Genomic DNA, 553,666 nt, shown 5'->3' with positions numbered 1-553,666 from the left:
CAAGAAAATCTGGTCAAAAGTGTTGGTCACCCGATCTACAAGGATGGACGAGGATCTTCACATTAAGATGCTCCTGCAATCCAGCCATATGCGGTGGTACAGTTTGTTGAAATTTGTGCAATATATGTTAATGAACTGGAGTGAATACAATGACTTATGAAAAGAAAGGATGACACAATTCTATTGTTTTTAGTGAAGAGACAGTTATTGTTATTGAGTGAGTGGGTGAGTATGTTAAACGCCGCTCCTAGCAATATTCCAGCCATATTACGGCGGGGAATACTAAATATGGGGTCGGGTCCTCAGCGTAACGGGCAAACGCGTTAACCACAAGGGTACCCACCGCCCCTATTGTTATTGATTTGCAGTTGTATTACAAATATACGTCCTGCTGTTCCAGACTCATCTGCCTGTACGATAACGGCATGCTGGGCAAGAAAACGGCCCAGCAAAGAAACGGAGGAATATGTACACGCGATGACGAAGCTTCAAATAAGCCACTTGCGGCGTGCCTGGACAATGTGTGTATCAGGAATTAAAGTAGCCTTTACTGTATTAGGAATCGAACGTTTCCTAAACTGACGTGTCAAGAAACATTGATTGTTTCTTCATTGTATACGTACGTTCTTGTTAGTCACAGTTACAATTGATGACCTGTTCAATGCATCATGGCAAATTGAATGATACTGCTCAAACGAAGTTAAAGTGCACCCGATTATTTCATTTTAGCATCTGTGATAGAACGCCCTAGTATACATCACTGTTCTCTTTTGTAGGAACTCAGTAGTAATGGCATGACAGATTAACAAAAGTAATATGAGAGAAATGGGTTTTCTTTAAGTTCGTTTGAGGAATACATCTACCATAATATGAGTAATTGAGAGTATCCTGAACTATCGTATAAACAATGATTGAACTTGTTTCACAAAAGGGTGTTAGTCGTGTTATGATAAAGGTTTATATGTAACTTTATATTTATATTTAATGCAATATAGGATCCACACATCTATCTCGTGAAGATATCTCGTTGCTACGAGAAAAATACGAAAAGACTGGTGTAATGGTCTAAACCTGTGTTAGACAAAGTACTGTGGCCTGAGGGAGACAGTCTGAGTGAAATACAGATATATTCTATAACTTAACATGTGACTATGCGAAAGAATGTTGGCATCAAATCTTTCAAAATATAGATTTAACAACAACAAACAATGAACGGGAGAATAGTGTTTGTTTGTTGTTTGACGCCGTACTCTGCAATATTCCAGCTTTATGATGTGTTCTGTAAATAATCGAATCTGGACCAGAAAATCGAGATACTGACATCATACGAGGGGCGTTCAGTTAGATTTGCAACTTTATAATGGTAATCGAAATAATCACTGGGGGCTTAGTCTGGGCAATACAGTTAAATCACCCACCCTACAGCCCAGACTTAGCCCCCAGTGACTATTTCCTGTTCCGGCAAATGAAATCTGCCCTACGTGGAATACGCTTCCAGGAGGACGAGGACATAAAGGCTGCCACAGAGGTGTGGTTAGAGGGCCAATATGCAGATTTCTATGAAAGTGGTATTAACAGCTTGAAGGACAAATGGAATAAGTGTATTGAGGTGAATGGAGATTTTATTGAAAAATTAAAGTGCAAAAGATATTCTGCGACTTGGTCATATATTGATTAGTAAAACTTATTGAACGCCCCTCGTAAGCATCGATCGACGCAACTGGGACACGATGACATACATCAACCGAAGCCTGACCACCAAATACCGTTAGTCGCCTCTGCACACAACTGTAGCAGATGCATAGATGATAGTATATGCAACAGCAGCACCAAGTAAACAGTCAGTGACTGTACTTTACGCAATGATTAAATGACGCAAGCGTACAGAGATAATTTGTTTCACTTTCATAAATCGATTGAACTTTATGTCGGAAATGAGGCAAAATATTGGTATCGCAATTGAAACCTACAATATTGAATAAAACGAGTTAATGCACTGACAAAACCTCAAGTCAATGGTAATGTACACACGTGCTTATTATGAAGTCGACTCGGCTTTTAGATGAGAATTGACTATGGAAAAAGTTTTGAAGGTTTTATTAGCAATGTTTGCATGTTTTAGTGAACGTGGCATGACATTTGGAGATGTTGAAATTTGTATGACAACCTGTTTTGTATGTAATTCAGTGCCAAGATTCTATTTTTTGTCAAGGGAGTAGTAATTGCAGATGCATTTACAGATGTATTAGATGTTCTAGATAGGAATCAATGGAAAATCGCAAACACCTTACTTTTGTAAATTGTGATTTGTTGTGGGAAATATGATATATTCATTCAAACGCTGAAACAATATTCGTGTTTTGTGATTATAAAGACTTAGAAAGACGCATTGAAGACACCAGATGGTTGAAAACGGCACATGTCAACCAAAGATGGTTCTGGTCCTGATGTAGGCGTCGACCTATCTCATCCCACACACGTTGTATGGTGGACATGTCTGAAGAATGTGGGCGGGCATTATTCTGATGCAACGTGCTGGTACGTCCCGGCATTTGCACAAGGGGAAGAATATGATCTCGAACGATGTCGTCCCGGTAGCGTACGCCATTAATAATGATGATCATGAGTTGTGCTCTCCCACGAGTTATGATGCCGCCCCAAACTTTGAATCTTCATGAATATGAATATGCAACGATGCATTATTTAATTTCAGAATAAAGTTATGTTTAATGGAGTCGTTACAGTTACTGGTTTCCGTTATCAATTACACAATGACGTTTTAAGAGAAAAAATGTATGAAAAGTCAACTCTACAAAGAAACTTAACTGAAGTTATCTTATTGTTCGGATGATGTAATGTAATCAGTTTGTGACGTCATGACTCATGTCATGGATGTCATATCGTATGTTTCCTGGGGCGGTGGGGTAGCCTAGTGGTTAAAGCATTCGGCCGTCAGGTCGAAGAACCTGGTTCCATTCCCTACATGGGTACAATGTGTGAACCTCATTTCTAGTGTCCCCCGCCGTGATATTGCTTGAATATTGCTAAAAGCGGTGTAAAACCATACTTACTCACTCGTGTGTTTCCTGACAGTGAAGTACTGTGCCGTCATATTTACCATTTAACATTGTAAAACTATAAAATGCACATGCTACAAAGCTGTTACCCACGACCACTCTCCTCTTATGGGTAATATGAATTATGTAAAGTGATTCACGGGTTGGACACAGAGCAGTTCGCCGCCGTTACAATACCATGAACCAGTGTAGTTCAGATCTATAACATTGGTGTTTTCCATCAATGGTCTTGATAGCGCATTTCGTTGTGATGATATGATGATGATATCTTTCTACAGAGACTTCTGTTATTTTTTCTACCCACGTCAGTCATGAATGTTGTCCTTATTTGAATGTTTAATCTTATTATGATGGACTTATGACATAGTGGTAGATTTGGTTCATTTGTAATTTAAGGACATGTTTCGCGAACACCTGGTGTCAATACTATTTGATAGTGATTCATAAACATATGCTCGTGATATAGTCGGAATGGTACAATCGACTAGACATTTCTATTGGACATGGAAAGGGTTTATCCTTTATCTATTTAATATATTCAGCAAACATTCGGCGTATCCCTGCTAATCATAATGCCCCTTCGGGCAATACCTTGAATCCCCAGTGCTACCTTTAAATATCAACCCCCTACATTTCGCCACATGTTACATATGTATGTGGACGCGGGTCACTGAATTTATAACACATTTTATAAAAATATTCCCATTCAAAAACCGATATAGTCAGACAGAGACATCGTCCAGATTATCAACAGTAGCAGAGGCATTGTATGGCCAGTCACGGCGTCGGCTACGACCGCCACATCACCAACAACTACGTCGACAATGAAGAAACACTTTCGGTTGGTGTGTAAGCGAGGGCCAATTGATATCTCATGGCCATTTACAGCAATCTTACAGATATTATATAACCCTTCATCGTTTGCCAAACCCCGTGTCGTCGTTGTTTCCTGTTCTCCATACTTCTAAGCTATATATAAGCATAATATGCAATCAATACTCCGATTTGTTTGTTCCCACTAATGTTATTGATATAATTCACTTCGTGCATCTGTTTTCCATATTTCCAAAATGGTAAGATATTTGTCTTTCAATGTAATCATAGAAATGTGAGGTCTTGCAAACACACTGCTATTGACTACATATATAGGCAGAGAAGGCTATGTCGATCTCATGCCTGATAACGTGCATTTATCCCCCATCTCCAGGGAACTGGGATGAATGAGAAGGTGAGGTGAAATAATATCACGTTCAAGATGTACATGTATGTGTGTGGCTGCTTGTACTAATCCGGAGTCAGGATATACATGAGCCCGAGAGGAGAAGGTCGGTGGTTCGATCCCCGGCCCCATCATACCAAAATGCGTTAAAATATGGTACCTGTTGTTATCCTGCCTTGCGCTCGGCATTATGGGGCTAAAACAAGGACTAATCGGCGAGAAGTCAATATACTGTGTCTGAGTGGAGTATCCATGTTAAACTGCAGCATGGTATCTCAGTGCCCTTACGCCATCATTAGTTCGAACCAGAACAAGCACAGACACAAATACACTTATACAGACATAGAGATAGACACAGACACACAGTCTTGGAAGAAACATTTTGTCTTCATACAAACCATCTGTGCCACGGGTTTACATGTTTAGTCAGTATATCAGGTGCCTCGAGGTAAGCCGAGGCAACCGCACCACTGTGCTTCTCCCAATGAACAATAATAAGCTACACAGAAATACGGGCTGTTCTACAGTGTTTTCCTTACAGATTCCCGATTCAGAACATTCATTCATCAATGTATAGGACATTGCCTGCAGAGAACCAATTAGAATTGTATATGTTCGATATCAGAACCACAGCACCTTACCTGTGCTCGTGGGTTTCACCGAAGTGGTAAACGTCTAAGACCTGCATTATTTCTGGCTTTCCTCCCAAATTGAGCTCACACGCCGTGATATAACTGTAATACTGTGAAAAGCGGCGTTAAACACAACTCAGTCACTCACCCCTTCAAATATGTGTACTTTTATTTTCGATCACGCGACTTTCTGTGTATCAAGAAAGAACGGAGTTTTAGCGAGCATCTCTGAGTACTATGGCGGATAAATAATATTTACGAGCCTGGTTTACAACCCGATAATTGAATACACTGTTGCCTGATCTAAAATATAAGTACTCGTGTTTGGAGGCAAGCGTCTCAGGAAGTGAATCAAGACGCATGCAGTTTGCTGAAGCATATACATGTAAAGTGCAACGCAGATTTGGATCAGAGTCTATCGGGAAAACAGTAGGGACAGCCGGTAGCTCTGTGTAGCGACAAATCAATATTAAATCGTTTTCAGGGTGCCGCACAGACATACAGTTACCGGAAACTCCGGGTTGAAGTTTAAGGCGACAGCAGACATGTTTATTGTTGGTGTGTGAATGACAGTCGAAAAGGTACAAATGTTAAGTGCGTGGCAGAACGCACTCCAAGACGAGAGAACATATGTTCTCTTTCACTGCAGAAAGTAGGGCGGCGTTTCTTCATCGTTGACGTAGTTGTTGGTGATGTGGCGGCTGTAGATGACGGCACGACTAGCCTAGCCCTGGAATCCGTCTGCTCTTGTTATAATCTGGGCCGATCTCTGTCTGACAACGTGTGTCAAGTTTTGAATGTGCATCTTTTACATGTCCTGTTGGAAGGTCCGTGTAAGGGTACTGCCTGGAGGGGCATGGGATTAGAGGGGTTACGAGGAATGTTTGCTGAATATATTGAACAAAGGAAAAAGAGTTTCGGTGCATTTTTGAAACAAAGTTAGATAAATAGTTATTTTGGATAATAAAGTTTTCAAAGATATGTTCAGTAGTATCCATTATCACATACACATATATTTGGGTTAGTGCCCATTATGTCTGATGTGTATACCATACAGAGGATATACCACATACAAAATGAAATGTAACTGAGTTAAAGAAAACAATTTGAAAAGGTTATCTAAACCGATCCTTATTTTACAAATTAACCAAATCCACCACTAAATCATCAATACACCGTATTAAAAGATTAAAAATACAATGATGAAAAGATGAATATTCAACACTCGTGTGGACAGTATATATCAGCAAACGTCGCTGTATAAATCATATCATCGTGACAACTTGCGCAATACAAAAATCATTCATGAATAACTTCAATATAATATATGTTTTTTTATGATCTTGCTTCCACAGTGTACTGCCGTGTTTTAGGCATGTGCAATACTTTACAACATTATCACATCCAACCAGTCAGTGAATATCCGGTTTAGAACTGGTCTTCTACAGCCCATGCTCGTAGTAAGAGGCGACTGACGGGATCGGGTGGACAGGCTCGTTGACTCGGTTTAAGCATGCCATCACATCCCATTTGCTTAGATTGATATTCATGATACCCATCACTGGATTATCTGGGTCAGACTTGATTATTTACATCCAGCCGTCAATAAGATGGAATATTGCTGAGTGTGGCGTTAAACAACAAACAAGTCACATCTGACGCTCTATCTTCGGACACTCGTTGTTTTTCTGTTTTATTTTTCTTATAAAACCGAACTTACACACTGACGATATCCGTGTTTAATGGTGTTGGAACGAGGTGCCTTCATTTATATCTACTGACTCTATGTTGGACATAGTTTTATGATCCACTGCTCTGAAACACCGTGAAGATCCGGGTTAGAAATGGCCTTCAGCAACCCATGCTTATCATCGACTAGCGGGATCGGTCAGGCTCGTTGACTTGGTTGATGCATGTCATCGCATTCAGTTTGCTTAAATTGGTAATTCATGATGCTCATCACTGGATTGTCTGTTCCAGACTGGATTATTTACACCCCGCCGTCATTTAGATGGCATATTGCTAAGTGCTGCATTAAACAACAAACCAAACAGACGAACACTTTTCTGAATAGTGCATTAAAGAACTTTTACTTTGTCTTGTTCCTTGCAGAACGAGCCTTCATGAATTAAGGACCAAACTGCGAGGTTCAAGGTTTTTTTGTCCAGCGCGAGAGTCACATATTGTGTAAACTAATGTGCTGTACAACAAAATTGTTTAACGTTTTCAAATCTTTATTATCACAGCAAATCAATATTGTTTCAGGTTATGAATCAATATATTATATTTCCCGCATTATATCCCGTTTTACGAAAGATAAAACATGTTTTGTTTATTGTTTAACGCCGCACTCGGCAATATTCAATCTACATGACGGCGGTCTGTAAAAAATCGAGTCTGGGCCAGACAATCCAGTGACTGAAAACTTCAGCATCGATCCACGCAATTTTTGATCGATGACATGCATCAACCAAATCAGCGACCCTGACCACCCGATCCCATTAATCGCCTCTTACCACAAGCATTGATTGCTGAAGACCTGATCTACCCGTATCTCCACGGGTCGAATAAAACGTGTAATACATCTGCAATTACTGCTCTCTTGACAAATATATAACCTGGCGACTGAATAGCAAACAAAACAGGATGTCATCCAAATGTCAACATCTCCGAAATATCAGTTCACCAAAACAGGCAGAAATTGCAAAGAACGTGTGTACAATACCATTGACTAAAGGGTTTTGTCAGTTTGTTACCTCCTTCGTTTTTGTCCAATATTGTTGATTTCAGTTCATATTTTGCCTCACATGAGTTTCCGACATAATGTAATGTTTATTCGATTTATCCTTGTACTCTGGAGTCATTTAATGATTCACGTTTGGAGCTTGAGTAAATTCCTTACTGTGAATACAAGCAACAAAACTCTTTCCATGTTCAAAATAGTTACAAAACGTCAACGCCAGGGGATACGTCGAGAATCAACGGAAACAGATTCCTTTGGGCGTAAAAGGCAAAATAGCGGTGAAAATTATATGATTGGATCACTGAAAATCAGTGATGACACCAGGTTTCGCGAAAAGTGTCAGTATGTCCTGCCCTACAGGCAGCACCCGCCACTCAGTTCTTTACATGTCCACCATAAACCTTTATGAACACTTTACTGAGATCTTGAATGGTTTGTTAAAAGTTATTTATGTTCAGATAAATGGTTTTGTACATTGAATTCATAGAGAACGCTTTGAGTTTTTGCTGTGGAAACACTTTACTGAGATCTTGAATGTCTTGTTAAAACTTATTTATGTTCAGATAAATGGTTTTGTACATTGAAATCATAGAGAAAGCTTTGGGTTTTTGCTGTGGAAACACGTATGGAGTTCGGTATTGAACCATAAACTACTGACAATAATTAAGTTATGTTTATACCTTTAAGTGTCTGTGATGCTGTCGAATGAGTGAATAATCAGTTTTAGCAAGATATGAACAATAACTCCCATGTAAATAAAAGCAACACAACTATATCCATAAGTCATGACAAAGATTAAATTGACCTAGTTTTACATAAAAGGTCACGGCCATCGCGATAGCATACAGACAGTACGACAGATGAATCTTTCAATTCAAATGGACCAAATAACAAGGTTTAACTGGAAATACAGTTGTACTTATATCGACTCGACTGTTTGGTAGATCAGATAGCATGCAGACAGCGAGAGAGGAGAATCTTTCAATCTAAAGGGACAGGTTGTCGGGCGTTCTGAAGCTCGATTGACAAATAGCCGTAACCCCCCCGAGCCAACTCGGCTCCGCTCGTCTTATTCCGTTTCTGCTCCAGTGACACCACCACCAGTGTAGGCTTATCACGTGACCGGACTTTTTAGTTTGTAAAAATACGCACTTACTCTGAAATAAAATTAGACGGTCCTAATGCAAGCCTGTCGGTGCGTTTTACCTGTTGTTTTGCATAATTATACAGCTATACTACTACAGCTGCGACAGTGAGGTGCATGGCACTATGACTTTACGCACCAAAGAGACCGTATTAATAGTTCTCGAGAGGGCTTTCATGACAGGACGTGGAGTATAAAAAGACAATCAGAAATATGTTTTCACGTTTTCACTTCAATTTGCCTTTATTCAAAAAACAGTTTTCTGCGTTCAGCTCTTGCATTTTCTGCTTCACTGTGCGGAGCGCTATTTGTTTTGGTTGGCGAATTGAAATTGGCATGTGAAAAACAGACAGACCCGTCGACGCACACTCCCTTTAAATGGATACAATAACAAGATATAACTGGATACAGAATAGTACTTATATCAACACGATGGTTTGGTAAGTCACAGTTAACCAAATACGTCCCATCTGGTGTTCATGGCTTGTTGTCGTTTAACATGTATTCTGAGGGCTTTGATACAACCAGATTTTTAAATTGTAACAAATTAATTAATAGTGTGCATCTTTATTTGAACCAAACGGTTTTCCTCCCGTCATATTGCAGTGTCTAACACAGGTTCATAATCTGATAAACTGAGTTCATTGGTACTTTTCTCGTACCAACGAGATATCTTTTTTTACGCGATAGCTAAGTGAATCGTTAAGATTTTTGTATAATATATTTCCATATGTTTATTTTACATCTCACATTTTTCGCGGACAAATCTCGAAACAGCGTGTGGTACATTTTCAGTGTCTACTGTACTCTGAACAGATACTGGTTTGATTTACGCCATTGCGCATATAGAAAACGTACAATTTCTACGTTTATGTCTATGGAATATTGCTAAAAATGGTGTACTCACTCACTCACTCACTCACTCACTCACTATATTGCAAACGATATGATCAAACATTTATTATACTTTCCGTCACAGAGTATGACAAGTATTTCGAATGATATGTCTTGAGGAGTAGAATGTCCGGTACGGTGCAACACATGTCTTACCACTTAACTGAAATGGCACAACGAACTAAAGGAAACTTGATCACAACACTTGACGATTATGAGAACAGTGATCCATACTATTATCATGGTTAACATTTATACTAAGTTATCTTATAATAATTAGATCTACATCAAGTGCTTTTATGAGTTATCATGGTGTAATATTTATACACCATTTCATATAATTATAGTTTAGCAAGTAATAATTATCATCAGGTAAAATGCATATATAAAATATCAGTAGTTTCAGTTATAGCTTTTTAGATGGTTGCTAGCCTAAGGTATCAAGATCCCATCTCCCAGACAAAGGATATTTATTTAAGTATATCTGTCGTCACCTACCGGGGTATATTAGAATAACATTACTTCAATTAAGACTCATTAAGGATTAGCCCCATACAAGCTCGTCTATAGTGCATTAAGGATTAGCCCCCATACAAGCTCGTCTATAGGGCATTAAGGATTAGCCCCACACAAGCTCATCTATAGTGACACCCTAATCTCTTTCAAAGCATCCAGTAAATATGTCAACAAGATTAGTGCCAGTCCAACAGGATTAACAGGATTTAGTATTCCCCTCTGTCCAGCCATCCATTTAGCATAGGACACAACCAATCGTGTATCAACCAATCACATTCCTTTCTATTGTTCAAACTTTCATTAAATACATACTGTAGCCAAGTTCTAGCAGAGAAGGGGTTTGACTCTCTTACCAAGCAGACCTCTCTCCCACAGCCCAGAGTGTGTACCGACTCTCTGTGGCACCCTCTGTTATTATCTAAGTATAAATTGTAAATTGTTAATTGTTCTTGTAAATAAAATTGTGATTAGTCTCCTGTGGCTCTGGCTCTTTGCTGACTAATTCCCCAAGAAAACCAGCACGTCATTTGGAAGGTATTGTTCACCTAGAACAGTTCCATGATACTATGACATGATATGGCAGATAAACTACAGTAATATGAAAGAATCGGGTGTTCTTTAACTTCTTTTGAGTTGTATATTTTAATTGGTTTTACCGATGCAACACATATGTCATCAACTGTAACTGTAACTAACAGTTACAGTAATGTGCCGTTTCCACACGACAGCAAATCGGTCTTTGTTTATTCGGTAGTTAAGGAAACGTTCAATTCCTAATATAGTGATGGCTACTGTAATTCCTAGTAAACACACTGCCCAGGCACTCCGCAAGTTACTCATGTCAACCTTCGTCATTGCGTGTACATGTTCCTCCCGTTTTGTGGTGGACCATTTTCTTGCCCAGGCTTCCAGAATGCCGTTATCATACAGCCGAATGAGTCTGGAACAGTAAGGCGTCGAGTTGTACTACTACAGCTAAAGATTTTACTTCAATATTTTTTGCCGTTTATGGAGATATCAACGTAAATGCCGGTGTGCATGCTATGTTATTGTGACCACCGGTTTCACGTTTATATGTCCATTACTTATTCTTATATGAATATATACGTGAGCAATAATAACTTCAAGAGCTGCTTATTTAATCATAAACAAACAAACGAACAAATGTAGACAACAATGACGAAATAAGTGACATCGTGCAGCACAATAATGCAACGAAACCTGTCCATTATCAGGAAACAGCTGTCCGTTAGTTGGTTACTTTTTTTCGGTTTATTGAAACATAAAAACCAAACGTTTGCTTGGTTATCCAAGCACTTGCATGTTATTTATTAATTAATACCAATAACCGTCTCTTCACGAATAATGAATTATAGAATCCTTTCAGGGGAGATTGTATTCACTCTTCAACATTAACATACATTGTACAAAGTACAACAAACTGCACCAACGCATATACTACTGGATAGGATACAATCCTCTGAGAGTGGCATTTAAGGATGACATGTACATTTGTTTTCACTTACTTGTTTGAAAATATCTCCACAAGAGGTGAATTAATGGGAAATGGTGGGCTGAGATAGTTTGGACCGTTACTACATCTCACCCTTCGGAGGTTATTAACTGTCCTTTCTATACCATCAGCCGTGAAGGAACCGGTTATGTATGCATAGTAACTAGACTGCAGGAGCATCTTAATGTGAAGATCCTCGTCCAGAGAGTTTCGAATATTTGTAGATCGGGTGTCCAACACTTTTGTCCAGATTCTTTGACTCACGCTGTCATTAGAATACTGCAAAACATTCATAAAACACATTAGTTTGGAAATCAGCTAATAGAAGAAGTACGTTGGGAATATGGGGCGTGAAAACTTTTAGTATTTCCTTTTTTACTTCAAATTTAAATTACAGATTTTGATGAATAATAAATAAATCTAGTCGTAAATATTTGAATTGTTAATCACCTTCAGTGGACAAATGTTCTCATCAATACGTACAATACGAGAACGGGGATCCGGAGAAGGCACAAAAACATATATCAATTATGCTACATACTCGGTATATATCGTCATAATATCACAATTTAGAAACGATAATCTTGGTTTGGAAATCAGCTAATAGAAGAAGTACGTTTGGAATATGGGGCGTAAAAACTTTTAGTATTTCCTTCTTGACTTCAAATTTAAATTATTATTTTAATTATATTTGATAAATAATAAATAAATATAGTCGTAAATATTTGAATTAAAACTGTATGAAAAGATGTAGATTTTAAATTTAAGTTTTAGTGATCTTCGTCATCATTTAAAATAATGTTGTCATAAGGTAATTTTGTTTTTCTAGCCACGAATACCTGAAATATTGCTAATGCGGCTTAAAGCAACACCCACTCACTCACTCACTCACTCCTAACTCTTCACTCACTCACTCACTATAATTGCAGACTCTTTTTAAACATTTGAACTGTTTAAATCATACAACAAACATCATGGCGAGCGACACACATGATGTGGTTTAACTAATTTACATTATGATGGTCATAGATTTAAAGGGGCTGGAATATTACTAAAAGCGGCGTAAAACCATACTCACTCACTCGTAGATTTAAGTCTTATGTAGTGAACAAAAGAAACAACAACTCCTTGTTTATCAAGCCATTTTAATGACGAAACAAAATGTGCCTACTTATAAAAACAGGTAGGATCACGCTGAATGCAGATAGATGCTCCTGTGTTATCGTTTGTCAAGCTTATGTATATAAGCATTAGCATTTTAAGAGGATCATTTCTTACTCCAGAACCTGGGGGCACAGGGATCCCAGTCATATAAAGACTTTCTTTTCAGGAGATAATAGGTTTTTTGGGCAACCAACCATGCGAGACGGAAGCTGCTTTGTTTGGGCAGTTGTGCCAGATTTGCTGGCAGTGTCCAGGAAGCCAAGGGGAACAACTCGTGAACGGTAGACAAACGGAGTTATCTCCACTTCTTTAAAGCCTTATCTATGCCATTATGTTCTTTAAAGCCTTATCTATACAATTATTATTGGACTGTTCCATTCTACACTAAGGCAAATATCATCTGACCTTCTGGTGGTATGTGTTTGTTGGAAAAGGAGAACAGGCTTTCTGGAATATTTGCGAACAGATTACAGATCTGGTGGATCTAAATAATAACCGGAATTTATAGAACGTATATATAAGATAAGCGGCTCATGATCATGTCCAGAGAAAAATATGATTCAGACATAATATTCTTTCCAAAGGAGACGATATTTCGGCCGAACTGGAGGGACTGCATAACGGCGGGCGGAAGTAAAACTGCTGACTTTTGAAAATGATGTATGATCCTGATTGATGAACGTCAGACCAAAAGGCAACACTTGATGATGCCCACATTGTTGATCCTTGTTTTATATTTTTTTAAAGAAATTAAAATCAAAAGATGTCTTGTGCAATAACGAATGTATGTTGCTACAAGCCCAAACTAAGATGAATATGACATTCATATGAATTAAGTTAATTGTTGATAAACAATTGAAGAACAACATGGTTTTCTGTGAAGGTGAGGGGGCATGGGTGGCCCAGTCGTCTAAGGCGCCGCGGTTCACTGTGCAGAGTTGCGTCCCTTGGGCACGCCAGGAACCTATGAGTGTGGGTTCGAATCCCGGTTCGCCCCGATTATGTTCTAGGTTTGTCAGCACCATACCCGTGCTCGTGGTTTTCACCGAAGTGGTAAACGTCTGAGACCTGCATCACTTCGGGCTTTCCTCCCACATTAAGCTGACACGCCGCGATATAACTGAAATACTGTTAAAAGCGGCGTTAAACCCAACTCACTCACTCACTCACTGTGAAGGTGATTACTGATATAATGATACCCCGATAGGGACGCATTTGCACGTGCAACTTGCAGTAAACGTAATATTCAAAGTTCGAGGTTTTATTCCGATGCATGTCAAAAACAGGAGCCATCGCACATTACACAACATATATAATCCCTCAAACACACATCGTAGACTCTGTGAACACCATGGCTCTCTTCATTTACATTGAAACATCGCAGTTTTCCCAATTCTCCACCATATGTGTTTATCACATAAACCGTCAACAAAACGTGTTTTTTGTACTAAGGGAGATAATTCTATAAACACATGTTCTGTACATACCACAAAGGATATCTCGTTACATACATGTATCTTTCTCTTACCGCTGCAATTGGGGACAGCTTATTCCAACCGACAATTACGGAGACAATTCTACTGTGCTTGGAATTGTCAGAAATGTTGATGACATCGAGATTCGTGTATTTCAAATCTCATGGGGCGTTGGGGTAGCCTTGTGGTTTAGGCGTTGGCTAGTCATTGTGCCTAAGGACGGATTGGTTCCCCTAATGGGTACATTGCGTTTTGTAATAACTTACATTAACTCAAATTCAAGTTGATACTGTAAATGACGAACGTTTTGAATAGGAATATAAATCTGTAGCAAACGTTTTAACACAAAGTATCAAGAAATTAACATTCTCAAACAAACGTTTGCTTTTCCCTTGAACACATACAGTTGTATGTCAGTGTCAAGCATCAATGTCTCGTGATTGGATTCGACCCTTCAGAGATCGGACGCCTTGCTCACGTGACCATAGACGCTAATCCATACATGAAGCTGACAAGGAAAGGATGTCAGCCGTCGGATGAGCCCACGGCATGCCACGTACCCCACTGTCAACAGAAGGCACGTGCCGGGTCAAACAGTAGGGTACTGAGACTTTTAACATTCGAACCACAGACGGATGCATGATTGATCACACGTACAAACACCCAACTGTATAATTACCGTAAAGCACAAGGGAAGATAAACTGCCAAGTAATTGTATAATATGGGGACAATTTCAATACAGAACTGTTATGAACGTATAGATTTCTGAGTGAGTGCATTTGAAGTAACACCGAGTTGATTTGAACAGTGTTTTAAGCATTTCAGTGTCAACCTGTTGGAGAAAACCTTCCCAAGACGTTCTTGAGATTGGGGAAAGGAACTTTATTTAATTAAACTTAGGTCCTGATTCCATAACGCATTATAGTTCAAACGTATGAGCACGCACCTGTACTGTTACCGTAAAGTAGTGAGTGAGTGAGTGAGTGAGTAATGCTTTAAGTCCCATCGGCAATATTGCAGCCATACCGTGACTATCAAGATTAAAGATTATAATTACTATGAAACGTATAAAAACCTGCCAACGACGGGCAGTAAAATAACTAGACATATCACAGAGAAATATTTAAAACTAGTATTGAATCATAAAAATGGAAACTACGATACATAACAATACATTATAAAATCAGGCTAACCGTAAAGTAGACGGAAAGAGAGACTGCCAAGTAATTATGCAATTAAACAATGACAGCCTCTTCACCAGGAACAAACACTATCGATATTCCTGCGAAAGAGTGTTGCTTATGCTTAAACCCTTATCACAGCAGTCTGTATATAATCGACAAGTGTTTAATAGACACACAAACAGCCAGATCACACTTTTGAGCCAAGATAAGTCCAGTCATCTCGAGAAGTATAAGGAGAGACGCCAGCCTCGGGATCCCCACAGGGGCTTACACAGTTCAAATCCAATTTTAATGAAACACAAAAATGACGTTTGTTAGTGCACACAAGACATCACATGTGAAATATTTCAAATAAAATGCACTATGTTATTTGGAAGTATTGTCAAGTGAGTATTGAGTATTGGCCCAGCCCTTACTGAGTTGCGTCCCTTGGCCTTGCCAGAAACCTGTGATCGTGCGTTCGAATACCAGTCTGCCTCCATTATGTGTCTAAGTTTGTCATCATTCCCTGTGTTTCACTGCAGTGGTAAACGTCTAAGACTAGCATCACTTTGGGTTTTCCCCCCACATTAAGAAGAAAATAATTTTCTTATTATGTCACATGTTGTATTACAATATACACAGAGACACACAGTAAAATAGCACAGTGTAATATAATACTTGATAAAATGGTATACAAATATACATATTACTAAAAACACATGCAGGACATAAGCTTTATAGTTTATGTCTAGTATGACATGTGACTATTTCATTCTACACCACAGAAGCAATTTATTTGCATTTATCATGCTTCTACCTGTTTTTGTTATAAGAAATTTTTTTTGTTTCGTCTTTCAAATATTTATTCCTGCGATTTGTGAACGAATGATACAGATTCGAACACTGGTACCATAGAATGTCTACGTAGTTCGTTTGATTCTGAAACGTAGGACATGCATTTGAACGTTTCCATAATGTATGATACAATATGATATTAGAATGTCTATAGTATTTGATGCAGATGAAATAAAAATGAACTGAGATATCAACTTGATTGTTAAGCGATCCTTAACGATTAGGTCAATTATCCTTGTGGGTTGATCAACAAACATTGGTTGCTTTGAACTACATAAAACATAATTCTTTGTCAAGCATGTGGTAAAATATCTAAACCTCATTATTAATTGCAATGATATCAATTGTTTGACTTAATACATTTTGAATAGTTAATATATGAAAAAAGGGCGTAAAAGGCGAAATAGCCGTGGAAATTACATGAATGGATCACTGAAAATTAGTGATGACACAAGGTATTCGAGAAAAGGGTAAGCATGTCCTACCCTTCAGGGAGTACCCGCTTCTCACACAATTTGCACAAAAGTAAGTGTTTGTTGCCTTACGCTGCACAGCAGTACTCCTGCCATGTGACGGCGGCCTCTAAACAATCAAGTGAAAGATGGACATGACAACCTAGTGACAAGATACGATTGTGTATTCATTGATTTTGACACTCGATGACTTCAGTCCACTAGCAGAAGAAACATCACATGTGAAATATTTCAAATAAAATGCACTATGTTATTTGGAAGTATTGTCAAGTGAGTATTGAGTATTGGCCCAGCCCTTACTGAGTTGCGTCCCTTGGCCTTGCCAGAAACCTGTGATCGTGCGTTCGAATACCAGTCTGCCTCCATTATGTGTCTAAGTTTGTCATCATTCCCTGTGTTTCACTGCAGTGGTAAACGTCTAAGACTAGCATCACTTTGGGTTTTCCCCCCACATTAAGAAGAAAATAATTTTCTTATTATGTCACATGTTGTATTACAATATACACAGAGACACACAGTAAAATAGCACAGTGTAATATAATACTTGATAAAATGGTATACAAATATACATATTACTAAAAACACATGCAGGACATAAGCTTTATAGTTTATGTCTAGTATGACATGTGACTATTTCATTCTACACCACAGAAGCAATTTATTTGCATTTATCATGCTTCTACCTGTTTTTGTTATAAGAAATTTTTTTTGTTTCGTCTTTCAAATATTTATTCCTGCGATTTGTGAACGAATGATACAGATTCGAACACTGGTACCATAGAATGTCTACGTAGTTCGTTTGATTCTGAAACGTAGGACATGCATTTGAACGTTTCCATAATGTATGATACAATATGATATTAGAATGTCTATAGTATTTGATGCAGATGAAATAAAAATGAACTGAGATATCAACTTGATTGTTAAGCGATCCTTAACGATTAGGTCAATTATCCTTGTGGGTTGATCAACAAACATTGGTTGCTTTGAACTACATAAAACATAATTCTTTGTCAAGCATGTGGTAAAATATCTAAACCTCATTATTAATTGCAATGATATCAATTGTTTGACTTAATACATTTTGAATAGTTAATATATGAAAAAAGGGCGTAAAAGGCGAAATAGCCGTGGAAATTACATGAATGGATCACTGAAAATTAGTGATGACACAAGGTATTCGAGAAAAGGGTAAGCATGTCCTACCCTTCAGGGAGTACCCGCTTCTCACACAATTTGCACAAAAGTAAGTGTTTGTTGCCTTACGCTGCACAGCAGTACTCCTGCCATGTGACGGCGGCCTCTAAACAATCAAGTGAAAGATGGACATGACAACCTAGTGACAAGATACGATTGTGTATTCATTGATTTTGACACTCGATGACTTCAGTCCACTAGCAGAAGAAACATCACATGTGAAATATTTCAAATAAAATGCACTATGTTATTTGGAAGTATTGTCAAGTGAGTATTGAGTATTGGCCCAGCCCTTACTGAGTTGCGTCCCTTGGCCTTGCCAGAAACCTGTGATCGTGCGTTCGAATACCAGTCTGCCTCCATTATGTGTCTAAGTTTGTCATCATTCCCTGTGTTTCACTGCAGTGGTAAACGTCTAAGACTAGCATCACTTTGGGTTTTCCCCCCACATTAAGAAGAAAATAATTTTCTTATTATGTCACATGTTGTATTACAATATACACAGAGACACACAGTAAAATAGCACAGTGTAATATAATACTTGATAAAATGGTATACAAATATACATATTACTAAAAACACATGCAGGACATAAGCTTTATAGTTTATGTCTAGTATGACATGTGACTATTTCATTCTACACCACAGAAGCAATTTATTTGCATTTATCATGCTTCTACCTGTTTTTGTTATAAGAAATTTTTTTTGTTTCGTCTTTCAAATATTTATTCCTGCGATTTGTGAACGAATGATACAGATTCGAACACTGGTACCATAGAATGTCTACGTAGTTCGTTTGATTCTGAAACGTAGGACATGCATTTGAACGTTTCCATAATGTATGATACAATATGATATTAGAATGTCTATAGTATTTGATGCAGATGAAATAAAAATGAACTGAGATATCAACTTGATTGTTAAGCGATCCTTAACGATTAGGTCAATTATCCTTGTGGGTTGATCAACAAACATTGGTTGCTTTGAACTACATAAAACATCATTCTTTGTCAAGCATGTGGTAAAATATCTAAACCTCATTATTAATTGCAATGATATCAATTGTTTGACTTAATACATTTTGAATAGTTAATATATGAAAAAAGGGCGTAAAAGGCGAAATAGCCGTGGAAATTACATGAATGGATCACTGAAAATTAGTGATGACACAAGGTATTCGAGAAAAGGGTAAGCATGTCCTACCCTTCAGGGAGTACCCGCTTCTCACACAATTTGCACAAAAGTAAGTGTTTGTTGCCTTACGCTGCACAGCAGTACTCTTGCCATGTGACGGCGGCCTCTAAACAATCAAGTGAAAGATGGACATGACACTGCAAACACGAAAACGTCGTTTTTTTCCGTATATGGTCATTGGACGGAAAAACGACGTTATTTGGACGTTTTCAAACCATCGTTTTTCCGTCCAAATAACGTCGTTATTTGACATCGGAATTTATTGGGAGAGAACGATAGCGTTAAGCTCCTCCCTTTCTTGATTGACATTGTCAATCAAGCAACAGCGTCTACCGGTATTTCTACTTCTCAGATTTCATTGGTCAGTCCCCGCGTGTTAGATTACAGGCCCGCGTTTGACGCTGCACTCGAAGCGCTTAGCGGAAGTACTGAAATCAATCGTTCTGCGCATGCGGATTACTTAATGTCTTGACCAAATTTTCCGTTCTGTGCATGCGCGATTTCGCGTATTGTTTCCTAGATTTAATGTCACCACTATTTGACAATGGTTCATAAACACAGTCACGTGAAGGTTCGGAATCGTAACGAGTAACTCCATTTAAATTGAAGAGAATTCCCAGTGATATGGGAGATTCCAAGATGAAACTATTCTTTGGCTGTCTAGGCTGCCACCCAAACCGATCTAAACGGGACCCGATAGCTTATTGTATGCTATATAGTCATATGGAAGTGGACAAGAACTATACATTGTATTCCGGCCGATTGTTCTTGCATTTACTTATAAGTCAGGAAAAGGGACTTAAAAGGGGAGTTGTTGAATGTAATTATTTTAATTATTAAATGCTGCCTATACACTAATCTGGACGAACTTCTCATTGCTCTGTTTATGTCATCCTATATACTATTAGTATGTTACCGTTCTAAAGTCAACCTCTCACATAACATTATATTGTTCATAGTATCAAAGTTTAATCAACAATATCAAGAGTAGCGATTTAAACCACTGAAACGCCCAAACACAAGGCTGTTATCAAGCGCTAGTGCAGACGTGATGCATCGCAAAAACTGTATCGTGATGTCTTCAGAAATTCAATTATACTACGAGATAGTACGGCTAACGCTGACTCACCGGTGGAACAAAGACAATATCGCTAATACAGATATAACGTATTTGAATGTTAATACTAAAGACAAACAATCATTATTTTTGCAGTGACGATATAACACGTATACACGTTTATTGTTAACTTTCATCAGTTTTGCTCTTCATTTTAATAACTTTGTTTTCACATATATATGTAGCAATACCCGACAAGCATGTCATACATAATTATGGAGCAATTTTCAATCTTGTACTGACTTACCCTGGTGTTAATGAGCGAAGTTTATTGGCTTGTGTGTAAAACCCCGTTTTTCTGGTAATCCTATTATTACTTAGTTTATTTCTATCTAATGACACCCTGTTCTCTGGATCATGGCTCCGTGACTATCCATAGCAATTAAGATGAACATTCAGTTCAAGTAAATGAATGAGTTTGTTTTGACGCTACAGTCAGTCAAAAAACCAATGCTGTGAGTTTGATAACACACTTCTACCAGGTCGAACATCGTGGATCCTCATTTTCTGCCTAAAGAGAATCATAGTTCATATGCTAATCCATCTGCGAATACCCTCCCACTCAAGATGTCCTTACTTGTTGCTAAATCTGTCATCTATCCCCCTAATCTCACCCGCACCCACCCCCCACACGCACGCACGCACACACGCACACACGCACGCACACACGCGCACACACACGCACACAGACACACACACAGACACACAGACACACACACACACACACACACACACACACACACACACACACACACACACACACACACACACACACACAAACAACGGACCTAAATAACCTGGACAGGAAATACTGCTGATAAACTCAGCCGCGCCACCGCAGAATGTTCGTCCAACTCTGCAGGGGGCATTCTCAGTGGCTTCAAACGCGCTGAAATGTTTTCGCCTTGCATCCAAGATGGTGGACAAGTGAAATCGTATGAAATTTGGCTATTTTAGGTCCTATCTCTTTTTTGATTACCCAATAAAGTCAATTCATAGTTACACGGTTGTGAAGAAGCTTACAACTTTATAAGACTTATTCATCTCATTCCAAAAAAGCTACTCGCGCTCACATAAAGTTGTAGTTATTATGTCACTCTTTTATTTCTTTAAAAATATATTACATGTTCAACAATAACAATTAAGATGAACATTCAATTTCCGATATAAGTAAATGAATAAGTGTGTTTTACGCCACAATCAGTCAAAGACCAACGTTGTCCGGTCTGATGACACACAATCTACCAGGTAGCACATTGTGTACACCCTACCCCCATTGAAGTCTCCACTGTGGGTATTCCTGGGGACGAAAAGGCCCCATGTACCTAGGAATTTCATCAATACATTCATGCGCGGCATTCTCTGCCTAAAGAAGATCATATAGTTAACATGCTAATCCAACTCGAACTACCATCCCGCTCAAGATGAATGTTTTATGTAACATCCAACAGGCCCACATTTACGCACGCACGCACGCGCGCACGCACGCGCACACACATATTTGGATTTACCAATCCCTGAATTGAGAAGACGTGCGTTACGAAGCTCCTCCAAGTCATCATCAATATCCGTATATGTCTGTGATATCATTACCCATCCAAAGCCGAATATACATTTATTGTGTTTTCTTGACAACAAATGTTATAATTGGGATAACACTTTCTGAGTAAAGTACAGATTCTCGTACTTTCTTGGGTTGAGCCCTGTCTGGGATTTGAACCCACACTGTGAGTGAGGCACCCAATCGCCAGAACACAAAGCTGGCGATCTAACCCAGCCACCGAACCAAAGATGTTAGTCCAGATGACGTATACTTTCTGTACTCCTCTGACAAGAGAAAAATGGCACGGCTTCTATGACCGAAAGCTTTGAACCAACAATACCTTTAAGAAAGTGGTCAACAGTAACACACATTATATTTGGATACCACCTTCCCAGTAAACTACATATTTTTAGGGTGGAGATAATAGACGTTGATGGTTGATTATCAATGGACAAATTAAAGCCAAAACTTAACTTATGAATGATTGGTAATGGGAAATGGACAATGGGCAAACGGGAGGCGGGGTAATCAGCGCCATGCCAGTTATCTGTTGGCTTCCCTTGTTGCGTTCCCTTCTTTGCTATCTTTTTACTTTTGTTGTTCTTACAGGTACAAATATATGTTCTCTGCCTCATAGCATTTAATAATATGCACCTGATGAAGGAGAAAGTATATATTCCGAAACGCAGTGTTCCTCCGTTGACATCCATAAATATTTTTCCTTGTGTGTATCAGTTCTTAATGCCCTTCAAAGACTCAATCTAGCTTTGTTTTTAAATGTCGTGATATTTGCGTAGAATATAATATGGTCATGCCTATATACATTTGGGTCTTTGTCTACATAAGCATTTAGACATACAATTTAGAGCTAAGGACAATGCTAATTCTGCAGGCATGAAGTACGTCATAGCAAGCTGTGATCTTTATTCATACTTTAGATATTCGTAATGGAGATCTGTAACTGAAGTTTACCGTAATCTTCGGCAACTCTCACCTCCTGACCAGTTGAACGTCTTAGTGCATTCAGATGCCATTGTAAAATTCCAGGCTGCCCCTCTTTCTGTGATGTTTTGACGGATGAAATCTATTGCGTTATAATAATCTCTGTTTGCTGATATATAATATGTACATGTAAAATATTTACGATATTTTAAACGTGTAATTCGATGCATATGCAATGCAATGTGAACATAAGTGCGGATGCACGAAGGCGGTTACAGTCATAGTTATACTGCGATGGATGTAGGGGAATGGTAGGGGGGTGTATGTATGTATGAAAGCACGAATACCGATACATGAGGGCGGATATAGTTATAGTTCGATGGATGTTGGGGAATGGTGGGAGGATGGATTATGTATGAAAGCATGCGCATGGATCCATGATGGCTGACGTAGACATAATGGTGGGGAAAGAAGAATGTGATGTGTGAGTGTGTGTGTGTGTGTGTGTGTGTGTGTGTGTGTGCGTGCGTGCATGCGTGCATGCGTTGTGATACGAGGGTTGGCGAACATGTTGTCAGATGATTGTGTGAGTAAGTTAAGTGGTTGAGGATGTGGCAGGTATGAGTATTGATACATGCAGACTTGGGGTTGGGGGGCTGGGTGTGCCTGTACTGAGGTCTTTTGTTTCACTCACTTATAGTGTTTTCTTTCACTCAAATACTGTTTTACGCATTTTAATGACTGCAACTGTAGTGACTCAAAGGTCATACTGGCCGGGCATTCAACATATCTACCCCAACTACATACGTAGCCATTTTTATGGTGTACAATTCTTCTTCTGCCTCACACATACACACACACACACACACACACACACACACACACACACACACACACACACACACACACACACACATTAATTGTTTTATTAAATGTATCTTCGAGAGTCAGTAAGAAACTAGAAATAACTGCCTTTGTTCTGTAAACCTCACCAAGTTTCAGCTTTCGCCTCTTCCTTTGTGGACTGAGGTTTCACATTTGTAAAATGATCTCTCTTATCTGTCTGTACCATCAACTTAACTGCCCTCACCCCCTGCAGTTTTCCTGTCCCATATTGCCAAGCAGGTGACCCACAAGGAGGAATACCGCCCTCCCTCAGTCCAGTGATACTGTGCCTAGCACAATATGTTGGGGATACGTGGCCTTGCTGTGGGAAAACATTTTGTAACAATTTGGCAAACTTTGATATGTAAACAGCAAATATTATTCAGTTTTATTTCAACAAAAACGGAAAAAATCGGATCCTACTTATTTTGTGGATACCATAACAATAAATCAAGCCAATAGATCGTTTGAGCTGGCATGAATATAAAAAAATAATTAGCAAGTCGATAGTCATAATTCCCTCTGTTGGTCCCACGTGAAATGTTCTTCATGAATAGAATAGATGGCTGATAGACGTTCGACCGAATAATATCATTTGCTAACTTCAACTGTTCATCTAATTTCCATGAATGTATGTTACATAGTTCATATGTTCATGGGCTTCTTCACTAAATGTATAGTGTGGAGGACTACTTCACTTGAGGATAAGTAACATAAATAATGATGATAATTATGATAGTATTGCCATTATTATTCCTTCAGATTATTAAAAAAAAGTTATTATGTTTTCATAGAGAGAAAGAGGTATGGAGATTGTGAGATTATTTTTAGCATCGTAATTGTTAACATAATTCTTAAAGATATTATGTTTTGTTTGTTTATTGTTAAATGCTGCACTCAGCAACGTAAGGATATTAAAACATTACATTTAGGTTCAGTTGTATTTTTATATTTGTATCATTTGGCAAATGTTACAGAGACCTGATAAAGGATATATAATAATGTATAGTCGCTATTCTTAAAGTAAGAATATGTTAGATTTATCAACCAGAAATATTGCACACAAGAGGATAATCATATTTCATGACACAATTTTTTAACGTCGAAGTCAACGATATTTGTGTGTGTTATTGCTACATGACACGGATACGTCATGATAAAGCAATTAGAAATTGGCATTTGATGATATAAGATAGCTACGCGATAAATCACAAAGAACAAAGAAGGAAGCGATATTTATTTCACGATAAAACATTGTTCTATCATGACGTCATTTATTGAGATTCGAACATGCACTCGCAACTTGAAAAGTAAAATTTGTAAATTTGAGCTTATTTTTGAGAGGTATGTGTCTAGTGAGTTGTTCCCAATAAATTTTACTGGAGAATCCGAAAATGAGAGTGATATGACAATCGGTATTGGGAGAAAAGGTACAGATGATTGACGAGAAAATTGTGAGAATATGCGGGACCAAACTCAAATCCTAAAATGGATTTATCTAGCATGGCCGCTGTCGGATTCTATTCAAGGAATCATCATTATTCAAGTACGGGTAAATATTGTAAAGCGTGTATTTTTTCCCAATTTAACACCCTAAAAGAGGCTGTACGTAATGTTGATATCTCATATAGAAATAAACGAGTCTCGGTCGTTGTTTTCATCGTACAATAAACAACTCCCACTCGTCGTTTGTTTCTTAATAACATGACCATATACACTAACATTATATCTTTTCATGTTTATCGGTCAACAAAAGCGACATAAGCATTTCCATTATCATGAGAAACCCTTGCCAAAATTAAAGTAGCGCCAACTGCACCATTGCGACAACATCAGGAGCATGTTTCATGATTCATCATAATAAATGATGACATTGGATGCTCGCAAAAACGCGAGCTCATTCCGATCCACTAGTTGCACCCGCCACAAACACATCCAAAGGCAAGCCAATCGTTCACCCGAAAAGGCAGAGAATTGCATCTTATATCATTTTTGTCATTGATACGTCAAACCTGGAAATGCCGTCTACACGTCCAACACAAAGCCCAAGCCAGGACCCAAATCCTTCAAACCCGGCCAAAGTTCTGTTAATTACATACATTTCCCCCTAACCTTAAATAATCTATACTAGTTCTGAAGTAAATCGTATTTACCCGTATGAATCGTCTTATGTTATTTATTGCCGATAAACAGAATATGCACACTTTCTGAAAGTACTGTGTGATAAGTCACGCACCAAACCTATACTCTCGATATACATGCTGCTCTTACTTAAAAAAGAATATTGGGTTAACAAGATACGTATATTAAAGTACCATGCTTTCCTGATGTGTTCTCATTCTAATTTGAAATAATGGCATAAATAGTTACCACTCATCTTTCAATATTTTTCAAATTTGGGTTAATCACGAACATATTTGAATATGTACAACATCTTTACTTACTTATCTTTATACTTAAAGGCATCAGGTTTGTCTGTCATAAGACCCCGAAACAAATATGTCCAACACAGCCCAATATTTGGCTCTTGGCTCCTTGTTCTTATATTTTATAAGTATTGTTTAAACAACTGTTTTTTTCTGTAAAATATGTTCATTTCAGAAATTAGATGTTATTCTAGCATTAGGTCTGTGGTACGTTTACTGCATCAGCATTACATTAAAACGATATTACATTATATAAATCCATACAGAGGAAATGCTTAACATTTATCTTTTAAGGAAGAGTGCAGGACGACTTGCTTTATACATATAGATGTGGACATATATGTATGGACATTTGGATGATACAGATATACCTCCTTAAAGATAGTGTTCGTAGATGACTGTAGAAAATGGAATAATTATTATGTGAGTAATCGGGTTAATACCACGTTCAGCAATATCTAGCCATATTGCGATATTGGTTTCCAACATACAAGACGGACCATGAAATTATGACTTGAATTTGGACCTGACTTTCTGGTGTGATGTAACACCCCAGAATCTCCGGTAGAAAAAGGGCTCAAAGCACGAATTAAGATCACGAGATGATACTGATGTATGCATCTGGACATATATTTACGTAGTATTACTACCTTAATTCATCAGTATATATGTATTTTGCAAAAAAGGATATTATAGGATCGACGCTGACATGCGCATATAACCTATTCACCAGTGCTGTAATATTTCATTTCTTCTGACACATATCGACACGAGAAATTATATTTAAATTTAAAAGGAGCCCAAGTGGGATAGAATTTTGAATCTGAACCTGTTGAACAAGGCTTGTTTCATTTTGGGCTATAGCATTGCCGCAAGGCCTGGGCGGAAGGGAACACCTGTTTGCACCCATCAGATACCAATCACAACTTCTCTCTCCAAACGAAAACAAAATACGATAAATGTCGGAAGTGCATCCTTCTAATTTTCTATTTAGATACATGTTTTAACTTTAAAGTAATTATATGTATCTCATGTATTATTGGTATCTGTGATGCTGGTACCGTTTTGTTGCCATTGTGTAGCTTTTGTGGAGTTATTATGAATATCAAATACATGCCTTGAAATATGGACTTGTGAAAGAACTCATCATTGAATCATTTGCATTTAAATTAATGCATATACCATTTACTTGGCGTGTATGGACATATTATCCATCTACTTATACACACTTATTATGGATAAAAAAAATAATTTCATTGTACTTTATTATTTAAAAAAATACCCGTGAAGATCCGGGTTAGAATAGGCATTCAACAACCCATGCTTCTACGAAGGCGACTTGGCTCGCTGACTTGGTTGATGCATGTCATCGTATCCCAAATGCGTAGATCGGTGCTCTTGATGATAATGACTAAATGTTTGGTCCAGACTGGATTATTTACGAACCACCGTCATAGAGCTGGTATATTGCTGAGTGCGGCGTTAAACAACAAACAATCAAACAAAATCTATATAATTATTAAACACCTTCCAACAATGAGAAATTAAACTTATATTTTCTAAATATTCTGTTATTTTTATAACATAATTTGATTCATAATTAAATTATTGCGTTGCTTTCTTCCCTGTCATTCAATGTGCATGTTCAAACCCCTAAACTTTTAATATTTCATTTTTCATAAATGGCTACGTTAGTGCGTTGCCTAGATCTCTCGTTACCTACTCACAGGAATAGATTAAAATAATTTGTTTTACTATCATATTTCTGTTTATCTAATTCATAATACGAAATTGATAATTCATTTATAATAGTATAGATCATATTCGTGTATATCACTATCTGATGCTAAGGTTTTATTTCAGAAAATATAATTAATTCAAAATGTAGAAAGATACACAATTTGCCATTATTTGACTTTTAAACTGTACAAAGTATGATATAATGATCAGAATACCTGTAACGGGTAGTATTTAAGAAAGAAATATTTGTCGAGAAGTCCCATTTTTCAGATATGCCCTTCAGTAGTATTATTGCATATCTCCAGAGAGAGGTTTACATTGTAGTTCTCATTATTTGTGTATAATTCAAAAAGCAACATAGAAAATATATATGCTACCATGACGAAAGAATACAGAGTATACATAACTCGCAATTCTATATATTCAGCAAACAGCCCAAAACCGAAACTCCACAACATATCCGATTACACTGATTAAGGCTGTCCCAGTTCTCCATGCGATACTGACGCCCGTTCGTCTCCCAGACCATACAGAATAAATTTAAAAGGAATCCAGCTCAAGTCTAGAACGATTTGGCAAGCCTAGATTTCCTTAATTCTATCCATGAAAGTAAGCATTAATAAAAAAAAAATATTGTTCTTGTCTGCTTCAGATTATATTTTGTAGATACTTATTTTAACTAGGAAAATTGTACTGACACCAGCGCTGTCCCTATTGAAGCTATCCATAAGAATTTCGAATTGCCGTCCATTGTTCGATGTCAATACATCGATGACAAGTGAGGATATCATAAAGTAATCGTTGATGCCGCGCTACACTTTGATAAAAATTATAATCAAGTTGACTGGTATGTACATTACTACAATGAACATGTACATGATCATGCCCTAATAATCAAAGGCCGTAATGTCAAATACTAATGTATTATTGTGTGATGAATTTAACTGGATCAGTTATTATTAATATTCCATCAATTTTTTCCTGGTTGGTCCATCCATGTCTACAAAATGAAAATAATACAATTAAAATGGAGCATAGAATAATTCTTAATTTCAGGCTAGAGCTGTGGAAATCTAGACTTTCCCAATCATTATAGACTTGAGTTGGTCTCATGTTTTACATTATTCTCTTGGGTCAACGTCACAGCTCATACCATACACTAACAAGACCAGCTTGTCCCCCGCCGGAGCGCCTGGATTTTGGTTATATCATCTAACATGGCAAACTCTGCTCTTAAGTAAACAAGAACCTAATCAGCGAGGGGTCCTTTGTCATCCCTATGTGGCTGCTTATAAAAATTTGATATCTTTTCCCAAAGACCTGGTTAATAATATATTTTCTGCTGAATATTCGAAACAAATAGAGTGAGTTGGTACTACATGTACATATGTATACGGTTCTATTTTAAATGACTGCAGCGCTCCATTATGAAAACAATTTGTTTTAACGCCGCTCTCAGCAGTATTCCAGTGATATATGACGGCGGTCTGTTGTATATGAAATATATGCAAATTGAATCTTGAATCTTGAAAGTTGTAACATGTCCGCAAATAAGTATCACATGCAGTATACAGTATATCAACTGCAAAATACTGTATACATCAGTATACAGTGTGTCGCGAGCTCTGCGCTGGGCTGGAGCACACATTTCCTACACCTCTCCCTTCGGCAAACACATCACGAGGGTTGCAACGAGGTCACAGGTCAGGCGTGCACTCGTCAGTTGTCTAATACGGTCAAGAGTAAGATCTTCCGGAAGACCACTGCACTGGAGGTATGTGGATTATTGAGGAGGTACTACGTGTTTGGAACTGGGAGTTGAACACTAAGCACTTTTAGAGAAGAGCTCACAATAAAACGTTATGGACTCGCAGACGGACTTGTGTTTTCATTTCAAGACGTACATTTATCAGGTTGAACTTCCTAACTATAACAATAACTGAACTTTACGCCTTTTATACACATTTGTGATGGGGCGACAATGCGACAACGAGACATATTTTGACCTTGAAAATGTCGCGTTACGGCATCGTCGCCCTTTTGTAAAATAAAGAAAAGGATTATCAAAGAGCGACAATGCGAACACGCGACAATGCGACAAATGGCCAATTGTCGCGCTTTTGTTAATTTTGACACGTTTTGCTTGTTTTTTGTAAAGGCGTCAATGCGACAATGCGACAACGAGACAATGTCCCTTCCATAGTAATCCGTGCAAATAAAACTGAGTAATGAAATAGAAGTCTGACATGCCAGTTAAAAGATAGAGTGTTGCAGCTTCTGATTTCATAGATCTTCAAGAAGGGTTATCAATAATGGGATGGGTGATGAGTTCAACTGCATACGCTGTGATTAACAATAATGCTCCGAGTCAATACATTTTGTCAAATGTATGACATGTATTACGTGAATGAACATATTGTTTATACTCGTCCATGTTTTTGACGGACAAAATAATTTACATGCTCGGTAAAACTGAGGACGGGCATCATTGTGTGTTTCCGTGCTTTGTTCAGGTGAACAATTGACTTGTCCTTGCATGTTTTGTGACGGGTGCCACTTGTGTGGCAGGATACGCTCACCTTTTCCCGAACACCCATTGGATGACCTGAACCACTTCGGATTTTTATCCCACATCAGTCTGATACACCATGATATAACTGAAATACTGTACAGTTGAAAATGATGTTTAATGCGATTACCGTAGTGTGTTACTGCAACTGTTCATATTTTGTGCAGTGATGTTATGTAATATGTAAAAGAAAGCATATTCAATTATCCAACTGATTTGAATAGAATATACTTGCGTCAGTGTATTTTATTAACGCCCCAAATCGTAATTTAAACACATAAAATAACAGATCACGCATGGTGCCTTGACTTACTACTAGATTTAATGGGCCACCCCGGAATAAAATAGTTCCCCCCAAAGCGAGGAACATATGTTTTAGTAGGTTTACAAGAAATATATTCCAAACAATATCCTCATTAGATGAGAAGATCTTTTGCAGAATTACCTCAGTAAGTCAATTACAATGACAGAGCGTCGTAATACATTTACATCAAGTACAATACGTCAAAATGGCCGACACGATAAACGGGACGGGAGATATTTTCGAAGTTGTTAACCTGTGGCTATTTCAAGCCTTTGGCATCACTGATCAATTGGCCGATCATTGAAAGGTGATTGTGAAGATGTGTCAAATAGATACTAAGGTATGTTCATAGATTTCTGTAAATTGTCACTGCGACAGTTTGGATTTATTTTCGTGTTTTTTCTCTCTGGGATGGGTTGCAGCGAGGGTATCCTTAAATGGGCTTGCAGGTTACACACAACCAAATGTTTTCCCATAGACTTCTATAGTAACGTTATGATTTTTTTTAAAATAACTAAGCATTCAACAGCTATTACCTGTACGTGTGTGCACAGTTTGGCCTTAGAGCAGCAATAAAAAAAATAGAAATGACTAGCTTAGCCAGCTCCTTTTCCGAGTACCGGAAGCTAAACACACCACCCCCAGTTTCGCACCAAATGTCACCTACTTGAAAATAGCTGTGGTCACATTCAGCATAAGTCATCATGTTGAAAAAGACAGTACTAAATATAGAAAAACATGGTCAGTTTTAATAACTGGATGGGTGTACATTTGAAAGACATAAAAATCTTACAGAATATCCTCCAATCACAGCCTGCAGATATCTCTCGATCTGCACTGAAGGCTCTCCAAACCGCACTCTCCAAACTGGTACTGATTTGGTGTAGTAGAACCTGTAACCACGCTTCTGTTTGAATTCGTACCAGGGAATTCCAAGGATTTTCCCCAGGAATGTGGAAGTAGTCAGTGTTTACGCCTTTTCAAGAATACAGTCACGTGAAGAACGTCCTTTTCAAGAATACAGTCACGTGAAGAACGTCATGGCGCGTGTCTGAATTCCATTAACATGTAACATATCCTAAAACTAGCTTATCAGCAAATCTCGCTGCACTGCGCGTGACAGATACTAGAGCAAGGCATGCCAGAAATACGAAACCTAAAGCTTCGGAAAGGAAGCCTTGGACATCACGTGCGTTGGGGGACCAGCGCCATCTGATTGGCCGTTAACAGTTGTACAAGGCGGAGCAAAAAGCATCGTTTTTCCGTCCATTTTACGCTTGAAAAACTCGACCCTTTTCTGGACACTTTCTAGACGCTGACCAATTAATCAATTTTAATGAATTTTTAGTCGTTTTTCCGTCCAATGACCATATACGGGAAAAAACGACGTTTTCGTGTTTGCAGTGTGACAACCTGGTGACAAGATACGATTGTGTATTCATTGATTTTGAAACTTCGATGACTTCAGTCCACTAGCAGAAGAAACATCGACCCAGTTCAAACAAGCATATAGTCGACGAAGTCATCTTTTTCCCCCACCGTTTTAAAACGTTATGGTCCCAAACCAGGTAACTGACCCAACATTTTTCTTAGGCCATGTCAAAATAGCTGCAATGAAAATTCTAAAATAAACATTTATAAAACTCCTAAACAGCAAAAGGCACCATTTCAGTATGGTAAACATGCAAAGTTTTGTAAGAAATAATTCAACGGTTTTGGAGTTACATGTACGCTCCAGAAACGAACAGCACCCTTATAGAACCTAACCTGAGTCTGATAGACATGCAAGGGTTTGAGGAGAAATATTTAACGGTTTCGGAGTTATGCTTCGGAAACTATTTCGGGACGCACACACGCACGCACACTCACACACACACACACACTCACGCACACACGCACACACGGACGGAGTCCATTTCTATATCCCCCGCCAACTTCGTTGGGGCGGGGGATAATAAATATAAAACTCCAGACCGTAACATTGGTCCTGTCGTAACTGCTTTCGGGTGTCCAGTGCGACCCTAATGCAGTTACTAAATGTATTGCCGTTCCTGGTCCTTGTGGTCAATTACGCCATGACATTGCCACTCGCCTTGTCCCCCCGCGGCTCGGCTCCGTCAAGGAGTGATTGGTCTAACGACACTTACTCCAAGTTGACTCTATCAGCATTCACACACGCATAATAAAGAAACGCAACACCAGTTTTATACTCACATAGTTTTACTTACTCTCAGTCCATTTATCAATACAGGACAGGATCAGACCGACCAGACTCGTCACTAACTGGGGGAAACTTAGAACGATCGGGATTCGACTCGATCGATTGCAAACCGCGCTCTCCTCTCCTAATGTTGAAGGTATCATTTTATAGTGTTCGAGCCTGGCCTGTCCTTGACACATGTCACAATACCTCATTTTGATTCGTTAAAAGTTAGTTCTGACCATGAACTCATGTGTGTCGTAATCGGAAAAATAGAGAAGCCTACGTGGCATATTGCTCAACTCTCTACTGATTTTGTGAAACGCATCCGGAAGCTCCAAATGAAATATACCTTCACACTCTCTATTTGTTTCATTAACTAATGGACGATAGCCAGGAACCAATCCAAGATGTTTATGAAAAGTCCAGAATACACTTGTGATAAATGTGAAATGTCTTTTAACTATTGATTCCTTTCAAACTAAAATTTCTGTCACAAACTATATCTAATGCAACAGTTATAATATATAACCATTTTTAATGTGTTTGAGATGCATTATTATCCTTATAACAGTCCTGAAAGAAAAAATCGCGGTCAAATTATATAAATAGATCAATGAAAAGTCAGTGATTACAGATAATGCCTATTCCTTTGTGTTTATGGCCGTGTCAATATTTGTGAACGGTTCTGCTGAAAACAGGTCCTCCATTAGCTCGTTTTCATCAAATATCTGCTATCTAAATCAAGCAACATAGTCAACGCATTATACAAGCCTTTAGCGGGTGATATTGATTTGTTAAAACACACACACCATGATAAAGTATTCACCCAACGCGTCAGGTCGCGACGAATGTACAATGTTTGCTGACTTCTATCTCAGTTCGATAAGTTGAAGATTGAAGCATATTTACATAGCCACACATGTACATGGAACGCACAACTAAAATGAAACCAGCAACGAATTAACCGAACTATTCGTTCATTTCCGCCAGTAAGTCGACAATGGGAAGATGGTATATGGTTTACAGTTAAATGGTATATAATCGTCCAGAGCCATGGACGTTGTACGCATGATTATAATTGTAGTTGGTCATTTGGTCCTTTTCGTCGGTACGTCCTGCTCCCGTTTCCTGAACTTGACAGGTTTGTATAAAAACAATTTTATAGTTTGTATATTGTCGCTAATGTTACACTGCATTTGTTCGGTGAACCTTACCTAGAGCAGATACATAATTTACCTCTCTGATACTGCCTGCTACATACGTCGAACTTCACTAAATGGTTCAAAATTTTCAAAATTAATAACAATTTATTTATATGACAATGTAGTCAATACTTTAGTCGTTCTTGAACTGTAGATCTTATATTCGAGGTACCTTACTTTCTGATATGTGACTGAGAAACTTATCTTCAATAATATCATGTATTACTATGATTCTTGAATGTACATTTGTTGGTTTTTAAATTTTGTTAATATGGATATGAAACACCCTAAAGACATTCAAATTAAATACATCCTATATGTTAATTATTGCTGGAATATTTGTTAAATGAGCGTAAAGTCCATGTTACTCACCCATACTAAATACATACACATGTATTGTGATTTCCTTTTGCAAGGTACAAATGTGAATAATGGTTTTCATCTGAACATTTATTAAACAGCACCTTCCAGCATAATACTTGGAAACTATGAACTACATCACCTTTTAAGCAAGATGTCTCTCCATCCGGGTTCATCTTTGATTTTTGTTGGTCATCCATCTATGGGTAAGTGAATCTTCCTTTAATTCTTCAAATTCACACAAACCACATTTGAATCTTTGGTCCGTGAATATATTATTTTGCGTTTATTGTCATCGGCAAACATGCCCATTGTACATGTTAATAGTACTGTTATTATCTGAAATTTCCATTTCTAAACAGGAAGAGACATACATAACGCTATTGAAGACTGGACTACACAGCATGGCGTGAGAGTAATGTTCTTCCATGTGCATGCCTTTGAAGAGAGTCTTACCGGATTAATTGAGGAATCCCTCCAGAAGAACCAACTCAACATTTATCGCAAATTGTTCAACTTTCTCGTCTTCTGTGACGGTATCAACAACTGCTTCTCACGCATCATAAATATCGTACGTTAACCAAATAAAATACACGTGTTTAAGATATTCGCTTGTTAGAAATGCTGGTTTCGCCTGTAAGTTCAATTGGCCGTTTCTAGAGACAGTGTATGCTTTCTTCACAACATACAAACGTTATGATTATGAAAATTTATCATTTATTCGGTCTTGAATATTACGTTTACTGCAAGTTGCACGTGCAAATGCGTCCCTAACGGTGTATCACTATATCAGTAATCACCTTCACAGTGAGTGAGTGAGTTTGGTTTAACGTCGCTTTTAACAGTATTCCAGTTATATCACGGCGTGTCAGCTTAATGTGGGAGGAAAGTCCGAAGTGATTCAGGTCTAAGACGTTTACCACCTCGGTGAAACCCACGAGCACGGGTATGGTGCTGACAAACCTAGAAACATAATCGGGGCGACCCGGGATTCGAATCCACAATCATAGGTTTCTGGCGTGCACAAGGGACGCAACTCTGCACAGCGAATCGCGGCGCCTTAGACGACTGGGCCTCCCGTGCCCCAGGTTTCACCTGTAAATTCAACTGACCGTTCCTAAAGAAAGTGTATCCTTTCTTCACAACATACAAACGTTATGATTATGTAAATTTTATCATTTATTCGGTCTCCAAAAGCCTTCCAGAAGAGACAAGGAAAGCGGAAAAGGAACACTGCTGCGTCATTTCTCGAAATGGTTATTCCTGAATGTGGACCAGCCATTGTTAACAGAAGTACATACTGATCTGGACAACATCGCAATAGTGGTAAAGGTAATTGGCAACAATATATATCCGTTGAGACTTTATGATAAAATGTCACTCAACATGCACAAACTTATTGAAGCCATAAAGAAATAGTCAGTATTGACAAAGTATTATTATTTCATATTGCATATTAGCTTATTCCCTGAAGCGGTTTGTTACTTTCGTTATTAGGAAAAGAACACATCTGGTCGCTCAAATGTGAAAATCAGCACTCTCTTGTGGAAGTCGAACAGCCGGAAATGGTCGCAAATTGGTGACTTCACAAATAACGGGAACAATTACCCCGCCTTCATTGCTCCTCTCTTCCCCAATACAGCCCACATGTTGAATGGAAGAAAACTGAAAATTGGTATCATGGAGGTGAACAACTAGAACCATCTGTTGACATTTTAAGTGCTTTTTGACAACTCATACCACATAAACTCATATTTCTTGTTTGAGAGGATATTATAAAAAGGTTTTAAAGCCATCTTTCTAAGAAACCAATTCAATCTAAATTACTGGTTCACTATATTGCTACATACATTTTTAAGGGAATAGGTTTACTTAAAAATTCTTTGAAAAAGTAGTGGTTGAAATGTAAATACCAAGTACAAGAAGAGAAGATAAATATTGACGACAAACTTAACATCAAAGCACATCATATTGTTTGCACGTGCCTCACGCAGTCGCACCACACACGTGCGTGCACCATATCTTTTGAAGGCCATGGCCAGCAATGAGCCCAGACCTTTCACCTTGAGCATGATATGGAAACGTGTGCATCAACGTCATGGGCCGCCGACCACCTTGGCAGAACAGCATCCATCAAATAACCATTGGGATACTTATACCCAAAATATCTCGTTGAGTGAATGAATGTTTGACAAATCTGGGCGGTTTCGTGAAAAGCGTGCTCCTATCTTCCGTTAAGATCGTTTGCGGTCATAACATCTACTGTCATACATCAAAACTGGTTGCAACGTGTTCCCAATTCGACCATTTAGCTAGTACGAGAAACCAATATCTCTTACAACTTACAAAGTACGGCCTTTTGGGTACATAAACTGACAACGCCGGAAAATAGGCAGTCTAGGAACCAGGTTTCACTTGGACTAAAAAGTAAAATATCAGTGAAAATAATACGAGTGAAAAACTGATTCACAAGAAAAAATATCTCTTCAAGTGAAGGGAAAAGTTAACTGGAGCCATAAACAACTTCTTTTATGCTTTTGGTTAAACGTAAAGTTTACGAATTTATATTACAAGATAACTATTCTTTTCATATGAACTTATTTTCTGCAGTGGATACACATTTGCAAGAAATCAACTTCTCCAACAAATGGCTCCATTGTGTACACTCATGTCTGCAAGGATATATTAGACAGCCTTGGCGAATATCTCAATTTTACGTACGTAAAACAATATATACCCATCCCTTCAATTTCGTCTTTTTGTTATAATTGTTACTGTTCATGGTCTTTTTACCATACAACCTTATAATTAACAACAACTGCTCTACTACGCTAATAAAATGTGGTAATGACAGGAAACGAGTATTACATATAATGATATCAATATAAAAGCCCGTCCCCTTCAACTGTCATGCAACTCACATTCATTATATGATGTTTCACTTTCACTTCAGATATGAACTGATCGAACCACCTGACAAGTCCTGGGGTGAATTGTCCGAAACGTGGAACGGTCTTCTTGGTATGGTAGCACGAAATGTAAGGAGAGAATATATTGAGACGAATTGTTTGCAAACGTAAGTCCATTTAAACATCACACATTAAGCCATTCCCCTTTGCTTTTTCAGGATGTCGACCTTGCTGGCATACCATTTGGGATCACTATGACAAAATCCAAGTCTTTTGCATTTCCTCATTTCATGTTCCAAACGGAATGCGAGGTATTATATAAGAAACTATCAAATAATGATAACCATTGGATGTTATTGGTGTCTATTTTTAAATGGGAAGTGTATGTATGCGGACTGCTAACGATAGCATGGTGCATAGGACTCTATGCATTGCTGGAACGATACAGTGTTGGAGATCATATCAAGGTCGGGGAGATTCCTGCATGTCCATCATCAACATCAGACAGTGTCATGACGGCGATTCTTGTGCCGCTGCATCAAGGTACACCGCTATCATTCAAATTCATCTCAATATTGGCTGTTAAAGCTGGTCCAACGAGTTTATATTATCTTTGGCCTAACGTTGGAAAATATATTGTTCCTCAATACTTGTCAACTAGTCTGGAATGTCGTCCACAATTAATCCATTAAGATTATATTAAGAAAAAAAAAATGGTGTCTTCCCTGTACTGATGCAATGGTCAGTTGTGAGTTGTTATTTACGCGAACCTGCATCTATCCTTCAAATCTGCTGTCTAGCCGTCTACCACTACTGACAGTTAAAACTCTAATTACAACATTGCCACAGGTTCATCGGATGCATCCTATATGGATAGTTCCATACACGGCCAATAGATTAAATCATAATATTCTCAAAAAGAAAAAGGTTTTGACCTCAATTTTAATAAGATTTATGACTTTTGTTTTATTTTTTCAACTTCTTGTTAACAATATTTGATTATCCGATATATTGAGGACAGATACAACCAGTAAAGGAGCCTAAGGATGCAACGTGTTTCAGTACCTCCAATTGTAAAATGAAGGGGAATATTAAAACATATAAATAGACAAGATTCTAGGCGAACCTTATTCTTCAAATGATACAGAGGAACTGATCTTGGGTTGAACATCAATTTTGTCCATCTCTGACTATCCGTCGCTGAAGTGAAACTAGCTTGTGTAAAATACAAGGTGAGGACACCCTGTAACACTCTGTGGTAATTATATTAAGCTACAAAAGGAATGATGTTTTCCAAAGATGCAACAAAGTGCTTCATCATAAATCTTGTGCCAAACCTTTCTGTTTGAACGTGTGAGAGATATAAAACAATAAACTAGAAATAATTCCATATTCGTGTACTTGGCAAAAAGGAGGATATTAAAGACAAAATAAGTGTGATATTCTTTTTAGTATCTTTATTCCGAAAGGTGTATATTTTAATTGTATCATGCATATATTTTTTCTACTTGTCAGGTACGTACTTGAGTTGCAGTTGTGTTCTTCACAAGAACTGTATAATGCCAGGTTACCTAACAGCATCTAAAACAATGCAAACGTTAAAAAAATAGTTTTAGTAAAATATGTCTGCCAAGTTCAACCAAAATATCCATATTTTATCAAACAGTAAAACAATATTTGGTTTTTGCTTACTTATGTAAAGTTGTCAGTTCTCTCGTACTTTCGTATTACTCAATCTGTCTGTAATTGGCGAATCTTGAACACAATCTCAATGTAACAGTAATTTAGCCACTTTAGAACACGATACACACATTCATCTTGATACATTCCATTGTCGTCGCTGCATATGTTAAATATGGGAGGAAAGCCCGAAGTAATGCATGTCTCAGACGTTTACCACTTCGGTGAAATCCACGAGCATGGGTATGTTGCTGATAAACCAAGAAACATAATCGGGGCGAACCAGGATTCGAACCCACAATCATAGGTTTCTGGCGTGCCCAAGGGACGCAACTCTGCACAGCGAATTGCTGCGCCTTAGACGACTGGGCCACACGTGCCCCCGTGATGTGAATGAATGTAGTGTTCTTCAACTTCATGAGAGCAGTACATTTAACATTTGTAAACATTGCATCCACAGGTTCGCCACATCTCCCACAGACCACACCTGGTCGCATACTCTTTGCAAGCTGGTGGTTGTTTTGCATCACCATTGTCGCAGTTTACATGGGTAATCTGTTTGCAATTATATCCGTGGTAAAAGAAAAAATACCCTTCAATACGATGGAAGAGCTTGCAGAAAATGATGACTTCAAGATTATCATTACAAAAGGGTCATTAACTGAAGATATCTACAAGGTAAGAATCATCGCTCCTTTACAAACTGTGTTCTTGTATTGTCTTCGTTTTACTCCGGATCCCCTTTGTCGTATTACAGGAAAGACACACATCGAAGGAGGTCATGGATGAGAACGTTTATGTGCTGAACGTAATTAACCATCCAAATATTTACACTTTTGTAAAAAAAAAAGAGACATATCCCCAACGTACTTCAATTAGCTGACTTCCAATAATTGTGTTTTCTGAACGCTTTTCAGTATTCTAAAGATAGTGTGAGTAAGAAAATCTGGACAAAAGTGCTGGAAACCCGATCTACAAATATCCAAAACTCTCTGGACGAAGACCTTTACTACAGGATGCTCCTGCAGTCTGGCTACTACGCATACATAACCAGTTCAGTCAACGCTGATGGTATGGAAAAGTCAGTTGATAACCCCAGAAGGATGAGTTGTGGAACTGGTCCGAAATATGCAAGCCTGCCATTTCCATTAAATTCACCACTTGTGGAGTTATTCTCAGAGAAGTAAGTACTAAAACAGCACGTTTCATATTTTAAAAATGACACGCAGAAAATATATCTTATGCAGTGACAGATGTGTTGGTGCAGTTTGTTTCAATTTGTGGAATATGTGTTTATGAACTAAAGTGAACACAATCACTTCTGAAACGGAAACAAAAATATAATTGTTTTTAATTGTTAAAGTTTTTGTTTTTAAGTGAGTAAGTGAGAACCGTTTTACGCCTCTCTTACCAATATTCCAGTATATCACGACAGGAAACACCAGAAATGGGCTTCACACATTATACCCATGTGAGGAATCCAACCAGGTCTTTGGCAAACGCTTTTACCACGACGCTTTCACATCGCCTCTGTTGTTATTAATTTGCAGTAGTAAAACAAATACTAGTATACGTCTCACTATTTCAGGCTCATTCGTCTGTATGATAACGGTATCCTGGAAGCCTGGGAAAGAAAATGGTCCAGCACCAAAACAGAGGGATATGGCCATTCAATGACGAAGTTTCAAATGACCCACTTGCAGAGTGCCTGGACAATGTGTGCATCGGGAATTACAGTAGCCATCATTGTTTTGGGAATTGAACATTTCCTAAACTACGTCGTATAAACAAAGATTGATTGACTATTCTATGAAAACGGTCACATTACTGTAACGATTAGTTACAGTTACAATCATTGTTGCATCGGTAAATCCAGTTACAATATACTACTCAAAAGAAGAAAAAAGAACACCCGATTCTATCATATTACTACAGTAAATGTGTCATGTCATGCCATCATATACATCACTGTTCTCTGGTGTAGGAACTCAGTAATACTGGCATGACAGGTTAAGGATATTAATATGAAAGAATTGGGTGTTCTTTAACTTCTTTTAAGTAGTACATCTGCCACAATACAAATAATTGAGTATATCGTGAACTATATAGACATTCTACCATACCAGACTGTCTGGTTTGAATAAAGATATATACTACAGATTAATTTGTGACATTTGAAATGAAATGTGATGGCATCAAAGCATTCAAAAAAAATAATTAATGACAACAAACTATGAACATCAGAAGTTTGTTTGTTGTTTTACGTTTGTTAAGAAATAGTTTTGATGCATGTTTTCATGACTTCCTAAAATTGTTTATTCGCTCATTCGATTGTAAACATACGGTAAACAATGTCAGTAGTATTTTTTCTCTCACACCTTTCAGGGCTTCAGTATATTTTTCATAAAGGTTAATGGTAGAGAGATGGAGGACATTTCAAAATGTGACGCATCAGTGAACAAAAAAAAAGAATCCCTATTTTGACTTGTATCAAGCTCCAACTGTGAATGATTTAATGATGCAAGAATAATGTACACAAAGTAGAAATCGTGGAATCGACTCTGCCTTAATCAGATATTCCTTATGAATATGGAGAGAGTTTTATGTGCCAAGTTTGCAGTTATAGTCACTTTGACATGGTATATGGAGATGTTTACATTTTACAAATGCACTATCCAGAACGGTGTATGTATGGTTTGTTGCTCAACGCCATGCTCAGTAATACTCAAGTTTCAAGGCGTCAGTGTGCCAAAACGCGAGTTTATATCATGAATATTGATCCACGCAATGTGGACATGATGACATGCATCAACAAAGTCGCTGATCCTCTTACGACAAGCGGGGCGGTCGGATAGCCTAGTGGTTAAAGCGTTCGCTCATCACGCCGAAGACCCGGGTTCGATTCCCGACATTGGTACAATGTGTGAAGACCATTTCTGGTGTCCCCCGCCGTGATATTGCTGGAATATTGCAAAAGCGGCGTAAACCCATACTCACTCACTCACTCACTTACGACAAGCATGGGCTACTGGGGACCAATTCGAATCCAGAACTTCACGGGAGTCCAAAATAGTGTACAAACAAGATGATCTCAAACATAGATATCAGTATATATAATTGAAGGCACCTCCTTTTTACACAAATAAACACGAATATTCCGTCAGATTTTATAAGACAAATAAATTAAAGAAAACCAACGAGTTTTCGAAGATAGAACCTCAGACAGACAGACAGACAGTTGGACAGATTCTATATCATAGTCTCACCCCGATGTACACCATTATTGCATAAAACTCATACCTTTGGATTAAAATACTTGGGCCATTCATGGAATAATGAATTATATGTAGAACAAGGTGTTATACAACCTATATACAAATACAGTAAACTACAGCTGTAACAAACTCCAAGACACCACTAATTGTAGGTCGTAATAACCGTAGTTCGTTATAAGCATAACAAATGGCCGGTAGGGTAGTTATAAAGTTATATTTATATCGTTATATCGGTCATTTTTTTCTAAAATATGTTTCTCCGTCACTTTATTTGTAAATTTTAATCTCAGAATCCAAATATTTTAGCTCAGTTGCCACTGGTGCTGTCAGAACAACAATGATTAACTGTCAGTCAAAGACTTCCTTGCAACTGTAATTTTTTCACTTTCTTCGCTTTTACAAATTTATTTGAAAAGTCTCTCGGTATCTTCTGGGAGACTTGATGTACCGGCAACACTGTCGATATTTATGTCCGGAAGTGACATTGTTGTGGTTGGTGCAACGAATTTATCATAGTATATTGTTGTACCTAAATCTTCAATTAGGCGGCGCAAGCATTCAAATACTTCTTCATAGTGGTCTTTATTCCCGGTAATAATAGCAAAGTCATCAACATAAACAATAGTCATATCGTATCCCTTACGTTTCATTATACGGGTAATACTAGTCGCTATGGGTTGGAAGATCACGGGCTACGAGCAGAGCCGAACGGAAGCTTAGTGCCAAACATATAACTCACGTGATTATCTACAGATCTCTCAGAATTGCCACTGAAGACCTAGCGCAGGATACCAATCAGGATGGACGGGTTCGCTTCCTTACGCATTCTTTAAATCCAGTTTCGCAATATACCCCGTGGTGGTAGCATGGCTGTCACATTACCTACAGTGTCGTACACAACAGCGTTCTTAGGGACAGAATCATGTGCACATGGCCCGCCCAGTCTACTACAGTTGTATATGGCGTTGTGGTGCCTGCCGAGTTACACCTAAATAAAACTTTGCTCCTTATTTACCACAGAGTTGTATAGTTTCAATATCACAACAACAGCTTATCAAACATGATGAAATCTTTTTCTAAAATCCTGTTATTTAATAAAGTGTGTTGGAGAAATAAATTTGAAAATAATTGACTTGAAAATATGAAACAGGATGCAATGAGATTAAGCATACTTCTATGAAGGGTTATTTCATTTATTCTTTTTGAAACACTGTGCCCTGGTGTAACCATTATTTTAACTAGTCCTGAATAAAAGTAATAACCTTGAACATGTGTAATATTTGTTAAATGTATTACTACCTGTGACCCCGTTTCGGAACATACAAAGATAGCTGACCTATGTACTTGTAATTACATGTAAGTACCGTCTTGGAACCGTTCTTGTCCTCATGGTGGAATGGAGATATGCCAACTGTGTTTTGAAATTTGATGTAGTCCCATGGTAGATTAGATACCTCTTACTTATACATAAAGCGCTAAAGCGCTAGGATCCAAATGAAAATGTGAGGTATCGAATCTACTGTGGGCAACATCAAATTTCAAAACACAGTAGGCTTATCTCCTAATTAACAGCCCGGCCACAAAGTACATGAATCGTAATCCCACGAAAACTGCAACGCGATTCGCTTCCTGTGTCTGTACTTCTGTTTTCGATCATGCAACTTCCTATGTTCCTATTGGATTTGAATCATCGAGAAGATATGGGGTTTTGGCCGGCATCGCTGAGGGCAATGTCAGCTAAAAATATTTTACCAGTCCTGTTTCGAACTGGATAATTATGTATCATGATCGCAGCTTCCTGGTGGTGCACTGAAAAAAACAACATATTGACAAATAGTAACAGTTAATGATTACAATAATTAAATTCTACCACTCAATAAATAAAAGCGACATTACCCTTCACACGATCAAAAGCATGTGCTAAAAGTCGCTATGACACGGTGATGGTACCAGCTGTTTGCGAACAGATGAGCGTATCCTGACCCAGGCACAAATCTCAAAAACATACAAAGGCAAGTCATTTGATCCTATGAAAATTGGGTACAAATCTAAACAGGGAATTGCATCGGACATCAAAAGACATCCACAGACAAAAACGCAGGGTTGAAGTTTATGACATCAGCAGACATGTTTATTGCTGATGTGTTAATAATGGTCGAAACGGTATATGATGGTAAGTGGGTGACGTACACATGCAGAAAGTAGGACGGCGATTCTCCATCGTCGACGAGGTTGTTGGTGATGTGGCGGCCGTAGCCGATGCCGCAACTTGCCGTACAATACGTCTGCTCCTGTTGATAATCTGTGCCGATCTCTCTGTCTAACTACCCTGGTTAAGCTTTGAATGGGAATCTTCTACATAGCATGGTGTAAGGTCAGTGACCCACGTACATATACATACATAAGATGGGGCGAGGTGTTGGGATGGTAACCCCTGGATACCGAGTTATTTTTCTGAGGCACATTTTTAAAATAACTGCCAAATGAACGCTGAATGAAAATGGCGATAAATATCGATATTGAATCTTAGTGCGTTTCAGTGTTGTCACAAATCATGAGAAATGAATAAATCGTTCTCCATCAAAAGGAAGTTGTAGCGAAATGGATGACCTTATCTTATGTCTTAATTAGGCCTTAGCTTCCCACATTCACCTGTTTATGTAAATGTAATCTGATTAATGTGGCACCATTATAAATTTTATAGCTAGCCATATCATCAAATGTAATGAATTACCGCAAAATTACACCCTTTTCTTTGACGGCATGGCTTGTTTTGTCTTTGGTGACCTTGGACAAAGACGACAGTGATATAGTGATGAACATGTGTCTCGCCTAATTAACCGTGAAGATTCCGGGGTAGAATAGGTCAACCCATGCTTGCCGTAAAGGGTGGCCCTGCCTTTCGTAAAAGGCGACTAACGGGATCGGGTGGTCAGGCTCGCTGACTTGGTTGATGCATGTCATCGATCCCAATTGCGTGGATCGATGCTAATGATATTAATCACTGAATTGTCTGGTCCAGACTCGATTATTTACAGACCGCCGTCATATAGCTGGAATATTGCTGAGTGCGGCGTTTAAACAACAAAGCAACCAACCAACCTATTTTTCTGTCATAGTAATTTGTTTTTATCATGTAAATATGTAGATAGTTTGACAGTTTTTCTTAATTGGACAAGACGCGAACCTGTCAGGCATCAAGGTTACACAAAAACAAATACTCGGAAGATTATTTAATACAGGTAATATTGGATACGTATACGAAACGAGAGGAGCAATTAGTAAATGGTTTGTGACTAACGCACAACTGGGGAATCGTTGGATATCAATATCCTGTCAATCAAACGACAAAACACAATTCCATTTCATTGATATCTTCTGGTTCTATGTTTGAGCTAATCGTATTATGTACTATTCTGAACTCCCGTGAACATCCGGGTAAGAAGGTCTTCAGCCACCCATGCTTGTCGGAGGAGACGACTAACAAGACCAGGTGGTCAGGCTCTGCGACTTGGTTGATACATGTCATCGTATCTCGATCACTGAATTGTTTGGTCCAGACTCGAGTGTTTATATCTCGCCGTCATATCGTTGTAATGTTGCTGAGTGCGGGGTTAAACAACACACTAGAGAAACACTACTGAGGACAGTGCATTCAAGAACTTTCACTCCGTGTTGTTCCTTGGCTAATGAACCTTCATGAACGGTTTTCCGTTCAACATGAAACCTACATATTATGTCAACTAATGTACTGTAAAACAATATTGTTCAACATTTTCATTTCTTTATAATCACAGCACATAAGGCTTCTTTTAAAATTTTCCCAAATGAAAGTCATATTTCCAAAATGAGGCGTTCGCACTTTCCCTTGTATTTACCTAAAATAATATTTGATATTTTGATATTTGGTCATATATAATTTTAATACGTGGCCACATTTACACTGACTTGAAACTATCTCTGATCGCAAACTCTATAGTTTCTGTCCAATATTGTAGATTTCAGTTCCTATATCATTATTTGGACTCACATGAATTTCTGACATAACGAAATGTTTAATCGATTTATGCAAAATGAATTACATAAATTACCCCTGTACTCTTGCATCATTAAGTCATTAACCGTTGGAACTTATTATTGAAACTTCAACGCCAGGGAATAACCAGTCTCGTGTATCCCTCGGAACTTATTCCCTTGGGCGTCAGAGCAGTGAAAATGAATAGGAATGAATCACTGAAAATCAGTGATGACACCAGGTGAATAGGGTAAGCATGTCTTCCTGTTCCGGTAGCACCTGCCAATAAGTTGATTGTACGATCCGACAATATCCTGAACATGTGTTAATGAATCACTATCCAATAGTGGTAATACCAAGCTAAAGTGTAAGGGTATCCTGCCGGACTGTTGCATTCGTCACACACACAAATGCAAGTCAACTGTTCATCTGAAAAACGGTAACATAGGGTACAATTTAAAATGTGGAATTGGATCGGACATAATCTTTGTCACTGATGCTTAACATTTGGAAATGTCCTCCAACCTGAATGAACATTTTACTGAGGCTTTGAATGGTATGAGAACATTTTATTCATATTCAGATATATGACTTTTGTACACTGAAATCATATAGAGGGCTACGGGATTTTGCTGTGGAAACATGTATGGTGTTTAGGGTTAAACCATAAACAACTGACACTGTTAAAGGTGTGGTTGTACTCTTCACTATCTGTGATGCAGTGGAATGAGCGAATAATCAGTTTCAGCACTCCCATGTCAATAAAAGTAAAACAACTATTTCCATAAGTCATGTCTTATGTCAAATTGACCTATCTTAACATTTAAAGGCACGGCTACCGCGAGAGCAGGTGATAATTCGACAAAGGAAGTGGAATCATTCAACTTAAATCTGATATTTGGCTGATATACAATCAAAAGAAGTAAAAAAACACCCGATAGTTTTATATTGCTATGGTTGACGGATTACATGTAATAATATGAAAGAATCGGGTGTTCTTTAACTGTTTTTAGTAGTATATTTACACTGTATCTACCGAAGCAATGAAGGGGCCATCCATTATATATGTAAACTCACTGTAACTTAATTGGCTGTGTCCATTTTCATAGCATAGCCAATCAATCTTTGTGTATTCGGTAGTTTAGGAAACGTTCAATTCCTAATATAGTAAATGCTACTATAACGCCTGATACACACATTTTCCAGGCACTCCGCAAGTTACTCATGTCAACCTTCGTCATTGCGTTTACATGTTCCTCCCGTTTTGTGCTGGACCATTTTCTTGCCAAGGCTTCCAGCATGCCGTTATCATACAGACGAATGAGTCTGAAACAGTCAGGTGCAGTATTTATAGAACTACTGCTTCAGGGGTATAAACCTAAATACTGGCGTGTACAATGAAATTCCTTGTAGCGGATTAACGCACACTGTGCACACCAGTTTTTATGTTCATATGTCCATAAACGTAATAAAATATTAAAGTAAATTCTTATAAATATATAAGTCAGCAAAAATAACTTCAAAGCCTTCTTATTTTATCATAAACACACAAACAATTACGAAATCAGTGACGTCGTTCAACGGAATAATACAACAAGTCCTGCTCATTCAGTTACCAGCCAAATTCTAGGAAACAGTAGGCGGTGGGCTTGGCCTAATTTCTTTTCCGTTGATGGAAACATAACGCATAAACTTTGCTTGGTTATCCGATCAAATGCCAAACTTGCAATGTATTTATTAACAAATAACAATAACCATCCCTTCTCTATTATATTTATAACATTATGGTATCATTTCTTTAAGAAGAGATTATGTTCACATTATTTTGTTTGTTTGATTGTTGTTTAACGCCGCATTCAGCAATATTCCAGCTATACGACGTCGGTCTGTAGTGAGTGAGTGAATCTGGTTTTACGTCACTTTTTTACGCAAATTTCCAGCAATATCATCGCGAGGGACAACAGAAATGGTCTTTACACATTGTACCCATTTCGGGAATCGAACCCGGGTCTTCGGCGTGACGAGCGAACGCTTTAACCACTAGGCTACCTGACCGCACTGACGGCGGACTGTAAATATATCGAGTTTGGACCAGACAATACACTGATTGACATCATGAGCAATGATCCATGCAGTTGGGATACGATGGCATGCTTCAACGAAGTCAGTGAGCCTGACCACCCGATCACGTTAGTCGCCTCTTATGACAAGCATAGTCGCCTCTTATGGCAAGCATATGTTCACATTAATACATATTATACATATTGAAACAAACTGGAACAACGCATACATCATTTGAAAAGATAAATGTATTCTTCGAAGAGTGTCATTTAAATATGAAACATGTGCGTGTTTAGTACTTACATGTCTGAAAATAACTCCACAAGAGGTGAATTGACAGGAAAGGGTAGGCTCATATATTCCGGAACAGTACCACATCTCACCCTTCGGAGGTTATTAAGTGTGTTTTCTATACTATCAACGGTGGTTGAACCGGTTATGTATGCATAGTAGCCAGATTGCAGGAGCATCATAATGTGAAGATCCTCATCCAGAGAGTTACGGATGTTTATAGATCGGGTGTCCAACACTTTTGACCAGATTTTCTTGCTCACACTATCATTAGAATACTGAAAAGCGTTCAGAAAGCACAACTGTTGGGAATTAGCTGACAGAAGTATGTTTGGGATATGAGGCATAAGTACATGTATGTTAGTATATCATTCCTGACATCAAATTTCATTTAAAAAATGTGATTAAAGTAGTAAATATTTGGATGGTTTATCACCTTCAGCAGCAAAACGTTACCATCCATGACATACTGCGATATGTGCCTTTCTCTGCAATGCGACTAGAGGGACCTGGAGGAAGCATAAAGACAATATAATTACACTGTTCACAAAGCAAGTGTGCTTCTCACCTTGTAGGTATCTTCAGCAGATGACCCTCTATTCATGATAATCTTTAAGTCATCATTTCCTGCAAGCTCTTCCATCGAATTGAAGGGTATTTTTTTCTTTTACCGCTGATATAGTTGCAACCAGATTACCCGTGTAAACTGCGACGATGATGATGCAAAACAACCACCAGCTTGTGTAGAATATGCGGCCAGATGTTGGCTGTGGGAGATGCAGCGAACCTGTGGATGCAGTGTTTCCAAATGTTAAATACACTGCTCAAAAGAGGTTAAAGAACCCCCGATTTTTTCGTTTTAGTATAGATGAATTATAGTCATGGAAAATAATAAGGGTGTTATTTAAAATTGTTTTAGCAATATATTTTCCCTGTTTTTAGAAATTTAGCCGATGTAGGCAAATTTTCTATGTCACAAAGACTCACTGATAGATTGAAGAAGTAAATATACTGCTTTAGAAAATTTACATTTGATTTCCTTTGGCTGATTATAGCGAATGCTATTACAAATAGTATCATAGACATTGTACAAAATTGAGACGAAAAAATACTTTCCATAATTATATATCTCTACTTAATAGTGATGATACTGGGTGTTCGCGAGACGTTGAGCATATCCAGCCCGACCTATTGCTTCCGTCACAAACACATACAAAGGCAAGTGAATTGTTCATATTAAAAAATATGGTACAATTCGGTATATTAATGCTCAAGCCAAATGCATGAGGGATGTTATTGATGGCTACAATGAACGTTTCCCTTTTCCTTGAAGAGGTGTTTTTCATGGGAATCAGTTTTACTGAAACCTTAGCCCTTAATTTGAAATGAAAAATATACAAATTTAGTTCATCAGTTATTTATGCTATATACTGAACCAAATTAAAAACTTCACAATCCTAAAATTTTAACACTTTGACCAGTTATCATTGTGGGGCCTTATTGTGTATTTAAACAGTAATGGCCACGTATTGTCTTCAGATAACACCCGTTTTTGTGCAGGTGAATCAATCAAAATCATGTGCACAGCACTATAGTGGCAAAAGTGTTCACGCGCAACTGGTCACGTGGCCACAATACCGCACGTGTTTTCAGCCATACTTAAAAAAAAACAAGACAAGACAACAAAAGTCTTTACGGCCATTTGTCATGCCACGCCATTCAAATGTGCAACGTGAACGTGCCATCGGCATGTTGCAGACGGGAACGTCCGTAGCTGAAGTCACAAGGACGATGGGTTGTAGTCGACGGACTGTTTATGATTTACAGACGCGTCTACAGCAAACGGGTACCACCGCTGATCGCTCTCGGGCAGGTCGACCACGTGTGACGTCACATGCAGAGGATCGTCAGATTGTCTTACGTCACCTCCGTAACCGATTTTTGACGGCTACATCAAACAGAAATGAACTGTTTAGGAGTAGACTGAGAACTGCCCATCTTCAAGCACGACGGCCATACTGCGGGCCGATTCTGACTTACACAGACGTCAACGTCAATTGTGGGTACAGCGACACTTACGATGGACTCAGAGGAATTGGAATCCGATTTAATCTTCGATTTGCTGATGGTAGGGCGAGGGTGTGGAGGCGCCGTCATGAACGTTACGCCCATTGTTGTGTACAGGAAGTTACATATTTCGAGGCGGAAGTGTCATGGTGTGGGGTGCTTTCTGTGGCAATGCACGTTCCAGGCTTCTTGTCATCCTTGGCAACCTCAACGCTGCTGCTTACCGCGACCAGGTACTGGTACCAGAACTTCTGCCTTTTATGGCAGCACATGGACCCGGTTTGATCTTCCAACACGACAATGCCAGACCCCACACAGCAATTTTGACAAGGAATTTCCTTCAGAATGCGGGAGTCAACGTCATGGACTGGCCGTCAAGGTCTCCCGACCTCAGTCCCATCGAACACGTCTGGGATCCTCTTGGCAGAAGTCTGCGCACTCTCCAGAACCAACCACAGAATTTCCAAGTTCTTGGCACTATTTTGCAGCAACAATGGCGTCGTCTTCCCAATCATGTGTTCACACGCATCACAAGGTCCATGCGGAGGCGTTGTGTGGCAGATGTCAACGCACATGGTGGCCATACACGCTACTGAACTTGGGTGCCATCAGATTCTCGTGCTTGGGACTTATGATTTAAACTGTTGATGTTATTACCGAATGCTTGGAACAAATTATGGCTACCACCATTAATTAAAATCCTTCTTTGGACATTAATGATTAAAAATTACCTTCCCTGATACATTTGTCCGTTGTATGTCATATATGGGATTACTTTTAAAAATGTGAAGTTTTTCATTTGACTCAGTATATTTAGAGTGAATTGGTTGCCTTAGAAAGATGGCTTTAAGTCTTTTTTTTGGAATATCATTCCATCTTGCTAACAAATATAGCTTTGTCATAACTCTATTATGTGACATAAGTTATATATCTGCTTGTGGTTGTAGTTATTCACCTCCAAGACGCCAATTTTTAGTTTTCTTCCATTCAACATGTATGCTGTATTCGGGAAGAGGGGAGCAATGAAGGCGGGGTATATGTCCCCGTTATTTGTTAAGTCACCAATTTGCGACCATTTCCGGCTGTTCGACTTCCACAACAGAGTGCTGATTTTCACATTTGTCCGACCAGAAATGTTCTTTTCCTGAAAACGAATGTAACAAACCCCTTTAGGGAATAAGCTAATTTTCAACATCAATGAAATATAATACTGAATCATTACTGACGATTGCTTCATTTTGTATACGTTTAGTGTCAGTCCATGTAAAAGTGTTAACGAATATGTATTGTTGCTAATTACCTTGACTGCCATTGCTATGTTGTCCAGATCAGCATATACTTCTGTTAATACTGGCGGGTCCACATTCAGGAATAACCATTTCGAGAAATGACGCAGCAGTGTTCCTTGTCCGCATTCCTTGTCTTTTTTGGAAGACTTTAGCAGATAGAACAAATGATTAATAAACATCATGATTACGTTTGTACGTTGGGATGGAAAGACAAGCTTTAGTTAGAAACGGTCAATTGAATATAAAATGAATATCTCAAATACGTGTATTTTATTTGTCAAACGTACGATATTTGTGATGCGTGGCAAGCAGTTGTTGATACCGCCACAGAAGACGACAAAGTTGAACAATTTGCGATAAATGTTGACTTTGTTTTTCTGGAGAGATTTATCCATTAAGCTGTCCAGACTTTGTTCAAAGGCATTCACTTGGAAGAACATTGCAGTCACGCCATGCTGTGTAGTCCAGTCCTCAATAGTGTCATGTATGTCTCTTCCTGTTCAGAATTGGGAATACTTTACTATTACAATAGGTAAGTTTGCTCGTTGATAATGAACACCAAAACTATTTTCACAGACCAAAGATTCAACGATGGTTTGTATGATAATATCGGTCTTGAATTTTAAGACGTCACTTACCCATAGATGAATGACCAACAAAAACCAAAGATGAACCCGGATGAAGAGACATCTTGCATAACAGGTGATGTAGTTCATATTTTCAAAGGGTTAATCTGGAAGGAGCTGTTAAAAATATTAATATTTATAACCACTATGGACATTAGTAACTTGAACAAATGAAATCACTATTAATGTATTTAGTGTGAGCGTCTTCAGGGTATTCACATTCGAATTAGCAAAACTGGAAGCACCAAATTTACGAAGCAATAAATATAAACTCAAGAATCATATAAATGCATCGTATTTTTAATGATACTCATCACATAGTTTCTCTGTCACAAATCTGATTGGACATAGCCTCGAGTATAACATCTACGTATCACGAACGAGTAAAGTGTACACTACATTGTCATTTAAATCAAATGAATTAACCATGAGAATCATAAAAACAACTCATGAGGGATTAATTAATGAAGCATGTAAAGGTACTGAATATAGAGGTACATTATGTATCTGTTCCAGGAATGGTTCAATATAAGCAGACACAGTGCACAAAACTGATACAGAGCAATTTGAGTAAAAATATAAAAAGATATTATAAAATTGATTTTCTACATACCTGTCAAGTTCACGAAACGACTACAGGACAGTTCGACGAAAAGAACCAACTGACCAATTAGATGTATGTACATGCATACAACGTTCATGGCTCTGGACGTTTGAATATCATTCAAGAGGAATCCCGATACTATTTTGTTTTGTTTCATGTATGGCAAGGAAAATATGCATCCGTAACCTACAACTCATCAAACTGAGACAGCGAACATTGTACATTCGTGGCGTTCTGGCGCGTGCGTTCAATCCTTCATCATCCTTCATCAGAAACGTTTACAAATTTTCACACAACCATAAAGACGATAGGCAGAAGCATTTGTTCAATTAAACTAGTATGAAAATGACAATCACGGGGTATGTATACTGTGTAAACATATCTTATTAGACGAACTACAGGACTATTGGCGATATGCATCAAAGTGTTTGGAATCTCTTGGAAAGCATTCTTTGAGTGATCGATTTCCAGTTTTAATCGTATGTGTACACATCTCCAAAATCCACACATCATGCAGACTAATCGATAAATAACAGAAATTGCAGATATTCTTTAAATATTTGAAATGTATTATATCGCATCGGACGACACCAGTAATGGGATTTTAATATTTCATCATATGCTTGTCATAGGTGTATGTTTTATGGAGCTCTTGTTATTTCAACTCCCAAGGATATTTATTTTGTCATTAATGACAACCTAACGATCAAATAGATAATACAGTTCATCTTCATACGCTGAACGTTTTTATTTCATTTGCATTTTCAGTGCAAATTCCACATACATTCTAATGTCATATTGTTAGAATGGTAGCATACAGTATGAAACCGTTCAAAGGCATATCCTATGTTTTAGAATCAAAAGAACACCATACATAGTCTACTATAACAGCGTTCGAAGCTTTAGCATCCCTTAAATTTGCAGGATTAAATATTTCAAAAACGAAACAAAATGTGTTTTCCTATAAAAACAGGACGAATCGTGTTGAATGCAGGTACATGTTCTTGTGTGTTTGTTTGTGAAGCTTGTGTTATAAACATTAACCATTTGAGAGGATTTTTTCGTGAAATGACTGGAATGTAATCGTCGTGACCGGGCACTGATAAAAGAAACATTGGCATGATATGAAACGTAATAACACTGGTAAGGCGAAATTGTTAAAATTCATCTGGTTGTGGTTTGCCCTTGCCCTTGCAAACCCTCAACTGCATATGTGAACATCTGCTGAAAGTACACTAAAGTCTGTTGGTCAGGCCATTTTCTATTCTTAATACTCATTGGACAATATTTCCTAATAAAGATTTACCTGTTGGATTTAGAATGTTCACAAGTAAGGTCTTGTGTGTACTAACAAACGTCGATTTTTGTGTAAATTGGATTTGATATATCTCAGCCCCTGTGGTGATTCCCTGGTTGACTCCATACTTTTCGTACCACACAACTGGAATGAGGATAGGGAGATAACAAAAAGTGTGACCTGGACGATTGTGTGTCCTTATAGCCGAACGTAGATCGTTTCTTATTCTATCAAACACTTGTCGATTGTATACTGGCAACTGTGATAAGCTGGAATGTCACAAAATAGCTGGAATGTATCAATAATGTTAGTTGATCGTGTTGAGGCTGTCATTGTTTAGATACATAATTACTTTGCAATTGCTCTTTCCGTCAGTATTTCGGTGAATAGTACAATTGCGCGTATGTACGTTTCATCAATAATGCATCAATGGAATCAGAACTTTACTGACCGAAGAAAATTAAATTCACAAAAATATATTCATTTTTCTCTTATCTCAACAAATCTTTTGGAAGGTTTTCTCCAACATCATGTTGACACTGATATACTCGAAACACCGTTATCGGAATTCCAAACGTTTACAACAGTTCTATACGGAATTTGTCCCTGTTATATACAATTTTATGTATGTGCAATCTAATTTGCTACTTCCAGCAATAACCACTTTCAGAAGTATCTTTTCTAAAATGGAGCTTTGGTCCGTTAATATTGAAAAGTACATGCCGTTAATAACATATATCTAACTTCATATCGCGTTCATACACTTCATATCTTTTACAATGTGGGAATATTGTCGCAATGTTGCGGATATGTGATTTGTGTCGTTGTCCGTGCATCAATAATCATACCTTGTTCCTGGTTTAGTATTACAAGTATCTATGTCGTGTTTACTAAACCTCTATCCGCGCAAGTGAAACGCAAACAGGAGACAAAATAAAAATATTATCCTAAAAACAAGAAACCAATTAAGATATAGTCCTAAAAAGAGAACCGCAAAAAGATGTTTGAGGTGGGAAGTTCACTGCAGATTGGTTTGTACCGCTTCCCCGTATATGCATTGTAATGCATGTAACATGGGTCTGTGGCCTTTCAGTATTGAGAAGAAAAGGCGAGACCTATGCCTACGTCACAAGTGAGTCAGTGAGTTGCGTTTAGCGTTTAGTATTCAATTCTCACGGCGTGTTAGCTTAATGTGGGTGGAAAACCCAAAGTGTTGCAGGTCTCAGACGTTTACCACTTTGGTGAAACGAACATTTGTATGGTGCTGATAAACCTGGAAATGTAATCGAGGCAGATTCGGATTCGAACCCACAATCATAGTTTTCTGGCGTGACCGAGGGACACAACTTCACACAACGAATTGCGGCACTGTAGACGACTGGGCCACCCGTTCCCCCTATCACAACCGAACATTTGAGGAATGATTACATATTACATATTTCCACTCCTCGCAATAATTTTCCAGTTCCTTAATTTGTTTCTGTAGTCCACCAATAGTACTTGAAATTAACACAATATCATCTGCAAATAATAGAAGAAATAAATGAACTGTATCCGGGTGTAATTGTACACCATGTGTGCAGTTATTTTCATTTTGAGTTTATTTATACAGAAAGAAAATGAAAAGGGACTCAGTATACAACCTTGTCTTACTCTTAGCTCGATGTCTGTATCAACTGGTTTCTGACAAATTATGCTCATTCCTTACAAAGGCTTTAAGAATGTCATAGATGTTACTTAATTGATTAATTATTTTTAACTTATCCCATTAGTATTCAAGAGAGTCCATAATTACAGAGTCGTTCGCCTTTCCAAGTCTACATATAATGTATATAATTTTCCATCTTTTACATTAAGTTATACGTGTACGATACTATCATGTTATATCATATCATATATATCAAGTGGACATGTTATCAATTGTTGTGCAGCCTTGCCTAAACCCTGCCTGTGATTCATTAGTTTTATTCATTGGATCACCCAAGAAGTCAAGTCTTTTGTTAATAATGGCGGTAAGGGTTTTACTGCTGAATATGCTTAGCAGAGTGATACAGAGTACCTCTACCGTCATTAGTATTGTTTAAATGCCCTTGTTCGTGTATTGAAACAATTATTCCTTTTGCCCAGGAATGTGAAAAAGTTCAATATCAGGTGAGATGAAATGCTGTTTAACGCCGTTTAGATAGCGACCTCCATGCACGCGTGTGTGTGTGTGTGTGTGTGTGTGTGTGTGTGTGTGTCTGTCTGTCTGTGTGTGTGTGTCTGTGTGTGTGTGTGTGTGTGTGTGTGTGTGTGTGTGTGTGTGTGTGTGTGTGTGTGTGTGTGTGTCTGTGTGTGTGTGTGTCTGTGTGTGTGTGTGTCTCTGTGTGTGTATGTCTGTGTGTGTGTGCTTGTACTGGTCTGGACTAATGCCGAGCGCCATACATCTTTTAACGTCTTTTGGTATGACGCGGCCGGGGATCGAACCCCGGACTCTCCACTCTCCGGGCGGATTCTACCTCTAGACCACGGAGGCGGTCGGTTCAATATCAGATTGAATACTTATTGTAAATATGGCAAGATCAGATCAGCAAAATAAATCATGTGCCAAATAAATCATATTTCGTATCATATATTCCAGGCGATATATTACACTTATGGTTCGAATGCTGTCTAGGACTCCTTCCCTGGTAATTGGTGAATCCCGAAACTCGTCCGAGAGTTCCTAATTTAGGTTATATAGAATTTTACCATGTCTATTTTTGGTAGAATTATGATCAGTAATAGCATCAACAAATGAGAAAAGGATCTTTAAATGGTTGGACAATACGTTAATTTGAATGTTATTCCGTGCCAAGTGTTTTGTGTTTAAGCGTTTAAGCTAAAAAACATAAATGATTGGAGTCATTAATGCTGTTGTTCATAGTGATTTGTTTTTATTCATGATAGTCAATACATTTTGTTTTACAAGCAGCATTATATTTATTTCTAATGATTTTGTATTGTTCCTATGAATCTCCATCTTTAACGTTTCTAAATTTATTTAAAAATCTGCATCGTTCCAATTTTAACCTTTCACCTTCATAGTTTACTACGTTCTTACATCTTTTCTAATTTGCTATTTTTTATTCTATATCGGATGCAGCCAGACAAAGAGCGTCTTCAATATATTCAATTCTTGTGTCAGTACGTGTAAATGCACAGTCTACTGGTTTATCAAGGAGTTCTTAAATACTGTCAGATAAGATATTTTGTCAAACTGTTGTAGCTTATCCTAAGATATCAACATCTGTATTTCTAAAAGACTGTCTTGAAAAAAATTAACTCCATTTTCACAGCATGAGTATGGTTTGTTGTACCAGGTAGATGTTCCTGGGTGTATATAGGCACAGATCTATAGTAGATCATAATCTAGACCAAACAATGTTTTATCGAATAACACCAAAATAGAGTTTTCTGTAATTTGAAGTTATCAGTGAACTGTGTTTTTTATCAACAGTATTATCCCCCAAGACAGTCTCCCGCAGTTTAATTTTTTTCTGCTTCTTTGGTAATAGATTCATAATCTGGGAACACATGAAGTAGATGTACATGTATATCATCAACCCATGTTTCAGTTATCCCAACAATATCAAAAGACACCATGTAATTAATAAAATCGTTATCTGTTATCTCATGTGCAATGCCAGATATATTTCAAAACATAAAGTTTACAGAAGTATCATGAGAAATTCATGTTTACATTCAGTTTATTAACGTCAGTGTCTCTTTGATGCGTCGTAAAATGATGATTGCTTGTGTCAATCTTTCACCTCAAGTCATTTTTGTGAAACCAAAATAGATGTGTTTTAAACACCTATTAAAATATTGTAACATTAAGTTATAGGATATTCTTTCAAATTGTTAACATCCATAGTCATTTCTGTTACAATGCAGTGTTTTTACTGCGACAACAAATAATTTCAAGCAAAACATGAATTCAATGTAATTCAAACAGTAATTCAATGAAATCTATAGCAGTTTCTGTGAAATAGTTTTCAATCAGAGATGCAACTTTGAAAGAATGGTTTGTCAGGGAAACTTCACTGAAGGCACCCTATTGTTCAGATGACGTGATGGAATGAATTTGTGACGTCATGAATTTATGGATGTTATATCGTATTTTTCTCAACAATGAACTACTTTAACGTCACAGGGCTTCCATTTACCAATCAGCATTGAGAATCGATAAAACTTAATGACACATGTACAATATTATTGCACCCGATCTTGCTACCCTTATGGGTAATATATGTAAAGTATTAAACAGGCCAATACTCAGTTCACTGTCGTAGCAATACCAAGAACCAGTGCAGATCTATAAAATTCATGTTGTTTATTATTTTTTCGATTGCGCAATTCGTCATGATTATGTGCTCTTTATGTGTGTTTATAGAAACTTTTTTAAATTTTTGCTGCATACATGAGTCATGAATATTCATATTATTTGAATTATATTATGATGATTGAGGATATGTGGTGGATTTTGTTTATTTGTAAGTGAAGGATATCTTTACATTATTCTAAAAGTGATGTGCATAAATATATTTCATTTTGTTTGTGTCCTCTGTATGGTATACACATGCAAGTCAGAGACAAAGAGTACTGAACCCAAATAATGCTCACGTCATAATGGGAAACCAGTTAAATTGTTTTCTTGAAAAATTCATTATCTAAAACAACTAATTGTTTCACTATGTTTCCAAAGTGCACCGAAATTCTAGGTCCTTTGTCTGTTTAATATATTAAGCAAACATTCGGCGTATCCCCTCTAATCATTAGCCCCCTCCAGGCAGTACGTTCATCGCCCAATCCACACACGTCGCCACATCTAACGCAAGCACATGCACGTGATCCACCACGTTATGTAAAAGATCCCCATTCAAAACTTGACCTGCGTTGTCAGACGACCCAGATTATCAAAAGGAGCAGACAGCTAGTCGCCACATCACCAACAACTACGTTGACGATGAAACATGGCCGTCCGACTTTCTGCATGTCTGTAAGTGACAGTGCTGGTCTGCGCACCATCACAATCTGTTTCGACCATTATTCACATGCCAACAATAAACATTTCTGCTGTCGTCTTAAACTTCACCGGCGAGTTTTGTCTTCTTTTAATGTCCGATGTTATTCCAAATCAGGTGAACAATTGACTTTCCTTTGCATGTATTTGTGACAGATTCAACCGGTGGTGCAGGATACGCTCACCTTTTCGCAAACAGCTGGTATCATCACTTTTGATTGTTATTCATATACACATGCTTATCATAAAGACGGAATCTTGCAATCTACTCTGTTTTACAAGATAGTTCTTATGACTAGGGAAAGGGTTTTGTCGGTTTTATTCCATCGGACGGGTGAGATTCCAACTGGTGGCCAACCGATGCCTCAACAAACTTAGAGATTGTATATCTCCCATGTCATTGATATAAAAATGGTTCCGGTTACTTCATACTTCTTAGTTAAATTAGTTAGTTAGTTAGTTAGTTAACTATAACACGCACATTTCATACATGTGTTTTTCCATATGCCTGAACAGAAAGGGTTGTTTGTATCACTCGCGCAGACCAATTGAGAACCGCAAGATTCCTTTCACGTACGTCATACCATCGATGACCCTTTCTATGCTCCGGTTTGTTTATTGCCACTGCTAGTATTGACATAATGCTCATCGTGCATCTGATGCTTCCTTGATGTAAAGAGATGTTTTACAATGTAGCCATAGAAATGCGAGGTTTTGCAAACACGCTGTTATTGATTATAGTTATGGGCCATAGGGTGCCCTATAGTATAACGTGTATTTGTTGTCCGTGCCTATTCCAGAAGCCAAGAGGAAGTGAGATGAGTGAGTGAGTAGGTGAGGTGCCATGGAGATTAACAGCAAGACCCCACACTTATATAAAGATGCGCGCGCATGCGTGTGTAGCTGCTTGTACTGGTGGGGACCAGTGACGGTTTTATAGTGCTAGCACACAGACACACACACACACACACACACGCACGCACGCACGCACGTACGCACGAACGCACACACATGAAAGATTACAAGCTAGAGCTGAGTACTTTGGGGGATACAAAATCTTTACCAGTTCGGTTTCAATTCGAATAAGTAAATATATTGTTGCATGAACTAAAATATAAATACTCGTATTTCGAGGCCAGTGTCTGAGGAGTATGTGAATCATGGTGGATTTGTTGTCAGGATGCATGCTTTTTGTTGAAGCATATAAAGTGCGATGTAGATTTGGATCAGAGTCTATTACGAAAACACTATGGGAAAAAATATCAAAATCATCTACAGGGAGTAGCTCAGACATACGGTTACCGCAGCAGCTTCCTTGAAATGCACATAACTGAACGCTCAAATGAAAAATATTGACAAATAGTGTCAGTTATGATTACAGTATCTATTGTCCATGTTTAGATTTCATTGTTGTTTGTTTGTTGTTTAACGCCGCACTCAGCAATATTCCAGCTACATGACGGCGGTCTGTTAATAATCAACTCTGGATCAGACAATCCAGTGATTAATATCATGAACATCGATCCACCAAATTGGGATCGATGACATGCATCAACCAAGTCAGCGAGCCTGACCACCCGATCCCGTTAGTTGCCTCTTATGACAAGCATAGTCGCCTTTTAGGGCAAGCATTGGTTGCTGAAGTCCTAGTCTACCTCGGATCTTCACGGGTCTGATTTCATTGTACTAGTTTGAATGAAGGACACACATCTGTATTTATTACTTGCTAAAAGTCTTCAGCGGAAAGAAAACCTTTCAAAAAAAGAATAGTCATTTCGACCACTTAATAAATAAAGAAACAATACCCTTTCAATTACCAAAAGCAGATTCTGTTGTACAATTCAGACTATTAAATATGCGCGTGTTCATGAACCACTATCAAATAGGTATGGTACCAGGTGTTCGCGAAAAGATGAGCGTATCCTGCACCACCGGTGGCACCCGGCACAAACACAAGCAAAGGACTGTCAATTGTTCATTTGAGAAAAAACGGGAACATATGTTACTGGTCAAAATAGGGATTTGTATCGAAAATCAAATGACATCGAAACGCACTACAGGATGAAGGGCCTATGTCCACTGTGCGGAGACCATCTTTGTCTCTTTCACACATGCAGATAGTCGGTTGGTGATTCTTCAACCGTCGATGTAGTTGTTGGTGATGTGGCGGCCGAAACAGACGTCGCGACTAACCGTGTAATCCGTCTGCCCATGTTGAAAATCTGGGCGGATCTTTGTCTGACAACGTGGGTCAAGTTTTTAATGTAGATCTTTTACACAGCATGGTGTGAGGTCAGTGTAAGGGTACTGTCCGGAGGGGGCTTAGGATTAGAAGGAAACACCGATTGTTTGCTGGACATATTGAACAAAGGAGAAAGAGTTTCAGTGCAATTTGGAAACAAATTTCAACAATTAGTTATTTTGGATAATGAAGTTTTAAAGAAAACTATTGAGTGGTTTCCATTATCACATAAACACAAATCTGGGTGAAACCATAGAGATGATACACACATAACAATATATAACTGTGTGCATAGATTATCGAATTGTATGAACAGATCCTTAAATTTCAAATTAACCACATCCACAACTATATCATCATTCCATCACATAAGGTTAAAGATTCAAATAAGGATAAATATGCGTTACTGGGCAGCAAATACTAACAAAAGTCGCTGTACAAGTGGGGGAGTTAAAATTAAACGTCGCATCGGCATTTTTTCAGCCCCATAGCGAGTAAAGACAAATATAGCATATCTTCATGACGCAATCAAAAATTCATTTATGAGCAACATGAATATTATGGATCCGAACCACACTGGTTCATGGTCTTGCTGCAGCAGTGAACTGCCATGTTTTAGGCCTGTGTAAAAATACATTATTACATCAAGCCGACACATTAACATCCGTGCTCCTCGTAAGAGGCAGTTAACCTGTGATGGTCAGGCCAGCTGACTCTGCTGATACATGGCATTGTATCCCGTTTGGGTAGATTGATTGGTTCAGACACGATTATTCACATCCCGCCGTCATATAGCTGGAATAATGCAAAGTGGGGCGTTAAACAACAAACAAACAACATCAGACTCTCTGTCTTGGCACAGTAGTTGTTTTTCTGTTCTTTTTGTCTTATAAAACCTAACTTTCAGACTGATATAATATCCGTGTTTATTTATATTGAAACGAGGTGCATTCGTAAAATCTACTTAATCCATATTTCAGATAATATTATTATACACTATTCTTGAACCCCGTGAAGATCCAGGTTAGGAATGGTCTCAGCAACCCATGCTTGTCATAAGGCTCGACTAACGGGATCAGGCGACTTGGTTGATCGTATCCCAATTGCGTAGATCGATGTTCATGATGTCAATCTCTAGGTTGTCTTTTCCAGACTCGATTATGTACAGTCCGATTGAATACAGCTGAGTGTGGTGATAAACCACAAAGAAAGACTATTCTGGATAGTGAATTGAAGAACTTTCACTTTGTCTTGTTCCTTGCAGCACGAACCTTCATGAATTGAGGACCACACTGTAGTTTAACGGTTATGTGGCCGTTTTTTGTCCAACGTGAAAGCCACATATTGTGTAAACTAACAAACTTGTTTGTTTTTTTCCAATCTTTATTATCACAACACATCAATTCAATTCATATTTCAGGGCATGAATGATATTGTTATATTTCCCACATTACATCCCATGTTGCAATAGTAAGGTGTTCGGAATTTTTCCTGATAGAACATGTAACACACGTATAAATACATCTGCAATTACCACCCACTTGACAAAGATAGAACCAGGAGTCTGAATTGCAAATAAAACAGGATGTCATACAAATGTCAACATTTCTAAATATCAAGTTCTCCAATACATTGCAAACATTGCACGTGTGTACATTACCATTGACTTGAGGTTTTGTCAGCTCCTTATATTCAATGTTTTTGATTCCAGTCCTGTGCCATTATTTGGACTCACGTGAATTTCAGACATACCGAAATGTTTGATCGATTTATCCATGTCCTAATGTATAATTTAATAATTTACGTTTGGAGCTTCAGAAATTCCTTGCAGTGAATAAAAGCAACAAAATTCGTTCCATATTCATAAAAATGATGAAACGCCCACGCCAAAGAATATCTACATTATCCCCCGAAAGAGATTTTATGGGGAGTAAAAGGCAACGAAGCGGGAATATTATAGGAACGGATCACTGAAAATCAATAATGACACTAGGTGATCCCGGGAACCAATGTCCTGTCCTACCCGTCGCACCCGTCACTCACACTATCTCACAAACACATAAAAGGAAAGTCACCTCTACATCTGGAAAATACGGGAACATATGACACAAGCCAAAAAAGGGAATTGCATCGGACATAATTTTGGTCACTGAAGCCACATATTGAGAAATGTTTTCCACATGTCTAAAATAAACCTTTATGAACACTTTGCCGAAGCCTTAAATTGTATCAGTGTGTAATTTATTCATGTCCAGAACATGATTTTTGTACACTGAAGTCATACAGGAAGCTATGGGACTTTGCTGTTGAAATATGTATGGTTTTCAGTGTTCGGTGTTGAACCATTAACTACTGACACTGTTTAAGGTATATAAAACTTTTAACTGTCTGTGATTCAGCCGAATGAGAGAATAATCAACAAACAATAACTCCCATGTAAATAAGAGCAACACAACTATTTCCAGAAGTCATTACTACGGTTAAACTGATCTAACATTGATCTATAAATAAAGTCACAGCCATCCCAGACAGGTAGTGCGACACATGAATCTTTCAATTTAAATGGGAAGAATAACATGGTCGAATTCCCCACATGAGAACAGCGTGTGAAACCCATTTTTTATGTGACCCGCCGTGATATTGCTGGAATATTACTAAAAGTGGTGTCAAATCATACTCACTAACTCCCTCCCTATATTACAAAAGATATAGGGCATTGAGTAGAAAGTATAGAGGTATAGAGTGTAGAGTAGAGGAGTACAATGACTGGTATGGTGCAAAACATGTTATTTATACCTCTTAACTGAAATGGCACAACAAACTGAGGAAACCTTTACCATAACTGGACGATTAAGACCCTTTTGTGAAAAAGTTCAATCATTGTTTGATTGGTGGTTCAGGATACGCTTCGTTAATAATATTGTGGCTTATATACTACTCCAAAGAAGTTAAAGAACACTCGTCCTTTCATATTACTTTTGTTAACCGCCTCCGTGGTCTAGTGGTAGAGCGTCCGCCCGGAGAGCGGAAGGTCCGGGGTTCGATCCCCGGCCGCGTCATATCAAAAGACGTTAAAAGATGGTACTTGTTCTTACCCTCGGCATTAAGGGGCTAAAACAAGGACTGGTCGGCTCGGAGTCAGTATACTGTGTCTGAGTGGGGTATTCATGTTAAACTGCGGCATGGTATCTCAGTGACCTAGCACTATAAATCGGTATCAGTCCGGACTAGTACAAGCAGCCACACACATACATACACGTGCATGCACGTCGCTATATAAGTGCAATAATCTTGGACGTGACGTTAAATCCATTTCACCTCACCTACTTTTGTTAATATGTCATGGAACAATTACTGAGTACCTATACCAGAGAACAGAAGTGTATACTATGGTATGACATGACAGATTAACTACAGTGATATGAAAGAATCGGGTGTTATTTTACTTCTTTTGAATAGTATATTTTAACTGGATTTACCGAAGCAATGAAGAGGACATCAATTGTAACTGTAACGGACTTTAACATTCATGTGTCCATTTTCATAGAATAGTCAATCAATCTTGGTTTATTCGGTAGTTAAGGAAACGTTCGATTACTAATACAGTAAAGGCTACTGTAATTCCTGATACACACATTGTCCAGGCACTCCGCAAGTTACTCGTGTCCACCTTCGTCATTGCGTGTACATGTTCCTCCCGTTTTGTGGTGGACCATTTTCTTGCCCAGGCTTCCAGCATGCCGTTATCATACAGACGAATGAGTCTGGAACAGTAAGGTGTAGTATTTGTAGTACTACTGCTTAAGACTTGGCTTTCATATTGCTGCGTTCATTGAGGTATAAACGTAAATATCGGTGTGCATGCTGTGGTATTCCGCGTAGCTAATTTATGCAAAGAGTGTCAGCAATATCAACGTCATAATCTACTTATTTAATCATAAACACAAACAAATGAAAACAATAATTACGAAATCAGTGACATCGCTCAATGCAATCAACCAATCAGGAAACACTTGTGCGTTAGGTGACGTGTCCTAATTTCTTTTGCGTTTTTTGGAAACAAAAGCGTAAAATTAATTGGTTGGTTAGCCTATCAGATGCCACGGAATCACTTACACTTTATTTATAAATTAATATCAATAACCTTCTCTTCAATAAAATATTAAATTATGTTAATCTTTCTTTCAGAAGGGATCATGTTCACTCTAGTGAACATATATTGTACAAATTGAAACGAACTGCATAAACGACCATATCCCTAAATAGGATACATTTCTTTCGTCTGAGTGTCATTAAATTAAGAACATTGCGTTTTTAATACTTACTTGTCTGAAAATAACTCCACAAGAGGTGAATTGACGGGAAAGGGCAGGCTTAGATAGTTTGGACCAATGCTGCATTTCATCCTTCGGAGGTTATTTACTGTCTTTTCTATACCATCAGCCGTGAAGGAATCTGTTATGTATGTGTAGTAGCTAGACTGTAGGAGCATCTTAATATAAAGATCCTCGTCCAGAGAGTTTTGGATATTTGTAGATCGTGTGTCCAACACTTTTGTCCAGATTTTCTTACTCACACTATCATTAGAATACTGAAAAGCAATCAGAAAACACATTTATTGGAAATTAGCTGATAGAGGTACGTTGGGGTACGTAGCTCATTCCTGACATCAAATTTGAAGTACAAAAGTCATTTAGGTGGTAAATGTTTGGGGGATTATTAATCACATACATCAGACAAAGGCTGCCATCTATGACCAACTTCAATGTGTGATTTTCTCTACAATACGACAAGGGGGGGAGTAAGCTTAAAGACAATACAATTACACAGCTTACGTTACAACCATGCAACCTACCTTGTAGATATCTTCATAAAGTGATCCTTTAAGAATGATAATTTTGAAGTCATTATTTCCTGCAAGCTCTTCTATCGTATTGAAGGGTATTTTTTCTTTTACCACCGATACAATTGCAACCAGATTACCCGTGTAAACTGCGACAATGGTGATGCAAAACAACCACCAGCTTGCGTAGAATATGCGGCCAGGTGTGGTCTGTGAAAGATGCAGCGAACCTGTGGAAGCAATTAATTTTTCAAAAGTTAAATATACTACTCAAACTGTTCATTCACATTACAGTAACTTACTATGGATAATTTGTCAAAACAAGGTTACATCCCCTTGAACAATGTCGCTACAAATGACATGTAGTTTACGTTACAAGGCGTTAATATCATAAGGTGGTAGTTTATTTGTACCCATATGGAAAGAACTCAGCCTGTTTTATAAAGCTCAAAACTCCATAGAGATAAATGGTAATAAGTGTCATTGAACAAACCAGAAATTGTGTCCCAGCGCTGACAGTAATAAAGAGTCTTGGTAACATATATCATCATCCTTCATGTTTAAGAGATAATTGTATCACGGTTATTGTACTTCAGAAACACTGTGTGTTTTGAATAAAACAGTAACATCAAGCACAAGGCAAAGACAAAATATTTTGAATTCCATCGGAAGCATATGCAGTTTGATCACCTGTTTAACATTAAGCATACCAGTCACGTAGATTATGGGTCTTGTTTTAAGGTTTCATGTTTAGATACATGTAACTTTACAATTGTTGATGTCCTTGTTCTGAAATGTCGCACATATACAAACCTGTCACTGCTCTTTGAGATGAACAAATTTGAATACTTCATTCATTGGAATTGGACAATTTTAGTGAGAAAGGGTGCATAGAAATATGAAATAATCGGGTTGTCTAACTTCTTTTGTGAAGTATAATTTCAGCAGTTTTATTTACCCAATACCATCTTAATCGATTGATTGTGGACCATATACGAGACTACTGGAGAGGCGATAAGGAATGATAAATTTCACAACGTTAGACCATCGATAATATAAACTCGTTGGACCAACGTTGAAAGCCAATGTTCTCCTGAATGTGAATGACAGCTGCGTACCTTGATGCAGCGGCACTACAACCGCCGCCATGACACTGTCTGATGTTGATGATGGACATGCAGGAATCTCCCTGGCCTTGGTATGCTCTCCAACACTGTATCGCTCCAGCAATGTATAGAGTCCTATGCACCATGCTATCGTTAGCAGTCCGCAAACATACACTTCCCATTTAAAAATAGACACCAACAACATCCAGTGGTTATCATTATTTGACAGTTTCTTATGGACTACCTCGCATTCTGATTGGTACATGATATATGGAAATGCAAGGGCCTTGGTTCTAAACAGGGTGATTCCATAAGGTATGCCAGCAAGGTCGACATCCTGAAAAAAGACAAGATGGAAATGGCTTAATGTGTAAAGTTCCAATGGACCTAGGTTTGCAAACACCTCGACTCAATATGTTCTCTCCTTACATTTCGTGCTACCATGCCAAGAAGACCGCTCCACGATTCTGACAATTCACCCCAGGACTTGTCAGGTGGTTCGATCAGTTCATATCTGAAGTGAAAGTGAAACATCTTGGTCATGGATACTATCAGGTACATCATTTCTTTAAAACATTCATCAAGAATGTCAGTTGACACGACAGGGGACAGGCATCTATATTAATATCATAACATGTGATACTAGTATATTTTAAACAACACATTTGTTTTGCGTAGCTGGGCAATTGCTCTTATGATTGTAATATAAAATGGCCATTGGTAGAAACAATAGTAAAACTAATACTCATAATAATAGTGGGAATGGGTTTATTGTAATACGTACGTAAAATTGAGATATTCTGCAAGGCTGTCGAATAAATCCTTGCAGATATGACTGTACACAATGGAGCCATTTGTTGGACATTCTGATTTCTTGCAAAAAATATCCCACTGCAGAAACAAATTTTATCACGAGAAAAAATATCCTCTGATATTAGTTCGTTATGTTCATGTTGAGCGAAATGCATGAGAGATGTCATTTTTTATGTGAATCAGTTTTACTGAAACCTAAGTTTTTCATTGAAATTTGTACAACATTAAAATATAGTGAATCGGTTGTTTATGTTATTTAGATCGTGTTGGTTCCTTTAGAAATTTTGTTTCAAATTCTTTTTTTGAATATCATCTCGACTGTCAAATATAGGTTTGTCCTTACTCTATTATGTGATATAAATTATCAAAAAGCGTTTCAAATATCTGAATGTGGCTGTAGTTATTCACCTCCAAAATGCCAATTTTCAGTTTTCTTCCGTTCAACATATATGCCGTATTGGGAAAGAGAGGAGAAATGAAGGCGGGGTATGTGCCCTCATTATTTGTTAAATCACCGATTTGCCACCACTTCCGGCTGTTGGACTGCCACAAGAGAGTGCTGATTTTCACATCTGAGCGTCCAGATATGTTTTTTTCCTTAAAATAATTGAAACAAACCACTTTAGGAGATACAATAATATTCAATATCAGTGTAATAATCATACTCGGTCAATACTGACAATGGTTTCAATCATTTTGTACACGCTGATTTTAATGTCTCAACGGATATAGGCTGTTGCTGATTACCTTGACTGCTATTGCTATGTTGTCCAGATCAGCATATACTTCTGTTAATAATGGCGGGTCCACATTCAGGAATAACCATTTCGAAAAATGACGTAGCAGTGTTCCTCGTCCGCTTTCTTTGTCTTTTGTCGAAGACTTTAGCAGAAATACAAATCATTAATATGCATCATGATAGCGTTTGTATGTTGTGATAAAAAGACTTTCGTTAGAAATAGCCAATTGAACTAACAGGAGAAACCAGTATTTCTACCAAACGAATATCTGACATAGGTTTATGTTATTTGTAAAACGTACTATATTTGTGATGCGTGGCAAGCAGTTGTTGATACCGTCACAAAAGACGACAAAGTTGAACAATTTGCGATAAATGTTGAGTTGGTTCTTCTGGAGAGATTTCTCAATAACGTCGGTCAGACTCTGTTCAAAGGCATGCACATGGAAGAACATTGCAGTCACGCCATGATGTGTAGTCCAGTCCTCAATAGTATCATATATGTTTCTTCCTGTTCAGAAATGAAAACGTGAAATGATAACAGGAACACTATAACATGTCGAGTAGGCAAATGTGCCCTTGATTGTGGACGCCAAAAAGCATAATCACAGACCATAGATTCAGCGATGGTTAGTATGTCTTGCAAATACATTTCTTGAATTTGAAGAAGTAAAGGAAGATTCACTTACCCATATATGAATGACTAACAAAAATCAAAGATGAACCCGGATGGAGAGACATCTTGCATAATAGGGGATGTAGTTCATTTTCCCCAAGAATTATTCTGGAAGGTGCTGTTTAAAAGATTTTAAGATGGAAAACATTATGCACATTTGTACCTTGAAAAATTAAATAACAATATATACATCTAGTGTAAATGAATGAGTGAGTTGGATTTTACGCTGCTTTCAGTATTCTCCAAGCAATAGCATCGTGGATGTATTCAGCGTGAATGTCATAAGGGTAGTCATATCTGTATTAAAAGTTGCTACTGTGAGCTATGTTACCTGTCTTGTATGACTATTTTATTGTATCTACAGATAAAGATGAGTAAAATATTGACTACTTTGTCGTTTCGATAAACTTCATTAATCTTGGGTATCATAAAATCATTTTACAGTAATCCCTATACCACCGATTTGTGATTCATGTACAGACACAATGCACCAAACTACTGCACTGTAATATTAGTGACAATATACAAAATATTATGAAATTGATTTTCCACAAACCTGTCAAGTTTCCGAAACGAGTACAGGACGAACCGACGAAAAGCACCAAATGAACAACTACATATATGTACATGCGTGCAACGTCCATGACTCTGGACGCTTATATACCATTTAACTGTAATCCCTATACCATCATCCCACTGCGACTTACTGAAGGAAATGAAGGAAAAATTGCGTTAATGAGATGCTGTTGTCATGTCAGTTGTGTGTTTTATGTTCACAAATGGTTGGGTAAATATGAATCCCTGTAAGCTACATCTGATCGAACTGAGAGAGTCGTCAGCAAATTGTGCATTCGTGGCGAGCTGGCTCGTGCGTTCAATACTTCATCAGTGTGGTGTTTTTGAAAAAGTGAAATCAGCGAAAGAGAAATTTACATAAATCAGCGAAAGATCGATTTACACGCTTACAAGCTTACATTCATGTATATCAATTCATCCAGAAACACAAAGGCAATAGACATATGGATCAATTCAACAGTTGTAGAAATGGCATTGAAAGAGTATGCATACTGTATTCCCTGAAGTTCACCACAGTAACCGAAACTATTTCAAATATCTTAATGAAACGAACTACAGTACTCTTGGGGGTACGCATCAAAGTAGTTTCGATCAAATACCCATATATGGCGTTGTGTATGTGTGTTTCAGTTATCTTTAAATCGATGCAGAACTCTTTCCAGTGTTTTGAATCTCCTCCATAAAATAGAAAGCATTCCTTTTTGTATCGCAACTGAGTGTGTAATGCATAGATCAGAAAACGACACATATTTGCATTTTAAATTGTGAGTGTACATAGATGTGACAGCACAATCCACACAGAGAGAGAGAGACTAATGTTTGAGGAAAGCCCAAATTAATGCTCGTCATAACGATATTATTCTATTAATAATATTACATTTATTTGATTCGGATACACTTTTACTTACTTTTGTTGGATAGCATTAACAATAGGTGCATTATTTGTCTGTTTAACACATATGATGTGGAGATAACTTGAGCACTACATTCCTTCCATTATTGTCGCCATGTTGTATCCAAATTTGGTCGAATGTTTGGCAAATCAAAAAGTGTAATTTGTCGACTGTGGGACAAGTGAGGCCATACGGGCGGAGTTGCAATGAGACATGGGCGTGGCAGGCCTAAAATGACAACACCTAGACAATATCATCTCATTACATTAATTTCACTTAGCTACAGATTTAAAGCTGCTCCAGCAATCACTTGAGAATTCTGTACGATAACAGGAAAGCGAATTTCAACATCTACAACTAAAATCCGGCTCTGTGCAGCCCGACCGAAAGAAATGGGCCCTGTGAAGGGGGTCACCCTAACAGCTTACCAAAGGCAGCAAAGACTGAGGTGGGCTTGTCAACACGAGGGACGGGCTGTTCGCCAATGGCGTTACACAATGTTTACAGACGAACGAAGGATTTTGCCTACGGTTCACAGATGGCAGAAACCGTTGCTGGCGACGTAGCGGCGAGCAGTATGCCAGGGCAACACTTCTGTACCATGCACGGTATGGGTGCGGAAGTGTCATGGTGTGTGGCAGTATCACCCATGACAGACAAACTGATTTGGTTATTGTGAATTTGACTGGCCAGCGATATGCTGAAGAAGTTTTGCGTCCTATCGTTTTTCCATTGGCTAGAATTATCGGCAGAAAGGTCGAACAGCAAGATGACAATTCCTGACCACATCGTGCACAGTTCGTCACCGATTATCTCCTAGCCCGCGAAGTCCCCTGATATGTCTCTGATGGAGCATCAGGGTGTTCTCGGGCGGAGAGTGTACGCCATAGACCGAGCACCCAGCACAACACGGTCTAGGTATTAAAGCCCCTAACATAAAAAGGCATGTTGATCTAATATCACAATAACTCAAACTTTTACATTGAAAACTGTCTTCTTTATGATCACCACTACTCCAAGTAGGATCATCAGGGATAAATCTGTAAAACTTGTGTAAAGTTTTAATCGCTGCAACCCAGTCTTAATTTATAAAGAAAAGTTTGATTAAATCTATTATCAAATGATTAAAATAATCTATGCACATTACACTTAACGAGTTTTTGATATTTCGAAATTTTGTGAACGATTCCATACAACGACATTTATCATGCAACCTATTCCAGTCAAAAACAGCAGAAGGGAAACTATTATTTTATAATTCAGTGCGACAAAGAGGATTTTGGAGTATGTTGGATAATCTAGTATGATATGTGGGTCATCATCTTTATAATGGTTCGGTAATACATTCACTAGTCAGGAAGTTCTCTTTTTAATTGTATTCATATTATTAATAATATAATTTCTTATCAAAATAAATCCATTGAATTACCATTTTTAAAGTCTTAAATATTCCAGATTAGGTCCATAAGTTACGTTAATCATCCGACATGTTCAGATCAGATAGTTATAATTTACCCAATATGCCACTGATAAGACAATAACACCTGGGATCTATCGGGAGCATATGTTAACTTTGTTCAGAGGTCTGATATAACTTGACTATCGCCTGTCTGTTAAGTGCGACTCTCATGACGCCGTCATTTAATGGAAATATCAAGGTAATGTTTTAAAATGAGCACATAAACTAACATCAATATACATGTGATTTCTACTATTACATGTGTTCGTCATTGTGAATATTGTGATTGTGATTGTCCTACTTAAATCATTGGAGTGACTCCGGTCATTGCATTGCACCTTTTTAAGTACCACAAAGGGTGAGGCATTAATACATTCTTACACCCTTGACGTACTTTGCTGACTCGTCTCGATTAACAAATCAAAGCAAAGCTTGTGTATTTGGTAACGATGTAGTCTCCCTAACAGGCGGGAGAGAGGTTTTAGTGATAATACCCTAAGTACTTCATAATATACATGACGATGAATGAGCGGCTGCAGTCGGTTCAAATGTGTGCCTTTGTTGTCTTTGTGTACGCTTATAGCATCTGGTCGTGTTTAAAGAACGCTTAACATTTTCGATCTAACAGAGGGGTTTACAGAGAGAGAGAGAGAGAGAGAGAGAGAGAGAGAGAGAGAGAGAGAGAGAGAGAGAGAGAGAGAGAGAGAGAGAGAGAGAGAGAGAGAGAGAGAGAGTTTATTAGCGAGTCACGCATTACAATGTTACAGATTAATTATATACAAATTCAATACATACACTCTTCAAAAAAAGAAACGCACAGGTAGTATGTAATTCATTGCACCTGACTACACAAAAAATCAATCCGGTATATAAATTAGATATATGTTATTGGAAAATGTTGGTGGCCTGATATTCGACAAACAGTGCGTCAATGTCTTAAACGGCATTGTTTTCATAATTGTTCAAAAATGTCATGAAGGAAAACAGTAAAGCACAATGCACGTGCAAGTTGTGGCATTCGTAACTCGTGGTAGTGGCTTTAAAAAGGCAAGCATAAGCCAATAATTTGTCATTGAATTGTCAACATTTTTTCAAGTTCGAAAATGCCGAGAATCAGCGCTGCCGATCGGAACATCGCTATAGGACGTATCCAAAGAGGGGAATCACAGTCTTATGTGGCACGCCACTTCAACGTCTACCGCAGCACCATTTGTCGCCTTTGAGACCGATACACACAGTTCAATTCCACTGCAGACAGTCCGAGAATCGGCCGACGAAGAGTAACCACCCCTGCACAGGATCGCTACATTCGACTGTTCCACCTACGTCATCGCACACAGCTACGGAGACTGCAAGGCGGATCCCTGATTTGAGGAGGATATCGGACCAGACTGTCAGGAGCCATCTTCGCAAGATTCGACCCGGAAGACCAGTTATCGTCCCTGTTTTGCAACAGATCCATCGACAGCAACGCTTGCGTTAGTGCCATACCTTACAGCCTTGAAATTTGAGAAACTGGAGACGAGTGTGGTTTCACGATGAATCACGATTTCTTCTTCACCAGCGAGATGGAAGACAAGGTGTTTATCGTCGTCGAAATGAGCGTTTTGACCCACGTTGTGTACGGTTGGTTGTGGTTCAGGGAATTTTGACAGCAATCAAATTCTTCAACCTCACCTTCTTACAATCATTGACCGCCAAAGGGAGCTGTTTCAAAAGGAGAACGCACACAGCTCGTGTCACGGTAGACTACCTTCATAATGCCAACATCAACGTTTTGTCCTGGCCGTCGAGATCTCCAGATCTCAACCCAGTCGACCACCTCTGGGATGAACTCGATCGACGTGCACGTCAACGTCAGAACACACCGCAGACACTCCCAAAACTGGCCAACGCGTTACATGTAGAATGGCGCAGAATTCCGCAGGAGCATTCGTGCACTTATCCAGTCAGTGCCGAGGTGATGCAGAGCCGTGATTGCTGCCTGGGGCGGTCAAACGAGATGCTGAGTTCAGCGCAGTCTTGATGCCTTAAGTAACATCACAATGCCTTTGAACAATAATTCCAAAATGTCATATTTGTATCTATGATATTAAATTAAATATATCGCCTTTTTAGGTACAATACATTTACTAAATCTACCTTTGCGTTTTTTGAAGAGTGTAAGTAAGGTATAGCCTTATGAGACACGTTGAAAACATATAAAACATATAATTCATAACAATGTCAGCAGTATATAAGTATTGTTAAAGACAATTCATATAAAAGATAATAATCTTTTATACATTACTAGGGCCTGGGATACACAATACTGTAAGTCGTCCGTTTCAATACAAAACATAACTTATGCAAGTCATCAAGGGTATAATGCCACCAGCAGCCCCTTAAACTTACAAAAATATAGGGGACAGTGCTCTACTGGCAGATTTATACAGTTCTCTCTCAAATTTCTTCATTTCAAGATGTTCGTTCAAACAGATACCGAGGTATCTGTAACGCTCAACATACTCCATGGTATAGCCATTACATGTGAAAACAAAATTAGATTTCGTCTCTGAAGGACATTTAAAATGTACAATGTTTGTTTTACTTACATTTACAGTAAATTTCCAATGTTTGCACCACACATCTAAAACATTTAACATTGTCTGCAAAGACAGGCGCTATAACGCTATGCCCGAACGTAACGGTAACCATGCCACTGTTGTCACAAGCATGGGAATCGTGGCAAGGATACATAAGTGATGGTCCTGAAGCGATATTTCCAATGCGAATTCAACAAGGATTGTCTTTTCTTTTTCATTTATAGTTCACAGTTTCATATGTTCAAAATTCATCAATCATTATACACAATTGTCATAACAGCACCCAAGGAAATGACAAACAATATTATTTGTGACAGAGTACATAGAATATAACACTATAAATGTACATATGTTGTTGTTTTTAAGCACATTCACATTTACAAGCAAACATAATTTGACACATTTGCATGATATTGCTGAATGTTTGTCTGGCCAATCAGGAGCTGGCGTTGAGTGGTCGGCAGGGTGTTATGAGGCACCCTTTTGCATTTCTTCGTAGGTGTCACCTGACCTCCGGCATTCAGCTGCATGACCAGGATTTCTGTAGCATTTTGTTCCTTCTATAAATTTGAACATGTTTGTCTGACTTGGACCCCGCTTACTATTATTAGAATGCCAGCCTTCGATGTAGTTGGTTGTTCGGGGTCCTGTGTGTTGAAACCTTAGCTCACCAAAGTTAACTTCGCTCACTTGCCTGTGAGACGGCCTCTACAATCCTCTATTGTTTTACCAATCAACACGCTTCATTGATTATCTTTTTACAAAAAAAACTTTCCGCAATAGAGTGATTTGGTTTTCTTTCGACATTGTTTTTGATGTGGGTTTTAGTCATAAAAGAAAGCTGAGATTTTTCCAATCGCATTTCAAATTATACATATGGACGGAATGTTGAAATTTTATCACTATCTACTTAAATATAATGTAACAGTACAGACATATGTGCTTTTAAATCAATCCACGTATTTCTGCGTAAAAAAGAATTTGATTGATTTATGGCCCTATTTAGCTATTGGGTCCCCCGCCCCCAGGCCAAGTTGTCAAAACAAATAGCAAATAACACCGCTCAATAGCGGTACGTACTTCCTAAAAAGCAATAGTGTTTTCCTAAAAACAACGTTTATATGAATGTTTATTCTGTTTGCGGAGAGGTTGTCATCAAAGTGGAAGTCCTCACCCAAGCAATGGTAATACTACCGGATGTCCATTATGTAATTTCTAGTTTTTGGATGACATATTGTTCTCAGTAACCGTAATGTGGATATAGATAGTTGATTGGTTTTATATTCTACTTGGTATTTCCGCTATTTAAAGTGTTCAGTGAGGCCGTCTTATCAACAGTCATTTCTGAGACATAAATCCAAAGTATAATTACCGTATTCGACGTAATAAGCGCCCCGGTCTAATAAACGCCTACGGCCATACTTGCTAATTTTTTGGCTAGTGAACAATCCCAATTAGCACCCCTTCCGATTGATTAATGTACACAAGACTTATTTATTCGCGTATAATACGCACTCGTTATATGCACACTTAGTTATGGGCAATTAAATTCGGGAAAAATATATCTGTCGTTCATCAGCATAAACCACGAAATTTATCTTTCAACTCTACTCTTTTTTTTACCAAAATAATATTCTAATTTTGAGAGCGCTTGAAGCGCTTATCACGTCGAATACATTATTTTTTTATCATTTATAATTAACTCTAACGTTAATTTCAAGATTTACAGTACATACTTTTCAAAAGAAGTTAAAGAACACCCGATTCCTTCATATGACTATGGTTAGTCATTGGAGGAACCGATAGAGCGAGAAAGCGAGAAAGCGATAGAGCGAGAAAGCGATATTTCCCATAATGCTGTACATTAAAACGGTTTTTGCTTATATTTAGTGATCCATTCCTGTAATTCTCACCGCTATTTTGCCTCTTATGATTAGATTTTTTTAAACATCTTGTAGTAGATAAATATGTTACAAAATACACTCGTAATTTATTTTCGTTTAGCTTTTATATTTTCTTGTAGTGTAATAAATAAGCAAGATTCACAGAATACAGATAGTCACTGTTCATATTTAGATTTTACATTTTTTTTTCGGTCATTAGATTTGAAATTGAAGCCGAATATGTGCTCGTCCGATTTTGGGATCACAATTATGTTCATTAAGTTGCATGTACATTATGCAAACAAGAGTTGTACATGTACACAGTTATGTTTCCCTTACAAAATACAGATGAATTAGATATATGTCTCTACCTTAAGTCACATATACGACTTTCGAGGGCGCCATTAACCCGTAACCCCATTCCTTGGACAATAGAAATGAAATGTGTTGTAAATATTTTTTTTAAACAGGTCGTTTCTTATAATGAATTTCGATCAAACTGTCTTTGGGAATTAAATTTAATGCTAAAGTGCTAGATATCCAAGAGACTAGATATCCAATTATAGTATAGGCTCAGGCAGGAATATACATATTTATGTAGCAATTCTCTATCCATTTAAACTGTATGGTTAACAATTGTGCGTTCTGATGTGAGTTATGTAGTTATCTACTACCTTTTTACACAGACAATGAGTCGGACACACACACAAACACAAACACACACAAACACACACACACACACACACACACACACACACACATAATTTTGACAAAACTATACTTAAGATATACATAACATATTACAATGATCGCTGATTTAATATATGTTATAGATAATCATAGTAATGCATTTGATATTGTTATGAACCTTAACTATGTGGCCACACTAATTAGTAGGTATCTCCATATGTGTAGTTTACACAAGTAAACATATCAACTGTGGTAACGCCACAGCGATGGGGGCAGTGGGGTAGCCTGGTGGTTAAAGCGTTCGATCGTCAAGCCGAAGACCCAGATCGATTCCCCACATGGGTACAATGTGTGAAACCCATTTCTGGTGTTCCCCGTGATATTACTGGATTATTGTTAAAAGCGACGTGAAACCATTCTCAATCACTCACTCACAGCGGTGTTTATAAGTATGTCTTTGACTTGCAAACACCTGTCTTGCCTTTGCATGTGTTTGTGGCGGAAGTGCTATTATCACTATTTGATCATGATTCATAAACACAGGCTTATGATATAGTCGGAATGGAATGGTAAAGATGAGATTTCTTATAATTATGGAAACGGTTCTGTTGATTTAATTTGCTTCTCAAAAAGTGTATTTTTTCACAATGTTTATTATCGTTTGCACATCAAGAACCAGTCACTGTGTAATGCAAATACCTAACGACGTACTATTGATGAAGGACTTCGTTTATCATAGGAAATCTTTAATATTAACAAAATGATTTTGTGCAGACAATTTCACGTTATATTCAGAAGGAAACTTATCACGAAACATTATGGGATACTAGACATGCACTAAACTTTAGTTGGCTATGAACTTTCCTGCAGATCATATTGGCCTACACATGATTGTGTGTGATTCTGTGTTATCCTAGTTACAGCCGTGAAATTCGCCTCAGGTAGAGTGTGTACGAGTGTCTGTGATTGGGGTTCTGACCTCAAGATCACCTTACATTTGCAGTCTAAAAATATATACATGTTGTTATCAGTATTTGTATAACGAAAAGAAGATTGACACCATGACCTTACATAATGCAGGCTAGCATGCCATGGAAAATATAACTCAAGAATCCTAAATCAGTCAAAGGAAAAAAGTAATACAGTATGTTTTACGCAAATTTAGCACAACTGTCACTAAATAGTGTGACTATTGTGTCTCGAAAGTGGCGCGATAGTCTCTCGAAAGTGGCGCGATAGTCTCTCGAAAGATGCGCGATAGTGCCGTGAAAGTGTCGCGAAAGTGTCGTCATCTAATTAATCTAAAGTGGCGCTATAATTCCGCGATAGGTAAGGTGCGCGGAAATAGGGGAAGTTACTTATGTAGTTTATCTGGCATGCCCAAGGGACGCAACTCTACACAGAGAGTTGTGGCGCCCTAGATGACTGGGCCACCCGTGCCATCCCGTGTTATCTTAGACTTATGGTGCCATTACATAAACCTGACTCAAAGGATGACGTAACTAAGTACAAAGGCATTGTCATGTTGGATAAGTAAAACTCATATCAATTATTGATTTTGGCATAAAGTTTTGGGTTTCCACTCAGCAGATACCACTCAGGTTTTAGTGGCCCAGTCGTCTAAGGCGCCGCGATTCGCTGTGCAGAATTGCGTCCCTTGGGCGCGCCAGAAACCTATGATTGTGGGTTCGAATCCCGGTTCGCCCCGATTATGTTTCTAAGTTCGTCAGCACCATACCCGTGCTCTAGGGTTTCACCGAAGTGGTAAACGTCTGAGACCTGCATCACTTCGGGCTTTCCTCTCACTTAAAACTGACACGCCCGCGGTATTACTGCAATACTAGTAAAAGCGGCGTTCAACCAAACTCACTCACTCACTTATATTACTTGCTAAAGACGGCAGCGGAAAGAAAAAGAAATAGTCATTTCGACCACTCAATAAATGAAGAAACATTACCTTTTCCATTATCAAAAGCAGATTCTATTTACAATTCAAACTATTAAATATGCGTGTGTTTATGAACCACTATCAAAGAGTGATGGTACCAGGTGTTCGTGAAATGGTTAGCGTATCCTGCACCACCGCTGGAAGCCGTCACAAACACATGCAAAGGCATGTCCATTGTTCATTTGAAAAATACGGGAACATATTTTACAGGTGAAAATAGGGAAGTGCATCGGACATCAAATGACACCGGAAGACAAAACTCAGGGGTTCAAGTTCAAGATACTTTATAGTTGGTGTGTGAATAATAGTCCAAACGTTATATGATGGTAAGTGCGTGACAGAACGCACTCCAGGACGAGAGGCTAATGTCCAGGGTGCTCTGTCACTTACACACATGTCGAAAGTCGGACGACGATTCTTCATCCGTCGACGTAGCTGTTGCTGTTGTTGCGACCGTAGCCAACGCCGCGACAAGCCGATAAATCAGTCTGCTCCTATTGATAATCTGGGCCGATGTCTCAGTCTGACAACGTGAGTAAATTTTGAATGGGGATCTTTTACATCAGGTGATTGATTGTTTAACATACGTGCAGCAAAAATACACTAAAGTCATTGTGTAAAGACAAATGGTCGTATAAGCATTCCGACTTGTGTGATCGAAAAATGAATATGAAATGAACATGAATATTATGGATCCGAACCACACTGGTTCGTGGTCTTCCTACAGCAGTGAACTGCCATGTAAAATTTTAGGCTTTTGCAAAAAAAATAGTTTACGGGCATATTATTACATCAAGCCGACACGTTAACATCCGGTTTAGAATTGGTCCTCGGCAGCCCATGCTTGTCGTAAGAGGCGACTAACCCCGTGAAGGTCAGGCTCGCTGACTTTGTTGATGCATGTCATCGTATCCCATTTGCATAGGTCGATGCTCATGATGTCAATCACTGATTAGCCTGGTCCAGTCTCAATTGTTTACATCCCGCCGTCTTGTAATGGAATATTGCTTTGTGGGGCGCATAACAACAAACAAACAACATCTGACTCTCTATCTTCGGACAGTAGTTGGTTTTCTGTACTATTTGTCACACTGAATGAATATCCGTGTTTATTTGTGTTAAAACGATGTGCAGTCATTTATATCTACTGAATCGTACTGATTCTATATTGGAGATAATATTATACACTATGTTGGAACCCCATGAAGATCCAGGTTTGAAACGGTCTTAGCAACCCATGCTTGTCGGAAGGGTCAACTAACGGGATCGGGCCACTTGGTTGATGCATGTCATCGTATCCCAATTGCGTAGATCGATGTTCATGATGGCCATCTGTAGGCTGTCTGTTCCAGACTCGATTATGTACAGTCCGCCGTCACATAGCTGGAATACTGCTGAGTGTGGCGATAAACCACAAAGAAAGACCATTCTGGACAGAACATTCACTTCGTCTTATCCCTTGAAGTACGAACCTTCATGAATTGAGGACCAAACTGTAGTTTAACGGTTATGCGGCTGTTTTTTATCTAACGTACATATTATGTGAACTAACGTACTGTAAAATAAATTTGTTTGACGTTTTCAAATCTTTATGATCCGACACAAATATTATTTAAGGGTATGAATGATTATATTATATTTCCTGCGTTATATCCCGTTTTACAATAGCAAGGTGTTCGGAACTTAACCTGATAGAACATGTAATACACGTGTAAATACATCTGCAATTATTACCCAATTGACAAAGATAGAAATAGGCGACTGAACAAAACAGGATGTCATACAAATGTCAACAACATTTCCAAATATCATGTCAAGATCACTAAAACATGCAAACATTGCAAAGCACATGTGTACATTACCATAGACTTGATGTTTTGTCAGATAATTAACTCGTTAACGATTTTATTCAATGTTGTAGATTCCAGTCCAGGGCCATTATTTGGACTCACGTGGATTTCCGACATGTTTAATCGATTAAAGCCATTCAGTCTTGCATTATTTAAAATTCCTTGCAGTGAGTAACAATATGTTTTCCATATTTACAATAATTATGAAACCTCAACGTTAGAGATTATCTCGATTGTCCCCCGAAACAGATTCCTTTGGGTGCAAAGGCACAGTAGCACTGAAAATCAGTGATGACACAAGGTGATAATCGAGAAAAGGGCAGGCATGTCCAGCGCTGCCGGTAGTCCCCGTCACTCACACAACCTCACAATCACATACAAGGAGAGTCACTTCTACCAATACACTTTATTAGAATTGTCAGAAATTAGTCAATTGTACACATCTTTATTTCAATCAAACTGTATCCATCAAAGTCATGGTACCCTGTCATTGGTCAAAGGTCAGAGATATTTATTGCATTTAAGAGAGTTACAAATAGGTAGTTTTATATATTTGGATATATACTCATGTTTAACCATTTGTTTCTGAGGGAAAATGCATTTTTAACATATAGCCAGTTTTAATATGACAGCATCATATTTTAAGAAAGAGTGAAATATAAGCAGGTACAGGATAATTTGACAGATAGCGTGCTGGTATTAACTTTCTTCTTAGATCACAATAATAAGGGCATGCAAAAGTAAATTGAATTTTATTTTCTACATCTGAATGACATAATGGGCACAACCTCTTCGACTTTTCAGTGGACATTTGTCTTCCCTCATTTATCATGAGATCTAACAATCCGAGCCTAAATTGAATAAATGGACGTCGAAGGGTTCTTGATGTTAATGTAGATAAGTATTTTTCAGGTTGAATAAGACTCTTAAAGGTTTTGTGCAAGTCATACCTTGAACTGTTTTCTAGAATAGAATGCCATTCCTGATAAAACATATTAGAGATTTTTAACGAAATTGTTTCAAAAAGAGTTTAACATCACCAACTGTTTGGTTTAACCATACAAAGCCGTAGCCATGAGAAAACAAAAGGTTTCTGATATGTGATGCCCATGTTACTTTGGGCATCTCATCTAAATGTACAAGCATACTATAAACATGTTTGGGGATTCGGCGTTCATGCATTCCAAGAATATTGAACCAGTATTTCAAGCATCTAATTTGGGAGTTGATGTATAACGGGTATCAGCCACACTCGCCATAGACCATATAATCTGGTGTTGATGGACCAACGGATAAGATATTTTACAGGCTAAAAGATGTAGCTTTTCAAGACAATCGTATCGCTGAAATCCCCATACTTCTGATCCATTTAAAAATATTGGTTGGATTTGGGCATCAAATACTTGAAAAAAAATATATTCGGGTAAAATCTCCTACTTTTTGCGAGACAGTAATTACATTGATTAAGGCCTTCTTTTCATGTGATGTTAAGACCAAGACACTTTTCTTGAAGTTCATTGTATGGGTAAACATTACACCAAGATATGTATAATGGCTCAGAACATTAACACATTTACTTTCGAAAAAACATCTTTCATTCAGTGACATCTGACCTCCTCTTCTAAAAATGACACTATTTGTTTTATCATAGTTAACTGACAGTTTCCACTCTTCGGAGTAACATTCTAAAATGTTAAGTTGTTTTTGTAGTCCAACAACAGAATCTGATAATAAAATGACATCACCGGCAAAAAGATGCATCAAAATTTCTAATACATTTGGGAACATTTGAATACCATGTTTACCCTTAGCCATAATTACGTAATATAATTCACTAATAAAAAATTAGAACAATATCGGGCTCAAGTTACATCCTTGTCGTAAACCAACAAGACAGTAAAAGAAATCGGATACATCGTCAACACATCGTATATATATATATATATATATATATATATATATATATATATATATATATATATATATATATATATATATATATATATTAAAGTACGATATTCTCATGATGAAAAAGGTACAATTACTATGTCTATAGGGGGAAGCCTAGTTGTTAAAGCGTTTGCTCGTCACGCCGAATACAGGGGTTCGATACCCAATAAGTGTAGAGGTATGAATTGTAATTGTAACTAACAGTAACGTACATGTGTCCGTTTTCATAGAATAGTCAATCAATCTTTGTTTATTCGGTAGTTAAGGAAACGTTCAATTCCTAATGCGGTAAAGGCTACTGTAATTCCTAGTAAACACACTGCCCAGGCACTCCGCAAGTTACTCATGTCAACCTTCGTCATTGCGTGTACATGTTCCTCCCGTTTTGTGCCGGACCATTTTCTTGCCCAGGCTTCCAGCATGCCGTTATCATACAGACGAATGAGTCTGGAACAGTAAGGTGTAGTATTTGTAGTACTAATGCTTAAAACGTGGCTTTAAGATTGTTTGCGTTTATGGACGTGTCCAAGGGCGTACGTCTCGGCCCTCGGATGGTAGCTAAGCGTGGAGACTCAGTTTTAGACGACAGCAGCCATGTTTATTGATGATGGTGGAATATGTCGAAAGGGAACATGTTGATACCAACGTGACAGAATTCACTCCCGGACCGGGTGGCCAATATTCCCGAGTGCAGAGACCCGCTCTGTCACTTACACGAGTCGTTGATATGATCTGTCTGTCTCCCTGACTGACTGACCTATATATACATATATATATGACTGACCATATATGACTGACCATATATATATATGTCAGTCAGGTTTGTACTTACATACGTAAGATCCGGCGACGTAAGGAGGTGTTAACTGACATTTATAGATAGCGCTGGCGATTAAGGGTCCTGCCCGGAGCGGACTTATGTTGAGAGGGGATATGCTGAATGTTTGCTGAATATACTAAACAGACAAAGGGCACAGAATTTCGGTGCACTTGGAAACATATTGAACCAATTAGGTATTACGATAAATGAAACTTTAAATAAAAGTATTGAAATGTTTTGCACTATAACAGAGGCATAAACGTAAATGACCGTGAGCATGCTGTGTTTTTCCGCGTAGCAGTTTTACACAAAGAGTTCAGACCAGTTTCACGTTTATACCTCCATAGGACAAATCTGTAAATAAAAACGTCAGCAATATTAACTTCACAATCTGCTTACTTAATCGTAAACGCAAACAAATGTTGACAACAATTACGAAATAAGTGACATCGTTAAGCGGAATCTGACAATCAAGAAACACTTGTGCGTTACTTGACATGGGCTAATTTCTTTTCGGGTTATGAAAAAATGAACGTAAAATAAATTGGTTGGTTAGCTGATTAAATGCCACGGAATCATTTGAAATTAATTTATTAATCAGTACCAATAACCTTCTCTTCAGTAAAAAATATATTATGTTAAGCTTTCAGAAGGAATTATGTTCACTCCAGTACATTAACATATATTGTAGAAACATACATATTGAAACAAACAGCATCCTCGAGTATATTTCTTGACAGGATAAATTTCTTTCGTCTAATAGTGTTATTTGAATATGAAAGGTGCGTTTTTAGTACTTACTTGTCTGAAAATAACTCCGCAAGAGGTGAATTGATGGGAAAGGGCAGGCTCAGATGGTTCGGACCAGTATTACATTTCATCCTTCGGAGGTTATGAACTGTCTTTTCTATACCATCAATCGTGACTGAACCGGATAAGTATCCGTAGAAGCCAGATTGCAGGAGCATCTTAATGTATTGATCCTCGTCCAGAGAGTTTCGGATGTTTGTAGATCGGGTGTCCAACACTATTGACCAGATTTTCTTACTCACACTATCATTAGAATGCTGAAAAGCAATCAGAAAACACAATTATTGGGACTTTGCTGACAGAAGTATGTTGGGAATATGAGGCGAAGCTTATTTGCTCATTCCTGACATCAAATTTGATTTACAAAAGTCATTTAGGTAGTAAATGTTTGAGGGATTGTTAATCACTTACAGCAGACAAAAGCTCCAATCCAAGGCTTACTTCGATGTGTGCCTTTCTCTACAATACGACAATACCATTGGGTAAGCAATAAGAAAACACAATTACACAGTTTACATTGCAATCATGCAACTTACCTTGTAGAAATCTGCATAAGATGACCCTTCAGAAATGAGAATCTTGAAGTCATCATTTGTTACAAGCTCTTCCATTGTATTAAAGGGTATTTTATCTTTTACCACTGATATAATTGCAACGAGATTACCAAAGTAAACTGAGACAATGGTGATGCAAAACAACCACCAGCTTGTGTAAAATATGCGGCCAGATCCGGTTTGTGGGAGATGCAGTGAACCTGTGGATGCGATATTTCCAAATGTTAAATGCACTACACGAAAGAAGTTGAACAACACCATATTCATTCATATGACAGTAAATTACTACAGTTAATCTGTCAAACAGAAGTCACGTTCCTTTGAACAAACATGCCATGCAGTTTACGTTCCAAGGCGTAAATATTATATGACCAGTTGTTTGTAACCATATGGAAAGAACTCCTGTATTTAAAGCTCAATACTTCTGAGAAATAAATAGGAATAAGTTGCATGGTACAAACTAAAAATTGCGTAATTAGAGAAGCTGCAGCTGGTGATTACATAGGCTCTTTTGTTTGTCTAAATCTGGCCTTAATGCTTTTTAATTGAAATATATATTGTGTGAGGTCAAGTTTATTTGCTCTATTTCATTTTGGAGATAATCAAATATCTTCAAGGAGTAGTTGAAAATTGTAACATTTTTTTTTTTTTACATGTATTATTATAACAAAATAGTAGCATTCTTGAGGTCAAAACCTTTTTTCCATAAAGAATATTATGATCTGACCGGCTGGCCGAACATCGTAATGTGGTAATAAGAGTTTATGACTTTCAGTAGTAGTAGACGTCCATACAACAAATTTCATGGATAGATGCGGGTTAATGAAATTTATAGCTCTTACTGTTTTTCTAAAATCATCTTAATCTATTAATTGTGGACCACATTCCCGACTACTGGAGAGGCATTAAGGAATGATAAATACCACAACGTTAGACCAACGATAATATAAACTCGTTGGACCAACGTTGACAGACAATGTTCTCCTGAATCTGAAGGATAACTGGGTACCTTGATGCAGCGGCACAAGAACCGCCGTCATGACACTGTCTGATGTTGATGGTGGACATGCAGGAATCTCCCTGGCCTTGATATGCTCTCCAACACTGTATCGTTCCCGCAATGTATGGAGTCCTATGCACCATGCCATCGTCAGCAGTCCGCATACATACACTTCCCATTTAAAAATAGACACCAACAACATCCAGTGGTTATCACTATTTGACAGTTTCTTATGGACTACTTCACATTCTGATTGGTACAGGATAGAAGGAAATGCAAAGGCCTTGGTTCTTTTAAGGGTGATTCTATAAGGTATGCCAGCAAGGTCGACATCCTGAAAAAACAAAGTTGAAATTACTTAATGTGTAATGTTCTAATGGACCTAGGTTTGCAATTAGTTCGACTCAATATATTCTCTCCTTACATTTCGTGCTACCTTGCCAAGAAGACCGCTCCACGTTTCGGACAATTCATCCCAGGACTTGTCAGGTGGTTCGATCAGTTCATATCTGAAGTGAAAAGTGAAACATCTTGGTCATGGATACTATTAGGTACATCTTTTCTTTAAAACATTCATCAAGAATGCCAGTTGGTACGACAGGGGACAGACATCTTTATTAATAGCATTGCATGTGATACTAGTATCTTTCAAATAACACAGTTGATTGCGTAGCTAAGCAATTGCTGCTATGGATGTATTATTAAATGACCCTTGGTAGAAACAAAAATAATACTCCCATAAAAGTGGGAAAGGGTTTATTGTAATACGTACGTAAAATTGAGATAATCGGCAAGGCTGTCGAATAAATCCTTGCAGATATGACTGTACACAATGGAGCCATTTGTTGGACGTTCTGCTTTCTTGCAAAATGTACCCCACTGCAGAAACAAGTTTTATCACGAGAATAATTATCCTCTAATATTAATTCTTTATGTTTATGTTTAGGAAATGCATGAGAGATGTTATTTATGGCTTCAGTGAGCTTTTTCCTTTCACTTGAAATTTGCCCTTAATTGGAAATGTACAATGTTTAAATTTATATCGAGTTACTTGCCTTTGAAAGATGGCTTCAAATTCGTTTAAGAATATCGTACCCACTTGCTATCAAATATAGTCTTTATTGTGTTATGTAATATAAATTATCAAAAAGCCTTTCAAATATATGCATGTGGCTAAAGTTATTCACCTCCAAGATGCCAATTTTCCTTTTTTCTTCCGTTCAACATGTAAGCCGTATTGGGGAAGAGAGGAGAAATGAAGGCGGGGTATGTGCCCCCATTATTTGTTAAGTCACCGATTTGCCACCATTTCCGGCTGTTGGACTGCCACAAGAGAGTGCTGATTTTCACATCTGAGCGACCAGATATGTTCTTTTCCTAAAAACAAATGTAACAAACCACTTTAGGAGACACAATAATATTCAATATCAATGAAATAATTATACTCAGTCAATACTGACTATTTATTTATGGCTTCAATAATTTGTACACGTTGGGTGACAGTTTATCTTAAAGTCTAAACGGATATCTATTGTTGCTGATAACCTTGACTGCTATTGCTATGTTGTCCAGATCAGCATGTTCTTCTGACAATAATTGCGGGTCCACATTCAGGAAGAACCATTTCGAGAAATGACGAAGCACAGTTCCTTGTCCGCATTCCTTGTTTTTTTTTGAAGACTTTGGCAGATGGAACAAATTAGAAATAAACATTATGATAGTGTTTTTATGTTGTGATAAAAAGACAAGCTTTCTTTAGAAACAGCCAAATCAACTCACAGGAGAAATCAGTATCTTTTCAAAAGAATATCTGAAATACATGTATTATTTTTGTAAAACGTACGATATTTGTGATGCTTGGGAAGCAGTTGTTGATACCGTCACAAAAGACGACAAAGTTGAACAATTTGCGATAAATGTTGATGCGATTCTTCGGGAGAGTTTTCTCAATTAAGCCGGTGAGACTCTGTTCAAAGTCATGCACATGGAAGAAAATTGCAGTAACGCCATGCTGTGTAGTCCATTTCTCAATATTGCCATGTATGTCTCTTCCTGTTTAGAAATGGGAACGTAAAATAATAACAGAAACATTATTTCGTGTATAATAGGCAAGTTGCTGGTGATAATGGACACCAGAAAAATATACAAAGACCAAAGATTCAACGATGGTTAGTATGCCTGGCAAATACATTTCTTGGATTTGAAGAGGTAAAGGAAGATTCACTTACCCATATATGAATGACTAACAAAAATCAAAGATGAACCCGGATGGAGTGACATCTTGCTTAATAGGTGATGTAATTCATTTTTTCCAATTGTTATTCTGGAACGTGCTGTTTAATAAATTTTAAGATGAAAACCATTGTTCACATTAGCACAATGAAAAAGGAAATCACAATTACACAATATATCTGGAGTGAATGAGTGAGTGAGATGAATTTAATGCCGCTTTCAGCATTATGCAAGTAATAGTATAGTGGATGTATTTAGCGTAAATGTCATAAGGGTAGTCATATCAGTATAAACAAACCTGACAGTGTCATATTTAGGAACTAACAAATGTACACTCAAGAATCGTATCTATGTATTCTAATATTAGTGATACATATCACATAGTTTCTCTGTCTACGATGTTCCCAGACACATCCCTAGACAGCATGTTGTACATTTTCATTGCGTTTGTAGCTCCATGCAGACACTGGTTTGAATTAAGCGATTGCTCATATCGAAAACATACACGTCCTATAATAATGACTACATGTAGATTTTAACCTTTGAGTTGTGTTTATAGCGTTCGCTCGTCACGCCGAATTTCCGTTTTCCATTCCACAATTCTCACTCACTTATTCACTCACTCAAATTTTAGATGAGAACATCAAGAGCTGGCATTCAGAGAGATTACAGAAGGTTTAGATTACAAGAATGCAGTCTTTCAAGATCATTTTATGAAGTATCTACAGATCAAGAACGAGTAAAATATTGACTACATTGTCATTTAGATAAACTTAATTAATCTTGAGTATTATAAAAACAACCCATGAGGGACCATTTAACACGGCATAAAAAGTGTAGGTCTCCGTTTTTCCTGAAAACTACTGGATACCTTCAGCAACCTTCAGTTTTCTTGGTAATTTTCAGATACTTTTTGTGTGCTTCACACTTAATTGAATAAGTTGCACTCCCAAAATGTTGACAATTTGGGAGGAAGGTTTTCGGAAGGTGTCCTGAAGGTTTCCGAAAAACGGAATCTCGACGCATGTAAAGAGGTAGAATGTTTAGGTAGCTTGTCCAGGTAAGGTTCATCACAAGCTGCATAAAAGTGATAATTGTAATTTTAGTGATAATATACAAAACATTATGAAACTGATTTCCCACATACCTGTCAAGTTCCTGAAGGGAGTACAGGACGAACCGACGAAAAGCACCAAATGACCAACTACACATATGTACATGCGTACAACGTCCATGGTTCTACGTGTATATACAATTTAACAGTAATCCCTATACCAGCTTCCGATTGTCGACTTACTGAAGGAAATGAACGAATAGTACGGTTAATTAGATGCTGTTGTCATTTAAGTTTTGTGTTTCATGTACATGGATGGCAAGGTAAATATGCATCCCCGTAACCTGCAACTGATCGAACTGAGAGAGAAGTCAGCAAATTGTACATTCGTGACTAGCTGGCTTGTCGTTCAATTCTTCATTAGTGTGGTGTTTATCATATGACGGCCATAGGTATTGGCTTATCTAGCCCGTGGATAGGTCATTGTATCATAACTCATTACTTAACGATCAACTAGATAATCAAGTTCATCGTTATATGCAGAATGCTTTAATTTCATCTGTGATTTTACAAAGACCAGATTCAAATACCATATCGTTAAACTAGTATCGAAATGACAATGACGGGGTATGTATACTGTGTACACATATCTTAATAAAACGTACTACAGGACTATTGGTGATATGCATCAAAGTAGTTGGAATGTCCATAAAGCGTTGCCCAGTGTGCTTCAGTTATGTTTCAGAGCTGAGCACAATGGTTAAAAGTGATCGTCGCACGAAAACTTGTCTTGATGTAATGTCAGATGAAATGTGAGATGAGACCAGGACGCAGACGCTCCACTTATATAGGCTAACCAGCTTCCAACACTTTCTACACAATGCCAGACCAGTGTCTCTTTTATGACATGCTGAACGTTCTGAAGGTGCCAAACATGATTCAGCTTTCATCAACAACCATTTCAATATCGTGTCACAACGCTGCTGTGAGTATGATGAATATATGCACGGGCTTGTTGAGAGCATCGCACAGTTGTGACCAAATAATATTGTGTCGTTGTGACTGGGTCACTTTGTGCCACAACCGATTGGCGTCAAAGCGCTCAAGCAGTTGTTGATGTTTGTTTTCAACGGCCTCGCATATTGTGAACATGCTTTTTTGCCCTCGTCATCAGAATATGAACCACGTGATGGCGGTTACTGATATGTAATTTTGAAGCAGGAATGTAGTAAGGACGTGACACTGACACACTTCACTAGGTTCACCTCAGTGGCATTGGTCCTCTCGGTCGGCATTGGGTGGAATTCATACTGGAACTAGTTTCACTAGTTCACGTGACTATCAAACATCAAAATACAATTAGGCGGCAATCGTGACCCTTGCATGATCTTGCTCAATATTAAATTACATATTTTTCTGAATCCTGTGAAATATGATTCTTAAAATTGACAGCCAAGTTGTACGGATATTATGCGGCGGGATCTGGCGTCACGAGGATTATCGTCCCGGGGTATTATGAAGCTAACAGAATAAGCTGAGAATGCCACCCAGTGTCCATTATGTAAGAGCATTCAGTGGTCGTCATTTTCAGCTCACTGCTAAAGGTTCATGTAATTTTTTGCTCGTTTGTTGCTTAACGACGCACTCAGCAATATTTCAGCTATATTACGGCGATCTGTAAACAGTCGAGTCTAGACCAGGCAATCCGGTGATTGCCACCATGAGCATCCATCTACGCCATTCGGATATGGTGACATGCATCAACCAAACGAGCAAGCATGACCACTCGGTCCCGTTAGTCGCCTCTTACGACAAGCATAGTAACCTCTTACGACAAGCATAGTCGCCTGTTACGGCAAGCATGGGTTGCTGAAGACCTAATCTCTACCCGGATCTACACGGGGGAGGTTCATTTGAGATGAGTTCAAAGAAGCTCACAGAAATGTTTGCAGTATAACAGTTACCTTCGCTGTTTTTGTATTGAGTAGGTTTCCTGTTTTCACTGCGATGATCGTTATTCCTCACGTGCCCTCCTTAATTTAGAAATACCGTATTTTATGCACATTTTCGCCTGCTTTTGAACATTTTTTGCAATGTTTATTTAAATATGCAAGTATATTTTTTGTACTGGCTTTGAGGCAAGAATATATTTTGTAACTGTCTTTATACTAGATAGTGAAAGTTTTCTTTCCTCAGTGCTGCTGCCAAGGTGATTCTTTACCAAATATTCCGCGGTCCCCTGGCGCCGAGTCCATCCCGTTCGCTGTTAAACTGGAGAAGTTTCTCAGAATTACCACAAAAGAATACACGGTGAGTATTTATAATTATGTTAAACAGTTTTTTTTTAATATACTCAAAGACAAAACGTGATAATATACTCAAAGACAAAACGTGGAAATATAATTTAAGGAATTTATGGCTTTGCATATTCGTGCATATTATTACTGTACATGTAAATGGGGATGCTTCAAGTTTTTGCCTAAATTAAACCGCCGGCACATTTTGTTTTTGAAAACAAGCTGTGTTTGGACATCTTAGAGACATCATATCCCCATTAAAGCCTCCATTGAACTTGTTTTGGACTAAACAAATGTCATGTCAAGGGTCATCGTCAAGGCCAAGGTAGAAATAGGTAATTTACTGCCTAAATCGAGTCGTATTATAGGTTAATGAAACTTGGTTCGTCGAGATGGTCCGGAGTTACTTACGTGTAAGATCAAGGCCACGTTAAGGCCTTAGTACGTAGTGTATGTTTGTACGTCATGCATGCAATTGTTATATTATTTGAATATATATGTATGCTAGTGATAACAAGGTCACAGTGACCTTCGTTCAATGAGTAACATATGCTATTGATGTATTTTGGTTTTAACATTGACTACCACAGAGCATACGCTAAATTATGCTCACAATAACTCAAGAAGCCTTCATTGTAAGGGGGGGGGGGGGGGGGGGGGGGGAGGGTAAGATTTTGGGCGACATGCTATGGTCACTCAAGTGGTCAATCTTAAAGAATGCGCATGCGCATTCATTTCGAAAGAGTGAGTGACGGCGTGTCAACGGCGTGTCAGCTAAATGTGGGAGGAAAGCCTGAAGTGATGCAGGTCCCAGACGTTTACCACTTCGGTGAAATCCACGATCACGGGTATGGTGCTGACAAACCTAGAAACATAGTAGAGGCGAACCGGGATTCGAACCCACGATCGTAGGTTTCTGGCGTGCCCAAGGGACGCAACTTTGCACAGCGAATCGCGGCGCTTCAGACGTATGGGCCACCCGTGAATGTAATAACTACTTATTTGGTTTAAACTGTACCAGAAAATATATTGGGGAAAATACTTTTGCCTCAAGATTTACAAGAAAAACAAACTTTGTTTACTGGTTGTCCTAAAAAATGCATTGGTCCCAAAAACATGTATGAAGCAGTGACAACATAATATTGACACTGCACTGACAATAATATTCACACTCTCTGTGATCCCTTTGTCGTTGACATCGAGATCAAAACATCAGTTGTTTCAACTTCAAACCTTGGGTAGTCGTGTGGCTAAAGCATTGGCTCGTCACGCCGAAGGACCGGGTTTGATTCCCCACATGTGTGCAATGTGTGTCATTTCTGTGATATTGCTGGAATATAAGTAAAAATGGTGTCAAACGTTCTGAGACAGCGAGTCAGTTACTTAGAAATGAAATTATCAGTCATATAAAATCAGGTTGTATCCTAATTGACGAACGTTTTGAATATCATACAATCCCATTAAAATCAGATCTTAGTTCTCACTACCGCTAAACAAAGGTCTGAGGACATCCCATTAGAGGTCACGTCAGAACGACCTTTCATCCGACCAATCAGAGCGTCGCTTTCCAGATCATGAAAGTGACAGTCGGAATGTGATTTTCAATCTTGCATCCTTGAAACCTTTAACACGGGGTATTCCGAACGATAGTTACGGGTTTAACGATTGAATCAATACAATCTAGACCATCTAATAGCCATTCCAGAATGTTCTTTTGTTCTGGTTTCAAACTTTGAATCGAGAATTTATCAAAATATGTTTCGAAGAAAGCACGAGAAAGCTGCCTTCTGATTGGCTAATGTCGACTTCTCGTCAGTCCTTCAAAAGGTCGGTCAAAGTTCGCGCAAGGTCGGTCTGACGTGACCCGTAATGGGATGTCCTCAGATCTTTGTCTAGCGGCAGCTAGAACTAAGATCTTGTTTTAATGAGATCATTGAATATCATATCAATCCATAGCAACCGTTTCTTACATAACATTTTAAGAAATAAACATTTTCAAGCAAAACTTTGCATTTCCCAAGCATACAAACGTCTGTATGTCAGTGTCAAGCATCGATGAAATGACACTGAAGAATCCCGATTTATATATTGTTAAATGTTATCAATTACATGCTGAGATGTTTAATCATGTGCCTTTGCATGAAATAAATATATTTAAACACAGTAATCCGTACACATGTCGATTTCTCTCCAAACTATGACTGATGTATGACCAAGATCGTTCATGGTTGAAGACTTCAGCAGCATGCATATCACACACCAACAACCTCACTAGACTGCAGCAGCATGCATGTCACACCCGAACAACATGACTAGACTAAAGCAGCATGCACATCACACCCGAACAACATGACTAGACTAAAGCAGCATGCATATCACACACTAACAGCCTCACTAGACTTCAGCACCATGCATGTAACACCCGAACAACCTGACTAGACTTAAGCAGCATGCATATCACACCCCGACAATCTGACTAGACTAAAGCAGCATAAGTATCACACCCGACAACCTCACTAGACTTCAGCAGCATAAGTATCACACCCGAACAACCTCACTCGACTGCAGCATGCATATCACAGCCCAACAACCTCACTAGACTGCAGCAGCATGCATATCACACCCCAACAATCCCACTAGACTGCAGCATGCATATCACACCCCAACAACCTCACTAGACTGCAGCATGCATATCACACCCCAACAACCTCACTAGACTGCAGCATGCATATCACACCCCAACAATCCCACTAGACTGCAGCAGCATGCATATCACACCCCAACAATCCCACTAGGCTTCAGGAGCATGCATGTCACACCCCAACAACCTCACTAGACTGCAGCAGCATGCATATCACACCCCAACAGTCCCACTAGACTGCAGCAGCATGCATGTCACACCCCAACAACCTCATTAGACTGCAGCAGCATGCATATCACACCCCAACAATCCCACTAGGCTTCAGCAGCATGCATGTCACACACCAACAACCTCACTAGACTGCAGCAGCATACATATCGCACCCCAACAATCCCACTAGGCTGCAGCAGCATGCATATCACACCCCAACAATCCCACTAGACTGCAGCATGCATATCACACCCCAACAACCTCACTAGACTGCAGCAGCATGCATATCACACCCCAAAAACCTCACTAGACTGCAGCGGCATGCATATCACACCCCAACAATCCCACTAGACTGCAGCATCATGCATATCACACCCCAACAAGAGTTTGCCCGAAGTTAGCCAACCTTTATGTACACGCATTCCACAGTCGCCAGGTGACCACTGTTACAGCAGATAAGAAATATCACATAACGTTTATGGCTTTCATGATATGTGCTGACAACTCTGACTCACCGACAACAGCGAGTGTCATTGACATCACAGGGATACGTGTGTCCACGACTGACTTTTTCCCGTCACTATGAGGTAGGTCAATACTGCACACGAAGCTCCAATACAGCTCCTTCGTGTTTGCTAGTCCTTCACGAACGAATCCGTGGGTATACAAACGATTACACGTTCCAACAGCAATCGTAAGAGGCGACTAATCACTGGGTTGTCTGGTTCAGATTCGGTTATATACATGCTGTCATGTAGCTGGAATATTGGTTAGAGGTGAGGTGAGGTGAAATGGGGTGTAACGTCGCGTCCAAGATTATTGCACTTATATAGCGACGTGCATGTACGTGTGTGTGTTTGTGTGGCTGCTTGTACTAGCCCGGACTGATGCCGATTTATAGTTCTAGCTCACTGAGATACCATGCCGCAGTTTAACATGAATACCCCACACAGACACAGTGTACTGACTCCGAGCCGACCAGTCCTTGTTTTAGCCCCTTAATGCCGAGCGCCAGACAGGGTAACAACAAGTACCATCTTTTAACGTTTTTTGGTATGACGCGGCCGGGTATCGAACCCCGGACCTTCGGCTCTCCAGGCCAACGCTCCTCCACTAGACCACGGAGGCGGTCGGAATATTGGTTAGAAGTAACAAGCAAACCTCTCTAACAAGTGTTAAGGTAGCGAGAGCTTGAGGAATTTGATCAAAGACATGGAGTATATTATGTCTATGATGTTAGAGCCTCCAGGTTAACGTAACCCATATACGCTGGACTTTGTACCGTTTGCCGTTATCATCACAAGGTTTATGTCAGCATCGAGGCCATACTCTCGGGTACGTTGTTGTGGTGGGTCAACTGATAACAGTATGACAACGTGAGTAAAGTACGTCTACGATAAGGGGGTGAAATGGAAATATATAGAGAAGTACATATACGTGTTGTGCGTGTTGTGTGTGTGCGTATGTGTTGTTTTGTGTTATGTGCGTGTGCGTTTGTATCAGCTCGAACTGGTCTGGACTAATGCCGGCACTAGTCCCCTAAGATATCATGGCACAGTTTAACATGCGTCATGACAAAAGACCTTAAGGTACTGTACTTGTTGTTACCCTGCCTGACGGTCGGCATTAAAGGGATAAAACAATGACTGGTCAGCTCGGAGTCAGTATACTGTGTTTGAGTGAGGTGAAAAAATTATCCTCTTGATCTCATTATTTATTAAAAGACAATCAAAGCTATTATGAAAGTAGCCGCCATTTTATAAGTTGAATTTGATATTTTCTAAGGTTTTAGGGATGCATTTTCTTACCTTAAAACAGAATCCATGTTTAACTGCCGCTTTATATCTCAGTAAGCTAGCACTATAAAACCGGCACTAGTTCTGACCAGTACAGGAAGACTCACAGACATACACACGTGCATGCACGTCGCTATATAAGTGCAATATTCTTGAACGCGACGGTTTACCGCATTTCACCTCACCTCACCCGCCAGGAGATCGGAGAGTGATGGCTTTTATTTGGTAGTGAAAACGAAACTTCTCTGAGTTGCTCTTCTTTGTGAGTCAGTAAAATGTTTGTACGTAAGTCAGCGATCTCAGAATATGCAGCAAAGGGATCACAGATAGTGCTAGATATTATAAATATTACTTAAATTAATATAATATTACTTATGTTCTTGAAGTAAAAGAAGAAATTGTCAGATAACCCTTCAAACACAGATGTTTTAATTTCAACGCGACCTGTTGTATATACCACAGTATGGGCAATCTAGTGCACATATAGCCTAGTGGTTAAAGCGTTCACTCGTCACGCCGAAAACCCGGGTTCGATTCCCGACGGTGATGTGTGAAGCCAGTTTCTGGTGTCCCCGCCGTGATAATGCTGGAATATTGCTAAAACGGGCGTAAAACCATACTCACTCACTAACAGTGTCTCAAAAATTCAAATTGTATACTTCCCTACTTTATTGTTTAATGACGCACTATTTCAATATTTCATCTATATGATGAGTGCTCGTAAATAATCGCGACTTAGACAAGCATATGATTGGTATTGTAAGCAATGACCCATGCCATCGAGGTACTGGGATGCTATCATCCAAATCACCGGGCCTGACCACCCCATCTGTTCAGTTGACTCAGTTGCTATATGTACTTGGGAATTTCAGCGTGGTTTGAATATTAAAGAAGTCACACTATGTTGTTGGTACATGTATGTGTTTAAAATACTTCTTTACATCTCTAGTCATGGAGGACATGTCATTCCTTTATGATGTTATTAATATATTGATTTCATATAAAATGTGTGTACTATTTCTTAACGTTGTCCGGGAAAGGACAATTTCAGTCATGGATGCAGTCATGCAAAAGTACAAAATCAAAATTGATAATTTTATTGAATGTGTCTGCAAAATGCATTGTTGAATGATTTAAAACCCCAAACCGCCTTCGATTGTCAGTTTTCTTCATCTTATTTTAAGATTGATTGGGCTGAAAAGTTTACCATATATACTAGTATATATATATTTTAAAGAGAGGTTCAAAACTTTACAACAGGAGTATATGAGCGTTGCTGTAACGCCTATATTAATTTTACAATAAGACGCGGGTAGTGTTAGAGTTGTAGTTCTTTTTTGAATTTCTTCTCGTGAAGGTGACACGTGAAGATTCCGGGGTACAATAGTTCTTCAGCAACCAATGCTTGTCAGGATCGCGTGGTCAGGCTCGCTGACTCGGTTGATGCATGTCATCGATCCCAATTGCGTGGATCGATGCTCATGACATTAATCACTGTATTGTCTGGTCCAGGCTCCATTATTTACAGACCGCCGTCATATAGCTGGAATATTGCTGAGTGCGGCGTTAAACAACAAACCAACCAAAAAATCTCGTGAAGGTGGAAACCTTCGAGAGGGGCACGAGTCTCCATTCGGCTTGTCCCAGATTGACCCGAGTTCGTCGCGAATAGTGTCAATGTATTTCAACAGCCACAATGACTAGTAGTAACTGTGCAGTAGGTCAAGTTCACCCACGTCTAGGTTCGGGGTAAAGAGGTATCATTTCGAATTTGTATTTCCGTCACCGTCAATGGTGACATGTTTTCTACAGTCCGGTACTATGATGTGCCTTGGTGCACATGTAACATCACCAGGTGTTATTGATGCCAGATATATCATGGATGATATGGGCAGTTTGCGTGTTGGATGAAAATTTGTAGGTCTGGTTAGTTGTTAGGCACGCTGGAGTGTAATGCCTTTTCATATTGATTTAGAGCCTTCTTGACAAATGAGCACCATTTCTGTTTGTCCATAAACGTGCCACATTTTAGATAAGGAAAACAGATGCCTAATAGCAATTAGAAACTGTTATAGACCAAAGAATAACAGTTTACATTTTTTTCTCTCTCTCTCTCTCCCTCTCTCTCTCTCCCTCCCCTCTCTCTCCCCTCTCTCTCCCTCCCTCCCCTCTCTCCCTCCCCCTCTCTCTCTCTCTCTCTCCCTCCCCTCTCTCTCCCCTCTCTCTCTCCCCTCCCCCTCCCTCCCCCTCTCTCTCTCTCTCCCTCCCTCCCCTCTCTCTCTCCCTCCCCTCTCTCTCCCGTCCCCCCTCCCTCCCCCCCTCTCTCTCTCTCTCTCTCTCTCTCTCTCTCTCTCTCTCTCTGTGCATCCTGCTTATCTCGTTTACCGCACTCTATTAATTGTTCCTCCACCTATGGTGAGGCCATATGAAAATGGTGTGTGTGTGTGTGTCGCTCTGTGTGTGTGTCTGTCTGTCTGTCTGTCTGTCTGTCTGTCTGTCTGTTTGGCTGTCTCTGTTTATGTGGCTGCCTGACCTATCCCGGACTACTGCTGCTACATACATCATCAATGACACAGCTGTCAATTCTGATAACAAAGTGTTCTTTACACCCAGGAGATGTAACCCCTAACCCTAACGACAGGTTACCAGCAACACTGATAATGATAACCCAGTAAGTGTAAACCAATCAGTAGCAGAAAACATCGTTTCATATCAAGAGGTAAACGCACACATCGCTCTAACGGACAAGGACATCTTAGAGGATAGTGTACAGCCCTATAGATGATCGAGTTTAAAAGCCTTTTCTGGTTGCTGACATGTACCTCCCTGATCTGTTTTTGTAGTAGCCAGGACAGTATTGTGTCTCTCTCACAGAAACTGGAACAGTTTGAGGAGGAACTGCTTGATAACAAGGTCGATATGCTCCGTATGGAAAAAAGGGTACGTAACACCATAGATGTCGCCAGAACTTCACTGCGATCTGAATTGAAGGAAAACATACGGGATCAAGTGAGAGAAGCCATGGCCGAGATTCTACAAGGAGAGTCTCTTCAGGACATGGTGAAAAGTCAGGTTGTCTCTGAGTTGCGGCATCTGAAACAGGGCTACTATCAGATGAAGAGGCAGTTGCATCATGTCTCTAGATCCCTCAAAGACTTTCAGGACGAGACGGATGAATTTCATAAATCTGTGCTGAAGAAGGGAGATGTGTGGAATCGAGAAAACTCAAGTGATACCTGTGTCAAAGTCAAAGTCAAAGAAGTTTATTGTACAAAAGGCCACCGGCCCATATACAAGAAAGAGTTACGCATATAGATACAATTACATTTGTTACACATTGGGATATACACGTTGTTTGATTAATTCATTTCTTTTGGCTAATGCATGCTTAATATAAAGAGAAAGATTTAATATATTTGATTCGTTCTTTGTCGTCAGCATAACTACAAAGGCGTTTATCGGTGACATTGCTATTAAATAATCTTTTATATATTTCTTTCGGAGATCATTGTAAAATGGACAGACAAACACAAAATGAATTTCATTTTCTATCTCTAGCTTACACAATGGACAAATTCTTTTCACTTTTTCAATGGACAGTTTTCTTCCTTCATTTACAAATAGGTCTAGCAAACCAAGTCGATATTTAATTAACTGTTTTCTTAAGTTTTCCGTAGTGAGTACTGATAAATATATTTCTGGTTGAAGTAAAGTCTTGAAAGTTTTGTAATATTCATAACGCGAACTATCCTCTAAAGTGGAGTGCCATTCTTGGTAGAACATATTTATAGACCGATTCCGAAATTCATTAAGAAACATATTTACATTTCCAACTGACTGACATAGCCATATAAAACCAAAACCATGCGAAAATAAAAGATTTCTTATATGCGATGTCCAAGTATTCTTTCCCATGTTATCTAAATGTAGAAGCATGTTATAGGCTAATTTGGGGAGACGTTGTTCATGCATATGAAGAATTTGTCAGAGATAAACACAGACTGGAAATAGAACTACAGAAGTGTGATGTTACTGCTGCCGAGCTCCAGACTGACATCAAGCGATACATGACATTGAATGAAACGTGTCAGTCCCAAATATTACAGATGAAAACAGCTCTTGATGCATCTTCTTTACCCCCCGCCCCTGTAAATGTAACCACAACCTTCAGGCCACCTGTGTCGACAACGTCAGTGACGACACCCAGGCCAGAGGAGGAGAAAAGTAGGATCCTGATTGCTCCAGGCTGGTCAGTCACCCAGCACCAGTTCCGTCAACTCAACATTCACAGTAACTCACTTAGTGTCTATCAGTATCACACCATGAAGGATGTGACATATGTTGCATACATAGCTAAAACAAAGGAACTTCTGATAGGATTACGGAACCCTGATAAAATAGTGTCATCTCCACTGGATACAAGTCACGTGACGGTGCTAAGAAAAGGTGTAGAGACATATGGCATGGCAGTGGATGAAGATCGGGACATTGTATTCATAGCCACGTATCAACCACGAATGTCAATCAGCCGCATGTCTACACAGGGGAAAGACTTTACAGCCATCATTGAGTTATCCAAGTACGGAAACACCCCAAAGCAAATAACTCTTGACACAAGGAGAAAGAGGATATATTGGTGTAATGGCGGAAAACTGTTCACATTGACCTATGATGGTCAAGGTCTGGCAACATTAGCCACAGGAGGTAGCCTGTATGCTGTAACCCTAGATCAGACAGCTGGTGTGTTGTATTATAGCATTAATAAAAAACTGATGAAGATGTCAGTGTCCACTAATGTCAGTACAGAGGTGACCACACTGAGCGCCGACCCAAGGAACATGAGACTGTACAGAGGCACTATCTTCTTCAGTTGCCACAGTTCTCCTATTGTAGGTGCAGTGGATGTGACATACAACACTGTTGCATACACTCTCCAGTCATTACACATGAAGGGGGCTGGTGCTTTACTTATGTGTTTGATTCCCTGAATTTTATGATGGATATTCTACCATGAATTTTGAAAATAGTCGATTTTATTTGATCAGCCAGAGGTTTCAACCTACAGTAACAACCTCTGATTGAAACAGTTGATTTGAAAACTGCATCATCGCGAAAGCTAATACTGTAAATCTTCAAATTAACGCGAGCTTGAATTAAATGCGAAAAATGCCAGTGGTTTTTGTTCGAATTAATGAAACTTCGCATTTATGTCTCTTAAATGACTATCAACAATAAGACACTATCACTGCACACTTTGGATAGCAACGTGCATGCGCATTGAGTTTGTGGCTGCTTGTACTAGTCCGGACTGATGCTGATATATAGTGCTAGCCCACTGAGAAACCATGCCGCAGTTTAGCATGAATACCCCACTCAGACACAGAATACTGACTCCGAGCCGACAATGCCTTGTTTTATCACTTTAATGCCGAGCGTCAGACAGTGTAACAACAAGTACCATCTATTAACGTCTTTTGGAATGACACGGCCGGGGATCAAACCCCGGACCTTCCGCTCTCCGGGCGGACGGTCTACCACTAAACCACGGAGGCGGTCGGTTATATCAGTGACGTGATTTATAGAACTGAACCTTGCAGTGCTTGCTTCATTCTCTAGGAGTGCCATCTTTAAGTTCTTTAAGGTTACCAAGTGGCTATATTACACACTTTCAATGACTAAAGTATGTGCGACAAAAGTCAAAATATGTCAAGCAAGAATGTTTGACAATACACATAGCTTTCACATGACTGTTTTCCCTCGGGTTCCTGATATATATACAATAGGACATGTGTATAATGTATCAAACGTGATTGCTATGAATGATGGATCTTGTCACACCTGATATAGATGTTACAGACAATGTCACTAATTAGGCAACATGTATATAGGACATGTGTATAATGTATCAAACGTGATTGCTATGAATGATGGATCTTGTCACAACTGATATAGATGTTACAGACAATGTCACTAATTAGGCAACATGTATATAGGACATGTGTATAATGTATCAAACGTGATTGCTATGAATGATGGATCTTGTCACACCTGATATAGATGTTACAGACAATGTCACTAATTAGGCAACATGTATATAGGACATGTGTATAATGTATCAAACGTGATTGCTATGAATGATGGATCTTGTCACACCTGATATAGATGTTACAGACAATGTCACTAATTTGGCAATATTTATATTGAACTTGTGTATAATGTATCTAACGTGATTGCAATGAATGACGGATCTTGCCACACCTGATGTACATGTTACAGTCAATGTCTATAATTTGGCAATATTTATATTGAACTTGTGTATAATGTATCTAACGTGATTGCAATGAATGACGGATCTTGCCACACCTGATGTACATGTTACAGTCAATGTCTATAATTAGGCAATATTTACATAGGACTTGTGTATAATGTATCAAACATGACTGTTTTCCCTCGGGTTCCTGATATATATACAATAGGACATGTGTATAATGTATCAAACGTGATTGCTATGAATGATGGATCTTGTCACACCTGATATAGATGTTACAGACAATGTCACTTATTAGGCAACATGTATATAGGACATGTGTATAATGTATCTAACGTGATTGCAATGAATGACGGATCTTGTCACACCTGATAGAGATGTTACAGTCAATGTCTATAATTAGGCAATATTTACATAGGACTTGTGTATAATGTATCAAACATGATTGCAATGACGGATTTTGCCACTCCTAGAACACTCATTCTGTGATTATATTTTTACATAACATTGCAAAGAAGGTAATAAATACTTTTTTTATATTTCCATTTCTATTATCGGTGTTTCCAACTTACACAAAATAATGCTTCTGTATGCATTATTTCCGGTGGCACGAAGGAACCTGCCGTTATATATTCTGGGAGGGGTCGGGAATTATTTTGCGTGTTTTGAAGACAAAATTCCCAGCCCCAGGATGTTAAATGGTCGGTCTCCAAAGACTTCCCTAATCTGAGATAAACATACTGTGTTTTCAATGTAGAGTTATGTCTCCTGTAGATTTAACAATTCAATTTAGCTTGGCGATCACCGTCAAAACCCGATAGAACACGTTCCTAGGTCACAAACGGGTGCGTTTTGAAATTGAAAATTTGAATAAATAAAATATATATGTAGGAAATGATTACGCATACCAGTATGTTTTTTTCAAGTGTATAATATGCGTACGAAATACGATCTTATTTGCGGACGCATACCATGAGTCCTGAATATCCTCTAAAAATAGACCCACGAATCCTACGTACCAAAATGGGGTTGGCCGAGTCATACCAAAAGCCGTTAAGAGATGGCACTTGTTGCTACCCTGTCTGGTGTTCGGCATTAAAGGGATAAGATTGATGTTAATCATATTTAACAGACAAAGAGACAGATGGTGTATAGTCCAGAAGCTGGCATCAGAAAAACAACGACAACGTAGCACACTAATTTCGGGTAATGTCTTTGGTTCATCTCTTGACCTGCTGTACAAATAGCAAATTGTGGTATCAGTTTTTAAATATAGGTAAATGTTGGGTATTTCGTGTATTTGTAAGGTTTGAGGTCAGTTGAAGGTATGTGATCATTGTTCTTTAGATAACCATATACTCATAAACATTTGAATTTTTACAGATTAGTTTAATATGCAACCAGACATAGTCACTTTAACATATTATTAAATGATTCTTTCATGCATTCGGGATATACTCAGTCCTGATTGGTCAGTCAGAGGTTTCAAATCACAATAACTTCTGATGGAAACAGCCAATGTGACGACCACATCACCGGGGAATATATAAAGTATTCTTTCTCAGTCATTCTCGGTTATCATTTATATGTAATCAAATGTAGAATTACAAGAATAAGTTGTAAAAAATAGTAACTACGATAACATATGTGTCGCAATACATTTTGTGAAGAATAAAACGATTGATATCGCCTGAGAGAGTATTTCAAGTACATTGTATTGAGAACGTCAGTCAGCTGGTGTAATGCGCTGTTTTGACTTACCATATGGTCCCATTTTTATTTCAGGTGAGCAGTTGACTTGCCTTTACACGTGTTTGTGACAAATGCCATCGGCGGGGCAGAATCCCTTTTCGCAAACACCAATATCATCACCATTTGATAATAATTCATAAACAAATGCTTATATGTAGGTAGAATCGAACAATGAACTCTGCTTTTAATAGAGATTTCGTATGATTATGGACAGGCATTTTGTCGCTTTTACTTATTGAAAGTTGGTGCTTTTCTATAGCCGACAGTGACATCATATTTCCTGAGTGACAATGTGACGTGACGTCATAATAGTGACGAAAGGTGTAGAACTAACCCTTGCAAGGCCTATTTCCTTATTGTTAGGAGTGCCCACGTCATCTTTTTTTGTGTTTTCAATTTAGAGTGAGGTTACCTGTTGAATTAACCATGCTAGATTAAAATTTGGAACTGATCGTGCAGCTTTACATTGAAAACACAGCAGGTGCTTTCTTTTGATTTAGGGACAATTCTTTTTACACACGCATAATGTTTGATCCGAACAATAAATCTTAAATATAATTTCAGTATGTCAACCAAAACAAAGAAATATTAACAGCTAATTATATATCCAGGTAAATATATAAAAAGTGAGACTTTTCCTAGGAACTGAATAAAATAACTAATACAGATAATTAGAAATCACATTAATAGTATTTTGATGTGGTAATGCATACACTCAGCAAATAATATTTTAGCAGCATGGTCACACATGCAGCTCACTCCAGCCGAAAAACAAAACATTATGCGAGACCAGCCATAATATTCTTCAAATATAATGCGAAGATGAATAGTACGAATGTGACACCACTTAATAGACTATCTGAGAATTGACCGAGCATGGGCTCTATCGATCTCTCTGTGTCTAAGTAGTTAGTGAGTATGTTTTCACGCAGCTTTTAGCTATATTCCAGAAATATCACGACGGGGGACACAAGAAATGGCGAAACCGCATTATCAGTGGTTCATACTGGGAAAGGGAGGTCACTCTAATTTCAAACGGGAGTTATCTCCGTTGTTTTCGTATTTACGAGAAATGGCCTCAGTCACGTTGTACGTTGTTGTTGGTCCAGCTATTAAATGCAAGCTTATCACTAAGGTAAAACGTATTCTTCATTAAATTTTTGAATGCATTATATATTTATGTTTCCATCCGTACATCTTCTTAGATTGGTTTAGTGCTGATAACCATTTTCTAAAATGTGGGCCCACATTGTTCCCGTCATATATGGTGATCGAAACAAGTGGGCCCCCACATTTGTATATCGCCGAGTGGGTAGACGTTCTTCCGTCATAGTGATTGCAACAGGAGGGACCACATATATAAATCGCTAAGCTTCGTGAGCTTGACTTACGTATAACCATTTTCTAAAATGCGGGCCTTCTTCTTCCGTCATGTAGTGATCGAATAAGGTGGACCCACAATTGTAAATCGCTGGGCTTCATTGGGTTGACAGAGGCATTCAGTGGGCGCACATTTGTCATTTCTTTGCATGGGTATGTAGCATTACATATTATTCTCATTTTGTAATATTGATAGGAAACGTCTTTGTAAATTATTTAGTGTGATGAAAGGCACACAAAGTCTTGAAGTGTGAATAACGTCATCATAGCTGGCCACACTCGTTCCATAATAGTTTTGCAAAAATAGTTACAAAGCAAGAAACTAAGATCTATTTCAATTTAAATTTACAGAGGCAATACCACTCTTTCTACTTTTCCAGAATAACACATCAATCTAATCACAAGTGTTGGTGGTATATGAGCCTGAAAATATATCTACACTTGAATTAAACTCGGACATGATACAAGCTTATTACCTCAAACTGTTCCATAAAAGGAATGACTCATGAATATTAATGTCCCCACGACCTAGTTTTGCGATATCGATGTTCGTAGAAGTGAGTTCTGCTGTAGTGTCTTCGCATTTGTACATTCTAATTTCTAATCCAGTTATAAGTCATAATACTTATTTTAAATAGACAAAATACCAGTTCGAAATGCGGGTTTGTTTACGTAGAACATGTAATCAACAACAAGTGCGTTTAGTTTCGAATGTGGGCCCACCTCGAACATTCGATTAGGCAAACAAAGTTAGCTCCCTACTCGAACCACCGATAATGCGGTTTCGCCCAAGATATGGGCTTCACACATCGAACCCGGGTCTTCGGCGTGACGAGCGAACGCTTTAACGACTAGCTATAGGCTACCCGATCGCCCCTGTGTCTACGTAAGTCAGGATGATCTAAACCCAATGTTGAATCCAGTCGAGAGCGCCTGTGTCAGTGCAGAAGAAACAAGTTGCGAATTGTGTGAACATGCCGAGATGCATGACTAGTATGAACTTGATCAGTCAATATTGAAACTCTGCCTGAAGAAATGAAAAGTGAGTGAGTGAGTGAGTGAGTGAGTTGGGTTTTACGTCGCTTTTAGTAATATTCCAGCAATATCACGGCGGGGCACACCAGAAATGGGCTTCATACATTGTACCCATGTGAGGAATTGAACCCAGGTTTTCGGCATGAAGGGTAAAGTCCTTAATCACAAGGCTACCCTACCGCACAGAAATTAATAGTATGTCTAATTGGAAAAAGCATTTGTATTTTTCGAGTTGTATGAGGATTAGTTTCAAAGTTGTAGTATAGAACGTAAACATAATCTGGCGGCCTTCTTGGATAACATTTTAGCAGCCATCTTGGATTTTTATAATTGCTAAATGGTCATAGGTGGTTCAAGGGAATATAACTGTATCAATAACATGGAAAATAACACTTTGTGGACTTTGTGTAAGGTTACTACCTTGATTCCGACATGATAAACCAACATGAATCGTTTATATGAACGAAAATGAACACATACCCCTATAAACAAACATTGACCATTGAAAATAAACCTGCTTGAACAGAAACCCTCCGAATACTTGATGTGCTGCGTTGCAAAAGTTCTAGGCTCCTTTTGAAACTCAGCTCTTTAACTATTTAAATGAATTGAACCAAATTTGTTAGAACTGACATTTTGCCTAGCCTAGTCTTCATGCCTGTTTTTCAGTTCTTCCCCAAAGGTGATTCTGTGCCAGATACCGAGAGGGCCAAGGGCGCCTAGCTTCTCCCCATTTGCTCTCAAGCTGGAGACCTTTCTCCGAATGGCCAAAATAGAATACCAGGTCAGTGGAATTAGTCGTGGCTATCGTCGGGTATGTATTGACAATACAATTCTTTATCAATATATAATTGAAGGGAAAGGGTTTTATTAAAATATCAACCCGTGAAGATCCGGTTAGAATAGGCCTTCAGCAACCCATGTTTGCCGTAAAAGGCGACTATGCTTGTCGTAAGAGGCGACTAATGGGATCAGGAGGTCAGACTCACAGGCTTGCTTGATGCACGTCATCGTATCCCAATTGCGTGGATCGATGTTCATGATGTGAATCACTGGATTGCCTGACTGGATTATTTACAGATATATAGCTGGAATATTGCTGAATGCGGCGTTAAACAACAAACAAAACAAACAGATTGAAAAACAGCGTAATATTATGGCCTCCGGTTCCACAAAAATCGTTCACTGGACATGACCGGATCCAGTTTAGTCGCCTCCAACTACAAGCAATATAGTCCTGGGGATCTTTCTTATCCCGTTCTCCTTGGGACTCGCCCGTATAACAGAAACTATTGTGTGTACATACACAGTACCCATCCTCGGTTACCCAGGGTATAGTATCTACAGTCTGTTGTGACCAATATCAAGGATCTTTTCTCCACCACAGCGTCGTTTTGTCACAATCTATATCATTCGTATCTCTTATTTCGCACAGTCTATTAATTATAACAGAATGAACATAATACCTTTGACAATCGAGGATGCCACTGTACCATGGCAGGACAATTTAAGCTGAGAATAACAATCGGAGGAAGTAACAGGATTTCTGTAGCCTAATCATCACATATCACTATTTCAGAACAATTGCAGTTGGAAGCGATCGTCAAAAGGCAGGATTCCCTGGATGAAATACGACGGAGAGGCCGTGGCCGACTCGCAGTTCTGTGTGGAGTATCTGAACCGGAAGTTGAACATTGACCTCAACAGTCACCTGACCGATGAGCAAAGGGCTATTTCTCATGCCCTTCGGAAGATGGCGGAAGAAAACCTTTTCTGGTTTGTTCATGTAGTTATTCGGATTCCTTGTGTCGTATTGTCCTTGTGTCGTCTTGCGTCCTATTTTCCTTATACCGTATCCGTGTCGTATTGTCCCTGTGTATTGTCCTTGTCCCTGTCTAATTGTCCATGTGTCATATTGTCCTTGTGTCGTATTGTCCCCGTGTATTGTCCTTGTCCCTGTCTAATTGTCCATGTGTCATATTGTCCTTGTGTCGTATTGTCCCTGTGTATTGTCCTTGTCCCTGTCTAATTGTCCATGTGTCATATTGTCCTTGTGTCGTATTGTCCCTGTGTATTGTCCTTGTCCCTGTCTAATTGTCCATGTGTCATATTGTCCTTGTGTCGTATTGTCCCTGTGTATTGTCCTTGTCCCTGTCTAATTGTCCATGTGTCATATTGTCCTTGTGTCGTATTGTCCCTGTGTATTGTCCTTGTCGCTGTCTAATTGTCCATGTGTCATATTGTCCTTGTGTCGTATTGTCCCTGTGTATTGTCCTTGTCCCTGTCTAATTGTCCATGTGTCATATTGTCCTTGTGTCGTATTGTCCCTGTTTATTGTCCTTGTCCCTGTCTAATTGTCCATGTGTCATATTGTCCTTGTGTCGTATTGTCCCTGTGTATTGTCCTTGTCCCTGTCTAATTGTCCATGTCATATTGTCCTTGTGTCGTATTGTCCCTGTGTATTGTCCTTGTCCCTGTCTAATTGTCCATGTGTCATATTGTCCTTGTGTCGTATTGTCCCTGTGTATTGTCCTTGTCCCTGTCTAATTGTCCATGTGTCATATTGTCCTTGTGTCGTATTGTCTTTATTTCCTATTGACCTTGTGCCACAGAACTTGTGGTGTATTATGTCTGTCTTATTGTCCTTGTGCCGTACTGTTCCTCTTTGTGTCATTTTGTCCTTGTGTAGTCTCTCATGTCTAAAGTCCAGCAGACCGTCGCAAGTGAAAAGCAGTAAATAATGTCTTTGGACGGAGAGTTGCATACTTTGCTAGATCCCATCGACAATACTTTAATATTGTATGTTCCTCAATCAATGAGTACCAACAGGGTGTGGTCGCTTTTTTAACCAACGAATCGAGCTACATTCAGATTCCGACACCATTGATCGATCAGATTACATCGCACACAAGACACTATTTCTCGCTTGAAAGCCGTGCCTCGGTCTTGAGGCTATCTGCTCTTCACATTGCTCCAGTGTTAGGCAATGGTAGGGATCGCACAACGTTCATACATGCACGGAGTCGAGCTCATTTGACTTCCGTGAGTTATAAACGGCCTTATTTATTCAGCAGATGTACATCAGTGTATGCAAACTCATGACGGACTGGGGGCACGGCACGCCAGAAACCTATGATTGTAGATTCGAATCAGATTATGTTTCTAGTAGTGTCAGCACCATACCCATGCTCGTGTGCTTCACCGAAGTGGTAAACGTCTGAGACCGCAATCACTTGGGGCTTTCCTCCCACTTTAATCTGACACGCCGTGATATAACTAGAATACTGTTAAAAGCGGCGTTAAACCCAACTCTCTCACTCATGGCGTACTCACGATGGTTAGACCCCGGTGATGTTTTGACCTTTATTTATCTTTGCAGGTGTATGGGCCTGTGCAGAGCTGAGAACTTGGACTACGTGAAAAAACATTTCGACTTGAACAGAATAGTAATCTGGCTTGGAACACGAGTTTTCCGGAGTAATACGAAAGCCCACGGAATCGGCCGACACACTCATGAGGAAGTATTGCACATCATGGAGGAAGATTTGAGATCATTGTCAGTCTATCTAGGTAAGGAATGTCGATAAGTGGATGAGGTGAGGCGAGGTCAAATTGGGTTAAACGTCGCGTTCAAGATTATTTCCCTTATATAGTGACGTGCATGCACGAGTATACAGTGCACTACGGTTATAACGAACTCAGAGGGACTGCTGATATTAGTTCGTTATAACCGATGTTCGTTAGAAGCATATACACAGCATATATACAGCAAATGACCGGCAAATGACAAAAAAACAGTTCCTTTTATCCGTCAGTTCGTAAGAAGCGTGTTCGTAATAAACGTAGTTTACTGTACATGTATTATGCTGCTTGTACCCAGCTCAGACTGTTCTACCCCGAAACTGACCAGTGCTTGTTTTGTTCCCTTAATGCCGAGCGCCAAGTACCATCTTCTAACGTCTTTTGGCATGACGCATCCGAAGATCAACCAGCCTTCCGCTATCAGGACAGTCGCTCTGTCCACTGCACAGTAGGACTCAGAAACCATTGTTTTCAAAACATTATGCTATGTTCATCTTTAAAACTGTTTCCTATATTAACAGGGACAAAGAAGTTCTTTTTCGGCGATCAACCATGCGAGACGGACGCTGCTTTGTTTGGACAGTTGTGTCAGATTTGCTGGCAGTGTCCAGGAACCAAAGGGGAACAACTCGTGAACGGTAAATATGTACCACGCAAAAATCATCGACAGTGCCGTCAGGTGGCGCGCTTGTCTCGCCACTTTAACCCCCCTGATGCCGAGTGGGGGCAAAGAGGAGAGAGATACGTCCTGTTCGGACATCGAGGGAGTTAAAGTACACAATGCGGTTGTGGTGAGGTATGATCGACACCTGGCTGCGCTGTGGAGACGTTTTATTCCACGCATCGGCCTGCAAAACATCGTTGACACAGATTTCCTCGATTTTAAGATTTCTGAAATTCCGAGGAGATGTATTTACTAAAATGTATATGTATACATTTTCTAGCTTGTAGTTTTTCCAATTGAGACCGAATGCTAATTTTAAAGAATCTACGCTCAATGGTTATATGGTCATTTCCAGGCTATAGTTGGTGAAGACTGACAGTGTTGTGTTTAAAGGCATGTAAGGGACAGTAACTCATATCATGACAAGTATATCACGTGATACAGAAGAGGTCGTACGTTTGTGTAGGCAACAGGCACTTCTTGACATGCGCACGAAGTTGTTTTAAGCTTGGGTAAATGTACAGAGTTGTCTCCACTTTGTATTAGTCGTAGCCATTTATGGCAATTGGTCATGCGTCTTCCCGAGGCAAGGGAGTTAACTGAATGTAAATGGCCAGTTTCAACCCTAGCCGAACGAGGCTGAAATTTCTGAGTTATATTTTGGCTGGACTAACGAGTTTTTGTCTCGTTCAAACAAAATTCGCGTAACGAAACACCCGGTTCGTACACGACTTGGCGATTGCTGTGCAGATTACGGTCGAATGCAGGATTTGAATTGCAAAGCATGTGTACCGTGAACAAACTTTTCAACAAGGAAATAAAATTGACAAAAATATTTCCATATTAATCAAGCTGACACTCATCTTAACCTGATATTCGGTTCAGGTGTCCAACTGCAAGAGAAAATCCATCAACTACCATTGATATTTTCCCGTATTAACCTGATTTACAAGAACACACATATGTAATATTAGCGGCTCATTGCGAGAGAAAAGTAGGTGAGATGAGGTGAGGTGAGGTGAGGTGAAATTGGGTTTAACGTCGCGTCCAAGCCCATTGTACATATACTCGTATAGCGACGTGCATGCACGTGCGTGTGGGTGTGGGTGTGGCTGCTTGTACTACATTTGATGCCGATTTATAGTGCTAGCTCACTGAGATACCACTAGACCACGTAGGTGGTCGAGAGAAAAGTAACGTTCTGACATAATACCTTTCGGTGCGGATGTCTTTCAGAAACTTGGTGGAGTATTATTATATGATGACCTCAATTACAAGAACATATGTGTAAGTGGTTTATATCGAGAGTTGGGCGGTGGGGTAGTCTAGTGGTTAAATACTCCGTTCGTCACGCTAAAGACCCGAGTTCGAGTTCCCACATGGCTACAATGTGTGAAGCCTTTGCTGGTGTCACAAGCCTTGATATTCCTAAAAGCGGCGTAAAATCAAATTCACTCACTCACACACCCAGTATCGAGAGAAAAGTAAAGTTCTGACGTAATATCCTTCGGTTCGGGGTTTTTTTTACAGAAAAATTCCAAAATTTGGTGGAGTATTGTGAACGAATGAAGACGACATTTTGGCCCGACTGGGAGGACTGCATCACGGCGGACGGAACTAAAACTGCAACAAAATAAAATCCGACTTTTGTGTATGATCATTATGAACGACAAAGGTAAAGCCGACGTTTTATGATGGTCCATATTGACATGTACTTTATGCAATGTGTAGATAGTATTTCAATAAAGACATGTCAAGAAAGAAAGTCAAACCAACCGGTCATTTTTAATTAAGCCAGAGTTTATATATAACTGACCTGGAACTAGTGTCGATCACTCGAGAAAATATTGTTACCAAAGTCAATAATTTGATAGTAGATGATACTTTCTTGTGCGTAGATTTTTATATTATGTACGTAGATAAAAGTATCTTGTACGTAGATGTTACTAGCATCATCTACGTTGATGAAAGCATCATCTCTGTAGATTATAGTATCATCTACGTAAATATAAGCATCCTCTACGTTGATGATATTTTTTAAGACTGTGTCAGTAATACGCTTCCATACTCATCCGATGTCTCACTCGTTATCTCCCCACTAAAGAGTTATTTGGTATTACGGAGAGGTACCTACTGTGCTTTGAACTGTGAGACATGTTGTTGACGTCCAGATCTATAAATCATCTATTTTAATTTCAAACCTCACGGGGCGATAGGGTAGAATTGTGGTTAATGGGTTCGCTCGTCACAACGAAGACTTGGTTTCGTTCCCCACATGAGTACAATGTGTGAAGCCAATTTCTGGGCCCACTTGCACAAAGCGATCTTAGCGCTGAGATGATCGTAGGTCACATACTTTTACCTATGCTTACGATTGTCTTAGTGCTAGGATCGCTTTGTGCATGTGGGCCCAGAAATTGGCCCTGCGCTGAGTTTTGCTGGAATAATGCTAAAAGCGACGTAAATTTCAACTCACTCACTCTCCACCCCGAACTTCGCGGTTATTTGTCACCATTGTCAGAAGCTGTCGAAGTAGTTGTTGACCATCTCCGTGCTGTTGACAAATTGCATGAAGCCAGATGACAACCCCATCTACGATGATGTTCAACATTTACATGTAGATTTACTGGGAATGGGTCTGCTGGTACATTGTGGTTGACAATAGAACCATATTGGAGTGTGTCTGAATATCGGCGTGTTAAGCTGAAGACCGTCTGTTTGAAGATTTCACGGCATTCGACGCCAGGATGTGAAAGAAGTGTGACTGGTGTGGCATAATCGGGACGAACCGGGATTCAAACCCACAATCATAGGTTTCTGGCATGTTCAAGGGACGCTACTCTACACAGCGAATCACGGCGCCCCTCCCCCTCAGTGTATTTCTTTACCAGGTGTGCGTTACAAGTCCGTGATGTGACCAAGCGCCTGTGCAGTGGGTGTCGGGAGATGCGTTTGTGAGTTTTCGTGGTCTTTGGAAGTAACTTGTGTCTTCTGGGTGTAATTTGGAAGACACAATGCTTTTTTGTTACGAAGTGAATTGTTACCTTGACTTTGTATTTTATAAAATATGTTATGTAACTCCGTTGTATATGGGCCTGTGGCCTTTCATACAATAAAGAATTGAATTGAATTGAAGTACAAAGAAGCAACAGGAGAGGAGTCTAGATCTATGCTTGGTTGTGTCTGGTTTGAATCATGAAGATCACCGCACTGTGTGCTCAACTCGCGTCCCACTCGTCTACCGCCACACGAAAAGAAATGCGGGTGACGTGACGTTGATTTTCAATTCCCCTCCTGCCAAATGCTAAACTTAGATCAAACCAAATCTCTCATCTTAACTCACTCACTCAGTCTGTCTGTCTGTCTGTGGGTCTGTGGGTGTGTCTGTGTGGCTGCTTGAACTAGCCTGGGCTACACTGCGACATACATTACCACTGATAGAGAGGTTATCGTTAGAGCACCATGCTACGTCAGGTAAATAGTGATAACCGAGTGTTCTTTACACCCGGGAAGTGGTGACCATGGTGACCTGATTACCCAATGATACCCCAGTAAGTGTATACTTGTACCTCATGCCAGCCAATCACATCCGGGAAGTGGTGACCATGGTGACCTGATTACCCAATGATACCCCAGTAAGTGTATACGTGTACCTCATGCCAGCCAATCAGAAGCAGAAAACGTCGAACCATACCGAGGGCTATGGCTATTTTTTTACCGTAAAAGTATCAGATCACATGTAGCTATCTCCGTTAATGAATCATCGCGATACTTTGTGAGTCTGTTTCAAGTGGTTATGACTAAAGTCTTCCTTCATCTTTATAGCCAACCATCGGTCCTATATAAGCAATGGTGACGTCAGTGGGAGAGCGTTCGTCAAAACGTTTTACAATCCTGGCAAAGTAGCGCTGTGTGCTTTCAGCTAGTTCAAGATTTTTACCATGTAGAGAAGTAATTAATTCGCAGCAATAACAGCTTGTCATGATCATTTACTTCCATATATTAGTACCTGCATAACGGGATCGGATGGTCAGGCTTGATGACATGGTTGACGCATGTCTTCGTATCCCAATAGCCTAGATCGATGCTCATAGTGTTAATCACTAGATTGTCCTTCCAGACTCGATTATTTACAGACCACCGTCATATAGCTGGAAAATTGCTGAGTGAGTGAGCTGGGTTTAACGTCTAGTATTCCAGTTATATCGCGGCGTGTCAGCTTAATGTTGGAGGAAAGCCCCAAGTGATGCAGGTCTCAGACGGTCACCACTTCGGTGAAACCCACGAGCACGGGTATGGTGCTGACAAACCTAGAAACATAATCGGGGCGAACCGGGATTCGAAGCCACAATCATATGTTTCGGGCGTGCCCAAGGGACGCAATTCTGCACAGCCAATCGCGGCGCCTTAGACGACTGGGCCACCCGTGCCCCCGAATATTGCTGAGTGCAAACAAACAGCTGCATTCGCAAAATGGGGTTCTGGCTACGATTCATATTGATCTTAAGAATGAAGTGAAGAATATACTTCACCTTGTTTGACTTACAAGTGGCATGCATACTTATGGTAATGTTGAAGCTTGATTAAAAAAAGTATATATTAATTGGTTAACATACGACAATTAAGTTGTTCTAGTTTGGGGTTTTGGGTCATTGATAAGGTATTGTACAATGTATATGTGTGATCCCAGAACAGATGGTCTAAGAAAGAATGGAGTATGTTCGCAATGAATTGTTTTGCGAAATTATTTTATTAGTTTTAAATTATTTACGAAGTTGTTGATGCTTACTAGTAAAATGATAAATTAGTAAAACGACATCGAACAATGAATTCAGGAGGAACATAGGCTTTTATTCATTGACAACAGACTTTGTCAGTTAATGATTATTATATTGCGGCATTATGATGTCAACAGTATAAAAAAATAATTTAAAAAAATAATTATTATTATTTTTATTTTATTTTTATTTTTTTTATTTATTTATTTTTTTTTATTTTTTATTTTGGGGGGGTGGGGGGTGGGGGGGGGTGGGGGTGTGTGGAGCTACAGGTACTTGTTCCAGTAAGATTTTGCAGATTGCCTCCTAATCATGAATAATGATACATGTGGGTCTCAGCGCAAATCAAAGCAGATGCGAATTTCCTCCCTGATTGTCAAAGTTAGTATGCAGTGGTAACCAGGGACATATTTTGTCTCTTCATTGGATGCGTACACAAGCTTTGACCATCAAAGTAAACGTTTAAAGGTTTTACCACATTCCATCGTGTAAATATATTTGTTCCAATCGTATCTTAATGGTTGTTGAAAATAGAGGATTATGATATCACCACTGTCGCGGTAAAGATGTTTTCTTGGGAGATTTCATTTCGAGACATTCTATTCTTTTTTTTCTTTTTAGCTATTACCGCAGCTGTCAGAATATTCCAGTTATATAGGCAAGACAAACCTGTGTTTGATATTATGAACGGCGTTATACGCCGTCCGGCTTCGATGATGTGCTCTCATCCACGTCACCGTGACCGACAACGCATGCACGTACACACGCACGCACGCACGCACGCACGCACGCACGCACGCACGCACGCACGCACTCACGTATGCACACACATACTGTAAACTACGGTTATTACGAACTCAAAGGGACCACTAATTTTAGATCGATATAACCGTAGTTCGTTATAAGCATAAATACAACATAAATACAGCAAATGGTCGGTGGAAAAAAAGTTCGTTATATCCGTCAGTTCGTTATAACCGCGTTCGATATAAACGGTTGTGCACGATTAAGGAAGTCAACTCCTCGGTATCTGAGGAGAAAACATCTCTTCCTCTAATATTATTTGGGCGTAACATAAATTCTTGAATTCAAGTCTTTAAAATTATACTTGAGTTTTTTCAAAAATAAACTCAATACATACAACCCATGTCACGAGTTGAACACATTTAATACAAATTTAACATTGCGTGTAAGTCCCATGGTCTTTTGGGGACTAGTTTTTGCATTTTAATGTGAGTACAGTAAACTACGTTTATAACGAACACGCTTATAACGAACCTCCTGATATAACGAACTGTTTCTTGGTCCCGTCCATTTTGTGTGTACATGTTACACATATGCTTATAACGAACTACGGTAATAACGAATTAAAATAAGTGGTCCCTTTGAGTTCGTTATAAACGTAGTTGACTGTATTTCACTTTAAAAAAATTAATACAAGTTTTTTAAATGGTTATAGTCATTTTTTTTCTAGTTGTATGTATAAAGGCAACATTAATCAACATAGTCCACCCACATGATCCGGTAATCCAGATTTCTCTTGGAATGGTAACACCTGGATGAAGTTTCACGAAGACAAAGTGTCTTTGAGCAGTTCCAACCAAGGATGGCTGTCTCTTCTTTTTAGACAATGGTAAGGTTTGTTCTCGCGGAAAACTCTCGGCTTTTATTCAAAGTCTTGTATCATATGTGTGGTCAGTCACCTTGAGCTGAATGTTTTGTTCTGCCGACTGTAATGCTTTCACTTGTGCACAGAGTACCTGAGACGTAAAGACAAGTAAGTAGAACACATGACAAGTAAGTAGAACACAACACAAGTAAGTAGAACACAAAACAAGTAAGTAGAACACCCATGACAACAAGCAGAGCAGTGGTGTAAATAGATTAACTCAGAAATACTTTCGGATTTGTGCTCAGCTGGTTGTATATGGCACAGTCCTTGGTACATGACATTATGATATGTCTATTCTTAATTTTTCAGAAAGTTTGTCGGGATTATTTTTTTGTAAGCTGGTCTTAGAATAATTTGTTGAAGTTAACCGACACCAGTCTCAGTTTGAGGTTGCTCGGGTGACAAGCTTCAAACAGAATAATAATCGAACATGGCCTGTTCTTCATTAATCTCATTGACACAAGATCTTAGTTCTCACTACCCGACTTCCATTCCAGACTACGCTTTGACAAATAGTTTGACAAATAGTATGACAAAGTTCTCGATTCAAAATTTGAGAACAGAACAAAAGAACATTCTGGAATGTCTAATAGATGGCCGAAATTGTATGGCTATACGTTTCAAGGGATATATATGGAAAGTCTTTTTCAGTTTAAATGTTTATTCCATTGAACCGCGAGATAGACGATGATTTTGACGGAATCAGTCGCACAGCCCGTAAAGTTCGTTCGGAATGGCCTTTTCGAGGTTGCATGATTAGAAACCAATTTCCGACTGTAACTTTCCTGATCTGGTACGCGACTCTCTGGTCGGTCGGATGAAAGGTCGCTCTGACGTGACCCGTAATGGGACGTCCTCAGATTTTTGTTTAGCGGTAGCGAGAACTAAGATCCGATTATAATGATATTGATTCTTCGTGAAGAAATACTTATAAACCAACTTTTGTCAAAATCATCAATCATCAATCCCGAAACCAAATATGTGAAGATGACGCCAAGATGCGTGGATGCAAGACGTTGGCCAGACGATGCACCATTGTTTCCTTGGTCCGTTGACAGCAATGAAAGGATGGCATCGAGCGATACCCATTGGCTTGAAGACCCAAAGTATCACGTGACCCAAACACATAACACAATTCCCTTTCTGGACAGGACACTACCATTAAGAATAATTTAAGCCTTCCTTGTGGGACTAAGCAGTGCTCGGAATGCGTGTGCCACGATAACCTGAACCTGAAGTAAAAAAAGTTTAAAGCTTGCTAATCTAAACAAAGAATATTGATGCTTAGAGTCGCCTGCATTTGTCCACTGTCGATTACCCAGTATGTTATATCTCCATTCTATTATGATATAGGACATATATGATTAACGCACTGGGTAATCGAGAGTAGTCTGTCATACAGATCCTAAAACAAATATATCCAATACAGCCGATGCAGGTCTATAATAGTGGGCAAGTCCCGATTACTAGTCTCGGGGCTCATTTTTATTACATTTTATTAAGATAATTTAACAACTTTTTTTCTGTAAAATATGTTCATTTCTGCGACTAGATACCCTCACAATCTATTAAATTGTAAATAGAACCTACGTTGGACGTACTCTAAATATTTAAAGGTTAGGATTTCAACGACATGTCAACGACAACAAGTCTCTTCAGCAACCTCATCAATGACATACCTCAGGACTGTCAAACTCCTGATTACACCGGAGGACTCGGCTGATCGATGTAGGGAGACAGCAAATCAGACGGTCGAAGAAAGGCACCATGTACTTTGTGTCGACGTCACCGACTCGGTTCATTCCTGTGATGAAGACGAAAGTAGTTTGTGAAATATATGAGAGTTTGTACCTCAATCTCATTGATTGAACGGGGCGGTCGGGTAGCCTAGTGGTTAAAGCGTTCACTTGTCACGCCGAAGACCCGGGTTCGATTCCCGACATGGGTACAATGTGTGAAGCCCATTTCTGGTGTCCCCGGACGTGATATTGCTGGAATATTGCTAAAAACGGCGTAAAACCATACTCACTCACTCACTGATTGAACAACGCTGTTAAATGAAACTTGGAGCCTTGGATTCTTCATAAAAATACTAAGAATACAAAGTATCATATTATGTCTCACTCCCAAAGTCAAAAGCGTGCGGAACCCACCTGAAAGAATGCTGACCAACAACCCGACTATGATGACAGTTGCAGTACCAATAGGCGTGTACCACAGGTAGGAGATGGAGTACAGGCCGGTCAGACCGCTCCTGGAACAGACGGGAAGCATTGCGGTTAAAGTGTTCGCTCGTCTCGCCGAAGGACAGGGCTTAATTCCCTACATGGGTACAATGTGTGGAGACCATTTCTGGTGTCCCCCGCCGTCCTATTGCTGGAATATTGCTAAATGGGCCTAAAATTATACTTGCTCACCCAGGCCGCTGCAAGTTGGTCAATCTGTACTATTCATTAGCCGTGTACCACGGTAGAGTCAAACCGCTGCTGGATGATATGGGTATGTAAAAGAGATGTCCTAGAAAACGGGGCACAGAATACAGATATGGGTATTAAAAGAGATGTCCTAGAAAACGGGGCACAGAATACATTTAGAAATTTCTATCTCTTACCAATAAGTCAGGTGCAACTCACTCTCTCAGCCAATCAGCGACAACTGGCACTATCTAATATAGGCACTGTATATTAATCAAACTGTTGTTAAACTCCGTCCAGTTCTCTCAATTTGTTAGCTTCATCTAGGAACTGACTTTAATATTTTGGGGTGATAATGGAGGTATAGTTTTACAAACCGGTGTGCATACTGTGCAGTTGGTTCAGGTAAATGTGCACCAGTTTTTTACGTTTATACCTCAATAAACGAAAAATATATTCAAGTAAATTCTTATAAAAAATTAATCATAAACAACAAGTTCACAAGTTATAATTACCCCACTCAGACACGGAAAACTTAATTTATCATTAACACACACAAACTTGTTGACAACGATACGAAATCAGAGGCATCGTTCTGCGCAATAATACAACCTAAGCCCCGCCCGATGTTATCAGACAAACAGAAAAAATAGTCCGCTGATGGGCGTGGCATACTTTCTTTTAAGTTAATGTAAAAAAACCCAGCAGAAATAATGCTTGGTTAGCGAATCAAATGCCATGGAATAACTCGCTGTTAACTTCAAAAACGCAAAAATATATTGAAGTCAATTCATTTTAAGAAATTCAACAATACCAACTTAATAGAGTGCTTATTTAATCACTAACACTCAAAGCACTGTAGACAGCAAAACGGAAGCAATGACATCGTTCCGCACAATAATGCGGCACAAGTCCCACCCATTCTTTTTTCACCCAATCAAGAAACTACAGTCCGTCCGTGTGCGTGTCCTATTTATTTTTCGGTTTCTTGAAACATAAACGAAAATAGAATCGCATGGTTAGCCAATAAAATGCAACGTAAAACTTGCAATTTATTTATTGTCATATCAACAAAGACACCGAAGGTGTCAGACTCACGTATTAACGTCTGTCACTGACGTTGTAACGTTAGTTGAGTATGATGGGGTGATGGTGGTGGTCGTGAAGTTGCTGTCGCTGCAGTTGCTTTTTGGGAAGGCTAGGACGGTGGGACTACCGACCACACTGTATGCTCCAATTCCTAACCACAATGGAAACGCCAGGCCACAAATTCCCCCAACAACCGCTCCCTGAAACATCACATCAATAATATTCAGTTTGAACAAAAGAAAAGATTGTGACATACTACTGATATATGATTGCCTTCAAACGTGGATTACCTCACTCCTTTAGAAATAGCGTACGGGTTCAGAGCTACTTTTTGTTTGCCATCTTCCTATAGTCCTGTTTCACGCATAAATTGGCTTTTAAATATAAAATGTAAACGACAGAATTATATACCGAAACCGATTCAAGATTCAAGATTAGCGTAAATGGCAAAAAAGTAATGAACATTACATGAAAGGATCACTGAAAAAACAGTGAAAAGAATCGCGAAAAGGGTAAGCATGACCCTCTCTACCTCAGAAACCGCCAAAAAAATTTACGTAAAAAAGTAAGTATCTGTTGTCTAATATTGTCTTGAATTCTTTGGGAGACATTTACAAACCACAAGGAAGTTATCCCTAAACATTTCTTGTCTATACAGTCTTGGAAATAATGGATAAGCTATCATTTGTATTTTGGTTACCGCCGCACTCAGCAATATTCCAGTTATACGACGCCGGTCTGTAAATAATTGAGTCTGGACCAGACAATCCACTGATTGAGCATCGATCTATGCATTTGGGTTATGATGATATGCATCAACCAGACTGACCACCCGATCCCGTTAGGTGCCTCTTACGACAAGGCTAATTCTCATCCGGATCTTCACGGGTCGGATAGGCTATGAGTCCGACATATTTTCCAGCTTAAATCAAAGACCGTTGGAGTTCTTGGAGAAGTCGCTTGTATAATTGTATTGCTTTACAAACAGCTTTAGAGACTTACAATCCAGTTGGCCCATGGGAAGAAGGCACCAAGAGCGAACATCCCCATGAGAGGTCCAGTAGCAGCACCGGCAAAACTGAGTGCAGCCTATGTACAACATAGTGATGCAATGATGAAAAGTCGACCTATGTCAGGATAATATGAAAACACCCAAATAATGTAAAAAAATGTTATATATTGGATAACACTTTCTTAGTAAAGAACAGATTCTATTACTTTTTTGGGTTGAGTCCCATCCGGGATTGGAAACCACACTGCCAGAGTGAGGCACCTGATCGCCAGCACACAGTCAGAGGTATAACCCACTGAACCATCGAGGTTTCCACTGAGAAAAGTGTTATACACTGTACCAAATATAATATTTGTTACATTTTCTGAATGGCATTGTGTGTTCGTGCCCATATAATAACATAGAAAACAGACTCCAAGATGCAGAGTACCCATGAAGGGAAAAGAACCCGGGTCTTCGGTGAGTCGAGCCAACGCTTTAACCACCAGTCTACCTAACGCCCAACGTCTGTGTTTTCCATCACATTCCAGAATACTTTACGCAGTGATTAAATGTGAGCGAGTGAGTGAGTTGGATTTAGCGCCGCTTTTAACAGTATTCCAGTTATATCACGGCGTGTCAGCTTAATGTGGGAGGAAAGCCCGAAGTGATGCAAGTCTCGGACGTTTACCACTTCGGTGGAACCCACGAGCACGGGTATGGTGCTGACAAACCTAGAAACATAATCGGGGCGAACCGGAATTCGAATAACGCTCCACACCTGCTTGCAATGACCACTTCACCGCCACAAACTTAGTTGAGTGGGTGAGTGAGTGAGTATTGTTTTACGCCGTTATTTGCAATATTCCAGCAATATCACGGCGGGGGACACCAGAAATGGGCTTCACACATTGTACCCATGTCGGGAATCGAAACCGGGTCTTCGGCGTGACGAGCGAAAGCTTTAACCACTAGGCTACCCGAAACTAGACACACTATGGCAACTTCTTTATTGTATTGCTGTAGCAACCTTTCATTACAAACCTTTATCCTGCTTGACAAAGGTATAAGGATCTATTCCAAAACGCCGCTTTAACAGTGCAATAAAGAAGTTGTTTTCCGTGACTTGTGTCTACTCTGTCCGTCCCTCAACGCTAAAGAAGTGCCTATCAAACAAGTCTGTACAAACCTGTACTGTTCAGTGGTCACTGTTCATTGGGTAGGGGCGGTCGGGTAGCCTTGTGGTTAAAGCGTTCGCTCGTCACGCCGACGACCCGGGTTCGAATCCCGACATGTGTACAATGTGTGAAGCCCATTTCCGGTGTCCCCCGCCGTGATATTGCTGGAATATTGCTACAAGCGGCGTAAAACCACACTCACTCACTCACTATTCATTGGGTAACCACTCGACTTGTATTGAAACCCTTTTGAGAAAAATTGTTAACACTTTATAATGTATCCACTAGCGAATGCAAATCAAATGATCTCAAAGATTTATTCATTGAACGTTCTCCTAAACACCATACTTTGATCTGGTGTCAAGTGCTTTAGATGAGAACAAATTTGATTTGGAACTTTGGAAAATGTTTTTATTTACATGACTAAAGTCGACACTCCTTCCCAATATCATTGTGTTTTCAAGCAATTGTATTTCTTTTGCTAGAGAGTTGCTATTTCCAACACAAAGCCGAACCTTTTCTTACCTGTGCAACAGTGAATGTACCTTAATCACAATCTCAATAGTGTCCCCACTGTCCCTGTAGTTGCATTATTATTTACAGCATTTATCCTGTCAAATACGCTTGAACTAGAATTAACATGACCATACATCCAGGACGTGAACACCATTTGTTGGTCTGCACTGGTTATATCAACACTGTACTGATCTAAATCACGCGAGGGGGCACTGGTGGCCCAGTCGTCTAAGGCGCCGCGATTCGCTGTGCAGAGTTGCGTCCCTTGGGCACGCCAGAAACCTATAAATGTGGTTTCGAAAACCCGGTTCGCCCGGATTATGTTTCTAGGTTTGTCAGCACCATACTCGTGCTCGTGGGTTCCACCGAAGTGGTAAACGTCTGAGACCTGCATCACTTCGGGCTTTCCTCCCACATTAAGCTGACACGCCGTGATATAACTGAAATACTATTAAAGGCGGCGTTAAACCCAACTCACTCACTCACTCACTAAATCACGCGAGTTCCAATTATATGGCCCTGATGGGTTTCTGTAAAGAAAATCAAAATGAAAAATCCAAAAACTTCACTCTAAGACTGACATACCTACCGCACATTCATTGACGTTTATGCTGAATAGATAAACAGTATGGTAAAAGTGCACACAGTTGACAACACACGTGTACGTACAGCAAAACACGTAACCATGTGGATAACAACCTTGCCACATACCAAAGCATTATAAAGTAGACCTACCCATGAGGGAAGTATAAAGTGATTTCACCATATACTGAGTTCATGTTAATATCCAAGGGTGTATCGGTGCATTGGTGATTCCAAAATGCATTCGTCGTCACAGATGAATTGGGCATTGCAAATTATTTAAAAGTACAGGTAGATGTATATAATACATTAGTTCCTAGAAGTTAATATCCAGAAAGCCGGGTTTCCGAATTAACGGGGGTTCACTGTATGAAACAAAAAGCATTAGCCCCTGGTCACAAGGTCGCAATGTTTAACCAACCTGAAGCACGGTTCCTCCCAGGTTCTTGGCCATAAAAGCCATAGCTGTGCCGGCAGCGCCGAATACCAGTACTGGAATTGCAATGGCGACAGTGTCACAAGGTTATACTTCATGCCACTGATAAATAATTTAGTATTCTTTTCTGTAAAGATCGGGGTGCTTCCACGCATGGTGGTCAGGCACTCGGCTCACCTCGATCCCATAATTACATCGGCCAACATTGGCAAAACTCCATATTGGAGCGAGATTCACTATTTTCACTAGTTCACGTGACTATCACATAACAACAATCTAGCAGTAGTGGTGAAAATCATGTAACGTTGATCGATATCAAATTATGTCAGGATTTATTAAGTAAACCATGATTAAAGCTTTAAGAAATATCGGCTGTCATGAAAGATCATTTATGCAAAGGAACTGGTCTGTGCGTTGTTTACAGTTGCAGTTCAATAGCAATACCATTACTCCATTGAAGGCCAGAGCATAATGCAGTTAAGGACATAAACCGAGTGGGCCTCAATAAGTGAACAAAGAAGCAATAAGTTCTACAGTTACATACTCGTACAATCTAAGACTCACGTCAAATGTATTCACCGCCAGGGTCACAACTAAAAAGGATCTAGTGTGTGAGCCTAAACAATCTTAGTCAAAAGATGTTTATCCTCATTGCAGTGTATATGTTTGTGCAGGAATTCGAGAGTAACCCACAAGCTACGAGGAATGTCGGATTATCTCTCCCGAGTGAATGCATGGTATTATTCCCAAGCCCTTGGCAATTCATTCAAGAGTGAGAAAATGAAGAAAAAACGTATGAATCTCTCCTCTACAGATAAACTTCACCGAAGTCAGCCTATTGTTCAAATTACGTCATGTAATCATTTGTGACGTCATGAACAATGGATGACGTCATATCGTATGTTTGTCGACAATAAAATTTTGTGGCATCATATGGCTTCAATTGACTATTAAGTAGTGAGAATTACTAAAAAGCAAACATACGAAAGTTATTCCACGCGATCATTCAACCCTTATTGGTAATATTACGACAGGAATAGCTTTTTAGACCCAGTTTAACAGTAACCAGAGACCATATACTGGTATATGGTGTCTGTAGAGACCTAGTTTATCTATAAAGTTAACATTTATATACAATGGAAATCCTGAACACCAACCCAATATTTTAGTCACTATTGTCTTGTGCCCTTCAGAGAGCCTGTCTTCCAGGAATGGTTTCAGCATGTCCTCCCAGACTACCGCTGTGACGGCACTAAGACAAGAGGACACGGTGCTACAACAAGCAATCAAGAGGTGTACTGTTTACTAAGACACTTTGACACAGTGCTACAACGGGCAAATAATAGGTGTACTGGTTTACTAAGACACGTGTACACGGTCCTACGACAGGTTAGTAATAGGAGTACTATGTATTAAGACACGAGGACACGGTGCTACAAAAGGCAAACAATAGGTGTACTGGTTTACTAAGACACGGGGACACGGTGCTATGACAGGCAAACAGTAGGTGTACTGGTTTACTAAGACACGTGAACACGGTGCTACAACAGGCAAACAATAGGAGTACTATGTATTAAGACACGTGTACACGGTGCTACAACAGGCAAATAATAGGTGTACTGGTTTGCTAAGACACGGAGACACGGTGCTACAAAAGGCAAACAATAGGTGTACTGGTTTGCTAAGACATGGGGACACGGTGCTACAACAGGCAAACAATAGGTGTACTGGTTTACTAAGACACGAGGACACGGTTCTACAACAAGCAAACAATAGGTGTACTGGTTTGCTAAGACATGGGGACACGGTGCTACAACAGGCAAACAATAGGAGTACTATGTATTAAGACACGTGTACACGGTGCTACAACAGGCAAATAATAGGTGTACTGGTTTGCTAAGACACGGAAACACGGTGCTACAACAGACATACAATAGGTGTACTGGTTTACTAAGACACGTGGACACGGTGCTACGACAGGCAAACAATAGGTGTACTGGTTTACTAAGACACGTGTACACGGTGCTACAACAGGCAAATAATTGATGTACTGTGTACTAAGACACGTGTACACGGTGCTACAGCTGGCAAAAAATAGGTGTACTGGTTTACTAAGACACGTGTACACGGTGCTACAACAAGCAATCAAGAGAGGTACCGTGTACTAAGACACTTTGACACGGTGCTACGACAGGCAAATAATAGGTGTACTGGTTTACTAAGACACTTTGACACGGTGCTACAAAAGGCAAACAATAGGTGTACTGGTTTGCTAAGACACGGGGACACGGTGCTACAACAGGCAAACAATAGGTGTACTGGTTTACTAAGACACGAGGACACGGTGCTACGACAGGCAAACAATAGGTTTACTGGTTTACTAAGACACGTGTACACGGTGCTACGACAGGCAAACAATAGGTGTACTGGTTTACTAAGACACGTGTACACGGTCCTACGACAGGCAAACAATAGGTGTACTGGTTTACTAAGACACGTGTACACAGTGCTACAACAGGCAAACAATAGGTGTACTGGTCTACTAAGACACGTGGACACGGTGCTACAACAGGCAAACAATAGGTGTACTGGTTTACAAAGACACGTGTACACGGTGCTACAAAAGGGAAAGAATTGATGTACTGTGTACTAAGACACGGGGACACGGTGCTACGACAGGCAAACAATAGGTGTACTGGTTTACTAAGACACGTGTACACGGTGCTACAACAGGCAAATAATTGATGTACTGTGTACTAAGACACGTGTACACGATGCTACAGCAGGCAAAAAATAGGTGTACGGGTTTACTAAGACACGAGGACACGGTGCTACGACAGGCAAACAATAGGTGTACTGGTTTACTAAGACACGTGTACACGGTGCTACAACAGGCAAATAATTGATGTACTGTGTACTAAGACACGTGTACACGGTGCTACAGCTGGCAAAAAATAGGTGTACTGGTTTACTAAGACACGTGTACACGGTGCTACAACAAGCAATCAAGAGAGGTACCGTGTACTAAGACACTTTGACACGGTGCTACGACAGGCAAATAATAGGTGTACTGGTTTACTAAGACACTTTGACACGGTGCTACAAAAGGCAAACAATAGGTGTACTGGTTTGCTAAGACACGGGGACACGGTGCTACAACAGGCAAACAATAGGTGTACTGGTTTACTAAGACATGAGGACACGGTGCTACGACAGGCAAACAATAGGTTTACTGGTTTACTAAGACACGTGTACACGGTCCTACGACAGGCAAACAATAGGTGTACTGGTTTACTAAGACACGTGTACACAGTGCTACAACAGGCAAACAATAGGTGTACTGGTCTACTAAGACACGTGGACACGGTGCTACAACAGGCAAACAATAGGTGTACTGGTTTACAAAGACACGTGTACACGGTGCTACAAAAGGGAAAGAATTGATGTACTGTGTACTAAGACACGGGGACACGGTGCTACGACAGGCAAACAAATGGTGTACTGGTTTACTAAGACACGAGGACACGGTGCTACGACAGGCAAACAATAGGTGTACTGGTTTACTAAGACACGAGGACACGGTTCTACAACAAGCAAACAAAAGGAGTACTATGTATTAAGACACGTTGACACCGTGCTACGAAAGGCAAATAATAGGTGTACTGGTTTACTAAGACACGGGGACACGGTGCTACAAAAGGGAAAGAGTTGATGTACTGTGTACTAAGACACGGGGAAACGGTGCTACAACAGGCAAACAATAGGTGTACTGGTTTACTTAGACACTTGTACACGGTGCTACAACAAGCAAACAATAGGAGTACTATGTATTAAGACACGTGTACACGGTGCTACAACAGGCAAACAATAGGTGTACTGGTTTTCTGAGACATGTGTACACGGTGCTACGACAGGCAAACAATAGGTGTACTGGATTACTAAGACACGTGTACACGGTCCTACGACAGGCAAACAATAGGTGTACTGGTTTACTAAGACACGTGTACACAGTGCTACAACAGGCAAACAATAGGTGTACTGGTCTACTAAGACACGGAGACACGGTGCTACGACAGGCAAACAATAGGTGTACTGGTTTACTAAGACACGTGTACACGGTGCTACAACAGGCAAATAATTGATGTACTGTGTACTAAGACACGTGTACACGGTGCTACAGCAGGCAAAACATAGGTGTACTGGTTTACTAAGACACGTGTACACGGTGCTACAACAAGCAATCAAGAGAGGTACCGTGTACTAAGACACTTTGACACGGTGCTACGACAGGCAAATAATAGGTGTACTGGTTTACTAAGACACTTTGACACGGTGCTACAAAAGGCAAACAATAGGTGTACTGGTTTGCTAAGACACGTGTACACGGTGCTACAACAGGCAAACAATAGGTGTACTGGTTTACTAAGACACGAGGACACGGTGCTACGACAGGCAAACAATAGGTGTACTGGTTTACTAAGACACGTGTACACGGTGCTACAACAGGCAAACAATAGGTGTACTGGTTTTCTGAGACATGTGTACACGGTGCTACGACAGGCAAACAAGAGGTGTACTCGTTTACTAAGACACGTGTACACGGTCCTACGACAGGCAAACAATAGGTGTACTGGTTTACTAAGACACGTGTACACAGTGCTACAACAGGCAAACAATAGGTGTACTTGTTAACTAAGACACGTTGACACGGTGCTACAACAGGCAAACAATAGGAGTACTGGTTTACTAAGACACGAGGACACGGTCCTACGACAGGCAAACAATAGGTGTACTGGTTTACTAAGACACGTGTACACAGTGCTACAACAGGCAAACAATAGGTGTACTTGTTAACTAAGACACGTTGACACGGTGCTACAACAGGCAAACAATAGGAGTACTGGTTTACTAAGACACGAGGACACGGTTCTACAACAGGCAAACAATAGGTGTAATATGTATTAAGACACGTTGACACGGGGCTACGACAGGCAAATAATAGGTGTACTGGTTTACTAAGACACGTGTACACGGTGCTACGACAGGCAAACAATAGGTGTACTGGTTTACTAAGACACGTGTACACGGTGCTACAACAGGCAAACAATAGGTTTACTGGTTTACTAAGACACGTGTACACGGTGCTACAACAGGCAAACAATAGGTGTACTGGTTTACTAAGACAGGCAAACAATTATTCGCTTTATCGAGCTCACGCGTTGTTGTCTGGATCAGACTAGTAAAAGTGAATTTTAACGAAAGCAACAATCGGTCATTTTGCAGCGGGGACACAAAGAATGTCCTTCGTGTATTTGGTTAGACGGTATTCAACTTAAACAGTCTTCTATTAATCAACGTTTTGTAATATGTATAGACATGCCAATACGGGCCAAGATGACAGAAAGTCGACCTATGTCAGGATAATATGAAAACACCCAAATAATACAAAAAGATGCTAAATATGGGATAACACTTCCTTAGTAAAGTACAGATTCTATTACTTTTCTATTACCCATTCGGGATTCGAACCCACACTTCCAGAGGCAGAGGCAGAGGCACCTGGTCGCCAGCACACACAGTCAGAGGTATAATCCACTGAGCCATCGAGGTTTCCACTGAGAAAAGTGTTATACACTGTACCAAATATAACATTTGTTACATTTGACCACTTTCTAAATGGCATTGTGTGTTCGTGCCCATATAACAACATAGAAAACAGAATCCTAGATGCAAAGTACCCATTAATGGAAAAGAACCCGGTTCTTCGGTGAGACGAGCCAACGCTATAACCACCAGTCTACCTAACGCCCAACGTCTATGTTTTCCATCACAACCGAGAATACATTACGCAGTGATTAAATGTGAGCGAGTGAGTGAGTTGGGTTTAGCGCCGCTTTTTACAGTATTCCCGTTGTATCACGGCGTGTCAGCTTAATATGGGAGGAAAGCCCGAAGTGATGCAGGCCTGAGACGTTTACGACTTCGGTGAAACCCACGAGCACGGGTATGGTGCTGACAAACCTAGAAACATAATCGGGTCGAACCGGGATTCGAACCCACAGTCATAGGTAGAGTGATTAAGTGAAGAAGGGCACCATACTATACACCCTATTCCCCTAACAATCGACAAAACTAATCGATTAGCTCGGTAATCTTGATAGCTGAATTATTTACCTGCTGTCATGCCCGAGGTCACTCGTCACAGGGGCAGATTATGATTCTGAACAGAAAAGCCGTTTGGGCAATATCGTTGGATTTAGAAACTGTAGTCAAGTGTCTACTGAGAGTACACTGAACACAATGAGTGAGTGAGTGAGTTTAACGCCGCTTTTAACAGTATTCCAGTTATATCACGGCGTGTCAGCTTAATGAAGGAGGAAAGCCCGAAGTGATGCAGGTCTCAGACGTTTACCACTTCGGTGAAACCCACGAGCACGGGTATGGTGCTGACAAACCTAGAAACATAATCGGGGTGAACCGGGATTCGACCCCACAATCATAGGTTTCTGGCATGTCTAAGGGACGCAATTCTGCACAGCGAATCGCGGCGCCTTAGACGACTAGGCCCCCCGTGCCCCCTCTGAACACAATGAAACATACCTTAGCGTCCCACTGAACAAACAGGCGATGAACAATCCAGGCACTCCAGGGTAGTCCAGCACCTCCATCACGAAGTACGGCAAAAGCTGGGGTCAAACAGTACACAAAGAAATCTCCATCAGCACCTTGACTGTCTCGATCTGATGCATTATCCCCACAGCCTGTCTAATAGTAGATATTTCAGAGTTTAAGTGCGAGTTTATGCCTTAGTTGGTTTGTTGTTTAACGCCACACTCAGCAATATTCCAGCTATATGAAGGTTGTCTGTAAATAATCGAATCTGGACAAGACAATCCAGTGATTGACATCATGAGCATCGATCCACGCAATTGAGATCGATGACATGCGTCAACCAAGTCAGCGAGCCTGACCACCCGATCTCGTTAGTCGCCTCTTACGACAAGTTTGTGCCTTAAGTCTAAGGAATTGTGCCTTAAGTCAAAGCAATTATTTTGTGTAAGTTCTTGATAGTGCTCCCTATTGTACAGATCTCGACTGGAACACAGTCTCTCCTTTGGTGGGGGCAGCGTGACCCAGTCGTTTAAGGCGCAACGATTCACTGTGCAGAGTTGCGTCCCTTGGACACGCCAGAAACCTATGGTTGTGCGTTCGAATCCCGGTTCACCCGGATTATGTTTCTAGGTTTGTCAGCACCATACCCGTGCTCGTGGGTTTCACAGAAGTGGTAAACGTCCGAGACCTGCATTGCTTCAGGCTTTCCTCCCACATTTAGCTGACACGCCGTGATATAACTGGAATACTGTTAAAAGCGGAGTTAAACTTACTCACTCACTCTCCTTTGGTGATATGGTTGGAGCGAGTGAGTGAGTATGGATTTACGCCGCAGTTCGCAATATTTCAGCCACACCACGAGGTACAACAGAAACTGACTTCACACCGTGTACCTATTTTGAGAATCGAACACTTGAAACACAATGTACCTGGTTGGAATTTCCGATGTATTTAGCTGACAAAGGGTCACAGCCTCTAATGGCGTAGTAGGCAAAGATGGTGATCCCTGCCAGGCACAGAATGGTCAGCAGGATCAGCACTCCAGCAGCGTTGAGCATCAGTGATCTGAAGAGGGGGACAGTAGGTGGTGTGTTTGTGCGTTGCGTAACGTTGCAGTCACATTATTCCAGCTGTAGCACGTCGGTTTAAACATAGTTTATTTGTTTGTTGTTTAACGCCATACTCAGTAATTCCAGCTATATGATGGCGATCTGTAGATAATTGAATCTGAACCAGACAATCCAGTGAATGATGTCATGAGCACCGATCCACGCAATTTGGATACGTTGACATGCATCAACCAAGTCAGCGATCCGAACTAGGCGGAAATTATGGAGTGTGTATTTTGATTGGACTAACGAGTTTATGTAAAGTCCAATCAAAATCGCGGAACGAAATCGACATTGGGTTCATTAACAACGTTTGCGAAACCCGTGCAGATTTCGACGCCGCCATTTTGTTTGAAGAAAATGTAAGTGAAAAGAGAGGTGGAATTTGATTGGTTAATAAGATGGACATAGAAGTGACATAATTCGTAACTGGCGCTACGATCGAGTCACGAAATTCCAGCCTAGTTCGACGAGGGTAGAAATTGGACCTTTATTATCGGTTAACTCCCTTGTCTTGGGTAAGAAGCCAGACTGAGTTTTATCATTTTTTGCGATATATGATTCAAATTAATCTGAACATTTTCACAACCAGCTTTTCATTGGGGTGAGGGAGTATATTGCAAAATTTGAAAAAAATCGTTTTTAACTTTACACTGTTTCCTATCTGCCCTCAGTTCAAACTTACATCCGGGCTTTCTGCAGTGTAGGCACAGCACAGAAGCGTTGTATGCTTGCCTGATTGACTCCATAAGTTCCGGTCCAGGCTATGGTTCCCCCAACAACTAGAGACCAGAATGTATGCCGGGTTGTCGGAGAGGGGTCGAAACTACAGCGATAGAAACAAGTTTACACAAATACGAAACGACTTTCTGCCGAAACAGATTCCATTGTGCGTAAAAGGAAAAATAGCAGTGAAAATTATATGAATGGATCACTGAAAATCAGTGATGTCACCAAGTGAAAAGGGTAAGCAGGTCCTGCTCAACAAGAAGCACCCGCCACTCACACAATTTGCAAAAAGGAGTATGTGTTTGTTGTCCGACTAAACACAACAGTGTTCCTGCCAAGCGACGGCGACATGTAAACAAACCAAACAATCAAGTGATAGGGCATTTACTGATTTTCTAAAAACGTTAAAGTTAATTTTGAATTTCGTCTGCTTTGGACAAGGGTAGAGATTTTACTGCTAATAAGTATAGAATTTGTTAGTTTTGTTTCTTGGTACAACGCTCCGCTCAGCAATATTCTAGCTATATGACGGCCATAAATAATCGAATATGGACCACACAATCTAGTGACACCCCAAACCCGTTAGTCGCCTATTACAGCAAGCATGGGTTGCTGAAGACCTTGAAATATGTTCGTTTTACATCACTGTTATAATGCCTTAGTCCACACATTTCTTTTGGAACCGTGAAGATCCCGGGTAGAATACAATATGGCTGTCGTGGCGGCCATGTTTAGAATCACTGTGACCACTGTTGAGGGGACACCGATTTCCGCTTCTTGAGGTCACAAAACTGGAATGATTGAAGGCCAAGACAGTAGCAACTCATAAGGTAAAACTGGGATTGGTGAAGGCCAAGACAGTAGCAACTCATAAGGTAAAACTGGGATTGGTGAAGGCCAAGACAGTAGCAATCTCATTAGGTAAAACTGGTATAGTGAAGGCCAAGACAGTAGCAATCTCATTAGGTAAAACTGGGATTGGTGAAGGCCAAGACAGTAGCAATCTCATTAGGTAAAACTGGTGTAGTGAAGGCCAAGACAGCAGCAATCTCATTAGGTAAAACTGGTGAAAATGGAGGCCAATAGAGTAGCAATCTCATTAGGTAAAACTGGTGTAGTGAAGGCCAAGACAGCAGCAATTTCTTAAAGTAAAACTTGTGTAGTGAAGACCAATACAGTAGCAATCTCATTAGGTAAAACTTGTGTAGTGAAGGCCAAGACAGCAGCAATCTCATTAGGTAAAACTGGTATAGTGAAGGCCAAGACAGTAGCAATCTCATTAGGTAAAACTTGTGTAGTGAAGGCCAAGACAGCAGCAATCTCATTAGGTAAAACTGGTGTAGTGAAGGCCAAGACAGCAGCAATTTCTTAAAGTAAAACTTATGTAGTGAAGACCAATACAGTAGCAATCTCATAAGGTAAAACTTGTGTAGTGAAGGCCAAGACAGCAGCAATCTCATTAGGTAAAACTGGGATTGATGAAGGCCAAGACAGTAGCAATCTCATAAGGTAAAACTTGTGTAGTGAAGGCCAAGACAGCAGCAATCTCATTAGGCAAAACTGGGATTGGTGAAGGCCAAGACAGCAGCAATCTCATTAGGTAAAACTGGTGAAAATGGAGGCCAATAGAGTAGCAATCTCATAAGGTAAAACTGGTGTAGTGAAGGCCAAGACAGCAGAAATCTCATTAGGTAAAACTGGTGTAGTGAAGGCCAAGACAGTAGCAATCTCATTAGGTAAAACTGGTGAAAATGGAGGCCAATACAGTAGCAATCTCATTAGGTAAGACTTGCGTAGTGAAGGCCAAGACAGTAGCAATCTCATGAGGTAAAACTGGTATAGTGAAGGCCAAGACAGCAGCAATCTCATAAGGTAAAACTTGTGTAATGAAGGCCAAGACAGCAGCAATCTCATGAGGTAAAACTGGTGTAGTGAAGGCCAAGACAGCAGCAATCTCATTAGGAAAAACTGGGATTTGTGAAGGCCAAGACAGCAGCAATCTCATTAGGTAAAACTGGGATTGGTGAAGGCCAAGACAGCAGCAATCTCATTAGGTAAAACTTGTGTAGTGAAGGCCAAGACAGCAGCAATCTCATTAGGCAAAACTTGTATTGTGAAGGCCAAGACAGTAGCAATCTCATTACAATCAGACCATCAGCTCACTTATTTGAAGGACAATGTAGAGCTATTATTTTTAACTTACTCAAAGAAGTTAATTCTTCCCCAGGCGTTGTTGATCCGCCAAACTTCTCCGACGCCGCCAACAAGCATGGTGCCCTATTTGACACCAAATAAGACATATATCGGAGGATGAGAATTTACAGAACCTGGCGGAAAATATAGTGTATCATACCCCTGGGATATGATTATATACTTGTATTATATACCCATGGCCATCAACGCTTCGTTTCAGAATCGACGTCACCATGCATACCGTATTTCCTCGAACGCCGGACCTCGAATAAACCCCGGATAGTTTTTAAGAACGGAATTGTCCCTTTATTATCTTTTTGATTACATGCGGTAAATAATGGCTGAAAGAAATAAACTGCCGGGCGTTTAATAGAGGAGATATGGTATATCCGTCTCCCGTTTCGCCAACACATTTAGCGCAGATTTTCTCTCGTTCAACTCTCGTCAATACTTCCGGGTTTGTATTCACAGCGTTCCTCCATCATCCGTGAATACATACTGCCGCATTGTCGTGTAACAGCGACTTGTGTCTGTTGTCAGTCACGCTTGACGGAAGATAAATGAGCCCAACGCCATGCATGAACTTTGTGCGAACCCTACTGCTGCCTGGAGCAATGTGTAGAGTAGATAGCAGCAAGGCTGTTGCACGTTGGTTGTTTTGTTGTTTAACGCCACACTCAGCAATATTCCAGCTATATGAAGGCGGTCTCTGAATAATAGAGTCTGGACCAGACAATCCAGTGATTGACATCATGAGCATCAATCCACGCAATTGGGATCGATGACATGCATCAACCAAGTCAGCGAGCCTGACCACCCGATCCCGTTAGTCGCCTCTTACGACAAGCATGGTCACCTTTTACGGCAAGCATGGATTGCTGAAGACCTAGTCTATCCCGGATCTTCACGGGTTGCAGGCGACGTGTTGCCGTTGTATTCTCAGCGTCCATTGGTCTGCGCACTCGCTGATTTACCGCTCTCAGAAACCAGGCCATGGATGGATTGGTTGTTTAAACATAACAATTACACAACAGAGGCTTTATGTATTCAAGGGTGATGGAGAGAGGAACTTACACATGTACGTGTATAGTGACCCGAGATTGATGATCAACAAGCAATCAAAATTCCTCTTCTGAAAGTGAGTTCGGCACAGATCAGCTTTCGAAATAATAATTTAGAAGGCTGTTGAAACTGAACTTTTAGCTGGAAAGATGGGGACATGGGGAAGGGAGCCCTCAGACGGCAATACTTAGCGTCGTGTCACTCGAACCGGTCTCAACACGAAGCTATGGCGGCGAATGGGTCCAGGGTGTTATAATACATTGAAAATAAATACTACTCTGAATAATCGCATCTTCCCAAGGCAAGAGAGTTAACTGACTACAAAAGTCCAGGTTCAACCCTTGCCGAACTAGGCTGGTATTATGGAGTTAGATTTTGTCTGGATTAACGAGTCTATACATAGTCCAATCAAAACAGCGCAACGAAATCGAAATCCGGTTCATTAACTGTCGTGCAGATTTCGGTCGATAGCAGAATTTGCAAAGGTTGTGCACCGCCAACTCGTTGCAAACAGATATTTTCCAAATCTTTTCATGTTTTTAATCATGGTGCTCACGTGATTTGATGCACTTTGCGATGTAAGACCCATTTTGTCACAATATAGATCTTTTTTATCGATTAGATCGTCTTGAATGGGCGCCGCAATCTTGTTTGAAGCAAATGCAAATGATACGAGAGAGAATCTGATTGGTCCATAGGAGAGGCTTAGAAGGGACATTACTCGTAATAACCACTGGTGGCGCTACCACCGAGCCCATGAATTCCAGCCTAGTTCGACTTTTAAAGTCAGTTAACTCTCTTGCCTGTTTTGTGTGTGTTGCTTTTGTTCGTGTGTGTGTTTGCGTGCATGAGTGCTCGCGTGCGTGTGTGTGTAGGTGTGTGAATAACATATGGACTTGTAAAATACAAATTTCTTGTTGTGACTGAAATGTTTTATGTGATATTGCCCAGTAGGCCGCTTCATCCTGAACCAAATCCTTGCTTCTTACCTGAATCACAACAGCGAGTAGACCGCTCACGATAACCAGCGACTGGAACAGGTCCGTCCATACCACAGCCTTAAGCCCACCCTAGATTGTAATGATAATAATTATCATATTGTTAAAACAGTAGAAATAGAGACGATTATTTAGGTAATGAGAAGCATAAACTTTATTTTTTAAAAACCCAATTTCTTAGTTGGGATTACGGGGAAGAATAGCTACGAACTCCACACTTGTAAAAGCCGACAGAAATGAGGATCGGGTGGGTACAATGGCTGATTGTGACTACTTATGATTCTCGTAACTACCACATAGGCAAAAGGGCAACTGTCTGCACATTAGTTTTCTAGTATTGATTTGAAGCACAAAAACATCTTTGTCAATGGCCGCCTTTCGCGGTGATCGATCGGTACAGCCGCTCGAGTAATTGCCCTGCATCAAGGGGACACTACATTACATTGTCAAGAGGTTAATACGTCAGATGCCAATGTTCAACACTACAACATTAAACAAAGTAAAACTTCTGAAATTGGGGAAATACCCCCAAGACGCAGACTATGTGCTCAGATATACCCCAGTAGCGTTCTCGGGAGCCGCAACATCCTTGATACTCGACATCTTCAATTTTGGCTCACTTGAAAATGGCCTCGCTACACACCCCTGGGGAGTCATCGTCACGGTATCCATTGGTTTGCTCGTTCGATTATGTACAGGCCGCCATGAAATAGCTGGAATGTTTTGATTTACTGACAACGAGTGAAGCAAGGTTAGCTTTAGCTCACCTACAAGTGCTGATCAGACAGTTTGTGTTTTGAAATACGTACCAGTACCGTGTAGAAGCTGGAGACTGCACCCACAACAACGATAGCCGCCCAGACTGGGAATCCTGTTACTGCAATGTGAAAGTCTCATGTACATAAACGGAAAAAAAGTGTGCTTCATATAAAGTTCAATAAAAATGAATTTAACAAATGTTGTATTTGGGATAACACTCTCTGAGTAAAGTACAGATTCAAGTCCTTTTGGGGGTTCAGACCCATCCGGGATTCGAACCCACACTGCCAGTGTGACGCACCTGATCGCCAGCACACAAAGTCAGCGATCTAACCCACTCAGCAATCGAGTTGATTATTTACAGACCGCCGTGATATAGCTGGAATTTTGCTGGGTGCGGCGTAAAACAACAAAACAACCAACCGTATGCTAGACTAGTGGTGAGCTACAAATTGTAACAGCTACACAGAGAGACTGTTGCAGTATGTTACATCAGATCAATTACCTGCTTCCAAGGCAGTGGAAGGCGCATACGAAGCAATCCCCATGTAGATTATCTGAAATCGGATAATCGAATTAAACAATTTATTTTTTCTTTAATCCAATAGTTCTTCGGAGCTAGATCAAGTCCAAATGTAGCCCTTATTCACCCACATTTATGGCTCTGCAATCCCCTGAATTGGGGCCATAGCATTCAGGTATCCTTTTGCAATGATCCAGTTTATCAGAAGATTGTTTGTACGTATGTTTGTTTGTTTGTTGTTTAACGCCGCAATAATCCATCTATATTACGGCGGTCTGTAAATACTCAAATCTGGGGCCTGTTCCACAAAGCGATCTTAGTGTTACGAGTGTCGGGAGTCTATGTTAAAGATAGGAGTTGCGATCGTCTTAGCGCTAAGATTGTTTTGTGGAACGGGGCCCTGGACCTGACAACACAGAGATTGACATCATGAACATCGATCTACGCACGATGCAGTTAGTCGCCTCTTACTTGAATTTTATTGGTCAATAATGCTTTGATAAATTTCCATATACCCCGCTACAGCAGTGTACACCTGGAAGAGAAATTAACCTGCAGTCATGGTAACAGATATTTGCCGAACTCTATCCGATCCCAGGAATCCCAGCAATTTAAGCTCTTTACAGCGACATGTACGACGTAGCGTAATGTACATTGACGTTGACTCATGATGCACGTTATGCCCAGAGCCTAAACATTAACCATTCTCACCCGGTAATGTGGTGGTGAGATTATTTCTTTGTGGCATTATCGCTCGGGCAATACGGTTTGATGTACCCTTTGTGTGACCGTCAACCACTTTCCTTTCGGCCACAGGGGTTAAATCAAGCGTACCGTATTATCCCCTTTATAAGCCTACAACTTGACGCTTGAAGATTGTTTTTGACAGTGTACATACCTGTTGGAATATAGTTATAGCAGTGCCAGTTAGTTTGGCCGCTCTAGACTTGAACCTCTTCTCCAAATACTGCAAAGAAGGTCGAATCCTGTTTGAGAAGTGTGCGAATGAATGTTGTTTTATGTCCCAGTAGCTAGCATTACTGTCTTAACTGTTTTTGCTGACAGTCCAATATTTTGTGTAACAAGACTTTATTAATGCATGCTGTACGCCGCTTTATAACAGCGGCTGTTAATAAGCGAGTCTGGACCAGACAAACCAGTGATAGATATTATGAGCAATGTCCAACGCCGCTGCGCATGATGACACGCAATCTACCACGTCACGGACCTGGTCAACTGATCCTCTCCGTCGTCTCTTACAGGCATAGGTCACTCCTCAGCATTAAACAACATGCTTCCGCTGTAAAAACGATATACAAACGAGAATGAATACCATGTAACCGTCGACGAAATAGTGGAAAACGATTTAATCTCAAACCTCAAAAGAACTTGTAAAGCCATGAGGGTAGAACAAGGGGATGTACAACACGGTTGCCAGGACGATACCAAAGACCATTCCAAACACGTATAGGAAGTACTCCGTTCCATTGGTATACATCTCTGCCGCTGTGCCGAGGATGGTGATCGCCGAGAGGAAGGACACCAGAATTGACACTGATGCCGGCAGTATTTGCAGATCTCTGTTTCCCATCAAGAACTCTCCTGTCGTTTTCTGTCGTCCTCCTTTTAAGGCATAGAATATGCCAATACCAGCTGACATCACCAGAGATATAACAAAAACAGCATAATCCGCAGACCCGAACGATCTGTTCGTCGCCGCCATTGCTAATAGTGAACACGTCACCACCGAACATAGCTGACCTGAAAGGGGATGTCAGATTGCTCTTTGTATACATACATAGCTATTTATAGGTGGCCCTCAATTGTATGGCTGCCAAGAAAGCTAAAGCGGTGCTGGCACAATTTCATTGTGTTTTCCGCTAATTGCGTATTGAAACTAGAAGATCTGTTAATGTACCACAAAGTGATCGATTATGTAAATGTTTTAATTATAGTTATATAGAGGACGGATATCACTTCCTACTACTTTGATCTGCATATAAACAGTTAAGTAAAAACTATATACAAGAAACATATTGCCTTCATCCCAGTAAGAATAAAATTTATCTTTTGGGGCCACAAGAAGCGGAACGTGTACTTAAATCTAGCTCTCTGCCTTTGTCGCGCTTTGCTCTAACATAAAACAATTCTAGGGACATAATGTATTCTGCACGTCATGTAATAAATTATAAAAATGAGCCGCGTGTCCAACGTTTACCGAAGAAAATATATTTTGACTGAGGAATGTGTCTGGTCCAGACTGCCGTCATGTAGTTTGAATATTGCTGAGAGCGGCGTTAAACAAGAAAGAAGTTAAGAAAATTTACCATTATGGTCTATTTAAAGTACATTTCAAAATAAAATGGAATATGATGACTGTGTGTATACAACGTACATGTATTCAACATTGAAAGTTAACAAAATCATATCAGATTGCTGAAAATGTTTCTTTAGACAAACATGGCTGCAAATGATTTGGGACTATATGAAAAATGGGGCAGTTCACTCACACACTGTATTCATACGCGGTTTCTTAAGTTACATTATTGATTAAAAATACGTCAAAAACATCAATTAGTTTAAAAATGACATTATATGACAAAGTAGCTATTACCCTCGTGTGTATCGGTATCGTAAGTAACATATATCAGGAATAAGAAATTATATACTGTGCCCACCAAAGGCTGGCACAATACTGGGGGCACTGGTGGCCCAGTCGTCTAAGGCACCGCGATTCGCTGTGCAGAGTTGCGTCCCTTGGGCACACCGGAAACCTATGATTGTGGATTCGAATCCCGGCTCGCCCCGATTATGTTTCAAGGTTTGTCAGCACCATACCCGTGCTCGTGGGTTTCACAGAAGTGGTAAACGTCTGAGACCAGCATCACTTCGGGCTTTCCTCCCACATTAAGCTGACACGCCACGATATAACTGGAATACTGTTAAAAGCGGCGTGAAACCCAACTCACTCACTCCTCGCATAATACAAGCTTAATTCTGAGCACATGATACTTATCATGGTTTATAGACGGCGATCCCCATAATGCCGGTATTAGTTACAGTTCTCTTATCTAAACAAACTTAATCCGCTTCTCTACGTTTGGTAACGCTGTTTTCAAGAACACATTACTTTGTAAGGTATTTGGTTATTACGATGACACATAAATGAATTATTACCCATAGACAGTATTAGAAATAACAGAGTTCATAAAAATCCAATTTGCACTGGTGCAAACATCACTTAAGCGCACCACTGTATTGTTTTCGTCATTGTATCGTCATTCGAATCTTATTGTGACATAAAGTCGTAATGACGTCACATTAGAAATGACGTCATATCTGAAGATTTGTCGATGTCATTCAATCTCACGTTCGGCTATTGGACACGTATGGCAAATACGATGGTTATGCCATCAGGCGTCTGACTTGAAGTCTTGAGATGTGATCGTGTACGAGGTGGCTACACCAGATATTGACCTACACTGTTGATCATTTAACTGTGACATGGGCACAACGTTACTAAGACACGAATGTGTTGGTCTGTCTACCTCATTCCTGACAGTTTCAGTACTTATACTACCTCTATTTATCCCCAGTTATAGTCCTTGTAGACGCGGGCGAATAAAGTTACTTTTTTTCTTTGCTAATGTTCATCTTATAACACTTTTGATTGCTTTTGGTTTGCTTTCAAGCTTTTTCTTACCCGTATATTTTCTGATTATCAAAATATCTTGGTGGTACGATACTTGTGGCGAGGTGTATACTCTCCGTGACTTCCCCTTTTTTGGGACAGTACACAGGATCTCATACCATCACTGGACTATTGCAGACTGCGCCGTTCAACACTTCCTTGCTTCGATTTGCATAAGGTATTGATTGTTTATCATTCGAAAGGCGGTGCATATTTGTACGATAGAGGTATCAAATCTATGATAACAGCTCTGACCTTAACTCACACTAGGTCATAAAACAACAGTTTGTCTAAAAATATATTCCATCAAGGAAATGTCATTTTAGATTCTATCAAAATCCCAGAAATACAAAATTCTCTAGCTGGAAGGGGTGGTTGAAAAGTTGACAGTATCTATGACTGAGTTGGCTGGTAATAATTTTTCAACATAATCCACTCCCAGCTCCACACACTTCTGCCAACCATACTGGATGCTTGAGTTGGTTTCCTCCTGGTGTTGTCCAATAATCGTTAGTTCGAATGCCAGATTCATCCTGATTATGTTTCTAGGTTTGTCAGCGCCACAAGAGCTCGTGTTTTTTACCAAATTGGTAATCTCAATTAATCAGTGATGTGACTGAAATAATGTTCCTGTAAACCAAACTCACTGCTCATTGACCAGCATACACTGTCGGGGACCCATTCTAACCTGGAACCCCCACGACCAGGTTATGTTGCCGGGGACCAATTCTAACCTGGAACCCCCTCGACCAGCATATGTTATTGCGGACCTACTCTAACCAGGAATCCCGACGAGCAACATATGTTATTGGGGACCTACTCTAACCTGGAACCCCCTTGACCAGCATATGTTATTGGGGACCTACTCTAACCAGGAATCCCGACGACTAGCATATGCTATTGGGGACCTACTCTAACAAGGAATCTCGACGACCAGCAATGCGCTGCCAGGGACCTATTCTAACTCGGAATACCCTATGACCAGGTTATGTTGCCTGGGACCTATTCTAACCCAGAATCCCCATGACCGAGCTATGTTGCCAGGGACCTATTCTAACCCAGAATCCCATGACCAAGTTATGTTGCTGGGGATCTATTCTAACCCGAAATCCCCCACGACCAGGTAATGTTGCTGGAGACCTATTCTAACCCAGAATCCCCATGACCGAGCTATGTTGCTGGGGATCTATTCTAACCCAGAATCCCACAACCAAGTTATGTTGCTGGGGATCTATTCTAACCCGAAATCCCCCACGACCAGGTAATGTTGCTGGAGACCTATTCTAACCCAGAATCCCCATGACCGAGCTATGTTGCTGGGGATCTATTCTAACCCAGAATCCCACAACCAAGTTATGTTGCTGGGGATCTATTCTAACCCGAAATCCCCCACGACCAGGTAATGTTGCTGGAGACCTATTCTAACCCAGAATCCCCATGACCGAGCTATGTTGCTGGGGATCTATTCTAACCCAGAATCCCACAACCAAGTTATGTTGCTGGGGATCTATTCTAACCTGAAATCCCCCACGACCAGGTTATGTTGCTGGGGATCTATTCTAACCCCGAATCAACATGACCGAGCTATGTTGCTGGAGACCTATTCTAACCCAGAATCCCACAACCAAGTTATGTTGCTGGGGATCTATTCTAACCTGAAATCCCCCACGACCAGGTTATGTTGCTGGGGATCTATTCTAACCCAGAATCAACATGTGGTTGTTGGGAAATACAACATGACAACTGAAGTGACAATGAACAGTGTATTTTGTTCTAAAATTATTTACAAAATAAAACATCACTAAAACATATTCACATGGTTTTTTTCAAAACAATCAAACACATGAAAGTAATAATTTACGTGGTGCTTATACAGCCATGGGGTAGAACATATCCACCCAATAAGAAAAGTTTCTTAATACAAACACACTAAGAAATATGTTTGGAAGTCTCTGGATGGTGTATAGCTAAGCATATTTACTTGTTTGTTATTTTACACTGCAGACAGCAATTTTCAGCAATATCCGATCAGCCCAGTACAAAAAAGAGTCTGTGCCAGACAAACCAGTGATTGATATCATGAGCCACATCCACTGCAGTCAGATCGCCTCCATGGCCTAGTGGATAGAGCGTCTCAGCCCAGAGAGCAGCCGGTCAGTGGTTCTATACCTGCCTGTGTCATACCAAAACACACTAAAAGATGGTACATGTAGTTGTTGTTACCCTTCCTGGTGCTCAGCTCAGCATTTAGGGGATGAAACAAAGTCGGCTCAGCTTGGAGCCAGTATCTCAGTGGGCTAGCACTATAGATTTAGCATTAGTGTGGACTAGTGCAAGCAGCCACACACACACACACACACACACACACACACACACACACACACACACACACACACACACACACACACACACACACACACAGAGGTACCATGAGATTCAATCAGTTGTTTCTCATCCAACTTTGTTGCCTCTCATGACAGAGTATTGGGGACCCGGGCCCACTTGCACAAAGCGATCTTAGCGTTACGACTATTGTAAGCCTATGTTAAAGTATGGGAGTTAGGATCATCTTAGCGCTTAGATCGATTTGTGCAAGTAGGCCCTGCTCAGAGTCAGAATTCAAGTACAAGGTTAATCATGTAGGGCATAGATGAAGATTTGAGACACGGATATCCATAGATACCAAATAGGAACCAGTCCTGAACATGCAACCATAGTTTGACATCGGGAATCTGCTTTTATTGTCAAACAAAGAATTGTTGACTTCCTGGCACCAAAGTGATGTTTATGAAAGATCTTCTGTTGTAGGTTGAGAAGCCATCTTGCTGTCCTTGACCTTGATTCGGGTTCTTCTTTTAACATGTCGCAGAAGAATCAAGATGGCTGCTGGTGTCATTCCTGGTATTCTGCTAGCCGAGGCAATCTGGAACATTTCGGATGAAAGCCTGATGGCCAATCTAAAGGCAATCACTCATAAATTTCATATAGTGATTGATGATAAATTATGAGGGGCGGTCGGGTAGCCTAGTGGTTAAAGCGTTCGCTCGTCACGCCGAAGACCCGAGTTCGATTCCCGACATGGGTACAATGTGTGAAGTCCATTTCTGGTGTCCCCCGCTGTGATATTCCTGGAATATTGCTAAAAGCGGCGTAAAACCATATTCACTCACTTGATAAAGTATGAATCTACACATTTATTCATGTCTACTGTCATTCACCAAAGGTTAGGTGAAATAATCAATTATTCAGACCGCCTCAATGAACGCAATGTTAAACCCATTTCACTTCACTGCATTATAAGTGAAATGTCTTTTAAACCCCATTTCACCAAACGCCATATGAGTGAAATAATATTGAGCGTGAAGACAAATCACCATTTCACCACAGTACTATTGAACAAGTCATTTAAAACCCATTTCACCTCATCAGTTATTTGGATATAAACTTACAGTAGCTGGCCGGGCTTCTGCAAGTTTGCTCTTGGCGTCGGTTGAAATGCTCAAACTGAAACAGAGGGTCAAATATATGTGGTCACAATCGATGCAAATTCCTGTCAGGGTTTTACATCATTTGAACAGCCACACACCATCACAGTTAGTTAGATTTCAATCTCATTAAAATCAAATCTTCGTTCTCGCTATCGCTAAAGAAATATCTGAGGACATCCCAGTAGGGATCACGTCAGAACAACCTTTAATCAGAGTGTCGCTTACCAGATCATGAAAGTGACAGTCAGAATGTGATTTCTTATCATGCATCCTCGAAAACTTTAATACGGGGTATTCCGAACGATAGTTACGGGTTTAACGACTGAATCCATACAATCTAAACCCTCTATTAGAGATTCCAGAATGTTCTTTTGTTCAGGTTTCAAATTTTTAATGGAGAATTTGTCAAAATATGTTTCCAAGCGTAGTCGCCAATTTGAAATTAAGGATGTAAAGCACGAGAAAGCTTCCTTCTGATTGGTCATTCCATTGGTCGGTCAAAGTTCGCGCAAGGTTGGTCTGACGTGACCTGTAATAGGGATGTCCTCAGATCTTTGTTTAGCGGCAGCAAGAACTTAGATCTGATTTTAAGGAGATTGGTTAGATTTGGGTGTATCCTGATTGTACCACAATAAATCATGTTAATGCTTCTCATTATTAATATGCAAACGTAATATGTCGCATGAATCAAAGGATGGAGAGACAGCAGCATCTCAGAAGGATAGATCTCATACAATAACAACATTGTTCCCATCTTCCTAAGGCAAGGGCGTTAACTGACTACAAGAGTCCAATTACCACCCTTGCTGAACTATGCTGGAATTTCATGGCTCGATCGTGGCACAACCAGTGGCTATTACGAGTTATGTCCCTCCTATGTGCTCCTATTGACCAATCGAAACCCACCTCTCATATCACTAGCATTTGCTTCAAACAAAATGGCAGCACCCAGTCAAGATGATTTGATCAATAATCAAGTTCCATCTACTGTAACAAAATGGTCTAACCTTGCAAAGTGCATAAAATCATTTGAGCACCTTGATTAAAAACATGAAAAGATTGGGAAAATATTTGTCGACGCCCAGTTGGCATTATACAGGCTTTGCAAATTCTGCAGTTGTTGGAAATCTGCATGTTGAAATCCATGTTGTTTACGAACCGAATGTCTAGTTTGTTGCATGATTTTGATTGGATCATGCATAGACTCATTAGTCCAGCCAAAATATAACTCTGGAATTCCAGGCTAGTTCGGCATGGGTGGAAACTGGACTTCAGTCAGTAACCGCCCTTGCCTAGGGAAGATGCAATGTGCCATGCAATCACATCATGGCGGTGCCCCTATCAAAGCAAAGGGAGAGACTCGACCTCTCTGTTTCTATAAACTCAATCTGGATCTGGCTAATTTAGCCATGGTCACATCACCATTAAATCACTGTTAAACTTCCTTGAAACTAAAGTGATATAGTTGCCAAGCTTGTTGAGGATGGCTGACAGTAGAGGTACAGGACATTGCACTTCATGGATATTGGATTAAGAGAGCAAGCTCATTACAGGGTGAGTTGGATTTAATGCCGCTTTTAACAGTATTCCAGTTATGTCACGGCGTGTTAGATTAATGTGGGAGGAAAGCCCGAAGTGATGCAGGTCTCGGATGTTTACTACTTTGGTAAAACACATGAGCACCGGTATGGTGCTGATAAACGTAGAAACATAAATCTGACGAAACTGAGATTCGATCCCACAATCATACATTTCCCGCATGCCCAAGGGATGGTAACTCTGCAAAAGGGGCACCTTAGACTACTTGGCCACCCATAACCCCCTTTGGGATTAGCATCTGGCTGTTTGATTAACAGCAATTAAGTGATTGAATTGGACAGTAACTTAGGTTCTAGACATTAAGATGACATGATATCTGAATAAGAATTTATACACAGTTGGCCTACTGGCACTGATATACGAATAAGGGAGATAACTGACCTATCATAGTCGAGATCATCAGGCAGGAGGAGTTCCTCATCCTGCCTGACTTCCTCCATCTCCTCCAGCTGGTCCTTCAGCTCATTCACATATATAGCTGGAAAATAATGCATTGGGGTCAGAGTGACAAATAATGCATCAGGGATCAGAGAGAAACCAGCTCAGAATTCTGTCTTTGACCATGGGCGCCATGTTAAAGTCAGATCAGATTGGGGATCAGAGGGGCAAATAATGCATTGGGGATCAGAGGGGCAAATAACGCACTGGGGATCAGAGGGACAAATAATGCATTGGGGATCAGAGGGGCAAATAATGCATTGGGGATCAGAGGGACATATAATGCATTGGGGATCAGAGGGTCAAATAATGCATTGGGAATCAGAGGGACAAAAAATGCATCAGAGTTCAGGGGGGCAAATAATGCATTGGGGATCTGGGGACAAGTAATGTATTGGGGTCGAGTGACATATAAGGCATTGGGTGTCAGAGTGACATATAAGGCATTTGGGATCAAAGTGACATATAAGGCATTGGGGTCAGAGGGACAAATAATGCATTTGGGGACAGAGGGACAAATAATGCATCAGAGTTCAGAGGGACAAATAATGCATTGGGGATCAGAGGGGCAAATAATGCATTGGGAATCAGAGGGACAAAAAATGCATCAGAGTTCAGGGGGGCAAATAATGCATTGGGGATCTGGGGACAAGTAATGTATTGGGGTCGAGTGACATATAAGGCATTGGGTGTCAGAGTGACATATAAGGCATTTGGGATCAAAGTGACATATAAGGCATTGGGGTCAGAGGGACAAATAATGCATCGGGGATCAGAGGGACAAATAATGCATCGGGGATCAGAGGGACAAATAATGCATCGGGGATCAGAGGGACAAATAATGCATTTGGGGACAGAGGGACAAATAATGCATCAGAGTTCAGAGAGACAAATAATGCATCGGGGATCAGGGGACAAATAATGCATTGAGGATCAGAGTGACTTGTAAAGCATTTGGGCATAAGAGGGGAAAATAATGCATTGGGGATCAGAGGGACAAATAATACATTGGGGATCAGAGGGACAAAGGATGCATCAGGGATCAGAGGAGACTACTAGGTGCAAAATATCTACAGTAGGATCAGGCTGTGCTCCTAATTGTACACTACCTTCTGTCTTTAGCCTCTCTTTCAGCTTGGTGTCATCATGCAAGAAGCCAAGGACCTCCGGGAACACCTGGATCAGCTGCTCCACTGTGATGTAGGGCAGACTCAGGAGCTCAACACCACTGCACACAATAGCAACATTGGTTACAAGGTAAGGTGAATGGGGCTTAATGACGCACTCAAGATGATTGCACTTATACGTGACATGCATGCGTGTGGCTATAATGCCAGTTTTCTAGTGTTAGACCACTGAGATGCTATGCCATAGTATGACATGAATACCCCACTCTTACACAGTCTACTGACTCTGAGCCAACCAGTCCTTGTTAGACCCATGAAGATCATGGAATAGACTAGGTCTTCTGCAACCCATGCTTGACATAAAAGGCTACTAACAGGATCGGGTGGTCAGACTCGCTGACTTGGTTGATGCATGTCATCGTATCCAAATTGCGAAGATTGATGCTCATGATGTCAAAAACTGTTTTTTCTGATCCCGACTCGATTATTTACAGGCCGCCGTCATATAGCTAGAATATTGCTGAGTGCGGCGTTAAACAGCAAACAAATAAAAAAAACATGACACACATATATTGCCAGCTGGGTCTTTGAGGCTGTGAGTGAGGGGCATAAGTCATATCACCCAAAACAGAAACTGTATGCGGGAAAAAGTTCTACATACAAAGACTGCAGTGAGAGTCTTGATAATTGTATCACCCTGACCTCAACCCTGACCCTGAATATGGATATATAGTATTTAACACGTCCCATTTTAATTCTGGAAACCCATTTGTCCAGAAACTCTCCATGCTGTGGCCAGTCTCGGTCAAAGGTATTTCCCAAATCAACATGCTGTTTTCATGGGTACATACTAAGGAAGAAAAAATGAGAAACAAATGTTTCGAAAACTCAAAATTTAAATTATGTCACCCATGCTTGGAATATTTTATACAACATGATAATACCAAAAAAATGATCATGGAGTACTGTGTTCTTGCTCGCCTTTTGGTTGATTCATGTTATCGCATCCCAATAACGGGGATCGATGCTCATGATGTTAATCATGAGTTTGTCTGGTCCAGACTCATATTTACAGACCGCCATCATATAACGTCGTTAAATAACAAATATACAAACAGTCCTTGTTAACTTCAAGTACCTCCTCTTAACGTCTTTTGGAATTACGCAGACAGGGATTGAACCATTGACCTTTCCGGTCTCCGAGCAGATGCTCTATCTACTAGGCCACAGTGTCAGACTTGGTTGGTTATAGACACATGACACATACGGTTATTATGGATGAGTGAGTGAGTGAGTGAGTGAGTGAGTGAGGTTTAATGACACTTCAAACAGCATTTCAGATATATAACATTGTGCAGCTTGATGGTGGATGAAGGCTAGAAGCGATGCATGTCTTAGCAAGTTCATTATAGGGTGAGTGAGTTGGGTTTAATGTTGCTTTAACGGTATTCCAGTTATAGCACATCTTTCTGAGGCAAGGGAGTTAACTGACTGTAAAAGTCCAAATTCCACCCTTGCCGAGCTAGGCTGTAATTCCAGAGTTATATTTTGGCTGGAGTCTATGCATAGTCCAATCAAATTGTGCAACACAACTAGACATCTGGTTCGTAAACAACATGGATTTCAACATTCAGATTTCGATTGACTGCAAGATTTGCAAAGCATGTGTACCGTAAACTGGGCGTCGACAGATATTTTTTTATGTTTTTAATCAAGGTGCTCAAATAATGTGATACACTTCGCGAGGTAAGGCCCATTTTATTGCAATAGATAGATCTTGATTATCGATCATCTTGACTGAGTGCTGCTATTTTGTTTGAAGGAAATGCAAGTGACATTAGCGATGCAATCGGATTGGTCAATAGAAGGGACATAGAAGGAACATAACTCGTAATGGCCACTGGTGCTGCAACGACTGAGGCACAAAATCCAGCATAGTTCGGTAAGGATGGAAACTGGACTTCAACACCCTAGCCTCAGGAAGACGGTTATATCATTGTATGTCAGCCTAATGTGGGAGAAAAATTCGAAGTGATGCAGGTCTCAGACGTTTACCACTTGGTGGAACCCATGAGCACAGGTATGGTGCTGACAAACCTAGAAACATCGGGAGCGAACCGGGATACAAACCTATGATAATGGCACGTTCAAAATATTAAACATTCCTGTTATAGTTGAGAACAAGCTAAAACACTGATCGCCTTCCAGTTTAAGAATTCCCCAGACAACATTGTTACTTTTTGGTGTTCCTGTTGTTGGTGGAAGGCAGTTTGAGGAGCTGGAACCAACGTGCCAAGGTCATCGTCAGGGACGACAGCACTGCTACAGCTTCCTCCAACTCATGACGTGATGCTTCCGACCTCCGGAACCTGACCTCTCTGACACAGCCAACCTCGTAACCTGCAGGAACAACTACAGTGGTGACTTCAGTGTATACAAGCAATGAGTGTATACATGTTTGTTGATTTGTTTGTTTATTGAAGAAATAAACGACACGTGGGTAGTGGTTTATTCTCCCTGCAGTGTTTTATTTAAGTATTGACTGTGTATTTTTGGCGGTTCATTGAACTGTATGAATCCGCAAAGCAAATTCTTACAAAAGTTTGCACATCGATTTTCCGATTCATACCTCAATGAACTGAAAAAAATACACAGTCAATGCCTATAATTAAATTCGACAACGAAAACATGTTTTATCTACAATTGTTTATCCAAAAGCAGTTGAATATGTGAAAGCAGACAAAAATGACGAGATTGATAAACATTCCAGATGTAGGAATACATACTGTGATATGAATCAGGTGATTGTTTAATTTATGCACATAACTTGACGCGCTTACAAAGTCAGTAGCCAATCAACGGAGAGTACGATCAAAACAATGTTCACACAGCAAAAGTCAGACTGTAACATGCCGGAACAAATATGTCCTGGAGAAGGCAGCTGTTTCAAATGACATTGTCAGTTACCGCCAGATTCAAACATTAGGTCCCTGAGAACAGGAAGACACACGTTTTCTGTTCCATTCCTTCTCGGCCTTCGGTCTCAAAGGTTTTTTTGGACAATGAATATGCATGTATTTCGCTAAATGTCCTGTGCATGACGATACATGTGAGCAGACAGGGAATTCCCTTGACTGTAATACTGGGATTCCCCAACATTCTGTAGAAATAAAAGTAGTCCGCTTCAGTGGGTGTGGCTTAATTATTTACAGTCATTGGGAAATGAAAGTTCAGCTAATCAGAATGGAGGAATTTCGAAAACGGAAATTTAATTATTGTTCGATAAACAGTGTCCACGAGTCATTTATTTGGTATATGAGATATCAACATTATGTACAGCCTCTAAAGCCTTTAATAATTTTTCACCAAATTTTAATATTGATGACTGTCTGAATAGAATCTGACCTTCGAAATGTCGGACAAGTCCATTTTACGAACAGGTGGGCTAAGTTTGGTATTTCCTGCATATTCTCACAATTCTCACATCGATTCTCTGTACCTTTTATCCCCAATCTCCGAATGTCATATCTCTTCCACTTTTGGATGGGATCCTTCAGCCATTGCGTATACATTTTGTATCTACATTGCCATTCTACATGTATGGGGAACAACTCAATAGACCCCTCCCTCTAAAAAATGACATTGTCCAATTTACGATGTCATAGAGTTGCGAGCGCATGTTCGAATCTCCAGAAATGACGTCTTGATAGAACAATGTTTTATCGTGAAATATACCACGCTTCGTTCTTCATTGCAATATATCGCATATCTATCTTATGTTTGTTGTTTAACACCACACTCAGCAATATTACAGCTAGGTCATGGCGGCCTGTGAATAATCTTGTCTGGACTAGACATCCAGTGATTGATATTGTGAGCAGCGATCCTTGCTTTCAGTGTATGATGACACGCTGTTGCCACGGGAGATTATACCAGTCACATGTAGATACAAATTATACATATCCTACTTTAATCTCTGAGCTCTTTGATTTTTGAGAAGATGATAATTTAACATTTGTAGATACATTTTTGAAAATTCTACAATATGTCTTATTTTTACAATTCTGCACCCTGAATACATCAGAGTATTAATATGGTTGTACTCATCTTTAAAAAGTTTCAGATCTCAGGGACTTTTAAATTCTGAGGGGAGAATTTTGTAAGATTTTCCTATTAATTTTTTTTTTTAAATATTTACTTGCATGAGCAATGTTTCAGATTAATTGGCCTTGCTGTTTCTTGGAAGAAGACTTGAAAAGATTCTTTCAAGCTGACATGGTTAATTCTCAGACAAATGAAATGATGCTGATGTGAAGAAGTCCACTCAATCACAGAACCACTCACTCATCCCAGACTCACTCACTCACCCAAGACCCTCTCAATCACCAATACAACCACTCCCCAAAACAACAACTGTCTCACTCACCAACCCAACTACTCACTCACTCACCAACCTCATGACACACTCACTCACCACCCCAACTACTCACTCACTCACCAACCCAACTACTCACTCACTCACCAACCTCATGACACACTCACTCACCAACCCAACTACTCATTTGCTCACCAACCTAACGACTCACTCACTCACCAACCTCATGACACACTCACTCACCACCCCAACTACTCACTCACCAACTCAACGACTCACTCACTCATCAACCTCATGACACACTCACTCACCAACCCAACTACTCACTCACTCACCAACCTCATGACACACTCACTCACCAACCCAACTACTCACTCACTCACCAACCTCATGACACACTCACTCACCACCCCAACTACTCACTCACTCACCAACCCAACTACTCACTCACTCACCAACCTCATGACACACTCACTCACCAACCCAACTACTCATTCGCTCACCAACCTAACGACTCACTCACTCACCAACCTCATGACACACTCACTCACCACCCCAACTACTCACTCACCAACTCAACGACTCACTCACTCATCAACCTCATGACACACTCACTCACCAACCCAACTACTCACTCACTCACCAACCTCATGACACACTCACTCACCAACCCAACTACTCACTCACTCACCAACCCAATGACTCACTCACACACCAACCTCATGACACACTCACCAACCCAACTACTCATTCGCTCACCATCCTAACGACTCACTCACTCACCAACCTCATGACACACTCACTCACCAACCCAACGACTCACTCACATTCACTCACGTATTCAGTCCAACAATATTCCAGAGATCACCTTTGCTTGTGAGCCTGGTGTCAGCATTATCTGGCCGGAGTGCAAGGCGGAACTCGGCTCGGCTTGTGAACATTCGGTATGGTTCATTGGTTCCAAGAGTTGTCAGGTCATCAATGAGAACGCCAATGTATGCTTCAGTCCGGTCCAGTGTGAAGGCAGACTTGTCTTCAGCCTTCAGGGCAGCGTTGATTCCTGCCATGATGCCCTTTGAAGAGACAGGTAGAAGAGTATTGGACAATTAACAGAATACTGTTGTGGAAACGGCTGTTGTCTAGGACACTACAGGGTACCCTGGGCCATGTATTCAGGAGAACACTCACCTTTCCATCATCTGACCTGTCATCTATCCACTGCACATCAGGGCAGAACACCTGTGAAGTGTTGACCTACAATCTAGCCACTTCACATAAGAACACTAACCTGTGCTGTGATCGACCTTTGCATCTAGCCACTTCACATCATAACACTCACCTCTCCATCGACTGACCTGTCATCTATCCACTGCAAATCAGGGCAGAACACTCACCTGTGCTGTGATCAACCTATGATGTATCCACTTCACATCAGAACACTCACCTATGATGTATCCACTTCACATCAGAACACTCACCTATGATGTATCCATTTCACATCAGAACACTCACCTATGATGTATCCACTTCATATCAGAACACTCACCTATGATGTATCCACTTCACATCAGAACACTCACCTATGATGTATCCCCTTCACATCAGGGCAGAACACTCACCTATGATGTAGCCACTTCATATCAGAACACTCACCTATGATGTATCCACTTCACATCAGAACACTCACCTGTGATGTATCCACTTCACATCAGAACACTCACCTATGATGTATCCACTTCACATCAGAACACTCACCTATGATGTATCCACTTAATATCAGAACACTCACCTATGATGTATCCACTTCACATCAGAACACTCACCTATGATGTATCCACTTCACATCAGAACACTCACCTATGATGTATCCACTTCACATCAGAACACTCACCTGTGATGTATCCACTTCATATCAAAACACTCACCTATGATGTATCCACTTCATATCAGGGCAGAACACTCACCTATGATGTATCCCCTTCATATCAGGGCAGAACACTCACCTATGATGTATCCACTTCACATCAGAACACTCACCTATGATGTAGCCACTTCATATCAGGGCAGAACACTCACCTATGATGTATCCACTTCACATCAGAACACTCACCTATGATGTATCCACTTCACATCAGAACACTCACCTATGATGTATCCACTTCACATCAGAACACTCACCTATGATGTATCCACTTCACATCAGAACACTCACCTATGATGTATCCACTTCACATCAGAACACTCACCTGTGATGTATCCACTTCATATCAAAACACTCACCTATGATGTATCCACTTCATATCAGGGCAGAACACTCACCTATGATGTATCCCCTTCATATCAGGGCAGAACACTCACCTATGATGTATCCACTTCACATCAGAACACTCACCTATGATGTAGCCACTTCATATCAGGGCAGAACACTCACCTATGATGTATCCACTTCACATCAGAACACTCACCTATGATGTATCCACTTCACATCAGAACACTCACCTATGATGTATCCACTTCACATCAGAACACTCACCTATGATGTATCCACTTCATATCAGAACACTCACCTATGATGTATCCACTTCACATCAGAACACTCACCTATGATGTATCCATTTCATATCAGAACACTCACCTGTGATGTATCCACTTCACATCAGAACACTCACCTATGATGTATCCACTTCACATCAGAACACTCACCTATGATGTATCCATTTCATATCAGAACACTCACCTATGATGTATCCACTTCACATCAGGGCAGAACACTCACCTGTGATGTATCCACTTCATATCAGGGCAGAACACTCACCTATGATGTAGCCACTTCATATCAGGGCAGAACACTCACCTATGATGTATCCACTTCACATCAGGGCAGAACACTCACCTATGATGTAGCCACTTCATATCAGGGCAGAACACTCACCTATGATGTAACCACTTCATATCAGGGCAGAACACTCACCTATGATGTATCCACTTCATATCAGGGCAGAACACTCACCTGTGATGTATCCACTTCACATCAGGGCAGAACACTCACCTATGATGTATCCACTTCACATCAGGGCAGAACACTCACCTATGATGTATCCACTTCACATCAGGGCAGAACACTCACCTGTGCTGCAGCCTCTTCGTATCCTGTTGTTCCGTTGATCTGGCCAGCCAGGAATAGGTTCTCGATGAGAAGAGTCTCAAGGGACGGATTCAGCTGACGGGGGTCAATGTAATCATACTCTACACCATAACCTGGAACATGGTAACATACAGTACTGTACCATAAAACATACAGGACTGTACCATAAAACATACAGGACTGAAACGTGGTAACATACAGAACTGACACATGGTAACATACAGGACTGTACCATGGTAACATACAGGACTGTACCATGGTAACATACAGGACTGACACATGGTAACATACCGGACTGAAACATGGTAACATACTGGACTGAAACATGGTAACATACAGAACTGAAACATGGTAACATACAGGACTAAAACATGGTAACATACAGGACTGAAACACGGTAATATACTGGACTGAAACTTGGTAACATACAGGACTGACACATGGTAACATACAGGACTGACACATGGTAACACACATGACTGAAACATGGTAACATACAGGACTGAAACATGGTAACATACAGGACTGAAACATGGTAACATACAGGACTGACACATGGTAATATAAAGGACTGAAACATGGTAACATACAGGACTGAAACATGGTAACATACAGGACTGAAACATGGTAACATACAGGACTGAAACATGGTAACATACTGGACTGAAACATGGTTACATACAGGACTGAAACACAGTAACATACAGGACTGAAACATGGTAACATACAGGACTGAAACATGGTAACATACAGGACTGAAACATGGTAACATACTGGACTGAAACATGGTTACATACAGGACTGAAACACAGTAACATACAGGACTGAAACATGGTAACATACAGGACTGAAACATGGTAACGTACAGAACTGAAACACAGTAACATACAGGACTGTACCATGGTAACATACAGGACTGAAACATGGTAACATACAGGACTGAAACATGGTAACATACAGGACTGACACATGGTAACATACAGGACTGACACATGGTAACGTACAGGACTGACACATGGTAACATACATGACTGAAACATGGTAACATACAGGACTGAAACATGGTAAAACACTGCACTGAAACATGGTAAACCATCGACCTGAGAGAGTGAAACTCAGGAATGAAATGAGGGACTGAAACATGGTTACTACATACCTGGTTGCACTATGTCACATTTCTCCAGTCCTGGGATTGCTTGGACAAGCTGTACTTGGTGCTCCTCTGGCATCGTGCAGGATATGCCATTGGGGTACACCACCCTGCTGGAGAACCCTGAAACAACAGTAACACAGTGCAGGATATGCCATTGGGGTACACCACACTGCTGGAGGACCCTGAAACAACAGTAACACAATGCAGGATATGCCATTTGGGTACACCACCCTGCTGGAGAACCCTGAAACAACAGTAACACAATGCAGGATATGCCATTGGGGTACACCACCCTGCTGGAGAACCCTGAAAAAACAGTAACACAATGCAGGATATGCCATTGGGGTACACCACCCTGCTGGAGAACCCTGAAACAACAGTAACACAGAGCAGGATATGCCATTGGGGTACACCACCCTGCTGGAGAACCCTGAAAAACATTAACACACTGCGGGATATACTATTGGGGTACACCACCCTGCTGGAGAACCCTGAAACAACAGTAACACAGTGCAGGATATGCCATTGGGGTACACCACACTGCTGGAGGACCCTGAAACAACAGTAACACAATGCAGGATATGCCATTTGGGTACACCACCCTGCTGGAGAACCCTGAAACAACAGTAACACAATGCAGGATATGCCATTGGGGTACACCACCCTGCTGGAGAACCCTGAAAAAACAGTAACACAGTGCAGGATATGCCATTGGGGTACACCACCCTGCTGGAGAACCCTGAAACAACAGTAACACAGTGCAGGATATGCCATTGGGGTACACCACCCTGCTGGAGAACCCTGAAACAACAGTAACACAGTGCAGGATATGCCATTGGGGTACACCACCCTGCTGGAGAACCCTGAAACAACAGTAACACAGTGCAGGATCTGGAGAACCAGTAAACAACAGTAACACAGTGCAGGATCTGGAGAACCAGTAAACAACAGTAACACAGTGCAGGATCTGGAGAACCAGTAAACAACAGCAACACAGTGCAGGATCTGGAGAACCAGGAAACAACAGCAACACAGTGCAGGATCTGGAGAACCAGGAAACAACAGTAACACAGTGCAGGATCTGGAGAACCAGTAAACAACAGCAACACAGTGCAGGATCTGGAGAACCAGGAAACAACAGTAACACAATGCAGGATCTGGAGAACCAGTAAACAACAGTAACACAGTGCAAGATCTGGAGAACCCTTAAACTACAGTAACACAGTGCAGGATCTGGAGAACCCTTAAACGACAGTAACATGATGCAGGATCTGGAGAACCAGGAAACAACAGCAACACAGTGCAGGATATGCCATTGGGGTAAAACACCCTGCTGGAGAACCCTGAAACAACAGTAACACAGTGCAGGATCTGGAAAACCAGGAAAAAACAATAACACAGTGCAGGATCTGGAGAACAAGTAAACAACAGTAACACAGTGCAGGATCTGGAGAACAAGTAAACAACAGTAACACAGTGCAGGATCTGGAGAACCCTTAAACTACAGTAACACAGTGCAGGATCTGGAGAACCAGGAAACAACAGCAACACAGTGCAGGATCTGGAGAACCAGGAAACAACAGAAACACAGTGCAGGATCTGGAGAACAAGTAAACAACAGTAACACAGTGCAGGATCTTGAGAACCAGGAAACAACAGCAACACAGTGCAGGATCTGGAGAACCAGGAAACAACAGCAACACTGTGCGGGATCTGGAGAACCAGTAAACAACAGCAACACAGTGCAGGATCTGGAGAACAAGTAAACAACAGTAACACAGTGTAGGATCTGGAGAACCAGGAAACAACAGCAACAGAGTGCAGGATCTGGAGAACCAGTAAACAACAGCAACACAGTGCAGGATCTGGAGAACAAGTAAACAACAGTAACACAGTGTAGGATCTGGAGAACCAGTAAACAACAGTAACACAGTGTAGGATCTGGAGAACCAGTAAACAACAGCAACACAGTGCAGGATCTGGAGAACCAGTAAACAACAGCAACACAGTGCAGGATCTGGAGAACCAGTAAACAACAGTAACACAGTGTAGGATCTGGAGAACCAGTAAACAACAGCAACACAGTGCAGGATCTGGAGAACCAGGAAACAACAGTAACACAGTGCAGGATCTGGAGAACAAGTAAACAACAGCAACACAGTGCAGGATCTGGAGAACCAGTAAACAACAGTAACACAGTGCAGGATCTGGAGAACCAGGAAACTACAGTAACACAGTGCAGGATCTGGAGAACCAGGAAACAACAGCAACAGAGTGCAGGATCTGGAGAACCAGGAAACAACAGCAACACAGTGCAGGATCTGGAGAACCAGGAAACAACAGTAACACAGTGCAGGATCTGGAGAACCAGTAAACAACAGTAACACAGTGCAGGATCTGGAGAACCAGTAAACAACAGCAACACAGTGCAGGGTCTGGAGAACCCTTAAACTACAGTAACACAGTGCAGGATCTGGAGAACCCTTAAACGACAGTAACACGGTGCAGGATCTGGAGAACCAGGAAACAGCAGTAACACAGTGCAGGATATGCCATTAGGATAAACACTAATAATTTGATAACATTTTGGATTATTTTTTCCAATTTCTTCAAAAGGTATTGCATGGTCTTGCATGATATTGGGCAGGTGGTAGAAGGGAGGTAACTCTTGTAACTCAACTCCGCTGAAACGACATAAAATTCCTCCTGGCTTCAGTTCTTTCAGCACAGTGATGATCTGCTGCAAAATCATTGTGAAGAGATCAGTGCTGCTTCTGCAGAGCAAGCAGCTTTTGTCCTTCAGATTTGTTAAGGTTATTTCTGAACAAGGATATGTCCATGATTTCCTAGGAGTTACAATGTCTCCAAATGTTTCTTTTTTTAATTTTTTGCAGGGTTCTTTGTGTGTTAGTGAGAGAGGTCAGTATGGTTTACATATTAACCAGCAATATTTCAACATCACATAGCACATGCACTGTTACTGGGCCTTATCAGTGTGCAGTAGAGGAAAGTGTGAGTATTCATTTTTGTTTGTTGTGTTCACCAAACTCATATTCAAGCTATATGACAGCTTGTGAATAATCAGGTTGGCCCAATCAAACCAGTGATTGATATTATGAGCAGCATCCCATGCCATGGGGGTACGATGACACTATCAGCCATTCCATTTAGTTGCCATTTAGTTGCCTCACAACAAGCACAGGATGCTTGGAAGCTTTCCAACACAGCATCCCCACATGTTCACTAGTAGTGATTGTGTAGCTTGTAGGATTTATCATGTATTAAAGCTAAAATGGATAGAATTATCATTAAACCGCCCGCATGTTATCAGAAATGAGCAGGCCACTGTAACTTGATAATGCCCTCATATTGCTTGACGATGGGCCATTATCACGCCCGTTGTTAGGTTAGGATACGGTAACATGACGTCACGTTCAATAGTGACGTTATCTGGTTTGTAATATGACGTTTCCATATTTGTAAAAATGGGTCACTGACATTCATGTTGATTGCAGTAAATGTTTCAAAACCGATATTGTTTTTTTTTTTATTTGATAACAAATTCCATCAATTTTAGCTATAATGATAATATCATTTGCAGAAGCCCTCGGTCTTTTCAAATGCCCTCCTTCGTCGGGCAGTTAATGGAAGACCTCAGGCTTCTGCAAATAATAATGCCCTGATAAATAACATTACCCTTATAATAAAAGATAGCTACACGATAGGGCTGGGACGAGTCCAAATTTACTACCCAGGTACCCAACCCCTATTACCCGACCCTACCCGAGCACCCACTGTAGGTCTCAAGAGTTGGGAATACAATGTCTAATTGGGAATAGTTTAACTGTAGCCTTTGGCAAAAACTGTTTAGATACATGTATGAAACCAGATATGGTCTCTTATGAAACGATCGAATCATGCGTACCAGCCCTACTACACAATAAATTGTAAAGACACAATGAAGAACAAAGCGTGGTTCATTGCACAAAAAAACATTGTTCAATCATGACGTCATTTCTGGAGATTCTAATATGCGCTCGCAACTTCCTGACGTCATACATTGGACGAAGTTATTTTTTAGAGGGAAGTGTCAAGTAAGTTGTTTCCCAAAGATCTAGCTGGGCCATGCAGATAAATGTAGTGGCAGAATGATCGCATCCAAAAGTAGGCGAGATATGACAATCAGTATAAGGAGCAAAGATACAGACAATCAACATGAGGATTGTGAGAATATACGGGAAATACCAAGCCTAACCCACCTATTCGTAAACTTGACTTTTTATTCAGGGAGTCATCATTATTAACATTTGGGTAAATATTTTTTAAAACTTGTACAATTTATCAACATTCTTAAAGAGGCAGTCCATAATGTTGATATCTCATATAAGAAATGCACCCCTTATGGTTGAGTCTCCCTGCAGTGTTTTATTGTACTTTATAGCTAAAATGGATAGAATTATCATAAAAACGCCCGCATGTTATCAGAAATGAGGGGGCCACTGTAACTTGATAATGCCCTCATATTGCTTGACGACGGGCCATTATCACGCCCGTTGTTAGGTGACGTCATAGGATAGGGATAGGTGACGTAACGTTCAATAGTGACGTCATCTGGTTTGTTCTATGACGTTTCCATATTTGTAAAAGTGGGTCAGTGACATTCGTGTTGATTGCAGTAAATGTTTCAAAATCGACATTGTTGTTTCTTTTTATTTGATAACAAATTCCATCCATTTTAGCTATATTAACGGTAACGCTATTTTTCAGGGCATTATCATTTGCAGAAGCCCTCGGTCTTTTCCACTGCCCTCCTTCGTCCTTTGTTAGGTGACGTCATAGGATAGGGATAGGTGACGTAACGTTCAATAGTGACGTCATCTGGTTTGTTCTATGACGTTTCCATATTTGTAAAAGTGGGTCAGTGACATTCGTGTTGATTGCAGTAAATGTTTCAAAATCGACATTGTTGTTTCTTTTTATTTGATAACAAATTCCATCCATTTTAGCTATATTAACGGTAACGCTATTTTTCAGGGCATTATCATTTGCAGAAGCCCTCGGTCTTTTCCACTGCCCTCCTTCGTCGGGCAGTTAATGGAAGACCTCAGGCTTCTGCAAATGATAATGCCCTGAAAAATAGCGTTACCCTTATAATAAACAACAACCATGAGTCGTTTATATCTTAAGTAAAAGGATCATGTTGAGAAGTTCAGAATTCAAATATATATTCAATCCAACAACATAAACTATAAAGAGATACCTGGAATGATGGTGTTGTCTTCAGTTGATGACATTGCCGAGATTTTTGTTGATGTTGAGCTTTAATTATCTCCCTGAAATCTGTTATTCTGGACGATTTCACTAGAAACGGTACCCTCCACATTAATTGTATATTGCAGTGTGTCATCTTATACGTGGGAGAAGCAAATGTAAATGGGCAGTTCCAAATGGAGAAAGAAATGACTGGGCTATTTTGTAATATTGGAAACTCTTTGAGTTGTTGTTTCTTTTCTCTTCCACCAAACAATGATCTGTCCAAGGTAACCAGTTTGACACTGAAGCCAAACTTTTTCAGAAAATATACATCTCATTGGCTCAAAAACACCAGCATCCTTCATTTTAATTGGGCAGTAAAATTTGGCTCAGGGTTAATCAGACTTACTCTGGAGGGAGCGTCAGACCTTGAAGGAGAAATGTCCAATTTCAATGAGATTAGTGAAATAATAAGATGGCATCTTATTATTATAAGACAGTTTCTTTGGATAAAAATAGAGAATCTGATAAGCAAGAGAAAGGATAAAGTATCTTATTTTATGTAAATGATGGTCTTTGGGATCAATGTTTCTGTGATGAGTGACAGTCTTACCTTCAGGTTCTAGCCATACTTGGTGCTGTTTCCTTTTAAATCTCAGCACTTTGGACTCAATGGAGGGACAATATCTGGAAAAGAATATAATTTTGTCACATTTGTAAATTAGATACCCATATCTATGAAAGCATGAGTGAGTGAGTGAGCTGGGTTTAATGCCGCTTTTAACAGTATTCCAGTTATATCACAGCATGTCAGCTTAATGTGGGAGGAAAGCCTTCAAGGTGATGCAGGTCTCAGACGTTTACCACTTCGGTGAAACCCACGAGCACGGGTATGGTGTTGACAAACCTAGAAACACAATCGGGGCGAACTGGGATTCGAACCCACAATCATAGGTTTCAGGCGCGCCCAAGGGACGCAACTCTGCACAGCGTGAAAGCATGAGCAACACCTTGGTTATAAACAAAAACAACAACATGCAGTGGAAACAGATCTGAAAGAGAAAACTTGTGATCAAAAGCATGATTTATTAGCTACGAGGGCAAACATATCAGGGTTCATAAAAATCATATTTGCCCTAGGGTCATATCACGTCACGAGACAACAGTGTATTGTTTCCGTCATCTGGACGGCATTGTTGACGTCATTCGAATCTTATTGTGACGTGAGGTCAGAATGACATCACACTAGAAATAACGTCATAGCTGACGATTGTTGATGTAATTCGACAAATTGGGGTTCCGCTGCTGTTGCGATGTGCCGTCATTATAGGTAAACACGACGTCACTGTATGTAGACATCTTTTTCGGTAATTAATAGAGCATTATATTCGTGTTCAAGTCATACTATGTTTACGATACTCGTGCCTAAATTCTGGTATTAAAACACTTGTGTCATAAACATAGTGTGACATGAACACTCATATAATATAAAACTATGTGTGGCACTATGGGAAACTATGTGTGGCATTATGGGAAACTATGTGTGGCATTATGGGAAACTATCTGTGGCACTATGGGAAACTATGTGTGGCACTATGGGAAACTATGTGTGGCATTATGGGAAACTATGTGTGGCATTATGGGAAACTATGTGTGGCACTATGGGAAACTATGTGTGGCACTATGGGAAACTATGTGTGTCATTATGGGAAACTATGTGTGGCACTATGGGAAACTATGTGTGGCATTATGGGAAACTATGTGTGGCACTATGGGAAACTATGTGTGGCATCATGGTAATTTGATACTTAAAACATATTTAGTTTATGACTGAAAATAAATAAAATATTGGTTAGATTATTTTACATAATTAAACCACACCTTGAGAACATTAACCTAAACAAATTAAATTCTGTTGCAGTATTTCAAGTAAATGGTTTTTTTTTCATTTTGCATGAAAACACTTTGATACAATGGTCTGTCTCATGTACACGCATGTGTCTGTTAATCTTCTCGAAGCAACTTCACCTGCTGCTAGTTACTTAGCTTCTTACTCAATACACTAACTGGCTAACTTCTCTCCGAAGGATGTTTCTGCGTCCTTTGCAAAACACACTGCCACAGGTGTTTTCAGCTAGCTGTGTTTTGTTACTTAATGGCATGAAAACTCCACACACGAACTGTTCATAAGCTCTGGTGGCACGCCACGGCAAATATCAAGCTTCAGCATTTACTAATGCGAAGCATTTACTGAAATAGGATATTCCTGCACACTTCTTACAGCTCATCATGTGTTATGCTGCTTTCCTTACACCCACTCTTCACTTCCGTGTAATCATTGTTATCTATGGCAAAATACAGTGAGAAGTCATGGGTTGGGAGCCGCCTGATGTCTGAGACACCATGTCCACTAGAGGTAGGTTTTAGGAAAATACTATCTGTGTTAACACATGTCGATCGTAAGACTGTCTGACTATTTAATGGCAGTCTGACCTGATCAGGTGTTCAGATCCTAGGTCGGAAGATTCAAAGACCAACAGTAATAGTTACAGAACATTGCATCATTCACTGAGGAGGCCAAAATAAATTAAATACATTTTCATATTATTGTTTTAAAATATATGAGGGAGGCATAATATTTTTTTATTATATTTATTTTTTGACAAAATGAAATTTATTTGTGTACACAAACTGTTGACGGATCTACAGATTAATGAGAAGCATAAATGTTTGGTAAAATGTACATGTTGTCTTTTATCAAGCATTCAAAGAAGGGAACTCCTGTCGAGTTTGTTCATCTGTACGTACGTAATAAAAAACCAATATGATAAAGTAATACAAAATGATATATAGTGGGTGTTTGGCATTGAGGTTGGCATGGATGAAATTAAATTATTATGCCCCAACAATAATGACAGATTTATTGCAGTTTAATACTGATTTGAATTGTTTCCTTGCATAGATACAGCCACACCCATAACATTATGAAGTGCAGTCCGATGTACACACAGCGACAAGGAAACAGTTCAGACATATTTCGGCTTAATCCAAATAAATTAATCAGGGGAAAAAGGACCCAACCCTCAAGGTCTACAAGAGGGTTGGAAACTGATCCCGCTAGGCCCGTGACCTTGCTAAATTGATTTGCAATTTATACCTCCAAAGTTGCCCAAACTTGTAAAATGCCTAGACACTGATCTTCAGGAGCTTAGACTATTGTTTTGCTAATAATACTGATTATCCCTGTCATTTTTCCACATGCACGATGGATAGACAAGGATGACGCCATGTTTGTTTGTAAACTCTGAAAGTAGTACCCACCTGACCTTTCAAATTTGCATCTTTGTCCGTATATAACCCCAACCTTTAACATTTTTAGCCGCTGGCTTCACCTGCCGATAAACCTACCCCTATATGATAAATTCTCCTATCCACAATTAAACTGTGAATGACCATTTGTACACTGTACTTTCCTTCGTAATTCCTTCTTCGGATTAAAAGATTAAAATATACTCATCTTTCTTTCCACAATGGAAATGTGACAAAGGCCATTTATATCATAAAATGATTTCACTCTTCGTCGGGAAAAGGATGCGCGAAACGTGCTATTTCTTCAAGTGTGTTTATTGTTCATGTTTCAGTACTTTATTTATTTTGTTGTGAGGCTTTTCTTTGCTTAAAATATTGCCTGATATCTGTATCAAATAATGAAGCTTCAATCACACTTACTTTGCTCCTTTTTACGGTATCGTGAGCTAAAATCGATCATCGCTTGCCGATATGTCCAACTCTGACGTTGATCGTAGTTTTTGAGTTGTCATGGAAATTGAATGTATCGCGGAAGATGAATTTGGTGATTTCTGTGGAAGGAGAACATGTGAACCCCTACATGTTGGAACCTGTGACTGACATTAATTAGTGACGAAATAACCAGGATGATCAACATATGATGGACTCTATGAGTGAGTGAAAGGAGAGTGAGTGAGTGAGAGGAGAGTGAGTGAGTGAGTGAGTGAGTGAGTGAGTGAGTGAGTGGTTGAGTGAGTGAGTGAGTGAGTGAGTGGTGGAGTAAGTGAGTGAGTTGGGTTTAACGCCGCTTTTAACATTATTCGAGTTATATCACAGTGTGTCAGCTTAATGTGTGAGGAAAGCCCGAAGTGATGCAGGTCTCAGACGTTTACCACTTCAGTGAAACCCAAAAGCACGGGTATTGTGCTGCAGACCTAGAAACATAATCGGGGCGAACCGGGATTGGAACCCACAATCATAGGTTTCTGGCGTGCCCAAGGGACGTAACTCTGCACAGCAAATCGCAGCACCTTAGACGACTGGGCCACCCGTGCCCCCTATACGATGCATGTCTAACCACAACTAATGTTATGATCATGTAATTATGCGGCCCCCGGCTGGTGATAATACCTAATCAGCTTGAAGACCTAGCTGGCGGTGCTAATTCAGCCACAGCTTCTCATTAGCGGTTTTAAGATTCATTTGAGTTGTTATAAATACAGACCTCAAAACATATGATCATAATTTTAAGCGCAACATCGCTAAGTTTAGATTTTCACACTGTTTATCTTGGCCATTGTATTGTACATCACACTGGCTATATAATGATGTAAGAAAAATCTATATTTATTTATTTTTTCATGATAATTGCAGTTTAAAATTTAAAATGATAATCAATAACTAGGTTAATAACTAATAATTAATAATTAATAATAATAGTGAATAACACTCCTGCTATAACATGGTGAATAACACTCCTACCATGACATGGTGAATAACACTCCAACTATAACGTGGTGAATAACACTCCTACTATAAGATGGTGAAGAACACTCCTACTATAAGATGGTGAATAACACTCCTACCATGACATGGTGAATAACACTCCCACCATGACATGGTGAACAACACTCCTACCATGACATGGTGAATAACACTCCTACCATGACATTGTGAATAACACTCCTACCATGACATGGTGAATAACACTCCTACTATGACATGGTGAACAACACTCCTACCATGATATGGTGAATAACACTCCTACCATGAGATGGTGAATAACACTCCTACCATGACATGGTGAATAACACTCCTACCATGACATGGTGAATAACACTCCTACTATGACATGGTGAATAACACTCCTACTATGACATGGTGAATAACACTCCTACTATGACATGGAGGTGAATATCTAGAACTGAACACAACTCTTGTTTGTCTGAAATAGTTGGATGGCAGGTTGAATTACACATAAGTGTAGGAAAATGTATTTTCGATGCAAGCTAAAGAGTGATAATCCCGAGCTTATAGTATTCTAACTTAGGAATGGGGTTAACAGCTTAATTGATCAAATCATGATATAAATAGATCTACCAAGGGATCCCTTTGTCTTGATGGTTACTCTATCAAACTACGGATGTTCAAAACTGAAAATAACTGCTCCTATACCACCGCCTTTCCTCCAGGGGTGTTCCAGCGAGATGTTCTTGTTGGGGTAACAACCTTTTTATATGGTAGTCTTGTGAGGAGGCAGCACTGGGTTTTTGTTAGAGATTGACTATATCTTTTAATACATGGATTAAAACATAATTTTGTTTCTATGAAATCATTTTTTCAGGATACACAGTGTATCAGTGGCTGATCCAGAGGAGGGTGGGGGTTGGGGTGGGGTAGTGAGTGGTGGTTGGGCTGGTGGTGGTGGGTAATCTGGCAGTGGCCATCCCCCCACCCCATTTTTTACATCTGATGATATTTTGTATGTGCGTTTCTTACTATGTTGATTTGGCTGTTATAATGAGTGAGTGAGTGAGTGAGTTTTTTTACGCTGATTTAAGCAATATCACAGTGAGAGACAAAAGAATGGGGCTTCACACATTGCACCCATGTCGTGAATTGAACCCGGGCCCTCAGCGTGACGAGCAAACGCTTTAACCACTCGGCTACGGGACCACTCCTGTTATAATGAGTATAATGATCAATAATTGTTTACATATAGTCTTTGCAATTTGGGGGTAACTGAGGAACCACTCCAAACACCACCACAACCCCACCCCCATCACCAAACTGAAGTTACAAATGGAGCATGTGGAATCCCCCTTTTACAAATATGCTACTCAACTTTTGATAGGAATAATCAGCTATGTACAGGAAAAATAGAAAATATCTCTATCAAAAGTGGAGTAATATGTATTTTGGGGTCAAATTTGAAATACAAGATACCGTATTCGACGTAATAAGCGCCCAGCTCTAATAAGCGCCCACGGCGATATTTGCTAATATATTGGCAAGTGAACAATCCCAATTAGCACCCCTTCCAATTGATCAATGTACACAAGACTAATTTATTCATGTATAATACGCATGCGTGTGTTATATACACCCTTACTTAAGGGCAATTAAATTCAGGAAAAATATATCTGTCGTATAACAGTTCAGGCCCTGAGCATAAACCATGAAATTTATCTTTCAACTCTGTTTTTTCCACCAAAAAAATATTCTAATAAGAGCCCCCTATTTCTAATTTTGAGAGCGCCCTGGGCGCTTATTACGTCAAATACGGTATATAAGATTTGTATATAAAATTCAACTCCTCGGCAGTAAATAAAAACTTGGAATAAATAAACCCTTTTACAGGCGAGCACTTTCAGCTTCAATCAGTCTCTTCAGGCCATACATAACAGATAATTACTTATGGATATATTTTTTACATTCTAAAAAAAATATCAGAATGAATTACTATATTAAATAAAATTCTGATATATTTTTGAAACATTTGCTGTAGGGAGAAGTGTATTTGGCAATATTTGATGTTATTAGCTTTCATAATCTAATTGACCAGGAGAACAAAGAGAATAATTCTGCAGTTTTAGCTGGCAACACCAACAGCCTATCAATTAGGTAGTGATCAGCGTGACTCTGCCACATGTCGCCTCATCCTCATCCTCCCACGCAGTAACCAGCTGAGTCAGCAACAAATACTCTTGATTACATAGCATAGATTCCTAACTACAAAATCACATGTTAGTCAACGAGGTTTTTCAATGTGATTATGGTTATTCCACTCAAAGGAGGTATCTGAGAGGGGAAGATCATTATCTAACTAAAAAAGTATGACTTTGAAAGGGGATAATAGTGACACTTTACTTAAAGATAATCTTTGAGAGGAGAAGAGGAATATTTTACTAAAGGCGGTCTGAATAAGAGGATAGGAGGTAAGTTTTTCAATGGAGGTGTCTCAGGATATACAGGTCTCTGAGTTGGAAAGATGGTAATTTACTGGGAGATTTCTTAGATGGCAAGATGGTAATTTACCTAATGGAGGTCTCTGAGTGGGAAAGATGGTAATTTACTCAGAGTAGGTCCCTGAGGGCAGATGGTAATTTACCTAATGAATTTCTCCGGAAGATGTTAATTTACTTGAAGATCCCTTAGATGGCAAGATGGTAATTTACTCGGAGATCTCTTAGATAGCAAGATGGTAATTTACCTAATGGAGGTCTCTGAGTGGAAAAGATGGTAATTTACTCGGAGGTCCCTTAGATGGCAAGATGGTAATTTACCTAATGGAGGTCTCTGAGGGGAAGATGTTAATTTACTCGGAGATCCCTTAGATGGCAAGATGGTAATTTACTCGGAGATCTCTTAGATGGCAAGATGGTAATTTACCTAATGAGGTCTCTGAGTGGGGAAGATGGTAATTTACCTAATGGAGGTCTCTGAGTGGGAAAGATGGTAATTTACTCAGAGTAGGTACCTGAGGGCAGATGGTAATTTACCTAATGAATTTCTCCGGAAGATGTTAATTTACTCGGAGATCTCTTAGATGACAAGATGGTAATTTACTCGTAGATCTCTTAGATGGCAAGATGGTAATTTACCTAATGGAGTTCTCTGAGTGGGGAAGATGGTAATTGACCTAATAGAGGTCTCTGAGTGGGAAAGATGGTTATTTACTCAGAGATCTCTTAGATGGGAAGATGGTAATTTACCTAATGGGGATCTCCAAGGGGAAGATGTTAATTTACTCGGAGATCTCTTAGATGACAAGAAGGTAATTTACTCGGAAGTCTCTTAGATGGGAAGATGGTAATTTACCTAATGGAGTTCTCTGAGTGGGGAAGATGGTAATTTACTCAGAGGTCTCTTAGATGGGAAGATGGTAATTTACCTAATGGAGGTCTCTGAGTGGGGAAGATGGTAATTTACTCAGAGGTCTCTTAGATGGGAAGATGGTAATTTACCTAATGGAGTTCTCTGAGTGGGAAAGATGGTAATTTACCTAATGAATTTCTCCGGAAGATGTTAATTTATACGGAGATCTCTTAGATGACAAGATGGTAATTTACTCGGAGATTTCTTAGATGGCAAGATGGTAATTTACCTAATGGAGGTCTCTGAGTGGGAAAGATGGTTATTTACTCAAAGTAGGTCCCTGAGGGCAGAGGGTAATTTACCTAATGGATGTCTCAAAGGGGAAGATGTTAATTAACTCGGAGATCTCTTAGATGACAAGATGGTAATTTACTTGGAGATCTCTTAGATGGCAAGATGGTAATTTACCTAATGGGGGTCTCCAAGGGGAAGATGTTAATTGACCTAATAGAGGTCTCTGAGTGGGAAAGATGGTTATTTACTCAGAGATCTCTTAGATGGGAAGATGGTAATTTACCTAATGGGGGTCTCCAAGGGGAAGATGTTAATTTACTCGGAGATCTCTTAGATGACAAGATGGTAATTTACTCGGAGATCTCTTACATGGCAAGATGGTAATTTACCTAATGGAGTTCTCTGAGTGGGGAAGATGGTAATTGACCTAATAGAGGTCTCTGAGTGGGAAAGATGGTTATTTACTCAGAGATCTCTTAGATGGGAAGATGGTAATTTACCTAATGGGGGTCTCCTAGGGGAAGATGTTAATTTACTCGGAGATCTCTTAGATGACAAGAAGGTAATTTACTCGGAAGTCTCTTAGATGGGAAGATGGTAATTTACCTAATGGAGTTCTCTGAGTTAGGAAGATGGTAATTTACTCAGAGGTCTCTTAGATGGGAAGATGGTAATTTACCTAATGGAGGTCTCTGAGTGGGGAAGATGGTAATTTACTCAGAGGTCTCTTAGATGGGAAGATGGTAATTTACCTAATGGAGGTCTCTGAGTGGGGAAGATTGAAATTTACAGAAAGGAAATATCTTAAATGAAAAGAAGGTAAATTTGTTTTATGGAAGTCATGTGGAGGACATCTCGAAATTTGATGCATCAGTGCCAAAAAGACATCTGATAAGATTCCCTCAATTACCATCTGTTCCAGTGTTTTTCTTCAGGTGAACAACTGACTTGCCTTTGCATGTGTTTATGACATGTGCCACTCATGGGGCAGGTAAAGCTCACCTTTTTGTGAACACTTGCTATCACTATTTGATATTCATTTATAAACGTGATATCGTGCAATGGACTCAGATGGGATTTGTCGCATTCTCTTAAAAGGAGGTCTCTGAGAAGAGAAGACAATAATTTACTTAAAGATCTCTCAGATGGAAATATGGTAATTTACTTAAAGGAGGTCCCCGAAAGATCATGAAGCTCATTATACTTAAAGCCAACAGATCTCAGCATTACATTTTCAGTGTTAATCAAAAGGCAATGGAGATTCAGCAGGAAGATTAAATGTATCTAGATGAATCAATGATCAACTTCTAAATTATTATTATTATTATTATCATTATTATTATTATTATTATTATTATTATTATTATTAATTCCTATTCTCTTTGGAGGTACTATCCATTTGGCAGAAAAAGGTAGAAATGAATGTATGAGTGAGTGAGTAAGAGTGAGTGAGTGAGTGAGTGAGTGAGTGAGTGAGTGAGTGAGCGAGCGAGCAAGAGGGAGTGGGAGAAAGGAACGAGCAGTGTTTATGCCGTTACAGCAATATGTCAGCAATACTCCAGCAATATCAGAAATGGGCTTCACAAATTATACCCATGTGACAAATAAAAACTTTTCGACAAGCTGAGCCTTATATAACTCCTCAACCACTAGCAACCCAGCATCCTTGAAAGGGTCGTTACTGTATCTCCCTCTAACCGGCATCCCCTTGAACATAGTGAAGGGTAAGTCTAGGGTCACAGGGACTGTAGACTTCCAAGCCATAGCTGACAGACATCTTCAACAACGCTGGGGTGCGCAGTGTCGTTACTCATGCACCTCTGTGCATTGACAGCTGTTTGCAAGCTGGTGAAGCACTTGCGCATTGCATGGTCGTTCACACATTCATTCACAAAACATTCCCCAAATTATTCACCTGGTATGTGGGCGTGATGGTGTGACCCTAATGCCTATACCAGGCTGTGCATGTGAGCTGTTAGTTTTGGAAATATTCATGCCTACAAAGTTAAATGTTGCGTATTATTAAAATTGGGATGTTTACTTTAGAAAACAAATATGTCCCATCTATTTTTATATCATGTATGGGGTTAATATCTGTACATGTGTGTGACACTGTACTATCTGTAAGTTAGTTGTTTAAGTTAACCTGAGTGAGTGAGTGAGTGAGTGAGTGAGTGAGTGAGTGAGTGAGTGAGTGAGTGAGTGAGTGTGTATAATTTTACGCCACTTTTAGCAATATTTGGGAACACCAGAAATGGGCCTCACACATTTTGCCAATTTGGAGATCGAACCTGGGTTTTCAACATGACAAGAGAATGCTTTAACCACAGGGCTACCCCATGGCCTTAGCACACCTGAACTGAACGTTCAAGTGAGCTAATATTATTAGTTGATCTGCCTGTTTATGAATTATAAATTTGCTTTTGTAAATATTTACATTTTTTACATCTGCTCTGGACCTGAAACTTGATGTGGAGGATCCCAGAAAAGATGTCTCCAACTCACAGCATTTTATCCGTTTAAAAACATGGTTGCCATGGCAGCCATTTTGGAACATTAAAATATGGACGCATCAACATATCATTTGATACTTAGTATAGGTTTGTTTATCAAAATAACATAATATGTCCACTGATATTAACATTCCCAGTATTTTTATCTGAGTTTCCACCCCCTGCCCTGCCCGCATTGTCATTCCGACATGAAACAATGAAAAGTGTTAGTATCTCAAATTTCCCCCTGTCTGTGTAAAATCATGCACCGATGTGATAAAAAAAATACTACTACCAGTGCACACTCATAAAAGACCAGGTCAGCTTGACCTTTTGTTTATAAAATGTTGATAAAAATTCATTTCCGAAGCAAAGCGACTTGATCTACATCATAAATAAATCTAAAAACTGGTACCAAGTGTTTAAATATTAAAATGTTATAAAATAATTTACACAATTAGTGAGAAATTTTTATTTTTTTATTTTTTGGTATATTTTATTTCCCCAGCCCGCTCTCTTGCTAGTTGATGTTGGAGATGAAAAACATATAAAAAGATATGGATAGTCTTATCTAGATATACTATATGTTCAACATTTCCTCTGAAACTGCTTGGATTATGAAGCAGAATTTGGTTTATATGGCCATAGGTAATTGTATCTCATAAAAGTTGTCTACAGAACTCTGTTGGCATTCACATTGAGTTTTCTGCATGTATGGTTATGAAGTATTCCTGTTTTGGTGGATGGGCACCTCTGTTACATGTTTTTGAATATTCAAGTTTACCCTTTTATTATGATCTTTATAATCTAATATTTTAAAGTTGTAGGTAAGTAGCGAATGATGGAAACATTGAAACATTTTCAGATTCAGCAAGGTTCAGGGCGTACAGTTTTGAACTATAGGGGTAAGATGTCAGTGTAACAGAAACCTAGGACGTAAGGAGTAAGATGTCAGTGTAACGGAAACCTATGATGCAAGGAGTAAGATGTCAATGTAACAGGAACCTATGATGTAAGGAGTAAGATGTCAGTGTAACGGAAACCTATGATGCAAGGAGTAAGATGTCAATGTAACAGGAACCTATGATGTAAGGAGTAAGATGTCAGTGTAACGGAAACCTATGATGCAAGGAGTAAGATGTTAGTGTAACGGAAACATATGATGCAAGGAGTAAGATGTCAATGTAACAGGAACCTATGAAGTAAGGAGTAAGATGTCAGTGTAACAGAAACCTATGATGCAAGGAGTAAGATGTCAGTGTAACAGAAACCTATGACGTAAGGAGTAAGATGTCAGTGTAACAGAAACCTAGGACGTAAGGAGTAAGATGTCAGTGTAACAGAAACCTAGGACGTAAGGAGTAAGATGTCAGTGTAACGGAAACCTAGGACATAAGGAGTAAGATGTCAGTGTAACGGAAACCTAGGACGTAAGGAGTAAGATGTCAGTGTAACGGAAACCTAGGACATAAGGAGTAAGATGTCAGTGTAACGGAAACCTATGACATAAGGAGTAAGATGTCAGTGTAACAGAAACCTATGACGTAAGGAGTAAGATGTCAGTGTAACAGAAACCTAGGACGTAAGGAGTAAGATGTCAGTGTAACGGAAACCTAGGACATAAGGAGTAAGATGTCAGTGTAACGGAAACCTAGGACGTAAGGAGTAAGATGTCAGTGTAACGGAAACCTAGGACATAAGGAGTAAGATGTCAGTGTAACGGAAACCTATGACATAAGGAGTAAGATGTCAGTGTAACAGAAACCTATGACGTAAGGAGTAAGATGTCAGTGTAACAGAAACCTAGGACGTAAGGAGTAAGATGTCAGTGTAACAGAAACCAATGATGTAAGGAGTAAGATGTCAGTGTAACAGAAACCAGTGATGTCAGGAGCAAGATGTCAATGTACAGAACATCCAATTCTTTCACATTATACCATAGTTGATCTGTCACGCCAACAGATGTTACAGAACACCCAATTCTTTCACATTTATACCATAGTTGATCTGTCATGCAAACAGACGTTACAGAACACCCCATTCTTTCACATTTATACCATAGTTGATCTGTCATGCCAACAGATGTTACAAGAACACCGATTTCTTTCACACTTATACCATAGTTGACCAACAGATGTTACAGAACACCCAATTCTTTCACATTTATACCATAGTTGATCTGTCAGCCAACAGATGTTACAGAACACCCAATTCTTTCACATTATACCATAGTTGAACTGTCATACCAACAGATGTCACAGAACATCCCATTCTTTCACATTTATACCATAGTTGATCTGTCAAGCCAACAGATGTTACAGAACACCCAATTCTTTCACATTATACCATAGTTGATCTGTCAGCCAACAGATGTTACAGAACACCCAGTTCTTTCATATTTATACCATAGTTGATCTGTCATGCCAACAGATGTTACAGAACATCTGATTCTTTCATATTATGATCACTATAGTTAATCTACAATGTCATGACAGATTGACTATAGTAATATGAAAGAATAGGATGTTCTTTGAACTGTCCCTGACAGATTATCTATACTAATATTTGTACATATTGACCATGATATTAATAATATATTGACCACTGAGAAAGATAAAAGAAAGTTATTTTATTGATACTTTCAAACCAAAATTAAATGGCCTCAAATAATTGAATTATTTTATACAATTATTGTACAATTTACTGCCACTACAATACTTATTTCTGCATTTCTGTATGTGTTGTATGCCTTTCCCACACAATGTGATGCGTCCTCTTGTGACGTCATAATGTTACATTGTGCTATGACGCCATACTATGTTAGAGTGACTGTGACATCAAAACAGCGTAACGCTCAACTGTACTCTTGAAAATCACATTTGTGTAAGTTGAGTAAATTATACAGTTCATCGTTGGACTTTTGTATTTTTCATATATATATACACACACACACACACACACACACATTTACCATCACAATCAGTATAAATAAATTATTCAAAAAGTTATACTTTAAACTTTTTGAACATTTATGTTTATAAACATCCATAAACAATAAATTATCACTAATCACGACAGATCAGTGTCTATAATGGAAGGGACTTGTTTCCCTCTCTATTCCTCCTACCTCCACTTTTTTTCTTTCCTACTTAACAGTTTGAAGAAATTAAAAAAATGTATTTGAAATTTAAATCGAAATTGAAACATTATATTTTTTCAACCTTCCAACCAGATTTTGGGGATAAAAAATTCCCAAATACCCCTAAAATATTAATATATTTGTTGAAACTATAAACTATGCTAAATGAAAATTTTTTTACCCCGCTTTTTGGAATATTCCAGCAATAGGCTTCACACATTGTACCCATGTCGGGAATAGAACCAGGATCTTTGGCATGGCGAGCGAACGCTTTAACCACTAGGCTACCCGACCGCCCCTGTCCATATAGGACTAAAATGCAAATATATATTTAATCACATCAAAATTGCACAACACTATGTTAATGATATAGGTTCCTGTAATACAAAAACATGTCAGACGAAACAGGTGGGATTAAATATAAGTTTCCCAAACACAACAATCATCATGACAAAAACACCAGTGCTATCTTTGAAAAAAAGAGTGAAGCACTGATAGCGTCATGTTATCAGACTGAATCAAGCTCAGAAGAAAAATCATGACAAGATGTTTTTCACCGACACTCAGCAATACAGAGAAATATATGGCGTGAAAGATGATTTCTGTCTGCAAGAATTCCATAGACATTCCCTGCCAAGATTTACTGTGCATTTAGAGTGATCTCCCTTGCATATTGCTGTTCCTGCAGAAAGTACATGTAGTCTGAGACTCTACGGGAGAATGGCACCATGCCAAATCTCTGAGACTGGCATCATTGTCATTTAGCTAACTCTGTAGGGGGGATTCCTCGCACTGCTGTGCCAGGGGCATTTTGGAACTTATTCAACTTCCCATCCAGCATAGGTGCAGTGCTGGTAAATACAGATGACAAAGGACCGGGGGTTCAAATGGAAGGAAGCTCTTGGCTTCAGCAGCTGCTGGGTAGTCACTATCTCGGGAACCTCTAAACCATTCAGGATTTTTGCTCGTTAAGTCTTTTCACCTCACAGTAACCTTGAATTTGAATGCAATTACACTGTCTGTGATGAGTTTAATGGGTAATTTAACACTCTCAAAACAGTTACCATGTGCAATTTTTATCACTGAAATCTTAGGATGTTAGTGGTAGGAGCTAGAATTCTCATGATGCCAAATGAGCTGTTGACAAGTTGGAGCACGCAGTATTGTTCAAGGGGTGTCTCTGATAAAAGTGTCTGAAGGCAAGACGGGATGATATACGGGATGATATACGGCGAGTTCCAACTTGTTAACCTTTTTCAGTCTCAAATACTTTATTTAAAGATTCCTTAAAATAGAAATAGCACCATGACAGAGAGAGCTTGGCTGAGCTGAGTGAGTTAATGAATGAGTGGAAGAGTGAGTGAGTGAGTGCATGAGTGGAAGGGTGAGTGAGTGAGTGCATGAGTGGAAGGGTGAGTGAGTGAGTGCATGAGTGGAAAGGTGAGTGAGTATTAGTGAGTGCATGAGTGGAAGGGTGAGTGAGTGAGTGCATGAGTGGAAGGGTGAGTGAGTGAGTGCATGAGTGGAAGGGTGAGTGAGTGAGTGCATGAGTGGAAGGGTGAGTGAGTGAGTGCATGAGTGGAAGGGTGAGTGAGTGAGTGCATGAGTGGAAGGGTGAGTGAGTGAGTGCATGAGTGGAAGGGTGAGTGAGTACTAGTGAGTGCATGAGTGGAAGGGTGAGTGAGTACTAGTGAGTGCATGAGTGGAAGGGTGAGTGGAAGAGTGAGTGAGTAAATTGTATGTTCAAAACAGTCTCAATTACTTTATTTAAAGACTCCTTAAAATAGAAATAGCACCATGGGACTCCTACAGAGAGAACTAGGCTGAGCTGAGTGAGTTAATAAATGAGTGGAAGAGTGAGTGAGTGAATGGAAGGGTGAGTGAGTGAGTGGAAGGATGAGTGAGTGAGTGGAAGAGTGAGTGTTGGAAGAGTGAGTGGAAGAGTGAGTGAGTGAGTGAGTGAGTGAGTGAGTGAGTTAGTTTAATGTTTATAACTGTTCAGAATGAGTTAAGACCATGTTTTTAAGTCAGTCTCTAAAACAAATGTTTATTTTCGAAAAATAATGCCCCTGGCTGTAACCCTCCAACCAACTAAATTCCCATCCTCTGGTCTATAATTGATTCATAATTAAGTGTCGCATATTCAGATTGTTTATTTAGGAACTAACTAAATAACAATTTTTCATTAGAGACAGAAAAAGTTATTTCTCACTGCCCCAAGACGCAACTATTTCCTCAGAATGGGGGACCTGAATGTTTCTCAAGACATCCAGCAAACAACTACCTTATTTGTAAAACTATTTCTATCCAGTATTTTCTGAAACAGCCAATAAGAAAACAAAGGGGGCAGTATAATAGCACTCCCACATCTCATTGGATAACAGAGGGGAAATACCTGGTAGTAAAAAACCCAGCTCAACACCTGATTGGATAACAGAGGGGAAACACCTGGTATAAAAATGCAGCTCAACATTTCATTTGATAACAGAGGGGAAATACCAGATATAAAAGAAACATCTCCACACCCCATTGGATAACAGAGGGGAAATACCTTGTATAAAAATTCCCAGCTCAACATCCCAATGGATAACAGAGGGGAAATATCTGGTAAAAAAAAAGCAGCTCAGCACCCCATTGGATAACAGTGGGTAAATATCAGATGCCAAAAATTGGATAGTAAAAGGGAAATGCCTGATGCTTAAAAAACCCATCTCAACATCCCATTGGATAACATGGGATGGGCGTTATATCTGGGAGGAAACACCACCAAAAAAAACACATTTATAACAGAGGATATACCTTCTTGTGAAAAACACCTCCACAGACTATTGGGTGGCAGAGGGAACAGGAAAGATCACTAAACAATAGCATGATTATCTGCCCATTTTTCATTCCGCCTGCTGTAAAACTCAGTGTGAATTCTGAGCTGCCATGAGATCAACATGGTAATTCTATCAAATTAGCAGGATATTTGGGAATAAGGTTATATGGGGAGGAACGTTATATGGAGAGTGTCGTGGGAGGGAAATATATGAGAAATGGATTGGCTCCCTTCTGTAGCATGTTGACCAGATTCCTAAAATTCCACAGTAATATTTTTTGTGCATCATGTTTACCTGGAATGTATATTCTGTGGGGATGGACGGCCATGGTACTGGTGTACTGGGGAATTTGTCTTAACATGCTTACGGTATATAATGTTCTGAATATTCTATTGGTGGTGTTGGTGTCAATATCTGAATGTATCAGTTGTAGTGTCGAACATCCACGGACAAGCTAGGTAGTCATTATTACACACAAACTCTCAATATATGCAGGTGTTATAAAACATAAAGGTTACAGTTAGCCATATGTGTACATAGGTATTAAAGAGGATTCTGTTACCCACAAGTGTAAATGTACATAGGGGATTCTGTTAACCACAAGTGTACATAGGTATTAAAGAGGATTCTGTTACCCACAAGTGTACATAGGTATTAAAGAGGATTCTGTTACCCACAAGTGTACATAGGTATTAAAGAGGATTTTGTTACCCACATGTGTACATAGGTATTAAAAAGGATTCTGTTACCCACAAGTGTACATAGGTATTAAAGAGGATTCTGTTACCCACAAGTGTACATAGGTATTAAAGAGGATTCTGTTACCCACAAGTGTACATAGGTATTAAAGAGGATTCTGTTACCCACAAGTGTACATAGGTATTAAGGAGGATTCTGTTACCCACAAGTGTACATAGGTATTAAGGAGGATTCTGTTACCCACAAGTGTACATAGGTATTAAAGAGGATTCTGTTACCCACAAGTGTACATAGGTATTAAGGAGGATTCTGTTACCCACATGTGTACATAGGTATTAAAGAGGATTCTGTTACCCACAAGTGTACATAGGTATTAAAGAGGATTCTGTTACCCACATGTGTACAGAGGTATTAAAGAGGATTCTGTTACCCACAAGTGTACATAGGTATTAAAGAGGATTCTGTTACCCACATGTGTACATAGGTATTAAAGAGGATTCTGTTACCCACAAGTGTACATAGGTATTAAAGAGGATTCTGTTACCCACATGTGTACAGAGGTATTAAAGAGGATTTGTTACCCACATGTGCAGGCAGATATCATAAAGGGTTCCATTACCCACAAGTGTACAGAGCTAATAAAAAAAAGGATTCTGTTACCCACATGTCTACGTATGTATCAAAAAAGGATTGCTTTGAATGTTGTGTAATCTCTGGCTGACAATGGATAAATCCAAGGCTCATTCATGGTTACAAATTGCTCAACAAATCAGCTGACTCGGCTTCAAAACAACGTAAATTATCCCAAGAGATGAAGAACCTTCTGAGTTTCTGATCAGGAGTCTGCAGCCTTGGTACCTTTGTCATGCCCTTTTTCATTCCTTAGAATGTTTTCAACTCTCTCATGAGAGACGCCTACTGTATTGTCTATAATGTGAGGTGAGGTGAGTCGTCGATCATCCATGATCATGAATTGTTTGATAGGCATTCCTTAGAAGCTGACAGATGACAAAGTAGCACAATTTATGGATAACAACTTCTTGTATTACTGTAAAGGCGACATTTCGGTAGAGATCCTTATACCATTGTCAAGCGAGGCTGTCTTGTCAGTCAAGCTTGTTAACGGTATAAGGATCTGTACCGAAACATCTTTGATGCCTGTATAACTATGCTGCCTGGTTGTGTATTTGGTTCAAATGCAACCTGCAAGAATGGAGTGAGTGAGAGAGTTGGGTTTAACGCCGCTTTTAACAGTATTCCAGTTACAACATGGCGTGTCAGCTTAATGTGGGAGGAAAGCCCAAAGTGATGCAGGTCTCAGACGTTTACCACTTCGGTGAAATCCACGAGCATGGGTATGGTGCTGACAAACCTAAAACATAATCAGGGCGAACCGGGATTCGAACCCACAATCATAGGTTTCTGGCGTGCCCAAGGGACGCAACTCTGCACAGCGAATCGCGGCGCCTTAGACGACTGAGACACCCGTGCCCCCTGTAAGAATGGAAAGTATTGTACTTTATAATGCAAACTGTCATAGCTAGGCTGGTCATTGTATCCCAATTGTGTAGGTAAATGTCATGATCACTGGATTGTCTTGTCCGAACTCGTTTCTTAACAGACCACCATCATATAGCTGAGTCAGGCATTAAACAATACACAAACAAACAAACAAACAAACAAACATACAAACAAACAAACAAACAAACAAACAAACAAAGTGTAGTGATTGGTGCTTCCACACTCGTAGATTGGGTTACATCGGATTGGCCACCCGATGTTACTCGTATGTTTCCGGGTGTGATCGAGGCATGTGATCAACTTACCCGCCAAATCTGACAGGTGACAATCGACAGATTGAGACGAGACAGCAGACTGAACAGACGAAACCGACTGAAGCTTACGATCTCCATCTCCCCATCATTAAACTTACGCTGTAAGGTAAGCACCTTTTCCCTATCACTAGGCTTTCACAACAAAAGGACAGGCATCATGAAGACAGTATGTTATCCATATGAGTAGACAGATAGGCTTCAAGAAGAACACTCTGTTATCCGTTTGGCAGAAAGGCATCATGAAGACTCTGTTACCCATATGAGCTGACAGATAGGCTTCATGAAAACTCTGTTACCCATATGAAAGACAGGCATCATGAAGATTCTGTTATATGGCAGATAGGCTTCATGAAGACTCTGTTACCCACATGAGCTGACAGACTGGCTTCATGAAGACAATTTTACCCACATGGGCTGACAGATAGGCTTCATGAAGATAATGTTGCCCATATGACAGACAGGCATCATGAAGACTCTGTTACCCATATGACAGATAGGCTTCATGAAGACTCTGTTACCCATATGACAGACAGGCTTCATGAAGACTCTGTTACCAATATGACAGACAGGCATTATGGAGACTCTGTTATCCATATGACAGACAGGCATTATGAAGACTCTATTATCCACATGACAGACAGGCATCATGAAGGCTCTGTTATCCATATGACAGACAGGCATCATGAAGACTCTGTTATCAATATGACAGACAGGCATCATGAAGACTCTGTTATCCATATGACAGACAGGCATCATGAAGACTCTGTTATCCATATGACAGACAGGCATCATGAAGGCTCTGTTATCCATATGACAGACAGGCATCATGAAGACTCTGTTATCAATATGACAGACAGGCATCATGAAGGCTCTGTTATCCATATGACAGATAGGCATCATGAAGACTCTGTTATCAATATGACAGACAGGCATCATGAAGGCTCTGTTATCCATATGACAGATAGGCATCATGAAGACTCTGTTATCCATATGACAGACAGGATCATGAAGACTCTGTTACCCATATGGCAGATAGGCTTCATGAAGACAATTTTACCCACATGGGCTGACAGATAGGCTTCATGAAGATAATGTTGCCCATATGACAGACAGGCATCATGAAGACTCTGTTACCCATATGACAGATAGGCTTCATGAAGACTCTGTTACCCATATGACAGATAGGCTTCATGAAGACTCTGTTACCCATATGACAGACAGACATCATGAAGACTCTGTTATCAATATGACAGACAGGCATCATGAAGGCTATGTTACCCATATGACAGACAGGCATCATGAAGACTCTGTTATCCATATGACAGACAGGCATCATGAAGACTCTGTTACCCATATGACAGACAGGCATCATGAAGACTCTGTTATCCATATGACAGACAGGCATCATGAAGACTCTGTTACCCATATGACAGACAGGCATCATGAAGACTCTGTTATCCATATGACAGATAGGCATCAGGAATACTCTGTTACCCATATCCCAGATAGGCATCATGAAGGCTCTGTTACCCATATGAAGATAAGCATCATGAAGACAACGTTACCCATATGGCAGATAGGCTTCATGAAGACTCTCTTACCCATATGAGCTTACATATTCTATTATGTTGCCTATCTGAATACATGAACAATGCCAGGCAGTATTTCTGTATACATGAACAATGCCAGGCAGTATTTCTGTATACATGAACACCGCCAGGCAGTATTTCTGTATACATGAACACTGCCAGGCTGTATATCGGTATACATGAACAATGCCAGGCAGTATATCAGTATACATGAACACCGCCAAGCAGTATATCAGTATACATGAACATTGCCGGGCAGTATATCGGTATACATGAACACCACCAGGCAGTATATCAGTATACATGAACATCGCCAGGCAGTATATCAGTATACATGAACACCGCCATGCAGTATATCAGTATACATGAACATTGCCGGGCAGTATATCGGTATACATGAACACCACCAGGCAGTATATCAGTATACATGAACATCGCCAGGCAGTATATCAGTATACATGAACACCGCCATGCAGTATATCGGTATACATGAACATCGCCAGGCAGTATATCAGTATACATGAACACCACCAGGCAGTATTTCTGTATACATGAACACCGCCAGGCAGTATATCGGTATACATGAACACCACCAGGCAGTATATCGGTATACATGAACACCACCAGGCAGTATATCGGTATACATGAACATTGCCAGGCAGTATATCAGTATACATGAACACCGCCACGCAGTATATCCAGCATATCATGCAATAATCTTCACTTAAAGACAGTTGATTAACAACCACCTGGCTTCTCCTGAATCCTAACAAGCATCGTATCACTCATACATTATCCCACGGCAGGAGACAGCAATGAGTTCCAGATATCTTCTGAAATGAATCACGAGCTGTTGTGTGCAACATGCTAGAGAAGTCTTCCTCTGTCACAGAGCTAAATATGATAAATGATAAGTGAATGAGTGAGTGATGTTTTGTGCTGTATCAGCAATGTTGCAGCTATTCACAGCGAGATAAATGATAAGTGTTGTTGCTCTAGTTATTAAAATTGACAGTTCCAGGCAAGTTTGTGAGTGCATACCCTCAGAGCATTTTTTGTAGGCGGAATTAGGTAGGTCTTAAATATGGCAGATTGGCAGATTTTTGGCAGGATTTTGAAATGTCATATGACAGCATGACCAAGAGTGTGAGAGTGTATGAGTGAGAATGGTTTTAAGCTACTTTTAGCAATATAATATTCCAGCAATATCACGGCGAGGGACACCAAATATGGGCTTCACACATAGCGCCCATTTTGGGAATTGAGCCCAGGTCTTCATCATGACATGCGAACACTTTAACCACGAGGCTACCGGCCATCCGCATGCCTAAGATGACATCTTATAAACATATGAAACAATTCCCACTTTGGGATACTGCTGATTGGATGTCATGAAAGGGATGCTGCCTGTTTTGACACGGCAATGTTTTTGTGTGCCCCATTTTAAAATGTTAGGAGAAAGCGAGTGGGTTTGTGGGTGGGTGCATTTGGTTTGGTTTGGTTTGAGTGAGTGAGTGAGTGAGTGAGTGAGTGAGTGAGTGAGTGAGTGAGTGAGTGAGTGAGTGAGTGAGTGAGTGAGTGGGTGAGTGGGTGGGTGGGTGGGTGGGTGGGTGGGTGGGTGGGTGAGTGAGTGAGTGAGTGAGTGAGTGAGTGAGTGAGTGATGTTTTATACCGCTTGAAGCAATAGCACACTGTACACATGAGAAGAATCAAACCCAGGCCTTAGTTGTGATGAGCAAACATTATAACCACTGGACTACCCCGCCCCTGACAGTCTTAGCAATAAACTTCAGATTGTTTTATTTTTAAAAAAATTATCTGCCTCATTATTGTTTGTTTATGGAATGGCCATTAAGTAAAATCAAAGGATGGAAATATCCACGAATTGGAATATCCGCCTTGAGTCCTACCATAGGTGAGGTGAGGTGAAATAGGGTTTAACGTCGCGTCCAAGATTATTGTACTTATATAGCAACGTGCATGTACGTGTGTGTGTTTGTGTGGCTGCTTGTACTTGTCCGGACTGATGCCGATTTATAGTGCTAGCTCACTGAAATACCATGCCGCAGTTTAACATGAATACCCCACTCAGACACAGTATACTGACTCCGAGCCGACCAGTCCTTGTTTTAGCCCCTTAATGCCGAGCGCCAGACAGGGTAACAACAAGTACCATCTTTTAACGTCTTTTGGTATGACGCGGCCGGGGATCGAACCCCGGACCTTCCGCTCTCCGGGCGGACGCTCTACCATTAGACCACGGAGGCGGTCTCCTACCATAGCCTCACATGTATGATACATATGCTTTAACACAAAGCAGTCCTTGGACTACATTTGTTGACAAACATAACAATGTAAAGTGTACAGATGTTAAAATCAATAAGAGTATTGTTTCAATGCTGTATATTTTAGTTTATAGTATACCTTTTTGAGATCAATATGTTCAATTATCTCCAAGAAAAACAGATGCATAGAATACATTATGTGATATATCTATAACCCAAACATATATGTCAACAGATCAAATTAGGTCACTTTCTGAAATTTAAAACGTTCAGAGGCGGATCCAAAATATTGAAAAAAGTGCTGTGCACATTACATCTAAGCCACAAAGTGACTAGGCTGGGGTTAAAGTTATATAACATTATGGCTGGGAGGGGTAACTCGGGTACTAGGGTCGGGTGGGTCCTGAGTAGGACCCGGGTACCCACAGGACTACCCGGACCCGTGGTTAGACTCATGATATATTGTTTAATGACAAAAACTCACTATAGCTCAGTGGTTACACTACAAGTTGCTAATGTTCGCATTTCTTTCTGACGATGCACACATTCTTTTTGGCTTGTATATGCTTGAGTAAAGATAAAGCTTCAGTAAACTTCAGTGTACACATGATCTGATCGTTTGATACATGTATCTGAATAATTTTGGCCAGGGCTGCGGTAAAACAATTCCCAATCAGATATTTTGTTCCCAACTCTTGAGACCTGCAGTGGGTACTCCATCTTCCTGAGGCAAGAGAGTTAACTGGCTATAAAAGTCCAGTTTCCACCCTTGCCGAACTAGGCTGGTATGCTGGAGTTGGCTGGACTAACGAGTCTATGCATAGTCCAATCAAAAGCGTGCACCGAAATCGAAATCCGGTTCGTAAACTGTCATGCAGATTTCGGTTGATTGCAGGATTTGCAAAGCATGTGCACCGCCAACTCGTCAGCAGATATTTTCCAAATCTTTTCATATTTTTAATCAAGGTGCACACGTGATTTGATGCATTTCATGATGTAAGACACCTTTTATCACAATACAGATCTTGATTATCGATCAGATCATCCTGACTGGGCGCCACCATTTTGTGTGAAGCAAACACAAGTGATACGAGAGGTGGCATCTGATTGGTCCATAGGAGAGGCTTAGAAAGGACATAACTGGTAATAGCCACTGGTGGCGCTACCATCGAGCTCAGTAATTCCAGCCTAGTTCGGCAAGGGTGGAAACTGGACTTTTAAAGTCAGTTGACTCTCTTGCCTCGGGAAGATGCGGGTACCCAGGTAGGGTAATAGGGGGTCTGGTACCTGGGTAGTAAATTTGGACTCGTCCCTGCCCTACTTAACATGTAAGGTGTCTCAAAAAAGGGGGTGCATCCCCACTCTGGATCCACCAGTGATGCTGAAGCAATTTATAAACTAAAATATAAACATAACGAAACACCAAAAACTCTCTTCATAGCTTCTAGTCTCAATATGAAACTTAGAAACCAGACCAAAACATAAAGAGGTGAAGTGAAAAGGGGTTTAACATCGTCTCCAAGATTACTTCAATTATAAGTGACGTGCATGCACGTGTGTATGTGTGTGTGTGTGTGTGTGTGTGTGTGTGTGTGTGTGTGTGTGTGTGTGTGTGTGTGTGTGTGTGTGTGTGTATGTGTGTGTGGATGCTTGTACTAGTCCGGACTGATGCCGATATATAGTGCTAGCACACTGAGATAACATGCTGCAGTTTAAAAACATGAATACCCCACTCAGACAAAGTATACTGACTCCGAGCCGACCAGTCCTTGTTTTAGCCCCTTAATGCCCAGCGATTATATAAGACAGGGTAACAATAAGTACCATCTTTTAACTTCCTTTGGTATGACGCAACTGGGGATCAACCCGGGCCATCCACTCTCCAGGTGGACGCTCTACCACTAGACCATGGAGGCAGTCCAAAACATAAAGAAAAATGATAAAGATTTAAAAACAAAACACTTTTAAAAACATCAATCTGAACATAATACAACCACATGATGCCATGAAAAATTCAAACACCGGAGTAGGGCATATGCAATACCTCCCTACAGCATCAATGATAATACCCGTTATTAATTTCTTGTTACAAAATGACTTAAACATGACAAAAAGAAGCACATAAACAACCCCACAACAGAGATGTCAGTTACAACTGCTACATATCACATCCTTCATCTAACAGCTGTCTCCCGCTACAAGCGCTCGTCAATATCTCGGATTGACTTCCAGTAACAGCACGACTGCATGGCCAGTGGTTTTAGCATCAGCTGACACAGAGCTGCACTATGCATTGTTATAAGCACAATAGTCGCCAAACAGTCGAGCCAATCTATTGCAAGCTTGCTGCCAAACAGAGGGATAACATTCGTAACATATCAGTAGCACATATCCACAATGCCTATATCACATGTGGAATAATCAGTTAGCTGCTGCAGCTATAGCAGTCGCGTCATGTTTGTTGTTGATTTCGGATTCCTTTGAAATTGACGTTATAAAATTGACATAAAACTTTGTGAGGTTGTACATTTCACTTGGGATAATTTGTCATTGGATTTTACACACGGTTTCCCTAAGGTAAGTGATTAACTTCAAAATATGGTCGAGTATATTTTATGACTTTGTATTTACCTTACAATTGTTGCACATTCAAGGTGTTTTACAGCCTTAAAAAACTGTATTGCATATCACAATCTATGAGTCTGAGACAGTATTGGAGATGTAATCTCTTTGACAATTCTCAGGACGTAGATGTATACAGTGAATAATATTTTGTAATAAAGAGTTAAAGTCTTTCTTGACAGTTTTTAACACAAACGTGAGTTAGAATATGTCAGTGTGTGCATTGATGCACTGGCAGGGATGTCTGTTATATACTGGGGATGTATTGGAGGAGCGGAGACTGGCGATTTATGATGTTATTTTGACAGCTTCTGTTACCGTGTTTTTAAGTCTAACTTTAACCTGTTTGTACCATATCAAAGAGAGTTGAGAGCAGTGCTATTTGAACAATAGGCAAGCAGTTTATGCATTGTATATTAGGTCTTAATAAACTAATAACTACAGTTTCAAGCACCAGCTCACATGGTATTGTTCCAAACTATTTACAAGCTCCTTTGAAGATGCAGGTTAGAATTGATCTTCAGCAACCAATGCTTTTGTAGTAAGAGGCGACTATTAGTGAGGGGATCGGGTGGTCAGGCTTACTGACTTGGTTGATACATGTCATCCTATCCCAACTGTGTAGATCAATGCTCATAATGTCAACCACTGGATTGATCGTCCAGGCTTAATTTTTTGAGACCACTGTTATGAAGCTGGAATATTGCTGAGTGCAGTGATATACAACAAACAAATAAACAAACAAACAAACAAACTTTCTTAAAGAAATTCAAAGGTTCACCATATACACACAAGTCCATGTAACCAAAGATTCATGAATCACATCTGTTGTCAGCATGCGAACACAGCTGCCTGGAACAATTTGCTAACAAATTAAATATGAAAAAAAATCTGCACATTTTTAAGTGTGAATGAAAATCAAATAATCAATTTACCAGCTCTGTGGTATTATCAGGTATCTAGCGACCTCTGGTTTAAGCAGGGCCAACAACTTGGCCCTTGAAATCAACTCCACTGGTTTTATTTCATTTTGCAACAAATCCTATCCAAGTACACAGTACCAATAGGAGTTGAATTAGGAAACAAACATTATGTGTTTTCAGAGTTGCTGGTTTTTTAGCATTTAGCCTTGGAATGTTAATATTTGTTACCTCTGGGTAACACTGAAATTTCCAAACAATGAATGTTAAAAAAACCTTGCAAATCTGAAAAAAACATTTTGTTTATCAACCTTGTAAAATACAAAAGCGATTGGTCATTTTCTGAGGTACTTTCTGTCTACATGAACAGTTGTGAGACAGATATGACATCACTCTGGAATGTGATGACATCATGATGATGTCACATGCCTTTGTTATAAGTGAATTCGCCTGATTAGCAGAATGTGTAAAAAAAACCAACTAAAGCGAAGTTGTTCCGATAAATATTGATCAACCTTAATATTTAATTACTGTATCCATTTTGCCAAGCTGAATGTCACGTTTTTAAAATTTGGGATTGAGAATTAAAAATATCCTAATAAAAAATACATTCATGTGCAGTCAATAGTCCTGGAGGCTTTGAATACCCTTTAATCTCATTTTTCAACCAATCTGCACATTCCCATTCATTTTACAATTATTCCTAATCTATTCTGAGGAGAAAACTCAGGCTAGAAATTACCACAGGGGAAGGGAACATAGATCCACAAACAGGCAAATATCTAGAGCCAAGGCCCTGCAAAGATCTGGGTTCGATTTGGTCAGCAGCAGCCCATGATTGTGTTGAGAGGCAACTAAAGGGATTGGGTGGTCACGTCATGCATGTCATCATATCCCAGTTGCGTAGATCGATGCTCATATTGTCATTCACTGGTTTGTTTGGTTGAGACGTGATTATTTACAGATCATAGCTGGAATATTGCCGAGTACAGCATTAAAGAAATAAGAAACAAGCAAATCTAGAGCCAGGATGCAATATGTGACCAAAGGTGAAAGGTCAAATTCAAGAATGTTCTTATATGGGATAACCAGTAGATGTGATTCTAAGGTAAAAGTGAAGAACAAACTACATAGTTCTGAGTGAAACAAGACAGACAAGGCATGACAAGATGACGGCATGACATGGTGACGGTATGACACGGTGACGGCTTGACACAGTGATGGCTTGACACAGGAAGAGATTGACATGGTGATGGGACGACAGAGTGACGACACGACATGGTGACGGCATGACACAGTGATGGCATGACATAGTGACGGCATGACACAGTGACGGCTTGACACAGTGATGGCTTGACACGGGAAGAGATTGACATGGTGATGGGACGACAGAGTGATGGCATAACATGGTGACGGCATGACACAGTGATGGCATGACATAGTGACGGCATGACACAGTGACGGCTTGACACAGTGATGGCTTGACATGGGGACAGCATGACATGGTGATGGGACGACACAGTCATGGCACGACATGGTGACGGCATGACACAGTGATGGCATGACATAGTGACGGCATGACACAGTGATGGCATGACATGGTGATGGCATGACATAGTGACGGCATGACACAGTGATGGCATGACATGGTGATGGCATGACATAGTGATGGCATGACACTGTGACGGCACAACATGGTGATGGCATGACACAGTGATGGCATGACATAGTGACGGCATGACACAGTGATGACATGACATGGTGAGGGCATGATATGGTGACGGCATGACACAGTGAGGGCATGTCATGGTGGCGGCATGAAACGGTGACAACATGATACATTGAAGGCATGACATGGTGATGGCATGACACGGCGATGGCATGACTTGGTGGCGGCATGACACGGTGACGACATGATACATTGAAGGCATGACATGGTGACGGCATGACACAGTGACGACATGATACAGTGATGGAATGACACGATGATGGCATGACACGGTAACAACATGACACAGTGATGGCTTGACACGGGGACAGCATTACATGGTGATGGCACGACAGAGTGACGGGACGACATAGTGACAGCATGACACAGTGATGGCATGACATAGTGCCGGCATGACACAGTGATGGCATGACATGGTGAGGGCATGACACGGTAACGACATGACACGGTGACAAGTGTTCTGATGTAAGTGAAACAAAAGATAAAGAAACAGAATAGAGAGATAAAGCGATGTGATGAGAGCTTGTGAGGCAATCACATGCTATCTTTGTTGTTCCATTGCTGCCGCCGCCATTAGAACATAGCGACAGTGTTGCGTGTGTTTCGGCCAGTCAGTCAGTCAGTTTTTTCTATGAGCAATTTAGATATGTGCAAGTAAGAAATACCACACTCTTCATCATTAGATTTTTTAAAATACTTAATACTCCCACCAGAGCAGTTACCGGTTTGTGGTCATATTAATTCTAACTGATTAATTGCACAATTAGTTCTATATATAATTCTCATGTTTTAGAGATAAAAAACATCCATCCAGTCATACTCATCCCCTTCTCAGCTCTATCAGCCTATACTCATCCCCTTTTTAGCTCTATCAGCCTATACTCATCCCCTTCTCAGCTCTAACAGCCTATACTCATTCCCTTCTCAGCTCTATCAGCCTGTATTCATCCCCTTCTCAGCTCTAGCAGCCTATACTCATCCCCTTCTCAGCTCTAACAGCCTATACTCATCCCCTTCTCAGCTCTAACAGCCTATACTCATTCCCTTCTCAGCTCTATCAGCCTATACTCATTTCCTTCTCATCTCTAGCAGCCTATACTCATTTCCTTCTCATCTCTATAGGCCTGTACTCATTCCCTTCTCAGCTCTATCAGCCTATACTCATTCCCTTCTCAGCTCCGTCAGCCTATACTCATTTCCTTCTCAGCTCTGTCAGCCTATACTCATCCCCTTCTCAGCTCTATCAGCCTATACTCATCGCCTTCTCAGCTCCATCAGCCTATACTTATCCCCTTCTCACCTCTACCAGCCTATACTCATCCCCTTCTCAGCTCTATCAGCCTATACTCACCCCTTCACAGCTCTCTTAGCCTATTCTCATCCCATTCTCAGTTCTAATAGCCTATACTCACCCCATCTCAGCTCTAATAGCCTATACTCATCCCATTCTCAGCTCTAGCAACCTATACTTGTCCCATTCTCAGCTCTAATAGCCTGTAGTCATCCCATTCTCAGCTCTAATAGCCTATACTCATCCCATTCTCAGCTCTAGCAACCTATACTTGTCCCATTCTCAGCTCTAATAGCCTATAGTCATCCCATTCTCAGCTCTAATAGCCTATACTCATCCCATTCTCTGTGAGCTCTAGGAATTAAAAGAGCTGAGGATTCCTTTTAGAATTACATTCATACATACCATTACTTCAGGAGACAACATATCAGCCTAAAATAACATTAGAAAAGATTGAAATGGTGATCCTCAAACAAAGCTAGGTGTCGGCTGGGTCGAGGGCACATCATACCAGAATGGAAAGACACTACAGTGGATAATTGAGCATAAGTACAGAGGTATGTAAGAAGCAAGTCCTATCTCCCTGCTGAGGTGCAGACTCCCCATGATTCTGTGTCCGTAGCAGTATCAGATGACACAGAGAGAGGTTACCTGTCGCATCAGCTCAGTCAGCCATCTTGTTTCCACCAGACAGATTGGCAAGATAACATTAGACCTGTCAATCCTATTTGCCACTCAAGACTCGAAGCTTACAAAAAAGGACAAATAAATATTCTAATTAGCCCTTTCCATGTTGACTTCATCGATTCTTTACGTATTTTCAAATGTTTTTAAAGCATTTGTACAAATTCCTCATGTCTTAATTTTAATGGCTTTTTAAACATTTCTTGGCGCAAAATATTTTGTAAATAATGAATCAAGAAGATGAAGACATGAGATATACAACTTCAGACACAGAGCGAATCATACTGAAACAAGTTCAATATGAACTACAGCAATACCTTTGGAATTATTTGTTTTCTGATTTTTAACCCCCAAATACCTGAAGGCAGGGGGATGTTTTTCAGGTGTGAAGAGTAGGAATGGGGTTTAACAAAGCATTCAAGACTATTGCTCTCATATATCGACGTGCATGCATGAGTGTGTGTGTGTGTGTGTGGCTGTTTGTACTAGTCTGGGCAAACGCCAGTTTTATATCACTAGCCCACTGAGATACCTGGTAAATGCCTCATTTTAACATGGATACCCTGCTCAGACACAGTATTCTAACTCCAAGCCATCGGGTCTCTGTTTATCCCCTTCATGCTGAGCGCAAGGCAGGATAACAACAAGTACCATCTTTAAAAGTACTTAGGTATGACGCGGCCTTGGATCGAACCTCCGACCTTCTGCTCTCAAGGCTCTGTCCACTGGAGCATGGAGGCGATGGCTGTTTTTTAATCCTAGATTAAATGTATTACATGTCAGTTCATCTGATGGAATTTTCTGGTGCAATGCATTGTGTCGTCCATTTATGATACGCCAAATTACAGTCAGGTCAATGCTCATGGCGCTACATTATTATTAATGGATCAATGGATCATTCATTCTCAGCTCCCTTGGGAGAATACAACCCAAACAGCCTGTGAGGTGCTAGAAGGTAAAAAGTCACATTACCATCTCATCCTACAGGGTATCTATTTACTGCTGAGTGAACAAACTCCTATTTTAAACAAAGTCACATGCTCATGGGGACTCCCCATATAATGTCATCTTCCCGAGGCAAGCGTGTCCATTGGCCTTTATCAAAGCCTAGTTTCTACCCTTGCCACATCAAGGCCACTTTCCTTGGCTCGAACCTGGCGCCACCTCGCGTAGATCATGAGTTGTGCTCCTTGTAAAGAAAAAGTGATATCTCGTATAGCTTCACAAAGACGGTGACTACCATGGGCGACGACCTAGTCGATCAGATAACAAAATCATTCACGATTTCATCCCTGACACAAAAACATAGGCAATCGTTTTGCAATGAAAAAGACATGTCAACAAAGACAGACAGCGGTAAATTATATTCAGATGAAGGTGTACCAGTCGTGGATGCTGATTTTGTGAAACTTTCTGTGATTGGACTGTCGAATTGGGCGATAGTCCAATCATATTTAGCACAGAAAAACTTGCTTGATGTGGCAAGGGTGGAAACAAGACTTTGATAAAAAGCCAATGGACGCTCTTGCTTCTGGAAGATGATGTGATGTGTGCTTCAGTGTGGGGCAGGACCGAAGCCCTAGAAACTCTCAGGAGCCAAGCTTAACTGAGCCTCACCCATCCAACTACTCTCCGTAACCGCTAGTTTGCGTGATTTGTGATCATGTGCCACCACATTTTGAAATTTATAATTTGTGGAATGTAAACATATCACAATGCTACAACATTTGGTGAGAAGTTTCTTACAACATGACACAACACAACATAGATTACAAAACACCCAATGTTTTTCCAAGATCAGTATCCTTGATGTCACGGATTGGGTGCTGACAAACTCAGATACATAATCATAAACAGGGATTTGAACCCATGATCAAAGGTTTCTGGGGTGCATAAGGGACACAACTCTGCACAGCCAACTGAAACAACTGGGCCACCCGTGCCCCAATACTTGTAAGCTTTTTGTTTGTTTGTTTGTGTGTTGTTTAACGCCGCACTCAGCAATATTCCAGCTATATGAAGGCGGTCTGTAAATAATCGAGTCTGGACCAGACAATCTAGTGATTAATATCAGGAGCATCGATCCACGCAATTGGGATCAATGACATGCATCAACCAAGTCAAAGAGCCTGACCATCCGATCCTGTTAGGCGCCTTTTACGACAAGCATAGTCGCATTTTACGGCAAGCATGGGTTGCTGAAGACCTATTCTACCCCAGAATCTTCACGGGTCTATATATACTTGTAAGAAATAACATGAGAATTAACATAATGAGGAGAAAATGATGATTTGACAATTATACATTTCTCCTCATTCCTAAATATGCTCTTATTTATAGTCATGATCTCCATCGCTTTGGTTTGGTCCTTCCCTCCCTCCATCCCTCCTTCCTTCCCTCACTCACTCACTCACTCACACACTCACACACTCATTCACTAATAGTTTGAACTTTGCTAATTTACCTCAAATATCACCTGAAAAACAACATCTTTATTTCTCTTGAGGATCTCTTTGTTAGTCTTCATCAACAACACACTGACTGTGTGGATTGCGTCTTTCCAAACACACTTCTAATTATTGATTTTAGACCTTGATGAACTCTTTCCAGTCAGTGCAGCAAGTAAACATCCTGCTGACAACTCCAACTGTCAAACTGTTAATTTGATACTTCTAATTAACTACAGGGCTATAGTAAACAGGTCTACATAGTCCTGCACCATGACTGTGGAATTTATTTAATTTATGAAAAAAAAAAGCCATCTAGATACGTGTACAAAAGCAAGTCTAGCCAGCTCTAGGTAGCTCTATTCCACAGCATCGGGGAAAAGTATTTGTGTAATTTTAGAGTAGAGAAGGGTATTGTGTAATAAAATATTTCATAGACTAAATGTTAGTCTAAGGTCTACACAATTGCCAGTCTTCCTGAAAATTGAACATGATTGTAAATATACATTTGTCTTGTTCTCATTCACATCATGATGGCATGATTGTGATGCTGCAGTTTGGTGTAAACCTGCTCTTAACAGTATTTTAGTTATTTCATGAGTGTCAGCTTGATGAGTTAGGGAAGCCCAAAGTGATGCAGGTCTTCGACTTTTACCATTGGTACTACGGTTTTAGAACTTGCATGATACAATCATCAGTATAATATTTTATAAACCATTTCATGTCTCTTTTAAATTATGTGTACAAATTGTGAATGGTATGTGACATTAAGTTATCCCACCGACATTGTTACTCAAAGTATCACTATCAGTGAATTCATGTAGCTTCAAAAAGGTTACATGTCAAATGGTGATGAAAGATGATGATGATGATGATGAAGGAAAAGATGACAATGTTAATGTTGATTATCGATGATGATGATGATGATGATGTTGATGTGGTTGGTGGTGATGATGATGATTATCGGTGATGATGATGATGATGATGATGATTAAGGAAAACATGCTGCTGCTGCTGCTGCTGCTGATGATGTTGCTGTGGTTGGTCACGATGATGATGATGATGATGATGATGATGATGATGATGATGATGAAGGAAAACATGCTGATGTTAATGATGATGATGATGTTAATAATGATGATGATTTTTATTATTATTATTATCATCAATGATGATGTGGTTGGTGGTGATGACGATGATGATGATGAAGGAAAACATGCTGATGCTGCTGCTGCTGCTGCTGCTGCTGCTGCTGATGATGATGATGTCATCATTCCTTACATACTGTTCTCATTCATAAATAGATACTGCACCCCTAATTACATATTACCTAAGTGGTTAGATTCTATATTGAACGAGAGAATGCCACTTTCATATATACACCCAATAAAGTGGAGATTTCATTGCCCATGTTTAGAACCTGCAGTGCTGTGAAGTGTTCAATAAAGAAGAACATGATACAAGATGTAAGAGATACCTACTGCCCTCCAGCACTGGCTCCTGCATACCGGCACTGATATTATCTGCTCCTTCAGTCATAAAACGGTCTCTGCTTAGAGGTTTGCAAGTGCACAGTATCAAATGTCAGGGGGACCCAACCTGTTCCTAAACAGCACTTGATGCTGATGATGTGAGAAGTCATCGAACTCTGATTAACTCCATCAATACAGAGCCCCATGAAGATCTCGGGTTGGAATTGGTCATCAGCATCCCATGTTTGTGATATGAGAGGCGACTAACGGGATCGTGTGGTCGAGCTTGCTGACTTGGTTGATGATGCATGTCATCATATCTCAATTGTGTAGATCGATGCTCATGATATCAGTCACTGGATTGTCTGGTTCAGACTTGATTACTTACAGACTGCCGTCTTATAGCTAGAATATTGCTGAGTGAGGTGTTAACTAAACAAACAAACAAACAAACAAACAAACAAACAATCAGTACAGATCATTGATGCAAGGATGGTTCCTTGTTCATAATTTCTTTTTTCTCTTTACAACTGTAAAAAATTGTTTGATAGGCATTCATCACAAAATAATCATCATTCATGCAGTTTTACCAAGACGTTTCACATTTACTGGATCGTCTCCATGGTCTAGTGGTAGAGCGTCCCCCCCAGAGAGCAGAAGGTCCAGGGTTCGATTCCCGGCCATGTCATACCAAAAGACATTAAAAGATGGTACTTGTTGCTACTCTGTCTGGCGCTCGGCATTAAGGGGCTAAAACAAGGACTGGTCGGGGGTATTCATGTTAAACTGCGGCATGGTATCTCAGTGAGCTAGCACTATAAATCGGCATCAGTCCGATAGTACAAGCAGCCACACAAACACACACACGTACATGCACGTCGCTGTATAAGTGCAATGATCTTGGATGCGACTTTAAACCCCATTTCACCTCACCTCACATTTACTAAATTGGAAATAATTATTTTTCATTCAGTTTTATGACCGACCCTTAATGTACTTAAACAAATGTCAGTTAATCATTTGTCCAAGTTAGCAGAAGTTAAATAAAATAAAATAAAATATGGGATATTTCTTCACAAGCAGCCACACACAGCCACACACAGCCACACACAGACACACACACACACAGACACACACACACACACGGCATTAAGTCCTGGAACACATGTCAAACTATGAACCCAAATTCAGAAAGGAGAATAACGGGCTACAGTAGCCAACAGAAACGAAAGACATGACTAAAACAAATCTTAGATAACAAAACAGTTAGCTCTAAAAAATTGTCATGATTTATAGAAGCAATGGCATACTTTTCGTCACACACAAAATCTTACTGAGCAAAACCTTTTGTTTCGGTTTTGATTTAAAACAAATGTTGCTTGCTGTTATTTCACACCTGAGTTTAACAAACAAATGTGAGGAGACATTAAAAAATCTCTTGAATCATGTACTGTGTGATAGACACAGAAAACAAGCAGCAAAAAGGATGAGATTTATTGAGTAGATTCTGAGATGGAAGTAAACAAATACTTTTGTGGAAAACATAGCAAAGAAAACAAAACAAGTATTCCTACACTCCTAATTCCAGGGTCTACCAAGAAAATGGGGCAGTGTCCGAGTTGTGTTAGGCGCTACAATTCCTTTTGCAGAATTGCCTCCCTTAGGTGAGCCAGAATCCAATGATCGTAGTTTGAAGCCTAGATTTACATTGATTATATGTTTCTAGGTTTGTCGGCATTCCACTGCTCATGGGTTTTAACGAGTGTGTCCAAGTCGTCTAATGCACAACAATTCAGTTTGCAGAATTGCCTCCCTTAGGTGCACCAGAATCCAATGATCGTGTTCCAATGATTGTGAAATAATGTTCAAAGCACAATCACTCACTCACTCACTCACTCACTCACAAAACAAACAATCCACACATTGAAACTGTTGCCAGAACAATGGTGTGACAGTTGTATGTTTCTGCAGGTGTTCTGATTGCTTGAGTCGCTACTAATCTGTAATGTCAGTATAAGGACACACCTAAACCTCAGGGGATTATTTACTGGTGTGAAAGTCAATATTAACCTTGGTTCATCCAAGCGTCACTATCAGAAATCTATTTAAGAAATCTACTTTTGGCAACTGTCAAACTATGTTTTATGTTTTAAAGACTTGAATGACAAATTTGAATGCAGACCAGGAAGTTCATGTTTGATTGAGTTTCATGATTGAATGAACGAACAGACAGACGAACGAAGGAAGGAAGGAAGGAAGGAACGAACGAATGGGCTACTTCCATTTCCACAAGGCTCCCAAACTATTATCAAGTCATGTCCCAACACATTGTTTCAAGACCCTAACCTTAATCGAGACGACTTCTTAAGATCCGAGTCTCAGAAAAGTGCAAGTAACTGGCATTGAATAATCCAAACAAGTTTTCTTGCCACCTACATTTCATGTGGTGGGATTTGTGAAGACCAGATAGTGCCATGCCTGTAGAGTACCCATGCCCCAAAACTGACAATGACAAAATCATGTTTTACAAAGACCTGAATGCTGACCTTGACCTTGACCTTGACCTTTCCAAAGCAGGACCCCCATGCTTAGGTACTTTTTGACCTTTGATCTCCTGATCGGATTTGAAAAAATAATTGCCAAGTCCGTGTGAAATAAGTTCATTGTAGGATATCCTCTAATGTAAATAATCTTCGCACCATATTCAGAAGAGTTAAAGTATGAGACAATTACCTTTTGACATAAATGCAACATATGATCTGGCAGTATTTGTTAGGAAAGATGTGAAAATAAAGTTCCTTCCTGTAGAGGTATCCTTGCCTCAGGAACTGACAACGACATGACCATACATGTCTTACAAAAACCTTAACCTTTGACTAAAACCCAAACTTATTAAAAACAGCGTAACTTATGACCTTGACCTTTGACCTTTTAATGACATCTGCCAAATAAAATTCCCCAGTTCCATTTGGCTTCAAGAAATCCTTTGACGAATAACACGTAATGTCAATGATGTTTGTGTAGGAGATCTTAGAGTGAGTGAGTTAGTTTGGTTTTACGCCACTTTTAGCAATATTCCAGCAATATCACGGCGGGGGACACTAGATATGGGCTTCACACATTGTACCCATGTCGGGATTCAAACCCGGGTCTTCGGCGTGACGAGCGAAGGCTTTAACCACTGGGCTACCCGACCGCCCCAGGAGGTTTTAGAAAATTCACCAGCGCAACTATTACCCGATCAGCAAGACTCACAACTTTAACACTCTGGGTGTAGAATACCAGTAACAATTTCCCTAATTAAGCAGATCCTTCCACTTAAACTGTGAGTTCAACACAAAAGTAGCACACCTTATGCAAACAGAGTGATACTATCTACTGAGCTTATACCCACATGTTGATACTTACAAGCACATGGTTGATGAACATCTCCAGTTTTTTAGCGTATTGCTTGACACACTGCACAGACAATATCCTGTTTTTTGTCAATGATTTTCCCTCACATCACAACCTTTTTACAAGGTATCATCTGGGACATCATTCAGCTTTAAGCTGTGTGGTTTTTTCCTGCACATAACCTTGGTGGACTTATTTCTGTTTGCCTCACAAGGTCATCTTTTGCTTATTTGTTTTACTTGTGCAACCGTTGTCATGGTTACGCTATTGATACATTGTCAACATAAGTGCATCTCAGTGAAAAAAAAACATGAATGAAAGTCTCAAAGACAAACTCATGAAGCTTGCTGCTGTTTGATGGAGGGGAAAGGCATCCAAGATTATGAGTGAGTGAGTAATTTCACACAGTTTGAACATGAACATTGTATGTTCACGCAAAAGGATGGAAGTACAGGGTCAGAAATATCTCTTGGGCATATGGTACAAGAACAATTGTTATGTTCTTGCAGAAGGTAGTACCAGGTCATATACAATATATATCTCTTGGAATGTGTGTACAAGAATTCTTTTGTTCCTGCAGAAGGTTGCAAATACTGGGTCATATAGACTATATACCTCTTGGACAGTTGGTACAAGAACACTGTATGTTCCTGCAGAAGGTTGCAAATACTGGGTCATGTGCACTATATACCTCTCAGACAGTTGGTACAAGAACACTGTATGTTCCTTAAGAAGGTTGCAAATACTGGGTTGTACTCACCATGAAACATCCGATTTAGAAAAGGTCCTCAGCAACTCATGCTTGTCGTAAAAGGCGACTATGCTTGTCGTAAGAGGCAACTAACGAGATTGGGTGGTCAGGCTTGCTGACTTGGTTGATGCATGTCATCGTATCCCAATTGCGTGGATCGATGCTTATGATGTCAATCACTAGATTGTCTGGTCCAGACTCGATTATTTACAGACCCTCGTCATATAGCTGGGATATTGCTGATTGTGGTGTTAAACAACAAACAAACACAGAAGCAGAGGAAGCAATTGAAAGGATAATCATGTCATAACAGAATCTATTTGGGTTTCAGTTTTTCAATGTCAGTATTTACCTTTTAACAAAAAAAGCATTTTGTCACAAAACAAACAAAGAACATGATTTAAAATATTGTCTGTATTATATGGAAATATATAGAATACTTTTTTTCAGGTATATATCTACAGATACCACAGTCATAGTCACTTATACACTAAATCATTCTAACCGCCTCCGTGGTCTAGTGGTAGAGCGTTCGCCTAGAGAGCGGAAGTTCCGGGGTTCAATCCCCGGCAACATCATACCAAAAGACGTTAAAAGATGGCACTTATTGTTACCCTGTCTGGCACTCGGCATTAAGGGGCTAAAACAAGGGCTGGTCGACTCGGAGTCGGTATACTGTTTCTGAGTGGAGTATTCATGCAGCATACTGCAGCTTAGTATCTCAGTGCGCTAGCACTGTAAGTCGGCATCAGTTCAGACTAGTACAAGAAGCCACAAACACACACACATACATGCACTTCCCTATATAAGTGCAATAATTTTGGACGCGACATTAAACCCCATTTCACCTCACCCTAAATCATTCTATCAGGTCTACTTCATCCTCAACCTTTCTCAGAAAGTGTGGCAATGTGTAGCATGCACCAACAGTACATGAAATAGGGTACAAACAAACAGAAACCATGGTCTCGGTTGCAGAACACTGAGAGTTTTGTATACCAGTTGTCAGATACTGATGCTGTGCCAGCTACATCTACCAATACCCAGAGGCATTCCAAGACACTGATATATGCCTGCACAGAAAGCGCTGAGAATTCTTACTTGCTAGGCCACAATGAATTAATCGTTAGATTTTCATCCATATTCTTAAATAAAAGTGTCCAAACCATTTTCATATTAATTAGAAATCTCTGCTAAAGGAAGAGTCAGTATACAATTCCAACTATATCATGAGCATGTGTTTATGAATCGCTATCAAACAGTGATGATATCAGGTGCTTGAGAAAAGGTCGTGCACCACTGGTGGCACCCTCACAAACACATGCATAGGCAAGTCAATTGCTACAAGATGTGAGGCAGGATTCAGCTTATGTTTAATATATTTTTGTTAAAAAAAACTGGTCAAGGGCTTGTGTATGTTTACTGTCAAAGGGTGTGATCCGTATGATGCATGATTGTTGGTAAGACTATGTACATGGTGTATTTAATCAAGTAAAGATAAATTAGGGGGCACACATAGTAACTTATTGTGTTTGTGATTATTTGAGGACAATGAAATGATGTGAGGTGGGCGGGGATGAAATCTAATAATTCATGAAATTGACTTTTAGAGTATACTTTGATAGCATAAATCTACATAAAACTGTACTTTTCACAATAATATAAAATTTAGTGATAACTGTATATTAATGACATTTTTTATGAAATTGAACTTATTGATTAATCTTTACATGACCAAGTGTACATGACCCGTCCCACAGATGCCTCCGATTCTGACCCACAGGTCCCTCCCAGGCCTCTTCCAAGGGATGAATACCTGACCCACAGATCCCTCCAAGCCTGACCCACAGGTCCCTCCGTTCCTGACCCACAGGTCCTTCCCAGGCCTCTTCACAGGGTTGAATACCTGACCCACAGGTCCCTCCCAGGCCTCTTCCAAGGGATGAATACCTGACCCACAGATCCCTCCGAGCCTGACCCACAGGTCCCTCCATGCCTGACCCACAGGTCCTTCCCGGGCCTCTTCACAGGAATGAATACCTGACCCACAGGTCCCTCTGTGCCTGACCCACAGGTCCTTCCCAGGCCTCTTCATAGGGATGAATACCTGACCAACAGGTAGCTCCCAAGGATGAATACCTGAGCCACAGATCCCTCCGTGCCTGACCCACAGGTCCCTCCGTGCCTGACCCACAGGTCCCTCCCAGGCCTCTTCACAGGGATGAATACCTGATCCACAGGTTCCTCCCAAGGATGAATACCTGACCCACAGATCCCTCCGTGCCTGACCCACAGGTCCCTCCGAGCCTGACCCACAGGTCCCTCCATGCCTGACCCACAGGTCCTTCCCAGGCCTCTTCACAGGGATGAATACCTGACCAACAGGTAGCTCCCAAGGATGAATACCTGACCCACAGATCCCTCCGTGCCTGACCCACAGGTCCCTCCGTGCCTGACCCACAGGTCCCTCCCAGGCCTCTTCACAGGGATGAATACCTGATCCACAGGTTCCTCCCAAGGATGAATACCTGACCCACAGGTCCCTCCGTGCCTGACCCACAGGTCCTTCCCAGGCCTCTTCACAGGGATGAATACCTGATCCACAGGTTCCTCCCAAGGATGAATACCTGACCCACAGATCCCTCCGTGCCTGACCCACAGGTCCCTCAAAGGCCTCTGACCAGGGATGAATAACTCACCCACAGATCCCTCTGAGTCTCACCCATAGATCCTCTGAGGTCTCTGACCAGGGGTGAAAGGCTGACCCACAAATCTCCTCCAACAGCTGTAATGGCTGTCTGCAGTACTGAGATAATGTATGCCCCACTGTTCATGTACCTGGGCTGTGTCAGTGACTTATGCCGAGACCTTGGAACACTTTTTCCACTCCATGAGAAATTCCTTTCCCCAAGACACATGCTCAAGACATTAGCAGCCAATACCACTGATCATAGTAGATGGCTTCAGTCACACATGTGTACAATCATTGTCAGCTCATATAGCTGCCATATATACTAATCCTGGGGATGGCTGGTGTCTCCAAGTCTAAAGTCAAGCTACCATCTTCTCTTATATCAGTTGCAAATCCTGGGGAGGTAAGGATGCATGCGTGAGTGAGTGAGAGGGGTTGAGGTGGGGTTAGGTGGGGTTGGGTGGGGTGGGTGGAGGTTAAGTTACGGTGATGCCTCCACATTTGAAAAAAACATACTGTATTCGACGTAATAAGTGCCCAGGGTGCTCTCAAAATTAGAAATCGGGGACTCTTATTAGAATATAATTTTGGTGAAAAAAACATAGTTGAAAGATAAATTTCATGGTTTATGCTGACAGCCTGAAATGATTATATATGAGAGATACATTTTTCCAGAATTTAATTGCCCATAATTAAAGGTGCATATAACACACGAGTGCGTATTATACACGAGTAAATAAGTGCTGTGTACATTGATCAATTGGAAGGGGTACTAATTGGTATTGGTCACTATATTATAATAATATAATATATATTAGCAAATATCGCTGTGGGCGCTTATTAGAGCGGGGCACATATTTAGTCGAATACGGTATAGACTCCAATAATGTAAAAATCGTAATGTTAATGTAATACTCATGTATATTACTGCCTGATCATCATGTCGAACCCATCCCCAAAGTAGGTAAAATTACATTTTAAACTGTGACCCTCCTCCTTACAGCATGGCAGACACAGGTATACACACACATTTGTAATAAGTGCCCTGTGTCATGCAACATTATGGTGTATTTTAGGTACCAGGTACATATTTGTTTTCATATTTTTTCTGCTCCAAACATTTTCTTGAAGCTTAGATAATTATTATTATTATTAGTAGTAGTAGTATAATTGTAGTAGTGAGTGATTAAGTGAGTGAGTGAGTGAGTTTGGTTTTACGTTGCTTTTAGCAATATTCCGGCAATATCACGGCGGGGGACACCAGAAATGGGCTTCACACATTGTACCCATGTTGGGGTTCGAACCCGGTCCTTCGGCGTGACGAGCAAACGCTTTAACCACTAGGCTACCTGACCGCCCCAGTAGTAGTAGTAGTAGTAGTGGTACTAGTAGTAGTAGTAGTAGTAGTAGTAGTAGATCACACATTTTTATACTGCAGGTATCCAGGAACTAGTATCTGCTCAAATAAGGTTTTATTTGTTCCCCAATCAGTGGATCAGTTTGCATTCCAGTAATCATTTTCAACTCCCTGGGGAGTATACATCCCAAACTGCCTATGGGCGTTAGAGGGTCTTTACATCAACTTCACATATCAGGTACCCATTCTCTGGGTGAACAGAGGTACATTTGAACTAAGTCATTCGCCCAGAGTGACACCACACATATTGACACTTCTTTTTTGGGGGTGTGTTCGTATTTGTGTTTACAATCTGGTCATCCGCCATCAGACAAGCAGGTTCTTTTGAGCGCACAGGGTGAATGCTCTGTACACTAGGTGTAGTGACAACACTGTAAAGTCCTGTAAACATTGTTGGTCCCAAGGCTGAATAACAACCCGGTCACTACCGGAATACGATCTCAGCACCTGACGCTTTTGAGTGAGTGAGTATGGTTTTACGCCGCTTTTAGCAATATTCCAGCAATATCACGGCGGGGGACACCAGAAATGAGCTTCACACATTGTACCCATGTCGGGAATCGAACCCGGGTCTTCGGCGTGTCGAGCGAACGCTTTAACCACTAGGCTACCCGACCGCCCCCTGACGCTTTTGAACACTTGTGGGGTGGTCGGGTAGCCTAGTGGTTAAAGCGTTCGCTCTTCACACCGAAGACCCGGGTTCGATTCCCAACATGGGTACAATGTGTGGAGCCCATTTATGGTGTCCCCCGCTGTGATATTGCTGGAATATTGCTAAAAGCGGCGTAAAACCGTACTCACTCACTTTGACCACTTACCCACTCCGCCCCCGGAGTTTATGTTAACGATGAAAACAGGTGACTATTGTGTTATGCAGGTCCAGGTAAACTTGGGTTTCTTGGTGTCTTGGTATCTCAGTGTCATCTTGTTGGCCTGCATCTCATTCAGAACACCACCTCAATACCCTGTGAGGATTCCAGCTTAGAGTGAGTAAGTGAGTGAGGTTTTATACCGCCTTTAGCAATATTCCAGCCATATCACGACAGGGGACACCAGAAATGAGCTTCACCCATCGTACCCATGTCGGGAATCGAACCCAGGTCTTCGGCGTGACGAGCAAACGCTTTAACCATTAGGTTAACCGACAGCCCCAATTCCAGGTATCCTCAGCACACACTGCTCAGGCTCAGCAACTTGGTTGATTCCATGTCATCCTACCATGATGGCGTGAATGGATGCTTAATCTCATTAAAATCAGATCTTAGTTCTCGCTATGTCTAAACAAAGATCTGAGGACATCCCCTTTTGGGTCACGTCAGAACTACCTTTCATCCGACCAATCAAAGCATCGCTTACTAGATCAAGAAAGTGACGGTTGGAATGTGTTTTCTATAATCATGCAACATGGAAAACGTTAACACGGGGTAATCTGAATGACAGTTACGGCCCGTAAGACTGATTCCGTCAAAATTATCGACTGTCTCTCGCTTCCATGGGATAAACATTTTAACAGAGGAGGCCATATATACATACATAAGACATATATTAGACATTCCAGGATGTTCATTTGTTCAGTTTTCAAAATTTCAATCGAGAACTGTGTCAACATATTTTTCAAGCTTTAAAAATTAATAGTCTCAACTGGAAGTCGCCAGGTTGAAACGAGTGCTGTCAAGCTGCTTTCAATTGGCTGATGTCAACTTCTTGTTAGTCGTTTCAGTTGTCGGTCAAAGTTCGTGAAAGGTCGTTCTGACTTGACCCGTAATGTCCTCAGATCTTTGCTTATCAGCAGCGAGAACTTAGATCTGATTTTAATGAGATTGAATTGATGCTCACAATATCAATCACTGGATTGTCTGGCCCTGACTTGATTATGTACAGGCCACCATCATATAGCAGGAATATTGCTGAGACTGGCTTTACAACAACCAAACACTACCTTAATACACACAGAATAAAACTTGGCATGCATGAATGTGTACAAAGACTAACAATGTCATCATCCATTCAACAATGTACACTATGAAAATAAACACAAACACAGATTCGGAAACACAATGAATACACCAACAGGATGCTCTTCAAAGAAACCATTATCCTACAAGCACCACTGGTATCACAATCTATCCAAAGCAATGCTTCATTCAAATATTCTTTGAAGTCAAGTATTTCTTGATCCCCGTAATTTAGGAAAACCTTTTTCTTCTCAATTAGGACTCAACAACCTGGTTTCAAGTTCAGAAAACATTCTAAGACTAAATAGAGAAACTGGCACCGCCATACAGCATGGTGATATAGATGTGGGTATCACCATGGCTGGCTCAGTGGGCATGGCACCAACGGACTCCAAGACCCAAGACGTGAGGATCTCTGAAGAGATAATGTCAATACAACAGATACTACATACATTACCAGGGGCAAATGTCTCCTCTGTAGCGAACATACAGTCTAACGCGAGTTTTGTTGCGCTCACCTTTTCGCGAACACCTGGTGTCATCACTATTTGATAGTGATTCATAAACACATGCTCATGATATGGTCGGAATTGTATACAGACTCTGCTTTATGCAGAGATTTCTATTGGATATGGAAAGGGTTTTGTTGATTTATTAATTTAATTAATAATTTTGTAGAAATTGATTCAAGGATGCTTAATTAACAATTGTTAGTGGAATTTACTTTTGGCCTGGTTCCAAATCAAGACATTTTTTGTCACTTCCGTAAAGAACAGACTCTGGTGAAGTGGTTCAAAAACACATATTTCGCAAATGTCAAAAGGAATATCAGGGGTTAAAAAATACCATTGCCCAACGCCCGTGCCAAGTAAGGTTAGATGTCGGGCGAGTAGTATACGTTTTCTAGCATGCCAGTGGACAAGTAGAGCACACAAAATAAACTGGGTCAAGTTTCACGAGAAAGTAATCATGTTATCATGTTACTATATTTCATTGGCTAATATTTTGTTAGTGTCCCATACTGGCAATCTAATTTGCATACAGGCAGGTAGGTCGATGTTAGGCAGGTAAACAATGAGAACCAGGCTTTTTTCATTGATAAATTGTAGTAACACTTCTATATATGGCACATGCTTCTTGGAGTGAGTGAGTATGGTTTTATGCCGCTTTTAGCAATATTCCAGCAATATCACGGCAGGGGACACCAGAAATGGGCTTCACACATTGTACCCATGTCGGGAATCAAACCCGGGTCTTCGGCGTGATGAGCGAATGCTTTAACCACTAGGCTACCCGACCGCCCCTGCTTCTTGGAAATTAAATGACGGAAAGCTGACTCCCTTTCTTGGAATTTGTAATGCCAATAGCAGTAATCGGACTGTGGTTGCTGTAAATAACGGTGAGTTGTTCGATCAACCGATGACTTCACACATGATTTTCTCCCGAAATGAACGTAAACAAATAGTGAATGAAATTTTGAATAAAATAAATAAAATATATAGCAAAAGTCCAGATATACAATGAACACATTTTTATAATCATATAGTATAATAGTGGAATTAAATTGCATACGCCAGTCCGGATTTGTTGACTGGTATTTCCGTATGTGCTTGAAGTGATCAGCTGACACTGTTTTTGAAGATGTGGGGAAAAACATCGTCTCAGTGTAAAACTTGAAGTTACATGTATGAAATATGCAAGTAAATTTTGGGAGCCAAGTGTTACTGCACGCTATAACTGAGTTGGCGCTATATTGAGTTGGCGGTATATTGATGTGGCACTATATTGAGTTGGCGGTATATTGAGAGGCGCAATGGCAAAGGGACACTGTGTGTATCTCGCGTTCTCAGTTCTGTAGATTGAATTTATTAGCTTGATCTTGGGCACATTCATTTTATATAGGGCAAGTGAGAATGTTGGTCTTACTTGGCCTTGAGTCAAGTAACATTTTTCATAAATTTTCAACCCCTGGAATAAACTTTTGGCCAAGTTCTAAAAAAGACAAAGTTTGGACCCTGGTGAAGTGTGGGAATTAGTTCAAGTGAGTGACAATGGTTTTACGCCGCCTTTAGCAATATTCCAACAATATCACGGTGGGGATGCCAGAAATGGGCTTCACACATTGTACCCATGTTGGGAATCAAACACTGGTCTTCTGCGTGACGAGCCAACGCTTTAACCACAAGGCTACCCGACCGCCCCTTGGGATTAAGTTCAAGGATGCAAAATTTGCATTTGTTTATGCAATACACTTTTGGCCTGGTTCTAAAACAAGGCATCGTTTTAGGCACCATATTATCTTGTCAGCAAAGAGAAAGGGAGTTCGATTTTATGCCACTTTCAGCAACATTCCAGCCATTTTCTGACAGGGAATACCAAGATTGGTTCTTAGGGAACTGAACCTAAGTCTTTGGTGTGACAAGCTTTGATCAACAATTAGGATACCTTACTGCCCTATAGGTATGTGGCCACAGTACACACTTGTGGCAGCTGGTAGATCTTGTCGATAGCACTGATGGTAGGAGTTAGGGAGCAGTCATTTGATTTTTTCAGGAAGGGCAGGATTTTTTCTAAAACACAATCAAGCTCCTGTTTTACTGAAGAAAACATACATATGCCTCTTGTTGTAGGACAAAAAATAATGTGCCTTTTTCTTGCAGACAAGTGTCTAAGGAGTACAGTTAGTTATTTTTATTCACTTAAAAAAATAATCATTAAGGCCCTGTTTATGTTGGAAAAAATAATTGAGGTCTTAAACATTAAGGGGGCAGTCGGGTAGCCTAGTGGTTAAAGCGTCCACTCGTCACGTCGAAGACCCGGGTTTGATTCCCGACATGGGTACAATGTTTGAAGCCCATTTTTGGTATCCCCCGCTGTGATATTGCTGGAATATTGCTAACTAATATCAAATTCACTCACCCACTCTTAAACATTAAAAAAAATATAAAATAATACTCATTGCAAAACCAAATCCTAATCCCCCTCAATGAAAAACAAATGGTTTCTCCCTTTGGGTCAAAATGTGTTCATTTCTAGATAATGATAACTGTTATTGGCCATCTGTTGCTAATAATCTAATGCTAACAGTCATATGACTTAAAAACTAAAAACAACTACCAACTTGTCCCAAAAAGTCATGAAATCAGAAACATTGGAAATTTTGCTAATATGTTTGTTGTATATTGCGGCAATATTTTTTTCCAGGTGTATGACAGAGGGCTGTACATAATCCACTCTGGACCAAACAAACCAGTGATTGATATTATGAGCAATGTCACATGCTGTTGGGGTACGATGATGTGCAATGAATGAAGTCACACAGCCTGACCACCCAATCCATTTAATCCCCTCTGTAAGCTTTTCTAACATAGTATTCCCTCAGACCGCCATCATATAGCTGGAATATCGCTGAGTGCAGCGTTAAACAACAAACAAAACAACAACAAAAAACCATCCTGAATGGGAAAAGTAGCTTTGAAGTTAATACAAGTCATATCATGTCTTTCTGTCTATCTAGCTTCTCAAAAACCTTTAAAAAAATAAAAACTATTCAGTTACATCCTCATCAGATATGTACAATATCTTCTCATCTTTATGACTTACACATAATCCAACACCACTTGTTGCAGATCGTAAGTGTTTTACGACCACCCGTGAGTCTCCACTGAAGCCATAAAGCTTTTCAGCTTGCTCCTATTTTATCTCAGTTCACCATTAGCAGGCCATTAATGTCTGAAATTTCAATCAGCAAAGATTATCAGTCAGTCTGACCACACAGATAATCAACACCATAAAGTGTTCCTGTACAGGTGTTTCAGCTCCTTATCCGCCTACACACATTAAAGACTGAAAACACACCCACCGCCATGTTGCATTGGTATAATGAAGGCTCATCCTCTAGCTGTGTCAGTGCTTCCCCCAGATTAATCTCTCACAGTCCTTGGACCATATTTATTTCCCCTTTCATACAGCTGCTACTTTAATGCTTTAATCCTAAATGAAGCAAGTCTAGATTTTCCACAGGTTCTGAACCTCACTCAGGCTCCTTTTCAGTTTAAATGTAGCTGCATGTTTCTATGGAAATTATATATGTTCAGAGACTAAGTGTTAGTCTTTCTCCAGCAATACAAGTGTAATCCTACATGTTTCACCAGTAGTGAGTGAGTGAGTTGTGTTTAATGCCGCTTTTAACAGTATTCCAGTCATATCAAGGCGTGTCAGCTTAATGTGGGAGGAAAGCCCCAAGTGATGCAGGTCTTAGACGTTTACAACTTAGGTGAAACCCACAAACTCGGGTATGGTGCTGACAAACCTAGAAACATAATTGGGGCGAACCGGGATTCAAACCCACAATCATAGGTTTCTGATGTGCCCAAGGGACACAACTCTGCATGGCGAATTGTGGCGCCTTATGGCGCCTTAGACAACTTGGCCACCCGTGCCCCCTGTTTCACAAGTACAGCGAGTGAGTATGGTTTTACACGGCTTTAAGCAATATTCCAGCAATATCACGGTGCGGGACACCAGAAATGGGCTTCACACATCGTACCCATGTCGGGAATCAAACCCAGGTCTTTGGCGTGATGAGTGAATGCTTTAACCACTAGGCTACCTGACCGCCCCCCCAATACAGTACAGTAAAGCCCCGCTTGTCCGGTCACCCCACTTATCCAGAATCCTGCCTACCAAACGACTGTCATAATAAGAGTCATCAAGAGGTGACATAAACTCCTGTTCTTGTGCAACTCCGAGTAAGGCTATCTATACCCCACTTTTGGCTCATTGCTATTGGGTAAGTTCAGTTCAGTTCAGGGGAGAAAAAAATAATGCTGTTCAGTATTTTTTAACATCCCAAATCATCAATAGGCACCAGTTCACCGCTAGACTGATCTGTATAGCAAGTTTCAACAAGAAATATTCAACAGAGTTCTACTCCGGAAACAGAAATCGGACAGTGGACGGACGGACATGCTGATCGCTATACCCCTCATTTTTGAAAAAATGGGATAAAAAAGGGAACAATTACTATTCAAGATGCTTCATTTTGTCCGGAAATCCGGTTTCCGGAACAAGTCAGTGAATTTCCCAAACCAGTAATACACAATACAATTACCGGACAGCGTCAGTGCATGATGATGTTGGTTCTCTAAGTCATCCCACGGGACCCAACATCAAAGGGTCAGCTAGCATTTGATCCCAGTGGACTAAGATGCTATTTGGATGCCAGACTGGGCATTAATCTGATTTTAATTAGGCAATAACTGGCAATTAGGAATTTGACTCTGAGGTGTAGATGAGTATATGTCACCAATTAACATGCGCTAACAAACTTGGTTCTAATTACGCTCTTACCTCTAACCTAGTGACGTCACTACGTGCAGTAATCTTGAACATGAACCCCATTTCACCTCACCTCATCTAATTTATCCGACCACCTTGAATGATGAAGAACAGCTCCATCATCACTGCCCTGCCACCTAGCTTCCTCCTCTAGACACACTGTTACACATTGTTTCCTAAACAGTTGTATTCAATTTGACTTAAGGTCTAATCCATCAGAAGGGACATCCGTATCAACCCTTCTGCCACTCCTCATCGCCACTGCTTCCGCCAGAATGTTTCACCTTTGCATCGAGCTCGTTACCTTCACATAAATACACCACACACACCTGCAGATGGCGAGACCTCTGTGTAACCACACGCCTTCAAACCCAACTCCTGGGAGGGCTATCTGATGCCCACTGGATGAATCTGAACATTTAACACATGGTTCTTCATGTTTGAAAACAAATATAAATGACTGCATTCTTTGTACAGCTGGAAACTCCAAAGAAGGATGAGTTTTTTGTGTGGAATGGATGAAAGGAAAGCATAGTGCTGTTATCGTTTTTTTATGTTACTGAGGTTACAAGGTTTTGTGGGCAAAATACTTTGAAGAAAACAACTTCATTCAGGTTAATGTTAAAAGTGAATAAAAGTTCATCTTGTACTGAAATTTGATCTGGCAATGATGCAACTAACATCTATAAACTAAGCTTCATACAACTCAAGCACAATTTATTTGTTACCAGAGATAATGATTCAGCTACATTGGTACATTTTTTTATTGTGCTTGCAGATCTTAGAAGTCCAGCATCAAACTGTTTCTCTTCCAGCATGGTGCTGAAGGGCAGTTAGTTAGTGTCAATGTGTACTAACTGATTAATCAAATCCCAATGATGCACCAGGTCATTTGTGCTACATGTATATGATTGTACCAGGTCTTCTCTTCCTCTGGTCTTCTGTGATACATGATTCCCCCAGGTCTTCTGTCCCAGGTCTTCTGTGATACATGATTCCCCCAGGTCTTCTGTCCCAGGTCTTCTGTGATACATGATTGCCCCCAGGTCTTCTGTCCCAGGTCTTCTGTGATACATGATTGCCCCCAGGTCTTCTGTCCCAGGTCTTCTGTGATACATGATTCCTCCAGGTCTTCTGTGATACATGATTCCTCCAGGTCTTCTGTCACAGGTCTTCTGTGATACACGATTGCCCCAGGTCCTCTCTTCCTCTGGTCTTCTGTGCTACACGATTGCCCCAGGTCTTCTGTGCTACACGATTGCCCCAGGTCTTCTGTCCCAGGTCTTCTGTGATACATGATTCCCCCAGGTCTTCTGTCCAAGGTCTTCTGTTATACATGGTGGCCCAGGTCTTCTGTGATACATGATTCCTCCAGGTCTTCTGTCCCAGGTCTTCTGTGACACAAGATTCCCCAGGTCCTCTGTCCCAGGTGTTCTGTGACACAAGATTCCCCAGGTCCTCTGTCCCAGGTTTTCTGTGACACAAGATTCCCAAGGTCTTTTGTCCAAGGTCTCCTGTTAAAAATGATTCCCCAGGTCTTTTATCCCAAGTCTTCTGTGATGCATGATTGCCCAAGGTCTTCTGTCCCAGGTCTTCTGTGATACATGAAGCCCCAGGTCTTCTGTGACACATTATTGCCCCAGGTCTTCTGTCCCAGGTCTTCTGTGGCACAAGATTTCCCAGATCATTTATCCAAGGTCTTCTGTGATGCATGATTGCACCATGTCTTCTCTCCCACGCTTTCTGTGACACAAGATTCCCAAGGTCTTTTGTCCAAGGTATTCTGTGACACAAGATTCCCCAGGTCTTTTGTCCAAGGTCTTCTGTGATATATGAAGCCCCAGGTCTTCTGTGACACAATATTGCACTAGGTCTTCTGTCCAAGGTTTTCTGTGACACAAGACTCCCTAGGTCTTTTGTCCAAGGTCTTCTGTGATACATGTAGCCCCAGGTCTTCTGTGACACATTATTGCCCCAGGTCTTCTGTCCCAGGTTTTCTGTGACACAAGATTCCTGAGGTCTTTTGTCCAAGGTCTTCGGTGTTACATGATGCCCCAGGCCTTCAGTTATACATAAAGCCCCATGTCTTCTGTGACACATGATGCCCCAGGTCTTCTGTGATACATGATTGCCCCAGGTCTCCAGTTATACATAAAGCCCCAGGTCTCCAGTTATACATAATGCCCCAGGTCTTCTGTGATACATAATGCCCCGAGTCTTCTGTGATACATGATGCCCCAGGCCTTCAGTTATACATAAAGCCCCAGGTCTCCAGTTATACATAATGCCCCAGGTCTTCTGTGATACATAATGCCCCGAGTCTTCTGTGATACATGATTGCCCCAGGCCTTCAGATATACATAATGCCCCAGGTCTTCTGTCCCAGGTCTTCTGTGACACATTATTGCCCCGAGTCTTTTGTACCGAGTCTTCTGTTATACATCATTGCCCCAGGTCTTCTGTCCAAGGTTTTCTGTGACACAAGATTCCCCAGGCCTTCAGTTATACATAAAGCCCCAGGTCTTCTGTGATACATGGTTGGCCCAGGTCTTGTGTGATACATAATGCCTCAGGTCTTCTGTGATACACGATGTCCCAGGTCTTCTGTGACTTATGATGCCCCGGGTCTTCTGTGATACATGGTTGCCCCGGTCTTCTGTGATACATAATGCCCCAGGTCTTCTGTGATACATAATGCCCCGAGTCTTCTGTGATACATGATTGCCCCAGGTCTTCTGTCCCAGGTCTTCTGTGATACATGATTGCCCCAGGTCTTCAGTTATACATAATGCCCCGAGTCTTCTGTGATACATGACTGCCCCAGACCTTCAGTTATACATAATGCCCCAGGTCTTCTGTGACACCTGATGCCCCGGGTCTTCTGTGATACATAATGCCCGGAGGCTTCTGTGATACATGATTGCCCCAGGTCTTTGGTTATACACAATGCCCCGAGTCTTCTGTGACACATGATGCCCGGGGTCTTCTGTGATACATAATGCCCCGAGTCTTCTGTGATACATGATTGCCCCAGGTCTTCGGTTATACATAATGCCCCGAGTCTTCTGTGACACATGATGCCCGGGGTCTTCTGTGATACATAATGCCCCGAGTCTTCTGTGATACATGACTGCCCCAGACCTTCAGTTGTACATAATGCCCCAGGTCTTCTGTGACACATGATGCCCCGGGTCTTCTGTGATACATAATGCCCCGAGTCTTCTGTGATACATGATTGCCCCAGGTCTTCGGTTATACATAATGCCCCAGGTCTTCGGTGACACATGATTGCCTCAGGTCTTCGGTTATACATAATGCCCCAGGTCTTCTGTGATACATGATGCCTCAGGTCTTCTGTGATACATAATGCCCCAAGTCTTCTGTGATACATGATTGCCCCCGGTCTTCTGTGACACATGATTGCCCCAGGTCTTCGGTTATACATGATTGCCCCGGGTCTTCGGTTATACATGATTGCCCCAGGTCTTCGGTTATACATGACTGCCCCGGGTCTTCTATGACACATGATTGCCCTGGGTCTCCGGTTATACATGATTGCCCCGAGTCTTCTGTGACACATGATTGTCCCAGGTCTTTGGTTATACATGATTGCCCTGGGTCTTCGGTTATACATGATTGCCCCAAGTCTTCTGTGACACATGATTGCCCTGGGTCTTCGGTTATACATGGCTGCCCTGAGTCTTCTGTGACACATGATTGCCCCGGGTCTTCGGTTATACATGATTGCCCTGAGTCTTCTGTGACACATGATTGCCCCAGGTCTTCGGTTATACATGATTGCCCCGAGTCTTCGGTTATACATGAGTCTTCTGTGACACATGATTGCCCCGGGTCTTCGGTTATACATGATTGCCCCGAGTCTTCTGTGACACATGATTGCCCCGGGTCTTCGGTTATACATGATTGCCCCGAGTCTTCTGTGACACATGATTTCCCCGGGTCTTCGGTTATACATGATTGCCCCGGGTCTTCTGTGACACATGATTGCCCCAGGTCTTCGGTTATACAAACCAGTAATGGGTTATCTGTCCCCTTGTCGAAATTCTAATCTGTGTAATTTGGGTAAAAAAGTTTGGATTGTTTGAACAAGATGATAAAATTGTGTTAGCTGATGATGATTCCAATTTGTTAGTGGTGAAACTGGGAAAGTCTAGCCTTCAAGCCGACTTATAATCTAATTTAAACCAGGCGTTCATTGACTTTAATTTAATCAAATCAATTGTCAGTTAAACACCCCGAGGCAATGTCAGGATAAACATTTTTTCTACCACTTAAGTAAATGATAGAGCACCATAATGAAAAACTTGTGTCGCTAGATTGATTTGAACACGCAAAGACTGTTCCATTGTAATGCTATTGAATGTAGTCTCCTGACACTTCAAGGTATTGTGGGTAATTAACAATTAAATATCTGCAAGAATCAAGACTAATAGTCAATTTCTTAAATATGGGTCAGACCCGTGAAGATCCAGGGTAGAATAGGTCTTCAGCAACCCATGCTTGCAGTAAAAGGCGACTATGCTTGTCGTAAGAGGCGACTAACAGGATCAGGTGGTCAGGCTTGCTAACTTAGTTGATGCATGTCATTGTATCCCAATTGCGTGGATTGATGCTCATATGGTCAATCACTGGATTGTCTGGTCCAGACTCGATTGTTTACAGACCATTGTCATATAGCTGGAATATTGCTGAGTGCAGCGTTAAACAACACACAAACAAACAAACAAATAAGTATGGGACAACATGTTCTCATTCAGCGTGCAATATAGTCCACTAAGAGTATATGTAAGTGTGGTAGTTATTAAATAGCTTCTTTAAGAAACGAACAAAAAATATTTTCTTAATCAGAGCTCTGATTGCTCATAATATGCCCATTAATTTATTAAAATTCTTCAAAAACATGCACCAAAGAGCAAAATGGCTTGTGAGAAAGTTTTCGTGAGTTTTTTTCACATGCAACACAAGTACAGTGGCTCACACTGTGAATTGACTTTTTTTGCGTGAACGTAAAAAATGGTGTTAATACTGGGTATATATCCATGTAGAAGTCAATTCTTATAAATAAACATGTGAACAATAATACCTTCACAGGCTGCTCATAAACACTTAAAAAACAACAATCAGTGACATCAACAGCACAATAATGTAATACAAGCCCCGCCCATTCTTTTATCAGCCAATCAGGAAACAGTAAATCATTAGTAGTCGCGGCCTATTATTTTCACTGGTTTATGGAAACATATACAAACGCAAAATTGATTGGAACAACAAACGACATGGAAACACTTGCAATATATTTATTTACAGTTAAGCATGGAGTTTGTGAGTTGTGTGCTCTATTTGCCAAGATGCGAAAACAATATTTTTTACTCTATTCTTTAAACAATACCTCCATTGTATCAATGATATGAAAAGAAGGCCAATGAAACTGGGTTTTTTTCATATGGTAAATTCCAAAGATAAATTAAACTTTTGAGCAAGTTTTTCAAACATGAAAGATAACAATTCATCAGTATATTTTTCTTTTAACTTTCAAAATCTATGGATACATTTCATAAGGCACTTCTAATATTTCTATGAACACTATTTGTGGTAAAATTAATCTTTCAGAGAGTGTATTACCTACAGAAGACCTTGTAAGATCATAGAATACCTAAACTCTTCAAAAACCCTCATATTACAAATGCTAGCTTCGTCAAACACAAGGAAGTTATTTATGAAATTATGGGAGCACATGTGGTTTAAGTTGTCTGGTAAACACAATCACATAGCTTTCCCCACAATCACTTCCTTCATTCTGTCTCTATGAATCATCCTCATATTCCGTACTCATGTATTCCATCTGTCTGCAGCCTCTTCACACTCCCGATGTTTAATGTTGACCGATTCCAGTTGCCAATGGAAACATGCTCCTGGTTTCTTCCATTATTCCTGTTAATTTAGACCCAAACACCCCATCACTAACCCCAAATATAGCCCCCACCAATGCCATGTACTTAGTATCTTCCTGCCCGCCCAATATGACTTGATGATATTTTCCTATTGACTACATATAAATAAATAAAATACCTGTCCTAACCAACCTGTGCACATGCACATGGTGGCACATGGTCCTATTCAGTGAGTGAGTGAGTAAGTGAGTGAGTGAGTGAGTGAGTGAGTGAGTGAGTGAGTGAGTGAGTGAGTGAGTGAGTGAGTGAGTGAGTGGGTGGGTGGGTGGGGGATGGGTGGGTGGGTGAGTGGGTGGGTGAGTGAGTGAAGAGTGAGTGAGTGAGTGAGTGAGTTGGGTTTAACGCTGCTTTTAACAGTATTCCAGTTATATCACGGCGTGTCAGCTTAATGAGGGAGGAAAGCCCCAAGTGATGCAGGCCTCAGACAAATACAAAACTTTGCATAATAGATGTGAAGTAAAATTAAAATTTGAAAACAGACTTTCTCTCTTTTTGTCATGATATTTTTCAAGTTTTTTTCACTTTAATCATAGTTCTAATTCTTTCATGGGTCATTTAAAAACAATATTAGTAAAAAGATTATTGTTGTTTTTACTTTGAGTAGATCAAGTTGTCCTACAGATAATAATTATAAAGTGATTAAAAAACCCTTGATATGTCAAAAATAACTGAGATATATATATAGGACATCATGTAACAGATATGTCACTCCTTCCCAATGTAAAAATCACAGCAAATCACAGCAAATCCCCGTGGCAAGCACAAAATAAATTTGTTAAAAAGAGATATAATAGCAACAATATCTCTAACAAAATAACATTCATATAAGTCATTTTCTTTGAAACATCAGGCCATTATTAATGATCAGAAACTGCACACTTAAATAAGCAATTATCAACATGGCATTTGTGAATATATAAATATTTCTAAAACTTGATAACCCCGCCAATAGTATTAAAATATGACAACCTTTTCCTGCACAAAGTCAAAAAGAAGAAGACTGGGGTGATATGGTTCTCTTTTCATTAAATACAAGGATATTAAAAGTATAAAATATTTGAAAATTTTGACAAGGATTTTTTTATTTGAACTTTTGATAAATGTACCATGAAATCCTCTCACCAAAAGACATTCAGAAAGATGCCAGTTTCATACAACTACCTTTCATTTAATCAAAACTCTCCAGACAATCAACTGGTCTTGTGTAAGACTCAGGCCCAACGTGTAGTTCCAATATTGGAGATTTTTATGAACTGGTCTCGTCACTGTTCTGTCTACCAGTAAGCAGATCTTCTTCGTCTCCAGTTCTCATTTTGGGTAACCCCCCAGGAAGTTAAAGAAAAGCTGTGGCAAGATTTCCTCTCCCCCCCCATGTTCTACCAGTGCCTAAAGAATGTCAGCATCTGTAAGTTAAATGCTAGAATAATGGCTTTCCCACAAGAAGCACAAAAACTCTCTCAGAGCTAAAAATAAAGCCAGGAAAACTGCCTGCAGGGGGGATTCCTTCAAGTGGGTTCAAGCAGCAAGGTCCTGATGCCACTGGAGCCAGTGTTTACCGTTATCACACACCCAGAAACATCCAACAAAGCTGGTACCGTTGACCAAAATCCTTCTTCTAAATTGCTGCTTTCCAGGACAAACTACAGCTTGTGTAATAAGCTTCTTTTGGATGAAAGTGAGTTCCGTGTAAAAAACTGTGTCATAGGACCTGTAGATTGTCGGTCCGTTACCATGGATATTTCATTATAAGCCATCACTGACACTTTCAGAATGAAATCGGTATTAAAACTGCACTGAAGTGTATGGTGTAATCTACCAGGGCGGATCCGTGCGAACCTACACCCGGTGGATATTTACATGACACGTGCCATTTTGGAATAATCTTGGGTGAAGGGTCAACGAATTTCCTGGGGAAGTAAACAGTTTAGGCTGCACATTGACAGGTGTATTTGAAGCTCTCTGCCGTTTTTTGCCTGAATACCAGACATATTGGAAGCAGGCATTTCAATGACATGCCTGGTGTGTTTACAAAGAGTCTGATTATGTAACAATTAACCCACATGTGCTTCACAGGGTATTCCTGTTGTGTTGAAAGCTAATTGTTTCAACATGTCAGAGCTAACAATTGATTAAATACCTGCCTGTTACTTTGAAATACCTGGTCTGCTTCTAGCTTATTGATGGTTGAGATACCTGGATTGGTGCTGTCATATTGATTCGGGATCTGTAGTGGCAACAGTGAGATATATACTTTCACAGACAGGGATTATAAAGTGGCAGTGCTTGGAGATACCGGTGCCAAGTGTGGTGACTTGGTAGCAACTCATTGATTGAGGTCCTAAGGTGCTTCACTTGAATATATTCAGGGAATTAACCAGTTTGGTGGTGACGATGCTTTTTCTCAACAAGGGATTATTGGCATAAAGTAAAATATACACCGGTACACAAGAAAGTAATCCTTGGTGGCAACTCTGAAAGTCAGTGTACGAGAAACTTTTATTTTGATACATTGAACCCTTTTTGTGGCAATAGTGCAGTGTCCTATGGTGGCAACTTTGGGATGCAATTAACCCTTTTGGGACAAAAGTGTTGTGTCTGTTAACAAATATGGTGTCAACTTTTGGATGCAATTAACCCTCTTGGGACAAAAGTGCTGTGTCTGTTAACAAATATGGTGTCAACTTTGGGATGCAATTAAACCCCTTGGGGCAAAAGTGCTGTGTCTGCTAACAAATATGGTGGCAACTTTGGGATGCAAGTCTTTGATGGGAATGCTACGAGTCAAGTAATTCACAAGTGCCAATAGTGTTGTGTAAGTTAACAATTATGGTGGCAACTTTGGGATGCAATAAACCTTTTTGTGGCAACTCTGAGTAATTCCTTTGTGGCAACCTGGTGGCAAATCTTGAATGCATAAAATATGTAAGTGGCAAAAGCTGGCAACAAGTCAACATGTTTGGTGACATCTGTAGAAAATAAAACATTTTGCCTAAACCTAGTGACTCAACCCTTTTGGTGTCAACAATGGCATACAAATAAACAATTTTTTAGGTAGTGAGCATAAATTGAGTGGTATAACAGTGGGATACAAGTTTTTTTTCTCCTGGCACAGTAAGGAAACCCTTAGACTATTTTTACCGGAACTACACCAAGTTATATCTTTGACACACCACTCGAGATACTCGGATCATTAAGGCGTGTGGCAGAGTCAGTGGGCGAACAGGATAGATCATGGAAAATGCAAGGTGTGTTGCTAAAGACCACAAGCACATCCCAGGCTTAAATACACTGTTCGGGGACCAATAGGTGAACACCATCCGCTTCAACGCAAGGTATGGGTTTGAATCCCACACGACTAATATTCTACATACAGGACCTGACTACCTCCAGCCTATCCACTGTCATAGCACAGGGTAAGGACAAGAACTTCCAGATCTCGGACAAGGTTCTGTGGAAAGATTTATACTTTTAGAAAGAACTCAACACAGCTAGGTTATATTCCCCTCCACAACCATTCTGAAAAGGAATATTCTTAGAAGTGACGTTTAGATTCCTGCGAGTTCCAGCCATAGGAGTTGGATACAAGGCTTGATGCACATTTTCATGCATGTTAAGCAGTGAGATGAGAAGCTAGAGGAATGCTTATGAGGGCTATGGATGTAAACAATACCGGAGTGGAGAGGCTATGGAGATATGCGCCTCTAGAGGTAGGTACGTCTCTCTCAAGGTAAATGACTGCCTTGTGACTCAGTAGTAGGAGTATTCTTGTCTCAGTGTATCGAGCGCTTCTAAAGTGCCACTAAAACAAATGCTTAGCTCGCTCATATTAAGCTTATCCTGGTCTGATCAAGCTTATTGAGCATATTCACAGATTCAGTGATCATTCTTGTTTGAGTGGTCATGGGTCAAACAGACAGGCCCAGAGGTCAAAGGGACCGGTCATTTATTACAATGAGGGTGTCAGTGGTTTTGATGCATATAGCTGAAAATATTGACCCTCCCCTAATGCTTGTCATGTTTTTGGATGACCCGCCCAATGTCCTGGTGCATTGTTTTCATGACCCCCTTGAAAGGACAAAATGCAAAAGTACTTTAAATTTTATAATAAAATGTTCATTTTACCATGACTCTCCCCAAATATGTGTATTATTTTTTATGACTCGCCCATGATCATCCCAATCCATACTTTATACAAATAATTGCCCTTGGTGAGGTCACTATGCAAAAACAAGGACCCGAGGACTTAACCCATGAGGAGGTCTGGTCAGACCGCCGAAGGGGTCGGGTCAGAAATTGATTGCACAATAATTATGATTCTCATGAAAATGATGATTATGATTATGATACCTTTATCAAAAGACAGATGTGTAGAAGAGTTTCAGACTGTGTCCTGTCTTCATAGAGCATTGTGTGAAGGACAAACAAAGTCTGTTTTTTTCAGTTTCTCTTTTTCAAAAAGGCAAAAATAGCATGTATTTCATCAGCTGTGGGCTTTCCAGGCAGCGTCTAGACACCTCACCTTGAAATCATTCCATCACATGGATGAACTATTCAACTGATAGGCAGATAGAGTCACACACTGCACACTGAAGATGTATGTGAAACTAGAAGTACCGGACCACCTCCATGGTCTAGTGGTAGAGCGTCCGCCCAGAGAGCGGAAGGTTCACAGTTCGATCCCCGGCTGCGTCATACCAAAAGACGTTAAAAAGGGGTACTTGTTGTTACCCTGTCTGACGCTCGGCATTAAGGGGCTAAAACAAGGACTGGTTGGCTCAGAGTCAGTATACTGTGTCTGAGTGGGGTATTCATGTTAAACTGCGGCATGGTATCTCAGTGAGCTAGCACTATAAATCGGCAACAGTCCTGACTAGTACAAGCAGCCACACACACACACACACACACACAAACACACACACACACACACATACATTCACATTGCTATATAAGTGCAATAATCTTGGACGCTATGTTAAACCCAATTTCACCTCACCTCACCTCACCTCACCTCACCTCACCTCACCTCACCTCACCTCACCTCACCTCACCTAGAACTACCCGTGCTACAACTTACAACTTGATAATGTGTACCGTATTTGACGTAATAAGTGCCCCGCTCTAATAAGCGCCCACAGTGATATTTGCTAATATATTGGCCAGTGAACAATCCCAATTAGCACCCCTTCCAATTGATCAGTGTACTTATTTATTTACAAGACTTATTTATTTACGTATAATATGCAACGTGTGATATGTGCACACGTAATTATGGGCAATTAAATTCTGGAAAAATATATCCGTTGTACATAAACATTTCAGGCTGTCAGCACAAACCACGACATTTATCTTTCAACTCTGTTTTTTTCACTAAAATAATATTTCAATAAGAGCCCCCTATTTCTAATTTTGAGAGCGCCCTCGTCGAATACGGGAATGATTCAAGATTCACGCTCATTGTACACTGATGAAGGTAGTACTGCCACTCCAGGCAAAGGATGACTACAAGCTTAAATTGAATCTACACTCAATTACTGCTTGTCCAGTGAGCAACACTCTGAGTGATCACAGCTAGACTAACATGATCCACATTCTACCAGCAGATTGGCCTCTCATAAACTGAAAACTTTGTACTCATGACTAATTTAGGGCTCAGGTGTTCCAGTTGTCACAATTTACTGTGCAGTGTTGTGTCCCTTTGGCACACCAGAATCCTATGATTGTGGTTCCAATCTTCAGATTCACCATGATTATGACCCTTGGCAACCTGGACCAAAAAACCAGCAATTGATATTATGAGCAATGTCCCACTCGGGTACGAAGACAAGCACTCAACAGAGTCACAGAGCCTGACCACCTGATCGATTTAGTCTCCAAGCAAAGATTGCTGCGGACCTATTTTCTTTCCCAGACATTTTTCTTGACATCCAGTGAATCATTTATTTGAGTATTTTCTGAAAAGGATGATGATGATGATGATGATGATGATGATGATGATGATGATGATGATGATGATGATGATGATGATGATGATTTAAAACACTCCATAACTAAATCACCAAGTCTGATGACCTGATCCATTACCGGTAAGTCACTTCTTCATGTAAGGACTAGCAATTAGGCTGCCAGGGACCAATTCTGACCTGGAATTCCCATAGAGGTAAATCTTAGAGCAAGTAGAGTGCACAGGAAAATAATTACAACAATAAATTTGTAGGATACTTTTGGCACCTGTTGAAATTTTGAGCCCTTACAAGAGAGCCCTCCTCTCCTCATTAGGAGGGAGTTATAGGGTATTATCACATGTCTAGATTAGGGCTGATATTGCAGTGATCTCCCAGGTCATTGTGGCCTGGCTTCTGTGATCAAAGGTGTATCAAAGCCAGCATCCATCCTCCTTCGAAAGATTATGAGGAAGACAGGTGGTGCTTGCAACTACATGGCCGATCATTAATACAAAGTGAATGTGAAATGATTCTGTGATGTGGAAAAGTTTGCAGAATTAGTTATAAGGCACATTATGAAGTAGAGAAAGGCTCCATCTTATATTTTTGAAACTTCAATACATATTAGCAGCTTAATTTAAAAAATATATTGGTAAAAATTACTTCACAGAAATCAGTACCCGAGTTATTGCTACTGATGTTGTAATTTATTATATACTTCAGTGTGAAAGACTGAGTTTTCTGAAGTTGAGAAAAGTGATATTATCATTGCAGTGAACATTACACTTTACATTACACTGCAGTGAATATTACACTTTATATTACACTGCAGTGAACATTACACTATATATTACACTGCTGTGGACATAACACTTTATATTACACTGCAGTGAACATTACACTTTATATTACACTGCAGTGAACATTACACTTTATATTACACTGCAGTGAACATAACATTATATATTACACTGCAGTGGACATAACACTATATATTACACTGAAGTGGACATTACACTATATATTACACTGCAGTGGACATAACACTATATATTACACTGCAGTGGGCATTACACTATATATTACACTGCAGTGGACATAACACTATATATTACACTGCAGTAGACATTACACTATATATTACACTGCAGTGAACATTACACTATATATTACACTGCAGTGAACATCACACTTTATATTACACTGCAGTGAACATAACATTTTATATTACACTGCAGTGAACATTACACTTTATATTACACTGCAGTGAACATTACACTTTATATTACACTGCAGTGAACATTACACTTTATATTACACTGCAATGAACATAACCCTTTATATTACAATGCAGTGAACATTACTCGTTATATTACACTGCAGTGAAGATTACACTTTTTATTACACTGCAGTGAACACTAACTTTATATTACACTGCAGTGAACAATACAGATAATAATACACTGCAGTGAACATTACACATTATATTACACTGCAGTGAACATTACACATTATATTACACTGCAGTGAACATTAACTTTATATTACACTGCAGTGAACATTACAATTTATATTACACTGCAGTGAACATAACACTTTGACGGAACTTTTGTCTTACAAGATTTAGATATTATCTCCCATTTATTGTAAGAGTCTATTCTGGTGTCCCCCGCCGTGATATTGCATGAATATTGCTAAAAGCGGTGTTAAACAATGCTCACTCACTCACTCACTGTAAGTGTTCAGCCTGAATGCAAACTGTTGACTTCCTATTTACATGAGTTCTACATTGACGAGGCACAATGATGACAGGTGGTCATTTATGAAGTTAATATCACTTTTTGACATTTTTTTTTCTTCTGAAAATGTTTCATTATAAACAGTAAATTTCTCATTTAACTCGTCAATCGAAACTTATAATTCATGTGCCATTTTTGTTACTTGACCAGTGTGTATTCTTTCGCTTCCTGCAACGGTCTCAGAGATTTCAAGAATATTTTTGAGTTGAAATTGATTTTGTATATAATCATATCCAAATTTATGATGAATTTTTGTTGTTGACATCAATTATTTTTTGTTACTTTTGTTTATATTTTATAAGATTTTTCAAACATTGAACTACTTTTTATGTCACAATTACAAGGGGTGGTGAGATATCCCTGCATGGTTGATATTCCATTTTTTGGTGAAATATGGGATAGGCGAGAGAAGACATTTACATGAAAAATGAGAAAAACATGATATTTCATGAGACACATGGAATTTCCTCCATATATTTCCATGGCACACAAAACTGATTCTCATCAAGTGTATATTGAAGTAGAATGACATGATTATCCCTATCAAAAGTTGAGTATATATCCCCTCACAGTTCCTGCACTACCTGTTTTATTTTCACAATGTTTACTTGTATGTTCCTTGGACAGAATGTATTGCTCCCAAAGAAGAAATCAGATTGTTTATAACACTCCAATCTCATGTCACTCATAATAAAAAAAACCTCTCCCTGAAAAAACAATTTACTCCAAATATTGACCTACTCTGATATCATTACAACATGATATAACAAGCACCTGTCATTATGGTCGTCAATTATGGAAATAATTGGTCTTTATTTGATGTACAGATAGGGTATGATGACATGGTGGACAGGTGATTGACAGGCCTAGTATTGTTATATACAACAACCTCTCCACATGCTGTAATTAGCAATGGAGCACAGGTATTTGCATACACTTATCAGGTGAAAACATTGATTGTAGATAATATTTACAGGTAATGTTATCTTTTGAAGAGATAATTGCACTTTTCCTATCAAAACAATATCGCATTAATGACTGACTATGCATAACATTAAAAAATGTTATATTGTGATTTACTTTATATTAACATGACATATTGACAAGTGGCCTTACAGTGAGGCCATAGTGTATGACTGTATGGCCTTACAGTGAGGCCATGGTGTATGAATGACATATAGCCTTACAGTGAGGCCATGGTGTATGACTGTATAGCCTTACAGTGAGGTCATGGTGTATGACTGTATGGTCTTACAGTGAGGCCATGGTGTATGACTGTATAGCCTTACAGTGAGGCCATGGCATATGACTGTATAGCCTTACAATGAGACCATGGCGTATGACTATATGGCCTTACAGTGAGGCCATGGTGTATGAATGACATATGGCCTTACAGTGAGGCCATGGTGTATGAATGACATATGGCCTGACAGTGAGGCCATGGTGTATGAATGACATATGGCCTGACAGTGAGGCCATGGTGTATGAAAGACATATGGCCTTACAGTGAAGCCATGGTGTATGACTGTATGGCCTTACAGTGAGGCCATGGTGTATGACTATATGGCCTTACAGTGAGGCCATGGTGTATGACTGTATGGCCTTACAGGGAGGTCATGGTGTATGACTGTATGGCCTTACAGGGAGGCCATGGTGTATGGCTGAGATGTGGCCTCTGGAAAGCCACTTTACGGGAAGACACACAACTCTCTGTTGTGGCCTGGTTGATGTGTCGAGATACTACTTGGGTGAGAACTAAGGAACACCCTCAAGGGAAGACACAACTCTTTGCTGTGACCTGGCCAAAGTGTCGAGTTCTAGAATTGGGTGTGGGTGAAGATACATGCACCAAGCAAGACACACAACTAGAACAGAAAATCATTTTCACAGATCAGAAAAATATCATCGTCTGCCGAAGAAAACACAAAACTATCCCTGTCCATTTCCATTCTTCTATGAATAACATTTATAGTAATATCTCTACTCAAGATCCCCATTCATTCATGGCATATTTATTTCTTTCCTAATGTGTTTTGATTATGTGAGGTTCCCATTGAATGTGACATCGCCAATGATTTACAATACTCCAATGCATAATATGCAGGCAAGATAACAATCTCCCTGCTTGCTCTTCTAAAGAGAGGAATAATCTTCTTCACCCAGCCAAGCCAGGCTGTCGCCCACCAATCTCCACAACCCTAAATCCTCAAATAAGCGCCACAAATCTAATTTCTTAAAAAATCCTTACACCGATGATGCATTTAATCGAGTTCATTTTTGGGGAGAGGCATTTGTCGAATTATGTTTTCTTTCAATTGTCCCTTCTGAATGTTTCACATGTCTTAAGGAAACAGGTATTTATTTCATTCAGTTAATTAGCTACCCTTAAACATGCTTACCCAATTTTGCAAACACCTGGTGTCATCCCGATTATAAGTGGTCCATTCATAGTTTACACCCAGTTTTGACTTTTGAAGTCAATGGAATGCGTTTCATTGGATAATAGAGACTGGTTATTCTCTGGCATTGATGTTTTATATTAAATCCTTGTTTATTAAAGATTGGCTTTTAATCAAGGCAAGCGCTGATGCAAGGATTTACGGTATTTGTTGAGTTCATCAACCTTCCATGCTGCCATATTGTGATCATACAGGATAAAAGGCATTCAGGAGGATTGCAGGTTTCCCCATCAATAAACATACAGGCTTAATGGCTGGTATTATGATAGATCTTTGAGTGTATATACTAGCCGTTCCACACAAATTGAATACGGTCTTGCATCAAGTCTGTTATGATTATTTATGACACAGATGAACATGTTTCTGATGTGATAAATTTGACTAAATTGAATGCGTCCAGGTAAACATCCAGGAAAATAACTGTCATATTTCATGCAAAAAAATGAATGTTTTCATACATTTCATAATCATATATGATATACTGCAGAAATACAAAAAGGCAGCATACATCAAATACCATTTTTTAAGTAATTGGCTTGATAGGTAAGGTGTGAGCATAGATTAAGTGTGAATTTATTCATAAAGATTTCCAGAAAACACATTGGAATTTTTACGATTTTATTTTGTTTACATACAGACGATATCACATAAACATAACCATCTTTTTCAGCTGCAAATTTGAAATGAATCATTTTCATTGGCAATATATGGGTGCATGACGTGGGCTGATTTCGTTTTGGAAAAAATGTTGTTTTTGACGTGTGTCACTCATTGTTTACATACTTTATGTATGATAGCCTATATGTTGCAGACGAGATATGGGATGTATACAATGATGATATTGGTAAGAAATTATTTTGAACATTCTCACACTTGATATGAAACAAGATATCTTTAAATGATTGGTGATGGTTGTTTCTGGAATTAACAGAGTTAAGTTATTTGTTCCTTTCATTGTCAGTCCACATGAATTTGTAGTTGTACACAATATTTTTTATTTTTTTTATAACCCATGTGTCCTCTGAACTCGAAGGTAAATACATGTTTGTTAAAAGAATAGGTGATGTGAGGTGAAATTGGGTTTAAGGTTGCGTCTAAGATTATTGCACTTATTGCCCCTTAATGCCGAGCGCCAGACAGGGTAACAACAAGTACCATCTTTTAACGTCTTTTGGTATGACCTGGCCGGGGATCAAACCACAGACCTTCCGCTCTCCGGGCGGACCACGAGACCACGGAGGCGGTTCGTCATAAGAATAAAACTTGCATTCCAATACAATGTATTTTTTACCCTGCAAAACCATGACAGGAAGTCCTGAAGATGGCATGAATTGCCCTGCAGTTTCAAGCCCAAAAGTCCACTTGCCTGAAGTCCATCTTGCTGCAGCCTGTGGGGAATCTGGTGGGACTGCCTCCGTGGTCTAGTGGTCTAGCGTCCGCCCGGAGAGCGGATGGCCCTGGGATTGATCCCCAGACGCATCATACTAAAAGACGTTAAAAGAAGGTACTTGTTGTTACCCTGTCTGGCGCTAATAATCTTGGACGCGACGTTAGACCCAACTTCACCTCACCTCGAATCTCTTTCTCGATGTGTTTCCAGATGGACTTGAGCACAAAAACACATCATGACTGATGCTTGAAACATTATTTTGCGTTTTCCTTGTTTGCCAGTTAAAAAAAGTCCCAGTATACATAATCAAGTTAAACAAACCGATGGTTGATGTTATGAACACATTCACGTTGTCAGGGTATGAAGACAAGTGATTAACCAGGTCACCGAGGATGACCACCCAATCCAAATAGGTCACCAATTTGACTATCAAGTTCCTTAGACCTAGTCTAAAGCAGTCCCGATGGCGCCAAACCAATCATACATTTCTCCCTCATAATGACCAGGTCATAGTTCTTGTGATAACTTAGAAGTACACCACGTCCCTTCTGATCTGACTCAGACACAGAAGCAGACCTTAGTCAATAGGCATTAAAAATAGTACCCTTAAATGAAATAGTCAATTGCGCAAATATCTCCAATGCTCAAATTACAACATATGATCTTGTGTCCATCAGTGATTAATTGTGAAAATGTCACTAATGGTTATGAAGAGGGAGTCTGTCCATTTACATTTTTATTAACTGATTAATGGTGTCTGGCCATTGTAATAATCCAGTTATGCATGGAATCAGGTACCATCTAACAAGGAGCCCCCACATCCATTCATCTCTAATATCAGTTGTTCTATGTCAGGTTTGCTAGACAAGTATAACGATGTGTGCTGTAGGTTTTAATAATAATAATAATAATCACATTTATAATGCACCAGATTCCATTCACCTAGTGGATGCTCATAGTGCTACACTATTATTACTCCGGTCAATGGATCAGTGAGCACTCGATTTTCATTCTCATCTCACTGGGTAGTATACAACCAAAGTTGCCCGTGAGGCGCTAGAAGGTTAACAGCCACATTACCATCTCATCCTACTGGGTAACAGAACAGAGGCACATTTCGAACAAAGTCACTTGCCTAAGGAGACACCACATGGTACATGTGCTTCAGTGTGGGGCAGGACCGAAGCCCTAGAAACTCTCAGGAGTCAAGCTGCTTAACCGTGGTTATCCATCCAACTACTCTCCAAGTCCGACGTTGCTTATAACTACACCTTTGTGATCTGTGCGCTGTGCACAGGACCACGTGCCACCACAGTGCACTTTGACATCCCTGATTGGCTATAAAATCCTAAAATATTTTTTGAAATCATCTACATCAAAATATGTATATTTTGTTTCATTGTAAGTGATTTTGAAAAAGAATTTCAGATTCAAAACCCAGATTGTTACAGATATGAAAAAGATAACCCATCAACGTTTTTTCAACTTTACAGAAAAAAAATAAAACAATTATTCCTGCACATTCATTAAAAGAAGTTTAACTTCTCATCACCATATACTATTGTAACAAAGTAAAAAGAGTACCAGCAATTCCCTTGAAAAATCTTGATTAAAACTGGCAATTAAAGAATGTAATCTTAAATATCATATGTTCATATTTAGGCAAGTTATTTTTTTACTTAAGACATGAGATAACTCCATAATAAATTAATTATAAGATTTCATCCAAAGCAGAACCTTCATTTTCTTAACTTAACGTCATGAAAAAAATAAATAAATAAATATCCCAAATCATTAAAAGGCATTGGTTCACCACCAGATTGATCTGTATAGCAGGTTTCATCTAGAAATATTCAACAGTTTTAGAGTTCTGCTTCGGAAAGGAGCACTACCCTAAATTTTAGTGTATGTCCAAATTTTCGTCATGAAAAAAATAAAAAATAAAAATAAAAAATCATCAAAAGGCACCAGTTCACCACTAGACTGATCTAGTAAGTTTCAACAAGAAAAATTTAAGGGTTTGGGAGTTCTGAGTTGGGAAATAAAAACAACAACTTTTTTTCATCATGAAAAAGCAGGAAAACAAAACAATTTAAAGGGAATAAAATCCCAAATTACTAAAAGGCACCAGTTCCCAAATACGGTATAACGGTTTTGGAGTTCTTCTCCGGAAACAGAAAACAGACGGCTGATGGACGGACATGCTGATTGCTATATAATAAGACAAGACACAGCAATTTCCTTGTCTGTATGTTTTTAAATTTGGGAAAAAACACTGATATGAGGTGGGGTATCTGCTGTTGAGACAATCAGCATGGTAATCTAATCTTCAATTAATTTATTATTGTCTAATACATCTTATATGAGTATTAGCAACATACATATTTTGATGAGTCATCAACAAATATCCTTGCACAGTAACACTCTGAGGTCCACACATGCTTCTAACTTGTGTGAAACATGCACACACTGAAATAATTACAAAGGATTATCATCTCAGTGCCAATCTTCTGATTAAACTTCAAATAAGAATATCTACAAATCCACTTGAAAGTTGACCTGAGCATGCCGTTGGTGCTGTTTCCATGGCTCAGGGCAATACAGAGTCATCCATGTGTAAAAATAATTTTCTTGGCTTACTGCAAGCTTGACTGATTCTGATTGATAATAAATTTACATAGGCGATATCAAAGCACGATTTGAGGAGTGAGGTCGTGACCTCTCAGGGTCATGAGGTTCATGATGGTGGATGGTTGAAGGTATTATCTGTCATTTCCTTCATGCTGGATAATAGGCGTTATTGGACGATATTTTGATAGATGAATTATTTATTTGTCCAGGGTGATGTATAAGATATTCACATAAGAATTTTTGCATGTTTGGGAGATGAATTTCATACCTCCTTGTCAAGTTGTATTTCATAATCAACTTCCACTGATGTGAATGAAGAATTACTTCTTAATTGAACTGTGATTTATTATCCTAGTCATTTGTCCAGCTCTGATGGTAAGTTCTGACTTGATCACTGAGACAGGGGCGACACAACGTTTGTTTCCTAATACTGAAAGTAATACTGACCTGACAATTTGTATTTGCAAATTTATCTGTAAGTGACCCAACGTATACTGTTTTATCCATTGGCTTTATCCTGCTAAGCAAACTAAACATTATATCTGATATCGATCACTGAGACAGGGGCGACACAACGTTTGTTTTTTATTAACACTGAAAGTAATACTGACCTGACGATTTGTATTTGCAAATTTATCTGGGAGTGACCCCAACGGATACTGTTTTATCCATTGGCTTTATCCTGCTAAGCAAACTAAACATTATATCTGATATCGATTACTGAGACAGGGACAACACAACGTTTGTTTCCTAACACTGAAAGTAATACTGACCTGACCATTTGTATTTGCAAATTTATCTGTAAGTGACCCAACGGATACTGTTTTATCCATTGGCTTTATCCTGCTAAGCAAACTAAACATTATATCTGATATCGATCACTGAGACAGGGGCGACACAACGTTTGTTTCCTAATACTGAAAGTAATCCTGACCTGACAATTTATATTTGCAAATTTATCTGTAAGTGACCCCAACGGATACTGTTTTATCCATTGGCTTTATCCTGCTAAGCAAACTAAACATTATATCTGATCTGCAAGCCATTGCAGATTTAAGAAAGTGAGGACCCTCAAGATGGTTATCTAGGAGGTGTGGACCCAGGATTTTGAAGAAGGAGGGTGGAGGGTGGGGGGTGAGATTGGGGGACAGGATGCAATGGGAGGGAACACACTACCCACGTCACAGATTGACACATAAGACTCATGGAGGGACTGACGCAAGTCCTTGAACCATGATAAAGCCCTGAATGAAGCAAGTCTAGATTTTCCACATGTACAGGCTCTGAATCTACCATCTCACTGGTGCTCCTTTTCAATTTCAATGAAGTTGTTTCAATCAATATTAAATATTTTCAGAGACTAAGTGGGAGGAAAGCCTGAAGTGATGCAGGTCTAAGACGTTTACCACTTTGGTGAAACCCACGAGCATGGGTATGTTGCTGACAAACCTAGACACATAATCGGGGCGAACCAGGATTCGAACCCACAATCATAGGTTTCTGGCGTGCCCAAGGGACGCAACTCTGCACAGCGAATCGTGGTGCCTTAGACGACTGGGCCACCCGTGCCCCATAGAACAACAAGGATGATGATGCTGATAACCTCAACAGTTAGCATAAAATAATAATATCCAAATATTCCTCGCTAAATTTGATAAAATTTAATTCCTGAAAGTCATTACTAAATACATGAACATTTATATCACAGATCGGATCAGTCTTATCACAAAAGTTATCCGTGAATGGTCGAGATGGATACAAAGCTATATCTCAGACAGGCAAAGAGGGGAGTTAGCTTGCAGCAAATAGCAAACGGTGCCATCAGCAGAACGGCTTCTCAAGATAACCATATGAATACCCAGCTTCAATCACAGACTCCTGTATCTTGGTGTTTTGACTTTATCAGAATTATTGACAGAATCGGCAAAGAGCCAAGACCCCATGGTTTAGGTCAATTTGGGTTCAATCTCCACGGCAGACATAATGAAAACAAAAGGATAACATTTGGTTATCACAGTTTTCCCTCATCCTTAGAAATAATTGAATTATTTAGACGTCAGCATCTGGCCAGAGGCCAAGATGAAGATTAGCTCTGTTTGTCAGCCCAGACTGGTCATTAAACGGTTACTGAGTTAAAATATAATAACAGTCATGATGAAGTTCTGATGCAAAATGTACATCAATTCGGCAAGACAGCTTATAAACTTTATGTTAACCTTATGGTCAGCAAGTTTATATCTGGATAGAAGGACAAGATATAAACTTTCTTCTTTTGCAACGGCCTTGTGGTCAGGAAGTTTAAATCAGAATAGGAGAAGAGCATGTAAACTTTCTTCTTTTGCAACGGCCTTGTGGTCAGGAAGTTTATATCTGGATAGAAGGACAACATATAAACTTTCTTCTTTTGCAACAGCCTTGAGGTCAGCAAGTTTATATCAGAATAGGAGGACAACATGTTAACTTTCTTCTTTTGCAACGGCCTTGTGGTCAGCAAGTTTATATCAGAATAGGAGGACAACATGTTAACTTTCTTCTTTTGCAACGGCCTTATGGTCAGCAAGTTTATATCAGAATAGGAGGACAACATGTTAACTTTCTTCTTTTGCAACGGCCTTGTGGTCAGCAAGTTTATATCTGAATAGGAGGAGAGCATGTAAACTGTCTTCATATGCAGGGGGGCTTGGGTGGCCAAGGTGTCTATGGGTTTTTTATGCAATGATCTCTCATGGTCAGCAGATATGGATCAGTTTAGCAGACAAAATGGAAACTTTTTATGCCATGATCTTCTCATGGTCGGCAGATATAGATCAGTTCAGCAGACAAAATGGAAACTTTTCATGCAATGATCTTCTCATGGTCAGCCGATAAAGATCAGTTTAGCAGACAAAATGGAAACTTTTTATGCAATGATCTTCTCATGGTCAGCAGATATAGATCAGTTTAGCAGACAAAATGGAAACTTTTCATGCAATGATCTTCTCATGGTCAGTATATATAAATCTAAATGGCGAGTCACCATACAAACATACCCCCTACTAGACTACATATGTAAGCAAGGATCATATCCTACCTAAATATTATCCCAGGGGAAGTTTTACTCGAGAGTATAGTATCCTATGTTAGTGCCACACTGGAATGGGTTCAAATTCACTAGGGAGAATCATCCTGACACTAGAGAATTTCATCCCCAGGATGAAAAATAGGGTAGGATAATATTCACTCTTACACATACTGTCCTACACAAGCCTGCCCAGGTTGTGGTAGCAAAAAACTCATGTAGCTGCCAGAAAAGAACATTTTGTCTACATTGCAGAGACACATGGAGAAGATCCTGGCAGATATGGCAATAATTTGGCACAAGTGTCTGTGAAATATATCTGATAATAGGTGATATCAGCATGATACCTACGCTTCCTGTAGCTCATTGCTGGCAGTCTCTGGTTGGGAACACTACATCAATGTAGGGTAAACATTTACCAGAGAGCAGCAATTTCTGTTTAGAATATTGTCCTACATGTGGCACACACTTGTTAACATATATTAGGGCATTAGGGAGGCCAGGTGAGGTTTGGGAGGGATAGAAGTGTGTGAGCATTTGTGTTGTGGATATAGAGGAGGTTGTGGTGGGATAGACGTGTGTGAACTTGTGTGGTGTGGATATAGAGGAGGTTGTGGTGGGATAGACGTGTGTGAGCTTGTGTGGTGTGGATATAGAGGAGGTTGTGGTGGGATAGACATGTGTGAGCATTTGTGTTGTGGATATAGAGGAGGTTGTGGTGGGATAGAAGTGTGTGAGCTTGTGGTGTGGATATAGAGGAGGTTGTGGTGGGATAGAAGTGTGTGAGCATTTGTGGTGTGGATATAGAAGAGGTTGTTGTGGGATAGAAGTGTGTGAGCATTTGTGGTGTGGATATAGAGGAGGTTCTGGAGGGATAGAAGTGTGTGAGCTTGTGTGTTGTAGATATAGAGAAGGTTCGGTAGAGTGCGTGAGTGAGTGAATGAGTGAGAATGGTTTTACATCCGTTTTCCACTGATATCCCCAGAAATGGGCTTCAAACATTGATCACATGAAGGGAATCAAACCTGGGCCTTCCAAGCAATGAACAAACACTGTGACCACTAGTTTACCAAACTGCAATATAGGGTGAGACTTAGTGAAGAACTGATTACAATTATCTGGTGATAAACTTGGTTGTTAATACAATAGCACCTGTAAACTCCTTTAATCTTGAGAGCATTCACCAAGTAATTAGTTGGTGGGTTGAGGCTGGTAGTTGTGTCAATATAAACAGTCAAAGAGTCAAACATGTTGTCCTGGCCCTAACTGTGTATTGGTCGACAAATTGTGCTGCAGTATATTGCGATTTGGATACAGGTACCTGTATTGCGATACGTGTTGCGATATATTGAGAGATAAATGTTCGACAGTGATTGACACTGATTGCACGTGCAAATGCTATTTTCTACATACTTAAGTTAATATTACTCAGCATTGTCGGTCGCCACCATTTTGTAGTCATGGATGCAGGGGCGACAACAACAATTACTTCTGTGTTTCTGCCACTTCGTCAATAAATTTGGAAGGGAGACATCATTTGTGAATGAATTTCTGCGTAGATTATAAGTTAAAGATACAAACTATAACAAAATTTGTTTTAGTGTTTTTGTCAATATACTAGAACACAGAAAAAATAATGCAATAGGTAGAGTTGAAAAGCGTATTTCAGTGAGAAGTCGACATAAGCCAATCAGAAGGCAGCTTTCTCGTGCTTTACGGCACTAATTTCAAATTGGCAACTATGCTTCAAAACATATTTTGACAAATTCTCAATTAAAAATTTGAAACCTGAACAAAAGAACATTCTTGTATGGCTATTAGATGGTCTAGATTGTATGGATTCAGTCATTAAACCTGTAACTATCGTTCGGAATACCCCGTGTTGAAGTTTTCAAGGTTGTAAGATTGAAAATCACATTCCGACTGTCACTTTCATGATCTGATAAGCGACGCTCTGATTGGTCGGATGAACGGTCTTTCTGACGTGACCCCCAATGGGATGTCCTCAGATCTTTGTTTAACTGTAGCGAGAACTAAGATCTGATTTTAATGAGATTGCCTATATACCGATAACACTGTGCAGTCCTAAACGATGGAACAAGAAGACTGAAAGGACCTCCACAGATCAGGGAGGATGCTGTCAGTCTGCCAGGTACACAATGGCATCTGATGTAATTACTTCCAAGTGTATGATAATCATCATCTTCTGTTTCCACTAATGTATGGCAATTTGCAATGGTATTTTCTCCCAATATGAAACACATTCGCACATCTACCAATGTTTTGTCCAATCTTTGTCTGACCCACTTGCCTCCCAGTGCAAATAGATCATTTTGACCTGATAAAGATGAAGACAGTGACATGTGATTGCTTACTTGGAAGAATGTGTGTGTGCATGCGTGCGTGCATGCGTGCGTCAGTGCATGTGTACGTGCGTGCATGCGTCAGTGCATGTGTGTGTGCTGTGTGTGTGTGTGGGGGGGGGGGGGGGGAGTGGGGGGGGGTTGTGGAGGCAGGCACTCACACAATGAGTTATGAGACATTGTCTGGCTAGGGGTAGGAGTTGGCGCAGACAGAGATTGTCTGGCTGTGAGTGTGAGTCCGGGTAGACAGTGTCTGGCTGTGAGCGGGAGTCTGGGCAGACAGCGTCTGGCTGTGAGTGGGAGTCCGGGTAGACAGTGTCTGGCTGTGAGTGGGAGTCTGGGCAGACAGCGTCTGGCTGTGAGTGTGAGTCCGAGTAGACAACGTCTGGCTGTGAGTGAGAGTCCGAGTAGACAGTGTCTGACTGTGAGTGGGAGTCCGGCCAAACAGTGTCTGGTGGTGAGTGGGAGTTCGGGCAGACAGTGTCTGGTTGTGAGTGGGAGTCAGTAGGGGTCGGGCGGACAGTGTCTGGCTGTGAGTGGGAGTCCGGCCAAACAGTGTCTGGTGGTGAGTGGGAGTCCGGGCAGACAGTGTCTGGCTGTGAGTGGGAGTCAGTGGGGGTCCGGGCAGACAGTTTCTGGCTGTGAGTGGGAGTCCGGGCAAAAAGTGTCTGACTGTGAGTGGGAGTCAGGGCGGACAGTGTCTGGCTGTGAGTGGGAGTCAGGGCAGACAGTGTCTGGCTGTGAGTGGGAGTCCGGGAGACGGTGTCTGGCTGTGAGTGGGAGTCAGGGTAGACAGTGTCTGGCTGTGAGTGGGAGTCCGGCCAAACAGTGTCTGGTGGTGAGTGGGAGTTCGGGCAGACAGTGTCTGGTTGTGAGTGGGAGTCAGTAGGGGTCGGGCGGACAGTGTCTGGCTGTGAGTGGGAGTCCGGCCAAACAGTGTCTGGTGGTGAGTGGGAGTCCGGGCAGACAGTGTCTGGCTGTGAGTGGGAGTCAGTGGGGGTCCGGGCAGACAGTTTCTGGCTGTGAGTGGGAGTCCGGGCAAAAAGTGTCTGACTGTGAGTGGGAGTCAGGGCGGACAGTGTCTGGCTGTGAGTGGGAGTCAGGGCAGACAGTGTCTGGCTGTGAGTGGGAGTCCGGGAGACGGTGTCTGGCTGTGAGTGGGAGTCAGGGTAGACAGTGTCTGGCTGTGAGTGGGAGTCCGGGTAGACAGTGTCTGGCTGTGAGTGGGAGTACGGGCAGACAGTGTCTGGCTGTGAGTGGGAGTCAGGGCAGACAGTGCCTGGCTGTGAGTGGGAGTACGGGCAGACAGCGTCTGGCTGTGAGTGGGAGTTAGGGCAGTTGGATATCACATGCCCAGATCTGAGACATGCTCATTGTAAGTCAATATCACGCCTCATCAGACATCTCAATTACACATACAGCAGCTGGGGGAAGGTGTGCTTGCCTGTCTGCACTTTCTAGGTTAATGCCAAGATACAATCCCTTCACAAGGCATCATGGCGGAGATCAGGGGCAGACAGTGAATGACATGAATGGATACTATTTGGTTGTGTCAGACCTTTTGTCTCTCAATAAAATCACCATAAAAGTTCCTGGTCCACTCCCACTCCACTCCACTGTGACTCTTGCTGCCCCAAACACCAATGTACATCTATGATACTTCTGAATATCTCAATATTATCCTAAAGCTGCCTAAACAAATCCACATTTGCGTATTTTATTCCACCTTCTATGTAAAATCCTTGTGGTTTTCTGTGTGTGATTCTTGGCGGGCTGTTCCATACAGAGTTTTCAGAATAATTCAAAAGCCTGTCAATTTAATTATCCTCAGCATATACAATGGCGGCATGTAAATAATCAACCAGGCAATCAAGTGATTGATTTTAAGAGCATTGACCTACACCACCGGTTTGTAGACATCCTGAGAGTGAGTGAGTATTTATAGTCACATCGGCAATATTTCAGCCATATCGTGACTAAAGCAATTTATACGTTAAGAAAACATCAGTTTAGATTATAATAAAACCTGTCATCAAAGGACAGTAAAATTACTAGACTTATGACATCCTGAGAACCAAGGCGCCAAGTCTGACTACCTGACCGATTCAGTCGCCTCGTATGACCAACATAGTTTGCTGGGTACCAATTCTAACATGACGTGATATTGCGGGACATACTGCTAAAAGCGGTATAAAACCATTCTTACAAACTCAGAATACCCAGGAGATTTTGATTTAAGTCCTCAAAGACACAAGAATGTCACAAGCGATATCCCCACTTGGATCAGCTGTAATGGACAGGGAGAAGAGAGAGTGTTTGATCAGTGAGTTTTAAGGGGGAACTGTAGGTGGATGAACTCACTGACCATCTAAAAGACAGGGTCAGATTGACAGATACAGTTGCTGAAGATAACACCAGTGGTCATCTGCTGGCCATCCTTCACCTCAGTGCACCACACTTCACCTTGGTCAGATGTGTTCGACCAGTTGTGGCCATTACTCCTTCTCTGACCTCAGGTCAGTCTGGCTTGGTCAGGTATGTTGGGCTGGTACTAGATGGTTCTGCCAGTATGCTTGTCATCATGTTTTCCAGATGCTGTCCACTTATCTTGGTCAGATAGTGACTGGTGGTCTGGTGGTCAGATGAGGTACGGTTGCTTGGGGATTGAGTGAGTGGTTTTACGCAGCTTTCAGCAATATTCCAGGAACATCACGGTGGGGGACACAAGGCTTAACACATTATACCCATGTGGAGAATCGAACCCAGACCTTCAGCATGATGAGCGAAAGCTTTAACCACTAGACTACCCCACCCCCCCACAATTTCTTGGTCACGTCTGACCAACTGATTATTCTATTAAAACTTTCAGTTCTTGAGCTAAAAAGCTGAAAAGAGGATGAGCATCATGATTGGTTGGTTGGTTGGTTGGTTTGTTGTTTAACACCGCACTCAGCAATATTCCAGCTTTATGACGATGGTCTGCAAATGATCGAGTCTGAACCAGACAATCCAGTGATTAATAAGTTCCACGGAACCTATTTGAACCCAGAACCCTCATGTGGTACTTAAAGGCACAACTATTTTTTAAACGACCAGGTACAATACAGACCTTTTCGACATTTTAGCCTCATCTGAGCATTGGGTGTTGTTCTAAGTCCAAAACATGCAAGTGTTGAAATATAAAAAGTCTAGTTCTCTTCACGTACACATGCATCTGATAAGGTTCTAAAACAATTTCTAAAAGGTTTCATATATCTTAAATCATTCAGAACCTGTGGAGCAAAAAATTGCACTTTTCACATCCCTTTAGGCTAACATCTAGTCTCTGAAATGAACATATTTTACAGAAAAAACAGTTGTAAAATAATTGTTATAAAATATAATAAAAGGAGCCCAGAGACTTTCTTCGATACTGCAGTAATCTAGACTTGCCAAACATTATAGACTTGCATGGGCTGTATTGGATATATTTGTTTCAGGGTCTGTATGACAGACTAACATCCCTTGTTCTTCGGGTTCCAATTTCTCAGTATGACCCCCGTCAGGTCGTTTTGACTGTTTCCAGGTCACCTCTCAGTTCAAACACGTTGCTTAGCAACATGTTCGCCCATAGGATGTACATAACTCACTGGCCATGGCTTGTTTAGGTATTCTTGGCCATTTCAATTTCTGTTCCATCTTGGTCTGGTTTGGATTTACTGTGTAGTTCACCATCCAGGTGAGTCAGAGGCAATGATGTCTTTTTTGATACAAACATCTCACTGTGGTTCACAGAGGATTTGGAAACACTTATATCTATCATGATATAACATTTATACTAAGTTTTCACCTGATAATTAGATCCACATCAAGTGCTTTTATGAGTTATCATGGTGTAATATTTATACATCATTTCATATAATTATAGTTTAGCAAGTAATACTTATCATCAGGATCATCAGGTAAAATGCATTTATAAAATATCAGTAGTTTCAGGTGAGGTGAGGTGAAATGGGGTTTAACATCGCGTCCAAGATTATTGCACTTATATAGCGACATGCATGTACTTGTACCGATCTCCCAGACATAATATCCAATAAGACAAATGATTTGTCTACATAGTCATATAGATTGCCTTGAACTATTTTATTTAAGTAAATCTGTAAGACTATTTAGACATATCTTTTGTCTTATTGGAAATTATGTCTGGGAGATAGGATCTTGATACCTTAGGCTAGTATTTATCTAAAAGCCTTAAATCTATTCTTGTTACCCTAGACTAGCATCTATCTAAAAAGCTATAACTGAAACTACTGATATTTTATATATGCATTTTACCTGATAATAAGTATTACTTGCTAAACTATAATTATATGAAATGATGTATAAATATTACACCATGATAACTCATAAAAGCACTTGATGCGGATCTAATTATTATAGGAAAACTTAGTATAAATGATATATCATGATATATCCATGCAGTCTGGATGTCTGCTGGTAGGACATTGTCGTGTTCTGTGTGCAGCTCGATCATGTGTACCTAGAAGTGTCTAATGATGTATTGTAAAACAAATGGGAGTGTGTGCTGTAATTTCATCATATCTGGGGGCATGAGTTGCTCAGTTGCCTAAAGGCGTGACAATTTGATGTGCAGAGTTGCTTCCCTTGGACATGCCAGAAACCTATCATGGGTTCGAATCCTGGTTTGCCTGATTATGTTTCTAGGTCTGTCAGCACCATTCCCGTGCTCGTAGGTTCCATGTGAGACCTGCATCATTTCGGGCTTTCCTCACACGTTAAGTTGACACACAATAACATAACTGGAATACTGTTTAAACTGTTAGTGTAAATCCCACTCAATCACTCGGCCTTTGTTAGACTTGCACAAGTCTCTAAGTTTAGGTAAATCATAATTCCTACATTTTATATATATATATTAAGTTGTCCCTATAGAACACTAGCATTCTTGTACTGTCACCTAAGATAGACCTGTCGATTATAAGGAAGAATTATTATACATCCATGGTCTTTTCATTCAGTATAGCCTCAGAGCAAGGCTAGGCCTTAATCAATGACTGCACACACAGATCTTTACACTTCGTGTCAGAGTTGCAAGAGTTCAACCCACAGGGACACCAGCATTATTGACTATAAGATCTGATGACCATAGCTAAAGTCATACAATCACAACATGCCATGGATCCTATGGCCAAACTTTTATGATCTTATGGTTTAAGGATTAGTTGGGTCAAAATACAAGATTTGTCCTCAACATGATCCTTGCGTGAGTTATTATACCCACGTGGAGGACATTTCCAAATTTGACACATTAGTGAAAAAAATGATATCAGACATCCCTATTGTTCAATATGTTCCAGTGGTTTTTTTTCCTTGTATACAATTGACTTGGCTCTGCATGTATTTGTGATTGGTGCCACTGGTTGGGAAGGATACACTTTCCCCTTCGCAAAGACCTGGTATCATCATTATTTGATGGTGACTTGCCTCTGCATGTATTTGTGATGGGTGCCACTGGTGGGGAAGGATACACTTTCCCCCTTGCAAAGACCTGGTATCATGATTATTTGATGGTGACTTGCCTCTGCATGTATTTGTGATGGGTGACACTGGTTGGGAAGGATACACTCTCCCCCTCGCAAAGACCTGGTATCATCATTATTTGATGGTGACTTGCCTCTGCATGTATTTGTGATGGGTGCCACTGGTGGGGAAGGATACACTCTCCCCTTCGCAAAGACCTGGTATCATGATTATTTGATGGTGACTTACCTCTGCATGTATTTGTGATGGGTGCCACTGGTGGGGAAGGATACACTCTCCCCTTCGCAAAGATCTAGTATTATCATTATCTGATGGTGATTCATAAAAATATACACATGATATAGTCAGAATCATACATTAGACTCTGCTTTGGGCAGAGATTTCTTTATGAATCTGGAAAAGGTTATGTTGTTTTTATTGTCACAATCATATTTGTTCCCAATGAGTTATGGTACTAAGGTTAGACTTTTATTTCAACCTGGTTTCTGAATCCGCCAATTCAAAGAGTGAGTGAGTGAGTGAGTTGGGTTTAACGCCCCTTTTAACAGTATTCTAGTTATATCACAGCGTGTCAGCTTAATGTGGAAGGAAAGGCCGAAGTGATGCAGGTCTCCGACGTTAACACTTCGGTGAAACCCACGAGCACGGGTATAGTGCTGACAAACCTAGAAACATAATCAAGGCGAACCAGGATTCCAACCCACATTTATAGGTTTCTGGCGTGCCCAGGGGAAGAGACTCTGCACAGCGAATCGCGGCGCCTTAGATGACTGACCCCCCCCCCCCCCCCCCCCCCAATTCAAAGAAACTCACAAAAGTAAAAGAATAAAGAAACATGTGAAAGAAGTTTTTGTATTCTGCTAACCAGAAATATCGTATTCGACGTAATAAGTGCTCAAGACGCTCTCAAAATTAGAAATAGGGGGCTCTTATTAGAATATTATTTTGGTGGAAAAAACAGAGTTGAAAGATAAATTTCGTGGTTTATGCTGACAGACTGAAATGTTTATATGCGACAGATATATTTTTCCGGAATTTTATTGCCCATAATAATGAAATCATATAACACACGAACGCGTATTATACGCAAATAAATAAGTCTGGTGTAAATTGATCAATCGGAAGGGGTGCTAATTGGGATTGTTCACAAGTTCACAAGCCAATATATTAGCAAATATTGCCGTGGGCGCTTATTAGAGTGGGGCGCTTATTACGTCGAATACAGTAAGTAAGATCAAGACTTGGTAAACCAAAGAAGGATCCCTTCTGGTCTAAGTATGTGTGCTGAGAACTGACGGTGACCACCCACATGACCTGCAGGTAGAAACAACACCAGTGTTTACAAACAGCTATCTTACAATCCCTAAACAGGGGGTTAGGATTCCACAAGTAGCCAGCGATGATGAGAAACACAGAGGCTGGAGGCTGCCCGTGAGATGGCTATGATGGGATACACAACACATGCAAACCTTAGTAACATTTGCTCCAGAATAGCCTTGCTCTAAGGTGCTCTAGGGTACTCTAAGGTTGCTCTAACACAGCTGGGGGGACACGGGTGGCCCAGTCGTCTAAGGTGTCGCGATTTGCTGTGCAGAGTTGCGTCCCTTGGGCACGCCAGAAACCTATGATTGTGAGTTCGAATCCCGGTTTGCCCAGATTATGGTTCTAGGTTTGTCAGCACCATTCCCAGCACCATTCCCACTTCGGTGAAACCAACGAGCACGGGAATGGTGCCCCCGAAGTGGTAAACGTCTGAAACCTGCATCACTTTGGGCTTTCCTCCCACATTAAGCTGACACACCGCGATTTAACTGGAATACAGTTAAAAGCAGTGTTAAACCCAACTCACTCACTCACTCTAACACAGCTGGGGTGGTATAGTAGCCTAGTGGTTAAAGTGTTCGCTCGTTGTGCCAAACACCCGGGTTTGATTTCCGACATAGGTACAATGTATGAAGCCCATTTCTGGTGTCCCCCGCTGTGATATTGCTGGAATATTGCTAAAAGCGACGTAAAACCAAACTCACTCACTGCTCAAAGGCTGTATGGAAAGCCAACAATAATAATTCTGGTTTTTGCATCTTGGTATTTAGAAAGCCTAGATGAAGCCAGTTAAAAAAATAATCTTGTTCCTTGTGATTGTTTTTCAAAAGTGACATGATGAGAGGAAGATATATTTTTCTTTCTTGATTTTCCTGTACCATGTGGTCAGTTTTGGCCACAACCCCTAGAGTTCGAGTTGCAAAAGGTCATAATCTAGTGCAAAAATAAAAAATGAGCTGAAAGCGTAATTTGTTAATAGTGCATGAGAAACGAGAAATTATTTAAACAAGCCTTAGTCCACAGTTCAGTCAGGCAAAATGATTTCCTCATATAACATTCCAAAGACAGATTTGATTTTTTCACCATTAAAATATAACAACTTGATTGAGAACAATTTGAACCTTTGATGTCAGTACTAGGAATATATATGGTGAGTTTTAGCTTCATCAGAGCAGGGCTTCAAAGGGAAAGTGCAAAACACAATTTGAGAAAACCATCATGGTGCAAAGAGCAACCATTTATACAGTAGGGCATGAACTTATACTATGAACTCAACTATACATTTAATCTAGATTAAATTTTCATTTTGTTTAAGGTGAGGTGAGATGGGGTGAAATTGGGTTTAATGTCGCGCCCAAGATTATTGCACTTATATAGCGACGTGCATGCACGTGTGTGTGTGTGTGTGTGTGGCTGCTTGTACTAGTCCGGACTGATGCCGATTTATAGTGCTAGCACACTGAGATGCCATGCCGCAGTTTAACATCAATACCCCACTCAGACACAGTATACTGACTCTGAGCCGACCAGTCCTTGTTTTAGTCCCTTAATGCCGAGCGCCAGACAGGGTAACAACAAGTACCATCTTTTAACGTCTTTTTGTATGACGCTGCCGGGGATCGAACCCCGGACATTCCGCTCTCCGGGCAGACGCTCTACCACATGACCACGGAGGCGGTCTCCGGGCGGACGCTCTACCACAAGACCACGGAGGCGGTTCATTTTGTTTAAGACTGTCAAGCCGATGGGAATAGTTAGCATTTTCTACATGTTTGCCATGGTTGTCCAAGGTGATTTCTAGGGGGAAGTTGTTCACAGAGAATGGCCACAGACACATAGTCTGTCATATAGACACTGAGGGGCATTTGGGTAGCCTTGTGGTTAAAGCGTTCGCTCGTCACGCCGAAGACCCAGGTTCGATTCCCGACAAGGGTACAATGTGTGAAGCCCATTTCTGGTGTCCCTTGCCGTGATATTGCTGGAATATTGCTAAAAGTGGTGTAAAACCACACTCACTCACTCACTACAGACCCTGAAACAAATATATCCAATACAGCCCATGCAAGTCTATAATGTTTGGCAAGTCTAGATTACTGCAGTATCAGGAAAATGAAGAAAGTTTCTGGGCTCCTTTTTATTATATTTTATAACTATAATTTAACAACTGTTTTTTCTGTAAAATATGTTCATTTCAGAGACAAGATGTTAGTCTAACAGGCACAGTACCTCATGGTACAATCAAGCAATAACATAAAAATAATGTGTATATTTATAATGAACCAAATATATACTCCAAAGCCTGCTCAAACCGCAACTATATTACCCATGGTTAGCGGATCAGTGTGCACTCACATTTCATTCTCTGCTTCATAACAAGGGTGGCGACTAACGGAATCGGGTGGTCAGGCTCACTGACTTGGTTGATGCATGTCATCGATCCCAATTGCGTAGATCGATGCTCATGATATCAATCACTGGATTGTCTGGTCCAGACTCAATTATTTACAGACCGCCGTCATATGACTGGAAAATTGCTGAGTGCGGCGTTAAACAACAAACCAACCAACCAACCAACCAATCATAACAAGGGGATAGTTGATAGTTGATTTTACTTGATATTTCCATCCCAGATCTATCTGAAGTAACAATATTTCAATGTTAAAATTCACTTACAGTAGACACCTTAACGCTCTACATAAATTAGCTGTAAATCTTACTATAAGTTGAAAGAATGTGAACATTTCTGACATGTTTCAAGCCATCAGAGAATTTAGTTTTCTTCAGAGAATGTCAATGATGTTGGCTTAAATCCAACAAGAACAAGGCATTCTGGGTATTTTAAATCAAACATGTCTGTTGAACATGAGATGAGTTCCGATCGTCATGACCCAAACGGAGTTAATGTACGTCATACCTGTTTTAAAAGAAAATGGTGCATAGTGAGCCTGGGACAAGTCCAAATTTACTACCTGGGTAGTAACCTGACCCCCTCTGACCTTCTATTACCTGACCCCCTATTACCTGACCCCCTATTACCCACCCCTACCCGGGTACCCACTGCAAGTTTCACTGCGGGTAAGGGTAGTCCTGTGGGTACCCGGGTTCTACTCAGGACCCACCCGACCCGAGTACCCGAGTTACCCGTCTCAGCCCTAGTGCATAGCGATATTACTATGACAGATTGCTTGAAACAATGATCATTTACTGATTGAGGTAATACACTCCCATGCAATTGAAAAATAGAACATTGGTGACCAAACCGTGATATTATTGCAGAGTTTATCTTGCTCGGACTCCTGGGATCGCCGATAATCAATGAACGTTATTCACAGTCTGCTGTCATGTTTGATCGTATTGTGAGAGTTAGGATGACACCTGTCGAGATGAGGCAATAGAACTGCTTCTGAAGCTTCAACACCTCGACAGGAATGTCAGTCTGTTCTCTGTAGCAACACTCACAGGGTAGACTTACTTCTAGTCTCTGAAATCAACATATTGAGTGAGTTAGTGAGTGAGTGAGTATGGTTTTACGCCGCCTTTATCAATGTTCCAGCAACATCACGGCGGGGACACCAGAAATGGACTTCACACATTGTACCCATGTCGGGAATCTAACCCGGGTCTTCAGCGTGACTAGCGAACGCTTTAACCACTAGGCTACCCGACTGCCCCTATTTTTCAAAAGAAAAACAGTTGTTAAATTATCGCTATAAAAATATAATAAAAAGGAGCCTAAAGACTTTCTTCCTTTTCCGATATACTGATACTGCAGTAATCTAGACTTGCCAAACATTATAGGCTTGCATGGGCTGTATTGGATATATTTGTTTCAGGGTCTGTATGACAGACTACAACACTGGGATGTGGCCGACAACCTGCATAAACAATATACTACTAAAAATAGGACACCTGATTTCTTTCATGTGACTAAAGTTTATTTGACATGAAAAATAAACATACCCCATCCTTTTCTATCTGTGGTCTTGCTGAGTTGAAATAAATGTGAATTTGGGCTGCAATCTGGTTGAAACATATTGTTAAATGGAACAGAAAGTCCAGAAATCAATTGACAATTCACTGCATATGAATACTCTTCTCGATTTTCTGTCACAAATATGAAAAACCTGACATTCCGTGACATGAGTAAAACATATATCATACAACTTTTTTTCAAATACTTTTGCAGCAAAATGTTACACAAGCTTCATACAGATATGGATCACAAATAATTTATGGCCTTTTCAAGGCTTTCAGCTGTCATTTTCAAGGCTTTTTTAGTTGGCCTTAGTCTGTCATTGTTTCAAATCCAGCATACCATATATTAGTTGTAAGAATATGAACATCACAAATATTTTCAACACAATTTATTTTCACAACAAACAAATAAAATAAATTAAACATGTAATTGTTTGATAAGTAAACATGTATACGTCATTGTGTACAAATTCAAGGTTTTTCAAATTATTTTGGTGATTTTCAAGGCTTTTCAAGGTTGACACCAAAAATCAAGGCTTTCAATCCATCACATAGTTAACAATGAAGCATTCCATCGAGGTAAGATGAGGTTTCAAAATTATTGCACTCAAATAGCAATGTGCATGTGGCTGCTTGTTCAAGTTCTAGTGTGAATGCCAGTACAGTGAGATACCATGCTGCAGTTTAACGTGGACACCCGACTCAAGGCACATTATACTTACTCCGAGCCAACCAATCCTTGTTTCAGCCCCTTAATGCTGACAAACAGGCAGGGTAAGAACAACTATAATCTTTTATCGTCTTGTAGTATGACACAGCCAGGGATTAGAACACCAACCTTCTGCTCTCCGAGCAGACGCTGCATCCACTACACCACGGAGACGGCCCTATTGCACCTAGAGTCCCCCATCCACTACACCACGGAGACGGCCCTATTGCACCTAAAGTCCCCCATCACTACACCACGGAGACGGCCCTATTGCACCTAAAGTCCCCCATCCAATACACCCTGAGACAGCTCTATTGCATCTAGAGTCCCCCATCCACTACACCACGGAGACGGCCCTATTGCACCTAGAGTCCCCCATCACTACACCACGGAGACGGCCCTATTGCACCTAGTGTCCCCAATCCACTACACCACGGAGACAGCCCTATTGCATCTAGAGTCCCCCATCACTACACCATGGAGACGGCCCTATTGCATCTAGAGTCCCCCATCCACTACACCACGGAGACGGCCCTATTGCATCTAGAGTCCCCCATCCACTACACCACGGAGACGGCCCTATTGCACCTAGAGTCCCCCATCCACTACACCACGGAGACGGCCCTATTGCACCTAGTGTCCCCAATCCACTACACCACGGAGACGGCCCTATTGCACCTAGAGTCCCCCATCACTACACCACGGAGACGGCCCTATTGCACCTAGAGTCCCCCATCACTACACCACGGAGACGGCCCTATTCCACCTAGAGTCCCATCATGTATGCCACACAGCTGTTGTGTGGAAAGTGGAGCATGTTCAGAAAGAGTGATGCTGAAAATTACTTTAGGTTGTCGGATCATAGGTTTTCGGATATCACAGGTTTTTGGACGGCCATGCTTATCACGATTATTCACGCTATAACACGGTGTGTGGTGTCACACAGACATTATAAATACCCAGATGGTGGCCTGTTTTTAAGATAAAGTCGTCTTTTATAAGTGAGTGAGATGTTTTACAGTCACGTCTAAGAATGTTGCACTTATATAGCGACGTGCATGCACGTGTGTGTGTGTGTGTGTGTGTGTGTGGCTGCTTGTACTAGTCCTAGTGCATGCACGTGTGTGTGTGTGTGTGTGTGTGTGTGTGTGGCTGCTTGTACTAGTCCGGACTGATGCCGATTTATAGTGCTAGCACACTGAGATACCATGCAGCAGTTTAACATGAATACCCCACTCAGACACAGTATACTGACTCCGAGCCGACCAGTCCTTGTTTTAGCCCCTTAATGCCGAGTGCCAGACAGGGTAACAACAAGTACAATCTTTTAATGTCTTTTTGTATGACGTGGCTGGGGATTGACCTTTCACTCTCCGGGTGGACGCTCTACCACTAGACCACGGAGGGGGTCTCTTCTAATTAGTGAAAACCCATAAGAGGGATAATATCAATAAACGCCATGTGTTTTCAATGTTTTGAGTGTTATTGACATTTGATGCAAGGATTTGCAACACTGAAACCTCCAGTATACGAAACTGTTTATCTCCTAATTGATGAGCCTACAAACTGTAAGTCCAAACACAGTGTAAGTCAAACAGGAGTATATGAATTGATAGTCCAAACACATTGTAAGTCAAACAGGAGTATATGAATTGATAGTCCAAACACAGTGTAAGTCAAACAGGAGTATATGAATTGATAGTCCAAACACAGTGTAAGTCAAACAGGAGTATATGAACTGATAGTCCAAACACAGTGTAAGTCAAACAGAAGTATATGAACTGATAGTCCAAACACAGTGTAAGTCAAACAGGAGTATATGAATTGATAGTCCAAACATAGTGTAAGTCAAACAGGAGTATATGAACTGATAGTCCAAACACAGTGTAAGTCAAACAGGAGTATATGAACTGATAGTCCAAACACAGTGTAAGTCAAACAGGAGTATATGAATTGATAGTCCAAACACAGTGTAAGTCAAACAGGAGTATATGAACTGATAGTCCAAACACAGTGTAAGTCAAACAGGAGTATATGAACTGATAGTCCAAACACAGTGTAAGTCAAACAGGAGTATATGAAGTGATAGTCCAAACACAGTGTAAGTCAAACAGGAGTATATGAACTGATAGTCCAAACACAGTGTAAGTCAAACAGAAGTATATGAATTGATAGTCCAAACACAGTGTAAGTCAAACAGGAGTATATGAACTGATAGTCCAAACACAGTGTAAGTCAAACAGGAGTACAGTCGTGCCCCGCTTATCCGGACTTCAGATATCCGGAAACCTCGGTTCTCGGACGATTTTCATTCTAAACGAAATAATTACTATATAAATTTGCCCGTATATCCGGAAATTCAGTTTCCGGAACCGGACGGTCATTTTCACACACAAAACACTGAAATGCACTCAAAATTGTCTCACTTATCCGGACAGTACACTTCCGCTGGTGGTAATATATTTGATTCGTGAGAAGTCAATTAACCAGTGACACTGAGTTACGTTTGAGACGAGCTTGTTTATTGTACATGTAATCCCCTTCGATAAATATGGCGTCTGTGGAGGTCAGAGGTCTATATCAGTCAGTCAGTCAGGTCAGAGGTCAAAGTTGAACTTCATTACGTATTACGAGAACATTACGAGGCATTGTTTTATATCTAGGGATTAAGATTACCTTGTGTATTTTCTCGTAAACTAAGCCGGAAACAGCAATCAGCTGTACACACGTTTTCTTGGAATCGACCGGTGATTCGGTAAAGACACACCCAATGATATAACTTTATAGGATTTTTATGCAAGGATCGACAACAATTGTATCTGAAACTCACACACGATTTCGCCGAAATTAATAAAAACAATATGTATAAGGAATTTGTCATGAGTTGCATAATTGAAGGGAAGTAACCCTTCCAGTAAGAAGCTGGTTTCAGTTATACGGAAATTCGTTTATACGGACGAATTGTGAAATGACGCAAGTGTCCGTATAAACGAGGCACGACTGTATATGAATTGATAGTCCAAACACAGTGTAAGTCAAACAGGAGTATATGAATTGATAGTCCAAACACAGTGTAAGTCAAACAGGAGTATATGAATTGATAGTCCAAACACAGTGTAAGTCAAACAGGAGTATATGAATTGATAGTCCAAACACAGTGTAAGTCAAACAGGAGAATATGAACTGATAGTCCAAACATAGTGTAAGTCAAACAGAAGTATATGAACTGATAATCAAAACACAGTGTAAGTCAAACAGAAGTATATGAACTGATAATCAAAACACAGTGTAAATCAAACAGGAGTATATGAACTGATAATCAAAACACAGTGTAAATCAAACAGGAGTATATGAATGGGGTGCTCGAGCTGGGTTTACTTTAAGTAATATTCCAACAATATCATGGTGCGGGACACCAGAAACGGGCTTCACACATTGTACCAATATTAGGAATCAAACCCGGGCCTTCGGCATGATGAGCGAACACTTTACCTACTAGGCTTTGCCACTGCTCTTTTTCTGTCAAGATCAGATTTCAAAGATTTACCTATTCACTTTCATTTTCTTTCTCCAGAAATATTAGCATGTTTAATGCACATGAAAGATCCGGCCAACAGTCAGGGCTTAATAGATTTACCTGGCGCTACACATTGACATTCTGTTGGATCACAACTAGTTTTATGTGTAGAAAAAGGTATTACCATTCACTTAATGGTGAACATAAACGTGAATTAGAAAGGACCAAAACAGTAGAAGTAACTCAATGAGATGCTGTTTCTTAGTAGATTAAACAAGAGGACTGAACCTATATTTCATGGTCATGTTTGATGATTAGAATGATCTCTTGGGACCACTATGGCTGAATGCATATGCCCATGTTTTCTTAATGGGTTTCACATCTGTGCCAACATGGAAACAGGTCTCTGCATGAAGCTGGTGAGATGTGTTTGTTCTCTTTTACATGTGATGGAGTTGATGTTTCTACATATGCATATGTAGAAATATCAACTCCAATATCCCATCATGGAGTATTGGAGTTGATGTTTCTACATATGATGGAGTATTGGAGTTGATATTTCTACATGATGGAATATTGGAGTTGATATTTCTACATATGATGGGATATTGGAGTTGATATTTCCACATATGATGGAATATTGCAGTTGATATTTCTACATATGATGGAATATTGGAGTTGATATTTCTACATATGATGGAGTATTAGAGTTGATATTTCTACATATGATGGAATATTGGAGTTGATATTTCTACATATGATGGGATATTGGAGTTGATATTTCTACATATGATGGAATATTGGAGTTGATATTTCTACATATGATGGAGTATTGGAGTTGATATTTCTACATATGATGGGATATTGGAGTTGATATTTCTACATATGATGGAATATTGGAGTTGATATTTCTACATATGATGGGATATTGGAGTTGATATTTCAACATGTCGTGATGTCACTGAAATATCGTTCAAAGTGGCATCTCACCCAACTCGCTCACACGTTCACCAATGATCGTGGTGGCACGTGGTCCTCTATACATATCATAGGTTAGAAATCAGGCGAAGCTGAGCAACACTGGTCGCGGAGAGTTGTTGCACAGGTGACAGAGGTCAGCAGCCTGACTCCTGAGAGTTAGTAGGACCTCTATCGTGCCACACACTGAAGCACGTGTGGCGTATATGGTGTCTCCTCAGGCAAGCAGTTTGGCTGTATACTCCCCAGGGAGCTGAGAATGAAATTTGAGTGCACACTAATCCATTGAAAGGGGTAATAATGTAGTGCTTAGAGCATGCTTCAGGATGTGGATTTTGCGCATCATAAATATGCACATTATTATCATTATTATGAATTTTATCATCAAGCTTCAGCAGCTTTCCCTACATCAGATAGGCTTATCTTTATGATTATGATTATGATTATGATTAAGCTTGCTTTCCCTACATCAGATGGGCTTATCTTTATGATTATGATTATGATTATGATTATTAAGCTTGCTTTCCCTACATCAGATGGCTTATCTTTATGATTATGATTATTATTATTAAGCTTGCTTTCCCTACATCAGATGGGTTTAACTTTCACTGAATCTCCTCCAAGATGAGCAGCCATATCCTGCAGGGGGACCTTCCGAGGAATGGCTGCTCTGCAGGGGGGAAGTGATTACATCTCTGTTCCTCCAGCTGGAGTACAGACCCCAGGAAGACCCTCCCCCTCCTCTCCCCTCCTCTGTCTGCAGGCAGTGCAATCAACAACACCCAACATGAGAAAAGTAATAATTCAATTACAACTCCCCTCTTTACATTTTGGTCTTAGTGTGTGGCACCAGGGGGGTATAATGGGTAACATCAGCTGAAGACGAGGCTGAAGTAATCATGATACTTTCCAGTAATCTGTCAGTGATAGTCAAGAAGGATCACTGGATGGCTGAGTTCAGGTTAGTTCAATTTAGTTCAGTTTAGTTCAGCTTAGTTCAGCTTAGTTCAATTTCATTCCCTTCAGTTCAGGTTTATTCAGATTAGTTCTGTTTCATTAAGTTTAGTTCAGCTTAGTTCAGCTTAGTTCAATTTTTATTCACTTCAGTTCAGGTTTATTCAGATTAGTTCTGTTTCATTGAGTTTAGTTCAGTTTAGTTCAATTTAGTTGAATTTTATTCAATTCAGTTCAGGTTTATTGAGTTCAGTTCTGTTTCATTAAGTTTAGTTCAGTTTAGTTGAATTTAGGTGAATTTTATTCAATTCAGTTCAGGTTTATTCAGTTTAGTTCTGTTTCATTAAGTTCAGTTCAGTTCAGTTCAGTTCAGTTCAGTTCAGTTCAGTTCAGTTCAGTTCAGTTCAGTCCTGTATTGATGTACACAAAATCATAAAACCATTGGCTTGTGTGCAAAATAGGAATCAGCTGTAAAATTCAGTGGAAGGCTGATATTAGTTTAGTTCATGTCAGTTCAATTCGTTCAGTCCTGAGTTGATGTCACAAAACCATAGAGTGTGTGCTGTAAAGTGATTGGTTGAAGTTCCAAAATGTTCTGGACTTTTCACTGCAAATGAAATTTTCCCTTGATGATAATTAGCAAATCAGCTCAAGTTGAATTTTCCCAAGTGCTACAGCTATTATCATGAGTGTACTCTTGTGTAGTTCCCAGAAAATGTTGTTGTCTAGAAGGATCTTTTTGGGTTATAAAACTGCCAGTGATTCCAGAGTTCCTCACCCATTGCAGAATTTGTCACAAGGCAATATCATATAGAGGATGTCAATAGCTAACGGGCTAGACACTTAGAAAGGGGAGATAATTTGTGGGAGGTAACTCTTGTAAGACAACAGTTTCATCAAAGTGTTCTGTTCACTGCAGTGAAATATCAAGTGATATGTTCACTGCAATGTAAATATCTCTATTCTCATCTTCAGAAAACTCAGTCTTTCACACCAAAGTACATAATATATAACAATAAACAAATTTGGTGTCTAGCCAGTGTAAGAGCTAATAAGCTTGCATCTTTAACAAACTGTATTCCGTTCACACATAGATCTACAGTCCAGTCAAAATTGACCTGCTGTATAATGAACTGGGAAGGGCACCTGCTGTGAACAGAACAGAGTCAAACATTAATAGAAAGAAGTCAATGATCTCGAGCGCATCTGTGGAAAATCGTGTTACTGGACTTAAAACATCTTCCACGATCATGGCCACCACCACCACCACCACCCCACCCCTATTTAAGGCTGACTGATCCCCCACCCCACTCCTACATCAAGAAAGCCCCGGGGTCTGTCAAGAATGTACAATCAAGTTAAGTAATAGCATTGCCATGTCCAGTTCCTCAATCCCTAAGAATAGCGGGTTAAATCATAAGTACAGCATTTGATCCCCACCATCAATAGTGGCTTGAATAACACCTGATATATCATGAGTTGGGCAAGTAAGTTGAAATTTCATCTAATTAGAATTTAATCAATTGTTTAGGGGATCTGGAAGTATAGATAGATTGCACTGCAATTGAATTTTGGCTCTAAGGTCCTTTTTAGCAAGTCCAAATTAGTTAATTTTCTTTCTCAGTGGGGTTTATAACCTATACTACTCAACTTTAGAGAGGTTGATATATTTATTACTGCTACTGAACGCATCGAACAACCACTTACCGTCTTCGATGCAATAAGTGCCCAGGGCGCTTTCAAAATTAGAAATAGGTGGCTCTTATTAGAATATTATTTTGGTGAAAAAAACAGAGTTGAAAGATAGATTTCATGCTGACATTCTTAAATGTTTATGTATGACAGATATATTTTTACAGAATTTAATTGCACATAATTAAGGGTGCATATAACACACGAGTGGATATTATATATGAATAAATAAGTCTTGTGTACATTGATCAATCGGAAGGGGTGCTATTTGGGATTGTTCACAAGCCAATATATTAGCAAAATTCGGCATGGCCGTTATTAGAGCAGGGGACTTATTAAGTCGAATATGGTATGTACTTTTGATCATATCAACTTGGAATGAAGCCGTTCATTTGGCAATACTACATACTATTTGAGTGACAACATCTCCCAGCAGACAGTCACACCCTGTCCCCACAGGGACGTTCAGAATATCCCTACCAAATGTTGAGTAGTATGTATTGATGACGGTGATGCAAGAAAATCAATTGCTTAACCTATTTTTTCATAAAATAATTCAGTCAGGTTAAAGAGTCTTTCCAGTATACATCTTTTATCGTTAATGCTCTTTGTTGAAGCAGTAGGCATGAACAATGCTGATTTATAGTAACGTCTTCAATAGCTAACATACCGCTCAAAAGAAGTTAAGAACACCTGATTCTCTCATATTACTGAAGGTAGAATTTATCACATGTATCAATCTAGTTTATCTAACAGGCTGAGTAATTATTGTAATATGAAGGAATAGAGTGGTCCTTAACTTGTTTTGAGTATTATTTTCATATTTCCTGTTATTGTTAATGCTTTTTTTCAGCCTTCCAGCTTAACTGATGGTGTCCTGCATCTCATTATTCATCTTCAGGGGGCACGGGTGGCCCAGTCGTCAAAGCGCTCAATTCGCGGTGCAGAGTTGTGTCCCTTGGGCACGCCAGAAAGCTATGATTGTGGGTTCGAATTTGGTTCGCCCCGATTATGTTTCTAGGTTTGTCAGCACCATACCCGTGCTCGTGGGTTTCACCGAAGTGGTAAACGTCTGAGACCTGCATCACTTCGGGCTTTCCTCCCACATTAAACTGACATGCCGCGATATAACTGGAATACTGTTAAAAGCGGCGCTAAACCCAACTCATTCACTCACTTACTCACTCACTCACTATTCATCTTCAACAAAATATGCATCAGTTTATCTGAAGAAAATGTATTGGAGCATTTATCTGAATCTCAATCTCACCAACATGAAACCAAGACATACATCCTCTTACCTCAGGGGGCGGTCAGGTAGCCTAGTGGTTAAAGCGTTTGCTCGTCACGCCGAAGACCCAGGTTCGATTCCCGACATGGGTACAATATGTGAAGCCCATTTCTGGTGTCCCCCGCTATGATATTGCTGGAATATTGCTAAAAGTGGCGTAAAACCAAACTCACTCACTCACTATTACCTCAGGGATAATGAGGTTACTTAAACGTGCATCTACCCAAGCAATAACTATACTACCTTTTCGCTTTTTGATCCTGCATAAGATATAGTGTTTATACTGATAAGGTCGAGAAAAGAATAAGAGGCTTAAAATGATCTTTGGAGACAAGAATTCTTGAGGGTCATTACACTGTTTATAACTTAAAAAATCAGCTACATTTGTGGAGTGAGTGAGTGAGTGAATGAGTGAGTGAGTGTTTGGATGAGTGAGTGAGTGTTTGGATGAGTAAGTGAGAGTATTTGGATGAGTGAGTGAGTGAGTGAGTGAGTGAGTGAGTGAGTGAGTGGATGGGTGGGTGGGTGTGTGGTTGAGCGAGTGAGCGAGTGAGTGAGTGAGTGAGTGATGTTTTATACCGCTTTAAGCAATAGCACACTGTACACATGAGGAGAGTCAAACCTAGGCCTTAGTTGTGATGAGCAAACATTATAACCACTGGACTACCCCACCCTTGACAGTCTTAGCAATAAACTTCTGACTGTTTTATTTCTACAAAATTTATCTGCCTTATTATTGTTTGTTTGTGGAATGGCCGTTAAGTGGAAAGGAAATATCCACAAATATCAAATCCACATTTTAGTTGGCTCTTATGACTAGTATGAGGTACTGACGACTGTCTGACAAATCCATGACCAGAGCTTTTGTGAAACCCACCAGTACCTCTTTCATGGAAACCAAGAAAATGGCTAAATCTCATGACTAGCAGATCCTGGTATCGATAAGGCATAAAACTAAGTAAGTCTATACCTTCCACCAATGTTCCTGACAAATAACTATTTAGCCATAAATAATAGATTATATCTAATAAATATGTTCTTCAAAAACATACTTCAGTTCTCATTTATATTTATATAGTAAACTTAACCCAAGCACTTATTTCTGTAGGATATTCTCAGCATTGTGATAATAGGAAGGGACAGTGGATCTTGTGTAAGAAATGGCATCTCTGTTGGGGGGAAAACTGGGAGAGCTTTCAGCAACTATTGTAGTCCAGGGGCAGATACATATCTTATTTTCCCAAAAGCCTTTTTGAATATTTCTGATAGGAATAACAGTGATCGTTTGGATCTTGTTGCATTTATAAGGAAATCATCTGTTTACCGATGGTTCATGCATTTGTAGCGGGGTGTGGTGCCATCACCCACATGACCCTGTCTGCTCCCGTGATATGGATCTGTGAGTCTGAAGTTTGTCACAGATGACACTGACAAGCTGTAGTCCAGTGATTGTGTCATAGATGTCAGACAAGATGTCACAGATGTCAGACAAGATGTCACAGATGTCAGACAAGATGTCACATATGAAACAGCTTGTCCTTTTGGGGGAAAATGCAGTCATGTCTAGTGGAGAAGGTTTGACAGAATGCCATGTCAGACTGTAGATTGTCTGAATGTGTGGCCTAGTGAGTGAGGTTTTACGGTGGTTCTAGAAATATTCCAGTGATATGAGTTTCACATTTATACCTACGATGGAAATCAAACTGAGGCCTTTGGCATGACAAGCAATTGCTTTAACCACTAGGCTACCCCTCTGCCCTTGAGGATTTTATTGCAATGTATTACATATACAATGTTAGGTTGCTGATGTTTGAAAGTGAGGTCTTCGAAAGAGGACATCACATGTTACAATGTAAGATTGGCAATACTCAAACTTGAGATCTTCCCAAGAGGACATCACATGTTACAATGTAAGATTGCCGATACTCAAATGTGAGGTCTTTCAAAGAGGACATCACATGTTACAATGTAAGGTTGCTGATACTAAAAAATGAGGTCTTCGTAAGAGGACATCACATGTTACAATGTAAGGTTACTGATACTCGAAATTAAGGTCTTACGAAGAGGACATCACATGTTACAATGTAAGGTTGCTGATACTCAAACTTGAGGTCTTTCCATTGGGACATCACATGTTACAATGTAAGGTTGCCGATACTCAAACGTTAGGTCTTCCAAAGAGGACATCACATGTTACAATGTAAGGTTGCCGATACTCAAACGTGAGGTCTTCCAAAGAGGACATCACATGTTACAATGTAAGGTTGCCGATACTCAAACTTGAGGTCTTTCCAAGAGGACATCACATGTTACAATGTAAGGTTGCCGATACTCAAACGTGAGGTCTTCCAAAGAGGACATCACATGTTACAATGTAAGGTTGCCGATACTCAAACCTGAAGTCTTCCAAAGATTACATCACATGTTACAATGTAAGGTTGGCAATACTCAAACTTGAGATCTTCCCAAGAGGACATCACATGTTACAATGTAAGGTTGCTGATACTAAAAAATGAGGTCTTCGTAAGAGGACATCACATGTTACAATGTAAGGTTACTGATACTCGAAATTAAGGTCTTACGAAGAGGACATCACATGTTACAATGTAAGGTTGCCGAGACTCAAACTTGAGGTCTTTCCATTGGGACATCACATGTTACAATGTAAGGTTGCCGATACTCAAATGTTAGGTCTTCCAAAGAGGACATCACATGTTACAATGTAAGGTTGCCGATACTCAAACGTGAGGTCTTCCAAAGAGGACATCACATGTTACAATGTAAGGTTGCCGATACTCAAACTTGAGGTCTTTCAAAGAGGACATCACATGTTACAATGTAAGGTTGCCGATACTCAAACCTGAAGTCTTCCAAAGATTACATCACATGTTACAATGTAAGGTTGCCGATACTCAAACTTGAGGTCTTCCAAAGAGGACATCACATGTTACAATGTAAGGTTACTGACACTCAAACTTGAGGTCTTTCCAAGAGGACATCACATGTTACAATGTAAGGTTGCCGATACTCAAACGTGAGGTCTTCCAAAGAGGACATCACATGTTACAATGTAAGGTTGCCGATACTCAAACTTGAGGTCTTCCAAAGAGGACATCACATGTTACAATGTAAGGTTGCCAATACTCAAACGTGAAGTCTTCCAAAGATTACATCACATGTTACAATGTAAGGTTGCCGATACTCAAACTTGAGGTCTTCCAAAGAGGACATCACATGTTACAATGTAAGGTTGCTGATACTCAAACGTGAGGTCTTCCAAAGAGGACATCACATGTTACAATGTAAAACTGCCGATACTCAAACTTGAGGTCTTCTCAAGAGGACATCACATGTTACAATGTAAGATTGCCGATACTCAAACGTGAGGTCTTCCAAAGATTACATCACATGTTACAATGTAAGGTTGCCGATACTCAAACTTGAGGTCTTCCAAAGAGGACATGCACAACAGGCACCTTAATTTCATGTGCCACTCATACAAGAACACAGGGTTATATATGTGATACTGTATTACAGAATGGGGGGAATATGTGACAGATCCTGCTGTATGTCTGTTCAAGGATACTGCCATGAGTTTGGCCATATGTGAAGCTGTATGCTTACATCAATATTCAGCCAATCCTACTTAAATATACATTGGATGACGTGGGATGAAAACACAGACATATGTTGGATGTTATTTGCTTCAGAAATATTTTCAGAAATACAGAACTCACATTCACAGATGAGGTCACCCTAATCTGTTTGTAATGGGAACAAGTAGAATTTTGAATCAGATAATGATACTCTAAGAGTGAGGTGAAGTGAAATGGGGTTTAAGATTCCAAGATCCAAGATTGTTGCACTTATACAGCAAAGTGCATGTATATATGTGTGGCTGCTTGTACTAGTCTGGATTTATGCCGATTTTATAGTGCCAGCCCACTGAGATACCATGTCGCAGTTTAACATGAATACCCCACTCAGACACAGTATATTGACTCCGAGCTAACCAGTCCTTGTTTTAGCACCTTAACGCCGAGTGCCAGACAGGGTAACAAGTACCATCTTATAATGTCTTTTGGTATGACGCGGCCAGGGATCGAACCCCAGACCTTCTGCTCTTTGGGCGGACAGTCTACCACTAAACCACGTAGACGGTCGATACTCTAAGAAGGCTTTGAACGTATCACCTGTATGGATTTTATGAATGATATGGAGATCCACAAACAATTCTTTCAATCCAAAAGACATTGCAGTGGTATGGTTTTCAAATTGTTTCAAGCTGCAGGCAATTATACTACTCAACTTTTGATAGGGATCTTTGGATGCTGTGTTTGACATAATAAGCGCCCAGGGCACTCTCAAAATTGGAAATGCGGGGCTTTTATTAAAATCTTATTTTAGTGAAAACAAAAAACAGAGTTGAAAGATCGTAAAGTTCCTGGTTTATGCTAACAGCCTGAAATGATACAAAAGAAAAGTCTGTGTGTATTGTACACGACAGATATATTTTCCAGAATTTAACTGCCCATAATTAAAGGTGCATATAACACACGTGTGCGTATTATACACGAATAAATAAGTGTACACTGATCAATTGGAAGGGGTGCTAATTGGGATTGTTCACTAGCCAATATATTAGCAAATATTGCCGTGGGCGCTTATTAGAGCAGGGCGCTTATTACGTCAAATACGATTTTTCATTTCATTTACATATACATTGACATATTATGAGAATCAGTAAGATAAAAATACCCCTTTCAAACGTGGAGTAGTATAAATTACAGTGAACTGTATAATAATCTTTGAGTAGGGTGGCAGGCACATCAGTGACTAACAACATGAACAACGATGTCACACAATCAGGGTGACAACCAGCAATGGGTTGTATGGACCTGCTCAAGTACAGAATGAGGCGTTAAATAACAAACAAGCAAACAAACATAAGCTATACTCGCACAGATTTCTGCTGGACATTTCCTCAGAAAAACACAAATACACACACTAAATAAAACACATTTAGCTCCATGATCTACACTGTTGAAATTCTGGATTTCGAGTAGGTCATGATTAATTTTTGTTTCACAAAATTTATATTTTCGTATTCAAAAGCAGTGCTCACATAAATTATTGCACATTTTGAATATCTTCAATCAAATACTGAACAACCTATACTGAACTTGTCATAACTGACCAGAGAATTAAGCTTACATGACTATTTCTAACCTTCCGTCAGGTGAGCTAAAATCTCATTGTCCTTCAACTCCTTACAAATGTTTTTTGGAGAAATATTTATTGGTTATGTGATGTGTTTTTTCAGAAGTAGGCTCAAATTTCAATCAATCACTAGAGTCCCCATGTGTTCCCATGGCAATGGAAAAATCAAAATTTTAAAATTAACTTAAAAGCTATTGGCATCTCCTCACCACTAAGATCTTATCTGTGTTAAGTTCCCTGAAGTAAGATTGAATGCTTAACTCTGTCATGAGGACAAGCCCCGGCATCAGCTGAGCTCTGATTCCGAAGCAAATTGATTACAAATGGAAGAACAGATGAAAAAATACTATACCATAATATCAGAAAAAAAACATATTCCTTTTCCGAACAAAAATTTGAATTGAACATATATTTGCATACAGCACCCTCAAAGACATGCATCTCAATATTTAATACAGACATTGGTAATCAAATTAAACTAAATGATTTTTTCCCCTGAAATTCAAAATAAACATTGCATCTCTTCAATATGACCGGAGACCTAAATTGATAACAAAGCAATCAATAATTAAACTCTATTATCAAAGTTAAGACTCTGCTCTTTAATCCAAGCTACGAGAATGAACTGCTGCTTCAGCTTATCATGGAGAACAGAATACAATGGACAGGTTTTCTCAAGGGGGATTTGGGGGGGATAAGTCATGAGTTAAGAACTATACAAAGGAAGTGGGCCACAAGAAAGAGTAATTGTGCTCTATTGATAGGTACAGACTTGTCAGGGAGGGCCAGTATGAGGCTGAACTGTCGTGAGACCTTATACCACAATTGACGATACCTGCAACTGACGGCAAAAGATATTTATTACAGCTTGACAATACAGAGGTGATATATACGCAACGAAACTGACAACTTTGTACTGTTATGCCAGGTTGTGACTTGTCAGATGCATGTATGCTGTAATCACTGGGGCTATGTGCACTAGGGGATGTGTCTTTCTGAGTGACAATGTAAGGGAGAAACAGACGACTGTGCTACATTTCTACAGGGTTTACACATCAGATATAACGTGTGCCATTGCTGCTATATGCAGATCATTGGATAAGCATGACTTTGTGATGACACAGGTGTAATAATTGTGCTTGTGAAACTAAACGGGCAAATTTAATACTAAATGTAAATGTTTTGCGACATCAAGGCTGCTGTGGTTCCACCTGTTTGCTTTAGACATCAACGATTAAGCAATAAACAAGTAGTGCTGCCTACCGTGCAATTATTCCAGTGAGATTTAATGCTCATTTGTTTATAGGCCATATCTTTCAACATCTGGAGTTGTAATGTACGACTAATTGGCGGAAATGTGTTACAGTGTGTCAGCTATATACGCAAAATGTATGTCAGCGGAACATTTACTATTGACTGTTGAATACTGACATGTGCCTCAAGTGACATTTTGGTTACAATACATTGGATTCAGAAGGTGAGTGGATCTCAGCCTTCGGTGATTTCTGATGGCTTTTACAGTTAACACATCTTCGCATTTATGTAACTTTTGAGTCTGGTTTGTGAGTTTCCCTTTACAGTTAACGCATCTCTACATTTGTGAAACTTGTGAGTCTGGTTTGTGAGTTTCCCTTTACATTTAACGCATCTCTACATTTGTGAAACTTGTGAGTCTGGTTTGTGAGTTTCCCTTTACATTTAACGCATCTCTACATTTGTGAAACTTGTGAGTCTGGTTTGTAAGTTTCCCTTTACAGTTAACTCATCTCTACATTAATGTAACTTGTGAGTCTGGTTTGTAATTTTCCCTGTTACAGTTAAGGCATCTCTACATTTATGTAACTTGTGAGTCTGGTTTGTAAGTTTACCTGTTGCAGTTAACGCATCTCTGGTTTGTGAGTTTCCCTTTACAGTTAATGCATCTCTACATTTGTGAAACTTGTGAGTCTGGTTTGTAAGTTTCCCTGTTACCGATAATGCAAGTCTGGATCAGGAATGTGTCCTCAGTTGTAACTGATGAAGTTACCTACTTCTTGAGCTTTTTGTTACATGTAACTATGTTACTCCACATCTGCATTGTAACCCTATGGGTCTTGGGTGATAATGTTAAAGATCTGTAATTCTTTGAAATTGTAATCTAAACAAATAATAAAATTAAAGTTTTGCCAAGTAAATTTTGTGTTCTTGCGTAAGTTTTGGTGACTTGTTTGTTGTTTTGATTACCTATTAGAGGTGTACAGCAGCTTGAAATGATAATAGCGCAAGAGAATAACCAATTTCGATTATCCAGCAAAACAGATTGTACTGGCGTAAAGAGAAAATAGCAGTGAAAATTATATGAATGGATCCCTTAAAATCCCAGAAGAAAATTTGAGATGTGGCTTTTTTTTCAACCTAATGTACATTAAAACATCTACCTACTACAATGCACAATCTCATTCTTTTACATTTACTAATTATTTTTTGCTTCTAAATTCCTCATCCATTAGCCATTTTAAATTTCCCAGAAATGTAACTACTAAATATTAAATCCATTTTTCTTTTGTTTAATGAAACAAAAGATATGAAAAAATCAATTCAGAAAATGATTTCAAACCACACCAACAACTATTATGAGTACCATAGTCTTTAATGACACAAGTATTTTCTGCTGCAGAAAAAGGCAGCATGTGTTATGAACAGATGGAAATGTCTTGCACAGTGCAATTGACAACAGGCGTACAATACGAATGTTATGTACTAGCGTGCTATTGACGACTGCTGGTATGATATGGATTAGACATGTAGAGGAGGACAAATATCCTGTCTGTGGTATACAGACTATGGCAAGTCCTGATTGTGCATAGCCGTAGAGGCCGGGGATCACTGCCACTTGGAAATACAGGCGTGCAAGTGAGTGTTGTTCTTGGTTAAATGAGACAGGACCTTTATATCGATCTTGTATGTAATTGATGACTGCCTATATGGTATGAGTTGTGATCCAGCTTGATCAGTCTGATGATTATAGGGTTGTGAGTTCAGATTCTGTACACATACTGGTTATCAAGAGGGGGTGCAAAGGGTGCATATTGCGTTTTTCATGAATCTGGTACAGTTTGTACACCCCTTCTATTGTGTCCACCCACCATGTGGTTTATTTCACTTTGGGACTCTGATAAAGTTTGTGCCCCCCTTCTATTGTGTCCACCTGCCATGTGGTTTAATTCACTTTGGGACTCTGATAAAGTTTGTGCTCCCCTTCTATTGTGTCCACGCACCATGTGGTTTAAATCACTTTGGGACTCTGATAAAGTTTGTGCACCCCTTCTATTGTGTCCACCTACCATGTGGTTTAGTTCACTTTGGGACTCTGATATAGTTTGTGCCCCCCTTCTATTGTGTCCACCTGCCATGTGGTTTAGTTCACTTTGGGACTCTGATAAAGTTTGTGCTCCCCTTCTATTGTGTCCACCTGCCATGTGGTTTAATTCACTTTGGGACTCTGATAAAGTTTGTGCTCCCCTTCTATTGTGTCCACGCACCATGTGGTTTAAATCACTTTGGGACTCTGATAAAGTTTGTGCCCACCTTCTATTGTGTCCACCCACCATGTGGTTTAATTCACTTTGGGACTCTGATATAGTTTGTGTCCCCCTTCTATTGTGTCCACCTGCCATGTGGTTTATTTCACTTTGGGACTGTGATATAGTTTGTGTCCCCTTCTATTGTGTCCACCTACCATGTGGTTTATTTCACTTTGGGACTGTGATATAGTTTGTGTCCCCCTTCTATTGTGTCCACCTGCCATGTGGTTTATTTCACTTTGGGACTCTGATATAGTTTGTGTCCCCCTTCTATTGTGTCCACCCACCATGTGGTTTATTTCACTTTGGGACTGTGATATAGTTTGTGTCCCCTTCTATTGTGTCCACCTACCATGTGGTTTATTTCACTTTGGGACTGTGATATAGTTTGTGTCCCCCTTCTATTGTGTCCACCCACCATGTGGTTTATTTCACTTTGGGACTCTGATATAGTTTGTGCACCCTTTCTATTGTGTCCACCTGCCACGTGGTTTATTTCACTTTGGGACTGTGATAAAGTTTGTGCCCCCCTTCTATTGTGTCCACCCACCATGTTGTTTAATTCACTTTGGGACTCAGGTATAGTTTGTGCCCCCCTTCTATTGTGTTCACCTACCATGTGGTTTATTTCACTTTGGGACTGTGATATAGTTTGTGTCCCCCTTCTATTGTGTCCACCTGCCATGTGGTTTAATTCACTTTGGGACTCTGATAAAGTTTGTGCACCCCTTCTATTGTGTCCACCTGCCATGTGGTTTATTTCACTTTGGGACTGTGATATAGTTTGTGCCCCCCTTCTATTGTGTCCACCCACCATGTGGTTTAATTCACTTCGGGACTGTGATATAGTTTGTGTCCCCTTCTATTGTGTCCACCTACCATGTGGTTTAATTCACTTCGGGACTGTGATATAGTTTGTGTCCCCTTCTATTGTGTCCACCTACCATGTGGTTTAATTCACTTTGGGACTCAGGTATAGTTTATGCACCCCCTATATTGTGTCAACCTATCTAATTCACTTAGGAACTTGAGTATATTTTGTACACCCAACTATTTCATGTCAATCTCAGTCACCCTCCTTTTTAAAATCATGGCTCTGCTTCTTATGTCCATTACCGATGTCCAAGAGATAGGATGCAAGTGACATTTGGGGTCTACTGCCCAGAAGGAGGCCAGATCCAAAGTACATCAGATACATATTCTTGTTGTTAGCTTGGCACATATATATATCATTGGCCACTCAGGCGTATATAAAGATAGTCTAAGGTGAGGTAATATAGGGCTTTTACCAAGCTGTTGCTCACTCTGTAATGGAAAAAAGACAGGTATTGTGTCATGAGGCTTATTTCAGCTCCATCCTACTCTTCTGCTTCAGTGTACCATAGTTCTGCAGGTAATGGCCCATGGGGCCTGATTTATTAATGAAAAGTTTGTGAGTTGTGAGTTGGCTTGTTAGGGGTGGTGAGATTGTGAGAGAGAGAGAGAGAGAGAGAGAGAGAGAGAGAGAGAGAGGGAGAGAGAAAGAGAGAGAGAGAGACAGAGAGGAGGGGGGAGAGGGAAGGAGGGAGGGAGGGAGGGGAGAGAGAGAGGGAGGGAGGGAGGAGAGAGAATAAGAGAGAGAGAGAGGGAGAGGGGGAGGGAGAGAGGGAGGGAGGGAGAGAGAGAGAGAGAGGGAGGGAGGGAGGAGAGAGAATGAGAGAGGGAGAGAGGGTGAGGGAGGGAGGGAGAAGAGAGAAAGGGAGAGGGAGGGAGAAGAGATAGAGAATGAGAGAGAGAGAATGAGAGAGAGGGAGGGAGGGAGAGAGGGAGAGAGAGGGAGGGAGGGAGAGAGAATGAGAGAGAGAGAGAGAGGGAGAGAGGGAGAGAATGAGAGAGAGAGAGAATGAGAGAGAGAGAGGGAGGGAGGGAGAGAGGAAGAGAGAGAGAGAGGGAGGGAGGGAGGGAGAGAGGAAGAGAGAGAGAGGGAGTTCTTTAATAAGTGTCCCGGCACTTTTAACAGAGTTAATTAGAGGCCTAGGCTGCTAAGATAACACGTGTCTGGTTTGTTATTGTGCATCTACCATGTTGGTGTTGTGTCAAACATTGACTCTTTCACTGCTGAATCAATTTGAAGAGTACGTGTCCTGAAGTGAAGTTCAACTTTTCATTGAGATTAACTTCTGATTGAAGTTTTATTCAATTTTTGTTTTATAATACTTGAAACACAAAAAGCTTCTGTATGCAACTGTATTATTGTATTTAATGTACAGTTTTGTAGATGCTATTCACACCTGAAAGACTGCTTTCTGTACAACTGCTTATATCAATAGTAAAACATGTGACATTTCTGGAATTTACAAGTTTGAATTTTATATTCAAATTCACCTATTTACACAATATTGAGCAGTTGTAGGTTCATTGTACAATCATTTTTAAAATTATCATATATCTATAAATATGGGTCTATTCATCTTTTTAAATCATGAACAAAAAGTCCACAAATTGTTTACGAAGAAATTTCACAATCTAAATTTCTTTAATTACTCAAACAAAAATATATTCTAAACCACAAAAACTCAAACTTTCATAAGTATCAGAATTTTCAAACTTCGAACTTCGAAAAGGTCCGTCATATGTATATTATTTCATGTCACTGTGGACAGCATGACATTCTGTCAGTCAGAATACGTTATTTGCGCCAAATTCAATCAAGCAGTAATTGACACACCCCAGCTGAAACAAGGAACGCAGTTTCCCCCACCACGTGTCACAACATGCAGTCAAAGGATTACCGTATTCTACGTAATAAACGCCCCGCTCTAATAAGCGCCAACGGCGATATTTGCTGATATATTGGCTAGTGAACAAGCCCAATTTGCATCCCTTCCGATTGATCAATGTACACAAGACTTATTTGTTCAGTATAATACGCACACGTGTATTATATGCACCCTTATTTATGGGCAATTAAATTCTGGAAAAATATATCTGTCGTACATAAACATTTCAGGCTGTCAGCATAAACAACGAAATTTATCTTTCAAATATGTTTTTTTCACCAAAATAATATTCTATTAAGAGCCCCCTATTTCTAATTGTGAGTGCGCCCTGCCCGCTTATTACGTTGAATACGTTAACTTATGTTTCTAACTGCCAAATACATTATGCTTGATTAACCGCCCTGTATGTTGTGGACTCTCTTGGTTTGTATTCTGTTACGAGCTCATAAAAATCAGATCTCAGTTCTAGCTACCACTACACAAAGATCTGAGGACATCCCATTACGGATCATGTCAGAACAAAATTTCGCAAACTTTGACCGACCAATGAAATGACGAACACGAAGTTGTCGTTAGCCACTCAGAAAGCATCTTTCTCCAGATACATGGCACATGTTTCAAACTGGCAATTTTGCTTTGAAAAATATTTTGACAAATTCTTGATTCAAAATTTGAAAATTGAAGAAAAGAATATCCTTCATGTTCATAAGATCATCTAGACTGCATGGCAACACTCCACACAGGGGCGGTCGGGTAGCCTAGTGGTTTAAGCATTCGTTTGTCACATCAAAGACCCGAGCTCGATTCCCAATGTGGGTACAATGTGTGAAGCCAATTTCTGGTGTCCCCCGCCGTGATATTGCTGGAATATTGCTAAAAGCGGTGTAAAACCAAACTCACTCACTCACTCACTTCACTGACGTGAGAGATAGGCGATGAATTTAACAGAATTTAGTTGTAAAGCCTGTGACTGTTTCAAGAAGCTCTATAATGTGTTCGATTCCTGACGTGGTATGATGTGTGAAGCAAATTTCTGGTGTCCCCCGCCATGATATTGCTGGAATATTACTAAAAATGGCATACTCACTCACGCACTTCCCACAGGCAATGTCTCTTCCGTTCCAATGTATATCCCACTGACGTGAGAGATAGACATGAAATTAACATATTTAGTCGTAAAGCCTGTGACTGTTTCAAGAAGCTCTATAATGTGTTGTCTTGTTATGATTTGTCAACACACATTATTGTTCATTCCTGACAAGCATGGACTAAGGTAATATATCAAAACCTGCTAGCATCCCTAAATTGGTGGTAATCTGCTGGTTGACAAAGTTCGAACACTTAAAATTAATTCAACCAGGACAGACAATCTGTAATTTCTTGTTGTTTACCGGTATTTGATTTCCTCTTAATGAGAACAATCTTCCTCACTTGACATGATAAATGATTTTGATGATGAAGATGATGTTGACAAATGAAAATGATGTTGATGAAGATGATGATGTTGACAGTAATGATGATGATGATAATGATGATGATGATTATGATGATGATACAGACAAATGATGCTAATGTTGATGCAGATGACGCTGATGATGGTCATGTTGATGATGCTGCTGATGATGTTGACAAATGATGATGTGATAATGAAATGATTAATTCACTCAGGACAAATAATCTGTCATTAGGTAGTTGATGATGATGATGATGACGACGAAAATGATGATAATGATGATGATGATGATGATGATGATGATGATGATGGCGATGGCGAAAACGATGATGATGGCTACATCAGCTACAACTAATCAAGACATAAACAATCCTCCTCACTTGACATGATAAACATGGCTTGCAACAGGAGAGAGTGATTATGCTCTATGAGTTATATACAATATTTATTGTTTCTTATCTCTCACTGCAGACATGGAAATCATTTACATGACTCATTTACAAGCCTGAACAAGAACATTTATCTCACAAATAAGAGTGATAAACTAGGGGAAAATGGTGATGATACAAAATTAACTTGTTGATACTTGTCGAGTTATGAGCAGTTTGAGACGAGACTATTTACAAAGTGTTTTTCTGCCAGCTCGTCCAAATGTCTTTGGCGATGTTTATTCAGGACGCATAAAACTGTAGCAAAAGGCTTACAGCCAACAAGTGCAATGGTTTGGATATGAGTTTGTTCAAATTTGCTTGTCAATGAGCGATAATATTGACAAACAGCAAATGACAAACGACATAGATACATTACGAAGATCCGGGGTAGAATAGATCTTCAGCAACCTATGCTTGCCGTAAAAGGTGACTATGCCTGCGTAAAAGGCGTCTAACGGGATCGGGTGGTCAGACTCGCTTACTTGGTTGATGCATGTCATCGATCCCAATTGCGTGAATCGATGCTCATGATGTCTATCACTGGATTGTCTGGTCCAGACACGATTATTTACAGACCACCGCCAGGAATATTGCTGAGTGCGGCGTTAAATAACAAACAAAGAAATAAACAAACATACATTTACAGAGAAGCTAATTAGAACTGAAACAACTTATCTGTCGGAGTGGTAGTTCAAAACTTTCTCTTCAGAAGAAACTGTTGTTCATCATATGAGTAAATTTACACATGTATAGAATGTCATATGATGTTTTTGGACTTGAGTTAAAAGCAGACATGATACTGTTAGATCTTAAACACAGCATGGGACATTCTTCTTTGAATTTTCTTTGCATGGATACTGAGAAAAACATGTTGCTATTCAGATCAGTAAATAAACACCCCAGTGAGTGCCGATTGGCTTATCACCTGAGACACATCACTTCGCGCAGATGATGTAAGTGGTGCAGTTCGTGCAGGTGTCGGGCACTTGGTGAAATGCATCACTCTCTACAGTTCAACAGTGAAGTGAATCCATCACCTTACATACTACTCAAAAGAAGTTAAAGAACACCCATTTTTTTAAATATAATTTTAGATAATCTGTCATGGCTGGTGGGTATTGCAACACACAGACTTCAATTGTGGGTGTTCTTTAACTTGTTTTGAGTGGTATATATTACAGTTTGGTTTTTATTCTTGATAAAGCATTTATTACATGGGATCTTTCAGGAAATTCACCTAAATTCAACAATTTTTACTTTTTTTATTGTGTCCCCATAGTCTTTGTATTACCTTAGGCACACCAGAAACCTAGCTATGATCGTGGGTTCAAATCCTGGTTCGTCCCGATATTGTTTCTAGGTTTGTCAGCACCATACCTGTGCTCGTGGGTTTCACCAAAGTGGTAAACGTCCAAGACCTCCATCACTTCGGGGTTTCCTCCGACATTAAGCAGACCCGCTCAGTGATATAACTGGAATACTGTTCAAAGAGGCGTTAAATCCAACTCACTCACTCCTCTTGGTGTATTGATCAAGAAAACCCACAAAGCAAAAACATTATTCACTGCACTAAATTTGCAGTTTATGGAGTAGCGACATAAATAATAACTGTTTAGCTGTTTTTTCCAATAAAATTCAGTTTTGCTGGATAATGAAATTTCAAATTAGAGTTACAATTTATTACCAGTGATATTAGTAGTGGTACAGAAAGCAGTCTTTCAGGTGTAAATACCATCTGCCACAAAACTGTATATTAATCTGGACTATCAGAAGATGAAGGAGTCATAATGTACTGGAACATGAGAAAAAGTATTTATGTAACAGGTATGATATCCATATCTCTATTCCATTTGTTTCAAATTGCAATATTTTTTATTCCAGTGTTAAATAGAGGATATTTCATGTGTCGAGTGCAATATCATGTTTCTCTTATTGAGTGACGGGGACGTAGCCACGAGTGAAAATATCTCCTTTTACCAGTTTATCTCCAGTATATAACAAAACATTTTCGAGAGAATAACAGTTGGCAATAAGATGGTATTAACTAAAAATATGACAATCTGTCATTATTTGGCCTTGTCAGTGCACGTGGGGCTAACGTAAAAAGGACGTCAACAGTTTGTGTACGAGCTAGAGACTTACAACAAAGGGAGACAATTAAAGGGGAGATAACTCTTGTATGACAATAGTTCCATCAAAGTGTTATGTTCACTGCAGTGTAATGTAAAGAGTAATGTTCACTGCAATGAAAAGATCACTTTTCTCAACTTCAGAAAACTCAGTCTTTTACACTGAAGTATATGATAAATCAGTATCTTGAGAGTGATTACTTTAGAGAAATAGTTACAGTTTCATAGATTAGATACCCCTGGCCTTGATTGTAGTGCTACTACTATAGTAGTGAGTGAGTGAGTTGGGTTTAACGCCGCTTTTAACAGTATTCCAGTTATATCACAGCGTGTCAGCTTCATGTGGGAGGAAAGCCTGAAGTGATGCAGGTCTCAGACGTTTACCACTTCTGTGAAACCCACGAGCACGGGTATGGTGCTGAAAAACCCAGAAACATAATCGGGGTGAACCGGGATTCGAACCCACAATCATAGGTTTCTGGCGTGTCCAAGGAACGCAAGTCTGCACAGCGAATTGTGGCGCCTTAGACGACTGGGCAACCCGTGCTCCCACTACTATAGTTAAAAACCTATACTTTGATACTGACTTACAGGAGTTGAAGATCTGGAATCACTGTGGAACGGAGCACAGAACTTGAGACCAGCCTTCTCAATAGCCTATGGTCCATTCCATAAAGGGGGCGGTCGGGTAGCCTAGTGGTTAAAGCGTTCGCTCATCACGCCAAAGACCCGGGTTCGATTCCCCACATGGGTAAAATGTGTGAAGCCCATTTCTGGTGTCCCCTGCTGTGATTTTGCTGGAATATTGCTAAAAGCGGCGTAAAACCATACTCACTCACTCACTCACTCAATCACTCACTCATTCCATAAAGTGATCTTAACGCTAGAACTATTGTAAGTCCATGTCAAAGAATGGCAGTTATGATCATCTTAGTGCACCACTTTGAGCGGTGGGATGCACCTTACATGGGTTTCACAAACTGTACCCATTCCCATAGGGAATCAAACCAGGGCCTTCAGCGTGACAAGCGAACACATTTACCACAAGGCTACGCCACGTCCCCTCAGCAACACTGCATTTGTGTCTATTTCCTGAATGATAGGTATACATCTATTTGCCAAATGTATAAGAATATATACTACAATGTCAGAGAAAATATAATTACTGAGAAATATCCTCAAGGTATGTTTTGTTCTGGCATAATACTTTTCTTAATAAAGCTAAAAAAATAACATCCTTTCATAACTTCCGCATATGCAAACTTCAAACCCGATGTACAAAATAACATATTTTTGCAATTTTCAGAAAAGAATCCAACTACTATAATGAAACCCACAATAAATCTATATCTGGACTTCCAAGAAAAAGACCCTAAAAAATAAGAACACTGAAATAAATTTATAGCTGTAGACAACTTCTTTTAATCTATTTTGGAATGAAAATATAGCCGAAGAAATCATGTTAACATCACTCTTCCAGACATGCTCAGAAATGGCATATCCACCAAGCAGATATTCTGAAGAACCAGTAATTTCTATGCTGATCAGCTGAGTAACCTCTCGCAAAGAACAGCTATCCATTTCTCTCTCCTCTCTTGCTGCCTTTGATCATGGCAACCATCACTGATCAGCAAGACAACATTGCCATATGTAGAATGAATAACATGTAAATTTCCAGATATGTCTTCAATCTGTGTCATCTATATGAAATTGACGAGCTCATGGGGAAATATTAACTAAAATCAATCATACCAGGTTTCCATTGTGTGTCAGAGTATTCATTCCCGATGCAGTTCAGTCTTTGGGATACTTTATTTGAGTTGAGACAGGAGAAGATAATTCGAGGGTCAGTTCTAATGAAACAGGGGGTATGATTGGCCCTGTGGTTTTTACCATGGGTTCCGTTCCCGGTTCTAGGTTTGTCAGCACCATTCCCATCCTCATGTGCAGAGTTGTGTCCCTTGGGCACGCCAGAAACCTATGATTGCGGGTTCGAATACCGGGTCGCCCCGATTATGTTTCTAGGTTTGTCAGCACCATACCATGCTCATGGGTTTCACCGAAGTGGTAAACGTCTGAGACCTGCATTACTTCAGGCCACATTAAGCTGACACACTGTGATATAACTGGAATACTGTTTAAAGCGGTGTGAAACCCAACTCACTCATACAAACAGAATATGGACAGAGTAATTTGATGAATTTTTTTTAAAAATACATTCAGTCATGATTGATTTATAATGATTTTACATCAATCCATATTCATTTATTCATTCGAATTCCAAAATGGATCTCTTAAAGGTGGAAAAAAAACCTTTTAAATATTCAGCTGAAATTGATTTCTTTCTTAATTTATCATAAGTATTGCCAATTATTTAACATTATATTCATATGTGATTTTCATGATATTGAGTTTAAAGTAATATTGTGAAACAATGAGTGAATAAGATCATGATGTAATGGGTCATCATGATCAGCAGTATTCAAAGTGTCGGCAGCTAAAATGGGAAATATGCCTGGTGGCGTGGGATGCAAATAATTCACTATCCCATTTTTCAAAAGAATTTAAATAAATTTATTTCACAATGTTGATCCACGTCTGAAATGCTTTCAAAATAACACTTTCAGGGTTAAACGAAGATGGTAAAATAAAGGCCTGTCCTGCTTGACATTTGTTAATCAATACCCAGCAAACACTGACACAGCTTCGTCTTCGCAAGGCCTGCTAAACAGAGTGTTGTTGTTTTAACCTTTTAAGTACAGAGAATCAAATTTACATATCTGTTCTCTCAATTTTGAGAGTTTGAAAACTGGAAATCATGAGAATTTAATGCATTATTTTGCTGTTGCCAGAAAATGGTTATGCCACTTATCCAAATGAGGCAAGGCTGATTACCATGTTAGGATATAAAAATCCAGAGTTCAACTGGTGTAAATTCCTTGACAATATTTTTTGTCTTGTTTTTGTTAAAATCCAGGAAAGTTCATCATTAAAATGAGAAAGTTTATGTATGATGTGAAGATAATCAAAATTATATTGACAGGTTATAAGAACAATATGATTCTTCAAACGTTTTTCATTGTTTGTTTGTTTGTTGTTTAACACCGAACACAGCAATATTCCAGCTATATGACAGCAGTCTATAAATAATCAAGTCTGAACCACACAATCCAGTGATTGACAACACGAGCATCGATCAATGCAAGTGGGATCGATGACATGCATCAACCAAGTCAGCGAGCCTGACCACCCGATCCCGTTGGTCGCCTCTTACGACAAGCATAGTCGCCTTTTTACTGCAAACGCTTTTTCAAAAAATGATATGGATGTTCATTATATTAACAAAAGCTCTTATTAGTTGCCGGTCAAATAATTGCATTGGCATTTTTTTTAAAAATAACAAATCACAGGATTAAGCTTTAATTTAATCCATTATATTTTCAAGATCCTCAAAATTTCAAGAGCAATGAATAAATTACCTTTCACCAAATATTTATTAAGAATTTAACTCAACATTTTTTGTGTTTATGGGGGTATAAACGTAAAAATCAGTGAGCACACTCTTTATAAATATGACTTACACGCTTTTCAAAGTGGCATTAAACCAAACTCACACAATCACTTATTAACTAATAACTACGACAAAGCGTGGGGGTGAGGTCACAAACTAATGTTATGTGTATTGGGGGGAGGAAATGAAATGAAGATATATTTTACATAAAATGGGACAGGGGCAGCAAATTATGAAATAGTTTTAAGACAAATTTCACTCACTCAATCACTCAAACAAAACAGACCCTCCCTCTCTCCCTCCCTACCTCCCGCACCCACCCTCACTCACTCACTCACTCACTCACTCACTCACTCACTCACTCACTATAATCACAGACTTGTACAGTTGGTCATATAGGTCCATGCTGTTATAAATGACCAGTCCCTAAATAAATAATGACAAGCAGACATCCTGAAATCGTTTAATTGAACCATACAGGGTTAAGCTCACTGCACTACAGCACGTAGGTGACCAGCCACATCACAGTCCATGGACCATCATCTCTCTGTCATATTTGACGTGGCAAAGAGGAACTTGCCATTTTGTTTGCTTCTTTCAATCTAAAGTAAACTTTCGTGAAAAACATTGCCTGATTGTGAAGACCACTCGTGTTAAGGAGACTATTTCTCCAACAGGAAAACTGGCATTGATAAAGAGCTGTGAGCATTTCTTTCAGAATTTGGCTGTAATCCCCCCTCCATTCTGAAATACAGCAGTCCTGATAGGGTTAGAAATAGATTTCTTACAAATAAAAATCATTTTGTAAATGGAAAAAGATGTGGCGGATGAGGTTGCCATCTTTGATTGTATCGACAATGTCAGCCGTGATTAACGTAACTTGCTCGGGATCAATAAACCTGAATTATCAACAGGAAGGTCAAATAAGGTCACAAACATATGGAAGGTCCAACTGGTGATATTTAAGGTCGTATTTATAGTTTTGAAATATATCCATGTATCATAACATAATTGGCAAAGATACACTTTAGTCATTTCTACAGGTGAGATATGAAAGAACTATCAAACTGAATTGAAGAGATTTCTTATGAATGTGGAAAGTGTTTCGTCGCTTTTATTTATTGACTGGTGATGACAGTGTTATATCTTCCTGAATGTGTTGACTGTGGTGATGATGGGGCTATATCTTCCTGACTGTGTTGACTGTGGGGTTGATGGGGCTATATCTTCCTGACTGTGTTGACTGTGGTGATGATGGGGCTATATCTTCCTGACTGTGTTGACTGTGGGGTTGATAGTGCTATATCTTCCTGAATGTGTTGACTGTGGTGATGATAGTGCTATATCTTCCTGACTGTGTTGACTGTGGGGTTGATAGTGCTATATCTTCCTGAATGTGTTGACTGTGGTGATGATAGTGCTATATCTTCCTGACTGTGTTGACTGTGGGGTTGATAGTGCTATATCTTCCTGTATGTGTTGACTGTGGTGATGATAGTGCTATATCTTCCTGACTGTGTTGACTGTGAGGTTGATAGTGCTATATCTTCCTGACTGTGTTGACTGTGGTGATGATGGGGCTATATCTTCCTGACTGTGTTGACTGTGGGGTTGATAGTGCTATATCTTCCTGACTGTGTTGTTGATAGTGCTATATCTTAATGACTGTGTTGACTGCGCTGTTGATAGTGCTATATCTTCCTGACTGTTGACTGTGGGGTTGATAGTGCTATATCTTAATGACTGTGTTGACTGCGCTGTAGATAGTGCTATATCTTCCTGACTGTTGACTGTGGGGTTGATAGTGCTATATCTTCCTGACTGTGTTGACTGTGGGGTTGATAGTGCGCTATATCTTCCTGACTGTGTTGACTGTGGTGGGGGCTATATCTTCCTGACTGTGTTGACTGTGGGGTTGATAGTGCTATATCTTCCTGACTGTGTTGACTGCGCTGTTGATAGTGCTATATCTTCCTGATGTGGTTGACTGTGTTGAAAGCATGTTCTATATATATAAGAAGTTGTAACACAGGAATAACGTTGACATGGATGTTGCTAATTTTCACAATCAAAGAATTGACATAACAAAAGCTGAGTATGCCCAGTTGTGTGACCAGCCTGTCACATAGATGATTGTTATGATAGTGATGGTAATTGTGGTGTTGTTGCTGTTGTTGGTAGATATAATGCTAGAACACTGTTATACAACTAGTACAGAATGATTCAGCTGATACAAAAACATCACATCATCCATTGTATGACACCACAACATTTTAGAGTGACCCTGAATTCCGAACCAGAAACAAAACGATTTTGTCTGTATTTGTCCACATAGATTTATTAAACACATCTTGTCCAAAAAAATATGAGGTGAGGTGAAATTGGATTTAAAGTCGCGTCCAAGATTATTGCACTTACATAGCGACGTGCATGCATGTATGTGTGTGTGTGTGTGTGGCTGCTTGTACTAGGCCGGACTGATGCCCACTGAGATACCATGCCGCAGTTTAACATGAATACCCCACTCAGTCACAGTATACTGACTCTGAGCCAACCAGTCCTTGCTTTAACCCCTTAATGCCGAGCGCCAGACAGGGTAACAACAAGTACCATCTTTTAACATCTTTATGTATGAAGCGGCCGGGGATCGAACCCGGACCTTCCGCTCTCTGGGCGGACGCTCTATCACTAGACCACGGAAGCTGTCAAAACAATATGAAAAAAAAAAGAATTCACTGTAATGTGATGTCTGTCTCCCAGCTGGTCGAGTACACATATAAAATTAGTGCTACAAAAATTATTCAATAGGATAAACAGGATATCTTTACTTGGCTTGCCTTTGCATGTGTTTGGGATGGTGCCACCAGTGGGGCAGGATATGTTCATCTTTACAGGAATTTCTAGTATCAAAGAGAGATTCATAAACACATCCACATGATATAGTCGGATTAAAAAATCAACTCCACTTTTAGCTAAGATTTCATAGGAATATGGAAAGGGTTGCATCTCTTATATTTATCATTTTTCTGATTTGCTGGTGTTATTAAACATTTAATTTACAAATTTTGAATTGAAACTTTTGGCTACCCTACTTGTGCCAAATGAAAATTTTAAACATACAATAAACCCCACAAATCTGAATATTGTAAAACAAAATTATTGCTTATTGTTCCCCAAACCTAAAAACACATCATTTATACCCCCTAAATGCTTATCTTATGCTGAAAAATTATTTTCTGTTTCAGGTGTTTGAGTCAAGATGATCCTCCAGGTGTTGCCAGTCGTGATCTTCCATGATGATGATCGTCAACGTATCCGTTCACTCGCTGCCAGACACTATTGTTGCTCGTAACAGCGGGGAGTATGTGGTCCCCACCCTCCCAGCAGCCAGTCTCAAGTTGTCCACAGAAGCCATCATGCCCGGTGGTCCTAACAAACACCAGGAAGCCTACTATCTCTACTTCGTAGGCATCCTCGGGATGCTGCTGAACCTCACCGTCATCATCTGTATAGTGGTGAGGAGGACACTACGCAAGATGACAAGCGCGTTCCTGATTCATTGCTGCTTCCTGAACTTCGTGAAGGCCATGTTTTGCATTCCATTTGGAAGTAACTTACTTTCAGTCGATGAGCCAACATCGTGTGCACTGCAAGGGTCTGCTTACATTGTTATCAACACAGCATCAGCGTTCAATCTTGTCGCGATGATTTGTACCGAGGCGTACACCTTTGGTGAAACAAACATTGGAGGGACGTCCCAGGGTACGCTTTGTTGTGTGTTGTTCGGAATCCTTACTGTGTATATCACTAGCACTATTCTACACCTCGGGCCTACACTGATTGGCGGAAACATAGAATTCAACAGTAGAATCGGCATTTGTACTTTCAAGATTGGAAAGGCTTCGGGATATATTGCCTATGTGATGATGATTCTGATCATTTCATTAGCTCTCATTTGTGCCACCCATTTTCTGTGCAAATTCTATAAAGAAATTCAGTCGAATCAACCGAACCGAGTCTCAATGCTGGTCAGGACTTCAATTACAATCATGGATCAGCCGAAACAGACAGCTAGCAGTATTCGGGAACTAATAGAAGAGTCTTCTCACAGAGCTAAGATATTTGTCATGACAGCTATAATGTTTGTAGTGTGTTGGTACCCTTTCTTCTGCCTCATTCTTGTAGATTTTACGTACAAAGTTTCACCAAAAGTTTACCAGACATTTAGCTTCATCGCATGGTCTCAAGGGACGCTGGAACCAATCCTGTATATTCTTTTTGACCGCAAACTGAACCTTCTCTCTCGATTTGTTTATTGTGATCATTACCAGAATTATAACCGAGAGCACATCGCCTGTCTCATGGCACAACACCGACAGCCTTCACGCCCCAATTCCTCCAACGTGGAACATATGATGGATCACTTCGACGGAGATCCGAATCTGTCCATGGACCATCAACTAGCCATAGATCACAGCGTGCCCATTGATCGAAATTCATCAATGGATCGTTCCTCTACCATGGAAAGAAGGATCCAGTGCCGACATTGTCGATTTGAACAGGAAAGATATGATCACGATAAGTTTGGACAAAACCGATATGAAGACCGGTATGACCAAGAGCAAGATGAACTGGACCGTCAGAGCAGAAGTCAATCTTCATCAATGACGAGGAATGAGAAAGGTCTGCCAGACTCCGGCCACTCAATGGAGGTTCAATGTTAGACGGCTGTGAACCCTCACAGCTCTGATTACTCAGTTCAACCAGTCCTCCCAAATGGGGTACCATGCTTAACCATCCAGTGGGCCTTTTGTGCAGTCCAGGTGCCGAGGATAACCCACAAGTGGGCCTTTTGTGCAGTCCAGGTACCGAGGTTAACCCACAAGTGGGCCTTTTGTGCAGTCCAGGTACCGAGGTTAACCCACAAGTGGACCTTTTGTTCAGTTGGGGTATTATGGTTAACCCATAAGTGGACTTTGTATTCAATTGGGGTACCATGGTTTACCCATGAGTGGGATATGATCATTAATCTACAAGAGGGCTTTGTGTTCAATAGGGGTATCATGGTTAACCCACACGTGGCTACGTTTTCAAGCAAAGCATGCAAGAAAGATACCACTTCACCAAAGGTATCTCTGAGGATTGATGAGAAAATAATGGTCAAGTAACAGTGAGTGTTAGACTTTGGGAAACTATAGATAGTTTAGTGGAACCAAGATTGTAAGAATTAGCTTTGGTATCTTCTACTGTGGAATACTAAACATCTATAATTGCTGATGTGATGCTACTATGATGGAATACAAATGGTGTATTCTACCATGGAATATTAAACATCACTGCTGGTTTCTTGGAACTAAGATGGAATAACAATGGTGTATTCTACCATGGAATACTAAACATCTATCATTGCTGGTTTGGTGGTACTAAGATGGAATATCAATTATGTCTTCTACAATGGAATACAAAGTCATCTATCATTGCTGGTACTAAGATGGAATAACAATGATGTCTTCTACCATGGAAAACAAAAACATCTGTCATTGCTGGATTGGTGGTACTAAGATGGAATAACAATGATGACTTCTACCATGGTATACAAAAACATCTATCATTGCTGGTACTAAGATGGAATAACAATGATGTCTTCTACCATGGAATACAAAGACATCTATCATTGCTGGTTTGGTGGTACTAAGATTGAATAACAATGATGCATTCTACCATGGAATACAAAGACATCTATCATTGCTGGTACTAAGATGGAATAACAATGGTGTATTCTACCATGGAATACTAAACATCTATCATTGCTGGTTTGGTGGTACTAAGATGGAATATCAATGATGTCTTCTACCATGGAATACTAAACATCTATCATTGCTGGTTTGGTGGTACTAAGATGGAATATCAATGGTGTCTTCTACCATGGAATTCAAAAACATCTATCATTGCTGGTTTGGTGGTACTAAGATGGATTAACAATGATGTCTTCTACCATGGAATACAAAGATATCTATCATTGCTGGTACTAAGATGGAATAACAATGGTGTATTCTACCATGGAATTCAAAAACATCTATCATTGCTGGTTTGGTGGTACTAAGATGGAATAACAATGATGTCTTCTACCATGGAATTCAAAAACATCTATCATTGCTGGTTTGGTGGTACTAAGATGGAATAACAATGATGTCTTCTACCATGGAATACAAAAACATCTATCATTGCTGGTTTGGTGGTACTAAGATGGAATATCAATGGTGTCTTCTACCATGGAATACAAACACATCTATCATTGCTGGTACTAAGATTGAATAACAATGGTGTATTCTACCATGGAATACTAAACATCTATCATTGCTGGTTGCTGGAATATGAAACATCTATTAATGCTGATTGGATGGAACAACAATGGCATATTTAACCATGGAATAAGCATGACTGGATGAAGGACGTTTCTTGTGGATTACTGATTCATGATACATATTTGCTGTCACAAAGCCAACTTTGTTACAGTTCACTGATCTTGTATAGAAGGATGTTTGAATATCCACTGCAGTGCAGCATACCTGACCTGAAGACAGCAAATTTTAAAGGCCATTCTTGAAGAACATCCAGACGAGTGGTTCAGATATGAGGTTCAGACAGTGTCAGGTTGGTTTACAGAGTGCCAGTCATTGTAAATCATGTGCAGATCAGAGTTATTTCTGTAATTATTCCTGGCAGTTAGGGCTCGGATGAGTCCAAATTTACTACAAATGCGAACATTAGTGACTTGTAGTGTAACCATAGAATTCTAGATAATTTTTGTCATTAAACAATATATCACGTGACTAACCACAGGTCCGGGTAGTCCAGTGGGTACCCTGGTCAGGTGGGTACTGAGTAGGACCCGAGTTACCCATCCCAGCCCTACTGGTAGTTACAATAATAATTTTCAATTACAGTCCAAAGGATAATGGATAACAAGAGAACAGGATGAGCTCCAGGATATGCAATAGAATCCTTAAAGTAAGCTCATGTCAGTGGGTACAGACAGATGCTAGTCTGTAGGATCAGCCATCATAAACACAACATTGTTAAAGAAATACTGCAACACATAATTTGGAATATTTGAATGCTGAATATGATACATATTGTATATCATTCCATAGGAAATGTGTTCACTTTTCAAAAAATGGCCAAATGAAATTAAGTGGCTAAACATTCTAAAATATGAATGCAGCAAATTGTGGGTTCTTCTTTTGGACAATTTTGGATAATTTTGGATAATTGTGATAATTTTAGCCAAAAGTGAATGTGTAGGGTGCATCTTCATTTGGTTTGTAGGAGACGTGGACATATTCTATCTTTAACATGCCTTTCATCCATTAAAAACTGAATGTATTTAATAGATACGGATTCAAATTTGAGCTTTATAAATTATTCTCTTAAACATTCCCTCACCAAATAGTAAAATTGTTTGAGAAATCAATTTCCTAAAAAAGTGAAAACTTTCAGCCAAGAATATATCATGCGGACTACAGTATACACAGACTGCACAGCTTCTATAAAAGTACCCATTGACCTCTATCAGTATTGATATGATTCCCATGTGACCAATCTGATGACCTTCACCCTTTGGAAAACTGATGTTCACCTTCAACTGAACTGATGACCTTCACCTTCAGCTAAGCCAGTGACCTTCACCTACAGCTAAACCAATGACCTTCACCTTCAGCTAAGCCGACTACATTCACCTAAACTGAAGACCTTCACCTTCAGCTAAAGTGCTGAACTTTGCCGCCAGCAATGCTTATTTGGGCAAACACAACCAGGTACCATTGTAACTATGTAAGTGAACTATGCAAGTAACTCGATGTCCCCAGTGTATATATCACCTGTCACTGTCATCTTTCTGAGAAACTGGATCAACTCAGTCGCACATCAGCAGTCAGGACTATGACTTCCTATGGACAAATAAAATATGTCCAGGACAGCTGGAATGTGCACACACTCACACTTTGGTTTTTCACCATATTTGTACACCAATCGTCTTGGAGAATCTTGTTGAAAATGTGATGATGTTTGTGTTGATGAAACTGTTGATGAAGCTATTGATGAAGCTGTTGATGAAGCTGTTGATACAGCAATGATGAGGTACATATTTACCAGAACTTCTCTCTGATGTGATGCCTACTTTTGTGTAATAAGATGTATGTGTGACTGCTTTTTACCAATTTTGAGTGAAAAAAACGATTTTGTGTCCTTACTCGATTTGCATATTCACACCATCTAATATAAGGAGTGCAGTAAAGAAGTAAAATCAATCAAAGGTTTTGCTTATCAAGATAAAACAGAACTGATCTCAAAATGTGATTGACATGGGTTAGATACATCATCTTTACACATAGAAATTGATTGAACAGAGTTACTTCTGGATATCTGAGTAATCCCCCTTTGGTTGTTTCCTTGTTTGATAATGATGTTAGCAGGGGAATTGGATTGAACAAATCATTGTTAGATGACCTCAGGTGACATTTCCTGTGCTGGCTGGAAATTGAACGAAACATTTATGTCCACAGCAGGTTGCCATGCAAATATTTTTGTCCAGTGTTTAGATCATTCAAATGTTCATGGAGTAATGACTAGTTTCCGGGATTTAAGCTCAGATGGTAAGGGCATAAAAACAGTATCTTCTGTAAACATATTTAAAGATAGCTTATGTTTTACTCTGAGACAACACCAAAGAATTAATTTCCTGTTTTAAAGATTTTCGGAGGGTGCCAACCACCCCCTCCACTGAATCCTGAATACTATCTTAGTTTTCACTCTGAGTGTCATTACTCACCCTCAATACTGAATACTACCTGACACAAATCTCAAAAGCATTGAGAAAAGGGTGCAAATTTTAAGTTGAATAACTGAAAAAATATTGAAAAAAGAAAATATATAAAGGAAATTTGAATCTCTATACCAAATACAATTGTATTCGCTCAATGACCTCTGAGTCCTGAATACCCTTTTAATACTGTATTCAACGTAATAAGCGCCCCGCTCTTATAAGCGCCCACGGCAATATTTGCTAACATATTGGCTAGTGAACAATCCTAATTAGTACCCCTTCCGATAGATCAATGTACACAAGACTTTTTTATTCATGTATAATACGTACTCGTGTGTTATATGCACCCTTAATTATGGGCAATTAAGTTCTGGAAGAATATATCTGGCGTATGTAAACATTTCAGGCTGTCAGCATAAACCACAAAATTTAAGATCTTTCATGTCTGTTTTTTTTCACCAAAATAATATCCTAAGAAGAGCCCACAATTCCTAATTTTGAGAGCGCCCTGGGCAATTATTACGTCGAATATGGTAAACTCCAAATCCCACATACCAAAAGGGGGTTGGCAACCGCTTTTCTTGGCCAAGAGGCAGGAAGCTCCAAAATAAAATTTAAAAAATATGAGATGTTGTCAAGGTTGGTTTATAAGTTAATTTACGTGTCTAAAAGAATGATAATTTGTGATCATATTATAGTTTTATCAATTGTCTTTAGTATTTGAAGCCTTTCTGAACCACTTTTCTGATCGTTTTCCCTTAGACTGTTTACAACAAAAAAACTACATCCATGAAATCTTGAAAACATAATTGGGTATTCAAGCAACAAGTCACTGTGGCCTTTGCAAAATGTTACCAAAGCTGGCTTTTGCCAAATGTAAACTTGACACAGCTGTTTCCTCCCGACATGTGTACTTACACTTGATTGACTGACAAACTCACCCCCTCACACTCAAACTGATTCTCATGACAAACCGACCAGGGCCTCAATCCTCAAAGCAATCTTAGCGTCACATGTTGAATGATGGAAGCTATGATCGCCTTAGCGCTAAGATTTTTACTTGGAATGAGGCCTTGGTTTTTAGGATTATACTGAGAAAAAGAAAGAAGGATCGGACATAAGGCATCAATAAATCATTTAATCGATTTTAATAAATTTAACATATTAAAAAAATGTGAGGTTGGAGATATTTTACTTTTTAAAAACTAACTGTTCAATGCATCAATTAACTGTTGAGAGATATTTTTCACATGAAACATTATTGATTGGGAGGGCTATGTCAGTACATTGTATTTCATCAAGGTGACCCACTCAGTGACTTTCTTTGTCTGTTAAGGTTACACACAACCAAATGTTTTCCCATAGACTTCTATAGTAACGTTATATTTTTTTTCTAAATAATTAAGCATTTAACAGCTATCACCTGTACGTGTGTGCACAGTTTGGCCTTAGAGCAGCAATAAAAACAAAAAAAATCGACCAGCTTAGCCAGCTCCTTTTCTGAGTACAGGAAGCTAAACACACCAACCCCAGTTCCGCACCAAATGTCACCTACTTGAAAATATCTGTGGTCACATTCAGCATAAGTCATCGTGTTGAAAAAGACAGTACGAAATATAGAAAAACGTGGTCAGTTTTAATAACTGCATGGATGGGTGTACATTTAAAAGACAGAAAAATCTTGCACAATATCATCCAATCACAGCCTGCACACTTCTCACGATCTGCACTGAAGGCTACGAAAACCGCACTGTCCAAACTGGTTCTGATTTGGTGTAGTAGAACCCTAAGGTACTGAGTGAGTGAGTGAGTATGGTTTTACGCCGCTTTTAGCAATATTCCAGCAATATCACGGCGGGGGACACCAGAAATGGGCTTCACTCATTGTACCCATGTCGGGAATCGAACCCGGGTCTTGTGGCGAGCGAACGCTTTAACCACTAGGCTACCCGACCGCCCCCTTAAGGTACTGAGGGACAGTAAAATTATGTGAGGTGGTGTTTGGTAGTGAAATGGATGGAGATTAAAATGTGTTCATATATTTATTATAGCCTAATGAGAATCTCTGTTTGACTTGATCTTTTGTATAAAGTTCTTGGTGATGTCAAGAAACAAGCAGGGGCTTTATATGAAACATCTGTTCTACTTAACATTTGCTAAGGGCGAAAATAGTCAAAGGTGTGGTCCCTACTTCTGCTACATTTTATTGGATTGTGACTGATAAAAATCTTTAAGGCCAGATCAACTTAAAGGAGAAAGAAAACAATAATTGTTGCCTTTTCAAAACAAATGTGTGAGAAAATATACTCGGCTGTGGGTAAAATATGATCCTAGGAGTAAACAAATACTGTTTAATTGAAAATGTGTTCATCAAAATGATTTAAACGTTCTTATTTCATTTATTTTTTTGTTACAAAGTTTCTTTTCAACATTCATTTTAAGAAATAAATCCTGACAACATCTAATTTTTTATATTATTCTGACAGCTTCCTGGCATATGACAAACCTAAAATCAATAAATATATTATCTCGGCTATTAAGTGAATAACAGGTTAAAATTATTTCTTTGGACTAAACGGACTGACCATAAAAAAGGTTGAGGTTTCTTTTGGTCTGAGACTTCTAAATTTTACTCTGATTACAAGAACTAAAAAGGTGTGGTTTGGTTGTTCAGCACCTTTAGAAATATTCCAGCAATATCACTGTATGGGACACTAGGAATGTTTTGAAGCGATGAAGTCACCCAGTAATATAGACGAACATTTAAGGTGAATCACAAATTAATTCTATAAAGGAACCCTTAAGTAGATCTGGTTGGTTGGTTTGTTGTTTAACGCCGCACTCAGCAATATTCCAGCAATATGACGGTGGTCTGTAAATAATCAATTCTGGACCAGACAATCCAGTGATTAGTATCATGATCATCGATCCACGCAATTGGGATCGATGACATGCATCAACCAAGTCAGCGAGCCTGACCGCACGATCCTGTTAGTCGCCTCTTATGGCAAGCATGGGTTGCTGAAGACCTATTCTAACCCGGATCTTCACGGGTTCCTTAAGTATGAAGGAACCCTAAAGTCTTTTTATTTCTATAGCAAAGAATGGGTTGAGTACAGGCTGATGGAACTGTCATGGGGATTAGGGAAGGAATGTGGATGATTGTTTTGTTAAATATATGCCCTGGGGTCTGTAAGAGAGCCTGCCAGTGATGCCAAGTGAGCCTCCATTGGACTTGGGGATTCCAAGGATGGAAGCTGAGAGAGACTGTTCATCGCAAGAATACGCACAATTTGAATGAAGACAGGACATGAGACGTTGTAACAATAAAATAACAGTAATACATTTTTGTCCTCACTTTCAAGACATTTTCATATTTGTAACATGACATATTGTTTTAACAATCATTCATTTTGATAGAAACTTATTTTAAAAAAGATTGATATATTTGAAGGTTATGTTTTCAAATAAAAATCTTTTTTTTTTTTCATATCCTTTTTTACTCAAAGTGAAGTAGATTAATAACAAATTTTACATTAAAAAAGGTTAATATATTTGAAAGTTATGTAAAAATCATTTTTTATTTCATATCCGTTTTTTCTCAAAGTGAAGTAGAGTAAACATAAATTTTACATTTAAAAAATTCATTTGAGTTTTGATTTTTATCATTAAAATTTTATGTCAAGAAAACAATTAGTTAAAGTTTAAATCAAATTTTGAAGAATTTTGGTTGTTCAGAATTGCAAAGTATGTATGTTAAAAGTCCTTATTTAAGCAATTTGTCATTTTGACTATGTCTTGATTAACTTGTAAATTTGTCTTCATGAACTTTTGAATTTGTCTTCATGAACTTTTGAATTTGTCTTCATGAACTTTTGAATTTGTCTTCATGAACTTATGAATTTGTCTTCATAAACTTATGAATTTGTCTTCATTAAGCTGTCATGTGATCATGTATATATATATATATATAAATCTTGGACAAACTTCATCAAGTGCTCTCAACAGAGATTGATCTAATAGTATCACTAATAGCCAGAATTGTGTTGTCAATCATCTTTGGGTCTTGCTCAGTTCCTGGTGCCAAGCAAGGCGGGTCCTTGAAGATACCGGAGCCGGAGGAGACGATGGTGGTATCATGGTTTCTTAAGTTTGGCGTGCATGTGTGTGACTTATTCTGTTTTATTACAACCTTGCCTTCGTCATGTACAGAATCGTGGGTGTTTTATTTTCATGTTGTTCTGAATCTTGACCATTGGACTGAAACTGTCTGATTATTATCTTAGATTAAAGTGGAATAGCTGAACAGTATTCTGTATTTGATGGTTCAAAGAAACTTCATCCTACCTAAAGGCGGAGCCGTGTGTACATACAGAAATACACTGCCGGAAGAAATGTCAATTCACACTCCAAGACTTTGTTCAAATTAGAGGTGTAACGATACATTAGGGATAGGAGATGTATCCCGATACTATTGCAGTGATATGTTTCGTATCCCAAAACAGTACTTTTATTTTATTAGTCGATGTTCTTCCTTTTTGCATCACAACCCTGAATCATTTGTTTTTAAATTTCAGAGATCGAAGATGGGATGTGTGTAGGATAAAGCACGTCTGAGGGTTTTTATGATATTTAAAACACGCATCTGCGGGATAAATTAAGGTTTTATTAAATATCATAAAAACCTGAGGGGAAGTGTTTTATCTAACTTATAAACCATAAGAGAAACTTAAAACAACTTTTATCAACACTTTTATGTTTCAAACATACTTTCGGGCATAAAATATCTGTTGCTACCGTACGGTACTTGAAAAATACATTCTAAAAAGCATTTTTCAGCAGCTGTCATCTCGTGGTACTGGGCTATAGACACGAAGGTTGCGTGTTCGATCCTTGGGAAAATATAAAAACATTTGTCACTTGATTTCACATTTCATTACATGTTACAATCTGAACGGAAGTTGTAATAATAAAATATTTGGGACATTATAACACATTACATAGCAAATATGCCTGGAAAATCCTATATATCCTATAAAATCCAGGGGATATTATATAAAATCCCAGAGACATTAAAACATCCCCGTATATGAGCTTTAACCCGACTGGAGAACAACAGGATGACGTCATGGGGGTTTATAATGTAGGGCAGAAACATATAGACCAGAGGGTTCCTTTGAATGTTTATTTACAGCCAGATGGAAAATACTAGAGAACCTGCTTTAGCTGGTTGTTGAACAGTATCGTTTAGCATTTTATATATGTTTTCATTTACGTGGTTTTTTTCACCAATATAACTTGAAGTGTAATGTAGCGTATGTATCATGATACGGGGTTGTAAATCGATGTATTGTATCGTGGGCCTGGTATCGGGATACAATACTGTATCACTGTATGGTAACACCGCTAGTTCAAATATGCAAACTGTAGCAGTATAATCCTTAAATGTTGTGATGACATCTTCAATGGCATCTTCCCGAAGCAAGAGAGTTAACTGACTTTAAAAGTCCAGTTTCCACCCTTGCCGAACTTGGCTGGAATTACTGGGCTCGATCGTAGCGCCACCAGTGGCTATTACCAGTTATGTCCCCTCTAAGCCTCTCCTATGGACCAATGAAAACATGAAAAGATTTGGAAAATATCTGCTGACATCGAGTTGGCGGTGCACATGCTTTGCAAATCCTGCAATCGACCGAAATCTGCACAACAGTTTACGACCGGATTTCGATTTCTGTGCGTGATTTTGATTGGACTATGCATAGACTCGTTAGTCCAGCCAAAATGTAACTCCATAATACCAGCCTAGTTCGGCAAGGGTGGAAACTGGACTTTTATAGTCAGTTAACTCACTTGCCTCGGGAAGATGCTTCCCTGGTGTCCATATAGGTAGCATGTCCTTCCACAATCTCATTAAAATCAGATAGAAAGAGAGACGATGATTTTGATTGAATCAGTCGTATAGGCTGTAACTGTAGTTCGGAATACCCTGTTTTAACATTTTCGAGGTTGCATGATTAGGAAACACATTCCGACTGTCACTTTCATGATCTGGTAAGAGACGCTTTGATTGGTCGGATGAAAGGTCGTTCTGACGTGACCCATAATGGGAAGTCCTCAGATCTTTGTTTAGCGATAGCGAGAACTTAGATCTGCTTTGAGATTGGTCCTTCCGTGCAGAACAAATAATCTAGATTTGACTTTTACTTTGGTGTACAGGAAAACATATTCAGGCCAAAACAAGTAATTAACTTTTTACTTCAGAAATCTGATCAACCCATATTTCATTTTTTGCTTTTTCAACCTTCTTTAACATATTTTGAGTAGTGTATATAACTTGTATTGACACTTCGGAAATATACACATCTGTAGGGGGATGCAGTCTGATGATGGTTTGAAATTTGTTTTGCAGTCCCCAAAGAGTTTAATGCTGACCCTGGCTATCAACCATGTTTAATGATTTCTTTTCCTAGGGGGCACGGGTGGCCCAGTTGTCTAAGGCGCCGCGATTCGCTGTGCAGAGTTGCGTCCCTTGGGCACGCCAGAAACCTATAATTGTGGGCTCGAATCCTTGATCGCCGCGATTATGTTTCTAGGTTTGTCAGCACTATACCCATGTTCATGTGTTTCAACGAAGTGGTAAACGTCTGAGACCTGCATCACTTCGGGCTTTCCTCCCACATTAAGCTGACCCTCTGCGATATAACTGGAATACTGTTAAAAGAGGCGTTAAACCCAATCACTCACTCACTCTTTTTCCTAACTCAAACAGCAAGAAAACAAACCCTGGAGTAGTGAGGATGGGTCTTTGTAAACATTTTTAACAAGAAAATAAATTAATCTGGCATGTTCATTTTATTGATAATTATATATCCCGTAGAAACAAAAAATAATGCAATATGATTTTTCAAATTGGCTTCAAATTATATATATCTTAAAATAATCAAAATAGTTAATATTTACATAAAGTCATCTGAATCTTATAACAAAATTATTTTTGAAAATAGAACAAATAGTTCAAATTCAAAATTTCAACTGCAAATGTTCGCTTAACTAACTTTCTTTTGAAATGATTTGTAAACTTGTTTGTCCATTCAACAACTCAATGCCTACAAAAGAGACAGTCTTTGGAAATAACAAAGATGCCACAAAACTGCTTGTTAAATTAAAACATTTAATAATGAATAGATTATTAAAATAAAGTTTACAAAAGATACCATAAAATTGCTTGTTATTACCAGATTAATAAAATAAAGTTTACAAGATTTTGAAGCCTTCACTTGCACTAAACATTACTTTCTTTCAGAGTCGGACTTCATTTTAAATACAAGAATCTGTCTGCCATATTTCATATACCTCCTCTTTTGTTATCTGTGTTCTCTATGCCTGCCTACTTTAATTTGCCTACTTTATATTTGCCATTCAATTTCCCTCTGACCATAAATCTCTCCTATGCTAATTTTCGTCAACATGGGCCTAAAATCTTTCTTACATTTCTTAAATTCAAATTACTTATTTTTTTCAAAAATATTTAAGGCCACATCAATTTAATTACATTTTTATAAACATTTATCCCCACATGACTGAAGACAGGAGGGGAAAATTAAAATCAGAAAACAATTTTAATAAAAAGAACAAATGACTAAATGAGGGATAGAAATTGGTACAAGCTTGCTATCCTGAGATGTTAAAGTCATGATGTGGGGTAGTAGAAAATCAGGCTCCTTGGGAGGTATCCCAAAATGTTGTCACTTTCATGCTAGTAAATGTTCCAGGTTAATTTCTACATCTTCTAAAAGTATGACTTCCTTGTGCCTCATACTGTATTTTCTTGTGCCTAATACTGTATTTTCTTGTGCATAATACACACCATCCTTATGAGTGAGTGAGTACGGTTTTACGCCGCTTTTAGCAATATTCCAGCAATATCACGGTGGGGGACAGCAGAAATGGGCTTCACACATTGTACCCATGTCGGGATTCGAACCCGGGTCTTTGGCGTGACGAGCGAACGCTTTAACCACTAGGCTACCCGACCGCCCCCCATCTTTATGAGGTTCATTTGTATTTTTCAAAAATGCTGTCCTTTCGCTTCATGTAAAGTTGTTTTAGCAAACATGGTCTAAATGTCAGTAAATGCAATTGAAATAATGGTTTCCGGAGAGGTTTTACATTCAATTATATTGATAAATATGATTTATGAAAATGACTTTAAACTGACTTGCGGGTCAGTTAAACAAGTAAATAAGTTTGTCTGGCCTAAATATTTTTTTCAAACAAAAGCGATATAATACTAGTGACTCTGTAAGCTGCAACTTTCTGTGTGTCTGTATCCCTTTGCAACAGATGCTGATTCTGTTAATGGGAGTGTGAATTAACTTTGATAAATATTTCAATATTTTCCATTACCTTTGAGTCTGTTAGAAATTTGATATATTATATGAGTGATGACAGCCCTAAACAGCCAAATTTCAACTTTTGATCAAATTTGAAAAAATTGTTTTTAGAGGTCATACAATTGATGGCTTGCATTTCATCCTTTTGACGTTTTCAAGTTTTGGAAATATATAAAGATCAAATACAATGGTGACTCAAAAGTGTGAAATAAGTGGTTTGGAAGCTTATTGGGAGAGCATTTGGTTTTTTTAACTCTTTGTCCCTTGTTAATATTTTAGGTCGATAAAACAGTAATCAAGTGAAACATATGTCTTGTGTCACAGATTTTTAATGTTTAAAAGCAAGTTTGTCTCCAGAAATCTGTCATCTTCAAGCATTTTAGCAATAACTCTCGTATTTATGCTGTTGGAAGTCAAAATTTACTAAGCTTAATCAAATAAAATCAGCCTTCTTTATTCATGTTAGTCACAACTTGAAAGTAAATATGAAAGTAAAAAATGTTTATAATAGAAAAAAACCCAAGTAATTTGTTTGAATGCTTGAGATAAATTTCTTTTGAAATATTAAAGGATACATTTCTACAACTTTAAAATCGAACCAACTGTAGTTGGCTTGACTAACATTTAGTCCCAGAAAAATAATAATAATAACAGTGGGCTTGACTAACATTTAGTCCCAGAAAATATCTATCTGCAATATAAAAAAACATAACTTAAATGGATCCCAGAACAATGCTTAATTTCTGGAGCTGAGGATATCTAGACTTGCCAAATTATTCTAGACTTGAGTTGGATTCAGTTTTAACTTATTCTCAGTGATCTGGATGACAGACTAGTTGTGTCCTAAAGAGGGCACCATTGTTTTTTCTTAGCCTGCTCTGACAGGGATGTGTGTATACCCTGGAAATCAGGGAGACTAAAAGGGTCTGCTTTATTTGGCTATTGGTTCTGTTCTGTCAGTTTGTTAATTTTTGGCTACCTTTTTTGCTGTAACTTTAAGGGAGATTCTGTGTTGTGAATTTTTTTTTATTAATAAATATATATTTATTTATGTTGCGATAAGAATTTTGGATTGGACTGATGAGATTATTGATACTGTTAGAAACTGTTATTGCAATGGAATACTGAAATGTTCAACTGTATATATGTATTTGTGGACTTGTCTCAACTGTTTATTTTGTATCTGAACCACATGTTAACAAATATTTGTAAAAAAAGGGGAAACATGTCGTTTGTCCATTCACCATGGCAACTGAATGTGAAATCTTGTTCAGGTAACTGACATCAAAAATGACAAACAGCAAGTTTTTGACGAGAGATTTTTAAACCTAAATTGTCATATATAATTGATTTTGATTGAAAAATCAGAAAACATTATGATTCACTGAACAAATTGATATAAACTACTCAAAAAAATTTAAGGACAACCGGATTCTTTCATAGTACTATAGCTAATCTGTCATGCCATTAGAAAGAATCAGGTGGTCCTTCCCTTTGTTTGAGTAGTATATATATACAATGCCACTCCTTAATTATAAAATTAAAAACAATTTCAAAAAATAAATACGACATCAATAAACATTTTTGACATCAACAAAATCAAAAACTTGTATTTTTGTTTAATGATGGAAGACAGAACTTTTTTGTTGTTTTGGCATAAAAAAAATATTTGAGATATTTTTATGTACTATTTGGCTTGTTCCTTCAATTGTCATGTATAGGCTATAACTTGCTGGGAAAGATATATTTTTGCAGTTTTTCTAATCCAGAACTATGTATTTAACCTTATATCATTCTGGGGAATTTCCGTACATAGATGTTGTATATATAAATATCCCCCTATGCAACCAGTGCAAGCATCTGGATCGAGTGCACAATTTGAAAATATATTGTATTGTTTGTTCAAAATATATCATGCTTTCCTGCAACTTGTATAGTTTGAAAGTATCGATTTATTGTTTGTTTATGTGTATTTACCTGAAGTTTTAAATCACTGCTTTTGATTTCAAAGGATACATTGACATCGAAACACTGGAAAATGTAGCATTTCTCCAAATTGACATAAAACATTGATAAATACATGTGCAGTTCTGAGTTTTATTACAAAACCCATTATCTCACCTTACATTAAAATACTAGCTTTTTTGTTAAGGAGCAGGCAATTATTTTTCAAGTAACTCATGTACCTGCTGAGAAATCAGTTGTAATAAAACTAAGGTAACTTGCTTATCTCACATAATAATATCGTTTAGCTGAAATGAACCGATGTTTATCCAAATGCATTGCATAAAGGGAAGTAACTTGGTTCATTTGCATTATCTAATAGCTGTCAAAATGGTTTTACTTTACGGCTCTGGGTACATAGGCTCACACACAGGGTACATAACAACATATACCCCTTGAGACCGGTTGAAAACTCATAATCTAACAAAAATTAGATCTTTTATTGCATCTGGAAGATCTGACAGACAAAACCACAGGAGGTTACATCAGGTGGACCCTAAACAACTTTTGACGTACCAATCCAAATGAAAACATTGTGTGAGTTGTTGAACCATTGGACATCAACATTACATATTAACACGAAGGATGCCCTGTTCCTTCATCACCACAGATTCCCTGTCTGGTATAAAGGCCTGTTAGTTACTGAGCTTGGGTCAGGAAAACCAGTGGTTGATAGCATGATGAACGTCCCACACCATTCAAGTGTGATGACAGAATCATCCAAGTTACCAAGCGTAACCCCTTCCACAACCACATCATAGTATAATATTAAAGCAGCATGAGTGAGTAAGTGAGGGAGTATGGCTTTACGCCGCTTTTAGCAATATTCCAGCAATATCACGACGAGGGACACCAGAAATGGGCTTCACACATTGTACCCATGTCGGGAATCGAACCCGGGTCTTCCACGCGATGAACGAACGCTTTAACCACTAGGCTACCTGACCGCACCTAAAGTAGCATGAGGTTCTGGGGGACATATTCTCCCTCGAGAAACAAAATCCTATATCTGATCTACTATTAAAGTGATTGAACTAAAAAAAGTGAACATGATGTCGAAACCAAAAAATGGGCCTAATTCACAAACCTTCAATGGAAAGTTGATCTTAGTCTCAATTTTAAAATGCATGGTGGACTAACATCTGTTGCAAGCTCCATCTACAATGTGTTCTCACCATGAATATATGATCTGTATCACACACATGTTGGCTTGCTCACACCAGCCACATTCTTTCTTTTCTGGCAACATCAGTCTTGATGTATGAACAATACCGTATTCAACGTATTCAGCTCCCCGCCCATATAAGCGGCCACAACGATATTTGCTAATATATTGGCTAGTGAACAATCCCAATTAGCACCCTTTCCAATTGATCAATGTACACAAGACTTATTTATTCGTGTATCATATGCACTCGTGTGTTATATGCTCCCTAAATTATGGGCAATTAAATTCTGGAAAAATATATCTGTCGTTATAATACGCACAGACTTTTCATTTGTATCATTTCAGGCTGTCAGCATAAAACACAAAATTTACAATCTTTCAATAATGTTTTTTTTCAACAAAATTTTATTCTAACAAGATCCCTCTAATTCTAATTTTGAGAGCACACTGGGCGCTTATTACGTCAAATACAGTATATGTCAAGATAATGCACAAAATATCTCTAGTTTGATTTCCCATTACAAAAATACAAACTTCTGATTCCTGAATTCATACAGTTAATTATAGAAAACATCACCATGGGAACGAGGAGAAACGCTATCACTAATTGGGCATGTAAATTGTAAAAGTAATGTCAATCTCTGTTCTACCATGACATCAAAAAATGCTTCCTTCTTATTCATCCTATGATATCTCTTTTAAACTAACCCATTTCACACAGAAACTTCGAGCATGAAATCATCGATCTATCGACAGTCTATGTACATAACAATGGCTTCTGACAGCCCAAGAGAACATTTATAAGTTCGAAATCAGAACAACAGATAATGATGAAATCTATTTCAGAAAACACACGATTAACTAAAGCACTTGGTTCCAAATTAAAATAAGAGGTATATACTCTACATTTGGACTACATTAAATTTCAAAACACGGTAGGTTTTCTCCTAAATGTTCAAAGCCATACTGGAATTTGAAGGTTAAAACTATGGATCAAACCTTGAGACAATCACAGTAAACTTTACTTGATGTTGTCTGCCGTATTAAAACTTTTCTAAGATTTGGAAGAATAATTGTCTGTCTAATTGAAAAAAGAAGACGGTTATTGGTGCTTTATGTTAGGCGCATTTAATAACTAGCACGACAAATTGTCACTGCGCAATACACCACATGTGGTAAAACTGGAATTAATTCACTTTTTGTTGGTTATATTACACTGTATCGTTCACAAACTGACAGTTGGTCCATGATGTTTAGTTCAGCTGCTTCATACTGGCAACAGCTTGACTTATGTCATTAAAAGACCCCGGAAACATGACACTTAGAGGTGAGCATTGAACACAAAAACATCCTGGCAGACATCCATAAGTGGGGAGTCGAATCCCAAAGTTTCAGATTTGATGTCAGACTTCTTGTCCACATGACCACGAGGTTCTCCCCATCAGCTGTGGCAGTAACCATGGCAACTGTGAGATGACTCCACACCCAGCTACAATAGCTATATAACACAATCAAATTGCAATTGATGCAGATATTGAAAAACGAGTGAGTCTTGTTTTATGCCAGTTTTAGTAATACTGTAAACAGGGAATTTTTTGTGACCGTTTTATTATTGCGAGTTTTGCGAACGAGACTCCATCGCAAAAATTAAAAACGCGAAAATAAGAATAAATAATACATACCGTATTCGACATAATAAGCGCCCAGGGCGCTCTCAAAATTAGAAATAGGGGGCTCTTATTAGAATAAAATTTTGGTGAAAAACAACAGAGTTGAAAGATCGTAAATTTCGTGGTTTATGCTGACAGCCTGAAATGATACAAAAAAAGGTCTTATAAAAAAGTGAATTATACACGACAGATATATTTTTCAAGAATTTAATTGCCAATAATTAAGGGTGCATATAACACACGAATGTGTACTATACACGAATAAATAAGTCTTGTGGACATTGATCAATCGGAAGGAATTGGAATTGTACACTAGCTAATATATTAGCAAATATCGCCGTGGGCGCTTATTAGAGCGGGGCGCTTATTACGTCGAATACGGTACATACTTTATTCATTGCAACACGTCATCAAGTGTTGAAATAATCAACCAGAACCACAAGTTACTCTATAAGTTAAAAACACAAATGAATGCCGAATGGTCACACAATACATCACAAATGACAGTGTAAACAGACCAATTAGTGTCACTGTTGCCTCACAGTGATCCTGCCTTCTTCCAACCTCGCTTGATTGCGTCAGTGTCCTTAGCGGCTTCACACAATTTAGTCATATGGGAAATGGAACCCTGGTCTTCGGCATGACGAGGTAACACTTTAACCACTAGGCTACCCCACCGCCCTTTAAAAAAGGAATGAACTAGCAAAACAGGTATTCCTTTTCCTGAATGGTAGTTCTATCCTGAAGAACATTTTATAGGAATATTTACCATCGTTATGATGTGGATGATTTGCAAATATTCCTATAAAAAAATATCCTTGCAAAAATACTTTGTGTTGAGAAATGCAGTCACTTTACCATCGTTATGATGTGGATGATTTGCAAAGTGACTGCATTTCTCAACACAAAGTATTTTTGCAAGGATATTTTTTGTCTGACATGTGGCAGTATATGTAGAAACAAGGCTTGGGCAATGATCATTAATATGAAAAAAATATTTTTTTCAGGGATAAAAAGTTAATCATCAAGACTTGCCTGTACTTCATATGGAGAAGTGTAAAAATACAAACTACACGAATACGAAAATAATACAGCAACAAGGCTCGGGAGCTCACTTGAAATTTTCAGATTCAGTGAGTGAGTGAGTGATTATGGTTTTACGCCGCTTTTAGCAATATTCCAGCAATATCACAGCCGGGGACACCAGAAATGGGCTTCACACATTGTACCCATGTCGGGAATCGAACCCGGGTCTTCGCGTGAGGAGCGAACACTTTAACCACCAGGCTACCCGCCCCCCCCCTTTTCAGATTCAGAAAGGTCATATTAGAGTGAGTTAGGTGAGGTGAAATGGGGTTTAGCGTTGCGTTCAAGGTCATTGTCCATATACAGCGATGTCATGTATGTGTGTCTGTGAGGATGTGTGTGTGTTCACGCATGCATGTACGCACGCACGTGTTTGTTATTTAACGCTGCAGTCAATCAGCACTATTCCAACTGCACGTCTGCACGTTGGTTGGTTGGTTGGTTTGTTGTTTAACGCCGCACTCAGCAATATTCCAGCTATATGACGGCGGTCTGTAAATAATCGAGTCCGGACCAGACAATCCAGTGATTGATATCATGAGCATCGATCCACGCAATTGGGATCGATGACATGCATCAACCAAGTCAGCGAGCCTGACCACCTGATCCCGTTAGTCGCCTTTTACGACAAGCATAGTCACCTATTATGGCAAGCATGGGTTGCTGAAGACCTATTCTACCCTGGCATCTTCACGGGTTGAGTCTGCACGTAACTGAGGTGAAAAGACAATCCTGTGATTGACATCATGAGCATGACATCTGCACAATTGGTATACAATGACATGCATCAACTAAGTCACCAAGCCTAACCACCCGATTCCGTCAATGAACCCCAATTCTGACCCAGGGTTGTGTACCTGTATGTGTGTGTGTGTTGTGTAACACCACTCTCAATATTCTAGCAATATGACAGCAGCCTATAAATAATTGAGTCTGGACCAGACAATCCAGTGATCCACACTGTTTTGGTACATTCACATGCAAACCAACAGTCATCAAGTCTGACCCCCTGATCCATTATGTTGATAGTATTAAACTGAATTATTTGGTGATATGTTTTCAACAACAAAAATAAACAATGAATTAATTTTTTCAAAACAGACACGAAGTGTTTCCAGAATAATATCCTAGTATTTCTAAGGGAATCCCTTATTCAAAAGGGGGCATGGGTGGCCCAGTTGTCTAAGGCGCCGCAATTCGCTGTGCAGAGTTGCGTCCATTGGGCACGCCAGAAACCTATGATTGTGGGTTCGAATCCCGGTTCGCCCCGATTATGTGTCTAGGTTTGTCAGCAACATATCCGTGCTCGTGGGTTTTAACGAAGTGTTAAACGTCTGAGACCTGCATCACTTCGGGCTTTCCTCCCACATTAAGGTGACACGCAGCAATATAACTGGAATACTGTTAAAAGCGGCTTTAAACCCAACTCACTCACTCCCTCACCTTATCCAAAACATGTCTCCACACGTGGCCCACCCACCCTCCACCCTGCTAGATTCCCCTGAGGGATAGCAAGAAATTGCAAGGAAAAACACGTAAGTAAATATAAATTGTCAATGTAAGAGAATAACCAGTCTAGATAATCTGCCGAAACAGATTCCACTTGGTGTATACATAGGGCAAATAGCTGTGGAAATTATAGGAATGAAAATCAGTGATGACACCCGGTGTTGGTGAAAAGGGTAAGCATGGCCTGTCCAACCGGTGGCACCTGCCATTCATACAATTTGAACAAAAAAGTAAAAAAGTATTAAGTAAACTGGTATGAAAACTGCTATGAAAGACTATGTGGGTTTTTTTTTTTTGTGTGTGTGTGTGTGTGTGTGTGTGTGTGTGTGTGTGTGTGTGAGTGAGAGAGAGAGGGGGGGAGGGAGGGAAGGAGAGAGAGGGAGGGAGGGAGAGAGGGAGAGAGAGAAAAAGAGAGAGGGAGAGAGAGAAAGATGTATAACACTAACATGCGTGAGCTGTTCCCACTTCAACAGGGAAGCACACAGTGGATATTAGAGCCAAAGTATGACACTTCCACTCTACAAAACAAACCAACAGCTTCAGATATTCTTACATTTCTCATGCCAACACTAGGAGGTTGCTGTTCCCTAAATATAGTGAGGAATTTCTCCTGTCGCTTGGCAACACATCAAAATCTCAAAGAAAAAGAGTGTGTACCTCAGTTCAAGAAGGTTAGATGAAACTGTACAAAAAGTCACCACCAATTGCCAACTGCTGTGGGAGGGAGCAATAGCATTTTAGTTGTGTACAACACGTGCTAATGCATTTGTAAGACATAAAATAGGCAGATATGTGCCTGTTAGGAGCTTAGTTTTGCTTCTAATATGGTTTATCTGCCTGGGAGAAAACGTGACACTGCGTGGAGCTTACAAAATCACCTCTCCCACTAAGAAGTTATTTTAATCATTGCTGGAGGAAGTATGGCTGATATTAAAACTGTTTATGAAAATGTGTGGCCATTACTGAGTGGAAATGGCAAAATGCTGTTAATAAAGAGCTGGGTGTGTTGGAGAATGATATATTGTTTTCAAAACTATCATAACAGTTACCATACTTAGGCCTTAAAATATTACATCTTAGATTTTCATCTCGCCTCGCCTCATAACCAAATCATTTTCTCGAGACAAGGGAATTAACTCACTGTAAATGTCCAGTTTCCACCCTTGCCAAAACAGGATTGAATTTCTGGGCTTGATCATAGTGCCACCAGTGGCTATTAAGAGTTATGTCCCTTCCATGTTCCTCCTGTTGACCATTCAGATTCCACCTCTCATATCACTTGCATATGCTTCAAACAAAGTGGTGGCGCCCAGTCAAGACGATCTGATCGATAATCAAAATCTATGTTGTGATAAAACGGGTCTTACTTCGCAAGTGCATCAAATCACAAGAGCGCAACGGTTAAAAACATGAAACGGTTTGGAAAATAATCTGTTGACGTTGAGTTGGTGGTATACATGCCTTGCAATTCCTGCAATCGACCGAAATCTGATTGATTGGACTATGCATACACTTGTTAGTCCAGCCAAAATATAACTCCATGATTCCAGCCTAGTTCGGCAAGGGTGGAAACTGGACTTTTTTAGTCAGTTAACTCCCTTGCCTATATGACGGACCAGACAATCCAGTGATTAATATCATGAGCATCGATCCACGCAATTGGGATACAATGACATGCATCAACCAAGGCAGCGAGCCTGACCACCCGAAAGCCGATGAATTTACTTAAAATAAAGACAGAAGAGGTGGGCGCTTATTGGGACCAATTCAGAGTCAAATTGGCGCAAATTCATCGGTAAGCCTTAAGTCACAAATATCTAAAATAAACAGAATACAGTCATGCCCCGCTTATATCAGGAAACCTCGGTTCCCGGACGATTTTCATTTAAAATGAAATAATTGCTATATAAATTTCCGGAACCAGGGGGGGGCGCTTATTGGGACAAGGGCGCTTATTGGGTCGATTACAGTATATCATGGAGGCCTGTTCATAATTGGGGTTGACAACATAAGTGAGTGAGTTGGAGTTAATGCCGTATTTACCAGTATTCCAGTTATATCACGGCGTGTCAGCTTAATGTGGGAGGAAAGTGATACAGGTCTCAGACATTTACCACTTCGGTGAAACCCACAAGCGCGGTAGGATGCTGACAAACCTAGAAACGTAATCGGGGCAAACCGGGATTCGAACCCACAATCATAGGTTTCTGGCATGCCCAAGGGACACAACTCTGCACAGCGAATCGCGACGCCTCAGACAACTGGGCCAACCGTGCCCCCGTTGACAATATGAATACTGATCTGTTCTTTGGGTATGATGACACACAATATACACTATCACACATAACAACCCTGTCTCATTTGACACAAATGAGTTACTGAGCATCCATTTGGTCCAAGAATCCGACTAGGCCCGGGATCTAACCTAGCATCATTTCCCTAAAGGATCCATGGGTTATACAGTCCATGGACAAAATATGATATCCCTTAAAAATCTTTCCTATGACATGTTCCTTATATAAAAACAGAAACTGTGTTTCAATATAATTTATTGTGTTTTCATTCATCTTGTGTGGTCATTTACTGATTTCACAATTTCTGTACAGTAGAACATGGATATAATGAACACTGACAGAGCGAACAAACGAATACAACGAACTGTTAAAAAATCCCCGATTTATCTCCTATATAATATCATATAAAATTTACGTATATAACAAACAGCGAACTAACGGATACAGCGAACTGATATCTGATCACCAACCCATCTATTACTAATTAGTGACGTGTATAGCGAACTGAGAAATCTCACTCAGTGTCAAGCGTCACTGACAACTGGCTGTACGCAATCAGCAGTGAATCAACACAATCGTGGCGAATCAACACAATCAGCGGTGAATCAACACAATCAGCGGTGAATCAACACAATGGCGGCGAATCAACACAATCAGCGGTGAATCAACACAATGGCGGCGAATCAACACAATCAGCGGTGAATCAACACAATGGCGGCGAATCAACACAATCAGCGGTGATTCAACACAATGGCGGCGAATCAACACAATCAGCAGTGAATCAACACAATGGCGGCGAATCAACACAATCAGCAGTGAATCAACACAATCGTGGCGAATCAACACAATCAGCGGTGAATCAACACAATGGCGGCGAATCAACACAATCGTGGCGAATCAACACAATCGTGGCGAATCAACACAATCAGCGGTGACGGATCAACCTTGTTGTCCTTAAATGAATGTTATAAAATGTTATCAACTAAATGCTGTGAAGTGATCACTTCTAATACAAGTCAATGCTGCAATTACGTGTATTGTCTTTTGTTTTATCCAAGATGGCGGACATTTCCGAGCGAAAACATCTAAAACGAACAACGGATATAACAAACTGATTTCTCCTGGCCCTTGTAGTTTCTAATATCCATGTTTTACTGTACATACCAACTTCTGGCTTAATCTTTGTGTTTAAATGTGAAATCACCTCATATCATTATGAAATAACATATTTCTAAGCACATCTTAGATATGGAAAAAATATGCCTTGTCATCCTCTTTCATGTTATTCATGAGGTTATCTTCTGGGCTGCTACAGCAAGATTTATGATGTCTAGTCTTGGGCTGTATACTCCCCAGGGAGCTGGAAATGAAATTTGAGTGCACACTGATCCATTGAGGGGGGTAATGATATTGTGTAGCCCTGCTGAATACGTATCCAAGACGGCACTTTATTAATGCATTATGTTATTCATTATCAGACATGTTTCCAAGACACACAGCTGAATCTCCTGGTGTAGATGTTTTACCACTTCCTCATCCCTCAAAGATGGATAGTTATGACACCCACGGATAGATATCATTTTAAACAAATGTTTTTTACCTCAAAACAATTAACAACCAATTCTGAACTATGTCTTGACAGACTTCTGATAGGTTATCAAGTTTTTCAGTGCTTGTTGATTGAAAGAATGTGCCATGAAGCTTGTTTCTTTTATGGTGTCTGTGATGAGGCAGAGTGAGTGAGTGAGTCGGGTTTAATGCCGCTTTTAACAGTATTCCAGTTATATCGCGGTATGTCAGCTTAATGTGGGAGGAAAGCCCGAAGTGATGCAGGTCTCAATTGTTTACCACTTCGGTGAAACCCATGAGCACGGGTATGGTGCTGACAAACCTAGAAACATAATCGGGGCGAACCAGGATTCGAACCCACAATCATAGGTTTCTGGCGTGCCCAATGGACGCAACTCTGCACAGCGAATCGTGGCACCTTAGAAGACTTGGCCACCCGTGCCACCGTGTTGAGGCAGAAGAATATGGCAGGACAAGTGTGCTGATATGATACGTGTGCCACCTATAATCACAGATAAATTCACATAAAGAACATCATATTGCACATGTACGACTGCAGATCCATGGACCCTGTTCTCATCAAAAACGTAAATACAAAATCAAGATTTACACATTCATTTTTGCCTGCTCACAATGTAGGGTCAAAAAGGATTCATCAAGGTCACGATACGATTCGTATCATGATACTTAGATCATGATATGATACGCATCGTGATATGCATATTTATGTCAAATCCCATGTAATCGTCTGGACACTATATATTTCAGAGCAAGTTCAAAAGGAAAAGCTGGCTGAAGACACTTGTTCGTAGCAGCTATTTTAAGTAGTGAACTTGAACAGCTAATAACAACTCATTTTGCTATATCTGACTGACAAAAATGCCAGGGGGCATCATACAAAAAGTAAGCAGTTTATTTAGTAACAGCAAGTGTATCGTCTTGTATCAATACAGAAAAAAACATCACATGAAAACTCATGATGTGCCGGTGTATCGTTTCACCCCTACTGACATGTCAAACATGGTTTGTGATTACTCAGCATTTTCAAAAATACAAAAAATACAAAATACAAAAAAACAATACTTATACAAATTTGGCATTCAAATTGGTTGATGCATGTCATCGTATCCCAATTGCGTAAATCGATGTTCATGATGTCAATCACTGAATTGTCTGGCCCTGACTTGATTATTTACAGACCGCTGTCATATAGCTGGAATATTGTTGAGTGCGGCGTTAAACAACAAACAAACAGGAGATTTAAAATCCAGTATACTTATGAAAATGGACTTAAGGGAGATAACTCTAAATATTGTCTGATATATATTTATGTTTTCTGAATGGTCGCCCATAGATAAAGGGTGCATTCTAGTTAAAAACTAATGAGATATAACATTAGGAACATTACTTCTTTTTATTATATACCACATAATCGATCTGTATACTGTATATCACTGTGTATAAGGCAAGTTTTTTGTACCTAGAATTTGTGTGGTTTCACTGGGGTCGCCATATACAAAGGGTTGAAGAGTTTTTATGTTTTTTTCCCCAAAGAAATAGACATTACCGTGAGCATGTAACACCGGAAATATCATGTCAACAAAGCTGTACTGAAGTACGCAAATTAATCCAGTAAATACACTATCTGGTTATAAAAAGTGTTCATTGTATATCTGAACTTATGTTTGTAACCTAATTTATTATTTTTATTCAAAATTTCATCTAATATTGTTTATGTTCATTTCGGTGAAATTGTGGGTGAATTGATCAGTAGATTGTACAACTCGCCATTATTTACCGCAACCACAATCAGATTACCACTATACTGACGCCTTGAAATGAACTTTAGTGGACATAGAATGGATATATACATCATAAAAAGTTAAAATATTTGTTGCAGCTTGACTATTTCATGTCAACATAAAGTTTTCGAGATCCCTAGCGTGGGGCAGCATCGACCGTGATTGGTCAAATTGTTTCAAACAAAAAAATATCGATCAGCTGTGCCAAAGTGCTATGCTTATAGTTTTTAATTTATGTCAAATATATATATTAAAGCTGCAACTAAAATAACATGATATTGGAACATATATTTTTTTAAATAAAATAATAGTTTCAGACAGAATTTTTTCGATCATTGTATAAAAATTCTGTAAAGTAATAGTTTTGGGAATTTTTTTCCAAATCAAAGATTGATTCTAAGAAAAAGTCTTTAAAGCTGATCTTACGAGACAATACACACAGCAATCTTAATCACTGCATATGAAACAATGCCCAGCTGAACAGGAATTTCAAATGGTCATCTTGTAGGCGGGGGTCGCTTTATAGATGGCGATAAAACGGCAATACAGTTATTGATGTATTGTCGTCTGGACACAGACAATTGAGATGCATTGACAGTTTGATCAATCACTACAACCCTACACCTCAGATTATGATCAAAATTGACATCTGAAAGGTGACTACATCCAGGGATACCCTCCATCTGGACATACAATCTGTGAACATCAACTCGCTTCACAATCAGCTTCCAATCAGAAAATCCCCTGCCTCATTTCAAAGAAACGCACCGAACTGTCAAATGCCATTTCTCAAAGGAATACTGAAAATGGGGGTCTGTCATTTTAGATTAATGATAAGTTGACAAATTAATTGAAATCCAAACAGAGTTTCTGAAATAGCCCAGCATTCAGACAGGTGTCCAAAATTGGAGGATAATGTGCCAGTGCAGGAATGTTCACACTGTGATATCATGATAACGTCATGAGCTGTTATCTTGCACAAGCTGTGAATAGCACCACATGGGTTGTACAAGCACTTGGTATTTATAAGGTTACCGTATTCGACGTAATAAACGCCCAGGGCGCTCTCAAAAATAGAAACAGGGGGCTCTTATTAGAATATTATTTTGGTGGAAAAAACAGAGTTGAAAGATAAATTTTGTGGTTTGTGCTGACGGCCTGAACTGTTTATAATCGACAGATATATTTTTCCTGAATTTAGAATTGCCCATAATTAAGGGTGTATATAACACACGCGTGCGTATTATACACGAATAAATAAGTCTTGTGTACATTGATCAATCGGAAGGGGTGCTTATTGGGATTGTTCACTTGCCAATACATTAGCAAATATCACCATGGGGTATTATTAGAGCGTGGTGCTTATTACGTCGAATACGGTATCTACAATTTGATTTTACCACATATTTAGGTAATAGAAATCAAACATTATGACTTTGAGGTAAGAACTTCAGAGATTGTTATCATGTATCTTGTATGTTTAGTTTGTGGACACCAGCCAAAGTCTTGCATACCTTCTTTTGATGTGGGTCTTTGATTGTAAATGTGCAGCCATGCTTAATAGATGCTCTAATGATCTTTGACTGAATGTTCCCATGTCCATATGCTTGGTGCCAGACCAATTAGCTCAAATATTGAGTGAGTTTGGTTTTACGTCACTTTTTAGCAATATTCTAGCAATATCACTGCGGGGGACACCAGAAATGGGCTTCACCCACTGTACCCATGACGGGAATCGGGTTTTTGGCGTGACGAGCGAACGCTTTATCCACTAGGCTACCCGACCACCCCTATCACCTCAAATGAAAGCAACAAGAACAATTTCTCCAATAATACTACTAAAAGAAGTGTCCATTTTATGATTTTGACTATATCCAGAGCTCCAGATAAGCTGCGTATCTGCGTGAAATACGCATCAGAAATGCAGAAATATGCAGTAAAATATAATCCAAGCGTATCAAATACGCAACGAACATTACAGATACGCTACAAAAATAAAACTTGTGCGTATCATCAATATATTGTGAGGTAACCCTGAGTATTCGATTAGCAAATCAGCAACTTATTTTGAAATTATAAAGGGGCATTCCGTCAACCTTGCCAAACTCCATGATGACAGTTACATCATGATCATTTGCCATCACACTTTCTTGTGGAAGTATCGTGGTATTTTTGAGTCATACAAAGCTCTCGAACCCACACGACACCAGTTTGCAGGGACTAGATGAAGAGTGTTTTTAAATATTTAACTAAAATACCCACATGTCTAAAAACTAGTGGGTAACAGAAATTTGAATACCCAGATAGAATTACTGATACCCATTGATTTAAAAACTCATGGGTAAAATACCCACAACACCAAAAGCTTATCTGGAGCTCTGCTATATCATAAACATGTAGTTATGAATCACTATCAAATAGTGCTGATAGCAGGTGTTTGCTAAATGGTAAGCGTATCCTGACCCAATGGAAGCACCCATCACAAACACATGCAAGCACAAGTCAAATATGCATCTGAAAAAAATAATGCAATATTTCTTTCTTTTTACAAGTGAAAAACTGAAAAACAAGGGTTTTTTATGCCAGTTTTTAAATTTTAGCAGGCAGAGAGCCTTGGATATTATTCTTTTCTTCAATGTGAATAGTATATCTTTTGTGTAAAAGCAGATAAAAACATGCTTGGACCAAATACATTCAATACTTCACCACCACATAAACTATTTGTAACCATATACAATATTCTTGCAAAAGTAACTGTCACTGTAATTGGACAGGGTGTCATCTATCTATCTGCTTCTTCAGGGGAACCAGCAATGTCTGATCTTACACTGACTCTAACTTGACAATTGTGTACTCTTCTGAGAGTTTCTGCAACAATGATTTTTGCACTTTATTGTGACAGCTACAAACATCTGTGATACAAAAGTGACTCATATCTGTGACACAAGATCGATACACACATCTGTCACACAATGTGACACATATCTGTGATAAAAGATGGAGACTTATCTGTGATACAAAAGTGACACATATCTGTGATACATGATCGAGACTTATCTGTCATACAAAAGTGACACATATCTGTGACACAAGATCGAGACTTATCTGTGATATAAAAGTGACACATATCTGTGATATAAAAGTGACACATATCTGTGATACAAAAGCGACACATATCTGTGACACAGGATCGAGACTTATCTGTGATACAAAAGTGACACATATCTGTGACACAAGATCGAGACTTATCTGTGATATAAAAGTGACACATATCTGTGATATAAAAGTGACACATATCTGTGATACAAAAGTGACACAAATCTGTGATACATGATCAAGACTTATCTGTGATATAAAAGTGACACACATCTATGACACAAGAGCGAGACACACATCAGTGATATGAACAGCTGTTCTAGGAACATAACAATCCCACACCTAGTTTTCTCCTGGCTCTTCATACCTGGGTGTAGTTCCCACTGACATACAGAGGAGGTTTAGGATTGATGCCTCCATGTCTAGGTGTGTAGCATCATCCTTGGGGCTCTGTTAAACCCATCCTGCTGTGTTGACGGACATGTTGTGTTTGTCTGCATCTTACAATGTGTGAATACAGGTAATAGTGGCAAACAAATGTTTGTGGAGTAGCCAGACTTGACAGAAAAATGCTGCTTCAGTCAATAAAAAATCTGGAAAATGTTGAGGGGTCTTGCGGAGATTTGTAAGGAAATGTGAGCTGTGTTATAAACATTCTGCATTTCTGCTTATTCCTACTAACAAGTGAGTGAGTGAGTGAGTGAGTGAGTGAGTGAGTGAGTGAGTGAGTGAGTGAGTGTGTGTGTGTGTGTGTGAGTGAGTGAGTGTGTGTGTGTGAGTGAGTGGGTGGGTGGGTGGGTGAGTGAGTGAGTGAGTGAGTGAGGCACTGGGGTGACTTTATGTCTGAAAGTCTGATATTACTTTCCCCATTGCAAACACTATGCACTGAATAGAAAACAATTACATGGATCAACTGTGTATGCTCAAAATCTAAAATGTGGCAAGGGATGTAACTCTGGCAAAACATATTTTACAACACTTGAAAAGCATAGACCAAGGGCCATAACTCCGTAGAAAATGAATTTAAGACACCAATTTTCAAGATCATTGAGATCATGACCAGTGAGATCAGTGTGTAAAATTTCACTTCTCTCACAAAAACTGTTTTTGTGAGAGAAATGAAATTTTACAGACATTTTACAGAAATTTTGAGAAACGTTTGTCCCCATTGAAAAGAGGATAAACAGACGGAAGGACGTATGTTCCTATATCCCCACCACGACAATAATAATGCAACACAAAAATCATGAGCATTAAAAAAAAAAAAATCTATCATTGACCTAGGTTTCTATGTTCCCCAAAACAATAGGTGAGGTGAGGTGAAATGGGGTTTAACGTCGCGTCCAAGATTATTGCAAAAACAATAAGAATAATACAACACATATAATCATGAGCATTAAAAGAAAAAGATCTTTATTGACCTAAACACAAAAACATTTCTTTCTCACAAAACCATACACACAGGTATAAGTGACACATTATCCAGCCTACCCCTGTCAAAACATTCTAAGTGCTTCCTGGTGTTTCAAGCAACAAGTATCCCACTAAAGGAGGGCTCCGGTGTCTTCTGATGTGCCTGTCAAAACATTTCTCATCCAACAAACCCGTTTGTTTTGACCAACTAAAGGTTGAACCTCGTTCTCGAAGCACTATTGGGAGTGATATCACTGTCACGGAGACATTAACCTTAGCCATTACCTGAAGATATATCTTTCCACATCTGACTAGTTCCTTGAACTGTCATAAAGAAGGCATCAAGATCTGTACCAAAACAAATTTTGTTTAACCTTGTGTAATATATGACTAATGGATGACATTACCAGCCAGAATTACTCTTTAAGCATGGCACCATCATGGTTTATCCTAGGGTTTTGGTAAGGAAAATGGGAAGTTTCGGTTTAAAAGTGCTGATTTGGGAATTGTCTGACTTGAATATAGAGACCAGATGAGAGTAATGCTGGCGTGTATCTTCTCTCCATCATGTGTGAAGACAGATGGAAGCAGTTACCCAGCTGGTTGTACTCAGGTGCATGTTTCATCGGGTGTTGGGCTGATCTGATCTCAGTAGAATTGTTTTGAATTTCATTCAATCAACAAGTTTATTATATTCATTGTCATAGGACGCATGCAGCTAAAACTTAAGGATGCAAATGAGTGAGTTGGATTTAATGCCGCTTTTAACAGTATTCCAGTTATATCGCAGAGTGTCAGCTTAATGTGGGAGGAAAGCCTGAAGTGGTGCAGGTCTCAGATATTTACCACTTCGGTGAAACCCACGAGCACAGGTATGGTGCTGACAAACCTAGAAACATAATCGGGGTGAACCGGGATCCAAACCCACAATCATAGATTTCTGGCGTGTCCAAGGGACCCAACTTTGCACAGCGAATCGCGGCGCCTTAGATGACCAGCCACCAATGTCCCCATTTCTATTGAGTTTTTCTGCCCAAATATATTGCCAAACAAGGTGCGTGAGTGAGTGGGGTTTTACACCATTAACAGTACTTCAGTTATATCACTGAGCGGGTCAGCTTAATGATGGAGGAAAGCCAGAGGGGATGCTGGTCTCAGATGTTTACCACTCTGGTGAAACCCATGAGTATGGAGCTCATTGGACTAGAAACATACCAGGCAAACCAGGATTGGAATCCACAATCATAGGGTTCTGGCGTGCCCTAGGGATGCAATTCTGCCAGCAAATTGCGGAACCTTAGACAACTGGGCCACCATGGCGCCGATCAAATTCAGTCGCCTCATGTGACAAACACATGTTACTATGGACCTATTCTAACCAGTAATCTCCACAGGACATGTGAAATAGGAACTACATTGTGACATCATATCTGTGCAAAGTCTTCATTAGGCAAACTTGAGGGATCGATTTAAGCAAAATCTCAATTCACCTGTGAATTTTTTAAAAATGTATGCAGTTTGAATAAGAAAATATGGCATTTTTGTGTTGTTGGTGAACTATTGATTCTTCTTTTTTTAAATCAGGAAACATTCAGTTTGGTGGATCCATAATGAGTGGAAACAAATTGGTCTGGTCTTATCTTAGAATGGTACTAGTTGATGTGAAGCTCTTCTCCAGTGGCGGTCTATGGACATGCCTAAAGATCTCTTCGAATGGCCTAATATGTATAAATTGAAAAAATGTTTATCCAGCATCAGAGTAAAAGATATGAAATGCTTGTCCAAATTCATCAATACATGTACCATCTTTAAAAATGTTGAGGCTGTTGAAAACTTGTATGAGATTCTTGTCACTTTATTTCTGTCATATTTCATTGTAACCTTTGATCCCTATATGTATTTGCACAATTCTCCTGTCATCTTGATATTATTATTATATTATGAATTTGTATTATAATTTTTCTCATGTACCACCTTTGGTGGGTCTTTCTGAGAAATAAACTGAACTGAACTGAACTACTTGTAAGTTTACTAAAATGCCATCTTGCTGTCAGAACATGTCAACAATCAAATGATTGGTTGTTTTTTGTTTTGTTTGTGCTTAACGCCACCCACTGCAATATTCCAGCTATATTTGTCGGTCTGTAATTTTAGGGTAAATAATCCAGTCGGGATCAGACATCATGAGCATTAATCTACGCAAACGGGATACCAGGATGTTCATCTACCAAGTCAAGGAATCTGACCACCGATCCCGTTGGTCGCCTCTTACAACAAGCATGAGCTGCAGAAGACCAGTTCTAAGCCAGATCTTCATGGCAAGAACGATTAGAATAAAAAGTTGTTTGGATTTATAGCTGTTGGGTTTGGGATCTACTTGTTAAGGAATTTATCAACTTCAAATGTGAGTGAGTATGGTTTTACGCCGCTTTTAGCAAAATTTCAGCAACATACACAGCGGGGAACACCAGAAATTGGCTTCAAATATTGTACCTATGTTTGGAATCGAACCCGGGTCTTCGGCGTGATGAGCAAACGCTTTAACCACTGGGCTACCTGACAGTTCCCAACTTCAAACGAGGAACCAGTACCACTATGCAAAGAGGTATTTTGGTATGGCAATGATACATCAGCATTCATGGCTCCGTTCCACAAAGCAATCACAGCGCTAAGGTGATCGTAACTCCAATGCTATAATACAGACATACGGCTGTCGTAGTACGATTGCTTTGTGGAACAGTCCCCAGGGTACCGTAGTACAAAACAACCTTAGCGCTTAGACTGTCGTAAGTCTATGGTAAGGTATGGGAGTTACGATCACCTTAGCGCTAAGATTGCTTTGAACAAAGCCACCAAGATCCGTAACCATTTGAAATGAGGTGAGGTGAAATTGGGTTTAACGTTGTGTCCAAGATTATTGCACTTATATAGCGAAATGCACGCACGTGTGTGTGTGTGTGTGGCTGCTTGTACTAGTCCAGACTGCTGCTGATTTATAGCACTAGCTCACTGAGATATCATGCTGCAGTTTAACATGAATACCCCACTCAGACACAGTATATTGACTCCAAGCCGACCAGTCCTTGTTTTAGCCCCTTGATGCCAAGCGCCAGACAGGGTAACAACAAGTACCATCTTTTAATGTCTTTTGGTTTGACGCGGCCGGGGATCGAACTCCGGACCTCCCGCTCTCCAGGCAGACGCTCTACCCCTAGACCATGGAGGCGGTCCCCGTAACCATCTGAACTAGGTTCTAACTGGTTAAAATCCAACTCAGAATCTTTGTTTAACAAATTAAGGTATTGTGTGCCAATACCTAAGAAATAATGACATAGAAACACAGCAGTACAACTACCTGTCACTTGTTGTTAACCCTTCTGATAACATACTGACATCTCCCACTGCTGTGTTTAGACACCTGCTGTAATTCGTCATTGATGGGATAAAAAAATCAGTAAAAAATGTTTGTGTCAATTGTTATCAAGATTTCTCTTGTATACAGTGATATCTAAGAAGAAACTTGCTTCTTCATGCTCAAAGTGATATGCACCCGAACAAACAGTGCGAAATGATAAAAGCTTTTTTCAAACTTCTTTTGAAGCCAGTTGTATGAGCAAGTTGCTAGCTTTAGATTACTGCTACCACTTAAGTAAATATGCTGTACCTGTTCATGAATAGTGCTGGTAAGTGATTAACACTACTTTCTTTAAAACTAATGTCATGTGTCCAGTGTTTCAGGTGACATTAGTTACTGACTGTCATATAGTTGGCAGTGATAAACTACCGGTTCAGGTAACTTTTCAAAGATTTCAAAATTTTAATTGGTGAGTGAAAATTATTGGAAACACACAGTTTTAGACCTGAAGATCACTTATGACTGTGCTCTTTCAACAAAAGAAAGAAGTCATCTGTTTTCATGTTTTGTCAGCTGACAATTTTTAAAAAAAACATGCTTATGTTAATATTTTACTTGGCACAATGTAATGAGAATTCCTAGTCATGCTGTACTAACAGCGTCCCTGAGGGACAAAGAGCGTCGGAAATTCCAACAATTAGACAAATGGAATCACTCATTAGTAGTTGACTGGATAATATTCTTGGAAACACTGAGAAGTAGTTGACTGGCTAATGTTTTTGGAAAAACTGAGAAGTAGTTGACTGGTTAACATTCTTGGAAACACTTATAAGTAGTTGACTGGTTAACATTCTTGGAAACACTGATAAGTTGTTGACTGGTTAACATTCTTGGAAACACTGATAAGTAGTTGACTGGCTAACATTCTTGGAAACACTGATAAGCTGTTGACTGGTTAACATTCTTGGAAACACTGAGAAGTAGATGACTGGTTAACATTCTTGGAAACACTGAGAAGTAGTTGACTGGTTAACATTCTTGGAAACTCTGATAAGTAGTTGCCTGGTTAACATTCTTGGAAACACTGATAAATAGTTGACTGGTTAACATTCTTGGAAACACTGATAAGTTGTTGACTGGTTAACATTTTTGGAAACACTGATAAGTAGTTGACTGGTTAACAAGTAGACAATGCCTGGCACAGTGGAAAAAATGCCAGGTAGGAATATCAATAAGATGAACAAACTACTCCATGCCACATTTTAACATGAATACCCCACTCAGACACTTTATACTGATTCCATGCCAACTTGTCCTCATTTTAGCCCCAGGCAGTGTAACAACAAGTACCATCTGTTAACATCTTTTGGTGTGATGCAGCCAGGGATTGAACCACTGACCTGATGCTCGCCAGCAGCCTCTCCATCCACTAGACCACGGAGGTGGTACCACGTATACCAAACTAAAGGATATTCAATGATCTAGATGGTTGTTTAAACTGGTTTACATTTGGCTTTCAGATCAGGGTACATAGAGTTCTTCTTCATATCCACAATACTTCTAAAACTGTACCGGTTTACAGTAAGACCCTATGCAAGTCCTTTGAATTTTGTACATTTAGATGTCAATGCAATAGATAGATGTTACATTCAAAAACCCTCAAGTTCAATGTGGTAATGCAGAAAATGCAATCAAAATATTAATGAACACCAAAAGGCACCAGAGCACATGCCTGATGAATAAATATTGAAGGTTTATGAGTACTGCTCTGGAAATGAAACATGATGGACGAACCTATTCATTTATCACTTTGTTTGGGCAGGGGATGACTAGGTGAATATTTTCGTGGCTGGCGTGAAACAGGAATTATTCATTGATATTCATGCAAAGATTCGAAGCATGTACAGATTTAGGATACTAACTTCTTCTGTAGAATGGTCAACTTAAGTGTGGTAACATTTCACCAAGGGGCATAAACCTTGTGTACATAAGGACATAAAAAGTCCTTGACATGATGCATCAAGCATAATAAATGTCATAATTGGCATAACACTTTCTTAGTAAAGTACAGATTCTAGTAAATTGTTTGGGTTGAGTTCGAACCCACACTGCCAGAGTGACGAACCTGATCGCCAGCACACAAAGTTCATCGATCTAACCCATTCAGCCACCGAGGCATCCACAAAATGAAAGTCTGACAACTTGTAGTCTAGATCACGTACTTTGTGTACCCCTCTGACAAGTGTAATCCCAAATATAACATTTGTTACATTTGACCACTTTCTGAAGGGTATTGTGTGTTCAGATGTCAAGCATTTATGATTTTCACAGAATTTGTGTTGGATGTCTTGGCAAATTCATCCACAATCACCTCTTCAACACCACGCATACTGCATCATTGCTGCACCAGGAACAAAGCTACCAAATGTCATGTGTTGGCATCTATCAACAAAGTGTTAATGTTTCGAATTCTAGAAAAAATGAACGAAAAAAGATCACGAGGACTTGTTTCTCCCAAAAAAGTGTCCTTCACACTGAATCACAATATACTACTCAAAAGAAGTTAATGAACACCAATATTTTCACATGACTATAGTTAATCTGTCATGGCTAGTGGGTATTGCAACACACAGCTTTCCAATGGTGGGCATTCTCTAACTTGTTTTGAGTAGTATATACGAGGCTTTTCGGAAGCCATTTTTATTCATACATTGAAGAACATTTTAATGCACGCCCACACTTTTTTTTTTCATTTCACGGGCCCCTGTCCCTATTGAAAAGTGGCCAGTTCAGAAAAAAATTAAACATAAAAATATTTACTTGTATTATGTCTCCTGCTAGTAAAATAGACCCTCTGATACAATATAAAATGTTATATATAAATTCCATGACTACATCACTATCAGTGATTCTAGAGGCCACAGTGTTATATATAAATACCATGACTACATCACTATCAGTGATTCTAGAGGCCACAATGTTATATATAAATTCCATGACTACATCACTATCAGTGATTCTAGAGGCCACAATGTTATATATAAATTCCATGACTACATCACTATCAGTGATTCTAGAGGCCACAATGTTATATATAAATTCCATGACTACATCACTATCAGTGATTCTAGAGGCCACAATGTTATATATAAATTCCATGACTACATCAGTATCAGTGATTCTAGAGGCCACAATGTTATATATACATTCCATGACTACATCACTATCAGTGATTCTAGAGGCCACAATGTTATATATAAATTCCATGACTACATCACTATCAGTGATTCTAGAGGCCACAATGTTATATATAAATTCCATGACTACATCAGTATCAGTGATTCTAGAGGCCACAATGTTATATATAAATTCCATGACTACATCAGTATCAGTGATTCTAGAGGCCACAATGTTATATATAAATTCCATGACTACATCACTATCAGTGATTCTAGAGGCCACAATGTTATATATAAATTCCATGACTACATCAGTATCAGTGATTCTAGAGGCCACAATGTTATATATAAATTCCATGACTACATCACTATCAGTGATTCTAGAGGCCACGATGTTCTATATAAATTCCATGACTACATCAGTATCAGTGATTCTAGAGGCCACAATGTTATATATAAATACCATGACTACATCACTATCAGTGATTCTAGAGGCCACAATGTTATATATAAATTCCATGACTACATCAGTATCAGTGATTCTAGAGGCCACAATGTTATATATAAATTCCATGACTACATCAGTATCAGTGATTCTAGATGCCACAATGTTATATATAAATTCCATGACTACATCAGTATCAGTAATTCTAGAGGCCACAATGTTATATATAAATTCCATGACTACATCAGTATCAGTGATTCAAGAGGCCACCTGCAGTTTTAACTTCACAGCAGAATGACTTTCAAATAAATAAATAAAGAAAGAAATAAAGAAATAAAGAAATAAAGAAAGAAATAAATAAAATAAATAAATAAATAAATAAATAAATAAATAAATAAATAAATAAATAAATAAATAAATAAATAAATAAATAAATAAATAAATAAATAAATGTGTGGAAAAGCTGGAATAAATCTGTGAAACATAAAATAAAATAAAAATTGTATCAGTAGGTAATTGGTCCTGTTGAGGTCACATGTTTTATCCAGCATCAGGTTAAGCTCCAGTTCAACACAGGACCACACAAAGACCTGTGAGTGACAGGGATAGGGTTGTTGTGAGGACTGCTACATAACCAAATCCAAGGTTCTACAAATACTTTTAGAGGTTTGTAATGTCCTACCTTGGTCCAGTTATCTCTTCCTGAACATGCTTGTTGAGATGTAATGTCTCCATGACAATCTTCTCAACAGCTTCTGTTGTGCGAGTCATGTGACATTTCAGCTGATCTTTGGCCTAAGGAGAAAAACGCAAATCTAAAAATGGGACCACAGAGTAATTTGATTAAATTTAATTTTAACTTTGTAATTGGTTGGTTTACGAGGCCAGACAAAAAAAAAAAAATTAGACAAATAAATAATTTAAATAAAGACTGACACTGTTTCACAATAAGGTGAAATGAAAAAAAGACAAGATTTTATCACAACTGTCTTATCAAATCTGCACTTTGCTAACTTCAAGAAACTTTTAACAACTTCATCTCTCTTATTTTCCATCTTTCTGAGGCAAGGGAGTTAACCGACTGTAAAAGTCCAGTTTCCACCCTTGCCAAACTAGGCTGGAATTATTACAGAGTTATATTTTGGCTGGACTACACAACAATAGGCAATATTCCTTCCTGCTTCAATCATATAACAGTGTAGAACAATGTAAAACAAATGATTACGTTATATTGTGGTTTGTGCAAATTCAGTGTATTTTGTGTCTACTTACAACATGCATGTCCAGTGTACTGAAATGTATTTACATGTATATGTCTGTTTTACGCCTACAACTATCCCCCCTCTGTGCATGCGCATACGTCTTGCATACACATGCTCACAAGAGCCAATTTTCCCATAGGCCCTCTCTCTCCATTCTTTTCCCAAAGATCGAAGGGGGGGCAGGGGGGGCACTCACTCTTGTAAGGGGGTACCCATCCAATTACTTGCCTTGGACTTTGCCCACTCATCTTAGAGCATCCTTTTCTCCCCCAAGTCTACATCAGAGCTCAGGACGAAGTCCCAGTCCGCAGACCATAGTCCAAACCATGCAGCGGCCCAGGGACCATCACCTAGCTCTTGGTCATTCCTCGTCTGTGATAAGAATCTGTCAGCTCCCAAGTTCGTGCCAAAAACATTATTATGTATGTGTTTTTATCATTGTTGTGTCAGGATAAGAATATAAATAAGGAGAATAATCTGATTCCTGATGTTTTTTAACTTATCCCTCCACAACAGTATGCAATTATCCCAAGGTTGGACAGCGTGTTGGATCAACTGCATGTCCCCATTTGCGATTTAATGGTTGGGCCAGAGCACAGACTAGACTAGACTGCCACTTTGTCTTCAACCCCAGGGTGTGTTCAACTTCAATAGTCCCATAATGCATCACCAAAATGTCTGATTACAGGCAAGGCTGGGTATGAAATCACGTTGCGTATTCTTGGAGATATTCCTTTGACCCACCTCGATGGTCGTTAGTAAAAGGCATTTTTGTTGGTGCCAAAAGCAACTAGTTACAGCGTCCTCTGATGTCCTCTGTATCAGCAGACCTAACAATGTTAGTCAGCAGGGCCATAGTGAAGGTGCGGTCCGACTGACCAGGCAACTGATTTCTGGCAAATAATGTCCCCATTAAACTAAGATGTACCTCAATCTCATTAAAATGAGACCTTAGTTCTTGCTACCGCTAAACAAAGATCTGAGGACATCCCATTACGGGTCACGTCAGATCGACCATGCGCGAACTTTGCAATGGAATGACTAATTAGAAGGAAGCTTTCTCGTGCTTTACAGCACTAATTTCAAATTGGCGACTACGCTTCGAAACATATTTTGACAAATTCCCAATTACAAATTTGAAACCTAAACAAAAGAACATTGTGGAATGGCTGATAGATCGTCTATATAGTATGGATTAACTCGTTAAACCCGTAACAATCTTTCGGAATATCCTGTGTTAAAGTTTTCTAAATTGCATGATGAGAAATCACATTCCGACTGTCACTTTCGTAATCTGGTAAGCAACGCTCTGATTAGTCGGATGAAAGCTCGTTCAGACGTTACATCTACTGGGATGTCTTCAGATCTTTGTTTAGCGGTAGCGAGAACTAAGGTCTGATTTTAATGAGATTGAGATGTACCTCCGCTCGTGGACCACGTCCAAACTTGATCTGGGTGACGTCTATGGCGTGCAGTTCACTGACCCATGCCGCAGTGGCTAATGACATGACAAAGGCAGTTGTCTGAGTAAGAGGTACCGGTACCAGTTCCCCTGCAGAGGGGATAAGTTCATAGGGATAAACGAGGTGTCTCAGAACCAGTCCCAGATCCCAGGCCTGAGGACAAACTTCAGTCGCTGATTGGCATTATGGTAACCCCGTAGTATAGCAGCGATACAGGTTGATGGGGATGTGCCAAGGACAGAACTAATGGCTGAGACATAAAAGCCTGACAAATGTTTTGTCTCACGTAAGTTGCCTGCTATGTACGGAGTTGTCACCAACGTAGGATCCATATCATGTTGACGGCAATAAGCCTCAAAATATAATCATTTCTGGTCAGGGCGGCCATAGAAGGGCGATGTGTCTGACGGATAGTGAGAACTGCCGCCATGGAGAAACCCCTGGCCATCAATGCGTTTTGCAAATGGACCACCCACGTGTACATGTACATCCCACGACACTTGGCATCAGTGTGGTTGACGAGTGTGTGGATTTCTGAGCAGACCGGGAAACACAGGAAGTTTTTGGCCTGGCTCTCCTGTGAGTCGGAGCAGATGGGGGAACCATGTCCGACTGGGCCAAAAAGGCACTACCAAAAGAATCTGGATATTCACTGTGGAGTTTCACTAGAACTCGGAGAAGGAGCGCTGTTCAAATCGATGGCGAGGGCGTCGTGATTCCAAGCAAGGACATCCGGTATCAGTGATATGAACGTCCGAAGCTGGTGGTTGTAGTGTGAGGGAAACAAGATGACGTTTGAGTGGCCAAAGCGTTGACGAATCATCTGCAATATGTCTGGGTGCAACTGTGGGGGCTGACTCAGACTGGGGCAAGATATGTTGGAATGTTAGAGATGCCCAGAATGTAGCAAGCTCTCACCTCCAAGGGGATGTTGTCTATGAGACTGCAGATTGCAAACGTGAGGTCAAGGAAACTTTGTGAGTGAGTGGATCCAAACCAACTGGATTTTCATTTGAAAAACTAAGCAATTAAATACCTGCCTTTATCACTTATTTTAACTATATATGTGTATATGACGATGTCAGTGTCCAAAATGTACAAGGATATGAATGGAAAAAGACAAGTGAATAATTTTCAAGCTTATATTTCGAAGTTTTCCGAAACTTTAAAATGTGACATTTCCATTGATCGAACAAGGACCCCCATCCTACCTCCTCCCTTCATTGAATAAACTGATACAGCAAACTATGTTTATAATGAACACACACACGAACTGATGGATATAACAAACTATTCTTTCGGTCCTGATCATTTTCAATATATTTTATCATAAAAAGTTGAGGCATTTAACGAACACACTCATAACGAAATAACAGATGTAGCGAACTCAAATTAGTGGTCCCTTTGAGTTCGCGTTATAACCGTAGTTTCTGTACCCTAAAATTGTCTTAATTTTACCTGTGATTTGAGAACCAAAAAGTTTGATTGATTTTCAACAATATTTATGAAAGAAGAATAGAAATAATAAACAAATAAACAAAATTTTCAGTTAAATCACATATGTGCCTGAATCAGAGAGATATTAATAATAAAAAATAGTCTACTTGAAACAATTCATATTCCATGCTTTAACGTTTTAATTGTTTTTTTAAAGTTGTTTCTATTTGGGGGAAAACTAAAACTAAAATTGTTCTAAAATAGCCAAACATTCTTGAGAATCAAAACTCTTTTTCATGATAACTTTTGAGATAATGAGATTCACAGTGGATATATATGACTCTGTAATTATTTAACACTTGTTTCTAACCCTCATCTCACTAAATCAACCAAACACAGCTATAAAACAGAAATGAAGTAGGAAAATGAAGAATATTTACCTTTTATCCATGAATTGCTTTGTCACTGAAGTCTTATAGATTTTTTACGCTTTGGTGGAGGAAGACATGCATGGTCTAAGGGAGATAACTATGTGCAGTAACTGTTCTTGGTAAATTGAGTCCTGTGCAACTTAGTACTTTAAATTGTGTGTTCAAATACTTTCTCATCCTTTGAAAAACATGAAATCCTTTAATTGAACCAACACAGACTATTTGGTATGGATAAACTCAGGTTTAAATGAAAATTTAAATATTTTCTCAAAGTAAACAAAAATGAAAAGTTTCTTTTTTTCATGTTTAATTAACTAAATATTGTGAACCCTATAACCAAAAAATATCCAGATTTAAGAATGCTGAATAATGAGTAAAAAAACTGATAGACAAACAATAGTGCCAGAGCTCTAGGTCTGTAACCTGACCTCAATTGTGCCAACAATTGTTAATGATTTACTCTTCCTGTTTAACTTCCCGGGTTTAAACGCCATTTCCTTGATAGTGCACCCTTTTGGGTTTAGATGTCATGAAACAGGGGTTAATTTGTTTCACAATATAAATATTCTCCATTCAGAACTGCCCATTCACATTCATTTTTCGATTCAGTATCAGATGTACTGCTCTGAATTTTTCACTTGTTTGTACAAAGAAGTAAGAAGCCTCCAGAATGATTGGCTGATTGGTAAGTTCACCAGCTAAATGGAGTGGCTGTCCAGTCACCACAGATTCGTATCAGTAAAAAATCTGATTTTTTTGTTTGCTTGTCGTTTAATGCTGCACTTATATTCCAGTTACATGACATATGTCCATAAATAATCAAGTCAGGACCAAACAATCTAGTGATTGACATCACGAACATCAATCTATGCAATTTGAATACGATGACAGGCATCAGCCAAGTCAACTGATCCTGCTAGTCACCTCTAACGATAGACCCGTGAAGACCCGGAGTAGAATAGGTCTCCAGCAACCCATGCTTGCCGTAACAGGCGACTATGCTTGTCGTAAGAGGCGACTTAAGGGATCCGGTGGTCAGGCTCGCTGACTTGGTTGAGGCATGTCATCGTATCCCTATTGCGTGGATCGATGCTCATGATGTCAATCACTGGATTGTCTGGTCCAGACTTGAATATTTACAGACCGCTGCATATAGCTCGAATATTGCTGAGTGTGGTGTTAAACAGCAAACAAACAAACAAACAAACCTGTGACGACAAGTATGGGTCGCTGAAGATCACATTAGCTAATTGTAATCGGTGAGTGAGTGAGTGAGTTGAGTTAAACGCCGCTTTTAACAGTATTCCAGTTATATCGCGGCGTGTCAGCTTAATGTGGGAGGAAAGACCGAAGTGTTGCAGGTCTCAGATGTTTACCACTTCGGTGAAACACACGAGCACGGGTATGGTGTTGACAAACCTAGAAACATAATCTGGGCGAACCGGGATTCGAACCCACAATCATAGGTTTCTGGCGTGCCCAAGGGACGCAACTCTGCACAGCCAATCGCGGCGCCTTAGACAACTGGGCCACCCGTGCCCCCTAATTGTAATCGGATTGTCTTGTTGTGTCAGAAGGCAGTCTGAGATATAGGGGTCATTACCCAGTTGGTTCCGCCTACCTGTATCCATACTTGATCATTCAGGAATGAGAAGGGAGTTGGTGGGTCATCTCCATACATGACTGTCGTTTTACTGTAGTCAATATTCCGACCATCCAGTCGAGGGGGAGTTCCTAGAAAGTGAGTGAGTGAGGGAGTGACAAATGAAGAAACGAAGGAAGAAAAGCAAAAGATAGCAGGAAAGATGGAAGGAAGGAAGGAAGGAAGGAACAAATGAAGGAAGGAAGGAAGGAACGGACGGACGAACGAACGAACGGCAAAATATCAATGAAATGTTAAAATATCAACTGTGGCAATACTTTAGCAATAGTATGGGCTACTATTGCAAAACAATCACAATGGTGTATATGGCCCAAATAGTCGCCCCTAGGCAACAGTTGTACCAATATTTCAATAGTATCTGTGAGAAAGTGTTTGATGCGCCTTGATTCCGATTCCATTTTTTACGACCTGATCATTGTCAATTCAATTTTTTTTTGTAAATTCTATTTTTATATGAATAAATGGCAACTTCCATGAAGCGTGTGCTTCCTTTTGACACCTATTTGTCCCTACTTTACAGTATCACTAAAGTGTTTAATTGTCATAATACTATTGCAACAGTTGTACCAATATTTGAATAGTATCATAATAGTACAAATGTGTTTGATAGTCCGGCCTCCTCACAACCTACCTGTTTTCAATCTTCCCAGTTTAAAGCCGGCGTCCTCCAGACTTCTGGCGAGGCCAACTGCCGGCTCATCTCCCAGCCTTCCAGCAGGATGCACAGACATACCGATTTTGATGCAGCCTCGCAGAAATGTCCCTGTTGTCATGACAACTGTGTTCCCGTAGATTCTGTCACCATTGTCTACAAACAGTGAGTGAGTGAGTGAGTTTGGTTTCACGCCGCTTTTAGCAATATTCAAGCAATATCACGGCGGGGGACACCAGAAATGGGCTTCACACATTGAACCCATGTCCTGATTCGAACCCGGGTCTTCGGTGTGACAAGCGAACACTTAAACCACTAGTCTACCCCACCGCCCCGTCTATCAACAGAAGATTGTCCATTAAAGTTTGAAGTGACCCCATGGGGTTCCCAGGTTAGGATAGGTCCCAGAAACCCATGCTTGTCAAAAGAGGCAACTTGATAGATTGGTGGTCAGGCTCAGTGAGTTGGTTGTGTGTCATCGTTCCCTGACGGTGTGGAATGTTGCTCATAATATCAATCACTGTACAGGGTGCCTATCATAGCTGGTAAATTACTGAGTGCACCATTAAACAAACAACTAGTGAGTGTGCATGCGTTTTAAGCCACAGTCAGCAATATTCCAGTCGTATTATAATAGCCTTGAAATATTCTAGGGTTGGACAGTGGTTGATAGCAAGAGCATCGATCCAGGTTGTCAGACCACAATGACACACTGTCAGGGTCACAAGTTACTCGGGGGCACTGGTGGCCCAGTCGTCTAAGGCGCCTCAATTGGCTGTGCAGAGTTGCGTCCCTTGGGCAAGCCAGAAACCTATGATTGTGGGTTCAAATCCCGGTTCGCCCCGATTTGTCAGCACCATACCCGTGCTCGTGGGTTTCACCGAAGTGGTATAAACATCTGAGACCGGCATCACTTCGGGCTTTCCTCCTACATTAAGCTGACACGCTGTGATATAACTGGAATACTGTCAAAAACGGCGTTAAACCCAACTCACTCACTCACTCACAAGTTACTCATTGATCATCATTCGTCGGCTTCCATGCCTTCATTACACGATAAAAGATTCATGAGTGATATTCATCACTGCCGATATAGCATAAAATTATGTTCATAATACAGTAAATTGGGTGTGTAAGTCGGGTTTTGCCCTGTTTTTAGGAATATTCCAGTATTATCATGGTACCTTTCGTATGGCAACTGAAGGCATTGATGGACTGAACTTGAGATTAAACAAACTCCAACACACCATGAAGATCAGGGCCCAGTCTTACCAAGTGATTGTACAAAACAAATGTCGCAAGTCTATGATAAAGTATGGGAGTTACGATCGTCTTTGTGCTAAGATCGCTTTGTAGAACGGGACCCAGAGCGTTATATCTGCAATAACATACTAAGTTTAATCATATAACAACCTATTGCATAACATAATGTGATGAATGTTTTTGTTTATTTGTTGCTTAAAGGTGCACTGAGTAATATTTTCAAGCTATATGATGACAGCCTGTAAATAACCTACTCTGGACCAGACAAACCAGTGATTCCAATTATGAGCACTGTGCAACACTGTTGGGTATGATGTTATACAGCCAAGTCACCGAGCTTGCAATTGACCCATCCGCTCCGGTAGGTCGCCTCTTACAAGCCAAAGTTGCTGCAGACCTAACTCTATGGGAATGCTACTTGTACCGAGCCTGACCCATCCACTCCGGTAAGTCGCCTCTTACAAGCCAAAGTTGCTGCAGACCTAACTTTATGGGAATGCTACTTGTACCGAGCCTGACCCATCCACTCCGGTAAGTCGCCTCTTACAAGCCAAAGTTGCTGCAGACCTAACTTTATGGGAGTGGTACTTGTACCGAGCCTGACCCATCCATTCCGGTAAGTCGCCTCTTACAAGCCAAAGTTGCTGCAGACCTAACTTAATGGGAGTGGCACATGTAGGTTATCTAAGCAGACAATGCAATTCGGGGAAACGGAAATACACAGGGACGTGCTTCATTTTTTTAATGTAATGTAACACTTTCCCACTGATTGATATGATATGAGTAAGTGCAATCTCATAAAAATCAGATTTTTGTGCTCACTACCGCTACACTTTGCTGACATGACCTGTCTTGGGATGTCCTCAGGTCGAACACCAATACAGGTCATGTCAGGACAACCTTTTGACCGACCAATGAAATGACAAATAGAAAGTTAACACTCGCCAATCAGAAAGCAGGGGTTTTTTTTAGCTTAACAGCACTGGTTTCAAACTGGTGTCTTCTATTCCTACTACACTTTGAAAAACATTTTGATAAAGTTCACGATTTAAAATTTGAAATCGGAACAAAATAAAATTTGTCTGATAGATGTCTGAGATTGTACGGTAGTACTTCCCGTGGGATATGGAAAGTCTCTTCCGATGTCTAACATAAGTAATTAGCCATACTTTAGTTCGGTTGTTCAGAATGCTCGATGTTAACCTTTCCAAAACACATTCAGACTTTCACGATCCTGCAAGCAATGCTGTGATTGGTTGAATGAAAGGTTGTTCTGCCATGACCTGTAATAAGATGTCCTCAGATTTTTGTGTAGCGGCAGTGAGTACTAAGATCTGATTATTATGAGATTGTGAGTGGGTGTTTTGAAACCGCTTTCAGACAGAATTCAGCTTCGAACATGTACTTGAACCCTGGACTTTGGCGTGATGAGCGACCCCTTCAACCACTAGGCTACCTCAACAGCGCTGTTGTTTGATATGACTGTACCTAGAACAACTCCTTGACATCGCTGTTTTGTGACATCACTTCCTGTGTTGGTGAGTATGAGATCTTCTACAGGAGCTGCTAGGACAGTTAGATTGTCGGTGTTGTTGATCTCAGTTTGTATATGTTGTTTGTACAGTTCTCTGTCTATCTGTGCTCTTGGGCCCTATAAGATAAAACCCATTGTAATCGCTGTTAAAATGATTTATCAGCATCTTAAAGGGTTCAACATTTTGGCAATTTACAAATCTATAAAGCTATGTAAAGTTTCCAAAAGCATGATATAGATATACTACTCAAAAGAAGTTAAGGACCACTCAATTCTTTCACATTACCATAGTTAATCTGTTATGAAAAGACATCGGGTGGTCCTTAACTTCTTTTGAGTAGCATATATAGAGATCATTAGTCACATGCATTTCCATATTGCAAATATATATTAGGAATAAAACTGTCAGAGTCTTTGGCAAGCATAAAATACATATTTTCTATTCCAAATATATAATATTTAAGATATGGAAATACATGAGGGTTATAATGTCTTTTTCATATTATGTCATTCTTAAAATAATGCATGTTTTAGATGTAATTTCACTCAGAGCAGCAACTCTAGAAACTGCGTATGAATACACTGTTTGAGTTAATCGCCGAATTTATCACATACTGAATTCGACGCAATAAGCGCCCAGTGCGCTCTCAAAATTAGAAAGAGGGCTCTAATTAGAATATTATTTTGGTGAAAAATTGAAAGAATACAAATTTCGTGGTTTATGCTGACAGCCTGAAATGTTTACACAAGACAGATATATTTTCCAGAGTTTAACTGCCTATAATTAAGGGTGCATATAACACGTATTATACATGATAATAAGTCTTATGTACATTGATCAATCAGAAGAAGTGTTAATTGGGATTGTTGACTAGCCAATATATTAGCAAATATCGCCATTGGCGCTTATTAGAGTGGGGTGCTTATTACGTCGAATACGGTAGTACCAAATGATTTACAACCATATTTGTCTACAGAAACACGGCAACACATTGGGAAATTCCTATCCAAGTATTTGGGGAATGATAACGTACAGTTTATTGAGAGAGAAGGGCACTGCACTGATTCATGGAGCTTGAAAGTAGTTCCTGGTGACCAGGGGGCACGGGTGGCCCAGTTGTCCATGGCGCTGCGATTTGCTGTGCAGAGTTGCGTCCCTTGGGCACGCCAGAAACCTATAATTGTGGGTTCGAATCCCCGTTCGTCCCGATAATGTTCCTTGGATTGTCAGCACCATACCCGTGCTATTGGGTTTCGCCGAAATTGTAAACGTCTGAGACCTGCATCACTTTGGGCTTTCCTCCCACTTTAAGCTGACATGCCGTGATATAACTGGAATACTGTTAAAAGCGGCGTTAAACCCAACGCACTCACTCATGAGTGACCCAGTGGTCTAAAGCACTGCAATTTGCTGAGCAGAGTTGCGTCCCTTGAGCAGGCCAGAAGTGATCGAGGGTTTTGAATCCCGCTTCACCCCAATTAAGTTTCTAGGTTTGTCAGCAAACTTTGTGCTCGTGGGTTTCACCAAAGTAGTAAACATATCAGACATGAATCACTTCGGGCTTTTCTCCCCAAATAAGCTGACACGCTATGATGTAACTGGAATACTGTTAAAACCACTGTAAACCAAACTCACTCACCTCATTTGCATCATAATACCAAGTTTATTGTATTGGTTTATTGCATCAATAACATCAGTCATGACCTATGATATAAATCTGTATTTTTTACTTATCTTAATACACGTACAATCAGAAACACTTGGTGATGCTGAAAAGTAAGTGATTTATCATGGGCTTATTGTGTGAATTTTTGGTTTTTGATATTACATAGCTGGTTGTCAGGAAACTGTCCCTACCCACACAGCTGGTCCCTTTCGCTTGTTAAGAACTTTGTATTGCACACCAGCTTTATCTGAAACAAACAAAGAAGACAACAGGTTACAATTGTGAAATTGTCTTAATTTTTACCGTATCTCCTTGATTCTGGCGGGCATGTGCAGTGTACCTGACGTGACAGTAAACTCAAACATGCCCAGAAAATATCTTTATTAATGTGAGCAAGGGCCACATTTGCGCATTAATTTCATGATCTACAGTATTTGTCATGTTGAGGACAAATGAACTCACAAGCTAACATGGTGGAACATCAGGCCTATGCTACATTCAGGGTTTTACACGACACACAAATATGCTTCGAGCACACACAAATGTATAGAATGGACGCAAAAAAAAAAATACTGCGTCCACAAGGGTGCGCAATAATATTCATTGTCTCTACAGCACATCAACAGCAGTGATGGGTGTCTGTTATTTCATCCATCAATAGAGACCACCGTCCACATGATTATTGATTCATTTCAGGCTCTAAGGCTAAAAAAAAGTCTTGGTTCTCAGGCACCACACGCGCGCATCATCATAAAGTTTGCCACATGTTTCATTTTTATTTCTATATTTAAAAAATATTAAAAAATCCTTTAGCCAAATACTGTATTCCAATGTTTCACTCTTCAAGGAATACATTTATGTAGGGAGGCCCTTTGCCAGATTGATACACAATTGTTTATCTGGTTACATAACTGTTTATTTGGTTACATACCAGTTTAAATAACAACATTATTTTTAAAATGACATCGCTGGCCCGCACTATATTTTCAGAAAACATTGCCTGAGAACCAATTCTTTTATTTTTTTAAGCTTAAAGTAATGATCAAGATGTACTGTACACTACACCACTACATTACTTTACAGGGCCTCCATATTGCCTTAAAAGTAGTTCTTGCGGATTTCCCGGACACCTAGTTTTTAAGTCAAAACCCTGTACATTTATAGCAAAATTCATGATATACTTAATGTAACATACCACATATCCTGGCACAGACTCCGTCTAAAGCATCGATCTCTCTCATTAGATGCCCTTTACCGATTCCACCGAATGAGGGGTTACATGACATAGCTCCTGAAAAACAGAAAGTCAGGAAACAGATTAAGTGAGTGGGTGAGTTTGCTTTCACGCCACTTTCACCATTTCAGTTATATCATGCAGGTCTTAGACCTTTCCCTCTTTGATGATATGTATCAGCCCTGGTATGATGCTGACAAACCTAGAAACATAATCAGTGAGTGAGTGAGTGTGTGTGTGAGTGAGTGAGTGAGAGTGGGTGGGTGGGTGGGTGTGTGGGTGAGTGAGTGAGTGAGTGGGTGGGTGTGTGGGTGGGTGTGTGGGTGGGTGAGTGAGTGGGTAGGTGGGTGGGTGGGTTTGTGTGTGGGTGGGGGGTGGGTGAGTGAGTGAGTGAGTGAGTGGGTGGGTGGGTGGGTGGGTGGGTGTGTGGGTGGGTGTGTGGGTGGGTGAGTGAGTGAGTGAGTGAGTGGGTGGGTGGGTGGGTGGGTGTGTGGGTGGGTGGGTGGTTGAGTGAGTGAGTGAGTGAGTGAGTGAGGTTTAACACTGCGGAAAACCCGAAGTGATGCAGGTCTTAGACATTTACCACTTTCATGAAATCTACAAGCACAGGTATGATGCTGTCTCACGGGAGTGAGCAACTTATATCTTGGTGGGTTAACACCAGAAATGTGCTTCACACATTGTGCCCATGTGGGGAATCAAACCCGGGTCTTTGGCGGGATGAACCAGCATGTACCTACAGGCTACTGGACTACTCAACTAGCCTCTAACCCAGTAGTGTTCTGAGCAAACGGAATCAGATTGAACCTAATATTGATCATGTCTGATCTCTATGCCAAGTTTACCTATAGTTTCCAGTTTGTGTGTAACAAGCAGCGTATCAGCGCCCATCCTTGCCGCAGCACATGCTGCTTCTGTCCCAGCATGCCCTGCTCCAACAACGATGACATCATATCCTGGTCGACCCTGGTGAGACAGTGCTCTACATGTTTGTCTTGAAAGGAGCTTCCTTAACTGTTGCATACTTTTCAAATTTGTGAGATTCATTTTCCTGCTGGAAACAATAGTGAATGTATTAATACAAGCCCTATAGTACCTCTCCCAGTAGCCAGATTTCAACAAGAAACCAAAACAGGGATTTATCTGACCCTACTCAAAGGCATCTTCCCGAAGCAAGGGAGGTAACTGACTTTAAAAGTCCAAGTTCCACCCTTGCCGAACCAGGCTGGAATTCCTGGTCTCGATCGTAGCGCCACCAGTGGCTATTATGAGTCATGTCCCTTCTGAGCCTCTCCTATGGACCAATCAGATTCCACCTCTCGTATCACTTGCATTAAAATATTGTTGACAGCAAGTTGGTGGTGTACATGCTTTGCAAATCCAGCAATCGACCGAAATCTACACGACAGTTTACTGACAGGATTTCGATTTCCTTGCGCGATTTTGATTGGACTATGCATCGACTCGTTAGTCCAGCCAAAATGTAACTCTATAATACCAGCCTAGTTTGGTAAGGGTAGAAACTGGACTTCTATAGTCAGTCAACTCTCTTGCCTCGTGAAGATGACCCAGAGGCTGGTAATCAGCCCTGGGTCAGCAACAAATGTCAGTAAAAACTGCCAGATTGGAATCATAAATTTCCCAATTCATGTTCATATAGTTATATAGAGATTCTCACCTAAGTGTCTTTTGATAATGAACATATCAATAAGTGTTGATATATTTTATATCAAAAGACACTCGGGTGAGATTTTATTTATCATCCAACATCATTCTGTCAGTTTTTTTCAGTTTGTAGACAGTAATAAGCAGTGTCTTAAGTGTAAAAGGTATTGCTAACACCTTCAGGAGCAGAGCCACTAGTGATGTCATTTGATTGTGACACCATGGTAACCAATGACATCACAATTTTCTGCAAAGCATTGTGATCCAATTTCATTGCACCCATGATCTCACCCAAGTCATATCTCCTGTCGGAGTCAGTTTTGGATGATAAATGGCTTTGTAAACATACTTTGTATTTAACTGATAAAAGCTCGAATAAGAGTAAGAGACTTAATGTATTTTCCACATGGCTGCATTAAATTCAATTATAAATAGGATGTTAAAATATCAACTTCAATAAAAGACAGTAACAAAATAACAGTATATTTCCGAGTGTGCCTACCGAGGGCACTTAGTTTGGAATTCTTGATAAATGCCTGCCTGTCATATACATGATATAGATGCCGACCTTTCGGTATGCTTTACATATTATTTTGCATAATTATATAGAGAATGCCACCTGAGTGTCTTTTGATATCAAATATATCAACACGAGTTGATAAAAGTGGAAAAATTCCTAGGCTTGCCGAGGATTTTTGACACTTTTAACATGTTTAACAACGAGTGTTGATATATTTGATGTCAAAAGACACAAGGGTGAGATTTTATTTATCATCCAACATCATTCTTCCAACTTTTTCAATTTGTAGACATAGACATACTACTACACTTGAGACAGTGAGGTGCATGGCAATATAGCTTTACACATCAAAGTGACTGTATAACTAGCTCTCTGTAGGGCTTCGATGACAGCATGTTGAGGATAAAGACGCAAATGGAAATTGATTATCACCAGAGACCATAAAATAGATCTATCTTATGGTGTCTGTTTTCATATTTTAGGATATTTCCTGAATGTAAGTTATGTCTGTGTATATGTGTTTACTCGTCCAAAATGAAACAAATGAAAAATACATGTGGCGATGTGACAGAGGTACTAGGCTGGCCACAAGGAGGTGAGGTGAGGTGAGGTGAAATGGGGTTTAACGTCGCGTCCGAGATTATTGCACTTATATAGCGACGAGCATGCACGTGTGTGTGTGTGTGTGTGTCTGCTTGTACTAGTCCGGAATGATGCCGATTTATAGTGCTTGCACACTGAGATACCATGCCGCAGTTTAACATGAATACCCCACTCAGACACAGTATACTGACTCCGAGCCGACCAGTCCTTGTTTTAGCCCCTTAATGCCGAGCGCCAGACGGGGTAACAACAAATATCATCTTTTAACGTCTTTTGGTATGACGCGGCCGGGGATCGAACCCCGGACCTTCCGCTCTCCGGGCGGATGCTCTACCACTAGACCACAAGGCAGTCCTGGTCACAAGGAACACTGGTAGGAGAGTGATTGGCTTCATTCAATCGAGGCATATATGTATATTGTGATCGCTGTGCAGAGCTCTATTGTTTTGGTTTGAATTGGGCATGTACCAACACGTGGGGAAATCATTTCATGCATGATTTAAAAACATACTTCAACGTTGACGTAAAGTCACTTTAAACCCCATTTTACCTCAGTAAAGTGACAATATACTATTTGCACGAATTTAAGACGCATATGTCTAATAAAACCTCAAAATTCACTATAAGGAAGTTCATCTCACGACACATATCGGAAATACGTCAGAAGTGCAAACATGTCCCTACATCTCATATTCCACGACCGTACATGATCACCACAAGTAAGTATTGAGTTTGTGTTATCCGCATTTCTATGAACGAAAACCGGACAGTTCACACATTGAATTTTATTCGAAAATCTCCTTTGTGCTGGACATGTCACTCATCTCAAAACCTCATCAATGTCGCGACAGTGTGTAACTTATTATATGCAGCCAATGTGTATGTCCTGTGACCTTCACCTCGTTTTCTCGCCGATGTCTGTTGTGTTCCCATGCTGTCAAAAACATCAACGCAGCGGTAAGAGAACGATGTTTTGATTGGACAACCATTTCGGGGATTTCCGTTTTTAAACCAATCATATGTGACGTGACAATGATATTGCAAGTTAAACCCTTCAACAAATTCTCCCGAAGATGTAAAATTCACATGAATGAACGAACAAAGATAAGTTTAAATGATTTACAAGGAGAGTATATATGTACATGTATCCGGTATTTTTTAATCCTACTTAAACAATTTGATCATCATCTTGTCTTTTAAGAAACATGCAAAGCTCTTATTCATGAGATAGGTATAGTTGCCAGATGAAATACATACTTTTGTCAACTTTCATCATCATCATCATCATCATCATCATCTTGAGAGTGAGAGTGATGTTCCGACTAAACATTTAAAATAATATAATATATCGACACATCATCGACATGATTAAAATATGTCAGAACATTAAATATATCTAAATGTGTTGAGAAGGCAATGTCTGTCAGTGACATATAAGAACCATTTGAAAACACATCTTTCTATCGCGTGCCTGCAAGCTTGCAGATAAATAGGGCACTGAAGCTGTAAACAACGTGTTAAAGTGGATCATTATTTCAGTATTTAATAGGTATATTTGTTTTTTTGTTATGAGTGACTAAATAAACGAACGTTTAAAAACGTCTCAGGCAACCAAGTTGGTTTTAACAGTATTCCAGTTATATCACGGTCTAACCAGGATCTCCACTGCAGACCTAGTCTAACCAGGATCATCACTGAAGACCTAGTCTAACCAGGATCTTCACTGAAGGCCTAGTCTAACCAGGATCTTCACCGAAGACCTAGTCTAACCAGGATCTTCACTGAAGACCTAGTCTGACCATAATCTTCACTGAAGACCTAGTCTGACCATAATCTTCACTGAAGACCTAGTCTAACCATAATCTTCACTGAAGACCTAGTCTAACCAGGATCTTCACTGAAGACCTAGTCTAACCATAATCTTCACTGAAGACCTAGTCTAACCAGGATCTTCACTGAAGACCTAGTCTAACCATAATCTTCACTGAAGACCTAGTCTAACCATAATCTTCACTGAAGACCTAGTCTGACTATAATCTTCACTGCAGACCTAGTCTAACCATAATCTTCACTGAAGACCTAGTCTAACCATAATCTTCACTGAAGACCTAGTCTAACCATAATCTTCACTGAAGACCTAGTCTAACCAGGATCTTCACTGCAGACCTAGTCTAACCAGGATCTTCACTGAAGACCTAGTCTAACCATAATCTTCACTGAAGACCTAGTCTAACCAGGATCTTCACTGAAGACCTAGTCTAACCAGGATCTTCACTGAAGGCCTAGTCTAACCATAATCTTCACCGAAGACCTAGTCTAACCAGGATCTTCACTGAAGACCTAGTCTGACCATAATCTTCACTGAAGACCTAGTCTGACCATAATCTTCACTGAAGACCTAGTCTAACCATAATCTTCACTGAAGACCTAGTCTAACCATAATCTTCACTGAAGACCTAGTCTGACTATAATCTTCACTGCAGACCTAGTCTAACCATAATCTTCACTGAAGACCTAGTCTGACCAGGATCTTCACTGAAGACCTAGTCTAACCAGGATCTTCACTGCAGACCTAGTCTAACCAGGATCTTCACTGAAGACCTAGTCTAACCATAAACTTCACTGAAGACCTAGTCTAACCAGGATCTTCACGGGTCTGATCCAATTTCGTCACCTCACAACCAGCAATGAAGGGTTAGGAAACAAAACTGTCCCCTAAAATTCTTGACAAGTATAATTATGCTTCCGACATTGTTGAAAGGTGTTTCTCTTTTTTTTAAAATAAGGTTCATAGTCTTAAATTTAAATCATATCTGGTTTTGTAGCTGTAGCTGAAAAAATATCTGTGCTTTATACAAAATCACACCCCACCAAAACCACCCCCTACCCTATAACCACCCCACATCCCCAAACACCAATAGAATATTAAATGATTGGCCCCTAAACCCACTGGGGCGGCCGGGTAGCCTACTGGTTAAAGCGTTCGCTCGTCACGCCGAAGACCCTAGTTCGATTCCCGAAATGGGTACAATGTGTGAAGCCCATTTCTGGTGTCCCCCGTCGTGATATTGCTGGAATATTGCTAAAAGCGGCGTAAAACTATACTCACTCACTAAACCCACTTAGTTTGCTTAACGAGCCAACAGTTGGATCAGTATATTGATAACGTGAACGGTTCAATAACGTTAACTCCAAAAAGACATTTATAAACACGGTTATCTAAAGAAATATGATGGAAAACTATAGTATGGCGCTTTTGGGAGTGGACGAAGGTATGTGCGTCTTAATATAAGCTTAGTCTAAACGCACAGGCACTATATGTCCTTTAAACAAACCGAAGATAAACAGCTGACGTTTTGCTTAGAGATGTATGTCAGGTCAAAAACAGTCACTTGAACCATTACACTCACTCCACATAAACGTTCGAGACAGGGTGCTACACCAACATGTCAAGGTAAGTCAGTATTGCGGCCAGCTGATTATGAAATAAGATATAAATATTACTATATGGATGTTTTATACTGATTTCATGAAAATTAGGCTGTTTATTTTTGGTTTAACGAGGTATGAATACACGTTTTCTGGCACGAATTTCGTAAAATCAGTGCGAAAACGACGAATATAATCATTTCTTCCTTATCTAAGTTTTAGTAAATGCTGCAATGAAGATGACATTTTTATCTATTTACAAACTGTCAAGAAGCATATCAACATGAGTGAGTGGGTTGAGTTTAACGCCTCTTTTAATAGTTTTCAAGTTCAAGCACGGGTATGGTGCTGACAAACCTAGAAACATAATTCGAACCGGGATTCGAACCCACAATCATAGGTTTCGTGCCCAAGGGGCGCAACTCTGCACAGCGAATCGAGGCGCCTTAGACGACTGGGCCACCCGTGCCTTCATACCAACATAATGTCAAACAAATACTACTATTTTATCAACTTGTCACCTGATAATGAACATATTGTATTTTAAGTGATGGAACCGTTTATTGAAAATGTAGACATTATGTTCTGATTAATTTATCTCAAGTTTACATAACACATTTATCAACAACACAATATTTCATTGGGTGGCGTCTCCTGCGGGCTACAGACACCACGTTTTTATTGAAAGAAACATAAAAAAATAACTAGGGCTTTTTTGAATGTTTGTCTTTTACATTTCCTAGAATATCGAGCACTACATATGACAGGAAAATATATTTTATATATGTATTGAACATTTATATATCTCATTTATAGGTATGTGTTTTTTGTCTTCGTGCTGCTACCAATTGTTTTGAGTCAACCCAATGACCACAAGGCCACCCCAGAGACTGTAGCTCTGTACAATCGCCTGAAGGAATTGGCAGCCAACCCAGACACCATTATGTTTGGTCAAAGTAGTTCCACGTGGATGGGGGCGGCTGGAGGACACGCCCCTTATGACGTCACAACCAACACCAGCAACCGTGGGTGGAGTTTCACGGTATGTCAGATGAAGAAATGTTCATTAAAGTTCTCGTTAAAGGGGGACATTGCTCACTGATATAAACTTAATTTTCAGTCATTTTTTACAGTGTGAGGTTGTGATTAGTGCCGAGCACCCGATACTATCAGTTTGTGAAAGTGATTTATAAACACATCCTTATGATATAGTCGACCGCTTCCGTGGTCTAGAGGTAGAGCGTCCGCCCGGAGAGCGGAAGGTCCGGGGTTCGATCAAATGACGTTAAAAGATGGTACTTGTTGTTACCCCGTCTGGCGCTCGGCATTAAGGGGCTAAAACAAGGACTGGTCGGCTCGGAGTCAGTATACTGTTTCTGAGTGGGGTATTCATGTTAAACTGCGGCATGGTATCTCAGTGTGCTAGCACTATAAATCGGCATCAGTCCGGACTAGTACAAGCAGCCACACACAAAAAGAAACACAAAAGACGTAAAAAATTGGCACATGTTGTTACCCTGTCTGGCGCTTGGCATTAGGGGCTAAAACAAGGACTGATCGGCTCCGAGTCAGTATACTGTTTCTGAGTGGGGTAGTCAGGTTAAACTGTGGCATGGTATCTCAGTGGACTAGCACTATAAATCGGCATCAGTCCACACAATTTAACATAATGTATTTTTATTACGTAAAGGGTTTTACACTTCTATTTAGACTTAGAGTAGACAGTGTCTGTATCTTTAGGATACTCCGTAAGAGCTAATATGATATATACCACTCAAATAAAGTTAAAGAACACCCAAAGTTTTCCTAGTATGTTGCCCTTTCCAGGAAATGTACAGAGTTAACGTTCGGATTTGTGTAGTGACTATTCGTTGCCGTCACATAATATGACATGAATGTGTGTGCCTAGATGAGATCGCGTAGTTGTAAAAAGGAGAGTATCACTTGTGTTGAGGTTGGTGTTCAGATGGATCGATTCCTGTGGTGTACTGAAGTCGCATTCAGTAAGGAAAAGCATTCTGTTGTCATCCTCCGTAACTATCATGTTGTGTGGTTAACACAGGTATTATTAGTAAGTCTTTGTTTGGAAATTAAATAAGCAAGTCGCAGACGTAGTTATAACATGAGACCGCGTTTGTGCCATCAGTAACTATTTGCTTGAAGGAAGTTATTTAGTGTATATTATAGAATGTTCACTTCATTTACTCGGCAGGTGCAACGATGCTTCAGATTGTTTTTAAATAGAATTCAGTTGTAAGTATGAGGGTCCTTTCCAAATACTCCCGCATGTATTACTGTAAAAACGCCAGTGGTCTACCTGAGCTTGGTTTCGTTGCTAGGATTTGATGTGCGTTCTTTGCTGTAAATTTTGTGTATTTTGTTTGCAACCTGTGCTTATTCATGACAGAGAGCATCTTATTGGGTTGATAAAGGGACCGTGTCTGTCTCAATGGCCCGTATAATCAGGAGCGACGCTTGCCAAATAATTACAGGGGTCCACAAACGGTTTAGGACACAGTGGTGATGTCGCCAAGCAGGAATCTGTGACGTCAACAATGAAGCAACGTCATTGTTTATTGTGTCCCCATAAGTAATGACATCACAGAATAGATACGTCAACAATCAGCTGACATCATAGACAATCAGATTATCGGCAGTGTACGCTGCCGGAGGACGTGTTGCTTTCGGAATGTATCACAAAAGCAAGTTTTGTTGTGACAGAAACGGGATTAGGCAGAGGTTAGTCAGAGGCTATATTCTTTGATGCGAAAGCATTTTCTTTCAATATTCAAACAGACCTTCGCGTTATGCATTCACTGCAGACGACTGTTTAGATTTGGTGATTGTATTCTAAATTCCTCTGTCTAGTAATTTAGTATGAATAATAGACAAAGCTTATGGTGACAAGGAAAGTGTTGTTGGCAGTGTCGGCATTGTGGTAGTGAATGAATGGGCTTGATACGAGTGTTAAATGTGCTTTTAATTGAATGTGATTGGATAACTAGTATGTTGCCCTTTCCAGGAAATGTACAGAGTTAACGTTCGGATTTGTGTAGTGACTGTTGATTGCCGTCACATAATATGACTTGAATATGTGTGCCTAGATGAGATCGCGTAGTTGTAAACAGGAGAGTATCACTTGTGTTGAGGTTGGTGTTCAGATGGTATAATTAGTAAGTCTTTGTTTGGAAATTAAATCAGCAAGTCGCAGACGTAGTTATAACATGAGACCGCGTTTGTGCCATCAGTAACTATTTGCTTGAAGGAAGTTATTTAGTGTATATTATAGAATGTTCACTTCATTTACTCGGCAGGTGCAACGATGCTTCAGATTGTTTTTAAATAGAATTCAGTTGTAAGTATGAGGGTCCTTTCCAAATACTCCCGCATGTATTACAGTAAAAACGCCAGTGGTCTACCTGAGCTTGGTTTCGTTGCTAGGATTTGATGTGCGTTCTTTGCTGTAAATTTTGTGTATTTTGTTTGCAACCTGTGCTTATTCATGACAGAGAGCATCTTATTGGGTTGATAAAGGGACCGTGTCTGTCTCAGTGGCTCGTATAATCAGGAGCGACGCTTGCCAAATAATTACAGGGGTCCACAAACGGTTTAGGACACAGTGGTGATGTCGCCAAGCAGGAATCTGTGACGTCAACAATGAAGCAACGTCATTGTTTATTGTGTCCCCATAAGTAATGACATCACAGAATAAATACGTCGGCAATCAGCTGACGTCATAGACAATCAGATTATCGGCAGTGTACGCTGACGGAGGACGTGTTGCTTTCGGAATGTATCACAAAAGCAGGTTTTGTTGTGACAGGAACGGGATCAGGCAGAGGTAAGTCAGAGGCTATATTCTTTGATGCGAAAGCATTTTCTTTCAATATTCAAACAGACCTTAGCGTTATGCATTCACTGCAGACGACTGTTTAGATTTGGTGATTGTATTCTAAATTCCTCTGTCTAGTAATTTAGTATGAATAATAGACAAAGCTTATGGTGACGAGGAAAGTGTTGTTGGCAGTGTCGGCATTGTGGAGGTGAATAAATGGGCTTGATACGAGTGTTAAATGTGCTTTTAATTGAATGTGATTGGATAACTAGTATGTTGTCCTTTCCAGGAAATGTACAGAGTTAACGTTCGGATTTGTGTAGTGACTGTGGATTGCCGTCACATAATATGACATGAATGTGTGTGCCTAGATGAGATCGCGTAGATGTAAAAACGAGAGTATCACTTGTGTTGAGGTTGGTGTTCAGATGGTATAATTAGTAAGTCTTTGTTTGGAAATTAAATAAGCAAGTCGCAGACGTAGTTATAACATGAGACCGCGTTTGTGCCATCAGTAACTATTTGCTTGAAGGAAGTTATTTGGTGTATATTATAGAATGTTCACTTCATTTACTCGGCAGGTGCAACGATGCTTCAGATTGTTTTTAAACAGAATTCAGTTGTAAGTATGAGGGTCCTTTCCAAATACTCCCGCATGTATTACAGTAAAAACGCCAGTGGTCTACCTGAGCTTGGTTTCGTTGCTAGGATTTGATGTGCGTTCTTTGCTGTAAATTTTGTGTATTTTGTTTGCAACCTGTGCTTATTCATGACAGGGAGCATCTTATTGGGTTGATAAAGGGACCGTGTCTGTCTCAGTGGCCCGTATAATCAGGAGCGACGCTTGCCAAATAATTGCAGGGGTCCACAAACGGTTTAGGACACAGTGGTGATGTCGCCAAGCAGGATTCTACCATGAAATTGATGAATGCTTGATTCTGATTGGTTAAAATGAGATTTCCTTTTTGCTACGGAAACCCCATTCAAATATAGTAAGCCATTTCACAAAAAAACCGTGCGTATGAAAACATAGATAGCCTACATATCGATTCACAGAAAATGGCTGCCGATCTATCACCAAAACATATCTATATTTCCTCTAATACACGCTGGGTCTCTAATGCTAGACAGGTCTCTAATACACGCCGAGTCAAGGGCTCTCGCGAAATTAATAGACGGCGTATAGTGTCAAACAGAGGAAATACGGTAGTTTAATAAATTGATATCGGATGTTTGGGGCGTTCTGGGCCGCAACCCTGACTGCTTCGATGACGACATTAAAAGATTTAACGAAGGCATATCTTTTGCATACAAATGAAATGTTTATGAAACTGTTAGATCTACAGAAATGTTCTATGGTGACCAGAATCGGAACAATTTAAGCTATTTCCTCATTGAAACAACCGACAATGAAAGTAAAATATAACATTATAAAAATTGTTTGAAAAAAACAACATTACATCAGCTGGGACAGTTAGTCAACGTGTTAATGTTGAACAGCATCACACTGGGTTGTCTTCTGGTTTCCTCCGTTACTGTTAACAATTTCTTTGGCAGCCATAACTGAGAGTGCAGTGCAGTGCAGATGGTACAGTGACAACCGGGACACGTTAGGACGGTTCTCATTTCAGGGTGGGGAGGTATAATTCAAAGATTCACACATTCAAAATAAGTGAAAGAGTAATAAAAAAAATTAGAAAATAATAATTGTTCATTTTTTAATTTTTTGGTAACTTTTTCTGAAACCCACGAACAGGTAATTTCATATTGAAACAACCGACAATGAAAGTGAAATAAAACATAATAAAATATGTTTGAGACATTTTATTCATGACAACATGGTGTTTACAAACCTTTTTCTGATCGATATCCATTACCAACTCCGTCAACCACCACCGTTGGAATTTGGCAGGAGGGGATTTGAAAGTGCATCAGAACACACTCCCTTTCGAAAGTCCACGAAAACAATGTCCCAACTGAAGTGACAGCTTATTATACTTGATGAAATTCATTTCAGAACACGCACAGTTATGAAAATTATACACGACCTACTATTTCTGGACCACAGATGTCTAAGTTCTGTCACTATTTGGCTTTGGATCCGTGAAATCTTGAAATTGACAGGTCACACCATGCAGATTCCTCGTTTCAAAATATCCGGCTCGTCTGCAGCCCAAACAGTGGCTGTTCAGTCATACTCAGTTCCATTAGTAAGCATATGGATGTACAAGCAGGCTCGATCAATCCCAGTAAATCTACAGGTAAATGTTGAACCACATCATAGATCGGGGTTGTCATCTTGCTTCTTTTAACTAGATCAAGTTAATGTAAACACATGATTGTCAGCCATTGACAGCTGTGAGGTAACCGTGATTTAGGTCAAGTTCTGCCACATCCAAGTTCGGGGTAGAGAGGCATTTACTATGATGTTATTCTTGTTTACTGGGGGTAATTGCTATCTAACTAATAACTCTTAGACATGTTAAATGTATATAGGAATGTTTATTCATAAAGTTTGCTGTAGAAATATATTCGTTTAGCATTTTAAAACCTTTTTCTATTACCCGTCACCCCTACAATAGAAATGATGGCATGTTCGATTTCCAAGAAATGACCTCTCTCACAAATTTCCGAGAAACGACAGCCAAGTCCACAGTGTTCAACAGTGTGATAGAAATTAAAACATCTTTCTTTGGATTAAGTTAGGAGTGTTATTTGTCAACTTCGTTTGAAAAACTATGTGTTTGAACACTTATTATGAACTACTCGCGACTTTGGTGTTTTTTAATCTTGAACTTTAGTAATATTTGTTACATATATAACTACCTGTGACCACTTTTCGGAATGTTCTAAGATCGCGGACCTGTGCACCTGTGTTATTGCGCGTTGCAAGAGAGCGCCGTTTTCAAAGCGTAGTTGCAGTCATGGTAGAATGGAGATAAACTTACTGTGTTTTGAAATTTGATGTAGTCCCACTGTAGAATAGATACCTCTTTATTATAATTTGGAACTGAGCGCTGTGACGTCAACAATGAAGCAACGTCATTGTTTATTTTGTCCCCATAAGTAATGACATCACAGAATAAATACGTCAACAATCAGCTGACATCATAGACAATCAGATTATCGGCAGTGTACGCTGCCGGAGGACGTGTTGCTTTCGGGATGTATCACAAAAGCAAGTTTTGTTGTGACAGAAACGGGATTAGGCAGAGATTAGTCAGAGGCTATATTCTTTGATGCGAAAGCATTTTCTTTCAATATTCAAACAGACCTTAGCGTTATGCAGTGACGTGTGTTCACTGCAGACGACTGTTTAGATTTGGTGATTGTATCCTAAATTCTCTGTGTAGTAATTTAGTATGAATAATAGACAAAGCTTATGGTGACGAGAAAAAGGTTCTTGGCAGTGTCGGCATTGTGGTAGTGAATGAATCGACTTGATACGAGTGTTAAATGTGCTTTTAATTGAATGTGATTGGATAAACTAGTATGTTGTCCTTTCCAGGAAATGTACAGAGTTAACGTTCGGATTTGTGTAGTGACTGTGGATTGCCGTCACATAATATGACTTGAATGTGTGTGCCTAGATGAGATCGCGTAGATGTAAAAACGAGAGTATCACTTGTGTTGAGGTTGGTGTTCAGATGGATCGATTCCTGTGGTGTATTGAAGTCGCAGTCAGTAAGGAAAAGCATTATGTTGTCATCCTCCGTAACTATCCTGTTGTGTGGTTAACACAGGTATAATTAGTTAGTCTTTGTTTGGAAATTAAATAAGCAAGTCGCAGACGTAGTTATAACATGAGACCGCGTTTGTGCCATCAGTAACTATTTGCTTGAAGGAAGTTATTTGGTGTATATTATAGAATGTTCACTTCATTTACTCGGCAGGTGCAACGATGCTTCAGATTGTTTTTAAATAGAATTCAGTTGTAAGTATGAGGGTCCTTTCCAAATACTCCCGCATGTATTACTGTAAAAACGCCAGTGGTCTACCTGAGCTTGGTTTCGTTGCTAGGATTTGATGTGCGTTCTTTGCTGTAAATTTTGTGTATTTTGTTTGCAACCTGTGCTTATTCATGACAGGGAGCATCTTATTGGGTTGATAAAGGGACCGTGTCTGTCTCAGTGGCCCGTATAATCAGGAGCGACGCTTGCCAAATAATTGCAGGGGTCCACAAACGGTTTAGGACACAGTGGTGATGTCGCCAAGCAGGATTCTACCATGAAATTGATGAATGCTTGATTCTGATTGGTTAAAATGAGATTTCCTTTTTGCTACGGAAACCCCATTCAAATATAGTAAGCCATTTCACAAAAAAACCGTGCGTATGAAAACATAGATAGCCTACATATCGATTCACAGAAAATGGCTGCCGATCTATCACCAAAACATATCTATATTTCCTCTAATACACGCTGGGTCTCTAATGCTAGACAGGTCTCTAATACACGCCGAGTCAAGGGCTCTCGCGAAATTAATAGACGGCGTATAGTGTCAAACAGAGGAAATACGGTAGTTTGATATCGGATGTTTGGGGCGTTCTGGGCCGCAACCCTGACTGTTTAGATGACGACATTAAAAGATTTAACGAAGGCATATCTTTTGCATACAAATGAAATGTTTATGAAACTGTTAGATCTACAGAAATGTTCTATGGTGACCAGAATCGGAACAATTTAAGCTATTTCCTCATTGAAACAACCGACAATGAAAGTAAAATATAACATTATAAAAATTGTTTGAAAAAAACAACATTACATCAGCTGGGACAGTTAGTCAACGTGTTAATGTTGAACAGCATCACACTGGGTTGTCTTCTGGTTTCCTCCGTTACTGTTAACAATTTCTTTGGCAGCCATAACTGAGAGTGCAGTGCAGTGCAGATGGTACAGTGACAACCGGGACACGTTAGGACGGTTCTCATTTCAGGGTGGGGAGGTATAATTCAAAGATTCACACATTCAAAATAAGTGAAAGAGTAATAAAAAAAATTAGAAAATAATAATTGTTCATTTTTTAATTTTTTGGTAACTTTTTCTGAAACCCACGAACAGGTAATTTCATATTGAAACAACCGACAATGAAAGTGAAATAAAACATAATAAAATATGTTTGAGACATTTTATTCATGACAACATGGTGTTTACAAACCTTTTTCTGATCGATATCCATTACCAACTCCGTCAACCACCACCGTTGGAATTTGGCAGGAGGGGATTTGAAAGTGCATCAGAACACACTCCCTTTCGGAAGTCCACGAAAACAATGTCCCAACTGAAGTGACAGCTTATTATACTTGATGAAATTCATTTCAGAACACGCACAGTTATGAAAATTATACACGACCTACTATTTCTGGACCACAGATGTCTAAGTTCTGTCACTATTTGGCTTTGGATCCGTGAAATCTTGAAATTGACAGGTCACACCATGCAGATTCCTCGTTTCAAAATATCCGGCTCGTCTGCAGCCCAAACAGTGGCTGTTCAGTCATACTCAGTTCCATTAGTAAGCATATGGATGTACAAGCAGGCTCGATCAATCCCAGTAAATCTACAGGTAAATGTTGAACCACATCATAGATCGGGGTTGTCATCTTGCTTCTTTTAACTAGATCAAGTTAATGTAAACACATGATTGTCAGCCATTGACAGCTGTGAGGTAACCGTGATTTAGGTCAAGTTCTGCCACATCCAAGTTCGGGGTAGAGAGGCATTTACTATGATGTTATTCTTGTTTACTGGGGGTAATTGCTATCTAACTAATAACTCTTAGACATGTTAAATGTATATAGGAATGTTTATTCATAAAGTTTGCTGTAGAAATATATTCGTTTAGCATTTTAAAACCTTTTTCTATTACCCGTCACCCCTACAATAGAAATGATGGCATGTTCGATTTCCAAGAAATGACCTCTCTCACAAATTTCCGAGAAACGACAGCCAAGTCCACAGTGTTCAACAGTGTGATAGAAATTAAAACATCTTTCTTTGGATTAAGTTAGGAGTGTTATTTGTCAACTTCGTTTGAAAAACTATGTGTTTGAACACTTATTATGAACTACTCGCGACTTTGGTGTTTTTTAATCTTGAACTTTAGTAATATTTGTTACATATATAACTACCTGTGACCACTTTTCGGAATGTTCTAAGATCGCGGACCTGTGCACCTGTGTTATTGCGCGTTGCAAGAGAGCGCCGTTTTCAAAGCGTAGTTGCAGTCATGGTAGAATGGAGATAAACTTACTGTGTTTTGAAATTTGATGTAGTCCCACTGTAGAATAGATACCTCTTTATTATAATTTGGAACTGAGCGCTGTGACGTCAACAATGAAGCAACGTCATTGTTTATTTTGTCCCCATAAGTAATGACATCACAGAATAAATACGTCAACAATCAGCTGACGTCATAGACAATCAGATTATCGGCAGTGTACGCTGCCGGAGGACGTGTTGCTTTCGGGATGTATCACAAAAGCAAGTTTTGTTGTGACAGAAACGGGATTAGGCAGAGGTTAGTCAGAGGCTATATTCTTTGATGCGAAAGCATTTTCTTTCAATATTCAAACAAACCTTAGCGTTATGCAGTGACGTGTGTTCACTGCAGATGACTGTTTAGATTTGGTGATTGTATTCTAAATTCTCTGTCTAGTAATTTAGTATGAATAATAGACAAAGCTTATGGTGACGAGGAAAATGTTCTTGGCAGCGTCGGCATTGTGGTAGTGAATGAATCGACTTGATACGAGTGTTAAATGTGCTTTTAATTGAATGTGATTGGATAAACTGGTATGTTGTCCTTTCCAGGAAATGTACAGAGTTAACCCTCTGGATGCCGAGGTTTTTTTTCTGACCCACATTTTCTCTAAGATCGGAAAAGTGGAGGTTGTGCGAGAATTGCGCTCACGCGGCACTGGAGCTACCTCTGGCTATAAAATTACGCAGAGGTGGAGAATATTAAATTTCCCATTTGATGGTGTAAATTTAACTGTAAATATCAAACCGGTTTTAAAAACAGACACTCCTAAGTGTTGTCCGAGAATTTATTCTGCGTTGAAAAACAGTAAATTTCTCCGCTTTTTATCGTACACCGATAAAAGTACTGTGCGACAATTTTTTTATTAAGAAGCCCTACGGAAACTGTGAGCGAACAAAATACTGCCTAATATCTAAACGACATAACTACATATCAAATGGAGTTATATGCGTATGTATAACGACATACATTCAATTCCAAAAATAGCATGCCGTAAATGACGAAAACTGATTTTTCTCTATGACGTGAAAAGGTGACAGAGAGGTTACACACGTACAGAGAAAAGGGGGCATAATTCCGCTATGCTTAGCTCTAGTTTGTTGTAACTCAGGTCACTTGGTAAGAATTAGCTGTGGGTAAGGACAATATATTTTCGTGGTGTTTTGTTCAGGAGGAACCAAACTATTCCAACACAAATATCGATATTGAAACTGTACACGTTTAGTTATAAAATATACCCATAAGAAATGATGAAATCGTACTTCATAAATAGGAGGTAAAAGAGAAATGGATGGCCTTATCTAACCTATAACTTAGTCCTTAGATTCCAACATTCTCCTGATTGTGTAAGTGTAATTTGACTAATGTTGCATCATTATTAATGGAGCACAAGCCTTATCATCAATGTTATGAAATACCCTAAAAATAACACCATTCCTTTTGACGTCATTGCTGGTTTTATGTCTTTGATAACGTCGGAAAAAGACGACGCTGGTATTTTGATTTATATATATCACCCCTAATTTTCGTTCATGTTATAGAAAATCTCGATGTGTGGAACGGAATTTGACGCTTTTTCGACACAACATACAATGACTGCTCTCACCAAGTAAATAATGTCTTAAATATGTAAACAATTAGATAGTTTATCGTGTATCTTAATTGGACAAGACACACACCTGTTTGGCATCAATTTACGTAATGAAATTCTCAAAAGAATATTTCAAAACAACCAAAATTATATTCAATATTGGACATATATTTGTTCATTTTTATGTTATTTTTTCTTACACAATAAAAGATGCAAAGAAAGCTCTATTGGTATAGAATTATCAGGATAATCGTATACGTTTGAACCAACGGCCGGTACCTGGCATGGATTTTATTTTTATACATTTTACAATTCCTGGAGAAATAAAGTAAACTGTTTACTATCCTGTGATCACAATATTGAAAACAGTATGAAACCATTGATTATATAATGCAAAACGAGAGGAATAATTCGTAAATTATTTGTGACTAACGCGCACCTGGCGAATCGTTAGATATCACTGTTCTCTGTATCCAACGACATAAAAGACAAATCCATGACCAAGACATTTCAGAAATATGTGCATATATTTTACCGAAAAATATTATCCAATTTGTTAAAGTAATATATTCAGTTTTAGTTATAAAATGAAAAGGCTATTCATGGACATTGGTTATATGAACTTATAATATTGACTTATTACACATCCCAAGACATACGTATACATGCTGCAGTTACATTTACACTTCATCTTGTAACACTTGTCCAAAGGAAAGAAATATCGTAGTCGACACTATAAACCTATCACATTGTTATGTAAACAATGTTCAAACAGACAGGAGATTATCAAAGTTCGTTCATACATGTTGTGGCCTATATGTACGTATGATTTCATTTTGAACATTGACAAATATCCAAAGTGAAATTAATTGTGTGAAAAAATGTATAAAAGACTTGCAACATATGCACCATAACTGAAACTGTAAACAGCATGATACAGTGATCGTGTGCACTCTCATTCAAGGACCTTCACCTCAAAGAAATAAGCCAAATATGTACAACAATGTTGACGTATGACATCACTACCTGTGACCCACTTTTACAAAATGGCGTGTACACTTTCCACAGTACGCGGGATTGTACGAGGGGACTTTCGTTGATTCAGGGATCGTATCAACATAAATGTGACATGTAAGTAATCAGAAACATTCTGACAATCTATGTACTGTTATTTGTTGTCATAATTTTCATTGAATCAAACGGAAATAGTCAGAAATTCCGATAAATACCGTTGTCGTTGTGCGTGATTTTGCGTCAGTCATGGCGTCAACCAGAACGGTAACTTTGACTTCTGTTGAAAATATCAAATCATTGCAATGTATCTATTTAAAATTCCCTAATTCTTCCTACGATTCTCTTCCCATGCATATTCTGAAAATGTTGAGTCAATATCTTGAACGAATAGACGAATGGATAGCTCAAAATAGGAGAATATGCTACACGGTGTAAAATCTGAATTTTGCTTTGTTTACATTTCAACCATGTGCAGTTTTTCGAGCACAGCGTTCGTTTTCACACCTTACTTATTTTGCTTGATTTCATCTAGCCACTTTGTATTGGTGACAAAGACCACTGGTCATTTGATTCTAAAATGTATGAGGAATTCAAGGATGTAGGTATCGCAGATAAGTTTGAAATATACGTGATGTTACAGGCGTCTCATAACCGGTGTACCTGAAACGTGATTTTGTAAACACTATCCAATATGGCGGAAAGTTCACTTCGGCGTTTGTGTTTTCGTTTTTCCCAAAACATTCTAAACGATTCAAGGGTTATCGGAGACGTTTTGGAATGATCATTGGTGATTTCATAAAAGACAGATACCCGTGATAGCTAATATGCTATTTTTGAAATTCATTTCTCCGAGTAAATATCCGAAATTTAGATTTCAAAACATGCTGTAAATAACGCCGTGAGTGGTGATTTAGTAATGTGTAAAAAATGGCGACATTTACGATGTACCTAATTTTAAGAGGTCATGTTCAGTACTTTTGCTTGGCCTAAAATGCCAGTGGATGATATCACAGAACAGGGAGTGTCCCACCTTATTCAAAACTATAAAGTGTAGTTGAGTGGGTGATGTATTTTGAATTTTATTCGACTTCAAAGTGAGGGTTGTAGAGGAAGGACATATATGTGCTTTTAATTGAATATGATTGGATAACTAGTATGTTGCCCTTTCCAGAAATAGTACAGAGTTAACGTTCGGATTAGGCAGAGGTAACTCAGAGACTATATTCTTTAATGCGAAAGCATTTTTTTCAATATTCAAACAGACCTTCGCGTTATGCAGTGACGTGTATTCACTGCAGACGACTGTTTAGATTTCGTGATTATATCCTTAATTTCTCTGTCTAGTAATTTAGTATGAATAATAGACAAAGCTTATGGTGACGAGGAAAATGTTCTTGGCAGCGTCGGCATTGTGGTAGTAAATGAATGGGCTTGCTACGAGTGTTAAATGTGCTTTTAATTGAATGTGATTGGATAACTAGTATGTTGCCCTTTCCAGGAAATGTACACAGTTAACGTTCGGATTTGTGTAGTGACTGTTGATTGCCGTCACATAATATGACTTGAATGTGTGTGCCTAGATGAGATCGCGTAGTTGTAAAAAGGAGAGTATCACTTGTGTTGAGGTTGGTGTTCAGATGGATCGATTCATGTGGTGTATTGAAGTCGCAGTCAGTAAGGAAAAGCATTCTGTTGTTATCCTCTGTGACTATCCTGTTGTATGGTTAACACAGGTATAATTAGTAAGTCTTTGTTTGGAAATTAAATCAGCAAGTCGCAGACGTAGTTATAACATGAGATCGCGGTTGTGCCATCGGTAACTATTTGCTTGAAGGAAGTTATTTGGTGTATATTATAGAATGTTCACTTCATTTACTCGACAGGAGCAACGATGCTTCAGATTGTTTTTAAATAGAATTCAGTTGTAAGTATGAGGGTCCTTTCCAAATACTCCCGCATGTATTACTGTAAAAACGCCAGTGGTCTACCTGAGCTCGGTTTCGTTGCTAGGATTTGATGTGCGTTCTTTGCTGTAAATATTGTGTATTTTGTTTGCAACCTGTGCTAATTCATGACAGAGAGCATCTTATTGGGTTGATAAAGGGACCGTGTCTGTCTCAGTGGCCCGTATAATCAGGAGCGACGCTTGCCAAATAATTACAGGGGTCCACAAACGGTTTAGGATACAGTGGTGATGTCGTTAAGCAGGAATCTGTGACGTCAACAATGAAGCAACGTCATTGTTTATTGTGTCCCCATAAGTAATGACATCACAGAATAGATACGTCAACAATCAGCTGACGTCATAGACAATCAGATTATCGGCAGTGTACACTGCCGGAGGAAGTGTTGCTTTCGGGATGTATCACAAAAGCAGGTTTTGTTGTGACAGGAACGGGATCAGGCAGAGGTAAGTCAGAGGCTATATACTTTGATGCGAAAGCATTTTTTTCAATATTCAAACAGACCTTCGCGTTATGCAGTGACGTGTGTTCACTGCAGATGACTGTTTAGATTTGGTGATTGTATTCTTAATTCCTCTGTCTAGTAATTTAGTATGAATAATAGACAAAGCTTATGGTGACGAGGAAAATGTTCTTGGCAGCGTCGGCATTGTGGTAGTGAATGAATGGGCTTGCTACGAGTGTTAAATGTGCTTTTAATTGAATGTGATTGGATAACTAGTATGTTGCCCTTTCCAGGAAATGTACAGAGTTAAGGTTCGGATTTGTGTAGTAACTGTTGGTTGCCGTCACATAATATGATCGCGTAGTTGTAAAAAGGAGAATATCACTTGTGTTGAGGTTGGTGTTCAGATGGATCCATTCATGTGGTGTATTGAAGTCGCAGTCAGTAAGGAAAAGCATTCTGTTGTTATCCTCTGTAACTATCCTGTTGTGTGGTTAACACAGGTATAATTAGTAAGTCTTCTTTTGGAAATTCAATAAGCAAGTCGCAGACGTAGTTAAAACATGAGACCGCGTTTGTGCCATCGGTAACTATTTGCATGAAGGAAGTTATTTGGTGTATATTATAGAATGTTCACTTCATTTACTCGGCAGGTGCAACGATGCTTCAGATTGTTTTTAAATAGAATTCAGTTGTAAGTATGAGGGTCCTTTCCAAATACTCCCGCATGTATTACTGTAAAAACGCCAGTGGTCTACCTGAGCTTGGTTTCGTTGCTAGGATTTGATGTGCGTTCTTTGCTGTAAATATTGTGTATTTTGTTTGCAACCTCTGCTAATTCATGAGAGAGAGCATCTTATTGGGTTGATAAAGGGACCGTGTCTGTCTCAGTGGCTCGTATAATCAGGAGCGACGCTTGCCAAATAATTACAGTGGTCCACAAACGGTTTAAGACACAGTGGTGATGTCGTTAAGCAGGAATCTGTGACATCAACAATGAAGCAACGTCATTGTTTATTGTGTCCCCATAAGTAATGACATCACAGAATAGATACGTCGACAATCAGCTGACGTCATAGACAATCAGATGGCAGTGTACGCTGCCGGAGGAAGTGTTGCTTTCGGCGTGTATCACAAAAGCAGGTTTTGTTGTGACAGGAACGGGATCAGGCAGAGGTAAGTCAGAGGCTATATACTTTGATGCGAAAGCATTTTTTTCAATATTCAAACAGACTTTAGCGTTATCCAGTGACGTGTGTTCACTGCAGATGACTGTTTAGATTTGGTGAGTGTATTCTTAATTCCTCTGTCTAGTAATTTAGTATGAATAATAGACAAAGCTTATGGTGACGAGGAAAATGTTCTTGGCAGCGTCGGCATTGTGGTAGTGAATGAATGGGCTTGCTACGAGCGTTAAATGTGCTTTTAATTGAATGTGATTGGATAACTAGTATGTTGCCCTTTCCAGGAAATGTACAGAGTTAACGTTTGGATTTGTGTAGTAACTGTTGGTTGCCGTCACATAATATGATCGCGTAGTTGTAAAAAGCAGAGTATCACTTGTGTTGAGGTTGGTGTTCAGATGGATCCATTCATGTGGTGTATTGAAGTCGCAGTCAGTAAGGAAAAGCATTCTGTTGTTATCCTCTGTAACTATCCTGTTGTGTGGTTAACACAGGTATAATTAGTAAGTCTTTTTTTGGAAATTAAATAAGCAAGTCGCAGACGTAGTTATAACATGAGATCGCGGTTGTGCCATCGGTAACTATTTGCTTGAAGGAAGTTATTTGGTGTATATTATAGAATGTTCACTTCATTTACTCGACAGGAGCAACGATGCTTCAGATTGTTTTTAAATAGAATTCAGTTGTAAGTATGAGGGTCCTTTCCAAATACTCCCGCATGTATTACTGTAAAAACGCCAGTGGTCTACCTGAGCTCGGTTTCGTTGCTAGGATTTGATGTGCGTTCTTTGCTGTAAATATTGTGTATTTTGTTTGCAACCTGTGCTAATTCATGACAGAGAGCATCTTATTGGGTTGATAAAGGGACCGTGTCTGTCTCAGTGGCCCGTATAATCAGGAGCGACGCTTGCCAAATAATTACAGGGGTCCACAAACGGTTTAGGATACAGTGGTGATGTCGTTAAGCAGGAATCTGTGACGTCAACAATGAAGCAACGTCATTGTTTATTTTGTCCCCATAAGTAATGACATCACAGAATAAATACGTCAACAATCAGCTGACGTCATAGACAATCAGATTATCGGCAGTGTACGCTGCCGGAGGACGTGTTGCTTTCGGGATGTATCACAAAAGCAAGTTTTGTTGTGACAGAAACGGGATTAGGCAGAGGTTAGTCAGAGGCTATATTCTTTGATGCGAAAGCATTTTCTTTCAATATTCAAACAGACCTTAGCGTTATGCAGTGACGTGTGTTCACTGCAGACGACTGTTTAGATTTGGTAATTGTATCCTAAATTCTCTGTCTAGTAATTTAGTATGAATAATAGACAAAGCTTATGGTGACGAGGAAAATGTTCTTGGCAGCGTCGGCATTGTGGTAGTGAATGAATCGACTTGATACGAGTGTTAAATGTGCTTTTAATTGAATGTGATTGGATAAACTAGTATGTTGTCCTTTCCAGGAAATGTACAGAGTTAACCCTCTGGATGCCGAGGTTTTTTTTCTGACCCACATTTTCTCTAAGATCGGAAAAGTGGAGGTTGTGCGAGAATTGCGCTCACGCGGCACTGGAGCTACCTCTGGCTATAAAATTACGCAGAGGTGGAGAATATTAAATTTCCCATTTGATGGTGTAAATTTAACTGTAAATATCAAACCGGTTTTAAAAACAGACACTCCTAAGTGTTGTCCGAGAATTTATTCTGCGTTGAAAAACAGTAAATTTCTCCGCTTTTTATCGTACACCGATAAAAGTACTGTGCGACAATTTTTTTATTAAGAAGCCCTACGGAAACTGTGAGCGAACAAAATACTGCCTAATATCTAAACGACATAACTACATATCAAATGGAGTTATATGCGTATGTATAACGACATACATTCAATTCCAAAAATAGCATGCCGTAAATGACGAAAACTGATTTTTCTCTATGACGTGAAAAGGTGACAGAGAGGTTACACACGTACAGAGAAAAGGGGGCATAATTCCGCTATGCTTAGCTCTAGTTTGTTGTAACTCAGGTCACTTGGTAAGAATTAGCTGTGGGTAAGGACAATATATTTTCGTGGTGTTTTGTTCAGGAGGAACCAAACTATTCCAACACAAATATCGATATTGAAACTGTACACGTTTAGTTATAAAATATACCCATAAGAAATGATGAAATCGTACTTCATAAATAGGAGGTAAAAGAGAAATGGATGGCCTTATCTAACCTATAACTTAGTCCTTAGATTCCAACATTCTCCTGATTGTGTAAGTGTAATTTGACTAATGTTGCATCATTATTAATGGAGCACAAGCCTTATCATCAATGTTATGAAATACCCTAAAAATAACACCATTCCTTTTGACGTCATTGCTGGTTTTATGTCTTTGATAACGTCGGAAAAAGACGACGCTGGTATTTTGATTTATATATATCACCCCTAATTTTCGTTCATGTTATAGAAAATCTCGATGTGTGGAACGGAATTTGACGCTTTTTCGACACAACATACAATGACTGCTCTCACCAAGTAAATAATGTCTTAAATATGTAAACAATTAGATAGTTTATCGTGTATCTTAATTGGACAAGACACGCACCTGTTTGGCATCAATTTACGTAATGAAATTCTCAAAAGAATATTTCAAAACAACCAAAATTATATTCAATATTGGACATATATTTGTTCATTTTTATGTTATTTTTTCTTACACAATAAAAGATGCAAAGAAAGCTCTATTGGTATAGAATTATCAGGATAATCGTATACGTTTGAACCAACGGCCGGTACCTGGCATGGATTTTATTTTTATACATTTTACAATTCCTGGAGAAATAAAGTAAACTGTTTACTATCCTGTGATCACAATATTGAAAACAGTATGAAACCATTGATTATATAATGCAAAACGAGAGGAATAATTCGTAAATTATTTGTGACTAACGCGCACCTGGCGAATCGTTAGATATCACTGTTCTCTGTATCCAACGACATAAAAGACAAATCCATGACCAAGACATTTCAGAAATATGTGCATATATTTTACCGAAAAATATTATCCAATTTGTTAAAGTAATATATTCAGTTTTAGTTATAAAATAAAATGAAAAGGCTATTCATGGACATTGGTTATATGAACTTATAATATTGACTTATTACACATCCCAAGACATACGTATACATGCTGCAGTTACATTTACACTTCATCTTGTAACACTTGTCCAAAGGAAAGAAATATCGTAGTCGACACTATAAACCTATCACATTGTTATGTAAACAATGTTCAAACAGACAGGAGATTATCAAAGTTCGTTCATACATGTTGTGGCCTATATGTACGTATGATTTCATTTTGAACATTGACAAATATCCAAAGTGAAATTAATTGTGTGAAAAAATGTATAAAAGACTTGCAACATATGCACCATAACTGAAACTGTAAACAGCATGATACAGTGATCGTGTGCACTCTCATTCAAGGACCTTCACCTCAAAGAAATAAGCCAAATATGTACAACAATGTTGACGTATGACATCACTACCTGTGACCCACTTTTACAAAATGGCGTGTACACTTTCCACAGTACGCGGGATTGTACGAGGGGACTTTCGTTGATTCAGGGATCGTATCAACATAAATGTGACATGTAAGTAATCAGAAACATTCTGACAATCTATGTACTGTTATTTGTTGTCATAATTTTCATTGAATCAAACGGAAATAGTCAGAAATTCCGATAAATACCGTTGTCGTTGTGCGTGATTTTGCGTCAGTCATGGCGTCAACCAGAACGGTAACTTTGACTTCTGTTGAAAATATCAAATCATTGCAATGTATCTATTTAAAATTCCCTAATTCTTCCTACGATTCTCTTCCCATGCATATTCTGAAAATGTTGAGTCAATATCTTGAACGAATAGACGAATGGATAGCTCAAAATAGGAGAATATGCTACACGGTGTAAAATCTGAATTTTGCTTTGTTTACATTTCAACCATGTGCAGTTTTTCGAGCACAGCGTTCGTTTTCACACCTTACTTATTTTGCTTGATTTCATCTAGCCACTTTGTATTGGTGACAAAGACCACTGGTCATTTGATTCTAAAATGTATGAGGAATTCAAGGATGTAGGTATCGCAGATAAGTTTGAAATATACGTGATGTTACAGGCGTCTCATAACCGGTGTACCTGAAACGTGATTTTGTAAACACTATCCAATATGGCGGAAAGTTCACTTCGGCGTTTGTGTTTTCGTTTTTCCCAAAACATTCTAAACGATTCAAGGGTTATCGGAGACGTTTTGGAATGATCATTGGTGATTTCATAAAAGACAGATACCCGTGATAGCTAATATGCTATTTTTGAAATTCATTTCTCCGAGTAAATATCCGAAATTTAGATTTCAAAACATGCTGTAAATAACGCCGTGAGTGGTGATTTAGTAATGTGTAAAAAATGGCGACATTTACGATGTACCTAATTTTAAGAGGTCATGTTCAGTACTTTTGCTTGGCCTAAAATGCCAGTGGATGATATCACAGAACAGGGAGTGTCCCACCTTATTCAAAACTATAAAGTGTAGTTGAGTGGGTGATGTATTTTGAATTTTATTCGACTTCAAAGTGAGGGTTGTAGAGGAAGGACATATATGTGCTTTTAATTGAATATGATTGGATAACTAGTATGTTGCCCTTTCCAGAAATAGTACAGAGTTAACGTTCGGATTAGGCAGAGGTAACTCAGAGACTATATTCTTTAATGCGAAAGCATTTTTTTCAATATTCAAACAGACCTTCGCGTTATGCAGTGACGTGTATTCACTGCAGACGACTGTTTAGATTTCGTGATTATATCCTTAATTTCTCTGTCTAGTAATTTAGTATGAATAATAGACAAAGCTTATGGTGACGAGGAAAATGTTCTTGGCAGCGTCGGCATTGTGGTAGTAAATGAATGGGCTTGCTACGAGTGTTAAATGTGCTTTTAATTGAATGTGATTGGATAACTAGTATGTTGCCCTTTCCAGGAAATGTACAGAGTTAACGTTCGGATTTGTGTAGTGACTGTTGATTGCCGTCACATAATATGACTTGAATGTGTGTGCCTAGATGAGATCGCGTAGTTGTAAAAAGGAGAGTATCACTTGTGTTGAGGTTGGTGTTCAGATGGATCGATTCATGTGGTGTATTGAAGTCGCATTCAGTAAGGAAAAGCATTCTGTTGTTATCCTCTGTGACTATCCTGTTGTATGGTTAACACAGGTATAATTAGTAAGTCTTTGTTTGGAAATTAAATCAGCAAGTCGCAGACGTAGTTATAACATGAGATCGCGGTTGTGCCATCGGTAACTATTTGCTTGAAGGAAGTTATTTGGTGTATATTATAGAATGTTCACTTCATTTACTCGACAGGAGCAACGATGCTTCAGATTGTTTTTAAATAGAATTCAGTTGTAAGTATGAGGGTCCTTTCCAAATACTCCCGCATGTATTACTGTAAAAACGCCAGTGGTCTACCTGAGCTCGGTTTCGTTGCTAGGATTTGATGTGCGTTCTTTGCTGTAAATATTGTGTATTTTGTTTGCAACCTGTGCTAATTCATGACAGAGAGCATCTTATTGGGTTGATAAAGGGACCGTGTCTGTCTCAGTGGCCCGTATAATCAGGAGCGACGCTTGCCAAATAATTACAGGGGTCCACAAACGGTTTAGGATACAGTGGTGATGTCGTTAAGCAGGAATCTGTGACGTCAACAATGAAGCAACGTCATTGTTTATTGTGTCCCCATAAGTAATGACATCACAGAATAGATACGTCAACAATCAGCTGACGTCATAGACAATCAGATTATCGGCAGTGAACACTGCCGGAGGAAGTGTTGCTTTCGGGATGTATCACAAAAGCAGGTTTTGTTGTGACAGGAACGGGATCAGGCAGAGGTAAGTCAGAGGCTATATACTTTGATGCGAAAGCATTTTTTTCAATATTCAAACAGACCTTCGCGTTATCCAGTGACGTGTGTTCACTGCAGATGACTGTTTAGATTTGGTGATTGTATTCTTAATTCCTCTGTCTAGTAATTTAGTATGAATAATAGACAAAGCTTATGGTGACGAGGAAAATGTTCTTGGCAGCGTCGGCATTGTGGTAGTGAATGAATGGGCTTGCTACGAGTGTTAAATGTGCTTTTAATTGAATGTGATTGGATAACTAGTATGTTGCCCTTTCCAGGAAATGTACAGAGTTAAGGTTCGGATTTGTGTAGTAACTGTTTGTTGCCGTCACATAATATGATCGCGTAGTTGTAAAAAGGAGAGTATCACTTGTGTTGAGGTTGGTGTTCAGATGGATCCATTCATGTGGTGTATTGAAGTCGCAGTCAGTAAGGAAAATCATTCTGTTGTTATCCTCTGTAACTATCCTGTTGTGTGGTTAACACAGGTATAATTAGTAAGTCTTTTTTTGGAAATTAAATAAGCAAGTCGCAGACGTAGTTACAACATGAGACCGCGTTTGTGCCATCAGTAACTATTTGCTTGAAGGAAGTTATTTGGTGTATATTATAGAATGTTCACTTCATTTACTCGGCAGGTGCAACGATACTTCAGATTGTTTTTAAATAGAATTCAGTTGTAAGTATGAGGGTTCTTTCCAAATACTCCCGCATGTATTACTGTAAAAACGCCAGTGGTCTACCTGAGCTCGGTTTCGTTGCTAGGATTTGATGTGCGTTCTTTGCTGTAAATTTTGTGTATTTTGTTTGCAACCTGTGCTAATTCATGACAGAGAGCATCTTATTGGGTTGATAAAGGGACTGTGTCTGTCTCAGTGGCCCGTATAATCAGGAGCGAAGCTTGGCAAATAATTACAGGGGTCCACAAACGGTTTAGGATACAGTAGTGATGTCGTTGAGCAGGAATCTGTGACATCAACAATGAAGCAACGTCATTGTTTATTGTGTCCCCATAAGTAATGACATCACAGAATAGATACGTCAACAATCAGCTGACGTCATAGACAATCAGATTATCGGCAGTTTACACTGCCGGAGGACGTGTTGCTTTCGGGATGTATCACAAAAGCAGGTTTTGTTGTGACAGGAACGGGATCAGACAGAGGTAAGTCAGAGGCTATATTCTTTGATGCGAAAGCAATTTTTTCAATATTCAAACAGACCTTCGCGTTATGCAGTGACGTGTGTTCACTGCAGACGACTGTTTAGATTTAGTGATTGTATCCTAACTTCCTCTGTCTAGTAATTTAGTATGAATAATAGACAAAGCTTATGGTGACGAGGAAAATGTTCTTGGCAGCGTCGGCATTGTGGTAGTGAATGAATGGGCTTGCTACGAGTGTTAAATGTGCTTTTAATTGAATGTGATTGGATAACTAGTATGTTGCCCTTTCCAGGAAATGTACAGAGTTAACGTTCGGATTTGTGTAGTGACTAATGGTTGCCGTCACATAATATGACTTGAATGTGTGTGCCTAGATGAGATCGCGTAGTTGTAAAAAGGAGAGTATCACTTGTGTTGAGGTTGGTGTTCAGATGGATCGATTCCTGTGGTGTATTGAAGTTGCATTCAGTAAGGAAAAGCATTCTGTTGTCATCCTCCGTAACTATCCTGTTCTGCGGTTAACACAGGTATAATTAGTAAGTCTTTGTTTGGAAATTAAATCAACAAGTCGCAGACGTAGTTATAACATGAGACCGCGTTTGTGTCATTAGTAACTATTTGCTTGAAGGAAGTTATTTGGTGTATATTATAAAATGTTCACTTCATTTACTCGGCAGGTGCAACGATACTTCAGATTGTTTTTAAATAGAATTCAGTTGTAAGTATGAGGGTCCTTTCCAAATACTCCCGCATGTATTACTGTAAAAACGCCAGTGGTCTACCTGAGCTTGGTTTCGTTGCTAGGATTTGATGTGCGTTCTTTGCTGTAAATATTGTGTATTTTGTTTGCAACCTGTGCTAATTCATGACAGTGAGCATCTTATTGGGTTGATAAAGGAACCGTGTCTGTCTCAGTGGCCCGTATAATCAGGAGCGACGCTTGCCAAATAATTACAGGGGTCCACAAACGGTTTAGGATACAGTGGTGATGTCGTTAAGCAGGAATCTGTCAACAATGAAGCAACGTCATTGTTTATTGTGTCCCCATAAGTAATGACATCACAGAATAGATACGTCAACAATCAGCTGACGTCATAGACAATCAGATTATCGGCAGTGTACGCTGCCAGAGGACGTGTTGCTTTTGGGATCTATTACAAAAGCAAGTTTTGTTGTGACAGGAAGGGGATTAGGCAGAGGTAAGTCAGAGGCTATATTCTTTGATGCGAAAGCATTTTTTTCAATATTCAAACAGACCTTTGCGTTATGCAGTGACGTGTGTTCACTGCAGACGACTGTTTAGATTTAGTGATTGTAACCTAACTTCCTCTGTCTAGTAATTTAGTATGAATAATAGACAAAGCTTATGGTGACGAGGAAAATGTTCTTGGCAGCGTCGGCATTGTGGTAGTGAATGAATGGGCTTGCTACGAGCGTTAAATGTGCTTTTAATTGAATGTGATTGGATAACTAGTATGTTGCCCTTTCCAGGAAATGTACAGAGTTAACGTTCGGATTTGTGTAGTGACTGTTGGTTGCCGTCACATAATATGACTTGAATGTGTGTGCCTAGATGAGATCGCGTAGTTGTAAAAAGGAGAGTATCACTTGTGTTGAGGTTGGTGTTCAGATGGATCGATTCCTGTGATGTATTGAAGTCGCATTCAGTAAGGAAAAGCATTCTGTTGTCATCCTGTGTAACTATCCTGTTGTGTGGTTAACACAGGTATAATTAGTAAGTCTTTGTTTGGAAATTAAATCAACAAGTCGCAGACGTAGTTATAACATGAGACCGCGTTTGTGCCATCAGGAACTATTTGCTGGAAGGAAGTTATTTGGTGTATATTATAGAATGTTCACTTCATTTACTCGGCAGGTGCAACGATGCTTCAGATTGTTTTTAAATAGAATTCAGTTGTAAGTATGAGGGTCCTTTCCAAATACTCCCGCATGTATTACTGTAAAAACGCCAGTGGTCTACCTGAGCTTGGTTTCGTTGCTAGGATTTGATGTGCGTTCTTTGCTGTAAATATTGTGTATTTTGTTTGCAACCTGTGCTAATTCATGACAGAGAGCTCCTTATTGGGTTGATAAAGGGACCGTGTCTGTCTCAGTGGCCCGTATAATCAGGAGCGACGCTTGCCAAATAATTACAGGGGTCCACAAACGGTTTAGGATACAGTGGTGATGTCGTTAAGCAGGAATCTGTGACGTCAACAATGAAGCAACGTCATTGTTTATTGTGTCCCCAAAAGTAATGACATCACAGAATAGATACGTCAACAATCAGCTGACGTCATAGACAATCAGATTATCGGCAGTGTACGCTGCCGGAGTACGTGTTGCTTTTGGGATCTATTACAAAAGCAAGTTTTGTTGTGACAGGAACGGGATTAGGCAGAGGTAAGTCAGAGGCTATATTCTTTGATGCGAAAGCATTTTTTTCAATATTCAAAAAGACCTTCGCGTTATGCAGTGACGTGTGTTCACTGCAGACAACTGTTTAGATTTAGTGATTGTATCCTAACTTCCTCTGTCTAGTAATTTAGTATGAATAATAGACAAAGCTTATGGTGACGAGGAAAATGTTCTTGGCAGCGTCGGCATTGTGGTAGTGAATGAATGGGCTTGCTACGAGTGTTAAATGTGCTTTTAATTGAATGTGATTGGATAACTAGTATGTTGCCCTTTCCAGGAAATGTACAGAGTTAACGTTCGGATTTGTGTAGTGACAGTTGGTTGCCGTCACATAATACGACTTGAATGTGTGTGCCTAGATGAGATCGCGTAGTTGTAAAAAGGAGAGTATCACTTGTGTTGAGGTTGGTGTTCAGATGGATCGATTCCTGTGATGTATTGAAGTCGCATTCAGTAAGGAAAAGCATTCTGTTGTCATCCTCCGTAACTATCCTGTTGTGTTGTTAACACAGGTATAATTAGTAAGTCTTTGTTTGGAAATTAAATCAACAAGTTGCAGACGTAGTTATTACATGAGACCGCGTTTGTGCCATCAGGAACTATTTGCTGGAAGGAAGTTATTTGGTGTATATTATAGAATGTTCACTTCATTTACTCGGCAGGTGCAACGATGCTTCAGATTGTTTTTAAATAGAATTCAGTTGTAAGTATGAGGGTTCTTTCCAAATACTCCCGCATGTATTACTGTAAAAACGCCAGTGGTCTACCTGAGCTTGGTTTCGTTGCTAGGATTTGATGTGCGTTCTTTGCTGTAGATATTGTGTATTTTGTTTGCAACCTGTGCTAATTCATGACAGAGAGCATCTTATTGGGTTGATAAAGGGACCGTGTCTGTCTCAGTGGCTCGTATAATCAGGAGCGACGCTTGCCAAATAATTACAGGGGTCCACAAACGGTTTAGGATACAGTGGTGATGTCGTTAAGCAGGAATCTGTGACGTCAACAATGAAGCAACGTCATTGTTTATTGTGTCCCCAAAAGTAATGACATCACAGAATAGATACGTCAACAATCAGCTGACGTCATAGACAATCAGATTATCGGCAGTGTACGCTGCCGGAGTACGTGTTGCTTTTGGGATCTATTACAAAAGCAAGTTTTGTTGTGACAGGAACGGGATTAGGCAGAGGTAAGTCAGAGGCTATATATATTCTTTGATGCGAAAGCATTTTTTTCAATATTCAAACAGACCTTCGCGTTATGCAGTGACGTGTGTTCACTGCATACAACTGTTTAGATTTAGTGATTGTATCCTAACTTCCTCTGTCTAGTAATTTAGTATGAATAATAGACAAAGCTTATGGTGACGAGGAAAATGTTCTTGGCAGCGTCGGCATTGTGGTAGTGAATGAATGGGCTTGCTACGAGTGTTAAATGTGCTTTTAATTGAATGTGATTGGATAACTGGTATGTTGCCCTTTCCAGGAAATGTACAGAGTTAACGTTCGGATTTGTGTAGTGACTAATGGTTGCCGTCACATAATATGACTTGAATGTGTGTGCCTAGATGAGATCGCGTAGATCTGAAAACGAGAGTATCACTTGTGTTGAGGTTGGTGTTCAGATGGATCGATTCCTGTGGTGTATTGAAGTTGCATTCAGTAAGGAAAAGCATTCTGTTGTCATCCTCCGTAACTATCCTGTTCTGCGGTTAACACAGGTATAATTAGTAAGTCTTTGTTTGGAAATTAAATCAACAAGTCGCAGACGTAGTTATAACATGAGACCGCGTTTGTGCCACCAGGAACTATTTGCTTGAAGGAAGTTATTTGGTGTATATTATAAAATGTTCACTTCATTTACTCGGCAGGTGCAACGATACTTCAGATTGTTTTTAAATAGAATTCAGTTGTAAGTATGAGGGTCCTTTCCAAATACTCCCGCATGTATTACAGTAAAAACGCCAGTGGTCTACCTGAGCTCGGTTTCGTTGCTAGGATTTGATGTGCGTTCTTTGCTGTAAATATTGTGTATTTTGTTTGCAACCTGTGCTAATTCATGACAGAGAGCATCTTATTGGGTTGATAAAGGGACCGTGTCTGTCTCAGTGGCTCGTATAATCAGTGACGTGTGTTCACTGCAGATGACTGTTTAGATTTAGTGATTGTATCCTAAAATACTCTGTCTAGTAATTTAGTATGAATAATAGACAAAGCTTATGATGACGAGGAAAATGTTCTTGGCAGCGTCGGCATTGTGGTAGTGAATGAATGGGCTTGCTACGACCGTTAAATGTGCTTTTAATTGAATGTGATTGGATAACTAGTATGTTGCCCTTTCCAGGAAATGTACAGAGTTAACGTTCGGATTTGTGTAGTGACAGTTGGTTGCCGTCACATAATACGACTTGAATGTGTGTGCCTAGATGAGATCGCGTAATTGTAAAAAGGAGAGTATCACTTGTGTTGAGGTTGATGTTCAGATGGATCGATTCCTATGGTGTATTGAAGTCGCATTCAGTAAGGAAAAGCATTGTGTTGTCATCCTCCGTAACTATCCTGTTGTATGGTTAACACAGGTATAATTAGTAAGTCTTTGTTTGGAAATTAAATAAGCAAGTCGCAGACGTAGTTATAACATGAGACCGCGTTTGTGCCACCAGGAACTATTTGCTTGAAGGAAGTTATTTGGTGTATATTATAGAATGTTCACTTCATTTACTCGGCAGGTGCAAAGATACTTCAGATTGTTTTTAAATAGAATTCAGTTGTAAGTATGAGGGTTCTTTCCAAATACTCCCGCATGTATTACTGTAAAAACGCCAGTGGTCTACCTGAGCTTGGTTTCGTTGCTAGGATTTGATGTGCGTTCTTTGGTGTAAATATTGTGTATTTTGTTTGCAACCTGTGCTAATTCATGACAGAGAGCATCTTATTGGGTTGATAAAGGGACTGTGTCTGTCTCAGTGGCCCGTATAATCAGGAGCGAAGCTTGGCAAATAATTACAGGGGTCCACAAACGGTTTAGGATACAGTAGTGATGTCGTTGAGCAGGAATCTGTGACATCAACAATGAAGCAACGTCATTGTTTATTGTGTCCCCATAAGTAATGACATCACAGAATAGATACGTCAACAATCAGCTGACGTCATAGACAATCAGATTATCGGCAGTTTACACTGCCGGAGGACGTGTTGCTTTCGGGATGTATCACAAAAGCAGGTTTTGTTGTGACAGGAACGGGATCAGACAGAGGTAAGTCAGAGGCTATATTCTTTGATGCGAAAGCAATTTTTTCAATATTCAAACAGACCTTCGCGTTATGCAGTGACGTGTGTTCACTGCAGACGACTGTTTAGATTTAGTGATTGTATCCTAACTTCCTCTGTCTAGTAATTTAGTATGAATAATAGACAAAGCTTATGGTGACGAGGAAAATGTTCTTGGCAGCGTCGGCATTGTGGTAGTGAATGAATGGGCTTGCTACGAGTGTTAAATGTGCTTTTAATTGAATGTGATTGGATAACTAGTATGTTGCCCTTTCCAGGAAATGTACAGAGTTAACGTTCGGATTTGTGTAGTGACTAATGGTTGCCGTCACATAATATGACTTGAATGTGTGTGCCTAGATGAGATCGCGTAGTTGTAAAAAGGAGAGTATCACTTGTGTTGAGGTTGGTGTTCAGATGGATCGATTCCTGTGGTGTATTGAAGTTGCATTCAGTAAGGAAAAGCATTCTGTTGTCATCCTCCGTAACTATCCTGTTCTGCGGTTAACACAGGTATAATTAGTAAGTCTTTGTTTGGAAATTAAATCAACAAGTCGCAGACGTAGTTATAACATGAGACCGCGTTTGTGTCATTAGTAACTATTTGCTTGAAGGAAGTTATTTGGTGTATATTATAAAATGTTCACTTCATTTACTCGGCAGGTGCAACGATACTTCAGATTGTTTTTAAATAGAATTCAGTTGTAAGTATGAGGGTCCTTTCCAAATACTCCCGCATGTATTACTGTAAAAACGCCAGTGGTCTACCTGAGCTTGGTTTCGTTGCTAGGATTTGATGTGCGTTCTTTGCTGTAAATATTGTGTATTTTGTTTGCAACCTGTGCTAATTCATGACAGTGAGCATCTTATTGGGTTGATAAAGGAACCGTGTCTGTCTCAGTGGCCCGTATAATCAGGAGCGACGCTTGCCAAATAATTACAGGGGTCCACAAACGGTTTAGGATACAGTGGTGATGTCGTTAAGCAGGAATCTGTCAACAATGAAGCAACGTCATTGTTTATTGTGTCCCCATAAGTAATGACATCACAGAATAGATACGTCAACAATCAGCTGACGTCATAGACAATCAGATTATCGGCAGTGTACGCTGCCAGAGGACGTGTTGCTTTTGGGATCTATTACAAAAGCAAGTTTTGTTGTGACAGGAAGGGGATTAGGCAGAGGTAAGTCAGAGGCTATATTCTTTGATGCGAAAGCATTTTTTTCAATATTCAAACAGACCTTTGCGTTATGCAGTGACGTGTGTTCACTGCAGACGACTGTTTAGATTTAGTGATTGTAACCTAACTTCCTCTGTCTAGTAATTTAGTATGAATAATAGACAAAGCTTATGGTGACGAGGAAAATGTTCTTGGCAGCGTCGGCATTGTGGTAGTGAATGAATGGGCTTGCTACGAGCGTTAAATGTGCTTTTAATTGAATGTGATTGGATAACTAGTATGTTGCCCTTTCCAGGAAATGTACAGAGTTAACGTTCGGATTTGTGTAGTGACTGTTGGTTGCCGTCACATAATATGACTTGAATGTGTGTGCCTAGATGAGATCGCGTAGTTGTAAAAAGGAGAGTATCACTTGTGTTGAGGTTGGTGTTCAGATGGATCGATTCCTGTGATGTATTGAAGTCGCATTCAGTAAGGAAAAGCATTCTGTTGTCATCCTGTGTAACTATCCTGTTGTGTGGTTAACACAGGTATAATTAGTAAGTCTTTGTTTGGAAATTAAATCAACAAGTCGCAGACGTAGTTATAACATGAGACCGCGTTTGTGCCATCAGGAACTATTTGCTGGAAGGAAGTTATTTGGTGTATATTATAGAATGTTCACTTCATTTACTCGGCAGGTGCAACGATGCTTCAGATTGTTTTTAAATAGAATTCAGTTGTAAGTATGAGGGTCCTTTCCAAATACTCCCGCATGTATTACTGTAAAAACGCCAGTGGTCTACCTGAGCTTGGTTTCGTTGCTAGGATTTGATGTGCGTTCTTTGCTGTAAATATTGTGTATTTTGTTTGCAACCTGTGCTAATTCATGACAGAGAGCTCCTTATTGGGTTGATAAAGGGACCGTGTCTGTCTCAGTGGCCCGTATAATCAGGAGCGACGCTTGCCAAATAATTACAGGGGTCCACAAACGGTTTAGGATACAGTGGTGATGTCGTTAAGCAGGAATCTGTGACGTCAACAATGAAGCAACGTCATTGTTTATTGTGTCCCCAAAAGTAATGACATCACAGAATAGATACGTCAACAATCAGCTGACGTCATAGACAATCAGATTATCGGCAGTGTACGCTGCCGGAGTACGTGTTGCTTTTGGGATCTATTACAAAAGCAAGTTTTGTTGTGACAGGAACGGGATTAGGCAGAGGTAAGTCAGAGGCTATATTCTTTGATGCGAAAGCATTTTTTTCAATATTCAAAAAGACCTTCGCGTTATGCAGTGACGTGTGTTCACTGCAGACAACTGTTTAGATTTAGTGATTGTATCCTAACTTCCTCTGTCTAGTAATTTAGTATGAATAATAGACAAAGCTTATGGTGACGAGGAAAATGTTCTTGGCAGCGTCGGCATTGTGGTAGTGAATGAATGGGCTTGCTACGAGTGTTAAATGTGCTTTTAATTGAATGTGATTGGATAACTAGTATGTTGCCCTTTCCAGGAAATGTACAGAGTTAACGTTCGGATTTGTGTAGTGACAGTTGGTTGCCGTCACATAATACGACTTGAATGTGTGTGCCTAGATGAGATCGCGTAGTTGTAAAAAGGAGAGTATCACTTGTGTTGAGGTTGGTGTTCAGATGGATCGATTCCTGTGATGTATTGAAGTCGCATTCAGTAAGGAAAAGCATTCTGTTGTCATCCTCCGTAACTATCCTGTTGTGTTGTTAACACAGGTATAATTAGTAAGTCTTTGTTTGGAAATTAAATCAACAAGTTGCAGACGTAGTTATTACATGAGACCGCGTTTGTGCCATCAGGAACTATTTGCTGGAAGGAAGTTATTTGGTGTATATTATAGAATGTTCACTTCATTTACTCGGCAGGTGCAACGATGCTTCAGATTGTTTTTAAATAGAATTCAGTTGTAAGTATGAGGGTTCTTTCCAAATACTCCCGCATGTATTACTGTAAAAACGCCAGTGGTCTACCTGAGCTTGGTTTCGTTGCTAGGATTTGATGTGCGTTCTTTGCTGTAGATATTGTGTATTTTGTTTGCAACCTGTGCTAATTCATGACAGAGAGCATCTTATTGGGTTGATAAAGGGACCGTGTCTGTCTCAGTGGCTCGTATAATCAGGAGCGACGCTTGCCAAATAATTACAGGGGTCCACAAACGGTTTAGGATACAGTGGTGATGTCGTTAAGCAGGAATCTGTGACGTCAACAATGAAGCAACGTCATTGTTTATTGTGTCCCCAAAAGTAATGACATCACAGAATAGATACGTCAACAATCAGCTGACGTCATAGACAATCAGATTATCGGCAGTGTACGCTGCCGGAGTACGTGTTGCTTTTGGGATCTATTACAAAAGCAAGTTTTGTTGTGACAGGAACGGGATTAGGCAGAGGTAAGTCAGAGGCTATATATATTCTTTGATGCGAAAGCATTTTTTTCAATATTCAAACAGACCTTCGCGTTATGCAGTGACGTGTGTTCACTGCATACAACTGTTTAGATTTAGTGATTGTATCCTAACTTCCTCTGTCTAGTAATTTAGTATGAATAATAGACAAAGCTTATGGTGACGAGGAAAATGTTCTTGGCAGCGTCGGCATTGTGGTAGTGAATGAATGGGCTTGCTACGAGTGTTAAATGTGCTTTTAATTGAATGTGATTGGATAACTAGTATGTTGCCCTTTCCAGGAAATGTACAGAGTTAACGTTCGGATTTGTGTAGTGACTAATGGTTGCCGTCACATAATATGACTTGAATGTGTGTGCCTAGATGAGATCGCGTAGATCTGAAAACGAGAGTATCACTTGTGTTGAGGTTGGTGTTCAGATGGATCGATTCCTGTGATGTATTGAAGTCGCATTCAGTAAGGAAAAGCATTCTGTTGTCATCCTCCGTAACTATCCTGTTGTGTGGTTAACACAGGTATAATTAGTAAGTCTTTGTTTGGAAATTAAATCAACAAGTCGCAGACGTAGTTATAACATGAGACCGCGTTTGTGTCATTAGTAACTATTTGCTTGAAGGAAGTTATTTGGTGTATATTATAGAATGTTCACTTCCTTTTACTCGGCAGGTGCAACGATGCTTCAGATTGTTTTTAAATAGAATTCAGTTGTAAGTATGAGGGTCCTTTCCAAATACTCCCGCATGTATTACTGTAAAAACGCCAGTGGTCTACCTGAGCTCGGTTTCGTTGCTAGGATTTGATGTGCGTTCTTTGCTGTAAATATTGTGTATTTTGTTTGCAACCTGTGCTAATTCATGACAGAGAGCATCTTATTGGGTTGATAAAGGGACCGTGTCTGTCTCAGTGGCCCGTATAATCAGGAGCGACGCTTGCCAAATAATTACAGGGGTCCACAAACGGTTTAGGATACAGTAGTGATGTCGTGAAGCAGGAATCTGTGACATCAACAATGAAGCAACGTCATTGTTTATTGTGTCCCCATAAGTAATGACATCACAGAATAGATACGTCAACAATCAGCTGACGTCATAGACAATCAGATTATCGGTAGTTTACACTGCCGGAGGACGTGTTGCTTTCGGGATGTATCACAAAATCAGGTTTTGTTGTGACAGGAACGGGATCAGACAGAGGTAAGTCAGAGGCTATATTCTTTGATGCGAAAGCATTTTTTTCAATATTCAAACAGACCTTCGCGTTATGCAGTGACGTGTGTTCACTGCAGATGACTGTTTAGATTTAGTGATTGTAACCTAACTTCCTCTGTCTAGTAATTTAGTATGAATAATAGACAAAGCTTATGGTGACGAGGAAAATGTTCTTGGCAGCGTCGGCATTGCAGAAGTGAATGAATGGGCTTGCTACGAGCGTTAAATGTGCTTTTAATTGAATGTGATTGGATAACTAGTATGTTGCCCTTTCCAGGAAATGTACAGAGTTAGCGTTCGGATTTGTGTAGTGACAGTTGGTTGCCGTCACATAATACGACTTGAATGTGTGTGCCTAGATGAGATCGCGTAGTTGTAAAAAGGAGAGTATCACTTGTGTTGAGGTTGGTGTTCAGATGGATCGATTCCTGTGATGTATTGAAGTCGCATTCAGTAAGGAAAAGCATTCTGTTGTCATCCTCCGTAACTATCCTGTTGTGTTGTTAACACAGGTATAATTAGTAAGTCTTTGTTTGGAAATTAAATCAGCAAGTCGCAGACGTAGTTATTACATGAGACCGCGTTTGTGCCATCAGGAACTATTTGCTGGAAGGAAGTTATTTGGTGTATATTATAGAATGTTCACTTCCTTTTACTCGGCAGGTGCAACGATGCTTCAGATTGTTTTTAAATAGAATTCAGTTGTAAGTATGAGGGTCCTTTCCAAATACTCCCGCATGTATTACTGTAAAAACGCCAGTGGTCTACCTGAGCTTGGTTTCGTTGCTAGGATTTGATGTGCGTTCCTTGCTGTAAATATTGTGTATTTTGTTTGCAACCTGTGCTAATTCATGACAGAGAGCATCTTATTGGGTTGATAAAGGAACCGTGTCTGTCTCAGTGGCTCGTATAATCAGGAGCGAGGCTTGCCAAATAATTACAGGGGTCCACAAACGGTTTAGGATACAGTGGTGATGTCGTGAAGCAGGAATCTGTCAACAATGAAGCAACGTCATTGTTTATTTGTCCCCATAAGTAATGACATCACAGAATAGATACGTCAACAATCAGCTGACGTCATAGACAATCAGATTATCGGCAGTGTACACTGCCGTAGGACGTGTTGCTTTCGGGATGTATCACAAAAGCAGGTTTTGTTGTGACAGGAACGGGATCAGGCAGAGGTAAGTCAGAGGCTATATTCTTTGATGCGAAAGCATTTTTTTCAATATTCAAACAGACCTTCGCGTTATGCAGTGACGTGTGTTCACTGCAGATGACTGTTTAGATTTAGTGATTGTAACCTAACTTCCTCTGTCTAGTAATTTAGTATGAATAATAGACAAAGCTTATGGTGACGAGGAAAATGTTCTTGGCAGCGTCGGCATTGCAGAAGTGAATGAATGGGCTTGCTACGAGCGTTAAATGTGCTTTTAATTGAATGTGATTGGATAACTAGTATGTTGCCCTTTCCAGGAAATGTACAGAGTTAGCGTTCGGATTTGTGTAGTGACAGTTGGTTGCCGTCACATAATACGACTTGAATGTGTGTGCCTAGATGAGATCGCGTAGTTGTAAAAAGGAGAGTATCACTTGTGTTGAGGTTGGTGTTCAGATGGATCGATTCCTGTGATGTATTGAAGTCGCATTCAGTAAGGAAAAGCATTCTGTTGTCATCCTCCGTAACTATCCTGTTGTGTTGTTAACACAGGTATAATTAGTAAGTCTTTGTTTGGAAATTAAATCAGCAAGTCGCAGACGTAGTTATTACATGAGACCGCGTTTGTGCCATCAGGAACTATTTGCTGGAAGGAAGTTATTTGGTGTATATTATAGAATGTTCACTTCATTTACTCGGCAGGTGCAACGATACTTCAGATTGTTTTTAAATAGAATTCAGTTGTAAGTATGAGGGTTCTTTCCAAATACTCCCGCATGTATTACTGTAAAAACGCCAGTGGTCTACCTGAGCTTGGTTTCGTTGCTAGGATTTGATGTGCGTTCTTTGCTGTAAATATTGTGTATTTTGTTTGCAACCTGTGCTAATTCATGACAGAGAGCATCTTATTGGGTTGATAAAGGGACCGTGTCTGTCTCAGTGGCTCGTATAATCAGGAGCGACGCTTGCCAAATAATTACAGGGGTCCACAAACGGTTTAGGATACAGTGGTGATGTCGTGAAGCAGGAATCTGTCAACAATGAAGCAACGTCATTGTTTATTTGTCCCCATAAGTAATGACATCACAGAATAGATACGTCAACAATCAGCTGACGTCATAGACAATCAGATTATCGGCAGTGTACACTGCCGTAGGACGTGTTGCTTTCGGGATGTATCACAAAAGCAGGTTTTGTTGTGACAGGAACGGGATCAGGCAGAGGTAAGTCAGAGGCTATATTCTTTGATGCGAAAGCATTTTTTTCAATATTCAAACAGACCTTCGCGTTATGCAGTGACGTGTGTTCACTGCAGATGACTGTTTAGATTTAGTGATTGTAACCTAACTTCCTCTGTCTAGTAGTTTTAGTATGAATAATAGACAAAGCTTATGGTGACGAGGAAAATGTTCTTGGCAGCGTCGGCATTGCAGAAGTGAATGAATGGGCTTGCTACGAGCGTTAAATGTGCTTTTAATTGAATGTGATTGGATAACTAGTATGTTGCCCTTTCCAGGAAATGTACAGAGTTAACGTTCGGATTTGTGTAGTGACAGTTGGTTGCCGTCACATAATACGACTTGAATGTGTGTGCCTAGATGAGATCGCGTAGTTGTAAAAAGGAGAGTATCACTTGTGTTGAGGTTGGTGTTCAGATGGATCGATTCCTGTGATGTATTGAAGTCGCATTCAGTAAGGAAAAGCATTGTGTTGTCATCCTCCGTAACTATCCTGTTGTGTTGTTAACACAGGTATAATTAGTAAGTCTTTGTTTGGAAATTAAATCAGCAAGTCGCAGACGTAGTTATTACATGAGACCGCGTTTGTGCCATCAGGAACTATTTGCTGGAAGGAAGTTATTTGGTGTATATTATAGAATGTTCACTTCATTTACTCGGCAGGTGCAAGGATGCTTCAGATTGTTTTTAAATAGAATTCAGTTGTAAGTATGAGGGTTCTTTCCAAATACTCCCGCATGTATTACTGTAAAAACGCCAGTGGTCTACCTGAGCTTGGTTTCGTTGCTAGGATTTGATGTGCGTTCTTTGCTGTAGATATTGTGTATTTTGTTTGCAACCTGTGCTAATTCATGACAGAGAGCATCTTATTGGGTTGATAAAGGAACCGTGTCTGTCTCAGTGGCTCGTATAATCAGGAGCGAGGCTTGCCAAATAATTACAGGGGTCCACAAACGGTTTAGGATACAGTGGTGATGTCGTTAAGCAGGAATCTGTGACGTCAACAATGAAGCAACGTCATTGTTTATTGTGTCCCCAAAAGTAATGACATCACAGAATCGATACGTCAACAATCAGCTGACGTCATAGACAATCAGATTATCGGCAGTGTACACTGCCGGAGTACGTGTTGCTTTTGGGATCTATTACAAAAGCAAGTTTTGTTGTGACAGGAACGGGATTAGGCAGAGGTAAGTCAGAGGCTATATTCTTTGATGCGAAAGCATTTTTTTCAATATTCAAACAGACCTTCGCGTTATGCAGTGACGTGTGTTCACTGCAGACAACTGTTTAGATTTAGTGATTGTATCCTAACTTCCTCTGTCTAGTAATTTAGTATGAATAACAGACAAAGCTTATGGTGACGAGGAAAATGTTCTTGGCAGCGTCGGCATTGTGGTAGTGAATGAATGGGCTTGCTACGAGTGTTAAATGTGCTTTTAATTGAATGTGATTGGATAACTAGTATGTTGCCCTTTCCAGGAAATGTACAGAGTTAACGTTCGGATTTGTGTAGTGACTAATGGTTGCCGTCACATAATATGACTTGAATGTGTGTGCCTAGATGAGATCGCGTAGTTGTAAAAAGGAGAGTATCACTTGTGTTGAGGTTGGTGTTCAGATGGATCGATTCCTGTGGTGTATTGAAGTCGCATTCAGTAAGGAAAAGCATTCTGTTGTCATCCCCCGTAACTATCCTGTTGTGTGGTTAACACAGGTATAATTAGTAAGTCTTTGTTTGGAAATTAAATCAACAAGTCGCAGACGTAGTTATAACATGAGACCGCGTTTGTGTCATTAGTAACTATTTGCTTGAAGGAAGTTATTTGGTGTATATTATAGAATGTTCACTTCATTTTACTCGGCAGGTGCAACGATGCTTCAGATTGTTTTTAAATAGAATTCAGTTGTAAGTATGAGGGTCCTTTCCAAATACTCCCGCATGTATTACTGTAAAAACGCCAGTGGTCTACCTGAGCTTGGTTTCGTTGCTAGGATTTGATGTGCGTTCTTTGCTGTAGATATTGTGTATTTTGTTTGCAACCTGTGCTAATTCATGACAGAGAGCATCTTATTGTGTTGATAAAGGAACCGTGTCTGTCTCAGTGGCTCGTATAATCAGGAGCGAGGCTTGCCAAATAATTACAGGGGTCCACAAACGGTTTAGGATACAGTGGTGATGTCGTGAAGCAGGAATCTGTCAACAATGAAGCAACGTCATTGTTTATTTGTCCCCATAAGTAATGACATCACAGAATAGATACGTCAACAATCAGCTGACGTCATAGACAATCAGATTATCGGCAGTGTACACTGCCGTAGGACGTGTTGCTTTCGGAATGTATCACAAAAGCAGGTTTTGTTGTGACAGGAACGGGATCAGGCAGAGGTAAGTCAGAGGCTATATTCTTTGATGCGAAAGCATTTTTTTCAATATTCAAACAGACCTTCGCGTTATGCAGTGACGTGTGTTCACTGCAGATGACTGTTTAGATTTAGTGATTGTAACCTAACTTCCTCTGTCTAGTAATTTAGTATGAATAATAGACAAAGCTTATGGTGACGAGGAAAATGTTCTTGGCAGCGTCGGCATTGCAGAAGTGAATGAATGGGCTTGCTACGAGCGTTAAATGTGCTTTTAATTGAATGTGATTGGATAACTAGTATGTTGCCCTTTCCAGGAAATGTACAGAGTTAACGTTCGGATTTGTGTAGTGACAGTTGGTTGCCGTCACATAATACGACTTGAATGTGTGTGCCTAGATGAGATTGCGTAGTTGTAAAAAGGAGAGTATCACTTGTGTTGAGGTTGGTGTTCAGATGGATCGATTCCTGTGATGTATTGAAGTCGCATTCAGTAAGGAAAAGCATTCTGTTGTCATCCTCCGTAACTATCCTGTTGTGTTGTTAACACAGGTATAATTAGTAAGTCTTTGTTTGGAAATTAAATCAGCAAGTCGCAGACGTAGTTATTACATGAGACCGCGTTTGTGCCATCAGGAACTATTTGCTGGAAGGAAGTTATTTGGTGTATATTATAGAATGTTCACTTCATTTACTCGGCAGGTGCAACGATACTTCAGATTGTTTTTAAATAGAATTCAGTTGTAAGTATGAGGGTTCTTTCCAAATACTCCCGCATGTATTACTGTAAAAACGCCAGTGGTCTACCTGAGCTTGGTTTCGTTGCTAGGATTTGATGTGCGTTCTTTGCTGTAAATATTGTGTATTTTGTTTGCAACCTGTGCTAATTCATGACAGAGAGCATCTTATTGGGTTGATAAAGGGACCGTGTCTGTCTCAGTGGCTCGTATAATCAGGAGCGAGGCTTGCCAAATAATTACAGGGGTCCACAAACGGTTTAGGATACAGTGGTGATGTCGTTAAGCAGGAATCTGTGACGTCAACAATGAAGCAACGTCATTGTTTATTGTGTCCCCAAAAGTAATGACATCACAGAATCGATACGTCAACAATCAGCTGACGTCATAGACAATCAGATTATCGGCAGTGTACACTGCCGGAGTACGTGTTGCTTTTGGGATCTATTACAAAAGCAAGTTTTGTTGTGACAGGAACGGGATTAGGCAGAGGTAAGTCAGAGGCTATATTCTTTGATGCGAAAGCATTTTTTTCAATATTCAAACAGACCTTCGCGTTATGCAGTGACGTGTGTTCACTGCAGACAACTGTTTAGATTTAGTGATTGTATCCTAACTTCCTCTGTCTAGTAATTTAGTATGAATAACAGACAAAGCTTATGGTGACGAGGAAAATGTTCTTGGCAGCGTCGGCATTGTGGTAGTGAATGAATGGGCTTGCTACGAGTGTTAAATGTGCTTTTAATTGAATGTGATTGGATAACTAGTATGTTGCCCTTTCCAGGAAATGTACAGAGTTAACGTTCGGATTTGTGTAGTGACTAATGGTTGCCGTCACATAATATGACTTGAATGTGTGTGCCTAGATGAGATCGCGTAGTTGTAAAAAGGAGAGTATCACTTGTGTTGAGGTTGGTGTTCAGATGGATCGATTCCTGTGGTGTATTGAAGTCGCATTCAGTAAGGAAAAGCATTCTGTTGTCATCCCCCGTAACTATCCTGTTGTGTGGTTAACACAGGTATAATTAGTAAGTCTTTGTTTGGAAATTAAATCAACAAGTCGCAGACGTAGTTATAACATGAGACCGCGTTTGTGTCATTAGTAACTATTTGCTTGAAGGAAGTTATTTGGTGTATATTATAGAATTTTCACTTCATTTTACTCGGCAGGTGCAAGGATGCTTCAGATTGTTTTTAAATAGAATTCAGTTGTAAGTATGAGGGTTCTTTCCAAATACTCCCGCATGTATTACTGTAAAAACGCCAGTGGTCTACCTGAGCTTGGTTTCGTTGCTAGGATTTGATGTGCGTTCTTTGCTGTAGATATTGTGTATTTTGTTTGCAACCTGTGCTAATTCATGACAGAGAGCATCTTATTGGGTTGATAAAGGAACCGTGTCTGTCTCAGTGGCTCGTATAATCAGGAGCGAGGCTTGCCAAATAATTACAGGGGTCCACAAACGGTTTAGGATACAGTGGTGATGTCGTTAAGCAGGAATCTGTGACGTCAACAATGAAGCAACGTCATTGTTTATTGTGTCCCCAAAAGTAATGACATCACAGAATCGATACGTCAACAATCAGCTGACGTCATAGACAATCAGATTATCGGCAGTGTACACTGCCGGAGTACGTGTTGCTTTTGGGATCTATTACAAAAGCAAGTTTTGTTGTGACAGGAACGGGATTAGGCAGAGGTAAGTCAGAGGCTATATTCTTTGATGCGAAAGCATTTTTTTCAATATTCAAACAGACCTTCGCGTTATGCAGTGACGTGTGTTCACTGCAGACAACTGTTTAGATTTAGTGATTGTATCCTAACTTCCTCTGTCTAGTAATTTAGTATGAATAACAGACAAAGCTTATGGTGACGAGGAAAATGTTCTTGGCAGCGTCGGCATTGTGGTAGTGAATGAATGGGCTTGCTACGAGTGTTAAATGTGCTTTTAATTGAATGTGATTGGATAACTAGTATGTTGCCCTTTCCAGGAAATGTACAGAGTTAACGTTCGGATTTGTGTAGTGACTAATGGTTGCCGTCACATAATATGACTTGAATGTGTGTGCCTAGATGAGATCGCGTAGTTGTAAAAAGGAGAGTATCACTTGTGTTGAGGTTGGTGTTCAGATGGATCGATTCCTGTGGTGTATTGAAGTCGCATTCAGTAAGGAAAAGCATTCTGTTGTCATCCCCCGTAACTATCCTGTTGTGTGGTTAACACAGGTATAATTAGTAAGTCTTTGTTTGGAAATTAAATCAACAAGTCGCAGACGTAGTTATAACATGAGACCGCGTTTGTGTCATTAGTAACTATTTGCTTGAAGGAAGTTATTTGGTGTATATTATAGAATTTTCACTTCATTTTACTCGGCAGGTGCAACGATGCTTCAGATTGTTTTTAAATAGAATTCAGTTGTAAGTATGAGGGTCCTTTCCAAATACTCCCGCATGTATTACTGTAAAAACGCCAGTGGTCTACCTGAGCTTGGTTTCGTTGCTAGGATTTGATGTGCGTTCTTTGCTGTAGATATTGTGTATTTTGTTTGCAACCTGTGCTAATTCATGACAGAGAGCATCTTATTGTGTTGATAAAGGAACCGTGTCTGTCTCAGTGGCTCGTATAATCAGGAGCGAGGCTTGCCAAATAATTACAGGGGTCCACAAACGGTTTAGGATACAGTGGTGATGTCGTGAAGCAGGAATCTGTCAACAATGAAGCAACGTCATTGTTTATTTGTCCCCATAAGTAATGACATCACAGAATAGATACGTCAACAATCAGCTGACGTCATAGACAATCAGATTATCGGCAGTGTACACTGCCGTAGGACGTGTTGCTTTCGGAATGTATCACAAAAGCAGGTTTTGTTGTGACAGGAACGGGATCAGGCAGAGGTAAGTCAGAGGCTATATTCTTTGATGCGAAAGCATTTTTTTCAATATTCAAACAGACCTTCGCGTTATGCAGTGACGTGTGTTCACTGCAGATGACTGTTTAGATTTAGTGATTGTAACCTAACTACCTCTGTCTAGTAATTTAGTATGAATAATAGACAAAGCTTATGGTGACGAGGAAAATGTTCTTGGCAGCGTCGGCATTGCAGAAGTGAATGAATGGGCTTGCTACGAGCGTTAAATGTGCTTTTAATTGAATGTGATTGGATAACTAGTATGTTGCCCTTTCCAGGAAATGTACAGAGTTAACGTTCGGATTTGTGTAGTGACAGTTGGTTGCCGTCACATAATACGACTTGAATGTGTGTGCCTAGATGAGATTGCGTAGTTGTAAAAAGGAGAGTATCACTTGTGTTGAGGTTGGTGTTCAGATGGATCGATTCCTGTGATGTATTGAAGTCGCATTCAGTAAGGAAAAGCATTCTGTTGTCATCCTCCGTAACTATCCTGTTGTGTTGTTAACACAGGTATAATTAGTAAGTCTTTGTTTGGAAATTAAATCAGCAAGTCGCAGACGTAGTTATTACATGAGACCGCGTTTGTGCCATCAGGAACTATTTGCTGGAAGGAAGTTATTTGGTGTATATTATAGAATGTTCACTTCATTTACTCGGCAGGTGCAACGATACTTCAGATTGTTTTTAAATAGAATTCAGTTGTAAGTATGAGGGTTCTTTCCAAATACTCCCGCATGTATTACTGTAAAAACGCCAGTGGTCTACCTGAGCTTGGTTTCGTTGCTAGGATTTGATGTGCGTTCTTTGCTGTAAATATTGTGTATTTTGTTTGCAACCTGTGCTAATTCATGACAGAGAGCATCTTATTGGGTTGATAAAGGGACCGTGTCTGTCTCAGTGGCTCGTATAATCAGGAGCGACGCTTGCCAAATAATTACAGGGGTCCACAAACGGTTTAGGATACAGTGGTGATGTCGTGAAGCAGGAATCTGTCAACAATGAAGCAACGTCATTGTTTATTTGTCCCCATAAGTAATGACATCACAGAATAGATACGTCAACAATCAGCTGACGTCATAGACAATCAGATTATCGGCAGTGTACACTGCCGTAGGACGTGTTGCTTTCGGGATGTATCACAAAATCAGGTTTTGTTGTGACAGGAACGGGATCAGGCAGAGGTAAGTCAGAGGCTATATTCTTTGATGCGAAAGCATTTTTTTCAATATTCAAACAGACCTTCGCGTTATGCAGTGACGTGTGTTCACTGCAGATGACTGTTTAGATTTAGTGATTGTAACCTAACTTCCTCTGTCTAGTAGTTTTAGTATGAATAATAGACAAAGCTTATGGTGACGAGGAAAATGTTCTTGGCAGCGTCGGCATTGCAGAAGTGAATGAATGGGCTTGCTACGAGCGTTAAATGTGCTTTTAATTGAATGTGATTGGATAACTAGTATGTTGCCCTTTCCAGGAAATGTACAGAGTTAACGTTCGGATTTGTGTAGTGACAGTTGGTTGCCGTCACATAATACGACTTGAATGTGTGTGCCTAGATGAGATCGCGTAGTTGTAAAAAGGAGAGTATCACTTGTGTTGAGGTTGGTGTTCAGATGGATCGATTCCTGTGATGTATTGAAGTCGCATTCAGTAAGGAAAAGCATTCTGTTGTCATCCTCCGTAACTATCCTGTTGTGTTGTTAACACAGGTATAATTAGTAAGTCTTTGTTTGGAAATTAAATCAGCAAGTCGCAGACGTAGTTATTACATGAGACCGCGTTTGTGCCATCAGGAACTATTTGCTGGAAGGAAGTTATTTGGTGTATATTATAGAATGTTCACTTCCTTTTACTCGGCAGGTGCAACGATGCTTCAGATTGTTTTTAAATAGAATTCAGTTGTAAGTATGAGGGTCCTTTCCAAATACTCCCGCATGTATTACTGTAAAAACGCCAGTGGTCTACCTGAGCTTGGTTTCGTTGCTAGGATTTGATGTGCGTTCTTTGCTGTAAATATTGTGTATTTTGTTTGCAACCTGTGCTAATTCATGACAGAGAGCATCTTATTGGGTTGATAAAGGGACCGTGTCTGTCTCAGTGGCTCGTATAATCAGGAGCGACGCTTGCCAAATAATTACAGGGGTCCACAAACGGTTTAGGATACAGTGGTGATGTCGTGAAGCAGGAATCTGTCAACAATGAAGCAACGTCATTGTTTATTTGTCCCCATAAGTAATGACATCACAGAATAGATACGTCAACAATCAGCTGACGTCATAGACAATCAGATTATCGGCAGTGTACACTGCCGTAGGACGTGTTGCTTTCGGGATGTATCACAAAATCAGGTTTTGTTGTGACAGGAACGGGATCAGGCAGAGGTAAGTCAGAGGCTATATTCTTTGATGCGAAAGCATTTTTTTCAATATTCAAACAGACCTTCGCGTTATGCAGTGACGTGTGTTCACTGCAGATGACTGTTTAGATTTAGTGATTGTAACCTAACTTCCTCTGTCTAGTAGTTTTAGTATGAATAATAGACAAAGCTTATGGTGACGAGGAAAATGTTCTTGGCAGCGTCGGCATTGCAGAAGTGAATGAATGGGCTTGCTACGAGCGTTAAATGTGCTTTTAATTGAATGTGATTGGATAACTAGTATGTTGCCCTTTCCAGGAAATGTACAGAGTTAACGTTCGGATTTGTGTAGTGACAGTTGGTTGCCGTCACATAATACGACTTGAATGTGTGTGCCTAGATGAGATCGCGTAGTTGTAAAAAGGAGAGTATCACTTGTGTTGAGGTTGGTGTTCAGATGGATCGATTCCTGTGATGTATTGAAGTCGCATTCAGTAAGGAAAAGCATTGTGTTGTCATCCTCCGTAACTATCCTGTTGTGTTGTTAACACAGGTATAATTAGTAAGTCTTTGTTTGGAAATTAAATCAGCAAGTCGCAGACGTAGTTATTACATGAGACCGCGTTTGTGCCATCAGGAACTATTTGCTGGAAGGAAGTTATTTGGTGTATATTATAGAATGTTCACTTCATTTACTCGGCAGGTGCAAGGATGCTTCAGATTGTTTTTAAATAGAATTCAGTTGTAAGTATGAGAGTTCTTTCCAAATACTCCCGCATGTATTACTGTAAAAACGCCAGTGGTCTACCTGAGCTTGGTTTCGTTGCTAGGATTTGATGTGCGTTCTTTGCTGTAAATATTGTGTATTTTGTTTGCAACCTGTGCTAATTCATGACAGAGAGCATCTTATTGGGTTGATAAAGGAACCGTGTCTGTCTCAGTGGCTCGTATAATCAGGAGCGAGGCTTGCCAAATAATTACAGGGGTCCACAAACGGTTTAGGATACAGTGGTGATGTCGTTAAGCAGGAATCTGTGACGTCAACAATGAAGCAACGTCATTGTTTATTGTGTCCCCAAAAGTAATGACATCACAGAATCGATACGTCAACAATCAGCTGACGTCATAGACAATCAGATTATCGGCAGTGTACACTGCCGGAGTACGTGTTGCTTTTGGGATCTATTACAAAAGCAAGTTTTGTTGTGACAGGAACGGGATTAGGCAGAGGTAAGTCAGAGGCTATATTCTTTGATGCGAAAGCATTTTTTTCAATATTCAAACAGACCTTCGCGTTATGCAGTGACGTGTGTTCACTGCAGACAACTGTTTAGATTTAGTGATTGTATCCTAACTTCCTCTGTCTAGTAATTTAGTATGAATAATAGACAAAGCTTATGGTGACGAGGAAAATGTTCTTGGCAGCGTCGGCATTGTGGTAGTGAATGAATGGGCTTGCTACGAGTGTTAAATGTGCTTTTAATTGAATGTGATTGGATAACTAGTATGTTGCCCTTTCCAGGAAATGTACAGAGTTAACGTTCGGATTTGTGTAGTGACTAATGGTTGCCGTCACATAATATGACTTGAATGTGTGTGCCTAGATGAGATCGCGTAGTTGTAAAAAGGAGAGTATCACTTGTGTTGAGGTTGGTGTTCAGATGGATCGATTCCTGTGGTGTATTGAAGTCGCATTCAGTAAGGAAAAGCATTGTGTTGTCATCCCCCGTAACTATCCTGTTGTGTGGTTAACACAGGTATAATTAGTAAGTCTTTGTTTGGAAATTAAATCAACAAGTCGCAGACGTAGTTATAACATGAGACCGCGTTTGTGTCATTAGTAACTATTTGCTTGAAGGAAGTTATTTGGTGTATATTATAGAATTTTCACTTCATTTTACTCGGCAGGTGCAACGATGCTTCAGATTGTTTTTAAATAGAATTCAGTTGTAAGTATGAGGGTCCTTTCCAAATACTCCTGCATGTATTACTGTAAAAACGCCAGTGGTCTACCTGAGCTTGGTTTCGTTGCTAGGATTTGATGTGCGTTCTTTGCTGTAAATATTGTGTATTTTGTTTGCAACCTGTGCTAATTCATGACAGAGAGCATCTTATTGGGTTGATAAAGGGACCGCGTCTGTCTCAGTGGCCCGTATAATCAGGAGCGAGGCTTGCCAAATAATTACAGGGGTCCACAAACGGTTTAGGATACAGTGGTGATGTCGTGAAGCAGGAATCTGTCAACAATGAAGCAACGTCATTGTTTATTTGTCCCCATAAGTAATGACATCACAGAATAGATACGTCAACAATCAGCTGACGTCATAGACAATCAGATTATCGGCAGTGTACACTGCCGTAGGACGTGTTGCTTTCGGGATGTATCACAAAATCAGGTTTTGTTGTGACAGGAACGGGATCAGGCAGAGGTAAGTCAGAGGCTATATTCTTTGATGCGAAAGCATTTTTTTCAATATTCAAACAGACCTTCGCGTTATGCAGTGACGTGTGTTCACTGCAGATGACTGTTTAGATTTAGTGATTGTAACCTAACTTCCTCTGTCTAGTAATTTAGTATGAATAATAGACAAAGCTTATGGTGACGAGGAAAATGTTCTTGGCAGCGTCGGCATTGCAGAAGTGAATGAATGGGCTTGCTACGAGCGTTAAATGTGCTTTTAATTGAATGTGATTGGATAACTAGTATGTTGCCCTTTCCAGGAAATGTACAGAGTTAACGTTCGGATTTGTGTAGTGACAGTTGGTTGCCGTCACATAATACGACTTGAATGTGTGTGCCTAGATGAGATCGCGTAGTTGTAAAAAGGAGAGTATCACTTGTGTTGAGGTTGGTGTTCAGATGGATCGATTCCTGTGATGTATTGAAGTCGCATTCAGTAAGGAAAAGCATTGTGTTGTCATCCTCCGTAACTATCCTGTTGTGTGGTTAACACAGGTATAATTAGTAAGTCTTTGTTTGGAAATTAAATCAGCAAGTCGCAGACGTAGTTATTACATGAGACCGCGTTTGTGCCATCAGGAACTATTTGCTGGAAGGAAGTTATTTGGTGTATATTATAGAATGTTCACTTCATTTACTCGGCAGGTGCAACGATACTTCAGATTGTTTTTAAATAGAATTCAGTTGTAAGTATGAGAGTTCTTTCCAAATACTCCCGCATGTATTACTGTAAAAACGCCAGTGGTCTACCTGAGCTTGGTTTCGTTGCTAGGATTTGATGTGCGTTCTTTGCTGTAAATATTGTGTATTTTGTTTGCAACCTGTGCTAATTCATGACAGAGAGCATCTTATTGGGTTGATAAAGGGACCGTGTCTGTCTCAGTGGCTCGTATAATCAGGAGCGACGCTTGCCAAATAATTACAGGGGTCCACAAACGGTTTAGGATACAGTGGTGATGTCGTGAAGCAGGAATCTGTCAACAATGAAGCAACGTCATTGTTTATTTGTCCCCATAAGTAATGACATCACAGAATAGATACGTCAACAATCAGCTGACGTCATAGACAATCAGATTATCGGCAGTGTACACTGCCGTAGGACGTGTTGCTTTCGGGATGTATCACAAAATCAGGTTTTGTTGTGACAGGAACGGGATCAGGCAGAGGTAAGTCAGAGGCTATATTCTTTGATGCGAAAGCATTTTTTTCAATATTCAAACAGACCTTCGCGTTATGCAGTGACGTGTGTTCACTGCAGATGACTGTTTAGATTTAGTGATTGTAACCTAACTTCCTCTGTCTAGTAATTTAGTATGAATAATAGACAAAGCTTATGGTGACGAGGAAAATGTTCTTGGCAGCGTCGGCATTGCAGAAGTGAATGAATGGGCTTGCTACGAGCGTTAAATGTGCTTTTAATTGAATGTGATTGGATAACTAGTATGTTGCCCTTTCCAGGAAATGTACAGAGTTAACGTTCGGATTTGTGTAGTGACGGTTGGTTGCCGTCACATAATACGACTTGAATGTGTGTGCCTAGATGAGATTGCGTAGTTGTAAAAAGGAGAGTATCACTTGTGTTGAGGTTGGTGTTCAGATGGATCGATTCCTGTGATGTATTGAAGTCGCATTCAGTAAGGAAAAGCATTCTGTTGTCATCCTCCGTAACTATCCTGTTGTGTTGTTAACACAGGTATAATTAGTAAGTCTTTGTTTGGAAATTAAATCAGCAAGTCGCAGACGTAGTTATTACATGAGACCGCGTTTGTGCCATCAGGAACTATTTGCTGGAAGGAAGTTATTTGGTGTATATTATAGAATGTTCACTTCATTTACTCGGCAGGTGCAACGATACTTCAGATTGTTTTTAAATAGAATTCAGTTGTAAGTATGAGGGTCCTTTCCAAATACTCCCGCATGTATTACTGTAAAAACGCCAGTGGTCTACCTGAGCTTGGTTTCGTTGCTAGGATTTGATGTGCGTTCTTTGCTGTAAATATTGTGTATTTTGTTTGCAACCTGTGCTAATTCATGACAGAGAGCATCTTATTGGGTTGATAAAGGGACCGTGTCTGTCTCAGTGGCTCGTATAATCAGGAGCGACGCTTGCCAAATAATTACAGGGGTCCACAAACGGTTTAGGATACAGTGGTGATGTCGTGAAGCAGGAATCTGTCAACAATGAAGCAACGTCATTGTTTATTTGTCCCCATAAGTAATGACATCACAGAATAGATACGTCAACAATCAGCTGACGTCATAGACAATCAGATTATCGGCAGTGTACACTGCCGTAGGACGTGTTGCTTTCGGGATGTATCACAAAATCAGGTTTTGTTGTGACAGGAACGGGATCAGGCAGAGGTAAGTCAGAGGCTATATTCTTTGATGCGAAAGCATTTTTTTCAATATTCAAACAGACCTTCGCGTTATGCAGTGACGTGTGTTCACTGCAGATGACTGTTTAGATTTAGTGATTGTAACCTAACTTCCTCTGTCTAGTAGTTTTAGTATGAATAATAGACAAAGCTTATGGTGACGAGGAAAATGTTCTTGGCAGCGTCGGCATTGCAGAAGTGAATGAATGGGCTTGCTACGAGCGTTAAATGTGCTTTTAATTGAATGTGATTGGATAACTAGTATGTTGCCCTTTCCAGGAAATGTACAGAGTTAACGTTCGGATTTGTGTAGTGACAGTTGGTTGCCGTCACATAATACGACTTGAATGTGTGTGCCTAGATGAGATCGCGTAGTTGTAAAAAGGAGAGTATCACTTGTGTTGAGGTTGGTGTTCAGATGGATCGATTCCTGTGATGTATTGAAGTCGCATTCAGTAAGGAAAAGCATTGTGTTGTCATCCTCCGTAACTATCCTGTTGTGTTGTTAACACAGGTATAATTAGTAAGTCTTTGTTTGGAAATTAAATCAGCAAGTCGCAGACGTAGTTATTACATGAGACCGCGTTTGTGCCATCAGGAACTATTTGCTGGAAGGAAGTTATTTGGTGTATATTATAGAATGTTCACTTCATTTACTCGGCAGGTGCAAGGATGCTTCAGATTGTTTTTAAATAGAATTCAGTTGTAAGTATGAGGGTTCTTTCCAAATACTCCCGCATGTATTACTGTAAAAACGCCAGTGGTCTACCTGAGCTTGGTTTCGTTGCTAGGATTTGATGTGCGTTCTTTGCTGTAGATATTGTGTATTTTGTTTGCAACCTGTGCTAATTCATGACAGAGAGCATCTTATTGGGTTGATAAAGGAACCGTGTCTGTCTCAGTGGCTCGTATAATCAGGAGCGAGGCTTGCCAAATAATTACAGGGGTCCACAAACGGTTTAGGATACAGTGGTGATGTCGTTAAGCAGGAATCTGTGACGTCAACAATGAAGCAACGTCATTGTTTATTGTGTCCCCAAAAGTAATGACATCACAGAATCGATACGTCAACAATCAGCTGACGTCATAGACAATCAGATTATCGGCAGTGTACACTGCCGGAGTACGTGTTGCTTTTGGGATCTATTACAAAAGCAAGTTTTGTTGTGACAGGAACGGGATTAGGCAGAGGTAAGTCAGAGGCTATATTCTTTGATGCGAAAGCATTTTTTTCAATATTCAAACAGACCTTCGCGTTATGCAGTGACGTGTGTTCACTGCAGACAACTGTTTAGATTTAGTGATTGTATCCTAACTTCCTCTGTCTAGTAATTTAGTATGAATAATAGACAAAGCTTATGGTGACGAGGAAAATGTTCTTGGCAGCGTCGGCATTGTGGTAGTGAATGAATGGGCTTGCTACGAGTGTTAAATGTGCTTTTAATTGAATGTGATTGGATAACTAGTATGTTGCCCTTTCCAGGAAATGTACAGAGTTAACGTTCGGATTTGTGTAGTGACTAATGGTTGCCGTCACATAATATGACTTGAATGTGTGTGCCTAGATGAGATCGCGTAGTTGTAAAAAGGAGAGTATCACTTGTGTTGAGGTTGGTGTTCAGATGGATCGATTCCTGTGGTGTATTGAAGTCGCATTCAGTAAGGAAAAGCATTCTGTTGTCATCCCCCGTAACTATCCTGTTGTGTGGTTAACACAGGTATAATTAGTAAGTCTTTGTTTGGAAATTAAATCAACAAGTCGCAGACGTAGTTATAACATGAGACCGCGTTTGTGTCATTAGTAACTATTTGCTTGAAGGAAGTTATTTGGTGTATATTATAGAATTTTCACTTCATTTTACTCGGCAGGTGCAACGATGCTTCAGATTGTTTTTAAATAGAATTCAGTTGTAAGTATGAGGGTCCTTTCCAAATACTCCTGCATGTATTACTGTAAAAACGCCAGTGGTCTACCTGAGCTTGGTTTCGTTGCTAGGATTTGATGTGCGTTCTTTGCTGTAAATATTGTGTATTTTGTTTGCAACCTGTGCTAATTCATGACAGAGAGCATCTTATTGGGTTGATAAAGGGACCGCGTCTGTCTCAGTGGCCCGTATAATCAGGAGCGAGGCTTGCCAAATAATTACAGGGGTCCACAAACGGTTTAGGATACAGTGGTGATGTCGTGAAGCAGGAATCTGTCAACAATGAAGCAACGTCATTGTTTATTTGTCCCCATAAGTAATGACATCACAGAATAGATACGTCAACAATCAGCTGACGTCATAGACAATCAGATTATCGGCAGTGTACACTGCCGTAGGACGTGTTGCTTTCGGGATGTATCACAAAAGCAGGTTTTGTTGTGACAGGAACGGGATCAGGCAGAGGTAAGTCAGAGGCTATATTCTTTGATGCGAAAGCATTTTTTTCAATATTCAAACAGACCTTCGCGTTATGCAGTGACGTGTGTTCACTGCAGATGACTGTTTAGATTTAGTGATTGTAACCTAACTTCCTCTGTCTAGTAATTTAGTATGAATAATAGACAAAGCTTATGGTGACGAGGAAAATGTTCTTGGCAGCGTCGGCATTGCAGAAGTGAATGAATGGGCTTGCTACGAGCGTTAAATGTGCTTTTAATTGAATGTGATTGGATAACTAGTATGTTGCCCTTTCCAGGAAATGTACAGAGTTAACGTTCGGATTTGTGTAGTGACAGTTGGTTGCCGTCACATAATACGACTTGAATGTGTGTGCCTAGATGAGATCGCGTAGTTGTAAAAAGGAGAGTATCACTTGTGTTGAGGTTGGTGTTCAGATGGATCGATTCCTGTGATGTATTGAAGTCGCATTCAGTAAGGAAAAGCATTCTGTTGTCATCCTCCGTAACTATCCTGTTGTGTGGTTAACACAGGTATAATTAGTAAGTCTTTGTTTGGAAATTAAATCAGCAAGTCGCAGACGTAGTTATTACATGAGACCGCGTTTGTGCCATCAGGAACTATTTGCTGGAAGGAAGTTATTTGGTGTATATTATAGAATGTTCACTTCATTTACTCGGCAGGTGCAACGATACTTCAGATTGTTTTTAAATAGAATTCAGTTGTAAGTATGAGAGTTCTTTCCAAATACTCCCGCATGTATTACTGTAAAAACGCCAGTGGTCTACCTGAGCTTGGTTTCGTTGCTAGGATTTGATGTGCGTTCTTTGCTGTAAATATTGTGTATTTTGTTTGCAACCTGTGCTAATTCATGACAGAGAGCATCTTATTGGGTTGATAAAGGGACCGTGTCTGTCTCAGTGGCTCGTATAATCAGGAGCGACGCTTGCCAAATAATTACAGGGGTCCACAAACGGTTTAGGATACAGTGGTGATGTCGTGAAGCAGGAATCTGTCAACAATGAAGCAACGTCATTGTTTATTTGTCCCCATAAGTAATGACATCACAGAATAGATACGTCAACAATCAGCTGACGTCATAGACAATCAGATTATCGGCAGTGTACACTGCCGTAGGACGTGTTGCTTTCGGGATGTATCACAAAATCAGGTTTTGTTGTGACAGGAACGGGATCAGGCAGAGGTAAGTCAGAGGCTATATTCTTTGATGCGAAAGCATTTTTTTCAATATTCAAACAGACCTTCGCGTTATGCAGTGACGTGTGTTCACTGCAGATGACTGTTTAGATTTAGTGATTGTAACCTAACTTCCTCTGTCTAGTAATTTAGTATGAATAATAGACAAAGCTTATGGTGACGAGGAAAATGTTCTTGGCAGCGTCGGCATTGCAGAAGTGAATGAATGGGCTTGCTACGAGCGTTAAATGTGCTTTTAATTGAATGTGATTGGATAACTAGTATGTTGCCCTTTCCAGGAAATGTACAGAGTTAACGTTCGGATTTGTGTAGTGACAGTTGGTTGCCGTCACATAATACGACTTGAATGTGTGTGCCTAGATGAGATCGCGTAGTTGTAAAAAGGAGAGTATCACTTGTGTTGAGGTTGGTGTTCAGATGGATCGATTCCTGTGATGTATTGAAGTCGCATTCAGTAAGGAAAAGCATTGTGTTGTCATCCTCCGTAACTATCCTGTTGTGTGGTTAACACAGGTATAATTAGTAAGTCTTTGTTTGGAAATTAAATCAGCAAGTCGCAGACGTAGTTATTACATGAGACCGCGTTTGTGCCATCAGGAACTATTTGCTGGAAGGAAGTTATTTGGTGTATATTATAGAATGTTCACTTCATTTACTCGGCAGGTGCAACGATACTTCAGATTGTTTTTAAATAGAATTCAGTTGTAAGTATGAGAGTTCTTTCCAAATACTCCCGCATGTATTACTGTAAAAACGCCAGTGGTCTACCTGAGCTTGGTTTCGTTGCTAGGATTTGATGTGCGTTCTTTGCTGTAAATATTGTGTATTTTGTTTGCAACCTGTGCTAATTCATGACAGAGAGCATCTTATTGGGTTGATAAAGGGACCGTGTCTGTCTCAGTGGCTCGTATAATCAGGAGCGACGCTTGCCAAATAATTACAGGGGTCCACAAACGGTTTAGGATACAGTGGTGATGTCGTGAAGCAGGAATCTGTCAACAATGAAGCAACGTCATTGTTTATTGTGTCCCCAAAAGTAATGACATCACAGAATCGATACGTCAACAATCAGCTGACGTCATAGACAATCAGATTATCGGCAGTGTACACTGCCGGAGTACGTGTTGCTTTTGGGATCTATTACAAAAGCAAGTTTTGTTGTGACAGGAACGGGATTAGGCAGAGGTAAGTCAGAGGCTATATTCTTTGATGCGAAAGCATTTTTTTCAATATTCAAACAGACCTTCGCGTTATGCAGTGACGTGTGTTCACTGCAGACAACTGTTTAGATTTAGTGATTGTATCCTAACTTCCTCTGTCTAGTAATTTAGTATGAATAATAGACAAAGCTTATGGTGACGAGGAAAATGTTCTTGGCAGCGTCGGCATTGTGGTAGTGAATGAATGGGCTTGCTACGAGTGTTAAATGTGCTTTTAATTGAATGTGATTGGATAACTAGTATGTTGCCCTTTCCAGGAAATGTACAGAGTTAACGTTCGGATTTGTGTAGTGACTAATGGTTGCCGTCACATAATATGACTTGAATGTGTGTGCCTAGATGAGATCGCGTAGTTGTAAAAAGGAGAGTATCACTTGTGTTGAGGTTGGTGTTCAGATGGATCGATTCCTGTGGTGTATTGAAGTCGCATTCAGTAAGGAAAAGCATTCTGTTGTCATCCCCCGTAACTATCCTGTTGTGTGGTTAACACAGGTATAATTAGTAAGTCTTTGTTTGGAAATTAAATCAACAAGTCGCAGACGTAGTTATAACATGAGACCGCGTTTGTGTCATTAGTAACTATTTGCTTGAAGGAAGTTATTTGGTGTATATTATAGAATTTTCACTTCATTTTACTCGGCAGGTGCAACGATGCTTCAGATTGTTTTTAAATAGAATTCAGTTGTAAGTATGAGGGTCCTTTCCAAATACTCCTGCATGTATTACTGTAAAAACGCCAGTGGTCTACCTGAGCTTGGTTTCGTTGCTAGGATTTGATGTGCGTTCTTTGCTGTAAATATTGTGTATTTTGTTTGCAACCTGTGCTAATTCATGACAGAGAGCATCTTATTGGGTTGATAAAGGGACCGCGTCTGTCTCAGTGGCCCGTATAATCAGGAGCGAGGCTTGCCAAATAATTACAGGGGTCCACAAACGGTTTAGGATACAGTGGTGATGTCGTGAAGCAGGAATCTGTCAACAATGAAGCAACGTCATTGTTTATTTGTCCCCATAAGTAATGACATCACAGAATAGATACGTCAACAATCAGCTGACGTCATAGACAATCAGATTATCGGCAGTGTACACTGCCGTAGGACGTGTTGCTTTCGGGATGTATCACAAAATCAAGTTTTGTTGTGACAGGAACGGGATCAGGCAGAGGTAAGTCAGAGGCTATATTCTTTGATGCGAAAGCATTTTTTTCAATATTCAAACAGACCTTCGCGTTATGCAGTGACGTGTGTTCACTGCAGATGACTGTTTAGATTTAGTGATTGTAACCTAACTTCCTCTGTCTAGTAATTTAGTATGAATAATAGACAAAGCTTATGGTGACGAGGAAAATGTTCTTGGCAGCGTCGGCATTGCAGAAGTGAATGAATGGGCTTGCTACGAGCGTTAAATGTGCTTTTAATTGAATGTGATTGGATAACTAGTATGTTGCCCTTTCCAGGAAATGTACAGAGTTAACGTTCGGATTTGTGTAGTGACAGTTGGTTGCCGTCACATAATACGACTTGAATGTGTGTGCCTAGATGAGATCGCGTAGTTGTAAAAAGGAGAGTATCACTTGTGTTGAGGTTGGTGTTCAGATGGATCGATTCCTGTGATGTATTGAAGTCGCATTCAGTAAGGAAAAGCATTGTGTTGTCATCCTCCGTAACTATCCTGTTGTGTGGTTAACACAGGTATAATTAGTAAGTCTTTGTTTGGAAATTAAATCAGCAAGTCGCAGACGTAGTTATTACATGAGACCGCGTTTGTGCCATCAGGAACTATTTGCTGGAAGGAAGTTATTTGGTGTATATTATAGAATGTTCACTTCATTTACTCGGCAGGTGCAACGATACTTCAGATTGTTTTTAAATAGAATTCAGTTGTAAGTATGAGAGTTCTTTCCAAATACTCCCGCATGTATTACTGTAAAAACGCCAGTGGTCTACCTGAGCTTGGTTTCGTTGCTAGGATTTGATGTGCGTTCTTTGCTGTAAATATTGTGTATTTTGTTTGCAACCTGTGCTAATTCATGACAGAGAGCATCTTATTGGGTTGATAAAGGGACCGTGTCTGTCTCAGTGGCTCGTATAATCAGGAGCGACGCTTGCCAAATAATTACAGGGGTCCACAAACGGTTTAGGATACAGTGGTGATGTCGTGAAGCAGGAATCTGTCAACAATGAAGCAACGTCATTGTTTATTTGTCCCCATAAGTAATGACATCACAGAATAGATACGTCAACAATCAGCTGACGTCATAGACAATCAGATTATCGGCAGTGTACACTGCCGGAGTACGTGTTGCTTTCGGGATGTATCACAAAAGCAGGTTTTGTTGTGACAGGAACGGGATCAGGCAGAGGTAAGTCAGAGGCTATATTCTTTGATGCGAAAGCATTTTTTTCAATATTCAAACAGACCTTCGCGTTATGCAGTGACGTGTGTTCACTGCAGATGACTGTTTAGATTTAGTGATTGTAACCTAACTTCCTCTGTCTAGTAGTTTTAGTATGAATAATAGACAAAGCTTATGGTGACGAGGAAAATGTTCTTGGCAGCGTCGGCATTGCAGAAGTGAATGAATGGGCTTGCTACGAGCGTTAAATGTGCTTTTAATTGAATGTGATTGGATAACTAGTATGTTGCCCTTTCCAGGAAATGTACAGAGTTAACGTTCGGATTTGTGTAGTGACAGTTGGTTGCCGTCACATAATACGACTTGAATGTGTGTGCCTAGATGAGATCGCGTAGTTGTAAAAAGGAGAGTATCACTTGTGTTGAGGTTGGTGTTCAGATGGATCGATTCCTGTGATGTATTGAAGTCGCATTCAGTAAGGAAAAGCATTCTGTTGTCATCCTCCGTAACTATCCTGTTGTGTTGTTAACACAGGTATAATTAGTAAGTCTTTGTTTGGAAATTAAATCAGCAAGTCGCAGACGTAGTTATTACATGAGACCGCGTTTGTGCCATCAGGAACTATTTGCTGGAAGGAAGTTATTTGGTGTATATTATAGAATGTTCACTTCATTTACTCGGCAGGTGCAAGGATGCTTCAGATTGTTTTTAAATAGAATTCAGTTGTAAGTATGAGGGTTCTTTCCAAATACTCCCGCATGTATTACTGTAAAAACGCCAGTGGTCTACCTGAGCTTGGTTTCGTTGCTAGGATTTGATGTGCGTTCTTTGCTGTAGATATTGTGTATTTTGTTTGCAACCTGTGCTAATTCATGACAGAGAGCATCTTATTGGGTTGATAAAGGAACCGTGTCTGTCTCAGTGGCTCGTATAATCAGGAGCGAGGCTTGCCAAATAATTACAGGGGTCCACAAACGGTTTAGGATACAGTGGTGATGTCGTTAAGCAGGAATCTGTGACGTCAACAATGAAGCAACGTCATTGTTTATTGTGTCCCCAAAAGTAATGACATCACAGAATCGATACGTCAACAATCAGCTGACGTCATAGACAATCAGATTATCGGCAGTGTACACTGCCGGAGTACGTGTTGCTTTTGGGATCTATTACAAAAGCAAGTTTTGTTGTGACAGGAACGGGATTAGGCAGAGGTAAGTCAGAGGCTATATTCTTTGATGCGAAAGCATTTTTTTCAATATTCAAACAGACCTTCGCGTTATGCAGTGACGTGTGTTCACTGCAGACAACTGTTTAGATTTAGTGATTGTATCCTAACTTCCTCTGTCTAGTAATTTAGTATGAATAATAGACAAAGCTTATGGTGACGAGGAAAATGTTCTTGGCAGCGTCGGCATTGTGGTAGTGAATGAATGGGCTTGCTACGAGTGTTAAATGTGCTTTTAATTGAATGTGATTGGATAACTAGTATGTTGCCCTTTCCAGGAAATGTACAGAGTTAACGTTCGGATTTGTGTAGTGACTAATGGTTGCCGTCACATAATATGACTTGAATGTGTGTGCCTAGATGAGATCGCGTAGTTGTAAAAAGGAGAGTATCACTTGTGTTGAGGTTGGTGTTCAGATGGATCGATTCCTGTGGTGTATTGAAGTCGCATTCAGTAAGGAAAAGCATTCTGTTGTTATCCCCCGTAACTATCCTGTTGTGTGGTTAACACAGGTATAATTAGTAAGTCTTTGTTTGGAAATTAAATCAACAAGTCGCAGACGTAGTTATAACATGAGACCGCGTTTGTGTCATTAGTAACTATTTGCTTGAAGGAAGTTATTTGGTGTATATTATAGAATTTTCACTTCATTTAGTCGGCAGGTGCAACGATGCTTCAGATTGTTTTTAAATAGAATTCAGTTGTAAGTATGAGGGTCCTTTCCAAATACTCCTGCATGTATTACTGTAAAAACGCCAGTGGTCTACCTGAGCTTGGTTTCGTTGCTAGGATTTGATGTGCGTTCTTTGCTGTAAATATTGTGTATTTTGTTTGCAACCTGTGCTAATTCATGACAGAGAGCATCTTATTGGGTTGATAAAGGGACCGCGTCTGTCTCAGTGGCCCGTATAATCAGGAACGAGGCTTGCCAAATAATTACAGGGGTCCACAAACGGTTTAGGATACAGTGGTGATGTCGTGAAGCAGGAATCTGTCAACAATGAAGCAACGTCATTGTTTATTTGTCCCCATAAGTAATGACATCACAGAATAGATACGTCAACAATCAGCTGACGTCATAGACAATCAGATTATCGGCAGTGTACACTGCCGTAGGACGTGTTGCTTTCGGGATGTATCACAAAAGCAGGTTTTGTTGTGACAGGAACGGGATCAGGCAGAGGTAAGTCAGAGGCTATATTCTTTGATGCGAAAGCATTTTTTTCAATATTCAAACAGACCTTCGCGTTATGCAGTGACGTGTGTTCACTGCAGATGACTGTTTAGATTTAGTGATTGTAACCTAACTTCCTCTGTCTAGTAATTTAGTATGAATAATAGACAAAGCTTATGGTGACGAGGAAAATGTTCTTGGCAGCGTCGGCATTGCAGAAGTGAATGAATGGGCTTGCTACGAGCGTTAAATGTGCTTTTAATTGAATGTGATTGGATAACTAGTATGTTGCCCTTTCCAGGAAATGTACAGAGTTAACGTTCGGATTTGTGTAGTGACAGTTGGTTGCCGTCACATAATACGACTTGAATGTGTGTGCCTAGATGAGATCGCGTAGTTGTAAAAAGGAGAGTATCACTTGTGTTGAGGTTGGTGTTCAGATGGATCGATTCCTGTGATGTATTGAAGTCGCATTCAGTAAGGAAAAGCATTCTGTTGTCATCCTCCGTAACTATCCTGTTGTGTGGTTAACACAGGTATAATTAGTAAGTCTTTGTTTGGAAATTAAATCAGCAAGTCGCAGACGTAGTTATTACATGAGACCGCGTTTGTGCCATCAGGAACTATTTGCTGGAAGGAAGTTATTTGGTGTATATTATAGAATGTTCACTTCATTTACTCGGCAGGTGCAACGATACTTCAGATTGTTTTTAAATAGAATTCAGTTGTAAGTATGAGAGTTCTTTCCAAATACTCCCGCATGTATTACTGTAAAAACGCCAGTGGTCTACCTGAGCTTGGTTTCGTTGCTAGGATTTGATGTGCGTTCTTTGCTGTAAATATTGTGTATTTTGTTTGCAACCTGTGCTAATTCATGACAGAGAGCATCTTATTGGGTTGATAAAGGGACCGTGTCTGTCTCAGTGGCTCGTATAATCAGGAGCGACGCTTGCCAAATAATTACAGGGGTCCACAAACGGTTTAGGATACAGTGGTGATGTCGTGAAGCAGGAATCTGTCAACAATGAAGCAACGTCATTGTTTATTTGTCCCCATAAGTAATGACATCACAGAATAGATACGTCAACAATCAGCTGACGTCATAGACAATCAGATTATCGGCAGTGTACACTGCCGTAGGACGTGTTGCTTTCGGGATGTATCACAAAATCAGGTTTTGTTGTGACAGGAACGGGATCAGGCAGAGGTAAGTCAGAGGCTATATTCTTTGATGCGAAAGCATTTTTTTCAATATTCAAACAGACCTTCGCGTTATGCAGTGACGTGTGTTCACTGCAGATGACTGTTTAGATTTAGTGATTGTAACCTAACTTCCTCTGTCTAGTAATTTAGTATGAATAATAGACAAAGCTTATGGTGACGAGGAAAATGTTCTTGGCAGCGTCGGCATTGCAGAAGTGAATGAATGGGCTTGCTACGAGCGTTAAATGTGCTTTTAATTGAATGTGATTGGATAACTAGTATGTTGCCCTTTCCAGGAAATGTACAGAGTTAACGTTCGGATTTGTGTAGTGACAGTTGGTTGCCGTCACATAATACGACTTGAATGTGTGTGCCTAGATGAGATCGCGTAGTTGTAAAAAGGAGAGTATCACTTGTGTTGAGGTTGGTGTTCAGATGGATCGATTCCTGTGATGTATTGAAGTCGCATTCAGTAAGGAAAAGCATTCTGTTGTCATCCTCCGTAACTATCCTGTTGTGTGGTTAACACAGGTATAATTAGTAAGTCTTTGTTTGGAAATTAAATCAGCAAGTCGCAGACGTAGTTATTACATGAGACCGCGTTTGTGCCATCAGGAACTATTTGCTGGAAGGAAGTTATTTGGTGTATATTATAGAATGTTCACTTCATTTACTCGGCAGGTGCAACGATACTTCAGATTGTTTTTAAATAGAATTCAGTTGTAAGTATGAGAGTTCTTTCCAAATACTCCCGCATGTATTACTGTAAAAACGCCAGTGGTCTACCTGAGCTTGGTTTCGTTGCTAGGATTTGATGTGCGTTCTTTGCTGTAAATATTGTGTATTTTGTTTGCAACCTGTGCTAATTCATGACAGAGAGCATCTTATTGGGTTGATAAAGGGACCGTGTCTGTCTCAGTGGCTCGTATAATCAGGAGCGACGCTTGCCAAATAATTACAGGGGTCCACAAACGGTTTAGGATACAGTGGTGATGTCGTGAAGCAGGAATCTGTCAACAATGAAGCAACGTCATTGTTTATTTGTCCCCATAAGTAATGACATCACAGAATAGATACGTCAACAATCAGCTGACGTCATAGACAATCAGATTATCGGCAGTGTACACTGCCGTAGGACGTGTTGCTTTCGGGATGTATCACAAAATCAGGTTTTGTTGTGACAGGAACGGGATCAGGCAGAGGTAAGTCAGAGGCTATATTCTTTGATGCGAAAGCATTTTTTTCAATATTCAAACAGACCTTCGCGTTATGCAGTGACGTGTGTTCACTGCAGATGACTGTTTAGATTTAGTGATTGTAACCTAACTTCCTCTGTCTAGTAATTTAGTATGAATAATAGACAAAGCTTATGGTGACGAGGAAAATGTTCTTGGCAGCGTCGGCATTGCAGAAGTGAATGAATGGGCTTGCTACGAGCGTTAAATGTGCTTTTAATTGAATGTGATTGGATAACTAGTATGTTGCCCTTTCCAGGAAATGTACAGAGTTAACGTTCGGATTTGTGTAGTGACAGTTGGTTGCCGTCACATAATACGACTTGAATGTGTGTGCCTAGATGAGATCGCGTAGTTGTAAAAAGGAGAGTATCACTTGTGTTGAGGTTGGTGTTCAGATGGATCGATTCCTGTGATGTATTGAAGTCGCATTCAGTAAGGAAAAGCATTCTGTTGTCATCCTCCGTAACTATCCTGTTGTGTTGTTAACACAGGTATAATTAGTAAGTCTTTGTTTGGAAATTAAATCAGCAAGTCGCAGACGTAGTTATTACATGAGACCGCGTTTGTGCCATCAGGAACTATTTGCTGGAAGGAAGTTATTTGGTGTATATTATAGAATGTTCACTTCATTTACTCGGCAGGTGCAACGATACTTCAGATTGTTTTTAAATAGAATTCAGTTGTAAGTATGAGGGTCCTTTCCAAATACTCCCGCATGTATTACTGTAAAAACGCCAGTGGTCTACCTGAGCTTGGTTTCGTTGCTAGGATTTGATGTGCGTTCTTTGCTGTAGATATTGTGTATTTTGTTTGCAACCTGTGCTAATTCATGACAGAGAGCATCTTATTGGGTTGATAAAGGAACCGTGTCTGTCTCAGTGGCTCGTATAATCAGGAGCGAGGCTTGCCAAATAATTACAGGGGTCCACAAACGGTTTAGGATACAGTGGTGATGTCGTGAAGCAGGAATCTGTCAACAATGAAGCAACGTCATTGTTTATTTGTCCCCATAAGTAATGACATCACAGAATAGATACGTCAACAATCAGCTGACGTCATAGACAATCAGATTATCGGCAGTGTACACTGCCGTAGGACGTGTTGCTTTCGGAATGTATCACAAAAGCAGGTTTTGTTGTGACAGGAACGGGATCAGGCAGAGGTAAGTCAGAGGCTATATTCTTTGATGCGAAAGCATTTTTTTCAATATTCAAACAGACCTTCGCGTTATGCAGTGACGTGTGTTCACTGCAGATGACTGTTTAGATTTAGTGATTGTAACCTAACTTCCTCTGTCTAGTAATTTAGTATGAATAATAGACAAAGCTTATGGTGACGAGGAAAATGTTCTTGGCAGCGTCGACATTGCAGAAGTGAATGAATGGGCTTGCTACGAGCGTTAAATGTGCTTTTAATTGAATGTGATTGGATAACTAGTATGTTGCCCTTTCCAGGAAATGTACAGAGTTAACGTTCGGATTTGTGTAGTGACGGTTGGTTGCCGTCACATAATACGACTTGAATGTGTGTGCCTAGATGAGATTGCGTAGTTGTAAAAAGGAGAGTATCACTTGTGTTGAGGTTGGTGTTCAGATGGATCGATTCCTGTGATGTATTGAAGTCGCATTCAGTAAGGAAAAGCATTCTGTTGTCATCCTCCGTAACTATCCTGTTGTGTTGTTAACACAGGTATAATTAGTAAGTCTTTGTTTGGAAATTAAATCAGCAAGTCGCAGACGTAGTTATTACATGAGACCGCGTTTGTGCCATCAGGAACTATTTGCTGGAAGGAAGTTATTTGGTGTATATTATAGAATGTTCACTTCATTTACTCGGCAGGTGCAACGATACTTCAGATTGTTTTTAAATAGAATTCAGTTGTAAGTATGAGGGTTCTTTCCAAATACTCCCGCATGTATTACTGTAAAAACGCCAGTGGTCTACCTGAGCTTGGTTTCGTTGCTAGGATTTGATGTGCGTTCTTTGCTGTAGATATTGTGTATTTTGTTTGCAACCTGTGCTAATTCATGACAGAGAGCATCTTATTGGGTTGATAAAGGGACCGTGTCTGTCTCAGTGGCTCGTATAATCAGGAGCGACGCTTGCCAAATAATTACAGGGGTCCACAAACGGTTTAGGATACAGTGGTGATGTCGTGAAGCAGGAATCTGTCAACAATGAAGCAACGTCATTGTTTATTTGTCCCCATAAGTAATGACATCACAGAATAGATACGTCAACAATCAGCTGACGTCATAGACAATCAGATTATCGGCAGTGTACACTGCCGTAGGACGTGTTGCTTTCGGGATGTATCACAAAATCAGGTTTTGTTGTGACAGGAACGGGATCAGGCAGAGGTAAGTCAGAGGCTATATTCTTTGATGCGAAAGCATTTTTTTCAATATTCAAACAGAACTTCGCGTTATGCAGTGACGTGTGTTCACTGCAGATGACTGTTTAGATTTAGTGATTGTAACCTAACTTCCTCTGTCTAGTAATTTAGTATGAATAATAGACAAAGCTTATGGTGACGAGGAAAATGTTCTTGGCAGCGTCGGCATTGCAGAAGTGAATGAATGGGCTTGCTACGAGCGTTAAATGTGCTTTTAATTGAATGTGATTGGATAACTAGTATGTTGCCCTTTCCAGGAAATGTACAGAGTTAACGTTCGGATTTGTGTAGTGACAGTTGGTTGCCGTCACATAATACGACTTGAATGTGTGTGCCTAGATGAGATCGCGTAGTTGTAAAAAGGAGAGTATCACTTGTGTTGAGGTTGGTGTTCAGATGGATCGATTCCTGTGATGTATTGAAGTCGCATTCAGTAAGGAAAAGCATTCTGTTGTCATCCTCCGTAACTATCCTGTTGTGTTGTTAACACAGGTATAATTAGTAAGTCTTTGTTTGGAAATTAAATCAGCAAGTCGCAGACGTAGTTATTACATGAGACCGCGTTTGTGCCATCAGGAACTATTTGCTGGAAGGAAGTTATTTGGTGTATATTATAGAATGTTCACTTCATTTACTCGGCAGGTGCAACGATACTTCAGATTGTTTTTAAATAGAATTCAGTTGTAAGTATGAGGGTCCTTTCCAAATACTCCCGCATGTATTACTGTAAAAACGCCAGTGGTCTACCTGAGCTTGGTTTCGTTGCTAGGATTTGATGTGCGTTCTTTGCTGTAGATATTGTGTATTTTGTTTGCAACCTGTGCTAATTCATGACAGAGAGCATCTTATTGGGTTGATAAAGGAACCGTGTCTGTCTCAGTGGCTCGTATAATCAGGAGCGACGCTTGCCAAATAATTACAGGGGTCCACAAACGGTTTAGGATACAGTGGTGATGTCGTGAAGCAGGAATCTGTCAACAATGAAGCAACGTCATTGTTTATTTGTCCCCATAAGTAATGACATCACAGAATAGATACGTCAACAATCAGCTGACGTCATAGACAATCAGATTATCGGCAGTGTACACTGCCGTAGGACGTGTTGCTTTCGGAATGTATCACAAAAGCAGGTTTTGTTGTGACAGGAACGGGATCAGGCAGAGGTAAGTCAGAGGCTATATTCTTTGATGCGAAAGCATTTTTTTCAATATTCAAACAGACCTTCGCGTTATGCAGTGACGTGTGTTCACTGCAGATGACTGTTTAGATTTAGTGATTGTAACCTAACTTCCTCTGTCTAGTAATTTAGTATGAATAATAGACAAAGCTTATGGTGACGAGGAAAATGTTCTTGGCAGCGTCGGCATTGCAGAAGTGAATGAATGGGCTTGCTACGAGCGTTAAATGTGCTTTTAATTGAATGTGATTGGATAACTAGTATGTTGCCCTTTCCAGGAAATGTACAGAGTTAACGTTCGGATTTGTGTAGTGACGGTTGGTTGCCGTCACATAATACGACTTGAATGTGTGTGCCTAGATGAGATTGCGTAGTTGTAAAAAGGAGAGTATCACTTGTGTTGAGGTTGGTGTTCAGATGGATCGATTCCTGTGATGTATTGAAGTCGCATTCAGTAAGGAAAAGCATTCTGTTGTCATCCTCCGTAACTATCCTGTTGTGTTGTTAACACAGGTATAATTAGTAAGTCTTTGTTTGGAAATTAAATCAGCAAGTCGCAGACGTAGTTATTACATGAGACCGCGTTTGTGCCATCAGGAACTATTTGCTGGAAGGAAGTTATTTGGTGTATATTATAGAATGTTCACTTCATTTACTCGGCAGGTGCAACGATACTTCAGATTGTTTTTAAATAGAATTCAGTTGTAAGTATGAGGGTTCTTTCCAAATACTCCCGCATGTATTACTGTAAAAACGCCAGTGGTCTACCTGAGCTTGGTTTCGTTGCTAGGATTTGATGTGCGTTCTTTGCTGTAAATATTGTGTATTTTGTTTGCAACCTGTGCTAATTCATGACAGAGAGCATCTTATTGGGTTGATAAAGGGACCGTGTCTGTCTCAGTGGCTCGTATAATCAGGAGCGACGCTTGCCAAATAATTACAGGGGTCCACAAACGGTTTAGGATACAGTGGTGATGTCGTGAAGCAGGAATCTGTCAACAATGAAGCAACGTCATTGTTTATTTGTCCCCATAAGTAATGACATCACAGAATAGATACGTCAACAATCAGCTGACGTCATAGACAATCAGATTATCGGCAGTGTACACTGCCGTAGGACGTGTTGCTTTCGGGATGTATCACAAAATCAGGTTTTGTTGTGACAGGAACGGGATCAGGCAGAGGTAAGTCAGAGGCTATATTCTTTGATGCGAAAGCATTTTTTTCAATATTCAAACAGACCTTCGCGTTATGCAGTGACGTGTGTTCACTTCAGATGACTGTTTAGATTTAGTGATTGTAACCTAACTTCCTCTGTCTAGTAATTTAGTATGAATAATAGACAAAGCTTATGGTGACGAGGAAAATGTTCTTGGCAGCGTCGGCATTGCAGAAGTGAATGAATGGGCTTGCTACGAGCGTTAAATGTGCTTTTAATTGAATGTGATTGGATAACTAGTATGTTGCCCTTTCCAGGAAATGTACAGAGTTAACGTTCGGATTTGTGTAGTGACAGTTGGTTGCCGTCACATAATACGACTTGAATGTGTGTGCCTAGATGAGATCGCGTAGTTGTAAAAAGGAGAGTATCACTTGTGTTGAGGTTGGTGTTCAGATGGATCGATTCCTGTGATGTATTGAAGTCGCATTCAGTAAGGAAAAGCATTGTGTTGTCATCCTCCGTAACTATCCTGTTGTGTTGTTAACACAGGTATAATTAGTAAGTCTTTGTTTGGAAATTAAATCAGCAAGTCGCAGACGTAGTTATTACATGAGACCGCGTTTGTGCCATCAGGAACTATTTGCTGGAAGGAAGTTATTTGGTGTATATTATAGAATGTTCACTTCATTTACTCGGCAGGTGCAAGGATGCTTCAGATTGTTTTTAAATAGAATTCAGTTGTAAGTATGAGGGTTCTTTCCAAATACTCCCGCATGTATTACTGTAAAAACGCCAGTGGTCTACCTGAGCTTGGTTTCGTTGCTAGGATTTGATGTGCGTTCTTTGCTGTAGATATTGTGTATTTTGTTTGCAACCTGTGCTAATTCATGACAGAGAGCATCTTATTGGGTTGATAAAGGAACCGTGTCTGTCTCAGTGGCTCGTATAATCAGGAGCGAGGCTTGCCAAATAATTACAGGGGTCCACAAACGGTTTAGGATACAGTGGTGATGTCGTTAAGCAGGAATCTGTGACGTCAACAATGAAGCAACGTCATTGTTTATTGTGTCCCCAAAAGTAATGACATCACAGAATCGATACGTCAACAATCAGCTGACGTCATAGACAATCAGATTATCGGCAGTGTACACTGCCGGAGTACGTGTTGCTTTTGGGATCTATTACAAAAGCAAGTTTTGTTGTGACAGGAACGGGATTAGGCAGAGGTAAGTCAGAGGCTATATTCTTTGATGCGAAAGCATTTTTTTCAATATTCAAACAGACCTTCGCGTTATGCAGTGACGTGTGTTCACTGCAGACAACTGTTTAGATTTAGTGATTGTATCCTAACTTCCTCTGTCTAGTAATTTAGTATGAATAATAGACAAAGCTTATGGTGACGAGGAAAATGTTCTTGGCAGCGTCGGCATTGTGGTAGTGAATGAATGGGCTTGCTACGAGTGTTAAATGTGCTTTTAATTGAATGTGATTGGATAACTAGTATGTTGCCCTTTCCAGGAAATGTACAGAGTTAACGTTCGGATTTGTGTAGTGACTAATGGTTGCCGTCACATAATATGACTTGAATGTGTGTGCCTAGATGAGATCGCGTAGTTGTAAAAAGGAGAGTATCACTTGTGTTGAGGTTGGTGTTCAGATGGATCGATTCCTGTGGTGTATTGAAGTCGCATTCAGTAAGGAAAAGCATTCTGTTGTCATCCCCCGTAACTATCCTGTTGTGTGGTTAACACAGGTATAATTAGTAAGTCTTTGTTTGGAAATTAAATCAACAAGTCGCAGACGTAGTTATAACATGAGACCGCGTTTGTGTCATTAGTAACTATTTGCTTGAAGGAAGTTATTTGGTGTATATTATAGAATGTTCACTTCATTTTACTCGGCAGGTGCAACGATGCTTCAGATTGTTTTTAAATAGAATTCAGTTGTAAGTATGAGGGTCCTTTCCAAATACTCCCGCATGTATTACTGTAAAAACGCCAGTGGTCTACCTGAGCTTGGTTTCGTTGCTAGGATTTGATGTGCGTTCTTTGCTGTAAATATTGTGTATTTTGTTTGCAACCTGTGCTAATTCATGACAGAGAGCATCTTATTGGGTTGATAAAGGGACCGCGTCTGTCTCAGTGGCCCGTATAATCAGGAGCGAGGCTTGCCAAATAATTACAGGGGTCCACAAACGGTTTAGGATACAGTGGTGATGTCGTGAAGCAGGAATCTGTCAACAATGAAGCAACGTCATTGTTTATTTGTCCCCATAAGTAATGACATCACAGAATAGATACGTCAACAATCAGCTGACGTCATAGACAATCAGATTATCGGCAGTGTACACTGCCGTAGGACGTGTTGCTTTCGGGATGTATCACAAAAGCAGGTTTTGTTGTGACAGGAACGGGATCAGGCAGAGGTAAGTCAGAGGCTATATTCTTTGATGCGAAAGCATTTTTTTCAATATTCAAACAGACCTTCGCGTTATGCAGTGACGTGTGTTCACTGCAGATGACTGTTTAGATTTAGTGATTGTAACCTAACTTCCTCTGTCTAGTAATTTAGTATGAATAATAGACAAAGCTTATGGTGACGAGGAAAATGTTCTTGGCAGCGTCGGCATTGCAGAAGTGAATGAATGGGCTTGCTACGAGCGTTAAATGTGCTTTTAATTGAATGTGATTGGATAACTAGTATGTTGCCCTTTCCAGGAAATGTACAGAGTTAACGTTCGGATTTGTGTAGTGACAGTTGGTTGCCGTCACATAATACGACTTGAATGTGTGTGCCTAGATGAGATCGCGTAGTTGTAAAAAGGAGAGTATCACTTGTGTTGAGGTTGGTGTTCAGATGGATCGATTCCTGTGATGTATTGAAGTCGCATTCAGTAAGGAAAAGCATTCTGTTGTCATCCTCCGTAACTATCCTGTTGTGTGGTTAACACAGGTATAATTAGTAAGTCTTTGTTTGGAAATTAAATCAGCAAGTCGCAGACGTAGTTATTACATGAGACCGCGTTTGTGCCATCAGGAACTATTTGCTGGAAGGAAGTTATTTGGTGTATATTATAGAATGTTCACTTCATTAACTCGGCAGGTGCAACGATACTTCAGATTGTTTTTAAATAGAATTCAGTTGTAAGTATGAGAGTTCTTTCCAAATACTCCCGCATGTATTACTGTAAAAACGCCAGTGGTCTACCTGAGCTTGGTTTCGTTGCTAGGATTTGATGTGCGTTCTTTGCTGTAAATATTGTGTATTTTGTTTGCAACCTGTGCTAATTCATGACAGAGAGCATCTTATTGGGTTGATAAAGGGACCGTGTCTGTCTCAGTGGCTCGTATAATCAGGAGCGACGCTTGCCAAATAATTACAGGGGTCCACAAACGGTTTAGGATACAGTGGTGATGTCGTGAAGCAGGAATCTGTCAACAATGAAGCAACGTCATTGTTTATTTGTCCCCATAAGTAATGACATCACAGAATAGATACGTCAACAATCAGCTGACGTCATAGACAATCAGATTATCGGCAGTGTACACTGCCGTAGGACGTGTTGCTTTCGGGATGTATCACAAAATCAGGTTTTGTTGTGACAGGAACGGGATCAGGCAGAGGTAAGTCAGAGGCTATATTCTTTGATGCGAAAGCATTTTTTTCAATATTCAAACAGACCTTCGCGTTATGCAGTGACGTGTGTTCACTGCAGATGACTGTTTAGATTTAGTGATTGTAACCTAACTTCCTCTGTCTAGTAATTTAGTATGAATAATAGACAAAGCTTATGGTGACGAGGAAAATGTTCTTGGCAGCGTCGGCATTGCAGAAGTGAATGAATGGGCTTGCTACGAGCGTTAAATGTGCTTTTAATTGAATGTGATTGGATAACTAGTATGTTGCCCTTTCCAGGAAATGTACAGAGTTAACGTTCGGATTTGTGTAGTGACAGTTGGTTGCCGTCACATAATACGACTTGAATGTGTGTGCCTAGATGAGATCGCGTAGTTGTAAAAAGGAGAGTATCACTTGTGTTGAGGTTGGTGTTCAGATGGATCGATTCCTGTGATGTATTGAAGTCGCAGTCAGTAAGGAAAAGCATTGTGTTGTCATCCTCCGTAACTATCCTGTTGTGTTGTTAACACAGGTATAATTAGTAAGTCTTTGTTTGGAAATTAAATCAGCAAGTCGCAGACGTAGTTATTACATGAGACCGCGTTTGTGCCATCAGGAACTATTTGCTGGAAGGAAGTTATTTGGTGTATATTATAGAATGTTCACTTCATTTACTCGGCAGGTGCAAGGATGCTTCAGATTGTTTTTAAATAGAATTCAGTTGTAAGTATGAGGGTTCTTTCCAAATACTCCCGCATGTATTACTGTAAAAACGCCAGTGGTCTACCTGAGCTTGGTTTCGTTGCTAGGATTTGATGTGCGTTCTTTGCTGTAGATATTGTGTATTTTGTTTGCAACCTGTGCTAATTCATGACAGAGAGCATCTTATTGGGTTGATAAAGGAACCGTGTCTGTCTCAGTGGCTCGTATAATCAGGAGCGAGGCTTGCCAAATAATTACAGGGGTCCACAAACGGTTTAGGATACAGTGGTGATGTCGTTAAGCAGGAATCTGTGACGTCAACAATGAAGCAACGTCATTGTTTATTGTGTCCCCAAAAGTAATGACATCACAGAATCGATACGTCAACAATCAGCTGACGTCATAGACAATCAGATTATCGGCAGTGTACACTGCCGGAGTACGTGTTGCTTTTGGGATCTATTACAAAAGCAAGTTTTGTTGTGACAGGAACGGGATTAGGCAGAGGTAAGTCAGAGGCTATATTCTTTGATGCGAAAGCATTTTTTTCAATATTCAAACAGACCTTCGCGTTATGCAGTGACGTGTGTTCACTGCAGACAACTGTTTAGATTTAGTGATTGTATCCTAACTTCCTCTGTCTAGTAATTTAGTATGAATAATAGACAAAGCTTATGGTGACGAGGAAAATGTTCTTGGCAGCGTCGGCATTGTGGTAGTGAATGAATGGGCTTGCTACGAGTGTTAAATGTGCTTTTAATTGAATGTGCTTGGATAACTAGTATGTTGCCCTTTCCAGGAAATGTACAGAGTTAACGTTCGGATTTGTGTAGTGACTAATGGTTGCCGTCACATAATATGACTTGAATGTGTGTGCCTAGATGAGATCGCGTAGTTGTAAAAAGGAGAGTATCACTTGTGTTGAGGTTTAGGTGTTCAGATGGATCGATTCCTGTGGTGTATTGAAGTCGCATTCAGTAAGGAAAAGCATTCTGTTGTCATCCCCCGTAACTATCCTGTTGTGTGGTTAACACAGGTATAATTAGTAAGTCTTTGTTTGGAAATTAAATCAACAAGTCGCAGACGTAGTTATAACATGAGACCGCGTTTGTGTCATTAGTAACTATTTGCTTGAAGGAAGTTATTTGGTGTATATTATAGAATTTTCACTTCATTTTACTCGGCAGGTGCAACGATGCTTCAGATTGTTTTTAAATAGAATTCAGTTGTAAGTATGAGGGTCCTTTCCAAATACTCCCGCATGTATTACTGTAAAAACGCCAGTGGTCTACCTGAGCTTGGTTTCGTTGCTAGGATTTGATGTGCGTTCTTTGCTGTAAATATTGTGTATTTTGTTTGCAACCTGTGCTAATTCATGACAGAGAGCATCTTATTGGGTTGATAAAGGGACCGCGTCTGTCTCAGTGGCCCGTATAATCAGGAGCGAGGCTTGCCAAATAATTACAGGGGTCCACAAACGGTTTAGGATACAGTGGTGATGTCGTGAAGCAGGAATCTGTCAACAATGAAGCAACGTCATTGTTTATTTGTCCCCATAAGTAATGACATCACAGAATAGATACGTCAACAATCAGCTGACGTCATAGACAATCAGATTATCGGCAGTGTACACTGCCCTAGGACGTGTTGCTTTCGGGATGTATCACAAAAGCAGGTTTTGTTGTGACAGGAACGGGATCAGGCAGAGGTAAGTCAGAGGCTATATTCTTTGATGCGAAAGCATTTTTTTCAATATTCAAACAGACCTTCGCGTTATGCAGTGACGTGTGTTCACTGCAGATGACTGTTTAGATTTAGTGATTGTAACCTAACTTCCTCTGTCTAGTAATTTAGTATGAATAATAGACAAAGCTTATGGTGACGAGGAAAATGTTCTTGGCAGCGTCGGCATTGCAGAAGTGAATGAATGGGCTTGCTACGAGCGTTAAATGTGCTTTTAATTGAATGTGATTGGATAACTAGTATGTTGCCCTTTCCAGGAAATGTACAGAGTTAACGTTCGGATTTGTGTAGTGACAGTTGGTTGCCGTCACATAATACGACTTGAATGTGTGTGCCTAGATGAGATCGCGTAGTTGTAAAAAGGAGAGTATCACTTGTGTTGAGGTTGGTGTTCAGATGGATCGATTCCTGTGATGTATTGAAGTCGCATTCAGTAAGGAAAAGCATTCTGTTGTCATCCTCCGTAACTATCCTGTTGTGTTGTTAACACAGGTATAATTAGTAAGTCTTTGTTTGGAAATTAAATCAGCAAGTCGCAGACGTAGTTATTACATGAGACCGCGTTTGTGCCATCAGGAACTATTTGCTGGAAGGAAGTTATTTGGTGTATATTATAGAATGTTCACTTCATTTACTCGGCAGGTGCAACGATACTTCAGATTGTTTTTAAATAGAATTCAGTTGTAAGTATGAGGGTCCTTTCCAAATACTACCGCATGTATTACTGTAAAAACGCCAGTGGTCTACCTGAGCTTGGTTTCGTTGCTAGGATTTGATGTGCGTTCTTTGCTGTAGATATTGTGTATTTTGTTTGCAACCTGTGCTAATTCATGACAGAGAGCATCTTATTGGGTTGATAAAGGAACCGTGTCTGTCTCAGTGGCTCGTATAATCAGGAGCGACGCTTGCCAAATAATTACAGGGGTCCACAAACGGTTTAGGATACAGTGGTGATGTCGTTAAGCAGGAATCTGTGACGTCAACAATGAAGCAACGTCATTGTTTATTTGTCCCCATAAGTAATGACATCACAGAATAGATACGTCAACAATCAGCTGACGTCATAGACAATCAGATTATCGGCAGTGTACACTGCCGTAGGACGTGTTACTTTCGGGATGTATCACAAAATCAGGTTTTGTTGTGACAGGAACGGGATCAGGCAGAGGTAAGTCAGAGGCTATATTCTTTGATGCGAAAGCATTTTTTTCAATATTCAAAAAGATCTTCGCGTTATGCAGTGACGTGTGTTCACTGCAGATGACTGTTTAGATTTAGTGATTGTAACCTAACTTCCTCTGTCTAGTAATTTAGTATGAATAATAGACAAAGCTTATGGTGACGAGGAAAATGTTCTTGGCAGCGTCGGCATTGCAGAAGTGAATGAATGGGCTTGCTACGAGCGTTAAATGTGCTTTTAATTGAATGTGATTGGATAACTAGTATGTTGCCCTTTCCAGGAAATGTACAGAGTTAACGTTCGGATTTGTGTAGTGACAGTTGGTTGCCGTCACATAATACGACTTGAATGTGTGTGCCTGGTTACAGGCCGGCAAAGCCACATTTCGAAAATAGATAGCCCAAATTGATGTGGCTCTCGCGGCAATGGTTATGGTTGCGTGATTGTATAATGTGGCTCTCGCGGCTATGCTGTCAAAACATGCTTTGTGATTCTAACAGGTTACCGTATATAACAAAACAAGTCTTGTTTTCTCATTTTCTATTCAACAAGGATAACATATTCATCAAAACTTTACATCGATGAATATGAATAGCATATGAATATCATAATGCAGATGAAGGAGGTCGCCCACGTGGTCAGCATATTCCATCTCACTCAGGTGTGGGTTCAGGAGCTGGATCTTGAGGGAGGCAATATGTGCAACGATTGCCTTGTACTTCTTTCTTCGTGAAGGTTCTGATCACTGGTGTGAGAGTCTCAGGACTGCAACCTCTTTGAGTGACTGCTCTCGCTGAAATAGCTTCACTACCTCGTAGATGTTCGGGTGGCACTTCTTGGCAAGTTTCTTTATCTTGTTGTGCCACCCTTCCAGCTGATTATTGGTACGGTGGCCTTGGTTTTCGAAATGGTTCCAAATCTCTGGCATGAAGGCACCTCCTTGAACCCAACAGGTTGTCACGTAGTCCATGAAGGCAGTCACTTTAGGGCCAGCAGGAGAGTCAGCAATGGCATCAAGCCACACATCATCCACTTTGTCACGAGGTACTAGAGGGAGGGCAGCAGCCTCCTCATCTTCCTTGTAGTCCAACACCAGACCTTCTTTCTGCACCCTCCTCCAGATACATTGGGTGAAGTGAAAGAAACACCCTCTAACTAATGTCCCAGGAAATACCTCAGTCACGGCATTGTGAGCTGCACGTTCAAAGTCCAACTGAATTGTAAGTGGGGCAAACTCTAGACCTCCTCTACTAGCAAAATCGCATAGGTACTGAAACATGTTGACATAACTTTTGTTCGATTGGACAACAAACAGTAAACAAATGGAAACATATGGCCAAACACCTCAGCATGTAAACAATAAATCTGATCAAACAACTTGGGACAGGCATAAAATGTACCATCACAAAATACAATGTCTGCAGTACACAAATGTTCAATGTTCTTGTCTGTAGTGAAGATGATGATGTCGTCACTAACACGGTGTAGGAACTGGTCGCCTCCCTCAGTCTGGGAGTACCGCGCTTAGTAATTTAAATGTGGGACACTCATATAAAGGTATCGGTAATCGGATTAATTAATTACCCGCTATAATAGGCGAAATGCACTCAGCTGAAAATGTGGCTTTACCGGCAATAGCCATTTCTGAAATGTGGCTCTCCCGGCTAGACACCGTGTGCCTAGATGAGATTGCGTAGTTGTAAAAAGGAGAGTATCACTTGTGTTGAGGTTGGTGTTCAGATGGATCGATTCCTGTGATGTATTGAAGTCGCATTCAGTAAGGAAAAGCATTCTGTTGTCATCCTCCGTAACTATCCTGTTGTGTTGTTAACACAGGTATAATTAGTAAGTCTTTGTTTGGAAATTAAATCAGCAAGTCGCAGACGTAGTTATTACATGAGATCGCGTTTGTGCCATCAGGAACTATTTGCTGGAAGGAAGTTATTTGGTGTATATTATAAAAATGTTCACTTCATTTACTCGGCAGGTGCAACGATACTTCAGATTGTTTTTAAATAGAATTCAGTTGTAAGTATGAGGGTTCTTTCCAAATACTCCCGCATGTATTACTGTAAAAACGCCAGTGGTCTACCTGAGCTTCGTTTCGTTGCTAGGATTTGATGTGCGTTCTTTGCTGTAAATATTGTGTATTTTGTTTGCAGCCTGTGCTAATTCATGACAGAGAGCATCGTATTGGGTTGATAAAGGGACCGTGTCTGTCTCAGTGGCTCGTATAATCAGGAGCGACGCTTGCCAAATAATTACAGGGGTCCACAAACGGTTTAGGATACAGTGGTGATGTCGTGAAGCAGGAATCTGTCAACAATGAAGCAACGTCATTGTTTATTTGTCCCCATAAGTAATGACATCACAGAATAGATACGTCAACAATCAGCTGACGTCATAGACAATCAGATTATCGGCAGCGTACACTGCCGTAGGACGTGTTGCTTTCGGGATGTATCACAAAAGCAGGTTTTGTTGTGACAGGAACGGGATCAGGCAGAGGTAAGTCAGAGGCTATATTCTTTGATGCGAAAGCATTTTTTTCAATATTCAAAAAGACCTTCGCGTTATGCAGTGACGTGTGTTCACTGCAGATGACTGTTTAGATTTAGTGATTGTAACCTAAATTCCTCTGTCTAGTAATTTAGTATGAATAATAGACAAAGCTTATGGTGACGAGGAAAATGTTCTTGGCAGCGTCGGCATTGCAGAAGTGAATGAATGGGCTTGCTACGAGCGTTAAATGTGCTTTTAATTGAATGTGATTGGATAACTAGTATGTTGCCCTTTCCAGGAAATGTACAGAGTTAACGTTCGGATTTGTGTAGTGACTGTTGGTTGCTGTCACATAATACGACTTGAATGTGTGTGCCTAGATGAGATTGCGTAGTTGTAAAAAGGAGAGTATCACTTGTGTTGAGGTTGGTGTTCAGATGGATCGATTCCTGTGGTGTATTGAAGTCGCAGTCAGTAAGGAAAAGCATTGTGTTGTCATCCTCCGTAACTATCCTGTTGTGTGGTTAACACAGGTATAATTAGTAAGTCTTTGTTTGGAAATTAAATCAGCAAGTCGCAGACGTAGTTATTACATGAGACCGCGTTTGTGCCATCTGTAACTATTTGCTTGAAGGAAGTTATTTGGTGTATATTATAGAATGTTCACTTCATTTACTCGGCAGGTGCAACGATGCTTCAGATTGTTTTTAAATAGAATTCAGTTGTAAGTATGAGAGTCCTTTCCAAATACTCCCGCATGTATTACTGTAAAAACTCCAGTGGTCTACCTGAGCTTGGTTTCGTTGCTAGGATTTGATGTTCGTTCTTTGCTGTAAATTTTGTGTATTTTGTTTGCAACCTGTGCTAATTCATGACAGAGAGCATCTTATTGGGTTGATAAAGGGACCGTGTCTGTCTCAGTGGCCCGTATAATCAGGAGTGACGCTTGCCAAATAATTACAGGGGTCCACAAACGGTTTAGGATACAGTGGTGATGTCGTTAAGCAGGAATCTGTGACGTCAACAATGAAGCAACGTCATTGTTTATTGTGTCCCCATAAGTAATGACATCACAGAATAGATACGTCAACAATCAGCTGACGTCATAGACAATCAGATTATCGGCAGTGTACACTGCCGGAGGACGTGTTGCTTTCGGGATGTATCACAAAAGCAGGTTTTGTTGTGACAGGAACGGAATCAGGCAGAGGTAAGTCAGAGGCTATATTCTTTGATGCGAAAGCATTTTTTTCAATATTCAAACAAACCTTCGCGTTATGCAGTGACGTGTGTTCACTGCAGATGACTGTTTAGATTTGGTGATTGTATCCTAACTTCCTCTGTCTATTAATTTAGTATGAATAATAGACAAAGCTTATGATGACGAGGAAAATGTTCTTGGCAGCGTCGGCATTGCGGTAGTGAAAGAATGGGCTTGCTACGAGCGTTAAATGTGCTTTTAATTGAATGTGATTGGATAACTAGTATGTTGCCCTTTCCAGGAAATGTACAGAGTTAACGTTCGGATTTGTGTAGTGACTGTTGGTTGCCGTCACATAATATGATCGCGTAGTTGTAAAAAGGAGAGTATCACTTGTGTTGAGGTTGATGTTCAGATGGATCGATTCCTGTGGTGTATTGAAGTCGCAGTCAGTAAGGAAAAGCATTCTGTTGTCATCCTCCGTAACTATCCTGTTGTGTGGTTAACACAGTTATAATTAGTAAGTCTTTGTTTGGAAATTAAATCAGCAAGTCGCACACTTAGTTATAACATGATATTCTTTGATGCGAAACCATTTTAATGAGTATAGATAATCTGTCATATCACTAAGTGGTACTTTATTTGTTTTTAGCAGCATATATGATTCTAGCCGTTACCGACATGGAGAATATTTCATGACATGACAGATTAACTGGAGTCTAATTAACAAATCAGGGGCTCTTTGACTTATTTTGAGTTGTATCTACCATTCCAACCGTTATTATCGACATGACAGGTTAAAAACAGATTAATTCATGATTAATTATAGTCATAACAAAAAAAACGGGTAATTTTGAGTTATTTATATCATCAAATTTGAGTGAGCATGCATGTCTTCAATCCAACCTGTCGGGACTGCCAATTCGATGGAACCTAGTCCCTCTTTGATGTAAGTCACGAGAGTGACATTGAAACAAGGCTAGTCTTGCCGAGTTACAATAGTCCAAATGAGGAAGTGAGTGGTGCCTGTTTATGCAGCAGTCAGTACTATTACAGCTATATCATGGTGGGCTGTTAGTGATCGCACATGGACCAAAAAGAGCAAGGTGTGATATTATGAGCAACTATCCACGTCGTCATGGTACGATGACACACCCGATTCTTATTTATATATAAAATATAAAATATAATATTGAATATAATATCAAATATAAAGCCAGCTCTAAAGACGAGACTAGTGCAGCAGCCACCTGAAATACCCACTTGTGGTAGACTGTCATCTTCCCGAGTCAAGGCAGTTAACTGAGTATAAAAGTGGAAACTGGACTCGTTAGTCCAGCCAAAACGTAGCTCCATAATACCAGCCTATTTCGGCAAGGTTGGAAACTGGACTCTTACACTCAGTTAACTCCCTTGCCTCGGGAAGATGTGGGCTATTGCAACACTTTGTTGGGTGACGGACATGACATTTTGTTTCCTAAATTATAGTATTATATTATCCCATCCAATACAGCATATGGCTTAAATGAATTCCTAATGTATGTTAATCACCTCTTTTACATTATGACCTTTTCAGAATTTTGTGGACTGCTTGCCACGTTACTTTTAATTGACATGAGGGGGCACATTTGCATATGATTGTCGTGTTAGTCGTGAGGGGCGGTCGGGTAGCCTAGTGGTTTAATCGTTCGCTTGTTACGCCGAAGACCCGGGTTCGATTCCCGACATGGGTACAATGTGTGAAGCTCATTTCTGGTGTCCCCTGCCGTGATATTACTGGAATATTGCTAAAAGCGGCAAAAAACATACTCACTCACTCACTTAGTCGTGCAGAGTTGCGTCCCTTAGGGGTGCCAGGTTTTACCTAAGAGAGAAACGTCTAGATCTTCATCCCTTCAGGCTTTCCTCTCTCATCAAGCTGTCATTCACGCACTCTAATCACTGCTAATCATCTCTCGAATTGCACATTAAATTTTGATAATTTTAAACACTATCAGATGCAACAATATGTACTCACCCCACTGGGTAGTTAAATCGTGTCCTTCCAATATGTATAATATACATACAATTAACTGAAACCTTCGTGGGATGTATACTACATAAGGAATTAAAGCACATTCATTGGTAATTCCCTGTATTCACCAATACAAGGAATTATTCATTGGTGATTATAAGGAATTTTCAATGAATGTGCATGAATTCCTTTGGTATTTCATGTTTGGACTCCCAATTGCGTGGATCGATGCTCATGATATAAATGACATGATTGTCTGGTCCAGACATGATTACTCACAGACCGCAGTCATATAGCTGGAATATTGCGGCGTTAAACAACAAACCACCCAACCAACCAACCTTGTATTCAGAGTTGTATTATTGTGATAACTAAATTCAGATGCCAGATTATATACAAAGACAACAAAAAATATATTTGTTCATACTGGGGTTTTTTCTGCAGGTCGATCAAGCCCTCGAGAACTACCCGGATGAGTTGTCCGACGTGAAGGGAGTCACAGGTCAATACCCCGCCATCTTTGACCTTGGAATGTGGCAGCTAACCCCAAACAGAAGCATCACTCTGTCTTATCTCCTTAAGAAAGCCCACAGCAGGGGCATCATCACCACACTGTGTCAGCACTTATACAACCCAGTCACTGGAGGAAGCCCTTGGGTGGACAAAGATCCTGGCAACGTTACCCACACTGTCAGACGTCTTCTCCCTGGCGGAGACACGAACCGGAAGTACAGGGACAACCTCGACAAGATCGCAGAGCTTGTCCTCAATCTAAAGGACGAGGAAGGGAAACTGATTCCTGTTCTCTTCCGACCTCTGCATGAGCTGAATGGAGACTGGTTCTGGTGGGGATATGGTAACCGAGCCAAAAATACATTAGAAGATCTGAAATCCTTCTATAGGTACATCGTCACCTATCTTCGAGATGTCAAGAATGTCCACAACATCCTGTATGTTATCAGTCCCGACAAGTTCCCAAACAAGAATGATTATCTTCAATTTTACCCAGGCGATGAGTATGTTGACATCATGGGAACCGACTTTTATTACAAATCTTCGAACGATACTACAGCCGATTTCCACAGGATTATAACAGATCTGGTGGAGATGGCTGAGTCTAGAAACAAAATTCCAACACTCTCCGAATGTGGAATGTTTAATAATGGGATCAGCACCCATATGAACTTCTGGAATGACAATATCCTTGACGTCATCAAGGCCAGTTTGACGACAAGAAGAATTGCCTACATCCTGACCTGGGCCAATGAGTGTACTGCGAATATATGTCAACTGTGGACACCCTATAAAGGACACCCAGCTGAAAACGACTTCAGGAACAATTTCTTTAATGACCCACTTACAATTTTTGCTGGCGACACGAACTGACGATATGAAACAAAGTAAATGACAAAATATGGATTGTATAGCATGAATAAAGTCATTTGTCATTTCAAGTATTTTGGCACTGTCTTAAGAATCCTTCATTAATATATACACGACAGAGGCATTGTTGGTCCTGATGTGGCCATCATGTCCAAATATTTTTGAGAACCTGCATTTAATGAAAGGTTTAATGTTCACCTGATATCGCAGATATCGATCGACATTACCTGTTTTCCAACCTCATATTCGCAAATAAGAAGGTTGTAATTTACCCACACGTATCTTTTCTTAAGTAGAGTACATGAAATAACTGTAAATATATGGGAATTTTTAATTAGAGTACATGACATAACTGTAAATATATGGGAATTCTTAAGTAGAGTACATGACATAACTGTAAATATGTGGGAATTCGTAAATAACACCGACAAACACCTTTCAATAATCCGTTGTATGATTTCGAATATTTCATAATCATGTGTATATGAATCACTATAAAATAATGACGCTACCATGAGTTCGTGAAAAAGTGAGTGTATCCTTTCCCACTGGTGACACTCATCACAAACACATGCAAAGGCAACTCAAAAGTTGACCTGAACAGATACAGGAACACACGGTGCAAGTCAAAATGGGAAATTGCATCTGACATCATGATGGTGACTGGGTAGATGCTGGTAATATCACATTACGTATTAATGAAGGTAATACTTGAGTGAGTATTGTTTTACGCCGCTTTTAGCATTATTCCACCAATATCACTCCAGGTGGCACCAAAATGGGCTTCGCAAATTGCACCTGTGTAGGAAATCGAATCCGGGCCTTCAGCGTGACAAGCGAACGCTTTAACCACTAGGCTATCCTACTGCCCCTGTAGGTATTAGCACATTGTGATTTAATGTATGGGTTGAAATGTACAACAGTGGTTGGTAGCACACTTTCCCTTCCTGCTATATTGTCTACACCCATATAGTTAGATAAGTGAGACAGTTTACTACCACTTTAAGTGAGGTGAGGTGAAATGGGGTTTAACGCTGTGTTTAAGATTATTTCACTTATATAGCGACTTGCGTGCACGGTGCGCGGTTGCTTGTACTAGTGCCGGTTTTATTGTACCAGCTGACTGAGATACCATGCCGCAGCCTAACATAAAATACAAACACAGACATATTTAAACTGACTCCGAGCCAAACAGTCCTGCTTTTATCCTTAAATGACAAGCGACAGGCAGGGTAACAACAAGTACCATCTTTTAACGTCTTATGGTTTGACGCGGCCAGAGGGTCCGCTCTTAGGGCAGTCTCCTTCCCCGTACACAACGGCGGCAGTTCAACCAAGGCAAAACCAAAGAGAGTGGTTGGAGATAAATTAGAAATTTGAGCTCATGACTTGGGGATTCTGACATTGTGTCACCTCAGAGAAGCTTCTTTTCCCAGAGGTTGGACGACGCCATACAGTCTCAGCATATTTGTGTAGTTTGCCTGCTTCACAAAGCATAAAACTGGTATGTGAAGTTGTGCTCAACAATACTTCTAACAGTATTCCAGTAATATCACGGCGTGTCAGCCTAATGTTGGAGGAAAGCCCGAAGTGATGCAGGTCTCAGGTTAACACTTAGGTGAAACCCACGAGCACGGGTATGGTGCAGACAAACCTAGAAACAATCAGGGCGAACCCCATGAGATTCTTGTAGAGATGGCGTGTCTCTGGCGAAGCATGCTGATCCACTGGTGCACACAAAGCCACGAGTATGGTGCTGAGATCACTGATGGTTCTTCAAACCCACGAACCCCATTTCTATCACGTATAATGGACAAAATTATGCCTAGTGAATTCCCGTACTTCAGACAACTGAGCCACCCGTGTCCCCTATCCCATGTGTGGCCTTCCACTGTTATCTCAAGTTGCAGGATTGGCTGTCGTTATCTCAACCAGTCTGATTTTACAGCAGGGACGACAGCGAGTGTTGTTGTTGTTCCAGTCATAATGAGGTGAGAATAATTTGAAAACTTCAGAATGTGTCTCTTGATTTGTATTTTGAAGTTTGTAGCATTTTAGATATATACCTGAGTACACTGCAAATATAATTCAGAGGTACATGTATAGTGAGTGAGTGAGTGAGTGAGTGAGTGAGTGAAGATTTAACGTCACATCGGCAGTATTTCAGCCATATCCTGACGAACATGTATATTGAAGTTAGATTTTTAAATATTATGAAATAAATAGATTCGCGGAAAAACATATATGGCAAATAGGCCACGTGGCCACTGTGAACAGTAAACAATTGCATTAGAATAACTTGCCAAAATTTCAGGCCAGTATTCTGATTGAATGTTTTACCTAAACCTTTGTATTCTTAACAAACACATAACTTAATTTTCACAACTGATGCCTTTAGTGAGTGAGTATGGTTTTACGCCTCTTTTAGTAATATTCCAGCAATATTACGGAGGGGGACACCACAAATGGGCTTCACACATTGTACCCATGTCGGAAATCGAACCCGGGTCTTCGGCGTGACGAGCGAACGCTTTCACCACTAGGCTACCCGACTTCCCACTGATGCCTTTAACAAGAATAAGCCCCTCCATTGTCATGAGCATTCTTTGAATGAAGGCTGAAGGAAACAATTAAGGAAGTGCTGACATATTTAACATCTTTGTTCCACAGACACATACTAGCTGTGGGTCTTCTCCTGGGGTCTGCGACTTGTGTCCCAGTGGATCAGCAGGCTACCCAAGAGACGAGGAACTTATTCGGAAACATGAAAGACCTTGCTCGTAACTCCTCCAAGGTGATGTTTGGACACCATGAAGACACATGGATTGGAGCACAGGGAGGTCATCCTCCGTATATGGTACAGACTCTGACCCATGACGGAAACATACAGGCCTACATATTTTGGGCAAGTAAAATTGATAATTCTTCCTGTAACACTCATCTAAATGCTCCCATTTAACCCTCTCTTAAACTCTCTCTTAAGCAAACACAAAAGGAACATGTATATTTATCTTGTTGTCTGTATATTTATGTCACGTTAAGCATACGCCAATTTTGAAAGGACATTATAGGATTTTGTTTTGTTTGCTTGTTTGCTTGTCCACTCAGCACTGGACCTGACAATCCAGCGATTGACATTATGAGCATCGATCCACGCAATTGAGATCTATGACATGCATCTACCAAGTCAGCGAGCCTGACCATCCGGTCCTGTTAGTCGCCTCTTACGACAAGCATAGTCACCTTTTACGACAAGCATTGGTTGCTGAAGACCTATTCTACCCCGGATCTACACGGGTCGACATTATATGAGTGAACAATAATTTTGATGAAGACTAATTTCTTTCTTGTCTATAACAGCATTTCATTGTTGCTTCTTGCCACTTCTTGAAGAATTAATCATTTTAAACAGATGAAGGGCAAGAAGCAGCCTAGAAACGTTGTTACAAACAATGAAGTCGTTTTAATCCATAAAAGCATCAGGTCGTCTTCATCTTCTAACTTCTAAATGCCTATCAAAGACATAATTGTGATGTTGTATTTTCATTTCTAGGCACAACAGGCCAAAAATGGTGACCCTGATGAACTCTCCGACACAAAAGGTGTTACTGGACAATATCCTGCAGTATCTGGTTTTGACTTTGCTCAGTTCTCTGATGAGCATATCATAAGCCTTACATATTTGGCAAAGCTTGCTTATGCTCGAGGGCAAATAGTCACCATATCTCAGCACCTCAACAACCCCGTGACTGGTGGTTCCCCATGGGTAAACAAGGACACGGGAGATGTTCTTCACACAGTCAGAAGGATCCTGCCAGGCGGGGACAAGAATCACATCTACAAGCAGAATCTGGACAAGATTGCCGACTGGGCTCTCAACTTCACTGACTCAAGCAGCAAACCAATTCCTTTTGTTTTCCGTATCCTTCATGAGCTAAATGGTGGATGGTTCTGGTGGGGACTTTCTACAGAGACCCAGAATACTGCAAACGATATAACTAGTCTGTATAGGTACATCGTGACCTACTTAAGAGACGTGAGAGGTGTCCATAACATCCTTTACTGCGTCAGTCCAGATAAGTTTAAGACTAAAGACGACTACCTGAAGGTGTACCCAGGAGACGACTACGTTGATGTACTGGGCACCGACTACTACTATATAAATGAGAACCAACCTCCTGTGTCAGATCTGAAGAGAACATTGGATGAATTGGTCGAGATTGCTGAAGCCAGAGATAAAATCCCTGCATTGACAGAAGCGGGAATGTTCAACAATGGTATCGATCGTGTGCACAACTTCTGGAATGACCACGTTCTGGACATCCTGAAGACCGACTCCAAAGCAGCAAGAATTGCCTATATTCTCACATGGACCAATCATTGTTATGGTAACCACAAGTGCGAGCTCTGGATGCCTTACAAAGGCCACCCTGCAGAGGCGGACTTCAGAAACAACTTCTTCAATGATCCGATGACTTACTTTGCTGATCGAACTGGTGGCATGTACAACTAAGATAGATCATCAGAATAAAGTCATGTATATTTGCTCATTATCTTACCTCACTTGAATTCTTAAGTCAGTGATGTTCAGATAAATTTCCTTATCTTAACCTGCACAAAAATACTTGTTTCTGATTGGTTACTGACTGGGCAGTTTCTCCTTGTGTTACCCTGCACTTAGATACTCGTTTTTAATTGGTTACTGACTGGGCAGTTTTCCGCCATGTACCCAGCTGACAGATAAGGTACAACTTTCACATACCTCGCTTGGAAAAGCCGAAATGCTTACCATTGCGATTTCAAAGATATAATTGTTGTGTCTTGGAACTGAACACTTATCAAATGACCCCAAGCCAGCATTCCCGATAGAAATACATGGGCTGTAACTGGTGATGTATGTACGTCGTCTGTTAGCTGTCAAGATATCCCTAAAACTATTTACTAGCCTTACGAATGAAGACATTTTAGATAGACGGGCCACAGGTACTAGTAAGGTAGCGGCATTCAACTGAAGAAAAACACCCTATACCGTCATGGCAACAAACATTTTGACTAGTTTCCTTACATCGAAACGGTTTCCTAATATATACACCAGCGGGAAACGTAAGTGTGCTTTTAATACATAGTGCAGTAAATGTTATGTTATTGAAAATAACATGTCCCAATCACTGTTTGAGTGCCATTGATGTGGGTTCTGGATTACATACAAAGGCCACCCTGCTGAAGCGGACTTTATGAATGATTTCTTTATTGGTCCCATGACTATATCCCATGATGAACACTTATGAGGGCACTGTCCGTTCGTTTTTTAACTCCTCGGCTATATGACGGCGGCCTGAAAATGATCGTCCATTAGGCTTACCAGAAACCAATGATCGTGGGTTCGAATTCCAGAGCATACCCGTGCTCGTGGTTTTAACCAAAGCGGATAACCAACAACCCGTATCATTTGGGGCTTTCATCCCACATCGAATCACGTGAACTATCAAAAGTTGGTTCGTTATTTTTGTTTTAAATGAACGAATTGCTTACACATAAATATACCAAGTTACGTTACAAAGTATGTTTCATAATAAACGGTAAATGATTGGCAGAAATGAGCAATGTAACATAAAGTATTTGAGACAAGTGGAATTAATACCATGATTCTCAAAACCCCAAGGGATTTGCTATTTGCAATCTCAGAAAAGAACCAAGTTCCATTCTGTTAAAATATTCAACTTTGAACACCACTATCCCACATGACAAACTTAAGGAAAAGGGGCTTATGTTACAAAACGTGGTGAACACAGATACAGTTACGTATCTATATTCAGATGTTGGGAAAAATGAAAGCAAATGCCATCTGAAGTTTACTGAGAAAAGAATATGTGAAATGCTCAACTTCCTCATTGAAAAGATCTTTATACAATTTGGGGTAAGACATTTAGGCAAGAAGTATCCATCCCCATGGGCACCAATTGTGCTCCCCATCTTGCGGATCTTTTTTTATGAATATGAATCGGAATTTTTGTTCGCATTGGCAAAGTCTAAACAAGGTAATGTGGCCAAGAAGTTTAACTTAAGCTTCAGATATATCGATGATCTGATATCGTTCAATAACCATCAACTATCCAATTCCCTTCCACTGATTTACCCACCTGAACTAGAAATAAAGGAGACCGCCTCATCTGTTTCATATTATCATTATTATTATTATTATTATTATTATTATTATTATTATTAATAAATTTTCCTTCATGTCGATCAATATTCCAGAAGCTCCAGCCTTTGGTGTTTATAGTTCACAACTTTTGAGATACAATCGAGCATGCTCTTTCTACCAAGATTTCGAAGAGTGTCAAACGACTCTTGCTCAGAATTTGATCAAGGTTACAACATTCAGAGCCTCAGTAAATCTTTCAAAACTTTTTATGTTAGACATGTGAGGGACATTTCCCAATTGGGCGCATCAGTGACAAAAATGATGTTCGATGCAATTCCCTATTTTGACTTGTGCCATATGTTCCGTGTTTTTTCAGAGGGACAGTTGACATGCCTTTGCATGTGTTTGTGACGGGTGCGACCAGTGGGGCAGGAAATGCTCACCTTTTCGCGAACACTTGGTATCATCACTATTTCATAGTGATTCTTAAACGCATGCTTATGATATAGCTTGAATCATACTATCGACTCTGCTTTATGCAGATATTTCTATTGGATATGGGAAGGGTTTTGTCGCTGTATTTGTGTGCTGACTAAGCGGCAGTACAGTTCATTTCAGGGGAGTATAACATCGCTAACTCAATATAATTTCAAATGAAAATGAAACACATGATAAATAAATTGAGAGCTTCAGTTTCTTTCGTCCCTTAGTTTACTTCTAATGGGGGCCCGTAAAAGATCCGGGATAGAATAGGTCTTCAGCAACCCATGCTTGCCGTAAAAGGCGACTATGCTTGTCGTAAAAGGCGACTAACGGGATCGGGTGGTCAGGCTCGCTGACTTGGTTGATGCTTGTCATCGATCCCAATTGCGTGGATCGATGCTCATGATATCAATCACTGGATTGTCTGGTCCAGACTCGATTATTTACAGACCGCCGTCATATAGCTGTAATATTGCTGAGTGTGGCGTTAAACAACAAACAAACAAACAAAAACTTCCCATGAGTATTTTCAGGCAACACGAAATAATTCGGGTTAGAATTGGTCTTCATCAACCCATGCCTGTCGTAAGAGACGACAAACGGGATCAGGTGGTCGGGATCGCTGGAATGTCTGGTCAAGACTCGATTATTTACAGACCGCCGCCATATAGCTGTAATATTGCTGAGTGCGGCGTTACACAACAACCAACCATCCAGTAAACCATTACAATGAATACTACGATTAGGTGAGGTGAAATGGGGTTTAACGTCGCGTCCAAGATTATTGCACTTATATTGCGACGTGCATGCACGTGTATCTATATGTGTGGCTGCTTGTACTAGTCCGGACTGATGCCGATTTATAGTGCTACCTCACTGAGATACCATGCCGCAGTTTAACATCAATACCCCACTCAGACACAGTATACTAACTCCGAGCCGACCAGTCCTTGTTTTAGCCCCTTAATGCCGAGAGCCAGACAGGGTAACAACAAGTACCATATTTTAACGTCTTTTGGTATGACGCGGTCGGGGATCGAACCCCGGACCTTCCGCTCTCCGGGCGGACGCTCTACCACTAGACCACGGAGGCGGTTAATACTACGATTAAGACTGCAGTAGGTGCAAAACTACTTTGACGTGGTCTTACATAGTTTACCCTCTCAGGGTTACACTTGTTATACGCACGAACTATAGCATGAGTATCACCCTAAACAACCATGAAATGTCCACCTTATATTATCTGTGACTTTACCACTAGTCACGAAGAATGACTGAGAGATAGGAAAACGTAGTTTTTGAACACATGGTCTGTATAAATATAGTCTGAATTATCTCTGTTTGTGGAGTCATTCTTATATGTTGGTCAGATTAAAACAGATCGGGATGGCAGCCAGGTACCAGTACGACATTTTGCGTATTTTATTAGATTTTAATTTACATATAAATCATTCTGTCACTAATACGTCAAATCTGAAAACGTCTTCCACATGTCTAAATAAAACGTTTGAGTGAGTGAGTTTGGTTTTACGCCGCTTTTAGCAATATTCCAGCAATATCACGGCGGGGGAAACTAGAATAAAACGTTTGAAAGCTTGACTAAGGCCTTGAATGCGGTAACCTTGATAAAACCATTTTTAGCAAAACTTGTATGACACTCTTTGAAATGTTCGAAGAAGAGCATGATTAATTTACCTTAAAACTGTAGACCAAAGGCTGAAGCTGTTTGAATATTGTTCGACATCAGGCAAAAAAGAAAAAGAAACAGATGTGTCTCATTGCCGTGGCTCTAAAGTCAACTGAGCTTATGTCGTGCCCTGTTTGTCGGTCATCCGTGATCCGTCGTAAACATCTTCTCCACAGAAACCACTGGACCAAAAAAGTTAAATTTAAAATGTTTGTTCCCACAAATGATAACAACCCGATTGTTCAACTCTTTCAAATCCGATTTTCAATATGGCCGCCACGACTGCCATATTGAAAAACCTATTTATGACCCATACTCAGACATTTTGGGGGAATGAAATTTGGCATAGGTGTTGTTCGTATGTTGTATATATGTTCAGTGTTTTTATGATATTTTGAATTTTGACTTTGTCTGGACGTTTGCACTTTGACCACACTGAAAGCTGAAACCTCTTATGGCTAATATTTAGACATTTATGTTCAAATATAATGAAATGTTGTATTTAAGTAATTAGTACTGGGGCTCAACACGTATGTTCCGTTTTCACGATATTTTAAATGTTAACCTTGTTTTGACCCATGCCTGCTCTTACATTATGCCAAGGGCATACTGGCTCTGTAAACAAAGTCTGTTTCACATGAATTTGATTTCAGTTTGTCAATAGAAGTAACAGACGCGCAGGATTTAAAGTGACGCGCTGCCGAGGTCCGGGGAGCTGTTTCCTATTGTAAGCCTTAAACAGGCGTCTTGTCACAACGCTATGGACCAGTGTCAAAAGACTGCTGCCTTCTATCTGTATGTGTTGTGTGTTTGTTTCAGGTGTAAGTGCAGATATTCATCTCTGTTGCTCTGTCAGTACTTATTTGTCATATTTTGGTTGCAGTTCAACCTTTTGGATATTGTTCTTTGGGCTTTTCGTAAGTGCCTCTTGTCTACCCACGGACCAGCATGCTACGGACGAGACCCGTATTCTCTACAGGAACCTTTTGATGATGGCCAGACATCCAAACATCTTCATGTTTGGTCATGCTAGCGACACATGGACCGGTTCATCTGGTGGCCACGCCCCTTATGCCATCATTACAAATACGAGTAATCAAGGTTGGAAATATACAGTATGTACCTATTCTGTGGCACAGATTACATTATATACATTCTCTAATGAGAAGGTAGACGCCATTCTGTGTCCATAACTCCAGTAATGTATAGATGAACTTGTTTATACATTTAAGAAATATAGAAAAGAATTGTCTCTAGTTTATAAATATGAGCAATATCAATACAATATGTTCCAGTGGGAATTCCGAGTTAGGTCCCCAGCAAACCATGCTGGTCGTAAGAAGGAACGAAATGGAGTGGGTGGTCAGGCAAAGTGACTCGACTGGTCGCATGTTATTGTTCCCCGACGACGTTAGTCATTGCTCATACTCTCCATCACTGGATTGTCTGGACCAGACACGAGTATTAACAGGTCGCCGTCAAAGTTGGTTGGTTGGTTTGTTGTTTAACGCCGAACTCAGCAATATTCCAGCTATTTGACGGCGGTCTGAAAATAATCGAGACTGGACCAGACAATCCAGTAATTAATATCATGAGCAATTGGGATCGATGACATGCATCAACCAAGTCAGCAAGACTGACCACCCGATCCCGTAGGTCGCCTTTTACGACAAGCATAGTCGCCTTTTACGGAAAGCATGGGTTGTTGATGATCTATTCTACCCGGCATCTTCACGGGTCCGCCGTCAAAGAGCTGGAATATTGCTGAGTCCGATGTGAAACAACAAACAAACTATACAATTAAAACAGGATTGTACTTCAGATAACATTCTCTACTATAGATACAATATTCGCGGAAACAAATATGTAAATAAAACATTAATGGTTGTGAGCAGAGTGACAGACGAAGGTCACGACCCTCTTCAGCTGATAATGTTTCCTGTCTGACATCAAGCATCTTCATTGAAATCTTCATATCATAATAATGTCAAGAAAGAAATGTGCCACAGTGCCAGTACTGTAGCGATGCTTGTATTTGATTCTTTAACAGGTTGAACAGGCGATGAAAGATTCCCCTGATGAGTTGTCCGACGTGAAGAGCGTGACTGGGCAGTACGCAGCAGTCATTGACTTCGGGATGTGGCAGCTGAGTCATGACCAAAAAATAATTCTGTCCCACCTTATCAAGACCGCCCACAAGCGCGGTTTGATTGCCACCCTGAGCCAGCATCTGTTTAACCCCATCACAGGGGGGAGCCCGTGGGTGGAAGACGACAATGGAACTGTCCTCCATACCGTCAGGCGTCTCTTACCAGGAGGAGATACCAATTGGAAGTTCCAGAAGAATCTTGATACCATCGCCGAAGTTGCTCATAACCTGACGGACGACCAGGGGAAGCTTATACCTGTTCTCTACAGACCTCTTCACGAGCTTAATGGAGACTGGTTTTGGTGGGGATTGGGAAATAAGGTTCAAAACACAGAAGATGATCTGAAATTATTTTATCGATACATAGTTACGTATCTACGTGAACATAAAAAGGTTCACAACTTCCTCTATGTTTACAGCCCGGACAAGTTCACGGACAAAGCAGATTATCTCAAGGTGTATCCTGGTGATGATTATGTTGATGTTATAGCCACGGACTTCTATTACAAGACGCCAGCAGATAAGACAAGTGACTTTCATACGGCAGTGAAGCAGATAGTGGAGATAGCCGAATCCAGAAATAAAATAGTTGCTGTGTCAGAGGCTGGACTTTTTGATAACGCCATTGATAAGCAGACTAATTTCTGGAACGAAAAGATCCTTGATGCCATACAGAATGACCCCATCACTCGACGAATTGCATATATCCTGACATGGGCAAATCAGTGCAACAGCAATGACTGTTCCGTGTGGGTGCCTTACAAAGGTCACCCTGCTGAAAATGACTTCAGACGAAACTTCTTTGATGACCCCATGACCCTGTTTGGAAGTGACATCCCAAATATGTACAAATGAAAGATATGCTTATATAATTGGCGTATGGAAAGGGTGTTGTGTGGTAGAACGTTTTCATGTTTCCCTTGTCTTATTCAAATAAATAAACTTGTTTAGAATTGAATCATGACTTACTGCTTGCTATTTACTGTTGTAAGTCAATGTAAGATTTTGAATATGTTAATGAATGGGGTATTGAAAGAGTTCAAATGTATCTCCTTAGTGATGATGTCAGACATGGGAAAGCAAGTTTTTATCCACTGAGTAAATTTTCTTTCTTCTGACCTTGACGAATGCATATTTCAAATCGTTCTCATTCGTTTTCATTCTCTAAACAACTACAAAAAAAAACATGTTGAAAGTGGATGTTTAATCTTATTAAATTTAGATCTGTTACTCGGATACGATACCTGTCTGAGTGATATTGTTTGTTTGTTTGTTTGTTGTTTAAAGCCGGATTTTACTGGGTTGTCTGGTCCAGACTCCAGATTCTTTACAGACAACCGTCTTATAGTGAGTGAGTGAGTTGGGTTTAACGCCGCTTTTAACAGTATTTAAGTTATATCACAGCATGTCAGCTTAATGTGGGAGGAAAGCTCGAAGTGATGCAGGTCTCAGACGTTTACCTCCTCGGTGAAACCCACGAGCACGGGTATGGTGCTGACATACCTAGAAACATAATCGGGGCGAACCGGGATTGGAACCCACAATCATAGGTTTCTGGCGTGCCCAAGGGACGTAGCTCTGCACAGCGAATCGCTGCGTCTTAGACGACTGGGCCACCCGTGCGCCCCAGTGAGTGAGTGAGTGAGTTGGGTTTAACGCCGCTTTTAACAGTATTCAAGTTATATCACGGCGTTTCAGCTTAATGTGGGAGGAAAGCCCGAAGTAATGCAGGTCTGAGACGTTAATGACTTCGGTGAAACCCACGAGCACGGGTCTGTTGCTGACAAACCTAGAAACATAATCGGGGTGAACCGGGATTCGCGCCGTCATTTAGCTGAGTGACAAATAGTCACAGGCATCATATCTCGTCCTACATTCTATTATTGTCCATAGATTTATCATGTTCATGAGAAGTTTTACATATTGCAACATATGGCCATGTCATTCCAGATAACATTACCTATAAAGTGGAGACATGAAGCTTGTATAATACCATTTGAAATGGATCCTATCACAATGGCGATAAGGTAAAGGGGTAACATTTTGTTGTTTGTGAAGTTAAATCTATGCATGCAGTCTTACATGGGGTAAAAAATATGGTTGATGTTTGAGAAATAGAGATTATTAGCCGAGTGTTTCCGTCTCATAAATGTTATATATTCGGAAAAAAATAAGAATTGTGAAATCTGATGATGGTCAAGGTCACCAGAAACTATACTGTGGAAACATGAAATACTTAAGACTGAAGCCAAACCGCAAATAGTGTCACTAAACTCTTATTAAGCTAGCTAGAAACATTGACTACTACTACTGCATATGTTTTCCCAAATCGGAAGTATTGCCATTAAAACGGAAGTGCTAGTGACTTTATCATTGTGGTATTATAAGAGGCATAAAAAAGATATGTGCATTGGATATGTGTTTCCCAAAATAGAAGTGCTTATAACTTAATTTAGGAGAGCTAAAGACACAGGACTAAGTTGTACTTCATTGAACAGCATTAGAGATGAATGCAGATATATATACTCTGCAGCAAAAATAAACAACGCAAAAGTATATATTAGATATCATATAAATAATCAACAGATTGTAATCGATTTTTGGAAATTTGCACGCATCAAATTCATTGACCCAGATTCCATATGGCATATATGGAATGGTAGATTTTCAAGGTGAAAGACATCTGTGCTCAATTATTTTGTATAGCCATCATTACAGTCCAAAGTTGACCGGCATCGTCGTCCCATGGAAGCAGTCAGATTCCTGGACCGTGAAGATCCGTGGTAGAAAAGATCTTCATAAAGCCATGCTTGCCGTAAAAGGCGACTATGCTTGTCGTAAGAGGCGACTAACGGGATCGGGTGGTCAGACTCGCTGACTTGGTTGGCATCGATCCCAACTGCGTGGATGGATGCTCATGATGTTAATCACTGGATTGTCTGGTCCAGACTCGATTATTTACAGACCGCCGTCATGTAGCTGGAATATTGCTGAGTCGGGCGTTAAACAACCAACCATTCAGATTTCGAATTGTGGCCTGGGGAATTTTCACCCCCTCTTCCTGCAGTGCTTGTTCGCAGTCATTGATACAGTGCATCTCATAAATGTTCGATTGGGTTTAAATCTGGAGACCTGGAGGTCCATGCCTGAACCTGGATGTTGTGATTGCTGCGAAAAAGGCTGTTATCTGTCTTGTCTTGTGAGGTCGGACGTTGTCTTGTTGGAAGATGACGTTCGCGTGTTACATAATGAGAAGAACGTGTGACCGAAGAATCTCATCCGTGCAGCAAGTCTGTTCTACCAGTGTAGGAGATAGCTGCCCACATCATCACACCACCACCGCCACATCTGTCCACTTCCTGTATGCAGTTTCGTGCACAACGTTCCCCGCGACGCCTGTAAACACGACGTCACTCATCCGCACGTCGAAGCATAAAACGAGACTCATCACAAAAACAAACTGGTGCTCGTGGGTTTCACCGAAGTGATAAACGTCTGAGGCCTGCATCACTTCGGGCTTTCCTCCCACATTAAGCTGACATGCTGTGATATAACTTAAATACTGTTAAAAGCGGCGTTAAACCCAACTCACTCACTCACTATAAGACGGTTGTCTGTAAAGAATCTGGAGTCTGGACCAGACAACCCAGTAAATCCGGCTTTAAACAACAAACAAACAAACAAACAATATCACTCAGACAGGTATCGTATCCGAGTAATAGATCTAAATTTAATAAGATTAAACATCCACTTTCACTTCGGGCTTTCCTCCCACATTAAGCTGACACGCCGCGATATGACTGGAATACTGTTAAAAGCGGCGTTAAACCCAACTCACTCACTCACTCACTATCGCAGTTGTGGCCATACTGCAGCCGACGACGCAGGTCCTTCAAAATGCCCCCTCGAACAGGTCGTCTTGAGCGAATAGGTTCCTAACTGTCTGGGCTGACTGCATCCTGGTACTGCCGTAGTTGTAGAGGTGGTAGTGATGGTTCTTCCTCATGAGTGGCGTAGCCGTATGAATCTGGTTTGTGCTCTTGTAGTGATACGTGGTCAACCGGATCGGCGAAGGTCACGTGTTGTGCCGTGTGCCTGATAACTGTTCCACTGTCTTGTAATCTGGCTACGGCCGAGGATGGTACGCCTCCATGCAGTCGGCTGATGGCGCTGTTGCATTGGGCTTCCGACACTCGTGGCATGTTTTTAGTGTTCACTTGTATAAGTTTGTGTTGGCATGCAAATGAAAACCCCAACTTTTTTATAGACCAACAAGTGATGTTGCACGTGCATGTCATGTTGGTGTGTTTCGGCGCCAGGCTCTCAATTGGTTATGTTTTTGCGAGTCTTGCATCTTTTAACAAACATTTCTGCAGTACCTCATTTTCTCTTCACAAACAAATTCAAATCCATGCAGATTAAACCAATTGATTTTTGGTAATATTTTTGTATGGATATCTGTAACACTCGGATATTTACGATTTTACTAATTTTGCGTTTCTTTTTTTGCAGAGTATATTAGTGAGATCAGTTATCACCGGATTTGGTGAAGTCAAAATGGTTTATGATACATGTTCCCGGAGAAAAGGTTTGGGGTTTTCAGGAAAAGGTGTAGTCCTGCACCATGACCGTGGAATATATTTATTTTATGAAAAAATAATAATCTAGAAATGCATACAAAAGCAAGTCTAGCCAGCTCAAGCTAGCTCTATTCCACATAGGGAATTTTTTTTATATTTAGAGTCGAGAAGGATATTGTGTAATATAAGATTTCAGAGACTAAATGTTAGTCTAGAAAAGGTGGGCATGAGGCCGTTTCGGGTTTTTCAATGCATTGCAATCACCTCTTTAGTTAATATACTAGCAACCAAAAACAACTGTGCTGAGGATAAAATCAAATACCCAGTTCCTTTCACAGTGCAGTATATTTATCAACCAATAATCCAAACGACTTTCTATCGCAGCTACATATTCACAACATTGTTGCTACTTGTCCTCCCATACGGTCTGTGTGCACCAGTGGATCAGCATGCAACGCCAGAGACACGGCACCTCTACAAGAATCTCATGACCATGGCCAGAAATCCGAATGCCATCATGTTTGGTCATTCCAGCGACACATGGACTGGTGCATATGGTGGACATGCCCCTTATGACGTCGTTACAAATACTACAAACAAAGGTTGGAAATATACAGTAAGTACCCCTTCGATGACCTTTCATTTTGGTGCTGTGCTAACATTACATCGTCATGTGTATTTGATAAACTTCAGTCATGTTTGAATGAGAAGAAGTAAAGGCATAAAATGACTCGATAGTGACTATTAACTGAGTGAGTGAATGTTGTTTTACGTCATTGTTTGTTGTTTATAACTGCGGTCTAGACCAGACACTCCAGTGACTGACATCATGTGCATCGATCCATGCAGTTGGGTTGGTTGGTTGGTTGGTTGGTTGGTTGTTTAACGCCGCACTCAGCAATATTCCAGCTATATGGCGGCGGTCTGTAAGTAATCGAGTCTGGACCAGACAATCCAGTGATTATTATCATGAGCATCGATCCACGCAATTGGGATCGATGACATGCATCAACCAAGTCACGGAGCCTGACCACCCGATCCCGTTAGTCGCCTCGTACGACAAGCATAGTCGCCTTTTACGGCAAGCATGGGTTGCTGAAGATCTATTCTACCCCGGATCTTCACGGGCCCCATGCAGTTGGGACAGGATAACATGCACCAAAAAAGTCAGCAAGCCGATCCCGATACTGTCAGTCGCCGCTGGGTTGCTGAAGACCTATTCGCGGGTATTTAAGTCAGAGTCAACGGTATCTCATTATGACCTGTAAATGACCCAATAATTCTGGGACTGTCACAGTTGCTAATAGCACCAGTGTTAAACAAGATGACAAGTCGCACCTACAACAATCGAATCCCATGTTGCTATGGTTCGGAACAAACCATCCAGTGATTCATTTTATGAGCATCGCCCCACGCCATCGGTATACGGTTGATGACACAAAATCAACCAAGTCACAGAGTCTGACAACCTGATCCATCTAGTTGTATCGTGTGACAAGCACAGGCTGTTTGCGACCAATGCAAACCCGCCATTTCCTTAGGGACATTTCCAGCAAGTATTTTGAATACCGAGAATCTATTCTGTTATGTGCTGTGCTCCACCAGGGAATCTGAAATGAAATCATTTTTGACAAATCATTATGCTCTTTATCAACAAATGCTAAGAAAGTAGGTAATATTTCACATTATTTGACCGACCAGTGTTAATATTTGTTTGTTTATTTCTTGTTTAACGCCGCACTCAGCAATATTCCAGCTATATGACGGCGGTCTGTAAAAAAAATCGTGTCTGAACCAGACGATCCAGTGATTGACACCATGAGCATCGATCCACACAACTGGGATACGATGACATGCATCAAACCAAGTCAGCGAGCCTGACCACCCGATTCCGTTAGTCACATCTTACGACAAGCATAGTCGCCTTTTACGGGACGTATTGGTGGCTGAATATCTATTCTACCCCGAATCTTCACGGGTCACCAGTGTTAATAAAATTAACAAACCCTGAACCCTGGTGATCTTTGTCGTTCATATACTTACAGGCTGAGCAGGCAATGAAAGATTCCCCTGATGAGTTGTCCGACGTGAAGAGCGTGACTGGGCAGTACGCAGCAGTCATTGACTTAGGGATGTGGCAGCTGAGTCATGACCGAAACATAGTTGTATCCCATCTTGTCAAGACCGCCCACAAGCGCGGTGTGATTGCAACCCTGAGCCAGCATCTGTTTAACCCCATCACAGGGGGAAGACCGTGGGTGGAAGACGACAATGGAACTGTCCTCCATACCGTCAGGCGTCTCTTACCAGGAGGAGATACCAATTGGAAGTTCCAGAAGAATCTCGACACCATCGCCGATCTCGCTCATAACCTGACGGACGACCAGGGGAAGCTTATACCTGTTCTCTACAGACCTCTTCACGAGCTTAATGGAAACTGGTTTTGGTGGGGATTGGGAAATAAGGTTCAAAATACAGAAGATGATTTGAAATCATTTTATCGATACATTGTTACGTATCTACGTGATCATAAAAAAGTTCACAACTTCCTGTATGTTTTCAGCCCGGACAAGTTCACGGACAAAGCAGATTATCTCAAGGTGTATCCTGGTGATGATTATGTTGATGTTATAGCCACGGATTTTTATTACACATCACCTTCGGTTAAGACAAGTGACTTTTCAAGAATAGTGAAACAGCTAGTGGAGATAGCCGAGTCAAGAAATAAGATAGCGGCAGTGTCAGAGGCTGGGCTTTTTAACAATGGCATTGATCAGCAGACTAATTTCTGGAACGATAAGATTCTTGATGTCATCAAAACTGATCCCACTAGTCGCCGTATTGCATATATTCTCACATGGGCTAACCATTGTGGCAACAATAAGTGCGAATTGTGGGTGCCTTACAAAGGTCACCCTGCTGAGAATGACTTCAGGAACAACTTCTTCAATGACCCCATTACCATGTTTGGGGATGATATTCCAGATATGTTCAAGTGAAACGTTCTTAAGATATAAATAAAGGTTACCGAATTCATAACAAAATCGTTTTATAATATCTTCGTGAGATATTTGATGACCAATAAAACATAATGATCAGAAAGACAGCCTCACAACTGTTGATATACTGCACGTGGAAGTTTCAGAAAGTTTCATTTTCTGTTTGTCTGTGGTGCTTGTCGTAGCAGGCGACTAACGGGATCGGGTGTCTGGACCTGACAATACAGTGATTGATATCATGAGCATCGATCTACGCAATCTGGATCGATGACATGCTTCAACAGAGGGCAAGCCTGACCATCCGATCCAGTTAGTCGCCTCTTACGACAAGCATAGACGCCGTTTATCCCAAGCATGGGTTGCTGAAGACCTATTCTAACCCGGATCTTCGCGGGTCCCATGGTTTATTAATTGAACCATCCATGGAATGTAATTGTCTACAACCCGGCGTCAGTTCTTCGAAAGTTACATTTCAGTACTTATTATGGATAGCGTATTAGACTGTCGTTAGTTTCGTTTATCGTTTAACGCCGCACTCATCAATATTTCACCAAAACGACAATTTGGACAGGTTCAATATCACCTACCCATAATACAAGATATTCGCAGAAACGGATGTCATAGAGCTCTCAGGCAAATCCTTACTTCCGGTCCATTCAGAACCAAATAATTTGTCCTTCGATCACGTGTTTTTTTAAAGCCACATTAGCATTATCCAATGCGAGTACTCAGAACATCCAAATACAAACTGATTTACAGCATTTTTCCAAATACCCCGTATCCCATAGCAACGGATATATATTTACCTCCTACAAGATCATGTGTTGACCCTTGAGTATGGTTCAAGTCAATATCTGAATATTATTATGGATTTAAATGGGAGCTTAATGATATTAGCGCTGATTTCAAGGAAAGGATGATTTCGTCTCACCAACCGGTACTGGAGAATCCCCCCAGAAGCATCTGTACGCCTGGTTTTTGGTGACCGATGACCCCAGAATGTCAATGACTTTCATGGGTTAGGGGAGAAATTTGTTTAAACTTTGTAAAGTGTCCACGTTGTCACTTCACATTAACCTTATAAAAGTCTCAACATTTGGCGGGTTGATTGGATGCCATTGGTGTGAAAAAGCGCGATATTTCCTGCACCAAAATATCGGTCACAAATTATCAGCACATAGAACTTGTCATCACTGTTAAGAAGGAGCGAACGCGTTCACCATATGGTATATTGTCATAACGTCCTCATTCTAGTCGAAAGTGTCACATCGAAACATGGTATTATTCTACGTTGATATAGAGGAAGATCACGAGTTAAAGATCTTTCTACACCGAGTATTGTGTTAACCTGGGACTCGTATATACATGTAGTTGAACTCTGGAACGAATGATGCCAGTTTTGTTTTCCATAATAATAAGGGTAGAAAGATCTTGTGTAAGTACTTTGCAATATTTACACTTGTGCATTTAGGCAATTCTCAATGCTGGTGTGTTAGTTGACGCCACAGTGCTTCGTTGTGAAAGAAACTACATAACGTCATCCATCGTTCATGACGTCAAAAATTAATCAGATTTCGTAATAACAGTGAGCTGGTTTGGGTGAAGTTTATCTGTATTGTTGACATTTCATACATTTTTATTCATTTTGTGAGTGTAAAATATATAGAATAACCTACTCGAAACACGGAATTTCATATCATTAGTCGCTGAAGGATCGTGACTCACACCATTAATACACTCGGGACAGATAATCTGTAATTCCTCGCAGCTCATTGGTTGTTCTCTAAGTAATACATTGTGTACAACGTATTACACATGTGTTTTCAATTGCACACGCAAAATATAAAATAAATAACACACTAGTGGTTATGGATATTTAGCACTTTTTAAATTCAAATTTATGTAATATTATAACTTAAAGTTTGAAAAGTGTTTTTTGCATCCTTTGTATTTTTTCGTGTCACAAGTTCCACATTCGCAGTTATGCTTCAAAATATGAAAGGAAAGATTTAGGAAACATGCCTGGTAAATACATCACATTACAAATGTGAATATGCAACGAATATTCATTGTTCTACATCATTCACCAGAAGTACAGAGGTTGCAGAAACGTGGCACTGACTGATATGATCCTGATTCTTGTATCCAGGGTTACACATGAAGCAAAGACAGAACATGAGTGAGTGAGTGAGTTTCGTTCATCGCCGCTTAGAACAGTGTTAAGTTTTATTACGGCGTGAAATAAAACCCAATGTACCCCAAAGCCATATTTAAGGTGTGTATATGTGTGTGTGCGTGCTTGTTTGTGTGTGTCTATGTGTGTGCGTGCGTGCGTGTGTGTCTATGTTTGTGTGTGTCTGTGTGTATGTCTCTCTCTCAAAACCGTTCAGTATCCTGCCTGTTAAATCCATGATTATTTCGCCCGAGTTGAATATGTATCCTACGCATCAAGAATAGAAATACTTATTTGCTATGTATCATTTGTTATGAGTGAGCAATATTTCAGTCACATTATGCTTTTGTTTCTTTGTTGTTTAACGCCGCACTCAGCAATATTTCTGCTTTATGACGGCGGTTTGTAAATAATCGTGTCTGGACCAGACAATCCATTGATTGATATCATGAGCATCGATTCAGTCATATTATGGAGGAAGACGCCACGAATGGGAGTACCAACGTGGGGAATCGAACTCGAACCTTCGGCGTGAGGTAAGAACCTCCTCTATGCCTTCAGTGTAATAAATATCAGTATACGTTACAATTTGTTGTATTTTCCTCACGATAATGAGTGTATGAGGCGAATCTGTTTCCGTGTCAGTGGTATCAGTATCAATTATCACTCTTTGTACTTTCCTCACGATAAACAAGGTCATACACGAAACCAAAATTTCCTTCGGATATTGCCTAATCTACATTTTATATTTACATTTTGATCTTAAATTACATTTTGACGGTTTCGAGTGGGAAGTGAATGGTCCTGATCAGCAAATGAAAACCTTCTGGTTCACTTTTCATGCGCTCCGACTTCATCAAAGATAAGGACTCTGCAGGGTTGTTGTTCTAATCAACACACCGTACATGAACCCCTTCAGAGAGCCTACCCTTGAAAAACTGAATCTGTGTCGGTTTGTTATCATAATGGGACTTCGCTTGGTTGGCACTCATTTCCAGCAGTACAGAACAATCTTCAAAATAAACATTAACATTGAGATTGTGTCCTTCATCTCTGGCTCATTTTAGAAAATTCTTGAATGCCTTAAGCTTGTTTTCATTATGAATCTTGACATGCTCCTCAAGAGGCTCTTCAGATATTATTAGTATCGAAGTTCCACTGAGAATGCAATCGACCTCCCGAAACTCAATACAAATGTTATATCGGGACAATTATACTAAGCTGACTCGTAGCTTACTCTTCGGTGACTCTTGGTTGACATTCGTTGATAAATAGTAAGTGAAACCAGTTGCTGTGGTTTCAACTTAAAGTGACTACGACTGTATGATTTACCCTTTAGTTTCACACACGAGTGAGCTATACACAAACATGGGACTTAATAATGTTGGTATTACATGTACTTTGATCAGGGTTGCAGCATTCAAGGCCTGAGAACAGGTTTTGAAACGTTATATAGCAGACACGTGGAGGACATTTCCAAATGTGACGCACCAGTGACAAAACAGATGTCCGCCTTTTGACTTGTACCATTTTGACTTACACAGTTGACTGACCTTTGCATGTGTTTGTGACCGGTGCCTCCGTTGAGCAGTATACGCTCACCTTTCCGCGAACACCTAGTATCATCACAAATTGAAAGTGATTTATAAACACATGGTTATCATATAGTCAGAATCGTACAATGAATTTTTCTTTCAGCAGAGATTTCTTACAATTGTGGTTAGGTTTTGTCGCTTTTGTAGACATCTGTTAACGTAATGTTCATTGGGATGTTAGCATTTGTTGTTCTTATCAATGAAGACAATGAAATCCATTGCCTGGGAAATGTGTTCACTAAGTTATCAATAAATGCATATTTTATTATGACTTTCCAAAAAGCACATTATATGATTTCAAATGACAACACGCCGCTTTTGTTCCCTAATCAAGCAAATGACAGCTTCGTGCTGCTTATAAGACCGAGTATATCTCGGATGACCTTGACATGCAAGACGTGGTGTCTATTGTCGACAAAACGTTTCAATCATGAGAAGACTTCGGCATGATTTTGTGGTATTCTTCGTTATATGGTCAATATCTCTCATCAATGGATTTGCACAGGATACTAACACTGACAACAGCATTATCGCTAAAAAGAACGTGGTCCTCATTTTGGGTAAGTATGTCTGATCAAGAAGGCAACGTCTTGGAGCCTTTTAAACTCTCTAAAACGTCAATATTGTTCATATTTACAAATAGTGCTGACCACTTAATTGATTACCAATTTGTTTTTGTATGTTGAATGAAGCTATATATAAAAATATTTAATTTCTATCGACGCGACAAGAAATCGTACTCCTAGCTGCATGTAAATCGTATCCTTACGTTGTACAGTTTTATAAGGGAAAAGTCTGTTATGCTCAGTGAGTCGGCTGTCTACGATTCGTGCATGGCACTGTTTTATATGTACACGTAATAATCTAAGTGTCAAGGAGAGGAGATAGGGAACAACTGTTGGTTTCTCATACCTAGCTTTGTAATCGCACCCACGCTGTTTATGTGCAGAAATGTATTAAACTCTAGATACTGCTGACTTAATGTGTTACCGGTAGAGAAGGACATCAGTAAGCCTTTCGCGAAGACTTGGTGTCGTCACTGTTCTTAGTGGGGCGGTTAAGGCTGGATTTTGTCAAAATTGTGCAGTTTGGGTTAAAAGCACCAAACTTGGCACACTTATACATCTTCAGTAATTCATTCATATTATTTTAATCACTATTTTGAATTGAATGCCCAATCGAATCTGTTTCGGTAGAAAATCAAGACTGATTATACTCTACCGCTGACGTTTCATATTTGAGAAAGAAAGGCTAATAAAATGCTATTGGTTATGTGACATTACGTTCTGCGGTGAACAGTTATCTTTCTGAATGCGTCTTCGCAAATTAGAATTATTCAGAACACTTGTTCATACTTGCTGGTGGTATTTGCCTGGCTCTCGGTGTTAACCAAGGGCACTCTGACTCGGAGTCAATACAATGTGCCTGACTGGAGTATCTTTTATTTCCGACAGGTGAAGATTCCGGGGTAGAATAGGTCTTCTGCAACCCATGCTTGCCGTAAAAGGTGACTATGCTTGTCGTAAAAGGCGACTAACGGGATCGGGTGGTCAGGCTCGCTGACTTGGTTGATACATGTCGTCGATCCAAGTTGCGTGGATGATATTAATCACCTGATTGTCTGGTCAAGACTCGATTATTTACAGACCGTCGTCATATAGCTGAAATATTGCTGAGTTTCGGCGTTAAACAATAAACAAACCAACCAACCAGTCTTTTGATTTCCACTGCGGCATATTATCATAAGTGGGCAAGCAACATAAAACGGCATTAGTTCGGAATAGTACAAGCAGCCACACGCACACGTGCATGCACGTCGCTATATGAGTGAAATAATCTTGGACGTTACGTTAACATCCATTTCACCTCGCCTCAACTCACCTTATAGTGAGTTGGGTTTAACGCCGCTTTTAACTGTATTCCAGTCATATCGCGGCGTGTCAGCTTAATGTGGGAGGAAAGCCCGAAGTGATGCAGGTCTCAGACGTTTACCACTTCGGTGAAACCCACGAGCACGGGGATGGTGCTGACAAACCTAGAAACATAATCGGGGCGAACCGGGATTCGAACCCACAATCATAGGTTTCTGGCGTGCCCAAGGGACGCAACTCTGCACAGCGAATCGCGGTGCCTTAGACAACTGGTCCACCCGTGCCCCAAACTCGCCATGATGCCAATATTATACAGTTTTATGAAAAGAATGTTAGAGGCATATATATATCTAAAGACTACAGCAGTATAGAACTGCATGTAACTGATCTTAACAGGCGCCCTGAACATTCTTTTTATAAAACTGTCACTGTAATACTGATCTCATGGCCAGTCAATACGAATACAATGTCTCTATGTATGTCTGTCTGTCTAAATCTCTAGACTAGAGGCAAATGTTAAAGTCTCTCATTTGGATCAGTGATGGATGTGTTGATGTGACAATACGTTGGCAATATATCAATATTTTACTTTCAGCAATGTATGACACGTTTTTCTCTGAACAACATTAAAGCGTTTGTAGTAAACGTTCTTTATTCCACTGAAGGCGACGATGCGGGTTTCGAGATGGGAGCCTACAACAACACGGCCTGCAAGACACCAAATTTTGATAAACTTGCCTCCAGGGGTGTAACGTTTGATAACGCCTTCACCACCGTCAGCAGCTGCTCGCCAAGCAGGTAGGACATCCCGTGCCTTTCGTCACCACTCGCCCCTTTCCGTAACCTGTAAGAAGACTCGTCCCCACTTTCGATGAATGTTATGTGCGAAAGTACGACAAACCAATCAGAATGCGCGTATGACTTCAAGTACTTCGGTCAAAGAATCCCTCAGGAACATTGTTTTAATTTGACATATGTCTTCAATAATAATCCCATGATACAGTTAAAGGTTTTCCATCATACGGCGTTATACTGTTAGTTCCGATGCGGTTTCAATAGCATCTGGAATTTGTATGATATTTGGCAGACTATGCGTGAATCATTACGCAACGAGTTGACAATTCTTTTAGCTATGCCCGTTTGCGCTTAGACGGAACCCAGTCGCTATTCGGCTTGTCCCAGACGTTTTTCAAGAATAATTTCGTGCATGTGTGACCATTTCTCTGATATCAGGATAAAAGATATGGAGGATATTTGCCATCTCGTCAAAATCCTGGCAACATGTGGAAATTAGTGATGGAAACTCTACATCTTATCAAGTGACTTAATATCACGAGATGAGAAAAGATGCGATTTGTAAATATTAACCTAAACGTTTATTTATTGTGTATGTCCTTATCGATATTAATCTAAAACATAAAACATTAATGTCACATACAGGAGCACCGAAAAGAAGTGTCTTGGTTCAAAAACTAATTATTCGTCACAAAAGCCTCATGGTAGCACATTGGTAGCATAAATATGTTTTTTATCAATTGTATTATCGCGTATTTTTGTTTTAATTTCAAATATTTTCTCGCAGCCACGGAGGAATGAAATTCTAGTATATCTAGAGAAATAATCGAAATTACGAGAAAAAGCTCGAAGTGAAGATATATTATTTATTATATAATGCCTTTTGCGCCAAATGGAACCCGTTTCGTCATATAATCCAGACTGGCAATTCTCTGGCGTTGACGCTTTATGTTTAAATGATCGAAAAAACGAGAAAATATTCCAAAGTGACACCATTAGGCTTCCGTAGTTTGTCTCCAACAAAAGTCTCAGGTCCCCGTGGACCTAACGTTGGCGAAGGACTTTACATTGTTTCATATAACCCGTGGTCAAAGTAAGTGAGTGAGTATGGTTTTACGCCGCTTTTAGCAATATTCCAGCAATATCACGGCGGGGGACACCAGAAATGGGCTTCACACAATGTACCCATGTCGGGAATCGAACCCAGGTCTTGGGCGTGACGAGTGAACGCTTTAACCACTAGGCTACCCGACCGCCCCTATTAACAAACGACTCACGCCACCGCGTGTTTCAGTTTCTGCCATGGCCTAGTTGTGGTCCCTTCTCTACATCCTGTTTCAATGTCCTGTAACGGCTAGGTTTGTCTGTCTTCTGTGAGTTCCACACGCTCACACTTTATTACGTGGCTAAACTAGACACGCGTCACTTTTACACCACAAAATGGGCAAACCCGTGAAGAATAGGTTATGTTGACAGACTGTAACGTCGTGTACAAAGGATACGTCACATTCAATGTGTAGTGCGGGTGCCCGTGAAGATCCGGGTTAGAATTGGTCCAGCAACCGTTCTTGTCGAAAGAGGCGGCTGATGAGATCGGGTGTTCAGGCTCGGTGACAAGGTTGATGCATGTCATCGTATTCCATTTGTGTACATCAATGTTCGTGATGTCAGTCCCTGGATTGTCTGGTCCAGGCTCGATTATTTACGGACCGGCGTCCTGTAGCTGGAATATTGCCGAATGCGGCATAAAACAACACAAAAACTAATAATGTGATAGTAAATTGTCAGTCCTCCGTAATGTTTTTAGCTCACCGCGTCCGTCCGTCGTCAAATGGTGGGGCTGACTCACCAGGAGTCAAATGTATACATTTTTTTGTTTTGAAGAGAATAATACATTTATGCCAATAGGATTTGCCCTGGGGTCCAGCCTTGCCTCTGGAAACTAGTAGATCCTGGATCATAACATGGAAACGGTTCAGGTCTTCAGGAGACGTACACGTTCATGCTGTCAGATTTGCCATTCACCCCTTTTAAATGCTGACAGAGTCAAAATTACGAAATATTTGCAGTATTTTATACATGTACAATGCAAACGTATATTTTGTCATAATAACGTAAATATCCAGGTGAGCGACACAGGCCCTATGGGCCTCTTGTATATATATCCGGTATGCCCTGATTATATATACGGTATGCCCTGATTCAGGTCCGCCCTGCTGACGGGTCTACCTCCACACCAGAATGGTATGTTCGGGCTCCATGACTTCAACATGAATTCCTTCAGCACCGTGAAGAGTCTGCCGATGATTCTCCATGAAGCTGGCATCAGAACAGGTGATGTCCACATAGATTAACACAATCTCAAAAAGACCAGAAACTTTGATGGATAATAAGTTCTTTAGTGATTCAAAACTACGTCTTTCCAATTTATCAGTAACCTGAAAAAGTAGCCCTGAAAGGTCATTCAAGATTAAAGAAATTGTTATCCATACAATGTTTATTGTCTTTGCTGTTGACTTTACTATAAAGAAAACGATAAGGATGTATACATGCTATAATATATATAATTTATCCACCTCTTATTGAACATATTCCAACTCTAGGCAATATGTTAGGGTGTATAAATCTTTCTTTCTTTGTTTAACGCTACTCTCGGCACTATTCTAGCTATAGGACAGCGGCATAGAAATAACCTGGTTGGTCCACACAACCCAGTGATTGATATTCTGAGTAACTATCCACGCCGTCGAGGTACGATGACACGCAATCAGCCAGGTCGCCGAGCCTGACCACCCGATCCGTTAGGTCGTCCCTTACGACCAGCATAGGCAACTGGGACCTATTCTAACCCGGGTTCACCTTGGGAGAAAGTAGCTTGTAAATATGCAGATTTGGTTTGCATAAGGCAGAATATGTAACATTTCTGTGGAAAATATTCCTTCTTTCTTTTTTTTTTCTTTCTTTTTTTTTTCTTTCTTTTTTTCTTTTTTTATAAACGTATTTATTATTCCCAGAGTTGTAGATTAATACAGTATTCCGTCAAAGACATATTTCGGATTGCATAGAATGGCACAATACACTCTTTAGAAAATTAAAGGGTTGGAAACAAACATTGTCCTATTTCAAACCAACACGGTTGCAACACACAGTCAGACTCAAACATATCATGTATCATCAGAGAGCTATGAATCAAATGCTGAGAATAAAGGTAACCATTTTTTATTAAAGTTATTTTTGTCATCCTTTTTTATAGCAATAAATTTCTCGATTGAATATATGTTTTTAAACAATTTTAAAAGTATATCTAATTTCGGTTTGGTTCCTTTATTCCACTTACATGAATATGCCTTTTTCCCAACATATCTATTTGGTGTGTGTGTGAGTTGGGTTTAACGCCGCTTTTAACTGTATTCCAGTCATATCGCGGCGTGTCAGCTTAATGTGGGAGGAAAGCCCGAAGTGATGCAGGTCTCAGACGTTTACCACTTCGGTGAAACCCACGAGCACGGGGATGGTGCTGACAAACCTAGAAACATAATCGGGGCGAACCGGGATTCGAACCCACAATCATAGGTTTCTGGCGTGCACAAGGGACGCAGCTCAGCACAGCGAATCGCGGCGCCTTAGACGACTGGGCCACCCGTGCCCCCGTATCTATTTGGTAGATTGTTCAGTGAATATATTTTCAGCACCTGTATCATTTCAGGCATCGTGGGTAAAAAGCATCTCGGCCCTGACTCGGTGTACAAGTTTGACTATGAGCAAACAGAAGAGAATAATCCTATTATACAGGTTGGGCGAAACATAACATTGATGAAACAGTATGTTCAGGAATTCCTGTCTCAAGATGATTCCAGGTGAATGAAGCACACCTTTCATGTTTTAAAAAATGATGTAGACAACATGTACATTTATTATCATTTATATTGTGTCGTTGTTAATGGTCGGGCGTGGTCCCGTGTACAGCGCCTCAGGTAAACTTAAGCAACGTTGGTTGCGGAGAGCAGGTGAATGGGTGACTGCGTCTGGCAGCAAGACTCCTGACAGTTTCTCGGGCTTTGGTCCTGTCCCACACTGAAACATATCTAAAATGTTTTTGATCAACGTGCAAGTGAATTTGTTCGAAATGTGCCTCTGTTCACCTAGCAGTGTATGGGTACCCGGTAGACTGTTAATCTTCTAGCGCCTCACGTGTAGCTGAGGTTCTATACTCCCCAGCGAGCTGAGTCCACACTGATCCATTGACTGCTGTAACAGTGTAACTCTACCAGCATGCTATAGGCTGTGGATTTGGCATATATCTACATACTATATGCACATTAAATTCTTGGATGGTACAAAAAGTTATCGGAAGATATATTATGCTTAAGTAAGATCTGACACATTCAAGCATATGTAATATATAACATTTTGTGTGTATTCGCATACCTTGAATACTGATGTTGCATCAGGTAACAAACTAAACTTACATCTAGTCTCTGAAATGAACATATCGTACAGAAAAAAACAGTTGTTCAGTTTTCTTAATGAAAATATAATAAAAGGGAGCCCAGTGACTCTCTTCATTTTCAAATCCTGATACTGCAGTAATCTAGACTTGCCAAACATTATAGACTTGCATGGGCTGTATTTGATATATATTTGTATCAGGGTCTGTAAGACAGACTAGCAACAAACAAACACTTGATGTTTTATGCAAATTGTGTGAATGGCGGCTGCTTCATGTAGGGCAAGACATACGAACCTTTCGCGAACACCTGGTGTCATCACTGATTTTCAGTGATCCATTCTTATAATGTTCACCGCTATTTTGCCCTTTACGCCCAATGGAATCTGTTTGGGCGGATAATTGAGACTGGTTATTCTCTGGCATTGACGTTTTACATGTAAGTTGTTTTTTTAAAAAGTGAGTAAACAACCATTGGATTTGATATGCATGTATCACGAGATTATCATTAATATACACACTGTTATGTGCATCCATCGACAGACCTTTCTTCCTGTATATCGCATACCATGACCCTCATCGATGCTCGGACATCCCCACGTACGGCCAGTTCTGTGAGAGGTTCGGTAATGGAGAACCAGGCATGGGAAACATACCGGACTGGACGCCGGTCAAGTACTCTCCCGATGACGTCACGATACCTTTCTTTCTACCTAACACCACCGCGACCCGAGACGACATGGCCAATATGTATACCGCGTACAGCAGAATGGATCAAGGTAACTGCCGGAGTGAGTGAGTCAGTGAGTATGGTTTTGCGCCGCATTTAGCAATTTTCCAGCTGTAATACCGCCTCCTCGTTTCTACTTGCCTATCGCAGCAAATGCCCTTCATCAAAGGGAAGCTACTCTAACCCTAGTCATGAGACATAACGTTTGTCTGCCTGTCTTTTCATAACGTTACGAAGTGCAGAGCCAGATGTACACACAGCGACACAATGAAACCAGGTGATAATCGTACATTTTTAGGCTAAATCCAACTGTTTTAAATTGCGGAGTAGGCCCCAGGCAGAGGCAGAGGTCTTTACGCACAGATATGGACACTGTATCCTCGCTAAATTGTTTCGCAATTTTTACATCCAAAGTTGCCAAACTTGTAAAATACCACACCTACGTCCCAGTTAGACACTCATCTTCAGTATCTTTGACTATTGTTTTGATAATGATAACAAAAACCCAGGTAGTTTCTCCAGATTCGCGATGGTTAATTTTGACTCGATCGCCGATTTACAAGGACGACGCCATCATTGTTTGTAAACAGGTATAGTAGCACCTACCTGACCTTTTATATTTGCATCCTTATCCGTATATAACCCAAACGGATACCGCCTTTAACAGTTGGCTTTATCCTGCCGAGAATCCTTCCCATTACAGGATAAATTACTACACTTATATACTATTCCGACAGTAGGTAAGAACAGACTTTATGTTCCTCAGGTTTGGGCTTATTTATGGAGCTGCTGGAAAAGGCGGGCGTCATGAACGACACCCTTGTCGTGTACTCCTCCGACAACGGCATCCCATTCCCTGGAGCGAAGACCAACCTGTACGACCCGGGGATGAGGGAACCGCTGATTATATCCTCCCCACTGCAGACACAAAGCTGGGGAAGCGTAAGAGTCCGACCATTCATTCTGAACCATTATAACAGCCGAAATATCTTTTGCTAAAAAATACTTTTGTTCTCTGCCCAGAATATGACATTAATATGTTACATTTCAGTCGGTTTATAACATTACAGTTGTGAATTGTTGGTTTCTTATAATGGTATATAATACACAAAATTATGAAAGCACAATTGATATTAAATATTTGAAAGATATAATGAAGACATACTCGGGTTCACATAAATATCTCTTATTGCATTTTTCAGAAAACGGATGCCATGGCCAGTTTAATTGATATTGTACCAACGGTTTTGGACTGGTATTCTGTTAAGTACCCAACTTACAGGATAAAACCATATCTCCCTCCCGTAGTTCTCACCGGCAAATCACTGCTTCCGGTTTTGGAATATCCTTCCGCGATCCAGCTGCCCAATTTTGATGCTGTCTTCTCGAGTCACAACTTCCACGAAATAACCATGTATTTCCCAATGAGAGTCATTCGCACAGCAGAGAAGTTCAAATTGATACACAATCTCAACATGGGTCTCTCCTTTCCCATCGCTACGGATCTGTATCAGGAGCCATCTTTTCAAGAGATTCTCAACAACACGAAATCCGGGAAGCCTACATACTGGTACAGGACTCTAGGCGACTACTATCACCGTGCGCCCTTTGAACTTTATGACCTTAACCTTGACCCCAAGGAACAGATGAACCTATGCAACGAGCCATCTCTGTTTGCCATTCTGGATGCACTGAAAACGAGGCTACGTGCATGGCAGAATGCCACCCACGACCCCTGGTACTGCTATCCTGGAGCTGTCTTGGAGAGAACCTACTGCGGGCCTCTGTACAATGGGGAATATTGAGTAAAGAAAATGTACAATCGCCGTTATAGGGGTTTCTGTTCTGCAGTACTGTCTTCTATTTTGCTTCTGTTAAAGCTGTGGGGCGGTCGGGTAGCCTAGTGGTTAAAGCGTCCGCTCGTCACGCCGAAGACCTGGGTTCGATTCCCGATATGGGCACAATGTGTGAAGCCCATTTCTGGTGTCCCCCGCCGTGATATTGCTGGAGTATTGCTAAAAGCGGCGTAAAACCATACTCAGTCAGTCTGTTAAAGCTGTAAACTTAAACACTACAAAACAACGCAACTCTCGTTCAGTCGCTCACATTTATGTTGCTGTGATGATTCCGAATAGGCCCGCCGTCAGCTAATGAATTGTATTTTAATGCCGTTAGGTTGAGTTTGTGTCATTATACAACTGCTTTTCCCAGGCCAGATTCAATTATTTACAGGTCACCATTGCTGATTTCAAACAGAGACAACTCTTAATTCAAATATATGACAACACACAAATACAAGCAAGTGATTTTATTATACATTCAATTTCATTTCTGAATAAACATTTCCTATTCTATCGAGAAAATATGTTACAGGGTCTTTGAAGAAATAGTTCACAAAATACTTTTCAGATGGATGTCCTTTATATGGAATGTAGACCTCACATCGTCCCTGTCCGAAACAGTGGTTAGACCAGGCATAGACATAGGATATCCGACCATCCTTTGGGCTGGATTTGATCACGTCAAGGATATGATCATTCCAGAAGTTGTGGACCTTGTCAAACACATTAGAGCGAATGCCTGTTTCCGTCAAAGTAGCGATCTTCCCACGCTGTTCTGCAATGTCCACCACTTGCTCTAGCGTGCGCTTGAAGTCATCGGTCGATGGATGATCCTATAATGTCAACGTAGTCATCCCCGGGATACACCTTTAGATAATCAGCTTCATCTTTGAATTTGTCTGGACAAATGGCATAGAGAATATTGTGCACACCCTTCGTATCTCGTAGGTAGGTTACAAGGTATCTGAAAAGAGTCTGGACGTCTTGTGCTGAGTTTTGAGCCTTGTTGTTCAACCCCCTCCATTCTGTTCATGGAGTGCTCGATATATGATAGGAATCAATGTACCGTTTGAATCCTTTAGGTTAAGAGCCCAGTCAGCAATTTTATCCGGGTTCTGTCGGTACACGTGGTTAAAGTCCCCTCCAGGGAGAAGACGTCTAACAATGTGGAGGAACTGACCAGGATCTCTTTCCACCCATGCTGACCCATTGGTGATAGGGTTATCTAGATGCTGGGTTACTGTGACAATTTGGCCCCGAGCATGTGCCAGCTTCGCCAAGTAGGACATGGTAAACATATGGTCGTCAACTATCTGGAATAAGTCAAAGCCAGTGAGGGTTGGTCGCTGCCCTGTCATTTCCAGAACGTCTGATAGGTCATCAGGTTCACCAGCCTGTGCTTGTTGATTCTGGAAAGTGAGTGAGTGAGTTGGGTTTAACGCCGCTTTTAACATTATTCCAGTTATATCACGGCGGGTCAGCTTAATGTGGGAAAAAGCCCGAAGTGATGCAGATCTTAACGTTTACCACTTAGATTAAACCCACAAGCACGGGTATGGTGATGACAAACCTAGAAACATTATTCTGCACACCGAAACACGGCGCCTTAGACGACTAATACAATATGTATGGACATAGAGACAATTCAAGGGATTAAGAAAGGATCTTTGTACTTTGACTCATGGCCAATCAAGTGCAGCATTGCAGCAGTAATGGCTATGAGATACGGCTGCAAGAATAACAACGCCCTTGTTGAGACATAATATCATGGGAGAATAACGACTGTGTAAACTATGTACTTCGTCAGCCTACTATGTATCTAAGCCTCGCATAGAAAGAATTGCGTAAACCTTCTGTTGTGGACAGTACGTAATGTCATAAAGGTATAGCCACACTGTTGAGAAAAAAAGTCAGTAATACAAGCAGGGGTCTGTGCAGTTAGTTATCAAATACCTGACCTGATGTATTTTAAAACTAATTGGCGAATATCTTTAGATACATCATATTTGTTTATCATGGTATGATAGGTACAAGGACAGGTAATTTACAGGTTGTTTACTTATTACAGAGCGTTCCACTTACCTCATACTGGACTATGCCCAACTGAATGTACTACATTAGCAGAAGATAACGTATCTGGGCAGAGGTAAAGTGTTGGCACAGTTTCGTGATTTGATTATAATAACGTTATCTTTCTACACTGAGCCACGTGACACGAAATGTCCTCAATTTTGATATTAAACTAACGGTGAGGTGAGGTGAAATGGGGTTCAACGTCGTCAACTGTTTGGTGGGTCTTAAAACACTTGTTTGTCTATGTTAACTTGTTTGTCTATGTTAACCTGTTTGTCTATGTTAACCTGTTTGCCCATGTTAACCTGTTTGTCTATATTAACCTGTTTGTCTATGTTAACCTGTTTGTCTATGTTAACCTGTTTGCCCATGTTAACCTGTTTGTCTATGTTAACCCGTTTGTCTATGTTAACCTGTTTGTCTATGTTAACCTGTTTGTCTATGTTAACCTGTTTGCCCATGTTAACCTGTTTGTCTATGTTAACCCGTTTGTCTATGTTAACCTGTGTGTCTATGTTAACCCGTTTGTCTATGTTTACCTGTTTGTCCATGTTAACCTGTTTGTCTATGTTAACCTGTTTGTCTATGTTAACCTGTTTGTCTATGTTAACCTGTTTGCCCATTTTAACCCGTTTGTCTATGTTAACCTGTTTGCCCATGTTAACCTGTTTGTCTATGTTAACCTGTTTGTCTATGTTAACCAGTTTGTCTAGGTTAACCTGTTTGTCTATGTTAACATGTGTATCTATGTTATCCTGTTTGCCCATGTTAACCTGTTTGCCCATGTTAACCTGTTTGTCTATGTGAACCTGTTTGACCATGTTAACCTGTTTGTCTATGTTATCCTGTTTGTCTATGTTAACATGTTTGCCCATGTTAACCTGTTTGTCTATGTTAACCTGTTTGTCTATGTTAACCTGTTTGCCCATGTTAACCTGTTTGTCTATGTTATCATGTTTGACTATGTTAACATGTTTGCCCATGTTAACCTGTTTGTCTATGTTAACCCGTTTGTCTATGTTAACCTGTTTGTCTATGTTAACCCGTGTGTCTATGTTAACCTGTTTGTCTATGTTAACCTGTTTGTCTATGTTAACCTGTTTGTTTATGTTAACCCGTTTGTCTATGTTAACCTGTTTGCCGATGTTAACCTGTTTGTCTGTTTTAAACCCGTTTGTCTATGTTAACCAGTTTGTCTATGTTAACCTGTTTGTCTATGTTAACATGTTTGCCCATGTTAACATGATTGTCTATGTTAACCTGTTTATCTATGTTAACCCGTTTGTTTATGTTATCCTATTTGTCTATGTTAACCTGTTTGTCTATGTTAACCTGTTTGTTTATGTTAACCCGTTTGTCTATGTTAACCTGTTTGCCGATGTTAACCTGTTTGTCTGTTTTAAACCCGTTTGTCTATGTTAACCTGTTTGCCCATATTAACATGATTGTCTATGTTAACTTGTTTGTCTGTGTTATCCTGTTTGCACATATTAACCTGTTTATCTATGTTAACCCGTTTGTTTATGTTATCCTATTTGTCTATGTTAACCTGTTTGTCTATGTTAACCTGTTTGTCTATGTTAACCCGTTTGTCTATGTTAACCTGTTTGCCGATGTTAACCTGTTTGTCTGTTTTAAACCCGTTTGTCTATGTTAACCTGTTTGCCCATGTTAACCTGTTTGTCTATGTTAACCTGTTTGTCTATGTTAACCCGTTTGTCTATGTTAACCTGTTTGTCTATGTTGACCTGTTTGTCTATGTTAACATGTTTGTCTATGTTGACCTGTTTGTCTATGTTAACCTGTTTGTCTATGTTAACCCGTTTGTCTATGTTAACCTGTTTGTCTATGTTGACCTGTTTGTCTATGTTAACATGTTTGTCTATGTTAACCTGTTTGTCTATGTTAACCTGTTTGTCTATGTTAACATATTTGTCTATGTTAACCTGTTTGTCTATGTTGACCTGTTTGTCTATGTTAACATGTTTGTCTATGTTGACCTGTTTGTCTATGTTAACATGTTTGTCTATGTTAACCTGTTTGTCTATGTATACCTGTTTGTCTATGTTGACCTGTTTGTCTATGTTAACCTATTTGTCTATGAGAGCCGTCCTCCTTCCTCTGGTTAATCCCTTACCTGAAGTTAGACAAGGGTTTGTTTTACTTCGGGTCCGATTCAGATGTACATGTCCCTGCAGATGACTGTATTTTCATTTCTTGATGCCGGAGACGCCAAACCAAATTTCAGACAAATAAAAATTAACCGGAATTATTTAGGTCTAAAATCTTTAGCTCATGATGTTCAGAAAAGTATTGTCAATGTGGACTTCACGAAAAGAATTGAAAAGGGTCAGCGAGAACGCGAGAATGCGACATTGATAAAATGCCTCATATATAGGTATATGATAAAACTATTTTAAACTTTCAAATTACGTACTCTTTGCAACTCATTGCAATCACAATGCCCAGTATCCACACATCGACTACAAGTCTGTTTGGCTAAGCAATAGTGAGTGAGTGAGTTGGGTTTAACGCCGCTTTTAACAGTATTCCAGTTATATCGCGGCGTGTCAGCTTAATGTGGGAGAAAAGCCCGAAGTGATGCAGGTCTCAGACGTTTATCACTTCGGTGAAGCCGACGAGCCCGGTCATGGTGCTGACAAACCTAGAAACATAATCGGGGCGAACCGGGATTCGAACCCACAATCATAGGTTTCTGGCGTGTCCAAGGGACGCAACTCTGCACAGCGAATCTCGGCGCCTTGGACGACTGGGCCACCCGTGCCCCCGGCTAAACAATAATCGTGTACGAAAAGATACCTTGGTTATATTTAGGCCTTACACGTATATGGTGAATAAACCAACACGCATTAATATGACTGCCTGTCTGTTTTGTATGGTGGCCCATAAGGGACATGATTCAATAGCTACTTGAAAGTACATTTTCCATGTTTTCGGTTGTTTATATACATGATTTATCACATATTTGTATGACAAATCGTGTTAATTTGCAAAAGGTTACGATAACAGTAAGTGAAATATCAAAATATTGAAAAAGAGACTCCATGTCCCATATGGGCCACCGTAGTTTAGGCAGTCGGCTAGGAGAAATAAAAAAATATATTGGCTACATTTAGACCATACGTGAATACGACATGACCTGATGAAACTGTTTACATTCTGCAATTGTCTCTGGCTGATTGAACGTGGTTATATGTTGTGAGCTTTTCAGGACACCATGACAAGCAACTCACTGGAAGATAAAATTCTCGCTATGTACAAAGATTTAGAAAATCAGACATTTACTGGAATTTACAAGGGGCGTAAACCAAATGCTCAAACAGGATACGGCCGCTATGTTGTTGAGGTGGATCAAGGAAATTCAACTGAATGTTTGAAAAACATAAAGAGGGAGGCCAGATCACTGGATGTGTGGAGCGGGATAACAGATCCAGAAATTGACGGTACTTCGGGCCGTTATGTTGAAACATGGAAAACATGTATCTGGTGTAAAGTGAGAGGTAGCGACCTCCCCCGCGTCCCTCCTCGAGGTGCTCGATGTCACATAACTGTGGTTGGCGCTGATATATTTCAATGTTACCAGTATGAGATGGGCGTAAACATAATCGCTACAATCACTGAAGCACCTTTCCCATCTTGTGTTCAGGACTGAATTCAACACGATTGTGATGTTCCATTCTACACCTGCCTTACAGGTACGAATACCTTGTGACTGGTGTCATCTATGGGACAGGGTACTTTGATGGTGATAGTGAAAGTGATTCATAAACACATGCTTATTATATAGTCGGAATCATACACCGGACTTATGATCATGGACTTGATGTGTTGCTATTATTTAAACGCCTGTAAAATTGCCAAGCTGCGGCGAGCTAAACACATGACAATAACCACTAACGTGTAACCAGTGTTGTGGGAAACAACCATGGATCAATAGAAAGAACATGAAACATTCGAGATGACTACGGTCACCTACCATTTTTATCGTTCTGCTTGAAGATATACTCAAGTGCATGTTTGCAAATGAACATGCACAGATATACCTGATTATGTGTGCCTGAATTATACCACCATAGCATAACTGCTTGTATGAACACCATTGCTGTTTTTATCGTAAGGTCCTCGTTGTTGAACATCGCTGTTATTTAAAGCCATTCAGTGTGATTGTTTTAAAGAATAGATGTTGTCCAGTTAACAGGCGAACATGGTCCCATTTAGAGATACAATTCTGATGGCCATTTGAAATATCCTATCCCAAGATTTTGTCTTTGCAAATTATGAAGCACTGTATAGAAGGTCACTTATTCACAGAGGAGCTAGAAAATAAAGACAGAAATTTGTTACATATTATGTTTGCTTTGCAACTTGTTGATTTTAATATCAGTTTTTACGGATAGTTCGATGACAGTACTGTAGTCGTCTGAAAATATTTTTTTTCTCAATGTATCTAGCCTTAGTTTGGACAAGAGCCTAACATTACATAAGTGGTAAAAATTCAAACCGCTGCTTCGATTTCGAACGCTCTACCCGTGAGTGACGTCGATAGAAGGAATTTTATTCTATGTTAGAATGTAGTCATTTTGTGAATGGGCTTCAGTAAAATACATGTATGTCAAACCCAATTATCATAGTTTACACCAGATGTTATTCGGTGCCCTTGGTTTTTAAAGATTATAGATTTTGGGCGGACCGAACTGTACCCGCCTACCACTGGCAAGGAACGTAACAGTGAGTGAGTGAATATGGTTTCAGTGGGGGGTCGATCCAGGTACCCGTACTTCTGCTCTTCGGGCGGACGCTCTACCACTAGACCACTGAGATCCTTATCTCTTATGTCCAGATACAGACGTGAGGTTTTGGAAGGCTCCTGTGGAGACAGTTGTTATAAAGGTGTGTGTAAGATTGAGAAATTAAGAGGGTACCGGCTAATGTTATCAAATGTATTGTTTGTTATCCATGACAAATAGTTGGTAACAAATATAGAGCAATTAATGTCTCCACTGTAAACATGGACTTCTTTGTTGCACCTGCTACAGGCCAACTGTTCTGTGTACCATCACATTTCTTTGCAAAAACACCTCATGAGGTTTCCACTATATGGTACAAACATTTTGAACTTGCAAACTACGTACAACCCTTTGCCAATACAATGTCCAGATAAAGTAATCGCAAAGTAACTGCATTTCTGTTTGCACAGCCGGCTAGGCGAAGCAATAGCCTCTCAAATATTGGCTATACTTAGGCTGACATGTATACGATCGAATAAAGCAATGCCTTGTTATAACTACTTACGTTTCCCCAGTTGCCTCTGGTCGTTTATGTTTCAGAACAGTTTATACCATGACAAAAGTCATTCTTGAAATATCATATCATCGCCAAGTACAAGGTGGTAGATGAGCAGACATTCACTGGACCTTACAGTGGGGTTAATACCAATTGGTCAAGAGGTCCATGCGTTTTCAAGTACATGTTATATTTAAACCTTACAGTATACGACCAGACAAAGCCACACGCCTTGTTCGCAGCATGACAAGCATGTCATTGGAAAAGCATTTCCTCTCCATGTACAATCTGCTTGGAAATCAGACATTCACTGGAGTTTACAAGGGGTTCATACCAAATGCTCAAACTCGATTCCGTCGACATGTTGTTGGGTGGATCAAATGTATTATAACGGAATGTTTGAAAAACGTTAAGGGGGACGCCACCTGACAAGAAGGTTTGGAGCGGGATATCAGATCCTGATATTGATGGCACTCGAAGCCAGTATATTGACACATGGAAAACATCATGTACCTGATGAGAGATCAAGACAAAGGCCTGTTCCCTTGCCGAGTGAGTGAGTGAGTTGGGTTTAATGCCGCTTTTAACAGTATTCCAGTTATATCGCAATATATTAATGTGGGAGGAAAGCCCGAAGTGATGCAGGTCTCATACGTTTACCACTTCGTTGAAACCCACGAGCACAGGCATGGTGCTGACAAACCTAGAAACATAATCGGGGCGAACCGGGATTCGAACTCACAATCATAGGTTTCTGGCATGCCCAAGGGACGCAACTCTGTATAGCGAATCGCATCGCCTTAGACGACTGGGCCACCCGTGTCCCCTCCCTTACCGAGGTGCACAATGTCACGTAACGTAATATATTCAGGTGTCCTCAATATTGTCGGTGGATAATGGGCGTAAACATAATCACACCAATCACCTACCCTACCCAGTGTTCAATGTCGATTCAACCACGATTCTGATGTTCAGTTTTAGAACTGTCGTACTATTTGTGACCGGTGCCACAAGTGCGGCAGGATACGCTCACCTTTTCGCGAACACCTGCTATCATACTATTTGACAGTAATTCATAAACACATGCTTATGATTCAGTCGGAGGTGAGGTGAGGTGAAATTGGGTTTAACGTCGTGTCCAAGATTATTGCACTTATATAGCGACGTGCATGCACGTGTGTGTGTGTGGCTGCTTGTACTAGTCCGGAATGATGCCGATTTATAGTGCTAGCTCACCGAGCCGACCAGTCCTTGTTTTAGCCCCTTAATGCCGAGCGCCGGACAGGGTAACAACAAGTACCATCTTTTAACGTATTTTGGTATGACGCGGCCGGGGATCGAACCCCGGACCTTCCGCTCTCCGGGTGGACGCTCTACCACTAGACCACGGAGGCGGTCGATTCAGTCGGAAACGTAGCAATGGACTCTACTGTTAGTATCACCAAGCTATATTGAATGTACACAAAAAATCTAAACAACTGTCAGTTACAACTTACATGTCCGATCACTCACAGTGGCATGGGTTACAAACATGGATAAATACACACAACAGGAAACTGTCTACATGACAATAGTCACTTCGTTATCAACTGGAAAACGACAATGTTTACTGATCAGAAGGCACTGATAAACCTTATTGAGGTGATGTGTGCCCGACTTACGTTGTGACAAACAACAGCACTTTAGCAAAACTGTTTATACGTTCCACAGTTTATACGAACATCACTGATATTTAATCCTAAGGTATTCATTGTGATTTTTAGAATATTACTACAGAAGGAATATGTTATAAACGGTAAAAAGCGAACAATGCCATATTTATGGATACACTCACTATCTGGTGACCATTTGTGATTTTCTTCGCGATGATTTTTCTTTACAAATTGTTAAACACTGCAAAGAACGTAACTTATAACATTATGTTGCTTTAAGTGGATCAGGGGTGAATCCTAATCAGGATATTTTTCATGGAGACATGTACGCATCGAGTCCAATAGAAAGCGAGAGAAACAACACTTTCTAAAGTGTTATAGAATTGTAAACATTTTCTTTGCTTATATTTCAGTGTTTTGTATTAGCGTAACGCATGACCAGGCACTCCTTGCATTTAGTTGGGATACACCATAGTTAGATTTATCCATGAATGGTAATGGATTATAGTAGTTAAAACACTTTGGATTGGGTCTTTGTTCAGGTTGTGTGAGAAAAAGGACATATAACACCTGTGCTGGCAATTTATTTGTCACATTGTCATAGATGTCCAAACAGTGCTGTCTGTATTTCTTAACTATGAAAAATCTTTAGTAAATGGTGAAGGTTTTTAGTGGCTGTGAACATGTTCTATATGGGATATTAGTATCATGCTTGAGGGTGCTGTTTTTGTGGTTCAGATGGCTGTACCTGTAACCTTGTGATTCCATGGTTCCGATCTAGGTTGCCAGTATTTTAGTTATTATGGTGATGGGTTATAATGTTAACATTTTACACGGTAGTGTTTATTCATTTAAATCATCTGTAAATGCCGGAATGAACTGTGACGCCGTGTTTTATGTTGCCGCGGTGGATATTAAACCAAGACATTGTTTCAACAAAACTGCTATATGTATACAACTTCTCTAACTATGAACATTGAACCTGCCCTACACGAGCGTACGCGTTGTCCTCCTACCGTCACACCAGCAGTGACATAAAATCTAAAGAAAGAAATGGTCACTTTTAATGACATAATGGCTCATGGATTTATGAACAATGTAGCATATCGGGAGGTATAAGAATAAAAACCCACACGAGTGAATGCTTCCAAGCCAGGGATGTGACATTGTTTTACGTGAGACGTGCCCTACCGTACAGGTGGGCATCACTTCAGTGGCTGGCGTGTTACCAGAATTAGCCTGAGGAACACGTATGGTCTTAAAAATAGCCGATATGTCATATATACTCTATACTCTATATACTCTAAATTAATGAGTAAAGACACAAAGAGAGTTAAACAAGCCACATTCATCCACAGTCGGTGACGTCTATTTAGCTGTTCAGTGCTGCGTTAAACCAAGCTCACTAACTGTACAATACTTTAACGGTAACGCTATTTTTCAGGGCATTATGATTTGCAGAAGCCCGAGGTCTTCCATTTTACTGCCCGACGAAGGAGGGCAGTTGAAAAGACCGAGGGCTTCTGCAAATGATAATGCCCTGAAAAATAGCGTTACCGTTATCATAGCTAAAATGGATGGAATTTGTTATCAAATAAAAAGAAACAACAATATCGATCCCGTCACTATTGAACGTGACGTCACCTATCCCTATCCTATGACGTGACCTAACAACGGGCGTGATAATGGCCCGTCGTCAAGAAATATAAGGGCATTACAGTTACAGTGGCCCGCTCATTTTTGACAACATGCATATGCGGGCGGTTTAATGATAATTCTAACCATTTTAGCTATAATAGCCGTTAATACCAGCTGTCCCGAATCTGTATCGCTGTACACTAGCACGACAAGTCGAACATCGGAGTCTATTTCCATGTTCGAAGCTGTCGAGTCTGCTGTTTGAGTATGCTTTGATAACTAACATAGATATTTCAGTTCACATTGCAATACGACAGTGTAATCACTGAAGAATTGTGATTACATCTTTTGAGGTGAAATAGGGTCTAATGTATCATTCAAGATTATTACACTTATGTAGCTACGCGCCTGTACGTGTGCGTGTACTAGTCCCGACATATGTCGATTCAATAGTTCTAGCCCACTGAGACACCATGCCGCAGTTTAACATGGATACGCAATACGGATGCGGTATACCTACTCCGAGCCGGTCAGTCTTTCTTTTATCCCTTTAATGCCGAACGCCAATAAGCGTAAGAACAAGTGACTTTTTTAACGTATTTTGAAGCTGATTCAGAGAAAGGTGGGCGAGAACGGTTTTACGCCACTTTCAGCAATATTCCACGACATTTTCCAGGAGAACCATCACCAGTATCAACTATGGGTCTCCAGGCGTTTCTAGACTAATGACGTCTCAAACGAAAGAACTCAACCTTCTACTAGGTCAGTGCCCCGCATCTTACTCTCATTACTGTGCAGAATGTAGACATCGTTACTCAGGAGATTGCCGTATTCGACATAATAAGCGCCTGGGGCTCTTATTAGAATATTATTTTGGTGAAAAACAACAGAGATCGTAAATTTTGTGGTTTTTGCTGACAGCCTGAAATGTTTATATACGACAGATATATTTTTCTGGAATTTAACTTACCATAATTACGGATGCATATAACACATGTATTATTACAATTACAAACAATGTGAGAAGCGATGATAGGCTTCTTTACACCTTAGGGGCGGTCGGGTAGCCTAGTGGTTAAAGCGTTTGCTCGTCACGCCGAAGACCCGGGTTCGATTCCCGACATGGGTACAATGTGTGAAGCCCATTTCTGGTGTCCCCCGCCGTGATATTGCTGGAATATTGCTAAAAGCGGCGTAAAACCATACTCACTCACTCACTCTTTACACCTTAATTATTAAATAAGATTTATTTACTAAACAAGATTTACTTGCACATTCAAAACAACTAAGGATTAACAGAATGACCAAGTCAAACAAGAGTTGTGAGAAGTTGTCATAGGTTGTAAAAACTGCACTTTGAACCTTTATGCCGCTTGGATTAGATTAGAGCTTGGATTAGTTAACAGCCTGAGATGGACAATGCCCATTCATTTAATAGGGGTGAGGCAATTCAGCATTTGAATTATTGTAGGCGAAATGAGGTGTAGGCGAAACGAGGGCAAGCCCTCCAAGCAGCAGGACCTAAAATTCCATAGCATACGTCCACGAAATACAGTCCCAACAATGCAATAAACGATGTCAAATATATAGTTAAATCGGAACTGTTATTGGACGAAATATCCTCTTGATCTTCCTCTGGAAAATGAGTGTTATATCGTTTGAAATCAGACAGACGTTATCAACACATGAGGAGATGCCATTGTCTCATCCAACATACATAATTCACAGTCATAAATAAAAGGATCCTTTTCATGACTTGTGTCATCAGTGATTTTCAGTGGTCAATTCGTATATTTTTCACATCTTTTTTGCCCATGACGCCAAATATCAGCGGATAATCTAGACTGGTTATTCTCTTGCATTGGCGATTTATATAACATTTGTATGCCCTAAGCCCTTTATTCAGAATCAGCAAATTCTCCCGGGGTGTGAATAATTATTACACAGCGACAATGGGCGAAAATTGCGAAAATTCAAAGAAAGAGTTTCCAAATAGTGATAATGCATTTCTTGTCTAGATACAGTTTTGAAGTAGGCGCATTCGTGAGACGGCCTGTGATTTAACTACACACCATGCTGTAAAATGTCTTTATGGTATTCAATGCGCTTAAAAGGAGATAATGGTAATAACATCAACAATACTTGAACTTCTGCAATTATTAACAGCATTTGAGTCCAGATTGTGAATGTTCGAATGTTCGAAAAGATTGATGATCAAATAGGTTTGCAGTACTTAAAGGTGCATCAAGAAAGTTTGTGTGGTCAGGAAAAAATTCTTCATAGCAGTTATACCAATGCAAGACAAAAACAGTTTTTTTAAGGCAAGGGACAATTCCAGAAAATAAAGACAGAGAATGTAAGTTGGGGAAAATGCATTTTTTGTCTTTTTTCTTTTTACACATCATCGGTATTGAGCTCAGGTTATTTTGGTTGAACCTTAAGAAGCTTTAGCTGTTTGACTGTGCAATATGATGGGATTTGACCCATTGGATACAGTTGTTCTGAAGGCATGTTGTGATTCAAATACATCGCTGTAGGATCATCGAGGAAGCCCTAACAGTCTTTTCTCTTCAGTCTGTCCGAGATACAGGTGTTCACATGTAACAGGAAGGGAATGGATAACCTTGCCTAATTCAACTTAACAGACTCGTCAATTATACCCCAATAATACCCCGATACAGAATTGGGGTTATGGAAGGCTCATGTGGAGATGATTTTACCCGATTGTGTGTAAGATTCATTTTAGAGGGTACTGGATTATGACAAAGATGTTTTACTTGCTGTGCATTGCAAATATATATTGACAAATTTAAAGCAATCCCCATCCCATTGTAAACGTGGACTATGCTGTCGTTCTCTTCGTTGCACCCGTTGCAGGTCTCAGACGTTTACCACTTCGGTGAAACCCACGAGCATGGGTATGGTGCTGACAAACCTAGAAACATAATCGGGGCGAACTGGGATTCGAACCCACAATCATAGGTTTCTGGCGTGTCCAAGGGACGCAACTCTGCACAGCGAATCGCAGCGCCTTAGACGACTAGGCCACCCGTGCCCCCCATACGGGTTTGAATGCTTTCCCACTGTTGAACGTGTTGACTTGCGAGGGAGGCTAGCCTCATGAACTACACTTGTACTGTCACAGTCAGGCAAGTGAACATTGTCAACAATATTATGGTTCACTTTCACACCGTCATGATCATTGTCTGTAATGACAGTTTTAATTACAGGTTGTCTGACACTTTCAGGTTGAACATTCACCTGGTCATGAACACTGGTATTGATCTCTTTCTCCCCTGCTGTAGGAGAAGCACGTCTCTTCGCAGGAACACTTTTCCGGTTCAGTTCCACAAGGACTTATTATTCTGAAGAGATTAGTTTCAGACAAGACCTCACCGACCTGATCACTTGAACCTTTTAAGCAAACGTCATCTATCACTTCCGTCTGTAGATCTAACGAGACGGGTTTGATGTCCGGCACTAGAGTACGAGAGTCCAGCATTTCTGAGTGATGAACCCGTTTCTCTCCATCACCATTCAAGGTTGTAGGTGCTCGGCTCTTGTTTTCCAACCACTTTGTAGGGTTCTGGACGCCAAATGTCCTGGATCTTGTGTCTGCCTGGTGGATGGTTCTTAAGAAAGATTCTGGCGCCTATGGGAATCTTTATATTGTTGGCAATTCTGTTCAGACCCACTCTGCTGCTGCCAATTATTACGTTTAGGGGTAGTATAGGATCCCGGCCTAGGAACAGATAGTATGGAGAGTATCCAGTGGAGGCGAGTGGAGTGCTGTTATAGGCATAGCAAAGATCTGGGAGCAGGATTGGCCACTTCTGCTTCTGGTCATGTGGAAGAGTCGTCAACATGTTGTGCAACGTCCTGTTATATCGCTCACATTGGGCGTTGCCTTCTGGGTGGTAGGGAGTGGTCTTCGTTTTTGATATTCCATAGAAAGAGCATAGTTCCTGTACAGTCTTGTTTTCAAAGGATCGACCCTGATCTCTGTGAAGTCTAATCCGGACGCCGAACTTTACAAACCACTAGTTGACGAGGATCTTCGCTACTGTTCTTGCCATTTGATCTCGAGGAGGGCAAGCCTAGGTATACTTTGTGAAGACGTCAGTGAGGACATGGACATTTTCAAAGCTGTGGTATCCCTTCTCCAACATCGTAAAGTCCATGGTAAGAATGGCAACAGGCTTGGATGCGATGATGGAAACATAGATTGGTTTAATACTTGGACCAAGCTTTCCAAGCATTCCGCATTGACACTGAGATAAGAACAGTGTTGCTCCACGTCTCTTGCGATATATGACCAAAACCATCTCTCCTTCTATATGGCCAAGGTCCGTGCTGCACTTTGATGTCCACTGACATTGTGAGCTGTCGTGAGGATTCTGGTAAGAAGTCCTTGTGGTATCACAACTTTCTCGCGGACTTTGCCTCCTTCCTTGGTAATTCGGTATAGTATCCCATCCTTAGTGAAAAAGCTCTTTCTTAAGGTGTACAGTTTTCTGGTGTTGGGGTGGTCAGTCTTCACAGTTCGTAGAGAAGGATAACAAGCCGGTTCCTTGTAAAATTGGGCCATAGTTGGGTCATCATGCTGCAACTTTTACATTTCTTTGTTCGCTATAGTAGGAAATTGTATGGGAGGCAATGGGGCTTGTTTTTGTGGTATCCCAACGATAGACTCGATCCTGACAGTCTTGATGTCGGTCTCAGCTTGTTTGATCATGTCAGAGGGTAATCTAGTTGTGGATCACAACTCGTAATCCTAAGTGACTAGCGTCAGTCTACAAGATGTAGGGCTTTGTAAAATCAGGGTGACTTAGTAGTGGCGCAGTGGTCAATAGAAGCCTCAGCTCCTCAAATGCACCGTCACATGAGCAGTCCCAAGCAGCGATTCCACGCTTCTCTTGCCTAGTATTCTTTTTCTTCTTCTCAGAGGTAGGGCCTTGTAATAGAGCATGAAGGGGTCCTGCTATAGAAGTAAATCCAGTCACGAATTTGATGTAGTAAGGAATCCTCTGAGTTGTTTTTCAGTTTTGGGAGGTGTACAATCCGTGATTGTTCGGATCTTTTCTGGGTCTGGTGCAATACCTTCTGCTGACACGATATCGTAATCTTTTTTTAAAAAGTTGACACATCTCTGGTCTAACTCTTAAGTTGTTCTTCGTGTTTCTCTCCAGTACCATGTCAAGTCTTTTAAGTGTTTCTTCATATGCCATGCCGAGCCGAAAATCAAGATGTCGTGAATAGAGTTTGGAGAAAGTTTGATCGCCAGAGATTTTATCCATTAGACGCATGAATGTTGCTGGGGCACCAGTCAGACCAAAGGGCATCCGTCAATACTCGTATAAGCCTCCAGTACCAATGTGGAATGCAGACTTCTCAACATCTTCTTCCTCTATAGCAATCTGATTGAATCCATGAGCGAGGTCTAAGGAGCAGAAATATTTGCAATATCCAGTGTCATCTTCATCCTTGCTGAATATGTTGCTATGCTTTGAAATGATTTCTTTAAGTTTTTCTTGTTCAGGGTCAGAAAGTGTAGAATGACATTGATTCTATGAAGTGCCTGGTTGGCAAGGTCGGACTTGGCGCAATGGTTTAAATTGACTACATCCTCGACAATCAGGTCAGTAACCCGACAAATGTGACCACTGTGTGATCCTTCACAGTAGGTAGATCTATTTTAAAGACCCTCCTCGACCATCCCTTCTACCTCTTGGAGCTTGTCGCTGCAGTCTCTCCAGACAGTTTCGCTGGAAGTGTCCCTCTTGTCCACAGAACCAGCAGGCAAAGGACCGGTCATGCTGAACAGCCTTAAAGGAGTTAGGGATTTGCTCGATTTGTTGCTGCTGTTTTTCCTTGACACTCTCGAAGGCTGTATGTTCATTCATAGCAACTCTGCCGCTGGTACTGGAGTTTGAGGAGCTTCTGGGTCAGCTGACCAATGTGTCTCGTACACCGAAGAAGGATAACATAGGCTGTCCCCGAGGAAGTCTTCTAATTTCCCGACGATGGATGTCACTGGCAGCTGCTTCGGCAAATGTCCCTTCAAGGCTGCGTCTCGGTTGGACCAGCAGGATGGGTCGATCTCTACAATTTTCCCATAAAGATCAGCTAGATCTAAGGAGAGGGTCACAAGATCTTCAACCCGGCAGTTGCTTGTAAGAGTAATATCGGTGTTGGGCAGCTGCCTGATCCTCACCATCACCAAAGACACGACAAAGTATGGTCGCGATTCTGGTAGGGTTTTTCTTGACAGAATCTTCACAATTGTGGATTTCACAACATATTGTTCCACCATAATCTGCATAATCTGCAGTGGTCAAATGAGATTCGCTGTCAGCTTGGAGGTCTGCAAGCCATTCTTCCAGTGTGACATCAGATGTTTCTGCTGGTCTGTCCATGAATCGGCTGACCTTTTTCCCTGTAGCGAAACTCATTGCTGGCTTGGATAATTGTTGCTCCAATAGTTGTTTCAGTTGGGCGATCTGAATTTGAAGGGCAGCGAGTTGTTCTTCCAGTGCCTACATGTTGCTATTTCGTCAACTATGTTTCCAGATTCATTCTCGTCGTCCATCTGCGAGGGCAGGACATCCTCTTCTGCCATGATGACGACACATCAGCTCTCCTTTGGGGTTACTTGCTGGCGAATCCCACTTCTGACACTATTTTTGTTGCGGGGTAAAGAGGACCGAGTAAAATATCACTCTTCAATCAATTTTATTCGCCGTAGTAGCCAGAATTATAGCCACCCGTGGCATAACCTAAAACATATACGTATAACATTTCTTATAAACATGGCGATACGGTAACAGTGTACATAGGTTATTATGGTGAAAAAGCATTTCAATTCACAACAAACTTAATACAACAATGTTCAGACGTCGATATTTCGCCCGTCAGGATGTTACAGTCATCAGGATGAAAATACGTTTCAATTACACGATAAACCAACATATCCTACTCTGAATCGTTCATACAAACATGGTGGCCTCTATGAAATTACTGGTTGATGGAATAGAATGCTAAAGTTGAAAACAATTTAATACTGATAATATAAAATAGACACTGTCTAGAGTGGTGATTAAAAGTTGAAATATTATTTATGTAGTTGCTGATCAGCACTCACCCCCAAGGAGTCTACAAACAGCTTAGACACTTCAGATGGAGCAGCACATTTCCATGGTGACTCCTACACAGGAAAACAAAACTAGTGTTATGGTTTTGTCTCCAACAATAATCGCTAGAGCAAAATGACACAAAGTCTAGATTGTGATAGTATTGTTAGTCTACAAAGTAAAACGTTTATGTTTATGGACTAGGATAAAATACAAAAAGGTAAACTAATTCACGGGATTGCCTAAATGTCGGGCCAAGAAAAGACGGGCCGGGCCGGGCCAGCGGGTAATACTAAAAATGAATTGCAGAATACTAAAACGAAACGTGCATATCTAGGCAGATCTCAATTGTCCAGAAACGTATACTTTTGCTCATGTAATTGAGTTTGAATCAAAATGCATCTTCAGCAATGTAATAAACTGATAATTATAGCTACATACCGAGAGTGCATACCGAAAAGTCAGTGTCTTGACTGTGTCTTTTCTTTGATGAGAAGGTTTCTCACCGACTTTAGCGTGTAGGGGTGTGATGTCCTGTGTGTTTTTACTACTCTTTCTTTCATTAATTAACCTGTTGGCATCCCTAATTAACCTTTACTAATTCATGTTAAACCAACACAGGATGTTTTCTGCAAGTGGATATTCGCGAATGTCATAGGGCTGGCACGAGACGTGTTAATAACTGTCAAAGAGCTTCTAAGGAAGGTGTGGCGCAAAATTCACGCCATCAGAGGCATCAAAAGACACAAAAAAGTCCCAATATAAACAACTCAACTAACCCCACCCAAAAGGCCAACAACCTAGCTAAACACTTCTCTAAAGTTAGTAGCAACAGTAACTTCATAGAAATTCCAAGATATACTAAAAAAAGAAACCGAATTCTCCAAAGAACACAGACAAGACAACCTAGAAATAAACCAACCATACACCAAAGAAGAGCTAAAACACGTACTAAACAATAGAAAAAAAAGGAACAGCCCCTGGCCTAGACCTCATCTCTTACAAAATAATCAAACACTTACCTTCCAAACTACTCCAAACTTTACTTAAACTATACAACCTAGTCTACCTAAACGGACAGGCCCCATCCTCATGGAAGGAAGCTCTAGTAATCCCAATACCTAAACCAAATAAACCAGCAGATCAGGCTAACTCCTATAGGCCCATTTCCCTAACCTCAAATCTCTGCAAAATAATGGAACTTTTGACTAAAAATAGGCTACAGCACTACCTAGACCAAAAACAACATCATAAACCCCGACCAAAGCGGCTTCACTCCTGGCCGATCTACTCTCGATAACATCGCCCGACTAGAACAGGATATAAAAACCGGACAGCTAAACAAGCAATACACCATATTCCTCGACTCTTCTAAAGCTTTCGACATGGTATGGCACCACGGGCTAATACAAAAACTTTTAAATTAAAAAGGACTAAAAGGCCAAATAATAAACTTCATCCAAGATTTCCTAAACAATCGCAAAATAACCGTGGGTATAGACCATACGCTATCGGACCAGTGTCCCCTAGAAAATGGCTATCCCCAGGGCAGCATCCTCAGCCCAACCCTCTTCAATATAATGATAACTGATCTATTCGAAGGCTTACCCCCTAAACTAAACACTTCAAAATTCCCGGATGACGGAGCCCTATGGATCTGCACTAAAAGCATTAAAATGGCAGAAAACTTAATCCAAAATTCTCTAAATAAAATACAACAATGGGCAGACAAATGGGGCTTCTCCCTTAACTCAGATAACACAACAGGGGTAGTATTCAAACATAAAAACATGAAATCTGCCTACCCAATCCTCCAGATAAACAACCAAACAGTCAAATTCCAAAAACAAACCAAATTCTTAGGACTCATTTTCGATCAACACCTCACCTGGGAGGCTCACGTCCAAAACCTAAAAGCTAGATGCAGCAAAGACCTTAACACACTAAGATGTCTCACCGGCTCTAACTGGGGAGCCTCCAAAGATACCCTCCTCTCACTCTACACAGCACTAATTAGATCAAAACTAGACTACGTCTGCGCCATATACAATACCCTAAACAACTCTCTTTCTAAAAAACTCAATACAATACCAAGCCCTTAAACTAATCACACGCACCCAACACGGCACCTCCTACACCTCACTTCAGGCACTTACAGGAGAAATGCCACTAAATCTACGCTGGGAACATCTACGCCTTAATTTCTGGGCCGCGTCCTAATCTAACCCTCTCATTCAAAACTTAATTAACCAAAACATTAGCCCAGGAAACCAAGCTCTAGCTCGAAAACACCCCTTACTCACCCCAATATCCCAAAGAAAAACCAACTACCTCAATGAACACTAAACTCTAAATCTTAAACAAAACTGCAAAAAAATCAAATATCTTCACCCCTTAACTCAAAATACCCAATATAGACACAACGATAGCTAACCAAATAAATAAACAAACCGACCCAAACATAGCTAAAACCACCACACTTGCATACATACACGAAAATTGGCCAAATTGGTGTCACATATACACTGACGGATCTTCAGACCCGATCTCCAACCACACAGGCTTCGGAGTCCATACCACACAACCACTTAAAACCACACAATCTTACCGACTCCCTAACAAGCAATCTATATTCACGGCCGAACTTATGGGCATGGCCTCAGCCCTGCACAACCAACAATCTAAAAACAACAGAAAAATCCTAATTCTCACCGACTCCCTTAGTGGACTTCAAGCCCTCCAAAACAAAAATACCAAAAACCGACCTAAATTAATAAACCAAATACTTATAAGCTCCAACGACCTAACAAAAGCAGGCAAACAAATAACCTTCTTGTGGATCCCCGCCAACGTAGGAATCTACGGCAACGATAGCGCTGATAAAGCAGCTAAATTATCTCTCAAAATACCAGAAATAAGCCTAAACCTATCCATCTCAAAATCAGAAATTAAAGTGTAAACAAACAAAAAATAACCAAAAAATGACATAATCAATATCAACACTCAAATAGCCAAATAAAAAAAGTGCTCAGATAACCTCTAGCCAAACCTAAAATCCTACACCCCTCAAAAAGAATTGACAGATTAATTACAAAACTCCAAACAGGACACACTCACCTAAATAACCACCTGAGAACGTGCTGCCTCACGGTAATTTTCCCTTAAAATAGAATGGAAGAATTGAGAATAAATGATGACATCAGAGCTGCTAGCGTTCCAAGATTTATTCAGGTGCAGTGTGTAATAAACATTTCAATTCAATTAATCACATAATCATATCTAATAATCATAAATTATATCATTACAAATAATTGTCATAACGTCGTGGTTTCTTATGACATAACTACTCAGAATATAAACCAATAAGCATTTCGCTTCAATCTTATAACATATCAAATAATCACCATTACATTATACACAAATAGATCAATAGGATTGAACTTTAAATAACGGCACAATAACAAAGACAACACATATGATTCACAATACCAATGTCAGCTGAAATAATGCAACATTAATGATAGACGTATTTGTAGATATATTACGGTAATGCAGTTTCGCGCATTACCGTAGTTCTTCTAATACAAGTGTTATTTAGCTACTTTATGCAGAGCTCGCATACGAGCATTGTGCATTCAACTATTAACATCAAGTTACAGGTATTTCATTTCCTATCAAGCTGACTGACTATTAACTAAGTTCAGCATTACTGCTAGCAATGAATCTACACATATTGACGACATGACATATTTTACTTTACGACGTCATTGATACTAGTACTAGATTTCTTATTTATCAAACGGTTATCAAGATGTTGATCAGGAATAATTAATTTCATATTTTATTGATCGAAATTACTACAACCTACATAAGTGATTACAACCTTCATAAGTGATACCTATAGTGGCATATTGTGCATTGAAAACATTCCTAATTGTTATTGAAGATTCAAAATACATTTAACAATAACTTAATCATGAACCAACGCATGTGGTTGAAAATATACAATGTTCAAGAAATCTAAGACAATAATCATGAAATACATTCAACATATTTGAAAACAACAATTAAAACAATCTGAGACAATAATCATAATACACATTCAACATGAATGAAAACAACCATTGAAACAACGCATGAAAATGTCTTACCTTAAAATAGAATGGAAGAATTGAGAATAAATGATGACATCAGAGCTGCTAGCGTTCCAAGATTTATTCAGGTGCAGTGTGACTTGGTAGTCAACCTGCACCTACTTATATCGTGGAGGGACGCATAGCAAACTCTGATTGGTTTAGTTTTGAAAACATTATTTTAATTTATTGTCACAATTACTTCCTTTGTTATTTCATGTGGTGTTCCGGGTTGATACAATATTCTCATAGATTACCTGACTAATGTCTAGCCATAGTGGATAACGGTAATAAAAAAACAAAGGCTGGCGTTTAGTTGAGCCGTCGGCATTTTAGACTGACCGCCGACTTGTCAAGGGGATTACCGTCATTGGTCAGCGTGTCAATCTGGAATTGACACGCAGCCGGTGACTGTAATGTGAATAGACATCTATTGTCTAAATTATGTCTCGCGGCATGCTTTTACAACCTAAGTGAGTTACTGCCATTTATATGAGATGTCCGAGATTTGACTGTAAAGATACGTGAGTTAATTTTATAAATTTTGAATATTATTTTTATATTTTGATGTGAATTATTAAGCAAGTTTGCGCACTATAACAATACCCCTCTGTCTCGAGAAGCTTTTGTCCTCAAAAGCAAAAATAATGATCTATGAGAATATTGTTCTCAAAAATACATATAAAGAGACAATTTTTCTCTTGAACCATCTTGATGAGGTTCTCATATGTAAAATTTTCAAATGCAAGGAACGTATTGAATGATATTAATGATGAAGGTAGTCCTCCATAGGAAGGACCTCATACAAACCATGATGAGATATGAGGATGTTTGTGGCAAAAGGTTGAGAGAGTATGACGTTTATACGTCTTGCCATAAATGGTGAGATTCTAACTGAAAGTGGAATCTTCAATGATTGCTGGGTAAGCTTGTTAGAAATTCTGAATTTGGGCCAGGTGACGTTGAGAGTAGGTCTAAGGTAGCTTGAAATGTACAAATTTTTGACAACGGAAGGTGGGTGAATGTCCCAATATGATGGACATAATGAAAGAGACATTATTGGCACTAGTTCGCATAGAGAACCAGTAGTAAGTTCTAACAAGATCAAAGTATGGTTTGATTTCTTAGTGAATACTTTATATAGGATAACCAAAAGCAGTACGAATGATATGGAAATAACTATCATAGGAATGTGGCCATACATAGTATTAAGAATAGTATAGACATTACTGGGTGGTGGTTGAGTGGGATCATGATATTCGAACGATGGGATAGGAGTGGATTCTACTGAAACAGTAGCTTGAAGGATGGTGATAGTGGCAGTTAAAGCTCTTATCTTAAAGAACATCCAAATAATTGCAGCTATGGCTAGGACTGATAGAACTGCCGCACCTAAAGGAATGATGGAGCTAAGATCAAACCAGGAAGATTTAACATTAATTTGACCATCCAAAAGGGAGTCTGTTAGACTCTGAAAGATAACCTCATTCTTTTTAACACTTGTAGCCATACGTTTAAGACTAAGGTGATCCTTGTGGTCATTAGCAATAACTTTAGCAAACTGGTGTGTATAAAAATGAAAATCAGGAATCTTGACATTAACTGGTTCATTATAAAGGGTTTTACCTGCAACCGTATCTAAAGTAGAGTCTTCAAAAAAATGCTGTAATAAAGCTAAGTTAACAGGATGTAGGTAGGTGATATCCTGGTGGGTAAGGTTTTGACATGTTCCCAGATGTGCAGGAAATGTGAGGTCTTGTGTTGAGATAGAACACAAGCATGGTAGTTTTATCATGCAAAAGGAACAACCCGTGATGATTCTTTGTCCATCAGGGCAAGTGAGTGTTAGTAATGGAGAGTTATATACAAGTAATTTTGAAGTGGTGATTTCAATTAGTTGTGACTTTTGTTTTTGCATAAGGAACCTAGAATTACACTGTGCTTTAATTTCTGCTTTATTATTGCTATATAATGCCATTTCACATGAAGTATGTGTTCTGGTTGCTAATGTAAGTCTAAATGGACAGTGTAACGGAGAAGTGCCATAGCATTGAGAAAGTTGGTCCATACTGAGAGTTGTAGAGTATTGCTGGTTAAGTGATGTGGCTAAAAAGGGTGGCAGATTTAATAGTCGTGTGGAGTGGCTAGTAGACTCATTTACAGGAACTGGCATTGAGATGATTTTGTACAATTTGAAGGTAGCATCTGATGGAGCCAAAGGGAACTTAACAGTTACATATAGTTTGCTTGATTTAGTCCTGGCATATAGAAATTTAGCATTGTTGTAATAGAATTGTACATCAGTATGTAACAATTTAAAACCATTGTATTTAGTTTTAAGAAGATGCTGAACATGACTGATCGTTTTGCTAAGGATTGCAGGGGAGATTAAAAGTGGTGAAAGTTTGCCTTTTAGTAGGTCTAAAGTTCCCAGTTTAAATTCCTGCAATTTGTGCTCAATAAGTGCAGCTTGTTCAATCTGGTGAAGCAAAACTGACGATAAGGACACATAAGCATTTTGAAGATTATCATATGAAGCTTTAATGCTGGCTGTAGCATATCTGATTGCTTCATGATTGATTTTTATGCCTTTAAGAGCATTTGAAAATCGAGTATCTTCATTTGCCATGATTGATGTTAATTTGAGCTCATGCTCTGTTAGTGCATTTCCTATTAGAGATGCATGCTTTGTTAGTGCATTGATGTGTTTGGCTAATATGTTGACATCATTAGTTGTTGCAGTGCCAAACAATGACTTTGACAGTGGACCAATAAAACCTAAGAGTGCCCGCTTGGATCTTTGTCCTTCGGGAAATGATGAGATTGGTAGTATTTGATTTATTTGAAATACTGTTTCGTTCAGCATTGCTGAACATCTCATCTTGATTGAATTTAGTTGTGTATGAATTAATTTGACTAACTGACAAGTTGTATTGTCATGATAACATCCGCTGATCGAGGGGATATGAAAGGTGGAAGGGATGTCAAGTTGATACGTATGACGCCAATATTCACTAGCGAACTGAATTTGAGAAATGGGTTTGAAGATAACACCATAGTTAATACGCTGAATGATGTTGTCATCGGAAGCAAGAGTAGCAGGAGTAAGCAGCATGAGCCAAAAGAGAAGGTTCCAGGTCTTCAGATTACCTTAGAAAAAAAGATATGATGGGGTGAGATAAGTCTGGGGTGAAGTAGAGCGGCCGTCTCTATCTCCTAGCACTAATAATAACACTTACATGTCTAAGTTAAGGCATATCTCATCCCATAATAATAATGCAGTTGTTAGTAGAAAGCTAGAGTTGAGTGTTAGAGAGGCTCAATGAGATAGAATGCTGCTTAGGCTCTATTGAAGAACGTCTTCTTCTTGCGCCTCCTTCGACCATTAGCGTTGTATTTGGCATTGAAGGTGTTTCTGTGCTCTATGTCAATGTTATCTTCCGGTTCCCATGTTGGGTTTGATCCAACCCATTTTACAAGATATTCAATGTTGTTGTTTTTCCATCTTCTCTTCATAATCTTTGTGAAGTTAAAGGTTTGGTTATCATCCCAAGGGTCTGCTTGATCCCGTTGATCTTGACTAGTGTTGTCTGTCAGGGGTGTGTCCTGTTGGTCGGCATCCTGTTGATGTCCTGTTTGACCTTGATCCTGGTTTTGGTGATGTTGGATAATCTCCTGATGTTGGCAGGGTGGGATGATTTCATCTGCTGGCTGTCTCTGATGATACATCTTTAGACGATTATGATTAACTAGTGATTTCCATACTTTCATTGTTGTACAATCCAGAAGTTTGTAGGTGTGGTTAGGGCCTATTTCTTGGATTGTAAAGGGTCCAATGAATTTCTGGGTCAGCTTACTACTGTGACCTTTCTTGACTGCTGGAGAGTGAAGGAGGACCATGTCACCTACAATGAATTTGGGCTGACTAGCTTTTTGGTCATACCTGTTCTTGGACAGTTTTTGACTGGCTTCAATGTTCTGTTTTGCAATGTTCTTGGTGACCTTGAGGTTATCCAGAAGTTCCTTTAAGTGCTCAGTCATATCTTTTCTCATGGATTCCTTTGGTAGGATGTTGGTGTCATAGGGTAAGAGCATTTCTCGCCCGAAGAGAAGATAATGTGGTGTATAACCTGTTGACTGGCAAGGAGAGCTTCGGATTCCCATCATGACGAATGGTAATGCTTCATCCCAGTTGTCTTGTTGGGGGTTGGCATAGACCTTCAGGATTTGTGCAATGTCCTTATTTCTTCTTTCGCACACTCCATTGGTTTGAGGGTGGTAGGGTGATGTGTAGTGGTGTTTCACCTCATACAATTCACAGATGGCATTGACTAACTTGGAAGTGAACTGTCTTCCCCTGTCTGTTACCAAACTTCTTGGAGCACCGTACCTTGTAAAGACCTCTTTCACCAACAAGTCTGCAACTTCAGTAGCTTCAAGCATCTTCATTGGGAAACTCTCTGTCCATTTTGTATAGGAATCAATGGACAGAAGAATGTACCTGTTACCATTCTTGGTTGTTGGCATTGGTCCAAGGATGTCAACATGGAGGCGTTCAAAAGTTCCCTCAATAGGCATTGGTATCATGGGTGCTGTTCTTTTGTGCTGCAATGGCTTGCATCTCTGGCAGATGTCACAAGTCTTGATATAATCTTCTATATCTTGGTACATACTTGGCCAGTAGTACTTCCGCTGGATTGCTTGTCTTGTGGAGTCTCTGCCAAGTTGGCATCCTCCTACTTGTGAGTCATGGTATGCAGCTAGAAGTTCTTTACGGTCCTGATCTGGAACTGCTAGCTGTGTCACTGAAGGTGGTCTGCCAGGTTTAGCGCCTCTGTGTTTGGGGTGATAGATATGGTATAGAGTGTTGTTGACTATGTCATATTCCATTGCGCGTCCAACCAATCCTTTGATCTGAGCTTCTGTGTAATTGGGTGGCATTTCCTTCTTCTCCAAGTAGTTGAAGATGGGGATGTAATCGGGGCATTCTCGTTGACGTTTGCTTACCTCATGAAAAACTGAATCTTCCTGACTGTGGACCGCTGCTATACAAGGCATTTTGTCCAGGTAGCCAAACGTTACTTCTAAATACTCACCTACTTTGGTGGGGCTGTCTTCAATTAATGAAGGTTGCTGATTTGCTGAGATTATACATGGGAATTCATCAGTATTTGCTGGTTTCTTTAGTTCTGGATATTGTCTTCTGGAGAGAGCATCAGCATTTTGATTTGACTTACCTGCACGATGAAAAACTTCAAAGTCATATTCCTGGAGGATCAGAGACCAACGTGCAAGACGACCTATTCCATTGTGCTTGCACGTCTGAATGTAGGCTAGAGCTTTGTGGTCTGTATAGATTTTGAACTTACTGTCAGCTGAGTATGGTCTGAAAGTTCTTATACCTTCTAACATAGCAAGACATTCTTGCTCAGTAACTGACCATTTCTTTTCACATGGATGTAATGATCTACCTCCATATGCTATGACTTGTTCTTGACCCGCATCATTAAGCTGACCAAGAATATAACCAAGAGCTTCACCGCTTGCATCAGTGGTGAGGATAAAGGACTTGGTAAAGTTAGGGTAGGCAAGTATTGGAGCACTAGTTAAAGCTGATTTTAATTGGTCAAAGGCTTTCTGACAAGCTTGGGTCCAATCAAATTTTGATTCTTTTTGTAACAGCCATGTGAGTGGAACAGCAATTTTTGAATAATTTGGAACAAATTTCCGATAGTAATTTTCTAATCCAAGGAATTGGCGCACTTTTTGCTGTGAAGTTGGGACTGGGAATGATTGGACAGCTTCTGTTTTGTCTGTATCAACAGCAATACCATCCTTTGAAAATATGTGCCCGAGGTAATGGACCTTTTTGGCTGCAAATTTGCATTTAGTTGGTTTCAAGGTGAGACCTGCTTCTCTTAATTTGGAAAAAACGGCTTTGAGGTGGTTGAGATGTTCTGCGAATGATTTGGAATAGATTATGAAATCATCTATGTATATTAATACAAACTTCCAATTGATTGCTCTGAGAGCTTGGGCCAAAGTAGATTGAAAAGCCATTGGTGCATTCTTTAAGCCAAAGGGTAACCGATTAAACTCAAAAACACCTTCTTGTGTGATAAAGGCTGATTTATTCTTAGAATTTGGATGTAATGATACTTGCCAGAATCCGCTTGCACAATCCAAAACGGTAAATAGTTTTGCTTGGGATTGGCCAATTGTATCAATTACATCATCAAATCTTGGGAGGGGATAGTATACAGGTTTTGTGATGGCATTTAATTTCCGATAATCCACAGCAAATCTAAAGGATCCACCTTTCTTTTTAACCATAACTACTGGTGAGCGCCACTGAGACTCACTTGGCTGAATGATACCTGCATCCAACATTTGCTCTACCTGCTTTGCACATTCCTGTCTTACCTGTACAGACTGTCTGTAGAACGGCATCCTTATGGGATCAGCATTACCAGTATCTATTTCATGATAATGAAGTTTGGTCTTACCTAACTCCTTCCAGTCTGTGGCAAAGACATCTCTTTGGGATTACAGGAACTGATGCAATTGCAGTTTTTCAGTGTCAGAAAGGTCGGATTCACTTAGATCAAACTGAATTGGGTCTTTAGCACTTCTTTCTGAGGTTACAGTGTTGATAGATGGAATTTCACCTGACTGCTTGGAATCATCAGTCAATGTGTGAACTTCATGTTCTTGAATATGGGACACTGTCGCTAGCACTCTATTTCTTGGGATAAAAACTTCCTCTTCTGATGGGTTAAAAAGACGCATTCTTGTCTTCTTGCCATGCAGGTACACTAAACATTTAGCTCCTAGCACTTGGGATGAAGGTTGTGACACTGGTTCAAGTAAACAAATACTCCCAGATGGAGTACGAGAAAGGATAACAGGGACATCACATTCTTGGTTAGGTGCAAGTTTACAAGACTTTAGAGACCTAGCAAGGCCTGAGTTAGTTTCTACTAGGTTAACAGAAATGAGATTTTCACAAAGTGAAAATGTGCGTTGGCCCATGTCAATGTGGGCTTTGTTGATTTCCTTGAAATCAAGACCTAAGATAAGTGCATGGTGAAGGTTAGAAAAGACATGAAATTTGTGTTCAAACGTGACATGTGCTAATCTAACAGGCAATGTAATTGTACCTAACACAGGATGGATTTCACCTCCTACTCCTATCACGTTTAGGAACTCTTTTGGGCATAAATGCTTCTGAGAATAACCTGCTTTTTGGAGGCAACTAAGCTTTACACATGATATGGATGCTCCAGTATCTACCAATGCCTTAGTCTTTGCTGAAATGATAGATGCTAAAATGGTATTTTTGTCTATTGGGGCAACTAAATGAACCTCTTAATATTGCCTGACCTCACCTGGATGAGAATCAGGCGCCTTATCCTGTTGGTTATTAGGATTTCTACAAAATTTGGTGTGATGGCCTGACATTTTACACATTTGACAAACAAAGTTATAATAGGGGCATGTTTGTGGGGGAACACATTTTTCTAACCTTACCACAATTACCGCAGGAGTCATCATCACGTCCCATCTGTTTGTTGTTATATCGCCTGTTGCCTCTCTTGTCCTGGAAGTCTGGGCGGTCTCTTTGCCATTGATGGAAAGGTAGCTGTGTGCGTCGTTGTTGTTGAGGACGCTGATTGTAGGATGACTGTAGGGGATGTCGTTGGTCATACTGGCGATGGTAGGCCTGTTCTTGGGGGAATGGTTGGTAGTCCTGGTGTTGACGGTAGTACTGCCCTTGGGAAGATAGGTGATACTGTTTATGTTTTTGTTGCTCGCTTAATCGTTCCTGTTGATGTGTATGGGCTGCCAGTGCTGAAACCACTATATTATCCACGTCTTCTTTGCAGGCTCCTGGTGGGGTTATGGTGTGGTGTTGTTCGACAAACTTTGCGTGTTGTCGAATCTCATCCAGAGATTGAGGATCTTTACCTCTCACCCAAAGATGGTATGAAGGATACAGGCCTTTAATGACGTAAGATACAAGGATGTCCTTTTGGATATGGACTCCCAGAATGCGTCTTTGAACCCTGTCGAGGTACTGATCCACTGTCTCCGTCTTTCCCTGTTGTACATCAAGTATTGAAGTATCAAAGTATTTTGATGTTGAAAACCTGTTTTCCAGTAGTTGTAGGAAGTCTGCTAAAGGGTTACTAACAACGCGTGTGGGTCCGGCGTTGATTAATGAACAATTTGCATACTCGTATATGCAAGGGGCCTACGTATGGTTCCTGTAGGAAGTGACAACTTGGAGATGATGGCTTGCGGTATATACAGTTCTACTTTATACATGTAGATATATACATACAAAAGACACTTTGTGCCTGGTCAGCTCATAGTGGTAGTGGTTGTTGTCTAGGTGCCCCGGAGCACCCAGCCTAACCCTAGCTGGGCTAAGGGTAAGACCTTTCTTCTCCTTCTGGACCAAGGCTTATATAGCCAAGGTCACCTGACATTTAGTAAGTAATAAATATAAATGTAAACAGTAAATCATCAATGACATACTTGCACATCCTGTTCAGGATGGCAGACGGTCGATGTACACAAAAATGGGGATTAACAAACAGGATTAGCATCTAATAAATAACAGCAATTAAGTGTTTCAAGGCATATAGATGTCATGGCTCCAGGGTAATGAGCCTTTGCAATCAAATGTTCTTCAGACAATGGATGTCGTAAATCAGTCGCTATGACAACTTCCCTCCGTTACGTGAAATGTGATCAAAATCAGTTATATGAAATCCTTATGCAACAAATATATCTATGCAATGACGGTATGAAAGTGTTCATCTAGCCAATTTGAATTAGTGCCAGTTTGAAAACTAACCAAGTGATCTTTATAATGTGCAATTTCACAACAAGGTAATTACTGCTTTGCACAGATTCAATAAATATATCACTGAAGGTTCTTTGAATTCAGGAGTCTGGCTTGGCGGTGCGACTCAGTACCGAATAGTGATAAAGAGTAATGTCATCAAAAGTACAAATTAAACATCTCAGCAAATATTTTGCATAAAGAAATTTGAAACCAGGAGTCTAGCTTTACCGCGTGACTCAAACGGTACTTGTGGGTACTATTGCCCTTTTAAGTACAATGGGTGCTCTATCCGTGTCTTTGACGGAGCTTGCCCAGATATTGTGGGTGCGATGCCCAAGAAAAAAAATCCTTAATTCCAACATCAAAATTCTGAAATGCTGAATACTGCTGTGCTGTTAATTACTTAATACTGACATACAATAAACATATGTGTATGGGTGGCTCACCCAAGAATATCCCTAATCTAAATTCAAAGTCCTAGACAATACATTCAATTTTGTACCAAACGGTGCACATTAATTACAAAATTTGTCGTTTAGATTTTTGAAATTACGAGTCGAGCTTAGAGGTGTGACTCGATAACCCTACAGCTTAGGTTTGTCTGGGCCCTAGCTGCAACTATATGTCTGGCATGGCCTGGAGACATTTCAAAGATTCCCTACAGAATAACTTCAAAGATCTAGCTGACTAAAGATGTAATTTGGAGTATATTGCACATATACAAAACTGAATTTTGGAAAGACACATTTTGGCATTAATATACTGGCTTTGATTAAACATACCTGGTTGCACTATTCAACAGTCACACAATATATATCCTTGATTGAGTCCATGTAAGTAAACACAAATTAGTAAGTCCCAATGAGATATCATGTACACAGTGTCCATCTTGTAGGTGCCCTTGAGGTGGTTTCTGTATTGTGCAGGGTCTGCATGAAGATGGCTGTGGTCGGGTCTCTGTGGGATAGGCGTGTATACTTCTTTTCTTAGGTCATGTGCAGGAACGACATCTTGAAGTGGAAGTCTTAGCAGTGTTGCTAAGATATTCGAGCAGGGAAGGTTTGGGATCGGAGAACTTGTTCTTGATCGGAGAGGTTCTTGTCCTTTCTTCAATCTTGTTAAAGGCCATTTCTTCGTTCTTGGTGATTGGCCCCCAGGAAGGTAGTATATCTTTTTAATAAGAGACTGTCACTTCCTACAGTTTTGTGAACCATATGCCATGCTGCAAAGAGGTACAGGAAAGGACAGACTAAGAAGTCTGTCATACCCGATAGCTCCACCAAATTAACAACGCGTGTGGGTCCGGCGTTGATTAATGAACGATTTGCATACTCGTATATGCAAGGGGCCTACGTATGGTTCCTGTAGGAAGTGACAAGTTGGAGATGATGGCTTGCGGTATATACAGTTCTACTTTATACATGTAGATATATACATACAAAAGACACTATGTGCCTGGTCAGCTCATAGTGGTAGTGGTTGTTGTCTAGGTGCCCCAGAGCACCCAGCCTAACCCTAGCTGGGCTAAGGGTAAGACCTTTCTTCTCCTTCTGGACCAAGGCTTATATAGCCAAGGTCACCTGACATTTAGTAAGTAATAAATATAAATGTAAACAGTAAATCATCAATGACATACTTGCACATCCTGTTCAGGATGGCAGACGGTCGATGTACACAAAAATGGGGATTAACAAATAGGATTAGCATCTAATAAATAACAGCAATTAAGTGTTTCAAGGCATATAGATGTCATGGCTCCAGGGTAATGAGCCTTTGCAATCAAATGTTCTTCAGACAATGGATGTCGTAAATCAGTCGCTATGACAGTACCCTCGAAGTCTTCTGAGAGAGAGTCAAAAAACACTTTTGCTTCACCATCCAAATGTGAATGGAGAAGTAGTTTCTGATTGAGGTCATCTAATTTGTTAGCTTTAATTGTTGCCTTTAGCCTCTGTACCCATACTTTAAAACTCTTTCCGTAACCACCAGAGAACTTAGCGAGGAAGATAGGGAGTGTAGGCATTGTAGGAGCTTGGTTGTCTGGTTCACGAGGAAGATCTGCAACTTCAACGTTGATGGGGATGGTTGGGGGATTTGCTGGGGTAGAGTCTTCACCTTCCGAGCTTGAACGGGTAGTCCGCCGGCCGTAGGGGAACACTGTAGGTGTAGTTCCTCTGTTTTGGCCACGCATTTGAAGGTTGGGATCTTTTGATTCTCCACTAGCAGAGAACGTGCTGTCTCACGGTAATTTTCCCTTAAAATAGAATGGAAGAATTGAGAATAAATGATGACATCAGAGCTGCTAGCGTTCCAAGATTTATTCAGGTGCAGTGTGTAATAAACATTTCAATTCAATTAATCACATAATCATATCTAATAATCATAAATTATATCATTACAAATAATTGTCATAACGTCGTGGTTTCTTATGACATAACTACTCAGAATATAAATCAATAAGCATTTCGCTTCAATCTTATAATATATCAAATAATCACCATTACATTATACACAAATGGTCAATAGGATTGATCTTTAAATAACGGCACAATAACAAAGACAACACATATGATTCACAATACCAATGTCAGCTGAAATAATGCAACATTAATGATAGACGTATTTGTAGATATATTACGGTAATGCAGTTTCGCGCATTACCGTAGTTCTTCTAATACAAGTGTTATTTAGCTACTTTATGCAGAGCTCGCATACAAGCATTGTGCATTCAACTATTAACATCAAGTTACAGGTATTTCATTTCCTATCAAGCTGACTGACTATTAACTAAGTTCAGCATTACTGCTAGCAATGAATCTACACATATTGACGACATGACATATTTTACTTTACGACGTCGTTGATACTTGTACTAGATTTCTTATTTATCAAACGGTTATCAAGATGTTGATCAGGAATAATTAATTTCATATTTTATTGATCGAAATTACTACAACCTACATAAGTGATTACAACCTTCATAAGTGATACCTATAGTGGCATATTGTGCATTGAAAACATTCCTAATTGTTATTGAAGATTCAAAATACATTTAACAATAACTTAATCATGAACCAACGCATGTGGTTGAAAATATACAATGTTCAAGAAATCTAAGACAATAATCATGAAATACATTCAACATATTTGAAAACAACAATTAAAACAATCTGAGACAATAATCATAATACACATTCAACATGAATGAAAACAACCATTGAAACAACGCATGAAAATGTCTTACCTTAAAATAGAATGGAAGAATTGAGAATAATTTATGACATCAGAGCTGCTAGCGTTCCAAGATTTATTCAGGTGCAGTGTGACTTGGTAGTCAACCTGCACCTACTTATATCGTGGAGGGACGCATAGCAAACTCTGATTGGTTTAGTTTTGAAAACATTATTTAAATTTATTGTCACAATTACTTCCTTTGTTATTTCATGTGGTGTTCCGGGTTGATACAATATTCTCATAGATTACCTGACTAATGTCTAGCCATAGTGGATAACGGTAATAAAAAAACAAAGGCTGGCATTTAGTTGAGCCGTCGGCATTTTAGACTGACCGCCGACTTGTCAAGGGGATTACCGTCATTAGTCAGCGTGTCAATCTGGAATTGACACGCAGCCGGTGACTGTAATGTGAATGGACATCTATTGTCTAAATTATGTCTCGCAGCATGCTTTTACAACCTTAGTGAGTTACTGCCATTTATGTGAGATGTCCGAGATTTGACTGTAAAGATACGTGAGTTAATTTTATAAATTTTGAATATTATTTTTATATTTTGATGTGAATTATTAAGCAAGTTTGCGCACTATAACACACCTAAAAAAACTTAAAAGGCACACCACAGGCAACTGCCCCCACTGCAAACAACCCAAAACCACAGAAGATGCACTCAACCACTGCATCCACTACCAAACACACAGAACCACACTACAAACCACCCTCAATCTAAATAAGGTTCCTACTCTAGATGAAATACTAAACCCTCAAAATAAACTAGAAAACTTCAAGGCCCTAGGCGTATTCCTAATCAAAACAAACCTAATTAAGCGCATCTAAAAACTAATTAATCTACCAGTCCAAATTCCAATAAACATACAAACACCCACCTCACCCGGCTCCCTTAGTTCCCTCCTCCACCCACCTCGGCATTTATTCCAAATTTAAAAATTCCAAAAATTCAATATAAGCTACCCATAAAAGCCCCCTCTTGGGTTGCACACACAACTTTCACCCTTTTCGGAATACACAAATGGTCTGGCCAGGCCCGTGTTCGAAATACGCTACAGTCGGAAAGCGCACGTTAAATCGTCTATATCAGTCAGTCAGTTTACAGTCATGATGTTTAAGATTATTAACCACCCGGCTCATGTCGATCCGACAGGTTGAATGATACGCAGGATGCAAAAGGAGGTAAGCCCAAGTACAGTACAGAAACTGAAGTAAGTTGGGCTCTCTTAGTTTTCTGTATGCTTATACATCATCACGTCATACTGGATTTAATTATGTTTCTTATTCTAATACTGCTAATCTTTGTCAGTGGCCAGTGATAGTATGTTTTATGGAATAGTATTTTTCATTCCAATATGGCGATATGCTATAACTTTATTTCCTTTTTTTGTGAGGGACACGACACTATCATAGCTTACAAAAGTATTCTGGAAGCATTTTAGGACAAACATGTTAACGGAAGTTCAAAAGAACGGTCAATGAAACGGTCAGCTATTAACTACAGCTAAAAGCTCAGGACAGCTTATTAAGGGCAAATGGTTGATTGATAACGCAAAACGTACTTGATTGCAATTACACAAGGGGCAATTAAGCAAGCTGAGTACAGGTGTCACTTGGATTAAGTCCACACTTAACGTGCATATACGGACGCTATATGAGAAGGATCGATGAGACACAAGTTTCTCAAAAACGTTTCTCCAGTATAATTCAGTGTAATCGAATAATCAAGTTAGCATATTGTGAGACGATCCTTGAACTGTGAAACCAAACATATCAACTCAAGTTTTGGTGCAGGAAGGTGTGTTTCGTGCAAAAAAAGATGTTCACGTGCAGGTACGTTAAGGTACGAAAACCTGCTACCTAAGTCTCAGATGTAAGTACATATAGAAAATCTCACCCGAGTGTCTGTTGATATCAAATATATCAACACGAGTTGATAAAAGTGGAAAAATCCCGATGCTTGCTTAGGATTTGTGCCACTTTTATCAATGAGTGTTGATATATTTGATATCAAAAGACACAAGGGTGAGATTTTATTTACCATCCAACATCATTCTTTCAACTTTTTCAGTTTGTAGACAGTAATTAGCAGTGTCTTCAGTGTAAAAAGAACTGCAAACAGCTTCAGTAGCAGAGCCATTAGTGACGTTATTTGATTGTGACGTCATGGTAACCAGTGACATCACAATGGTCTGCAAAACATCGTAATGTAATTTCATTGCAGCGATATCTACAGTGTAGATATCGCTTGATCTCATCCAAGCGATATCTCCTGTTTGAGCCAGTTTTGGATGATAAATACTATTTGAGTAACAGTTCACGATTGATCTCATTGAGATGTGTTCACACGTGTTAACCAGTAGTACGTTATGAATAATTCTCAATTGGAAATATTATGCGTTTGTTATATGAGTACATGTGCATCAGTTTTGTAAGTGCATTCTTAACCCGCATCGGTACAGTTAAGTTATCTTCTGAGATTATAATTTGCGTTCGGCAAAGAAACCGCAAGGTTGTGTTTCTGACAGACAAGTGTCTACACCTGATGTTGGAACAAATATTGCGTAAAATGTCAAAACATATATAATTGAGAAAATTAAAAACACATGTTTTAAATTCACATTACAATAAATATGAATATGAATGCTGCGTTTTCTGAATCAACATAAAAAAGGAACATATATGTGAGTCTTGAAATAGTGTTTTTTACATGTCTTACAAATTCAAAACACGTTTGATTAAAGATCATAGCTTATGACACCATAAAAACATGCCAACACACTTTATCTGTTGTTGGGATAAACAGTTAAAGTTACAATTTATTCAGCTGCAAAACTTTCACTACAATGAGATCAAACAAGGTATACAAGCTTATATTAATCTCGTGAATGGGGAAGTCAGAAGCATTTACTCACTTATTTTGGGATTATAAATATAGTAATACTAATAATGGGAAGTGGAATGGCATGTAGTAAATACATCGTACTAATAGTGACACAATTAGAAGCCACAACTTATATGTTTCGTCCCCGTCTACGCAACCTGTCAGTATGTAATTATTTGGAATAATGGACTGGACTGGACTAGTGGGAGATTTAACGTGCGCTTTCCGCATGTAATAAATTACATTTTAGCGTATCTCGCACACGGAGAAGCACTTATACTAAAATAGGGGGGAAAAGTGTAATGAATAAATAAGAAGTGCAACCCAAACAAATATAAAAGGGCAGATCTAATCTAATAAAGCTTAAGGGGGTTGGAGTTGGCTGGGTGGGACTGGGAGGTAAAAAAGAATGTAATAATATGGAAAGTTTGGGCTTTGGTGTGTGTGTGTGGTGGGGTGGGTGGTGGGGTGGGGGGGGGGGGGGGGGGGGTAGTCAAGCGTGGGAAGGCACGGCGTCGGCTGGCGAGCTGGTGTGGTGGTGGAAGCTGGAGCTTACTGTTTATCCCCAGCCAGGAGCCTCCTGGCTAGGTCAAGGGAGAGGGAGAGCTTGGAACAGTGCGGTGGTGAGGCGGGCGGCGGCGTTGGTGATGAAGAGGGGGCTGACTTGAAGATCGCCGTCGACAAGGGAAATCCGAGAGATCCTGGTAGCTGTGGATTTCATGTTCAAGTCTCTCTTCTCCCCAGTGCTGCACCAGCACCATGGGTGGGCGTGGGCGGTTGCTGGGGTATACCTTGCAGCTCCATGCTGGTAGCAGGGGTTAGGGTGGACCTTGTGCTGCTCCAGGATGAGGCTGGCCTGCTGGGCAAGGTCGACACGGACGTCTTCCTCAACAACTGTTTCCAGAACCGGGTCGGTTTGGACTTGGCTGGTGTTGAGGGAGGGGCCTGGTTTTACGGCGGTCTGGGTTTCCGTGGTCTTGCTTGTAGTTGGAGATGGGAGGGGGGAAGAGTCAGGGGAGAAGATGCTTTTCCTCTTTCTCTTCTTCCTTCCGTGTCCTGTCCCTTCAGGCGTGCGAAAGGGCTCCTCCCCTCTGGATTCGAGAGGAGCGAGTTCCAATGCTGCTGTTGGGGGCGGAGGGGTGGTGGGTAGGCTCTCCTGGATCTCCATGGCGGCGACTGGTGGAGCCTTCTTCACTTTGGGTGGCCTGGCCTTCTGCAGCAGCAGTGGTGCAGCAGGGATAGGGGCCGGGGTGGTTTTCTCCTTAGGCTTGGTCTTGGCCGGAGCTTTGACCAGAGGCCTTTTCCTTTGACCTAAGTCAAAGGAGATGGAGAGGGTGGAGGAGTTGGACTTGTAGGAAGTCCTGAGGGAGTAGTCCCCAACCCTGAAAGCCAGCAAGGGCTCAAGGATGGCAACTAGCTCCCTCGGTAGCGACAGAGCGATGTCTCTCATGATTGAGCGTGGGTAGCGAGCTTGGAAGGACACGTCTGCACGGGGCGAGTGTCCAAGCTGAGATGGAGGATGTGTAATAATCCTTTCCCGCGTTTCTTTCAATTAAAAAGGACTAATTTCATACGAGGGGGGTCTGTGATCTTAAAACACAATTAGTATGTTTACGTAGACACAAACACACGTGGTGTGGTCTGGTCTGGTCAGTAACTGACAACCTGCTGATGACAAATGTCAATACACCTTGTCAGTAAACTGACCACTACAATGATCGAACGATGTGTGACGTCTACTATTCATCTAACAGTTGGAACATTTGTACATCAACGCATTCGTTTTCTCTTTGTTTGAGAGGCATTACTTAGAAGTTGACGGATGACAAGGTAGACACAATTTTATGTATAACATTATCCATACAATTGTGTCTATCTTGTCATTCGTTTTCTACCAAGAATTTAAGATTGGGAGGCCTCTAAACGTGAAAGTAGTTTTCTTTTACAAAAGAATAGGATTTCGATCAAAAGCTTACAGTTAAATTGACAAATACAACGTTCATATCTATAAGGTTATGGTGAATTTTGGCTAAGGAGAAACAACCACTACTTTGAGAGTGGATGTTGAGAGTATGCGAAAAAGTGCTTCACTTTGTATACATGTAAATACATTTGATACATCTGCCAAGTCGGACCCAACACATGCCAAACACTTCTGATGGAGACTATGTTGAGAACCTAGCGGGAAAAGGGCTTCACTTTGAGCACCTTGTTTTCTTTAAATACTGCAATCTGTGACATTATAAAGTGGTGTATAGGTAGATATAATACTGATCTATAGATGTAAACACATCTGAAGATACATCTGTGTGTTTAAAGTTGATTTTGACCGCCCGGGCCAAGTCTGACCCAACACAAGCCAAACACTTCTGATAAGAGACTATGTTGAGAATGTTGAGGGAAAAGGACTTCACTTTGAGCACCTTGTTTTCTTTAAGTACAGCGATCTGAGATACTATAAAGTGGTATATAGGTGGACATGATACTAATCTATTAGATGTGAATCCATTTGATGATACATGTGTGAGGTTTAAGTTGATTTTGATAGCCCGGGCCAAGTCGGACCGAACACTTCTGACAGGGATTTTCTTAAGAAACAGTAAAATTGCTTCACTTTGAACAGCTTGTTTTCTTTAAATACGATGTACCGTGACATTATAAAGTGGTGTATAGGTAGATATAACACTAATCTATAGATGTAAACACATTTGAAGATACATCTGTGTGGTTAAAGTAGATTTTGACCGCCCGGGCCAAGTCCGACCCAACACAAGCCAAACACTTCTGATGGAGACTATGTTGAGAATGTTGAGGGAAAAGAGCTTCACTTTGAGCACCTTGTTTTCTTTGAGTACAGTGATCTGAGACACTATAAAGTGGTATATAGGTGGATATAATACTAATCTATAGATGTGAATCCATTTGATGATACATATATGAGTTTAAAGTTGATTTTGACAGCCCGGGCCAAGTCGGACCGAACACTTGTGTGACTGTTGAGAGTATAGGGAGAAGAGGTCTATTTCAACCAACGTGTCTGCTATAAATACGACGATCAGTGACATTATAAAGTGGTATTTACTTAGATATAGTACGTTCCTATAAATATAAACGTTATGCCGACAGATGGAAATTTGTATCACGATAGCTAGAAGTATTTGATACGTTTCAAATCATATTTCGTTTAACGATTGGTAACATGTTACCAAGATCAGCGACGCTTACACACAGCTCCACTTTCTGGTTTTCAAGCGATTTACTCCGAATTACGTATTTTGTTGCACTTTTTTGTTTCGTGATTGTTCATTATTGTTATGCGTGTATATTGCATCAATTATATGTAGGTATGATCGCCGATAATGAAGTATTTGCCAGTAATACCTTGGCCCGGCCCTGCCCGACTTTTAGGCAATGCCCTAATTCACTACTTTTGGCAACACCTCGACATCATCATCTATAACGACACAAGACACGGTTCACAGTTTTTGAAGCTTGGGACAGTAACTCCGCCCACGCGGTTAGTATTATCAGATTACAGTTTACTACAAAAGCTAAAACGTTTTGATTACAGCTAAACTATCCCTCAAAATCCCAGAAATAAGCTTAAACTTACCCATCTCAAAATCAGAAATTAAAAGTGTAAACAAACAAAAAATCACAAAAAAATGGCATAACCTATATCTAAACCCAAATAGCCAAATCAAAAGAGTGCTCAGCAAACCACTAACCAAACCAAAAATTCTCCATCCATCAAAAAAAATCGACAGAGTAATCACTAAACTCCAAACAGGACACACCAACCTAAATATCCACCTAAAAAAAATTAAAAAACACACTACAAGTAACTGCCCACACTGCAAACAACCAGAAACCCCAGAACACGCACTCATCCACTGCACACACTACCTAACACATCGAACCCCATTACAAACCACCCTCAATCTAAACAAGGCTCTCACTCTAGAAGCAATACTAAACCCACAAAATAAACTAGAAAACTTCAAGGCCTTAGGCGTATTCTTAATAAAAACGGAACTAATAAAACGCATCTAAAACCATAATAACCTACCAAATCAAAATCACATAAACAAACAATCATCCACCATACCCAGCTCCCTTAGTTCTCCTCCCCAACCCCATCGGCATCTATTCCAAATCTCAAAATTCCCAAATTCTATATAAGCAACCCCTAAAGCCCCCTCTTGGGTTGCACAGACCACCCTCGCCCCTTTCGGAAACACATTAAATGGCCTGACCGGGCCCGTGTGCGAAATACGCATCAGTCGGAAAGCGCACGTTAAATCTCCAAAGTAAGTAAGTAAGTAAGATTACTTCTCGGCTTGGACACTCGCCCCGTGCAGACGTGTCCTTCCAAGCTCGCTACCCACGCTCAACTATGAGAGACAACGCTCTGTCGCTACCGAGGGAGCTAGTTGCCATCCTGGAGCCTCAGGACTTCCTACAAGTCCAACTCCTCCACCCTCTCCATCTCCGTTGACTTAGGTCAAAGGAAAAGCCTCTGGTCAAAGCTCCGGCCAAGGCCAAGCCTAAGGAGAAAACCACCCCGGCCCCTATCCCTGCTGCACCACTGCTGCTGCATAAGGCCAGGCCACCCAAAGTGAAGAAGGCTCCACCAGTCGCCGCCATGGAGATCCAGGAGAGCCTACCCACCACCCCTCCGCCCCCAAAAGCAGCATTGGAACTCGCTCCTCTCGAATCCAGAGGGGAGGAGCCCTTTCGCACGCCTGAAGGGACAGGACACGGAAGGAAGAAGAGAAAGAGGAAAAGTATCTTCTCCCCTGACCGCACTGTTCCAATCTCTCCCTCCAGGGGAGCTTGACCTAGCCAGGAGGCTCCTGGCTGGGGAGGAACAGTAAGCTCCAGCTTCCACCACCACACCAGCTCGCCAGCCGACGCCGTGCCTTCCCACGCCTGACCCACCCACCCCAACCCACCCAAGCCCAACTTTTTCCTTATTGTTATTATTCTTTTATCACCCCCTCCCACCCAGCCAAAACCCATCCCCCAAGATTACCATTTTAGGTTTACCTAATTTACATTTTTTGGGGGTCGCACTTCTTATTTATTCATTACGCTTTAATGAATAAATTGTGTCACTATTAGTACGATGTATTTACTACATGCCATTGCACTTGCAATATGAATGAATGATTACTTTACAGGTATATGATAATACCCAAGTCGGCAACAATGCAGTTTACCGGGCGCAGCCTAAGCTGTACCATCCGCTCAATTACCGCGCTATGGTGCGGCCGCTGTCGTCGCTATATCGTTACCGTGCCTCACGCTCCAGTGACTCTCGCTTCACGATCCAACACTCTCATGAAAACGCAATTACATTGGATGACATCATGTGCTAACATATGCACCAAACAGAATAGTCACGTGGCACGGAATGCGCGAGGATCTACGGCGCATTGCAATTCCCAAAATAAAACTAAGACGTCATGTCACTATATTTAGACCTTACGTGAATACGAAAGGATATATAAAGGGTCGTCGCGTCAGTATCTGTCCCTTTCCCAGACCAAGCCACAGTGCTACGTTTATCGAGAGCTACGCCTGTTATATAGCAACACGACTTGTTTCAACTTTTTACATTTTCGCAGTAATTGTTGTCTCTGGAACGTGGTTATATACCATTTGTGCCTTTCAGAACCATGGCAAGCAGCCCTGATGAACCCATATCACTGGAAGAACATATTCTCGCCTTGTACAAAGTGATGGATAGGCTGACATTCACTGGAACTTACAGGGGGGGAAAAACAATTAAAAAAACAGGATTCCGTCGACATGTTGTTGAGTTGGATAAAGGTAATACAACGGAATGTTGGAAAAACATAAAGAGGGACGCCAACTCACGGGACGTTTGGCCCGGGATATCGGATCCTAATATGGACAATACTAGAGGCAAGTATCCAAACACATGGGAAACAAGTATCTGGTGTCTGTTGACTGGCGACCACGTTGAGCTGCCACTCGAAGGTTCTCGATGTCAAATAACAATGTCAAGTTTTGAAACATTTAATCTTGTTCCCGAAACAGGTTGGATTATGGGCGTGAACATATTCGCTACAATCACTGATCCACCCAACACTACTTTGAATAAAGCCATGGCAAGTATGTCATTGAAGGATCATTCACTGGAACTAACAGGTGGAAAAAACCAATAGCTCATACAGGATTCCATGGATATGTTGTTGAGTTGGATCAAGATAATATAACGGAATGTTGGAAAAACATAAAGAGGGACGCCAACTCACGGAAGGTTTGGAGCGGGATATCGGATCTTGATATTGACCATGCTAACTATCCAAACACAAGTATCTTGTGTCTGACTCGCGACCACGTTGATCTGCCACCCGAAGATTCTCCATGTCAAATAACAATGTCAAGTTTTGAAACATTTAATCTTCCCGAACAAGGTGGATTATGGGCGTGAAGATATTCGCTACAATCACTGCGACACCCATCCCTACTTTGAATGAAAACACGGACAGTTTAACTGCCTAACTGAGTGTGATCCTACCATCTGTGGGACATGGCAGGCTAACCTTCTCGCAAGGACTTTGTATTATCACTAATTGATTCACTAAAATTGAGAGGGACGCCATCATATGGAACGTTTTGTACAACAGATCTCGATATTGACCGTACTCTGCGTCGGTGTAGTCGTAATTGGGAAGCATTATCTCGTTTGATTATGTGAGCGGCGGCTTCGAGTCCTGGGTAGCTGCACGATGTCACGTAACTCTGGTTGGTGTTGATATATTTAAAGTGTCCTGAATAGTGCCAGTAGCTAATGGGCGTAAACATGGCGTCCAAGATGGTGGCCATTTTCTGTCATTTTCCACTGATGCGTCACCAGTGTGTGGACTACAACAGTGGATCAATACATACAGCATGAAGCGATCTGGATGACAACAGTCACTTGCCATTCTTCTGGAAGAAACTCATGTGCATGCTTGCTGATGAAAATGAACTGACTTTACCGATATGTGTGACTTTCATTGTGAAAATACAGCAGGACTATATTGCTTAACTGCTTATATGTTCAACATCATTGATATCTAATCGTAGGGTATTCATTGGGATTTTTTATGGAATATATATGTTGTAAATGTTAAAAATGGAACATTGCCATATTCAAAAATGTTGACCATTTCTGATTTTCTACAACATGATTGTTTCTTTACACGTTGTTAAACACTGCATAGAACTTTGCCTGTTTACGTAGAAGCCCAGAAATTCAGACAGATTTGTTACACATTATTTTGCTTTTAATGGATCAGAGGTGAATATGTTTTGGATATTTTTCATGCACGCTAGAAAACGAGAGAAACAACACTTTCTAAAGTGTTATATATAATTAATATTTCCTTTGCTCATATGTGAAGGATGTTGCTATATACATCATTTTGACAATCTTCGGTACTTCCCGGAAATTGTCAGAAACGGGAATTTTATAGCACAATTAAAACACATTTCGTAAATATATACTTTGGTGGTATATTTCTTGTCGAAATCCACATGTAGCGCAGTACAGAATGTCTCCTCGTTACTGAAATCGTAAGTACGCTCCTCTTGCTTGTATTGTATTGATGTTGTGTTTGCAATTGTTCAGAGTTGTTTAAAGCGCCATGTTTTGTGGTATTTAATTCATAAAAGTAAATCTCAAGCTACACAGTCAGAGCTCGCATCATCACAATGTCATATAATATATGTGTACCTGTGCTTCGCTACACAATATTTTATCGTATGTGAATCGTTCTTTATGCACCAAGATTATTATTATCTTTTACAGAAGAATTTTGTTTGACAATTACGGATTGAAACAAGCAAAGCTTGCCTTTGTTTGTGATGAAAGACAAGAGTTGTCTCCCTTCTCGCTTTGTTCAATGCACTGTTAACAAATGTTTCGTCTTGTCATATTTATTTAACCTTTCGTAAACTATGTTTATTTCTGTGCAAAAATATATTTAGAAATCCATTTTATTTTACTACATAATACTTTCTGGTTTATTCTTGTACAAAGTTTATTTATTGTTAGTGTTCTTGTCTCCAGGGGGTGAGTTGAAGGGACAAATCCACATATCACAATTAGTTTTATATTTCCAAAATTGTCAACTTTAATTATATTTTGTAATTCACAACTGTAAACTTAAACATGTTACAATACTGGTGGAATATTTTATATTGTACATGTGTAATCTTAAGGTAGCTTTATTCTGTTATACAGTTCATTTGTGGAAAAGGGTTTGAATATTACTGATGTTTTCAGCCAACAGATTAACATCATTTTCAATTATTGTTCAAAGGAAAAAGAGTGATGTTATATTATTCATTGATCGTATGTGACACTTTTGCTGGTCAATATCAATAAGTAGTATTTAAAGTAGTAGATTTTATCCACTTGTCACACATTATTGATTCAAAACTCACTTGGAATGCTAACACGAGAGCATATATATAAAAAAAAGGACCAAAAACGATCGTATTTCTTCCGGCGTCTTAGGTATTTTAAACTTGATAATACAGTACTCTCTCTGTTTTATAGAACATTTATTCAAAACATTTTAGTTTTTAAAGTTAACTGCTGGTATGGGAGCCTCTCTGTTCTAAATAAATCTAAACTACGTAAACATTTTAATACAGCAAGAAAAAATTCAGGTACCCAATTTCAACACATGGGAGAAACTTATGAGCATCAAATTGTCTAAACGACGCGTAAGATACTAAATGACACCAGTCATACACTTCATTCCGAATGTCAGCTTCTACCTTCTGGCCGCCGACTGCGTATGTCGATGTTGAAAATAAACAGGATTCATGCCAGCCAGTATTAGTCTTTTAAATGATTATCTGTTTAATACTTTTTAACAGTTTGCTGTACACAAATCTTAACCTGTCATTATCCCTTTTATTAATGTTAACTATTGCTGTGTTTTCATTCGTGGTTATATTAGTGTCTTATTTTCTTATGTACATATTTTAATATAATATATTTTCATTTTTTCATATTTTGTGCTTATCACCTGTGTAAAATAAATTTCCCTTGGAATAATGAAATCTTATCTTGTCTTTTCCTGTATTGTGTTTGAGCTGTATGAATTTTTGAATGTTATTTTATATCTCGGCATGAACCCCATTTCAATGGATTATATACTCTTTAAAATAAGAAACGCAAAGACAGATTTGTGGGAGGTAGGAAAAATACATTTATATGAGGAACTGTACAGCTATTGATCCAAAATGTTGTGGAGAGAACACTTGGTGATTGTAGTCATCTCAGTTATTGGTACGTAGGAAAAGTCAAAGGTGAAGGTCAACAACCATCACTAACGCGTATGTCCCCCTTTGGAATCAATAGCATCTCCATAATAGCATTACATCTCCTGCCCATGGAAGAGACGCGTATGAGAATCACATTCTAGGGAGTGGTAGCCCACTCGGCCTGCAACGCAAAAGCCTACTGCTGCAACGTCTGGGGTTGTAGTTGACATCGGCGTAGCCGTCTATCCAATTCATCCCACAGGTGCTCTATCGGGTTCAAATCCGGGGATCTGGGGACCTTGTTGTTGTTTAGACAGGCTCTTTTGATCTGTGCTGTATGCGGTCGAGCGTTGTCCTGCTGGAATACACCTTTGCCGTTGGCTGCAATTGGGAGGAGAATTTCGTTGATGCATCGTTGGGCCGTAAGACTGCCCTGGATATGGACCAAACCTGTCCTGTCATGATGGGAGATAGCCGCCTACATCATAACGCTAAGCAAACCTGTCCACTTCCTATACGCAGTTTCCGGCGTACCGTTCTCCCCGACGTCTGTACCCGTGCTCTTCCATTCCATACACGGAGGAGAAATCTTAATTCGTCGCTGAACCAGACATCTCTCCATCGCAGTTGAGGCCATACCCTGTGTTGACAACACCAATGCAGTCGGTGTTGATGATGTTGTCGTCTCATTATGACACGTCTTGCTCGTGGACCTGCTGCTCTTAAACGGTTTCGTACGGTCTGGTCGGAGGTTCTGTGCAGTCTGTGCGGGTATTTGGGATGCGGTTGAGGTGGCTGCGGTCGTCCTTTCACGTTCTTCGGATGTAGCGACCTTGGGCGGGGGTGGTTACTCTTGGTCGTCCTGACCTTGGCCGATCACGTCTTGACCCATGCTGTTGAAACCGATCCCATAGCCTTGTAATGGTGCTGGGCGCTACATTAAAAACCCTGGCTACAGCTGATAGAGATTCCCCTGCCTGCAAGCGGCTTATGACGTTGTTTCTTTGCAAGTCTGTTAAACTTGGCATGCTGTTGAACTGTCACTGTTCGATTGACGCAGATGCCAGGCAATCAAAAACCCTGCACTTTAATACCGTTCATAGTGCTGCTGCACGTGCAGTACGTGCAGTACGTGCAGCTTCATGGCACTTTGGTTAATGCACTCCGAATCGTACATGTTTCCCGACTAATGGTTTGCATGTCCTTGTTGTGATCATTTTCAACCGGGACATTTGTCACTGACACTATAACATATTAAACCTCTTCATTTTGCATCTCTTGGTCCGCTAATTTTGCATTTATGGCTAAATATATCCGTATTGCATTTCCTGTTTTGAAGAGTATATAAGTTAAAACTCTTTGGATAGGGTTTTTGTTCAGGTTGTTTGAGAAAAAGGATTTATATAACTCCTGCGCTGGCAATTTATTGTCACTTTGTCATTGACATCCAAACACTGCTGCCAGGGCGAGTTATTTTCTTAACTATGAAAAATGATTAGTAAATGGTGAAGGTTTTTAATGACTTTTTGTTTAATCTTTGTTAAATGTGGATTTTAATATTATATTGTTAGACTTAGTCAAAGGTGATTGATGAAATAAGTGCGATAATACCAGTATTATGGATGAAATCCCTATGTAGTGATTGTGAGTGAGTGAGTGAGTGAGTGAGTTGGGTTTAACGCCGCATTTAACAGTATTCCAGTTATATCACGGTGTGTCAGCTTAATGTTGGAGGAAAGCCTGAAGTGATGCAGGTCTCAGACGTTTACCACTTTGGTGAAACCCACGAGCACAGGTATGGTGCTGACAAACCAAGAAACATAATCGGGGCGAACCGGGATTCGAACCCACAATCATAGGGTTCTGACGTGTCCAAAGGACGTAACTCGTGGCGCCTTAAACGACTGGACCCCTGTGACCCCGCAGTGATTGTGAACACGTTCTATATCGGATATTAGCATCATGGTTGAGTGTATTTATCTTGTGGTTTAAATAATGTCTGTACCTATAAGCATGTGAATCCATGGCTCTGAGGTGCAGTTCCTCCCACTGATGTAAGAATGATCTGGGTCTTCAGTACTCAGTTATTTTGGTGCTGGGTTAGAATGTTAACATCTTACACTGTAGTGTTAATTCATTGAAATCATCTGAAAAGTACCGGAATGAATTGTGACGTTGTATGTCTTATCTTGCTGTGGTGGATATTTCAACAAGACATGTTTTTCACAAAACTGCTCTATGTATACAATTCCTCTGACTATGACACAACACATTGAAGCTGCCCTACACGGTGTCATCCTCCTACCGCTACACCAGGACCCACTTTCACAAAGCGCTAAGACTATTTTAAGCCTATGTTAAAGTGTGGGGGTTACAATCATCTTAGCGCTAACATCACTTTGTGCAAGTGGGCCCAGTAGTGGCACAAAATCCAAAGAAAGAGATGGTCACTTTTAAATCAAAGATGGCCACCAAAATGACCCAATGGCTCATGGATTTATGAACAATGTAGCATATCGGGAGGTATGAGAATAAGAACCCACACGAGTGAATGCTTCCACACAAGAGATGTGACATTGCTTTTCGTGAGACGTGCCCTATCCTGTATGTGGGCGTCTCTTCAGTTGCTGGCGTGTCACAAGAATTAGCCTGAGGTTATTTAACACGCAGGGTCCTAAAATAGCCGATATGTCATGCCACTAGGATACTGGTTTGTCGTGGCAGCTGTAAATTAATGAGTAAAGACACAAAGAGAGTTAAACAAGCCACATTCATCCACAATCAGTGACATACAAAAATCGATGACTGTACAATACCAGCTGTTATTGAGAGATTTCAATAGACAACGCTGTGCTGGTATTAACAAAAGTATAGCTTCCATACAACCAAAATCTACTCACAAAGAACAAACCAACATGGTCGTTGGAACACAGAATGCCTGGTCACTGATACGAACTATTAATGCTTACTTCAACAACGGGATCAGGTGGTCAGGCTCGCTGACTTGGTTGATGCATGTAATCGTATCCCAATTGCGTGGATCGATGCTCATGATGTCAATCACTGGATTGTCTGGTCCAGACTCGATTAGTCACAAACCGCCATCACATAACTGGAATATGGCTGAGTGTAGCGTTAAAAAACAAACAAACAAACAAAACTCCAACATCTAAGTTGCGCATGGACGTTCCCTTTTCACATCACATGCATGTAGCTGTTGTGAATCACTCACTCATTTAAACTTTCCGAATTTGTATCACTGTAATTGTGACTATGACCACAGCACAAGTCGGACATTGGAGTCTATTTCCATATTCGAAGCTGTCGAGTCTGAGGTTGCAATAGGGTCGGAAAAAACCCTCATATGCTTTGATAACTAAAATAGATATTACAGTTGCACAATGCAATGCGACAGTAATGACTGATGAATAAGGATCTTTGTAGGAAGGGTTCAGAATATACAGGTGAGGTGAAATAGGGTTTAATGTCGAATTCAAGATTATTGCACTTATGTAGCGACTCACATGCACGTGTGCATGCGTGCATGCGTGCGCGCGCGCGTGTGCGTGTGCGTGTGCGTGTGCGTGTGCGTGTGCGTGTACTTGTCTCGACATATAGCTGTAGCCCACTGAGATACCATGGATACTCAACTTGGATACAGTATGCTGACTCCGAACAGACCAGCCTTTGTTTTATCCATTCAATACTGAGCGTCAATCAGGGTAACAGCAAGTACAATGTTTAACGTATTTTGGTAATACGCGACGAGATCGAACTTCTGAGCAGACGCTCTATCCACTAGACCAAGGTGTACATACCCGTGAAGATCCGGGGTAGAATAGGTCCTCAGCAACACATGATTGCCGTAAAAAGAAACTATGTTTGTCGTAAGAGGCGACTAACGGGATCGGGTGGTCGGGCTCAACGACTTGGTTGATGCTGCGTGGATCGATGCTCATGATGTCAATCACGCTCATGGTGTCTGGTCCAGACTCGAGTATTTACAGACATCGTTACTCAGGAGATTAATATATCTGAAGCTGAAGATTTGGACACCAAGCAGCAGTGTCTTCAATTCCATCACATACGCTCTATCGCATACGAAACAGTCCCTACAATGCAGTAAACGATGTAAAAAATATGGTTTACACCGTGAACCTGTTAAAAGACGTGAATAAACCTGTTAATATCCACGTGATATTTCACTTGGAAATGAGTGTTATATTGTTTGAAATCAGACATACGTTATCAATACTTAAGGAGATAACAGCCATTGTCTTATCCAACATACATAATTGTGTTGTCACTGATTTTCAGTGGTCCATTAATATAATTGTCATGCCCTGTGTCATCACGGATTTTCAGTGGTCCATGCATATACTTTTCACAGCTATTTTGCCCTTTACGCCAAATGGAATCTGTTTGGGCGGGTAATCGAGACTGGTTATTCTCTTGCATTGGTAATTTATTTAACATTTGTATGTCCTTGACCTTTCCTGATTTATTCAGAATTAGTAAATTCACCGAGTGTGTGAATGACTATTTTACAGCGACAATGGGCGACAAAGGTTCAAAGAAATAATTTCCTAATGGTGTTAAGGCAGTTCTTGTTCAGATACAGTTTTGAAGTAGGCGCAATAGTGAGTGAACCTGTGATTTACCTACATGATTGCTGTAAACTTCCTTTATGGTAGTCAGTGCACATGCAAGGAGATCATTGAAATAACATCAACTTGAACTGCTGCAATTATTAACAGCACTTGAGTCCAGATTGTGAATGTTCGAATGTGAGAAATTGATTAACCTGAGGTATAATAGCTTAGTATTGATACCCAAACGCAAATAGTTGAGTTGTTAGGTTTGCTGTACTTAAAGGTACATCAAGAAATTTGACGTCGTAGCAGTTGTACCATTGCAAGACAAGAACAGTTTCTTAAGGCAAGGGAAAATTCCAGGAAAAAGTCAGCGAATGGAAGTTGGGGGAAAAACGTGTTTTTTGTCTGTATTCTGTTTACACATCATCGGTATTGAGCTCAAGTTATCCCGCGATATGCAAAGGAGAGGCACGGGCCACCGAGCCGTGGATGCCCGTGCCTATAATACAAACACAAGATGAGATTGGGATAAATGGCCGAGGGTGTGCAGGTACTAGTGGGCTACTAAGCTGCTAGTTGTGTAAACCAAAATGCTACCGTTGCCATGGACACTAGGGTGGCCAACGGCGATTCGCAGCTAGCGCTGCTGGCCTGAGACTGCTACAGCTGTCCGGCCCCACGGTAGCATATTTAAACGCTATCATTGCTTGGCAACTACCACGCTGCCAAAAGCAGACTTCTGCTGCCCGGACCCAGGTAGCCGGCCAAAGCAGATGCCATTGCCTGGCCCCATTAGCAAAACCATTGTGCGACTACCGCCGCGGACCCAACTGTCAGCTAGCGCTTGAAAAGACGACTTCCGCCGCCGGGCCCATATACGTGGCAATTGTTTGCCCCAACGTATGTTATTTTACGATTCCCCGGCTGAAAAGTCGGGAAAGACAAGGTTCTTACTGAGAAGCACGTAACCCCGGGAAGGTTCCCGCTGAAAAGCAGGTAGCCTTAAGCACGAGTATTAATTTGGAAGCAAGTTCATTTGTTACTAGCAGTGTAGCCCACAAGAACCCCGCCACAAAGCACCAGAGTGCGATAGCGGAGATAGCATTGTTGCCCGGCTTGCCTATGTACTGAAAACACTAACCAGCTGTGGAGATAACATCCTTATTGGCACAAAACAAGCGCCAGGGCATGCAATAAATTGTCCGTAAACACGCACAGTCCTTTGTCACTGAGGTGGACGCCCTCCCAGGCGTACCATGTCTTGTCTGATGCCAGGATTAGATACAGCGAAACACGTGTGTACTTGAAGAGAGACGGTGCGCGCATGATAGACTATAACAAAGGCGGGATGATGCTTGGGCGAGATTATTGCCCCGGGCACGGTGCAGAGTGGTGGCCCGGGGGTGATTGAGTTACAAGGGGTGATTGGGTTACAGGCGTAATTGGCCAATGGTTTGGATACGCGCGATAAAGTCATTTAGTAGCAGAGACCATATAATAGAGGGACGGCCCTCACCAACAGTTTATCACTAACCATCAGCGCTACGGTCTGGCATGTAACTGATACACCCCGACACCATGCTGTTAACCTCCCTGTACCGCTGCAGATGCGCAATAGATGCGCAGACATTCACGACTGACCATTCTGGTAACCACTTAAACAATATTACATAATATCCGGGGTAAGAGTTAATTCCCTTATCCGAGATTTCTCCGACTACGACCACCGACAATCCAATAAAAGGACGTCTCTTAGCGGATTACAAAGATTTTTGTATGATATCTCTCATTAGCACATGTCAGTTGGCTGCAAATTATTTGCTGTACATGTGTGTCTTCCGGGACATTTATTTCAATTTACATATCTGATTTTATGCTGCAACTGTTAACTATTATAAATAAACAAATATACCAAATCTACTACGAACGCCACAGAAAACTACGATCCGGTAAATTGCACAGGAACTCAGGAAGTGTAAATAAAACTCATTCAGAAGCAGGGAAGACACTTGTCCCATATCATCATATTCCCGATGCTCACAAAATATATCTCCAGATTAACTTCATATCTTATAATAAGTCCAGACTAGATTTACTTGCAAAAATGCATGATCACCGACTGGTGTATATGCTTTACTATTAGCCAGAAAAAAAATGACGCCATATTAATGTTTTTATTTCATGTAAATTCGCTACTATTTTATAATGCTAATAGTTCCAATGAATTAAAAATACACATTAAACTACGAGCGTTGTTAAATGAATTTTCGATGTGTCTGACAATGGGCTTCGAAAGAATCAAATGTTATTGGTTAATGCCAGTTTGGGGCTAGCAGTAATAATGGGATTTGCCGGAGCGAGATAAGTTTGACACCTTCGACCTTGTTGTCTGGAACTTCTCTCCCGACTCCCGATATAATCCTTCATTTTTCTTGGCATTTACAAAGCAAATGATAATTTAATAATACAAATATTACATGTAACGGATTTTTATTTTTGTATGATGTTTTCATTGTTTTCATCTATTTTATGGTCTCTGTTTAGTAGTTAGTATTAAATGTAATTATTGTGGTTGGGCCTCAAGAAGCTTTATTGAAAGTGCATGGAATTTGACCAATTGGATACAGCTGTTCTGAAGGTTCATAGTCATCATGTTGTGGAACCGTGAAGATCCGGGGTAGAATACGTCTTCAGCAACCCATGCTTGCCGGAGAAAGCGACTATGCTTGTCGTAAGACCACAGAGCACCTGGGAGAATTAGTAATGGTGACTACCACATGCCATCTCGGAAGATCAAGACCACAGAGCCCCCGGGAGTGGTTGAATCTGTTTCGGTGGTTATTCTCTGGCGTTGACGTTATATATTTACCCTTTTCATATATATTTAAAGTGTGTATGTAAATAAAAAAGAAACTCATGCGCATATAAGACAAAACATTTGCGATATATTAACGTATGAGCACATGTTAAATAATTGTATTTTTCTTGTGCCCCTGACAGAGCTACATCCGTAGCTATCGTTTTTGAAAACACGGTGGTAAGTCTACCGCCCACATTATATTACATGTTGAGCACAGGCTATGCAGTGACAAAATCACAATGTAGATCACAAGGAAAAGCCTAATATTGACCAGGAAGTACATCTGACCTCAACACTTCCTATATCTGCACCTATGTGTCAGAGGAAAGACCGTGTTCTGTAATAGGGTCACCTTCAACCATATCGCATCGCTAACAACGAAACTCTATAACACGCAACTATGAGAGGTCAACAAGTGTTCCATTGCTTGACAAGGCTGTGATTATAGCTTTTCTACTCGATGCACATAAAACGACAAGAAAGTTCAAATAACCCTAGAACTTCAAACAGAGAGAGGTGAGGTGAAATTGGGTTTAACGTCGCGTCCAAGATTATTGCACTGATATAGCCACGTTCGTGCACGTGCGTGTTGCTGTTTGATCTAGTCACGACTGATGCCGATTTGAAGTGCTAGCCCACTGAGATACCATGCCGCGGTTTAACAAGAATTCCCCACTCAGACAAAGTATACTGACTCCGAGCCAACCAGTCCTTGTTTTAGCCCCTTAATGCCGAGCGCCAGACAGAGTAACAGCAAGTACCATCTTTTAACGTCTTTTGGTATGACGCGGGCGGGGATCGAACCCCGGACCTTCCGCTCTCCGGGCGGACGCTCTACCACTGGACCACGGAGGTGGTCCTAAACAGATATAAATAAATATATATATAGATAGATATATAGATATAGATAGTCAATATTTTGGTAATTGATTAAAAATTAAATGCAGTGACCATAAAATAAATATAATTTATAGTCTTCGATAAAACGAACTTAGAGGTTGTTAAACGCGAGTACCGCGCCCTTTGGGTTCAGTAGGTATGGACAATTAATTGACGTAAATAAGTTAACATCGGCTAACATTAGACAACCAAGGTTAACTTGGGTTATACCTTGGTCAACACGGATTTACCTGTTTTGTTTTTTTGCAATCGAAAGCGAGAACTGTTTTGCTTCATACTCATAGTGACATTTAAAGTGTACAGTTGAGCGTCGTTTAGCGTATTCGTAACGCTTGTTATGGGCGTGAATGCAATGTATTTTTATATTCCCGTGAATTTGTTGACTTGTAGAGACGAAATCCATATTCATTATACACCCGCCATTTACACAATTTGCATAAAAAAAAGTATTTGACGCCGCACAGTAGTACTCCTGCCATGCGACGGCGGCCGGTAAACAAACCAGACAATCAACTTAATTGATTTTACTATCATGCCGTGTTACTGTATTTATTATAACACGTACATCAACATACTTCAATCTTATCCGTTATCAACATCAATGATCCACCTGTATGTAACTGATGATATGTAACGGATATACATTTAAGTCACAGGGGATAACAGACCTCTATATAGACATCATCTTATGATTTTACCCTGCATTTTAATTCTGTTTATAGTGCTGCTGCACGTGCAGTACGTGCAGCTCCATGGCCCTTTGGTAAATGCACTGGGTGCGTTTTTCCGAATCGTACATGTTTCCCGACTAATGGTTTGCATGTCCTTGTTGTGATCATTTTCAACAAGGAAATTTGTCACTGACACTATAACATATTAAACCTCTTCATTTTGCATCTCTTGGTCGGCTAATTCTGCATTTATGGCTAAAAATATCCGTATTGCATTTCTTGTTTTGAAGAGTATATAAGTTAAAACTCTTTGGATAGGGTTTTTGTTCAGGTTGTTTGAGAAAAAGGATTTATATAACGCTGGCAATTTATTGTCACTTTGTCATAGACGTCCAAACAGTGCTGCCAGGGCGAGTTATTTTCTTAACTATGAAAAATGATTAGTATATGGTGAAGGTTTTTATTGTTTAATCTTTGTTAAATGTGGATTTTAATATTATATTGTTAGACTTAGTCAAAGGTGATTGATGAAATGAGTGTGATATTACCAGCATTGTGGATGAAATCCCTATGTAGTGATTGTGAGTGAGTGAGTGAGTTGGGTTTAACGCCGCATTTAACAGTATTCCAGTTAAATCACGGTGTGTCAGTTTAATGTGGGAGGAAAGCCCGAGTGATGCAGGTCTCAGACGTTTACCACTTTGGTGAAACCCACGAGCACAGGTATGGTGCTGACAAACCAAGAAACATAATCGGGGCGAACCGGGATTCGAACCCACAATCATGGGTTTGTGGCGTACCCAAGGGACGCAACTCTGCACACCGAACCGTGGCACCTTAGACGACTGGGCCCCCCATGACCCCGCAGTGATAGTGAACACGTTCTATATCGGACATTAGCATCATGGTTGACTGTATTGTTCTTGTGGTTTGAATAATGTCTGTACCTATAAGCATGTGAATCCATGGCTCTGAGGTGCAGTTCATCCCATTGATGGTAAGAATGATCTGGGTCTTCAGTACTTTAGTTATTTTGGTGCTCGGTTAGACTGTTAACATTTTACACTGTAGTGTTAATTCATTGAAATCATCTGAAAAGTACCGAAATGAATTGTGACGCTGTAGTCTCATCTTGCTGTGGTGGATATTACAATGAAACATGTATTTCCTGCTCTATGTATACAATTCATATGGCTATGACTCAATACATTGAACCTGCCCTACACGATGTCATCTTCCTGCCGCTACACCAGGACCCACTTTCACAAAGCGCTAAGACTATTGTAAGCCTATGTTAAAGTGTGGGGGTTACAGTCATCTTAGTGCTAACATCATTTTGTGCAAGTGGGCCCAGTAGTGGTATAAAATCCAAAGAAAGAGATGGTCACTTTTAAATCAAAGATGGCCACCAAAATGACCCTATGGCTCATGGATTTCTGAAGGCTCATCATGTAATGATTCAAATAAACCGTTGTATGACCATCGAGGAAGCCCTAACAGTGTTTAATCGTCAGTCGGTCCGCGATACAGACGTTAACATGTAACAGGAAAGGAAAGGATAACCTCACCTAATTCATCTAAACAGTCTTATGGAAGTCTCATATTGAGATAATTTTACCCGATTTTTGTAAGATTTAATTTAGAGGGTACCGGATTATGACAAAGACGTATTACTTGCTGTCCAATACAAATATGTGTTGACAAATTTAAGGCAATCAATGTCCCCATCCCATTGTAAACGTGGAACATACTGTCTACGTTCTCTACGTTGCACCCAATACGTTCTGTGCACCAACACTTCATACCTTTAGGGCATTGCCTAAAAGTCGGGCCGGGCCGGGCCAAGACGGGCCAAAGTGTTACTGGCTAATTACTTCATTATCGGCGATCATACCTACATATAATTGATGCAACTTACACACATGACATTAATGAACAATCACCAAAAGAAAGTGCACCATAAATAAGTAATTCGGAGTAAATCGCTTGAAAACCAGAAAGTGGAGCAGTGTGTAAGCGTCGCTGATCTTGGTAACATGTAAAAGAGCAATCGTTAAACGAAGTAAGATTTGGAACGTATAAAATACTTCTAGCTATCGTGATACAAATTTCCATCTGTGAGCATAGTGTTTATATTTATAGGAACGTTCTATATATAAGTAAATACCACTTTATAATGTCACCAATCGTCGTATTTAAAGCAGACACGTTGGTTAAAGTAGACCTCTTCTCCCTATACTCTCAACAGTCACACAAGTGTTCGGTCCGACTTGGCCCGGGCTGTCAAAATCAACTTTAAACTCACATATGTATCATCAAATGGATTCACATCTATAAACTAGTATAATATCTACCTAAATACCACTTTATAGTGTCTCAGATAACTGTACTTAAAGAAAACAAGGTGCTCAAAGTGAAGCATTTTTACTGTATTTTCTTTAGAAATTCTCTGTCAGAAGTGTTAGGTCCGACTTGGCCCGGGCTGTCAAAATCAACTTAAACCTCACAGATGTATCATCAAATGGATTCACATCTTTAGATTAGTATTATATCTACCTAAATACCACTTTATTATGTCACGGTACATCGTATTTAAAGAAAACAAGGTACTCAAAGTGAAGCATTTTTACTGTATTTTCTTAAGAAAATCTATGTCAGAAGTGTTCGGTCCGACTTGGCCCGGGCTGTCAAAATCAACTTAAACCTCACAGATGTATCATCAAATGGATTCACATCTTTAGATTAGTATTATATCAAACTAAATACCACACTATAGTGTCTCAGAACGCTGTACCTAAAGAAAACAAGGGGCTCAAAGTGAAGCCCTTTTCCCTCTACATTCTCAATATAGTCTCTATCAGATGTGTTTACATCTATAGATTAGTGTTATATCTACCTATATACCACATTATAATGTCACGGTACATCGTATTTAAACAAAACAAGGTACTCAAAGTGAAGAATTTTTACTGTATTTTCTAAAGAAATTCTGTGTCAGAAGTGTTCGCGTATTTTTGTGCTTAAGTCACTTGGACACTGTTTAGCTTCATCAACTGGTCATAAGAAACATGTCAGACAGCTTTGAAAGACTTAGTCTTATGAGATGTGTAAACCTTAGGGGAAATGAGCTCAAGTAAATACAGAAACAGAGGGTCTAAAATTGCCAGTGTTAGGCCCGAAAGTCTATTTAGGATTTAAATTGTGATTAAGGAAGTATAGGGTAGAGAGAGAACAAGATAACAAATCTTAACAAAACCTACCTGCCAAACAAGTGCTAGTTCGTTCGTATCCGTAATCCGTCACAAACTGTGATGAACGCATAGTGTGTTCGATGAAGGAAATACAGCCCTTCAGATCTTTGTTTACTGAATACACCTTGACCTATGTTCAGTGATATAATTTATAAGATATTGAAGCTACATGGCCGCCCATAGTTTATTGGAAATGTCCTGGCTACACTTCAAGGTTTCGTGCTCAACAAATACATATGAATGTATATGATGTCTCATCTTGATGTACTTTGATAATGCAATTCGACAAAGAAGATGTACAGATGCCTCGACAACATTTTTGGCAGTCAACTACAAGTACAGGTAAACATGGCTATTAATGCTCATGTGCGTCAGGTTGCCCTTACCTCGCCGTCACATCTGTACACAAAGCAAGTGCATAGTCTAAACTAGGCTCCATTTGCATTTCTTTAGCCGTTTACAGATGCCTCGACAACATTTTTCACACATGAATGACTTCAACCTTGGCTCTCAACTAGTACAGGTAAACATGGCTATTAATGCTCATGTGTGTCAGGTTGCCCCAACCTCGCCGTCGTATCTGTACACAAAACAAGTGCATAGTCTAAACTAGGCTACATATGCATTTCTTCAGCCGTTTCAATAATGCAGTGCGCTGTCACAGCATGCTGCGTAGGTCTGTACAGCACAATGCATTTTATTAGTAATTGGTCGATCCTTCATAAATCATATTTTTGCCATTCATTTCACATATGCCTCGGTAGAATTGAGGTAGGGGAAGGACTTCTGGTCAGATAACAAGGTATTCAGATATCCAGAAACTCGTTTATCCTGACAACATTTTTAAAAAAGCAATTGTCCGGATAAGCGAGGTTCGACTGTATAGCGCGTGATACATGACAAAACAGATGTGTTAGGACCTGATTCGCACTTGCTGAAGGGATACCAATGGACCCTGATCATAATACATTGGCTGCTTATTATTATTATTATTATTAAACATATTGTATTGTCCAAAAAGACAAAGGGATTGGGCACAAGTGCAGCACTTCTCCCACCTTCTCCCTATATACAGTTACACATAATATTGCATAATGAAAATTAACAATTTACAGTTGAAGCATCACATTGTGGAAACATAGTGCGCAATATAAATTTATATACAGTGCTCATATGAAAGATATGTACAATGTGCTGGAAAGTGAAGACAGTGTGCATCTCATACATATGCTAATATTATACATGTTAGTGTTGTATATAGATTTAACAATATTAATGATTAACAGTTTGGAAACAATAATATGCTAGCTACTGAATCTGTTCGTCGTTTCTATAAATTTGTGTACAGACAAGAATATTTTTGTATTCAGGAAAACATCTAAGTTTGGATCACAAAAAAGAATACTATTTAGAGTTTTTTGTCCTCCAAGATTATCGATAGCGGTCAGTAATGTCTCCCTAATATCATCATATAAGGTACATTGGAAGAAGAAATGGAATGAATTTGCACAAGGAGCTCCGCATTTACAGGAAATAGTATCAGATAATTAACACGAAACAGGTTGGAATTTAGTGTGCTACAATTGTGTCTCAATCTAGTGTGCAATATGTTTGTAGATCTCTCACCGCAATTATAGTGCATAGGTGGTGATGAAGGCTGCTCAGATGCGACAGCTTTAAAATAAGATATTGACGGACTATCCCTGATTCCTGATGATAGATTATTCCATTGGCCTAATGTATCTATAATATAAGACCTTTTAAACGTAGATGTCCATGCAAATGGAACTACAAAATCATGGCGGTTTCTGAGATTATAACTGACCTTCTGTGACAGCTGGTGGTATAAGATCAGTTACATATGAAGGACATGGCTTATTTATTATTTTATACATAGTTACAAGTTTGTTGACGTTTCTTCTATACGCTTAGATATATGTATCCACGTCACACACACCTAGAACAAGTCCACTTTTTTGAATATTACTAATATTACATGTATGTTACTGAGCAGTCAGTTAGAGTTTATATCTTTGCGCTTAATCAGCAACATTAAGCCTTTCACGTATATTACAACTTTGTAAGTTAACTTTCCTTTCCAGAAATACCATAGCATGGTGACAGAGATGAACTTCTACCCCAAGAGATGTGTCATTGACTAAAATCTGCTTTGTTAATTTGATTTCAAGTGATAGCCTTCACCTGGAAGGAATTTATATTTGTATTATTTCAATTTTTCTTTTCATATATATCCCTCTGAATTTTGGGTTTTGAAATCGTATGTCGCAGAAATAACTCCTGTTGGACCCTTAGACTTGCAAGAATACTCTAATCATTGGCCGAAACATGACCCATTTGTGCTTCTTGCTTTGTCAGACCAAACCCTTACTGTTGAATTTCTCAAAAGCTTTAAAACGGTAAAAGCTATTTTTGGAAGTATAAAAGGGTTGATTAGTGACTACCACAGAAGTAGCAAATGGAGTTATGTCCGATGAAATTCTCTGTTTTGACTTGTGCTAATCGTTTCCGTGTTTTTCGGGTTTAACAACTAACTTGCCTTTGCGTGTGTTTGTTCCACCGGTGGTGCAGGACACGCTCACCTCTGTGCAAACACCTGTTATCCTCACTGTTTGATAGTAGTTTATACACGTAAGTATGTATAAGTTGTATGTCATCTTAATATATCACTTGTGTTATCCCTCTTTTCGGGGTGTACTACAAACATAAATCAAAGTTTCTTTTGAGCTATCATGAATATCATAAAATACTTAGCAAATCTATGCTTATCAATCCCTCTACTCCTACCAAAGGCTCTAATTGTGGCTAAGTGTTACATATTCTTCACGAATACGGTAAATCATGAAACGTGTAACCAAATTAATGCGAGTTTAGACCGTTTATTGTTTCAGGAACTGTATGACAAGCCTAAAATGCGTCACGAAAGTAATGCGATTAACTTTGCTTTTGACCTGTAAAAGCTAACCAGCAAACGAAAACACGGCGTTGTTTACAATGAACGCATGTCTAAACAAACATCCTTTTTTCATATACTTAAGTAGAAGTATCACGATGGACAGTGCATACAACTGTTTGGCAAACAATATGAAGCAATATTTTAGATTCAGAATCAACATACCATGACATAACAGAAACATATTAAATTGTATATATTCATATTTGCCGCTATTCACGATAAATTTAATTTACCGTCACTGTTTAAAACTACTCTGAACTTCTTGTATGTATAGATCATCTTATTTGTAAACAGTAGGCGGACGTATTATATATCTAACAGTTACAAAAGTCTGCTGAAATCTTCTATTTCTTTATTATGTAAAATGCTGTCAACATGAATAAAAGCCAATTATTTCATAACACTCCAAATATAGTTGTCATAATGAACATAGTTTTAAAGTATATTTTTCACATGCAATAATACTGTCCGGTATTATTAGTAATATTTTCAATATCAACCACATATTGTGAGAATCCAGTAAAAAGGAACTGAGTAAAGCAGTGGTAAAATCTATCCATATATACAAAATTGTATATTTTTGGATACACCATATATACAAAATTGTATATTTTTGGATATACCATATATACAAATTGTATATTTTGTATATATTGGAATTTTCCCTTGTGATATTTTCACTGGCCACTGACAAAGATTAGCAGTTGAGAATAAGAAACTAAATTAAATCCAGTATGACGTGATGATGTGTAAGCATACAGAAAACTAAGAGATCCCAACTTACTTCAGTTTCTGTACCGTACATGCGCTTACCTCCTTTTGCATCCTGCGTATCATTCAACCTGTCGGATCGACTTGTCCCGGGTGGTTAATAATCTTATACATCACGACTGTAAAACTTACTTACTTACTTACTTACTTACTTACTCACTCACTCACTCACTCACTCACTCACTCACTCACTCACTCACTCACTCACTCACTCACTCACTCACTCACTCACTCACTCACTCACTCACTCACTCACTCACTCACTCACTCACTCACTCACTTACTTACTTACTTTAAGGCCATTTAATGTGTTTCCGAATGGTGCGAAAGTGGTGTGTGCAACCCAAGAGGGGGCTTTAGGGGTTGCTTATATGATGATGATGATGATTATGGTGATTTTTCGTCCGCTTCAGCCGTCGGCTATTTCGCAGTCGGGGCCAAACGGGTTAACAACAATAAACAATAGTGGGGAATACGTAAGTAATCGGCTGGCCCAAAAAAATGTAAATTAGGGGGGTTAAAGAAGAAAGAAATATAGAAAAGGAGTGTGAAGGGGGGAGAGGTATAGCAGTGGAGATGTAGAGCTGTAAGAAACCTAGTCTAAGGGAAGTAACTAATGTAGAGACTTAGAATAGTAGTAGTATAGGTAATGGGGGTTCTGGACCAATTCCACTGGAGCCAGATTCATATACCTATACTGCTACTACAGATGGCATTTTTTATGCCAAAATGATTATGCGATTTAACGATAGTCATAAGATGTATTAAACGAAACATCAATATTAATTAATAATGAATAAAATTTACTATAGCCCACGAGGATATTGGAAAGGTATAGGAGCAATAAAAAAATTAGCCACCACGGCAAAGGTATCTAAAGATTTGGCCAAGGATTGGTTAAAGAAACAAGCGATGTGGCAAATATATTTACCGGCACCGCGTTATATACTGAGGAAGAAGTTTGATATTTCTACGACGAATGAAGTTCATCAGGCTGACCTCTTGTTTCTTCCCCACGATAAGGTAAAACGCAAAACGTATAAATACGCTTTAACGGTAGTGGATGTGGCTAGTCGATACAAAGAGGCTGAGCCATTAACCTCGAAAGATTCAACAGAAGTAGCTAATGCACTGAGTCGCATATATAAACGCGGACCACTAAAATGGCCTAAGCTATTTCAAGTAGATCCCGGTCGAGAGTTTATGGGATCGATAACTAAACTGTTAACAAAGCACGACGTCAAAATCGTCCGTGGTGAAAGAGAGGCCCACCACAGTCAAGCTATCGTCGAAAGATTTAACAGGACATTAGCGGAACGTTTGTTTGGCTATCAGTATGGGATCGAAATGAAATCGGAGCGATTGAGATCAACCGAATGGGTGACACGATTATCAGCCGTTGTATCAGCGCTGAATAATGAAGTGACGAGATTAATAGGGAAGAAACCATCCGATGCGATTAAAATGAAATCCGTGACTTCTGAATCTTCAGCACCAAGGAGAGGCAAAGAACTAAAACTTCCGGATAGAGTAAGGGGAAGATATTTATACCAGCCCGGTGAACTCGAAGGAGGCCTACGTCGCGCAACCGATCCCATATGGTCCCTTAAGACGTATAACATTAGTCGATTGGTTACGAAAGAAGGAGAGCCTATTCTTTATTATCTTCAAGATGGACCGGATAGGGCATTTGTACGAGAAGAGTTGTTCATAGTTCCCGACGGTACGGTATTACCACCATAACCATAAGCATAGGTAGTTACACCATCATTACCAATCCATCTCTTTGTATCTAAGGGAGATAATGATGTCTTGTTCATTCTTAATCCATATATCCTATGATCGTAACTTCTTGAAGAGTTCATCTCGTGTTTGAACGTTCTACCGTTGAATAATGATTCTTTATACTGTTCGTGTTTGATATGCTTTTTTACAACATACTTCTTAACACCCTTGGCTTTTCTTATCTCTCCATTATCGGACTTTTTTATAGAATACATCTTAGGTCTTAATCCCACATACTCCGCTATAGGGGTCCCAGCACATTCATCCTTCATCTTACCTAACACCTTTTTATTTACTACGCTGTGCAGTGGATTATCTTTTGGGTAATCGCTCGTGTCGTACATATCTATTTTTTCTGCCATATCTTTATACACATCCTCGGTTTGTATTTCCATCAACAAAGAATCTGTGTCGGTATATAACACCTCGCATCTATCACCGTATTGCTTCTTAAGTTCGTTGTAATAAAAGTCATACATTAAGTGTTTTGACAAGTCGAGAATACTCATACCGACGTACACCGGTCTGTTGAATTTTATATTACTTTTCTGCATATGCAACGCGGCTAAGTCGTTATCGAATATCTTGCTTCTGTTAAAAGCCGGACTGGCTATAAGTTTCCTGAGTCTTTCTTCCTCATTAGATAATGATGATGTTGATGTTGAGAATAAACAACAAGAATTAATATTTGTACCCACATCCGCTGGCGTTGGTAAATATCTAAGAGGTTGGAAGATGGATATTAATTCCAACATGGATGTTAACGATATTAAGCCCATCATATCTAGTAAAATTAACGAGGAATTAGATGATTTACATAGTATAAAATACCAGCTGACGATTAAAATGTCATTGAGTAAAAGTAACACAGACGATAGCGTCGAATATACTGAACCATATTTCCGAAGCAATCAAGAAGTTATAACCGAATCAGATACTATAGACACATCATTAGATACATCAATTCAGAGGATACAGGAAACTTTAGAACGCTGGACTAATAGAGGTTCGGGTTGGGGTGTGGATAGAATCGATAGTTTATATTTAGATATAGCGAATTATATGCCTTTCAAAGGTGGATCTTATATAGATTTACCCCTGTATTATAAGAAGAAAAAAGCCATAATTAACGTAAAAAATAAATCCGATGATTGTTTAAGAATGATGATAAGATCTGCATTGTTCCCCGTAGACAAGCATCCGGATAGACCTTCTAGCTATCCCCAAAACGATGGACTCAACTTCGATGGTATAGACGAACCTACACCAATATCACAAATTGATAAGGTGGAAAAGCAAAATAATTTAGCTATAAATATATAAAGGAACTGTTGTACACAGGATAAACTCCGCTGCGGAACATATTCCCAGAATCAATTCATTTCTGATCGAAAAAGATGGTAAATATCATTATACGTGGATAAAGAGTTTAAACAGGGTGCTATACGATCAAACAAAACATAAGGAAAAGAAATATTTCTGCGAAAGATGCCTGCATGGGTACAGTAGACAAGATCTATTAGAAGCGCATAAAGAAGACTGTAGAGGTGTTGGACAGAATGCTATCAGGATCAATATGCCTAAAGAGGGAAAAAATATATTAAAATTTGAACATTATTTTAATCAAATGCCAGTACCGTACGTAATTTACGCCGACTTCGAAGCGCTTATCAAACCCATAGAAAATACCAACCAAAGCAATACTGATAGTAGTTTTACGTACAAAACTCAAGAACATATTCCTTGTGGGTTTGGATATATAGTTGTAAGGTATGATGGGAAAACAAACACTCCCGTGATTTACAGAGGTCCCGATGCAGCGGGAAAGTTCCTAGAATATCTACAAAATGAAGAGAGAATAATCAGGGAAAAATTATCGTGTAAGAAACCCATGCGTATGACGATAGATGATTGGAGGGCCCACAAGAAGTCAACGAGTTGTCACGTTTGTAATAAACCCCTGGATGGGGATTCCGTAAGAGATCATTGTCACGTCACGGGTAATTATCGGGGAGCCGCTCATAACGAGTGTAACTTGAAACTAAAAATGAATGCTCAAACAATACCCATCCCCGTTGTGTTTCACAACCTTAGAGGATATGATTCACATCTCATAATGCAAGCTATCTCAAAGACCGACGGCGGTTTAACGTGCATTCCTAACAATATGGAAAAATACATTTCGTTCTCATTGACTAAACCTATACATTATAGGGACAAGGATGGGAAATCTAGAATAAAGCAAAGTAATGGGCTTAGATTCATAGACTCCGTACAGTTTCTGTTATCTTCCCTGGACAATTTGGCTAAAGCGAACAATCCCGATGACTTCGCGATAACAAATCAATATACAGATAAGATAACTCGTCATTTGCTGCTGAGAAAAGGTGTATATCCTTACGAGTATATGGATGATTGGTCTAGATTCGAAGAAACTGAATTACCACCCCTCGAATCATTCTATAGTAGCTTAACAGAATCTAGAATAACAGATGCTGATTATGAACACGCTCTGACGGTCTGGGATAAATTAGGTTGTAAGAATTTAGGCGATTATCACGATCTGTACTTAAAAACCGATGTACTGTTACTCGCCGATATATTCGAGATATTTAGAAAGACGTGTTTAAAACAATACGGCTTGGACCCGGCATGGTACTATTCCAGTCCCGGACTATCGTGGGATTATTGAGAAAGGATTAAGAGGGGGTATATCGATGGCAGCGAAAAGGTATTCTAAGGCTAATAATAAATTAGTGGTAGGATACGATCCGAGTAAACCCGACACGCACATATTATATCTCGACGCTAACAATTTGTACAGATGGGCTATGAGTCAACCTTTACCCACGGGTGGTTTTGAATGGGTCAATGATATCAATATAAAATGATGAGAATAAAGGGTACATACTAGAAGTTGACTTGGAATATCCGAGTTCCTTACATAAAGACCATAACAGTTATCCGCTAGCTCCCGAAAGATTAATGGTTAATAAAGACTGGATGTCAGAATATCAACACTCCTTGATGGGTAATAGTAGGTTAGCTAACGTAGAAAAACTCGTACCAAATTTGATGGATAAGACAAGATATATAGTTCACTACAGAAATCTCCAGTTGTATCTATCGTTAGGTATGAAACTAAAGAAAATACACAGAGTTCTAAAGTTTGATCAAAGCCCTTGGATGGAGCCCTATATAAGGCTGAACACAGATTTAAGAAAGATAGCCACCAGCGATTTCGAAAAGAATCTGTATAAGCTCATGAATAACTCGGTATTCTGTAAAACTATGGAGAATCTAAGGAAGCGTGTTGATGTTAAATTAGTCAGATCTTTCTACCTGTGTAAATCCAAGTGTAATTGCTAAGTTCTCATGAATCCATGTACCTTTTTCGCCAGTGCCGATTTTCACTATCCCATTCGACTCATTTTGTGTGATACTAATTCCATTAGGCTTAAAAAATTTATCATTGAGTCAGCATATACTGTAATACCCATCAGGTATATTAATGTTTTTTTCAATAATATTTACTTTATCTGTTATAGACAACTTATTATTATCTTTCGCAGCACTTATATTGTTCCACCGTGGGTAATACGTAACATCACAGATAGCTACTTCGAGTTGTCCATCCGAGTTATCGATTGTATGAAGCAGTTCAATAGACTGGCCATTTGTTATTCCCGGGAGTGTAACATACATATTAAATATACAATGATACTATATCATAACTTAAATATGAAATCGAGATACATTACTAATCAATCGATTATAGTAACTGCCTCTGGTGCTGAATTTTTAGTTAAATTCCAGGATATCTTTGAAAAATACAGTTTCACGGCAACTAACGATAAAATGGTGAACGATTGGTTTCACAATCCGATGCAATTTTGGCAGAATCAGTTAAACTTTGCCGTATGGTGTGCCACAACGGGATGTGGCGTATCTGTTAATGCCCCAGGATTTAAACTATATAAGTCTGTTATATTATTTCACGTGTACTATCAGATTAGACGTATACTTAAAGAAATTAATGCTGCATTACCGCTGGATCCAGCATGGAATCACGCAAATAATATTTATGATAAGAGGGCCTTCGAACGTATTTGTAATGAATTTAATGTTTCTACGAGTAAAGATTGGCGCATTAAAGGACCTAGCCATGGTCTAGGTATTCCGTACTCTGGACAAAGAACTATTAAAGATAAAAGCGATTATTTAATTAAAGAGGGTGTGATCCCTTCAAGCTTTGCTCTCTCGGATAAACAGTTTAGAGCAGATCGTATGAACTTTGAGAGTGGCATTCCTTATATTATAACAAAGTTTGTGCATCCAAACGATACAACAGACGCTTGGAATGAATTTCTTAATGATAAAACGGAAAATAATTTTACTAACCCAGGATTTGAAAGAGTTAATGAATCGATAAGAACTTATGTATGGGCAATTCTCGGTGCGCAATCGCAAACACGAACGTCCATTATCGGTACTGGGACGGCGTTCGATGCGCAAAAACAGTTTGTCTCAAACGTGGAGGACGCCATTAATTCACCAGTTGACATACCATCGTCTATAAAGCGTTTTCAAGATGCATTACAGTACGCTCAATCCAAAGTGGACTTTGTTTATGCGCCGGGACTATACATGTCTCCGAGTAATATGGAACTTAAGATCGGTCAAGTGATCGGTTATAATAATAAAATTGTTATCGCTACCGATCAACAAAAACCAGGTATAAACTCAGATATGAACGTCGAATTAATAACGCAAACGATCACGGATGAAAAGGGAATAGTCAAGCCACAAACACCACATGTTTCACAAACATCTACTGATGCACAAGTGTCACCGCATATTGCGGCTAAAAATCAACAACATATCGATGAAAAAACAGCGCTTGTAGTGGGTGGAGTCTCGGTTGGTTTACTCATGATTTGGTGGTTAAATAGTTCTTAGCGAATACGTACAACAGCCCTGCAATTGCTACGATCAACTCCCACAAGTTTTGACTAAGCCAAGTGGTGGTCTTAGCTAATAAATTCAATAGCCAGGAAACAACACTCCCTATTATACCGGGAAGTGCAGCCGCGGCTTTCTCAGCTAGCTTTCCCAGTGCTGAACCTAATGCTTTTAAATGCTTTTTTATCCACTCTCTTATACCGTTTTTATCGTTAGGCGGTGATCCCCCGCTACCACCTGTTAACGCAAGAGTCAAAGTCGATAGAATAAATCCCAACGAGGTTAAAATACTGGCAATTGTTATTCCCTGTTCTCTGAACAATGTTTTAATTTTATCGGCCAGTGTAGTGTCATCGTTGAGGACTTGATCGATAGTTTCTCGAATACGACTGATTTGCGAACGAAGTGCCTTTCTAATACTGGAAGCTGCTTCGAGGCGGGCCGATCTTTCCTCTTCTAAGTTACGTATTCTTTCCGCTACGTGGCGTCTACTGAATTCATCACCCGCCTGTTCGAGTTTTGTTTTCTCGTAAGCTATATGCTTGTCGATTTCGGATAGCTTGGCTGTATTATTGATGAGTTCTCCCCGCATAGTTTGCATTGCCTTGTCAAGACCTCGTAATTCCCGAATACTGAACTCTGAATGTGGTACACTGGCCGTGGAATTATCGTAATAGGTATCTTAGATTTCTCCGAGTCCGTTCGAGGCCACCATCGAGGCTGCTTCCAAATCATCTGTATTAACGAGTTCTTTCCTCATAGTCTGAAGAGCCTTAGTAGTCTTCTCGGAAAGTCTTTCTTGTCCGTATTCTAAAAAACCTAATTTATCAAGAACAAACTCGCGGCTATGTCTGCCGGCTATAGTAGACAAGGCTAGGGGCTTACGAGAACTATAATGCATAAGATCAATATGCGGAGAGTCACGCACTCGCAATGTTCCTTTACTATCTAGCATAAACTTTGAATAGTCACGACCTATTGGTATAACATAATTTTTATCTTTTTCTTTTAAGGCATCATAATAATCATCGACGGTTGATTTTAATATTTCATCGTTAAGACTACTTAACCTGGTTTCATCAGTATCTTCGATTGAATTATGGTTATCAAAGTCATCAAAGGTATCTAGTTCAAAATCAACCATTTTTATATTAAACATATGGTTATATAATTTCAATATAACAATGTCTTCGCAATACGGACGCAAGTTAAACCCACAACGTAGACTTCGAGATCCATTAGGGGTCAAGGCAATTCGTCAGTCTGTTACTATAACTAATAACCCTAGTACCATCGATCAGAATCAAACGCTTCTGGTTCGCTTTCCTAATCTCGGCGCACACGATGTGTTAGTTCCGGGAACTGTCCGACTAGCATTTACGATTATTTTGACTTCTACCGACGTTAACAGGGAGCCCATTCAGAACATAGGTCATGCTATCGTTAAGAAAATCGCTATTAAAATTAGCGGTAATGAGGTTTTGAGTATCGACGATAGCGATGTATACTATTGTTACATGGATCTCTGGAGAACGGATAAAGAGCGGGAAAACTTACAGTACCAAGGTATTTGTAATAAGAACACATTGAGACTGCGCGTAGATGCTAGTGGTGATGGTACTGTCGTAAAAGATCAGGCCGTTGCCGACGCATTAGGTAACCGATTCTATATTCCCCTAGACTTTGAATTACTAGATTCCCACATGCCCTTTTATCAAGCATCCCTAGGCGATAGGTTAGAATACGAACTCACTTTTAACGACTACGGTAGAGTAATCAGAGCTGCTGAAGATGCTAGCTATTCCATTGACAATATCTCGCTCGAGTACGATATGATAACGGATCCCGAATTAGCCAGACAAATTCGTAACCAGTATTCGGGAAGTTTAGCCATTTTGTACGACCGCGTGCTGCGACACCGAAAGATCACGAGGGACAAAAAAGATACGATGTGGAATATCAATCTAAACGTCCCCACGAGGTCGTTGAAGGGTATTTTAATGTTGTTTGAGGACCCCTCCGATGCGTTTAAAAGAAATACCGAGAAGTTCTACAATCCCAAGATTACGAAAGTAGAATTGACTATTGAGGGCGTTCCTAATCAACTATATAGCCAAGGAATGCTAGCGTATCACCAGTGGGATGAGATTAAAAAACTTCCTTCTATAAAACGATCTCCGGAAGTTAACGCGGTCGTGAAAGATCTGTCTCTCGGAAGTGTATCGATGGGTGAATACCTCACCACGAAGTACGCGCTATGGCTCGACATGCAAACAACGGACGATGACCAACTACAAGGCAGTGGGAGGAGAATAGAAAATGCTAGCGAGGGTGTCACCATACAGATAACGAAGCTCCAGGAATCAGATGGTAAATTAAACATATATTTGTACGTGATTATGGATGCGCAACTTACTATACAGAATGGGAGATTCATGCAAGCAATCTATTGATAATCTTTTACCTAAAGATCCGCACTGCGCTATCATATGCGGGCAAACGGGCTGCGGAAAAAACAGCTTTTATTCTAGATATTTTAGAAAGTCATTATCGGGACGATTTCGATCATATTATTATTCTGTGCCCGACTATAAGCGTTAATAAAACATACTTATCGAGAGATTGGGTAATGAATGACGACGGGGTACACAGAGTCAATCCGGGCGATTGTTTACAAGACTGTCTCCGAGTATGTCACGAAAAATACAAAGGAGAATCAACCCTTTTTGTAATAGACGACTGCAGCGCGAGTCAAGAACTCACAAAAAAGAAAGATATGCTTTCATATTTAGCATTCTCCGGTCGGCATACTCAACATAGCGTTTGGGTACTTACTCAAAAATACAACTCTGTCCTGAAAGATCTCAGAGAGCAGACCAAATGGCTAGCGCTGTTTCACTGCAAAGACCGAGATTCATTCGAGGAATGTTTATGCGAAAATGACGTCATTTATACCAAGGGTGAACGAGATAAAGTCAGAAAAGTGTTAGCGGCAACGAAGCACTGTAAACTCGTATTAAAAACTGATCAGCCAGCTGCTTATGCAATTGCTTAGCAAAATGTAGCAAATTGTAGCAAAATTATAGCAAATTGTAGCAAATATAGCAAAATTTTATCAAAAATGTAGCAAATTGAACATTAGCGGTTAATATTACATAAAATGTGGTTCGAAATCCTCATTCTTTCGCAACAGTTCATTATTACGGGATGTATTGGATACGTCATATAATATTATGTTAGAATTAAATATCTCCTTAGGTATTACATTATGGAATGCGACGAACTCATCGAACAAATGCTCAAAGAATCTGATGTAGATAAAAATGCTGAAGTAGTTACAGATAAACATAGAGAAAGACTCGCGGCTTTGGTAGCCGGTGGAAAATGTTCCCAATATTTGGGAGAAAATTATAGCATCGAAAAAATTGATAACATGACCGATGAAGCAATTAAAAAACTGTACGCGCGTTACGAGTCTAGACTGGTAGCTACAATGACTAAAACTATAGGGTCATCTATATTACAACTATACACAGTCGTAGCTAGTACGTTTCTCCCCATCCCGGCAGAACATCGCATGTATTTATGCAAATCTCTAGAGAAAGACCCATTCATCGAACACGCTATAAGCTCAGTGAGCTGTGAGTTTTATCATAGATTCGGAATGTTCTTAGCTCCAATCACCACAGCTTTAATAATGGCTAGGTATTGTCAATTTAAACATACGTGCCCAGTTAATAATATAAAGAACGAAGTTCAAATAAATAATGGAGACTCAACAGGTGACACCACAACAGATTGTGAACACGCAACCACAACAGATTGCGGAAACGGAACAACGAGTGAATGAGGAACCACCACATGTGAATGAGGATGCACCAAATGTGAATACAAAAAAACAACCCAGAGTTACTAAGAATCCTTTGAAAATAGCCGCAGGAAGAAAGGGAGGGCTGGCGCGCAAAGCAAAATTAATAAATAATTCAAATCCGATTAAAACATGGGCACTAGTAGGAGTTGCTGGTATAGCGGCTGTATGGTTCTTTTATAAGACCGGAGAAGAGAAAACGTCACCCCCGCCGCAACAACAAGTTCAATTAGAGGTTAGTCCTCATATAATGCTATAAGAAGCATGACTACTCCAGTTACAGACGGTAAAATGTTGGTAAACGCGACGTATCATTCAGCGGTGGTCACCGGCTTGGCCATTGGCTATGCCCGTATGGCTAAAATGATTACTAAAGCCACACCTCCCAAGCTAGATTATAATGGATTTGATATAGGTATGATGGTTCTGGATATTGGATTAGCAATGGCAACGAAGGATATGCTCATCAAACAAGGTGAGGTGAGGTGAAATTGGGTTTAACGTCGCGTCCAAGATTATTGCACTTATATAGCGACGTGCATGCGCGTGTATGTGTGTGTGTGGCTGCTTGTACTAGTCCGGACTGATGCCGATTTATAGTGCTAGCTCACTGAGATACCATGCCGCAGTTTAACATGAATACCCCACTCAGACACAGTATACTGACTCCGAGCCGACCAGTCCTTGTTTTAGCCCCTTAATGCCGAGCGCCAGACAGGGTAACAACAAGTACAATCTTTTAACGTCTTTTTGTATGACGCGGCCCGGGATCGAACCCTGGACCTTCCGCTCTCCGGGCGGACGCTCTACCACAAGACCACGGAGGCGGTCTCATCAAACAAGGACTTATCCCGGAAGACATAATGAAGTAATTAAACATTTGAATATTTTATATTATTAAATATATGGCATCAATTGCGATGATGGTCGGTGGAGCTGTTGTTAATGCTCTAGCTTTTTCGGGGAGTAATTATTTATTTTCCAGTATGAGGGAATCAAACGCTAAACAAGTTGAAGAGGAGCGTAAAAGACATAATAAAGCATTAGAACAACTCGAAAAAGCTCAGTCACAATGGGCACAGCAGAGAAAGAAGAGATTAGACTTTATTAATGAAAAAATGATTAAGGAAGGACATTCAATTCAAACGTTTAAGGAAGTCGAATCTGCCATGCACGAATACTTCCTCGTTTATTGGGAAAAACTTGACCCAATACCGAGACCAACAATGAGTCAGTTTTATACACCGTCAGAGGAACAAAAGAACCGCGAGGTCACATTTGTGATTATGGGGTTATCTGCTCTATTGATTTTCAGTTATACAATAGCTACTCATAAATAACCACAGCTGTGGCTATGCATGACCTAGTTATAGCGATCTATAAATAGCCTAATCAATAGTGTAGATGTGATTTGCATTTAGACAAATGATATGATAGATGTATATACCATGAATAACTGCAAGTTTACACTCATGGGGAAGACGACTCTATGTAACCGCCGCTGTGTTGAAATTTACTGCGGTATACACAATTATTACATCAACCGTGGACACATAAACTATACGTGTTCTGAATGTGGGATAGGGGTACAAGGTCGTTATTGTTTATGTAAGAAACACGGTGCTGATAGGGTCAGGAATCAGATTATTTATGCTAGGAAGAGAGATTACATCAATGAGAGGAATAGGTTGGGGAGAATACATATTTAGATATATGAAAACAACCAATTAGACATTTGTCTCATTTTGCATATACCATTCAACCACTATGGTTTTTGTCAGAGAGTTAAAAGCTATGGCAAAGCAACGTGGTCTACATGGATATTCTCGTATGAGAAAAGCTGATTTGATTACCTTACTCGGTTTGGAATACAACAGACCACCCCTGACTGTTAGAGAACTCAAAGCTCGAGCGAGAAACAGTGGGCTGAGAGGTTATTCTCGAATGAGAAGAGCTGAATTGATTGCTTTACTAGATAATAATCATGATCAAGAAACTTTATATTATCAATATTCAGTACAACATCTGATGGAGAGACATTACCCGATTTAGTTCCCTATAAAGAGTTGTGCATCCATCTTGACCAAATAAGCACGACGGATAATATTCAACTAGAAAGTCCTTCAACTCTGCTCAGATCTGTTCCAGTGAAAAATGAAAAATACAATAGTGGTAGAACGGAATCTTTCTCGTCATTACAATATAAAAAATTGAAGCATGGTATTATTTCAGACCTTAAAATTTCTGTATTAGATGTAAAACATCAACCTGTACATATAGGATACTTAAGTGTAACACTCCATATTATAAGTAATGGTTGATTCCATATTTAAGTTATGATATAATATCTTTGTATATTTAATATGTATGTTACACTCCCGGGAATAACAAATGGTCAGTCTATTGAACTGCTTCGTACTATCGATAACTCGGATGGACAACTTGAAGTCGCTCTATGCGATGTAACATATTACCCGAGGTGGACCAATATAAATGCTGCAAAAGATAATAATAGGATATGGATATTAGATGAACGTGGTACTATTATCAAACGCATTACTATACCTGATGGGTATTACAGCATAAGCTCACTCAATGATGAAATTTTTAAGCCTTATGGAGTTAGTCTCACACAAAATGAGGCGACTGGGACAGTGAAATTAGACACTGGAAATAAAATTGTATTGGAACAACCAGGTACATTTGAATTTAGTCGCTTAATTGGCATACATCGGTTTGGAGATACATTGCCCGATTTAGTTCCCTATAAAGAGTTGTGTATCCATCTTGATCAAATAAGCACGACAAATAATATTCAACTAGAAAGTCCTTCAACTCTGCTCAGAAGTGTTCCAGTTAAAAATGAAAAATACAATAGCGGTAGAACGGAATCTTTCTCACCATTACAATATAAAAAATTGAAGCATGGTATTATTTCAGACCTCAAAATTTCTGTATTAGATATAAAACATCAACCTGTACATATAGGATACTTAAGTGTAACACTCCATATTATAAATAATGGTTGATGCATCAGGCCCTGGAACGATAAGACAATGTAATACAATTGCGCTTTCCGAACTCGGAGACACGGAAGGATTCGGTAAACCCGGTGGTAAGTTATACGCTTTACACTTACACGATAATGTATACAAGCGGAAAGAAGTCACATTCACGGGTAATCTAGAAGATTTAAGCGATGTCAACGTTAGTAGACTCCTTAAAACCACTCTGTACAATATTATTTACAACAGTGAGAATAAATGGACTATGGTCGAAGCAAACATCAAGTGGCTACTGAATATCGTCATTACCCCACCTTATGCGATGATGGGTAAGGGACATAATTTAACTAAGATAATAAATAGTGGCATCGTACTCGCGGCCTATATCCCGTCAAAACGAAAAAGTGTGTTAGTCACTCCCCTGCCAGAAAAACCAGGTCATATGTTATATAGTCGTCCGGCAATCCAAAATGTTAGTTTAAATTTGGTTACAGAATTCGATGATATTAAAGTTAACTTGAGTGCAATACCCAATATTTCTATGTTTATTATTGAAGTCTTGTTCGGAGATGCACCGGTAGATGGTTCAGAGGGTTCAAATTATTAAAAGTGACAGAATTTCTCTTTCTAAGATATTCTTACCGTATAATATACATTTGATAAGGTTGATGTATACTATCAAAACATTTAAGCAAGACCAATTAAAGACTATTATATATTCGTAATATACACTATGAGTTTATATCCAGCGCTCGATGAAGCGATTGAAAAGATGGAAACTGTTGATGGATTTCGATTACATCAAATAAATGACATAAAACATCGAATAGAAAAGGATAGGGAGTTGAGACTTGGATTGTATAAAAAGTATCGCAGAGCCGTGAATGCTCTGGACGGAGTTGACACCGCTCTTGTAGTAGCTGGCATGGGACTCGGTGTAGCCGGTGTCGGTTTACTATCAACTATAATCGCCGCGCCTATCGTGCTCGGCATGGAAATAACCGCCGGAGTCTCGGGTCTGGCAGGAATAGCGATAAAATTCATTTCTCGTAGGTTGCAAAAGAAAGCATTAAAACACGATAAGATTCGAATACTCGCCGAAGCAAAGTTGAACAGCATTGAGGATCATATTTCGACAGCAATGGCCGATTGTAAGATATCCGAGGATGAGTTTCGTTTAGTGCTGTCGGAACTCACCAAATACAACGTAATGAAGCAGGAGATTCGATCAAAATCTCGTAAGACCAATGATATTAGCGAAGATGAGAAAAAAAAGTTCATAGAACAAGGGAGGCAACAAGCGCGTCAATTATTCCGTGCCAAAACCAAAGAACTGGTTGGAGATTAAAAATAAATTGCTTACTATCTTTTGATCACATTTAGACAAATGCTTACATAAATATATATAATAATGGAAAAAACTATTAAATGGAGAGAATTACCACAAGGTTTTTATTATATCAGTGATGTCAAACCAACCAAATACGGTAATCAATTGTTTCTTATCAATTTACAAGAAGAGTGTAGTTATATAGTCTGGTCTCCTAGTAAAATGAACGAAGAACTTAATAAAAATGTTGAATATCGCTTTATCGATAAAAATAATGAAGAATATTTTTATTACCGGTGGGTAAAATAACGGTGGGGAGGGTGAGAAACCTATTATAAAAAGTTTGGGCTTACTGGCTAGGGTAGGGAGTCAGGAGAGGGGGGGGGGTGAGTATTGGCCGTGAGCGTGGAAGCTGGGCTTGGGTTGGTGGCTGGTTGAACGGTCATGTTTATTATAGTATGGATATGGGCGAATTTATCGCGCGGACGTCGGAGAAGTCGGTCCGCGCTGAGAATTTGGATCCCGATCCTAAATTGTAAAAGTGTGGATTTTAGGTGTAGTATTTAAGCTGTAATTTGTTGGGATTTTTCTAAAGTTTGCTTATTAGATTTGTTGTTTTAAGGAATGTAGCTATATGGGAGAATTTAGCGGTACGGTTAAAAGGGTCTAGGAGCAGTTGAATGTTGTTTTTGAGCTGTGGGGGAAGAGAGTTGTATAGTTGTGTTTGTTGTTGTTTATATTGTTGACAGTGGTTGAATATATGATCTAGGGTTTCAGGTGTGTTACAGTTTGGGTGTGGATGCAGTGGATGCAGTTTGGGTGTGGGTGTCTGTTTTGTTTGTGGAATGTTTCGTGTAAATTAGTTTGGCCTCTTAACATTCTATTTATGATTTTATCTGCTAAAATAGACTTTGTGAAGTTCCGACACTTTGTGACTGGCTTATTGTAAAGGGATTTTGTCAAAATTGACTTACAGTTTTGAATATTTGATTTGATTAATATGAGGGTAGGGTTGGTTCGTGGAGTGTAACTGAAAAAACGTTCAATACTATCTACCAAACTTCTGAAATGGTGCCTTTTAATATTTAGAAATTTTTTAATGTTTTATTTTTTAAACATTTTTATGGCAACAAGTTGGATTTAGGTTCTGTGAGGGTAGGGTTCATTTCCAGAAATCAAACACATGCTGAACTTGTGCCTTTTGCTTTTCAACAATTTTAGAACGTTATATTTTAAGGTTTTCATGGAAGCTATTTGAACTTGGGCTTAAAGAAATGTTGGGTTAGTTTACCTGGTTTCGGACCATTACATGTTAAGGTTGGCAGGGAATATAGATGACTTCTTCGACTATATGGTGGTTGAAATTGAAACTGTTAAAGCGGAAACTGTCTAATGATTTGACTGTTTGACTTTTCTTCACAGAAACCAGAAGTTTGCAGTTACATTAAGAGCCTTTTACAGGGAAAGTTGAGGTAATATACTCTATAAAGTACATGGCCATGGAAAATGATCTGAAGTCCTAAATATGCACATCACATCTGGCCAAAATAAACCAATTCAATGTATGTATCCTTTCCTTTTATATAACACTGTTGTTGACATTCCTGTACATCAGATATGAATATGGAAATTATTCATACCTGTACATCAGATATGAATATGGAAATTATTCATTGAAAGTTAACAGTCACATATACACCAACATCACACAACAGAGTCAATATAAAATGAATGTGGCATTCTTGAGGCACTTTTGTCTTTACAGTGAGGACAAAGAAGGAAGTGGTGAGAGACACAACTGGTTTGTTACCAAGTATCCCTACCATGAAGTCAAGGCTGGATTTGGGTCAGATTTTGTGTCTGCTGAAGTAAGAAAATGAATTCATATGTACAGCTAAATTTCATTAATGTATGAGAATGATAATGTTCACAATTAAGTCCTAAGTCCACAATTTAGTAGCGACAATTTCCAAAATTTCATTGTTGAAAAAATTCCAATCCCATGACTGTAACAATTCTTATGTTGTGATAGTAATTATCATCTTATGCAATAAACACAATATACATGTTCTTTTGTTTCTGACATACAATTCTCTGCATATAGGTAAAATATAAGTGTTCATGAAGATTAAAGTAAAATGTTTGGGGGCAAAAATGGCAAATGGTTGATGATATCAGTTGCTCAATGAATTGTACTTTATACATGGCAAAACAAATTTCAGATGTATGGGCACATACTTCAGTGGCTGGGGCAATCCTTGACACGCCGTCTAGTGAGAGATAAACGGTAAGAATAATGGTGAATAGTGTAGATTCTTTTCTAAACATCCCAATGGCACAAATTTAAAATCAGTGCAAATTCACAGTTGTTGTTTTGAGCATATATTTACCAGTGTTGTAACCAAAATTTCATTCATTGAATGAGAACAGAGCAGTAGTTGAAATGTGATTAGGAAAAGTTTACATATAAAGCATATTCATAGAAGAAACTTATCATTTGATTAGACATACAGATGAAATTGATACATTGAAACTTGCTCATGGTCTAAATTTCACATTAATGTCACTGACCACCTTTGATTCCTTTCAGTCGCCCTTACACTAAGTCAGTGACTCAGATCTTTACTGTGCCGGATGTTGATGCAAATCTCAGGGAACTTCCAATGGAGTACACACAGTAAGCACAGAAAATACAATTTATTATTCTATTTCTATCGGTGAAATATTGCATTTATTGGTTAAAATAAAACCTGCATCTTCACTGAGTTAGATATCAAAATCAAAAAGTAAACAATGTGATGACTTAATGTGTATCACCAGGCAACAAGACGACTGACACAGTGAATGTACTGAATTTGTGAGTCATTGGTCCGGTTTTCATAAAATTCAGCAATAAGGAAGAATAGAATAAATAGAACATTTGACTTTTCCTGTCGAACACCGTGTTTATGTCATCTTGTCCATTTGAAATTTAATTTAATTCTAAGTTTAATTTTTACACTTGCGGCTACGCCACTCACTCAATACAAACTAGTCAACTTCACTCGACGAGATAAACACTGTATTCGACAGGAAAAGTCAAATATCCTCTATACATGTTTGTCTCCTTCAGTTAGGAAAACAAACATGTCTGTTACATTAAATTATGTATTATGTGTACAGGTTTGCTTACTTGATTTCTGGTACATAGTTATAGGTACAATGTTGTTAGATACATTATTATTAAACACTCACTGGAATGAATGCTAAACAGAAAAGAACCAATTGGTGAAGGGAACAGAGATTCAGTCATATTTTGTTAGCATATCTCCCACATTAGAAAAACATTTAGTATTGTGAAAATGGAGACACCAAAGAATGAGATAATAAGTCTTGTAAAGTAGTAATCAATTACAATGTAACTAATGAAGCTACTAAAAATAAATATATTCATTGTAATTGTAAAAAACTCATTCTTTGAACTTTTGGCAACTAAATGATTTCCAATTATTCCAGTTACAACTTACATTTATGAAACTGGAACTGGAGATATTTATTTTATTCTTAAAATTGAGTCTGGTTATAAATATGCTCTAATTTATTACAGGGCTGCATGGCACTACATTCTGTATGTGGCCATTAAGGAAGTGATCATATTCCTTGCTGAGAAACTGACAGGGAGAACCTACTCTTCAATCAACCCAGAGTGTCAAAGGACAGAATTGCATTCAAAAGAGCTTTAATTGCATAATTATGATGCTCCTTTGAAAGGGTTACTGTTTTAACGAATGCAGCCAACTCATTGATGCCTTGATGTGGTTTGGTTGTTCTGTGTACCTTTCTTCATCATATAAGGACCCGTGAAGATTCCAGGGTAGAATAAGTCTTCAGCAACCCTTACTTGCCGTAAAAGGCGACTATGCTTGTCGTAAAAGGCAACTAACAGGATCGGGTGGTCAGGCTCGCTGACTTGGTTGATACATGTCATTGATCCCCAATGTGTAGATAGATGCTTATGATGTCAATCACTGGATTGTCTAGTCCCGAATTGATTATTTTACAGACCGCCATCATATAGCTGGAATATTGCTGAGTGTGGCGTTACACAACAAACAAACAAACAAATCATTCACATATGTGTATAGAACATGCCTCAGTCTCCTCCCATTGATGTATATTTCGGTTGAATATAGTAAAACCCTGTTAGTGCAGATCATTGTGTGTGTTAAACTTATCCATGTTTATGAATTTCCAAACTATTTGATGTAGCATGTTTTGGTGAATCAATAATCCAAAAAAGAATAGGGGTATACTATAGAAACAGATCTTAACAGTTCTCCTTGTAACTAACCTGATCATAAAGAAAAGGCATGTGTATCATTAAAGCAATTAACTAGTGCTTTTAGCAATTTCTTGATTTATTGAAAGTCTGTCTGTTGACATTGAAACAATTTCAACTTGGATTTAGATGGAGTAGGGTGTTGTTCAAGATTAAAATTTAAGAATTATGAGACATGTTTTCATGAAACATGCAGAATGGTTAATCAGATAGTGGACAACTGTCTTTTGCTACTGAAAAATGTTTTAAAGTTTCAAGTTGTTACTTTTTCTGGAATAAAGTTGGAGTTACATTCAGTAGAGTTGAATTTCTTTACAAGAAGAAAGAATATTAATGATATCTTCAAAAAGATTTGGAAAATGATCAGTCAGATATTGTTGATGTGACTTTGGATATGTTTGAATATAGACATTTTTTTATAACTTTTTTTCAGTATGTAGATTCAGTGGGAAATGGATACTGCCTTTTATTCTTATTTATGAGATTGGTGATATATTGTGAGGCTGCAGGGGGATGTGTCATATTGTCATGACTCTTGTTTTCAGTGTTTGTTTAATAACATTAAACATTTACATTGAATGTCAAAATAAACTTTGCTAAAATATATTTAGATGTACATTTCCTAAATGGTGTGAATTGATCATCGTATGATCATCAGTTTGTTAATTTGAAAGGCATAGCAGTAACCATTTTCTGGTTATTACCAATAATTGTGGCTGATGTAGTCATTGATTAATACTTACAATTGAGTTAACCTGTTCTTAAAAAAGTTACTGAATGTTAGTAAAGCAAACACACTGGAAATTCAACATCAAATCTTGCATAGTTCTTGCGCTCAGATTGTAACATGTTTTTGCAGGTTGGTGTCCATATCAAAGTCTATAGAACTTGAAAACATTGTATCTGGTTTTAATGAATCAATTTACAAAGTCATGATTGTCAGGTGGAGGTATTTTCTTGACTACAGGGGCTTCAATGTACATTGCCAATAACTTATATTGGACATCACATTGGCCTGAACATATTTATACTATATGGGTTTATTCTGTGTAAAGTTGACTTTGTTACATGTATGTCCTTTGAAGTTAGTTAATGATTAGATTGTTTGCTTGTGATCTATTTTTACAGAGTTGTCATGAATTTATTCACTTGGTATCATTTTCTTCTACTGGGTCAAAACAGATAATATTTTTCTGTTATTTTAACTAGTGTTCATGTGTGAGTGAATGAATGGCTGTGAATGTTGGTTCATGTATTTGTCTTCTGTATTTAAAAAATACCAAAATCATTTCCACATTTATTTTTCTGCATGGGTCTCCAACTACCCTTTTTGTAACAGATGTTCTGCCACAATTAAATGTGAATTATAAACACAATCATGTGGAAGAATTTGTATCTCTTCTACTTTTGTTTGAGCATGTATTATGTACATGAAATGTATTGATGGTTTCATTATGTGAAATAAAACTCTTATTCAATGTATATTTTAAGTCAGATGTTTTGTTACAGAGATAGTGTATGATAGTGAGGATTGAGTTAGGATTGTAATGAGGGCTTAGTGGTATGTGAAGGACTCTTCTGTTGATATTTTATGTGAAGTAATAAAAGTTATAATTGAAATTTGTCTTTGTTTCTGAAATGACATAGAAAGATAATCTATTGTAAGTCTCACACATCAGGTTGGATGTCCACATACATATATGCACAGCAGTGACACAAATACATGTAGGTTTATTGCCTGGTGGGTTAATGTGCATGAAGTTTCAAAATTTAACTCACTTTCAAAATTACCTGATTTGCTTATTTCAAAGGATATTATTTCATAAACTTTTTCCAAATTTGAGTGAGTGAGTTGGGTTTAAATGTGGCTTTTCAGAATATTTCACTGATCTCACGACGTTCAGATTTAATGTAGGACGACAGCCAACACCACCATGGTAGTTAAGTGATGTAGTAAGATCTGGAGGACAATGCCGGTATCTGGCTCACAGAGGGTGTTATGCAGCATGCATTCGCAATGTAGCATTGCACCCTAATTTCACCACTGCTGCTGATGTGAATGTAACTCTGGACCTTCAGTGAGCGCCCTGATGATACTAGTGGCTGAAGGCAGGCTCTCTAACCACTGAGCTAACCCATTCCCCCTACCCCCAATTGAAATATGGAACACATTGGCTTAGTACTAAAATTGATGATTTCAAAGGATTATACTTTTCGTATGTTCTATGGTGAAATACACATCATCAACTTAAGTCAACATCACAGATTAAGTTTTCAAATTTTGACTGAATTTTAGAGAGTTTTTCACAGTACTGAAATTGGACCAAATTGGCTAAAGTCCCATAAACTGATGATTTGCAAGAATATAATTTTCTCTTCTTTTATATGTATACCTTGCCTAAATACACACAACCAGACTAGACGACAACATCCCAGGTTGCATTTTTAAATTTGGACTAAATTTTGAAGATTTTTTCACAGTACTGAAATTGGACCAAATTGGCTAAAGTCCCATAAACTGATGATTTGCAAGAATATAATTTTCTCTTCTTTTATATGTATACCTTGCCTAAATACACACAACCAGACTTAACGGCAACATCCCAGAATGAATTTTTAAATTTGGACTGAATTTTGAAGATTTTTTCACAGTACTGAAATTGGACCAAATTGGCTAAAGTCGCATAAACTGATATATTCCAACACTAAGTTTGGACCAAATTGGCTGAATCCCCGTGTTATTGTTAGATTCCTTATATGTTGTATTTCTACGATGAAACTGTAATTTCTATGTGAGCCATATTATTTATGTCAAAATCTAAGACCGAAAAACAAAACTTGTGTCATTACTTCTGGCGGTAAATGGTATTCTCTTATCAAGAAAGTGATCAAATCTACTTCAAACACGATATACCTATGTTCTATGAGAAAACTTAACGCACACTCGCAGTAAATATATACAGTCCGTTTGAAGTTGCACGCATAGTTACAGGATTACCCAAACACATACTTGAAACAGGATGGAGCACTGTTCAGAAAGAAGAAAATATCGCTAACTTTGCATATTACATAAAAGTTACAATGATAAAGTCACCACATATATATTTCCGTGACCCTTTGTCTATTACTGTTTCGATGGGGACTTCATAAAAATTTAGCAATGCGTGTAATATTCAAAAACATATATTTTTTTTCCTTCATCTTAAAAAATGTGAAGCGATGTACATATTGGAGAAGGGGACTAGTCAACCCGTACTTTCAACAACCCGTAACCCATACCTGAGATTTTGGCTTACCCATGCCTACATTTGGCTGACCCGTACTCAAATTGGCCGACCCGTACCTAAAATTGGCTGACCCGTCCCAAAATTCGGTTAAGCCGTACTTAAAATTGGCTGATCCGTACCTATACATTTGGCTGACCCGTACCCTATAGACGTGTTTGTTATTAGAAAACAAAGTGGCGGAGAAACAGGGTTGTTTTAACCAGAAGAGACAAAGGAAAACATACCAAAAAGTGTTTGATGCACATATTCATTCAATTTCATTCAATTCATACAAATTTATACTTCAGTCTCGGTGAATGACATCGACCTGACGTAGACACCATCATATTTATACTCACTTCCGTCACAGAGACCAGTTTGTGAAATATATCGGATGTTGTTTTCAGTAATTCCGACTGCCTTGAAGCTAGCCATTGTTATTACAAACTGCCTATCGGTAGCGATTGGCTTATTCAGTTATTAATATGCTGTGCATTCAGTTAACTAAACATGGCAGTTTTCAGATTATCAAAAGTTTAGCGTTTTATAAAAAATCTTATTATTTTGATAGTAAATGTCAACAATGAGTGTTTTACAAATTGGCTCAATCAATTAAGTGAACTTCCTGCTTATGTTTAAGCATATTGGGTCAAGAAACTCTTGAGGGTCATGTCGATGTTAGATAAAACTATGTCTTTGTGTTGAATATTAGTATTAATAATATCAATTTCTATTGGGTACGGGTAAGCTTTTTTCAAGGCAAGGGCCACTGAGTAAGGGTTATTGAAACATGGGTACGGGTAAGCCAAGAGATGTTTTCCCGCCCCCTCACTAAACTGAAGAGTAATAAACAAACAAACCACGTGAAATAAGAACATACAATACATAATAAAATTGTCTGCGAGGTCTGTCATGAGATAACTTCAAAAGGAATGTCCACTGGACGACGAGGTTAGGTCATTGTTTGCGTCAGTAACACAAATTGTACATAGATTAGAACTAATAATAAATGGCTGTGTAGGTAACACCTATACAAATATATTTTCCAAAGAGATTGAATTTCCAAAAATATCTATCAATAATCTCCATTTGTACTTCCCCGTCCTTGTGTTTACACTCCTTATTTTCTGAACATTTCCTAACAGTGTATTTATGTTTCGTGTAAATATTGTTAATGAAAGTTATATACCCAAGTTAAAATAAGTTGTGCCCAATTTAAATATAAATATGTTGAAACAACACAGAAGATATATATCCACTGCCCTCCACTTGACAGACTTGCGTTTTTTTTCTTATGATTTTTTCAAATATATTTTCATCATTTAACTGGATTTGGGCGACAGTATAAAAAGACAATTAAGTTATTTTGTTTAAGACGTCGATAAGAATTAAGGACTGACGCGTTGATGCCCCAGAAACATTTTACTTTTTAGACTTACGGCAGAAATTACACATATAACAACGCTTTCACCTACGCGGATTTTCGAAAATCGCGAAAATATAATGATTGTTACAATACAAATAGTGTTAACTCATATAGGAATAATCCGCTTTCGATGCAGTAGTCCCATTCCCACTTTATACTTGTGCTAAAATATCTCATGACATTATTATTATTTTTCTTACATAATATATGTTAAAAAAATGGCAATAAATATCATATTAGAAGCAACAAATAGCATAAGAGAAAAAGAAGAAAAGTTTGACATATCTTCATTTAATACAATCTACTTTGTTTGGAAACAAATTTTATAAAAAGACACACAAACTTGACATGAATGTTCCTGGAAGAATGACCTCATATGTTTACTTTCAAACTTCGAATCTGAAAGCAAACACAGGATTTGTAACTGCCTTGCATGATTTATTCAATGTCAATTTCGTTTCCGTTTAACAATGCAACATTTTAATGTTCGGGCTACGATATCCGCCATTATGGATTGGTCACTTCGCTTTCAGCATGCTGTGGCTTGTTTAAATCAGAGACTCTCAGATAGCGTATTTTAATCGCTGTTTATCATTATATATAATAAAATAATATTTATGAAAACGTTGCGAGATTTTTTAATATTGATTAGAAAAATTGGTCCGGCTAGTCAAATTGGTCCTCTACAGACGTGTCCTTCCAAGCTCGCTACCCACGCTCAACTATGAGAGACATCGCTCTGTCGCTACCGAGGGAGCTAGTTGCCATCCTGGATTTCCTGGTCGACTGCAATCTCCTCCAGGGCAGCTTGACCTAGCCAGGAGGCTCCTGGCTGGGGAGAACCAGTAAGCTCCAGCTTCCACCACCACACCAGCTCGCCAGCCGAAGCCGTGCCCTTCCACGCGAATACGGTAGGATATATAAAGGGTCGCGTCAGTATCTGTCCATTTCCCAGACCAGACCACAGTGCTACGTTTATCGAGAGCTACGCCTGTTATATAGCCACACGACTTGTTTCAACTTTTTACATTTTTGCAGTAAGTGTTGTCTCTGGAACGTGGTTATATACCATTTGTGCCTTTCAGAACACCATGGCAAGCAGCCCTCATGTACCCATGCCAGACATATCACTGGACGAATATATTCTCGACATGTACAAAGTGATGGATAAGCTGACATTCACTGGAACTTACAGGGGGAAAACACAAATTGATCAAACAGGATTCCCTCGACATGTTGTTGAGTTGGATCAATGTAACATAAATGAATGTTGGCTCAACATAAAGAGGGAAGCCAACTCACGGAACATTTGGAGCGGGATGTCGCATCCTTATTTTGACCATGCTAACTATCCAAACACAAGTATCTGGTGTCTGTTGACTCGCGACCACGTTGAGCTGCCATTCGAAGATTCTCCATGTCAAATAACTATGTCAAGTTTTGAAATATTTCATCTTGCCGAAACCACGTGGGATTTGGGCGTGAACATATACGCTACAATCACTGCGACACCCAACCCTCCTTTGAATATAACCATGGTAAGCATGTCATTTAAAGATTATTTTCTCTCCATTTACAATGTGATGGATGGGCTGACATTCACTGGAACTTACAAGGGGGAAAAACACATTTTTCAAACAGGATTCCCTCGACATGTTGTTGAGTTTGATCAAGATAAAAGAAAGCAATGTTGGAAAAACATAAAGAGGATCGCCAACTCACGGAAGGTTTGGAGCGGGATATCGGATCCTGATATTGACCATGCTAGAAGCAAATATCCAAACACATGGGAAACAAGTATCTGGTGTCGGTTGACTCCCGGCCACGTTGAGCTGCCACTCGAAGGTTCTCGATGTCAAATAACTATGTCAAGTTTTAAAACATTTGATCTTTCCGAAAAAAAGTGGATTATGGGCGTGAACATATTCGCTACAATCACTGCGACACCTAACCCGAATTAAACAGGAACAGGTTGTGATCCTACCATCTGTGGGGCATGTCAGTGTGTGGACTTCAACAGCGGATCAATACATACAGCATGAAGCGATCTGGATGACAACAGTCACTTGCCATTCTTCTGGAAGAAACTCATGTGCATGCTTGCTGATGAAAATGAACTGACTTTACCGATATGTGTGACTTTCATTGTGAAAATACAGCAGGACTATATTGCTTAACTGCTTATATGTTCAACATCATTGATATCTAATCGTAGGGTATTCATTGGGATTTTTTATAGAATAAATATGTTGTAAATGTTGAAAATGGAACATTGCCATATTTAAAAATGTTGACCATTTCTGATTTTCTACACCATGATTGTTTCTTTACACGTTGTTAAACACTTCATAGAACTCTGCCTGTTTACGTAGAAGCCCAGAAATTCAGACAGATTTGTTACACATTATTTTGCTTTTAATGGATCAGAGGTGAATATGATTTGGATATTTTTCATGCAGATAGAAAAAATGCACACTTCGAGTCCAATAGAAAACGAGAGAAACAACACTTTCTAAAGTGTTTCAGAATATAAATATTTCCTTTGCTCATATGTGAAGGGTGTTGCTATATACATTATTTGGCCTTGTTTTAAATCGCAATCTTCGGTAATTTCCGGAAATTGTCAGAATCGGGAATTTTATAGCATAATTAAAACACACTTTTCGTAAATATATACTTTGCTAGTATATTTCTTGTCAAAATCCACATGCAGCGCAGTTTTCAAAGTAGACATTTCAGCATTTCTGCTCGTTACTGCAATTGTAAAGTACGCCCCCCTTGCTTGTATTGTATAGGTGTTATGTTTGTAATTGTTTAGAGTTGTTTAAAGCATCATGTTTTGTAGTATTGCACACATAAAACTCTCAAGCGAGACGGTCAGACCTTGCATCATCACAACGACACGCGTGTAGTCCACGTGCTCATAATTCCAGTGTACCTTTGTTTCGCTACTCAATTTTTTATCGTATGTGAATCGTTCTTCATGCACCAAGATTATTTATTATTTTTTACAGAAGAATTTTGTTTGACAATTACGGATTGAAACAAGCAAAGCTCGCCTTTGTTTGTGATAAAAGACAAATAGTTTTTGCTTTGCTCAGTGCATTGTTTACAAATGTTTCGTCTTTTCATATTTATTTCACCTTTCGTAAACTACGTTATTTCTGTGCAAAATATATATTTTAGAAATACATTATATTTTACTAGATAATACTTTCTGGTTTATTCTTGTACAAAGTTTATTTATTGTTAGTGTTCTTGTCGCCTTGGGGTGAGTTGAAGGGGCAAATCCACATATCACAATTAGTTTTTATATTTCCAAATTTGTCAACTTTAATTATATTTTGTAATTCACAACTGTAAACTTAAACATGTTACAATACTGGTAGAATATTGTATATTGTACATGTGTAATCTTAAGGTAGCTTTATTCTGTTATACAGTTCATTTGTGGAAAACAGGTTGAATATTACTGATGTTTTCAACCAAGGTAATTAATCAACATCATTTTATGTACATTTCATTTATTGTTCAAAGGAAAAAGAATGATGTTATATTATTCATTAATCGTATGTGACACTTTTGCTGGTCAATATCAATAAGTAGTAATTATCATGTTTATCCACATATCACACATTATTGATTCAAAACTCACTTGGAATGCTAACACGAGAGCATATTTATAAAAAAAAGTACCAAAAACGATCGTATTTCTTCCGGCGTCTAAGGTATTTTAAACTTGATAATACAGTACTCTCTCTGTTTTGTAGAACACTTATTCAAAACATTTTAGATTTTAAAGTTAACTGCTGGTATGGGAGCCTCTCTGTTCTAAATAATTCTAAACTACGTAAACATTTTAATACAGCAAGAAAAAATTCAGGTACCCAATTTCAACACATGGGAGAAACTTATGAGCATCAAATTGTCTAAACGACGCGTAAGATACTAAATGACACCAGTCATACACTTCATTCCGAATGTCAGTTTCTACCTTCTGGCCGCCGACTGCGCATGTCGATGCTGAAAATAAACAGGATTCATGCCAGCCAGTATTAGTCTTTTAAATGATTATCTGTTTAATACTTTTTAACGGTTCGCTGTACACAAATCTTAAACTGTCATCATCCCTTTTATAAAAGTTAACTATTGCTGTGAGATAAATACATATACTTTAACATACCGTTCCTTGTCACTATGATAGAGTTCAATTTTCTAGTGTTCAATTTTCCACGTTTTCATTTGTGGTTATATCAGTAAGTCTTATTCTCTTATGTAGATATTTTAATATCATTTATATTCATTTTTTCATATTTTAGTGCTTATCATCTGTGCATAATAAATTTCCCTTGGAATAATGAAATCTTATCTTGTCTTTTCCTGTATTGTGTTTGAGCTGTATGAATTTTTTAATGTTATTATATATCTCGGCATGTATCCCATTTCAATGGATTATATACTTTTTAAAATAAGAAACGCAAAGCCAGATTTGTGGGAGGTAGGAAAATACATTTATATGAGGAACTGTACAGCTATTAAGCCAAAATGTTGTGGAGAGAACACTTGGTGATTGTAGTCATCTCAGTTATTGGTACATAGGAAAGTCAAAGGTGAAGGTCAGCTACCATCACTAACGCGAATGACCCCCGCCGGAATCGATAGCGGCTTGACATCTCCTGCCCATGGAAGAGAAGCGTATGCTAATCACATCCTGGGGAATGGTAGCCCACTCGGCCTGCAACGCAAAAGCCTACTGCTGCAACGTCTGGGGTTGTGGTTGACGTCTATCCAATTCATTCCACAGGTGCTCCATCTGGTCCAAATCCGGGGATCTGGGGGCCAGGGGAGAACAGCAACGTTGTTGTTGTGTAGACAGGCTCCTGTGATCAGTGCTGTATGCGGTCGAGCGTTGTCCTGCTGGAATACACCTTTGCCGTTGGCTGTAATTGGGAGGAGAATTTCGTTGATGTATCGTTGAGCCGTAAGATTGCCCTGGATATGGACCAAACCTGTCCTGCCATGACGGGAGATAGCCGCCTACACGATAACGCTAACCAAACCTGTCCACTTCCTATACGCAGTTTCCGGCGTACCGTTCTCCCCGACGTCTGTAGACCCGTGCTCTTCCATTCCATCCACGGAGGAGAAATCTTAATACGTGGCTGAACCAGACATCTCTCCATCGCAGTTGAGGCCATACCCTGTGTTGACAACACCAATGCAGTCGGTGTTGATGTTGTCGTCTCAATATGACACGTCGAACAGGACGTCTTGCTCGTGGACCTGCTGCTCTTAAACGGTTTCGTACGGTCTGGTCGGAGATCCTGTGCATTCTGTGCGGGTATTTGGGATGCGGTTGAGGTAGCTGTGGTCGTCCTTTCACGTTCTTCGGATGTAGCGACGTTGGGCAGGGGTGGTTACTGTTGGTCGTCAGTAATTCAGGATTCCCCTGCCTGCAATCGGACTGTGACATTGTTTCTTTGCACTTCTGTTAACCTTGGCATGTCGTTGAACTGTCACTGTTCGATTGACGCAGATGCCAGGCAATCAAAAACCCTGCACTTTAATACTGTTCATAGTGCTGCTGCACGTGCAGTACGTGCAGCTCCATGGCCCTTTTGTTATTGCACTGGGTGCGTTTTTCCGAATTGTACGTGTTTCCCGACTAATGGTTTGCATGTCCTTCTTGTGATCATTTTGAACCGGGAAATTTGTCACTGACACTATAACACAATAAACCTCTTCATTTTGCATCTCTTGGTCCGCTAATTAAACATATCCGTATTGCATTTCTTTTTTTGAAGAGTATATTAGTTAAAACTCTTTGGATATGGGTTTTTGTTCAGGTTGTTTGAGAAGAACTTATATAACCAGTGCTGGCAATTTATTATCACTTTGTCATAAACGTCTAAACAGTGCTGCCAGGGCGAGTTATTTTCTTAACTATGAAAAATGTTTAGTAAATTGTGAAGGTTTTTAATGTTTAATCTTTGTTAAATGTGGATTTTAATATTATATTGTTAGACTTATTCCAAGGTGATTGGTGATTCAGAAATAAGTGTGATATTACCAGTATTGTGGATGAAGTCCCTTTCATGCGGTGATTGGAAACACGTTCTATATCGGATATTAGCATCATGATTGAGGGTATTCTTCTTGTGGTTTAGATAATGTCTGTACCTATTAGCATGTGAATCCATGGCTCTGAGGTGCAGTTCCTCCCATTGATGGTAAGAATGATCTGGGTCTTCAGTACTTTAGTTATTTTGGTGCTCGGTTAGATTGTTAACATTTTACACTGTCGTGTTAATTCATTGAAATCATCTGAAACGTACCGGAATGAATTGTGACGCTGAATGTCTCATCTTGCTGTGGTGGATATTACAATGAAACATTTATTTCCACAAATCTGCTCTGTGTATACAACTCATTGGCTATGACTCAATACATTGAACCTGCCCTACACGGTGTCATCCTCCTGCCGCTACACCAGGACCCACTTGCACAAAGCGCTAAGACTATTGTAAGCCTATGTTAAAGTGTGGGGGTTACAATCATCTTAGTGCTAACATCACTTTGTGGGCCCAGTAGTGGTATAAAATCCAAAGAAAGAGATGGTCACTTTTAAATCAAAGATGGCCACCAAAATGATGTGGATTTCTGAAGGCTCATCATGTTGTGATTAAAAAAAATCGTTGCAGGACCATCGAGGAAGCCCTAACAGTGTTTAATCGTCAGTCGGTCGGCGATACAGACGTTAACATGTAACAGGAAGGGAACGGATAACCTCACCTAATTCACCTTAACAGTCTTATGGAAGGCTCATATTGAGATATTTTTAACCGATTATTGTAAGATTTAATTTAGAGGGTACCGGATTATGACAAAGACGTATTACTTGCTGTCCATTTCAAATATGTGTTGACAAATTAAGGCAATCAATGTCCCCATCCCATTGTAAACGGGGAACATACTGTCTACGTTCTCTACGTTGCACCCAATACGTTCTGTGCACCAACACATTTCTTTGCATAAAACACTTCATACCTTTGGCCATTGTAGACACAACTCGAACATGGTAAACAGCCAGAATACACAAACAAGTCTTCGGTGATGAACTTGTACTTCCTTCCACTAGCCGCCGTAAAAGGTGACTATGCTTGTTGTAAAAGGCGACTAGCGGGATCCGGTGGTCAGGCTCGCATGACATGGTTGATGCATGTCATCGATCCCAATTGCGTAGGTCGATGCTCATGATATCAATCACTGGATGTCTGGTCCAGCCTCGAGTATTTACAGACCCCCGTCATATAGCTGGAATATTGCTGAGTGCGACTTCAGAACACCCGGGAGGAGTAGTAACGGCGACTACCATGAAATCTGAGAAGACTAATGTCAGTATATACTATTTCACAAAGACACGCCACACAACAAGAAACAGTTTCTGTCTTCATTTTTTTAGTATCGATTGAAACATCTGTAACGCTGCACTGCCTGCAAAGCTCGCAATAAATACAACATGCACTGAGAAAGACAGAACAAACTTGTACAGACTAGTTCCCTGGGTATGCTGGCGCCACAGAAACATGTACAGCTCAGCGTTACCAACATCACTGACGTTTTGCATTATATATCAGGTAAATCGATCTCTTCCGTGTGCGGCCTTAGAAAGCTAAAATAGATTACTTCACGTCGCAGTAGGCCGTAGTGTGCACAGTTAATATTGCTGGCACGTATTTATGTGTTTGGGAGCATGTCATTGTGACATATGTTGTTGGGTTGGTTGGTTTGTTGTTAAACGCCGCACTCAACAATATTCCATATGACGGCGGTTCCAGGCAGCTGGGATCGATGACATGCATCAACCAAGTCAGCGAGCCTGACCCCCCGATCCCGTTAGTCGCCTGTTACGGCAAGCATGGGTTGCTGAAAACCTATTCTACCCCGGATCTTCACGGGTCTGTTGTTGGGAATGCACTCATAAGACCAAGGTCAATGACAGGGGTATGGAATGTCAAGGTGCTGAGAAATCTAATACTGGTATTCGATACGCGTGTATTGAAGTGATTAGGTTCTACAGTACCAAGTGCAATAAATAATTTGAAATACATACTACGCACACACGCAAGCGCGAGCACGCGCGCACATACACATACACACCCACTTTGGTCAATCACATGATTGTCTGGTTTGTTTACATGCCGCCGGCACATGGCAAGAGTACTGCTGTGTGGTGTCAGGCATCACATACTTTTTTAAACAAATTGTTTGAGTGGTGGGTTGTACCGGCAGCGCAGGACATGCTTACTCTTTTCGCGAACACCTGGTGTCATCACTGATTTTCAGAAATCCATTCATAAATATAATTTTCACGCCTACCCGTGAAGATCCGGGGTAGAATAGGTCTTCAGTAACCCATGCTTGCCGTAAAAGGCGACTATGCTTGTCGTAGGAGGCAACTATCGGGATCGGATGGTCAGGCTCGCTGACTTGTTTGATGCATGTGATCTATCCCAAATGCGTGGATCGATGCTCATGATGTCAGTCACTGGATTGTCTGGTCCAGGCTGGATTGTTTTACAGACCGCCGTCATATAGCTGGAATATTGCTGAGTGCGGCGTTAAACAACAAACCAACCAACCAACCAACCTTTTCCAAAGGAATCTGTTCCGGCGGATAATCGAGACTGGTTATTCTCAGGCGTTGACGTTTTATATTTACACAATTTACACAATTTATAATAAATGTGTGTACATAAAAAAAATTAAAAGTAACTCGTGTGAAATAAGACAAAACATGAGCGATCTATTAACGTATGTGCACATATTGAATAGTTTTATTTTTCTTGTGCCCCTTACGGAGCTCCGTACATGTAGTTATCGTTTTTGAACACACGATAGTAAATCCACCGCCCATATTATATAACATGTTGAGCACAGCCGATGTTGTGACAAAATCACGTGCAGATTACAAGGAAAAGACTGACATTAACCAGGAAGTACACCTGACCACAACACTTCCTATATCTGCACCTGTGTGTCAGAGGAAACACCGTGTTTCAGTAACGGTGACCTTCAACCATGTCGTACTGCTAACAATGAAACGGGAAGAGATTCAACACAATGGACGAGTCGTTGTATTGGACGACCTTATCGAAATACAATGCAACCTGGCACAAAATACAAAATGGCTGCCAGGGGAAGGAAATACACGACACCCATGCGTATCACTATAACGCGCAACTATGAGAGGTCAGCAGGTGTTTCATTGCTTGACAAGGCTGTGATTATACCTTTTTCCTTGATGCATGTAAAACGACAAGAAAGTTCAAAGAACCCTAGAACTTCAAACAGAAATGCATTATACCAGTGACCATGACATAAATATATTTATGGTCTCCGATAAAACGAACATGCTTTAACGATGACGTCACTTGGAGGCTGCTAACGCGAGTACCCCATATTACCGCATACTAGGGGTTCAGTATGGACAACTTAATTGACATAAATCAGTTAACATCGGCTCACATTAGCCAACTAATACCTATACCTCGGTCAACACAGGTTTACCTGGGTTCTTTTGCACTGTCTGCTTCATAAAGTGTACGGGTGTATGCCTCATTGTGACATTTTAAGTGGTTGTGCGTTGTTGTGTGTATGCTTCATAGTGACATTTAAAGTGTACGGTCGTGCGTCGTTGTGTTTATGCTTCATAGTGACATTTAAAGTGTACGGTTGTGCGTCGTTGTGTGTATGCTTCATAGTGACATTTAAAGTGTACGGTTAAGCGTCGTTGTGTGTATGCCTCATAGTGACATTTAAAGTGTATGGTTGAGCGTCGTTGTGTGTATGCCTCATAGTGACATTCAAAGTGTACGGTTGTGCGTCGTTGTGTTTATGCCTCATAGTGACATTTAAAGTGTACGGTTAAGCGTCGTTGTGTGTATGCCTCATGGTGACATTTAAAGTGTACGGTTGAGCGTCGTTGTGTGTATGCCTCATAGTGACATTTAAAGTGTACGGTTGTGCGTCGTTGTGTGTATGCCTCCTAGTGACATTTAAAGTGTACGGTTGTGCGGCGTTGTGTGTATGCCTCATAGTGACATTTAAAGTGTTCGATTGAGCGTCGTTGTGCGTATGCCTCATAGTGACATTTAAAGTGTACGGTTGAGCGTCGTTGTGTGTATGCCTCATAGTGACATTTAAAGTGGTTGTGAGTTGTTGTGCGTATGCTTCATAGTGACATTTAAAGTGTACGGTTGTGCGTCGTTGTGCGTATGCCTCATAGTGACATTTAAAGTGTACAGTTGTGCGTCGTTGTGTGCCTTCATAACACTGGTTATGTGCGTGAATGCAATGTATTTTTATATTCCCGTGAATTTCTTAACTTGTAGATACGAAATCCATATTCTAATATATAAGACTATTGAGTGAGTGAGTGAGTTGCGTCGCTTTGTATTCCAGCTATATCACGGCGTGTCAGCTTAATGTGGTAGGGAAACCCGAAGTGATGCAGGTCTCAGACGTGAAACAAAAGAGTATTTAATCATAACATCTGAGCGAACAGGGATTCGAACCCACGATCATACTAGGTTTCTGTCGTGCATAAGGGACACATCTCTATACAGCAAATTGTGGCGCCTTAGACAACTGGACCACCCTTGCCCCCCGACTATATATTGAATAAAAAAAACAGGGTTTAGATTTAGTTTATTTACATAATATATATGTCCAAAATCCTGTCGAATGACAACTACATTAGGTAAAATAACAATAAAGTTCACCTTGTTCCAAATGAAGATTCAGTCAGATAAGAATCAAGTATTATAATGCAATCAAATGATCTGCTAAAGTCAAATCAAATGAACAAATTTAGCTTTTCAAAATCATTGCTTCATGAGAATTTACTGCGTTGGATTTTGATACACAGACAGTTATGATTGGTCGTCCTTATAAGTCTTGATTATTCAAAAAGAATTGTGTTTTTAATTTAGGAAGACTGTGAAAAGATCAGGTTTGTGCGCATTATAACAGGTCCAGTTTACTTACAATGACCAACATCAACAAGAAGATTCCGGAAACCTATGAGTTCGTCACGAGGTGAGCTAAATGGCGAAAGGTGAATACGGATCGTGATGCCTTCGCTATAAACACGACAGTAGTTACATGAAGGTGAACTAATAAGGAGTGAGTGAGTGATTAAGTTGGGTTTAACGCCGCTTTTAACAGTATTCCAGTTATATCGCGGCGTGTCAGCTTAATGTGGGAGGAAAGCCCGAAGTGATGCAGGCTTTAGACGTTTACCACTTCGGTGAAACCCAGAAGCACGGGTATGGTGCTTACAAACCTAGAAACATAATCGGGGCGAACCGGGATTTGAACCCACACCCATAGGTTTCTGGCGTGCCCAACTCTGCACAGCGAATCGCCTTAGACGACTGGGCCAGCCGTGCCCCCGAACTAACAGGGAAGCTATCATCTTATTGGAATACAAGTTAAGCTATAAATATTTAGCTAGGATAACAAACTTAAGTGATCAGGCCAATCTTGTGGGGGGGTCACCAGAAATGGGCTTCACACATTGTACCCATGTCGGGAATCGAACCCGGGTCTTCGGCGTGACGAGCGAACGCTTTAACCAGTAGGCTACCCGACCGCCCCCACAGGGCCAAGAACAATATAGATACATGTATTATATACAATGTGATGGTGCAATAACAAGAAGTACAGAGTGTATTAAAAGTCAAAATTAGCGTTATTATATTGAAGAACGAAAGAAAGGTCATCTTTAATGTATTTAGCACATAATGTTTGTTTGTTTGTTTGTTGTTTAACGCGGCAATATTCCAGCTATATGACGGCGGTCGGTAAATAATCGAGTCTGGACCAGACAATCCAGTGATTGACATCATAATGACAAAGTTTCAATGTTAGAAGTTTGTAGTAAAATTCTGAGTGATTTTTTTTTTTTTTTTTGGTTAGTGTTTTAGTTGGGCATACTAACACAGAATGCCCCTTATCTGTAATATTTTTTACGAAAAGGGCAAAATCTAAGGTTTCTAGGTACACCGACCCGCCTACCTATACTTGTCATAATTTGTAATTCTACAATTCTTAATAATGTTGAATCAAATTCTTTTGTTAGCAGAATAAATGCTTTTAGGGATCCTCATCCTCATCTCGTTCAACTTTTACAAATGTGTCAACAACTGCTCCCAAAAAGCATCTTTTCGATCACTCTTCTCTGACCATTGTACTGTTGGGCATGTTTGCAACAAACTGCTGAGAGCATGGGACATGTATCTGTCCTCAATGTCTTCAAGAAAAACCAACACAAGCATTCCTTGATGGCCCTCCAAGCGTTTCAAGACCAAGGACATCTCAAACTGAGAAGCTCGGTCCTTGAAGAAGCTGTTAGACAAAACTGCAAGGACTTTTATGCAGCGTCTTAAGTTGGTCACAACATTATCAACTACATATATTTTGGGATTAAAATCTCTTTGGCGGAAACAAACTTTTAGTCTTCCTTCATCTTCTAACTTGGCCAGTGCTTCGTATCTTACCCACAAATAATTTTCATCACTGTACAGAATGTAGACATCGTTACTCAGGAGAGGAATGGATTCTGAAGCTGAAGATTTGGACATCAAGCAGCAGTACCGTATGTTCCAGCGCAGTTTGTAGCCCAAGGCAAAGAAACACAGGCAGATGAGCACAGTCCCAACGACGCAGTACACGATGGAAAACTTGTGGCGAGTGTGGTAACACTCTGAATCGTTTATAGACGAAACATCCACAAGATTTTTCCCTTGAAAAGGAGCGTTGGAGCAGGTGTATTGATTCAGGTGATTACGAAATTTGCTAGTCTCAGATAAGAGCCAGTACTTGAGCCAAACTAAATCACAGTTACAAACAAAAGGATTGTTTTCAAGACTTATAAATTGTAATTCTTTTCTAACTGATTTAGAAATTACGAATGTACTGAGGGTCTTAATGGAGTTGTTGGCAAGGTATAATTGGCGAAGGTCGTTGTTGCTGTCAAAGAAATTGTCATTGATGGTTTGAATTGAGTTCACGTTTAGATTCAGTATTCGAAGTCGGCCCATTTCTGAAATGACTCTGGGCATTTGTTTTAACCCACAACGACTGCAGTTGAACGATTCTATAGTGTTCACTGCTCTGCCGAAAAGATATCTGAAGAAATATTGAGGCATTCTGCCGAGGTCATTCCCGGAAAGATCAACTTCCTCGATACTTTTGCAGTTTATAAAGGCTGATGTCTCAATAGAGCGTATATTTGAATAGGACAAATTTACAAAAGACAGGTTTGAATTAAACACCTGTCCTTGAATGGTTAAATTTGCTTTATTGTCAGATATATCCAATTGTCTTAGTTTAGTTATTCTGAGCAATGAAAACTTTTTGATATCCCCAATTATGTTTCCTGACAAGGTTAAGGCTTGAAGGTTATGGAGGCAGTGAACATTTAGAGCAGATATTGCGTATATGAGGTTGTACCCGATATTAAGCGTTTGCAAGTTTGGAAAGGAAGGTTTTTGATGTTCCATGCACATTAATGGTAATTCACCTAGTTCATTGTGACTAAGATCTAAACTCTTCAAACTTTCAGATTTAGCAGTCTTATGATATTCCGGCCACGCGATTTGATTGTCCGTTAGGTTCAAAAGTGTCAACATAGTAAACTTGGCAATGTGAGAAACATTGAATTTCGTCAGCACGTTATGGGCAAGATGTAGCTCAGTGAGGCTCTTTGTCAGTAGACCATCAAGGAAATTGTCTTCCAGCCAGGCGTCGCTAATATTTAATTTATTCAAGTACAGATATTCAAAACCAACAGGTAGTGAATGAAACGCTCCACCCAATTCATCCAACGTGATGGGGTTATCACTTATATCCAAATAAAGAAGATGACTGAGGTTAGCGAAGGCACCTGCAGAAATATGAGTTATTTGATTGTGTGTAAGATCCAGAGAATGTAGGGCGTACTGGCTGATGTTTTGAAAGGTACTATTTGTGATGATTGTCAAATAGTTGTTCATAAATGTATACCGATAAATTTCCCCATCCCATTGTAAGCGTGGGACATATTGCAGCCTTCTTCCATTGTCGATGCAGCGAGCTGAATGCGATATGCACGAGCACCAATTATGAAAGCAGTCTATGGCCAGACCTTGCTGAAACTGACACACTGTAAGAAAACACAATACAGTTATTATGCACTGGTGCCAAAGCTTTTCCATCTTTTGGAAAATGTCCTACCTAAACAGTGTTGCAATCCAAGAACATAATTCCTTGAAGTGCCTTTTCTATCACAACATTCCCCTTTCGCTGATATGTAAATTGGATTTCATTAAGGTTTTCTGTATAGTTGAAACCGTGTACTACATTTTTCTTAAATGGATCCTTCTTTGAAGATCAGATGATGCTTGTATCTTCTACCCTGTCAAACACATCTGAGTAAAACCATGCCTTCCCTTCTATGTTTGTTCCCGATATGAACTGTTCCGTTTTTCCAAGATACGTGTCACTAAGTGAAAGGTTTTCTGCTTCGTCAGTATTGTTCAGTGAATTTTGACCAGGTTAAAATAACATTAAAACAAGACCAATATGACACATAATCATATTCGTATCTTCAAAGAATGATGTTCGCCCTTCACTCAATATGGACACAGCACAAAGGACGATAACACCCTGGTCTGATTACATGAAGTTGACAGACACAGATCTCCACTGGGAATTCAGCTTTTGTCGGGATGTAGCTGTGTGTATTCAAGTCATACATGCATGTGAGACCAGTGCTGTTTTTAAGACACGAACCACATAAACACTATTGGAATCGAGTCCTACCCTGTAGTAATGCAATCTTTCAAAACCAGGAATTGATATAGTCAGCATCCAGATGAACCCCAATGGCGTCGCTGGTAAGAATGTTGTGTCAGTGTCCAGATTTTTCCAAGCTCTTTCCAAACTGCCTCAGTCTGACCTCCTTTGTTGAATTCACGACTACAGTAATCAAACAGTATCCGCCTGTGTTTACAAGATCTGTACACACGTCCGACTCTCATCAAAACTTCCTCCTCTGTGTTGTTCGTCACAGTAATACAACTCAGTATCCAGATTTAATCTCAATGGCGTCGTTCGGAAGAATGTTGTGTCAGTGTCCAGAGTTTTGGAAGCTTTTCCAAAGTCTGACCTCGTTTGCTGCTTACACGATCACAGTTATCAATCAGTATTCTCCTGCCTAAAGCAGATCTGTACACACGTCCGACTCTCATCAAAACTTCCTTCCCTGTGCTGTTCGTCACAGTAAAATGCAATCCAACCCGGATGACGAATGATTCAGTAAATAAATATAGGACAGTTGTGAGAGCTAATTCTTCCTACTGTAAAGGGTTGACCACGGTAACCTACTTTTAACCAGGAAGAACGATTAATTCAGAACATAATTTGAAAAACGTCGATATTGTGTACACTAACGTTATTGTGGGAAATACTTAAACAACTGTCAAGTTATGCTAATTTATCGAACAGGTGTTTCTTGACAACCGATCCGCGAAGTTGGTAGACAGCAGGGAATGATTGTCAAAATGAAACTTAATGAAAACATTTCTGAATATTGACGTCGGCATGCCTACTTTCGTCTAGGTAATGTTTTTTGTGGTTTTTTTGTTGGTTTGTTGTTTAACGCCGCACTTAGCAATATTCCAGCTATATGACGGCGGTCTGTAAATTAATCGAGTCTGGACCACACAATCCAGTGATTAATGTCATGAGCATCGATCCACGCAATTGGGATCGATGACATGCATCAACCAAGTCAGCGAGCCTGACCACCCGATCCCTTTAGTCGCCTTTTACGAGAAGCATAGTCGCCTTTTACGGCAAGCATAGGTTGCTGAAGACCTATTCTACCCCGGATCTTCACGGGCCGTCTAGGTATTGTATGTCACAGATGCACCTAATTTTATATGGTGGTAAAAGGAGAAAACAATTTGTCCCAGAAACTGACTGAACAGACAAATATCCTTGAAAAAAAGGATTCTAGATGATACATATATGCTACATGTTAGATAAATTGTAGACGGTAGATCAAGAATGGTAGATAGATGAG

General features: G+C 39.8%; 15 protein-coding genes and 4 pseudogenes across 21 annotated transcripts; 10 read left to right on the top strand and 9 right to left on the bottom strand.

Annotated features, from left to right (window-relative positions):
* Positions 1-10,900: 10,900 nt before the first annotated feature.
* LOC139454894 (uncharacterized) lies at positions 10,901-16,044 on the bottom strand. Its single transcript, XM_071236505.1, has 3 exons — positions 15,979-16,044; positions 11,752-12,017; positions 10,901-11,165 (listed from the first exon to the last, which is right to left on the bottom strand). The coding sequence occupies exons 1-3, from the start codon at positions 16,042-16,044 to the stop codon at positions 10,901-10,903; spliced, it is 597 nt and encodes a 198-aa protein (XP_071092606.1).
* Positions 16,045-34,972: 18,928 nt separating this feature from the next.
* LOC139454892 (glutamate receptor-like) lies at positions 34,973-40,930 on the top strand. The gene is made up of 9 exons (XM_071236504.1): positions 34,973-35,125; positions 35,752-35,886; positions 36,052-36,240; positions 37,165-37,271; positions 37,508-37,592; positions 37,682-38,006; positions 39,604-39,821; positions 40,061-40,326; positions 40,732-40,930. Exons 1-9 carry the CDS (start codon positions 34,973-34,975, stop codon positions 40,928-40,930), a joined length of 1,677 nt encoding a protein of 558 aa, XP_071092605.1.
* A 6,621-nt stretch (positions 40,931-47,551) lies between these two features.
* Positions 47,552-52,581, bottom strand: LOC139454891 (glutamate receptor 1-like; annotated as a pseudogene).
* A 12,929-nt stretch (positions 52,582-65,510) lies between these two features.
* Positions 65,511-69,910, bottom strand: LOC139455481 (probable glutamate receptor). The gene is made up of 9 exons (XM_071237033.1): positions 69,758-69,910; positions 69,464-69,598; positions 69,125-69,313; positions 68,688-68,794; positions 68,333-68,417; positions 67,916-68,240; positions 66,810-67,027; positions 66,280-66,545; positions 65,511-65,718 (listed from the first exon to the last, which is right to left on the bottom strand). The coding sequence occupies exons 1-9, from the start codon at positions 69,908-69,910 to the stop codon at positions 65,511-65,513; spliced, it is 1,686 nt and encodes a 561-aa protein (XP_071093134.1).
* Positions 69,911-84,204: 14,294 nt separating this feature from the next.
* On the bottom strand, positions 84,205-90,616 carry LOC139454890 (probable glutamate receptor; annotated as a pseudogene).
* A 5,468-nt stretch (positions 90,617-96,084) lies between these two features.
* Positions 96,085-113,849, top strand: LOC139455480 (failed axon connections homolog). The gene is made up of 6 exons (XM_071237031.1): positions 96,085-96,170; positions 108,484-108,598; positions 109,394-109,590; positions 111,194-111,384; positions 111,918-112,034; positions 113,591-113,849. The coding sequence occupies exons 1-6, from the start codon at positions 96,166-96,168 to the stop codon at positions 113,695-113,697; spliced, it is 732 nt and encodes a 243-aa protein (XP_071093132.1). The 5' UTR covers positions 96,085-96,165; the 3' UTR covers positions 113,698-113,849.
* LOC139455479 (uncharacterized) lies at positions 100,161-104,152 on the top strand. Its single transcript, XM_071237030.1, has 2 exons — positions 100,161-100,618; positions 101,362-104,152. The coding sequence occupies exons 1-2, from the start codon at positions 100,161-100,163 to the stop codon at positions 102,365-102,367; spliced, it is 1,464 nt and encodes a 487-aa protein (XP_071093131.1). The 3' UTR covers positions 102,368-104,152.
* Positions 113,850-117,942: 4,093 nt separating the features above from the next.
* Positions 117,943-141,424, bottom strand: LOC139455477 (sodium-coupled monocarboxylate transporter 1-like). 3 transcript variants are annotated; one of them, XM_071237027.1, is made up of 16 exons: positions 141,080-141,424; positions 140,600-140,668; positions 139,684-139,735; positions 139,229-139,296; positions 138,411-138,491; positions 136,370-136,443; positions 134,123-134,263; positions 133,258-133,393; positions 132,317-132,402; positions 126,874-126,989; positions 125,702-125,772; positions 123,016-123,102; positions 122,023-122,213; positions 120,664-120,764; positions 120,190-120,314; positions 117,943-118,598 (listed from the first exon to the last, which is right to left on the bottom strand). In XM_071237027.1, the coding sequence occupies exons 1-16, from the start codon at positions 141,422-141,424 to the stop codon at positions 118,509-118,511; spliced, it is 1,833 nt and encodes a 610-aa protein (XP_071093128.1). In that variant the 3' UTR covers positions 117,943-118,508. The 3 variants fall into 3 exon arrangements, with proteins under 3 accessions (XP_071093128.1, XP_071093129.1, XP_071093130.1); XM_071237028.1 differs by having other exon boundaries at positions 126,874-126,968; positions 141,080-141,414; XM_071237029.1 differs by lacking the exon at positions 140,600-140,668 and having other exon boundaries at positions 141,080-141,414.
* Positions 141,425-145,281: 3,857 nt separating this feature from the next.
* Positions 145,282-336,734, bottom strand: LOC139455476 (protein MTO1 homolog, mitochondrial-like). The gene is made up of 17 exons (XM_071237026.1): positions 336,711-336,734; positions 333,869-334,077; positions 332,985-333,080; positions 331,981-332,036; positions 330,077-330,239; positions 327,305-327,481; positions 326,632-326,744; positions 321,100-321,212; positions 164,584-164,657; positions 158,721-158,837; positions 157,547-157,677; positions 155,288-155,492; positions 152,282-152,444; positions 150,027-150,145; positions 148,861-148,957; positions 146,842-146,896; positions 145,282-146,315 (listed from the first exon to the last, which is right to left on the bottom strand). The coding sequence occupies exons 2-17, from the start codon at positions 334,068-334,070 to the stop codon at positions 146,178-146,180; spliced, it is 2,019 nt and encodes a 672-aa protein (XP_071093127.1). The 5' UTR covers positions 334,071-334,077; positions 336,711-336,734; the 3' UTR covers positions 145,282-146,177.
* On the top strand, positions 166,324-286,887 carry LOC139456273 (5-hydroxytryptamine receptor 4-like). Of its 4 annotated transcripts, none has more exons than XM_071237894.1 (2): positions 166,324-166,386; positions 281,856-286,887. In XM_071237894.1, the coding sequence occupies exon 2, from the start codon at positions 281,904-281,906 to the stop codon at positions 283,332-283,334; it is 1,431 nt and encodes a 476-aa protein (XP_071093995.1). In that variant the 5' UTR covers positions 166,324-166,386; positions 281,856-281,903; the 3' UTR covers positions 283,335-286,887. The 4 variants fall into 4 exon arrangements, with proteins under 4 accessions (XP_071093995.1, XP_071093997.1, XP_071093998.1 ...); XM_071237896.1 differs by lacking the exon at positions 166,324-166,386 and adding an exon at positions 171,157-171,196; XM_071237897.1 differs by lacking the exon at positions 166,324-166,386 and adding an exon at positions 189,723-189,808.
* Positions 336,735-339,210: 2,476 nt separating the features above from the next.
* Positions 339,211-419,877, top strand: LOC139455475 (mannan endo-1,4-beta-mannosidase-like). The gene is made up of 3 exons (XM_071237025.1): positions 339,211-339,265; positions 340,057-340,282; positions 418,914-419,877. Exons 1-3 carry the CDS (start codon positions 339,258-339,260, stop codon positions 419,853-419,855), a joined length of 1,176 nt encoding a protein of 391 aa, XP_071093126.1. The 5' UTR covers positions 339,211-339,257; the 3' UTR covers positions 419,856-419,877.
* Positions 419,878-421,779: 1,902 nt separating this feature from the next.
* LOC139455473 (mannan endo-1,4-beta-mannosidase-like) lies at positions 421,780-424,397 on the top strand. The gene is made up of 3 exons (XM_071237024.1): positions 421,780-421,843; positions 422,523-422,757; positions 423,406-424,397. The coding sequence occupies exons 1-3, from the start codon at positions 421,839-421,841 to the stop codon at positions 424,363-424,365; spliced, it is 1,200 nt and encodes a 399-aa protein (XP_071093125.1). The 5' UTR covers positions 421,780-421,838; the 3' UTR covers positions 424,366-424,397.
* Positions 424,398-427,837: 3,440 nt separating this feature from the next.
* On the top strand, positions 427,838-431,269 carry LOC139455472 (mannan endo-1,4-beta-mannosidase-like). Of its 2 annotated transcripts, none has more exons than XM_071237022.1 (3): positions 427,838-427,877; positions 429,051-429,282; positions 430,218-431,269. In XM_071237022.1, exons 1-3 carry the CDS (start codon positions 427,840-427,842, stop codon positions 431,169-431,171), a joined length of 1,224 nt encoding a protein of 407 aa, XP_071093123.1. In that variant the 5' UTR covers positions 427,838-427,839; the 3' UTR covers positions 431,172-431,269. The 2 variants fall into 2 exon arrangements, with proteins under 2 accessions (XP_071093123.1, XP_071093124.1); XM_071237023.1 differs by having other exon boundaries at positions 427,856-427,883.
* A 4,044-nt stretch (positions 431,270-435,313) lies between these two features.
* Positions 435,314-437,919, top strand: LOC139455471 (mannan endo-1,4-beta-mannosidase-like). Its single transcript, XM_071237021.1, has 2 exons — positions 435,314-435,512; positions 436,942-437,919. The coding sequence occupies exons 1-2, from the start codon at positions 435,384-435,386 to the stop codon at positions 437,893-437,895; spliced, it is 1,083 nt and encodes a 360-aa protein (XP_071093122.1). The 5' UTR covers positions 435,314-435,383; the 3' UTR covers positions 437,896-437,919.
* A 4,123-nt stretch (positions 437,920-442,042) lies between these two features.
* Positions 442,043-451,805, top strand: LOC139455470 (N-sulphoglucosamine sulphohydrolase-like). The gene is made up of 7 exons (XM_071237019.1): positions 442,043-442,223; positions 444,200-444,332; positions 446,536-446,663; positions 448,036-448,186; positions 449,320-449,555; positions 450,273-450,448; positions 450,709-451,805. Exons 1-7 carry the CDS (start codon positions 442,094-442,096, stop codon positions 451,309-451,311), a joined length of 1,557 nt encoding a protein of 518 aa, XP_071093120.1. The 5' UTR covers positions 442,043-442,093; the 3' UTR covers positions 451,312-451,805.
* Positions 451,806-451,817: 12 nt separating this feature from the next.
* Positions 451,818-452,801, bottom strand: LOC139454889 (mannan endo-1,4-beta-mannosidase-like; annotated as a pseudogene).
* Positions 452,802-467,913: 15,112 nt separating this feature from the next.
* On the bottom strand, positions 467,914-476,392 carry LOC139454888 (uncharacterized). The gene is made up of 3 exons (XM_071236503.1): positions 474,566-476,392; positions 469,156-469,218; positions 467,914-468,339 (listed from the first exon to the last, which is right to left on the bottom strand). The coding sequence occupies exons 1-3, from the start codon at positions 476,390-476,392 to the stop codon at positions 467,914-467,916; spliced, it is 2,316 nt and encodes a 771-aa protein (XP_071092604.1).
* Positions 476,393-530,251: 53,859 nt separating this feature from the next.
* Positions 530,252-533,509, top strand: LOC139455469 (uncharacterized; annotated as a pseudogene).
* Positions 533,510-548,321: 14,812 nt separating this feature from the next.
* Positions 548,322-552,830, bottom strand: LOC139455468 (toll-like receptor 13). The gene has a single exon (XM_071237018.1). It carries the CDS (start codon positions 551,793-551,795, stop codon positions 549,726-549,728), a length of 2,070 nt encoding a protein of 689 aa, XP_071093119.1. The 5' UTR covers positions 551,796-552,830; the 3' UTR covers positions 548,322-549,725.
* Between the last annotated feature and the right edge of the window lie 836 nt (positions 552,831-553,666).

Source organism: Haliotis cracherodii, unplaced genomic scaffold (assembly GCF_022045235.1).
Source record: "Haliotis cracherodii isolate W230 unplaced genomic scaffold, xgHalCrac1.p SCAF_11, whole genome shotgun sequence".
In the NCBI taxonomy this organism is placed as follows: domain Eukaryota; kingdom Metazoa; phylum Mollusca; class Gastropoda; order Lepetellida; family Haliotidae; genus Haliotis; species Haliotis cracherodii.
Note: the sequence above shows the minus strand (reverse complement) of the source record. Positions and strands in the feature narration are given on the sequence as shown.

Bases quoted from the DNA above. Each gene is read 5' to 3' on its own strand.
- LOC139455477 (XM_071237027.1), bottom strand. From the start codon at position 141,424: ATGGCGGCGACGAACAGATCGTTCGGGTCTGCGGATTATGCTGTTTTT. The intron at 138,492-139,228 runs GTACGTATTTCA...ATTACAATCTAG, and splicing joins CCAGCTTCTACACGGTACTG to GGTGGGCTTAAGGCTGTGGT. The intron at 134,264-136,369 runs GTAAGTTAAAAA...CTATCGCTGTAG, and splicing joins GGAAGAATTAACTTCTTTGA to TTTCGACCCCTCTCCGACAA.
- LOC139454894 (XM_071236505.1), bottom strand. From the start codon at position 16,044: ATGGAGGCAGACTGGTATTCGAACGCACGATCACAGGTTTCTGGCAAG. The intron at 12,018-15,978 runs GTAAGGGCTGGG...AATGTTTTGCAG, and splicing joins AGGCCAAGGGACGCAACTCA to TATTCTAATGACAGCGTGAG. The intron at 11,166-11,751 runs GTAAGTGAAAAC...TTACTGTTCCAG, and splicing joins GTGGAGATATTTTCAAACAA to ACTCATTCGGCTGTATGATA.
- LOC139455480 (XM_071237031.1), top strand. The intron at 111,385-111,917 runs GTAAGGAATGTC...CTATATTAACAG, and splicing joins ATCATTGTCAGTCTATCTAG to GGACAAAGAAGTTCTTTTTC. The intron at 112,035-113,590 runs GTAAATATGTAC...TTTTTTTTACAG, and splicing joins AGGGGAACAACTCGTGAACG to AAAAATTCCAAAATTTGGTG.
- LOC139455470 (XM_071237019.1), top strand. From the start codon at position 442,094: ATGAGAAGACTTCGGCATGATTTTGTGGTATTCTTCGTTATATGGTCA. The intron at 442,224-444,199 runs GTAAGTATGTCT...ATTCCACTGAAG, and splicing joins GAACGTGGTCCTCATTTTGG to GCGACGATGCGGGTTTCGAG. The intron at 446,664-448,035 runs GTGATGTCCACA...GTATCATTTCAG, and splicing joins TGAAGCTGGCATCAGAACAG to GCATCGTGGGTAAAAAGCAT.
- LOC139455471 (XM_071237021.1), top strand. From the start codon at position 435,384: ATGACCATGGCCAGAAATCCGAATGCCATCATGTTTGGTCATTCCAGC. The intron at 435,513-436,941 runs GTAAGTACCCCT...ATATACTTACAG, and splicing joins ACAAAGGTTGGAAATATACA to GCTGAGCAGGCAATGAAAGA.
- LOC139454892 (XM_071236504.1), top strand. From the start codon at position 34,973: ATGTTCTTCCATGTGCATGCCTTTGAAGAGAGTCTTACCGGATTAATT. The intron at 35,126-35,751 runs GTACGTTAACCA...GGTCTCCAAAAG, and splicing joins TCTCACGCATCATAAATATC to CCTTCCAGAAGAGACAAGGA. The intron at 37,272-37,507 runs GTACGTAAAACA...CTTTCACTTCAG, and splicing joins GGCGAATATCTCAATTTTAC to ATATGAACTGATCGAACCAC.
- LOC139455475 (XM_071237025.1), top strand. The intron at 340,283-418,913 runs GTATGTCAGATG...TTTTTTCTGCAG, and splicing joins ACCGTGGGTGGAGTTTCACG to GTCGATCAAGCCCTCGAGAA.
- LOC139455473 (XM_071237024.1), top strand. The intron at 422,758-423,405 runs GCAAGTAAAATT...TTTCATTTCTAG, and splicing joins TACAGGCCTACATATTTTGG to GCACAACAGGCCAAAAATGG.
- LOC139455468 (XM_071237018.1), bottom strand. From the start codon at position 551,795: ATGGAAAAGCTTTGGCACCAGTGCATAATAACTGTATTGTGTTTTCTT.
- LOC139455476 (XM_071237026.1), bottom strand. From the start codon at position 334,070: ATGAATCTCACAAATTTGAAAAGTATGCAACAGTTAAGGAAGCTCCTT. The intron at 164,658-321,099 runs GTAGGACATTAC...ATTCTTTTCCAG, and splicing joins GAAGAGATAACTGGACCAAG to ATATTGTCCCTCCATTGAGT. The intron at 148,958-150,026 runs GTAGTGTACAAT...ATTATTTTCCAG, and splicing joins AGAGAGGCTAAAGACAGAAG to CTATATATGTGAATGAGCTG.
- LOC139455481 (XM_071237033.1), bottom strand. From the start codon at position 69,910: ATGTTCTTCCATGTGCATGCCTTTGAACAGAGTCTGACCGACGTTATT. The intron at 69,314-69,463 runs GTAATCAGCAAC...AATTATTTTAAG, and splicing joins ACATAGCAATAGCAGTCAAG to GAAAAAAACATATCTGGACG. The intron at 68,795-69,124 runs GTGAATAACTAC...TTGTTTCTGCAG, and splicing joins TGAAAATTGGCATTTTGGAG to TGGGATATTTTTTGCAAGAA.
- LOC139455472 (XM_071237022.1), top strand. From the start codon at position 427,840: ATGTTGGTCAGATTAAAACAGATCGGGATGGCAGCCAG. The intron at 427,878-429,050 runs GTACCAGTACGA...TTTTGGTTGCAG, and splicing joins CAGATCGGGATGGCAGCCAG to TTCAACCTTTTGGATATTGT. The intron at 429,283-430,217 runs GTATGTACCTAT...ATTCTTTAACAG, and splicing joins ATCAAGGTTGGAAATATACA to GTTGAACAGGCGATGAAAGA.
- LOC139456273 (XM_071237894.1), top strand. From the start codon at position 281,904: ATGATGATGATCGTCAACGTATCCGTTCACTCGCTGCCAGACACTATT.
- LOC139454888 (XM_071236503.1), bottom strand. From the start codon at position 476,392: ATGCTGCTTACTCCTGCTACTCTTGCTTCCGATGACAACATCATTCAG. The intron at 469,219-474,565 runs GTAGAATCCACT...TTTCCTGTGTAG, and splicing joins TCCTTCAAGCTACTGTTTCA to GAGTCACCATGGAAATGTGC. The intron at 468,340-469,155 runs GTGAGTGCTGAT...TGACCACTGCAG, and splicing joins TGTTTGTAGACTCCTTGGGG to ATTATGCAGATTATGGTGGA.
- LOC139455479 (XM_071237030.1), top strand. From the start codon at position 100,161: ATGATCGAGTTTAAAAGCCTTTTCTGGTTGCTGACATGTACCTCCCTG. The intron at 100,619-101,361 runs TGTCAAAGTCAA...ATATGAAGAATT, and splicing joins GAAAACTCAAGTGATACCTG to TGTCAGAGATAAACACAGAC.